Source organism: Schistocerca nitens, chromosome 2 (genome assembly GCF_023898315.1).
Source record: "Schistocerca nitens isolate TAMUIC-IGC-003100 chromosome 2, iqSchNite1.1, whole genome shotgun sequence".
In the NCBI taxonomy this organism is placed as follows: Eukaryota; Metazoa; Arthropoda; class Insecta; order Orthoptera; family Acrididae; genus Schistocerca; species Schistocerca nitens.
This window is the reverse complement of record NC_064615.1, coordinates 197,859,438-198,436,153: the sequence shown is the minus strand read 5'-3', so window position 1 is coordinate 198,436,153 and position 576,716 is coordinate 197,859,438. Positions and strand designations below refer to the sequence as shown.

At 42.1% G+C, this 576,716-nt stretch overlaps 2 protein-coding genes and 1 non-coding gene across 8 annotated transcripts; 1 reads left to right on the top strand and 2 right to left on the bottom strand.

The window, feature by feature from the left end:
- Positions 1 to 193,039: 193,039 nt before the first annotated feature.
- LOC126235896 (protein pinocchio) lies at positions 193,040 to 218,179 on the top strand. Of its 4 annotated transcripts, none has more exons than XM_049944835.1 (5): positions 193,040 to 193,162; positions 213,315 to 213,385; positions 215,169 to 215,294; positions 215,503 to 215,632; positions 216,114 to 218,179. In XM_049944835.1, exons 2-5 carry the CDS (start codon positions 213,330 to 213,332, stop codon positions 216,267 to 216,269), a joined length of 468 nt encoding a protein of 155 aa, XP_049800792.1. In that variant the 5' UTR covers positions 193,040 to 193,162; positions 213,315 to 213,329; the 3' UTR covers positions 216,270 to 218,179. The 4 variants fall into 4 exon arrangements, with proteins under 4 accessions (XP_049800792.1, XP_049800790.1, XP_049800793.1 ...); XM_049944833.1 differs by having other exon boundaries at positions 215,166 to 215,294; XM_049944836.1 differs by lacking the exon at positions 193,040 to 193,162 and adding an exon at positions 212,956 to 213,030.
- A 1,943-nt stretch (positions 218,180 to 220,122) lies between these two features.
- Positions 220,123 to 503,753, bottom strand: LOC126234321 (sialin-like). Of its 3 annotated transcripts, none has more exons than XM_049943006.1 (9): positions 503,673 to 503,753; positions 422,507 to 422,691; positions 407,279 to 407,527; positions 393,270 to 393,357; positions 335,891 to 336,111; positions 325,521 to 325,673; positions 272,423 to 272,555; positions 246,595 to 246,836; positions 220,123 to 221,128 (listed from the first exon to the last, which is right to left on the bottom strand). In XM_049943006.1, exons 1-9 carry the CDS (start codon positions 503,683 to 503,685, stop codon positions 220,340 to 220,342), a joined length of 2,073 nt encoding a protein of 690 aa, XP_049798963.1. In that variant the 5' UTR covers positions 503,686 to 503,753; the 3' UTR covers positions 220,123 to 220,339. The 3 variants fall into 3 exon arrangements, with proteins under 3 accessions (XP_049798963.1, XP_049798964.1, XP_049798965.1); XM_049943007.1 differs by having other exon boundaries at positions 246,595 to 246,833; XM_049943008.1 differs by lacking the exon at positions 407,279 to 407,527.
- On the bottom strand, positions 447,611 to 447,683 carry Trnam-cau (transfer RNA methionine (anticodon CAU)). The gene has a single exon. It is a non-coding gene; the product is annotated as a tRNA-Met (tRNA).
- Positions 503,754 to 576,716: the final 72,963 nt, after the last annotated feature.

The window sequence follows — 576,716 nt, the reverse complement described above, 5'->3', positions numbered from 1 at the left end:
TCCCAAATATTATTAGAAAAAACTGCAGAAAGGTTGTTTTATTGGGAGAGCGGGCTGCAGGATCACCTCGGCACAGCCGTGCTCCTTTGTCATCCAAGCGAACCTGGTGCATCTAGGTGGGGTGCCATCACCATCCAGACAGCCAGAAGAACGACTCTTCAGCCGTCCCACAGCAGGCACTCCACACTGAGCAGGCGAGAAGTATAGAAAGTCTCTTAACTCCCATACATATACAATCAAGGGTACTTAGGGCCTACTAAAATGGTTATTCGTTCACTGAGGCGAAAAGAGCGTTAAGACCACAGCTTAGAATTCATAGCGCCGGTGAAATCGGTAATTTTCCTGCCATTCATTAAGGACATTATTGACCGCAGAGGAAAAATCTTGAAAAAGCGGAACGTCGCGGTACTCTACAAACCCACCCGGAAGATACAAGAGCACTTAAAATCGCCAAACGCTGGAAAAAGCAGCAAGTTATAGCATTCCGTGTAGTTGTGCGGACGTATGAGTACTGCAAAAAGAACGGTCAAAAACCGACGAGAAGAGCACAAGGGCAACTGCACAAGAGGCAAGATTGACAGATCAGGTGTTGCGGAACATGCTTTGTAGCCAGGAGACCACCATATTCATTTCGATAGAACTCAGGTACTGGCAGCCACAAGCGGATACCATGAAAGGCTATACTGAGAGGCCATAGAGACCGTAAAACACTCTGGGAATTTCAGTAGGAAGGGGTTGGGAGTGAAACTGAATGGCATCTGGATTCGTGCGCTGAAGAAGGCGTGCACCAGTCTTCCACCATGCGGTGATAGCAATTGCGAACGACGGCAGTCGACAGCGGCCAATTGCACTCGCGTATTCAAAACTTGTGACGCCCGTCACGCCACTAAGCGGAAGCACGCTGAAGTGGAATTTTGCAGTAGTCAGTGGCGTACCAGGGTGTGAACTGGACATTCAAAGAAGTCACGATCCCCTTTGAAAATATCCTCCACAGATGGTGATACAACGTGGGATATTAAGGTTAAATCCGTCCAACCACGGCAAATAATCCAGAACATTATATTAATTGTGAAAATGTAAAAGGTTGTGATGAATAATCAATTCAGTATCGAAACGGTAAAAAAATTTAGTGACTGGTCTGTTCGACATTTAAATTCTTACATGATCTGAGTTCAAACCAGCGTGAGCCAGGTCAGTGAAAAAAAAAAATCACAAAGGGAGTCCCGCAGGGTTCAATTTTGGGTCCACTCCTATTTGTTATATATGTCAATGACCTTCCACGTAACATTCAACAAACAAAATTGGTATTTTTTCCAGACAACCCCGGTGTTATAATAAATCTCATTAGTGAGAAAGCAATAAAAGAGTGGTAAATGATGTTCTGCGAAGGATTATTAAGTGGTTCTCTGAAAATGAACTCTCCCTAAATTTTGAAAAAAGACACGTCCTGTACAACATAGTCATACCAACATTTGATGTAGCACATGAGCAGTAGTCAGGTAATAGGGTAGAATGACACAAATCTTTAGGTGTACATGCTGGTGAAAACTTGATCTGGAAGAGCTTGTCGAACAATTAAGTTCAGCTACTTTTTCTCTTTGTATAATTGCTAATCTTGGAATTAAACGTTTCAGTTTCCAAACATATTTCGCACATCTCCACTCAGTAATGTCTTACAGAATAAATTTCTGGGGAAACTCATCAGTTATAAACAAAGTATTGATTGCACAAAAACGAACATTAAGAACAATGTGTGATATTCAACCACAGACGTCACCTAAGTACCTCTTCAAGGAGCAAGAAATTTTAACTGTGGCGTCACAATACTATAGTCGCTAATGAATTTCGTCGTAAATAATCCGTCACTTTGAGAACAATGATGTATATACCTACAAGACTAGACGGGAAATGATCTTTATTACCCAATGTTAAACTGTCAGTGGCTGGAAAAAGAGTTCAGTAAACAACAATAAAAAATTTTTATCATCTGTCCAATGACAAAGTGTCTGACAGGCAGCAAATCAAATTTTAACTCTAACTTGACCCATTTCTCCTGTACAACTTGTATTCACTGACGAATTTCTTCTTAAAAACTGGTAGGCACAGAAAAGGGTTAAGTGTAGTTGTATGAGTAGGACTAAATATACTGTGTTCACTAATGTCAACACACATCATGTATACATATCCCATACATTCACATCATTCTGATAAAAGAAGCGTTCAAATGACCTACGGCACATGAAATTAACTAATTAACTAACTATCTAACTAACTGAAACGTGCATCGGATGATGGCCTAATCATAATGAAACAGAAATCACCAAGAATAGATGTAGTATGTTTTCTTGGTGTTCAAGCTTGTGATGTTTGACTTGAAACTCTAACTTTCGAAAACGTTCTCAGTTTTCATTGACTGTAGCTGTCAGACTGTCAGGGCTAAGCTGTCTTTTGTACAGGGTTATACATCTAAATCTGTATCTACATCCACACACTGCAAACCACCAACACATACAGCCACCCAAGCTACATACTCTATAAAAGCATTATATTATAAAATAAAACCACACACACTGCAAGGTGACATCAGGAGGATGTTTCTTTTTCGATTTTGTGTACTGCAGCTTCCCATTGCCTGAAAAATTGACCCATCATCCCTCCATAATGAGTGATGTGTTATACTGCGAAAATATGTTGTGGATTGATGGACGTGTTATTATTACTTACTTAAGTTGCATTTTTCACCAAAACCATACTTCTTGTTACTGGGGAATACTTCACTCTATAGAGAGTATTCCTTAACAAGTGCATTTTAACAGCCCATTTAAACACGTCTGTTTTAGAAATCTCTCATTTCCTTAGGAAATTTGTTGCACAGTTTTATTCCTTCGTATAAAATACTGTTTTCAATTCCATGTTTATTCATTTTTAGTAAACACAAGTTCAGTATAGATCTTGTTCCATGGTAATGGACAGACTTTTTTGTGCAGTAGTAACCAAGGCTATTGGTAAATCTGAATTTGGTTTCGCTAATGTCTTTATCGGATATTTAGAGTGAGCACTTCTACTATTTGTTTTATGGCTCTTTCCTGTAGTGCGAAAACTGTATTTATATTTTGTGCATATGTTCTTCAGAAAAGAATTCCATCTACAACTACATACATACTCAGTAAGTCACCATACAGTGCATGGTGGAGAGTATCTTGTACCACTACTAGTCATCACCTTTCCTGTTCCAGCCCAAACTGCACCCAGAAAAACGACCGTCGATATTCCTCTATGCAAGCCCCAACTTTTTACCTTGTCTCCGTGACCCTTACACAAAATTCTCATTGGTGGCAGTGGAACCTGCAACCTCCCTCACCTAGTATTGAAACCGGATTACATGCAAAAAGTGAATCCTAAATATGCCCTGAGATGAAGTGCCCCCTCATATACAAAGTTCAGACACATACATTAATATAATAACGCTATCTGACTGCTCCATTAAGGAAATATGATCTAGTAGAACAGGAGATACTTCCTGCAACATGTTTATAATGATCACAGTAATTAATTGATTTGCAAGGACCTGACAATAAACATCTGAATTAACATGAGTTACATGTAAGCAACTGTGCTTATAGCTCAACTGTGTGCAGGGAGCACAATGGAGCCAGTTTATTAAAATGACTCACAAATTCAAGTCGTATGGTAGTCGCACTTTTATATAAAGTATGAACTCCAGCTCCATCAGCAGCAGCAGTGATTGACGTACCTTCAGCTCTGAAAAAGCCTGCGTAGAAAGACAGAGAGTATTACTCACAGTATTTACTGAATAATGTAATATTGACTCCAGAAACAACTCAAAGAAATGGCTATCTTCCCTGAAGGCAAAATGCACTTTTTGTAGAATGGTTTAGTACGAATTGCAAAATGCAACTCGGCGTAAAATTGTCAGAATTCGAAAAATGAAGGCAAGGAAATTCGAATGACTTTGAAAATATTAGACTAGAACAGCATAACTCCTCCCAGAATATAGTTAGCCTATGACAGTACACACAGCATTTATGTAGGAAGCTTGAGATACAAAACGCTACCACACCTTGTGAAGGCATTGCTAATTACGCACGTAAAATTTTTTTCGTGATTTTCTTTGGATTTCTATTTTTCTTTTGTTCATATGGGCATTTCTAATTGTGATGATGTAACAGTCTACTGTGGTTTTTAAATGTAAAGATGTAATTGTGGTTATTTCGTTTGCCAATGGATAAATATGTTTCTTGCTTTGTACCTGTGGTAAAGTTTCTAAAGTTCTCTTTTGGAATATTATTAATTGTGAAAAATGCAGTCAATAACATTTATAAAGGTTTATGTAATTTACGATAACGATATAACATCTATAGACAGGGGACAGCGATAGTGATATCGAGAGTCGAAAGGTTGTTGCGTAGGGGATGGTGGATGGCGTGTCTGTGAAGCGTGCGCGGGAAAAATAGTACTGTGTTCCATGAAAAGCATACGTAATTGTATGGACAGTGATACCGAACTATCAAATCGTTAATTCTCTTTACCACTGCGGTATGTAATGCCATCGCCAGCGAACTTTAAGAGCAAATAAACCGGACTGTGAAAGTGCCGCTAACGTTACTTTGTTGTGGCCGACACGAACTGTGCCTTTATTCGAATGAACTTTGCTGGTATTGCTTTTGGGTGGTGGAACTGCTGTATATCACATTCTATCAAGCCATGAAAGTGATGACTAATTAACTGTGCAATATAAATGGCTTTCAGTGACGTTGCCGAAGTTTGAAATGCGAGAACAGAGTGGACATTGTTTACGGTGTGCTTCACATACATGAACAATTCTATGAACTGTGTATTTGTGGCTAAGACCATATGAATGTGACGAACCGTGTAATTATGGAAGATAGCGTCTCGGACAGTGCATAAAGTGTAAAAACGAGCGATGTCTACGTCATGTACTTTGAAAGAGAGGACATGTCAACAACGTTCGTATACTGGCGTCTTGTGGTTTGTTAATCACCACGGGGTTAATGATACAGCTGTGCCGGAACTTTATTTGCGTTTCGCCGGAGAAGATTAACCAGCGGAACTGTCTGTATCCTGCTCTCATCATCGTAACCCGCCGAAATCGTGCTGCCTAACGCAACGCTTCGTATGCAACAAAAAGGAAGGGATTTCTCTGAACGCTATCCCCTGACCTAGAAACTTTCTTTCTCTATTAAAAGTATAAGAATTACAGACTCTATTGAATTAAATTCTTTGTTTAGTTTGTTTGCTTTCTGCTAACGAACATAAAATTACAATCAGTGAATTAAAAGTTGCCTGGTAGTCATTGTTGAAACACCAGTAAATATAAACTTCTTCCTCTCATTAGGACTAATTCTCCTTGCATGTCAAAATTATTGTTGTTATTTTATGTAGTTTTATGTATTGTTATGAGACTAGATATATGACATTTACTAATAAGAGTATTTTGTCGCGAAATATGGCTTCGCGCGAAAATTACGGCGACCGCCATAATTGCTTGCGTTCTGACCAATAACGTAAAAGCTGCTATTCCCGTATTGGTGCTTTTCCTGACGTGAGCGAAAATTATAAATGACAGCTGTCAAATCACGTAGTGACTCTTTACCCAGTAATAAAAGTTTATGATATTGTATTGCTACGAGTCGTAGTTTTAAGAGACACTGGTTATACTCAAGAGTGGGTAGATGTATGGTGAAACCAACCCAGTGTTCATGCGATTGTTAACAGTATTGTGTGTGATTCACGAAATTTTGTCACTTTTTCTAATTCGTTTCAGATATTGTCTTAGATGTCTTTGAAGTTTCAGAGAATATATACACAATTTTGTCGGTTCAAGTTAATTTCAGAGCAGTTTCTCGTGAGTACTAGAGTTTTCAGTTCACAAACAAAGTGGGATCGTGACCAATTGAGAAGTACAGGGTGATTCAAAAAGAATACCACAACTTTAGGAATTTAAAACTCTGCAACGACAAAAGGCAGAGCTAAGCACTATCTGTCGGCGAATTAAGGGAGCTATAAAGTTTCATTTAGTTGTACATTTGTTCGCTTGCCATTTCAGCCAATAAAATTTTTGGTCCCTTTTTCTTCGAAGGTGCTACTGTAACTGGACTACAGTATCTGGAGATGTTAGAGAATTGGCTGTTCCCTCAGCTCGAACAAGAAGCACAACAATTCATATTTCAGCAGGATGGAGCGCCACCACATTGGCACTTATCTGTCCGTAACTACCTGAACGTCAACTACCAGAGGCGATGGATCGGCCGCCAGGCAGCCCGTGACAGAGCACTTCATCACTGGCCTCCAAGAAGCCCTGATCTTACCCCCTGCGATTTTTTCTTATGGGGGTATGTTAAGGATATGGTGTTTCGGCCACCTCTCCCAGCCACCATTGATGATTTGAAACGAGAAATAACAGCAGCAATCCAAACTGTTACGCCTGATATGCTACAGAGAGTGTGGAACGAGTTGGAGTATCGGGTTGATATTGCTCGAGTGTCTGGAGGGGGCCATATTGAACATCTCTGAACTTGTTTTTGAGTGAAAAAAAAACTTTTTAAATACTCTTTGTAATGATGTATAACAGAAGGTTATATTACGTTTCTTTCATTAAATACACATTTTTAAAGTTGTGGTATTCTTTTTGAATCACCCTGTATAACAGAGAGTGTAGTTTTCCAACTAGAATTTTGGATGACTTCACAGTTCAGATTTTGATAATTATTTTTCCTGTGGGTTGAGGTCATCACAACCTGGAGGATCGAAACTAAAGAAACTCGATATATCTCGAAACATTTTGAAGAAAGCTCACTGAAAGGAAATGAAATGAGCTTGAAAGCCCTGTTGTTCGGATGGTGTAATAGAAAACCGATTCTCTTCCATCTCACTTCTCAAAGCCGATTCTGTACCATTACCAAATCAGAAAGCCACAAGCGTAACTTTTCAGCGTAGAAAACACGCCCTAAATTTTTAAAGATACCGTGAAATTCCCCTACTCCAAGCCTTTCAACACAAATACGAAAATAGGCACACGTTATCCGCACAATGTCTTCGAGTGAGCAGCAGGCTCTGATTTCAGGTGTACTCAAATTTTGCACAACCATATAACATCTTGCCATGCTGCAACACCCCACTCTAAAGCACCAACCCAACCCTATCAGACTGACTTCTTTGTCCCTTTCAAACACATCGACTACCTTTTGACTACAGTCCACTTGAAATTGACCGGCAGAAGTGTCTTCTGATCACCTTAATGAAAATGCCAAAGACAGTTACACTTGCAGATATCAGTAGCCCGGTACAGAATATATCTTTGCAGTGTACCTGTGCGTCAATAACATGCGATATTATTTCGGTAGTGAAAGTTATGAATGTGACGGACAATTTCCTCACACTCCCCTTACAACTAACAGCAGATTTGAAGTGTCTTTTGCTTGAAGAGCGGCAGAAGGCCTTCTGCACTGACTGTAACATCCTGCCAAAAATAGAAAATGAAATATAGAAATATTGTCTACAGCAATATGGATACACTGCCATATTAGCACAAAATACAAAATACAACTCCATGTGTTAAAAGGCAATCATTCCAACAGATTAGTGACCCATGAGGCCATCAAATATTGTCCAAACACAAGAAATGCAATAGTAAAAGACGATAAATAACATAATGCTGTACAAACAGGAATAAAATATAAGATACACAACTGATTCGGCCCTAATTCTGGCTCATAATCTCTATAAGAAAATATCAGAGTACTGTTCATGGACTCAGGCACACTACCCAAAATCTAATAATACCATTATGTTGCCAACTCTGCAGTAACGAAAATACAAAACCTCTATAAATAATGTAAGTGAAACAGACCATGAGATTGGCACAAAAAAATAAACTGATGACAAAATACACAGAAACTTTAAAATTTACGTAAGTTGGATTTCAGTATTGACTTATAGGAAAAATTTCAATAATGAAGGTACAAAAATATGCAGATTAAAATAAATCAGGCCATGATGAAGTCCTTACTTCCATGAGCTAACACGCCGCATGACTTCACAAAAATAATAGCTTTTGAACTTTTAATTTCTAGAATTTACAGTTACTGTGTAAAGGGTGTACATAAAGTCCGGGAACACTTTCAATTATTTATTGCACAATAACTAAATATTGTACAGATGCCATACATATTGCATTTTGAAGAAAAACTCTGAAAGGTTTTTTTTTCTACAAACATCCGATATGCGAACAATGAGTGACCCAGCAGACAATACGGTAATTGAATTCTTGCCATACCCGTCCCAGCATGGCATCGTCGACTGTGGCAGTCGCTTCCCGTATTCTCCCCCGGAGCTCTGCTACATCACATGGTAAAGGCGATACACACACCAGGCCTTTAGTGTTGTAAGTAGCCCGTTTAAGTGTTTGTATGTTGGCTTCGCTATATACTGCATTAATAACACTGAGAGCGTTGTGCGCCCTCTGTAAGCGACTCTGTGGCTGGTTGGACTCGCAGTTAGAAGTTAATTAGCAGTGATGGAGGTTAGAAGCAGTGTTGGTGCGAGCGGACTGTCTGGACGTGTGTCCGTCATGGAGATTTAATATCGGTTGGACATGGATTGTAAAATGTGGGTATTGTAATTATTGACGATTATATAATTTTTGGAACTGTATGTCACATGATTAAGGTAAAATCTGCTAAATACATTGTTTGCTCTGCAACAAAATTTTCCTTTGCCAACCACATACATATTAATAGTTAGAGCTGGTACGTGGTTCACTATTCGTACCACACTTACCCACCATATCTTATAAATATCATAAAAGAAGAAGCGGGATGGAATCATGGTTGGTAGTCACAATTTATAATTAAGACAGTTTATTGATATTACGCCTTTTAAGGAATTTGACAATTACAAATTGTGGACGAGCCACTAGATAAAGCTTTGCAAATACAGTTAGAAACACAACGTACTCATTACTCAAATAAACAGCCCCTTAAGAGAAAGTTATAAAAAAACTTAATGTGCCAGGCATTTACAGAAACCTTAAGCACAACAATTATCAATTACTTCACATAGCCACTTCACCAAACTGCTTAAAACCAATTATTACATTAAGATGGCCACACTTAAGATTCTTCACTAAAATACCCTTATAAACTTACTATTTCAATCCGCTAAAGAAGCACTTGTTAAAGGGTCAATTACAAACATAACGTTGCCGGGCACTAATACCCCTCGCTTTATTTCCCCTTATCAAGAAAATAGAATTACTGACAAACTTCAGCAGTTAGAATCTTTTTATTTAGCTGGCTGTATACTTGCTGTATCTGCTGTAGTTCGTGTCATGAAGATTTTCTGTGAGATAAGTGACTTACGAAATGTATGGGTTACTGTTAGGATTTCTTCTAATTTAGGTCCATCGTTTTGTTTTAATTAATAGATTGCGTTATCCCTGTATATTTTGGATCATTAATGAACAGGTATAAGTTTGAGCTGTATTTCTCAGGAATAAGTCTGTAGGTCAGAAATGAAATAATAAAGACAAGCAAAGTTACAGTACGTTCATTTTCGTTCAGGAGTTTCAGAATTATATCTAGAAGTTTCAATGTGTCCCCGCAGAAAAAAGTCACACGGAGTGAGATCTGGTGATCGGGGAGGCCATTTCATGAGACAGCTATCCCCTTCTGTAACACGGCCGATCCATCGATGCGGCAGCTCCGTGTTCAGGTACCCACGAACGTCAGGATGAAAATGGGGTGGAGCTCCATCCTGCTGAAAGATGGACGGAGAGTCTGCTTGCTTTTGAGGCATCAGCCATTGCTGCAACATGTCCAAGTAGGAATATCCAGTGATAGTGCTCTCGCCGAAGTGCTCTCGCACTTAGCCCGCCATGTTTGCGACTAGCGCTGACTATCGGCAAATTACCAAATTACGCTGTGGCGGTATACATGAAAAAAAAAACTTTCAGGGTTTCTCTTCAAGATGACATATGTGTGACATCTGTACAATGTCTGGTTCTTGTGCAGTAAATAATTGAAAGTGTTCGCGGACTTTATGTACACCCTGTATTTTCACATGCCACTTATATGAACACAGTATGATAGCACTGCGCTTGACTACACACTCTTGATAGCACCATGGGCAGACAGAGTCGTGACTGGTCGCAGTTCTCATGCCAAGACGATGTAATTATAGCTACAGTGGATGGACACATTTGAGCCACCCCTCCTTTAACAGTGCGTTTCACTTCGTTTGCAGCTAGCACTTCACTCTGGATGGAAAATGCCTTCAGTGTGCGTCCGCAGTGAGAGCCATTCTGCCCAGTTGTCGTATATTATAAGTGCCCATCATCTGGTTTGATTGGCGTATCAGCTGAGAGTAAAGCCCATTCTCTTGAGTGTCCTCACACTAGCATTTTTGTGATTATCTGTATTTCACGTTCCAGTGTGAAAACACAAGCAAACAGTTAGTACCTGGGTAACAAATGATCTCAAATGGACATCATTTAACCATTACATCATAATTGTTATATGTTTATGTTAATAATGGTAGTGATTCTTAATCACCTCTCAGAGGACGTGAATGATACTGTTATCGAGTCTCACACAATGAAACATAATATATGCATTTCAAATGATCACCTGCGCATAAGCACGTTAAATGACATGCTTATGCAGTATTTTTGATAGAAAAGAAAGTAGGTCTGAACCCTGGTAAACCAACATACATAGCCGGCCGCGGTGGTCTAGCGGTTCTAGGCGCTCAGTCCGGAACCGCGGGACTGCTACGGTCGCAGGTTCGAATCCTGCCTCGGGCACGGATGTGTGTGATGTCCTTAGGTTAGTTAGGTTTAAGTAGTTCTAAGTTCTAGGGGACTGATGACCACAGATGTTAAGTCCCATAGTGCTCAGAGCCAAACCAACATACATAAAATACATATTTAAATTTATGTTACCCTCTCAGTGTACATCAGTCTGCAAAATCCAAGATCCTTTTGCTATCGAGCGCTCAGTTGCACAGGTTTTTCCTTGTGTTATAAGATCTTTTTGGGTGCGTTTCCACACAGACTACCTTGCACCACTACACGTACTAGTTACTGATATGTACCAAATTATTATTCTAAGCACTGGCAATTCTACAACATGGCTGCTTCAAACGCTACTAACTACTACCCAATGTGTGAATAACACACACTCCAACTTATTCATAAACCCATGTTCATTCTCAACAAAAGGAAGCACAGTAGTCGAGAACTCACCTTGCCACACTAAAGTTTGGTTAACTGTCTCCATACTTACTAATACTTCATTTGCAACAGTGTCCCTATCTGGTTCTGCATTTATCTCTGTAATCACAAAACCACATTCATTCTTAAAAATTGGGACCACAGCAGTTGCGAACTCACCCGCTCTCACTAACACTTCGTTTACAATGAGTATTTTCCTATTTACTAATAATTCTTTATCAGTAATGCCCTTGACAAGTTCCATGTCTGAATCATCCTGTTCCCCCCCCCCCCACAGTCACACGGATACTTAATCATGTTGTACATATACTGTACATATTCTAAGTCAGATTCATCCCTCAATTCTAGCTTAATACGTCCTGTGTGGTCAGTAAAGCCCGCCGAAGTTTCCTCCTGAACGCCTGTGGCCTCTTCTATACCACAAACAATGGCTGGCACGGCACCAGCTGAGCTCTGCCCAATGCTAACAGTCAGTGGACCTCAGCAGCGACAGGTTCATCAATTTTGTAACAGCTTCCTCTATCTCGCACTGCTCTTATAATTCACCAGTCTTATATTTTGATTGCTTTTCTGTTCACTTATTGATTTGTTCACACTTTTCTCCTAACATTTTATAATCACCCTTCATCTGTTCTATTAATTTATCACTGTTAGCCTTCTGCTCTCCTAAAATTCTTTCATTTTTCATTATGAGTGTTACAAGTAGATTTTTGTCAACTGAGCTTAAGGCATCATCCAGTACATTTCTCTGATCTTCAAAATGCAAAATGGCAAGAGCTACAGACCAGTTACGCTAACAAATTCACCCCAAAAACAGAAAAATAAATCAACACAATACACCTTCCAACAGTACTTCTCACTTAAAAAATAAAAACCAAACGAAAAAGGCAATCCCACTGCAAAATAAGCTTGCATTAATCTCACCTGTTTAGAAAACATGCCTCAGTTGTCAACAGTATCTCAAAGAAAGAAAATTCCCTAACAAAATCATTAGCATAAAGGACGGCCACATTGTGACAGTTTTAGCACTTACTTTATCTTATATTATGTACTACATACCACTACCTTATACTTGCTTTAACTTATACAGATACGTACAGTGACATTTAGTTTTCACATATTATAGTTTTTATCTTTTAATTTTGACAGAAATAAAGTTTTTGTATGTAGGGAGGTATTCAGAATGTGGAGTACTAATTGTCACAAAGTAACCATACCTCAGGACAGCATTGTCTCAATGATGGCCTGAATTTGTGTCTCTTTTTGAGACACACATTTAACATCGTTACAAATTTTCCACATTTATTGAATTTTGTTTCATTGATGCACAGAAAATATTTGCACAAAGTTTGAAAGTTTGGTGAGATTTATTTTTCTAATTTTCTTAAAATCCGAATATTTACACCCCACCTTCACTGATAGAAAATAAGACAGAAGAAAAGTAAATGCAGTAACAAATGTAATGAAACAAAACTTTTAGACACTTACTCATGCTTCTCTCCAGTGTCCCCGTATGAGAAAAAACAACTCGCAACACTTACTTTTAACACAAAATAACGAAACTTAACGCTCCCAGAAGAGTTCCGCTTTCGTGCCCCTCATGGCACAATATCCCAGGCCACTCATGACATTTAGCAGCTATGCAACGCTAAGGCTGATGGTCACAGCACTGGGCGGTCTTTTTAAACACTGAAAAAGCCTTTGATCGTGTCTGGCACGACGGAATAATGCATAAGCTCCACCAGTATGACTGTCCACAACATGTCTTGAAGATGTTGAACTCATTCTTACGTAATAGGAGTGGTGTTAAGTCACCTGAGGCAAGAGTCCCCACGGGATCTGTTCTGAGGCCTGCCGGCCGCGGTGGTCTAGCGGTTCTAGACGCTCAGTCTGCAGCTGCGCGACTGCTGCGGTCGCAGGTTCGAATCCTGCCTCGGGCATGGATGTGTGTGATGTCCTTAGGTTAGTTAGGTTTAAGTAGTTCTAAGTTCTAGGGGACTGATGACCACAGATGTTAAGTCCCATAGTGCTCAGAGCCATTTGAACCATTTTTTGTTCTGAGGCCGCCCCTGTTTAGTATTTTCATGAGCAGGATGCTAAAGAGGGATAGCACTCATCTTGGCCTCTTTGCAGATGATACTGCTGTCTACGCAAGTCACTTGAAACCCAGTTACATAGTTCTCAATACCCTAATGCACCTTGACGAGATTAAGTGCAACGCCATAATATTCAAAACCAAAAAGAGACCTCCAAACCATCAGATATCTATTGACTGAAGGAAACTCCCCTGGTGTGACACGGTCACATATTTCGGTTTAAAATTTGATAGCGAACTCTTGTTGAATGTGCAGATACGAGACGCCTGTAACCGCGTGTTCGGGTAGACTGTTTCAGTTATACCCATTGCTCAAAGGCAATCGATTGATCAGCCGAGTTAAATTATGCTTGTGGAACATGATGGTCCTTCCAACTTTACTTTATGGTTGTGAGATCTGGGGCGTGGCTGCAGACACATAAGGAAACTACAAATAGCTCAAAATAAGGGTCTCAGAATTAAAACAAACACCCTGGTTTGTCCAGAGAACACTTATACACAGAGACATAAACATGTCCACCACCTCATCAGTCGTTCAACAAAGAATCGATGCATTCTACACAAATTCAGAAAACTCATCAACTCATCTCACCCTTAGGCACCTATTCCAGATAAACAACATCCGAAAAACACTATCACCCGTCATTTCAGGGCTTAAATCAATCGAGAACACATACACATGCACACATACCAAAAACGAAATACAATCACATGTAATCACCAACCCCTACGTTCCATAACCCAAACTGAAACAATAGGCATTAACCAAAACCCTCTGGTCCTTCAAAACTACTTGGACAAGAAAGAGTCCAGATATGACGTGGTGCAGTACGGTTGCTATGACCACTAAGTACAGACTCACTACAGAAAGAAACTCTATTCAACAGAAAAGGGCGAACTCCGCTCCACAGTAATCATTCCTGCCCGATATATGAATCAAATCCCACATTACGCTTTCAAACAGAAAATCTGCACATCGTGTCGCGGAATTAATTCAAGCGTTTAATAAAAATGAAATATCAGGCTGCCTACACCTGGACACGATTCAACGAAAATTTTCTCTTGACTAGTGCAAACCTACTCACAGGGATTTAAGCGTATGGCCCCCCAATACCGATGTGTGGCTGCATCGCTGTCATGAATAACATTACTGCCCTCTTGAAAAAAATGGTTCAAATGGCTCTGAGCACTATGGGAATTAACATCTGAGGTCATCAGTCCCCTAGAACTCAGAACTACACTGCTGGCCACCGTAAATGCAACACCAAGAGAGACAAGAGGCAGCACAACAAAATTTATTTTGTAGATAACATGTTGACCAAGTATCACATGATTACGTTTACAGACGTCTGTGACATGTGGTTCCTGCCAGAATCAGTAGCCACAGTAGCCGCCATTGTTGGAGGTCACCGCTGCCACACGTCTCGGCATTGAGTCAAAGAGACGTTGGATGTGTTCCTGGGGTACAGCAGCCCAAGTAGCTTCCACACGTAGCCAAAGATCATCTGGTGTGGCAGCTGGGGATGTAATCTGGGTCACTCGTTGAGCAACCATGGACCACATGTTTTCTGTCGGCGAAAGATCCGGAGAGCGAGCCGGCCAGGGAAGCAATTCAATATGGTTATTGACGAAGAACCTTTGGACAATGCGTGCCACGTGTGGTCGCGCATTATCATGTTGAAATATGGCTGTGGCCGAGCCCTGAAGGTAAGGAAGGAGAACTGGCTCCAGAACCTCGGATATGTAGCGCCGGCTATTTAAAGTACCGGCAATGCGTACTAGAGGCGTGCGAGAGTAATATCCAATACCGCCCCATACCATAATACCCGGTGCAAGACCAGTGTGGGGGTGCATAATGCAGCTGTCCAGCATCCTCTCTCCACGGTGGCTCCACACTCGAATCCCACCATCGTGGTGCTGCAGACAGAAGCGTGCCTCGTCAGTAAAGACAATGTCATTCCATTCTGCCGTCCACATCCGTCTGTCATCACACCATTGGCGACGGAGACGTCTGTGGTTCTGCGTCAATGGTAGACGAAGCAATGGACGTCTTGCGGACAGACCACTCTGCTGTAAACGGCGTCGAATGGTACGCGCAGACACTGGATGATGCGTTACAGACGCAATGTGCTGTGCTATGGTTCGGGATGTCACTGAGCGATCCGTCACTGCCATGCGCACAATTTGCCTATCAGCACGTGCAGTGGTGCACCGAGGTGAATGCGATCGACCACGTCGGTCCGTCGTACCCTTCTGCATCCAACGGTCACATGTCCGCATTACAGTTGTTTGGTTTCGTCCAACACGACTAGCGATTTCTCTGTATGATAATCCACAATCTCGGTAAGCCACTATCCTTCCTCTGTCGAACCCGGATACTTGATCAAACGATGTTCGCTGTTGTCTACGAGGCATAACTGATCGTCTTGTGAAACAACCACAAGGTAAACACACGTGCCGAACGTACACTCGTCGAAATCGCCAAGCCTTAAATGGCGCTATGAGGTGGCGCCACAGGCGCGCGTGATGTGCGTCTGCGCTGAAATTCTAATCAGTTGCATATCTCATCGCTGCAAACCCATGGTGTAAATTTCACTTGATTCGGATGCTTCCTTCAGGGTGTTGCATTTACGGTGGCCAGCAGTGTACTTAAACCTAACTAAGCTACGGACATCACACACATCCATGCCCGAGGCAGGATTCGAACCTGCGACCGTAGCAGTCGCGCACTGCCCTCTTGAGCGAGGAGCTAAAACACTGGTGCAAACACAACATTCCCACTTCCCATGTGTTCTCATGTGCGCCTTCAATCATCGAAACTTACGCTGTAAATGAGCTTTCCTCTCCACTTTAAACTAATCGTACTTCCCTCATAACCCGTTTCCAGACATACCCTATGTGATCAAAAGTATCCGGACACCCCCAAATACATACGTCTTTCATATTAGATTCATTGTGCTGCCACTTACTGCCAGGTACTCCATATCAGTGACCTCAGTAGTCATTAGACATCGTGAGGGAGCAGAATGGGGTGCTCCAAGGAACTCAAGGACTTCGAACGCGGTCAGGTGATTGGGTGTCACTTGTGTCATACGGCTGTACGCGAGGTTTCCACGCTCCTAAACATCTCTAGGTCCACTGTTGCCGATGTAATAGTGAAGTGGAAACGTGAAGGGACACGTATAGCACAAAAGCGCACAGGCCGACCTCGTCTGTTGACTGACAGAGACCGCCGACTGTTGAAGAGTGTCGTAATGTGTAATAGGCAGACATCTATCCAGACCATCACACAGGAATTCCAAACTGCATCAGGATCCACTGCAAGTACTGGAGGTGAGAAAACTTGGATTTCGTGGTCGAGCGGCTGCTCATAAGCCACACATCACGCCGGTAAATGCCAAACGACGCCTCGCTTAGTGTAAGGAGCGTAAACATTGGACGATTGAACAGTGAAGAAACGTTGTGTGGAGTGACGAATCAAGGTATACAATCTGGCGATCCGATGGCAGGGCATGGGTATGGCGAATGCCCTATGAACGTCATCTGCCAGCGTGTGTAGTGCCAACAGTAAAATTGGGAGGCGGTGGTGTTATAGTGTGGTCGTGTTTTTCATGGGGGCGTCTTGCACCCCTTGTTGTTTTGCGTGTCACTATCACAGCACAGGCCAACATTGATGTTTTAAGCAAAATCTTGCTTCCCACTGTTGAAGAGCAATTCGGGGATGGCGGTTGCATCTTTCAACACGATCGAACACATGTTCATAATGCACAGACTGTGGTGGAGTGGTTCTACGACAATAACATTCATGTAATTGACTGGTCTGCATAGAGTCCTGACCTGAATCCTATAGAACACCTATGTGACCTCATCGAAACCTCTCCTCAGTGCAGCACTCCGTGAAGAATGGGCTGCCACTCCTCAAGAAACCTTCCAGCACCTGATTGAACGTATGCCTGCGAGAGTGGAATCTGTCATCAAGGCTAAGGTTGGGCCAACACCATATTGAATTCCAGCATCGCCGAAGGATGGCGCCACGAATTTTTAAGTCATTTTCCAGCCAGTTGTCCGGATACTTTTGAGAACATGGTCTATGTCCATATGACCTTTCATGCCTCTTATCCTTTCGGGAATTGTTTCCCGCAGTTTGTTCCCATTTAGAAAAACTACTCTATATTTGTGAGGGAAATACACTATGTGATAAAAAGTACATGGACTCCCCTATGTACGATAATATGGAAGTCACCAGTAGGTCCAGAATGAAATTTCCATTCTGCAGCGGAGTATGCGCTGATGCGAAACTTCCTGGCAGATCAAAACTGTGTGGTGAACTGAGACTCGATTTCGGGACTTTTGCCTTTTGCGGGCAAGTGCTCTACCAGTTGAGGCACTCACGCACGTCTCGTGACCTGTCCTCACAACTCTACTTCCGCCAGTACCTCGTCTCCTGCCTACCAAACTTCACGGCAGTTCTGCTGCAAGACTAGCACGCCTGGAAGATAGGATGTTGTCGAAACATGGCTTAGCTTCAGCCTGAAGAGTGTTTCCAGAATGAAATTTTCACTCTGCAGCGGAGTGTGAGCTAATATGACACTTCGCAGGAGGACTTTTGTGAAGTTTGGAACGTGGGAGACGAGGTGCTGGCGGAAGTAAAGCTGTGAGGACAAGTCGGGGATTATTCTTGAGTAGCTCAGTTGGTAGAGCACTTGCCCGCGAAAGGCAAAGATCCAGAGTTCGAGTCTTAATCTGCCAGGAAGTTTCTGACCAGTAAACATCACGAGAGGCGGACCCACGTAAATAAAAGGAGACGGGAGGTACTGCGTTGTCAGTAGAAAAGCATTTAACAGCAGAATGAGTCGGTTAGGAGAGCTCAGTAACTTCGAATGTGGAGTAGTCATTGGGTGTCACCTGAGTAACAAATCCATTGCAGACATACAGTATCAACACTTTTAAAGCTGCCCATGTGGACTGTTGGTGATTTCACGGTAAAGTGGAAATGCGAAGGAAGACATTTGACACCGTCCCACAGTGACATTTAGTGAAAAAAATACGAGCATATCGAGTATCGGAGCAGATTTGCAACTGTAGTCAAGAACTTCCTTGCAGATAAAACTCAACACGGAACAAAATCGACAGATGTAAAGGTAATTTCCCGAGTACCCCAAGGAAGTGTTTTACAATATACTATATAAATAGTCCAGTAGAAAGCATCAGATGCCCTATAAGGCTGTTCGCAGATGATGCGGTTGCTTATAACAATGTAGCAATGCCAGAAGATAGTAACGATTTGCAGAATGACCTCCAGAGAATTCCTGAATGGTGCAGGCTCTGGCAACTGTGCTTTAACGTAAACAAATGTAACATACTGCGCATACATAGGAAAATAAATCCACTACTGTACAGCTACACTACTGATAGAATATGTAGGAGTAAGAGCGACCTTCTGTGGAATGACGACATGAAACAAATAGTGGGAAAAGCAGATGCCAGATTCGAAGAATCTTAAGGAAATGTAATTCATCCCCGAAGGAAGTTGCTTATAAGGCGCTTGTTCAACCGATTCTTGAGTAATGTTTATCTATCTGGGATCCCTACCAGGTAGGACTGATAAGAGAAATAGAGAAGATCCAACGAAGAGCAGCGCGTTTCGTCAAGGGATCGTTTAGCCGGAGCGAGAGTGTTACGGAAATGCTCAACAAAGTCCATTGGCAGACGTTACAAGAGAGGCGTTGTGTATCACGGACAGATGTACTATCGAAATTTCGGGAAGAGTCGGACAACATATTTTTTGCCCCCACACACGTCTCGAGTAATGACACAAGGAGAAAATAAGAGAAATTAGAGCCAATACAAAGCCTTGTGTACAATCATTCTTCCAAGCGCTATTCGCCAGTGGAACAGGGTTGTAGGGCTCAGTTAATGGTAGAAAAAGTATGCTCCGCTACACACCATTAGGTGTGTTGCCGGAGCGCGACGTAGGTGTAGATGTAGAGCTGAAGCTAAACCAAGGTCACGCAAACCTCATGTACTGACGGAGAATATAAATTATACGTGTTGTCGTGTTGGAAGTCAGATCTGGAAGCTGGGGAGATCTGTAGAGATTGAATAAGAGTCCCTAACCGTTTGTTTGTTCCCCATCCTGTCGTCTTCTGAAGTTGTATCCCCAGCGCAGAAGACAGTTCGTCGGTCGTGGGATCTTCTTCGGCACAGGCCGCTATGCTGTCATCTCGAACTTGAACCTGTGATTGTGCTTTTTATGGGATGCCACTTGCCCAGGTTTGTCTCTGTATCTACAAAGGGCAAGATCTGTAGTACTGACAATGATGGTAGGCGACACCGCCCATTAATGTATCTTGTTTGTTTATATTTTAAATAATGACTTTTTACGCTGTCTTCTAGAACACTTGACATAGCTTTCTTAATAGTACGGTAACTTTCCTGACAACTTCCGATAAAGAGTACGACATGCCCGTCCGAAACAGAGATACACGTCCGGCTCTGAAGAACACCCGAAACAGAGTGACTAACGCAGCCGAAGTACTTCGTCTCCCAGGCGCACCAAAGCGACCCGAAGGTGTCCAAAGCACTTCAGTTGCAATATCATTACTCTTATGTTTCTCAAAACTAGTGAAATTTAGTAAACAAAACCGGCAGAAACTGTAGACTAGTAGGGTAATCATGAGAGACTGTCATACTGAAAACTGGGTTAAATACAATGAAAAATACGAGGCGTGTTTTTTAAATAAGGTCCGTTTGAACATACGTACACAACGAAAGATTATTTCAAAAAAGTAATGTTATTTTCAGAAAGTACATACTTCACTCTATTTTTCGACATAGTTGCCAAGTTTTTTCAAACACGTATCACACCCCTCAACCAATTTTAAAATAACCTCTTCACAGAAACTTGCCGCCTGCTCCGATAACCAAGAGTTCACTGCCGTTTTCACGTTGTAACGATTGACACTGAGGTATTATTTGAGGTGGAGGAACAGATGGTAATCACTCGGTGCAAGATCAGGACTGTAGGGTGGGTGGTCTAAAAGTTCCCAGCCAAAACTGTCCAACAAATTGCGGGTCTGACCTGCAGTGTGAGGTCTTGCATTGTCATGGATAAGGACAATTCCCTTTGTCAGCATGCCGCATCTTTTATTTTGAATCGCTCTGCGTAGATTTCTCAGGGTTTGGCAGTATGCTTCTGCAATGATAGTGGTTCCTCGTTGCATGAAGTCGACCAACAAAACACCATGCCTATCCCCAAACATCCACGGCATGGTTTTGCGCTGGGACAGAGTCTGTTTGGCCTTCACCTTTACAGACGAGTGTGTGTGTCTCCATTCCATGCTCTGTTGCTTCGATTCGGGCGTGACATGTTTCGTCTCCAGTTACTATCTGACTCAAGAAGCCGTCACTTTCTTCGTGATAACGAGTCAAGAACTTCATCGCACACTCAAATCTTTGGTTTTTGTGGTACTCTGTTAAGAGTTTCGGGACCCAACGGGAGCACAGTTGCCTAAACTTAAGGTGTTCAGAAACAATTTCGTAAAGCACTGATCACGACACGTCAGGAAATTCGTTTGAGAGACCTGTTATTGTGAAGCGCCTGTTCTCACGAATCCGACTGAAGCCACCAAATCGTCTGTAATCAACGAAGGGCGACCGGAGTGGTCCTCATCATGGACGTTGTCACGGCCATCTTTGAATTCTCAAACCCACTTACGCACTTTGCTTTCACTCATAACAGTATCACCGAACGCTTCGCAAATCTGTCGATGAATTTCTGCTGTAGACAGGTTCCTTGCTGACAAAAACCTTATCACTGAGCGAACCTCACATGCGGCGGGCGAGTTGATAGATTTAAACATTTTAAAAGCGCAGAACAGAACCGTGCAGGTTAGCTACAGAGCTGAAACTGAGCATAGTTGTTCCCAAGGCATGCCGGTACACTACACACTCGCTCGTTGCGGTATGCGAGCGAACTACTAGTGTCTACAACAAAACGGACTTTACTTAAAAAAAACGAGCCTCGTACATAAATAATTAATCATAGAAGTCAAGCGTTTTGGCGCTTAACACTCGAATGTGCCGACCAATCAGAAGCAAGTTCAGTGCAATTGGCGGATTCTCCCACGGGAATGGTGCATACTGTACCATCTGCTGCTTGTACCATGCTACACTTTTGTACGATATGCTACTTCACGTGTATCAGGCTGCATCAAGGCGAGCTTCTAGCAAGATAAAACACTGGCGGCCACAGCCAGGAATATCACAAGAGGAACCGACTAGCACTGTGAAGGGTGGTTGTAAAAATCGCATGAAATCAACAGAAGGAATCACCCGTGAGTTCCAAAGTGCTACCAGTTGTCCAGCAAGCACAATTCACTGTGCACAGAGAGTTGAAAATAATGGGGAGCAGTCTTCGAGCGGCTCCTCATAAGCCACACATTTCTGCAAAAAATGGCTCTGAGCACTATGGGACTAAACATCTGAGGTCATCAGTCCCTTAGACTTAGAACTACTTAAACCTAACTAACCTAAGGACAGCACACACATCCATGCCCGAGGCAGGACTCGAACCTGCGATCGTAGCAGCTGCGCGGTTCCGGATTGAAGCACCTCGAACCGCTCGGCCACAACGGCCGGCCACATTTCTACAGTCATTACTAAGTGACTCTTGAGGAAGAGTAAAGAACGACGCCGCTGGATAGTGGGTGACTCGGAACGAGTGACTGGAAGCTATGAATCACGCTGTAGAGCGTGGCAATGCGATGGAAGGGTCTGGGTTTGGCTGATTCCTAGAGAACGTTACCTGCCATCACGTGTAGTGCTAACAGTAGAGTACGGAGGAGGCGATGTTATGATATGGGGCTGTTCCTCGTGGTTAGATTGTGGTCCCCTTATTGCGTTTAATAAAATGTTAAATGTGTGCGGATGAGATCTTACAGCACTGTGTACTGTGTACAGCAGAAAACAGTTCAGGGACGATCGCTCTTTGTATCAGCATGAAAATGCTCATAAAGCAGCACCTATGAGACAATATATAGTGGAGGATAACATCCTTGTATGGACTAGCCTGACAGAAACGCGACTTGAATCCAATGGAACACATTTGGAAAGAGTGACGAGGACTACACTACTGGCCATTAAAATTGTTACACCAAGAAGAAATGGAGATGATAAACGGGTATTCATTGAACAAATATATTATACTAGAACTGACATGTAAATTCATTTTCACGCTATTTGGGTGCATAGATCCTGAGAAATCAGTAACCAGAACAACCACCTCTGGCCGTAATAACGGCCTTGATACGCCTGGGCATTGAGTCAAACAGAGCTTGGATGGCGTCTACAGGTACAGCTGTCCATGCAGCTTCAACACGATACCACAGTTCTTCAAGAGTTGTGACTGGCGTATTGTGACGAGCCAGTTGCTCGGCCGCCATTGACCAGCCGTTTTCAATTGGTGAGAGATCTGGAGAATGTGCTGGCCAGGGCAGCAGTCGAACATTTTCTGTATCCAGAAAGGCCCGTACAGGACCTGCAACATGCGGTCGTGCATTATCCTGCTGAAATGTAGGGTTTCGTAGGGATCGAATGAAAGGTACAGCCATGGGTCGTAATACATCTTAAATGTAACGTCCACTGCTCAAAGTGCCGTCAATGCGAACAAGAGGTGACCGAGACGTGTAACTAATGGCACCCCATGCCATCACGTCGGGTGATACGCCAGTATGGCGATGACGAATACGCGCTTCCAACGTGCGTTCACCGCGATGTCGCCAAACACGGATGCGACCATCATGATGCTGTAAAGAGAACCTGGATTCATCCGAAAAAATGACGTTTTGCCATTCGTGCACCCAGGTTCGTCGTTGAGTACACCATCGCAAGCGCTCCTGTCTGTGATGCAGCGTCAAGGGTAACCGCAGCCATGGTCTCTGAGCTGATAGTCCATGCTGCTGCAAAAGTCGTCGAACTGTTCGTGCAGATGGTTGTTGTCTTGCAAACGTTCCCATCTGTTGACTCAGGGATCTAGACGTGGCTGCACGATCCTTTACAGCCATGCGGATAAGATGCCTGTCATCTCGACTGCTATTGATAAGGGGCCGTTGGGATCCAGCACGGCGTTCCGTATTACCCTCCTGAACCGACCGATTCCATATTCTGCTAACAGTCATTGGATCTCGACCAACGCGAGCAGCAATGTCGCGATACGATAAACCGCAATCGCGATAGGCTACAATCCGACCTTTATCAAAGTCGGAAACGTGATGGTACGCATTTCTCCTCCTTACACGAGGCATCACAACAACGTTTCACCAGGCAACGCCGGTTAACTGCTGTTTGTGTATGAGAAATCGGCCACCGGCGCCAACCCGTGTGAATGCTGTGAAAAGCTAATCATTTGCATATCACAGCATCTTCTTCCTGTCGGTTCAATTTCGCGTCTGTAGCACGTCATCTTCGTGGTGTAGCAATTTTAATGGCGAGTAGTGTAATTCGGTCCAGATCACAGCATCGGCTCTTGAAGGATAGTGGGCTGCCATCCCTCCGCAGACATCAGATACTGACAGATAACGTCCCCAGTAGAATTCTAGCAGCCATGAAGGCGAAATGTGTACACATCTCATATCAATGTTCTGTTACGTTTGATCACATAAGCGTACACAAGAGGAGCTACAGGAAAAAAGGTAATGTGATGATAAGGTACATGCTGGAGGGAAAGACCTGGAGTAATTTGTCAACACATGACACAAAATAATCACACGTTGATATGTGATGTCGGCACTTAATCACAGGAGGTAGGAAGCGGACCGCTGAAAATGTCATAGCACTATCTGTGAAATTTAAATGTGATTCCACTTTATCCTCATTGCACAGATCTTGGGGATCGCTCATCGCCTGGCTTAAAGGCTCTTGAAGCTAATAACTGATCGGAGAAAGCGGTAGAAACTGCCGATTACACTTTCTGCACGCGAGAGGAATACGCTGCAAACATTAATTTTAATCCGTCATGTGATTAACTGTATATACCGTACCACTGGACACACTTAATCTTGTAATACATCTGCACCTGCTCGCGTAAGGGAATACCACTGCAACGTGGTTTTCCCTGTGGTTTAAGGCAAATGCGGTTGCTAACCGCCCGTGCGGGCATTGCGTAACCATCTTCGTTGACTCAAGACATAAAAATTGAAAAGCGGGATATACCGGCTGTTTCCATTCCTGTGATACAAGCCTTCAGGGGCGACGGAGAAGGGCAGATGCATCGAATTAAGACAGGGAACTATAGTCTGAAAACAATTTGAGTCGAAGAGAATGAAACTGAAAAAAAATTAGTTGGTCACTTGGCGATGACAAAAATTCAAGTGGACACACTTTAGTAATGTTTTTATTTATCTGAACACCTTCGACCTTGAGCTACATTCTAGGGCTGTATCACGTGGCATCCGTTCGAACAACAGCGGTGTTGGTCTATTAGGCAGTAAGAATATGTTCTCACGAGAATATCTTCAGTCGTGAGGCGATTTATTTCTTTCAGTCTTCATTTCGTTCTCCCTTACTGCGATGTTCAGGACTTGATGGCTGTGCGTTGCGGGTGAATATGTAGCTGCTGCTAGTGAATGTAAATGGGAGGAAGAGTGGGTATGTGGGAACTGAAGTAATTTGGTAACACTGTGGTGAATATATGTCTACGTAGATTTTCCCAGAGTAATAATTAGCTGTATTGTTATCGGGTCTAGAATTAGATTATACAGTCATCTTAATACAACATTTCAACGATCCATCTGAAGATCAGGGTCAGATGGGTCGCTGAAATATTGTGTCAAGATGACTGCAGGCCCAACAAGAATATGATCGGTAGGGTGAGGACTTGGGGAGAGTTTGTGAGAGGGGAGTCTGCAAATGCTAGACGCTACGCAAAAAAACAAATTCTATTCAGAGTATGAAAGCAATCCGCTACACTTGTGGCATACTGGCTGAAGAACGCTCCATTGCAGACAGGATGCATCTTCATTAAATATCTACCTTTGTTATGCTGCTTGTATCAATAATAAGAAACATTTCTTATCTGGACAGTCTAAAGTTAACTTTGTCTTGTCTGTAAAATATTTGTAACTGCTACAGTGATACTTATCACCTGAAGTTCCCCCTTTCATCAATAAATGAACAAGCAAAAACATTCTATGGCAATTATTTATGAACTTATCATAAATGAATGACAGTACCTCGAGTGCAGTTAGTGTAATATAAAATAAATATATCTTTTCTGGGCACATAACTTCACAGAAAAATGCTATCTTACCGTTTTGTCATGTCATAAATACTTTTAAATGATAACCAAATAATTTGCTGTTCTCAATGCTTTTCGACCTACACTAATGATTATGTTTAATATTAATGTAAGTGTTCGATAAACTGCCCTATGTTCATACAAAAATGAATACAAAACATGGTACAAAAGATGATCTGTTCTAGTCAGTTGTCATCAACTTCATCAATTTACGTGACAGTCACGTCTTCAGCTAGTTACAAAACACTTGATACTGGTGATATGTAATACACTTTGAAACGTCCCCTTTGAACAATTTTACAGGACTGTGCTTAACCTGACACACAATATTTATAGCGCAACGCAATCTGACTTTCAAAATTCCCTACAAAAGAATGGCCCTGACTAACATTAAACTATACCTTTCACAAATCACTTACCTCACAAAAATCTTCGCTGCTCAAGCTACTGCAATACAGCGAGCGCCACTACTGCCAGCTAAATAAAAGATTCAAACTATGGAAGGCACTAACTACTGATAGGGATAGTTAGCAAATGAAAGATATTAATAGAGAACAAAGAATGTATTTACCTTGATATCATCATTTATAAATATAGCAGTTCATGACAAATTTCAAAACTCCGCCATCTCTCTCCCCACATCCACCACTGCTGGCGGCTCACCTCCAACTGCGCAACGTTACGCGCTGTTCACAGCCAGCTGCCTAACACTACAATGGTTGAGTATTACAACAATGCAAAGCAGCCACAGACTGCACACGGCACAGCCGGTGATTTTCATACTGAGGTGGCGTTACCAATAAAAAACCTAAACAGCCTACTTACATAGCCCCCATGCTCCCCACAAAAAATTTTACAAATTTTGTTGGGCACTGGCCAATACATATTTGTTAAAAAATTTTTTTTTCACAATTACAATAACAAAGAAATCAAATGCACACACTTATTGATACAGTGTTGGTCAAAAGCTAAAATTTTCTCACAGTCCATAAAGACAGTCCTGATCATTCATCACATTGCAGTGTTTTTCTCAAAGTCTGAGCAGTAAAAGAAAATGCACACGGAAGTAGTGGATTTCCATGCAGTCTTGAAAAAGTAGCGTTGTCCTTCCAACGGAAAGACAGTGCTGACTCTTGACATGGTGACAGGTAATGGGCCACAACAGAGCAAACCCACAGCGGAGTCAATCGAAGTTTTGAAGAATATCGTTTGGTAGGTCATCACAGAGCAGACCCACTGTAGTCCTGGTAGAGATTACGGTATTGGTGGGCCACCAGAGGCGCAGACCCACTGCAGTCCTTGCAGAAATAATGGTACTGGTGAGTCAGCAAAGATGCAGCCCCAATGTAGTCCTTGTAGAGATGGCCAGCAGCCATCTGTTGCGACTGTGCAGGTGCACAATCACCATCGAAGAGTCTTGCGGAGAATATAGCAAGTCCATAACCACCACTTGTGCACTCACAAAGTTTTTGGAATTGTCCTTAGAACCAGCAATGATGTTATCCAGTCCCTTGCTGAATTATTAACACACATACAAACACTAACAGTCCCTACTTCTCACATATTGTCCATATACTATGACCAACAGAAACGTATGCAGTGAAATGTAACTTACAAGTTAATAATATGATGAACTGGTGACAAGTACAATTTTATAACATAAGAACACAATAACAAAGGTACAAAACACATCATTCAAGAACGTAACAATACAGATAACATTTGTAGTACAGGCTTTACAAAAGAATCGAAATAACATATACATCAATGTTATAGGAATTTTGACATAAGTACATACATAAAAGATCAGAATAATTATTGAAACATCGACTTCACACATGAGCATTAAAACAGAACAGAATTACTAATGTCTAACATCTTTACAAAGTAAATAACATATTATTAATACCAATTATATTTGAGGATAACAGTATTCCTCATCATGGTGAATAGTATTAGAAAAGAAAAAATTCTATGAAACTACACAGAGACAGGAAGAAAACAAATACACAAGGGTACACAAACACATAGGGGGATAACACAATGGAAAGGACAGGGTTCGTTTTCAGTGTAACTTTTGGTACTGCAGTCCAACCCAAAACTTCATTCCATAGATCTTTCGTCTTATTTCCACATTTGTTTCCACCAAAAAAATCCTATTCAAGCATGCTTTCTGTATATATATGTTCACATATTTCTTACCTCATTATTTATTTTCCATTATCTTACTTCATCATTTATTTCCAAGAAAATCCTACCTAAACCTGTTGTCCCTAAACCCTACTTTTTTTGGTTCATATCCTATTTCAAAATACTGTTTTGGCCAAACCATTTTCTTATAGATTTTCAATGTATTTCTTCCAATTCATCATAGTTAGTTTCTTATATAGTCTACCCCCTCTTAAGCTAACTTAAATCTACTGAGCTCAGATGCTAAACTAAGGAACGAGGCAATGCAGCATCACATAAAACAATTAATATAAACAGCAATGAAAAAAAACGCAGATTTGCGAAGCAAGCAGCATTAAGAAATTAGCAAAGCAATTGTAATATTACAACTAATCTAAGGCAATGTGCAGCAAACAATAAAATTAAATCATTAGTAAAACTGGCTTAACAGAATAATACAAAGTCAAATTCAATAACACTATGCCTGGCAAACAGCAGAAGCAAAAGCAATAAATTATATCTAAACATGACAACGCTCAAGCAGAAAAATATTACAGTAAAGACAACAATGCAGATAAGGGAAATGTATAATCACATCTTAATGTCTATGTAATTAAAGTGGTGCACCACAAAAACTAATTCTAGAAAAGATTACCAAGTACTAGAAAAGAAAATTATGTATGCAGTTCCTGTGAAGGTAAATGCCCTTTTTTTTGTGCTCCCTCATTTTTTGAAAAAATTATTATTTACTCGATCTGTAGACAGAAAATATTTACATTAATACATCTATAAAATTTTATTTTTACCAATGCTGCAGTGCAGCTAGAAACTAGATATCAAATGAAATAAGCAACTATGTACAAAGCAAAGCATAAAAATATCATTCAGTAGTCATGAGGTATTTCATAAGTTAGTAGAAAAATCTCTCAACTAGAGAGACAGTAGTCATAATCAGGTGTATAGACATAAAAATATTTCTCGTCATTTCATTAGGCATCCAGTGTAATCATATGTTTTCAAGTTCGACCGTGTCGTTTTTACGATGCTTTCTACAAGGGAATGTCAGAAGCGAGGTTAATGGCCTCTTTTTTTCTCCACCTAATGGCTTTTTCTCTGGGCGGCTGGCCCAGCTGCGCGCCACAACGCATTACATCAAGGTCACTTACCTTTCTTAACGAAATATTTACGACAGCAGTTTTCGCTACAGCGACAGTCTCATATAAAAATATTTCACAGGTCAAGAATTAGCGTTGCAAATCTGTAGAAACAAAATCCTATAAATATAAGTGTCCAAAAAAAATATTCGACAGCATTGTGATACAGTCACACATTTACACACATTTCATAATTCTAAAAGTACGATTCTCGGTTTCCAACATACGTCTTCACAAGGCAGAGTTCCTAACCGCTACTCATTACTCCTTACCTTATTACACATATACAAATTCGTCGACGCTTCTTTAATATTTCATTACATGAAATACGTAGCATAATCAAATTCCTCATATGGCATCAGCTTCTTGACCATAAACATACCTCAGCAGCATAATACACATCGTCGTCGTAAAAATAACATCATAACACCTCAGTCAAATCTCAAAATCGTCGTAGCTTCCTCCAATAATATCAAAACTTTAAAAAAACTTCTCTGCTCATTTCAATAGTGTCATCTACCTCAAACGTACTTTAAAATCATGATCCCATACCAAATATATCATTCAAAGCTCTCATAGTATCACAATGGTTCTGAAAAAATATGAACAGTTTACAAAGTACAGACAAAATACAGTTTCATAAGTGTGAAGTTACCCAACTGTGTAATTGCGTAAACATGTGTCACTGATGTAGTAAAAAAAATGTTTATCTCTGTCAAATAATCAGATAGCTGTGTAATTATGTGTTAGAGGAATATGGTACCGATGTGTAAAGTTGTATAAGCAAATACCATATTAGCTAGGGCTCCTTGTGCTCGCCAAACACATGGTACACAAAGTAGGCGTGTACTCCCCTGAGGATTAATGTAATTATACCCTCAGGAGTTACAGATTACAGCAATGGAATGAAATGTATCACGGAAAACTTTCTTTGCAATTCAAAAATCTTTAAAAATAAATGTTTTAAGTACAAAATTAATCACTCAAATACGTGTCCTGTAGCGCTAAACTGTGCGTCATGTTGTAAGATAGTCTCTGTGGAAGTCTCGTAGTTATCGTCCTCCGAAAGCCAAGTTCTGCAGAAGTCAATGTACTTACCTCATGATAAACAAAAGTGAAATGCTTTGCGTATAGATATCTTAGTTATTACGCTTATTGTTGTGATGAAGAAAGTACTGTATTGTAACGTATTGTTGTGCTACGAAAAAGGCTGTCTCATTGTTGCTATACCACAAAAGTTACTACTAAAACATGTTTTACTTTACAGAAGAATTCAGAAAAACTGTGCAGATATAAAACAGATACACCGCAAAAGCAACAAGGTGAATTGTGTCACACATTAGTAGCGTCGTGATATAGTCGTGTAGCTGTCAAATACACTAACCACTGTGTCACCTGGTATCTCTCAGAAAGCACCTTGAATCCATAATGTATTTTCAAGTAAACCAAAATGTTGCATTAAAATCTCATTAGCAGTACCAGTACATGTTCGAAGTATGTAAGCCTGATAGTCGTTACGTAATCGTGCAACAAACAAGCAAGAATGCACACACAATAACACTGTGTCGTCTGTTCACTGTAAGAATACATTCGTAACTACTGTGTAAATATGTATCCTAGGTTCTAGATTGAATAATTAACTTCAAACACTGTTGCATGTTAACAGTTTCTAAGTCTAACAAAGCATACTAGTAATGTAAAGTGAAAAATTTTATGGTAAAGACTAAGTTAAAAAGCAGATCATCTCTCAATAAGCGGTTTTATATGTGAAGTGTGGTGAAATCCTTTACTCTTCATAGTACGCAGAGTTTCAACCTGAACGCAATTATCGTGCGGTATACGTCGGTAAAGAATACTGGAATTTTTCTCAAGGTTAGCGCTATGTTATTTTTCTCGGAGCCAGCCGGCGCAGGTGTCTGCCTGCGGTGCGGGTCATTGTCTGCTTCTCCGTTGGCGCGCGTCGTTAATGGGATTCGGAGACCTAACTTCTACAAATTCGCCTTGCCGAGAGGGCCCAGCTCTGTTATAATCCCGCCAGTTCTGATGAAATTCAGGTCTGTCGTTATGTCGGTAGTTTACATAGTTTCTTGTTTGTCGGTCATGTGGTGGAGAATTTCTCCCGGAATCGTAACTGCGCGCTGAACTGTTGCGTCTGAAAGTATTCTGTCTCCCTTGATAATAATAGTTCTGGTTACCATATTGTCTGTTTCTAAGGTAATCTCTGTGATAGTCATTACCGCGGAAAGGTGATCTTTCCCTGTAATTATTACTACTCTGCCAACGGTTGTCATACGGGTGGTGTCTGTTTTGGTTACGATTTGTGTTGTGAGAATAGCCTTGTCGCGTCCAGTTATTATTTCTTTCATCGCGGAATTGCGACGGATGTGATCTGTAATTGTTGTGCTCGTGCGTTCTGCGATTGTCAGTGTCAATTTCTAATTCTTGTAAAAGTCCCTGAAATGCTTCAATGTCGTCTTTGCAACGTCCTGCCAAAATAATGTGTCGTAAACGTTCAGGTAATTTCATTAAGCAAATGCGGATGAGTTCTGAGGGGCTGTATGGGTTTGACAGGTACTGATTCTTATGCAACATGTCTTCAAAATATTTCATAATACTGGAAAATTCAGATTGTTCGAAACGTTTCATCATTATGATGCTATGTTTTACTCGGTCTTGTGTGGCTTGAGACCAATAAGCTGAGAGGAAGGCATGGTAAAATTCTCCTTCGCTGTGGCAATCGTGAATGACCGATCGCATTCTCACAGCTGGTTCATTCTCTAAGTAGCCACACATAAATTCTAATCTGTGTTCTAATGACCAGTTGGGAGGAAAACAATGAGAGAATTGATGGAGCCATGCTTGTGGATGAATGTCGTTGCCAGAATTCTTAAATGTTTTGAATTTACGTGTATTAATGAACAGCTTATAGTCAAAATCATCATGTCGGTGAGTCGCATATCAGTCATTGTTAGGTCGTGTCGGCCGTTCCATCTCAAAATTCGGTGCACATTGCCAATTTCTTTCATAACTTCCGAAATGCCCTGTGTTATTATTTTGCGGCTTTTCCGTATTTCTAAGTCCCTCTTCCCGTGTTGGAGCGCGAGTGTCCTCTGAAATACGTAATTCTTGTATTACCTGTGTCAGCTGATCTTGTACTTCCCGGATTTCTCTTTGGTGTTGCGTATTAATTTGATTCAGATTTTGTTTCAGTTTCCCAATTTGTTCGAACTCTTCTGTGTCATTAAAGACTACCGGTTTTGTGTCGTTCAGATTATCATCTACCTTCGTAGATAAGTTAGTGAACTGATCCGAAAGTTCGGCTACTTTCTCCGATAGTGAACACATTTCCTCAGTGTGTTTTTCTGAACCAAGTTTCAGAGTATCTACTGTGTCCTTTAAGTTTTCCTGAGTTTTTGCAAGTTGCGTAACCGAATCGGTAGATGCAACTGAGTCAAATTTAGCTTGCAAGGTCTCATGATTTTCATGAACAATAGTTTGCAGTTCTTTTATGGCTGCTTCGTGATTCTGTAGTGCATTTTCATGCCGCGAAAAAATAGGTTGAAAATGCTCACAAATTTGTGTTTTTACGTCATTACATACTTTTTGACATTTCGATTCGATGTTATGTAACTCAATAGTTAAATCTTCACGTGTTTGTTCAAGCGTGGTGTGAAGATTTTGTTCCATTGCGTCTAACTGGTGCTGTGTTTGACTCTGATTTTGTTCCATTTGTTTCTGATTTTGTTCCATTTGTTTCTGATTTTGTTCAATTGTGTCTAATTTTTCAAGCTTTTGTTCCATTTGTTGCATTAATTGTAATAACAATGCACTGGTGTCTGAAACACGTTCCTCAGTGCTTTTCGGCAGTGAAGTTGCACCGGCAACATTCACATTTTGACAAGCAGAAAATGTGTCTTGACTTATTTGAGAAAACGGTGAGGACCCAAATCCTGAATCCACAGCATTTGTGAGATTGTTTCCTGTCATTTCGGATTCCTGAGGCGAGCTGTCGCCGACCGATCGATCGATAATGCTTCCCTCTTCACTAATTGTTTCACCGCCTACGCCATTGTTTGCCGCCCGCTCCATTTCCCTATGCACAATTACTAAATTACTATTTTGAACATCAGTTAATTCATTACTCGGTGACGCTAACACACTGCTTTCATTTTTACTGTCATTTCTCAGTTTACTTTGGAGCCTAGTATTACGTTTTTCACACGCCATTATTGTCACAGTATTTCACACGACAACACAGAAAAACACAATTTGAAGAGCAAAATTAAGAGAACACATTAACATAACACTGAAAATAATATCTAGTTAATTGCAGCTGCGAAATACTTGGTGCAAATCTACATGCATGCCACAACTATTTTACTATACAACAATGAAAAACTACAACTACAAAGGAGATTCTCTCTAGAATTACGCGCTAGCAATAAACAAAGTCTACAATAATTACACAAACTACAAGAAAAAATCAGAAGATTCCAGTGAGGTATCCTAGGCTAAGGGTCGACATGTGAAACGTCCCCTTTGAACAATTTTACAGGACTGTGCTTAACCTGACACACAATATTTATAGCGCAACGCAATCTGACTTTCAAAATTCCCTACAAAAGAATGGCCCTGACTAACATTAAACTATACCTTTCACAAATCACTTACCTCACAAAAATCTTCGCTGCTCAAGCTACTGCAATACAGCGAGCGCCACTACTGCCAGCTAAATAAAAGATTCAAACTATGGAAGGCACTAACTACTGATAGGGATAGTTAGCAAATGAAAGATATTAATAGAGAACAAAGAATGTATTTACCTTGATATCATCATTTATAAATACAGGGCGTTTCAAAAAGAAAGAGCAGATTTCAAACATTTATTTCTCAAAAACTACAAATGATAGAAACACAATTCAAACGTTTCTTGTCAGAGAAAGGTTCAAAGTTTTTCAATGGTCCGCGCAGAAGTTCCATGCAAATCCGCAGTGGCGCTGGCGTTTGTTTGTAGGAAAATGGCGACGACACCACAGGAACGATCATTTTGTGTGCTGCAATTTGCAAAGTTAGAGTCCATTGTTGGTGTGCAACGTGCATTCCGCCGTCAATTCAACAAACAGCCGCCTCGTCATAAGCAAATTTATGAGTGGCATCACAGATTCGTAGAAGATGGTTGCATCTGCAAGCGAAAAAGCACGGGTCGTCCACGCACATCGGATGAAAATGTCGAGCGTGTCCGTGCAGCTTACGAAAGGAGCCCTAGAAAATCCACGGCACGGGCAAGTCACGAACTAAACATGTCTAAAACAACGGTATGGCGCGTTCTGAGTAACCGTCTGCACATGAAGCCGTACAAACTGCAGTTATTGCAAGCATTGCGTCCTGACGACCACAACAAAAGGTTCGAATTTTCAACTGCAATTCTACAGGACATGGAAGAGGACAATTTTGCCGAACGATTAATTTTTTCAGATGAATCAACGTTTCACATTTCTGGTAAAGTTAATCGGCATAACGTACGAATTTGGGCGAGTGAAACTCCGAGGGACGTTATTCAACATGAAAGAGACTCACCAAAGGTTAACGTCTTTTGTGCAATTTCGGTAAACAAAGTTTATGGACCTTTCTTTTTCATGGAGAAAACTATCACAGGAACCATTTACCTGGACATGTTACAAAACTGGCTATTTCCTCAACTTCAGGAAGATTCAAATCACTTCATCTTCATGCAAGATGGCGCCCCACCACACTTCTCTGAACCTGTACGACGGTACCTAAATAACACCATTCCAGGACGGTGGATTGGAAGAGCAGGAGCACAAGATCAATGTCATCGTCTGTGGCCTCCCAGGTCACCAGACCTTACTCCCTGCGATTTTTATTTGTGGGGGTACATAAAGGACTGTGTTTATGTCCCACCTATGCCCGCTACTCTTCAAGAGGTACGACATCGAATTGTTGCGGCCGTGAATTCGGTAACTAAAGACCAGTTGCGTCGTGTGTGGCAAGAAATGAGATACCGGTTTGATATTTGTCGTGTAACAAATGGTGCTCATATTGAGGTACAGTTTTGATATTTGTTGTGTAACATTTGGTACTCATATTGAGTGAAGGACCGTTGGAATTGTGTTTCTATCATTTGTAGTTCTTGAGAAATAAATGTTTGAAATCTGCTCTTTCTTTTTGAAACGCCCTGTATAGCAGTTCATGACAAATTTCAAAACTCCGCCATCTCTCTCCCCACATCCACCACTGCTGGCGGCTCACCTCCAACTGCGCAACGTTACGCGCTGTTCACAGCCAGCTGCCTAACACTACAATGGTTGAGTATTACAACAATGCAAAGCAGCCACAGACTGCACACGGCACAGCCGGTGATTTTCATACTGAGGTGGCGTTACCAATAAAAAACCTAAACAGCCTACTTACAACTTGAGTAATCTCTTAATATCATCTGTCTTCTTGTTGTTTACAGGTACTTTCCCATCATATGCTTCTGTTTCAGGAAACCCAGAGTTCTTGTTGGAAAAAAAAGTCCTGGCTACGATATGGTGATTTTTATCATTTGGAGTAAGGCTTCAAAATAAACAGTCGGTTAAGGCTGAGGTTGGCTGCGTTTACTTTGTTACTTAAACATTCCTTATTACCGCTCAAAGAAAGCTATTGTGTGGCTGGCCGGTGTGGCCGACCGGTTCTAGGCGCTTAAGTCTGGAACCGCGCGACCGCTACAGTCGCAGGTTCGAATCCTGCCTCGGGCATGGATGTGTGTGATGTCCTTAGGTTAGTTAGGTTTAAGAAGCTCTAAGTTCTAGGGGACTGATGATCTCAGATGTTAAGTCCCATAGTGCTCAGCGCCAAAGCTTTTGTGGTACACAGAATACAGGATAATACAACAGCACAGCACTCTAAAATGCCAGCCAAGATTGCCTTTCTTTCGTTTCTTGTTTCTTCATCATTATTTGAAACTTCGAACTCTGAGCTGGTCATCTTAAAACGAGGGACATTCTATAAGTAACGCAGCATTTTTTTTTTATAGCAGGTTTGTTTCATTCATGATTTCAACACCCCATATTATTCCGCACTCTTTTGGCTAGAAACCCCTATTTTTCAACATAATCTCCGTTCAATATGATAACCTGATGCCACCTTACTTGGAGGGCCTGTGCGCCCGCATGGTACCACTCTACTGGTCGACGTCACAGCCAAAGTCTTTCTGCATCAATTACCTCCCCATCACACACATACATACAAACGTATGTGTGCAATTTGCAGAATAATCGCGGAAGATCCTTTATAAATAAAAGCGAAACGCGTCTGGTGTAATTCTTTTTAATTAAATTGCAGTCAGCTCATGACGGATAACATATAGCAACAGACTGTAATATTGATTACACAAGTTATCAATAATTTGTTTTCCTCAATTAGCAGCATTATCGCAGGTTCCTCACATAGTCCACCCACTAAACACGTGTGTTGTGCTCTGTCCGTTGCATCGCTGAAGATAAAAAGTGAGACACTTACGCAACAAAAGTTAAGTATCTCAAGAAAACGTCTTCTCCAAGGTGTAGATAGTACCTACAGTAGTCCAAAAATTGCTTCATTACTCGCTTCGAAAAAGATAAATGAATTAATTGACAGCTCAACACAGCAGTAACTACGTAAGGGCTACTAGAATGCAGTACACAGTATTGTTCAAATGGTTCAAATGGCTGCTTAAACCTAACTAACCTAAGGACATCATACACATCCATGCCCGAGGCAGGATTCGAACCTGCGACCGTAGCGGTCGCGCGGTTCCAAACTGAAGCGCCTAGAACCGCTCGGCCACACCGGCCGGCACACAGTATTGTTATTATTACTATTATTATCATTACTAGAATGGTTAGACACAAAACATTAACTGCTTAACGTCCTCCAATTTATGCCACTTTAGAACTAAGCAGTGCAGCAATCAAGTAATTTACAAACAGCCAGTACAGTGCACACATCTGAACTCGTTTGATTTTAAATGTGGTTGCCCTGTGCAGGTCAAGCAAGTGCCGCAGTCCACGGAAAGTGTGTTTCAAACGAGTGTCTACTTTCACTGTAGATAGTCAGCTTTCTTATGTGAGAAGAAGTTGTCGGTAGCACTTGCGACGAAGCACGACACAGATACACTCAAACTAAACATCATTCATCAGTTTAAAAATAAAAGTGTTGTAACAAAAGTTTTTCATTTCAGTTTGGTTGGGTGCTAAAACTGATGATAATTTGGAGGAGGGGGGCGAGAGGGAATCAAAAGACGGCAGACGGAGGGGGGAAGGGGGTGGGCGGGGCTTCATAGCTGATATTTGATTGCAGTCCGCAGCCCGTGGTCTTGCGGTAGCGTTTTCGCTTCCTGCGCACGGGGTCCCGGGTTCGATTCCCAGCGGAGTCAGGGATTTTCTCTGCCTCGTGATGACTGAGTCTTGTGTGTTCTTCATCATCATTGACTCGCAAGTCGCCGAAGTGGATTGCGTTCATGCGGCGCACTATCTATACAGCAGTCTCTCCTGACATAGTATTTTTTCCAGAGGAAACGTATTTTCCGCGTCATAAGACGAACACAGTGGCGTGGATCACAGGTATGACGGTCCATTACATCTATAGAGACACACGTACGAACTTACTGAACGTCCTGGATTACTGGCAATACTTGCAAGGTGGACACACAAAACTATTACGGCTACAAATGTACAAGGATTGGTATGCCAATTTCCTAGTAACGGTTTTTGGGGACCCGCCATATACTTGAAGTGTGCCGGGTGCGCAAAGATGAGCGGCGGTGCTGTTGTTGTGAAACCGACCAAGTAAAGAGATCGGCTAAGAACATTATGCGTGTATGCGACCTAGGAACAACTAACGCTTGCACAGTTAACAAATGGATGTACTTCAAATTTTGTTTTCATATCTCTTAAATACTTTTCTTTAGGGTGCCGGAGGTGGCCCCATTTTGATTTTGTTGTTATTTCATGCTGCATGGCAGGACGGCAGCGAGGTTCCTTCCAGGACAGTTATCATGTGTCAGGACGTACTATGTTTATTTTGTGAATAATAAAGGTTTCTTTTTCTCCTACCTTCCTGAATAAAATAATAATAATAACAAAAAACCTCACACTTGACAAAAAAGTGGTTCCCTTGTAAAAAAAGATGGATTGGCTCAAATGGCTCTGAGCACTATGGGACTCAACTGCTGTGGTTATCAGTCCCCTAGAACTTAGAACTACTTAAACCTAACTAACCTAAGAACATCACACACATCCATGCCCGAGGCAGGATTCGAACCCGCGACCGTAGCAGTCTCACGGTTCCGGACTGCGCGCCCAGAACCGCGAGACCACCGCGGCCGGCCGATGGATTAAAAAAAAACAAATTAAAAAAGAAAAAGAAAAATAGTGGCGTCAACTATAGAAGGACTTGCAATACGGCGGCCGAACTTCCCCGCATGGGGCCTCCCGGCCAACAATGCCATACGATCATTTCATTTCATCTGATTGCAGTCAGGGGTAATGGTATAGGAAATTTCAGGAGCCACTGGCCTAGCGAGCACCCGCCTCACTACGAAGTCTCGTTTGCATGTTAATCTTTCGTGTTTAAAATTAGCTCACTATCTGCAGGAACAGGTACCAAATGAGAACTGAGGCAATGACGACACGTTTTGCTAGTGTAGAGGGCGCTTGACGCGAAAGCCTCAGTGCTGGATTATGCAGCGGCAGCCGCGAGCGTACGCAGTGCCTCGTGGAGCGGAGCAGCGCTGACCCGCCCCACCCCGGCACCAACCTTCCCCTTCCCCTTCCCTTTCCCCTTCCCCCTCCTGCAGCCCACTGCCGCAGCGCCGGCTGGCATCGACCGCGCCGCCTCTGACGTCACGGCGCAGGCCGCCCACACGTCGCCGGCCCGTGCCCCTGACACTGGCCGAGCCGGACCACGCCCCCGCGGCCCGCAGACGGGGTCACGGCGGCCCGCCAGCTACCCAGGTCAGCGCGCGCGCGCACACACACACACACACACACAGCCCCACTCACTGTTCAACCCTTCAGTTCGTTGCAGCGTAGAACTGAACCATGATCAATAAAATCGCGCTTCAGCTGTATGACATACCTTTATTTCTGATCCAACTAGCTTCGCGGCGTTAGAGAGCCACATCCTCAGGGCTACAGACTTGTATTTTATTCCAAACGATAAGCAGTATGTGACCCAACATTCTTTGTTTTGTGTTAGCAGAAGAGCCAATACCGTGTTACGAGTGGAGGCCGAAATGCACGCGTTTTAGCTCACGCAGGCTGGCGTGAGGAGGGAAGAACTATACTGACGTGAGGTCTGGAACATGACAAGGAATGAGAATTCAGAAAGTGGACGTACGAGGGCTATCCACAAAGTACATTACGTTTTGGAATTAAAAATAAATAAAGTATTGGAAATTTTTTTTATTATATACAGATGAAAGCCACACTCAAATACTACTTTTCTACATAGTTGCCATTTAAATTAAGGCACTTATCGTAGCGATGGACGAACTTGGAAATTCCTTCGTCGTAAAATTCGGCCGCCTGCGCCTTCAACCACGTGGTTACCTCTTCTTGAAACTGTGCATCGTCATCAAAACGCTGCATGGCCAACCACTTCTTCATTGATGGGAATAAGTGGAAGTCGCTCGGCGCCAGGTCGGGACTGTACGGCGGATGAGGAAACAACTCCCACTTAAAAGATTCGAGAACTTCACGAGTGGCATTTGCCGTGTGGGCCCGGGCGTTGTCGTGAATCAGCAAGATCTTTGAGCCCAACTTTCCCCTGCGCTTGTTTTGTATTGCTCTTCTGAGGTTGTGCAGAGTTTGGCAATACCTTTGAGAGTTTATTGTAGTGCCTCTTTCCAGGAAATCCACAAAAATCACACCTTTTCTGTCCCAAAAGAAGAGGTAACCACGTGGTTGAAGGCGCAGGCGGCCGAATTTTACGACGAAGGAATTTCCAAGCTCGTCCATCGCTACGATAAGTGCCTTAATTTAAATGGCAACTATGTAAAAAAGTAGTATTTAAGTGTGGCTTTCATCTGTATATAATAAAAAAAATTTCCAATACTTTATTTATTTTTAATTCCAAAACGTAATGTACTTTGTGGATAGCCCTCGTAATTAGTCTGATACTTAACTTTAATCCATTAATGATAAACGTCGATCTTGACGGTACATGATTCACAGTATTATCTGTTCAGAATTCTTGAAGTAATTACAGTAACTGAATATGGCGCCTTGCTAGGTTGTAGCAAATGTCGTAGCTGAAGGCTATGCTAAACTGTCGTCTCTGTAAATGAGAGCGTATGTAGACAGTGAACCATCGCCAGCAAAGTCGGCTGTACAACTGGGGCGAGTGCTAGGGAGTCTCTCTAGACTAGACCGGCCGTGTGGCGGCGCTCGGTCTGCAATCACTGATAGTGGTGACACGCGGGTCCGACGTATACTAACGGACCGCGGCCGATTTAAAGGCTACCACCTAGCGAGTGTGGTGTCTGCCGGTGACACCACACTTTGTCCAGTTGTAGCAACACTGTTTAACCGTCAAGAGATCGGTAGTCCAATTTAAAATAGAACAGAATGCAGGGAACATCATCCACATACAGGAAAATGGGATGATGTTCCCTGCATTCTGCTCTATTTTAAATTGGACTACCGATTTCGTGCGGATTAAACATTTTTGTCACAAATAGACGAAGATGGTTCATCTACTGCTTATCGTTTGGAATAAATTACAAATCTGTATCCCTGAAGATGTGGCCCCAACGCTGCGAAGCTAGGTAGATCAGAAATAAAGATTTATCATACAACTGAAGCGGTTTTATTTACCAACTTTCAGTTTCAATTCCGGTAATTTCGAAAAAGTGGACAGCTGTGAGTAGGACCTGGGCACTGAGAGTTCTGTAGGAAGTTGATAATGTATGTAGATGGTTCATACATTACCGAAATCTAGGTTCTCGACGATTTTCCTACTATCGACATTAATACTGGCAGGATATCTGTCCCAGGGATCTCAAGACTTTCGAGTATGAAGCACTCCGTCTTCAGGCCACAAGTGGCCCATCGGGACCATCCGAACGCCGTGTCGTCCTCAACTGAAATTGAGGATAAGAGGGGCGTGTAGTCAGCACACCGCTCTCCCGGTCGTTATGATGGTTTTCTGTGAGCGGAGCCGCTACTATTCGGTCGAGTAGCTCCTCAATTGGCATCACGAGGCTGGGTGCACCCCGAAAAATGGCAACAGCGCATGGCGGCCCGGATGGTCACCCATCCTAGTGACGGCCACGCCCGAGAGCGCTTAACTGCGGTGATCTGACGAGAACCGGTGTATCCATTGTTGGCAAGGCCGTTGCCTTTCGAGTATCAGGAGGTTGAAAAAAATCGGCCAACCAGTTGCAAAACAAAGGTTTATTAGCCTTTTAAAGGTTGAAAGGTGGCTACACTGAGCCACAGCGCCAGAGTTCGCGCTAGAGAGCATTGTTCCGCCGCCTCCACTGGCAGTGATTATTGAGAACTCGTAGTGGGCAGTGCTTTGGGAGAACTCGTGGTAGTCAGTGCTGAGATGTCGTAGTGAGGAGTGTTTGTTGAGATGAGCTAGTAGGCAGTGCTTGCTGAGATGTGATACTGAAAAGTTCTTGTTGAGATGTGATAGTAGCGAGTCGGTGTGGAGAGATTGTAATGTCTAGAGTGCTTTTCATCAATATAAATTAAGGTAACAAACTACTTTTCTTTTCTTTCTCATTATTTCAATGTCCTGAATAATGCGTCATTACAGGTTCAGTCAACAAAGCATCTGGCTTGTGTTCTTGTATTAGAGTGTAATTCTGGTTTTCTTGAGTAATTATGGTATTTCTATTTTCTTTAATTAATTCAGTATAAATGATATTTAAAATTTCTTGTGTTATTGAAGAAGAACCGTGCCAGATGCGTACGTTGAGTCATACTCCCACACACAGAACAGTTACACTTGTGCTTTGGTTTCGTAGGTTTTATAGTTGCTGGGGACTTAATTAATTAATTGTGTTAATGAAAATTTCCATTTCATTCTTTGTTGTTGTTTCATGCAGTCAGATTGCGTAATAATACTAGTCAGGGCCAACCGTTTACGAGACTTTGTAATCGGACATACAGCTACTAAAACAAAAAATTAAAATTATTTGCATTCTATTTTAATTAAGCCCCCATGCAAGGTTTAAAGTACAATGTAGCCCGTTGGCTTAGTGACTCTACAATAAGGGCTAACAAACCTTTGTTTTGCAACTGGTTGGCCGATTTTTTTCACCTCTTCAGATATACACAGCCATGTTTAAGATTTTGACTTTCGATGATGTTTTAATTTCATATTTGAAGTCGGAAGCAAATGAGAAAAGAAATATTTTTTTATGTGATACGATAACAAAATAATAATTTCGGGTTTTTCCCTTTATTTGTACGGTGAAACTTTTCGTCTTGCCAAATTTCATGATTATACGTCAGTGTCTCAACGAGTGAGTTTTCGAGTATCAAAATATATGACATAAATGGTCGTATCTTTTGATTGCGTTGACTTATAAGCTTAACTTTTGACACCAACAAAGGACTATAGACGTTAGTACGTGACATAATCTTCAACTTGATAACTCCACCCGCTCGTGAGAAAAAGGGGTCTAACAAACAGAAGGGCAGACATAACAAATGACAAAAAAATCGTCTTATATAATTACAAATTCACAATTTTTGGATTTTTGCTTTGCTTCTGTAATGAAACCTCGCTTTTTGCCAAAGTTCATTAATTCTAGATCAACGAGAAGTACCCTATAGGTTTCAATGAATCAGTTTCGAGTATCAAAATATGTGATATAAGTGGCCGCATTAACGTAAAAGCTTCACATTTTTACACCGCCAAGGGACCACAGACCTTAACATGTGACAACTTGATACGTGTTACGGTTACTGAGAACAGTAGCAAGACAGGCACACGGACAACAAAGTGATCGTACGAGGGTCCGTTTTTACCGATTGCGGCATGGAACCGTAAAAGCACAACTATTTGTGTACCACAAACATCCAGTGAGCTTATTACTGAAACTTCCTGGTAACTAAAAATTATATACCAGACCGGAACACTGTTTTAATCTGCCAGGAAGTTTCCAAACAGCGCATACTCCACTGCAGAATGAAAAATTCATTCCGGAAGCAGTCCCCCTAGCCTGTGGTAACCGTTTCTTCATAATATTCTGTCTCCCAAGAGTGCTCCCCCTAAGGTATGCAAGAGGACTTGAGTGAATTTTGGAAGACGTACTGGCGGAAGAAAAGCTGTCTGGGTGGGTCGCTAGTCGTGGCTGGGTAGTTCAGTCGGTACAGCACTGCCCGCGAAAGGCAAAGGTTCCGGGTTCATCCATCGATCCGGCACGCATTTTAAATCTGCCGTGAAGTTTCGAAACAGTGCACACACCGCAGTAGAGTCAAACATTATCTCTGGAGTTCATGTGTTACTTTAGAAGGCAGTTTCAGTTTCTACAGGGTGAACCAGAACTCCACAGACGAACATTTAAGGGTGGTAGTGTGGACTAATACAAGAAAAAAAAAGGTCTTGTAAATCTGGGCTGTAAAATCCATACCTTTAGAACTATGAGCACTTTTTCATCTTCTACACTGTGAAATACATCAAAACAATGTTCAAATGTGTGTGAAATCTTATGGGACTTAACTGCTAAGGTCATGAGTCCCTAAGCTTACACAACACTTAACCTAAATTATCCTAAGGACAAACACACACACCCACGCTCGAGGGAGGACTCGAACCTCCGCCGGGATCAGCCGCACAGTCCATGACTGCAACCCCCTTAGACCGCTCGGCTAATCCCGCGCGGCGTGTGAAATATAACTTTCCTACCGAAAAGTTTGCAGTAGAAGAGATTTGTTTCACAGTATCGAAGGTGAGGATGTGTTCACAGTTGTAAAGGTATGCACGTTTACTAGAATTTATTTGCTTCTAAAATTCCTTCCTGTCACATTCCCGAAAACTGATTGTTCCTCCTGGGACACAATGTATTTACGAAAAAACACATGAGCGTTAGTAAAAAAAAAAAAAAAAGAACACAGGGCTATGAAGTAGCTGCTTGTTACAAGAATCTGCTTCATTGGTGATACGAGGTGAAATTCCGCTAAGTTGTTTGATTTTCATTGCACATTTTCCATAAAAAACTGATCGGTGAAAACACTGAAAATGAACATCCCACATGACTAAAGAAAATCGTTTAAAGTAGTTCTACTCTATAGGTACGAGTGTCATTCCGTAATTACACAATCATATACAGAAAACGCAACATCTAATGTACGGAATGGAAACTTTTGTAGTTCTCAACCTTCCGAAGAGTGTTACTTATTTGTTCGATTAATATTTATGTAAACATAACGCCTATGGTCTTGGTTACGATGGCGTTTTCGCTCCAAGAAAGTATGTTCAAAGAACATAGTTCTGTGATCCATTTTTTGGTTTCAGAAACTGTATCAATGTCAGAAATATTCTCTCGGATAAATAAACAATATGAGAATAGTTGCATGAACAGTGCGAGGTTTTACGGGTGGGTACAAAAGTCTTAAAACTGGCCGCAAAAGCGTGACTGACCAGCACCGCTCAGGCCGTCCGGTAACAATAATGACCTCGACTTATTGATTCACTTATCCAAGAAGGCAAATGACTTACAACTAAACAAATGGTTATAAAAAGTCAAGAGTTGAGGAGTAAGTGTTGCCACAACTCATTCGATCATTCAGAACAGACTAAACTACCGAAAGACTTTTGTAAGATGGGCTGCCAGAGATCTTAACGTTCTTTGCAAAGAACTGAGGTTTCGTTTTTGTGCTGAGCTCGCAAATGGTTTCAATAGTGAAGGTGAATTTTTTATAGGATTTTAACCTGTGATAAAACTTGGAAAAACCATTTCGAGTCGGCGTCGAAGCGACAAATAATGCAGTGTAAATACGCATGAACGTATCTCTGTAAGAAATTCAGAACTCAACCGTCGGCTGGTAAGATCTCGCTAACCACCTTTTGGAGTGTCCATGGTCCGATCTTCTGTAATTTTTTGGAGGAGCAACGCACTATCAACAGCTTGCGCTACTCATCCACGATTGAAAACAAAAGTCAAGCCTACGCTGAACAAATTTCCGAGACATTGTTCAAGACAACTCTTTACCTCTTACGGCACAACTGACGCGGGGAACTATTGGAAAAGTGGATTGGTAGCTCCAGCTTCATCCTCATTTTAGCCCACACCTTGCCCCTTCTAACCTTTACATGTCGGGTCCGATGACACAAACTTTGCACGGCATGAAGTTCAATGGCAACGAAGAATTAAAAGAGAAAGCTACAGACCGGCATCGAGATCAACGTAAAATATTCTTCACCGGGTAGTATCAGAAACCTAAGAATATGAGTTACGTGTATAGAATTTGGTGAGGATTACTTGGAAAATAGATGAAAAATTGTATTGATTTAAAAAAACCGTTTTGGTGTACAGCAGTTTGTCTAATTATTGACTGACCCTTATGTATGAAAAATGGAAAATCTCCAGGTCCCGGAGGAATTCTCATTGAGTTGATAAAAAATGCAACTGAAAACACCCTAAAATAATTCAACTAATATTTAACAAGTGTTTGATCAAACAGAAGACCACCCCCCTCCCCAATAAAAAAAGGAAAAACCTACGTGATACCACTTCGTTAGAGAGGATCAAAAAAAGATTTCAGCAACTGTAGGGGCACTAGAATTATTGCATCAGTGGGAAGGCTGTATGGTCGAATTAAAAAAATAACTTCTGGTGAATGAAATTATAATACGAGAAGAACAGAGTGGCCTAACCGCAGCCCAGTCCTGTGTAGGTAACACATTTAATATAAAAAAGACAACTGAGAAAAGATGAGCTATGGAAAGAGGCACTCGTATGATATTTACAGATTTGCAAAGATAGCGCACCACTAAAGAATCTGTGTCGATACCTTGCCGAGAGCACAATAAGTAAAATACACGTTGCTACAAGTTAAAAAGTTTACGAGGATTAGAGACGAGAATTAAAATAGCGGAAGACATTTCCAGGATAATACGACCAACCAAAGAACTTAGACAAGATTGCTCTATAGCACCTGCTCTGTTTGAATGTTATGAGAACGAAGTTCTTAGGGATGCATGAAAAAGTGTGGAGGATTGGTCCTAGGCCCGGATTACAGACCGAGTTTACTATTCGCCGATGAACAAATTGCATTGGGTGCAGATGACTATGATTAATTATGAAGTACAATATAAAGAAAACTTAGAAACATACAATAATGCCAGAGTAATAATAATTTTTTATAAACTAAAATATCTCTGTATAGTAAATAAGCAACATGATATTTTCTTAGCCGGAAAAGCTACTGAAACATGTCAAAGGTATAAATATCTGAAAGTTATAATTTCAGATCAGGCTTCCAGAAAACAAGAAATGAGGCAGAGAACAAGACAAGCTAAACAAGCAATCCATGAGCTGAGTTCCTTCCTTTTGTCAAATAAAGTTAAGAAAAAGACAAAAAAAGGTTATATGAGTCAATAACACAAAGCTTTTGTTTACAAGGAGCGGAATGCAGTAAATGACAAAGTAAGATAGAAGAATAATTGAAGTCGTACATATGGTTTTTTTGAGATAAATTTTAGAGTTTCAAGACGAGAGAGGATACCAAATATGGAAATCAGAAAACGAATGACAACCCCAACATACATCAGCAAAGTGGTGGGAAAACTGCTTTTGAGTGGTATGGGCATGTGATCAAATTAGGGAATGAGCGTGGCCAGAAAAAAGTACGATGTTGACAACCTCCACACAAAATAAAAAGAGGAGAACCCTCTGCAGAACGGAAAAATGAAGTGGAGGAGGTTATGCAACGAAGAAATTTGAAATATGATTTATACAAGGACTGAGAGGCTTGGGTGCGAGGTCGCGAGAAAAAAAGTCTTCTTAAAATCCAGAAAAGTTGGCAGACAGATACTATAAATCTCTCACTACTACGATAAGTTGTGTAAATCTAATGGAAAGACTTACACATTGCTTTTAAAAATACAACTTAACCTCTCTTATGATCGACTGCCTCACCAAGTCTTGATGAAAAGCCTCAAGTGAATCTTGGAAATTTCAGTTGATTGAGATTTCGCCCACATATATGCAATGGGAAAAAAACCTAAGGAACAGCAGTACAGTACTCGTACATTTACTGCTCTACCCAAGTTGCGATCCAGACGTTCCAGACTTTTGCATCTAACGGTATCTCGCTACGCGACGTAATTGTATCGTTGTCGGCGAGAGAACTTTAAATCATCAGAGCTGGATCAACTGACTGCACTGCTACAATAGTGAAACCGGTTCTGATGAAGCTTGCCAATCTCGCTTTCAGCCGCGAGACAATTTTTTTTGGGCAATCAAACTACAGTTCCCTCAAATAGCATGGAAACTACTCGTTTACGCCTTAAGGGGGTACATGTCTTATCATCCTGTCCCTTCTTGTCAATATTTTCCACATTTATTCATTTATTTATCCAGGGATCATCGTAAAATGATACAGGATTGGTCATCATAACACACTGAAAACAAATAGCTGAAAATACACTCCTGGAAATGGAAAAAAGAACACATTGACACCGGTGTGTCAGACCCACCATACTTGCTCCGGACACCGCGAGAGGGCTGTACAAGCAATGATCACACGCACGGCACAGCGGACACACTAGGAACCGCGGTGTTGGCCGTCGAATGGCGCTAGCTGCGCAGCATTTGTGCACCGCCGCCGTCAGTGTCAGCCAGTTTGCCGTGGCATACGGAGCTCCATCGCAGTCTTTAACACTGGTAGCATGCCGCGACAGCGTGGACGTGAACCGTATGTGCAGTTGACGGACTTTGAGCGAGGGCGTATAGTGGGCATGCGGGAGGCCGGGTGGACGTACCGCCGAATTGCTCAACACGTGGGGCGTGAGGTCTCCACAGTACATCGATGTTGTCGCCAGTGGTCGGCGGAAGGTGCACGTGCCCGTCGACCTGGGACCGGACCGCAGCGACGCACGGATGCACGCCAAGACCGTAGGATCCTACGCAGTGCCGTAGGGGACCGCACCGCCACTTCCCAGCAAATTAGGGACACTGTTGCTCCTGGGGTATCGGCGAGGACCATTCGCAACCGTCTCCATGAAGCTGGGCTACGGCCCCGCACACCGTTAGGCCGTCTTCCGCTCACGCCCCAACATCGTGCAGCCCGCCTCCAGTGGTGTCGCGACAGGCGTAAATGGAGGGACGAATGGAGACGTGTCGTCTTCAGCGATGAGAGTCGCTTCTGCCTTGGTGCCAATGATGGTCGTATGCGTGTTTGGCGCCGTGCAGGTGAGCGCCACAATCAGGACTGCATACGACCGAGGCACACAGGGCCAACACCCGGCATCATGGTGTGGGGAGCGATCTCCTACACTGGCCGTACACCACTGGTGATCGTCGAGGGGACACTGAATAGTGCACGGTACATCCAAACCGTCATCGAACCCATCGTTCTACCATTCCTAGACCGGCAAGGGAACTTGCTGTTCCAACAGGACAATGCACGTCCGCATGTATCCCGCGCCACCCAACGTGCTCTAGAAGGTGTAAGTCAACTACCCTGGCCAGCAAGATTTCCGGATCTGTCCCCCATTGAGCATGTTTGGGACTGGATGAAGCGTCGTCTCACGCGGTCTGCACGTCCAGCACGAACGCTGGTCCAACTGAGGCGCCAGGTGGAAATGGCATGGCAAGCCGTTCCACAGGACTACATCCAGCATCTCTACGATCGTCTCCATGGGAGAATAGCAGCCTGCATTGCTGCGAAAGGTGTATATACACTGTACTAGTGCCGACATTGTGCATGCTCTGTTGCCTGTGTCTATGTGCCTGTGGTTCTGTCAGTGTGATCATGTGATGTATCTGACCCCAGGAATGTGTCAATAAAGTTTCCCCTTCCTGGGACAATGAATTCACGGTGTTCTTATTTCAATTTCCAGGAGTGTATATATAGACGTGGAATGTTTTAAGTATGCTTTTATGGGGACAGAACAGGTGGTCGGCTGTGGCCTGGCTGAAGGAGCCACCGCATCACGCGTCTGAAATAATTTAGGAAAAGCACGAAAACTATAAATCAGGTTGGCCCGACAGGACACACTCCAACCTCTCGAATATGAGTTCAGTGTCTTAACGACTGCACTGCCTCATTCAGTTGGCCGCTACTGTAAATGATCTTTTGATCATACACATTTTACACCAGATAAATTACACTACAAAAGAAAATAGTTTATCACTGCACACACTATGGATTTATTTGTTTAATTTAATCTTTAGGCAAGGGCCCCCGTCGGGCAGACCCTTCGCCGGGTGCCGGTCTTTCAATTTAGCGCCACTGCGGTGACCTGCAGTCGATGAGGATGATGATGAGGACAACACACCACCCAGTCCCTGGGCGGACAAAATTCCCCAACCCAGCCGGGAATCGAACCCGGGCTCAGAGGGTTGACAATCCGTCACGCTAACCATTCAGCTACCGGGGACGGACACACTATGGATATCAGCTGGTGACTGTCCGATTACGAGACCATGTTGCTATGCCCCTTGCACTACCTCCAGTCTGTCCTGAAATCTGACGTCTGGCGCGGAAACATGATATTATGTCCTTTCCTCGTCTTCATGCCCTTCCTTCAGTCCATTCGAAAAACGGAGTCGGAACCCTTTGCAATGAATCGGATGTTGACCTCAGGAGAATGACAAAATTTTGTATGCTTGATGATCCACATTTTGTAAGAATTTTTTTTTAAAATATATCTTGTTGATCAACCATGAAAAAGCATTTAATTATCGGACCGTTTATCGGGCATATAGCCCATCATCAGTGGCCTATTCACTCTCCAGTCACGTTAATGTGACCACTTGTCAGAAGCCAAAATAACAATCTTTTACGGTGCGAGTCGGGCAGTAAGAGTGTCAGTGGGGTTCTGAAAGGTACTGACACGGATGTGGAGCCACGCCAATCCAGCGCCGTGGCCAGTTTCTTGGTTGAGGATCCATGCCGCGAACAGATCTATCGAGGTTGTGCGACATATTCTCTAGTGGGTTTTAATCCGAGGGGTCTGGTGACCGGGGGAGGTATGATAAACTCATCCTGGTGCTTTTTGAGCCACGCAGGTACACTGCGAGCTGTGTGACACATTGCATTGTCCTGCTGGTAGATGCCATCGTGCCGAGGAAGAACAAGCATGTAGCGGTGGATGTGATCCATAGGATAGATGCATACTTATGTTGATCCATTGAGTCTTCCAGAATAAAGAGATCACACAGGGAATGTCACGAAAACATTTCCCGGAGCACGCTTTCATACACTACTGGCCATTACAATTGCTACACCACACAGATGACGTACCTACAGACGCGAAATTTAACCGGCAGGACGAAGATGCTGTGATATGCAAATGGTTAGCTTTTCAGAGCATTCATACAAGGTTGGCGCCGGTGGCGACACCTACAACGTGCTGACACGAGGAAAGTTTCCAATCGATTTCTCATACACAAACAGCAGCTGACCAGCGTTACCTGGTGAAACGTTGTTGTAATGCCTCGTGTAAGGAGGAGAAACGCGTACCATCACGTTTCCGACTTTGATAAAGGTCGGATTGTAGCCTATCGCGATTACGGATTATCGTATCGCGACATTGCTGCTCGCGTTGGTCGAGATCCAATGACTGTTAGCAGAATATGGAATCAGTGGGTTCAGGAGGGTAATATGGAACTCCGTGCTGGATCCCAAAGGCCTCGTATCACTAGCAGTCGAGATGATATGGCTGAAACGGATCGTGTAGCCACGTCTCGATCCCTGAGCCAACAAATGGGGACGTTTGGAAGACAACAACCACCTGCACGAACAGTTCGACGACGTTTGCAGCAGCATGGACTATCAGCTCGGAGATCATGGCTGCGGTTACCCTTGACGCTGCATCACAGACAGGAGCGCCTGCGATGGTGTACTCAACGACGAACCTGGGTGCACGAATGGCAAAACGTCATTTTTTCGGATGAATCCAGGTTCTGTTTACAGCATCATGATGGTCGCATCCGTGTTTGGCGACATCGCGGTGAACGCACATTGCAAGCGTCTATTCGTCAACGCCATACTGGCATATCACCCGTCGTGATGGTATGGGGTGCCATTGGTTACACGTCTCGGTCACCTCTTGTTCGCACTGACGGCAATTTCAAAAGTGGACGTTACATTTCAGATGTGTTACGACTCATGGCTCTACCCTTCATTCGATCTCTGAGAAACCCTACATTTCAGCAGGACAATGCACGACCGCATGTTGCAGGTCCTGTACAGGCCTTTCTGGATACAGAAAATGTTCGACTGCTGTCCTGGCCAGCACATTCTCCAGATCTCTCACCAATTGAAAACGTCTGGTCAATGGTGGCCGAGAAACCTGCTCGTCACAATACGCCAGTCACTACCCTTGATGAATTGTGATATCGTGTTGAAGCTGCATGGGCAGCTGTACCTGTACACGCCATCCAAGCTCTGTTTGACTCAATGCCCACGCGTATCAAGGCCATTATTACGGCCAGAGATGGGTGTTCTGGGTACTGATTTCTCAGGATCTATGCACCCAAATTGCGTGAAAACGTAATAACATGTCAGTTCTAGTATAATATATTTGTCCAATGAAAACCTGTTTATCATTTGCATTTCTTCTTGGTGTAGTTTTAATGGCCACTAATGTACGTTTTACACCGTAGACGCCAATGGCCATCTGTCCGATGGAGCATAAAAAGTGATTGATCTGAAAAGGCCAGATGTCGCCACTCAGTGGTCATCCATTTCCGGTATTGCCGTGCAAATTCCAGCCTTCATCGCCCATGAACAGCAGTCAGCACGTGTGCGTGAACCGGGTGCCCGCTGCAGAGGCACAAAAGCAGCAATGTTTTCTGAACGGTCATTGAGGAGACCCTGTTGGTAGCCCCTCGTCTCGTCTGGGTGGTGCTTGATTAACTGTTGCTCGTCCATTCGCGCGTACACATCTCCGCGGCCGTCGTTCGCGCGTCACGTATGGCCCTTGCCGCTCCACAATTGCTTCAGCGCCGGTTTAGCTTAGCGCCCTTTTGTCACACACGGTATTCTTCAACCTCGACGGCATGCGAACAGTATACACAGTTAACCGTTTCGGAAATGCTTCCACCCTTGACCGGAAAGCCAATGATCACGTCGTTTTGGACGTCAGATAAATCGCTACCTTTCCGCGTTCCTCCGACACGCTTTACGAGGTGCGGCTAGAAAAAAACCGGACTGATGCTGGAAAAAACATTTATTTACAATTATTTACAATTTCATGTTATCTCCTTCAATGTACTCTCCTCCTCGGTCTCTACACCGCTCCATACAAATTTTCCACTGTTCATAGCAATGCTGCAGATCATTTTCGGTAAGTCCATACATTACTTCCGTCGCTTTTTCTTTTACTGCTTCAACAGTCTCAAATCTAGTTCCTTTCAAAGCTGACTTGACTTTAGGGAAAAGAAAAAAGTCACAGGGGGCCAAATCAGGTGAGTAGGGTGGATGATCTAAGATGGGAATGTTGTGTTTTGCCAAAAACGTCTTCACTGACAACGCATTGTGAGCTGGGGCATTGTCTTGGTGAAGGATCCATGACTTTTTTCTCCACAAATCGTTCCGTTTTCTCCGTACTCGCTCACGTAGGGTAGCCAGGACGCTAATGTAGTAATGCTGATTCACTGTTTGTCCCTCTGGTACCCAATCAATGTGCACAATCCCTTTGATGTCAAAAAAAAAAAAAACAATCATCATTGCCTTGAATTTCGATTTTGACATTCGTGCTTTTTTTTGTCGTGGAGAACCAGGAGTTTTCCAATGCATCGATTGGCGTTTAGTTTCGGGATCGTAAATAAAAAACCACGATTCATCGCAAGTAATAACATTTTGTAAGAAGGTGGGATCACCTTCAATGTTTTCCAGGATGTCAGAACAAATCATTCTTCGGCGTTCCTTCTGTTCAATTGTGAGACATTTTGGAACCATTTTTGAACACACTTTGTTCATGTTGAAACTTTCATGAAGAATCTGCCTAACACTTTCCTTGTCAACTCCTGTGAACTCAGACACTGCTCTGATTGTTAAACGGCGATCTTGTCGAACAAGTTTACCGATTTTTTCAATGTTTGCATCAGTTTTTGCTGACAATGGTCTGCCAGTGCGAGTGTCATCACTGGTGTCTTCGCGGCCATCTTTAAATCGTTTAAACCACTCAAACACTTGTGTTCGCGATAAACAATCATCGCCGTACACTTGTTGTAACATTACAAACGTTTCACTTGCAGATTTTCCTAGTTTGAAACAAAATTTGATGTTAACACGCTGTTGTTTCTGTACACTCAACATTTTACGACGCACAGACAAAACGTCAACTACTTAAAACAGACGCCACGGGCAGACTGAGTGCAGGAGGCAGATGAAACTCGAGCAGTAGGCGGAGCGAGAGTCACGTGACAGGCCACGCGAATTTCAGCCTTATTGCATTCGTTTTATTGTTTCACCAGTACTAGTCCGGTTTTTTTCTAGCCACACCTCGTATACACCCTCCACTGTTAGTGCTGCCACCTGCCGTGTGTGAGAGATTATTGCAAGTTGATATCGAACATACGCTGTGGTCACATTAATGTGACTGGACCGTTTATCGTTTGTATCTATGTCAAATTACGTGTGTGCCAAGTATTAAATCTTGATGATATTTAAATCGATGTAGATCTCTGTGGCGCACAGGTTGTTGTGTGTTCGTACTACAGCTGTCAAATACTAAACTACCACTCTTCTTGGTCGTATTTGACACAACTGTCACGGGATGAAAAACTCGTCTGAAACGATGGTTTATTCAGACGTTTTAAGTATGTCATAAGATGATGCGCCAGTGGACCCTCAAGAACTTTGATGGGGATGACAGTGGCCGCCTAGGCGCACACATTTGTATAATGTTACGTAAGTTGCTGGAAGGAAGAGTAGGTCCGTTCATATTGTAGCTTAAGTGGCTGCACTCTAGCGCTCAGCAGTGTCTAGATTTCTCTTAGAAGTAACCGTTTGTTCACCTGTACTTTTCCTGGGAGAAATATTCCGATTGACTGGTTGAGTCCCATAGATACAAGCCTCAAGAGAGTTTGAGAACGTAGCTGTGCAACTGCTATAGACTGTCAGTGTAAGTATCCGTGAAAACACCTCCACCAGAATTTTAAGGAGATTAAGATGAGGCACCAAGGAATGTGGGCTGAAAGTATTATTATGATCGACTACTGATGGATCTTGAATGGAGAGGATAAAGACGAACGTTGAACGAGGATATCTAAAACGAGGAAATTTGAACATTTTAATGTAACAGAGTATTCATAATGCTGCAAATTTATTTGTTTACCATTTGCCTAAAAAATAAAGCGGAAATTATAAAAATATAGAGCTCTACTGAAGTTCTATTTTAATATTTATGGTTCAATTACTTAAATATTCCAAATATGAAATCTTATTTTACAAAGAATGCTGGCGTGGTAGAACAAAATGAAAGTAATTTTCAGAATCGGCATACGCAGTGAGTCTATAACACCTGTTTTTGAGAAAACATTTAATAAAATTGCAGGCTAGTGTAATATTAGTTTTGTACAGATACGCAGGGTTATTCAAATTCAAAATGAGCTATGCACTTTCAGGTGATTGTGAAAATGTTCGTATTGAGGTAAGATTTATATTGTCCAGTCTCATTGATGTTGTAACGTTCTTTAAAAAATCTCTTCTTAATACATTGAATGAAAGTGTAACATTCTTTAAATAAATCTTTTTATTACATCGAATGGAGGCCTAAAATGGGAATGCATACAAAACTGGAATTATCGTCTAGCGTGTTGGAACTGCAAGTGCTGTGCTTACTCTGTGTTATTGTTAGCAAAAAAATCATGCCAACTGACTGGGGACTGCAACTCCCAGTACCAATAAAGAAATACAGTCACTGCAAAATACATTCAGCCGCTTAGGTAATGAATTCTCTGGCCCTGGTCAAAACTGATAACTTTGGTACCTGTGCAAATAACAGATAAAATTGTCTTACCTCTAAAGCAGCGACGGTGGATCGCGACACATTTTGGTCTCTCATGAAGGATAATAAAATATACGAGCTACAGGCTCAACGGTGTGCAATGCGGGCCGCAATACTTTGAAATACTCATGAATTGCTTTTGGCTGATAAGTGAAAACATTTAAGAAAAATTCAGCGTCTTTGAAAAACATGTGACCTGGACAGGGAGGCGGTACTGAATTGGTGAATTAGTAACACGGACCTTTTCAATAGTGAAATTGTATTCGAAGTTAAGTTTGGCTTTCCAAAACATCTGACAACTGAAATTACATTACACAGAAAAGTTACATCCTTTTTAATAATTGAGTGATAAACAATGAGATTTATAAAGAAAGTATTATTTAACCTCACTAAAAAAAGCATAAAGCATGTCATCAAATTACCTATACCTTTGTTAACATATCTTAGAAACATTACGAAAGGAAAATATCTAACTAGCCTTTGCGTCAAAATGGTTCAAATGGCTCTGAGCACTATGGGACTCAACTGCTGAGGTCATTAGTCCCCTAGAACTTAGAACTAGTTAAACCTAACTAACCTAAGGACATCACAAACATCCATGCCCGAGGCAGGATTCGAACCTGCGACCGGAGCGGTCTTGCGGTTCCAGACTGCAGCGCCTTTAACCGCACGGCCACTTCGGCCGGCGTAGCCTTTGCGTCAAATCTGTTTACGTACATTCTGGGGTTACTCAACAATTGCCAATTATCAGACAACTCATCTAAACTAGCGTGCCGGCAAAACGAAAGCCCTAAATATTAAACATCTTTACCTTGCTTGCGAGAAGTTTGCTTCCAGATCTATGTTTCCAGCAATACATGTAGTCGTAACTCCTACATTATAATTTAACAGTTGGTGGCTTCACAGAGCACACCACAAGAACTGCCTCCTCCATCCTCTTTCGCTCAGCGAGAGCTTGCTGTGCGCCCAGCACTCTCTTACCCCAACACTGCAACCTCAGACCACAAACAGTAACTTCGGCTCTGCGGTCGTGCACAGTCAGCGTTCAGCTTTCAGATTTATAAAGCCCATCAGAGACATACACCGTTTATAACATAATAGTTTCATTTTAGTTTTCACTAGTATCATTACAATATTCGGGTGCCACATAGAAGAGTATATATATTAAGATGGTATATAACTCCGCCATAGCCGGTCCCAAGCCCGGTTGAGAAAGGAGGAGGGGGAGGAGTAACACCTCGTTAAAAAACCTTAGTTCACCTGGCCCGCGTGATAGTACCTCGTTGAGGGCCCCTTGCCAGGGATACGGCGAAGACCTCAACGGCAGCGAAGGCGGAGAAGATGGACTTCGGTACGGCGGAGCTGGCGGAAGAGGCAGCCTCTTGTCCAAGGCCAAACTGGACGGAGGACACGACGGTCCCACATGTTAGTGGCGGCACCCCGACAGCGTCTGTTCCACATGTTAGTGGCGGCTGAATAAATAATATTCCAGGCTAACAACCTGGTCTTACTTTGAGAATTCAGGGATGACCATGGGGAATTCGATTCAGATTATTATCTCTCTAAGATTAAAATAAAATTTCTCCCATCTAAACCAAAAAAGGCGACCAAGAAAGTGATCAGATACAACACCACTACAGCTAATACTACAAAAGAAAACATAGAAAAATTTAGAGAAGAAATTGAGACAAGCAAAGAACGTGACTGGCGTGAACTCCAGATGAAAATAACTCAAGCAGCAGAAAAACTTCAGGATTATCCAAGAATAAAAAGAAGACGTGGAATGAGGGGTGTGAAGAAGCACTAATACAAAGGGCTCAAAAATGGAGAAAATGGAGATGTTCGAAAAAAGAGGAAGACCTTGAACAATTCAGACAACAAAGAAAAGAAATAATCCGGAAAATCAGAAGGAACTTTGAAAATTGTCAGCTTATTGAAACAGAAGAAAATTTCACCAAAAATAATTGTAGAAATTTTTACCAAACCTTTAAACACATACTTAAAGGATATCATGGACCAAGTATTTGTTTCAAAGATGAAAATGACAAAATAGGATTAAATAATAAAGAAAATTGTGACATTTTAGCAAACTTTTTTGAAAAGTTGTTAAACTGTCCACTTCCAACAGATAAATTAGAATTTCCAGTGACACCTCAAAATCTAGAGGAAGATTTCCCGCCAACAGAGCTAGAAATTCATGAAACCATCAAAATACTCAAAAACAATAAAGCAAGTGGTGAAGACTCCATTACAGCAGAATTATTGAAGTGGTCAGAACCAAAAATCATAAACGATCTACAGCTGCTTTTTGAGAACATTTGAAAAACTGAAAAGATTCCAGTTGAATGGAAAACAGCATTAATCCACCCGCTACATAAAAAGTGAGACAAACAAAATGTAAGTAATTACAGAGGAGTGCCACTTCTGCCATTGGCATACAAAACATTATCAAAAATTCTCCTCAACAGTGTGGTAGATACTTTAGACAAACAACTAGGAGAATATCAGGGTGGTTTTCGAAAGGGAAGATCCTGTGCAGAACAAATTTTTAACTTAAAGTCAATAATTCGCCATATAATGTTAACCAGCAAACCAATACTAGTGTAATTTATAGATTTCAAGAAAGCATTTGATTGTATAAACTCAGAAACAATAGATAAGGTCATTAGAGAATTTGGTGTTAAATCAAAACTAGCAAACATAATTAGTGAAACACTAACAGGTACAGTATCTAAAGTCAAATTTATGGGGGAAGTATCTCAGCCTTTTGAAATAAAAACTGGTGTTAGACAAGGTGATGGTTTATCACCTTTACTGTTTAACTGTGTTCTAGAAAAAAATTGTAAAGATCTGGAATTTGGAGCTAAAAAAATCACAAAATTGAACCAATAACTCTGGGAAGGAAAACAAATGAAATTAAGGTTAACTTGGCTTTTGCGGATGATTTCGCAATACTTTCAGAAAACCTGACAGAAGCAGTTGCTCAAATAAACATTCTGGAAAAATTAGTAAACAGAACTGGTCTCAAAATTTCAGCTGAAAAAAATAAAATTCATGACAAATATAAAAAATGCACCAAAATACATAGAAACACAAATAGGAAAAATAGAGCGAGTAAATAAATTTAAGTATCTTGGAGAAACTATACAACAGAATGGACTAGAAAAATCTGCAATAGACGTAAGAATTAACAAAATGGAAAGAGCATATGGTTTGACCAATAATATTTACAACAAGAAATGTATATCTAGAAAAACAAAACTAAAACACTATACCACAGTGATACGACCAGAATGTTTATATGGATCTGAATGCGTAACGATGAGCTATAAGATGGACAAACTAGAGGTACTGGAAAGAAGGATTATTAGAAAAATAATGGGTGCAATGAAAACTGCAGATGGTTGGAAAACAAGAAGTAATGAGGAGATCTACAAAAATATAGAGAAAATATCTGAAGTAACGACTAAACGAAGATTAACCTTTTTTGGACATCTCTCCCGAATGGATGGAAATAGACTAACAAAACATATACTCCGATATTTTTGTAAGAAGAAATCGACAATAAGATGGATTACAGAAGTAAGAAAAGATCTTGAAAGAAACAACATCAAAGAATCAGAAATAGCAGAAAGAAACGGTTTTAAAAAGAAAATACCAAATTTGGAAGGCTTTTAAAGCAGAAGAAATAAAAAATCGGGAACAATATATATATAAGGTGAGCCTTAACTAATATATATTAGTTAAGGCTCACCGGCCATTTGACAATCTTCTTCTGTGCGGATACACAAACAGTGCCCGAACTCTTACGGGAATCGGCAGTAAAGCCGCGAGTAATGAGTATGATGGGCAGGGGCACTATGAATGTAGTGCGGGACAGCACGGTAGCTCAGCGTGTTCAGTCAAAGGGTTAACTGCCCTCTGTAATAAAAAACTGAGTCAACGGCTCAACACAACTTGAACGGTTGTCGTGGGACATCCGCACCGAACAAATGCAACGGACAAAATGAGAACAATAAGAAAAAAAAACGATAGATAGAGTGTCTGAACCTGGTCGAGATGGCTCCACAGATTCTCGGCTGGGTTTTAATCCGGGGAGTCTGGTGGCCATGGAAGTACAGTAAACTCATGGTAATGCTCTTCGAACTACGCACGTACACTGCAAGCTTTGTCACGCATTGCATTGTTCTGCTGGTAAATGCCACCGTGCTGAGGAAAAAACGCATTTCACATAGGGGTGCCTATGGTCCACAAGGGTAGATGTGTATTTGTTTTGATCCACTGTGCCTCCCAGAATGATAGAATTAGTAAAGGAATGCCACGAAAACATTCCCCGGACCATAACTCCCCCCTCCTACAGCCTGGAGCCTTACAACGATTGTTGCACAGTGTTTGCGTTCCGATGTTACACGCCACTGAGTGGACACCAGCAGCGGTACTGGCCTGCAAATCCCAGATTTCGTCGCTGATGAAGAGCGGACGGTATGGGTTCATGAAGCAGGCGCGTGCTGTGGAGGCCCAGACAGAGCAACGTTCACTGAACTGTCGTTGACGGGGCACTGTAGGTAGCCGCTCCGCTTTTGTATCAGTTAACTGTACCTCTCACATGAAAGGTAGGTACACCACTGAAAATCATCCTCTGGATGAAATCGTCCTCTTCCATTAAGTGCTGTGGATAAATGAAAAACTTTTCCTGCAAACGTTAGTCACCATGTTGTAACAACTGAATCCGACATGGTTTCATTTCCAGGCGGTTCCTCAGCATTTCCCGAAGAGATGGTTGTGGAACTCCTAGCTTGTGACTGGCACGAGACGTGATTTTTGTCGACTTCAGAGGAATGTATCCCTGATCTGTTCAGCTTGTTCCTCAGGTGCAGACGACCGCCCACTGCTTTTCCCTTTACAAAGAAATCGTCTTTCTTAACACTTCGGTATCCACTCGTAAATAGATTGTCCAGCAGACGGAGCTTTGTTAAATGTGGTCTTGAATTTGTGCCGCAATCTGGTTGCGGACTCGCTCTTGCAGAATTTCGGCACGGAAAATGCCTTCTCCGTTGGAGATCATTGTAACAAAAAATCATTAAAAATAACTTCTTTAGTTGCTAGAATGAGATTTTCACCCTGCAGGAGAGCTTCTGTAAAGTTTGGAAGGTAGGAGAAGAGGTACTGACGGAATTAAAGCTGTGAGGATGGGGCCTGAGTCGTGCTTGGGTAGCTCAGTTGGTAGAGCACTTAGCCGTGAAAGGCAAAGGTCCCGAGTTCGAGTCTCGGTCCGGCACACAGTTTTAATCTGGCAGGAAGTTTCATTTTCTTTAGTTACTGTTTCCATACGTAAAGCGATTGGACAAAAATATGGGAAAACCGCGAGAAATGCTCGCGTGACCATGGTATTGTGTAAATGGAACCGGGGACCTAGAAGCGAAGGAGAGGCTTCGTCCTGCCGTAGCCCTCAGTGGTTCACAACCCCACACGGAACCCTGGGTTGTTGTGCGGTTCGGCCCCAGTGGAACCCCCCCACCCCCCCCCCCCCCCACCAGGGAACATCTCATACCAGACGAGTAGACCCCACATGTTTGCGTGGTAGAGTAATTATGGTGTACGCGTACATGGAGACAGTGTTTGCGCAGCAATTGCCCACATAGTGTAACTGAGGCGGAATAAGAGGAACCAGCCCGCATTTGCCGAGGCAGATGGAAAACCGCATAAAAATGATCCACAGGCTGGTCGGCATACCAACCTCAACACAAATCCGCAGGGCGGATTCGTGCCGAGGGCCGGCACGCCTTCCCGCCAGGGAAGCAGCGTGTTAGACCGAGCGGCTAGCCGGGCAGGCTGCGTGAACATTAATTCGAATACTAAGCAATCCTGCAGGTTGCGCTGTTTTATTTCGCCACGAACGCCACTTGTGCGGTATCCTCAATACGCTGGAACTGTCGGTCATGGTCAGAACACTTATATGTAGCGAGCGCATTTATCGGAGCCAAGTGAATTCAAAAGTGCGCAAATTATTGGTAGGTGTTTGGATGGTGCTTCTGTAACCAAGATAGCCGAAGTATGTGGTGTGACAAGAGGCATCGTTTCGAAAATTTACATGGCATACAGGGAAAGAGGAGAAATCGAAAATTTATACTGCACACAGGGAAAGCTACACTACTGGTCATTAAAATTGCTACACCAATAAGAAATGCAGATGATAAACGGGTATTCATTGGACAAATACATTATACGAGAACTGACGTATAACATTTCCACGCAATTTGGGTGCATAGATCCTGAGAAATCAGTACCCAGAACAACCACCTCTGGCCGTAATAACGGCCTTGATACACCTGGGCATTGTCCAACAGAGCTTGGATGACGTGTACAGGCACAGCTGCCCATGCAGCTTCAACACGATACCACAGTTCATCAAGCGTAGTGACTGGCGTATTGTGACGAGCCAGTAGCTCGGCCACCATTGACCAGACGTTTTCAATTGATGAGAGATCTGGAGAATGTGCTAGCCAGGGCAGCAGTCGAACATTTTCTGTATCCAGAGAGGCCCGTACAGGACCTGCAACATGCGGTCGTGCATTATTCTGCTGAAATGTAGAGTTTCGCAGGGATCGAATGAAGGCTAGAGCCACGGGTCGTAACACATCTGAAATGTAACGTCTACCGTTCAAATTGCAGTCAATGCGAACAAGAGGTGACCGAGACGTATAACCAATGACTCCCCATACCATCACGCTGGGTGATACGCCAATGAGCGTTCACCGCGATGTCGCCAAACACGGATGCGACCATCATGATGCTGTAAACAGAACCTGGATTCATCCGAAAAAATGACGTTTTTCCATTCGTGCACCCAGGTTCGTCGTTGAGTACACCATCGCAGGCGCTCCTGTCCGTGATGCAGCGTCAACCGCAGCCATGGTCTCCGAGCTGATAGTCTATGCTGCTTCAAACGTCGTCGAACTGTTCGTGCAGATGGTTGTTGTCTTGCAAAGGTCCCCATCTGTTGACTAAGGGATCGAGACGTGGCTGCACGATCCGTTACAGCCATGTGAATAAGATGCCTGTCACCTCAACAGGTAGTGATACGAGGCCGTTGGGATTCAGCATGGCGTTCCGTATTACCCTCCTGAACCCACTGATTCCATATTCTGCTAACAGTCATGGGATTCGACCAACGCGAGCAGCAGTGTCGCGATACGATAAACCGCACTCGCGATAGCCTACAGTCCGACCTTTATCAAGTCTTTAGTACATCATCTTTGTGGTGTAGCAATTGTAATGGCCAGCAGTGTAAGTGAGAAAGCGGAAGAAATCCTGCGTTGAGAGATCGTGACGGACTGTCATTGTAGGGGGTTGCAACGAAAAACAAGAGGACGTCAGCTGCAAAACTACAGGAATGGGTGTCGCAGTTGCGATGTCTGTCAGCACGAAGTAACACGAAGTAGGAGCTCCATAAGCAGGGAACTGCAGGGCCAGCTGGAATTCCACAACCACACGTCAGTGACGCAAATGCCTGTGCAGGGAAACGAAGTGCTGAATCCATAAAACCTGGAGTATGGGGCAATCGGAAAAGTCATTTGTGAGGATGTGTCATGTTGCACATTCTTTCCAACTTCTAGCCAATTTTAAGTCCCAAGAGTGAAACATGACGGGACCTTGCTGATGATTTGGCAGCCGTATCGTGGTACTCCATTCGCCCCAAGGTTACTCTGCAAGGTCGCATTACTGCCAACGATTATGTGACCATTTTGGCTGATCAGGCCCATGCAATAGTAGAATATTTGTTCCGCAATGGTGATGCTGGGTCCCAACAGGAGAGAATCCCTGCCACGCATCTCGGATTGTCCAGGACTGGTTTTACGAGAGCGAGGATGAATTGTCGCATCTCTCCTGTCCGCCACAGACACCAGACCTCATTATTAATGTGCCTTTGCAGTTTCTGTATCTACATCTACGTGATTACTCTGCTATTCACAATAAAGTGCCTGCCAGAGGTTTCAATGAGCCACCTTCGAGCTGTCTCTCTACCGTTCCACTCTCGAACAGCACGCGGGAAAAACGAGCTCTTAAATTTTTCTGTGCGAACCCTGATTTCTCTTATTTTATTGTGATGATCATTTCTCCCTATGTAGGTGGGGGCCAACAGAATGTTTTCGCAATCGGAGGAGAAAACTGGAGATTGAAAATTCATGAGAAGATCCCATCGCAACGAAAAACGCCTTTGTATTAAAAATTGCCACTCCAATTCACGTATCATGTCTGTGACACTATCTCCCTATTTCGCGATAATACAAAACGAGCTGCCCTTCTTTGTACTTTTTCTATGTCATCTGTCAGTCCCACCTGATGCGGATCCCATACTGCACAGCAACACTCCAGAATAGGGCGGACAAGCGTGGTGTAAGCAGTCTCTTTGGCAGACCTATTGCACCTTCTAACTGTTCTGCCAAAGAATCGCAGTCTTTGGTTTGCTCTACCCAAAACATTATCTATATGATCGTTCAAATTTAGGTTTTTCGTAATTGTAATCCCTAAGCATTTAGTTGAATTTACGCGTATCGAAATTTAGCGGATTTCTTTTAGTATTCTTGTGAATACCTTGTAACATACCCTTTTATTTATCATTATTGTTCCCGCTCGTTCGGGATCTGAATAGCAGCCCAAATTTAGATAATTGATTAATGTGACCGTGTACCTAATGGGCTGGCAATCGGATTGGACTGCTCAGGGGATGTTACATTCCGTATTGTCCTTCGCAAATACTGTAATAAGTACTGTTTGGTGGTAAGAAGGACACAACACAGTTTCACAAACAAGTTCTATATTCTTAGCAAAAGCACAAAATAAGGAGACAGCCACTGCCTTCGTCAATACACTGTTAATGACGGCTAATCTCAACACAGGTTTCTTTAGTTATTCTTAATCGTCACACGCAACATCCAATCACTGTCATCCAAGTAATGCCGGCGCGGTAGACGCGGAAGTTCAATATCGGCACTTAATAACACTGAAATCACTCTATAATTAAAATTTCTCACCTTCCCGTATAATACTAACACAAAGGGGTTAAACCGCGGCGATGGCCACTCCCTTTGTCGATAATTTACATTAATTCAACTGCTGGCTTCTGCACAGCTCTGCCCGCCTCGCGGGAACCTACCACACCCTGACTTCAGCACATCTCAACTCTAACTGCTCTGCGCCCAGTTCTTCCCGCCTCGCGGGAATCTACCCAAGCAGCACTCGGCACTCCGGTGAACCCCCTCTAGCTCTCGCGACCTGCACACACTCTACTCGATAGTTGCCCTGTCGACCTGTGTGAGCGCAAACTTAGTAGTAAGGGCCTGCGGACCCCTTACATCCCCGCCCTCAAAAACTTCTTTTGAACCGCAGGTGAAAAAGAATTGGCAAGGGATTTAAAACATGGCTACATTTAAATAGTACATGCAATACAAATAATTAATGAATTTACAATTTCTCAAAATAGTCCTGGACTCCGGTAGTGGGCTGCCTCCACAATAATTTTACAAAAGGTTATTACATCACATAAATGGCCTTGTCCCAAAATTACAATTTTTCCTTTCAACCAGCAATAGTCCTCTCTAGTCCAATATCAAAATGAAAACTCACAACATATACACTCAAAAATTATTACCTAAACACAGAACATATGAATATTACACTACAATTTAGCTATTACAGGTTTTATATTCATTCTTCGATAGTCTTTGACATGAAATATGCAACTCTAATTGTAATACATCACAAAACACAATGTAAAGAAACCCTTCCCTCCTTCAGATGTCCATTTTACAGCTAAATGCTCTAACCATGTCTTAGCAGGTTTATTCGGGTCCTTATAGCCCTCACTCTTGATCGGACCTCACCTGGAGTGTCTTTCGGTTTTTCGGTTCCTCCGCCTCTTCCTCTGTAATCAGACGAGTGATTAATATGAATCCTTGGGTCATTACTACCTTCTCTGTTTCGATCATTAGCTTGCTTGTATTTCTGTGATCTAATAGACTCCAACTGCTCCAGTATCTTCATTAAGGCCTCTCTACCTTTAATTAGGCTCCTGGATACGGTTCCTCGCCTTTTCTGATTCAATCTTCTTTTTATTGCAGATATCATTACGTTATCATTCAGGGGTTGTTCCAAAATCTCGTTCCATTTCCACAAATGTTTGGCAAATTCTTCCGACGTTCCTTTCCAATTACTAAGTGGCTTGCAGTGTAGTGGGTCTTCCAGTGCTCCACACTGACGACTTTTGGGCCAGCATTTCTTCAATAATCCTCCTCCAAACTGATCATAATTAGTAGTCCCTTCCTTCTTTTTGATTCCACAAGTGAAGCTCTCACTTTCGATTGCACCCCTCTGGTTATCTTCTCCTCGCTGCATGGCTACAATATTTCTCAGACTGACAGGCAATTGGTTTTGCCTATCTCCTATCTCCTTAACCACATCGTTGCATTGTTTCTGCATCTGCGTCACCTCGGTGCTCCTTTCTCCCATTTCGATTTTAGTTTCTTCAACATCTTCTTCTATCTCCTCTGTTAACTTTCCTTCCGTCTTCTCCACGTCTCCCTGGACCTGGTCTATATTTTTCTGTAGCTTACTCTCTCTCTCGTCGACGTTCATCTTCAGTCGTTTTGGTAATTCCTGTATTTCCTTCCTCACATTACATTCCATCTCTGTGTACGATGTTCTGATTTCTCGTACTATAGTTTCTTGTAAATTTTCCTTTAATGATTCTCTCGTTTCTTGCAAACTTTTCCTAAATGATTCTCTGAATTCTTGTGAACTCTTCTCTATTGATTCTCTGAGTTCTTGTGAACTCTTCTCTAACGATGTTTGTAAATCTTCCATTAGTGATTTTCTGAGATTTTTCTCTAATGATTCTCGGGATATTTCTTCCCTTTCTCTAGCTTCTTGCGAACTCCTCTCTAATGATGCGTTAGTTTCTTGCGAACTCTTCTTTATCAAGTCTACCAACATCGACCACATATCGGCATCCTCTGAAACTGACCTAGCTCTCATCGCTTGTCCCGGTGTCTCAGGGTAACTAGTTGAATGTGCTGACGGGCTTCCTAATGACAGTCCACAATCACTGATTCCTGAATCATCTCTGTCTTCTTGTCCTATTCCTTTCCTTTCAACTACTGCCTCACAGACCTGCTTATCTTCAGAAGACATGTTTCGTTTATTTTTAATACCCAGGCAAGTAATACAAAATAACCTCCAATAACCCAAAACACTCCTAATTACCATGAAACTAATCAAACAGTCCCTGCAATCCTTTCAATTAATTCCCAAAATGATACAACATGCATTAGTACTGAATATAACAGTCCTCAAAAAACTAAATTTCCAGTAACAATTTCCACATACACAGTTTATGTAAAAATGTTTTAAACAAGATAATCATAACACTCACAAAATCTATAAATGCAAATTCATCAAAACTATTATCATTTATACAGTGCAGTGCGCATAAGTAAGCATGCTATACTTCAGAGTATGTTTCGCAACTTTTCTGAAATTACTGCAATTGAGCACTTTTCCTAATGTAAATGCCAGTTAAAAACTGTTTATTTATCGCGAAGACTGCACACTGCAATTTACTGTTATGTTAACCCGTCGTCTTCACTCACCAACCGACGTTACCGCGAGTCGCGATGTTTTGACGTTTGAGATGGGCGTGGCTGTGCCGCCGCTGGAGCTCGCGTGAAGTTGAAGATCAGCTGCAAGGCGACGTAGTTCCCCGTCGGCCGCTCCGTGGCGCTGCAGGCGGGCGTAGTTCGTAGTTCGGCCGCTAGATGCCGGGACTGCTCTCGGTGTCTTGAAGTTGCGTCGCTCGTTGTGGTGTCGTGTGAAATCACCTCGCGGATCGAAGTTCTTTGGTGCAACTGCTACGCGGCTGCGTGACGTCATTCACTAATTGCGTCGCCACAATACATTATCGTCAGCATAACAGTTTGTGGGTCCACGCGAAACTGTCCGATTTTCACTGTTCAAAAGGCAATTTCGGTCAACATTTTACCACAAAACACCTTTCTAACAACTTGTATGACGAAATCTTGGCTCATCTCACTATTTTACTGTTCACACGTGTCTTTCTTTAGCGTCCACTTTTCACAGTTTTTCGCGCGGATTTTCGCATTTGCACTTTACAACACAGTTTGTTGACACTATTTGGCTATTTAATATGGCAAGAAAAACAATTTAGTCACAATCGTGCGATAGTATTACTTCGTATTGTTCAAAAATGCACTGTTCCTTATCGCGATTTTAATGTTGCAAAATTTTTTCTTGCTTTAAGCACGGTAAATTACCTATTGTTCATTACGACTCGTCCGAAAATTGCACTTGTCCTGTCACGGTCGCCAAGGGTGTAGCATACCCTTTTATTTATCATTATTGTTCCCTCTCGTTCGGGATCTGAATAGCAGCCCAAATTTAGATAATTGATTAATGTGACCGTGTACCTAATGGGCTGGCAATCGGATTGGACTGCTCAGGGGATGTTACATTCCGTATTGTCCTTCGCAAATACTGTAATAAGTACTGTTTGGTGGTAAGAAGGACACAACACAGTTTCACAAACAAGTTCTATATTCTTAGCAAAAGCACAAAATAAGGAGACAGCCACTGCCTTCGTCAATACACTGTTAATGACGGCTAATCTCAACACAGGTTTCTTTAGTTATTCTTAATCGTCACACGCAACATCCAATCACTGTAATCCAAGTAATGCCGGCGCGGTAGACGCGGAAGTTCAATATCGGCACTTAATATCACTGTAACCACTCTATAATTAAAATTTCTCACCTTCCCGTATAATACTAACACAAAGGGGTTAAACCGCGGCGATGGCCACTCCCTTTGTCGATAATTTACATTAATTCAACTGCTGGCTTCTGCACAGCTCTGCCCGCCTCGCGGGAACCTACCACACCCTGACTTCAGCACATCTCAACTCTAACTGCTCTGCGCCCAGTTCTTCCCGCCTCGCGGGAATCTACCCAAGCAGCACTCGGCACTCCGGTGAACCCCCTCTAGCTCTCGCGACCTGCACACACACTACTCGATAGTTGCCCTGTCGACCTGTGTGAGCGCAAACTTAGTAGTAAGGGCCTGCGGACCCCTTACAACCTTCACACTTTTCTTTATTCGGGGTCAATTGCCACTTTCCGCACCACACAGATATTTTATCTAAATCATTTTGCAATTCATTTTGGTCATCTGGTGACTTTACAAGACGATAAATGACAACATCGTCTGCAAATAATCTTAAGACGGCTACTCCGATTGTCTCCTATGTCGTTAATATAGGTCAGGAACAATAGAGGGCCTATAACACTTCCTTGGGGAACGCCGGATATTACTTCCGTTTTACTCGATGACTTTCCGTCTATTACTACGAACTTTGTGACCTTTCTGACAGGAAATCACGAATCCAGTCACACAACTGAGGCAATATTCCATAGGCACGCAGTTTGGTTGGGAGACACCTGTGAGGAACGGTGTCGAAAGCCTTCTGGAAATCAAAAATATGGAATCAATTTGACATCCCCTGTCGATAACACTTATTACTTCATGAGTATAATGAGATAGTTGTGTTCCACAAGAACGATTTTTTCTGAATCCGTGCTGACTGTGTGTCAATAAATCGTTTTCTTCGAGGTACTTCATAATGTTCGAATACAGTGTATGTTCCAAAACCCTACTGCAAATCGACGTTAGTGATATAGGCCTGAAATTCAGCAGGTTACTCCTTCTTCCCTTTTTGGGTATTAGTGTGACTTGAGCAATTTTCCAGTCTTTAGGTATGGATCTTTCTGTGAGCGAGTGGTTTTATATAACTGCTAAATATGCAGCTATTTTATCAGCATACTCTGAGAGGAACCTGACTGGTATACGATCTGGACCGAAGGCCTTGCCTTTATTAAGTGATTTAAGCTGCTTCGTTACTCCGAGGATACCTACTTCTATATTTCTCATCTTGGCGGTTGTGCTTGATTTGAATTCAGGAATATTTACTTCGTCTTCTTTGGTGAAGGAGTTCGGAAAACGTTGTTCAATAACTCTGCTTTAGTGGCACTGTCATCAGTGACTTCACCACTGTTATCGCGCAGTGAAGGTATTGATTGCGTCTTGCAATTCATTTGCTTTATGTATGACCAGAATCTCTTTGGGTTTCTGCCAATTGACTTTGGAGAGAAGGGTACTTGATCGCTATCCACCTCTACCACTGTTACCTGAACTTTCCATTAATTTGCAGAAATAGTGGTATATTAGTCCCTCGAACATCATACGGGACCTGTATTAATCCATTCCGAGACGACTAGAAGTTATTTTGACTAACAACGTTTTTCCAATACAGTATTAGGCATGGTAATGTGTTGTATTTCCATGTTTTTGTGCACGCCCTTTATAATCATACACTACTGGCCATTAAAATTGCTACACCACAAAGATGACGTGCTACAGACACGAAATTTAACCGACAGGAAGAAGATGCTGTGATATGCAAATGATTAGCTTTTCAGAGCATTCACACAAGGTTGGCGCCGGTGGTGACACCTACAACATGCTGACATGAGGAAAGTCTCCAACCGATTTCTCATACACAAACAGCAGTTGACCAGCGTTGTCTGGTGAAACGTTGTTATGATGCCTTGTGTAAGGAGGAGAAATGCGTACCATCACGTTTCCGACTTTGATACAGGTAGGATTGTAGCCTATCGCGACTGTGGTTTATCGTATCGCGACATTGCTGCTCGCGTTGGTCGAGATCCAATGACTGTTAGCAGAATATGGAATCAGTGGGTTCAGAAGGGTAATACGGAACGCCGTGCTGGATCCCAACGGCCTCGTATCACTAGCAGTCGAGATGACAGGCATCTTATTAGCATGGCTGTAACGGATTGTGCAGCCACGTCTCGATCCCTGAGTCAACAGATGGGGACGTTTGCAAGACAACAACCATCTGCACGAACAGTTCGACGATGTTTGCAACAGCACGGACTATCAGCTCGGAGACCGTGGCTCCGGTTACCCTTGACGCTGCATCACAGACAGGAGCGCCTGCGATGTTGTACTCAACGACGAACCTGGGTGCACGAATGGCAAAACGTCATTTTTTTTCGAATGAATCCAGGTTCTGTTTACGGCATCATGATGGTCGCATCCATGTTTGGCGACATCGCGGTGAACGCACGTTGAAAGCGTGTATTCGTCATCGCCATACTGGCGTATCACCCGGCGTGATGGTATGCGGTGCCATTGGTTACACGTCTCGGTCACCTCTTGTTCGCATTGAAGGCACTTTGAACGCACTTTGAACAGTGGACGTTACATTTCAGATGTGTTACGACCCGTGGCTCTAGCCTCCATCGATCCCTTCGAAACCCTACATTCCAGCAGGATAAAGCACGACCGCATGTTGCAGGTCCTGTACAGGCCTTTCTGGATACAGAAAATGTTCGACTGCTGCCCTGTCCAGCACATTCTCCATATCTCTCGCCAACTAAAAACGTCTGGTCAATGGTGGCCGAGCAACTGGCTCGTCACAATACGCCAGTCACTACTCTTGATGAACTGTGGTATCGTGTTGAAGCTGCATGGTCCGCTGAACCTGTACACGCGATCCAAGCTCTGTTTGACTCAATGCCCAGGCGTGTCAAGACTGTTATTACGGCCTGAGGTGGGTATTCTGGGTACTGATTTCTCAGGATCTATGCCACCAAATTTCGTGAAAATTTAATCACATGTCAGTTCTAGTATAATATATTTCTCCAATGAATACCGTTTATCATCTGCATTTCTTTGGTGTAGCAATTTTAATGGCCAGTAGTGTATAACACACGTGCCTTATCTCAATACAAACATGTGTTACACTCAGTTGAAAGTGTCTAGATCACAAAGTTAAACGAGACGCATTTGTTTGTGGCAACAGCAGCGAAACAAGGAAATATTGGTGCCTTAATCAGATCACAGACATGTGATCTTTTTCCATCTTTACTTGGGAAAACCCGCTTGCGAAATCGTTAACTCACAGGGTAACAAACAAGCTCTAAAACCTGAATGGCAGTTGCGTGTTTTATTACTACTATTTTCTTTCACTGAATGAAGCGGCAGCAGTTGCAAGCATTGTAGTAAGGATTCATTAAGGCTGACGACATTGGGTGGTTAGGTTGCGAAATTCGAGGTCACCTTCTTCTGGCCGCGTAGAGTGACGCAGCGAAAGTCGCATCCCGACGGCTAGTGTGTTTACTGCGCAGCTCACGAATGTGCGCCTCAGATACGCTGGCAACCACATCATCATGTGTGACGAACTTCCTCCAAACATGTTACAGGGGTCTTGCCACGTACAGCGTAATCAAGTCTGAAACTGAACACTGCAGTACATTTCCTTTAAACTTAAATTTGGCCATTATGCATGGAATTCATTGGGGTTTGCGCGACTGTATTTCATAATTTGTAAAACAATCTTTTCTCTGCTCCAGCCACGTTTATTTTCCGTTGTTTGTTGACTCTTCTGGAAGCATGCTGCCACCATTAGTTTACTTATACATCAATTATTAATTACAGATTCGTGTGAACTGCGAAGAGAGTTAATGAGCAACTTGGCAAAGCATTCAGTCACCACAAATCTTTGCTGATGAACGTACTATTACGTACAGTCCCGACATGCTCGACCACTTTCGTGATCAATGAGACAGTAGTGCTCCAAGCGGACAGTAAGCTACACTTCTGAATACGGTATTGGACGAGTGCGAATAGTATCGTTTACATTTATTTGCAAAATAGGTTTTACAAAAGAGAGCGGATGTAGTGCAATAAACAGCGGTGATTACAAAAAAAATTACACCATATTTGTCTTTCTTTAGTTTCCCGAGGGCCCTGGGAGATACGAAACGGTACAATTACAAGACAGTTTCGTTACGATTCTCTTGTCCCTACAAACATGTACTGATGAATCTCATTTTCTTTTAAAAACAAAAATGGCTAGTAAACAATCTTTAGCAGAAAGGCTTCGTATACTACACAATAACATGAAATTTTGTTAGCTACAAAAATATGGTTCAAATGGCTCTGAGCACTATGGGACTTAACATGCGAGGTCATCAGTCCCCTAGAACTTAGAACTACTTAAACTTAACTAACTTAAGGACATCACACACATCCATGCCCGAGGCAGGATTCGAACCTGCGGCCGTAGCGGTCGCGCGGTTCCAGACTGTAGCGCCTAGAACCGCTCGGCCACTCCGGCCAGCTGTTAGCTACATTTCCACCCAAATCAGTGAATGTGGAACATAGGAAACGTCTATGGGATGCAATACCTGCATTGTTTAACATACCAAATAAGCCACCACAAACTGTAGGTGAAGAGGAAAACCACGCAGACGTCAGAATACTCACAAAACGGCAAAAGCAATAAAAATGTTTCCAACACAGAAGAAACCAATACTACCATTATTGCTAGACCGAAGCCACAAACAGCAAGAATATCTTAACAGAGTCGTCTTCTGAAGAAAAGTAACTACGTTTACGAAAGTAGCCGTGTGTTATAATGTCGAGTGACGTGCAAGAATGTGCGAATTATTAGCCTCTACGCAAAATTGTTACATGTGAAGAAAAGTGCCTATCATAAAAACAGATGAGAGCAGAAATATATGCTTCTCATGCATGGAATGTTGTCTTCATATTTTCTTGCTTCCACGCGGAATAAGATGCAACTATACACAAAATTGTGAAGTATTTCTTCGTGAATATGTTGTAGCCTATGTCACGGAGTGAGATCCAGCTCTTTTTAAATTTACTCGTTTGTCAATATCATTCACGTCTCTTGATAATTTACTTATGCCTGGGCTGTAAAAAAATATAACTAGTTCATCAATTAAGTAGAAAAGTAATTAAAAACAAACATTAATCTTACGGCCAGTTTTCGCTCCGTTAGGGTCGCTAATGTCGTTCCAACTGTCAGATGATAACAATTTTCACATCAATGAGTGTCGCGACGTATATGTTGGACTGTGGTACATCCTATAACTTTTTACGAATAAATTTTTATTAAAATAAATAGTACATCACTCATCTCAGTATTTCTGCCATAATGACACACACAGTGGTTACGGTTACTACAAGCCACGCCACAAGTTGAGAAACGGGGCCAAATTTCTAGTAGTTTACTGTCGAGTTGAGATTTTCGAACACAAAAGTTTTATTCATATCTTACATAAACTAGCAGTACGGCAATAAACAGCCTTTTAAACACGCCGCTAAGGGCAATCAAGTAATTTACAGCAATGCGACAGAATAAAAATTTATTTAAAAAAAAACACACACACACAAGCTAGCAGTACGGCAATAACAGCCTTTCAAAAACACGCCGCTAACGGCAATCAAGTGAATTATAGCAATACAACAGTTTAAAAAATTTAATGAACGTTAGTAAACAAGCTACTAAAGTAAATACAGAACTTTGTTAATAAAGTACGGTGAGGTAGTTCAAATGGTTCAAATGGCTCTGAGCACTATGGGACTTAACTGCTGTGGTCATCAGTCCCCTAGAGCTTAGAACTACTTAAACCTAACTAACCTAAGGACATCACACACATCCATGCCCGAGGCAGGATTCGAACCTGCGACCGTAGCGGTCGCGCGGTTCCAGACTGTAGCGCCTAGAACCGCTCGGCCACTTCGGCCGGCCGGTGAGGTAGTGAAGCTACCAACACCGCCATTACAAAAAAAAAATCAAAGGTCTCAGCAAACACATGATTACTTGCAATAAATGAATGGAGGAATTTAAAAAAGTTTTTTAAACAAAAGTGTCTTGGAATATCATTAGAACATAACAGATATGACGGACGTGTAAGGCGGCCACAAATCACCCACTCAGGGATGCTCAGGTTAGGCAGAATACTGACCAATTTAAATTCGCCCGTAAACACAATTGCCACTCTCAGGCTGGTCACTGCACCGACTTTTAGCCAGCGAAAACTAGTAATAAGATGGCTTAACTTGCTGACAGAATTAGAGCTAACTTCGTGCAAGGAAACATTACACCACACAGTCCTGAATGAGCGACCACATGATCAACCAACAAGCAGCATGAACTTACTCACAACATACGACAAAATAGGGAACCAATTAAACAGGCAAAACTACACCTTCCGTCGGGCAGTAACGAGAGGAGGAGGAAAGATCACTCACTGTCTTCAATTACACCGGTGCCGGGGATAGGAAACCCGATCGCCGGAGGCCACAAGGCAGAAAAGACACTCGTTACGCAAACTTATTACTTAATGATTAAACCTTCCACTAACTTAACTTGAAATTATGGTTGAACAGGCAGTACACGACCTCCGATGGCCAGGATCCACACATCCGACCGCGCACGCGTCGCCAGTTTACCCAACCCGCCACGGTCACGCGACAACACGCTCTGTCACCGGAGTTCACGTCTTCTCTGCAACGTTGACGGGTAGTGACCGCTCCTTCATGTTAGATGTCTTCTTTTTAAATTCCATTGTTGAAACGGGGGACTTAAAGAAGCTTGTTAACGTCCCACCAAGGTGAAATGAACAGCAACTACTCGTGGGGCGATTCTGTATACAACCAACCCGCGGGGAGCTCTTCCGTCAACTCGATCCGCTCGTAACACACAACCGACATACATCACGTGGCGACTCGGTAGAACCGACCACGCCTGGTCCGCGCTGGCGAGCCACACTGCCCTCGCGTGTCCACCAGACTCTCTCTCAGCGCCCGCCCCTACTTCCGCGCCACCACACGAAGTTACCACCGGTTAAAGATCTCACTTCCTCCATAGCAGTTTCCCGGAAGCAAAAACGCAGATATCGACATCAGAGGGAAAAGACAACCAAGCAGCCACTTAATGACAGACAACATATCAAACAAACATGTCAGGGGAAGAAAAGGAAAACCAACGTAATCCAAACGCAAGGTGTAGCACGAGTCGATGCACGGCTCACATACTTTTTACGTTCTACTCAGGAATTTGTTAATTTTCACTGCTACTTCCGATTCACATCATAACGCTTACTCGTCATTGGCACGTTGGTACGGTGCTGATCTACTCTAGGAGGTTCTTATAAAGCTATTCCAGCGTTTGAGTAGTCAAGTAGCAGTCTAATTTATTCTTGGAACTAGACACTTATCTCTGACGCAGGAATCTCACCAGCTCCCGACACAAATCTGGTCGGCAATAACTTCGTCAACGCTCTTAGCTACTTTCACTGCTGCTTTCACTGACGCTTTCATCTGTAACGAACACGTTTCTGTTTGCTGCTCTGCATTGCCTGTTACGTCGTTTTCGTTTTCATTTACTACAGTAATCTGGATACTGCGTTGGCTGTATCGTCTAGCTCTGCTCACGCCGTTGGTCTTCGAGTTGCTTCTGCCATGTCTTCGCGTGTGTGTTACAGTTCACTTGCTCATGTTTAACATTTAGCCATCCAAACTGATTGCGGAGTGAATATCACATCTTCCGCTTTTTTTACTCTGTATTAATTTCATTTTTTTCCAGAATCTAGTGCAATTTCATCAGTTTCATAAATTTTATTATAAAACTTGTGTGATTCCTTGTCAATTGGCTTATGACCGTAAGATATCCACTGGTACCAATACCTATCTATATGAAACTTCCTGGCAGATTAAAACTGTGTGCCCGACCGAGACTCGAACTCGGGACCTTTGCCTTTCGCGGGCAAGTGCTCTACCATCTGAGCTACCGAAGCACGACTCACGCCCGGTACTCACAGCTTTACTTCTGCCAGTATCTCGTCTCCTACCTTCCAAACTTTACAGAAGCTCTCCTGCGAACCTTGCAGAACTAGCACTCCTGAAAGAAAGGAGAGCTTCTGTAAAGTTTGGAAGGTAGGAGACGAGATACTGGCAGAAGTAAAGCTGTGAGTACCGGGCCTGAGTCGTGCTTCGGTAGCTCAGATGGTAGATCACTTGCCCGCGAAAGGCAAAGGTCCCGAGTTCGAGTCTCGGTCGGGCACACAGTTTTAATCTGCCAGGAAGTTTCATATCAGCGCACACTCCGCTGCAGAGTGAAATTCTCATTCTGGACCTATCTATATGTTTGTTCCCTCCGAGTTCGTACAAACGTCTTTGAAATTGTAAAATAATTATTGCAACATTAGGAAATAGTTATTTTGGTTGTATTTACTACATCTATATCTACATTTTTCACGTACTCCGCAAGCCACCGTACGGTACATGGCGGAGGGTACCAGGTACGACTATTAGTCATTGCCTTTGCTTTCTTCTCGTTTTTAAGACATTACTGAGTAGGAATAGATGCAACAAAATTCTCCAATTTACGTTGTGAAGTGAACCCTCTGTTTTCTTTAGTATATAACCAAGTGTCGCCTTACAATGTGAAATTTGCATTATCGTAAGTCGCATACAGTAGCATATTTCTACAGGTATCGACAAGAGCTTATTGTTGCCTTCAGTACAAAGAGTTGATGCAGTTCTCGACGCTAATCCTTACTGTGCAAGCCTTTTCATTTCTGCGTAACTACTACTATCTACATCCATTTGAACCAGTTTTTGTCTGACCTCCCATACTTCTCTCTATTACCACACTGATGCCTCTGGATGAGCCCTATCAAAGAGTCCCTTCTTTTAGTCGAATTCTGCCATAAATTTCTCCTCAGTTCGATTCTGTACGTCTGCATTTGTTACGAGATCTACTCACCTAATTTTCAGCATTCTTCTGTAGCACAACATTTCTCTTCTTGTCTGAAATGTTTATCATCCACATTCCACTTCCGCACGAGGCCACATCCCAAATAGCTTCAGAAAAGACTTCCTAACATTTAAATTTATATCTGATACTACCAAATTTCTCTTTCCCCGAACCTCTTTTTTTGTTGTTACCAATCTGTATTTTATATCCTCTCTACTTCAACCATCATCAGGACAGTGCTTCTGCTTGTAGCTACGTTCTGCACCCTATGCAAAAAGGGACTTTTTTGAATAAAATAATTGGGACTATTGCGCCGCGCTATTATTGATTGATTTATTTAAACTGGCAAGATTAGGGCCATCAGCCCGCATCTCGTGGTCGTGCGGTAGCGTTCTCGCTTCCCACGCCCGGCTTCCCGGGTTCGATTCCCGGCGGGGTCAGGGATTTTCTCTGCCTCGTGATGGCTGGGTGTTGTGTGCTGTCCTTAGGTTAGTTAGGTTTAAGTAGTTCTAAGTTCTAGGGGACTGATGACCATAGATGTTAAGTCCCATAGTGCTCAGAGCCATTTGAACCATTTTTAGGGCCATCAGGCCCTCTCTTACATCTAACCAGGCATTCTACTTATTTTACATTCATATGTTGTAATAGGCATGTTAAACTACATCTAGTACAAAAAGTGAAATAAACAACTACAAAGGCACACTTGGAAAAATACAAACATATAGAGTTTATATTCGTAGATGATAAGTACTGTTATAATTAGACATTATGAAAGAGACAGATTTTAAACAGGGAGTATGAGGGAGACTGATGGTGAAGGTAGGAGTAGAATAGAGACATGATGTAACATAATTAAGGAAATATAAAGGAAAGGAAGGTTGCATGGTTAACAGAGATAGATGAAGAGGGAGAAAAGAAAGGAGCAAGATAGACACTAGCTTTGCTATTTGACAGAGGAGAGGATTGGCCTTGTACATTAATTTTGTGGAAAACGCTATGAGGATGATAGTAGCAAATGCTTCACTTCTTCTTAAAAACAGCAGGGGTTGAATTTTGCCCAAGGTAAAGGGCAGTTTGTTCCAGAGGCGGGCAGTGGTAACTGAGAAAGAATTGGCAAAAGTTTTTGTTTTATGAGTGGGCACAGTTAGGATACCAAATAAGAGTTCAAAAATGGTTCCAATGGCTCTGAGCACTATGGGACTTAACATCTATGGTCATCAGTCCCCTAGAACTTCTGAAACCTAACTAACCTAAGGACATCACACAACACCCCCGGAATCGAACCCGACCACGAGCTGCGGACCCAAATAAGAGTGACATCGTGTTTCGATTATGATGGCATGAAAGGTGTTTAATCTCTGAAGCAAGATACTGGGGTGCTTGCGCGACGAGGAGTCGGTGAAGTAGACGTAGAGTGTGGTAGTCACGCAATTTGTCCGGCCGCAGCCACCCTAGCTGAGAGTATGAAGCACTAACATGATCATATCGGCGAATGTTGCAGGTGTAACGCACACAGGCATGCATAGTTAGTTCTAGCCGTCGGTTGTTTTCACTACTCATGCCCCATTGAATTACATCTCAGTAGTGGAGGTATGGTAGAACGAGTGCTTGCACGAGCTGGCGTTTCAAGTCCTGTGGAAATACGTTCCGAAACTTTTTGAGAGCATAGAAACAAGCGGACGTCTTCCGGCACACTGCGACTGTATTCTCCGCCCTGTTGAGATGCTCATCCAAAGTTACACCCAAGTTCTGAACTGTTTTATGTTATGGTATTGGAATACCGTCGAGCAGAATAGGAGGCAGCCGTTCGCGGAAATCTGAACTTATTAATTTCTATTTCTATTATGAACTATTGAAGCAATTAAACTGGCGACGTTTTGACCGACACGCTGCGCTGCTCTTCAGAGCGGTTCACTGCTAAAGCAGTTGAACTGCCAAAATTTCGACCAACTTACTGCGCTCTTCTTCAGGGCGGGTCACTGCTAACCGGCCTGAAGAGGACCGCAGCAAGTCGGTGGAAACGTCGGCAATATACTTTTTTTAGTAGTTTTTAATGATACGACCCAATACCCAAAATTAATTTTTTGAAAATGACACCGGCCTTGGAAGTCTACGATCTTACGCCAGAGATATCTCCATTCGGACAGCAACATAAGCTAGCCGTGACGTCGCCCCCCCCCCCCCCCCCACGCTGCTTGCGAGGACAGTACTTGGGGCACTTCCGCATGCGCGTCGCTATCGACCGCACCAGCTGCGCGTTTGTGTATGTACATTCGGCTCCAGCACTTTCGGGAGTCGACAGTATCGCGCAGCTCGGCTGCGACAGTCGACCGGCGCCGTCGAGTATCGATTGATGCGCAGCGGGAGGGGAGGTGCGTGGGAGGAGCAGCCTCACGTGGGCCGCCGCGTGACGTAGAGCGCCGCAGGGTTGGCAGCCCTGTGCCAAGGTCAGCGACACGGAGCGAACCCTCCTGTTCCACCCTCGGCACTGTTGCAGCAGCTTGTAGACACGCGGCGTGCAGTCACGTGCTAGCCGATCTCTTGTCTACTTTCATGAGGCCATTAGTAGCAGTTCCGGGACAGATACGATAGCGTGAAGTGAAGCTGTCTTCAAGAAAAAGGTTGCATCGAGCACAACACTGCTTTAACGATCTATTGATACGTAATCAGCATGGTTTCAGAAAACATCGTTCTTGTGCAACGCAGCTAGCTCTTTATTCGCACGAAGTAATGGTCGCTATCGACAGGGGATATCAAGTCGATTCCGTATTTCTAGATTTCCGGAAAGCTTTTGACACCGTTCCTCACAAGCGACTTCTAATCAAGCTGCGGGCCTATGGGGTATCGTCTCAGTTGTGCGACTGGATTCGTGATTTCCTGTCAGGAAGGTCGCACTTCGTGGTAATAGACGCCAAATCATCGAGTAAAACTGAAGTGATATCAGGTGTTCCCCAGGGAAGCGTCCTGGGACCTCTGCTGTTCCTGATCTATATAAATGACCTGGGTGACAATCTGAGCAGTTCTCTTAGGTTGTTCGCAGATGACGCTGTAATTTACCGTCTAGTAAGGTCATCCGAAGACCAATATCAGTTGCAAAGCGATTTAGAAAAGATTGATGTATGGTGTGTCAGGTGGCAGTTGACGCTAAATAACGAAAAGTGTGAGGTGATCCACATGAGTTCCAAAAGAAATCCGTTGGAATTTGATTACTCGATAAATAGTACAATTCTCAAGGCTGTCGATTCAACTAAGTACCTGGCTGTTAAAATTACGAACAACTTCTGTTGGAAAGACCACATAGATAATATTGTGGGGAAGGCGAGCCAAAGGTTGCGTTTCATTGGCAGGACACTTAGAAGATGCAACAAGTCTACTAAAGAGACAGCTTACACTACACTCGTTCGTCCTCTGTTAGAATATTGCTGCGCGGTGTGGGATCCTTACCAGGTGGGATTGACGGAGGACATCGAAAGGGTGCAAAAAAGGGCAGCTCGTTTTGTATTATCACGTAGTAGGGGAGAGAGTGTGGCAGATATGATACGCGAATTGGGATGGAAGTCATTACAGCAAAGACGTTTTTCGTCGCGGCGAGATCTATTTACGAAATTTCAGTCACCAACTTTCTCTTCCGAATGCGAAAATATTTTGTTGAGCCCAACCTACATAGGTAGGAATGATCATCAAAATAAAATAAGAGAAATCAGAGCTCGAACAGAAAGGTTTAGGTGTTCGGGAGTGGGATGGTAGAGAGATAGTATGATTGTGGTTCGATGAACCCTCTGCCAAGCACTTAACTGTGAATTGCAGAGTAATCATATAGATGTAGATGTAGATGTACACATTTAATAGGCCATTAAAACAACATATGTGCAAGTAGTAAGGTACACGCCCAATACGTTTCCGCGAGAAGGTCAGATACCTCGGTGTCTGGCTGGACAGGAAACTACTCTGAGGGGACCACATTCAACACGTGACCAACAAAGCTAACGCGAGGCTCAAACAACTCTACCCTATGCTTAACAGGTGTAGTACACTGAACAGGAGGGTGTCTAGGTCCATGTACATGACTCCTGATGACGTACGCAGCCCCTGTATGGAGATACGCTGCGCCAACTCGCCTGCGCCGTCTGCAGCTCATACAGAACAAAGTACTCAAAATCATAAGCAACGCTCCGCGCTACACACGCATCGCGGACCTTCACCGGGAATACCGGCTAGATACTATCTTGCAGGTATTCCAAAAACTCTCCACACGACTGTACAATAACACGAGACACTCGCGCAACCCGTTTATCCTTTCTCTGGGTAACTACGACCACAACCATAGATGGAAGCATAACAGACCAAAGACATTACTGGCTAGGAACTAAACATCTATGGTCCATAGAACGCTAACACGACAGTACTGGCGAGCCCTTGCAACACAGTTATTACTGGAAACCCGGGTGTGCGACCAGCCGAAAAACAGGCAACCGCAGGGAAACCGTACTGTACACAGCACGCAAACCAGCCACACACACCCCCTACACCGTCTGTGAGCCGATCTATGACCGATCGCCCACTAATCTACAACAACCTTGAACTGTTACAGGGACGCAGCAACTGCAGCAAGCGCCGCAACAAGCTCTAAGAACGACAAAGGTAACGATGCACGATACCTCGAACTAACACAACCACACCTTGCATGCACTGTCGCAGATAGCAAGCCGCTACTGCCCTTACTACCCGTCCTACTGTCGCAGAGGTTTTTTTCCCTTGGCTCTTGCCTTGGCACTTTTTTTCCTCTGCCCTTACAACCGCTACCCTTCAATCGTTTTCGACCACTTCTATCTCCTGATGGACCATGTTAATGAGTAATCTTACCCAGACGCATGGACAACATCACAGCCCGCATCCTGTGACGCCTGATTCAAAAACTAACATGTTTACGGAGGTGACAGTAGGACTTTTGGTTTGGTCACCACGTTGGTGTGGGCGTGGAGGGGCCCCATCCTTAAAAAAAAAAAAAAAAAAAAAAAAAAAAAAAAAGTTTAGTAAGGTGAACTATTCTGGCAATTCCAAGGAAATCTCAAGAGAAGTTTGATGCGTCTATTACGTGGCGTATGTATCTGTGCGTAGGTGCCACACGTTACAATTCATGGTGGCCAAGTGGTTCAGCTTGGCTGGCGCGGTCGTGAGGCGAGGACGCCCGCTGCGCCCCACCTATTGTGGAGTCCGAGCGCGCGTTGTTTACTTCTCGCCGCGGTTTCGTGTGCTGACTCCCTCTTACGAGCGTACCATGGCATACTCTTACCGCCGGTCAACGATCAAGATCGCATTCCACACAGAACATCCACGGCCTTATGAAACTGAGAGCTTTATGTGGGATGATCTTCACGTGGATCTGCAGGATATCAGTGGCATTCACTTCTCCTTCACTGGGAACGTTGTATATGTTAAGATGCACACCGAAGAACTGTGTACCAAAATTTCGAGCAGCCACGCGCGAAACCTCAAGTGTAATAACACCGACGGACACATAGGTGATGTAATGATTGACCACGCGGGTTTCGGCCTGCGTATGATCAGGGTTTTCGAACTCTCGTTCGCCGGCCGGAGTGGCCGAGCGGTTAAAGGCGCTACAGTCTGGAACCGCACGACCGCTACGGTCGCAGGTTCGAATCCTGCCTCGGGCATGGATGTGTGTGATGTCCTTAGGTTAGTTAGGTTTAAGTAGCTCTAAGTTCTAGGGGACTTATGACCACAGCAGTTGAGTCCCATAGTGCTCAGAGCCATTTGAACCATTTTTTTTGAACTCTCGTTCGAGGTCCCGCTGGAAGTTGCCATGTCGGCTTTTAAGCCGTACGGCAGTGTACCCAGTCAACTGGCCGAAAAATGGAAAACCTTTGAGACCTATCCTGTACGCAACGGCGTCCGTCAAGTGATAACTGAATTGGTGAAGCATGTGCCGTCTTACTTGATTATAGGAGGACGCAGGGCCATCATTTGGTATGACCGGCAGCCCTGTACCTGCACTGGCTGTGGCATGTCTGCCAAAACTGTCTCCAGCGTCGCTTCCACTGCGCCATCCACATTTCTTCCTGTCATCTATGCCGCGGTCACCGCCGGCCGCTGTGGGCGAGCGGTTGTATGCGCTTCAGTCTGGAACCGCTCGACCGCCACGGTCGCAGGTTCGAATCCTGCCTCGGGCATGGATGTGTGTGATATCCTTAGGTTAGTTAGGTTTAAGTAGTTCTAAGTTCTAGGGGACTAATGACCTCAGATGTTAAGTCCCATAGGGCTCACAGCCATTTGAACCGCGGTCACCGCACCAATGCCGATCTTCTGCGCGAACCACGTGACCCATCACAGGTGATGACTACCGTAGTGGAGACTAATCCGACACATTCTACATCACTCCAACCAGAGACACTCTTGGGAGGAGCAACTTGCCTGCCTAGTACCGCTGACCGTGACACGAAGATGGATCTGACGCCCAGCATTGTACCAACTTCTGCCTGCCTTCCATCCGGCAAGGAGGAGGTGGACAACTGCTCCCACTGGAACACAGAACAGCACGTACGTAAACAGAAGGCGCCACGGAAGCAGCAGCTTGCGCCCTCGGATGGTTATCGTCAAAGAATTTCGCCACAAAATGATGACAACATGTCTGGTGATGCAAAGTCCTCTCACACGCAGATGTCGGACGCTGATGTTCCGCCACCTCACTCCACGACAGCTTTATGTCATAGTGATGCAGCACTGCAGAACCCTCCTGCAAGCGTCCTGTGTGGCGTCCCTGCTGCTGAGCCAACTCCACCTGCGTGCACAGTGGACGACCCATCGAAGGACACCACATCTGTACTGACGAGCTCATGGGTTGATGACATCGAGGATGATGCTGTGCTACTGCCTGGTGTTGTGGAAGGGCATGTTCCGATGGAGGTGTCGGAATAGCAGCGACACAATGACTGAAAACGCGATGGGTGCAGCGGCTGGTCTGCCCCTGATGGTTGCCGAATTCCCAGCAGACATGGAGATTCAACAACATCGACTGGCGACTCTCAACATCAATACCATTCGCGCACAGCATAAACTGACGATGTTACAAGATATCTGAATGCAGTGGATATAGACATTGTCATTTTCCAGGAGGTCTATGTCGAGGATTTCGTCAGCCCTTTCAGATACACTGCTCACGTCCCACACGCGTCTGCTATTGGCAGCGGCCTAATTGTGGAAAACTTCACGTTCCTCCCTGATGCGAGAGGCATGCCGCGCACTCTGCATGACGTCAGAATCGTTAACTTTCCATGTCTGACACTCTCCAAGCATCATGACCAACCTTTGACTTGGGGCAGGTGGGTGTATGTACTCACACATTACACCACCCACTCTTCCAGCCGTATACACCACGTTCATCTCTCGCGCACAATTGTTCGGGCACATGGGCTGCTGAAATATGGCTTTTTCCGACCATGCCGTCTATAGATGCAAAGTCACTTAGCACCTCCAGATGGTATAGCTTGGGCGAGGCCCCTGGAAATCGAACCTTACACATCTACATTCGCCTGAATGCCGACAGCTCGTGGAGGCAACGTGGACGCCATGTGCCCATCGGTCAGGGGCTTACCTGACCGCGCACTCTTGCTGGCTGTTGCGTGCCAAGTCGTCTCTTAGGAAGACATTGATTGGTCATGGCAGGGATATTGCCGCCTGGAGGCGGCACTCACTAGACTTTTATCAGCGCATTCTCCAAGGCCGCACTCGCATGCTGTGAACCGCGCAAATGGGCAGATTATGGCACTTTCGAGGCAGCACCTCAAAGAGACGACTGTTCGTGCATGCACCGTGGATAGAATGGACCACGAAGGGCCGTCGATGTACCATTCATCTCGAAACGCCAGCGTCGGCGACGGGAGCTGATCCTTGCTGTAACTTTATCCAACGGTCGCTGTGTCACAACACAACGTGCGATCGGAAATGCTCTCTGCGCTCACTATAGTCAACTGTTTGCGTATCACCATCATCACCCAGACGTGACTGAGGAAATCTCTCGCCTTATGTATGGCACACAAACTCAGGACGCACAGATGGCGTTACTTGAGGACGTGACGAAGGACCAGGTCACTACGACTGTACTGGCTGGCGCGCCTCACAAGTCGCCAGGACACAACAGCCTCCCATTAGAGCTTTCCAGGACCTACCGCCTGGATGGACATATGTAGCGACTTGATGTCTCTTGAAGGACAGCTTCCTGGTGTCTTCCTCGAATGACTGCTCGTTCCTGTCCATAAACCAAATGATGGAACCTCCTTCAGTGACTATCACTCCTTATCGCTCCTGAACTGTGATATGAAAATCTTTATCCGGCTTTTGGCAGCATATCAGGCGGGTCGCCCGAAACGTGGTGTCCCATGATTAGGCCCCTTTAGGAGGCAATCACAACATCTGCATTGCCTTATGTAGATACCATGACATGATCATGCTTGTGTGGGTCTTGCACACTCTGGCTTCCATTGAATTTCAGTCAGGGCTTCAATAAGGCTCATCACTCTTATCTGACAGCAGTAATGTAAAATGTGAGATTCCCAGACAGCTTCGTGGAGGCCACAATGCGTCTACTTTAGGGTGCAACATCCAGGATCCTGTACAATGGTTATTTTCGCAGCCGGCTACTGTGAGTGAGCGGTTCTAGGCCCTTCAGTCTGGAACCGCGCTGCTGCTACGGTCGCAGGTTCGAATGCTGCTTCAGGCATGGATGTGTGTGATGTCCTTAGGTTAGTTAGGTTTAAGTAGTTCTAAGTCTAGGGGACTGATGACCTAACGTGTTGAGTCCCATAGTGCTCAAAGCCATTTGAAGCATTTGTTACTTTCGCCGCCCATCCTGGTGCAATGATCTGTATGATAAGGATGCCCTCTTTCCACAATCCTGTACGCTCTCTCCATGGAACCGTTACTTTGTGGCTCCTGACAACGCCTCACCTTGATGACTCATGGCGCACACACTTTTTGTTGCACAGCCTATTCGGACGACCTGGTCCTCCTCTTCCGCAATGGCAACGATGTGCAGGTAACGCCGGAGTGGGGCGAGGTCCTATGGCGCTGCTTCTGACAGCGTCCTTAATGTTAACAAATTTCTGTGTTGCCCGTAGGCCGTGAGCTGCCTGGTCAACGCGTCGCTCACCTGCGGATCTGCGACAGCTTTCAGTTGCGTAGCGCAAACAGCTGTAGACGAAAACAATAGCAGTCTATAGAGCTATGAATCGGTGTTGCCAAAGAGACGTTCACAAAACTGTGGTCATGGAGCTTTCTCGGATCTGTCGTAATAAGCGCCTACTGTTAAGGGCCACTGGTGGCCGCAAATCTGCTGTAAAATCAATACGCAGACATCTTACCACGTCGCAGATGACTGTGACTACGATATCACGTCTGAATCGCTTAACGCTTTGCTACATACGTTTCGTGCTGTTCTTGCACACTCATTCTGACGAAGCCCTGCAAATGGTCCTGCAGGCAGAAACTGGCTGGCTGTGTGTATAAGCTGCCCACAGAAAGAGTACTGCAGGAGTACATATAAAGTTTCGTTTCTAAAAGCAAATTGGTAAAATGTATAACCGGCCAATGCCGGGTTTGTCAGCAAGTGAAGAAATAAAAGGAGAGTAGGACAATCATGTCAATAGTCAGCATATCTTCATATTTTTACTAAGGAACTGTACCGTAATATTAAAACGTACTCCTTCCACATTATAGTGAGAAGTCGCAATTATGATAGATGGAGCATACATACACTAAAGAGCCCAAAAAACTGTTACACCTGCCTAATATTGTGAGAGCCCCGCGAACACGCAGAAGCGCCTCAACAAGACAGGACATGGACTCAACTAATGTCTGAAGTAGTGCTGGAGGGAATTGACTCCACGAATCCTTCTGGGCTGTACATAAACCCCTAAGAGTACGAGGGGATGGAGATCACTTGTGAACAGCACGTTCCAAGGCATCTCACATATGCTCAATAATGTTTATGTCTGGGGTGTTTGGTGGCCAGCGGAAGTATTTAAACTCAGAAGAGTGTTCCTGAAGTCACTCTGTAGTAATTCTGGACGTGAGGGGCGTCGCATTGTCCTGCTGGAATTGCCCAAGTCTGTCGGAATGCACAATGGACATGAATGAATGCAGGTGATCAGGCAGGATGCTTACTTACGTGTCACCTGTCAGAGTCGTATCTAGACGTATCAGGGGTCCCATATCACTCCAAATGCACACGCCCACACCATTATGGGGCCGAACATTGGACATGCTGCAACGGATCTATTTTGCTAATGTTTATGCTCCATCGCAAATCCCACATGTGGTCCAGTGTCCGTGTGCGTGCGTCTGCACGTCTCTGTGCTACCAACTCTATTCGTAATAAATTTTCGCAGACAGTGCCCAGAATGACGCTGAATGTGAATACACAAATATACCGATGAACGACACATAGTTCAGGGGTATGACATCATAAACACGGAGAATCGTGAAAAACTGCAAAATAATGCGTGAAGAGTTAGTACGTTTATTATTCTTTACTACTAAGAGAGTCCTACAGTCTAGTCAAATTAACGAAATCCCTGATACATGGCAGCGTCCGTCGCAAAGTGTAATAGTATGCGTGTAAAAAATGGTTCAGATGGCTCTGAGCACTATGAGACTTAACTTCTGAGGTCATCAGTCGCCTAGAACATAGAACTACTTAAACCTAACTAACCTAAGGACATCACACACATCCATGCCCAAGGCAGGATTCGAACCTGCGACCGTAGCGGTCGCGTGGTTCCAGACTGTAGCGCCTAGAACCGGTCGGCCACCCCGGCCGGCTATGCGTGTAAAGCCCGAGGGGTAAGAATAACTGACCAATCTGACTGATTCCCTCGTGAACATGGAAAGACTCGTATATTTCCAACGCAGTAGAGAGAACATAGCTGCACACTGCTTTCAATGGCCTGTTGCCACTAACAGCGTGGTATACCGTAGGCCCGGTATAGCGGTACAGGCCTGCGTCTCAAAGACACAGGTGTTAATCTGTGGCCCCAACAGGTGCCCCCATTTGGCCTGCAGGCTGCAGCGTTACGGGCTTAACGGTGGTGACAGTGACCGTTGCGTGACAGATAAGCCGTTCATGTCCGCGTCGGCCTTCATTTACCCAAATGGCGCCACGTCACGCACTATGCAGATAAGCGTGGAGGTCAGTCGGGGTACTGACCTGTTAATGGTTCACAACCTGGCGCGTTTAGAAAAGCACTTAAAATTCTCTTTCACGGGTCAGGATGGCGAGGTCCGAATTTCTTCACTGCATTGCTTGATCTGGGAGTTTGTGGGTCAGAACCCTTAGATTTGAGGCCTATGTAACTTTATTTGGTTCAAATGGTTCAAATGGCTCTGAGCACTATGAGACTTAACTTCTGAGGTCATCAGTCGCCTACAACGTAGAACTACTTAAACCTAACTAACCTAAGGACATCACACACATCCATGCCCGAGGCAGGATTCGAACCTGCGACGGTAGCGGTCGCTCGGCTCCAGACTGTAGCGCCTAGAACCGCACGGCCACTTTGGCCGGCTAACTTAATTTCGCAGGCGTAAAAATGTGTTTAAAATGGATGGTGTTGTGTGGAGGCAATCACGCCTGTAATTTCCAACTAAAATATTCCAACTAAAAAGAGCGCCACCCTTGTTCTACATCTACATCTACATGGGTACTCTGTAAATCACATTTAAGTGCCTGGTAGAGGGTTAAAGAGGAAGACTGAAAGGTTGTGGTAGTTCTTGGAACGTTTCAGACTGCCCAGATGAACCCGAGATTTTCGACCTTGCAGATTTTACACCTGTCCGTAACCGGGATCACATCCCAGAGACAATTTATACAGTCCGAGGGAGCCGAGTGTCGTCACATCAGGTGTGTATTCTCAAAATCAAAACTAGTTGGATGAAGCCGAAAACGGAAACATCTTAGACTGCTAAAACACTGCTCTCTTATTTCCTGTGCCGGCCGCTGGTGGCCGAGCGGTTCTGGCGCTACAGTCTGGAACCGCGCGACCGCTACGGTCGCAGGTTCGAATCCTGCCTCGGGCATGGATGTGTGTGTTGTCCTTAGGTTCGTTAGGTTTAAGTAGTTCTAAGTTCTAGGGGACTTACGACCTCAGCAGTTGAGTCCCATAGTGCTCAGAGCCATTTGAACCATTTTTTTTTTTTTTTTCTTATTGCCTGTGCCCTAGTATCCAGCATAATACCTGCTCATTCCCCAGCCGTTGTAACAAGATGAAAGTGGCATACCTTTTTTGTCATGTACATTTGCTGAAGGGCGTGTATAGGAATGGAGAATCAGAGTAGACGAGAAACGTCACTGCTTGCTGATGCTGATCAGTGAAAAAGAAACGACCAAGTGGACAAGGAGGCTTGTGGGGATAACAGAATTGAACGATGTGGCTCACCTCTACAGGCGGTAACCGCATAATTGAGCCAGAAAGTCGAACATCAATGGCAAGAAGAGTGTCTGGATATGCAGGACAACAAGCTGCAGGCAGTGAAAGAAGCTGTCTGTCTGTGGCATTCCTCCTTCCGGTCCCGTTTCCTTAGAGAGCACAGCCCCCTTACACATGGTTGTTTGCTTCAGCTGAAGTATCCACATGTTTGTGGGGTATACAACGTGTGCTTTTCAATACCTTCATGTAGTGCGTTTGATATTCTGAAGAGAGGGGAGCTGTAAATCGAACTTAGGACCTGTTCCTCTATTTTAGCTGTCATCAGAAGTGTGTGGCAAAACTTTTTTTTCCATTTTAAACTTTTGGGCTGGAGTTTTCGTGATTTGCAACGTGTCTCATCCTTGTTTAGTCCAGTCATCAGCCACGCACAGTGAAACAACGTCAGCATGGGGTTGGACTGTTCCATTTTTGTTGGACTCATTTAAGGAATTCTGTGTGACGACTGAGCTGATTTGTAGAAACCTCTTTGTTAGTATCATGAGTAATGTTAATGGTTGTGAGGACTAACCCGATGACACCTATTTCATATTCTTTTTTTTTTTTTTGTCTATCTGCGTGCATGCTTCCTTATTTAATAATTTTCACATCTCTGCATTAGTAATGGATAAGACGATTTCTAAATGGAGGTCCCTCCAAGTCTATGACCTGAATGCTTATCGGAAGGCAAGATCTGACCGCGACGTCACTTTGTCATAGCAGAGCCGGGCAGCCCCATATGGTTCCAGGTCCTTAGAATTGCGAACTTCTGGAATGGCAGATACGACTTCCTAAAAGGCTCGGTTTCGGAACAGTGTTATGCGTCCAGCTAATGTCAAATTAATTATTGTATGAGCCGCTGTCCCCGTTAAAAAGAAACTCTTGGTGCTTTTCACTGACAGACCTTCCGAAAAATCTGAAGGGAGCCGTACTCGGCAAAAGACAGCTGTTATAAGTGGGAAAGCTGTATGACATTTAAAGCTTTTCTTCTTCTTTGTGGACGCAGAACCACACGAACAACAAATTTCTCTCTCGCAATGTGGGAAAGCATCTCATTGGGTGGCTTAAAAAATACACTCTAAGACAAAAAAAAGAGGCATCATGAATGAATTATCAGAATGGACAGAATATTGGTAGATGTGGTGTGCATGTACAGACAGACAAATGGTTACAATTTTAGAAAAATTGTGAGATTTATTCAAGAGAATGAGCTTCGCAAATTGACCACGTCAATAACGCGTTGGTCATCTCTGGCAGTTCTTTGTCTTGGAACGGTCTGATATAGTTGTTGGATTCCCGCCTGAGAGATATCGTACCATATTCTGTCCAACTGCCGCGTCAGATCGTCAAACTCTGTAGCCGGTTGGGGGGCCCTGCCCATAATGCTCCAAATGTTCTCAATCGGGGAGAGATCCGGTACCTTGCTGGCCAAAATAGGGTTTGGCATGAACGAAGACCAGCATTAGAAATTCTCGCCGTCTGTGGGTAGGCACTATTTTGGTGAAATGTAAGCCCAAGATGGCTTGCCATGAAGGACGTCAAAACGAGGCATAGCATATCGTACGCACCGCCGAGCTGTAAATGTGCCGCTGCTGCCATGGATGACAGTCAAAGGGATCCTGCTATGAAAAGAAATGGCACCCCAGACCGTCACTCCTAGTTTTCAGGCCGTATGAAGGGCGACATTAGGTTGGTATCCCACCGTTATCTCGGGCGTCTCCAGACGTGTGTTTAGCCTGGAATCTCATTGACTGGAGTACAGTTGTCTTCAGTCACGAGTCCCGCTTCGGATTGAGCCCAGATGGCCAGCGAAGACGCGTCTGGAGACGCCCCTCACAGTATCAATCTCTACCAAGCCGAATTATTGCTTGTACACTACTGGCCATTAAAATTGCTACACCACGAAGATGACGTGCTACAGACGCGAAATTTAACCAGCAGGAAGAAAATGCTGTGATATGCAAATGATTAGCTTTTCAGAGCATTCACACAAGGTTGGCGCCGTTGGCGACACCTACAACGTGCTGACATGAGGAAAGTTTCCAACCGATTTCTCATACACCGGCGTTGCCTGGTGAAACGTTGTTGTGATGCCTCGTGTAAGGAGGAGAAATGCGTACCATCACGTTTCCGACTTTGATACAGGTCGGATTGTAGCCTATTGCGATTGCGGTTTATCGTATCGCGACATTGCTCCTCGCGTTGGTCGAGATCCAATGACTGTTAGCAGGATATGGAATCGGTCGGTTCAGGAGGGTAATACGGAACGCCGTGCTGGATCCCAACGGCCTCGTATCACTAGCAGTCGAGATGGCAGGCATCTTATCCGCATGGCTGTAAGGGATGGTGCAGCCACGTCTCGATCCCTGAGCCAACAGATGGGGACGTTTGCAAGACGACAACCATCTGCACGAACAGTTCGACGACGTTTGCAGCAGCATGGACTATCAGCTCGGAGAGCATGGCTGCGGTTACCCTTGACCCTGCATCACAGACAGGAGCGCCTCCGATGGTGTACTCAACGACGAACCTGTGTGGATGAATGGCAAAACGTCATTTTTTGGAATGAATCCAGGTTCTGTTTACAGCATCACGACGGTCGCATCCGTGTTTGGCGACATCGCGGTGAACGCACATTGCAAGCGTGTATTCGTCATGGCCATACTGGCGTATCATTCGGCGTGATGGTATGGGGTGCCATTGGTTACACGTCTCGGTCACCTCTTGTTCGCATTGACGGCACTTTGAACAGTGGACGTTACATTTCAGATGTGTTACGACCCGTGACTCTACCCTTCATTCGATCCCTGCGAAACCCTACATTTCAGCAGGATAATGCACGACCGCACGTTGCAGGTCCTGTACGGGCTTTTCTGGATACAGAAAATGTTCGACTGCTGCCCTGGCCAGCAAATTCTCCAGATCTCTCACCAATTGAAAACGTCTGGTCAATGGTGGCCGTGCAACTGGCTCGTCACAATACGCCAGTCAGTACTCTTGATGAACTGTGGTATATTAATTTCGAGTATAAGAATTTTGGAGGCAATTTTTCAAAGAAAAAAGAGCGTCTTATATTCCGTGAAGTTTGGTACGTGTATTCTCTGCATAATTGACATTCTGTGTACATTGCATGTATACTTGGTGAGAAATGATTTTATGAGGTGCAATGTGCAGTTATTGCATGCGCTTGACTTGTCTCCTTTGGTGTAAGTGCCCCGATGATGGTTGTATTGATTGCCAAAATAAAGATAAGCAGAGTTTTACATTGCTATCCTTTATTGTAACTGTTCAACATCACCTCCACAAAATATTCATTCATTGTCTCATTTCTCTTCGTAACAAAGTGTTAGAACTGACAAACAAGTAAATTTTAGAAAGCAGCTGTGTGTGTGTTTGCGTTTGTGTGTGTGTGTGTGTCTGTGTGTGTATGTGTGTGTGTGTGTACGTGTGGGTGGGAGCGAGCGGCTTGTGAACGTGCCTGCGTGTTTGTGTATGTTAGTGCGTTTGTATTTTCTTGCTACTGGTTTTTAGGGAAGTGGTGAATTTTAATTCCATGGTTTTACCCCTTTTAGGCACATCCGTCTCACAGAGAATAGTGTACGGTCACTAAATAAAATGGTTCAAATGGCTCTGAGCACTATGGGACTTAACAGCTATGGTCATCAGTCCCCTATAACTTAGAACTACTTAAACCTAACTAACCTAAGGACATCACACAATACCAAGTCATCACGAGGCAGAGAAAATCCCTGACCCCGCCGGGAATCGAACCCGGGAACCCGGGCGCGGGAAGCGAGAACGCCACCGCAAGACCACGAGCTGCGGACTACGGTCACTAAAGACGTAGCTGTCGTGTATCCCAATACCATATCACATTATTTATCATTCACAAACAGACATGCCGATTTCATGTTTCTTAATGAAAATGAGTTTGCAAACAAAATATGAGTCGTATTTAGTGGTGCCTAGACCTATCTTATGTGAAGGCATCACAATCGCCTTAATACCAGTCTAGAGCTTACACCACTGCAACGGGTCCAAAGTGTTACCTAACGTCAGGACCTTGTAAAAATAACTAAACTCCCCGTGGGCACCGCAGGCGCGGGGTATTTTGAACCTTCTGCTCGACGCTGCTGTGACTGTACGAGTCTGGTAAGCTGAAGTGTATTGTGCCTTTTAGGGACGCAGGTCAAATACTATATATTTATTGGTGCATGCATGCAGTACTTCTCAGTCGTACGTTTAGATACTTTGTGTTAAGGGCGGCCGGCCGAAGTAGCCGTGCGGTTAAAGGCGCTGCAGTCTGGAACCGCAAGACCGCTCCGGTCGCAGGTTCGAATCCTGCCTCGGGCATGGATGTTTGTGATGTCCTTAGGTTAGTTAGGTTTAACTAGTTCTCAGTTCTAGGGGACTGATGACCTCAGATGTTAAGTCCCATAGTGCTCAGAACCATTTGAACCTCACTCACTTTGCGTTTCCTTTTCTTTTCTTTTGATAGTAGTCGCTATTTTTGACAGTACTGGTTGGACATGAGACTCAAAACGTTCTATTTCAAGCTGCCGTAGAATAGTTCAGATGTTGCTGGCAAACCAATCAGCCATCAGGATTCACCTGTACACTGCGTATGGCACGAATGGTAATAATGTGGTGCGCGGAATACCAGAGAAATCGTGCGTAGTAAATACATTTTACTTCAAAAATGTGGAACACTAAACAACGGAATGATACAATTGGAGCTCATGCCGACGTAATAAGTTGCATTTTGTTGTGAACAAAGAGTTACGGTAAATTTCTTGTAGTACATAAGAAATTGGTAACCAGTGTCTGGTTGCTGTTTTTCATAAATTAAATTGCTATTTTGTAGTTACATATTTGAATGAGAGATTGTTTGTGAGATAACTCAAAGGAAAATCTGGTATAACCAAAGGCGCGCAAGTTTATCACTACAATGGCCGTAGAGGCGCCTTTCAAAATATGTAGTAAAGATTTTTGTGTGTCCATCCTTCAGATTGAAGGATTTAGGAACTTCGGCCGTTCACTTATGTAATAAAATGGAAACCTACAACCGTCCTTTCTATGTTGTCTGTTATATGGCTACCAGTTTCACATTGTCCGCCGTTAATATCAGCCGCGCGAGATTAGCCGAGCGGTCTAGGGCGCTACAATCATGGACTGTGCGGTTGGTCCTGGCGGAGGTTCGAGTCCTTCCTTGGGCATGGGTGTGTGTGTTTGTCCTTAGGATAATGTAGGTTAAGTACTGTGTAAGCTTAGGGACTGACGACTTTAGCAGTTAAGTCCCATAGGATTTCACACACATTTGAACATTTCTGTTAATATCAGACCACTTACGGGATTGTAGTGCCTTGACTAAGTTGCTGTTGCATACGTGTTTACCCGTGACGCAACGCGCTACACGTTGAGACTTACGCGTTGGCATACGGCCGCTCGTCATGGATGACTGTGACTACGATATCACGTCTGAATCGCTTAACGCTTTGCTAAATACGTTTCGTGCTGTGCTTGCACACTCATTCTGACGAAGCTCTGAAAATGTTCCTGCAGGCAGAAGCTGGTTGGCTGTGTGTATAAGGAAAAAATAGAGAAGAGTTTAGCAACTGCGTTGGTTCCCTTCATAAGGACGACTCTAGTGTCAACGTGAATGTATAGTTCTCTAGCAATGTTAAAAACCATAATATCACTTACTGGGAGATTTGAACTGTGGAGACCGAAATACAACACAGCCTTCTGAAGTAGTACCTATTTTCTTTCTCGTAACTCTTAACAGCTCATGCTATCGCGTAGTCCAGTCTGAGCTTGAAGAGGTAATTCATACCAGCCTACGGCATTCGAAATTTGCGGGTCCCAAAGCAAATTGTCGCACGCAAGACCTTGGAAATGCCTCGAAAGACTCACTACGACCTCGCCAGCAGCTTGGAATTTCCGTTTCAGCGAAAATCTCTAGTCACTCTTTACTTACGCTAACCTGACACTTCAAACCATAAATATAGTGGGGTCACAGATTGTAGGGTCTCAGATTCTGAAAACCTGCCGTAGGAACTGAGCCACTTACGGGAAGTATTCAAGGGAAACGGCTTCAACAACAGCCAGATTTCGCAAGCTATCTTTCCGAAAATACATAAGCAGAAAGACTCCAAGGGGGACTCGAAGCTTGCGTTCTTGCCGTTCTGTGGCTCAACAACAGGGAAGATAAGCGGGCTCCTAAAGAGGCATAAAGTCGATTCGGTCTTCAGGGCTCCAGCAAAAACTCTTACAACTCTTGAAGCCTGTGAAAGACGACGTAGGCCTCAGAACGCCAGGAGTATATAAAATACCTAGCCCGCCCGCTTGGCCGTGCAGTCTAACGCACGGCTTTCCGGAGCGGGAAGCAAGAAAAAGGGCTATCTTCCCCGAAGCACAAAACTTAAAGTAGAAGATCTTGCTACCAGAATCCAGCACTAAACCCGTCCGCTGAATAAAGTCGCAACAAAGAAGCAAGGTGACAAACAACTTCTTTACAACGATTAGCTTAATAGGCCGAGAAAAGTAATAAACAGTGAAACGTCCCCTTTTGAAAAATTAATTAAGACTGTGCTTAAACTGACACACAGTATTTTTAGCGCAACGCAATCTGACTATCAAAGATCCCTGCAAAAGAATGGCCCTGAGTAACATTAAACTATACCTTTCACAAATCACTTACCTCACAAAAATCTTCATTACTCGAACTACTGCAATACAGCGAGCGCCACCACTGCCAGCTAAATAAAAGATTCAAACTACGGAAGGCACTAACTACTGATAGGGATAGTTAGCAAATGAAAGATATTAATAGAGAACAAACAATGTATTTACCTTAATAGTCATAATATATATAGCAGTTCATGACAAATTACAAAACTCCGCCATCTCTCTCCCCACATCCACCACTGCTGGCGGCTCACCTCCAACTGCGCAACGCTACGCGCTGTTAACATCCAGCTGCCGCTGCCCAACACTACAATGGCAGACAACAATGCAAACTAGCCACAGACTGCACACAGCACAGAGCGCTACGTAACGTTGCCAATAAGGAAACATAAACAGCCTACTTACAACAGATCATTTCTCTCGCACCTCACCTACCGGAGGCAACGCCTTCCTGTTCACAGCCTGACATCTCTGAGAAGTAGGGCACAAGGGAAGCATTTTACATAAACCAACATAGTCTAAATAGCCGAATAAAGAAACGGCGGCACGAATCCGCCCGGCGGATTTGTGTCGAGGTCCGGTGAGCCGGCCAGTCTGTGTATGGTTTTTAGGCGGTTTTCCATCTGCCACCGCGAATGCGAGCTGGTTCCCCCTATTCCGCCTCAGCTACACTACGTCGGCGATTGCTGCGCAAACAAGTTCTCCACGTACGTGTACACCACCATTACTCTACCACGCAAACATAGGGGTTACACTCGTCTGGTGTGAGACGTTCCCTGTGGGGTCCACTGGGTGCCGAACCGCACAGTAACCCTGGGTTCGGTGTGGGGCGGCGGAGGGGTGAAGTGGACTGCGGTAGTCGTCATGGGGTTGTGGACCACTGCGGCTGTGGCGCGGACGGAGCCTCTCCGTCGTTTCTAGGTCCCCGGTCAACATAACATATAACATACCTTGTGGGTGTGGACGGTTCTATATCGGACAGACTGTGCGCACCAATGAACAGCGCTGTGTGGAACAGGGGAGATGTTTCTGTGTACGGTACCCAGACAAATCAGCGGTAGCAGAGCATGCATTAGAAAACGGTGATCGTATTGCATTCGACGAGACATCTGTTATCACACGGACTAACAGTTTTGGGATAGCATAATAGAAGAAGCGATCTAAATAAAAATTTGTGACAACACGCTCAATAAAGACGGCGGCCTGCAGCTAAGCACAGGGTGGTACCCGGCCATCGGAAGGTTGAAGCGGGCGCGGCGGCCGCAAGACGCAAAAATTACGATTCATGGTGCCGAAGCGGGTACCAGTGACGTCACGGAAAGCAGCGCAGCTATAGAAGGAAGTCAGTCAGCACTTGAAAATGGCCGGGGAGTACTCGGCCGAAAGCTCGTGGATTTTAAACCACTCGACGCGGCTGGAAGCCCGAGAAACCTTTATTTGAAAGTCAAAGAGTATACAGCGTTTGCGAAGAGAAAACATTTCTCCCTAATTAGCGAAATATTCTTCAAATCAATAAGTTTCTTGTACAACACAGTTTCAAAAGTAGCCTATGTCCTTCCTCAGGGTTCAAGCCATCTCCATACCAAATTTCAGTTTGAAACCTCCCCTTAGAAAAATTTATGAAATGACTGTGCTGGTAAACCCCTTACGTTATTTGATTTTCAAACAGCTGAGCAAAACTGAACGTACTCAGACATTTCTCTCTTTACTTATTCTGATCATCAATAAACTGACACACAATATTTTTAGCGCAACCCAATCTGACTTTCAATAATCCCTACAAAAGAATGGCCCCCGACTAAGAATAACCTATACCTTTCATGAATCACCTCACAAAAATCTTCGTTACTCGAACTACTGCAATACAGCGAGCGCCAATACTGCCAGCTAAATAAAAGATTCTACGAGGGCTATCCACAAAGTACATTACGTTTTGGAATTAAAAATAAATAAAGTATTCGAAATTTTTTTAATTATATACAGATGAAAGCCACACTTAAATACTACTTTTCTACATAGTTGCCATTTAAATTAAGGCACTTATCGTAGCGATGGACGAGCTTGGAAATTCCTTCGTCGTAAATTCGGCCGCCTGCGCCTTCAACCACGTGGTTACCTCTTCTTGAAGCTGTGCGTCGTCATCAAAACGCTACATAGCCAACCACTTCTTCATTGCTGGGAATAAGTGGAAGTCGCTCGGTGCCAGGTCGGGACTGTACGGCGGATGAGGAAACAACTCCCACTTAAAAGATAGATTCGAGAACTTCACGAGTGGCATTTGCCGTGTGGGCCCGGGCGTTGTCGTGAATCAGCAAGATCTTTGAGCCCAACTTTCCGCTGCGCTTGTTTTGTATTGCTCTTCTGAGGTTGTGCAGAGTTTGGTAATACCTTTGAGAGTTTATTGTAGTGCCTCTTTCCAGGAAATCCACAAAAATCACACCTTTTCTGTCCCAAAAGAAGAGGTAACCACGTGGTTGAAGGCGCAGGCGGCCGAATTTTACGACGAAGGAATTTCCAAGCTCGTCCATCGATACGATAAGTGCCTTAATTTAAATGGCAACTATGTAGAAAAGTAGTAATTAAGTGTGGCTTTCATCTGTATATAATAAGAAAAATTTCCAATACTTTATTTATTTTTAATTCCAAAACGTAATGTACTTTGTGGATAGCCCTCGTAACTACTGAAGGTACTAACTGCTGATAGGCATAGTTAGCAAATGAAAGATGAACAAACAATGTATTTACCTTAATAATGTTCAAAAGTCATAATATATATATATACCCCACATCCACCACTGCTGGCGGCTCACCTCCAACTGTGCAACGCTGCGAGGTGCCGGGGCAAGCAGTGTATTTAACACTAAATTCTTCTAGAATCTACATATGTAAATGATGCTCTAAGCCCCCCCTATTCTAACTACGACTTTTGCTGTAGCACATGGATTAAAAATATATACGCGAACTGACTCTAATCAACCCTGCAAGTGGAGTAGAAAAGAGTTTGGCACCTGCAATAATTTAATTTGATAAATAAGTTAAATAAAGGAAGGTTTCATTAACGTAGTGAGAAATGATGGGTTGCTCTACCGATTAACAGAATGAAAGTTCTGTCCAAAATAACAATATGATTTATTAAGACTAAACACAGAATAATAAACAAAAACACATGAAACATTTATAATACATCAAATTGGCTCAAATTGGATACTCATACAAACACTGTGAAGGTGAAGTTGTCCCTAAACTAGATTGTGAGGTTTAAGACGAAGTGGTATGTGGAGCCAATTCCTTGCCACTCAAATCTTAAGAGAGACACACAGCTAACCCAATATTAATTGCTGCTACTCAAGACAGAACAAAGTTAGAAAAAGACGAACAGGCGCGCTCTGCTGAGCTCTGATTATCACCTAGGAAAATCCCTATCTGCCGGTGCTGCGGACATACATTACCAAACTGTCTTCTTCACTGCCAGAACATGATCTGGCGTACCGGAGGCGATGGCTGGTTGCTTCGACGTCCTCGACCGAAAGGCGAGAGCCGACTACTCCTGAGCACCCGTACAGGCCGAACACAGGATATTCCCGCCCCCACGACAGTGGCCGTGGTTAAACGTTCCAATCAGCAACTCGAAAACCGGCGGAAAATTCCACTCCATTGCCGGAGCACTACCATTCCACCAATGGAGATTCTTGGCGCCAATTTCTGCGCTGATTTTGCTACGTCACGGAGCTATGCCCTGAGCAAGCCAGTCACAATTACTATTTTGCAGAAAGCGCGGGAATTTTCCCGCCACAACTGCCTGGGTAAACAAGTCATTCCCACGCCTCGCTGGTAGCCCGCCAGAAAGTGTTTTCGCTAAGTTTCTGCGAAGTAACGGAACCTCTAGCCCAGCCACTACTTCAGGCCCCTCCGGGCGTGTCTTTTGACAATGTCGGCGTCTGGAAAGCATTCACACCCGTCGGCTTACCCTTTCGAAATCAGCAGAGCCCGCCTGTCACCGGACCACCCGGGTGACGAGAGACGCTGCGTGGGAAGTCCGCGTGTGAAGGAATAGCAACTTTCCACCGCATGCAATTAGAGAGGAGAATCGTAAGATAGAAATATGAGAGGGGGCTCATGCCACCTCTCAACGCTACGCGCTGTTCACATCCAACTGCCCAACACTACAATAGCAAATATTCCAACAATGCAAACCAGCAACAGACTTCACACAGCACAGTCAGTGATTTTCATATAGAGCGCTACATGGCGTTACCAACATAAAAACCTAAACAGCCTACTTACATAATGGCGTTGCCAACATAAAAACCTAAACAGTCTAGTTGCATGTTTCAGCAGGTTAGTCGTGAAAGCTTAACAGGTACTGTTTCTCCCGCATTTGTAATATTAGTACGGATAAAACTTTCAGCGGGGATATTCATTTTTTCCGTGATCCGATACTGATGAACTAAAGCTATGCTGGAGTTACGCTATTTTGTCTAAAACTGACATAGTGAGACCCTGGCTGTTTGCAATTAATGTAGGTTAATTCTTACAGAGAAGAAGACAGCAACCATCCACTATTAGTTCTGCTATTTATTTAGCTAAATAGCGCCGTAACCGGTTTCGAACTGGCAAGTCCATCATCATACGGCTGTTCACATGATTTGCAAGATACACTTTACTTAATAGTCAGTTTTCGATTTCGATCAGTGGAAGAATAAAAATCGAAAACTGACGATTATGTCTCCTTCTTTGTAAGAATTAACCTACATTAATAAGCTGAAGTTAAGTGTGAAAACCGCATGGAAAAGATTAAATTTTTCAAACAAACAGATAGGAAAACTTTAGATCACGATATCTTTTATTCCGTGATCCGGTATCGATGAAACAAAGCCTATGTGGTGCCCCAATCTATACACAAGTTACCTGCGGAAACACCATGAAAATTCGTCTAGTTAAGTTTGGAGGATATTGTCCAAACAAGCAAACAGTCAGACATGACAGTTAGATTTTCTATTGATACAGAAGATGTCCCCCAGACGAGAGTAAGAAGGAAATTTCATATCTTCATTCCCTCTAAACAGGAGTGATTTTGGGTGACGTTAATTTTAATGTTGCACCCTCCAAACTAAATATTTGTGATGTCCAAGATGGCGGTGGCAGTTCGAGAGGCTTCTTGTTTTGGAGAAGGATGCCAGAAGCGCAGCGATACCTTCCTACGAGATAGTTGGCGCTGAGACCAACTAATAGATCTGGAGAGTTCCCTTAGAAGTCACTTAAGAGACGGAGCTAGGGTGGCAAAAGAAAATACTGCATAGCCTAACAATCAGCTGTTTTATTGTTGGGACCAACTATCTACACAAAAGCCAGCAAGGTTATTCAGTTTTATCAGTGTCTGGGTAGTCTTCACCCATCGCAGAGGAACTCGTGGATGGCGCCCCTTTAGCGAAAGTCAGCCTGTATGACCCCACACACTTATGGGAATAGTGAGAGCGTTTGAAACTCGAGTATGACGTAAATGATGTGCGTGATTCACGCAATCCGAAAACAACCGCCAACGGCCGGCCGTCTGTTTATCACTGTGGGATGCTACGGTCTAGACTCTAGAGGCTTGGTAACGCGCCATCATGCTCCACTGTAGCTAATCATTACTAGCGTTTCTCCCTCTATTCCTCCCTCGCTCATCTCAACCCCTTTAATGACTTTCTTGATGTCATTTTGTAATCTTTATTTTTAATTGATGCCTGGCCACACGTGAAACTTGACGCTGAGTACTGGTATGTTTTTTGTATAAAACATTCTGAGACTTCTTGCCGCGTCAGTTCAGAGTAAATCCCCAAGCTTTCGACGATTGACTCCGCTGTCTTCGTCCGGAGCAACGGGGACTGTCCAAACTGTTGCTGTGGTGGCTTTATATTGTCCAGAGAGGCTTCTGATTGGTCGATAATTACGTAATGCTATCCCAGATGGTGTCATCGCCCGTGATGGTGGCGCCACAGTTCCCCCGGTTGTGTAAACATTGCGACGAATATCTTTGCCCCTTACCGGCATCGAGAGCTCGCTTCCATGCAGCGCTAAGATGATATCCGCTGCCACGGTTGAACTGCCTGTCGCAAATTATTATTTCTACAACCTCTTTAATTACAGAATCCCACTATGAAGGAGTCTGGGACAAAACTTCTGTTTCGTCAAAAGTATTTTGTGTTCGTTTGTGGGAACAAGCATGATGTTTCCCTTTTCAATCGGAAGTACCACAAGATCCGTTAATACCACTGAATATCACAACAAACTGGTTCGTTGTTGTAAGGTAGTACGTACACAACTCTGTTGTACAGCATAAAAACGGTGAAGCTACTGAAAGAATTCTAGTCTACCGGAGGATGTCATCAAAAATCATAGAGCACAAGTACCAAGACCTCCCAGACTTTACGGATTATCTAAATCCGCAAGGAAGGTATTCCACTGAGGCCAATTGTTAGCGCTGTTTGTTTTCCTATCTGTAGGCTGACCAAATATTTAACCAAGCTGATGACGCCGATAGCTGGCCGCTGAGAACATCACATCAGAAACTCTCAGATGTTCATTGAGAAACTTAAACAGGATAGAGTTCGTACAAACGATATTTTAGTCATCCTGAATGTGATCTCACTATTTACAGAGATCCTGTGGAGGACACATTGAAACTATTGGTAGAGTATTTTCCCCCTGAAATGATGTTGTTCCGACGTGTTATGAGGATTACCTACTTCTTATATGGCAGCAATTTTTATGAAATGACCGACGGAATGGCTGCGGGTTCTTTGTTGGCTCCAGCAGTGGACTGCTTTTTTATGGAACATTTTGAGGAACGTGCATTAATCTGGCTCCATTTCGTTCACCTTCATTTTACCGTCATAATGACGATTCGTTTATGGCATGGCCACGCGACATAGAAGCTTTTGAGCACTTCCTTGAAAGTATGAACAATAGGTAACAAAAAATGATCAAATGTGTGTGAAATCTTATGGGACTTAACTGCTAGGGTCATCAGTCCCTAAGCTTACACACTACTTAACCTAAGTTATCCGAAAGGCAAATACACACACTCATGCCCGAGGGAGGACTCGAACCTCCGCCGGGACCAGCCGCACAGTCCATGACTGCAGCGCCACAGACCGCTCGGCCAATCTCGCGCGGCGAACAATAGGTAACCAAACATCCAGTCGAGACAGAGGAAAAAGTTTGCCATTTTAGACGTTGGTACAATGAAAGTCGGAGGGATGTCTCGAACATTCAATGTACAGAAAGTCGAAGCACGCTAATTTATATCTTAGTGCCCAAGCTTTCATCATCCAGTCCAGAAGAGGTCAGTTTTAAATAAGTTGGTAGACATAGCAAAAACTGTTTCTTACGAGGATCACTTGAACTCCGAAATTAATCCTCTAAAGTACGTATTCCGAAATACTAGCTACGGTTCACGTGATACGAAGTAAGTAAAGGAGGAGGAGGAAACTGGTGTTCAACGTCCCGTAGACGAGGTGATTGGAGACGGAGCACAAGCTCGGATTAGGGAAGGATGGGAAAGGAAAGGAAGTCGGCCATGCGCTTTCAAAGGAACCATCCCGGAATTTGTTGAAGCAGTTTAGGGAAATCACGGAAAACCTAAATCAGGATCGGCGGACGCGGGTTTGGACCGTCGTCCTTCCGAATGCGAGTCCAATGTGCTAGCCACTGCGCCACTCCGCTCGGTTCCAGGAAAAGGAGACGTGAAAATTTTGAACATTCATGCGGTGAGCTACTGACTGCCTTCCTTCCTTTCTGCGGCGCTACATCCAGCAAACTAGGCAGATTGCTGGGAAGACGAGGTGTAAGGCGTATTTTCCGACCTCCTACATCCACATCTACTTCTACATCCATACTCCGCAAGCCACCTGACGGTGTGTGGCGGAGGGTACTTTGAGTACCTCTATCGGTTCTCCCTTCTACTCCAGTCTCGGATTGTTCGTGGAAAGAAAGATTGTCTGTATGCCTCTGTGTGGGCTCTAATCTCTCTGATTTTATCCTTATGGTCTCTTCGCGAGATACACTTAAGAGGGAGCAATATACTGCTTGATTCCACGGTGAAGGTATGTTCTCGAAACTTCAACAAAAGCCCGTACCGAGCTACTTTGCGTCTCTCTTGCAGAGTCTTCCACTGGAGTTTATTTATCATCTCCGTAATGCTTTCGCCGATCACTAAATGATCCTGTAACGAAGCGCGCTGCTCTCCGCTGGATCTTCTCTATCTCTTCTATCAGCCCTATCTGGCACGGATCCCACACTGCTGAGCAGTATTCAAGCAGTGGGCGAACAAGTGTACTGTAACCTACTTCCTTTGTTTTCGGATTGCATTTCCTTAGGATTCTGCCAATGAATCTCAGTCTGGCATCCGCTTTACCGACGATTAATTGCATATGGTCATTCCATTTTAAATCACTCCTAATGCCTACTCCCAGATAATTTATGGAATTAACTGCTTCCAGTTGCTGACTTGCTGTATTGTAGCTAAATGATAAAGGAGCTGTCTTTCTATGTATTCGCAGCACATTACACTTGTCTACATTGAGATTCAATTGCCATTTCCTGCAACATGCGTCAGTTCGTTGCAGATCCTGCTGCATTTCAGTACAGTTTTCCATTGTTACAACCTCTCGATATACTACAGCATCATCCGCAAAAAGCATCAGTGAACTTCCGATGTTATACACAAGGTCATTTATGTATATTGTGAATAGCAACGGTCCTACGACACTTCCCTGCGGCACACCTGAAATCACTGTTACTTCGGAAAACTTCTCTCCATTGAGAATCACATGCTGCGTTCTGTTATCTAGGAACTCTTCAATCCAATCACACAATTGGTCTGATAGTCCATGTGCTCTTACTTTATTCATTAAACGACTGTGGGGAACTGTATCAAACGCCTTGCGGGAGTCAAGAAACACGGCATCTACCTGGGAACCCGTGTCTATGGCCCTCTGAGTCTCTTGGACGAATAGCGCGAGCTGGGTTTCACACGATCGTCTTTTCGAAACCCCTGCTGATTCCTACAGAGTAGGCCTAGATTTCTAGTCTCCAGAAAAGTCATTATACTCGAACATAATACGTGTTCCAAAATTCTACAACTGATCGACGTTAGAGATATAGGTCTATAGGTCTGCACATCTGTTCGACGTCCCTTCTTGAAAACGGGGATGACCTGTGCCCTTTTCCAATCCTTTGGAACGCTACGCTCTTCTAGAGACCTATGATACACCGCTGCAAGAGGGGGGGGGGGGGGGGGGGGGGCAAGTTCCTTCGCGTACTCTGTGTAAAATCGAACTGGTATCACATCAGGTCCAGCGGCCTTTCCTCTTTTGGGTGATTTTAATTGTTTTTCTATCCCTCTATCATCTATTTCGATATCTACCATTTTGTCATCTGTGCGACAATCTAGAGAAGGAACTACAGTCCAGTCTTCCTCTACGATGATAAAGGAGATGCTACGCCCTGTTAAGGAGAGCCTAGATCCCAGGATCGTGGGGATTTATAACATTTCTCTTGAGTGCGGCAGCAATTAAGTCGGTCACTCCATCCGCAACATTTCCGAACGCTGTGCAGAACATCAACGGCACATTAAATATCGATAACTGGAGAAATTTGCAGTTGTTGAGCACACCTCACAAACAAATACAAAATACTGTTTGACGAAACAAAAGTTTTGTTTCAGGCTCCTACTTACTGGGATTATGTTGTAACTTCCCCACAAAAATATTTAAAAAAGAAAAATATGAACCATGTGTAACCTCCCCACAAAAGTAGTTAAATTAAAATAAACCAAGTGTAAACTCCCCCGGAAATATTATAATGAAAATATGAAACATGTGTAAACTCCCCACAAAAATATTAGAATAAAAATATGAACCAAGTGTAACCTCCCACGGAAATAATAATTAAATGAATTTTTAAATATTGTCACTTCTGAACAAAATTGATTCCCATTTATAATCTCTGTGCAGAAATGCATTCACATTTGATGTTCCCACAAAATTCTTTTCTCATTTTATATTAAGTTCGAAACAGGAAAATTCCTAAACCACAAAATAAAAAAAATTCACTAACCTGGTAAATTTTATGATGACAGCAGCGCTGCGCCTCGGCCCTGTATTCTGAATAAAAAAAGTAAAAATTCTTACCTCAGTGAAAACTGCGAATACATCTGCTCTTACATAAAAAATTTTCGGCCCAGCTCCGTGCAATGGTGGCCTATGCTTTGTGACTCGTGAAAGGAATTAATTATTCATTGGAAAAAATCTTTAAATTGAAATGAATGCTTTTTTTCTTTTTTTAAAAAAAATTACTTTATATTATAAAAATTATTAATGGGGCATTTTTTTAAAAGAAATTGATGACAGTTAACATACATTACTAGATATGTGCAAGGCTGCTTCTTTACCTTCTACAACAATACTCATCCTCCAGAGTCCCGACCAGAGCAGACTACCGACACGCGCCGACTACCGCCGACTACAACCGACTAACGCAGACTACTCAAGACTACTGCCGACTGATGTCGACTAGCGACAAGCAACAACTAACTACATACTGCTCTCTGGTCAGAGACTCTCCTAAGTCTTGCCTGTTGCAGGCAGCGCATATAGCGCATACCTCTTACAATGTTATTAAAGAGGGTGTAGAAATAAAAATGTGCGGCAGGATCTTTAACCGTAGCAGCGGGTACGGTCTTAGCGGTGCACGGAAGGGAGCTCTCGATGCAGGTGAGAGCCAGAGATACCCGTCGCAGTTTTTATGCTGCTACTGGAGCCGTGGCAACACCAGCGCAGATGTTGACACCATCTGAGACAGCATTACTTAATTACCGACCAATCAGACACCATCTAGGAACTATATACAGGGTGTTTCAAAAATAACCGGTATATTTGAAACGGCAATAAAAACTAAACGGGCAGCGATAGAAATACACAGCTTGTTGCAATATGCTTGGGACAACAGTACATTTTCAGGCGGACAAACTTTCGAAATTACAGTAGTTACAATTTTCAACAACAGATGGCGCTGCAAGTGATGTGAAAGATATAGAAGACAACGCAGTCTGTGGGTGCGCCATTCTGTACGTCGTCTTTCTGCTGTAAGCGTGTGCTGTTCACAACGTGCAAGTGTGCTGTGGACAACATGGTTTATTCCTTAGAACAGAGGATTTTTCTGGTGTTGGAATTCCACCGCCTAGAACACAGTGTTGTTGCAACAAGACGAAGTTTTCAACGGAGGTTTAATGTAACCAAAGGACCGAAAAGCGATACAATAAAGGATCTGTTTGAAAAATTTCAACAGACTGGGAACGTGACGGATGAACGTGCTGGAAAGGTAGGGCGACCGCGTACGGCAACCACAGAGGGCAACGCGCAGCTAGTGCAGCAGGTGATCCAACAGCGGCCTCGGGTTTCCGTTCGCCGTGTTGCAGCTGCGGTCCAAATGACGCCAACGTCCACGTATCGTCTCATGCGCCAGAGTTTACACCTCTATCCATACAAAATTCAAACGCTGCAACCCCTCAGCGCCGCTACCATTGCTGCACGAGAGACATTCGCTAACGATATAGTGCACAGGATTGATGACGGCGATATGCATGTGGGCAGCATTTGGTTTACTGACGAAGCTTATTTTTACCTGTACGGCTTCGTCAATAAACAGAACTGGCGCATATGGGGAACCGAAAAGCCCCATGTTGCAGTCCCATCGTCCCTGCATCCTCAAAAAGTACCGGTCTGGGCCGCCATTTCTTCCAAAGGAATCATTGGCCCATTTTTCAGAACCGAAACGATTACTGCATCACGCTATCTGCACATTCTTCGTGAATTTGTGGCGGTACAAACTGCCTTAGACGACACTGCGAACACCTCGTGGTTTATGCAAGATGGTGCCCGGCCACATCGCACGGCCGACGTCTTTAATTTCCTGAATGAATATTTCGATGATCGTGTGATTGCTTTGGGCTATCCGAAACATACAGGAGGCGGCGTGGATTGGCCTCCCTATTCGCCAGACATGAACCCCTGTGACTTCTTTCTGTGGGGACACTTGAAAGACCAGGTGTACCGCCAGAATCCAGAAACAATTGAACAGCTGAAGCAGTACATCTCATCTGCATGTGAAGCCATTCCGCCAGACACGTTGTCAAAGGTTTCGGGTAATTTCATTCAGAGACTACGCCATATTATTGCTACGCATGGTGGATATGTGGAAAACATCGTACTATAGAGTTTCCCAGACCGCAGCGCCATCTGTTGTTGAAAATTGTAACTACTGTAATTTCGAAAGTTTGTCTGTCTGAAAATGTACTGTTGTCCCAAGCATATTGCAACGAACGGTGTATTTCTATTGCTGCTCGTTTAGTTTTTATTACCGTTTCAAATATACCGGTCATTTTTGAAACACCCTGTAAATTCACCACAGGAGCAGATTTGACGTCAGTTGCTCTTGACGAAGATGATGAATGTAGCCGTCGAAAGCTTGAGGTTTTACCCTGAATTGACTCGGGGGAAGTCCGGGAATGTTTTATGCAATAGTGCCGTCGCGAGAGACTTTCATTCTTATAGTGCATTCTTTCCTCCTGATTTCGACGCCTGATATTCATTTTCCTGTTTGTTTGTAAATCTTCAATACGGAATACATTTCAATTAATGATCCAAATTTGGTCTTAATCTCATTGTTATGACTTTCGTTCACCCCTCCCTGTCCACCTTCATCTCCATGATAAGCTTCGATTAATCGCTCTTCAAAGTGACTGATTCACATCTGCAAGTAGAATCGGGTTAGACGCTTCCAAGCACACACAGTACGGCTTCATCTTTTATAGGTTCCACTTATTCGAGGAAATAGGGGACAGGTGTGGCGTACCACAAGTTCAGTTCATGATGACAATAAAAAATTATGGTGGGCATCGTATATTGTATACTTAGGAGTTTAATTTATTTGAAGTTTGATTAAAAATGTGGAATTTGCGGTAGGGAGTAATGAGGCAAAGACGTGGACGTTTGGCTCAAATCCAGTCTGGTAATGTGAACACACAGTTCCAAACGTACTTAACGCTGATTTGACCCACCACCATGAATATTATACTAATTACAATAGTGCAGAATAAGTAATTAAACACAATATAGAAGTTTTTGACTGGGATTTGCAATCTGCATACTTACATACGAGTGGGACTATTACGACTAGAAGAAGATAGTATTTTTTTTTTACAAAAAAGAACATATTTATCTTTGTTATAATGATACACCACAGAAATAACAGGAAGTGAACTAAGTTGCTGATTATTTTTAGCTCCAGGATGACCTCGAAGTCCATCGTGAACCGGTTTTTGGTGAAAATTTGCAAATCGTGTCGCCCCTCAGTCGAGACCTGCTCTGGCCTCTATCGGCCACCACTAATGAGCTTTGGAGTCTCGAAAGAACAAGAACTTGCTCCAAGTGTTCTCCAGACCAGCTTCCAGTCGGCACTGACATGTGTTGAGGTCACGCGTGGTGACTTCGGCTGCTACCGGCGTTTACAAGGAAACAGCAGCAAGTGCGATTTTATCAAGCGTAGGAACCTGGCTTCGGAAATGGACTGTTTATGCCTTTAGTGATCGAAGGTACAGAGCTGAGCAGTGAGTATGAATTACGACTTTCCAAGGGATTCATGGGTTTTGAGAAATGATTTGTCTCTATTTTAACAAAAAAAATTATCTGACAAGAAAAAGAAACACCCATAAGGACAGAAAGAAATGAAATGGAACTTGATAGGTTGAGAGGATATGTGACGTTATTTCAGTGGGTACAAATTCGACTCAAACGTTCAAAGAAATTGGCAGTAAGCTCCCATATGCATCTATGACATTGTACTTGCTCTCGCGTGGATGCTTGCACTGAGCCTGTCGGGAAGGGTGTCGTATAGCCGTTTATCCTCTCCTGAGGCCTTCTGACGCACAACTGTTGTAACCAGTCCTTGATAGCCTGTATACTGACACTGAAATGCAGATGACTGCAGAGCTGGCCCCACAAATATTCTATCGCGGTCACATCTGGGAATCTCATAACTCTGATTACTTACATACCCATCGATGGTGTACACGTGTACGAAGTTACAATAACTTCGGGTCATTTCTTCGGGGTGCTGTACTTTTTTTTTCAAGCCTGCAACGCTCTTACCACTGTTCTTGACTATTAATATATTCAGATTTCAATTGTAATTTCATCAACTGCGGTGTTTTGTAAGACATTTGAGAACAGTAAGCTCACCGTAATTTTTACTTATCATTTTGGATCCTTGCTCTCTTCGAAAGTTCATTGTGACCATTCCATTACAATCCCGTATTTTTTAAATTTTTGTATGATGTAAGTGAAATGAGTGATTCTTGTATTACTAACGAATTGATTTCAGCATCCATTTTAAGGAAATAGATCAGTTTATTCACATTATCTCGTTCTTGATTACATAACATTTTATTAAACAACACAATTATTCAACGTCTACTCGCAGAGTGTCTGCTTGCACTTATCACTTATACAGCTACTGTTAAATAAAAAAAAAAAAATCAACACAATTCAGTTCAAAGGTGTAGCTAGTGTGAAATACAAAGTTGTACGTGAGACATAAACGAATGATTTCCATGTACTCGTTACAATAACTTGTATTTCTAGAAATTAATGGTGATAATAAGTAATAAGTATTCGAAACGTTTTACTTTTATATTGTGATTAGAAAAATGAATGAAAGTATTTTTTGATTGTGTCAGGATCACGTACACAATTATTATTGACACAAATATTACCTCAGAAGCACATCTATAATGATTTAACTAAACTTTATGTATGATAATAACGAAATGAATTTATAGTCGCTGCGCCGGAACTTAAAATGAAGAGACCGATTTCCGAGGAAACGAACTTCCATACATCGAGAAAAATTACAAAAAATGGTTGAAATGGCTCTGAGCACTATGGGACTTAACATCTGAGGTCATCAGTCCCCTAGAACTTAGAACTACTTAAACCTAACTAACCTAAGGATATCACACACATCCATGCCCGAGGCAGGATTCGAGCCTGGACCGTAGCGGTCGCACGGTTCCAGACTGAAGCCCCTAGAACCGCTCGGCTACTCCGGCCGGAGAAAAATTACAATACCTTGGCAAATAATATTGCAGATGCAACAACAAGATGGAAAGTAAGTAGCTAAATTTTAACACTTGACTTCTGTGTACCAAATTCTCTAACCGAAGTACTTGCAGTCTTTGAAAATTTACAACTTACTCATTTGATTCGCAGGTAGATTTGCTGGCTAATTGTTACCTTGCACTTGTGAATCACACAGACTTGGGCTCTTTATTGTCACTGAGCTTGCGAGTTAGACATTGGCAACACCCAAAAGGAGCATGCGGACGGAATTTAAGTGTCCTAGAAATGATTGCTTACAATCATTTGATACATTTTCCCAACAAAACTCCAGGCTGTTGACAGAATTGAATTCGTAACTGACGCAGAGTATACAAAAGTGTCGTGATGCAAATACACTCCTGGAAATGGAAAAAAGAACACATTGACACCGGTGTGTCAGACCCACCATACTTGCTCCGGACACTGCGAGAGGGCTGTACAAGCAATGATCACACGCACGGCACAGCGGACACACCAGGAACCGCGGTGTTGGCCGTCGAATGGCGCTAGCTGCGCAGCATTTGTGCACCGCCGCCGTCAGTGTCAGCCAGTTTGCCGTGGCATACGGAGCTCCATCGCAGTCTTTAACACTGGTAGCATGCCGCGACAGCGTGGACGTGAACCGTATGTGCAGTTGACGGACTTTGAGCGAGGGCGTATAGTGGGCATGCGGGAGGCCGGGTGGACGTACCGCCGAATTGCTCAACACATGGGGCGTGAGGTCTCCACAGTGCATCGATGTTGTCGCCAGTGGTCGGCGGAAGGTGCACGTGCCCGTCGACCTGGGACCGGACCGCAGCGACGCACGGATGCACGCCAAGACCGTAGGATCCTACGCAGTGCCGTAGGGGACCGCACCGCCACTTCCCAGCAAATTAGGGACACTGTTGCTCCTGGGGTATCGGCGAGGACCATTCGCAACCGTCTCCATGAAGCTGGGCTACGGTCCCGCACACCGTTAGGCCGTCTTCCGCTCACGCCCCAACATCGTGCAGCCCGCCTCCAGTGGTGTCGCGACAGGCGTGAATGGAGGGACGAATGGAGACGTGTCGTCTTCAGCGATGAGAGTCGCTTCTGCCTTGGTGCCAATGATGGTCGTATGCGTGTTTGGCGCCGTGCAGGTGAGCGCCACAATCAGGACTGCATACGATCGAGGCACACAGGGCCAACACCCGGCATCATGGTGTGGGGAGCGATCTCGTACACTGGCCGTACACCACTGGTGATCGTCGAGGGGACACTGAATAGTGCACGGTACATCCAAACCGTCATCGAACCCATCGTTCTACCATTCCTAGACCGGCAAGGGAACTTGCTGTTCCAACAGGACAATGCACGTCCGCATGTATCCCGTGCCACCCAACGTGCTCTAGAAGGTGTAAGTCAACTACCCTGGCCAGCAAGATCTCCGGATCTGTCCCCCATTGAGCATGTTTGGGACTGGATGAAGCGTCGTCTCACGCGGTCTGCACGTCCAGCACGAACGCTGGTCCAACTGAGGCGCCAGGTGGAAATGGCATGGCAAGCCGTTCCACAGGACTACATCCAGCATCTCTACGATCGTCTCCATGGGAGAATAGCAGCCTGCATTGCTGCGAAAGGTGGATATACACTGTACTAGTGCCGACATTGTGCATGCTCTGTTGCCTGTGTCTATGTGCCTGTGGTTCTGTCAGTGTGATCATGTGATGTATCTGACCCCAGGAATGTGTCAATAAAGTTTCCCCTTCCTGGGACAATGAATTCACGGTGTTCTTATTTCAATTTCCAGGAGTGTAGATATCAGTCTGAACAGATTCTTAAAGAAAATCATCGTCAGAAATGTGACGATACATAATAATGTCATCACTGTTTTTGGTCTCAATCTTTGGTTTTATTTATTTTATGCATAACATTAATGTACGGTTTTTACAGATGTGCAAAAGACAAATCAGATGTAAAAAAAGTGAAGAAATAATTTGGTTTTCATATAAAATAACAATATTTTCCCCTGGGAATTCTAATAATTTGGTCACTGAGGAACATAGCTTAGTGAGCACTAAGTTCTGATGGATATTTGAACATTTGTAGGATACTCTGGGGCCGGCCGGGGTGACCGAGCAGTTCTAGGCGCTACAGTCTGGCCTCGGGCATGGATGTGTGTGATGTCCTTCGGTTAGTTAGGTTTAAGTAGTGCTAAGTTCTAGGGGACTGATGACCTCAGAAGTTAAGTCCAATAGTGCTCAGAGCCGTTTGAACTATTTTAGGATACTGTGGGAAGTAAACAAAAGTTCATTCTCTCATCTCAAAGATGTCTGAATGTCTTCCCAAAGATATAACATCTTCTTTGGTACAAAACAGGTTTCAGGCTTTGTAAAGTCCAACGCAAGAGCACGACACTGCGTCTTAACACGGCGGCGAAAATTTTCTCGGAGGAGGAGGAGGAGGAGCACGAGGAGGATATTAATGTTTAAGGTGGCTCTGAGCACTATGGGACTTAACATGAGGTCATCATTCCCCTAGAATTGGAACTACTTAAACCAAACTAACTTAAGGACATCACACATATGCATGCCCGAGGCAGGATTCGAACCTGCGACAGTAGCAACAGCGCGGTTCCCGACTGAAGCGCCTAGAACCGCTCGGCCACAACGGCCGGCCAATGTTTAACGTCCCACCGACAACGAGGTCACTAGAGACGAAGCACAAGCTCGGATTGTGGTTGGCAGGTTGGAAAAGGAAATCAGCCGTGCCCTTTCAAAAGAACCTTCCCGGCATTTACCTGAAGCTAATCAGAAAAATCACGGAAAACCTAACTCAGGATGGCCAAACGCGGGTTGGAGCCGTCGTCCTCCTAAATGCCTGTCCACTGTGCTAACCACTGCTCCACCTCGCTCGGTCGAGTTTCCTTCGAGAGTGGCATCAACTTCCCGGTTGGGGGACATTCAATGGTCGAGGCAACAGCACATAATTCTCTATATTCAATGTATTTTTACTCCGTGATTTCTTTTCATATATACAAAAGAGTTAGGTCACAGTATTTGTCTCATACAGGTCTGCTATTTAGGAGGTAACAATAGCATAGAATTGCTTTAAAAAATAAATAATACAAAAATAAAAAAATGAAGTTGAAGTCTGGATTTCGATTATTAATCCAGTTGCAAGACATTGTTTCATGAGTGTCTGGTCACTGTTCATCTAGATGAAAACCTGGTGGTAGTCAAGGGAAGACAGGACTCGGTTACGATTGTGGACGGGGCTGTAATCAGTTACTATTGGTTGCCTTTTACAGTTACACACAGTTTATTTTAAACCAGTAATTCCAGACTCAACAATAAATAAAAAACTACCACACGTTATTCATGAAGGAATAAACAACGGTGCAAACAATAGTGTTTTCAGTGAGTTACAGTATAGCAAATCACCATTAAAAACAGGTACAACAGATAATGTTTTAAAAGCAAGCCACTGTGATCTGGGCAGAAGGCCTTACACGCCAGGAATGGCAATAAATTAAGAACTGCTTAAAACTCGCTGCAACTTACAAATTACAGGTATTGAAATATTAAAGGCAAGTCGCCACAAACACAGCAGACGACATCAGACGCTAGGAATGGCAGTAAATGAGGTTCTAAAGGCTTACTGCGTAAATACAAATACCAAATTATAGCCGGCCGCGGTGGCCGTGCGGTTCTGGCGCTGCAGTCCCGAACCGCGGGACTGCTACGGTCGCAGGTTCGAATCCTGCCTCGGGCATGTGTGTGTGTGATGTCCTTAGGTTAGTTAGGTTTAAGTAGTTCTAAGTTCTAGGGGACTGATGACCTCAGATGTTAAGTCCCATAGTGCTCAGAGCCATTTGAACCATTTTTTGAACCAAATTATAATTTTAAGGCAAGCGACCACAATCACGGCTGAAGGCCTTACACGCCAGGAATGGCAATAAATTAAGAATTGTTTAAGAACTCGCTGCAATTTACAACTTACAGGTATTGAAATATTATGGTAAGTCGCCACAAACACAGCAGAAGGCATCAGACGCCAGGAATTGCAGTAAATAAGTTTTAAGGCTTACTGCTCGAATACAACAGCAAAAGTTAATTTTTTTAAAAAAAGGCAACTGATCCAGACGGTGCCCCAGGAATCGACCTCTGAGAAGGTCCGGCAACAAACATTTTCGGGAGCGATGAGATAGGCAGCCAATAGTTGCATTCACTTCGCAAGATGGTAACTCAGACTAGTGGCAGTCTAATGAATGACTAACGACAATCTTGCTGAAGCTATCTGACGTCCGATAAACCAAATGCAACGATGGAACAACACGCCAAAGCCGGAACCGGCGTTCAGCACTATGTCCAGAATACTGTGTTTAGAACCCCCGGAACGAGAAAGGAATCATACCCATGAGAGTAGAGGAATGACCAACAGGCCTACAATCAAGAAAGCTGTCAAAAGTAAGTTGAGGTGAAAAAGTTTGGCACTTCACACTGTGTGTATTCTTTAAACGTAATTTCCGCTCAAGTCTACGTCTCTGTACTAGGTAAATAACGGCGAATAGCACTTTAATTGTATGCAATTACCATTCTGTCGTGGCCGGCCGAAGTGGCCGCGCGGTTCTGGCGCTGTAGTCTGGAACCGCGAGACCGCTACGGTCGCAGGTTCGAATCCTGCCTCGGGCATGGATGTGTGTGCTGTCCTTAGGTTAGTTAGGTTTAACTAGTTCTAAGTTCTAGGGGACTAATGACCTCAGCAGTTGAGTCCCATAGTGCTCAGAGCCATTTGAACCACCATTCTGTCGTGTTTGTTATAGTACTTGACGCTCGAAATATCGAAAAACGTATGGTGCACGATGTTGTAAGCCGACGGCAGGGTATAGACACAGAGAACTACGGGGCAATGCGATCTACTTAACTACATGGTTCGGCTCAGACAAGTTATGAGGTTGTTTACACGAAATGAAATGGAACCCCTCATACCGATAAACGTTACACGGACCTACTGTCCGATGACGTGAACCTATTTCGCCCCTGCCATCCTCCACAAGTAAACTGTATCACGCAGAGACGGACACGACGTAGCTTGTGAGGGTTCAAAGCTCAACATCCCGGAATCCTGCGCACATCTGGGACGCCGTTGGCAGAGATAAGCGCGCCTTGGAACTAGCACAATGAACTGTGTGTGGCTTGTCTCATTGGATGCTTGTCTTCATCTCATAGTTGTACGTAAGACAACGTTCTCATTTATTAGTGAGGCCCGACATTGTCAGGGAGGGTACTGCGCCCTTAATGTAATTTATGAAAATAAATATGAAAATAAACTTTTTTTTTAATTTGAAACATTTATAGTGCCTACACCGCAATTTCTTTCCTTGTACATTTAAAGCACGATAACTAGTTTCGGTTGCTTGCTACGACAATCTTCAGATCGTCCAAACTGTAAGAAAGCGGTGAAAATGAATTAAAAACAATCATCATTAGCTGTAATCATGCAAAAGAAAACACGCGATTTTTAGTTGTTATTTATATATTCTTATATATTCCAGTAAAGTCAACGAATTGAAGCAGACTCTCACACATCGACATCACCACATATAAATGGCATAACAAAAAAAGCACTTGAAAATAGGAATCATTTCCCGAAACGCGTCGTCCGAAAAATAAAATAAAGAAAAGCGTGACTGGTAGCAGACGAGTTATTTATGAACAAACCTATTGTTTTCACAGTCGCAGGCTTTCAGAACCATTTATAATGGATCAAATCAGTAAATAAATGTAACATATTGCGCATGAATAGGAAAATAAATCCACGACTTTATAGTTACAGTATTGACGACTAACCTCTGGAAACAGTATCTGCAATAAAATATCTAGGAGTAACTGCCCGGAGCTACCTGTAAGTGGAATGACCATATAAAATAAGTAGTGGGAAAAGCAAATGCCAGACTGAGATTCATGGGAAGAATCATAAGGAAATGTAACTAACCCACGAAGGAAGTGGCTTATAAGTCGCTTGTTCGATCGATTCTTGAGCATTGTTCATCTATCTAGGATCCTTATCAGATAAAACTGATAGAAGAGATAGAGAAGATCCAACGAAGAGTGGCGCGTTTCGCCACGAGATCGTTTAGTCGGCACGAGAGCGTTATGGAGACGTTACAAAAGAGGCGTTGTGCAGCACGGAGATATTTACTACTGAAATTTCGAAAGAGTACTTCCTAGGAAAATCGGACAACATATTACTTCCCCCTACATACGTCTCGCATAATGACCATGAGGAAATTCGAGAAATTAGAGCCGATACAGGGGTTTACCAACAATCATTCTTCCCACGCGCTATTCGCGAGTGGAACAGGGTTGGAGGGGTCAGTTAGTGGTACAAAAGGTACCCACCGCCACACACCATCAAGTGACTTGCGGAGTATGGTGTAGATGTAGATACAGATGTAGTGTTTCCACGCATTCCTTTCGTCACCGATTCTGTGGACAACCTCCTTGCGTCTTATCACTCCATTAATTTTCAGCACCCTGCTGTAACACCGCAACTCAAACGTTTCGATACTCTCTTAGCCTGTGGATTATGCATGTTTTTCTAACGTTTCCTTCCTAAGCTGGAGACATCTTCAAAGGCTATACAGACGTAGTTATTTAATCCTCAAATGTTTACTTGTTTATATATTAGAGCAAAGTGGTCAATTGTACATAGGAACGACTAAAAGAAGCACTAACACCCCGCTTAAGGAATACAAAAGAAATTATCGTCTGGGCAACACGTAGTAATCGGCAGTAGCAGAACATGCACTGGAACCAGGAAACCACCGAATTCGGTAACACGATATTATTATTTTACAAAGTGACAATCCTGTTAGGATGTATTCAGTGTCGATAAACATTCACAAACACAGAAAAAGCTTTAACAGAAAAGAAGAATGAGTGAAACTGGACGGGTAGTGGACTTTAGTACTAAATATAGTGTATAGTTCCGTTTCAAACATCAGCAAGACAAGGTAATTTTGGCAGCGGAAGGATGACGTCACAGCTCGACCATCGCGCATTTATCAATAAAAGTTCGGCGGCTTCGACTAGCTAAACAAATTTACCTTTGAAATAAGCTATGTCTTTATAGCCTATGAGTAAGTCTCCTTCAGAAGGAAACTAAACGTTGGCCCAGAAGTAGGGTGACCAGACGTCCGGATTAATCCGGACATGGCCTCCTTTTTTGCTCTTTGTCCGGGGTCCGGGCGGATTTTTACAGTGTCCGGCTTTTTTGCATAGTTGAGCGTAATACAGTTAAATTTACAGTTCGTCCCGTTCTATAGCTCTTTTCTTCGATACTTTAACTATTGGCACAGCCTTCGTGATAAACAAGCACGAAGGCGGTGTTGATAGGTGGCACCAGGATCGTCGATGTTATCGTTGATCGACCTACAAGCGAATGCAAATATCGATTATTTAAAATTTTCGTTTCGTATCTTCGCTTTGGTTTGGCTTGGCTTCCTTCAGTGCACGTGTGTTAGTGTGTGTGCTGACGTGTGGTACCCTCATCTGCAGTTGACCCGTGTGATGTGTCCTCTTTTTTCTTCCTTTGTCCTCCTTTTTAAACAATTGCATCTGGTCACCCTACCCAGAAGCATACCATAGATCACTGCCTAATGAAAATAAAACCAATGTCACCTAGTTTCCTGTAATTCTTCCTCACTTTCCAGGAGATAGTAACGTCATCGGCGAATCTCCTCAGTGATATTCTGAATTTTAATTTCACATATGATCCGTTTTATTGTTTTAATTGTTGCTTTTCGACACACAGGTTGAGGACAAAGATTGATCGCTGACTAATGCCCTTTGATCCGAACACTTATCTCTTGGTTTTTTCCATTTTACTGCCCTCTTTTGCTGGTGTGCATGTTACCCGTCTTTCCATTTAGCGTATAACCATTTTTCTGAGGATTCGTTTAGTATCTTCCAAACCTGTTGCATCACTAAATATTATCGGACGGTTTTCCTAGGTCGAAAAACGCTTTGAAAGTATGCTGATTTTTTAAAATGTAGCTTCCATTATCAAGCATAATGTCAGATTTTTTTTGTTTTTTGTTTTTTATTGATTTACCTAAACTTTAGCCAAAGGTGACATGGAGTGATTCGCACTGCAAAGTTATTTTATACCATTCCATTGGTAATGAATGTATCTTGGATTAAACAATGGAAACTCCAGGTAGGAACAACAGCAATGTAGGAAAAGACAGACTTCTACTTACCGTAAAGAAGACACGTTAAGTTGCAGACAGGCACAATTAAAAGACACTTACACAAAACTTTCGGACACAGCCTTCAGGCCGGAGATCCTGGAGCTGGTGGTCATGTGCTTGCTTGTGTGTTATGAATGGTGAGTGTTTCTCTTTTGCTGATGAAGGCTGTGACCGAAAGCTTTATGTAAGTGTCTTTTAATTGTGTCTGTCTGCAAGTTAACGTGTCTTTTTCATGGTAAGTAGCAATCAGTCTTCTCCTACATGGTTGTATCTTAGATTAGCTTATCTTGGATAAATGACCGAGATGGGGATATAACATGAGGAGCTAATTGGCCATGTGAATAGGTAGAACTGAAAATGGGTCTACAAAATGAAATAATTGGTAAATACTCTTACCTGACATGTCGAACACATGCCCCGAAATTTTATATGCAGGAAGAATAGCCGGGCGGCCGGAGTGGCCGAGCTGTTCTAGGCGCCTCGAGCTGGAACCGCGAGACCGCTACGGTCGTAGGTTCGAATCCTGCCTCGGGCATGGATGTGTGTGATGTCCTTAAGTTAGTCAGGTTTAGGTAGTTCTACGTTCTAGGGCACTGATGGTCTCAGAAGTTAAGTCCCATAGTGCTCAGAGCCATTTGAACCAAAAAATAGACCGAAAGAAAGACCCTGTGAAAAATTTAGAGATGCACTGCAAAAATTTTTTTTAAAAATGTTGAAATTACCAAGCAGCTCGCAGCCAGATGGAGAAATGTACGCCCCTACCGGAGCTATAACAGATTTCGCATGCACAACACGGAAGTCACATGCCCTTGGTTGATGGCGTATCAGTAAACCAAAATACGATTCGGCACGATCATAATTTTTAAAGCGAATTTCTGTTTTCTTTGATAGTTTTTCTGAAACGATTGTCCGCAGCTGCTGTTCACTCAAATGTGTAACTCATTCTATAGCCATAATATGCTGAAGAGTCAAAGAAACTGGTATACCTACTCGGACTCAATTAATGTCTGAAGTAGTGCTGCAGGGAATTGACACCATGAATCCTGCATGGTTGTACATAAATCCGTAAGACTACGAGGGGGTGGAGATCTCTTCTGAACAGAACGTTGCAAGACATCCCAGATATGTTCAGTTATGTTCATGTCTGGGGAGTTTGGCGGCCATCGGAAGTGTGTCAACTCAGAAGTGCCCCTGGAGCCACTCGGTAGCAATTATTTACGTGTGGGGTGTCACATTGTCCTGCTGGAATTGCCCAAGTCCGTCGGAATGCACAATGCACATGAATGGATGCAAGTGATCAGACAGGATGTTTACTTACGTGTCACCTGTCAGAGTCGTACCTAGACGAATGAGGGGTTCCATATCACTCCAAATGCACTCACTCCACACCATTACAGAGCCTCTACCAGCTTGAAAAGTCCTCTGCTGACATGCAGGGTCCATGGATTCGTGTGATTGTCTCCATAACCGTACACGTCCATCCGCTCGTTACAATTCGAAACGAAACCAGGCAACATGTTTCCAGTCATCAACGGTCCAATGTCGGTGTTGACGGGCCCAGGCGAGACGTAAAGCTTTGCGTCGTGCAGTCATCAAGGGTACAGGAGTAGGCCTTCGGCTCCGAAAGCCCATATCGATGATGTTTCGTCGAATGGTTCACACGCTGATACTTGTTGATGGCGTAGCATTGAAATCTACAGCAGTTTGCGGAAGGGTTGCACTTTTGTCACGTTGAACGATTCTCTTCAGTCGTCGTTAGTCTCGTTCTTGCATTATCTTCTTCCGGCCGCAGCGATGTCGGAGATTTGATGTTTTACCGGATTCCTGACATTCACGGTACACTCGTGAATTGGTTGTGCGGGAAAATCCCCACTTCATCGCAACCTCGGACGTGCTGTGTCCCATCGCTCGTGCGCCGACTATGCCACCACGTTGAAACTCACTTAAATCTTGATAACCTGCCATTGTAGCAGCAGTAACCGATCTAACAACTACGCCAGACACTTGTTCCATTATATAGGAGTTGCCGACCGCAGCGCCGTATTCTGCCTGTTTACGTGTCTCTGTATTTGTATATGCATGCCTATAATTGTTTCTTTGGCGCTTCAGTGTAATTACCAGTTAGTTTTGCGGTAGTGTAAATGTTAACAATGGAGATAAAACTGAATTGACATTTATTGTCTTTAACGCTCAATGTTAAGCAGTGTGCGAACCCTCTCTTGCTTCGTAAAGTCTGACCGTCAACCGTGTAAATGCAAGAATGACTTACAGGAAGCAAATTCGCAAATTCGCATTTATTGTACAGAGCGGACAAAAAGTTCCGATACCCCCATTAATAACCAACACAAACCCCTAAACTTAGATGAAGAACCTGAACAATAGTTCTTCCGAGAAATTTTCTTGAGTGGAGAACCAAATAGAGCAACTCGTGAGGGGCGGTGCGCCTTTACCGATGGATATCTACAAGACTGGGCCCTCCGAATCACAGCTGAGATCAACATGGCTGATATGAAGTCTTCTTTGATCTATTTAAGAATATTAAAGAAATTATACAGTACAGGAAGACGCAAAACAACGAAGTTTACTGAAAGTTAAGGTGAAGACTAGATGCCATTAATTTGCGGCTAATGTGACGACGAAGCTCGCTGTTGTCGCCACATCTGCTGTGTCTGAGGCCGATGAATTAGGTTTCGTGAATGAACTGTGAGCGAACCGCTCTTTATCATTTCGAGGAGAAACAAGACCACCTGTTGTGCAATCGATTAATGCTATGACACATTCATTCAGGACACTGAAGGTGATAGGTATGAGTGGATTACTCTTTCTGCAGTTTTTTGTCTGTCTTCAAATACCTCAAGTCATATTCGGACCAAAAGCAAAAAACGTTTTGTTAAGTGGCAACAATCTTACAATCAACTTATCAAAAATCGTGAAAAGTAGGAAAGAATAAGTTTCAAAATTTCATTAGAAACGGTTTCTGAGCAGTTGCAGAAATTAATTAATTACTTTTGTTGGCCTCTTGGCCTGGATGTAAGGATATCTCAGTCTTTCAGGACAACCAGTGCGACTGTTGACAAAAATTATTCGACTGTGGAAAATATTTTTAAGAAAACTGTCGAACAATAATAGCTCAGTAACATTTGAGTTTTACAAAAGAACAGTATTCTTAAATTTCAGTCATTTGTGCATTATCGGTTTGCGTCGGGACGTTTGAGGAATTGCTCCGCAGCACAATAAGCGGAACAACAGCCAGGACAATTTCTTGCACCACAGAAATTTTGTCCAAATAAAACTAATAATTACTATGAAATGCCTGAAAGCATTACTTTATCTTCCGTCAAGTCTGCTTGGTGCAAGGAAAATGTTTGTTTGTGTCGTTCAAATGGAACTTTGCTTTGTTGTGACGACTATGAGGAGTAAACGGGGAACTCATCGTTACTAAAATTTACATTATCCAAAAATGATCATAAGAACTGTGATACAAGAATTCTCATAAAATTAAGCTTGTGTAAGAAATATTTCCTTTCGATAAATTAAAATCATGATTGTTGGAAGTTGTTTGTAATGTAACATCACACATCGCCTTGATTCAGTTTGTTCTGCTAGTCACCTTTCTAAGAAATAAATATGCAACAGTTTAGTTGTCCACGTGAGCTGCCTCTTTCTCGAAAGATTAATTATATGTTACATTTTTTGTATCGTTTAGATGCTTCAAATTCGCCTGTGTCACTCCAGATATTTGCACTACGCATAGCTACACTCTCTTGCCACTTTCGAGCGCTAGGCGGGAATGGCTGTACAAACTGCTGTCGTAAGTGGTTCTTCGTGCGACAACTATGAGTAACTTTTATACTTTTTTTAACGCTTGGAGTGCGTCTTAGCAGCTAAAATTTTGACAATGCAATGCTTTCTTTGCATTCTCCCCGCACAAAAAATTTCGGAATAGGTTTCGACGGGTCAGACTGGATCATTCCCTTGTTAGTATGATACTCTGTTCATCGTTAAGTTTAAAACGGTAGTAAACATTGCCCTTTGTATTCCGGCACTTTTGTTGTAACCTCACTTCTCACTGATTTTTGTTTTCAGCACCAGTTTTCGCTACATAACACGAAGCGGCTTCACGCATTTCCACAGCACATACTAACGACGAGGCACAACTGCCGGGACGGAGGAAGAGATTTGAAACAAGAACTACTCGCGTTTTACATTCATCGTGGTGAAGAGCAAAAACTGAACTTTCAGTGGCTTAGTGAAATGTTACTTTATAAATGTATAAAAAAAGTAGCCCCAGTTTTAATTAACGCCTGAAAATATTACGTATAAATAATTTTACATGCATAAATAAATTAGTATATTAAATTAAAGAAACGATGTAGTAATGAGACGATGTATTTTTAATTATTCATGAATTATTTTGTAAAGAACTAGCTATGAATTAAAATTTGCCAAGAAAAATCTGTAAAACAAAACGTAGTAGTATACGCTTGTCCGGCGATGTAAAAAAGCGGAAAGCGACTTCTTCGCTCTCTCTTTCTTTTTGTCCTCCGCTAACGAGATAAGTTGTGCGTCACTAGTACGCTATTGTTGAGTAATAATGTTAATTTTATGTTAAGTAGCAGTGTTTCATTTGAAGATTCCTTTCCTTGTTATTCATGTTATATGTGATTCTATTATGCATTTTTTTAGCCAGTTTCAGGAAGAGAAGTTGCTGGGGCATTGTCTGGTGGCCACGGCCGAACACTGTTAGTGTCCATTCACATTTAATCCATCAGATTATAGTTCATACGTCTCTGAGATCATTTTTACCGATCTCTTTCTCTCAAAATCCGGGTAATGTTCTTACGCGAACCGCTTAATATTCAAATCGGTCATTTGCCTCCAAACAATGTCGTCTACCAATGCACTCGCCGGTCTGATGTACTGACGATGCTGGAAGCTTAATCAGAAAACGGAGTAAAATTTTTCTGTGCCATATTTTATCTTTTCAATAGCATTTCCCCTAGCAAAGCAAGAAACATTCATGTAGTGTTCTCAACTAGAACTTGCCAATTATTCAATGCTTTCTTAAAAGTCATGTTTACTAGCAGAGATAAAATCCTTTAACATCCTATTTTAATTAATTAACTTACATCTATCTACCAATAATGATATAAAATACCTTATTTTTATTGAGAAATGCTACATTAGCGTTTCTCACTGTGTTCTTCACGCTAGAATAACAAAACATCTGATACACAAGTAGGACCTATTTCCAGTGCCATCACAACATATGGTTACACTCAGCTTGAAAACCAATCGTTGATCGTATATTGCTTACATTAGTTTTAAACTTATGGTGAATGAAGTGTACCACAACCAGAACAGTATAACAGCCCATTTTAGTTACTAGATATCTGACAACAATGTATCAATATGTTCCCTGATGAACTAAAATCTCGTTCAAGACGACGATCCTTGCTACTAAAATAGAATCGGCGTTGTTTAACGAATAAAGTGATAAATTCCAGCTATTTCCCTGGTCACTAATTCACTGTGTATTAACAGAGACGAATATATCTAGGATGTCGTCGAATAACAGTTCAGACCTCGCTAACCATCTGCTCACAGTCCACCAGCACTACACTGAAATTCACTCGATCTGCTCGTTGAAGTCTGCGCCATCTTCATTCGTAGCTGCACCGAGGACTTGAGTACTGTGGCGCAAGGAAGTGAAGGTGTTCTGTGTCCCGGAGATGGGCTAGCCACTCTATTAGATTGTTAGTCATAAAGCCTCGTCTCATCAGCGTGTATCCGACAGCAGAGTACATTGTGCAACAATCTCTTACTTAATTACGAGGTTACCAGCCTGCATGCGGCAAGCGTTGTACTGCGCAGTTAGGGAGCGACGGTGCATTTCTTTCGACATTCTCCTACCGCTTACAGTTCTTGTTCCTTGTAAATTCGACGTATTTTCTCATTAAATTCAAGTGCCAATTCATAACCCTACTAATAATAAATTAGTAAATTATTCAAGGTTAACAGTAATTCGTCGACGGTTCCGCTGAAGAGGAGACGGGTCATTTCATTCCCAATCCTTATCCATTCCGAATCTGTAGTCTGTCATTAATGACGTCACCGTTGACGAGACATTAAACCTTCATCTTCCTTCCTCCCAGTGGCGTAACACCCACTCCATCTTCTTCAGTGTGAAAGGTAGCCGTCCCATTTGCCATATCGATTTTCAAGAAGTTTTGCCCATAAATGTGAATTAAGTTTTTGATAAATGTACTCAACCTCAGTAGTATCGATTTAACCATATTCTTTGTAATTCTGTTTCTGAGATCACAGATCTTGGTCAGAGAGGTTAGTTTTACTTTGTCAGAGTAGAAGTTAGTGTGTGTTAGATAGTCTGGGTATATACTTCTTTTGAGAAGGTCGGAAACTGGCCTACCGTGTAGTGCAGGCAGCAGTATTTGAAAAGGATTTCGTTTTAATATATTCCGAGGAAAACTTTTGGTGAACTGTGAGGATATGAATGCAAGAATGTCAGAAGGGAAGTTTTCTAAGGTAATCCAGTTTTTTTATACATTCCTAATTGTGTAGTTTCTTATTGTTAGAAGATTGTCTATGGTTGAAGTGTTCTGTAAGAAGTTTTATAGTGAAGCACATTGATTTGTCTTATAATTGAAATAAGTGTCAACGAAAGTAATTGTACACAGGAAAATTATTGAGAAAGATTTTTGCTAACTTGTCTAGTTGTGACAACTTTAGGAAAGGGTGTATTGTTGTTATTGAAGTATAGTTATACTTGGAGTCTTTGTTCTTATTTTGTCAGTTGTGAAGTTTAGTTTCTCATTTTCCATTATTTACCTTTATAAATGTGTTTGAATACTCGCATTACACATCGCGAGTTGTGTGCTGCAGAAGCATTTTTTATGAAAAGTGATAAGATACCGTCTTGCATTGTACATCGCAAGTACGGTAAATGAAATTTGATTTTGACAGTTTCATCGTTATCAGGTTGCATAACAGAGGAGCGTTCCGTTCGCAAAAGGACACCAACAAATTTAATTATCACAAAAATTTATGTCCACTACAAGGTACAGTGATTGTTGGAATGTATTTGTAAAAAATCATTTCAGAGGTTTCAAATCAATAAAAAATATCGAAAAAGTGCTATCTTGTGAATTTTCAGGTAATTTTAACAGCAAGTCTGATGCGTTAACTTTACGTTCATTTGCTTTGTAATCAAATCAACAGTTCTGGTGCAATCATTGTTTGCAAGACTAAAGATAAAGATTAAAAATATCCGGGGCCAACATTTTAATTTGTATCATTCTGTTTTTCTGTCAAGTAACATACGTAGATTTCATAGAAAACGGATATCTCTCTCACCGGCGAAATGTTTGATGTACTGGCTAGCATGGATTTCGCATCATGTAGCGTGTGCTTCATATACTTAGAATTCAAAATTTAATTTTAACACAGTTCTGTCGCCCTGCACTGAGATTTGCGTATTTCAGTATCAGAAAAGCTTTATACATTTATCAGATATCAACCACATACAAACACGAATTTAAGCATAAGTTTACACATTACTTTCAAGTGCAAGTTGTGAATTTATAATTCTACGAGAGTCTCTGCTACTCGATGTTACGAAATGTTAAGCGACTTTTGTAAATTCATCAGTCTACTGTGGTTGATGCTGTTCTTCTTGTATTTCTACGCTGTGCTGAGCTTTCACCTCTAATGTGTGTGTATGTGTGTGTGTGTGTGTGTGTGTGTGTGTGTGTGGTAGGGGGGGTCATCATTCTTCAGACTGATTGGATGCGGCCCGCCACGAATTTCTCTATCTTGCCACCCTCATTATCTTACATCCCCACATGCGCCCAACATCCTCAGTTACGTGTTTGTTAGATGTATTCCAGCCTCTGTTTTCCCCTACAGCTTTACTCCTTACAGCTCTCTCTAGTAACATAGAAGTTATTTTCTGATGTCACAGCACATATCCTATCGTCCTCTTCCTTCTTCTTGACAACGTTTTTCACATGTTTCTCTCCTCACTGAATCTGCGTAGAACCTCCTCATTTCTTATCCTATCAGTCCACTTAATTTTCAACATCCTTGTAAGGCACCACATCTCAAATCTTTCGAGTCTCGTACATTCTCAAAACTTTCTTCCTCAAATTAAGGCCTATGTTTGATACTAGTAGTCTTCTCTTAACCAGGAACATCCTTTCTGCCTGTGCTAGTCCGGTTTTATGATCTCTATGCTTCGTTCGTCACGGATAATTTTGCTTTCAAGGTAGAAAAATTCCTTAAATTCCTCTACTTCAAGGTCGCCAGTTTTGGTGTTAAGTCTCTCGCTATTCTCATTTCTGCTAATTCACATTACTTTCGTCTTTGTTCAAATGTTCAAATGTGTGTGAAATCTTATAGGACTTAACTGCTAAGGTCATCAGCCCCTATGCTAACACACTACTTAACCTAAATTATCATAAGCACAAACACACACACCCATGCCCGAGGGAGGACTCGAACCTCCGCCGGGACCAGCCGCACAGTCCATGACTGCATCGCCCCAGACCGCTCGGCTAATCCCGCGCGGCTTTCGTCATTCCTCGGTAGTTCTTCTTCACTGTCACTGGCGATAGCAATGTCGTTAGCGGATGTTAACATTGATATCCTTTCACCTCGAATTTTAATCCCACTCTTGAACCTTTCATTTCCGTCATTGCTTCTTCGACATATACACTCCTGGAAATGGAAAAAAGAACACATTGACACCGGTGTGTCAGACCCACCATACTTGCTCCGGACTCTGCGAGAGGGCTGTACAAGCAATGATCACACGCACGGCACAGCGGACACACCAGGAACCGCGGTGTTGGCCGTCGAATGGCGCTAGCTGCGCAGCATTTGTGCACCGCCGCCGTCAGTGTCAGCCAGTTTGCCGTGGCATACGGAGCTCCATCGCAGTCTTTAACACTGGTAGCATGCCGCGACAGCGTGGACGTGAACCGTATGTGCAGTTGACGGACTTTGAGCGAGGGCATATAGTGGGCATGCGGGAGGCCGGGTGGACGTACCGCCGAATTGCTCAACACGTGGGGCGTGAGGTCTCCACAGTACATCGATGTTGTCGCCAGTGGTCGGCGGAAGGTGCACGTGCCCGTCGACCTGGGACCGGACAGCAGCGACGCACGGATGCACGCCAAGACCGTAGGATCCTACGCAGTGCCGTAGGGGACCGCACCGCCACTTCCCAGCAAATTAGGGACACTGTTGCTCCTGGGGTATCGGCGAGGACCATTCGCAACCGTCTCCATGAAGCTGAGCTACGGTCCCGCACACCGTTAGGCCGTCTTCCGCTCACGCCCCAACATCGTGCAGCCCGCCTCCAGTGGTGTCGCGACAGGCGTGAATGGAGGGACGAATGGAGACGTGTCGTCTTCAGCGATGAGAGTCGCTTCTGCCTTGGTGCCAATGATGGTCGTATGCGTGTTTGGCGCCGTGCAGGTGAGCGCCACAATCAGGACTGCATACGACCGAGGCACACAGGGCCAACACCCGGCATCATGGTGTGGGGAGCGATCTCCTACACTGGCCGTACACCACTGGTGATCGTCGAGGGGACACTGAATAGTGCACGGTACATCCAAACCGTCATCGAACCCATCGTTCTACCATTCCTAGACCGGCAAGGGAACTTGCTGTTCCAACAGGACAATGCACGTCCGCATGTATCCCGTGCCACCCAACGTGCTCTAGAAGGTGTAAGTCAACTACCCTGGCCAGCAAGATCTCCGGATCTGTCCCCCATTGAGCATGTTTGGGATTGGATGAAGCGTCGTCTCACGCGGTCTGCACGTCCAGCACGAACGCTGGTCCAACTGAGGCGCCAGGTGGAAATGGCATGGCAAGCCGTTCCACAGGACTACATCCAGCATCTCTACGATCGTCTCCATGGGAGAATAGCAGCCTGCATTGCTGCGAAAGGTGGATATACACTGTACTAGTGCCGACATTGTGCATGCTCTGTTGCCTGTGTCTATGTGCCTGTGGTTCTGTCAGTGTGATCATGTGATGTATCTGACCCCAGGAATGTGTCAATAAAGTTTCCCCTTCCTGGGACAATGAATTCACGGTGTTCTTATTTCAATTTCCAGGAGTGTAGTTTGAACGATAGGGCAGAAAGAGTGCATCGCTGTTTTCACACTCTAATGCGACCATTTCGTTTTTGGTTTACATTCTCATTGTTTCCTCTTCGTTCTTATACTTATTGTATATTACCCGTCTTTTCTTATAGGTTACACCAATTTTTCTGAGAATTTCCAACATCTTGCACCTTTTTACATTGTCGGGCGCTTTTTGCAGGTCGAAAATTCTTTGGGAAGGTGGCTTGACTTTTCTTAAACCTTGTTTACGTCACCTACCGCAACGTCAGAGCAGCCTCTATGGTACCCTTCACCTTTTCTAAAGCCGAACTGATCGTCACCAAGCACATCCTCAATTTTCTTTTCCACCGCTACTATATCCAACATCCTGTGTAACCCTTTTTTTTAGATATTCTAATCTTTCTCTGCTGCTGCTATTTTTCCCCTCCACCTCACGTTTCAGCACCAGGTTAACCATTCTTGGACGCCATAGCATGCACCAAAAAAAGCTTTCTCTGGTAAAGGTCTGCCATAGACTTTGTAACCGTGGCCTTTTCTTGGGCAGATCCAGTATGTTGCGTAGCCACAAAGGCTGCTTTCTCCAGTACCAGAAACAGAGTCATAGAAAATTAATTCAGATAATCTGATTGCCGATTCACATTGCTGGCAATATTATGAGTCGATTGATACTGAACATGGACCTGTCAGTGTATCAATTTGAAGTTTTGCTAATTTACTTATTTAATCGTGTCAGAAAACATACATCGTATATAAAAACAATGTGCGGGTAAGTCCAGTCTGGTACTATAAGCAATACCACCTTTCTACAAACAGATGTTACATAAAACATGCATTTTAAATACTGTATGACCAATATTTAGATACCCTACAGATTTCATGGGTAGCTGCCATTAGTTCTTTTAGGGAGTATATGGTTGGGCGCAGCTTACAGATGAGGAAATGATGCATGGTTTGCTCTTCTCCACATTCGCTCGGGATGCAGTCGCAAGAAAATCCCAGTGCTAAAAGTTAGTTTGCAAAAAAATGGTTCAAATGGCTCTGAGCACTATGGGACTTAACACCTGAGGTCATCAGTCCCCTAGAACTTAGAACTAACCTAAGGACATCACACATTTTTTATTTTTTATTTTTTTGTTAATGGTTCAAATGGCTCCGAGCACTATGGGACTTAACATCTGAGGTCATCAGTCCCCTAGAACTCAGAACTACTGAAATCTAACGACATCACATACATCCATGCCCGAGGCAAAATTCGAACCTGCGACCGTAGTAGTCGCGCGGTTCCAGACTGAAGCGCCTAGAACTGCTCGGTCACGAAGGCCGGTGTTAGTTTGTATCTGCCGACTCCAGGTAGTAGCCTGTTGTGCGTTTCCCACGTCGGCCAACTTCCTTCATGACCAAAAGGCAAGTTCTCGCATGGTACCATCCATTCTGTGATGTTGCGGTCTCACTGACGCTAAAGGTTGTTCAGTGACGGTTTCTGTGGTATGGAGGAAGCTTGGTCTTGATTTGTGTCAGGCAATTTCTGATGAATAACGAAAAAAGGAGAATGGGTTTCTAGGTTTATTGTTTTATTTCTTTCTAGTCGGGCGGTAGATTCTCGGCGATGTCCGGGGGTAGCATACTTGTTGGACGTAGACCTTTTGGAGTGGAATTGATCTCAGGCATCCTGTGACAATTCTGCAGGTCTCGTTTAGGGCAACGTCAAACTGTGTGGCAGGCAAGACAAGCGAATCTGCTGCAGAATAACAGAGGGATAACGCTGATTTTCTCAGGACAAAAGACGGTATCTCCCAAATTGTGTAGCCTAGTTTCCAGAGGATGTTATTTGTTGGTGATACGTTTTCTTTGGTGTTCAAGCAGTGGATTTTGTAAGTTAGTGTTCGATCAAGGGTGACTCCTAAGTATTTCGGTATAGCTCTGTGTTCTAATTATTTTCCCAGTTCACCTGCAATTTTCTTCTTCCTTGTCTGTTTTTTGGGTGGAAGGCGCATACTTGTGTTTCTGGCGGATTGGGTTTTGACTGGTTGTTTTGACAGTAATTACTGAGGTCTTTTAAAGATTGGGACAGCTTCCTTTCAGCATATTCAAAACTTCTCTCTCGTGTTGCTGTTGTACGATCGTCTGGATAGATAAAACTTTCTTTTCCTCTGATAAGGTTTGGCCATTAGTGTAGATGTTAAAGAGGATTGGAGCTAGAATGCTTCCTCGAGGGAGGCCTTTTTTCCCCTTTTCTTCCCTGTACTTCTACGGCTTTGGAATTTAATAAAAACTTGCGATTTGATCATGAATGCTAATTTTTTACGACCATTAAAACGCACCGATGTCATGCCTACAAAGTGAACTATCGGATGGGAGGGACGGGAGCTAAAATTTTTTCCGTTCCCCGATTAAATACTATCACAATTCTTCAAACTGGCGGGTTGCCTTGAATTTCCTATCACTTAGGTTCAAGCATGTCCAGCAGGGACGGAGTCACGCAGGAACACCAGTTCGGAGCGTCCTGCGACAGGTTGGCACCCAAACGGGTCCAGCAAGCTAATCTCCAGACGAGCCACGTCTCCAGTCTGGGACACAGAATTCGTTTACTTTCCCCCTTCTGTTAAACTGGCATCACGAAACTTTTAGCGTACGGCGGAAGTGCAATGCGAGGAGGTTTTCTTGTTAACGTAAGTACCGAGAGACCAGCCCTTAGCCCCATCGGTACGCAGTTGTTCGGAGATGCGAGACGCGCCGCTTCATGAGTAGCAGTAACGCGAAAGTGGCCGCCATCTTAGCCAAGACTGTCCTTCTACACTTGGAAGTAGTCCCGCGTACCGTTAGATTGCTATCGTGTACTATGAATACCAACCGGGGTATTGCAGCGACTCCGGTGGTCTTTCAGGCGCTGTTACTAGTGTTACCACGCTCGCGTCCGGTTTCACGTGTAGCAGCTACATCTTGCCGCCTTTGCTCCTGCTTTTGCACCTCAACTCCCGTTATTTACATACAGTTAATTTGATGGAGTTACAATTCTCGCCAGGATTCTCTCTCTCTCTCTCTCTCTCTACGGTTCAGTTCTCAGTTATATTGCTTCGTTGAATTTCATGTGTCTTTGTCGTTTGTGTCTCCTGGCTTACAACCGGTTCAAATGGCTGTGAGCACTATGTGACTTAACATCTGAGGTCATCTGTCCCCTAGAACTTAGAACTACTTAAACCTAACTAACCTAAGGACATCACACACATCCATGCCCGAGGCAAGATTCGAACCTGCGACCGTAGCGGTCGCGCGGTTCCAGACTGAAGCGCCTACAACCGCTCGGCCACACCGGCCGGCGCTTGCGTTGCATTAATAACAACAGTGCAGTACATCTGAATACGAGATTTGCAATAAAAATGTGATGCACGAACACGTTCACCATCTGGGAAGATAACTTTCTAGTTCAAAACATTCCTTGGAATCCGACAATAGCCGGCCAGTGTGTCAGCAGGCGCTATATCAGCAGATGAGTGGCTGTTAGCGAAATCGACAAATTTTGATACCAGTCGCCGCAGGCCCATCACTTGTGTTAATCACTCTGACTCTTCGTTATATCCAAGTGAACTCCTCCATACAACTTTTTAACTCACCTGTTCTTTTTAGTACTTCTTATTTCGAGCTTCCTATAGACTTATTTCCTCATCTTAATGTTTAGAATTTTTCCATTAAAATCTTGTAGTTTCTCTTTCTTCGGGTTTCCAATGGTAATCGTTCCACCACGATAGAGTGCTATTTTCAAGAAGTACACACAGGAGCTTCTTCGTCATTTTCATACCATTATCTGATACCAAGGGACCCTTTCATTAAAGAAGGTTTCCTTCTCCTGTGGCGATCTACTGTTGATATCCTCCTTGCTTGTGAAATCCTGCTTCTCCCAGATATGAGATTTATTTCTCTAATGAATAATGAGGACCACCATTTGCTGTGTCACGGCCGGTTTCGTTCGTTAAAACATCATCAGGCTGCCTGCAGTTAAATAAAAACGAGAAACTAGGCTAAAAGCTTTAGTATCTTGGCCGTTAAAATAGGCAGCTCACACTGCCTACAGGCTTATAATAAATCCTCGCCGAAATGTGCCATTATCATGATGTAAGAGGTATATTTGTCTTATGTAACGTCAGAGGCTAAATCTGACGATCACATACACATTCTACTGACCGCGTGGGAGAATCGTGGCGAGCAGTAAGTGCATGCGAGACAGCATGCTGTGTACACTAAACTGTCCAGGCAGGGTCGCTCCATGGGGGAGGTAAATACGTAAAAATACTGTTAATTGGCCTCTGTCAGGTACGCTACAACGATTGTGGGGTCATGATCATCACAAGTAAAGACGAAACCAAAGAATCGCTGTACAGTTAATCAAAACGATAAATATACCAACAAAGCAGAACGAAACAATTATGCACCAGAACAAGAGAACACATGACAATGCTTACAGAAAGTTGCATCGTCATTCGACAGATATGACACAAAGTAACTGATTATACATAACGGTTGTAAGGTACAGTAGAAACGAAACACTAATTATGATCTCGCAATATAATCATTATTCGTGAGGAGCTTAATTACATATTGTCATTAAACACGGAAAAGAGTTAAAATAACTAAACTGGATGGTTTCTGTCGCACGTTGTTAACAAAATTAAAATCGTCCTGTGTTAAACTTGCTGCAGTTATCTACATTAGCAGAGAAACAAATGCCAGTGCTCACACGAAGCTGTATCGTCATTACCTGTCTAGGTAAAACTATAAGTGACCCAATACTAAACAATTATGAAGCAACTATATACACTATTACAGTAACAATAATTGTGATCGTACAGAATAATAGAGACTAATGAACAAACGTGGTTACCAAAAAAAGTGTTATCATCCATTATGCAAAAGAATTAAAAATAACTGAAATCTATGGTTCCAGTTATACATTGTTGACAAATTAAAAGCGAACTGTATTGAATTTGCTTCAGGCATGTACAATAAAAGAACAAATGCCAGCGCTTACACAACGGTGTATCGTCATTAGACAAATAAAAGGCTGATTAAACAAATTATTACGAATTCATTGCAAAAATAGCATCTGGAATCACACAGAATAATGGTTGTCACTAAACATGTAAGAAGTTGTAAACAGGTGGTTCCAGTACGTTGTTAACAAAATGAAAAACTAGCTGTGTAGAACTCACTGCAATAAAAGAGGAAATGACCGTGCTTGCCAAAAGTTGTATCATGTATCAGAGCAGCTGTGATGATTCCCTTTTAATCATTAATATTCGTATCAATCATGTGTGGATCTCAAAATGATCAAGATAGGGCTTCGTTCACTTACAGCACTAATGTGACGTTTCCCGTTTCGATGTTAAGCAAGCTCTCATTCATGTCTTTGCTACTCTCCGTCACCTTCGTATTTGCTTTCTATACTTAAGCCGTAAGTACGCTGAAACTTCCTGGCAGATTAAAACTGTGTACCCGACCGAGACTCGAACTCGGGACCTTTGCCTTTCGCGGGCAAGAGCACTTGCCCGCGAAAGGCAAAGGTCCCGAGTTCGAGTCTCGGTCGGGCACACAGTTTTAATCTACCAGGAAGTTTCATATCAGCGCACACTCCGCTGCAGAGTGAAAATCTCATTCCGTAAGTACGCTGTTTATTCCTTTCAACTGTCTTCCTTCACCCAGTCATAAGGACTTTGTCTCCATAGTACTAATATCTGTTGACACTGGACTTTCATTCCGTTTCCGCAATTTTCTTTCCTTCGCCGGTATTTCACCGCTTTACGACATATAAGTGGTCTTAATTTGCAGCTCTTTGCCTGACATCCTTGTTAGCGCGAACTTGTGTATGTTGACCTTCCACTCTTATTACTCTCACTTGCGTTACAATGAATTAAGACCGCCCGCTTTCTAGCAGGAACGCAGTTATTTGTCTTGTTTAATTTACAGACACGTTTCATCACAGTTGTGTCATCTTAGCTGTGTTTTGTTGTTTCCGAAATAGACAAATTTTATATAGGTTAGGAGGAGTATGTTGATTTCACTTACTACTGTTGTTTAGATTATTTATGTACTTTCCTTTGTCTACATTATGCATACCCTGCGTCTGCCAGCAGAAACCAGCCACAAGACTATACTAACACAGCATTGTTCAACACAGGGATGTTAGGGCAATCTCTAAATTTAACTTTTGTTTAGAATATAACTTCTAAACTGCGTAACTCGATAAAATAGTGCCGTATGCCCCTTTTTGACGCTTAACAGTTGCAGTAGTTGATCTGTTCTGAGCAGTATTCGCTTATTATTTGCCCGCTAGATGCGTTGTTATTGTTTTTATGTTTAAATTGATCTGTGGGCATCGATAAAATTTCGTGAGGTTTTGTTTCGATTAACTATTTGGTTTGCCATTTATGGATTTTGCTGCGGATTTATAACAGCGTTTAGTTACATTTTCTCATGCTCAAAGATGAATTGTTCAAAAATGTTTAAATGTGTGTGAAATCTTATGGGACTTAACTGCTAAGGTCATCAGTCCCTAAGCTTACACACTACTTAACCTAAATTATCCTAAGGACAAACACACACAACCATGCCCGAGGGAAGACTCGAACCTCCGGCGGGACCAGCCGCACAGTAAAGATGAATTCTGGGTGTTTCTTCGTTGTTGTGGTTTACACGAACTTTTCACTGCATACTTCGGTTTCAGGGTTACGCTCTTGACAGTCGTTTGTTTCATTGTTTTGCTTTGGATTTGCGACCCTGAAATTTATGTATTATAGATAAGGTAAGACTACTTGTATACCTCTGTATTTTAGCCCCTATCTTCAAAGAATTATGTACATCTTTCCCGCCTTACAACGTTGAAGAATTTGTCTACATCCACAAATTGCGATGCATTTCCTTCGATTCGTCTTGTACTACCTATGACAACTTGATCATTGCTTCACTGGTCCTTTTCCTTTGCTGAAATCAAAGAGGTCTTCGTCCAAATTTTCTTTCGATTCTTCTATACTGCATCATTAATGGCAACTAAAAGTTCCAGCAACCACGCCTGTGCAACATCCACCCGATGAGTTGTGCTCTGTCATTTATACATGTTACCAAATTGAAATCCCCTACTGCCTTTTTCTCTCTGTATGTTATATCTAATCTCAGGAACTACTGTAGAGATTTTGATACGGGTTTCGTTAATAGATGGACTGATTCACGAGGAAGGTTTGTGTGTTTAAGTTATAGTTGTAGTAATGACGTGTATCTAATATATGTTCTCCTTTTTTGTGTGGTGGTGCTGAAGTCTGATCAACTACGTTGACTTTTACTACTATAGGGAATGAAAAGGTCAAAATTTTCGCTATGTTTATTTATTCTTCTATCAGCTTTAGTTTGGGCACACAGAGGGGTCCTTTAACTCGCTGATTTTGGGGTGTGTTTGAAAACAGTGTGTAGAAGTGCTAGGGAACTTTACGTTCGTAAATTATGTAGAATTGCGTAGGGATAACATTTACGGGGGCTCAAATACTATCGCCTTCGGTACTTTATATTTGTGGTTGCGTGAGGGTTCTACCGTACCTACTGTGGTGAGTTGTGATGTACTGTATCATGTCCAACTTCCGAAATAAGGTTTGTGTCTTCTCCCTGACTTTGTCTGAGAGGTAAGATTCGCGTAAGGCTCGATGAATACCATGATTCCGGATCCACCTTAACCTGTAACTACTTGTAGCTAGTGGCCAGGAGGTCGATCCATACAAAATACACTCCTGGAAATGGAAAAAAGAACACATTGACACCGGTGTGTCAGACCCACCATACTTGCTCCGGACACTGCGAGAGGGCTGTACAAGCAATGATCACACGCACGGCACAGCGGACACACCAGGAACCGCGGTGTTGGCCGTCGAATGGCGCTAGCTGCGCAGCATTTGTGCACCGCCGCCGTCAGTGTCAGCCAGTTTGCCGTGGCATACGGAGCTCCATCGCAGTCTTTAACACTGGTAGCATGCCGCGACAGCGTGGACGTGAACCGTATGTGCAGTTGACGGACTTTGAGCGAGGGCGTATAGTGGGCATGCGGGAGGCCGGGTGGACGTACCGCCGAATTGCTCAACACGTGGGGCGTGAGGTCTCCACAGTACATCGATGTTGTCGCCAGTGGTCGGCGGAAGGTGCACGTGCCCGTCGACCTGGGACCGGACCGCAGCGACGCACGGATGCACGCCGAGACCGTAGGATCCTACGCAGTGCCGTAGGGGACCGCACCGCCACTTCCCAGCAAATTAGGGACACTGTTGCTCCTGGGGTATCGGCGAGGACCATTCGCAACCGTCTCCATGAAGCTGGGCTACGGTCCCGCACACCGTTAGGCCGTCTTCCGCTCACGCCCCAACATCGTGCAACCCGCCTCCAGTGGTGTCGCGACAGGCGTGAATGGAGGGACGAATGGAGACGTGTCGTCTTCAGCGATGAGAGTCGCTTCTGCCTTGGTGCCAATGATGGTCGTATGCGTGTTTGGCGCCGTGCAGGTGAGCGCCACAATCAGGACTGCATACGACCGAGGCACACAGGGCCAACACCCGGCATCATGGTGTGGGGAGCGATCTCCTACACTGGCCGTACACCACTGGTGATCGTCGAGGGGACACTGAATAGTGCACGGTACATCCAAACCGTCATCGAACCCATCGTTCTACCATTCCTAGACCGGCAAGGGAACTTGCTGTTCCAACAGGACAATGCACGTCCGCATGTATCCCGTGCCACCCAACGTGCTCTAGAAGGTGTAAGTCAACTACCCTGGCCAGCGAGATCTCCGGATCTGTCCCCCATTGAGCATGTTTGGGACTGGATGAAGCGTCGTCTCACGCGGTCTGCACGTCCAGCACGAACGCTGGTCCAACTGAGGCGCCAGGTGGAAATGGCATGGCAAGCCGTTCCACAGGACTACATCCAGCATCTCTACGATCGTCTCCATGGGAGAATAGCAGCCTGCATTGCTGCGAAAGGTGGATATACACTGTACTAGTGCCGACATTGTGCATGCTCTGTTGCCTGTGTCTATGTGCCTGTGGTTCTGTCAGTGTGATCATGTGATGTATCTGACCCCAGGAATGTGTCAATAAAGTTTCCCCTTCCTGGGACAATGAATTCACGGTGTTCTTATTTCAATTTCCAGGAGTGTAGATGGTTCGACTGTAGCGTGGTACAGCTGGAGTTTCGTGCGTTGGCTGAGGTACGAGCTCTTCAGAAATGGGAGGAGAGCTCCCAGCATTTTGAGGCCAGACTTCTTCTCCATAATGTGATTACTATGCAGCACTTTGGCGTCCAGATGCACTCCCAGGTATTTTCAGTTGTTGCCCAGGGGAGTGGCTGGTCGGATATCCGTAGGCGTTCATTGACAATGGGTCTCCAACGTGTGAAGACAATAACTTTGGTTTTCTCTGCACTGGCCGTTATTTTGTTCCTGTGGGTCCAGTGGTCCACTAAATCTAGTTGGCGCTGCATCCGTGTGACGAGGTGATCCATTCTGGTTCCTGCAGTCAGGAGCGCTGTGTCGTCGGCATAGAAACTGGCAGTAACATGTGGCACCATCGGGTCGTCGTTAATGTATGAATTAAACATCAGTGGAGATATGACCGATCATTGTGGAAGTCCTTCAAGGACAGGCCGTGTTGTTGAATTCTTGTCATCAATGCGGACATATAATCTGCGATCCTGGAGAAAATTGTCGAGAAGTTTTAAATAGCAGTCCGGCAGGGGAGTGGTACATCGGAGCTTGACGATCAAGTTGCGTCGCCATACTTTATCGTAAGCCTTCTCTATATCGAGAAAGACTCCAATGGTATGATTTTTCTTGTTGAAATTGTCTTGGATAGATTCCGCGATGCGTAGTAGTTGTAACTCAGCCGATAGCTCCGCCCGGAAGCCAAACTGCTCCGGTCGGATGATGTGTGCCACAAGGATGTCCTGCATGCGTTTCAGGACACGTTCCAGTACCTTTCCCAGAGTCGGGTAGCTGTCAGGGTGTGAGAGATCCTTGCCCGGTTTTGGTATTGGCACTATTCTGGCAATCTTCCACGCCTCGGGGAAGTATCCAGTCCTGAGGCAGCTGTTCACTATCCGGGTGAGAAGCACGATAGACTTTCTCTGTAGGTGTTTCAATTCCGTATTGCCGATTCTATCTGTTCCGGGTGAGGTGTGTTTGGTATACTTGATAATCCTCCGAATTTCCTCCAGCGTTGTCAGCTGGGACATAATATTAGTCGGGGCGTCCTATGCACGGTTGGTTAGCACACTGGACTCGCATTCGGAAGGACGACGGTTCAATCCCGCGTCCGGCCATCCTGATTTAGGTTTTCGTGATTTCCCTAAATCGCTCCAGGCAAATGCCGGGATGGTTCCTCTGAAGGGGCACGGCCGACTTCCTTCCCCATCCTTCCCTAATCCGATGAGACCGATGACCACGCTGTCTGGTCTCCTTCCCCAAACCAACCAACCAACCAACCTCTGCACGGTGAAGCGCATCATCTCCATCCTCCGTGGGAGGCGTAGTCATCTGTTGTTGGTATGTATTCGCATACAGCTCCGCCTGTGCCAATGACTCGTACAATAGGCCATGGAGTCCTCTCCCTTTTGGGGACTGTTGCTGTCTAACAAGGGGAGGCCGCCAATTGTGAAATTCAGATTCGATTCATACTGCGCATAATAAAAGCTCATGACCAGAGGTGTAATGTGGCAAAGCACCAAGATGCACTTCTCAGCCGTTGTCGAGAAAATCGACAGTTAAAAGAAACCGTTGCGGTGAAATACTCTCTACGATTAATAATTTTCTACAGCGTCGTGGCGCAGCGGTAAGCTGTTCGGGTTCGTAATCCGAAGGACGCCGGATCGAATCTCGCGCCGTGCAACAATTATGCATATAATAAGTTGTTGAAAGTCGTTTGTCGAGGAAAAACTGGCGACTTCGAACATCATTATGTTTTCCGCAAACAAAGTTGTATTTCACAAATGTTATTAATTGTCTTCATAATGTTAACCACGTATAGTTAACGGAAGACGTAGAAGCGATATTCCGAAACGAATACGTGTAGCGTAAGTCAAACGTTCGAATTAGAATAGAGACCCCACGAACACAAATTTGCTGTGGCAGGTATGAAATACAAACTCCGTTACTCGCTCGTTACACTTGAAGGACATATGTTGAATGGGCCGAAACGAGCCGCCGCATAACAGCGTAGTTGCGTGCTAACTTCGAAAGAAGGTAGATGCGGTCCCTAGCGCAACTTATAACATCGTCGAAAATCAGTGCGGACGGGAGAGCTTTGGTACACTCTGTTAAAAAAACGGAAAAATGGAGGCGGTACAATTGGAGAGCGATCCGCCTTCACCAACATGCATAAGCAATTCATTAATAGTATATATATATATATATATATATATATATATATATATATATATATATATATATATATATATATAATCGTAGAGAGTATTTCACCGCAACGGTTTCTTTTAACTGTCGATTTTCTCGACAACGGCTGAGAAGTGCATCTTGGTGCTTTGCCACATTACACCTCTGGCCATGAGCTTATATTATGCGCAGTATGAATCGAATCTGAATTTCACAATTGGCGGCCTCCCCTTGTAAGACTTTTAACTATTCGCCATTCATCTTTGGAGTGTAATAGAAAGTTCTCCATTCGGAGTTCCCACGGGTGTTGCTTCCAGTCCTGAACTTTCCGGCGGAGTTCTCGGATTAGTCTGTTAGTCTGTGAGTCTCCCGTCTATCATCCGGATAGCGGTAACGGACCTATCGTTTCCGAAATCCATTGCGCCCTTTCTTAAGGTCCTGCAGTGGTGGTGGAAACACGTCATAATTGACTTCTGGTTGCAGGCGCTGCGTGAGAGCTCGTTGTTTCGCACTGTTAATCTTCTTCGTGAGTACTGCGACTGCCACATCAATCGCTTCTCTTGTAGTAACAACCTGGGTCGGTCGCACATTGTTGTTGAGGTACGTTTGGAACTGCTGCCAGTCGTAAGTTCTTGTCGTCGGCAGTGGGAGTTGCAAAGTAGCCCTCTCGATGAGTCCTAACACCGGTCCGTGGTCCGACGAAAGATCATCCAGCGTCCGCAGATGGAGATGCGGGTTGATGTTCTTGATTATGGCGATGTCCAGAACATTGGGGTCTTGTGCCTGACGTAAGGTATCCTCGTCGGTTCCCGCGGGCCGTCGACGGAAACATGTAAATCCTCGACCAGTGCAAACAACATACGTCCTTTCGGGTTAGTCTTACGGGAATTCCAGGCAACGTGTTTACTATTAAGATCCCCTCCAAGGAACATCTTCTGGGTGGAGAGGCTCCTTTGGGCTAAGGTAAGCTACAATACAGATAATGTTTCCAAGCGTCATGTGAATTGTTACTGCCGTGGCCTCTAAAGTCTGGAGTTGGGGTAAAAGTTCTTGGTGGTGACGAATGCATTTTTTGACGAGAACTGCGGTCCCTCCACCCCGTTGGTCCCGTCTGTCCATACGGTAGATGTGCATGTGCCTCAAGCCGAGGTCGGTTGACTCGTGGAGATGTGTTTCGGAGACAAATGCTACGTCTATCCTGTGGCGATGTAAGAAGTCCGTGAATTCTGTTTTCTTCGGTTTCAGGCCGTTGGCATTCCAGATGCAGAAGTTGGGATTCCTCGTGTGATGCCGTCTATCCATTTAGGGTGTTTGAAAAGCTGTCAGTACGCTTTCTACAAGCGAGAGGATAGACGTCAGCTTCTGTTGGAGGGCATTGAGTTGTTGAACATTATCTGTTAACGCTGGTATAAAGGTGGTCGACTAGGCAGGTGATGTCTCCGCTGATGTTGGCGTCAGTGGGTGGGCATATATTGCTTCGGAGTAAGAGCGCTGTAGTCCTGTCTGTCGTGGAGTCACTCTGGATGCCGGTTGTGGTCGAGAGGCGATTGTTTCCGCAGGGAGAGGTGCCATTTGTTGTTGGGTGGCCTGAATCGCCGCCACGGCCGAGTTCTTGACAACTATAGGCCGTTGTGGGGTCGACTTCTTTGGTGTCCTTCTAATATATTTCCGTAGGAGTTCTTGAAATTTAGGGCAGCCACGGTGGGTCGCGGGATGTTCTTATTCACAACTGGCGCACTTTGGGGGCGCCGTCCTAGGATGGGCACAATTCGATGATTTGTGGGAACCCCCGCAGCGGACCCAGAGGGTAGTTCGCCGTATGCTCGAAACGTTGACAATGTTGGCACTGAACTTGTACTTCTCTGCCATTATAGGTTTCTATTATCGCTAGGCCGGCCCGAGTGGCCGAGCGGTTCTAAGCGCTACAGTCTGGAACCACGCGCCCGCTACGGTCGCAGGTTCGAATCCTGCCTCGGGCATGTATGTGTGTGATGTCCTTAGGTTGGTTAGGTTTAAGTAGTGCTAAGTTCTAGGGGACTGATGACCACAGCAGTTAAGTCTCATAGTGTTCAGAGCCATTTGAACCATTTATTATGGCTCGTGTGTAGAGTGGGTACTTGATATCATATATCTTGTCACTGTCCTTTCCGGATGGAAGGGTGACTCGGTACACAGGTTGGGGTATCAGTTGTTTCGTCTTCTCGTCACGTTCATTAAATTGGTATACTTGTAGCACTTCGAAGGCTTTTTCCTTGAGGGCATAGTAAAGTTGTTCTTCGGTAACTTCCGCCGGAAGGCGTTTGACAACTACTTTCAAGTCTCTGTCGTCTGGTGCTTGGAGCGTAAAATATGAGAAGCTGTGGTTCGTGAAGAATTTTATTGCACGTCTTTGGTCTTCGAAGGACTCAAAGTGGTATTTGGAATATACACTCATGGAAATGGAAAAAAGAACACATTGACACCGGTGTGTCAGACCCACCATACTTGCTCCGGACACTGCGAGAGGGCTGTACAAGCAATGATCACACGCACGGCACAGCGGACACACCAGGAACCGCGGTGTTGGCCGTCGAATGGCGCTAGCTGCGCAGCATTTGTGCACCGCCGCCGTCAGTGTCAGCCAGTTTGCCGTGGCATACGGAGCTCCATCGCAGTCTTTAACACTGGTAGCATGCCGCGACAGCGTGGACGTGAACCGTATGTGCAGTTGACGGACTTTGAGCGAGGGCGTATAGTGGGCATGCGGGAGGCCGGGTGGACGTACCGCCGAATTGCTCAACACGTGGGGCGTGAGGTCTCCACAGTACATCGATGTTGTCGCCAGTGGTCGGCGGAAGGTGCACGTGCCCGTCGACCTGGGACCGGACCGCAGCGACGCACGGATGCACGCCAAGACCGTAGGATCCTACGCAGTGCCGTAGGGGACCGCACCGCCACTTCCCAGCAAATTAGGGACACTGTTGCTCCTGGGGTATCGGCGAGGACCATTCGCAACCGTCTCCATGAAGCTGGGCTACGGTCCCGCACACCGTTAGGCCGTCTTCCGCTCACGCCCCAACATCGTGCAGCCCGCCTCCAGTGGTGTCGCGACAGGCGTGAATGGAGGGACGAATGGAGACGTGTCGTCTTCAGCGATGAGAGTCGCTTCTGCCTTGGTGCCAATGATGGTCGTATGCGTGTTTGGCGCCGTGCAGGTGAGCGCCACAATCAGGACTGCATACGACCGAGGCACACAGGGCCAACACCCGGCATCATGGTGTGGGGAGCGATCTCCTACACTGGCCGTACACCACTGGTGATCGTCGAGGGGACACTGAATAGTGCACGGTACATCCAAACCGTCATCGAACCCATCGTTCTACCATTCCTCGACCGGCAAGGGAACTTGCTGTTCCAACAGGACAATGCACGTCCGCATGTATCCCGTGCCACCCAACGTGCTCTAGAAGGTGTAAGTCAACTACCCTGGCCAGCAAGATCTCCGGATCTGTCCCCCATTGAGCATGTTTGGGACTGGATGAAGCGTCGTCTCACGCGGTCTGCACGTCCAGTACGAACGCTGGTCCACCTGAGGCGCCAGGTGGAAATGGCATGGCAAGCCGTTCCACAGGACTACATCCAGCATCTCTACGATCGTCTCCATGGGAGAATAGCAGCCTGCATTGCTGCGAAAGGTGGATATACACTGTACTAGTGCCGACATTGTGCATGCTCTGTTGCCTGTGTCTATGTGCCTGTGGTTCTGTCAGTGTGATCATGTGATGTATCTGACCCCAGGAATGTGTCAATAAAGTTTCCCCTTCCTGGGACAATGAATTCACGGTGTTCTTATTTCAATTTCCAGGAGTGTAGCTTTAAGGTTGCCATCTAGAAGTCCTTTGAGCGTCTCATTGAGGTGAACGTAATCCTTCGTGTAATAAATAGTGACTGGGGGCACTTTGCGAAGCACATTCTTGTCTCTGTCCACGGCTTCTGTGGCACTAGTAGTTTGTGCCTGTGGCTTGTTGGTGGGTGCTGGAGGCGCAGCTTGAGGTGTCAGTGGGGCGAATCGGTTCGTTGGGGGGTGGCCTCTGTTGGTCTCTTAGCCAGGTTGGCTAAGTCCTTGGCTATTATGTTGCTTCTGCGCCATTTGTTGTGTACAAGCGTAAAATCCCCCTCTGCGTGTGGGGAGTCGTTGTCGTTTTCTGCTGGAAAAGCTGCTGCCATCTCCGCGTCGTCCTCCGTTTGGTGGGAGTGCTGTGATTCGACATCTGAGTCCATAGCTGGAGATGCCAGACAGGTGTCGTTATCCTGCTCTTGCGTTTTCCGTGCATAGTGTATAAGGTGTTGTATGTCCTTCAGCGTTTCTTTGTCCTCCTCCCGACATATATCGCGTCTTCTGGTGTAGTCCTGGAGATCGTCTTCATTGCTGCGTGTTGTGACGTACGGCCGACGTCCGAATACGGTTTCGTCTTTTGCGGTCGAATAGCGCCTGTCGATTGTCGTTCTTGACGACGTTCTTTCCTGTCATGAAGCGGTGCCGTAGCCTGGATCCGTCCTGTTTGGAGCGGCCGCTGGGGCGTCCGGTGGGCCGGGCCCAACCGACCGACCAGCGGCCGACTCCGGCGCGTCCGAGGCGGCTGCCCCGGCCGCGAGCGCATCATCCTCGCTCGTCGACATCGCGCACTCAACTGACGATGATGTATTACTATCTGTTCCATATTTAATTGGCGTTTGGACTGACATCTCGTGGCAATGACTGGAGCTACAAACTCGTCAGCTATCTAGGAGGCGGTAGCTGGCGGGAAAGATAGAGAAGTAAGCAGCCGCCGCAACTCCAGAGAGCAGACAGACTTGACCAGAATCCATAAATATCTATTATACATTGTAAATTAAAGTCACCCTCCACGTTTATCTCCCTGTTTGTATTGACTGATCTCAGGAACTATTATAGGGATTTTGATACAGTTTTCGCTAGTAGATACGGAGATGATTCACGAGCAAGGTTTATGTACATATATAATTTATTACCGCTGTTTCAGACATGGCGTCAGGCCATAGGACATACGAGGTGCATTCAAGTTCTAAGGCCTCAGATTTTTTTTCTCCGGACTGGAAAGAGATAGAAACATGCGCATTGTTTTAAAATGAGGCCGCGTTCATTGTCAATACGTCCCAGAGATGGCAGCACAGTACTGCAGATGGAATTTTACCGCCAGCGGCGAGAATGAGAACTGTTTTAAATACTTAAAATGGCGACGTTTTCCTTACTTGAACAGCGTGCAATCATTCGTTTTCTGAATTTGCGTGGTGTGAAACCAATTGAAATTCATCGACAGTTGAAGGAGACATGTGGTGATGGAGTTATGGATGTGTCGAAAGTGCGTTCGTGGGTGCGACAGTTTAATGAAGGCAGAACATCGTGTGACAACAAACCGAATCAACCTCGGGCTCGCACAAGCCGGTCTGACGACATGATCGAGATAGTGGACAGAATTGTTTTGGGGGATCGCCGAATGACTGTTGAACAGATCGCCTCCGGAGTTGGCATTTCTGTGGGTTCTGTGCACACAATCCTGCATGACGACCTGAAAATGCGAAAAGTGTCATCCAGGTGGGTGCCACGAATGCTGACGGACGACCACACGGCTGCCCGTGTGGCATTTTGCCAAGCAATGTTGACGCACAACGACAGCATGAATGGGACTTTCTTTTCGTCGGTTGTGACAATGGATGAGACGTGGATGCCATTTTTCAATCCAGAAACAAAGCGCCAGGCAGCTCAATGGAAGCACACAGATTCACCGCCACCAAAAAAATTTCGAGTAACCACCAGTGCTGAAAAAATAATGGTGTCCATGTTCTGGGACAGCGAGGGCGTAATCCTTACCCATTGCGTTCCAAAGGGCACTACGGTAACAGGTGCATCCTACGAAAATGTTTTGAAGAACAAATTCCTTCCTGCACTGCAACAAAAACGTCCGGGAAGGGCTGCGCGTGTGCTGTTTCACCAAGACAATGCACCCGCACATCGAGCTAACGTTACGCAACAGTTTCTTCGTGATAACAACTTTGAAGTGATTCCTCATGCTCCCTACTCACCTGACCGGGCTCCTAGTGACTTTTGGCTTTTTCCAACAATGAAAGACACTCTCCGTGGGCGCACATTCACCAGCCGTGCTGCTATTGCCTCAGCGATCTTCCAGTGGTCAAAACAGACTCCTAAAGAAGCCTTCGCCGCTGCCATGGAATCATGGCGTCAGCGTTGTGAAAAATGTGTACGTCTGCAGGGTGATTACGTCGAGAAGTAACGCCAGTTTCATCGATTTCGGGCGAGTAGTTAATTAGAAAAAAAATCGGAGGCCTTAGAACTTGAATGCGCCTCGTACAGCGCTGACCTCTGATGCCAGGCATGATCGTTAGCGTCCGAGGGCGGAGTGCTCATAAGTTCTTGTCTTTGTAAAGAAAAAGTGCTGTGATGGGTTTGTAAACCGACACAGTCCCTCTTTAGCTCGATAAATTTATAACATCTTTGTTCCAGCGTCCTTAACCCATCTAAAAATAGAGTTCGACTGTGCTAGAAACCACTCATCACAGCCTTTCTGGCATTCTCAGTGTGCAGAGATAGTCTTACCTTGAGATGTTTCTTGATGTGTGGGAACAGATAATATTCTCAGGGTGACAGGACAGGTGAAGAGGGTGAATGTTTGATGAATTCAAATGTTCAAATGACTCTGAGCACTATGGGACTTAACATCTGAGGTCATTAGTCCCCTAGTAATTTGAACTACTTAAACCTAACTAACCTAAGCACATCACACACATCCATGCCCGAGGCAGGATTCGAACCTGCGGCCGTAGCGGTCGCGCGGTTCCAGACTGAAGCGCCTAGAACCGTTCGGCCACCACGGCCGACTTTGAGGATTTCAAAGTGAAGATTGTTATAACTTCATCTGCACACTGTGAGGTTGTTTAGTGGATACAAGAGCCAGTAACAGATGCTGTTCATGAACAGAGAATTTAGATATTACATCTAATATCAAAGAGTAAAAATAACACACAATTTCGTTGTTGTAATTGCCGCGTCAGTTGCTAACGGTAGATTTAAATGTAGAAATATGCACAGAACTGGAATGAGATATTCACTCTGCAGCGGAGTGTGCGGTGATATGATACTTCCTGGCAGATTAAAACTGTGTGCCGGTCCGAGACTCGAATTGTGGACCTTTGCCTTTCGCGGGCAAGTGCTCTACCAACTGAGCTACTCAAAAACGACTTAAGCCTCCTCCTCACAGCTTCACTTCTGCCAGTACCTCGTCTCCTACTTTCCAAACTTTACAGAAGCTCTCCTGCGAACCTTGCAGAACTAGCACTCCTGAAAGAGAGGATATTGCGGAGACATGGCCTAACCACAGCCTGGGGGATGTTTGGTCGAGCACTTGCCCGCGAAAGGCAAAGGTCCCGAGTTCGAGTCTCGGCCCGGCACACGGTTTTAATCTGCCAGGAAGTTTCATATACAGAACTATTCAGTAGATCACGAGACCTTGCCACTACGAACGTCTATAAATGTTATTCATCTGGGAAACACACAAAATGGGGTTAGTGCATGAATTTTCGAACTTAAGTACACCCGCCGCTAAATCTCTGGAGAGGGGATGCTTGCATCTCATTGGTAGCGGCTTGATCGTTCGTGGCGGCGCCCTCGTGCCGCGGTGGAGGTAACAGGAAATGGAGCGGCGTATCGTGGCGCGCGTGTTTGAAAGCGCGGCCGCTCGGATAGCGGCCGATTCCGCAGAGATCTGCTAGTTTTTGCTGCGTGATGGCCACGTTGTCAGGAGTGGCATTTTCTTGCAGAAACCTCTTAGCTTTCCTCGTCGTTTGGAAACCAACTGTTCCTTCACTTTGTCGAGAAGTTCAACATCGTGCTTCGCCGTGATGGCTTTATCATATTGTAAGGAACCAAGAGCAGGGATGCGAGGAAGTTGTCAGTTGATGTTTGTGTTTTGAACTTCTCTGAACGTGAAGAACCACTGTGTCTCCATTCATTGGACTGGTCTTTGGTCTCTGAATCATAAGTGTATATCCATGTTTCATCCATGGTGACGAGATGATCCAAAAATCCCACAGTATCTCTGCGAAATTAGTGCAAAATTGGACTATGAAGCACTCAGTAGTTCACGCTTTTGGTCTGCACTGTAACATTGTGAAGGCATTAAGCTGAGGGCTTTCTCATGTTCAAAATCTTGTGAATAATGTGGTCCATACGTTCTGAGGATGTGCCACGAGTCTCTGCTATCTTTTCAGAAGTCATCCTCGGATCGTCCGTGGTCATGTAATGAAGACCACCCACAGTTTGCCGAACTGTTACTTGAGTTGGCGTTCCAGGACGCTCTTCACCCTCAGTTCTGAAATGCCCTGTTTCAAATGCAGCAACCTGATTCCTGATAGCGGACTATGAAACGCAGTTACCACCCGGTGTAACAGACATATCATCATAAATTCATTTGGCCGTGTTCCTTTTAAAATAACAAAAAGAAAACAAAACAAAAAATATAATCATAGTACGACTCTCTTGCAATGTGGATTCTCTGCTTCCTTGCACCATGTTCACTTCAAACCGTCTAAGAAAAATAAAAACCGATGTTACTGCTACGCAATGGCTGTCACATGTAATGTAAATAACAAGGTTTAATGCCAAAACATCAGAATTAACCTACATTTATTTTAACTATGAGAAGCCAAAGACTTGCCAGCATCTCGTTGACTAATTGAGAACCGTTTTAACAAAACTCAACAAATGCCATTTTTTCAAAACGCGTTTTTAACGGGTCCTGGTTCTTTAATCCGACCCTCACACAATGGCTAAAAGAAAATGTGACAAAAATGGATATTTGCTATTGTAAAATGCGTCTCAATATACCAAATTTTCACAAAATTCTACATCTCCATTTTTCAAGCTTCCACAAAACTCAACTAATACGTATTTTACATTGCATGGTTGAAACTTAGCCTTTTTACTCCATGTTTCTATTGTCATGCAACTGCATAACATAAAGCTAAAGTTAAAGCTAAATCTAAATCTACATCAGAAACCAAGTTTACTTGGCTTTTGTTGGACAACAATGCTTATTGTCCAGCTTAATTCTCTTCCATTTTCATCCACGCTTTCACTACAAGATTAGTAGCTGTTGTAGTCGACTCTTATTAGAACGTCATTATTAAAATGTTAGAAGATTGAGAATATTCTGAAACATTCCAGGAGATGAAAAGTGAAATATAAAACAGGAGTTGTGAACGTCAAAAGGGGGAGAAGTTCTGGATAGCAGTTTCAAATAAAGATCTGAATATAGACTGCAACCATGCTGAAAAAATGAAGGAGACGAGAGACAAAGCTGGACGTTTGTATTCCAGTGATCGTCTGACGTAAGTTGCTGTAATATCTTGGCTCACACAATATTTGCTAATCATTACAGCAACTTATGTCAGACTATGACGACCAAAAACTTTAAGTTGCTGTAATGATTAGCAAATATTGTGTGAGCCAAGACAGAAGCAAGTTTGTAGTGAAATAGCGTTGTATCGAGATACATGAGTAAATAAGTCACCAACGTCCAACTTCCCCTCCAGTGATGGTGGTTTTGTGACCCGAAACCAGTAAAGGAATAATGTTATGTTGGTACAGCTCGTGGTTTGCATTATTTCAAGTACTTGAAAGCCATAGATTGTTGCTTCAAGAAAATAATTTAACCAGTATGGCGGATAAGTGTACTATGCCGTGTTCCAACGCCTGTAACTCAAAAAGGGCTACTCCAAATTAAAAGTGTCGTGCATGAAAGTTGTAGAGTATCGATTTCTGCATAAAAAGAGTCTCTAAATTTTAAAATTCGCTCACCCCTTAGCAAAGACACGAATAATTATGTAAAAGTATTCGTAGCACTAAAGAAGATGTAAGTAGCGTGAATAAAAGGACGCTATGTGTAAGAAGCATGAAGCGCCCTTTGAATGTATCCTGATACCTAAAAGAGCCACGCGCACTTTGAATAAGAAAATGCTATTTGACACTGAAATCAATGTAAAAGATAGGGTCGCCACCAACTCTAGCCACACGACAAAGAAGAGGTAGCACTGAGTCGGAAAATTACTTAATTTATTAATAAGAAAAACTCACAAAAGAACATTCATTGTAAAGTCATTGATAAAGAATGGGATGTAATTATTAATATGATTCAGGCATTCTTCCCGTGAATCAAATATTGAGTAAAGTAAAGAGGGCGTGAACACCATGCGTAAGTTCAGCCTGCAGCAAGATTCGTGAAAACACGATCTATTCCAGAGCATTTGTTTCAGATAAAAAAAGGGACGCTAATCACTACACCTGTGCACATGGAAACGCTATAGATGGGCCAACAAGGAAAACTACAAGGTAAATGGCGAAGGGAACGGCGACGTAACATCGGTACACTAGATAAGACTGAAGGCAAAATTATTTATTCCTTAAAACATTGATGTAGTGCATCTATAGACTGCTGTTGCATGCTAACTATGTACAATTGCTTGTGAAATACTATACGTTTCATAACAGACTCGCGTGCCCACTCGGTCCGCGGAGACAATTTCTATGGACCGTGGCCAAATTTTAGTCACATGAGACAAATAAAATTCACAAATACTCAAAAATTACCAAGATCCGGAAAAGATTAGAAGCATACACACACAGTTGTAGGCACATAAACATTCACACTGAACCGAGGGCACTTCAACATATGCAACTCCTTTGTGCTACGTTCCTCTCACGGATCAAAGTCAAGACTGCATTGGGAATCAAACTGAAAGTCTACAAAAGCCTTGCATTCCCTGCTGCAACCCAGCAAATAAATCTTTATAAGACGAAATTCGAGACCAAAAGCTAAAAGCTCCCCTCTCTATGTGACAACGCGCCACGCGGTCAGTCCAACTCACCCTTCTTCGACTGGAGCACAGCTGTGTACGCTTCCCGTACCGGCGGCAGACTGCCTCCCGCTTCTCCAGCCTCTTCCACGCTCCGCGTGGACCGGAAAACCCCAAGATGCCATTTCCGCCACCAACCTAACGCAGGTGGATTTCTCACAAGTAGCGGAAACCTCTTTGCCGACTTGACCACTACGAGAGTTGGCTATTCTGTACGACTATCGCAGACTTTCTGCAGCAGACTACGCCACCGTTTGTGAAATTGGGCTACCGGACTAATGAAAGGTGGCTACAGGACCCTTTCAAAGAAACACGCATGAAAACGTGGATACGCTGAGTTTTGTAAAAATTTGTAATTTCTAAGTTTTTTCTCAATAAAAGAGATTAATCATGAACTTCAGTTATACCTTCATCAGTCCCTATCGACATGGATGACCAGTATTATATTTTTGAAATTTTTTGAATAGACGATATTGAGTACAACTAAAAAGTACCTCCCCTGCAAAATTCTGGTAATGGCATTTGTAGAGTTTTGTTAAAACGGTTCTCAGTTGCTGTGGTCATGTAAAGTATGAGCTAAGAGAGAAGCAAGTTTATAGTGAAATAGCATAGTATCGATATACAAGTGTAAATCACCAACGTCCAACTTTCCCTCCAGTGATGGTGGTTTTGTGACCCGAAACCAGTAAAGGAGTAATGTTATGTTGGTACAGCTGGTGGTTTGCATTATTTCAAGTACTTGACAGTTCAACACGAAAAGTAGTCTACTTCACATATTTTCATACGCTTATGTCATATGATATTATTTTTTGGGGTAATTCTTCTGATTCAAAAAAGGTATTTTTGGCTCAAAAACGGGCTGTTCGAGCTATATATGGTGTAAGTTGGAGAACCTCTTGTCGACCCCTATTCAATAGTCTGGGAATTCTGACATTGCCCTCACAGTATATATTTTCTTTAATGTCGTTTGTTGTTAGCAATATTAGCTTATTCCCAAGAGTTAGCAGCTTTCACTCAGTTAATACTAGGCAGAAATCAAATCTGCATGTGGAATGCACTTCCTTGACTCTTGTGCAGAAAGGAGTGCACTATTCTGCTGCATCCATTTTCAATAAGCTACCACAAGAACTCAAAAATCTTAGCAGTATCCCAAACGCTTTTAAGTCTAAACTGAAGAGTTTCCTCACAGCTCACTCCTTCTATTCTGTCGAGGAGCTCATGGAAGAGCTGAAAAATTAAGCAAATTCCAGTGTTACATTGTTGATTTTCTTTATTCAAACTTACGATTTGTCGCCTGAATACGTTTCTTGTATTTCATTTTATCTGTTTCTACTATCGTGTTATAATTTCATGTATTGACTCGTTCCATGACAATGGAGACTTCTCCTTAATTTGGTCCCACGGAACAATTAATAAATAAATAAATAAAATATGATGACAACTTGTCGATCGAGCGAATGTGCCTGCTTATAGTACTGAACCTTCCCCCCCCCCCCCCTTTTCCCCTGGCAATTTCCGGAGAGCTGTTCGCAAACGTGGTAGGGCAAGCCTCACTGGACGCGAGCGAACTTGCTTTCGATCAATTTTGCATGGAATCCCCTCAGGAGCTACAAGAGATTGGCGTTGTAGTGGCAGAAGACAGACAACGAGAGATGCTGTTGACCACACAAAGCTTAATATCTGAGGTCCTGACAGATAGCGGCACTTGATGCGCGACGTATCGTATCTGTTATCTGTGAAGGGGAGGCGCGGTTTGTTGTTTGTTATCTGTGGCTGTGCGTAGCAGTCGCTGGGCAAACACGGACGCACTCGCGTCTGGCGCCGGGGCGTACCTTTTGTGTTGCATAAGCGCAGTTACGTAAGCGCGCCCAGCTAGTTTGAGGAGTAGGCGTCTAGTGGTCCCTGGCCACCGGTTGCTACTGTGCTAGTAGTAGATTCTCTGGCAGCGCGCCATGTTTGGGTCCGAGGGCGTCCTACGCTCGTTTGTTTTCGTTCGCACAGCGGTGTATACACCACAAGCAAGGAAGGCGGTGCGATGCGCACTATGCAGCCCCCAGCTTACTCGTTAAATTCTTGTGAGGTCCAGATCTCTCTTTCCGCTTCAGTTTGAAGGTGCATCATTTTCTTTTTTATTTTTTTTTTATTTGAGTCATCAGGCTTCTGACCTGCTCGATGCGACCCGCCGCGAATTCTTCTCTTGTAGCAACCTCTTCTACATCTACATCTATATGGATACTCTGCAGATCACATTTAAGTGCCTGGCAGAGGGATCATCGAACCACCTTCACAATTCTCTATTATTCCAATCTCGTATAGCGCGCGGAAAGAATGAACACCTATATCTTTCCGTACGAGCTCTGATAGCCCTTATTTTATCGTGGTGATCGTTCCGCCCTATGTAGGTAGGTGTCAACAAAATATTTTCGCATTCGTAGGAGAAAGTTGGTTATTGGAATTTCGTGAGAAGATTCCGTCGCTACGGAAAACGCCTTTCTTTTAATGATGTCCAGCCTAAATCCTGTATCATTTCTGTGACACTCTCTCCCATATTTCGCGATAATACAAAGCGTGCTGCCTTCCTTTGAACTTTTTGGATGTACTCCGTCAGTCCTACCTGGTAAGGATCCCACACCGCGCAGCAGTATTCTAAAAGAGGACGGACAAGTGTAGTGTAGGCAGTCTCCTAAGTAGGTATGTTACATTTTCTAAGTGTCCTGCCAATAAAACCCAGCCTTTGGTTAGCCTTCCCCACAACATTTTCTATGTGTTCTTTCCAATTTAAGTTGTTTGTAATTGTAATACCTAGGCATTTAGTTGAATTTACAGCTTTTAGATTAGACTGATTTATCGTGTAACCGAAGTTTAACGAGTTCCTTTTAGCACTCATATGGATGACCTTACACTTTTCGTTATTTAGGGTCAACTGCCACTTTCGCACCATTCAGATATTTTTTTCTAGATCGTTTTGCAGTTTGTTTCCATCTTCTGATGACTTTATTAGTCGATAAACGACAGCGTCATCTGCAAACAACCGAAGACGGCTGCTCAGATTGTCTCCCGAATCGTTTATATAGATAAGGAACAGCAAAGGGCCTATAACACTACCTTGGGGAACGCCTGAAATCACTTCTGTTTTACTCGATGACTTTCCGTCAATTACTACGAACTGTGACATCTCTGACAGGAAATCGCAAATTCAGTCACATAACTGAGACAATATTCCATAAACACGCAATTTCACTACAAGCAGCTTGTGTTCTAGAGTGTCAAAAGCCTTCCGGAAATCCAGGAATACGGAATATATCTGAAATCCCTTGTCAATAGCACTCAGCACTTCATGTGAATAAAGACCTAGTTGTGTTTCACAGGAACGATGTTTTCTAAACCCATGTTGACTGTGTGTCAATAGACCGTTTTCTTCGAGGTAATTCATAATTTTCGAACACAATATATGTTCTAAAATCCTGCCACATATCGACGTTAACGATATGGGCCTGTAATTTAGTGGATTACTCCTACTATCTTTCTTGAATATTGGTGTGACCTGTGCAACTTTCCAGTCGAGCGAACGGTTGTATATGGTTGTTAAGTGTGGAGCTAATGCATCAGCAAAGTCCGAAAGGAACCTAATTGGTATACAGTCTGGACCAGAAGATTTGCTTTTATTAAGTGATTTGAATTGCTTCACTACTCCGAGGATATTTACTTCTACGTTACTCACGTTGGCAGCTGTTCTCGATTCGAATTCTGGAATATTTACTTCGTCTTCTTTCATCCTAGAGTAGCACTTGTACCCTACCTTATCAATTATTTGTTGATAAATTTCAAGCTCTGTCTTCCCCAGCAGTTTTTACGCTCTGCGGCTTCCTCTAGTACCATGGCAGTTGTTCTCTAATGCCTTAACACATGTGCTACCAGAAAAAGGAAGTAAAATTAGGGCTTGTAGTTTTAAATAATGACAGTATTTGGAATAAGCGCAGTCGTTGGGGTAAGGGCAGGTGTGGGAATGAAGAGAAAACATCTTTAAAAATGAATGGAACGATGTAAAATAATGATCATGAGTTTATGACACGACCTTGTACGAGGCGTGTTTTTTAAGTAAGTACTGTTTTGAAATTTTAAAAAAACGTGCTAAGATATCTTAATAATTTTATTTTTACATGAAAGCCTGTACCTTAATCTACGCACTGACGCCATTACAGACTGATTCTTCCTTGTTTACGTTGTGTACTGAGTGTTTAAGATACCTCCGATAATCGTGAGTTCCGCCGACTGTGAAGTACGGGCTGTTATAAGATTTCTCAGTGTTAAAGGCCTAAAAGCGATCGATATTCATCGTGAGATCTGTGCAGTTTACGGAGAAAACATTATGAGTGATGGAATGGTAAGAAAATGGGTTGAGAGCATTTAAAGATGGCCGCACAAATGTGCATGATCAACAACGGAGTGGGCGTTCAAATGGTTCAAATGGCTCTGAGCACTATGGGACTTAACATCTGAGGCCATCAGTCCCCTAGAACCTAAAACTACTTAAACCTAACTAACCTAAGGACATCACACACATCCATGCCCGAGGCAGGATTCGAACCTGCGACCGTAGCGGCCTCGTGGTTCCAGACTGAAGCGCCTATAACCGCTCGGCCACAGCGGCCGACTGTAGACAGCTGATAATGTGCTTATACTCATATTCACAGCATGACATAAAATAAGAGAATCATCCAGAAATGGAAGAGGAAACGAAACTAAACTTCACAGGTAGAAGGGAATGTAATGTTATTTCCATTATTACAAAATCGAGTCGACTGAAGCACCCACAACCGCTCAGCCACACTGGCCGGCGGAGTGGGCGTCCTTCGGTCGTTAATGAAAGTTTGGTGCAGGAAGTGGACAATAAGGTGAGAGAAAACAGACGCTTTACGACTTCCTCCTTGCGGGATGACTTTCCTAATGTTTCTCGTAGTGTTTTGTATGGCATTGTGACCGAGCACTTGAATTACCGAATACTGTGCGCACGTTGGGTACCGGAAATGTTGACGGATGTGAACAAAACCAAACGTTTAGGCAGTGCATTGACTTTCCTTGAGCGGTACCACAACGACGGTAATGATTTCTTAAGCTAAATTGTTACGAGCGATGAAATACGGGTGGCCTACGTCACACCAGAACCAAAGCAACAGTCCATGGAAGTAGAGCAAGGGCATCGCGTTGCTCCAAGACAATGCCCTTTGTGGCGAATCAGACCAAAGATCTCATCACATCTTTTCGATGGGAAACTCTAGATCATCCTCCTTACAGCCCCGATCTTGCGCCCAGTGAATACCATCTGTTTCTGCACTTGAAGAAACACCTGGGCGGTCAGCGTCTTCAAGACGATGACGAAGTCAAAACAATGCTGATGCAGTGGTTAACAAGTCAGGCGGCAGACTTCTATGAGGAGGGTATTCAAAAACTGGTACAACGTTATGACAAGTGCCTCAATATTGACGGAAATAATGTAGAAAAGTAGATTAAGGTACGGGCTTTCATGTAAAAATAAAATTATTGAGATATCTTAGCACGTATTTTTTTAAATTTCAAAACGGAACTTACTTAAAAACTCACGGATCGTATATACATTTCCATGCATCGAAAAATGTGTTTTGCATCAAGAATATTTGTCTCGGCTTGCACGGCGGGCAGAGATCAGGGACTGTCAGTAGCACCGCATAGCCTATAAATTTAACTACACAAACATTTTCAGTTAAAGTAAGCACGTTAGGACGTAGTAGCAATAGGTAAATCACAATTCAAGGCGACGATAACAAACATGTTCTTCGTTTCGAAAAGTATAGTCATTTAGAAAAGTCAACCTGTACGACATGCAGACATAATGGCTTACCAAACTGGTCACCGTTATTATCTGTGACAATACTATGTACAAATTATATTAACCAGTAAATAAGTAATCTAAAAGAAAAAAAATATTTGTAGTAAGATAATATGAAAAGGGTGTCTCTCATTCGCGATTAATAAGTTAACTTCGTAAAATATAGGCACGAAGCTGGGCATGCGTAGCGGCCTATTGCTTGTGACAGAAAAAAGTCTCTTTCACCTCAAAATTTTCCACAAATAGTTTTATCGCAAAATCGATATGCGATGTAAGAAGCCGGTAAAAAGACCTTTCTAACGGTATCTCATTCATCCCTGTACGATTAGTATATGAGAAAAAGGGATGTCGATTTGATAAATGATATATATCATGATCAACATCCTGGACGGGCATATAATAGCATGTCACCGATCCGTTCAACGTCTACACTGAAGCCCTCATAAGAAACTGAAAGAGGGAGGTCCATGAAGATACACAGCTGAAAGGGGACTACCATCTAAAGGTTATTCTATATGCCGATGATGTAATTGTGTTGCAAAATACAGAAATAGACTTGCAAAACTCTGTATATAAGTTATATGAGTTGGGAAGAAGACATTACAATTTACAAATATCCACTACTAAAACAAAGGTTACGGCCCACTGCGGGAAATTGACAGCTCGTTATATAAGATTGTTATCGAAAACAAGATATTTAAGCAAGTCTCCAATTCCAGTTATTTAGGCAGTGACATAAGTCTGTACGTAGACGAAGACATAGCAAGGAAAACCAACAATTTCAACATTTATGTTTAAATATAAACAAGACTTTAAAAAATAAAGTTAGAAAAGATCAAATTGAAACTGCATAAAACAGGGGCAGCTACTGGGCTACTTTATTGCCGCGAATGCTGCATTGAGCAGAAATGAGAAGAACTGTGAAAAGTTGGTCAAGGAGGGACCACATTAAAAAATGATGACATTCGGGGAGAATTGGGAATTGATGATTTAAATGAGAAGATCAAGGGCACAGGGGAGAATGGAGACAACACTTCAAGCGGATGGATGAAAACAGAATTTCAGTCGTTGAAAACAAGTATAAGCCCTCAGGAAGAAGAGATGTAGGACTGTGGAGAAAGAGAGAGAGTTAATTATGTGAAGTCGGAACAGGAATATTGCCTACGCCTCGAACTGCAGAAGACGACAAATAAGAAGTTTGAAGTTAATTTTTGATAACAACAAACTTTTCCTATGACTGTTAATATGTAGTACTTACGGATGAGCCAGGATTCACAAGAGATGGCAGAGTAAATAATCACAATACGTACGTGTGGGTAGATGCAAATCCTCGAGCAATCATGGATGTGAGGCACCAGGATCGCTTCAGTATCAGTGCCACGGGCAGGAATTGTCGGTGACAGACTCCTAGGACCATACAATTTACCAAGCAGATTGACAGGTGCTGTGTATCGTAGTTTTCTGCTTGGTAAATTCCCAGCACTAATAGAGAACGATACCCTTGGAAATCAACGATTGTTGTTCATTCACGACGTGGCGCCACCCCATTCTCAACGAATCGTGCGACTGTACTTAATTGCAACGTTCCATAGATGATGATTTTGTACAGAGGAGATCCGCTAGCATTACCTCCCCATTCGTTGGACCTGAACCTGTTGGATTTCTTACTCTGGGGACATTTAAAGGCATTGCAATTTGCGCAATCCGTCGACAATGTGCAGACGTTGCACTGTCGTATAGCCAATGCATGTGACGCAGTCCGAATGGAGTCAGGTGTACTTGAAAGAGTGCGTGATTCACTGCGAAGAAGGTCTGAGGGATATTTTAGGATGCGTGGTGACCCCATGCAGCACTATCCGTAGTGTCCTGAGTAACAGACAAATGGGAATTGGAGCCTAGACTGGCCAATCTCTCAAGTTTTGGTTTCCAGACATATGATTATACAATTATTTACTCTAGTTTTGACCCATACCACTTCCTGCAGGAATGCGTGACACTGTTGTATACACCCAGTACTAATAATTTTTATTATTTTTAACTAACTTCGATTTTAAATCATCGACAGGTAGATAAATATACGACAGAACAACGGAAAGACTGACAGATACAGACCTTAACAGAGTTCGATTTGGTTTCCCGAGAAACGTACCAAAACGCGAGGAAATGCTTATCCTATTGCTTATCTTAGGAGGTCGATTGAAAAACTAACTTACATTTATAGTATTTTTGGGTTTAGAGGCCGGCCGAAGTGGCCGCGCGGTTCTGGCGCTGCAGTCTGGAACCGCGAGACCACTACGGTCGCAGGTTCGAATCCTGCCTCGGGCATGGATGTGTGTGGTGTCCTTAGGTTAGTTAGGTTTAACTAGTTCTAAGTTCTAGGGGACTAATGACCTCAGCAGTTGAGTCCCATAGTGCTCAGAGCCATTTTTTTGGGTTTAGAGAGAGCTTTTGGCAGTATTGACTGAAATTCAGAAAATAGCAGGGATAAAAAGAGAGGGTGAAAGGTTATCTACAACTTGTACAGTAGATAAAATACGAAGGACATGAAAGGGAGCAGTAGAGAAGGAAGTGAGACTAAATTGTAACCTATCTCTCATGTTATTCTATCTGTACACTCAACGAGAAGTCAAGGAAACTAAAGAGAAATTTTAAAACGGAATTAAAGCTCAGAAAGGTCTTTTGATGGCGTTGCAATTCTATCAGAAACAACAAAAGTCAAAGAAGATATACTGTACGGAAAGGACAGTGTCTTGAACAGAGGTAATAAGATGGATATAAATAAAGTAAAACAAAGGTAAATGAAGTGTTTGTTGAGGAGGAGGAGGAGGAGGAGGAGGAGGGAGATTAATGTTTTTCGTTCCGTCGACAACGAGGTCATTAGAAACGGAGGACAAGCTCAGATTAGGGAAGGATGGGAAAGGAAATCAGCCATGCATTTTCAAAGGAACCACCCCGGAATTTGCCTGAAGTGATTTAGGGAAATCACGGAAAACCTAAATCAGGATGACTGGACGCGGGTTTGAACCGTCGACCTCCCGAATGCGAGTCCAGTGTGCTAACCGCTCGGTAAAGTGTAGTTTGAATTACGACGGGTGAAGGAAATGAGACGCTGAAAGTGTCAGGCAAGTCTTGCTAATTTCGGAACAAATCAGCTGTGCACGACAGCACCAGAGAGAATTGAAAACTTAATATGGCAACAGCAAGCAAAGCTTTTCTGAAAAAGAGAAATTTGATAACTTCAGATATAGATTTAAGTCTCAGGGAATCCTTTATGAATACATTTGTCTGGCTTATAGCCTTCCATGGGAATGAGATATGGATCATAAACAATATAGGCAAGAAGACGCTTTTGAAATTTAATGCTGTAGAATAATGCTGAAGAGTAGATGGGAAGATCGAATAACTAGTGAAGAGGCGCTCAATCGAATTGAGAAGAAAAATGTACGGAGTAGTTTGCGTAAAATCGTCTCTGTGCCATGTTCTGTAAATCATTTTCTCTATAAGGAACACGACTTTGGAACAACTTCAAAAGAAAATAGTTTCAAACTTCAAAAGACAGCTGATGGGCTCACCTTCTATCGCAGTAGCTACATCTTCTTGCAGCTCACTCTCGTCAACCCTCCTTCCCCTACATTTTTTCCTCCTCTTGTCTACAAATTTCTCTAACGAAATTGTCTTGTTTCACTTCTCAGTCACTTCAGTTTCAATCCTCTCTTCTTTCATTATCCCCTCCACTTTCTCTAGTACCAAACAAGGCTTCAAAAGTGCTAAACTAAGTATCATTCTTGATGCCTCCATTTTAATATATTATTATTATTATTATTATTATTGTTACTATTATTACTATGATTGTTGTAAATTATATCTTTTTGTTTATAATGTAACTTATTATTATTAAGATAATAATTACTGAGGTGTTATTATTGAGGCAATAATTAATTAATATCATTCTTAATTCCTGTGTCATTTTAGCATCAGTATTAGCATTAGTATTTTTATAATGCAAATTATTATTATTGTGTTTGTTATATAATATTTTTGTACAAGTATGTGTTCTTCTTGGTCAGATGTAACAGAGGGCCTTAAGGTCCTAATCTGGTTATACTAAATGAGCAATAAGTAAATAAAAGAAAGGATAGGTTGGTAGGACATATTGTGAGGCATCAAGGCATTGGCAATTTGATTGCAGAGGGAAGTGTGGGAAGCAGAAATTAAAGAGGGTGACCAAGGTTTGATTCCAGTATGCAGGTTCAGGTGGAAGTAGGTTGCAGTTATACAGACATGAAGAGGCTCGCACAGGATATACAGATATGGAGGGCTGGTCAGATTAGTAATTGTTTGGACTCTCACAAAACTGCTTATGTTTACTAGTATTTATTCCAGGAATTTGCTCTGATAGTAAGTGCCGAAGAGTGAACGCCTAGACTGAAGAAGCCTGTTGGCGGGTATTAAACCATATCTATCTTCACTCTATGCATTCTCAACCTGGGGAATAGCTTAGACACTTCTTAGATACTTAACATTCCTCTTTGAGCCAGTTCTGAAATGTAAAAAAGATAGATTTAAGTCCAACTAGTTTAATAATATGCTAATCATGTAATGGATACGCGATTGCAGAGTATATGCTGTGATGTGTCTGTGTGAGGGGACTCCAAAACAGACACAGAGAAAGCTGTTTGCCAGACAGTGAGAAAATGGCTCTGAGCACTATGGGACTCAACTGCTGAGGTCATTAGTCCCCTAGAACTTAGAACTGGTTAAACCTAACTAACCTAAGGACATCACAAACATCCATGCCCGAGGCAGGATTCGAACCTGCGACCGTAGCGGTCTTGCGGTTCCAGACTGCAGCGCCTTTAACCGCACGGCCACTTCGGCCGGCCAGACAGTGAGATCCAGGTGAAACTCCAGAACCGCTATTGTACTGGCAGGAACGCAATGAACACAACAGCTATCGCTTGTTTGACCAATAGAACAGAGCAATAATGTGCAATTCAGGAAACATTCTAAGGAATCCAAGTAGGATTCAGAGTTTGCAGATTTCGTTCAGCGAAGTATTAGTCAAGAATGGAATACTTTTAGAAACGATCTTTTTTGGCAAGTGATGTAAGAGGAGACCACAACAAAACATCAAGAAGAAATGCTAACAAATAATTCCAGTAGCAAGATGCTGAATTGTGGCTAAACAGTCGGATATAAGATGTCACTGTCTAGCTCTCTTTAGTTCAGAGTCATAAATTGTGTACTATTTTTAAGCAATCAACCATTTTTACGCATATAACATTAATGTGTGTGAGAATCAGAAACGCCACTAAACCTTCACTTATACGTTAATTACACACAGCAGAACATCGTTTCTCGTTGAAGTTAATACTGCATTGTCTTCATTTTTTCCAGAGTGCTATTTTGCAGTAACTATTTAAATTTGGCTTGGTTGTATTTTCCAAAAAACAATAACAACATTTAACTTCAATTAATAAAATAAACAACTACATAATACTAACTTTCATAGTCAGTCCATTAATACTGCCTCATAGTGCAATCTAACTGACCAACTCGTCCTCAAAGTTAGTGGCTAGTCTATAGCATTAAATGATACAAATGTACTTTACTCACACTATTATTAATTTACATTCATTTGCAAATTACATAACATTATTTTTATATGGTAACAACTGATTTCATGTTTCAAAATTGTTATTTCCTTGGTTTTAAAACTACCGATATTAATGTTTACAGTCCTAATGTAACAAACTACCACAATGGTAGTTTCTACTTGCAACCTATAAATCTCACTAAATATTGATGAAATACTATTGCTGATAATTTTCTTTTGCAAGTATATTAAAAAATCCTATTCCATCGATAATGATTAAATAAACCATGTTTTTCACTAAGTTTCAAATTTTGTGCAGTTATATGGAAATCCAGTTTCTTAATAAACTGCACGATTCGTAATCTTGGTCGAATTTTAAGTTATTTGAACAGATACTTAATTTCGATTTTACAATCGTAATCAGATCTTATCAAGCAGTGAAACACAGGATGTGTAGGCATTAATCAACCAAATTCTTAACAAAGCTCTCTTTTTTGTCAATACATAACATTAATTATGTAGGTAATTTGGTGATAACATTATCTTCCACAAAACTTACTATATTTCGTCGGCTGTGCTGTGCTGCACGCAGAGTGGCATAGCAGTCAGCATTTATTTGCTATTAAGTGTTTGTCGTTTCTAGAAGATTCTCGAAATTTCTCATGTTTGTAATGTTTGCGTATTCTGGAATATTCGATATCTGTATAAATAACAGCACTCTCCATGCAGGAGTTCAGTTCAGTTCTGACTGTACGCTGGTGTTGGTAGTGCGTAGTGAACTTTCTCACAATGCTAAGTGCTGCACTCAGCTGACTGCCCTGCTTTAGAATTAAGGCATTGTGGTTACAACGTGACAGCAAATGTTAGTAAAGCTGACTCAATTTTCTTTTGCGAAATGTGTAAGGTACATAATTTTCAATGAAATACTATTTGTAATTTTGTAAATGATTCATACAGTTATGTGTTTTCATGCTAATTTCATATGCAGTACAAACTGACAGTCCAAACTCCTACACATATCGATTTTAGTTATTGTATACTAACTCAAAATTAGTATCTTTAACAAAGTTTTTTTATGCAGTTACTGTCATGAAGTAATGAAATAGTAATCTGTTTGTTGGTTTTATGTAAATAAGAGCTCTTACAACAATTACATCTCAAAGGACTGACCAAAAGCAGTTATTTTCAGAATGTAGGAGAGATATGCTCCAACTACAGGTCCTTTTCCCCTGATGTGGGACATTTAGGCTTCAGCTGGAATTTCACTCAAGGTTTTCTAAACGTAAGCAACAGTTATTATTCATAATCATTGGTAGGAGACACCGATCCCATTCTGATCAAGTCGTTGTGTTCCCACTTCACACTGTAGATAGAGATATTTTCCTCTGTGGTGCAGCATGAACATTACGCACCGCCTGATACACCAATAACATTCCAGTCAGTGACTGGCAATGAAATACGTAAGAAAATTCACAAAAAGGTCGGTCCACATGCCAATGTTCCCACATTCAGTGACTGGCGATGAAATGCGCTAGAGAATTCACAAAAAGGTCCACATGCCAATGTTCCATTTGTCTCAAAGTATTAATCAAAGACCACGAAAGTGACCCTATAATGTTGTTAACACAATGGGTGTTTTATAGTTTTCTTATTACTTTTAGTGTATGACGCAATAACGGCGATCATTTACAAATACATTTTGTAAAGTTTAACTTCAACTAAGTGATAATTTAGCCATGTTCCACAACAAAATAAATTTTGAAAACATAAAAACACTTATAACATACTTTACTCCAATTGGTGCAGCTAGTACGTCTTACCCTTTTGTATGATAATTATTGAAATACCGACTCAAGTGCAATTAGTAAACGTGATTAATGTAAATTATTATCTCAACATGAGTACTGCAATAAAACTGTCACTCTGTAAATAAATTCCTGTAGTGAGTTTAACAAATTCCTCTCTTAAATTGTATGACCACATATCTCTGAAGTTATAATTTACTTATACTGCTAGTAGTCAGTTGCATCATCAAGATAATTCGCTCCCGATGGTGTCTTCATGATGTCGCAAAGTCTTTTGTCCAAACATGCATTTCTTTCCTGCAAAGATCTACGAAATAAATCAATCGCTATCAGCAATGTCTTTGTTTTAACGATCATCTGACAGTTCTGACAGTTTAGAGCCACTACTTGTCTTGAGACTTTCACTAGTAGGATAGCAAAGAGATAAGCGGCAAACGAAACATCAGCAAAACAACTGTAATCACTGGCTATTATTCACGCTTATGTCACCTGGTCGCTAGCGTTATCGTACGGTCGCTCGATGCCACTCAGCTGTGTGGCAGATGACGCCACCCACTGCTTTCGGTGGTCAGCGAGGAAAAGCTGTCTTTCACGTCACAGAATCTTGTTAGTTCCAGTTCAAAAATGGTTTAAATGGCTCTAAGCACTATGGGACTTCACTTCTCAGGTCATCAGTCCCCTAGAACTTAGAACTACTTAAACCTAACTAACCTAAGGACATCACACACATCCATGCCCGAGGCAGGATTCGAACCTGCCACCGTAGCGGTCGCTCGGCTCCAGACGGTAGCGCCTCGAACCGCTCGGCCACTCCGGCCGGCTTAGTTCCAGTGGCACAGCAGAAGTAGCCGACAGTATTCGTGAATTGCTTATCATGAATTTTATGTTCGAACGCTAAAAGCCTTACCCGTATACATTAACTCGATTTTGCTTGATTTAAGGAAAGGAGACATTTAAGGAAGGTCTGAGACTGCACAGGTGGCTGCCAATGAGGTCGCCAGGTTCCAACCCAGAAAGATCAGAAAGTGGTATCTTTTAATGTGATGCCATTTCTGTGTTGACTTTCGTGGAACATTAAGGTCTGCCAATGGTACTTTGATATGGACAGGTCTGAAGCCGGTTGATTTAGAGTTACAAGGTCTCATTTCCAAGGTATTTTCGTATCAGAATGAGAAGGAATAGAAGTAGCCTTCAATCCGCAATTAACGACCGTTGCAATAATTTAAATTTTCTTCTATGTTCTCATCTCAATCACCATTTCTCATTCACATCTCAGTCCCTCATTGCCCCTCTCCTTTCTCTCACCTTTGCTCTCCAGATCCGTCTGTCTCTCCGTCTTAATTTACACCGCTTTCTTCTTCACTATCTCCAGAACCTCCTTCTCCAACTAGATTCTTACTCTTTCTGCCTCCTTGTCCCTCTCCATCCAGTCTCCTTTGTCATTTTCCACTTCTTGTGCTTCATTGTTATCGTTTTCCTCTTTTTATTTCCTTTTTATTTCCTCAGCACCTTTTCACACTTTTATGTGAAATCTCGATCTCTTGACAAGTGTCTTCGCCATCCTCTTCAGAAGCAAAATTGCTGAAGTTGATGCAAAACTCGTCTACTTCGGTAAATTATACGTAACATACGATCACAAAATATTTCAATAGTGAATTGCTAATGTTGATATAGCATTGGTAAGTTAAAGACGTAAGTACTCGTACATCCAAGACGGTACCCGGACTGACTGATTGTGAGACTAAGTGGGATTTGTGTGGACACTCCATATGAAATGGAGGAAAACCAAATGGCAACTGCCAATAACAAAATATACTTCCAAGATCCTATGAGATTTGGATGTTGTATTCCACTCCCGGAAACCACGCAATAATCAAGTCAAGAGGCAGATTGTGGCAAACACAGTGAGCAACAAGAATTAAAATTTCTTTCTCCAAAAATTGAGAAGAAGAAAAATACGACGAAAATAAAATAGAGCCAAAGGAAAAAATAAAAAATGTAAATTACATGAAAATGTGAAAAATGGAAGTTTTTCCTGGAACGGTTTTTGGGTTATTAATTATTGAGTAATCTATCATATTTGTATAAGCCCTACAAAACAAGAACCGAACATGTAGAGAATATGACAAAATAAATACTATAGTTCGATGGCAGTTCGCGCATGTCGAGGCACGGACGGAAATGGCATTGTTGACGATTCCAAGCGACAGCTGTGGTGCGCTCATGCGCGTGCTTTCCGTTCGAAGGAAGCGAATATCCTGAAAATTGTCTCGCTCGCTTGCTTATGCAGATATTATCACTTACATCACCATCAGCAATGACAGCTCGCAACAAATGAAACATAAATTCACTAAAGAACTTCCTACGACCACGTTTAAAGCTCGCATTAAGCTACGGCGTTCCGAGCAGAGCGCTCAGAACGCTACTGAACGCTCATTGCCTATCGGAGTATGCGTGAACAAGCGCAGAACAAGCGTAAACTCGACCACCATCGTTTGTGACTCCAACTATAGTCACATGATGGAACGGATAGACATCAGTGTGTGTAAGTTGTAAACGACGTCATCGTTTCGTTGTGTCGTCTACATTTTAAACAACCGCTGGTACTTTTAGCATGCTCTACAGGATTGTCCATTGATCGTGACCGGGCCAAATATCTCACGAAATAAGCGTCAAACTAAAAAGTACAAAGAACGAAATTTGGCTAGCTTGAAGGGGGAAACCAGATGGCGCTATGGTTGGCGCGCTAGATGGCGCTGCCATAGCTCAAACGGATACCACTGTGTTTTTTTAAATAGCAACTCCCATTTTTATTACATATTCGTGTAGTAAGTAAAGAAATATTAATGTTTTAGTTGGACCACTTTTTTCGCTTTGTGATAGATGGCGCTGTTATAGTCACAAACATCTGGCTCACATTTTAGACAAACAGTTGGTAACAGGTAGGTTTTTTAAATTAAAATACAGAACGTGGGTACGTTTGAACATTTTATTTCGGTTGTTCCAATATGATACATGTACCTTTGTGAACTTATCACTTCTGAGAACGGACGCTGTTACAGCATGCTTACCTGTAAATACCACATTAATGCAATAAATGCTCAAAATGATGTACGTCAACCTCAATGTATTTGGCAATACGTGTAACGACATTCCTCTCAACAGCGAATAGTTCGCCTTCCGTAATGTTCGCACTTGCATTGTCAATGCACTGACGCATGTTGTCAGGCGTTGTCGGTGGATCACGATGGCAAATATCCTGTGAACTGTGCGGGCCATGGTATGGTGCTTCGACGACCAATCCACCTGTCATGAAATATGCTATCCAATACCGCTTCAACCGCACGCGAACTATGTGCCGGACATCCATCATGTTGGAAGTACATCGCCAGTCTGTCATGCACTGAAACATCTTTTAGTAACATCGGTAGAACATTACGTAGGAAATCAGCATACATTGCATCATTTAGATTGCCATCGATAAAATGGGGGACAATTATCCTTCCTCCCATAATGCCGCACCATACATTAACCCGCCAAGGTCGCTGATGTTCCATCTGTCGGAGCCGTCGTGGATTTTCCGTTGCCCAATAGTGCATATTATGCCGGTTTACGGTACCGCTGTAGGTGAATGACGCTTCGTCGCAAAATGGAACGCATGCAAAAAATCTGTCATCGTCCCGTAATTTCTCTTGTGCCCAGTGGCAGAACTGTACACGACGTTCAAAGTCGTCGCCATGCAATTCCTGGTGGATAGAAATATGGTACGGGTGCAGTCGATGTTGATGTAGCATTCTCAACACCGACGTTTTTGAGATTCCCGATTCTTGCGGAATTTGTCTGCTACTGATGTGCGGATTAGCCGCGACAGCAGCTGAAACACCTACTTGGGGATCATCATTTGTTGCAGGTCGTGGCTGACGTTTCACATGTGGCTGAACACTTCCTGTTTCCTTAAATAACGTAACTATCCGGCGAACGGTACGGACCCTTGGATGACGTCGTTCAGGATACCGAGCAGCATACATAGCATACGCCCGTTGGGCATGTTGATCACAAGAGCCATACATCAACACGATATCGACTTTTTCCGCAATTGGTAAACGGTCCATTTTATCACGGGTAATGTATCACGAAGGAAATACCGTCCGCACTGGCGGAATGTCACGTGATACCACGTACTTATACGTTTGTGACTATTACAGCGCCATCTATCACAAATCGAAAAAAGTGGTCCAACTAAAACAATCATATTTCTTTACGTACTACACGAATATGTAATAAAAAATGGGGGTTCCTATTTTCAAAAAAACGCCGTTGATATCCGTCTGACCTATGGCAGCGCCATCTAGCGGGCCAACCATAGCGCCATCTGGTTTCCCCCTTCAAGCTAGACACGTTTCGTTCTTTGTAGTTTTTTCGTTTGACGCTTATTCCGTGAGATATTTGGCCTGGTCACGATCAATGGACCACCCTGTATACTAATTAATCAAAGGTATTCGGACAACTTTTGACTTTCGTATTGGGTTGGTACACCTGACATTAGTATTGGGTTGGTACACCCTTCTCCTTTATTACCATTTGAACTCTGCTGGGGACAGTTCTAGCGAGGTGTCTCAATGTCTGTGGAGGAACAACAGCTCATTCTTCCTCAACACCCGAAACCAGAGAAGGCAATAATGAACGTTGGGGGTCTAGAATGAAGTCGATGTTGCAACTCATCCCAAAGAAGTTCCACTTTGTTCTGGTTGGATCTTGGGCAGGCCAGTCCATATTAGAATTGTTGTTGTCCACAAACCTTTGTCTCACAGATGCTGCTTTATGACAGGGTGCTGATACAAACAATTCATCGACTTCGGACTGTTCATCTACTGTACGCAGTACACAGTTCTGTGAAATCTGTTCACAGCGTTCCGCATTTAGCTTTTCTTAAGCCCAATGATGGGACCATACCTTAGCCACGAAAAACATCCCCATACCGCACTTCACTGTCAGCACTAAACATGATGTCTGGTAACATTTTTCTAGCGTTCGCAAATCCAGACCCCGTAGCCGGCCGCGGTGGCCGTGCGGTTCTGGCGCTGCAGTCTGGAACCGCGGGACTGCTACGGTCGCAGGTTCGAATCCTGCCTCGGGCATGGGTGTGTGTGATGTCCTTAGGTTAGTTAGGTTTAAGTAGTATTAAATACTAGGGGACTTATGACCTAAGATGTTGAGTCCCATAGTGCTCAGAGCCATTTGGACCATTTTCCAGACCCCGTACTCCGGATTACCACACGATTTATCGTGATTCGTCACTCCAGATCACTCGTTTCCAGTCATCCAATGTCCAGGACGTACCTCTCCGCACCACCTAAAACATCGTTTAGCACTGACAGCAGATATGTATGGCTTATGAGGAGGTGCTCGACCGTTGTGTCCCGTTCTTTATAATTCCCTACGCACATTGTACTAGCTGGAGGCAACGGCCTTGCCGCAGTGGATACACCGGTTCCCGTGAGATCACCCAAGTTAAGCGCTGTTGGGCGTGGCCGGCACTTTGATGGGTGACCATCCAGCCGCCATGCGCTGTTGCCATTTTTCGGGGTGCACTCAGCCTCGTGATGCCAATTGAGGAGCTGCTCGACCGAATGGTTGCGGCTTCGGTCAAGAATACCGTCATAACGACCGGGAGAGCGGTGTGCTGACACCACGCCCCTCCTATACGCATCCTCCTCGGAGGATGACACGGCGGTCGGATGGTCCCGGTAGGCCACTCGTGGCCTGAAGACGGAGTACATTGTACTAGCTGGACTACTGTAAGGGCTTTAGAACTCACGAGCGATTCCATCCATTGATTTCAACCAGTTTTTTACAACCAGCTCCTCAGTGCTAGACGGCCGCTGTCCTCCAGTACGTGAGCTCTGCCTAGTCTGATTTAGTTTCAGTTGTTTCTTCACGTTTCCACTTCACAGTCACATCACCAACAGCCGTCTCGAACAGCTTTAGAGCGGTTGTAATATTCCTGATGGATTTGTTGGTCAGGTAACGTCCAATGACTAATGCACATAAAAAGCCACTGAGCTCTCGTGACCGACCCATTCTGCTTTTACTGGTTCTCTACTGACAACACAACACTTCACGCCTCTTTTGTACCGGCGGGTCCGCCTGACGTGACATTTAGTGAGCAACTGCGCATTATACATTGGTGTCCGGATACTTTCGATCAGATAATGTACTCTACTCTGCTGATGTATTAGCAGCGATGCTAAACGATAAATTTTTATTTAAACCGTGATCAAAGTTTTTTTTTTCTTCTGACGAGAACAAATTTAGTGTTCTTATTTTCTGTCGTAGACACGTCACACGCAATTCTTCATTTGTGTGGCCATACTGTCCGTAGTTGCTCTGCAGTTCTTGAAAGTATTTTGGTTCTGTCGTTATTACTACAAAATGTTCGTTTTTTTTTTCAGCAGACGCATTTCGCCTTATTAAATTAAAGTATTATTAGTGGTCCGTAATTAAGTTATTTACATTTCGATTTGCTTTAATATCGAAAAACAGTTCGTAAATAATATGTTAGTTTTTACTTACGGTCATTTCCGCTTGATTTTTCGGCTGCATCGAGGAATGCCGTCTTCTGGCACATAAGTGATATTTCTCTGCTTTAGACACCGATAATTGAAGTCTAATGTTTAGTTGCTCTGCAGCACTATCAATTTTTGATGCTTCTCACAGTACACCTTTTCGCACGTCACTGTTTTCTGTTTTGTCTTTATGCGAGGGTCGTTCAGTAAGTAATGCGTCACTTTTTTTCTTTAATGTCATTAATATACATAGACAAACGTGCTTCACATTTGACTTTTGTTCTGTGCGCCGGTGAAGTTTCAAACCTTTCTGGTAGATGGTAGGGCCGCAGTACAGTGTCAAAATGGCGTCTATACACGACTCACGTTACAAACAGCGTGCTGTTATTGAATTCTTGTGTGCAGAAAAAGAAACCGTGGTGATTATCCATACACGTTTGTGTGCAGGGTATGGCGATGCTGCAGTTGATAGAACAGTTGGGCGATTGGTAAAGAAAGTTACAGCCTCAGGAAATGCAGAAACAGACCTTCATGATCAGCCACGCTCGGGACGTCCTGTCACAGCTATTGCCTCATACACCCTACAGTCCAGACCTGGCACCCTCGGACTTCCTTGGGCCGCTTAAAGATTCTCTACGGGGAACACCCTTAGAAGATGACGAGAGTGTCAGTCATGCAGTGAAAGCATGGCTACTCCTGCAGGACAAGAGCTTTTACCAGCAGGGAATATATGCTCTTCCACAGAGTTGGCGCACGGTCATAGAACGTGATGGAGACTACGTAAAAAAAAAAGGACACGCACAAGACATGATGCTGTACATTCTCATCAAATTCTGACTCTTAACAATAAATATATTCCGAGAAAAAAAAGTGGGGCATTACTTATTGAACGACCCTCGTACTTACACAGTATACACTCCTGGAAATTAAAATAAGAACACCGTGAATTCATTGTCCCAGGAAGGGGAAACTTTAGTGACACATTCCTGGGGTCAGATACATCACATGATCACACTGACAGAACCACAGGCACATAGACACAGGCAACAGAGCATGCACAATGTCGGCACTAGTACAGTGTATATCCACCTTTCGCAGCAATGCAGGCTGCTATTCTCCCATGGAGACGATCGTAGAGATGCTGGATGTAGTCCTGTGGAACGGCTTGCCATGCCATTTCCACCTGGCGCCTCAGTTGGACCAGCGTTCGTGCTGGACGTGCAGACCGCGTGAGACGACGCTTCATCCAGTCCCAAACATGCTCAATGGGGGACAGATCCGGAGATCTTGCTGGCCAGGGTAGTTGACTTACACCTTCTAGAGCACGTTGGGTGGCACGGGATACATGCGGACGTGCATTGTCCTGTTGGAACAGCAAGTTCCCTTGCCGGTCTAGGAATGGTAGAACGATGGGTTCGATGACGGTTTGGATGTACCGTGCACTATTCAGTGTCCCCTCGACGATCACCAGTGGTGTACGGCCAGTGTAGGAGATCGCTCCCCACACCACGATGCCGGGTGTTGGCCCTGTGTACCTCGGTCATATGCAATCCTGATTGTGGCGCTCACCTGCACGGCGCCAAACACGCATACGACCATCATTGGCACCAAGGCAGAAGCGACTCTCATCGCTGAAGACGACACGTCTCCATTCGTCCCTCCATTCACGCCTGTCGCGACACCACTGGAGGCGGGCTGCACGATGTTGGGGCGTGAGCGGAAGACGGCCTAACGGTGTGCGGGACCGTAGCCCAGCTTCATGGAGACGGTTGCGAATGGTCCTCGCCGATACCCCAGGAGCAACAGTGTCCCTAATTTGCTGGGAAGTGGCGGTGCGGTCCCCTACGGCACTGCGTAGGATCCTACGGTCTTGGCGTGCATCCGTGCGTCGCTGCGGTCCGGTCCCAGGTCGACGGGCACGTGCACCTTTCGCCGACCACTGGCGACAACATCGATGTACTGTGGAGACCTCACGCCCCACGTGTTGAGCAATTCGGCGGTACGTCCACCCGGCCTCCCGCATGCCCACTATACGCCCTCGCTCAAAGTCCGTCAACTGCACATACGGTTCACGTCCACGCTGTCGCGGCATGCTACCAGTGTTAAAGACTGCGATGGAGCTCCGTATGCCACGGCAAACTGGCTGACACTGACGGCGGCGGTGCACAAATGCTGCGCAGCTAGCGCCATTCGACGGCCAACACCGCGGTTCCTGGTGTGTCCGCTGTGCCGTGCGTGTGATCATTGCTTGTACAGCCCTCTCGCAGTGTCCGGAGCAAGTATGGTGGGTGTGACACACCGGTGTCAATGTGTTCTTTTTTCCATTTCCAGGAGTGTATAAATACACAGTAACATAATTAAATAGAATGACACACATACAATAAACTAAAAGAAAAGAATTAAAAAGGTATAGATCAAGGACAAATTAGTGGCAGGGTTATCTTGGCAACACTACAAAACACAAACAACAATAAATAAAAGTATAAAAACAAACAGAAAACAGTGGTGTGCGAAAAATTGTGCTGTGAAAAACATTAAAAAATACATAGTGCTGCAGAGCATTAGACCACAACTATCAGTGTCTAAAGAACAAAAACATCACCAATGTGCTAGCAGACGGTATTTTCCGATGTAGGCGAGAAATCGAGCGGGAGTCAGAGTCACCGTAAGTAAAAACCAACATATTCCAGAATGTGATTTTCACTCTGCAGCGGAGTGTGCGCTATATGAGACGTCCAGGCAGATTAAAACTGTGTGCTGGACCGAGACTCGAACTCCGGACGTTTGCCTTTCATGGGCAAGTGCTCTACCAACTGAGGAGACGAGGTACTGGCAGAATTGTAGCTGTGAGGACGTGTCGTGAGTCGTGCTTGGGTAGCTCATCCGGTAGAGCACTTGCCCGCGAAATGCAAAGGTCCGGAGTTCGAGTCTCGGTCCGGCACACAGTTTTAATCTGCCAGGAAGTTTCAACCAACATATTGTTTACGAACTGGTTTTCGATCTTAAAGCAGAACAAAATATAAATAACTTAATTACAGTTAACTGATGATGCTTTACCTCGATAAAGCGAAACGTGTCTGGTGAAAAAATGCATTTTTTTAGATGCAACGGCAGAAAGAAAATACCATCAAGAACGTCGCACTCAGATTTATTGACGACTCTGTTGACGGGTGGCTAAATGCAGAGCTGCTCATGAACCTAAAGGTTAAATGTAATGTATAAATATAAATTGCTCACTGTTTTATTAAATTACTGCGTGATGGTTCGCTTGATTAAGATTCAGGTAAAGTTTTTAAAATGAACATTGTGTTCCAGTCTAGTTCGAATCTAGCAGCGATTGAGCGTAAAAATAATGAAATCGGCACTAGTATCATCGTCTTCTATCATAGTCCAGTTTAAGTACATAGTTACCCCACCTGACCTAAAGCTAGGCCGGAAGTGAGGATTGTTTCCGTCAAGTAACACTTAGATAATATGTGAAACTTCGCCCTAAAAACACGCTTAATCTTCTGGTTTTTGTTGGAGTTTACAACCTGTTGTTTTTCCTTCAGCCATCTGCAACGATGAGCGTGTCTCCGGACAATATTTGGCTCAACCATGTACAGGACATTCCAGAGTCTTAGGTAGCTTAGGTGTTTTCACCGAGCAACTGCAAAAGAGCGGACGAGGAGGTCGTGACTTAGCGTGATCTACTGCAGTAAATTTCCGATATTAAGGAGACGTTCTGAAGTTCTTTACCGCAAGTCACTTCCATTTCCCTCCGCTCCCCACAAGTCGTTTAATAATCGATTTAGAACTCATCAGTTTGAATGTTTGCAAGGATAGGCCGAGTTTCCAGCTGCTCGGCAAAACACGGCCGTTTGTAAAGCTCGTTTATACGTCTATCAGTCTCGTATATCCGCTTGCGTACGTCCGGTCGTAAGAGTTAGCCCAGACCGCTTGTCAAAATACATCGAAAATCACTCTCGCTATCGGGCATCAGTAGATGTCAGTTGGAGCTTATGACACAGTTTGTGCTCTGACATACCAGTAAGCCCGGATTAGTGCCACATACTTGCGCACTCCGCAACTTTTACAAACACATTCACTCACTGCTAGCTTCGTTCCGTACATAACAATACGTCAGCCAGCTACTGTACTTAAGAGTCTTTCAGGATACTGTCAATGAATAAGTTACCATACTGTAGCTGCTTTCATTCATTATAATGGGTTATATGAGAATGTTCTAGAGAACTTCTCTTTTGAGAAGTTTTTTTTGTTGCATAAGCTCGTGCAATAACAATAAAATATGGTACTCGGCTACGATCATCCTGTGTTACTGGTATTCAAAGAAGTTCAAAACTCTTGATACCTTCGTAGTGGAGTGTGGGGCAAGTAATTTGATGTAACTCGCAAATATCGATAAACGTCTGTAAATTGCCGTTTGGAAAATGGGTTCTGCTGTTTGCTTGTAGTCTGTTAAGGTCACAGGCTTATCACAGAGCTATTGACAAGGTTACGTTCTTACAATCTGAATACAATTGTTTTCCTTTTACCTTGGAGTGGAAGCCAGCCTGAGGTACGACTAATGTGGTCTCTCGATGCAGGTAGTAAGACTTGAGGAAATACTGGCCATACTACTTATAACACTTCTACTCCTGCTGCTATACCATGACCTTTGAGTTGGAGGCAGATCGTATAATGTAACTATCTTGTTAAAGCAATTATGGTATAAAGCAACAGTGCAGTGCTACCCTCTGAAAGGAATTTTGTTATATTGACCGTGATGTACCTAATGGAGGTGGCTTATCGGAAGTGAAAGTCAGAATTACGTAAATATTTAAACAGTAACAAATGATAATTTACCTATACACACTGTCCAAATGATAATAAAATCGGTCGCCAGCCTAATTAGGCATAAGAATGAGTGACATTCTTGTTCAAGAAACTGAATATAAGTAACTTCAATGGGTAAACACAGCTTATACTTTGTCACAAGAGAGTGCAATGAACTCTAGCACCGGCATATGTTAACGTTAAGGTTGGAGCTGACAGTTAGAGCAGAACAAACTATTTGCATAAATATAACAGATAAAGATACACACACCTTCAGGGCTTAGTCAAACTGAATGATCTCAATAATATTACTATCAATATTCACTGTAGAATCATAAATTGGACATAGGTTAAGTCTCTCTCAGCTAAATACCTTACTACTTAGAATAAAATTTAAATGAAATGCACTGACAAACGCTTCCTCACGGATCTATGACTGAAAACAATTACTGTAATCATAACAAATGGTCTATCTATCAAATGTTTCCTACCAATGAGCACAATAAACAAAGTGTAGATCCTATTACACTGAAGATATGCACTTTGTTATACACATGGGATCCTTATTTTAGCAAACATAACCATGAAACTTTCATCAGTAGTTTTGCAACGTCCCCTTAGAAAAATTAATGAATTACTGTGCTGATAAACCTCTTACATTATTTGATTTTCAAACAGCTGAGCAGAACTGAACGCACTCAGACATTTCGCTCTTTACCTGTTCTGATCAACACTAAACTGACACACAATATTTTTTTTAGCGCAACGCAATCTGACTTTCAATAATACCTACAAAAGAATGGCCCTGACTAACATTAGCCTATACGTTTCACAAATCACTTACCTCACAACAATCTTCGTTACTCGAACTACTGCAATACAGCGAGCGCCACTACTGCCAGCTAAATAGAAGATTCAAACTACTGAAGGCACTAACTACTGATAGGCATAGTTAGCAAATGAAAGATTTTGATAGAGAACAAACAATGTATTTACCTTAATAGTGTTCAAAAGTGATAATATATATAGCAGTTCATGACATCCATTCTTACAAATGTACTGTTTCTGATGGACACACGTCCAGATCGTCCGCTCTCAAAATTCCGCCATCTCTCTCCCCACATCCACCACTGCTGGCGGCTCACCTCCAACTGCGCAACGCTACGCGCTGTTAACAGCCAACTGCCCAACACTACAATAGCCAACAACAATGCAAACCAGCCACAGACTGCACACAGCACAGCCAGTGATTTTCATACAGAGCGCTACGTGGCGTTACCAATAAGAAAACATATACAGCCTACTTACAGTTTGGCCTGTTACTGCAGTAAGATACAAGTTAACATAAAACATCAGGCATTGACTCACCTGTTACAGTGGACCACAAACTGTATTATTCATTTACTGAACAAAACTTCATAAGCCTTAGTTTTAAGAACTTTTAATTTTGAAGTTGGCAGCAACTGTTTTGATACCTGTTTGTACTACTTTATTACTTTAGATTCTATTTTTTACTTTAGTTTTTTTAGCAAGCCCACAAACTTTTAATAAGAAGTTTTAATTGAAAAATTACTTTCAGCAAACATTATTTACTTTAGCACACTCTTTTGCCACGTTAACTTTAACTTTCTTTTTACTATGTTCAAGAGGCATTAATTAGTGAAACACAGGACTTTAATTTTCGTTCAATAGGGACACTCGGCAATCACTTCAGCATGGAAAGGATCCTAAGTGGATACGTGATAGAGGATAAATCAAGGTAATTTTTCATTTTGTTTGCCTTATATTTGAAAACAAATATATCATCCACATGAGCTGATCCTTCACTGTACACTTCTACAATTCCTTGGTTCCCTTACAATGATTGCGCAACGTGGTGGCGAGTGCATGTTGGTGGTTGGATTTGCAGGCGGAATTGCTGGACTCTGTCATTTTTTGGTGGCGATGATAGATATCAGTTCCAACATAATTCCAGCTAACTACTGCATCCATCCGAGGCTTTGTCACATTGGAAAACGGCACTAAACGCCCCTCTCGGCACCAGCACAATTCACAACCTTTTCGTGAGCTGTTGGTGGTTCAGCAGCTCATCCCCGACTAACTCTCTGTTCCACCTTTCTATCCATACCAACCACATTTTGCGCGCGCTACACAGTTCCGTTCTCAAGGGGAAGCACACCATCTTTTACATACAAAATAACTAAGAAGCTTAAGTGAAGGGCAGCAGTTTACATAACAGCAAACTATCACTTTAAACAAAACATATCGTTTGCACCTATTGCTAATTCTATACAAAATTATTTAAATAAAATTATTCAATTTTAAAGATAACCAAAGAGATTAAATGAGAAAGACAAAACACATCATTTCCTCATATTGTACATATTACAGAGATTACACTTCCTACAATCTAAAAGAAATCAAGGTTTTTCAACTGAGAAAAGATTATACATGTTTTATACAGTATTGAATTAATAATAATTACAAAAGCTCAACGATATAATCTTGAATAAACAGAAAGCAAAAAATGAATCAGTAAACAATTAGGTAGGGTCAGAGTTGTGGTGTTACATACTTATCTTAGAAGATTTATAGAAGAAAGACCGGCTTACATTTGTACACTCATAAAATGTTTTTGAGAATGTTGGGTGAAATACACCGTCTCAAATTCTGAAGGTGGTCGGGATAAATTGAAGGGAGTGGAAGGTTGTTTACGGATTCCGCAGAAGTCAGACGGCAGTCATAAGAGTCAAAGACGAGAAGGCAGTTTTTGCATTGGTGCATAAATTCGTAGCTTTTTTCCGTAAGTTTAATAAAAACAACGGTTACACATAACAAAGACTTTAGTGATCACTCATATATTCTCCTTTACTATTTACAACAGTCTGCCAACGCTGGTCTGAATTTTCTAGTCCGGGACTGTGGAAATCAGGTGGCTTTGAGGCGAAGAATTCGTCGAACCACGTTCGGAGTGCATTTTCATGCGGAAAGGAAGTTCGTTATAGGTTGTTCGAAAATCTGAGAGCGTAATATCAGATGAATAAGACTGGCGCGGAGCGACTTCTTAACCCAACTCCTGTACAGTGCCTTTGTCAGTCTAGCAGAATGCGGCCACCGCTTATCGTGGAGTCTTCCTGGTAGTTGTTCTTGGACTGCATCAGCAAGACGTCTCAGTAGTTGACAATAAATGTCAGCAGTGATCTTTTCATCTCGGGGAAGCAATTCGTAGTACGAGGGTTGCCCGGAAAGTAATGCACAGTATTTTTTTTTTCCTCAACAATTCTTTATTGAGGATAATGAGAATCACACATACGAAAGAATGGTGTTTTATCTACATACCCTATTTTTCCACGTAATCTCCATTCGTTCTATGGCCTTCCTCCGCCGCGTAACAAGGGCGTGTATGCACTGTTGATACCAATGCTTGTATCTTCCACGAATGGCATCCTTCAATGGCCCAAAAAAATGGAGGTCCGAGGGGCTAGGTCAGGCCTATAGGGTGGATGGGGTGACACTGTCCACCCCTGTTTTGCGATGTGTTCAGCAGTCCTCGTGTGGGGCCGAGCGTTATCGTGTTGCATCAAAACATCTCCAGGGGTGTTTTGGCGCCGAAGTCATCGGAAGCGCTTCTTGAGTTTTGTTAAAGTGTTGACATATGCTTCTGAATAAATGGTACCGTCTGTTGCCAATACAGCAATGAGGATCACACCTTCACAGTCCCAGAACACAGTGATCATGACCTTTCCGGCTGAAGCAGTTGATTTGAATTTTTTCTTCTGTGGGGAGTGGGAATGGCGCTATCCCATCGACTGTCGTTTTGTTTGGGGCTCTAAATGGAGAACCCAGGTTTCATCACCTGTCACAATCCTGGACAAGAAGGCCTCCCCGTCAGTGCAACAAATCAAGGCAAATGTATTTTGAGTGCGATTTGTGATCCACCGTTAGACACCGCGGAACCCATCTTGCACACACTTTTGAATATCAGACCGTGCGGATAATTGCATCCACACTTCCTTTGCTGATTTACAGATGCAGCACCAACTGCCGAGTCGTTATGCGTCTGTCCTCCCGAATGACAACATCAGCTCGGTGCAACAGGTCAGGTGTGACAGCCGTGGACGGTCTCCCCGACCGCTGCAAATCGTGGAGCTCCCCCGAACCGCCTTCTGATGACCTCACCCTCCGTGCTCAGCGACTAACTGTGCTTCTGGCGACAGCAGATGCTCTACAGACTTTGCGAAAGCGTTTGTGAATATTTCCGACAGTTTCTTTCTCTGCAGTGAGAATTCAATGGCGGCACGTTGCTTGTAACTTTCATCGCCTGCTGACGCCATTTTGAAACTGCCCTGCAGCTACGCTATCTGTCGGAAGTGACTGAAACTTGGCGCGCTCATTCAGGAGACTTCAAATAATGAATACGTAACGTTTTGCATTCGTGGCATTGTTTTCGGCTCAGAAAAAAAAATGCGGTGCATTACTTTCTGGGCAACCCTTGTACATCACTCCGTCGCTGTTCCACCAAATGCATAATATTATTTTTTGTAGATGGGCTCACGTCTCTGCTCGGGGAATTGCTGATTTGTTTGGGAGCCACCATTCCTTTCTTTTCCTTATGTTAGCATAAACACACTATTTCTCGTCACCATTAACGATGCAGGGTAAGAATGAGCGGTGTTGTTCACGAGTCAATTGATGACGAGTAAGCAGAGATGCACACATGGCCACCCGCTGATTTTTGTGATTTTGACTTGGAGCATGCGGTGCCCATACACCTGAGTTTTGAACATTCCCCATTGCATGGAAATGCCGCACGACGGTGAGAATTAGATTAGATTAGATTAATACTAGCTCCATGGATCATGAATACGATATTTCGTAATGATGTGGAACTAGTCAAATTTTCCAATACATGAGATAATTAAGTTAATTTAACAACATAATTAAGTTAATATAACAACTTTTTTTATTTTTTGTCTTTTTTTAATTTTTTTATAATTTTTGTTTGTTTTTTTCTTTTTTTCTTAATTTATATCTAAAAATTCCTCTATGGAGTGGAAGGAGTTGTCATTCAGAAATTCTTTTAATTTCTTCTTAAATACTTGTTGGTTATCTGTCAGACGTTTGATACTATTTGGTAAGTGACCAAAGACTTTAGTGGCAGTATAATTCACCCCTTTCTGTGCCAAAGTTAGATTTAATCTTGAACAGTGAAGATCGTCCTTTCTCCTAGTATTTCAGTTATGCACACTGCTATTACTTTTGAATCGGGTTTGGTTGTTAATAACAAATTTCATAAGAGAGTATATGTACTGAGAAGCTACTGTGAATATCCCTAGATCCTTAAATAAATGTCTGCAGAATGATCTTGGGTGGATTCCAGCTATTATTCTGATTACACGCTTTTGTGCAATAAATACTTTATTCCTCAGTGATGAATTACCCCAAAATATGATGCCATATGCAAGCAATGAGTGAAAATAGGCATAGTAAGCTAATTTACTAAGATGTTTATGACCATAATTTGCAGTGACCCTTATTGCATAAGTAGCTGAACTCAAACATTTCAGCAGATCATCAATGCGTTTCTTCCAATTTAATCTCTCATCAATGGACACACCTAAAAATTTTGAATATTCTACCTTAGCTATATGCTTCTGATTAAGGTCTATATTTATTAATGGCGTCATACCATTTACTGTACGGAACTGTATGTACTGTGTCTTATCAAAATTCAGTGGGAGTCCGTTTACAAGGAACCACTTAGTAATTTTCTGAAAGACATTATTGACAATTTCGTCAGTTAATTCTTGTTTGTCAGGTGTGATTACTATACTTGTATCACCAGCAAAGAGAACTAACTTTGCCTCTTCATGAATATAGAATGGCAAGTAATTAATATATATTAAGAACAACAAAGGACCAAATACTGACCCTTGTGGAACCCCATTCTTGATAGTTCCCCAGTTTGAGGAATGTGCTGATCTTTGCATATGATCAGAGTTCATCGCATTTGCCAATTCTCGAATACAGTGACGCGGATCATTGTCGATTAATGCGTTTAAACAGTCTTCATCAAACCCCGAAGGTCTTCCTGAACGTTAATGTCAAAACGATCCACCTTAAAACAAGAAATCCATTTTCTTGCCGTGCTCTTTCCAATGGCATTATCTCCATACACGGCGCAAATGTTTCTGGCTGTCTCTGCTCCTGTCACCCCTTTATTGAACTCAAAGAGAAAATATTTCGGAAATATTTCGATTTCTCCACATGGCATTCCATTTTCTAGCGTTCTCGGCTCCGTTCACTGTCTCCAAATGACAATATGTCAACTAAAATGGCAACACTGGATTACAAATAAAAATTATAGTCGATAAGTAAACCCCTAGCACCCGGAAAACCAACAGGCAAAACAAAAACGCTACGAACTTACGCACCAACCTAATATATGAGTCAAATGACATGAACTGGAGATAGTAACAACTGAGTAGAGAATGAGACACATTATTCAACCAGTACACAGAGTAAGTAAGAAAGGAAATCAAGAAGAACTCTGGAAAAGCAATAAGAAGAAATGAGAACTTTTCGATTGGCTGATGGCGTGATTTCGTCAGAGATACCCAAAGATTTGGAAGAACAGTTGAACTGGATGGATAGTGTCCTTAAAAGGGGGTGCAAGACTAACGTTAACGAAAGTAAAGTAAGAGTAATTAAGTGTAGCCGAATTAAATGGCGTGATGCTGAAGGAATTAGAATAGGAAAAGAGACGCTAAAAGTAGTAAATAAGTTTCGTTATTGTGACAGCAGATTAACTGTTAACGGTCGAAGTAAAGAAAATTAAAACTCAGACTTTTGAAGGAAAGAAAAGCATTTTTGAAGATAGATTTGTTAAGTTTAAAATTGTTTTGTGTTTCTACCTGGAGTGTACCCTTATATGAAAGTAAACTTAGTATGACAATACTGTAATTGACGTAAATGAACATAAGGGGGACAATAATCACTAAAGTCCAATGAAAAAATGACGTTTGTGTTCTGCCTTCATCAGATTATTGCATCCCTGAAAGAATACTCTTTTTTAAGCAGCAAGAAATTGTTGTAATACAAGAAAAACAGGTTATGTGTAAATTGCAGAAACAGTAAACACCGAAGACGGATTTCAGAAGAAAAAAAACGTTTCCGTGGCTGGCAGCTAACTCTGAGGTTCTGGGTTCGATTCCTGGTGACCACCTCCGTATGTTCTGTGGTGGAGAGGTTTGGAATGGGTTCCAGTTACCCCCGAGAAGCCAAAAAAAGCTGAGTAATAAAATAAGAAGTGAAATCCACACGCAAGCCTCCTATGTGAAGTCAAATCGTGTCTTTCACTAGGCTGGGAGCTACAAAACGTCCATTTATTATTTACTGACACTTTTCAACGACATAAAGGTTCAGAAAGGTTGTACAGTTGGCTATTATGGCCGACACGGCTTGCCAACGAATGTTAGTCCTTAATTATGTGACAGCAGAAGATTTTTCGCTTTAAAAAAGAAATCAGTGGCACAGTTGCCAACGCTTTAGGTCAAGAACAGCAACCTTATCTCGCGGGTGATTTAAACTCGCCCTCATATTAGTGGCACATTTCCCCTGGCACGCCTTGACCTAGTAATGCTTTCAGAGAGACAGTGCAGCTCAAATGACATTTTATGATGATAATAGGTTTCCAGACAGTTCTTTGTTACTAAACTCTGAAAAAGACACACTATACGCAATTCGGTAGTTGTGAGAGATTTTCTCCCAGCATATGTCTGAAATTTATCGACAAGCAGACTGTATAACGTGATGCAGCTAATTTCTTGACAGTCCACTTAATAATAAATTCACTGGCAGAAGAATACCCGAGAACTTCTGGAAAGTCTAAACAAATCTTTGTGTTCCATGTGGGCGTTGACAGACACAAGTGATATAAAAATCAATAACGTTGGTATACTTTCCTAAATGAATTCTGTAATGGCATAAAAGATCAGCCAAAAATGTGTGAATTCAAGATTATCCTGAAGATCAGCATTTAAGCCACTAGGAATGCTAACTATTATTTTGGGTATATTTATTTCTTAACATCCTCAATCGTGAGTTTAGATTGTGTGAATGAAAATTTTATACTGTTGGTAAGTGCGTTGTTCTGGGACAAAATAAGACTTTGCTTTTATTGTGTCCTTGTCCTGTATCAGTGCAGGGTAGGCATGGTTAGTTTAAGGGGTGGCCTGATGCACTACCTGTCCCATCTATTACCTCCTGAAACGGGATGTGTTTACCCCAGCTGTCTGTGTACAGTGTTATTCATGTGAAAGTGAGCGAAAGTTTTTTCGAGATGTTTGCAAATCCTATAACTGAGTCAAGGCTTGGTTACCAGCCCGGTATTCACTTGGTGGGATGTGGGAAACCGCGTAAAATCCATGTCCAGGCTGACCGGCACTACACCTTTTGTCGTTAAATCGCTGGGTGGATTCGATCCAGGGCAGGTGCACTTCCCAATCCTGGAGGCAGAGCTTAAGATGTATGGCTATTTGAGCGCGACTCCGGGACAAAATAAGGCTAAAATACTAAATTTAAGAAACTTTAGTGTTTTTAAAATACACTCCTGGAAATTGAAACAAGAACACCGTGAATTCATTGTCCCAGGAAGGGGAAACTTTATTGACACATTCCTGGGGTCAGATACATCACATGATCACACTGACAGAACCACAGGCACATAGACACAGGCAACAGAGCATGCACAATGTCGGCAGTAGTACAGTGTATATCCACCTTTCGCAGCAATGCAGGCTGCTATTCTCCCATGGAGACGATCGTAGAGATGCTGGATGTAGTCCTGTGGAACGGCTTGCCATGCCATTTCCACCTGGCACCTCAGTTGGACCAGCGTTCGTGCTGGACGTGCAGACCGCGTGAGACGACGCTTCATCCAGTCCCAAACATGCTCAATGGGGGACAGATCCGGAGATCTTGCTGGCCAGGGTAGTTGACTTACACCTTCTAGAGCACGTTGGGTGGCACGGGATACATGCGGACGTGCATTGTCCTGTTGGAACAGCAAGTTCCCTTGCCGGTCTAGGAATGGTAGAACGATGGGTTCGTTGACGGTTTGGATGTACCCTGCACTATTCAGTGTCCCCTCGACGATCACCAGTGGTGCACGGCCAGTGTAGGAGATCGCTCCCCACACCATGATGCCGGGTGTTGGCCCTGCGTGCCTCGGTCGTATGCAGTCCTGATTGTGGCGCTCACCTGCACGGCGCCAAACACGCATACGACCATCATTGGCACCAAGGCAGAAGCGACTCTCATCGCTGAAGACGACACGTCTCCATTCGTCCCTCCATTCACGCCTGTCGCGACACCACTGGAGGCGGGCTGCACGATGTTGGGGCGTGAGCGGAAGACGGCCTAACGGTGTGCGGGACCGTAGCCCAGCTTCATGGAGACGGTTGCGAATGGTCCTCGCCGATACCCCAGGAGCAACAGTGTCCCTAATTTGCTGGGAAGTGGCGGTGCGGTCCCCTACGGCACTGCGTAGGATCGTACGGTCTTGGGGTGCATCCGTGCGTCGCTGCGGTCCGGTCCCAGGTCGACGGGCACGTGCACCTTCCGCCGACCACTGGCGACAACATCGATGTACTGTGGAGACCTCACGCCCCACGTGTTGAGCAATTCGGCGGTACGTCCACCCGGCCTCCCGCATGCCCACTATACGCCCTCGCTCAAAGTCCGTCAACTGCACATACGGTTCACGTCCACGCTGTCGCGGCATGCTACCAGTGTTAAAGACTGCGATGGAGCTCCGTATGCCACGGCAAACTGGCTGACACTGACGGCGGCGGTGCACAAATGCCGCGCAGCTAGCGCCATTCGACGGCCAACACCGCGGTTCCTGGTGTGTCCGCTGTGCCGTGCGTGTGATCATTGCTTGTACAGCCCTCTCGCAGTGTCCGGAGCAAGTATGGTGGGTCTGACACACCGGTGTCAATGTATTCTTTTTTCCATTTCCAGGAGTGTATTAGGGCATGTCATTTAATTATACAATGAGGTGGTAAAAGTCGTGGGATACGTCCTAATATCGTGTCGGGCCTCCTTTTGCCCGGCGTAGTGCAGCAAATTGACGTGGCATGGACTCAACAAGTGGCTGGAAGTCCCCTGCAGAAATATTGAGCCATGCTGCCTCTACAGCCGTCCATAATCACAGCCGTCCATAATCACGAAAGTGGTGCCAGTGCACGAAATGACCTCTGGATTGTATTCCGTAACTTAGCTCTGAGCAAGCGGTTCCAGACTGAAGCGCCTAGAACCTCTCCACCTCTGCGGCCGGCTTTGGTCCTGTTCTTGCAGGATCGTCTTCGAGCCGCAGCGATGTCGGAGATTTGGTGTTGTACCGCATTCCTGATATTCACGGTACACTTGTGAAATGGGCATACTGTAAAATCCCCACTTCATCGCTACCTCGTAGATGCTGTGTGCCATCGACCGTGCGCCGACTATAACACCACGTTTAGACTCACTTAAATCTTGATAACCTGCCATTGTAGCAGCAGTAACCGATCTAACAACGGCAGCAGACACTTGTCTTATATGGACGCTGCCGACCGCAGCGCCGCATTCTGCCTGATTACATATCGCTGTATTTGAGTACGCATGACTATACCAATTTCTTTGGTGCTTCAGTGCATGAATTCAGTGATTATCCTGTATTTTCATTTATGATGTGTTGTTGTTGTTGTGGTCTTCAGTCCTGAGACTAGTTTGATGCAGCTCTCCATGCTACTCTATCCCGTGCAAGCTTCTTCATCTCCCAGTACCTACTGCAGCCTACATCCTTCTGAATCTGCTTAGTGTATTCATCTCTTGGTCTCCCTCTACGATTTTTACCCTCCACGCTGCCCTCCAGTACTAAATTGGTGATCCCTGGATGCCTCAGAACATGTCCTACCAACCGATCCCTTCTTCTGCTCAAGTTGTGCCACAAACTTCTCTTCTCCCCAATTCTATTCAGTACCTCCTCATTAGTTACGTGATCTACCCATCAAATCTTCAGCATTCTTCTGTAGCACCACATTTCGAAAGCTTCTATTCTCTTCTTGTCTAAACTATTTATCGTCCATGTTTCACTTCCATACATGGCTACACTCCATACAAATACTTTCAGAAACGACTTCCTGACACTTAAATCTATACTCGATGTTCCGCTACGGTCGCAGGTTCGAATCCTGCCTCGGGCATGGATGTTTGTGATGTCGTTAGGTTAGTTAGGTTTAACTAGTTCTAAGTTCTAGGGGACTAATGACCTCAGCAGTTGAGTCCCATAGTGCTCAGAGCCATATACTCGATGTTAACAAATTTCTCTTCTTCAGAAACGCTTTCCTTGCCATTGCCAGTCTACATTTTATATCCTCTCTACTTCGACCATCATCAGTTATTTTGCTCCCCAAATAGCAAAACTCCTTTACTACTTTAAGTGTCTCATTTCCTACTCTAATTCCCTCAGCATAACCCGTCTTAATTCGACTACATTCCATTATCCTTGTTTTGCTTTTGTTGATGTTCATCTTATACCCTCCTTTCAAGACACTGTCCATTCCGTTCAACTGCTCTTCCAAGTCCTTTGCTCTCTCTGACAGAATTACAATGTCATCGGCGAACCTCAAAGTTTTTATTTCTTCTCCATGATATATATTTTCCGAAAAAAAATTTTATATTTATGGTTACAAATGTTTGAAATTGCGGTAGATTACTCCCAATGATGAGTTCTTTATCATTATATGTAAATTCGAGTGTCTCACGCGACTGTCATATCGATCCTCCTGCTTGTGATTAAGTGTGAAATAGGTTTTGGTTCAAATGGTTCAAATGGCTCTGAGCACTATGGGACTTAACATCTATGGTCATCAGTCCCGTAGAACTTAGAACTACTTAAACCTAACTAACCTAAGGACAGCACACAACACCCAGCCATCACGAGGCAGAGAAAATCCCTGACCCCGCCGGGAATCGAACCCGGGACCCCGGGCGTGGGAAGCGAGAACGCTACCGCACGACCACGAGATGCGGGCTGAAATAGGTTTTGTTCAGACCAGTTTGACACACAGAATATGAAGGTCTGTTGTATTTTCCTTCTCTCTCTTGGCACATCCTGGACACCTTCTTCTTGTTCAATATTCAGTTGGTAGCTGGTACCGAACATTCAAGATAAATCTGCGCTCAGCTGTTGGTTTTCTAACAGCGACTTTGAAAGTCACGCCTTTCTTTCCCATTCTAATGCTCTGCAAGTCGGATAAGAAAGTCAGTCAATGACATTTTTATGGCAAGACAATAACGAGCAAACAGTTATAAATTAAATTTGAAGACAGCAAACCTACTGGCACAGTCTGTAATTACAAGAATTCTGTAAACCACTAACAGGTTCCCTTACCAGCAGAAGATTGATACACAGCAATAAAATGCGACAAATTCGCACTGCCTCGTTGATAGCCTATCGAGGGACACACACGTTCCAGCGGTAGCGAAACAGTTAAGCAATTTGCTATTCCCAAACTGAGAAAAGTTAATTCTGTTAAAATGAAAGGTCGCAAATGGAAAGAAATGTAGCGCCACAACATGATAAACACTAATATTACAGCGTCCATTTCACCCCATCAGGATAGTGAGAAACTCAGAAAACATTCTCAGCAGCCGTAGAGAAAGCCGTCAAACCCTCAAATTGGGAAGACGAAGAAGGGATCTTCGTTTGGCTGCTGATGTTGTACTGTTTATCTCAAGTGCAGGTAAGGCTTCAACTAGTGAAAAACTGTATAACGTATGGGAGTGGTCAAGAAAACCTGGTATCACAAGACTGAAACAATGTACACTCAAACACTTCTGAAAGAAAATAGTACAAATTAATGATGGTTTCAAAGAATAAATCGAAGAGATGACGGTTAGACTGTCAGCAAAGGTAACAGTGTCTGAAGTGTTTTGGTAAACTATTTATTTATTTATTTAATCGTATGGCTAGGGCCCCTCGTCTGGCAGGCCGTTCGTCGGGTGCCGGTCTTTCAATTTGACGCCACTTCGGCGACCTGCAGTCGATGAGGATGATAGGATGATGATGAAGACAGCACAACACCCAGTCCCTGGACGGAGAAAATTCCCCGACCCAGCCGAGTATCGAACCCCGACCCATAGGATCGACAATTCGTCACGCTGACCATCCAGCTATCGGGGGTGGACTTTTGGTAAACTAAACAGAGTTCTCAAATCAAAATTTCCCGTTTACCTGAAAAGGGAAGTTTACATACAGTCAGTATTTTTACGAATTTACAAGTATGTCCATGAGACACGGGATTAGAGTGCGAAAGCCATTCGGAAACGGTGGACTGTTCAGTGAACAATAGAGAGATGCATGTTGAGACTTACAGTTTAGAATTTATTCCGGGACATAGGTGCAAATTTATTCCGGGACATAGGTGCAATGACCGCGGGCAAGGAACTTAACTCCATCATCTATCTTCTTGCCGGCAAAAAATCTGCGATGAAAATTTCTTCCTCGAACAGATTCAAACCGGCTGTTTCCTCGTCGGGCCCCACCACACATCCGTGCGTTTGCGCCCTTGGCTAAGGCGCCGAGTTTGATTCTACTGTATATGCCGAATGGTTATGATATCCGTGGCGGTGCTACGCTGTTTGTTGGTTACATGCTATGCAGCTTAGCGCAAGAGAAAAGTAAAATAACATCTTTTTAACAAATAACAGTACTTGTTGGCTGACAGGCTGCGCTGCCCTCTTATTTTACCCGAACTTCCTTCAGGTTTCCAATTTTTGTCATTTCAAAGCTATATCCACGGTCATAAATGTAAAATACACAGAAAATTCTTTCAGGCCATATAGTGTGGGATGTGTTATTAAGTACATGGTCAGAATCCTCTTCTCAGAGAATCTTGAAACGCACGCCATATAGTGTGGATATGTTATTAAGTAATGGTCAGAACCTCTTCTCAGAGAATCTTACAACCCACGACGGACCAGTTTATTATAAAAGAAATTTCATACGGCTAGTGTGAATGCGACATACACTACGAGGCAACGGGAACCGCTGGGCACGCCTGCGTGATTAGGCTACCCGCTAAAGCGGCTTTGCAGTTGTCCGTCTTACGATGAGGAAGAATTCCGTGTTTGATAAAACCCAAGCATTATTTTTCTGAAAGCATTTAATCACTTCTAAATTACTACAGTGTTACAACAGTTCCTTAAGATACCAGAAAGATATTTTGCCAAAATGGTGTACGCTTTTAAAGAAACTGGAAAGAAGTCCAGAAACAGTTCGAAAAACGGAATTTATCGCATGTGGGGATCTTAAAATTCATACCGTGTTATCTCTTCGACTGTTCTTGTCTTATGAAATTCATGTCACAAAAGACGCCGACAGCTTGTGAACCTTCCCCCAGTCATGAAAGCATCGTCCTTCTTACGTGTTGACATTTAAAAGCACTTGTTTTTTTTGTTTCTTACTGGTGCAGACACGGATACGGTTAATGGTGTAGTCATTTGCAAACCAATTACACAATCATCATTTTTATTATAATTATATTAATGATGCAGTATTAAAGAACACAGCTGTGTTTCAATTGAGCGTGCCTGAATAGTGCTTATTATATGCTGCAGCACAAGTTAATTCTAATATAAGCATAAACGTTTATGGAGATCCGAAAACAGTCACACCTACACGCCGAAACGTATTATAGTTTATTCTAGAGTCAGTTGAGCAGTGGCGTGCTCAACAACAGTAAACACTATACCGGTTTTAAAGAGTTTGAAAAATCAGCCAACGAGTTGAAAATAAATATTTATTAGCCCTTGACCTAGGTTTCGATATTAGTAAAAATATCTTCTTCAGAAGTAGTGGGCCTCCTTACATCACATTCAAACTGGAGAAGACAAGCTGAAAGCACTGTTGTTCGCAGATGACTTGATCTGGGGAAACAGGGAGGAGAAGATTCAGGAACATCTGGATGCTTGGGAAGAAACTGACAGTATGAAATGAAATTTAATGTAAACAAATGTGAGATCCTGGTTACAGCTAAAAGAAGTGAAGATCAACTAGTGGAATAAGGATCGAAGGTGAACAACTGAAGAAGGTGGAGAGTGTCAAGTACTTGGAAAGTGTGATACAGGGAAATGGAAGAAATGAGAAAGAGATCAGTAAATGTAGCAGACAGGCAGAATCACTCCTGTAGAGTGTTAGGAGCCTGGTTTGGAACAAAACCGTCCCACAAAAAAGCAAGGCAGTAATTTATAGAAGTTACTACATCCCAATACTGACTGAAACATGGGTACTGAAGAAAAGAGATGTAAGGAGATTACGTTCCTCAGAAGTAGGAGTGACAAGGAGAGATGGTGTGAAAAATGAAAGTGTAAGGGAAATAGTGAAAGAACTCTTGCAGAGCAGGATAGAAACATCAATGCTAAGATGGTATGCTCACTTAAAGGTAATGGAAAACAAGAGGATTCAAAATGGTTCAAATGGCTCTGAGCACTATGGGACTTAACATCTGAGGTCATCAGTCCCCTAGAACTTAGAACTACTTAAACCTAACTAACCTACGGACATCACATACATCCATGCCCGAGGCAGGATTCGAAGCGCCTAGAACCGCTCGGCCACTGCGGCCGGCAAGAGGATTCCCAAAGAGATATATGAAATGGAGATGCAAAGGAAACGACCAAGACGAAGACTACGGGATAGCTGACTGAAAGGGTGGAAGTGTATGTTGGGAAAAGAGGCGAGGACTAGACCAGAGTGAACATAGAAAGATGGTGAGAAAACAAGACTAGATGGCGAGACTTATGTTCCAAGGTGATCCAGTCTTGGGCTGGAAATTGACCAGGACGATGGTGATGATGATAGCATGAGTGTTTTGCAAGAAATCTCCGTTGTAGGCTGGTTGCATTTTCAAAGTATCCTACCAATGATGGGAAGGCTGCCACCTACTTCACCTACGACGGAGCCTATGCAATCACTTCATGTACCTATGGATTTTAATCCATCTGAATAGATCGTACAGACCCTTCGCTAATAAAGTTTCGGCCGCTCGCGGTGATGTTTGTGAGCATTCTTGCAGTGGGACTTGAATTGCGTCCGCTCGCCGTGCTGCGCAGTTGGGCTTAACGGAGCTCGCCGGCCAGACCCAGTGGCAGTGACTTTCAGGAGGCGACGACCCGTAGTTAACCCAATTCATCGTGCATCCCCGCCACGCCGTGAAGCCACTCCGTCGTACACGCAGCGCACGCCTGACTCTGTAAACCCACTGCGCATCTCGACTGCGCACGTCCCGTTCGGTTGCTTTCGGCGGCGCCCGCTGCTCGTCGGCCGCGCTCGTGCGCCGCGCTGAAGTTATAAAATCCACCTCTGCCCTGATTTCCCGCTAGTTTTATCGGCGTAACGACGCTAGGAAGTTGGTGTTGTTACCAATAGACCGTTACAGTGCTACAAGCAATCGCTCTGTTTTGACTACACTGCGTCGCCACGCCAACAGTTTGATGTGAGTACTCATTGCTTTATGCCTTCTCCTGCGAAATGATTCGGATTGTGTGAGTGCACAGTGGAACAGCTGATGTTGTAGCAGTTTGATTGCAACACAGCATTCTGTAGCTGACAATCGTGTGCTGAAGTGACAGGATGTTAATGGGAATCGCTTTCGTATGAAGCAGATTTCGCGAGCAGTCTGCTGATAGATATCTTCCCGTAACTTGGAAACGAAACGCTTTCTCAAGCGATAGGAGGAGAGAGAACCAGTCTGCTTGCTTCACCCGCTTTCCTTGGCGAGATGCAGACGCTACAAGACAACTAGCGGTTCGACCCGCTTTCGTCAACCCGCTCTTTTAAAGCGTTGGGTGACTACCCTGCTGTCAAAGTTTCAGAAGTCAGACTTGCGAAAGAAGTTATATCAGACAATTGCATACTTGCCTAAATTTTGTATTTACACCCTATCGGTTCCGACCTTATAAAATGAGTTTCTCGTAGTTAAATATCAGCAGCTCCTCTGTGCACTGAGATCATTATGTTTTCAACATTTTATTGCTGATGAGCTGTATGTGACACAATTTCATTTTAACGCTCACTCATATGGACATAGGCTACGTTAGCGGAATTTACGTTTTTTTTCGCTAACAATGACAGATGAGTTCGTAGAGCTATAACTGAAAAAAGCTCATAGATCTTAAAACCTTAAGAGAAACCAGTGTTCATAGCGTTTGTATGTGCTGGAGTCACGTTTGTCACCGTACAGGGCAAGCGGCGAAAAAACTCGAAATTTGTTGGGAATAACTATTTTCAAGTATTGCCTTAGAGCGTAACTTTTCGCTTCCATGCTTAATTCTTTGTATTCTTAAGTTTTTGGAAATGTCACTGTAGTTGAAACAGGTTACAGCGGCAATTGCACACCGAAGAATTACATATGCTATCGACAGGGAACATGTACACAACTACATAGAAAACCTTGCATTTGTGTTGAAATTATAGTAACAATGCTTATAAAATCACTATACTGCTGGGTGGGTGGGAGTACTTTGATAACGTGAAGCTGTTTTGTTTTGATTTTCTTTTTTGTTTATAACCTTGGTTAGTTATGCGTTACGGGATAAATTTAAAACAAACAGTCGTGTTGCGAATATTACTGAGGAAACTTGCTACTGCTAAGTATCACCTGCGTGTGCGCAAGAGGGTAGTTGCATCTGGAAAGAAATTTGCATATAATTTGTAAAATCACAGACAATTCATCCATTAATTTCTTTGCAAATTGCTGAAATGTAGTTTAAAATATGTTAATCTTATAGTACTGCCTACAGAACAGGGGGACGATTTGGTGACTGAATCATTCATTTTTTTTTTTTTTTTTTTTTTTTTTTTTTTTTTTTTACTATGGGACTTAACAGAATTTTTGTTCCGTTCAGTATATCGATCGAAAGTGTTATTGTCATTTTGACATCTACTGCCAAAAGAGGCAGTTATTGCATTTGTGAAGTAAAACTCATTTTCTTGATTATTGTTGCTTCTTTAAGGAACTCATTTAAAATGTTTGCGTTTTCTGTAACTGTCGAGAAGCTAAACTACAATCCGCTTAAAAAGCTAGTACACGGTAGTATATCCTGGGGAGTTAAACTTTTGATTTGTCACTCATTACTAAAATGATGTTCGCGTGTTAGTAAATCACATGCTTATTTATATGCTGTTGCAGTATTTTAAAAAAGATCGATTTTGGGCTGTAAACCTTTATTTGTTTTGGGTTTAGCTATGTCACAGGAGTGTCTAATTAGTCAGTGGACCACTGATTAATTTTTGACGTTTACCTGCACGATTTAATTGTTCCACAGCTATATTTACTTTTTCTTGTGTCATATGCAAATATTATTGTACCATTCGAGGAACTTTCTACACATAATCTCATTAGATAACTAGCTTGTTCCATGTTACATATGCTAGTGTACCATCATTCGTTATGCTGTGGTAGGAATCAGTTGTATGACAACACTTACCCAAGCTACGGGATGACTGTATGGGAATGTAAAACAGTGCTTCCCTAGTGAATGTATGAGGTGACAACTTTTATAAATATGTCACAGAATCAACTGTCGACTAATTACTCAGAAATTTCACAATTTTAAAACAAATTTCAGTCTGTGAACAGTATTTCACTAGATTTCATTGTTGGGTCAATAGTAAACAATCAAGATTGCTAAATCGAAGCTGCTGGTTGGGAGCAGCCGAAATATTACACACATATGGTCTAAACATACTTTGAATGTGCCTAGAATTGGCTCTCCGGGCGTAACTTAGGTCAGTTTTCACCTGTTTTGTCTACTTCAAGGTGAAAAAATTCTTACCCGTATTAAAACGAAGAACAGATGTTTTTAACCTTCTTGGACATTACGGAGATCTATAACATCTTCAGTTTCAGAGTTATTACGTGATTGTTATAGGGGATAGAGACGTAAAAAAAGTTGTACATAGAAAATGCAGTTGGATTCGAAACTTTGAAAAGATCCGTTGCTGAGCGAGGTCTGTTACTAATCAACGAGGGGGAAAAAAATCGTATTTCAGTGACTTTTCGGGAAGAGTTGAAAAGTTTGAGCTTCATCTGTTTGGAAAAAAAGTTACCTAACTTCGGCCGTAATTAAAATTAATAAAGATTTTTTATCGTGCGTAGGAACGCTATGGAAATTAATACCACACGTGAATTAGACTTTTTATGTGATTGTTGTTGGAAACAGAGACCTTTAAGCGATTTGCTACCGCCACTATGGTGGCTGCCTACAGACAATTCATGCCACGACGACATAGCAGCTTCAGACTTTTAAACATCAGTCGCAACCTGTTTTAAATCACACTTGTGTAGAGGTAGATGGGTCCGCTTGGTGCACAGGTTCACTGACCGTGTTCTGCTGCCCCTCGTGGCCTGTGTCAGCACAGGCGGGGTGGCTTTCGCGCAGCGGAAGTTCCCACGGCGGCTCGTCGCCTTTGCCCGCGAGCGGTCTAGCGCTGCAGAAGGTTAAGCGTTTGGTCCCTGAACCGATTAGCGCCTAAAGATAGCGCCGGCTGCGTAACGCCTCCCTCCCGGCCTAACACGTGACTCGTAACTAGTCACTGCTTGCGACACGTAAAGTCGCCCCGTGTTGTACGCCCTCCTCTGTCAAGCACACTGGCGGCGAGAACTATGCCCAAGCGAAGCCGCCAGCGTGATCACAAGGCGCAGCTCACGTTCCTAAACGACTCTCGTTGTAAAATTTCCGCAGCCCTACGCAAAAATAAAATGCTGTCTCGTGTTTCCCAATTACGGTCTTGAAGGCCTACAGTCCTCAGACCGCTGTGGAACCCCCTTTCCTCCCTTATGTTTATTCCCGAAGTCTCCTATGATTACACAGAAGAAATCTGACTCTTTGCTACGTAAATATGCAAGTCTCTGCGTAAGTTTTCCTGCAATTCGCACGTCTGGCGCCATTGGATGGGTCAGTGGCACAGAACAACTTCGCAACGGTTGTGAAGCCAAGCAATGTGTCTAGTTAAGCTGCCTCCTCTTTTGCGTGGATTACAAGTTGTTTCTTGGTAGGATAGCCAATACTGGTGAGATCTTCTACATTTACATTTACACTCCGCAAGCCACCCAACGGTGTGAGGCGGAGGGCACTTTACGTGCCACTATCATTACCTCCCTTTCCTGTTCCAGTCGCGTATGGTTCGCGGGAAGAACGACTGCCGGAAAGCCTCTGTGCGCGCTCGAACCTCTCCAATTTTACATTCATGGTCTCCTCGGAAGGTATAAGTAGGGGGAAGCAGTCTATTCGATACCTCATCCAGAAACGCACCCTCTCGAAACATGGACAGCAAGCTACACCGCGATGCAGGGCGCCTCTCTTGCAGAGTCTGCCACTTGAGTTTGTTAAACACCTCCGTAACGCTATCACGCTTACCAAATAACCCTGTGACGAAACGCGCCGCTCTTCTTTGGATCTTCTCTATCTCCTCTGTCAACCCGACCTGGCACGGATCCCACACTGATGAACAATACTCAAGTACAGGTCGAACGAGTGATTTGTAAGCCACCTCCTTTGTTGATGGACTACATTTTCTAAGAACTCTCCCAATGAATCTCAACCTGGCACCCGCCTTACCAATAATTAATTTTATATGATCATTCCACTTCAAATCGTTCCGCACGCATACTCTCAGATATTTTACAGAAGTAACTGCTACCAGTGTTTTTTCCGCTATCATATAATAAAGGATCCTTCTTTCTATGTATTCGCAATACATTACATTTGTCTATGTTAAGGGACAGTTGCCACTCCCTGCACCAAGTGCCTATCCACTGCAGATCTTCCTGCATTACGCTGCAATTTTCTAATGCTGCAACTTCTCTGTATACTACAGCATCATCCGCGAAAAGCCGCATGGGACTTCAGACACTATCTACTAGCTCATTTATATATATTTTGAAAAGCGTCGTTATGCAGCTGTGTTAGTTCTTTACAGCCCAAGGAAAGTTAAAACATGACGAAAGACGTCACTCCCACTACTTAACTCCGATCACGAAGCAGATCTTCATAAGATACGATTCAGATTCCAGTACTAAGTTAGTGAATATTCGAACAAGCTACAAAGACGGAAATTAAATGCTGAAACCGGTTTCTCCTTTTACATTTAAACATTGGAGTGGGCAATTTTCTTTTGGTTCCTGTAGCAGAGTGCTACAGTACTGTGGCTCCGGGACTTCAGTGAATGCCATTACTACAGACATGTAATTGAAAACAAGCAAAAAAGTATTACGTAACGTTATTTTTTCGAGGTGGCATCAGAAGCTTTGAGTACCCCTCGTAATTACCCCTTTTACACATTGTCGTACCGTGGTTACGTCGATTCGGGACTAACCGTCGCCATCAAAGTCAACTGGCTTGGAAAACAACATGGTGATGACCGGGGTTAACGTCTGTTACTGCAACAAGAGGTAGACAAGGCACGGTCAAGTAAAACAATCGCCAATTCAGTGCTGACCATACCATCATAGCGATGTCCTAGATAAGTACAGAAGTACCTGGCTCGCGTGTGTACGTCGGCACACCGCACTTTACAGGGCTCAGTAATCATCACAGACTCAGGAATATCACCACTGCCCACTAAAAGGTTAGGATTGTCGAAAACCACGTGTATCCTTCTTGTCCATAAGGCATCGTTCACATGGTGGTATTCTCGTTGGGGGCTCTTCTCATGAGAAGAAATGGGGTCCCAGATAGCTTCGCCATCGCCTCTCTCGGTCAAAGGAAGCAGTAGCCTACTGTCCTATCAGGCTGCTTCTACAACGCCATGCGTCACACCATCGCTCCCAAATTCTGTGCGAGTAGTTTGAAACGCACGTCACAGACATGACGGTGCTTAAGCAGCCCCACCAGTTACATTGACCTCAGTGCTGCTGAGCATATTTACGACGCCATCGACCGATATTACCACGGCTTGCGCCCAGCTCAGACCAATCTCGTGTGCCGGCCGCGGTGGTCTCGCGGTTCTAGGCGCGCAGTCCGGAACCGCGCGACTGCTACGGTCGCAGGTTCGAATCCTGCCTCGGGCATGGATGTGTGTGCTGTCCTTAGGTTAGTTAGGTTTAAGTAGTTCTAAGTTCTAGGGGACTGATGACCACAGATGTTAAGTCCCATAGTGCTCAGAGCCATTTGAACCAGCCAATCTCGTGAGCTGCGGGTGGTGACAGAGTGGTCTCGAATCGGGATGGAACTCCATCACTATTGATGTCTAATGTAATCCGTACCACGATGCTTTACTGTCGTCGTTAGGGTGAAGCGTGTGCTGCACTATACTGGGTTTTGTATGTAGTGAGTTGAAAAGGTCCCAGTATGCAAGCTTGAGGGACACTTTACTCTGTATCTGTTTCTGACGTCTCCCTGCCCAGAACGACGCTCTAAAGCGGCGAAGTGTCTGTCGTGACTATCTTTGGCACCTAGTGACAGGTGACGGGAAGTAAGATGCAAGTGGATGGTACTCTCACCGCAGACGCGGACGTAGACGCCCCTATGTGGGTCGGCAAGCGTGGCCAGCCCCCTCCGTGTTTGTTGTGGCGCCGCGCTTTCTTTCTGCAGCGGTGAAAGTGGGTTTCTGCGCTCTTGGGCAACGCTGCGGCGTGCGGAGGCGAAACTTGCGAAAAGCGGGGGCGGACAGCCTTGCAGAGCCAGCTGGTGGCTGCAGCGGCGGAGCTGGTCGTACTTACGTAACCGGGGGCCGTGCAGATCGCTAGGCTAAGGTCTACCACTCCTCCGCATGCCACTGCCCCAGCTTTCTCGTCGTCATTCGACCTCTTATTACCCTCTCAGATCGCCCTACATTCTCGTACTTCCTCTGAAGACTGCCTTAAAGCCTATGGCAGAGCGTTACTTTCGATATCCTACATCTTTCTTCGCGAATATTAGTACGAAGTACCCCCTGGTGCGCACAGCACAGTGGCGTGCAAAGTATACAAGGCGTATTGGTAGCGAAATCTGACGCAGGAGAAAGTATACTATAATACAAACAAAACATTCCAGTTATCTAGCCGTTGTGGCCGAGCGGTTCTAGGCGTTTCAGTCTGGAGCCGCGCGACCTCTACGGTCGCAGGTCGAATCCTGCCTCGGGCATGGATGTGTGTGATGTCCTTAGGTTAGTTAGGTTTAAGTAGTTCTAAGTTCTAGGGGGCTGATGACCTCAGATGTTAAGTCCCATAGTGCTCAGGGCCATTTGAACCATTCCAGTAAACATGGGTCCGCAAACGACCGATGTACAGACAGGAATTTCGAATGGTTGTTGTAAAAAACGATTTTTTGAAAAAGAGAATAAAACTGAACTTCTATTTTCATTTCCAATCTAAAGGCTACATTAGTAACAGTGCATCTTACAGTACCACATGTCAACTATCTGCAGTACAGTTAATTGTTTTAACAGTTTAATGATTCGTATCTTCCAACTCTCCCAATTTGGGCGGAAGGCTCCCAATTTTCCACTTTTTCTCCCGCCTCCAGATTATTCCATAATTTCTCCTCAATTTTAGCTAATTGTCGTCAAACCTAAAAAAGTGGTTTTGAAAGCTCACCATGTCAATTCTTTTTTTTTTCCAATGGTCGGAAGCTTTTTGCTTGTTATTAGTTTTTAATCGATATACATATCGAAGTTTATTGAAATTAGGAAGTTGCGCGCGACCTGTATGTCGATTGTTATTTTTCTCCTTTCCCGAACATTTTGTAGAATTTTTTTCTGTAAGAAATTTCCGCCATTTGACTGTTAATTGGTGATTTATTTTACACAATCATTATTTCGGCTTCATAGCCATTCTCAAGCGCATGTTGAAATATGTCTGACCTGTCTGTTGTGGCATGTCACCGTCGTATTTATTAAACAATACGATTACATATCGAAGATACATAATATGGCAGACACTGTGCACAACCAGAAACCATTAACGCACCGTGTGGCGTATTTAACAGCTAATATATTCCGGTGACCTGCATTCGGACTTCTATTGATAAACTCGACGAACAGAAGTGACAAATGAAGGTCACAGGAATATATTAGCTGTTACATATGCCATACTGTGTGTTAATGGTTTTTTCACTGTGCACAGTGTCAGCCATATTATGTATCTTCGATATGTATACTTACCTTGTAATGCGACAACTGGTCTACAAGACCAGAAATGTTTTTTTTTCTACAATGACATATTTTAACACATCAAGGTGCACTTGAAATGCCTGTAAAGCCGAAAAATGACTGTGTAAAATAAATGAACAATTAACAGTCAAATGGCGGAAATTTCTTTCAAAAGATTCTAGATGACGGCGATCTCCCACGAAGGGAAGATCATTCTGTAGAACGTATACCTGTACTGTTTGGTTTTGTGCTAGTCATCGAGCCAGTGTTTACAATTTACATGCCTTTGTCACAAAACATATGGCGAACACTGTTTTACTGCAGTCGTACTGTTTTATTTAAACCACAAAGCATCCCAGTATAGTACCGACTACCAGAGGTGCGCTACAGGTAAGAGGTAGGAATTAACCTTTTGGGTCGTTCTAGTGTTTTCATTTGCATTTTATAGCTGTTATATAGCTTTGTGACGTCATAGGGAGAGATCAATTGTTTCGGGATTGTATTGAAAATTAGCCGCGGATTGATTTTTAAAACTGAACCTCCTGATTTCTGGTTTTCGAAGGTTGGCAAGTATTTTAATGGCGTTACGGTACATTTTGGCGTAGTTGATTTACGCAATAAACGTCACAGCAACTTGACGCTAACGTAGCCAGCCACGGGTAGTAAATTGAAGTGTGCCTAGCTTTGACTGTTCAGCAGAACCCCTTATCTTCAGCCAGCCTACTTAGTAACGGTATTCTTTAGCATAACAGGTATTACTCGTATCTGGGGCGAGTAATTTTAAATACGCACACCCTCCGCTGCGCACGTTAATCATTGGTTGCTGTTTCACGGCCGTAGATCCCCTACTTTGTTTGTTTAGAGTATTTTGGTCCATTCGACGCGTCCCTGCCCTGAAATGTAATGTTGGCCGCGCGGGGGGTGCTCGACCGTCGAAATTGCAAGTCGTTTTTAGCGGACGCCACTTGGGCGACTCGCTAGTCAATGATAATCAAAGACACACAACACCCAGTCATCTGGAGGCCGAGAAAATTCCTTGACCCCGCCGGGAATCGAACCCTGGACCTCGTGCGCAGGAAGCGAGAACGCTACCGCAAGACCACGAGCTGCGGACGCCTCCCTGCCCTAATCTGCCGTGACTATCAGGTTGTTTCCCTCTACCATTGTATAGTTGTCATTTCATGGTCGTTGTTTGGGCATAAAAAATGTTCTCGCTGTGAGGGAAAGGGTAGAAATAGGAAACCAGTAGATCAAAGTGAACGGCAGTTTCACGATATACCGCTGGAAAGTATGGGTGGAGGGGAGAAGGGAAAGAGTTGCTGTCGAGAAAGTCGGTCGCGCTGCCGCAGAAGTGAAAACTCTCTTCCAAGACGGAAGTGGTACGGAAGAGGGTCTAGGAGGGGGGGGGGGGGGGGGGAGGGTGACCTCACAAGCTTTTCGTAACATCCGGAAACAGACCGTAGCTGACGCGATCGATTTGTTTGTAAACAAATCGTTACATAGTCACGGTGGTTTGAGTCGCATCGTAAGCCTTTCCTTGTTTATTTTCGTCTCGGTAGCCAGTGTTTATTTTCGTGGTATATAGTGTTCCGGTAGACACTCTATAGATACGATTGACGTGTGAGAACGACTGTGGTTTTCAGTATGGCACAACGGGGTACAGGCGGGAAACGATGGCTGTGGAAGCCGTGAGAACAAACAGCATCCTGTGGGAGTTAATCGGGAAGTGTTAGGAAGGAGGGCGGGGAAGAATATACCCGCTGCTGAGTGGCTAAATTGCTAACGTTCCGAGGTCGCCAAAAGCTTAACTTGCAAATGTGCCTGCCTTCTCAACTATTGTATGCAAATGCTACCTGTTTGCCTGATGTATATGTTCGGTAATTTTTGCGAGTAAATGAGGTTGGCTGAATACTTCAGATGTTTCTGTGGGAGTTTACAAACAAATGTATCACAGTTTTATGGGCGTGTTGCCTTTTCTGTGATTACCTACATTGTGGCTCCTTGTTACAATTATGGTTGCACTTGGAGAGAATATCGCAAGGGAAGCGATGATTAATCGTATGTCACATGTCGTGGTAGACTGTCTCAAGTAGATACACATCCAATGGCCAGACGGTCAAGTAAGTGATGAGGTCCAAAACGTCATAAACAAAACGAATCATTTTTACTGTAAGTTACTGCAAGGCATACGCAAGGAGAGATGAGATGGCGAGAAATCTTTCGTAGTTGTGAGTTAGCAGTTTCGAGTGCAATATCCTACATGCGAAACCCGTATCTGGCTACGTATATAGTGGTAATTAGCCCTTTATTCAATAATAAGTAAGATCCGTTATGCATTCCTTTTGCATGAGTATATTAATAAAGAGATTTGTGAAATTAGTGCACATTTTTTTCTGACATGGTTGCAAACCTCGCTACCGGTACTTAGCATCATTATCATAGCAATGATATTTTATAGACGACTGCCAAGAAACCCTACATTGTTGCAGTGTATTAAGATACGTTCACCTTTGCACGATTTTCGTGCCTCATTGTTACGAAAACTGTAAACTGGTCCTTCTTCAATTCAACGCGAAAAGCCACATTCCAATTCGTCTGTACGAACTTAACCAGTTTTTAACGGAATCATTTATATCGAGAAAAGGCCCAATGCACAACGCTGCTCCCCTATTTGTTCTGTTACTTCCATCGTTTGCCGGTAGATGTCACTAGGGGTCCCGTCGCCTGTTGAAACTCCGTTCCCGCCTTCATTCCTGCCTTCGATCGGATGTTTTCGGTCGTGTATTTCCTTACTATGTTTAAGATCTGATGGATTATAGCTTGTAGCAGTAAATTACTAGCATGTTCAGTCTGCGATACTTGAGGGAGTTCCTTCTGCAACCCTCACTGCTGCAAGGCGCCCCCGCGCCCCACTCCCTTCATCTTGCCACATACCTTATGCACAGTGGCCCGCGCACACGCGCATATTCCATGCCGCACACACGTCGGGTGCGTGCTTTCGCCAGAATGACGCACTCTTAGAGTATCCGCGCTGACGACCGCATTCCAGCAGGCGGCACGTGTCGCACTGACCGCGACACACACACACACACACACACACACAGTGGCGGCCTACTTCCAGCATCGTCTTAGAAGCATCCGCCACATCGCTATTCCTCCGTAACCACATACATCCCGTAGTTGTGGACTTCTGTATCGGGGTTGACAGTTACGAAATGTAACTGTTACTTTATTTTCGTGCTATAGCATGATTTCAGGCTTAGAACATTTGTTAGCGGTTCGGATCCCCATTGTGTCCCTTAACCCTTTCGTGAGCCGTGGGAAACATGCTTCCCACTACAATGAACTCGCTCCTAGTCCCGTGGGATTCACAGTTCCCACCTCTGTATGATGCTACCACCTAGTGAACAGTATAAGGTGCTACTTCCAATCGCAAGTTCCCGCCGTTTTTGCTGTACCTTCGCACAGAGGCATTGTATAGCTGAGTGTTGCTCTGTAGAGGAGCCTTTTGTGATTCGCCTCCCCCCCCCCCCCCAAAGCTATGGTATAAGGTAAATACTTTTGATTTACCCAAATATATGAAGGAAAACGTAAAATTGGAATGAGGAGAATTTCAGTGTGAAACAAAAGGAGCCATTTCTGCAGTAAAATGGATGGATAACCGTCCAGTCACTTTCCTGTCCTCAATTCATGACACATGAGAAACAGCCACAGTGAAAAGGAAAAGTACTAGTACAGAGATTTCTTGTCCTGAAGTTGTGGCAGAATACAACAAAATAATTGGTGGTGTCGATAAGTTTGATCAATTACGAGAAAGGTATGCTATTGGCAGACGTTCTGTAAAATGGTGGCACAGAATATTTTATTTCCTGGTGGACGTTGCTGCAGTGAACAGTTTTATCCTGTGGAAAATAAGTAAAAGAGAAAGTGTACAGCATGATCCGCTCACATACGTATCTGAAGACAACTGATCGCTGGCTCCTCATCCCAAAAAAGGCGTGGACAAAAACCTGTCTTTCTGGCAAAAATGGGTAAAGTACTTGAAGATTTTCGTCATGTGGCTGTAGGGGAGGATCAACCCCTTTTAGGAGAAACCGACTGGACGTGCCGTCATTGTAGTACCAAAGCTGCGGAAAAGAGCACTCGCTGTGTTTGTACATATTGTCAAATACCACTTTGCATAGACCCATGTTTCAGAAAATTTCATGGCAAGTAATTGTGAACAATCATTGTAACAAGAGAAGTAAATTTATCAAATAAATATGACATATATTGAAAAAGTTGTTTTTGTCATTTAACTCCAAGGAAGGGCAGTGGGAAGAATACTTCCCACCTTGTTGTGTGACCTCACTTTCACAGTTGTAGCAAATTTGATATTCTGTATGATAAATATACCTATCTGTTAACTACTAACTGCTCTCCATTCATTACAAAAAAAAAAGAAACTGCTCAATAATTTTGCCCACGAAAGGGTTAACAATGCACATGGCGTGACCAGTTCTTATTCTCTTCAGTCTTATCCACTCACTTCTCTCACCTCAGTTCAAATCCTGGTAAACTGCCAGATGGATCTTGAACACCTTGACGTTTTATTGTTGCCGCATTCTTTCTCTTGCACCACTTTTCTTTAGTGTCAAACTTGTTGTTGTTTCTTCCAGTATGCCATAGTTGACTGGGGATGAGTATAAAGCTTTCTACTAGACTCGCCGAAGAAATCTTCTTCTCGAAGGCGACTCCTATCGCGGAAGCTGCACAGCTGTGTAACCACGTCTAGGGTTCCCGGCTGAGTACCGATGTTTTAGGGTATTACTGGATTTCCGTGCTTCACTGTAGGATAACAGTGGGGGTTAGTGACGAGAGGCGGCGTGACTTGCCGCCGCATCTATTTTTAGGACGGGCGCCAGCTGTTACGCAAAGTGTCTGCTGGGCTGGCAGCAGGCGGTTTTGAAATGAAGCCGCCGCCGGCGGGGGTGGGAGAGGAGAGTGGCTGGTATAGGGGGGGGGGGGAAGCCGCGACGGGGGGGGGGGGGGGCGTAGCTCTTGTGTTACGGCTCCGGCGAAGGCCGCCTATCTTGTGACGGGTCGGCCGGCTTTGCACCTGCATTCTCTGCGACTCCGGTTACAGGCGGGAAAGGGGAGTAGGGGCTGTGAGGCCTCGTTAAGTCCGCCAGCCAGTGCTCCCACCGTAGAGCGGCAGTAGAGACCTGTTTGCAGTGTACATAAAGATATCGTAAATCAAAATAGTTCCTATTAGATGAAGGTCTCATGCAGCGTAAAGCAGTAATCAACCCGAAGTTTGATTTGAATAGCTTGCTACCTGACTGATAAATGCCCAGCTGGAATTGATAAGCCCTTAGGCCTGGGGATACTTAACATCCAACTTGACACATCGAGCATTATAATTTTATTTCCTCTCTAAACACGATATGCAGTACCGTTATTTTTTCTTCTTCCTTTTTAATTTAACTGTGTTTAGTACGTATTACGATAAGCATCGTTAATGTCAGGTAGTTCTACTCTCGATTAGCGCTCCATTTGTTCCTCATTTCGGAGTGGCATTTCTTCGCTTTCGTACGAGCAAAGTAATTCTTGCCGGTGTCTTGCTTGTTTGATCAAAATATAACTTTCATAGGGAGGGGCTCCTCTTTTAGTTTTGGCTCCTAGACTCTCTGGCAGCCTTACGAGCTTCTCAGGCTGTTTCTGGCCGCCCTGCACAAAAGGAAAAGTTCTGTCACATTTTGTGTATCTTATTGCAAAGCACGTTGCATTTCGAGTCTATAACCTTCATCTGTAGGTGCCGAAGCCGTTTCTTCGGAACTCGAAATATATCGTGTTTCGCAATAAAACCCACGGTTAGTGACTGAAAGTGGAAAGTGTGCTTTGATGCCCCCTTCTTATCAAAAATGGTTCAAATGGCTCTGAGCACTATGGGACTCAACTGCTGTGGTCATAAGTCCCCTAGAACTTAGAACTACTTAAACCTAACTAACCTAAGGACAGCACACAACACCCAGCCATCACGAGGCAGAGAAAATCCCTGACCCCGCCGGGATTCGAACCCGGGAACCCGGGCGTGGGAAGCGAGAACGCTACCGCACGACCACGAGATGCGGGCCCTTCTTATCCATTAGTTCATTTTGCTACTGACTCGTGAAAGCATGTTTGACCAATTATACGCATTTCCGCTGAGAAATGATACGGTGATCCAACATTCTCATTTCCAGACGCTTGTATTTTTTCGTTGATATGGATGCTGCGTCACAAGTGGAAGCAGAAATTGGAAATCTTAAATTGTTCGTCTTTCTTTTCCCAGCTCAGTTAACACGCATCTGATGCCAGTTTCGTTAATCGAAGCTGAATACGACTATTGAGAGAGCCAGTTCGAATTCTGGCATTGCAAAAAATGTTCGCGTGCAGGGAAGTAGAGGACGTGAGAAACACTTCTCGTTAGGCGGTGCATCAAATGCAGCGTTAACATTCGAACCTTCCTAGCTGTGTTGTAGTGCTAGGGCGTAAGTGTGGTGAACATACGTCCGTCGGTTGCAGGCGTTAAGCGTGGCTGGTACTTCTGCCCTGCTCGGAATCAGTACGTTACGTGGAGATACTGATCTAATACCTTAATCAGTACATCGCAAATAAGTGTACGTAGTTACCAAATGGCTAAAATGGTTCAAATGGCTCTGAGCACTATGGACTCAACTGCTGTGGTCATCAGTCCCCTAGAACTTAGAACTACTTAAACCTAACTAACCTAAGGACATCACACACATCCATGCCCGAGGCAGGATTCGAACCTGCGACCGTAGCAGTCGCACGGTTCCGGACTGCGCGCCTAGAACCGCGAGACCACCGCGGCCGGCACGTAGTTACCATCTGATGCAGTTACACATATGATACTTCAAGGTGGGGTGAGGGGGGGGAGGAGACGCCCGGGACAACAAAGCAGGATTCCCACATTGTCCTCAACATACCGAAGTATAGAGTTGACTGTAATGATAGTTGCTTCATGATTCAGTAAGTGATGCATAAGGAGCAGGTTCGTATTCCTGACAATTTTTTTGGCGTTCTCCCGTAAGATTGGCCGTTACCCGAGTCCTTTCTGCGAGTAAATATTATGCTCCCCTTTTGGGCGTTTGCAGCCCAACTGGTGCGGAGTGCTAGTCCTGGGCAGGAGCAGGGTTACCACCTTCCCCCCATGGGGGGAGGGGGGCGGAGCTCATTGTGGCAGCCCCATTGTCCTGGCCCGGCCTTGTCTGCCCCGGTGGCCTTGGTGCTCCAGACTGCAGACGGTGTCTGTGGGAAGTCCAGCTGCAGCCTCGTGTGTGCCGCGCCGCTGTCCCGTCTACGGCCTCGTCGTCGACGCCACCGTTTCGCGTTGTCGTTACCGGCGCTTTCCGGGAGCGCTGGTCGAATCGTCTAACTTATCGCTGATTCTCCTCAGTAACAGTGACTTGCTTTACAGGTGGGGACAATACGTCAGTTGGACATTATTTGAAGGCCTTCCATTAATGAAGACGCAACTATAAAGAAACAAACACGTAGTCATTTGTAGCAAAAGAGGAAACTACCGTTGAACGAGATTTTATTACATTACACATTTTACGTAAGCGCATAGTATTACATACATTTTCATTAATGACCGGTCGCGCCCTGAAACGATTGTAGAGTTAGCCCATAAGCAACACAAACATACCACAAGCCTTAATAAAGCTCACGGTCCAAGAAGAAAAAAGAAATATTCATCTCGGGGAAGTCGGACATTGTAGACAGAGAAATCGTCGGCGCTTTATTCTACAGCCAAACCGCAGATCCAAACTTTCAATTGCCGTGTGAGACGAATTCCTTTGCCAGTGTTTTAAAAATGAGAATTTACAACTTCTGCCATTCTTTAAACTATATCGACATAGATCAGCGGGATCAGTTTCTTAAACCCTTTATCTTCCAACGTTCCAGGTAACTTAAACAATCGTTTCGCCTTTTCCGACGTTATCTTAACTGATCAGTCTGACTGTGCTCGCGCGAAAAAGAGGAAAAGCCATTCGCCGACTTGAACCTGAAGTATGAACATTACAACCGGCTTACGGTGCCGTGCCCGCGCCGTGTAATAAAATGGAAGTGCCAGCTTCGGAACGCTAGGGAAAGTGGTTTTAGAACACAATAACCGGAAGTGAACGTCGGAGGTATGCGACGCCCGCTGTGTGCCCCCGTCTTACGTAAAGGCATTCTGCTCAGCGTTCAATAACGATGCAAGAACCTTCTCCAGGTACTGTCTCAAAATCACAGCTGAGCGGGCGTATTCATGCAGTTAAACGTGTCGGGTGAAACCTCGGTATCCCAAACAATTTAAGAGGTAGTTACGATTTTGTAATAATAATAATAATAATAATAATAATAATAATAATAATAATAATAATAATACACGCCTACCTTCTAAGTGCACGCTCCCCTCTCCCCCCACCGGAAGGACGTAAATGATTACAGTATATTTCGTGCGAACAAATTAAAACCTGCGTAGGTATATAATAATCTCCACAGCTGCATCAAGTTTTATTTCCAGACATTTGTGCGCTAACGAAAAATACCACGAAATCTAAAGAAAGAAGAATAATAGGAATACGATAGCATTCTCAAAATGTAGCTACAGGACCTATTTCAATGGATTTTCTTTTAACATTAACTCGACTTAGAAACAGAGTTATATATCTTTCTGTAACTGCACAACAAAACAAAATTTAAATTCATCAGCAAAAGGATAACACGATCTCTAAGTATCTACACTATCTATGGCGTCAGCTACAGGGTGTTTCAAAAATGACCGGTATATTTGAAACGGCAATAAAAACTAAACGAGCAGCGATAGAAATACACCGTTTGTTGCAATATGCTTGGGACAACAGTACATTTTCAGGCGGACAAACTTTCGAAATTACAGTAGTTACAATTTTCAACAACAGATGGCGCTGCAAGTGATGTGAAAGATATAGAAGACAACGCAGTCTGTGGGTGCGCCATTCTGTACGTCGTCTTTCTGCTGTAAGCGTGTGCTGTTCACAACGTGCAAGTGTGCTGTAGACAACATGGTTTATTCCTTAGAACAGAGGATTTTTCTGGTGTTGGAATTCCACCGCCTAGAACACAGTGTTGTTGCAACAAGACGAAGTTTTCAACGGAGGTTTAATGTAACCAAAGGACCGAAAAGCGATACAATAAAGGATCTGTTTGAAAAATTTCAACGGACTGGGAACGTGACGGATGAACGTGCTGGAAAGGTAGGGCGACCGCGTACGGCAACCACAGAGGGCAACGCGCAGCTAGTGCAGCAGGTGATCCAACAGCGGCCTCGGGTTTCCGTTCGCCGTGTTGCAGCTGCGGTCCAAATGACGCCAACGTCCACGTATCGTCTCATGCGCCAGAGTTTACACCTCTATCCATACAAAATTCAAACGCGGCAACCCCTCAGCGCCGCTACCATTGCTGCACGAGAGACATTCGCTAACGATATAGTGCACAGGATTGATGACGGCGATATGCATGTGGGCAGCATTTGGTTTACTGACGAAGCTTATTTTTACCTGGACGGCTTCGTCAATAAACAGAACTGGCGCATATGGGGAACCGAAAAGCCCCATGTTGCAGTCCCATCGTCCCTGCATCCTCAAAAAGTACTGGTCTGGGCCGCCATTTCTTCCAAAGGAATCATTGGCCCATTTTTCAGATCCGAAACGATCACTGCATCACGCTATCTGGACATTCTTCGTGAATTTGTGGCGGTACAAACTGCCTTAGGCGACACTGCGAACACCTCGTGGTTTATGCAAGATGGTGCCCGGCCACATCGCACGGCCGACGTCTTTAATTTCCTGAATGAATATTTCGATGATCGTGTGATTGCTTTGGGCTATCCGAAACATACAGGAGGCGGCGTGGATTGGCCTCCCTATTCGCCAGACATGAACCCCTGTGACTTCTTTCTGTGGGGACACTTGAAAGACCAGGTGTACCGCCAGAATCCAGAAACAATTGAACAGCTGAAGCAGTACATCTCATCTGCATGTGAAGCCATTCCGCCAGACACGTTGTCAAAGGTTTCGGGTAATTTCATTCAGAGACTACGCCATATTATTGCTACGCATGGTGGATATGTGGAAAATATCGTACTATAGAGTTTCCCAGACCGCAGCGCCATCTGTTGTTGAAAATTGTAACTACTGTAATTTCGAAAGTTTGTCTGCCTGAAAATGTACTGTTGTCCCAAGCATATTGCAACAAACGGTGTATTTCTATCGCTGCTCGTTTAGTTTTTATTGCCGTTTCAAATATACCGGTCATTTTTGAAACACCCTGTATGTAATAAGCTGAAAAGTGATAGAATACAATTCGTGAAGCAGTTTGCGGTAAGATTAAAATTAATAGATCGTACCTTTCATTACTCTCAACTATGTGAGTAGGCTTCATTATTTCGCTTGTACTTTCAACGGTCAGCAAGGAATTCAATGTCTCATTTCAAAGATAGTTGCTAGTCGAGCTGCAAGGATGAAAACAATGTTGTTAGTTACAGAGTAGCGGTTCCTCGCATATCGTATACTTCAGACCTCACGGTTAATAAAAGAATTTGTCATGGTTGAGGTGCAGAGTAAAAGGTTTTATATTTTGCATCGCTCGACCTACATGCAAGTCATTGAGCGCCCGCGCGAATGTCGCTCGGCCGATAGGCATATGTTCTACATCGATATGTGCCCGCATTGTGGAATGCAGCGCCGCCAGCCAACGCTTCCGGAACCACTATTTCTGTAAGCGGCCGCATTCCAGCGTGGCGGCGGCGCGAGGGAGTTTTGCTCGTCTGGGTTTTCTGAACTTTTTTCCCGCCTGTCTCACGCCCCGTGGCCGCCGTTGCGGGCTGCATTCCTAGTCTGAGGGGAAGGGACGAAGAGGAGAGGAGGGAATGTTTACGGCGGCGCCACAGCCGACACCCGCGACGCGGTCGATAAAGGCTGGAGCGCGTGGCGGCCGTTACGGCGGCGGGGGGGGGGGGGGGGGGGGGGGGAGAGCGGATCGCATCGCATCTTAGCCCGTGAAGACTACAAAAGCGTCATTCCCAGTAGTCGATACCCGACCACTTTTTCTTGTACGTCCCATGCCATTATTGCCGACATCCCGCGTGTCCTTTGACATCCGACTTTCATTTATAATCCTGGAGCCGCAATAATTACGACCTTTTTAACAGGAAATATGATAGTCACACAAATAATTCATTGGAGATGGTTTAACTGGTTGCACGACGATTCGTGCTGTATTAAGTTACCTATACGGAATAAACTTACAGAAGTCTGAAAATTGCCTTGTGAATACAAATGAGTGAATTTGGGTTTTATCCTGCAAGAAACGACGTGAAGAAACGAAGTAATACTGCAAACTTGTGAGACAATGTTTATGAGGAATGGAACAAGCATCTCTTACTACGAACTCAGGGACGGAGAAAGTAATATCTCCTAGTGCTCTCGTCAACAGTAAAGTTTTGTAACATTAAAAAAGTCACTGGACGTATACTGAGCGATTTGCGACTGGCTTTCAAGAATTCCAACCACGATGTGAGGCGCATAAATGCGAACAAGCAATCCTTTGGGAGAAAAGGTTCTTCATTTTTATACTTCCCATCTTACGACTAAGTCAGCACATTTATTGCTGTTGCGTGCAGTACGCTTCGCCTTCTCCATTTCGTGAACCATAAGAAACGTACCTCATAAGCAATAAATAAGACACAAATTAGTGACATAAAATCGCATAACGTACACGCAGAGTGGACTTTGATGAGAAAAAGTAATGAGACCAACGAAATTCAGTGTGTAGACAAGGTCGTGCGTACGCCAGTGTAAATATTTACAATTTCGGCTTACGTGCCCCGCCCTCGCATCTACACCCCCGTTTTCCGCCCCTCTGGGCGGGCTGCCAGTATTTTTCCGTTCACCCCCTACCCCTATCCACACTACCCCTACCCGCCAGACTGTCTGGGGCGCCGGCGCAGGTTGAATGACCTGCTGGAGCGCGCGGAGCTGGTAACTTTCCACTCGCCGCCCATTGGTCGGCCGGTCAGCGGGAGGGGTGGCGGTGGGGGACTCGGCGGCTGGAGCTCGGCGCGCGCGTTGCAGAGGCCTCATTGTTGGTGCACCAGCTATCTCGGCAGGATATACAGGCAGACAGCTGCTCTCGCGACACGTGCCCCACCTTCAGTAGGTAAACAAAACAACGTGACTTCTGTGCCATAGTGAATTGAATTGTATCTACGATAGGAATAGCACCGATGAAAAAGTGATTTTACGAGGAAATAAAGTAAGCAATCAGATCCCGCAAAGCGGACTTGGCGCATGGATTAGAAGTGAATCACATTCTCCGTGAGAACTCATGTTCGATCATAACGCCAAGCTTTATCTTTGCAAATTGTAGCAACATCTTTCGTTACTTACGCTGCGAAAGAGTAGAGAATAAATTATAATGAAGTGTTCTTTCTTCCTTTACAGAATCAAGCATCAGAGATGTCGCTCGCCAGCCTTCATCCCGCAGAAATGCACGGCCACGACCAGTACCACAGGTATGTGTCATTATGTTGCACGTTTCGTTATTAATGCAGCACGTGTAATCATTAGACTATTAAATAATACGGTAGCGTCTCAAGTGTGTGTGTGTGTGTGTGTGTGTGAGAGAGAGAGAGAGAGAGAGAGAGAGAGAGAGAGAGAGAGAGAGAGAGAGAGGTGGATTCTGCATCTGGCGACTAGAGGAGCAAGAAATTTAGTTACACGTTACGTTCCTGCTTGTTTTTTTACTTTGGTCGACGGGAATGATAGGCAATTATACCAATTCCACTTAGTCGCACGGAGAGAATTTCGGGGTGGTGTGGGTGAGTATAAGTGTGTGTGTCTGTGTAGGAAGAATGGGGGAGGGAGCAAACGTTTTCTAAAACACTTGTTAATGTTTCCGTATTGTTTCTACAATAGTTGGGGGGGGGGGAGGAGGAGGAGGAGAGCATGTATGCTCCGCGCTTGTGCATCAGGTATCCGCCCCACTCCCCGTCTCGCTCATACCCCCTCTTCCTCCTATAAGGTAACGAATGCACGCAGCGCTGGCGGCATTGCCTTCACCATTTGTAGGGGAGAAGATAAAAAGTGGTAAGTGAAACGATGTGTGTAACGCGCAACAGGACTGTGTAACAAAACACACAGCATAATAATGTCGTATACTGTGAAGTTTCTTTCCTGCTGGAAGTGTTCAAAAATTTGTAAGAACATAGTTGCCTTGAAGGAGGAAATACAGCTTGTTTAGCGTTCTTTCGCGTGTCAGATTTTTCATTTAATTTTTTTTTAAAAATTGCTTTGTTTATTCGTCTTTGCAGGAATTATCGGTTGTGAACTTCTTCAGACTTCTTTCTGCTTCCATCACTTTTCTCTTCTTAAGGTTTTGCGAGTACTTCGTAGGCGCCTTTCGAACGTCGGTCTCGTTAAGAGCGTTGAAAATGCGATTTAGATTCATATTGCAGTACACTTTTGTAGATGTAAACTTGCAGTTTCATTGTGTTTTGCACGCAATGCCGGCGACATTCTTCATTCCTTTCCCATCAGCGTCCAAACTGTTAGGGTGGGGGAACTGGCTGTTGTATTAAAACACACACACACACACACACACACACACACCTGGCATACCCCAGTGGTATTGCAGTATCTCTTACGGTCAAAATATAGCATCACTGCACTAGAATTCGAACAACAAATTCTGCTCGCATCTTCGTCAACTTTACTTTCATATTCTAAACAGGAACACGTTTTTTTTTTTTTTTTTTTTTTTTTTTTTTTTTTTTTTTTTTAATACAGAATAGCACCCGTAAAATTTGCACACCGACAGTGCTCGAATGGGACTGTGGGTGTGTAAATATTGCACTTTGGCAAGTACAGTGACAGAACTTAAAGTAATTCTGGAGAAAACTTGACTTACAGAATTAATTCTGTAAAACTTACACCGAAATAGGATAAGCTTCCTTTAGATTTAAGGTGAAAACCACTGGCAGTGAGTTCCATTACATTTTATGAGCATGTTGAGGCACTTCACATGTATTTTTCATGGCCATAAATGAAAGGTTACGTTTCTTGCCACGTTCTGATATTTCCTATCTCATGTTTATCTGTAAGGTGTCACTGATGCTAAGCATGCCTTGTGAACATAAAATCATTCTTCCTGGTGGAGTTAAATATAACTCAGTAAAAGCAGCTTCATTTGTATACTGGGTGTACTGTAATATTAGCTTGTTGCAGAATATACATGTAGGTAATAAAGCTCCCATTTTTCTTAGCCATTACTGACTGTTTGTGATTTGCTTCCAGCAGTCTCTTGCACCGCAGTGCAAGCATTGGCAGTTCTCTTGAGGAGCTCCAGAGTTACTTTGGTGCAGCAGCTTCTGAACCAGTGTTGTCAATTGAAGAACTTCGTCTGCAGCTCAATTCTTGCTTCACGTAAGTATACAAATGCAATTTCTTTCTCATATTGTTTGATCCACATCACTTTAACCAGTTTTTAGGATAATGAATGCTGTAGACTTACATAAGTTGGCGTTTAGTGTATAAAATCTTTGATTTTTAGTTATCTTTGATAAATCCATATATATATATTGTGGTTCAAACCAACATACTTGTTTAACACACTCACTTTTACTGAACACAGATGTGGTGTAAGCTGGCAAGAGGAGCATGTGTCGCTGGACTGCCGAGAGTGCGGTGGCTACTCCCTGGAGCGACCCTGCCCACTTTGCGACGGCCGCTGTGACTCTGTCTGGAAGCGGGACCTTACCACTGTAAGCACCTAGCACATTCCAGTTCCAGGAGTAGTGTAATAGAATAAAGGGCAACCTTTCCATGAAGACTTGCTGTCACATTTACTGCTGCAGATTAATACAGCGGATGGGTAACAAAGGTGACAATGATTATATAAGTTAGTCAAAAAGAGGAATTGTGTATGACATGGGCCAAAAAGTTTTAGTGATAATACTTCCATTTTAATTAGTGTACAAGGAAAAAAAGAACACTTTAACCTCACTATTTGTTTTCTTAAACAAATTATATGCAAGCAGCAACTCTTGCGCCCAAGGCAATAGTTTGCCGAGTGCTGCTTTCACAGTTTGAGTGGCTGTACACATTAATCTAAAAAACTTTGACTTCTGAAGTATAAACATATTGCAGATCAGTCAGAAGTATGTTGCAAGTCTAGTAAGTGTGTTCTTGTCATGAAATCATTCTGAGAGAGATATGTAACTGTGAATTGTCTCTTTTCATCAGTCTCATGCATCGGGCAAGGCGCGCTGGGAAGGATCTTGCGCGTTGGAGGCAGCCGCGAGTAATAGCACCACCTCGGCAGGTGACAAGACGTCGCGGTCACCCCTGGACGATGAAACAGCGCGGTTATGTGTCCGGCTAGAGAAGCTGTCCTCGTGATGTGCCTGCATTCTAGGCACTGACTGAGTGAATGCACCTCGCCTCGCCTCCAACCCGGGAACCTCTGTGTGGCCGTAGCTTGGCTGGTGAACTTTCAATCACCTGCTGTGTTTTATTGCAGACTTATTTTTTTGCATCTGTCTCATTGTACATTTCCATACATTCACAGTCTGTAATTATCATTTGAAGTGTTAGAGTGTTCGTAGTGTGATGACTTTACACTATTAATTTATTTGGTCTCAAGTGATGGACTCATGTTTATAAACTTTGGAGAAAAGTGTGATGGGCAGCTCGCCACACACAAATAATGTTTTGTCACATGTGAAACTGTTGTGCTATCACAGGCTGTCTGTTCACTTAGATTATTTAAGTGTCATTGTGATGTCTTTACCATTATACACTGTTCCAGCTGCATTTATCATCCTCGTGGTTCAGATTTTGTCGTGTAATCTGCCGCTTGCTCAGCACCTTAAGTGATATTAGTTTGCAGTCCCAGAGTATGCAGAACTGATGTGCCTGCTGGAGCTCCAAACTGATAACACTACTAGTCTTGAAAGTGTTGCTGACTTCACTTAATGAGATGGGGATTAATATCCACACAGAAAATTGAAAACAGGTAGCCTAGTGCAATATGTTGGCAGACACCGATCCACATTTACTGATTTGACTAAGCACAACATGAATGCATACGGTTTCGACTGAGGTTCCAGTGTTAAAAAGACTTATTTAAGCATTACTGTTAAGAAATCTGATCACGAATCAGTATCATTTCCTGGCACAATTCCAGAGGTTCAGCTCTTGGCTTTAAGGTTTTTATTTCCATTGAGCTCAGCCGCTGTTTAGTTTTTACTTTTAAATGTTAACATTAGAATCAAAATCTTTAGAAATACCACCTTGTCTCTTCAAGTGCATGAAAATATTTTTTTTTGCCGTTCTTTGTAAAAGTATTTAAAATTCTATGGAAAATCAAAGTTGTTAACATTTAAAAGATATTTTGATACTTGGCTTACAAGCTGTCCACTTTATTAAGGAATGACTGTTTGTTAAAGGCAGTGCAAGTCCAAAAAACTGAAAAAAATTTCAGTCAAATTAGCATCGTCTTAACTGTATTATTTATGTGTGAACTGTAGTCTCAGCACTTGCATTGCCTAACTTGTCTCTGTTGTACTATTACTGATAACTAGTTAATGTAAATATGTGTAGATCTGAGATAAAATCCTTTCCAGAATACAATCTGGCAGCTTTTTTATACAGTGTTTTGTCCTGAAAACCATCTTACTGTTGTAGTTCTGCATTTCTGTGGACTGCTTATTTTGTGAAGCACATAAAATTTTCTTTGTTGATACTGTCACAACATTTGAGTGAATTGTACTTAAAATTTACCAAAATAAGCAGTCCTTAAATAAGTTTTCTAGATGTTGATTTCAGGTGGATCTTCCATACATGTCAGTTTATTGTATGAAAACATGCATTCAGTATTGGATATGCTGGTGTTAACATGCAACATATGTTTTTGTATGGAGGATATATTAGTCAACCATTTGCACGCCAATTGTGTGTCTGCAGTGGATAAAACTGTGATTACATTCAGTTTTAAATCGCAGGCTAGGATCTATTGTTTTATTTCTTCAATTTGGCTTATTGTGCCGTACATCCACATTGTCTGTAAAACCATGTGAACCTGTTATTTGATCTGACAGTTACTGTGTCCACTTGAATAATTGTTCCTTGAAGCTTTTAAAGTTTTGTTACTGTGTAGTAGTCATCAAAGGAAACTGTAAGAGAATCTTGGAAATGTATGACACAATTTGTAAGGCTGTAATTTAATTTTTGAGTAATTTTTGTACGTATGTTATGTTCTCTTGCATCATGACACTCGCTTTGTGTGGAATAAAATAATTGTAGAAGAATGTAAGTCTTTCATTCAAACACTGACATGTTCCTATTAACAGAAACAGGGTTTAAAAGATTTGCAAATATATGTTGCATATCCGCCCGCCCCCCTCTTCACCTCCTGGTCTCCGTTGCACTAAGACATGACAATAAAGGAACAATTCTATCATAAAATAAGACAGACCTCCTGCAATAAAAGTGGCCTGCAATAAAATGTGTTGAAACTAAGAAGTCAACATGAGATTTAACATTTAGTGAAAATCCTATGCCGCAATGTTATTAAAATACTTTTAAAAAGTGTATAATTTACAATATCTTTCTGTGTGAAAAAGTTAAAGTGCTGTGTCAATTTTACTAAGAATAGGTGTGGCTACTGATACAATGTTTGTAGCTCAGAATGAAACAGGTTGTATATAATCCAATAAAATGTCTTTAAAGTTCTTGATGTCAGTAGAAACAGTGGACGGGCGGGCACGTCCGCGCTCAGCAGTTGGGGCTCCTCTCGGATGTTAATGGGAAACCTTTTAAACACAGGTGAGACCTGAAGAAGTGCACATTAAAGAACTGTGAGTCACTCCATAACAAATGACATGTTCTACAATCAGTATGAAGTAGGTTTTAAACAGTGAAGGAAAAAAAGTTATTTTATTTACACATTTAGTCATGAGTTACTTAGTAAAAAAGATAAGAAACTGAGGGCACTGGACCAGAATGAAAGATAAATTTGAACAGTTGCACATTCCATTCTTTTTTCTTCGTAGTTTTTAAACAGTGAACCATGGTCATGCTTCAGAAACAGCAGATCAGTAATAAACTGTCACATTGTTCAAATAATTTCTAAACATAATACACTAAATTCACCTGTATCAAGATAACCATCTGGAATTCAATGGACTTTTCAGGTAGAGAAGATCACTGCAGTGGCCCCATATCACCATCTTGGACACAGAAATGAATATTATTTCATTTATCTTTTCTTAAATCTCTGCCCCATTTACAATTAAACATGCAACAGCTCCATCAGAGATCTCTTCTGTGTGTGCCTCTTGACAACTTGAGGCCCCTGTTATTCAGTGAGTAAATACCTACATTCAGCCAGAGCTTTCCTACATGTGAAAGTTAGCCTACTAATTTCATACTGCTTTATCTGTGACAACAACACAATTAGTGTCTCGTGACACATTTAGCATATTTTCTCTCAATAATGTCTTGTGGAATAATTTTCTGGCATAAATCACTACTTTTCTGATTGCACAAAAGTGAGCAGTAACAATATTACATGGTGTCCACGAGCAGTTGTCATGCAGGTAGCTCTTCACAGATTTAGGCATTTAACTGTAGTGTCACACTACATATGTTCATTAATATCTATAACAGTTTGAGAACAGTGATGTCCCTGCCTACAACACTAGAGAAAAAAAAATGACCTCTAATACCCACTATTAAAGCTGTCAGTGACTCAGAACGGAGTTCAATATTTGTCAACAAATATTTTTTTTATAATTTGCCCAATAACATAAAAATGTTTGGCAGGTAGCAAAGCAGATTTTAAATCTAACCTAAAATCATTTTGTGCCGAACAACTCCTATTCTGTGGAAAAATTCCTCTTTTGAAAGTGGTAGCCTAGTTTTTAAGTGTAGTTGCGTGAGAAGGACTACAAAATAATGTGTTCATTAATGTCAATACTAATCATATACAGATATCCTGTAAACGGACCCATTCCACATCAATTCGATAAAAGAATTGTAACTGGATGCTGATGTAAACAGCATTAATGTGCAGAGGTCTTCACCACAATTCTACTATTCTAAATGGAGAATTTAAACTGTATCAGTGATTATTGCAATCAGCTTACACTTTCAAGGATAAGACCAACATAATGACAACAGTTTTATTATTACATAAAAAATCACTGTCACAATGCAACTGTCACTTTACTGAAAATGATAATGAGTACATTTTCGAATACATATCAAGTAAGGTTAACATTACAGTCCAGCATTATTTTTACTTGGATACTATTTAATTGCTGCAGAGGAATAAAATGTTTCTCATTTTCTTTTGCAATTATGCCCACAAATAATCCAAGAAAATGTGCAGTATCAATATGCCACTTCTCTTTGATGATCCTACAACTTTACTTATTCATATATTTTCACAATCGTCTCTGAGTATATCATGAGTTATGATTACTATCTTTTGTAGGATTAATGGCCCCTTCTGCATAATGATTAATAATTTCACGGGCCTCTTCCGAAAAGCTGTGACAGCTGTTCTGCTCAGAGGAGGTGTAATTGTTGGCCTGATCTTTTAGAACACTGTTGCTTTCCTGGTCTACATGATTGCTACCTTTTATAGGATTAATGGCCCCTCCTACATAATGATTAATAATTTCACGGGCCTCTTCCGAAAAGCTGTGACAGCTGTTCTGCTCAGAGGAGGTGTAATTGTTGGCCTGATCTTTTAGAACACTGTTGCTTTCCTGGTCTGCATGATTGCTATCTTTTATAGGATTAATGGCCCCTCCTACATAATGATTAATAATTTCACGGGCCTCTTCCGAAAAGCTGTGACAGCTGTTCTGCTCAGAGGAGGTGTAATTGTTGGCTTGATCTTTTAGAACACTGTTGCTTTCCTGGTCTGCATGATTGCTGTCCCGCCCTGCGGAGTTAGAGTTAAGATTAATGGTGTTTTCTATATAATAATTAATAATTTCATGAGCCTCTTCTGAGAAGTTTTCAGTGCTGTCTTGGTCTGTGGAGATATAATTGTTGACCTGTTCTCCTGGGATATAGTTGCTTTCCTCTTCTATGTTGTGAACTCCATTTCTTGTTATGGATTTGCTTTCTCGTGGGTCATTCCAAGGCTGTTCATCAACAGATCCAAATGCGAGGTATAAGAAGTAAGTACCAGCAGAAGTAGCAGCAGCTATGTAGAACACCTTGTCCCACTGTGCCAATGTTTTCTGCAAAAAAAAGTGTTGGTACTGATTACAAGTGCAACTGAATAAAGAAAAATAAATTACAAGATTTCACCTTACTGCTGAAGAAATTTGTATTTCTATTAAAATATGAAGGATTCCTACTTGATCTTGTCTTTCCCCCCCTATTCATTCGTCTACTGACTTCACTACACTATTTCATCTTTCAAAGTTACTCATTCATCTTTTATTGTATTCCAGATTCCGTTAGATACATCAGTCAGATACTGCCTAATGCTCTTTTTGAAACTCAAAACAACCGCTGACAGTTTCCACTTATCGAGAATCCATCTCAATACCCTACACTTCTGTGTATTCTTCCAGTTCAGTCTGCAGTCCATACCCATAACCCTCGAAATGGTTGCAGTTTAAAATCTGGTTTCAAAGTCTCAGTCTTACTATTATATAATCTATTAGAAACCCTCTGCTATCTTCATGTTTCTTATACATATGCAGTCTTCTTTCACAGCCCTTAAACAAGATGTTTACCATGACCGAGTTGTGCTCTGTGCAAAATTTTACCGGTGGCAGAGTTTGGAAAAGTCGCCCAGAACCCCGAGTCAGGGGAGTCTTCTCAGATGGGACGAGAAGGACTTTAGCAAGAAGAATTTGATAGAGCACTGAGAAACCTATGACAAAACAAGAACAGATGACATTGCCACAGAATTACTGAGATTCTTGGGAGAACCAACAATGTGGTGGGTAAGATACATACAGCAAACAAAGTATGCTAAGATTTCAAGAATCTCAATTCAAAAGAAGGCAGTGGCATGAATATTACCAAATCATCAATTGGTAAATCATAGTTTCAAAATACTAACACAAATTATTTAAAGAAGAATGGAAAGACTAGTAATAGTTGACCTTGAAGACCAGTTTGGATTCTGGAGAAATATAGGAACACTTGAAGCAGTACTGACTTTGCAACTTATTACCTTACCTTCTGATGAAGTCACCCTTAGAAGTGACGAAACCTGGTCAACGTATATAGAAAACTTATGCAACCGGTTGGCAGGTTTTTACATATTTTTCAAAAAATTATTATAGAAGTTGGATTTAAAAAAGACAAACCTACCTTTATATCATTTGTAGATTTAGGACAATGCTGACCAGAATACATTCTTTGAAACCAAAGGCAGCAGGAACAATTTACAGAAAATGAAATGTTATTAGTATATATTCTTCTTTTATAAGATGTGAATTGTGATTTATTCGTCTCATAATGTGCAGATGCTAATCATTTGATTATAGTACAGGAGACATGTAAAAAAGTGGAAACATAACTTCACTAGCTTAGTGCCTGCTGCTTTGCTCGCGTTTGTGTAGTAATTACATAAAAAATTAATGTATTGGTAAGCTGTTTCTTTTTTATGCTGACAAATTGTTGTGGTGACTGTTAAATAGCTTTCTTTGATAATTTCACAAATTGCAACACCTTCTAGACTTTTCACACTAATTAAGGCTTCTAAAGCATGGTCTTTTCCGAATGTACTTCTGACCAAGGTTTTTGTTAATCATGCTTTTGCTTTCTTACGGTGACATTTCCATAGAAACTTTCATCCCCTGACACATAAGTGTACATCAGTCTTCATGAATTTAGCTCCTTTTTTTTAGTCTAATGAAATATCTTCTTAAGCATTTTTCATCCCGTTTCATCCCCTTGGGAGCTGAATTTCCAAAAATAGTGAAACATGTATTTTTTTTTTCATTTCTGACAGAAATGCCAAATACAAAATTTTGATAGATTTCGCTTGAAAAAAGGCTTTCATAGTATATAATTCCATAGAACTTTTCACCCCCTATTTCACTCCCTTCGGGGATTAAATTTCCAAAGTTACTGAAAGACAACTTTTTTTATTTCTAAATAAGAAGTCAAAACCAGTTTTCAAAGATGGATCTTTAACAATGCTTTAATAGTTATTTAATAATGATTTATTTTCAAAAGACTTTCTCTCACTATTTTACCCCCTTAGTGGTCAAATTTCCAGAAATGCTGAAAAACATATTTATTTATTTCTGACTGAGAAACCAAATACCAATTTACACAGCCCTAGCTTCAAAATTGTCATATTTGCGACACATTTTTCAAAAAACCTTTCATCCCCTGTTTCAACGCCTTTGGGGTGGAATTTCAAAAAATCCCTTCTTAAACAATGCCTACAGTATAAGATCAACAACATCCTCTGCAAATTTCAAGTTTCCATCCTTATTAGTTTGGGCTGGGAGATGATGAGTCAGTGAGTCAGTCAGTCAGTCAGGACATTGGCTTCTATATAAGGAGACTGATATGACACTATAGTTTTGGTGAAAAGATAGCGACATTTACACAACAAAACTATTGATAAACTACCTCCTCTTCAAATATTTCATTCATCCTTCAATAAATCTTTAACTGAGTAATAGCACTGAAGTTTATAATCATGTAGCTCCACTTTCCCTCCTCCCTCCCAGTGAATCTAGTTTCATACTCAGAATGTTCTTGCCTGTTAGTTTGGTGTTAATGTTCACAGAGTCCGAGCACATATGTTTAAATGATGAGAAGGGAGCACACAATTAGCTTTATTTCTCATATTATAACAGTGATTAAAACAGTTTCCCTTGAATAATTATTAGTTACTATGTTAAAAGATGATAAGATCATAGATATATAGGGAGGTAACTGTTAATTATTGCAGGTCTTTAAATAGTGGGTGACGTGGTTCTAATGATTCTTTTATCTAGTTTCAGTAAGCATAATATGTTGCCCGAATTTCTTCAAACAACTATACTGACCACGCCACCAACCAACCACTGCCAATACACACAATTCAACAGTGGGCACCCCTTCCACACCAAAAAACCCCTCCCACACAGCCTGGCCACCCGGGGACGGCATATCTGCAGTGACAAGAACTACCTTGCCTAGTATGCGGAAGGTCTCACAGAGACCTTCACAGCCAGGCTCTATTTCCCAGCCCTTGCCCACGAACAATTTCCCATTCCATATTTTCACACAACCCCAATCCTCCCAACACTCCCCAGAACCAGGGAGTACCCCTTTTGTCACTCAATACCACCCCAAACTGGAGCAACTGAACCACATCCTTCATCAGGGCTTTGATTACCTATCACCATGCCCTGAAATGAGGGACACCCTACCCATGATTGTACCCACCCTCCTAACGTGGTGATGCGTCAGCCACCCAATCCCCACAGCAAGCTAGTCCATCCCTATGCCACTTCCAATCCGAGCCCCTTGGCACAGGGATCATATCCCTGTGGAAGACCCAGGTGCAAGACCTGCCCAATGCACCCATCCAGCACTTACCTATTCCAGTCCTATCAGAGGCTTATATTACCCCATCTGGGGTCAGGCCACCTGTGAAAGCAGCCATGTCATATACTACCTCTGCTGCAACCATTCCACAGCTTTTTATATTGGTATGATTACCAACTGGCTGCCCACAAAAATGAAAGCTAACTGTCAAACTGTGACCAAAAGCCAGCATGCAGATTTTCTGAATTTTGCAGATGGAAGTTATCCTTACAAAACATTCTTCGCCCCAGAAATTACCGTGGTCTCAACCTACCATTCCATACTGTCTCCACACCCTCCACCCAACAATTTCCCTCCCCCGTCTTGTCCTATCATATCACATCCTCCCAATTCAAGTGCCCACACCCTCATTGTGAGCTGCTCTCTGCCAAGGCACCCACCAGTCTACTCCCATCCTTCAACACTCCCCCCTTCTCCCTCAGCCTCCCAATGCTGCACCTGGCAGCTTCATCCTACTGCCTTGTAGTCACTGCACGCTGCATGAGATAGCGCTCTACTTTCCCCTCTGCCCCCCCCCCCCTCCTACCATGCTATTCCTCCTCCCTTCCCTACACTACAGTTGCAAACTGCTCAGTGTGGCGAAAGATAGTGAACATGTGTGCATGAGGAGTGCCTGCCTGTGTGAATTTGTGTGCTTGTTTTCTTTTCTTTTCTGAAGAAGGCTTTAGCCGAAAGCTCCGTGTGTAACAGTCTTTTTGTTGTGCCTGTCTGAAACTCAACATGTCATCTTTACAGTGAGTAGCAATCTATCCTTATCATAACTGTTGATATTCCAACCTGGAATTTTCACTGTTTTGTACATTATAACGGATTGGAAGCAGCTATGGTTGCAAATTTCCTTGTTATTGGCACTGGCTAATATTTGCATTGCAAATGCAAAGAAACAAAATTTGTTTAGTAAATACTCAGCTTGTTTAGTCCATTTTAAATTATTATCTGTGTTTAATCTTAAAAAATTTCTTGGGCTCTACTTCTAGATATTGATTTTTTACGATATATTTCAGTTTCCTTGGGTTTTGGCTGTTTATTCTGAAATGGGTGATGTAGGTTTTTGGGATGTTCTCTGTTAATCCATTGAGCTGAAAACATGGTTCTAATGATTTAGTGTATTGGTGGTGTAGACAGGGGTGCTTTCTGACTCATGGTATTCAATAAAATGTATCATTTGGAAATAAAACTGATGGGCATTTACATTAATGCACAAATGATAAATGCAGAACAAAAGCAAAATAGTTCCTGTAATGAAGCCCTGTGGGATTCATAGGAGTAACTTTGTAGTCACTGGCATGAAGAAAGTCCCATTTTTTCAATAAATTCATTGTTCAAACTAACATCCTTTAAACAATTTAATTATAACTCGAAATTTTGAGCCTGAAATTGGAGAAAATGAGAAGGTTCATGTCAATTTATTATACCAAAATATTACCAGGTTTAAAAATAGAATTAACATATCTCTGATCTGCACCCTACTAATTATGTAGGTAAAAAATGTATTTCTGAAAACCATTCCACCACAGAAAGAGGAATGCTGAGTATGAATGGGTATAGGTTAGGATGGTAGTTCAGGTACCGAGAAAAGATAAACTGGCACATAGGCTAGGAAATAATACAAAACTGACAGAACATCATCTGCACAGGAGTTGAACAGATACATTCTGAGAATTACAAGCAAATGTCTTATTATTGTAAACTAATAAAAGAAAAGTACAGGGTTATTACAAATGATTGAAGCGATTTCACAGCTCTACAATAACTTTATTATTTGAGATATTTTCACAATGCTTTGCACACACATACAAAAACTTAAAAAGTTTTTTTAGGCATTCACAAATGTTCGATATGTGCCCCTTTAGTGATTCGGCAGACATCAAGCCGATAATCAAGTTCCTCCCACACTCGGCGCAGCATGTCCCCATCAATGAGTTCGAAAGCATCGTTGATGCGAGCTCGCAGTTCTGGCACGTTTCTTGGTAAAGGAGGTTTAAACACTGAATCTTTCACATAACCCCACAGAAAGAAATCGCATGGGGTTAAGTCGGGAGAGCGTGGAGGCCATGACATGAATTGCTGATCATGATCTCCACCACGACCGATCCAGCGGTTTTCCAATCTCCAGTTTAAGAAATGCCGAACATCATGGTGGAAGTGCGGTGGAGCACCATCCTGTTGAAAGATGAAGTCGGCGCTGTCGGTCTCCAGTTGTGGCATGAGCCAATTTTCCAGCATGTCCAGATACATGTGTCCTGTAACGTTTTTTTCGCAGAAGAAAAAGGGGCCGTAAACTTTAAACCGTGAGATTGCACAAAACACGTTAACTTTTGGTGAATTGCGAATTTACTGCACGAATGCATGAGGATTCTCTACCGCCCCGATTCGCACATTGTGTCTGTTCACTTCACCATTAAGATAAAACGTTGCTTCATCACTGAAAACAAGTTTTGCACTGAACGCATCCTCTTCCATGAGCTGTTGCAACCGCGCTGAAAATTCAAAGCGTTTGACTTTGTCATCGGGTGTCAGGGCTTGTAGCAATTGTAAACGGTAAGGCTTCTGCTTTAGCCTTTTCCGTAAGATTTTCCAAACCGTCGGCTGTGGTACGCGGCTCCCTGCTTGCTTTATTCATCGACTTCCGCGGGCTACGCGTGAAACTTGCCCGCACGCGTTCAACTGTTTCTTCGCTCACTGCAGGCCGACCCGTTGATTTCCCCTTACAGAGGCATCCAGAAGCTTTAAACTGCGCATACCATCGCCGAATGGAGTTAGCAGTTGGTGGATCTTTGTTGAACTTCGTCTTGAAGTGTCGTTGCACTGTTATGACTGACTGATGTGAGTGCATTTCAAGCATGACATACGCTTTCTCGGCTCCTCTCGCCATTTTGTCTCACTGCGCTCTCGAGCGCTCTGGCGGCAGAAACCTGAAGTGCGGCTTCAGCCGAACAAAACTTTATGAGTTTTTCTATGTATCTGTAGTGTGTAGTGACCATATGTCAATGAATGGAGCTACAGTGAATTTATGAAATCGCTTCAATCATTTGTAATAGCCCTGTACAGTAACTATATACACAAATTACAACCTTTAAACAATGGAAAATCCAGGGTGGAATAATAACAATATCATGGAAATGACAGATTGCTACTCAACACCATTTCCAAACTCCAGAAAAGAACCATAAGAATAATAACCAAAATTACTAGTCGAGCTCATTCTAAAGATCTGTTCAAAACACTGGCGATTTTAACTGTTCCATGTGAATACATTTACCAGTCAGTTGTACACATCAAAAATAACATTGGTAATTACTGCACAAACAGCTCTGCCCATTACCATGCAACAAAAGATAGACTCAACTAACTTTTACCAAGAAAATATAAACATAAAACTCAAAACTGCATTTTCTACCAAGGAATAAAACAGTATGATAAATTACCAAAAGAGATTAAAGAAATTGCAAAAATACAGTTATTTAAAAAGGCAGCTAAAAAGTACCTACTATCCAATACATTTTATACAGGGTGTTTATAAATGAATATTGGGGTTTTAATGCCTTATGATATTTATTATATTAAACTTACAGTTATAAATGATATGTCAAATGAAAGAGCAACTCAAACAGTTTCACCAAGAACCTTATAAATGTTCAATGTGAGCACGATTTGTCACACGGCACACATCAAGTCTATAGCTGATATCTTCTCAAATGCTGATAGTGTGTCTTCAGTGATTGTAGCAACAGCTGCTTCAATCCGGTTTCTTAATTCATGGAAGTCTGCTGGTAGCAGAGGCATGTACACACGATTCTTGATGAAGTCCCAAAGGAAAAAATCGCATGGCGTTAGGTCGAGTGAACGTGGAGGCCATGCAAAGCAAGCCCTGTCATTGGGCCCCTTGTGGCCTAGCCAGCACTTGGTTACAGGGAAGTTCAACCAATCGCGTACTTCGCTATGCCAGTGAGGTGGTGCATCATCTTGCTGGAAAATGAAGTTCTGTGGCTCATCTTCTTCCAACTGAGGGAAGAGCCATTGCTCTAGTGTATCAAGGTAAGAAGTGTCAGTTACAGTAGGTTCACCAAAAAAGAAAGGCCCATAAACTATCCGCCAGGATACGGCACAAAAAACAGTCACTTTAGGGGAATCTCGTTGCATTTGTACCACCTCTTGAGGATTTTCTGAGCCCCAGATGCACACATTGTGAGTGTTAACATGTCCACTAAGGTGACAGGTCGATTCATCACTGAAGACAACATTATCCAGAAAATCTTCATCATCATGAAACAACATTTCGTTTGCAAAGTTGGCACGTAATCCATGGTCTGCTGGCTTTAGAGCCTGTAATAACTGTAAACGGTACGGACGTAGTTGTATGTGTTTTCTTAAAACTTTCCAAACAGTCAACACAGGAACTTGTAATTCATGACTAGCCTTCTGGACTGATTTCTTTGGGGTACGACTGAACGACTCTCTCACTCGCTCAACAGTCTCTTCACTAACTCTTGGTCGTCCTGTGCTCTTCCCTTTACAAAGGCAGTTGGTATCTTCAAATTGATGATACCGTCTACAAATGTTATTATCACTTGGAGGATCACAACCGAACTTCAGCCGGAATGCACATTGCACAGTAACTACAAATTCGGTGTTTGCGCTGCGCATTTGCACTGGTGCCAAACACAACTGTTTGAGTTGCTCTTTCATTTGACATATCATTTATAACTGTAAGTTTAATATAATAAATATTATAAAGCGTTAAAACCCCAATATTTATTTATAAACAGCCTATACATTGAAGTATTACTTACATAAAACAAAGTAGGGGTTTGATAAACAAAATGTTGTACAAATAAATAATAATAATAATGATTATAAAGCATCCAACATTCCACATAACACCTTAACTTTATGTTTTTTTTCCCTTCTTTTTTCCTTTCTAGGAATACTTACCCCCAAGCTATGCACAGCACAATACTAACACCTCTTCTTCTTTCTGAGCTCAACATCTCACTCATTATGGAGGGATGCTGACTCAGTTTTTCAGGATAGCAAATGGGAAGTTGTGGTACAGAAAATGGCCCACAGATCATCAATGTGTGTGTGTGTGTGTGTGTGTGTGTGTGTGTAGTGAGTGAATTGTTATGAAACAATGTATGTACAGTGTGCAGTGACCGATAGTGAGATATGAGTGAACAGTGTGGCATTACATTATTTAATACATTATTTGTAAAAAAAAAAAAAAAAGCATTGCATAGCAGTAGTAAATCTAATGATTGTCTCTAACTAGAAGTCTATAAATATATGTCTCTACGAATTAGCTTATTTTAAATTGGTCTAAACTGAGTTGCTGACTAGCACAACAAAAGACTTGTCTTTTTGTTGTGCCGGCCTGCAACTCAATATCTCCACTACATACTGCATAGCTATCTATCCTTTTCATAATATAAAATCAAACTTCAGAACCATGGCTTAGATATTACTGCGCTGGACAGCCTTCTGAATACTGTGCCACATTAGTGAAATTTTGTCATTAAAACCAATACTCCTAAGTGTGAACAAGCCAGAATTAGCAATGTTTTAAATGTATCATGCAACTGAATAGTGTATTAACAGGACTCAAATGTCAGTTTTATGTCAGACAGTACTTGCCTTGTGAACCTGGAGTTGATGTCCAGTTTGGATTCCCTGCCAGTAACATTCCTATAGAGCCTTAAAGGTCATAAATAAAAATTTCTGGTAACTTTGATTTTTAATTACTGGCAATTATATATTCAACTGATTTTCAGATACTAATATGGAAATATGTGCAGATATGGAATGGAATAGTCACATAGACTCAGTCATAAAAAAGACAGGCGACAAACTTCGGAAGATTCAATTGGTCCACAAGAGGATTGCTTACAGAACATTCACATGACTCATCTTAGAATATTGCTCAAGTCTGTGGGCCTATACCACACAAGATTAGCAAGGGTATTGAACATATACAAAAAATTGCAACATGAATGGTTTGTTTGATCCACAGGATGATTTCATAGCGATACTGGAAAAACTGAACTGGAATCAATTGGAAAATGCAAAATAACCAATGAAAGTCAACATACAAAGTTTGAAGAACCATCTTTCAGTGAGAAATCTAGGAATATACTACAACCCCTACATACTTGTTCTGTAGGGATTGTATAGAAAACACTACACTAGTTATAGTACTGCAGAGGCAATTAAGTAATTGTTCTTCCTGTACTACATATGTCAATGGTTATTAGAGATGGAGCACAAACTCAGATTGTTTCAGCAATGGGGAAGGAAATGCGCCATGACCTTTCAAAGGAATCATCCCAGCATTTGCCTGGAGTGATTTAGGTACGTCACTGAAAACCTAAATCTGGCTAGCCGGATGCGGATTTGAACTGTTGTCCTCCCGAATGCAATTCCAGGCTGCAAACCATTGCGCCGATTCACTCATGGCCCAGGAATAGGCCTTAATAAGTGATACAATGGGAAGTACCCTCTGCCATGCAGTTCACAATTGAGTCAATACATATGAAGTGATCCAGTGATAGTTTCTTGGCCATTTTGAAATATTTTAATTTTTTTTATATGTGATTGCCCTAGAATTGAGAAGTTCAAAACAGTTTTTAAAATAATTTATCTTGCACCTTTACTGGATGGCGGCCATTATTATTTGTAGGCACCCGACGATTTTCCAGTCTGGAGACATTAGCAAAAATTTGAATCTCTCTGCACTGGGTTGAGTTCCAACATTGCAATTGACATGATTGTTTTTAGAAAAGTGTCCTCTGCAACACTGTCTATTACACAAAATACCCTAAATTCAAAAATAAACAGTCAAAATGACCCCCAAAGTATGGTATCCAAATTTTCAAAAATCCACTTTTTAGCCCGAAAGTTACAAACAAGGAGTGATTTATGAGAGTCTATTTTTTCCTATAGTTAGATATCATACACTACTAGCCTCATATAGAGCAAGAACACTTACTAATGTTTCCTTAATCTTTTATGAATTTTTCAAATTTGAAAATTTTCATTTTTTTTTTTTAAGTTTGGGGTTAGTTATCTCAGGTGGGACTGAATATAAAATATTAATTTTGCACAGTTTGTACACTTATATGATAGCAATGTACTGTAGAAATTTCAACATTGATATCTGATTGTGAACAAAGATATAAATTTTTGAAAATGAGGAAATAATTCACATTACTCTACAATTGATCTTATGGCTGTTGCCTATTTAAATGGTTTATGTTTCACTGTAATAAAATTTAATTGTGACATATATTTAGTTAACACTATCACCCAATATTCATTTAGTTTATTTATTTTTAATAATGCAATATTAAACAATAGGAGCTTTCGCTTTTGTTCTGTAGTAATAAAAATGCCCATTTATGTTTAGGTTTACTGTCAATAAAGAAGTACATTATTGCTGGGTGTGGCATTGTAGAAGTACATTATTGCTGGGTGTGGCATTCTTGTAGTCAGTCTGTTCTGAAACCTCTGTTAGTGGATGTAAATACTTCATCGAGAGTGTAGAATGTGTTATGTGCTTTGTTCTGTGTGTAATTTGTAATTAATTTTGAGAGATTAACTGGACTGCAATAACATGGAAGAACAGTGCTCTGTTGGACACGTAGCAAGTGAAGTGTGTCACAAAACAGTTTACAGTTCAGTTTCAAAAAACTTGAAAAATGTCAATGACTTTGATGAAGTTAGACAAACTTTGTTTAATTTTCAAGTAAGTTCTTCTGTAACATCAGTGTGTGAGTATCATGAGAAGAAATATATTCTGAAGTACAACCACATCTTTGGAAGAGAGTGCTGTGATCCGCTTGAATTTCATTAAAAGCTTTTTACTATAGGTTTGAGGGAAATAAAACTTGAATATTTGTCCTTGTTATGCAAGAGTGAAACAGCTTTCCAAGTGAAACGTAATTTGATTCCTGGAAATTCTCTCTGCCCAAATTGTTACTCAAAAATATTTGTTGTGAATCCAGAAGCATGTAAACTTGTTAATGAAGTTTATATTCCTGATGAGGAAGCTGTCAGCATATTGGATTTTGCTTGTTCTAAGTTAACATATCTCCTGCTTTGAAAATAGTAAAATTAAGTAGCAGAAAAAGAAAAGCAGCTATTGAAAATAAGGTACAATAAATTTCAGACAAAATTAGAAAAGACTTGGAATCATGCTTTGATAATACAGATACCAACATTATTTCTAAAGAAGAAGAAAACCTACCACCAGCATCATCTGACACTGAATATTTGAGCTTAATAGAGAAATTAAAAAAATTAAATGTTGAGTGACATCTAAAGAGGAAAAAGTTAAAAATTTTAGGTTTGCTCCCTGACTCATAGTCAAGAGAAAAAATTGTTCATGAATTCAATGTTTTTCATTGTTAGGTTAAACTAACCCGAAAATTAGTGAAAGAGCAAGGCATTCTTCCAGTTTTAGGAAAGAAGAAATTAGTAGGTATAAGTGAAGAAACAAAAAGATCCAGCAGTTTTTTGAAGATGATGAAAACAGTAGAATGTGCCCAGGTTGCGAATAGTGAAAGAGTTGTTATAAATGGAGTTAAAGTAACAAAAGCAGAAACGACTAGTGCTGTCAAATTTAAATGAACTTTATGTAGCTTTCAAAAGTTCTCATCCTGAATGCAAAATTGAAAGGTCAAAATTTTGTGACCTCCGCCCTAAGTGGTGTATTTTGGCTGGATCCTCAGGGGCACATTCTGTATGTGTTTGTTCATATCATCCAAATGTCAAACTGATGATTGCGGGTGCAAAACTCAGTGATCTTAACTACAAAGAGTTACTAGATTTAATGGTCTATGACACTAACAGTTATGACTGCATGATGAGTTTTTGTAATAAATGCCCTGGTAAGGAAATCGTTATTGAATTGTTTCACGATTATGATGAAGAAATGCCAGACAGTATTACCTTCAAACAGTGGGTCACAATTGACAGGGCAGAAATGATAACAGTAGTTAAATCTCAGGAAGAGCACATGGAATCTTTAATTGATAACTTACAAAAACTCAAAAGTCACCACTATGTTTCTAAAATTCCAAAGTAAGTTTTTGAAGGACAAAACTGAATGTATAGTGCTAGCTGATTTTGCAGAAAATTTTACATTTGTGATTCAGGATGCAATACAAGGATACCACTGGGTCAATGACCAGGCAACAGTGCATCCATTTATCCTTTACTTTAAAAATGAGGAATATGAAATTTGCAGTTCTTTAATTTGCATTCTAAGTGACTACTTAGAGCACAACACTTTGACTGTACATGTGTTTCAAAAGTATGCAATAAATTACATAAAAGAAAATTTTCCCACGGTTGAGAAGCTGATATACTTTTCAGATGGAAGTGGTATTCTGTATGAGAACAAAAAGAATTTTTCAAATCTGTGCAGCCACAAAGTAGATTTTGGGTTGGAGGCTGAATGGTACTTATTTGGATCTTGCCATGGTAAAAATGCATGTGATGGAATAGGAGGTACAACAAAACATGAAGTAAGTAAACTGACATTACCTATTTTCTGATCAAGAAAGAAGAAGTGGTTCTGCATATGAAAACAACACTTCAAACCAGATTTGAAAACTGTATAGCAATAAAAGGAACAACTTAGTTCGATGCTATGTAACATCAGAAAACGAAATTTATGAGGATCATTGTGTCAGTAAAATTACATCGCTGTCTTGAACGCTGAATGACATAGTGATGTGTGTATGATGGACAGTGGTGGCTTGCAGAGGTTGAAAGAATAAGTTGAAAACAATGATGTTTTTGTGCACTTTTACCACCCTGCTGGACCAAGAACATCATTCAAGAAATCTACTAGTGTCAAAGTTTGGATACCAATGAAAAATGTTTTAAGGAAACTCTCAGTGCTTGAACTTACCACAGCAAATGGGATATCTTATTCTATATCACAGAAGCTGTCTGAAGAAATAAGGTTCTTAACATTCACCACCAGGTTTAGGAACAGTCGCATCTCAAAGGATGTTAATTGAAAATATTTACTGTCAAAATAATATAAATGTTAATTTCAGTGATGTTTCCACTTTTTGTATATAATTCAGTACCTTACTTCAATAATAATTTATTATATCCCGCCAATCACACATGGATAGGCAACAGCCGTAAGATCAGTTGTAGAGTAATGTGAACTATCTCCTCATTTTCAAAAATTCATACCTCTATTCACAGTCAGATATCAATGGTGAAATTTTAACAGTATGTTGCTATCATATAGGTGTACAAACTGTGCAAAAATCTTATTTTTATATACAGTCCCACCTGAGATAACTAACCCCAAACTTTACAAAAAATGAAAATGTTCAAATTTCAAAAATTCATAAAAAATTAAGGAAAAATTTGTAAGTGTTTTTGCTCTATATGAGGCTATGAGTGTATGATATCTAACTATAGGAAAAAAATAGACTCTCATAAATTACTACTTGTTTGTTATTTTTGGGCCTAAAAAGTGGATATTTGAAAATTTGGATAAAAACTTTGGAGGTCATTGTGACTGGTTATTTTTGAATTCAGGGTATTTTGTGTAATAGATGATGTTGTAGAGGACACTTTTCTAATAACAACCATGTGGACTGAAATGTTGTATCTTAACACAGTGCAGAGATATTCATATTTTTGCTAATGTCCCTAAACTGAAACATTGCCACGTGCTTACAGACGAAAATGGCCACAATTCAGTAAAGGTGAAAGGTAAAATTTTTTTAAAAAACTGTTTTGAACTTCTCAATTATAGTGTAATCACATATAAAAAAATTAAAATATTTAAAAATGGTCAAGCAACCAACTTAATTTTTATTGGACCACTTCATTTGGATTAAGTAGTTTCAGAATAGAAAGTACTTGGGTAACATTTCTGTGTTGGTTAAAGTGGAAGTTTGAGTTCACGAAGTAAATGCTAAACACCTATGCACTAATAGTCTGCAAACAGAGATCAAGTGGTTAATCTCTATGCCAGGTCACTTTGGTGAACACATGTAATTATAACACTTAGGGTCAACTGCACCAATGCCGATTAAAAAGCAAGATAACCGAGGGTCCCGTGATCACAGTTAAAACTTAATCGCATTTAAGTTGTCTCTATGCTGCGCCAACGTTAAATGCCGAGTACCAAAACGCGGTTAGCTAATCGAGAGTTTCACCGCAGTTAACTCCACGCGTTACAAAGGAAAGCGCCCATATACATGCAAAGATAATGATATTTGCTGACTGCCTGTGGCAAGGGGGTTGTAACTGCCTTGGTCTGTGGTACTTATGTGCACTTTTCATATTGTTGTCATAATGTGAGCGTTGTTACTGCACTATGGAGAACAAGGAAAGGACGCCGAAATTCAAAGTAGACATACTTTTGGAGTTGATTGCCTCCAATTCAAGTATATTACAGAAAAAAGGATAGTTGCACAGTTAGGGAAAAACTGGATGCATGGGAAAATATAGCAACACAATTTAATTCAACTCCAGGTAAAATTAAATTTTATTTGAATCATAAATCAATAAATATCTGTTACAAATGTAAATTAAAAAAACTATTTTTCATGGTGCTTAGATAAATATTGAATAACAATTCAAGATACACACAACAAAAATGATATCAGCTACTACAAAATATATCCATTTCAGGCGTAACAAAAAGAAGGCCTGAAAGGCTTAAAACATGTTACGAGAATTTGAAGAGGAGGTCGCAGAAGGATTTGGCTGAAGAGAAGGTTCAAGTCTATAAAACAGGAGGAGGGAAGGCAGTACCAGTACCTAAAAAGAGTCCACATGAGGCAAAACTACTGAAAATACTTGGCTCATCATTGAAGCCACTGGAAAATACCTTTGATTTGAATGCACAGTACAGTGTAATGATTCTAAATGTAGATGTAATTAATGATGCAGTGGTTGGCGATGCCTGCAGTACCACAAACAGTAATGAAACTGTAATTGCTGCTAAAGCTGGCGAAAGCCTTATCCCAGCACAGGTTGCTATGGAGAATGTTTAACAACCCTTCTCCAACCTTCAAGTGCAGGAACACAAGAAACACGTAATCGGAGAAGGATGCCACTGAGGCCTAAACCATCTTCCTCCTCTGCACTGGACAGTGTGATGCAGAAGAGGGTGGAAGTACTCCACAGCAGCTGGAAATGATGAAGAGAGAACATATGAAAGAAATGAGAATAAAAAAATCTCAAAAGATTGGCACTAAAAGAAAAATTAAAATAGTGGAAGCGGAAGAATTCTACCGAATGTAATGAAAATGTTTAAAAAACGTTATGGTATTTGTGCACTGTAATAATTTCAAATAAAAATAATTACATATTTTACATGTATTAAGTAACAGTTTACCTCAGTGAAAATGTTCATCAATTATAGGGCGACGAACTGCTCGTCCTGGTAATGTGTCATCACGATATGTTTGTTGACCGGGAGGCATTGGCTCATTATCATCGACATCGGGGTCCCCCTTGCTACATAATAGCCTCAGCAGCCGCATAATTTCCATATCTTCTGGTGGCTCTTCTTGCTTGTGCTCCTTGCAATATTATGCAAGACAGCCATACTTACTATAATTGCCATTGTCTTGTGGATTACACCTCATTCCCATAGATAAAATGGGGACTCTCCTTTTCCACAAACCATATTGTCTCTCCACAGTGTTCCTTGTTGTAATGTGAGACCTATTATATCGGTGCTCTGCCGCACTCAGTGGATTTGAAAGTAGTGTCAATAAGTAAGGTCTGCATGCATAGCCACTATCTTCTAGTAAGTGACCGACTGGTATTTCACCATTTTCAAACTGTGCCCTTCAAGCGCAATTACGAAATATTGTACTATCGTGCACAGAGCAGACCACCAAGCCACAATGTCCCGTATTATTAAATTGTGGTCACTGATTGTTAGACAATTAAAGGAGAAATATGATTTCCTATTGCAGAAAAGTTCTGCATTCTGTGCCCCAGGTGACTGAATCCTTATGTGAGTGCAATCCACTGTACCAATGACTCCAGGAAATCCAGCCAGTATGTTGAAACCATCCCTCACAGAGCATACTTCCGCTCAAGAAGGAAACTTCATGTATTGATGAGACATTGTTGCCATGATTCCTGACACTTCACTTATAATTCTTTGTGCTGTTGTAGAATGTACATTAGCATTGTCACCAATTACTATATTAAATGCTCCAGTTGCGTACGCCCTTAATGTCATCAGAAGTCCATTCATGGGTGAGACCGGATTATTTCGGTAAATTGGAAATTCTAACCTATCATGGATTTGATCCAATAACCACCTCATTGTTTCTTTTGAAAGACGAAACCTCTCTTCAAATTTCCAGTCACCATAATCTTCGAAAGGATTTCCCCTTTCCACAAGTACACCAACACAGTTGTGATGATTTATTTGTTGAAAATATAGCATTTCTTTGTCTTCTATGCCATCTAAAACATCAAAATGCACTGCCATGTTACGTGTTTACAATAAGTTAATCACGATCAATTCAAGATAATCGACCCTTCGAGCTCAGTTAACTTTAATCGTGATCAAATCCCTCGATTAACTTTGATCGAGTTTGGTCAGCCGAATATCGAGTTAATCAGGGTTAAAAGCTGACTTGACCGCGGTTAACTTTTAATTGGTGTTGGTGCAATTGGCCCTTGCTGTAAAAGTTTGCAGCATGCTGATAATGTAAGTGTCACATCATGATATTGGTTTGCATTAAAGTCGATGCCTGTCTAATATGATTATACCATTTCTGTGAAAATTTGTGTTTTGATACTGCACATTTATAAACTCTGCCTTATCTGTATCATTTATGTCACATCTTGGGCTCAGCTGTAAACAAGAACTTTGAAAATGGTAATGTTTCATAAATATAATTTACTGGGCAGTGTTATATATTCTGGGGACCACACTACAAATTATCTCATGTGCACTGTTACTTTCATGTTCGTGTCACTGTATGGTATGCCTCTGTGAACTTCAACAAGTACTATGGCTCTAAGTAATGGTTGGGTGTGTTCTCTTCCGTGTATGTGTGTGTGTGTGTGTGTGTGTGTGTGTGTGTGTGCGCGCGCGAGCGGATAAATGGGGTCTACCTTCAAGCATCTGCCAGCACTGTTTTTCCAACTTTTTCTCAGGGGATAGATCTACCAGCACTATTTTTCCAACATTTTAGTTACTCTCTTCTGGATCAAACAATGCTGTGACCATTCGCTACGCCCTTCTTTGTGTACATTCAGTATCCCCTGTTAGTCCTATTTGGTATGAGATGCACACACTTGAGCAATGTTATATTATGTGCTCTATGAATGTTTTGTGTTTTATAAGCAGACTCCTTTGTAGACTGACTGCATTTTCTCACTAGACTATCAAAGATTTTGTTGCTGATAAGAAGCATCAGCTTCAGCTGAATCACAATACAATCCACAGAAAATGTTTTACATTGGAATCTCCTTATCTACAGTTCAGAGTGGAGTTATGTACTCTGGTGGAGAGGTATTTAACAAGCTCTCATCTACCATACAACAAGAAATTGGGACTCTCAACCAATTCTACAGAAAATTAAAAACTTCCCTCAACAGTCAGTCCTACAAATTGTCTGACTATCCAGATTCAAGGATTGAATATTCCTATTAAATACATGGCAAGTAGCAGTGGTCATTGTTGCATGGCAAGTAGTAGTGTGTTGCAAACAGGCGAGTGTTTTTACAGATGTAGATAACTGTTTTCATTGAAAAATGGGAACTTATCAAATAAATATACGGCTGCCGACAAAAGATAAACAGCAGCTACAAAGCAGTAAAGTACTGCAAATAGGCTGTATGTTACAGACGTATGTAACTATTTTCTTTGAAAAGTACAAATATCTCAAATAAACATAAACAGCAGCTGTTTAATTTAACAAAGAAGCAGATGGTTTTTTGCTAAATTTGTTGCTTATTTTATTCCACAGCCCTGAAGTGTCTGTATTGATGGAATCTTTCGAACATGATGAATGAATGAATGAATGTATGCTGGGGGCAACAGTAATTGCTTTATTTTGGATACCTTGGACACACTCTCTTGGTTAGTGTGATGAGTAACGTCAATGAACTTATGTCATGGGCCTCTAACACTAAACAACTTCACACACTGACACAAGCAGACAAAAAAATGAATAAACACAGAGGTTTACAATGCCAAACATATGAATACATACTAACAGAAGAAAGACATTAAAAATACAACCAGCTACAGTCTCTACAAGAGCAATAGTTACACAACCTCTGACAATAAAGTTCGGTGAATAGTCCTGTAACATTAATGTAGATAAACTACAAACTATGTTACCTAACTGTCCCTCAAAATAGTCACCTCCCATAACTATGCACCACTGAGCTCTGTGATACATGTCCTGGAAACTTGGCACAAAGCCTTCTTTGGGATGAGGTTCAAAAACAGCGTCATTTTTCATTGGATGTCAGGAATATCATCAAATCTCTTTCCTTTAAAAGTGAGTTCGAATCAATGGAATACGAAGAAGTCAGGAGAATCAAGTTGCACCACCCCCTTCTTGCCAGGAACTTTGTTGTGCATACTGGGGTATATGATAGGAATGGCAACTGAACAACACATTCAGTTTCCAGAATTGAAAATTTTTAAGAGATAGTTTGTGATCTTTATAGTTCCACTTGCGAGAGAGAGAGAGAGAGAGAGAGAGAGAGAGAGAGAGAGAGAGAGAGAGAGAGAGGCAGGCCTACATGAAACATGAAACAAATAATTGCACTCAGAACATTTAGATTTAGCGACATTTGCCACACTAGTAAGCCAAAACTTGAGTTTCTGTCATCTTTCTTGCCTTTAGCAGTTAATCACCCCCCCCCCCCCCCACCTCCACTCCCTCTTAAGAAGACTGTAAATCAGGATATTATATAAGTGCCATGAACAGAACATATAAAACAACTGAAATCCAAATACACCAGCAGAAAAATTGCTCAGTCTAATGTCCAAACAAGCCAACTTGTTATCTTCAGGCATGAAAACTGAACAAAAAGTAAAGATTATACACCAGAAGACCTAAAGTTAAAGTTATGACAACAACAAATAACACCAAAAACAAAAGCTAAATATCTTTAACTGACATGGATAACTCACATAAACAGTGTCATAGTAGAAGCAAGATGATGACTCAGACTTGCAAAACTGACTGAAGAACACATTAACAGCAGTTAAATCAAACATACCAGACCTTCATTAGACCAAATCTCAAACACTCCAGGGCCACCTGGATGGCTCACCCAATCCAAACATAAAGACTATCCTGCACTGAAAGAAAAATCATAATAATAACTACAAGATATAGTGTATATTTGCCAAACAATAGATATATAGATATTCAGCAATCACAGGCCCTGCAGACCACACGCTGCCTCCACAAACTACCTCCATTCCTTCCTGTTTTGTGCCCGGTTCTTCCAGGGGTCTTCAATTCCCAGGGCTGCTAGGTCCTTTGCCAGGTCGTCCATCCAGCGCTGTCTTGGTCTTCCAAGGGGGCATCTGGTGTTTGGTTTTCACACCAGTGCCATCTTCGCCTGTCTTCCATCTGGCATATGGGCTACATGACCCACCCATTGTATTCTTTTGCTCTTTATCTTCTGTAGGATAGTTGATTATTGCATCAGAAGGTAGATTTCCTCGTTTTTCCTCCTCCTCAATTCTATATCTTCCTCATTACTCTTCTTTCAAATATTAATAGTTTTTCCCTTTCTCGCTTAGTCATGCTCCATGTTTCTGAACCATACATTACTGCTGGGCCTATCACTGTGTTGTAGATTTTCATCTTAGTGTTCACTGAGATCGATTTAGAACCAAGCGTCTCTCTGAGGGAATGCATGCATTTCATTCCCACTGCTATTCTTTCCTTGATGTCCATTTTTATGTTGTTGTCCATGGTAAACCACGATTCCAAGTATTTGAACTTGTCTACTGTCTTGAACCTCTCGCCATCTATCTCAAGAAATTCTATCTGCTCTTGCCTTCTTCCTAATTGCATGAACTTTGTTTTGTCTCGATTCACTTTGAGCCCTACCTTCTGTGCATTATTGTCCATTTTCTGGTACATTTCTTTCAACTCGTGCTTTGATTCACTTAATAGTACTATGTCATCTGCATATGTGGGACAACTGAAGTTACCGTCCATCTCTACTCCAGCCCACTCCTGTTATCTACACTGTTTTATTACTTTCTCTAAGATGACATTGAACAGAACACATGAGAGAGCATCCCCTTGTCTGAGGCCCGTCTCAATCTCGAATAATTCTGATGTGGCTCCTCGGAAACGTACTGCTGCCTTTGACCCTTCCATACAAGCTTCTCGGGGATTCTGAAGTCCCGCATTGCATTGTATAGGCTATTCCTGTGGATGCTGTCATATACACATTGAAAATCGACGAACAGGCTGTAGATATCTTTATCATATTCCCAATGTTTTTCAAACAATTGTCTTGTGTAAAAATGTGATCTATTGTCGATCGGTTTGGTCGAAAGCCAGCTTGGTACTCCTGTATGTTGTTCTCTATGAATGGTTGTAATTTTCTGAGGATAATGATGGACAGCACCTTATACATTACATTCAACAAGCTGATTCCTCTGTAGTTACTGCATTCCACTTTGCTTCCCTTCTTGTATATTAGGCATATTATAGCCAATTTCCATTCTTCTGGCAGTTTCTCCTTCTTCCATGTCAACTGGATCAGTTTATATATCTCTAAGTATAAGCTCTCACCTCCCTCCTTGATTAATTCTGATGTTATTCTGTCCTCCCCTGGGGCTTTGTTGTTTCTCAGTCCCTTGATTGCGATTTTCACCTCTTCTTCACTAACTTCCTATTCTTCATCATCTTTCCTCTCCTCCGTAGTGTTTTCAGGTAATATCCCATCTTGGTCTGGGCGATTCAACAGCTCTGAGAAGTATTCTTTCCATCTTTCTACAATTCTTTCCTTGTCATTTATCAGGTTGCCGTTCTTATCCCTAATGAAAAAAGTTGGGCTCTGAAATCCATGTTTCCGATTTTTTATGTATTGGAATAATTGCCTTGAGTTCTTGTTTTGGCTCTCTGCCTCAATTTGTTCTAGCAAGCTGGTTACATATATTCTCTTCTCTGCTCTTAGGATTTGCTTTGTCTCCCTTCTGATGTTGATAAAATGTTCCCTTTTCTGCTCATTCTCCCTGTCAGCTAGCCATTTCTCTCTCATCTCCCTTCTTTTTTCTGTAGCCTTCTGGCATATCTCATTGAACCATTTCCTCTTCTTCGTTATCTTCTTTCTTCCCAATATATCCTCTGCTACACTTAGTACTGCCAAACAATGCCATGTATAAAATAGCTAATATAAAACCTTTACAATACCGATTCATTGAACTTTCTAGTAAAACAGGACTGAACACATAGTACTGGTACTAATACAATGACAATGGACCAACTTAAAGATAAAAACAAAAGTTTCCAAAATTTCAGTACAGTTACCTGCCACAAAATGAAAACAGGTTAAAACTACAATGAAACAGGATGGCAAACAGGACTAGCCAGTAACATCGAACATCTCTTAATATTCATTCATTCATTCATTCGTTTATTTATTAGTCCATTTGATTCATTACATACTTAAACAGTACATTGAATACAGGACAAGTCAAAATTGCAAAAGGAGCAGAAACACACACACAGACACACAAACACACACACACACACACACACACACACACACAGAGAGAGAGAGAGAGAGAGAGAGAGAGAGAGAGAGCATGACAAAATTAATTACAGATAACAATCATAAATTACAAGTGACAAATATAGCAATTTGAATTTAACCATTATTACATAATCATTGTTTACAAGGCTAATTTTTGTAATTTAAAAATTCTTTTACAGAGTAAAAACATTTTTCCAATAGAAATGACTTAAGATTATGTTTAAAAAATTTTATGTTGCTGCAATTTTAAATCACTGGGTAAGATGTTATATAGCAGAACTGTTATCTGTGATACACTTTTTTGGCACAGTGCTGTTCTACACTGTGACATGTGGGTATTATTTGTGTTTCTTGTGTTGTGACTGTGTATATGCTTATTTTGTTGAAGAGGTCCAGTTGGGTTTAAAAGATACTCATTTGCAAACAGGATACACTCATATACCGTATTTACTCGAATCTAAGCCGCACTTTTTTTCCGGTTTTTGTAATCCAAAAAACCGCTTGCAGCTTAGAATCGAGTGCAAAGCAAGCAGAAGTTCTGAAAAATGTTGGTGGGTGCCGCCATAACTTATTTCTGCCGTCGAATATATGTAGCGCTACACAGGCATGCTTTGTAGGCACAAAGATAAATACTGGCACTAAAACCTCTGCGTCAGTAAATAAATTAAAAAAAAAGGTGGAAGGCGAGCTTTTTTTCTACGCCCCGAGTTTCGACCACTGCATTTTCATACATTATCCAACGAAGTAAATACAAATTCCGTATTGTTCATCTTCGAATGCAGCAGCACTTCAATGGCTGGCTGGCTCTGAGCACTATGGGACTCAACTGCTGAGGTCATTAGTCCCCTAGAACTTAGAACTACTTAAACCTAACTAACCTAAGGACATCACACACATCCATGCCCGAGGCAGGATTCGAACCTGCGACCGTAGCGGTCTCGCGGCTCCAGACTGCAGCGCCAGAACCGCGCGGCCACTTCGGCCGGCGCACTTCAATGTTATTACGAAAACCCGACTGGCTAGACTGTTTGGGATCTTTGTCAATATGGCCAACTCTACATTCTGGATTTTTTTCCTATCTGTGAGAAGAGATGGTTGCTAATAGGAACTTTTATAAATTGTGAAACACATGCAGTATTCTCTTCACCATAAGAATAATACGAATATAAACATTTTGCCATGTATTGTTTCGTGTTTACTGCTATCTCATTTACATCCTATCTGCCTAATAAACCACAAAACTAGAGTGAGACAACAGCAAACGCGGAAGAATATACATATCATGTCATGTTTATATTCGTATTATTCTTATGCTTAACAGTGATACAGTCAGAATTGAAGCACGGCAATTGACTCGATTTTTAAATCTAAGATGACTCTAATTTCTGTGCAGAATGTAATGTACTAAAGAGGCGCCTGCAAAGATTTTCAAACGGAGAAAAATTTTCGCTAAACTCTCGTTCAGAACATCATGTATCATACTCAGTCTATTATTTGGTTCTTGTTGATCATTATCAAAGAAAGCAGCAGTGTAAGTAACAACAAATAGCAGTCTTGTGCCATTGTTTCGCTAGTGAGACAATTCCTCTCTCTTTTTTTTTAATTGTAAGCGGCGGTAGTGCGCACAAAAGCAAGCCATGCCGCGAGCGGCGACAGGCCGTAAACACGCACTATCAGAGTGCTACAAACAGTGCATGACACAGTACAGTAATGCATTTTCAGCATAGAGTGACGTAAACACCTATAACAAAAAAAACTGCGCTTATCAGATCAAAGGAAAATAAGCAATCAATTCAAACCAGACGAAGCACGTGAAAAAGGAAGGGTACCCGTATAAATACGGACGGACGCCTGACGCATAGCAATGGCTACCTGGTAAAGCTTAACTGCTAAGCTTACAACTAGAACCAAACGACTGTAGGTGTATCGTCATTCATTCGACCTAAATTGTCTCTCATATTACAATGGACCAACTTTGTTTCGATTTGGAGATGCGGACTAACACTTTTCTCTCCCCTTGAATTTCTAGTCTCAAATTTCAGGTGCGGCTTAGATTTGGGAAATTTTTTTTTCCCTTGATTTCGAGTCTCATTTTTCAGGTGCGGCTTAGATTCGAGTGCGGCTTAGATTCGAGTAAATACGGTATGTAAAGGCTCGGTAGGCTCATTATTTTCATCTGGATAAAATGTGGTCTAGATGTTTCCAGTTTTCTTAGTTTGCAGATAGTCCTGCTTGCTCTTTTCTGAATCCTAAAGATCTTTATGCTGGTGGCTGAATGTCCCCAGAAGATTAGCCCATATCGAAGTAGTGCATGGAATAACAGCCAACAACATAGTCCAAGGTTTTTTTCTCTCTCTCTTGTTGAATGGCAGGTTGCACCAAACCCCCACAAAATCAAAATCAGGAAATAAAATAGACAATAAACTGAAAATTGCTCTTTCTCCCCATTTACAAATATGTAGAGTCCAAACAGTACATCAAGTGTAAGCTCTCTCATCAGTCCACTCTTTCCTTACAGAGGAGAGAATGAAACATCTTGTCATGAAAAACATGATGATTGTTACTTTCAAAAAGATGGTACTTTCCCAATTTTGATGCTCAGTTCTTGTTCAACAACAAATTTTAAAAAATTACCACTGGTTATTATTGCCTGCAGTATGCACATATATCATAGTCATAAACAACATTTCATTACTCATACAATTATAAATACCTGCTAAAATATTCTTGGAAGATATTCAATAATGTTTTTTATTCAAGGTGTCTTGCAGCCTGCATATAGCTGATAAATGGCATTTTCCATCTGTGTACAAAGACATGGATGCTTACTTTTTATATTTTGTATTTACTGGACCAATATCAAGCACATGTTGATCAGCAGCAGTCTTGTATTTTGGTAACAGTTTTCAATGAACTTATTGCAGATGTTCTACCAGTTTTAAATGGTTACTTACACATTCTCACATTAGTACAAAAATAAAAAAAATAATTTATCAAAAATATTAATGTAAAAAGTAACAAAAAATTTCTGAGCTTGTTTGTTATCACCTCTTTTGCACACTGTAATGTTAAAGGGTGATGTAGCAGAAAATGTAGAAATGAGGTTTTTAGGAGAAAGTTAAAATCCATACAGGTGGACCATCACAGTAATCTGGAATTGTATATAACTCATCCACACATAAAAGTAAGAGAATATGTTTTATAGCCAGCTGCAGTCAACCAAAGGTTCAATTAAAATAACAAGTGGCAAAACAAGAAATACGTGGAAAGAGTAAGAAGATGAAACATGACAAAAATAAATAAATATTTCCACAAAAGTTTGTCAGTGAACTAGATTTATACTTAAACACAGTGCTAAGGTACTTTTAGTGGAACATACATTGCCTTGGGTGAGAGCACCAACAGTGACAGGTGCCAGAATGCCAGTAACAGTGATGATAGTATGCAGCAAGCCAGCAATGGTGCCAGAGAAGTTCCTGGCGAGGTCCATGTGGTTGAGGCAGCTGCCACCATACAGTGCACTGCTAGCCACTGTGGTGACCACCATCAACACCACAACAGCTGTTTCATCGCATTCCGCCAGAGTAACTCCCAGAAGTGCTGCTGCACTACCCAATCCTGCTGTTATATCATTAGCAATTTCATTAGTGTTTTAAATGGATACTGCATTCAAAAGTTACACAGAAAGAAACATTTTTTTCTTTGCCACTAGCATAAGTACAGCCATTACATCTCCATATCTGCATTCCTTACAAGATGCCCTTCAACAATAATGATGTCATAGTTACAGATACTATTTGATTAAAACATTCTAAAAATGTACATAGAAGGACATTTGACATTTTCAAATTTCAACACATATCCATCACTGTAGTTTCAGAATATGATTTCTGAGTGATTAGCTACCATTCCAGTACTCATTAACAATGTAGTAACAGAATGTTCACAATGCTGATTTTCATAACTAAACATCTGAAATAGCACAGCACTCCATACACAGTGAACAAAAAGAACTAACACACAAATGTTTGTGAGGCATATTGGTGTTAAACTTTACAACAGACTTCCAACCTAGGTATGTCAGAAAGTTAGAATATGAAAATAAGTTTAAAATATAATTTAAAAATTTCTACTGGGACAGTCTTTTGACGCTGTCAGTGACTATGTTGCCTAATAATATTTTGCCATTATTTTTATGTTCAATAATATTTTCCTATTATGTTTACATTAAGCCAAAACTGAAAATACTGTCTTTCGCCCTCAACAATGTCATTATATTTACACATCTAACTGACAGCTGATGTAAAACTTTTAACGAATCACTGTTGTGTATAGAAGGGTTTCCCATTAACACACTACGAATTTTTAATAACATAAGAGGAAATGTATATAAATTTGTATTACTTTTTGGATCACTTTGTATTCTTTTGTGTTTATCATTTTATGTTATACCTTTTTGTATGTGCAATTTTACTTCTTATGGATTCACATATAATTTACATGTACTTTTGGACAACATACACACAGTATTTACTGTCTACAGACTGATAAAGAAATTAAGAAATAAATAAATAAATTGTTATATATCATGACAGAGTCAGCTTTGGTGTTGTAAAAAGGGAAGCAGTAAGATCGGTTTGATGACTAAAGTGAAGAAATTTTAAGTCTCATTAGTGACAAATAGAGGGAAACATTCCACGTGGGAAAAATATATCTAAAAACAAAGATGATATAACTTACCAAACGAAAGCATTGGCATGTTGACAGACACACAAGCAAACACAAACACACACACAAACAAACACAAACACACACACAAAATTCAAGCTTTCGCAACCCACGGTTGCTTCATCAAGAAAAAGGGAAGGAGAGGAAAAGACGAAAGGATGTGGGTTTTAAGGGAGAGGGTAATGAGTCATATATCCATCCGCACATACACAGACACGAGCAGACATTTGTCTGCTTGTGTCTGTGTGTGTGCGGATGGATATGTGAGTGTGTGTGCGAGTGTATACCTGTCCTTTTTTTCCCCCTAAGGTAAGTCTTTCCGGTCCCGGGATTGGAATGACTCCTTACCCTCTCCCTTAAAACCCACATCCTTTCGTCTTTCCCTCTCCTTCCCTCTTTCCGGATGAAGCAACCGTGGGTTGCGAAAGCTTGTATTTTGTGTTTGTTTGTGTGTCTAGCAACATACCAACGCTTTCGTTTGGTAAGTTACATCATATAAATCACATATTATGTGGTGTTGTAACTGGTGTGCTTCCAAGTGTTCAGTCAAGTTATTGTTTCTATTTTAAATATTTTGACAACCAATCCAGTCGACGTCTTCAGGTGCTAAGAGTTGTGCTGTTATGTGTACTTGCTGTCTGGTCTCCAACCAGACTGTGAACCACTGATGGTCTTTCACCACATTTAGAGCTGACTTTGATTCACAATGCCCATCACACATCCAAGGGCATAATGGATGCTGAACTCAGCTATACATGGCAGTGCAAGATGAATGATAGTTCACAGTCTGGTTGGAGTTCGGGGAGTGAATGCACACAACAGTACGACCTGCAGCGCCAGAAGACAACAACTCACATTGTGACTGGGTCAGTCATCAAAATATTTGAAACTGAAACAAGAATGCAGCTGAAAACACAGAAGCACATAATTAATCAATCACACCAATAAAACCTGAGAGATAATATCAATATTAACTGGTTCTTTTCAAAAATTTGTCGATGGTGTATGAATTATGTAGATCGTTGTCATTCCTTATACTGAATGCATGAACTGAGTTGTTTTAAAATGGAGATTATTGTATTGTATTTGCCCGATACTCTTTTCCTCTGGACGCCAGGCAGGCCATGCAGACAGCCGCCCCGCCAGGAGGACACTGGTAAACGGCTTTCATCAACTCTGGGCTAATTCTTGTATGGCCTGAGCTGTTTGCCACAGAGTTACATGTTGCCTCCACAGCATCTGGGTATTTCAACTCACTGACAGGCAGTGTGCCTGTCACAGACAGTGAGCATTGTCATTAGGGCACTGTTCTGCTATGCCAGATCATGTGCCCTCGCAGCGCCATGCAGATATCCAACTGCTCCTCACTATTTTGGCCACCGCCTGACCGTACAGAGTCAGTTATGCCCTACACCTCAAGGCGGCAGTACCAGCAGTTCTGTCCAGCCAAATCAGCAGTTCAATTCCAGCACTACCAGTTGCCAGTACCAACCATATTATCTCACTTTGGCAGACCCAGCCCATTTCATCCTGGTCTTCACCATCAGCCTGTCAGCCATCACACACTGGCAGCAATGACCCAGTAATGTCCTAGATCTTCACACCACTGCCTATCATGACTCAGTGTTCTTTTCATTTTGTTAATATTCTTTTAAAAGTGTCTTCGAGCACTCCTCAGGTTGAAGACACTTTATTGACAATGAGGAAAAAGGTTTTACGCAGTGTTAAAGTGCTTCGGTGTCTACAGGACTGCTGGTGTTCTTCTCCTCCTCTTATTTGTAATACTTTATTTGCGATGAGAATGTGTCCATCTGTGTTAAAGTACATTTTTAAAGAATTAATCCATATTGGTTGTAAAACACTTAATAAAAAGTCATGATTGGTTTCATGTCAGTAGAAGACACATCCTCAGGTGATCCATACACATAAGGAAAAATTCTTTTGCAAAGACTCCTTAACAATAGTGTAAAGAACAAAGAGATAACAAAAAGTAGTACTACTGAACTGTGCTTGAAGAGTACTCACAAAGATTCTTTTCAATAGGTCTTCACTGAAGGTAAATGACTTAGAGCCACTCCCCATCATTTGGTTGTAAACAAATAGCGCACTAAAAGCAGTAGTCCTTCTTTAAGATGAAGGGGGTAGTGGAAGCTATAAAAATAAAATGTGGATAAAAACTAAATGGGCCAAACCAAGTTGTCAACCAGAAATGCATTGAGACAATATCAAAGTCTGAATGCAGTACACGAGAAGAGCCTTACTACACCACATGCAGGGTGGTTGAGCAACAGCAGGCAAGGAATACTGACTGAAAAAGACTGAGTCTCATTTATAAAAATAATGAAAGTAGGCAGTTAAAATGCAACAAATTAATAAAATCTGACTGATAACATAAATTCCCTCTTCCACAAATACAGTTTATAAAGTACTGAAAGTGGCTAATTAAAACAAAAAATATTAATAAAGTCCGAGCGGTAGTACAAATTCCCTCATTCACAACTAAAATACCACATTAGCGGGCAAAAGCAAGGGGCTACTCTTGGAAACTAAAGACTTGCGATAATAAAATAGTGGGCAGCCCTGTCGATGCCAACACCAGCTGTCTTGTAAGTGTCTTCAATGCTGGCTCTGCTGTGGCCAGCCCTCTCACCCTCCTCCCGCCCTTGTGGCCAGTCCATTCATTCCTGCTAGCACTCCTGTTGTTGTTGTTGTATGCCTAGCAACCAGCTGATCCTGTTGTGTGTTCTGCTGGGCCTTGGACTAAGCCTTCTTGGAAGTTTCCCTGAAAGCCCCACCAATGCCTGGTTCTTTGCTTTCACCACCTGTGATGCGAGGCCAGTTGCTGTTCCCCTGCACAGACAGGGTATGCTTGGTTTGTTGGCTCATTTTTTTGTGTTACTTAGTGGTTCACTTCTGTATTTTTATTAGTTGTCTCTTGCATTCTTATTCAGTGGTTATGCACAGGGTGTCTCACGAAAGATGCCCAGGAGGGCTCTTCAGGTCACGCAGCACAGCCACCAGCCATCACCACCACATCTGCCAGCCGCCGCCATGCCCAACTCTCAGACACTAATCTGCTGGAAGTCGGTCGCACGTGTGCTTCACCTGAGTTAAGCATAAAGATCATTGCCATCTGATTAACTTAAGCTTACTTTTATTTACAGTTGGTGTTCAAAATGATGTCCGTCTGTGGTAAGATCAGCCCGACATCTCCTGAACACATTAGCAAACATTCAATGAATTTCAGCTACCAATATCTGGGAAATGACTAGCCGAACCCTGTCTTCCAACTCTTTAGGCATTTGGGGATTGGTTGCATACAACTTGTCTTATAATATTTCCCAAAGAAAAAAAATCATGTGGATTTAGATCTAGAGAATGAGGAGGACAGTCAACTATCCTACGATCATAAACACATCACATTGCTGTCATAGAAGCATTGGCGATATGTAGTCTCGCATAGTCCTGTATGAAATAACTCTACATCTTTCCATCAGGTGTTAGTTCTCCAAAAAAAGGATGCAGTATATTGTTCATATACCTTTCAGAATGTATTGTTTCATGGAAAAAGATTGGTCCAATAATTCGTCTTGCATTAATTGAGTGACACACTGCTGTTTTCACATCATGCACAGGTTGTTGATGTAACTCATGAGGATTTTCTGAGCTCCAGTGCCAGCTGTTCTGGGAATTTACAGACCCTCACAAATGCAGCCACACTTCATCAGAAAAAGAAGCATCTCAGGACCAACTTCCCCATCATGCACAGACTGTAATAGCCATCTGCAAAAATGATGTTGAGCAACAGTATAGAGTTCCTCAGTTGACGAACTACCATTATTTTGTATGGTTTCCATTTCAGTTTGTGCACAGCTCTGTGAGCACATGCTCTTGACACATCAGTCTGAAGTGCCAAACAGCTCAGAGATTTTCTGACTTCTTCCCAAGGACACCCCCCCCCCCCCCAAAAAAAAGAAAGGAAAAAAAAAATTTAGTATAGAAGACATGCGCATGGTAATTTTGTCTGAGAACTGAGCCCAGCAACATACAGGCAGGGAAAGCCCCCGACTCAATGCAGTTGCAACAATATTTGAAGCAATTAAACTTGCAAAAAAATTCAAAACAAGAGTACACTCAGTCGCACAGCGTAGAGGGCACGCGCAAAGTATTGGTGTCCGAGAACTACACATAGTGACAACTGGTAGATGCAGTGGCAACAGCCGAATAATGCGCCGTGTGAACCGCGGACCCTTCCCAGGTATCTTTCGTCTGACACCCTGTACTTTCCAATGTCCTTATGTACACATCATGTTTTTATTCAGTTCAGTGTGGAAGGAACACAAGGTACTGTTATTTTATTTTTCTGGTCAGTTCCCAGGCATGTTTCCCTTTTGCTGACTATATTGTTGATTACACCCACTCCCTGAAGAGTCAGCACTGGCAGTGGGTGGCCTCCCACCTTGCGTATGATAGTATCATATCTTTTTTATGGTTGGAGGGATGTTGTATCCATCTTGTAGTCATTTCCTTCACACAACAGGCAGGCAGTGTGGGCAGCAGCCCCACCAAGAGGACGTGGATAAATGTCCTTCATCAGTACCAAGATGTTTCTTGTATAGTCTGGGCGGAGTTACACGTCACATCCACATTGTCTAGTGGTACGAATCTCACTGACAGGCAGGGTACCTGTCACAGACCAAGAGCACTGTTGTCAGGGAACTATTTTCCTATGCCAGGTCGCATGCCCTCAGAGTGCGGCATAGATATCCATCTGCTCCCAACTATTTAGGACAAAGCCAGACTGTGCAAAGTCAGTTACACCGTACTCCTCAAATCGGTAGTGCCAGCAGTTCAGTCCCAGCACTACCAGATGGCAGCATCAGCCACTTCATCTCAGTGCTCCATGCCGGCAGACCCAGGCCACTTCATTCTGGTCTTTATCAGCAGCATGTCAACCATCACATGCCAGCAGCACTGGTCCAATAACATCCCAGATCTTCACATTCCTGCCTATCATGACTCCAGGGTTCGTTGTGCAGGCACATCCCAAGACAATGTTATAGGAGAGACGTTTCTGTTGTATGCAGTTGTGTGGATATTCATATAAGGACATCATAATTGAGTTTTGGTTTTATTAATAAAGTTATTATTGTAAAAGTTTCTTTGATCATGCATCAGTACGAGGATGCTTTATACTATTCATGACAAATTTCATTAAGGGGTAACTGCACTAAAGAGTGGCATCACAGACACATGATCGTCAGTTAATTGTAATAACAAAAATACTGTCTACTGAATGTTCATACTCATCAAAATACGGATCCAGATGAACCTGTTGCTCTAGCTAACCCAGAAACAGGTTTCCTAGGTGTATAGTTGTGAGAAGACCTGGAATGGGTTAAACGTGTTGAATATGCTAATGGCAATCTTAGTAGAGAATATTATGACTTAAAGACCTCTGACCCTTGTGTCAATATGAAAACAATTATGCCTACAATAAGGCCCACCTAAATAATTGTACAGTATTTGAGGGAAACTCTCTAGCATCATTCAGTACTTCTAGAATACAGAAGGAGGCCATCAGAACAGTAAATGGAGGAAAAATAAGGCAATAATGCAAACCTGCCTTCACAGTACTTAATATACTTTCCCTGCCACATACTTATATTGTCGGAGACACAGTCCTAGTTGGCTGTGAGCCAACAACCGTATATGAACACGATTTATACAATACAGCCAACCGGTTTCGACATTGATTATGAATGTCTTCATCAGACAAAATAAAAAACAATTATCTTTAAAAAAAATTACAAAAACCATTACTGTAGAATAAAAATCAAGAACAGATGGTTATTATACTGAACAAATTTATGGGTGATCATACTCATATATGGTAACAGTTGAAAACAGACTTACAAGCAAAATTTTGCTCATAAATCTGTTTTCACCTGTCATTACATGTAAGTATGCTCAGCTCATAAATTTGTTCAGTATAATAACCATCTGTTCTTGGCTTTTCCTCTATATTAATGGTTTTGTAATCTTTTAAAGATAATTGTTTTTGGTCACATGTGTGTGAGTTTCTTTTGCGCGCGCGCGCGTGTGTGTGTGTGTGTGTGTGGTCTATTTTTGACAAAGACCTTGTTGGCCGAAAGCTTATTTTGTGACAGTCTTTTTGTTGTGCCTATCTGCAACTCGTGTCTCTGCTATACAGTGAGTGGCAAGTTTTCTTTTCATTATATTATTAATTCCATCCTGGATTTACCACTGTTTTATTATTTTATTTATTTATTTATTTATTTATATCATATGGATCTTCACAATAAACGTTGAACATAAATTATGCAATTTGTTCACCACTTTAGTATTTGCCTCTTTTTAACACTGATAGCTGCCAATGAACAGAGCATTAACACTCCTTGAATTGTTAGCTTGTAAGAAAAGCTTCACTCATGCCTCTGGACTTTACACAGAGCAGGCAAGAGCTGGATAACACTAACAAGGGGAAGGCCTCAGACACGGCCGACTGATTCAGCTCAAATTTGGCAGGTCGTTTGTGTACTACCTAAGACGAAGGACTCTAAGATATTTTGGGTCAACACCCCCGCAATTTTGAGAAAATCACCCCTACTAGTTATGACAAGCAATCGACTCAAAATTGGAGGGATCGATAGATAATTGTAAATATAGCATTTTTCATCATCAGGTAAGGGGTCCGCAAACGCAAAGTTTTCCAGAAATCGAGGAAAGAAACTTTTACAACTGCCGCTTCTGTACCCACATGTTAAACACTTTTCGGCGACAGTGCCGACAGCGCAACGGGCAAGGTAGCTGGCTGGGAATCGGAAAACCCGGGTTCGAATCTCGAAGAAACCTAGCTGATGTTCTGTTTGTGTTTTTCCATATCTCAATTGATAGGGATAGGAGGGTTAATAAGGTAAGTAAATCAATAATGAATGATAATAATAAGGTAGGCAAACTAATTTCCCAAATGCCGTGAGTTAGTAAAGTATTAAACTTTTAAGCCTTCTCGCATGAAAACAACTCCGAGTAAGAGTGCTGCGAATCCCTCAAAAGGGATCACAGATAGCCAACCGTGCGACACTTGTTTACAGTGAGGCATGGAACAGAATGCACGCGGGTGTCCCGGTTGCCTCTTCGTCATATCATAGTTGTGAACCTGGAAGTGTGAAGGTGTCCAGAATGAGCCTAATAGAAGTCAATCGGAAAGAGTTGTTTTCCGTCATTAGGCTGCCGCGAACCTCGCGGATACATGTAGTGACTTTACCATCATTAATGCGCCGAATGAAATTCGTTTTGTGAATGAATACAGTGTTCATCCGTAAGTAACATATGACGAGTACTGTATGTAGTTTGTAGTAATTACCTCGTCTGTTTATGCCCTAGTAACTAGTTATTGTTTGCTGTGTCATATCTTTCAAGTGCATAATCTGAATAATGGAGGACATACACCGTTCGACTAGTGCTGTATTATATAGCTGAGAGCCTGTCTCAGACGATGGCAAGCGGGAAGTTATGACGCTGTGATTCGGTTTGTAAAAGTGTTGCAAGACAGATGCATTATCAATGCACTAACGGAAGCAGGCAGTTCTGTTCCTCGGCGTTCCAGATTGATAGGAGCGGTTATTGTCGAGCGATTTTTGGAGCTGACAAACAAAATGACATTTGTTGATACTGAAGTACTCTACCATGAAGATGAAGCAGAAGGTGATACAGTGGAAGATATCCCGACTAGTGAATCACAAAATGGTCATAACACTTTGGAAATATCCACGTCACTGGGAATATGTGCTTCATCTGTTCCCAATGAGTATTACGAACTGGTTACTAAACGATTGAACTATGTCGCTATACCCCTTAAAATAAAAGTAAAGGCGGTAGCGCTAGCCAGGAATCAGCCAAATTGGAACTTATAAACACTGCAAGAGAATGGAGCAACAACAGCCCTGAAAAGGAAGAAGGACTTGAAACTGTGGGAAAGTGATATCGTTAAAGGAGAGTCAAGATACAACAAATACCGGGCGATAAATAAGTGGACATACGACCGATTTGTCGAATCTCGCTGTCGTAACGAGAATGTAACAACGAGAATACTTCAGGAGTGGGCTGCAGGTGCAGCGCTTCAATATACGGCAAACAAGGATTTTACGTTTGCTACATCATTATCTTGGGCAAGAAATTTCAAATCGGAGTATAAAATTTGTTAACGGCATGTCACTATATACGTCTCTCATAAGGAGGTAGGTACGAAATATAGAATTTATACAGAAAGTGGCAGCTCTTTTCAGCACGCAAACGGTGTCACTTATGACCGCTTTTAATCGTGATTACGTGATCAACACCGATCAAACAGGATGCGAGTATCGGGTGAACACTCTATGCACGTTATCGCATAAGGGAGAAAAACGAACCCTTGTCGCAGTTGGTAGTAAAATTAACCCAACACATTCGTACACGGCGCAATATGCCAGCACAGCCTCTGGAAAAGTGTTGCCTAAGGTTTTCCTGTGTTTACAAGGAACGAATGTTACATTTGGTCCTCGGGTTATAGAAGAGGTCAATCGTTTAACCGACTTGTTGAAAAATGTTTACATTACCTGCTCCAAATCCAGGAAACTGACAAATGCGATTTACAGAACATTTCTTGAAAATGTTTTAAAACTATACGTTTCTGATAACAAGTTTTGTCTAATGTTGGATTCCTGGAGTGGACAAATTAATACTACAATATATGACACAATGTTTATAGATGGCGAGGGTCAGGCGACGTGCACAGTAAAAGTAATACCTCCAAACTGCACACCTGTGTGCCAGCCGTCTGATGTTTATTTCTATCACCAAGTTAAAAACTTTATTTCCAGGCTTCAGAGTTGCAGTGTGCTTCTGGAAACCCAGCAGGAATTGCACAACAGCACGGATGCAATAACTATTCACAGCATAATTCGTAACCAACTTTCAGCACTGATTTTTCAGGCAATGATATCGTAAGCGTGGTACACATCAAAATTAATTCCTGAAAAAGATGTATTTTTAAATGTAAACCAAGTTTGTTTTCCGCCGATTCTTTGGAAGGAACAGTGTAGCTGTCGAAAGATTGCATTCATTAGATGTTCTTGGTGCCGTGAGTATATTTGTTTCAAATTTTTATTTGACAAGTACCATCCATCTAGCTGTTCGAAGAAAAGTGAGGACAGGTAACAGTGACTGGAAGAGCCATCATAAAGTGACCTGGAGTAACATTGTAGTTGTTTACTATCCCAAGAGGTTTGAGAACTTTAGTTGCCTACCTTACCATTATCATTCCTTATTGATTTACTTACGTTATTAACCCTCCTACCCTATCAATTGAGATATGGAAAAACACAAACGTAAAGAAGAACATCCGATAGGTATCTTTGAGGTTCAAAACCGGATTCTCCGATTTCGAGCCAGTTACCTTGGGCGGTGCGCTATCGCTGCTGTCACCCAAAAGCGTTTACCATGTGGGTACAGACGCGACAGTTGTAAAAGTTTCTTACCTCAATTTCTGGAAAAGTAAGCATTTTTGGACGCCATACCTGATGATGAAAAATGCTCTATTTACAATTATCTATCGATCCTGCCAATTTTGAGTTGATTGCTCGTCATAACCCTTAGGGGTGATTTTCTCAAAAAGGCGGGGGTGTTGACCCAAAATATCTCAGATTCCTTCGTTTTAGGTTGTACACAAGCGACCTGCCAAATTTGAGCCGAATTGGTTCGCCGTGTCTCAGGCCTTCCCCTTGTAAGTGGTCCTATGTCCTCAGCGCGATTACTTGATGTAATGTTATAAGTCCTCAAATAATTATGCAGTACACAGTCTATCTTCATACCCCAGCTTACAGTCAAAGGGATTTTTGAAAACATGAAACCTGTAACTCAATATACCAAATGCCCATTCCACCGTTTGATGTGCACAAGATAGCCTGTAGTTAACAACTTTACTTTTCTCATTAACAGTGACTTCATATTTACAGAGTTCAGTCAGTTCTTTTAATAACAGAAACACTTCATCACCTACAAAAACATAAGGAGTTCTATTCTATTGTCCAGGATATGTTGAGTCCCATCAGTCAGCTTTTCTCCTAATGCTGAATTTGAAAAAAATGTTTGCATCACTAAATCTGTGTATAATGGAACCATTAAGACTACAGAGTAATGCTGTTTATAACCGAAATACAAGAAACTGAAGGATTTCTCAGTGTGACATGTTTCCCATTAACAGCTCCAGGACAACGGTAAAACTGCCACTTCCTATACAACTCGGGGTGCTGTGCTGTGTGACTGCTATGCGATGAACCACAGAGGTTCTACTGGTCTACCGTGCCTCTGCTCTGCCTCCGCTGTGGGCAATGCCTTAGCAGTTTAGATTGGCCTGACACGGATTTAACATTTTTATAAGATATTCCACTACATCAATGGGTTGCACCATTTTGTTTTGGCTCGTATAGCAGCGTGCTATGGTACAGTGGCACAGGGATTTCAATGTGTATATTTCTACCACCCTACTATCCCAATAGACAGATAAAAAAATTTTTAACGCTGAAAGGAATATTTCTTCATATGTCTGAACTCAAGTTCTGCTAATGCATTAGATTTTCTCTCTAGTGCCCCTAATCAACTAAAACACTGATATTTGGAAAGGTTCCTTCATTCAAAAGCCTCACCCTCATGTTAATTCATCATCATCTTGTGAAAATTCTACAACTGTCAGTCACCTTCTTGTAGTCCTCTGGCATTCATCACTTCCCAACTCCAGCTCCATCTAGATCATCCAAAGTTTCTTCGTTCCAAAGTTTCTTCTTTTCGCTAGAATCCAATACCACACTTTCTTAGGCCAACTTTTCTACACATCAATAGTATTTTAGACATTTCACCTCTATGTTACCTATTATTGATCTATCAACACCTAAGTCTCAGTTATTTGGTATACACAACTTCCCCACCAAAAGTCCATCTCTACTGGAAGCAACTCGTTTCTCTGATGTTTGTTTATTATCCACACATAGCAACATTTTAAACAAGTGAATGATACATCACCTGTTTGGTTCTTTTTGTTTTTCCAAAGGACTCAGTTCAGTTGTCATATGGTCCTCCTGCCCTGCCATATTTTATTGTTTATGTCATCTTCACTTTTTTGTTTGAGGATATCATAACCCCCAGATACTTAAAAGATGTACATCTGATGGTATTACAATCTGGTCGTCAGTGAAGAGAAGTGTGTACGAGGTTTTATTCCCACGGGATCTCCCAAGTGTTCCTCCAGACTTCATCTGCTTCCTCCGCATAGACTTTTAAATAGCGTTGATGCTGTTGCACATCCTTGGCACAGCCCATTTGTAACAGGAAACTCGGCTGACACTGAATTTCTTACACTGACTGCACTCACACAGTCCATATAAAACTGTTTAGCTGCTTTGATGTAAATGCCACTATTCTTCATATTGTTAACAGATTGTTTTGTGGTACTCTATCACAGGCCTTCTGCAAATCCAGAAAGACTAAATGGGTCTTCTATGAGTCTGGCAATTCCTCTCTATTAAAGTCCATAATGTGAATATTCCATCAACTCATGTGCACCCTAGTCTAAAATCCTTCTGTACTTCAGATATTATAACCTCCATCTCTATTTTTTCTTCTAAGATTCTCCGTACAAATGTGCTAGTGATGACATCACACTTACGTCCCAGTAGTTTCCACAGTGCTGCCTATTCCTTTTCCTACAGATTGAAGTGATAACAGTCTTTCTCCATTCCTTGCGTACCTGCTCCCCTTTCAAACACTTACTATACAATTGGGCCAACAGGAGCTGCCTCTGTTAAATCTATGTTTACTCCATCTGGATACGGTTATTCCCTATTTTTCACATGCTTCGGCTTTACTTAAATGTTCACCTTCTTCCATAAAAATTTAACATTCCTTGTATAATTTCTTTTCTCTTCTCGATAAGCAGGGCTTTGTAATACTTTACCCTCTCCTCCAGGCTTATTAGTGTAATCCCAGCTCTATCTTTGGTCTCAACTCTCATCATCTACTGTATCTTTCATGCTCTGCTTGCTTTAGTACCACCAAAGTTTTCTTCTGTATTCTCTCTGACATTCAGCCAAGTCTAATTTTTTTGCTTCAGTAATGGCCCTTTGTGCTTCTTTCAGTTTAGTTCCATACATTTTAAGGTCTTCATCAAGTCAAGTGCTCAGCCGTTTATTATAGGCCTCCTTTTTCATCTTCACAATTTCTCTACTTCCTCATGCCACTATGAATTCTTCCCCTTTTTTTCAATTTTTTTTCTCCCCCATAGCTTCAAAGGTCACCTAATGTGTCACTTCTGTAACAGACTGATACATATTCCCTACAGTATCATCCTCCGTATGTTATGTCTTTGCTGCCAGTCTAAGTTGATAGAGGAAGTGTGTTGAATTCTCCTGCAAATTTAACAGATTATAGTGGATCTTTGAAGACTTTTTATACTTGCCATCTCTTCACCTACAATTTCTTTTAGCCTAAAGGAAAGTAAATTACCAGGTCTGAGCCAGATTTGGGGCCCTGTAAAACTCATGTGTCCTTCATAAATCACATGGTCAATTACTGAAGTTAACTTCTGAGTCACTTGTTCCTGTGCATAGTGACGCCAGCAAATGAGATAATGAAAGATAGTTTAGATATAAGTCAATACATCAAGTTAATTCAAAGTAGCAGCTACCTCTCAGGTACACCCTTTACAAATTTTCAATTTGGTGTACTAAGGAAGTACCTGGTAACTTAAATATTGCTTACATACTCAAAAAATGTGACTGTATTATAAGTGACAATTATTTGGACATATCACTTCCATTCATAACGGGTACATTTCTTGCTAGAATCTTACGAAGTTGTGTTCAGGTTGTCTCGGAGTGTTCTTACTGAGTCAAATGGCAGTGTACAAAGATCCACTGGCTCTACTGGCAGTGCAGAACAAATTTAATAAAAATGTAGAGAATATCAACAATATCTGTTCTTACTTTCTATAATGAAATATTCTTTCTGGAAACAATCTCACTGGCTGTGGCTAAGCCATACCTTCACAATACCCTTTCTCCCAGGAATGCTCATCCAGGAAGTTTAGCAGGAGAAATTCTGTGGCTTTTGGAAGGTAGGATATAAGGTACCTGCAGCACTAAAGCTGTGAGAATGGGTCATGCTTGACTAGTTCACTCAGTGGAGCATTTGCCCACGAAAGGCAAAGGACCCGTGTTTGAGTCCTCGTTTGCTGCACAGTTTTCATATGCCATGAAATTTCATTATCAGCACACACACAACCACAGAGAGAAAAATTCATTCTGAAAAAATTCATTCTTTACTAATTTCCATGATTCTAGAAGGCATGGTATCAGCAACTATTCTGTTTAACCAAATTATGCAATAAATTGCAGATAACTATCAAAATTGCAATATTAATTTCCTTTATATTTGACGACTATTTCTGAGATCAGGTGAATGAAGTTTAGCTCCATACTGCATTATACTAAAGATGTATTTAACTAAAATGAACATTCGTGAGGCTGTCATAATGTATGTTATTGCATAGCTTATCAAATGATTTGATAATGAGCTTAGACTTGAAACTAGTAATCAAGTACTAATGGAAATTAATATTTCAACTTTGACGGTTCTCTGCAATTTGTTGCATAATTTGGGAAGGCTCATTCTGGAAATCAAATCTGAGGATTAAGTCACCAACTTGCAAGTCCTAGGAAGAGTGGACATCAACAGCATTGAAACCACAATTGTTGTATATCAGCTAAGACGGTTTTGGCATGTTTGCAGTATGAGTTATATCATGATTACTTGTTACTGCTTTATAGTGAGCTACACTCTAGTTCAGAACACCTGGAGTTCCTATGTCTCAAAGATTAATGCAAACAAGTAGTGAAGATGATCAACAACAGTCCAGATACAGGGGAAGAAAATATTCTCAATCAAGTTACCAAATTATCCATAGAGCTGATGGTATTTTTGAAAGAAAAAATTTCACTCATTAAGAAGACAAATGATACAGAGTCATTCATTAACGTATAATGTTCCATGAATTCCAACATTAATGATAGCCTTTAACAATGTGGACCAAGCCACCCTACACATCAGTTCGCAGAAGCAGCCATTTCGAGCTACTTTTGTAACATTCATAACAACCAACTACAACTAACACTAATGTAGTTACACTGATAATTAAGGGAATTATATCTAGCTAATTAACAGAAAAGTAGCTACCAGTACTCTGAAAAGAGCCACTGCATGTACTCGTAACATTTCTCACCTGCTGACTTTATCTAATGCTTCCAATTAAGTGTATATTTAACTTAACAGAGAACACTGTCCGCCACCTACCAACTGGTACAGTAAAGTCTGTTAAATGAAAAGATTTGTGTAAACCAAATTTCACATTAATGAGTCAAAATGTTCTGATAAATTAGAGATGGACTGATCAACAAAAATCTTCTTTTAGTTTACTTCTGAATATTTGGGGATTTCTGATTTCATGCCTGCTAGCAACCTGCTAAAAGACTTTTGCAGCAGAATATAAAAATCCATTCTGAAACCTAAACATCGACACATAGTCAATATGGAAATTAGTGTTGTGGTTATGACTTTCAGAATTTATTCTAAATCCACTGTTTACACTAAAAATAGGATGCATCTGTATCTCCTCTCGAACCACTGAATTTTTTTCAACCAAATTTGGCACACATACTGCCTGCCTCACAAGAATCAGCATTATGGGGGTTAGAACCTCATAGCTCTCATAGTAGCAGAAATATGAGCAATAAAAGGCTTCTCAGCCCCTGCCGCGTGGGCCACCCTGCACACCAGAAATGTATTGTGGGGATAGAATCAGCTTATTTTATCGGCCACCAACACTGATGCATTTCCATGAAGGCATTCATAATTCCTTAACAAGTGGCACTGACCATGGCTGGATTTATATGTGTCTATGTCTCTGTCCAGCATCTCCTAAACAATGGATCAATTTCAACCAAATTTGGTACTACTTGCTATCTGGTAATCAGCACTGTGTGGGTTAGAACTCCTACCTCCCATAGGAGTAGAGATACGGGCAAACAGACTTTTTTTTCTCTTTTTTTTTCACCCCGTGCTGTGCACGATGGGTTGTGTGGGTAGTGTCGGCATGCTTTGCAGGGGCTATACTTGTGGATGGGCACAGCTGAGCAAAGAGAGGGGGAGGGAGGGATAGTGAGAGAGGGGGGAAGATAGGGTGGACAGAGAAAGAAAGGAGGATGAGGAGATGAACAGAGAGGTGGGGCAAGATGATGGGCAGAGAGAGGGGGAGGAGAAGATGGACAAAGAGAATGTGGAAGAGGTTTGAAATGGACAGAGAGAGGGGGCAGAGGACATGGACAAAAAGAGGAGTGAGAAAGGGACAGACAAAGAGAGTGTGGAGGAGGATGAGGTGGAAAGAAAATGTGGGAGGAACAGATGGGCAGAGAGGAGGGAGGAGGTTATGGACAGAGAGAGATGGTAGGAGGCATGTTGTGTGGGCAGTAGCTGTATGCATTGCAGGGGCTACATATGCAGATGGGTACAGCTGAAAAAAGGGAGGGGGAGAGATTAATAGTGAGAGGGAGGAGGAGTATGAGGTGGACAGAAAGGGGGGGGGAGGAGAATATGAACAGAGAGAGAGCACAGGAGGAGATAGATAGAGAGCACAGGAGGAGATAGACAGAGGAAGCTGTGGAGTAGGATGTGATGGGCAAAGAGAGGGGGTGGAAAAGATGGATAGGAAGAGGGGCAAGGAGGGATGGACAGGGAGAGGGGGTGGAAAAGATGGATAGGAAGAGGGGCAAGGAGGGATGGACAGGGAGAGGGGGAGGAGGAGATGTACAGGGTGAGGGGGAGGAGGAGATGTACAGATAGAGGGGGAGATAGCAATTGTCAGAGAGAGAGAGAGAGACAGAGAGGAGAGAGGCAGGCAGAGATGGTCAGAAGGAGGGGGAGGAAGGGGAGATGCAGGAGGCAGTTTGAAGGTAGTGGGCAGGTGGGAAAGGAAGAGATGAACAGAGAGATGGGCGAGGAGGGGACTGATGGAGAAAGGGGGAGCAGGAGACGTACAGAGAGAGGGAGAGATGGTCAGAAAGAGGAGGAGAGGGCAGAGAGAGGGGGTGGTGGGCAAAGAGAGGGTGGGGGAGAAGATGAGAGACAGAGCAATGGGAAAGGGGGAGATGGAGAGACAGAGGTTGGAGGATGAGGTGGAAAGAGAGATGGGAGAGGAAGAAGTCAACACAGATGAGGAAATGGCTAGATATTAACTATAAATATGTTAGGGAGTACATGTATTGACACATATGGTCTGTGGAAAGGCTTCTTCAAGATGTCTGGTAATCAGCTTCATGGCACTTTTGTACCACCAGTTGCATTGTCCCAGAATATCATGCCATAGGACAGCATGGAATGAAAGTATGCTATCAATCCTGTGTGCAGGTCAAATAAGAAGCTACGTCAAACTCTAACATGGCCTTCCCCTATCAGTCTCCCTGCAAGTTTCACACTCAAATCAAACTTTCTAGCCATCAGAACAGGCACATAAGATGTAACAGGCAACAAAGACTGTCAATAGCATATTTATTTCTCCCAATCTTGAAACTTTACAACTGTTATTTTAGGTTCTTTTTCTTCAGGTATTTGGCACAAGAATGACATCCATTTTCACTGGAACTGACTGACTGTATCACAGAACTCTGTATTTGCTGTAACAGTGTTTGCATGTCATAGTGACGCTGCTGTACTGCTACCGCCTTTAACATTTGCAAACATCAGCTGAGAAAGATGAGGAATGCCAGTGACAGAAAGAATCAGTTTTTATGGCGAAATTCAAAAAGGATCAGAATCAAAACTTAATTTTCACAAACTAAAAAGGGTTGAACCACAACTCTAGCACTCTTGGATAGAGAAAGGTTTAAAATTTAATGTTCAAATTGTTATGCATTCAATGTAAGTATGATCAGTTACACAACAAACATCTAAATGGCAGCTCATCGGCCGGCCGAAGTGGCCGTGCGGTTAAAGGCGCTGCAGTCTGGAACCGCGTGACCGCTACGGTCGCAGGTTCGAATCCTGCCTCAGGCATGGATGTTTGTGATGTCCTTAGGTTAGTTAGGTTTAACTAGTTCTAAGTTCTAGGGGACTAATGACCTCAGCAGTTGAGTCCCATAGTGCTCAGAGCCATTTGAACCATTTGGCAGCTCATCTTTTGCCTCTCAAGAATCTGCTGGTCTCTAACTAAGAGATTCCTTTGACAGTATTTTCAATAAAAATGAATGAACAATATACTTTATTTACAGAAACAACACAGCAGGTGTTAACTACAAGTGAATCCCTTTCGTGTTGATTAACTACCACATGATTTTAAGTCGAAATCTAATATTATGTCAATTGAATGTACTTTAAAGGTGAAATGTGGATAACCCAAAAAAATAATTGTTCAAAAAAATTATCCTCTTCCATGTCCACTGCAGTGCAAAAGTTCTACCTTTTAGTGTGGTAGTCATGATGCAATGCTTGCAATAACAGCAGACTGTGTGACTTCTGATACAGATTATGTTTCAGAACTCACCGTACCATTGGCTAAGATTTTAAGGTCATTGCTTGCTCATGTTGGGGATTTCCTAGGGTTCCTTTGGTAAGTTGTACAGATATGCTCAACATTTTCACCGACTTTGCTTGGTTGACCTGTGCTTTCTTGTTTGCAGGTGCAACCCTCTACAATGAATTTTCAATGATTTGCATATGAAAAGGCTTTTTGTGGAACTGTTGGCAAAATGCACATCATACATCAACAATGGAATCTAAGTTGGCTAAATGCAGCACACATAATGATTGTTCCTGTGGTATTGCCAATTTCCTACCAACAAGCAACAGCACAACTGTGACTTGGGAATCGAACTTCTATGTGGACTGCTCAACACTTTCAACTTTCCTCTGACTATGAGTACTGGGGTTATTTTTTTGTCTTTTGTTGTTTCTGAAAGGTAAATTCTTAAAATCTGTGGTTTCATTTGGATGAACTTGTGTTATGATGCTCAGCATGAATTGACGGTACACTGGAAACTCACAATCGTGGCCCAGAAAATGGATAAGGTGCCTTTGAGAACAACAGATTGATAATAATAGAAACTTCATATTAAAACCTCAGGCTTTTTATATTTCGAGCAAAAAATTGGACAAAATATTCAAAAATGGCTTGTAGTAGTGAAGACAATTTGGAATTGTATAGAAGATTGAAAAATAAATAAATGAATTCACAATTCACCTGAGTGATCAAGCAGAGGAAACAACAAAATGAGCAAACACATTACAGTGAGAGTGCAAATGTTGCCTTGGCATGTGCTGCAGCTGCAGATGTGACCTCGGAATGGTGTAGTGCCACAAGTTGTAGGCCACTGTTATACAAAAACTCACGGCTAGCTATGTCCCAGGGAGACCAATAACTACTTCTAATATATGAAACAAATGAATGAAGACGAAGCTGCAGCTCTGGATGCTTAAATAAATTCTTTCTGTGTATGTAATCAAAATTCCTTCACAAACATGTTACTTTTACACAGCAACACAACACAGGTCACTCAAGAGGGTAAAGGCTTAGGACCATTGATGTGTATTCTATGGAAGCAAGCTGAGCACTGCTTAGCCAGCATACATTGGAGACATTGGCGAAAGTAATGTAAATATTAAAGTTTAAAAGCATTCTCTTCTTGGGCTGATAAATGCAAAACTATACAATAGTTTTGGATCAGCACTACAGATTTTCATGGTTCTCAGCGACTTCATAAGTTCGCACTCACTATGAGCTACGATTCAGACAAGGACTGATATTCTCTGAATATTCTGTGCATGCGGCACCTGGAGCTCTGTGATGCATGGCTCTGCCTACCCTGTTACCCCCACTCACCAGATCCCACAGTGAATCAACTGTGGATCTTCTTGATAGGAAATACAAAGAAAGTCATAATTTTTTTCTGGTGCTAAGTAAAACATATCAAGGGCTCAGATGGAAACCCAGTTCTAAGCAAAGAAGGGAAAGCAGAAAGGTGGAAGGAGTATATAGAGGGACTATCAAGGGTGATGTTCTTGAGGACAATATTATGGAAATGAAAGAGGATGTAGATGAAGATGAAATGGGAGATATGATACTGTGTGAAGAATTTAATAGAGCACTGAAAGACCTAAGTCGAAACAAGGCCCCGGGAGTAGACAACATTCCATTAGAACTACTGACAGCCTTGGGAGAGCCACTCATGACAAAACTCTACCATCTGGTGAGCAAAATGTATGAGACGGGAGAAATACCCTCAGACTTCAAGAAGAATATAATAATTCCAATCCCAAAGAAAGCAGGCGTTAACAGATGTGAAAATAACCGAACTGTCAGTTTAATAAGTCACGGCTGCAAAATACTAACGCGAATTCTGTATAGATGAATGGAAAAACTGGTAGAAGCGGACCTCGGGGAAGATCAGTTTGGATTCCGTAGAAATATGGGAACACGTGAGGCAATACTGACCCTACGACTTATCTTAGAAGCTAGATTAAGAAAAGGCAAACAGATGTTTCTAGCATTTGTAGACTTGGAGAAAGCTTTTGACAATGTTGACTGGAATAATCTCTTTCAAATTATGAAGGTGGCAGAGGTAAAATACAAGGAGCGAAAGGCTATTTACAATTTGTACAGAAACCAGACGGCAGTTATAAGAGTCGAGGGACATGAAAGGGAAGCAGTGGTTGGGAAGGGAGTGAGACAGGGTTGTAGCCTCTCCTCGATGTTATTCAATCTGTATATTGAGCATGCAGTAAAGGAAACAAAAGAAAAATTCAGAGTAGGTATTAAAATCCATGGAGAAGAAATAAAAACTTTAAGGTTCGCCGATGACATTGTAATTCTGTCAGAGACAGCAAAGGACTTGGAAGAGCAGTTGAACGGAATGGACAGTGTCTTGAAGGGAGGGTATAAGATGAACATCAACAAAAGCAAAACGAGGATAATGGAATGTAGTCGAATTAAGTCGGCGATGCTGAGGGAATTAGATTAGGAAATGAGACACTTAAAGTAGTAAATGAGTTTTGCTATTTGGGGAGCAAAGTAACTGATGATGGTCAAAGTAGAGAGGATATAAAATGTAGACTGGCAATGGCAAGGAAAGCGTTTCTGAAGAAGAGAAATTTGTTAACATCGAGTATAGATTTAAATGTCAGGAACTCGTTTCTGAAAGTATTTGTATGGAGTGTAGCCACGTATGGAAGTGAAACATGGACGATAAATAGTTTGGACAAGAAGAGAATAGAAGCCTTTGAAATGTGGTGCTACAGAAGAATGCTGAAGATTAGATGGGTAGATCACATAACTAATGAGGAGGTATTGAATAGAATTGGGGAGAAGAGGAGTTTGTGGCGCAACTTGACAAAAAGAAGGGACCGGTTAGTAGGACATGTTCTGAGGCATCAAGGGATCACCAATTTAGTATTGGAGGGCAGTGTGGAGGGTAAAAATCGTAGAGGGAGACCAAGAGATGAATACACTAAACAGATTCAGAAGGATGTAGGCTGCAGTACGTATTGGGAGATGAAGAAGCTTGCACAGGATAGAGTAGCATGGAGAGCTGCATCAAACCAGTCTCAGGACTGAAGACCACAACAACAACAACAACAACAACAACAAGTAAAACATACTCATGGGTAAGGGAAACAAGTAATTACACATTAAGTATATAGTTCTGCATTATATCAATACCATAAATAGCCTTTATAGATTATAATAACCATCACACAGGTACGCTGCCATTGGTGGGAATGTAAGCAACCTAGCCCATAGTATATCATACTGCTGAATGGCAAAATCATGGTAACACTAGCCAGGTTGAATGTGGGTCTCTGTGGCACAACTTTTCTGCTCACAGTTTCCAAGAGGAGGGGAACATAATACAACTGGGTAGACCTACAAGTGAATCATGCATCACAACTAGAAATCTTCCACACCGGATTTCAATATGTGACTTTACAGCACCAAGAAGTGGCTGTCAGGACACCCTGATAAGCAAAATTTAAATAAAATCAATTATGCTGAACTCATACATATTGTCAGTCAATAAGATGAAAAGCTGAAACTTCATTTAGAACATACATGTCAAAAAAGACTCGACTGCTTCTCTTTGAAACACATTTATGGATAAAATAAGAAAGCAGAAAAATGAACCTAATTTTGTCTCAGTTATTCTGGATGAAGCAACAGATACATGCAATTTCTCACAGGTCTCCTCAGTACTTCATTATGTCACAGCTATTCAGCTATTGGCCAAGCCCATGAAACATTTCTAAAATTCGTCAAAAAGCTCAGAGTTATGATGGTGCAGCAATTGGCTGGTCATCTGAAAGGATTGTAATTGATAATGGTAAACATGTTTTCTACTGTAATTTTCATTCACTGTATCACTCACTGACTGAATTCATTGCTACTGCAAGCTACATCAAAGATCAAAGAATGCAGGATTCATTTCCTCACTTTCAATGTTCTTCCAGTTTTCATCCCAAGTCCACAAAAAGAACCTGGGTTCTAGATGAGGAAGTTAAGAAACAAGTGCCTAAAGGTTCTGCCATGCAGTGGAGTTCTGCATCCCATTTAGTGAAAACTTATATCAAAGGCAACTAGTTTCACTTTTAAAAAATATAATAGATCTAGATAAGTGGGATGAAGAGGCCTATACTGCTGCTTGTGGATCTGAAATCATGAGGCAAGATGTCTGTTTACTTTTTGTTTTACATACTTTTGCAGATTTTTCCCTCTTACTAACACCTGATTTGGTATTTTGAGCTTACTACATTGGCTAATGTGTAATAAAATTAATGAATTGGCTGAAATGTTGCATATCAAATGTGATGGATTTTAATGAATTGGGAAGGATTCAGTCATGGCCAATATATGGTTGAACCAGTTACTAAAACTGCAGTCAATTTGGAAACAAACTTTGCAAGAATCTACTGTAAAATTTCATACACAGTGATGTTGCAGTTACAATGTAGATTCAGTAGCTTGGGCTCTCTTGTTATTTTTGCAACTTTTAAATGTACAGAATTTTGACCAATAAATAGACAATATTACCCTGAACATGCATTACAATCACTAAAATATTGCTATCAATCAGTTTTAGTTTTTTGTTGTTTAAGATCATGGCTAGTGATTGCCTAAATTTCCTGAGAGATGTGTCATATAAGTGTCGGTGATTTGTTGAAGTTTATTATGAAACTGGCCCCAGACAGCATACTGTGATATTGTGAGACTATTATACTTATTCTAATTATCCCTCCATCCGGTGCCTCAGTTGAGAGAAATTTTCAGCAATCAAAAGGATAAAAACTATGTCTATAGCTCACACAATCAAGAACAGCCTACAAACCTTGATCTATTATTAACTGAAAAGGACAACCCACACCAGCTGAGGTCTGAGTTTTACAATCAGTTGATCAACGAATTTGCAAAAAATGTAATTCATATTTAAAAATGACAGTTTTATTGTATTGTAACTGCTTACATTTACAAAACGTTCAGTACATGTGACAGCTTATGACACAGCCAAAAGTATTTCCTAAGTTGTCTCCTAACAGCCTATTTCACCTGTCTACATGTGTTTGAATTATACTACTGGACACATTCATGGGCCTGCTAAGGAAAATGACTTTGTGAAATCGATCAAATTAACTGGATCCCTACCTCTCAAATCAGAAGTAACAATTCTTACCACTCAGTTCAGGCAGGGACCACCTTACAAATGAGAAACAAAAATTGTACATAATACAAAACAATAATCTAATATAATGTAATTGGATAGATAAAAAAATATACTCACCATATGGCGGCAAGAGAAAACACATATGAAAAAAAGTTTTTCTTATGCAAGCTTTTGGAGCCAGTGGGTACTGGCAGAAGGGTTGAAGGGGAAGGAAGAGGGACGAAGGAAAATGACTGGAAATGTTTAGGAAAAGGGGTAGAGTTCAGGAAAGTCACACAGAATCCTGGAGCAAAGGAGACTTACCAAATGGGATGTACAGGAAAGACTGATTATTGGGGACTGCACCGGATGAGATTTGGAAACCTTAAAGGTGGAAGACAGAGTAAAATACAAAACTGAGATTACTGCTAAAAACATCATGCACAAGTTAATAAGAGAGCATTGTATGTAACAGAGGTGGGAGGGGGAATGGCAAAAACTAGACAGGTCAGAAAATGAAAGATGTAGAAAACTAAAATAGAGTGAAGAAAGGAGTAGTTACTGTGAAGAAATACTGAGACAGAAGAAATTAATGTAAACTAAGATCAGGTCGGTAGCAAGGACCAAGGACATGTTGTAGCACTAGTTCCTACATGTGGGGTTCTGAGAAATCAGTGTCTGGAGGAAGAAACCAGAAGGCACATGTAGTGAAACAGGCACTGAGGTCTTGATGTCACATTGTAGAGAATGCTTTGCAACAGGATATTATGTGTTGCCAGCACACACCCTCTGCCTATGCCTATTCAGCCTTACTGATAACTTTTTGGTAGTCATGCCGATGTAAAAGGTCAAACAGTGTTTACACAACAGCTGGTATATGACTTGTGTCATTTCACAGGTGGCTCTCCCTTTAATAGTAAATGTTTTGCCAGTTACAAGGCTGATATAGGTGGTGGTAGGAGGATGAATAGGGCAAGTCTTGCAGTGGGGACGGTCACAGGGGTAGGGAGATGGATGCAAAAGGAGCACAGGGTCCAACAAGGGCATCACTGAGATTGGGAGGACACTGAAAAGCTACTGTAGGTGTGGTGAGCAAAATCTCAGGCAGAATGAATCTCATTTCAGGGCATGATTTTATGAAGTCATGGCCTTTTCTGAACTCTACCCCTTTTCATAAAGCTCTCCAGTCCTTTTCATTCACCCCATTCCTTCTCCTTCAACCTTTCTACTGGAAGAAGGAGCCACAGGCTCCAAAAGCTTTGATAACTAAAACTTTTCTTTACGTGTGTGTTCTCCTGCTGCCACTCGGTGAGCAGATTTTTTTTTTATCCATCCCATTACATTATGTTAAAAATTGATTATTTTTGTTGTTAAACAGTTATCTAAGAAATATATATGCCTTTACATTAAGTTGTGTACAAGCTTTTTCACATTTTGAATGGAAAATGTTTTTACAAGCCCTTCTGGAGTTTGATTCATGATGTTACAATTTCTACACCAAACAGACACATTTACTTTGTGCATTTCAAACATGTCCTCAATTTGAACATAAACTATTTGTATGAAATTGTGGTTTCATAATATGTGTTGTATGCTGTGGTTAAGTTAAATGAGATTCAAATTACCATCACATATGTAATACAAAATTAAGTAAATAAACAGCCAACTAATAATAGAACACACTGTATTTACCAATTCCATTGAAAACTTTGTATGCTGCTAGATGAGAGAGCCACCCTCTGTCCCTCAGCCATTGTGAAAGGAATCCAAAAAAGCTTCCAGTAATCCATGCGAAGAGGTATGGCACTGCTGATAATGTCCCACTCTACATCAAAAGGAAGAGCTACAAGACATTATGAAACATCACTAGCTACAGAAAAAGCACAACAAAAAGACCTTGATATAACATTTATTGTACCTTTACTACTAACAAGAGTCAGCTTGGCTTTGTCTGTGAACTCTTCTTGAGCACTTGGTTTCCTAGTTCTGAGTCACTTGGAGTCAGAAGACCTCAGGTCTTTAGAGTTTTGTTATTAATGTCTGTTAACTTTAACAAAAAATTATGCACTGTAGCAGTTTTGTTTCATTTTAATGTTAATTAATTTCACCTAGCGAGATTTTCACAAATGGTTAGAGGAAATAAGCATGCAAAAAATGCCCCATGACCATACGTTCCCTTGCCTTCTGATGGTGTTTGCAGCATAAAGTGTATTATTAGTAAGTTCCTTTCTGTGAGTGTATTGTGCCTGAGTTCTAGTGAGTTTCAGTTTCTTATGAATAAATGCAGCACATCATGAGTCTGGAAACAGCACAATATGAATTCAGTGGGAATTTATTAGGCAAAAGTTTGGAACATGAGCTTAGAATACAAATGAAGGAATTTGGTGTGCCCATGCCCAATCTAAACATCAATTAAGAACAAAAATAGTGTAAATCCATGCAAGGGTATACACGCAATTTCAGCAGAGCACTGTACAATGCAGCTGAGTGGTTCTGTGGTTCTGAAGTGAAAAATGTATTTTTCTGTTTCAATGTCTTGTTACAGATTGTAATGATAGCACCAGTTATGAGAATGGTATCACAGACTTAAAGAATTTCTATGCAAAGGTGAAAAAATACAATTCAAATGAAAAACATGTAAAATGGTTTAAATGAAGGTTCAGTGCTCAGGAAAGTGGACATCAGTGCTATGTCATAAAACCAGGAGTGTCATGGAGTGGTTTGAGGAATCCAGTTGTGAATTCTAATTGATGTGCTGCCCCCCAACTCACCAAATCTGAACCCAATCAAAGACTTCTGGTGTGTGATTGAATGTGGCATCATAGCTCAAGGCCACCATTACCGGAATTTACGGGAATTAGGTAACTTGTATGTAGAGATGTGGTGCCAACTCCCTACAGCAGCCTACCAAGTCCTCATTGCTTCCATGCCACAACATGTTGCTGTGGTCATAATGTTCTGGTTTATCATTGTAGATACTGCCTACCTATGTAATGACATACAAAACAAAATATGTCAGTATATCGGTATATAGTGGTTAATGTAATATACTGCATTAAATTGTGTGGAAAATTTTAGTTTACCATTAGAGGCCATGATGAAACAGTAAAGTCCAGCCACCAACAAATTTATCAGGGACTAGTTGGTCTAATGTCAGAACTGGACAGAGTCTTGAAGCACCATATTGAAAAATCAGAAAACCAGGTTTTCTTAGGTCTGTCCAAAACATTACGATATACTGATAACTTTTACTTTAAGGACCATCTGACTACAACTGAATGAAACACAATTTTCATGCCATATGCGTTTCGCCTTTATTTTCTACAAGGAATCTTCAGTGGCAGGTTGCATGGACAATTTTCTACATATTACGCTCCTGCTGCATTTTTGATGTTGTTCCTCTTCTTATAAATGCCAGTTTGCGGTTTTGTTTGCCACATTTCACAGCACTAGGAACTGAACACTTGTTTTGATGCAATGTTTTGGTTTGTGTTGCTTTGGTCTGTAGATGCTAGCCATACTGCTATTGGTGCAGTATTACAACAGCTCACTGATGACACTTGGTAACCACTAACCTTATTTTCACATCAGTTCTCACCTTTGCATCAAAAATGGAGCACTTACGATCATGAACTTCTTGCTATTTATGAATCGATCAAGCACTTGCACCACCTGTTAAAAGCCAGAGTGTTCACAATTTTTACTGATCACAAGCTGCTTACCTATGCTTTTATACAGAACAACACCACATGCTCACCAAGTCAGTACAATCATTTAGAGTTCATGCCCAATTATGCAGTGACATCCTTCACATGTTAGGCACTGACAACATCATGACCGACTGTCTTGAGTTAGCAGTGTAACAGATGCTACTGATTTTGCACAACTTGCAAAGGCACAATAATCTGACCAGGAACTCCAGACTCTACTGAAACATGCATTGTTCATCCTACAGTTTAACTGGTTGATGTTCCTGCTACTGTCATGAAGGTACACTGTGACATTACTAGTAGGTGGCTTCATCCTTTTCTACCTCTCGCATTCCACAGACATGCTTTTGACGGACTGCATAACCTGTGCTACCATGGTGTTAGATCATCAACTAACCTGATTTCAAAACATTTTTATAGCCTGGGATGCAAAAGGGTTGTTACAAGTGGACTCACGTGTGCATTCAGTGTCAGTGCAGCAAGATATGACATCAGATGCAAGCACCAGTGGGAGATTTTCCAGATACAATTACACAATTTGCGCATGTGCACATTGAAGTAGTAGATCTGCTACCTCCATCAAATAGTCAGCCCCGTTTGTAAACTGCAAATGATCGCAGGCCAGAAGCAATACCAGTTGACAACATACCAACATAAATGGTAGCCTTCGTCTTTATCTCAAACTGTATTTCCAGTTTCAGTTGTCCACTGCACATCACTACTAACTGTAGCCAACATTTTGAATCAGAGCTATTTACTCAACTTAGCAAATTCTGTGGTGCTATTCTATCAGGATGACAAGCTACCACCCATCAAGCAATGACGTGATTGAATGCTGGCACCATTCTTTGAAAGCTGTACCGATGTGTCATGACACTAATTTTACAACAGCCTTAGCCATGGTCCTGATTGGTCTTCGCAACACATATAAACTGGGCTTGGATTCTTTTTCAGTGGAGTTCACGTACAGCAAAGCCTTACAAAACCCTGGCAAATTCATTGACCCAAGTGTCATGCAGCTTCCTGACCCTGACCAGACAGACTTTGTTTGTCACCTGAAAGAATACAATGTGCGCATTCACCCTCATCGAGCATCCAGATATGGCACGAGACCAACATTTGTGCATCATGATTTACAAATAGGCACACATATTCTGCTATACAAAGATGGTGTCAAAGCAGTGCTACAAAAATCTTACACAGGCCCACATGGTGTCATCAAAAGAGGAGCATGGACTTTGATCATTTTAGTGACACAGATCTACCACAGTCTCGATTGTTGGGTGAAATGAGCTTACATGTTCCCAGAAGTATCGCCAACACATTTACCACAGAGCCAGCCTCAGTCTCATTCTCAAGCACAACTGCACCTCCAAAAGCAGACCTGCTATCTGAACAAAGAACATGCTCTGGATGTTGAGTGCACTTCCCAGCAAGATTTTTGCTTGACATTCCATTTCCCGCAAGGGGGATGATGTAGCAACATAGATTTTAAATTACTGTTGGCTGGTGTGTTTAAGCGAGCTGTCAAAAGAGTTCACACTACAGCTGCCAGAGGCACTGGCTTGTCATTTTTTCTCTGTGCACACTGCAACTTTTCAAGAATGTCACATAGGATGATGATTCAATTATAGACAGTTTTGTCAAAGTCTTCTCTAGTGCTATAAGCTTTCAAGTATATAAAATGTGCAATTATAGTTGTATGGGTGGCTAATGCCTAGTTGCACTAACTGTAAGGAGACACCTGAAAAACTGATAGCTCAGTGTAACAACTGTGCTTCTGTAATGTATGGCCATGTTAGAATTAAAGAGGTGTATGAAAATGTTTACTTTATTCACTGCCACTCACACCAGTTAAATTTAATCGCTGAACATTGCGTGACAGGCAATAACCTAGTGCAGATCTTATTCAGCAACTTGGATGGAATTTCTACCTTTTTTCCCTGGCTCCTAAATGCACAGCTGTCCTTGACAAGATGCTGAAGAAATATATTCCTACCTTTCCTCAGTCCAATAGATGGAATTTCAAATCACAAGAGTGCAAACACTACATAAAAATACCAAAAGAAAATTGTTGAGTGCATGGAAAAAAATACAGATGGTGACACTAACGATTACAAGAACATGGGACCCAAGAGTTTCCTGTAAAATGAAGATTTCCTCTTCTGGTTACATTTTTTAAATAAAATCATCCTTACTGTGACATCCTGTTCCAGAACTACAGCAAGTTAATATTGATGCTGTGGGAACTATTGACTATGAACCTCATTTTGCAGCATCTGTCCTGGAGGTGGTGGTGGTAACAGTGGTGGTGGTGGTGGTGGTGGTATGCACAGGGCATTCAACAGCGAGGTCATCGGCACCCATACTCAACTAATGGGAGAACAAAAGCATCTATCAAGCATGTTAGGGTCTCATTTGACATTGACCATCACTAGGAGCAAGAAGAACAAACTGAAAAATGCGGACACCTCATGGAATCAACAAAGATGTAGGCACAAGATGTCTGTGGCTGCATCATGACTTAGATCAGTGATCAATTCATTTTTATTGATTGCTCATCAGTTGGACACCTGTTTGGACCATAGTTGTTTCTGAAACATCAAATTGTTTCATTTTTCACAGAAAGAACTAAAAGTTGCTGTTGCTTTCTTACGTTATGAACTGAATGTACTGAACAGCTGAAAGGACTTCATGAAAGCATTAGGTCCTTTGACGTTACTGAACTTTCTTTATGAAAACGACTTGGCATGAGCTTTTCCTGAAACTGTTAGATTGCTTCAGATATTAGCAACTTTTCCCATTGATGAAAGGAGAGGCAGAATGCTGCTATCTACACTAAAATGGATGATAACATTCATGCAAAATACTATGAATGATGACAGGCTTTGTGCACTTGTGATGTTTTGTCTTGAAGAAGTACCACTGAATTATCAATATTTCAATGAGATGTTCACACACCATTTTAGAGAACAGACAGGGAGATGCGATGATTTCATCTACAAACAAATGAATTAAGGTAAGCAAAACAACATTAATAGGTGGTAAGAAGCAAGTCCCCTATTGTAATTGCCTATTTAGCATACTAAACATGTAAACATGTTTATCCACCGTCAATTTTTCAACATTTAGCATAGCAAAGTGAACTAAAAAAGATGTGTGCTGGAGAAACTTTTGATGCACTGTATCTCTTAAACTGTATATTTTCATAATGTACATGTATAAATATGAAAACCAACAAATACAGTATATTAGTTATTCCATAATTTTTGGACATGCACCCAGGATATTAGTAATTCTTGTTCCGATATTTCGGCTGACAAGCTGTCAGCCATTCTCGTGGTGAGCTGCTTGCAAGATTTTTGATCACTTTACACGATACTGTGGGGGAAATGCACGTGGGTCAGAGATAACACTGTTGGTAACAAGAGTGTCAGTTATAGACAAAAATTTATCCATCCAAGATAAAAACAACAAAACACATAGTATGTCAGCTTTTGCAAACACTTAAATCAACATGATGACTGCTCTGTTTGTCCATCAGTCAATCACAGCACAGCCGGCCGGAGTGGCCGAGCGGTTCTAGGCGCTACAGTCTGGGACCGCGTGACCGCTATGGTCGCAGGTTCGAATCATGCCTCGGGCATGGATGTGTGTGATGTCCTTAGGTTAGTTAGGTTTAAGTAGTTCTAAGTTCTAGGGGACTGGTCACCTCAGCAGTTAAGTTCCATAGTGCTCAGAGCCATTTGAACCAATCACAGCACAATACTTCTGACATCATGGAACATCACTGTTTATCAAGCAAACACAATATATTACATATTTCAAGTTTAGAACTGAAAACACGAAAAATATTATGCATGTAGCAAAGTTAACATACACTACATAAAGACCTCTCCAAAATGTGTCTTTTAGTGCAATTTGTTATGATAAAGTGTTGGAAAATGTGAAATTAGCAGATAAATATGCTGCTTATTGATCTTATTTTGGTGTTGTTTAATACTTGGTTATAAAATGGAAACTATGAGCCATGTCTGGTGACGGCAGATGTTTGGTACAATTCACGAATCACAGTTATAGTGCCTTCGTGGCTGCTTTACTGATTAATAGCAAGAACAGCAAGAAGATGATTACAAAAGAAGGTACAGTTTAGTAATGAGAACCAAGTGGAACTAAAACAATTTGACCAAAATATATCCAGGCTGATAATGTGTGTAGGCTGCTAAAGTGCATGATTAAGTATGAAGAAATTCAAGAATATAGACTTTAATTGACATAAAGATGAAAGATAAAGTTCTACTTTTCAATTTGTTTAACTGTAACAGATTTAGATTTAGAATAAATTTATTCACCTTTGAACACACTCCATGCAACTATTATTAGAGAAGTGCTCGATCTTTACACATTATAATTTATAAATTAATGTATTTACAGTAATTAATTAATACAGTTGTAGTAATACATTATATTTGCTTACTAGACTATACACGTTACATCTGCATTATACACACATCAAAAAAAAGTTTTGCATCACCTCGGTTCCAAGAGTTCTAGAAACTGTACAGAAAACTGTAATAGAGATCAACATAAACATCATTTCCGTCCTTTTTATTGCACATGAAAACCACACATTGCATGTTGTACCATCATACAGTGAGACCTTCAGAGGTGACGGCCCACACAGGTACCTCTAATACTCAGTAGCATTTCCTCTTGCATTGGTGCATGTCCGTATTCATCGTGACATACTATCCACAAGTTCATCAAGGCACTGTTGGTCAAGATTGTCACACTGCTCTACAGCGATTTGGCATTGATCTATCAGAGTGGTTGGTGGGTCATGTCATCCACAAACAGCCCTTTTCAATCTATCCAAGGCATGTTTGATATCGTTCATGTCTGGAGAGCATGCTGGCCTCTCTAGTCGAGGGATGTCGTTATCCTGGAGGAAGTCATTCACAATATGTGCAAAATGTGGATGCGAACTGTCATCCACAAAGACGAATGCCTCGCCAATATGCTGCCGATATGGTTGCACTATCGATCGGAGGATGGCATTCACGTATCATACAGCCGTTACAGCACCGCGGCGTATTCAGCCCCACATAATGCCACTCCAAAACAGCAGGAAACCTCCACCTTGCTGCATTCGCTGGACAGGGTGTCTGAGGCGTTCAGCCTGACCGGGTTGCCTCCAAACACATCTCCGACGATTGTCTGGTTGAAGGCATAAGCGACACTCATTGGTGAAGAGAACGTGATGCCAATCCTGAGTTGTCCATTCAGTATGTTGTTGTGCCCATCTGTACTGCGCTGCATGGTGTCGTAGTTGCAAATATGGACCTCGCTCCTACTGCGCACAGTTTGACTCATAACATGACATCCTGTGGCTGCACGAAAAGCATTATTCGACATGGTGGTGTTGCTGTCAGGGTTCCTCCAAGCCATAATCCATAGGTAGCGGTCATCCACTGCAGTAGTAGTCCTTGGGCAGCCTAAGTGAGGCATGTCATCGACAGTTCCTGTCTCTCTGTAACTCCTCCATGTCCGAACAACATCGCTTTGGTTCACTCTGAAATGCCTGGACACTTCCCTTGCCGAGAGCCCTTCCTGGTACAAACTACCAATGCGGATGGGATAGAACCATCGTATCGACCGTCTAGGCATGGTTGAACTACAGACAACATGAACCGTGTACCTCCTTCCTGGTGGAATGACTGGAACTGATCGGCTGTCGGACCCCCTCTGTCTAATAGGTGCTGCTCATAAATGGTTGTTTACATCTTTGGGCGCATTTAGTGACATCTCTGAACAGTCAAAGGGACCGTGTCTGTGATACAGTATCCACAGTCAATGTCTATCTTCAGGAGTTCTGGGAACCGAAGTGATGCAAAACTTTTTTTGATGTGTGTATATTGATTTGTTTAACAATGCATATTGTACAGTACTGGACATTACTATTTTTAATAGCTTACCATCGTAAAGGTAGCTCCACTGTTATGTTTTCTTGAAATTCTTCCACTGTGATGTAATCTTTACTTTTCCCAAATTTACTTTTGAATTTTTTCATACACAATATGCGAGTAATTTGTGAGAGTTTATTTAAATATAATGCCAAGATGTTATAACTGTGGTGGATCTTTGTTAGTTTGGTGTATGGTATGTCATTTACATGTGCATTTCTTGAGTCATGTCGATGTACCAAGTTCTTAAGATGAAACTCATTTATATTCTCATTACTATAGACCAGGTAACTATAAATAATAAACTTAGTACTGTCATAATATTAAATTCCTTAAAGTCAATTACAAGATTCTTGTGATGAATGCTCTGCAATACTTCTAACTGCCTTTTTCTACCATTTAAATATTTTTTGCACCCCTGGAATTTCCCAAATTAGAATTCTATAGGTCAAATGTGAATGGAAGAAGGCAAAGTATGCATACAATATGGGCATTTTGCTGATAGAGCCTCTCAATTGATGCAAAAAAATACCCTACCCGAGTGTGTTAAATAGTTTGTCTGTATACATATCTCATGTACATATGGCCACTATGAAAACCACTAAGTTTTACTGACTCATTGTCCTGTTTTGGTGCATTTAAATTGAACAACATGTCTTCAGTTTTCGTATCATTTACCTATTACCTACATTGTTTCAAATTTCCATGGCTTACAAATTGCATTAATTAAACATGTTTTACTTCAGGAGCCTGAGACTATACAATATTCTTGTTGCAGTACTAATTCAAGTTATAAAACCAGTTAAGCAATTACAAATTATTTAATGTACACAGCTTCAGGTGAAACAGAACACAAGTTATATTAAGAATATTAAAACTGATTGTGTTTTGATTGGTTCTTGGCTCTGAAGAACTTTTTATAATTATTAGTTCATTCATGCCTTTCACATATTTGTTCCAAAAATCCCTTCATGAAAGAGATTCTTCAAAGATATGCAACAAGTCAGATTATACATTATCTAGCAGGATCAGCCACTGCACACTTCTTCTGTAATATGCCTCTATATTACCAACCATTTACAACTCCTCTTAATCTACTATGACAATAGTCACTGTTCTTTCCCTACTCAGCCAATGTTTTTCTCTAATGCTTCATATGAAGAAGTTATGTAGCTTTATGGAGAAAACTTTCTGCAAATATTCAACACTAGTGGTAACTAGAATTTCCAGCCCCAAGTGCAAATCGGTAAATTACAGAATGAGTGGCTAATAAGATACCTTTTATGCTTCAGTTCTGAATATTTAGTGATTTTAAAATTCCTGACTGATGTGTAAAACTGGTAAAGTGTCTTCCTTCGAGTCTACAGGACAGTATCAGTGAAAAAACATTCCAGAAACTTCTAAAGGAGTATTTAACGGTAAAAGAACTTTATAGTGTAGAAGAATATATGTGTAAATATTGTTGAATGTTATCACCTGCAGTATGTATTGTAATCACCTAAATATATTGATCTAACAATGGAAAACCAGGATGGAATAATGAGAAAATTATGAAAAGGATAGATTGCTACTCACCATATCCCCTCTATATGGTGAGTAGCAATCTACCCTTTTCACAATATTATTGTAAATATATTTTATGCTTCATATGACTTTATACATATTGTCGCAGAAGAAGCTGAGTAGCTCCATGGTGTAGTGGTTATGATACTAAACTGTTGCATGGAGGGTTGTGAGTTCAACACTCACCTGGATTGCACAATTTTAATTTCTATATTAGGTTCGATTACACTCTAGAAGTATCCACAACTGTCAAGAATCATTGTACTGGAATGTTCTGTAGCTGTATATATACTGTAGGTGTTCTGGCCAGAGGCAGTTCGCTCCGCGCTCTTGTATGTGCAAGTGCTGAATAAATCTTCGTTAAGTGAAGTTAGTGTTTGTCATTCATCTAGTTACACCTTCTTCTACGTGACATTATTCTGGTGGAGATGCTGGGTATTGGAACTTGTGATAGTGCACATTATCGATGACACAGTAGCTGCCATCATGCAACAACAGAGCTGCCATTTACGTGGCGAGAAACCCAAGTTCGAGCCATATTCAACAGATCACAATCTATCAGAGACAGAAGAAGAAGAGGACATTATGATGACAGCAACTGTGTGCCACCACATGAGCCATCCTTCTGGGTTCTCTGGTGACGATGGCCAAGATCCAAACAAGTGGCTGAAGGTATATGAGCATATAGCCAAATTTAACAAATGGAATGACACCATGTGTTTGGCCAACATATTTTTCTACTTGGAGGGCACTGCCAAGCAATGGTATGAGAACAACGAGGAGAAGTTCACAAACTGAGAAGTATTCCAGGTGGAACTGCGCAAGTATTTTGGAGACACACAACGACAGAAGGGCAAGGCTGAAGACAAATTAAAGTGCAGGGCATAGTGTCCATGAGAAATTACAGCATCCTACATTCAAGACGTCTTGGGGCTGTGTAAAATAGTGGATCCTAGAATGAAGGAGGAAGATAAGGTTGCACATATCATAAAGGGTGTTGCTGAGGACATGTATCAAGCCTTACTCCTGAAGGAGGTTTCGACAGCAGACAACTTCATAAAATGGTGCCATTATATTGAGACACTGCATCAATTCACAAGTGTTCTTCATCAGACAGTGAGAGAGGATGTTCAGAAGGCACTTGGATTGCACAGCGAGCAAAAGACCGAGATGCTTCAAGAGGTCATAAGGGAGGAAGTGGAACCAGACATTGAACCCAATCTCTCATCCTTCATTTCCCTTTAAAACGGAGAAAAAGTCAAGAGCCAGGCGGAGTTACATTCCTACAATGCAGCATGAGGTACCTGTTCGGGCACCAAGGAAGATTGATGTCTGGAGGACCCAGGATAACCAACCAGTATGTTTCCACTGTGGACGACCGGGACATGTGGTGTGCTATTGTCGAGAAAGGCAGTGGATATCTGATGACGCCCGTGCCAGAAGACAGCAGACTGATATTAGCCAACGCCAACTCCGGGACGATGAAGATGAACAGGAAGATGTAGGTGTAGGGCGACATAGGTCACCATTGTCGCAAGCTAGCAGCTGGAGAGGATGCTCCCCAACATGCCGATCAAGATCTCCATTGACATTTAGAAGCTCCAGCTGATCACCTAGCCGCCGCAACCTGGAAAACTAAAGGGTGAGACCTTTCTTGGAGGTGAGGCAGCCGAAGAGAAAAATCCTCCGCCGGTGATCACTACAAAAATGATAGGAAACTACGTCGATATCCTCGTGGATGGCCGACCAGCCCAAGCTCTTGTGGACTCTGGAGCATCATATTCAGTCATTTCGGAGAAGTACCGTCGCCAGTTGCAGAAAACCATATTTGTCGAAAGCAAAACATCTCTGCTGAAGGTGGCTAATGGGAAATATGTAAAACCTACAGGAAGATGTACCATTTGTGTGGGTATAAGTGACCATACACAGCCCTTAAAATTCATCGTCTTAAAGACTGTAGTCATTACGTCATTCTCAGATGGGCCTTTTTAAATCTTCTGAGGCAATTATAGATTGTGGTTGCTCGAAGGTTATGCTAGACGAGATGAGATACTGTGGACAGGAAGATGCGCATCCGAGTGTGTGGAGACTATGCGTGCTGGATGAAATGATCATTCCTGCAGTCAGTGCTAGAAAGGTAGCTGTCACGTGTCATGCCATGCATCAACCCATGGATCCTGTAGTGGAATGTAAGAGAAGCATACCACTGAAGAATAATTTGGTCATCCCAGCCTCTGTCATCTTGTTTAAGAACAGATTTGGTAAATTGTGGATAGAGAACTGTTGCCGAGAACCACAGATCCTTCCAGGATGCATGTGCGTAGCAAACGCTGAGCCGTTAATTGAAGAACAGCTCACGATCATCGAAACCTCCCATGCCGAATCTGTGGATGAAATTAGCGCTACCACTATGAGATAAGATCTTCTAGCTCGACTATCACCAGATCTCACTAAGGAACAACAGAAGAAGCTACTTGCCATTCTTCAAGAGTTCTCTGAATGCTTCAATCCACAGGTGAAGAGCAAACTAGAAAAACTGATGGTAAGGCACCGGATTAGCACTGGAGACCATCAACCAATAAGCCAGAGAGCATACTGTGTGCCAGCAACGGAACGTCGAATAATTCATGATGAGGTAGAGAAAATGATGAAGAATGACATCATTCAGCCTTCGCAGAGCCCATGGTCGTCACCAGTGGTCCTCGTCAGGAAGAAGGATGGCAGTTGGTGCTTTTGTGTTGATTACAGGAAGCTTAATAAGATAACTAAAAAGGATGTTTACCCTCTTCCACGAATTGACAATACACTTGATTGTCTGAAGGGGGCTAAGTTTTTTCTCAACCATGGACATGTACTCAGGATACTGGAAAATCGAAATAGATGAGGCTGATCATGAGAAAACAGCATTCACCACCCCTGAGGGCCTGTATGAGTTTAAGGTAATGCGGTAATGCCGTTTGATTTATGTAATGCACCAGCAACTGTTGAACGGATGACGGATAATCTTCTAAGGCACCTGAAGTAGATGATGTGTCTTTGTTATTTAGATGAAATTATAGTGTTCTCGGAGACATTTGATGAACATATAAAAAGACTGAGGGCCATTCTTAAGTGTTTCCAACAAGGCGGACTGAAACTTGATCCAAGAAAGTGTCTCTTTGGAGCAAAAGATATCAAAATACTTGGACACCTTGTGTCAAATGAAGGTGTGCGGGCCAGATCCACAATAGGTGAGATATATAACGGAATTTCCTATTCCTAAAAGTATTAGAGATGTGACAAGCTTCCTCGGATTATGTTCTTATTACCATTGTTTTATCAAAGACTTTTGTATCAAAGCCAGGCCACTCCAAGACTTGTTAAAAGCTGATGCTAAATTTATCTGGGGTGGTGCTCAACAAGATTCTTTCAATGTGCTGCGAAAAGTTCTGCCGACTGATCCTGTGCTTGGTCTGTATGATGAGAGAGCACCTACAGAACTACACACAGATGCCAGCGGGTATGGGATCGGTGCTGTTCTGGTGCAAATTTCGGATGGAAAAGAGAAGGTTATAGCCTATGCTTCTAGGACACGTACAAAAGCAGAGAGAAACTACTCAAATACAGAAAGAGAATGTCTCGTTGTGATCTGGGCCATGTGCAAATTTCGACAGTATCTCTATGGAAGGCCATTCACAATTGTTACAGACCATCATTCACTTTGTTGGTTGACAGGTCTTAAGGATACAATAGGACGACTTGCCGGGAGGGCACTACATCTTCAAGAGTATGACATTACCATAGTGTACAAAAGTGGAAGAAAACACCAAGATGCCGACTGTCTCCCAAGAAACCCTGTGCAAGACCATCAAGACTTTGATGAAGATAATGACTGTCTCGCTGCACTCCAGGATGTCTATGCTGTGCAGAAGAAGGACGCCAAATATCTCAAATTATGCTTGCCTTACATTGGCCAGAGGATGTGAAAGGATAATTTAAGGTAGTTAATGGATTACTTTGCAAGAGAAACTTTGATCTGTTTGGAAAGAGGAGGCTACCAGTGACTCCTAAACACATGTGCTTAGATGTTCTACAGAAATTCCATGACACACCTGAGGTCGGACATTTAGGATTTATTAAGACATACGATAGGATCTGCAAGAAATTTTTCTGGCCAGGTTTATTTAGGAATGTCCGTCACTATGTGTCACACTGTTGAGAGCGCCAGAGGAGAAACGCAGTTCCTCAGAAACCACCTGGCCGACTCATACCAATTCCACCAGCCGAAATGCCTTTCCAGCGTGTTGGGATTTACCTACTCGGACGATTTCCAATGTCTGCTAGTGGCAATAGATGGATTATTGTTTGCACTGATTATCTGACACGCTATGACATTACAAAAGCCGTGAAAACAGCTGAAGCATTCGAGGTAGCCAAATTCATCATGTAGACATTGTGTTAAAACTCGGTGCCACTAGGTCATTAATTACGGATTGAGGGAAAGTTTTTCAATCGAATCTTGTGACAGAGATACCCTGTCGGTGCAACATTACTCATCACATGACGACTGCTTACCATCCACAAAGTAACAGGCTTACTGAACGCCTTAATAAGACCTTGGCCGATATGCTATCAATGTTCGTCAATGTTGAGCAGAGCAACTGGGATGAGGTGCTACCTTTCATGACGTTTGCCTACAACACCGCCAAACAAGGCACCACAGGATTTACGCCATTTTCCTGGTACATGGGCGTGAGGCAACTAAGACGATGGACACTGTTTCCATTACATCCTCATGACATGGACAACAACTACATCTGCCAGGTGTTAACCAGAGCTGAGGAAGCTCGGCAGTTAGCTCGACTTCGCACGCTGCAGGCTCAAGAAAACGATCGCCAAAGGTACAACAAGAGCCACCGCCCTGTTGTCTACCAGCCTAGTGACCTTATTTATTTATTTACATGTCAAGTTCCGTAGGACCAAATTGAGGAGAAAATCTCCAAGGTCATGGAACGTGTCATTACATGAACTTACAACATAAAAGTAATAACAGATAAAAATAAATGTTCATGAACCTGAAAGAAAATCAGTCCATAAGTTTAAGCAAACGCTATCAGCATTACAATGAGAATCAGCTTAATTTTTCCAGGAACTCCTCGACAGAGTAGAAGGAGTGACCCATGAGGAAACTCTTCAGTTTCGATTTGAAAGCGCGTAGATTGCTGCTAAGATTTTTGAATTCAAGTGGCAGCTTATTGAAAATTGATGCAGCAGTATACTGCACACCTTTTTGCACAAGAGTTAAGGAAGTCCGATCCAAATGGAGGTTTGATTTCTGCCGAGTATTAACCGAGTGAAAGCTGCTTGTTGGAAATAAACTAATATTGGTAACAAAAAACGACAATAACGAATATACATATTGAGAGGCCAATGTCAAAATACCCAGACTCGTGAACAGAGGTTGACAAGAGGTTCGTGAACTCACACCACTTATTGCCCGAACCGCCCGTTTCTGAGCCAAAAATATCCTTCTAGAATGGGAAGAGTTACCCCAAAACATAATACCATACGACATAAGTGAATGAAAATATGCAAAGTAGACTAATTTATGTGTCGAAGTATCACTCACTTTCGATACAGTTCGAATAGTGAAAATGGCAGTATTAAGTCTTTGAACAAGATCCTGAACGTGGGCTTTCCAAGACAGCTTACTATCTATCTGAACACCTAGGAATTTGAACTGTTCAGTTTCACAAATCATATGCCGATTCTGTGAGATTAAAATGTCGGGTTTTGTTGAATTGTGTGTTAGAAACTGTAAAAACTGAGTCTTACTGTGATTTAATGTTAGTTTATTTTCTACAAGCCATGAACTGAGGTCATGTACTGCACTACTTGAAACTGAGTCAATGTTGCACACAACATCCTTTACTACCGAGCTAGTGTCATCAGCAAACAGAAATATTTTAGAGTTACCCATAATACTAGAGGGCATATCATTTATATAAATAAGGAACAGGAGCGGCCACAACACTGATCCCTGGGGCACCCCCCACTTGACAGTACCCCACTCAGATCCCACATCACAGCCGTTATCAACATTGTGAATAATGACCTTTTGCTGCCTGTTGCTGAAGTAAGAGGTGAACCAATTGTGAGCTACTCCCCTAATTCCGTAATGATCCAACTTCTGGAGCAATATTGTAAGATCAACACAGTCAAATGCCTTTGTTAAATCAAAAAATACGCCAAGCGTTCGAAACTTTTTGTTTAGCCCATCCAGTACCTCACAGAGAAAAGAGAATATAGCATTTTCAGTTGCCAAACAACTTCTAAAGCCGAACTGTACATTTGATAGCAAATCGTGTGATACAAAATGATCAATTAACCTTACATACACAGCCTTTTCGATAACTTTTGCTAACACTGATGCCATAGAAATAGGTCTAAAATTATCTACATTATCCCTTTCTCCCTTTTTATAAAGGGGCTTTACCCTTTTTAAGCACCTTACAATACTGTTTGTAATGGGCCACCGTAGCTTGATTGTGACTACTTCTAACATTTTGATATAATTCCCGCTTTGTTCTACAAGATATCCTTATCCCACTAGTCAGCCAACCGGGCTGTCCATTACTGCTAGTACCCCATTTAGAATGTTCTAATGGAAAGCAACTCTCAAAGAGCATGATAAATGTGTTATGGGAAGCATTGTATTTATCATCTATATTATTGGCACTAGAAACATCTTGCCACTCTTGTTCCTTGACAAGTTTTGAAAAACTCTCTATTGCTGTTGGATTAACTTTCCTACATAGTTTGTAATTAAATACGACGTTGGTTTGAGTACAAAAACCTTTTAATGTTAAAATTTGTGCATCATGGTCTGAAAGGCCATTGACCCTTTTACTAACAGAATGCCCATCTAGTAATGAAGAATGAATAAAAATATTGTCTATGACTGTGCTACTATTCCCCTGCACCCTAGTTGGAAAAAACACAGTTTGCATCAGATCATATTAATTTAGGAGATCTACCAACATCCTTTTCGCTGCACAATCATGTATAAAATTAATATTGAAGTCACCACATATAACTACTTTCTGGTACTTCCTACAAAGTGAATCAAGAACCCTCTCTAGCTTAAGCAAAAATGCTCTGAAGTCGGAGTTAGGGGACCTATAAACAACAGCAATTAGAAGTTTAGTTTCACTAAATTCAACTAATGCTGCACAACTTTCAAATATCTATTCAGTGCAGTATCGTGATACGTCTATGTACTCAAATGAAATACTGTTTTTTACATACAGAGCCACTTCCCCACCCCGCAAGGAACTCCTTGAGAAACAGCCAGCTAATGTGTAGCCTGGTAAAGGAAGCCTCTGAATTATCAAATTATTTAAGTGGTGCTCTGATAGACCAATAATTTCAGAGTTAACATCTATTAGCAGTTCACTAACTTTATCTCTAATACCTCTTATATTTTGATGAAATATGCTAATTCCTTCTCTACTTGGAAACATTACATCCTCTGGAGGTGAGCCCTTAGTTAGAGGCACTTCCTTTAAGCAGGTATACCTATCAGCTGATTTCAGTCTAAAGAAGGTGCAGCTCTAACACCAACTACTACAGGAATTTTTCCATGAGTGATACCACCACCACCACCACCACCCACTACACTGTCACCTATAAGCTTAGCCAGCCTCCCCTTCCCATAACTATTGAGGTGCAGGCCATGCCTAGTGAAACACCATCTACTGATAGACCCAACTGGCACCACTGAGATGTGATCCATGCCCTCCGCCATCAGTGCCCTCCCCAGCCCCACATTAACGCGCCTAACAGCCGCATTAAGGAGAGGCCGATCATGACGCTGAAACAGTTGCCCGAAATGCACATTAGTGCCACCAGTTTGAGTAGCTATCTTAACCAAGTCACCACTGACATCATATTCCCCGTCCCTATCGAGACTGTTCCCTGCTCCACCCACTATCACTACCTGATCCTCTTTCGTAAAATTCTTACATAACTCCCCTATGCTTTCAGTCACCTGAGCCAATCCCGTACTAGGCTTCACAATGCTGGTGACCTGGTACTCACTCCCCAACACTTCCTGCAACTGCTGGCCCACACCTCTACCATGGGAACTACCTAGCAGCAGAACCTTCTTTCTGCTAGACTTTGCAACTAACTTAGGCCTCCTAATTGCTGAGGACTGCTGCAAGTTACCTACATCTACGGCTACACGAGGCTCCTCTCCACTCAACTCTGACAGTTTGTCGTATCTATTGCATGTATGCAAAGTAGAACTGTCTGAATACCCCCTCTTCCTAGCTACCTTCTTGCCAACTGCCAGTTCACATTCCCCACCACCCTTCACCCTCCTCAACCTATCTAGTTGCGCATTGTAACTGCACCTGAAGGGCACAGATCTTGCGCTCCTGCTCCTCTATTAACTTGTTTCTACTACAGATTCTACATTCCCAGGAGAGGATCTTCCTAAAATGACCACTGGCTTCCCCACTGCATTCCCCCCAATGAAAATACTTTGAACAAATCCCACACCGTAATCCACTACTCACAAACCTACGACAGAGCCCACACTTTTCACTCATGGTACAAATTTTACAGTTACTCAAAAAAACTATATGTCTATGTTACCAAAGTTAGTTACACCAGTAGAACTATTTAAGAACTAACAATAATGGTCTCGAAATTCTCCGCCTACGAAGAAAGCAGATACTTGTATTAATACTACTACAACACAGCCGATACCAATACCAGCAAAACTTCACAAAATTATTAGCTAAAGCCAAAAAATTAAAATGACCACTGTAACACTAAGCGAAGTTAAAATACTAAATGCAAATTTTACTGAAGTATTTCACTAGAAAGAATAACAAACGTCAGTTGAAAACTAAAGCACGAAATTTACTAACAACTTCAACACACTGAAAACTATAAAACACAGCGAGCGAACGATTACAAAGTTTATTAAGTCGTTATTTCGCCACAAACGGCACGCAACACCGCTGAAATCTATTAAATTTAATAACTGTATTACAGAGCACAAATAAGTTTGTCAGTACTTAGCTTATATCCGCTACAGCTGCAGTGCATGCCGCAAAATGTAAACACACTTCTGAGGCACGAGGCTTAGACAAACGACGAAAGCAGACTCACAAATAATAGACCACTCGAGTCAATAACACAGGAAGAAAGACTGAGATTAATGAAAATCCACTAATAAGTTACTTTTATGGCAAATATTAAAACAAATAAACTTTAAAATAAGTAAATGAAGTCTAAAATTTATAAAATATTAACGAGCTATTTCAACAGCAGTGCAGCACACGTGACGTCACACCAAAGGATCTTCACTCCTATTCGGAAAACGCTACTTTGGACCTTATAAGGTTGTAAGACAGTTGTCTGATAGTACTTATGAAGCTGAAGATTTCGACTCCGATACAAGACGATGAAAGATCAGAGATACGGTGCACGTCCTTCAAATGAAGCCCTATAAGGATCCTGCAACCCAGGGTAAATTCGAAGCTCCAGCAACAGGCAAAAAGCGGAAAGGTGACAAAGAGTGTAGCGGCAAAAGAAGTTATAAGAAGATCACCGCCAGGGCAAGAATCAGTCATCAGGAGTCTGAGTATACAGGACCAGTGACTTGTTCCCAGACTAGGAGGATGTAACACCAAGATGCTGTTCACTTAAGGAGGGAGCAATGTTGCAGAAGAAGCTGAACGGCTCCGTGGTGTAGTGGTTATGATACTAAACTGTTGCATGGAGGGTGATGAGTTCAAAACTCCCCTCGATTGTACAATTTTAATTTCTATATTCGGTTTGAGTACATTCTAGAAGTATCCACAACTGTCAAGAATCATTGTACTGGAATGTTCTGTAGCTCTCTATATACTGTATGTGTTCTGGCTGGAGGCAGTTTGCTCCGCACTCTTGTATTTGCACGTGCTGAATAAACCTTCGTTATGTGTAGTTGGTGTTCGTCATTTATCTAATTACACCTTCTACGTGACAATATGTTATGTTATCAGCAGAGTTAAAATAGCATGTACATAACTTCAAGACCTAAATATGAGGAAAAAATGTATATGACATTACTACCATTATTGCCAGTTTGATGTTTTCTATTGTACTATGTAGGCCAAATATTTTAAGACATTAGATTAAGTGGACTTGTCCTATATTACAAGCATACCTTAGCTGCTTTACTTCAAAAGATTTAATACACTTGGAGAAACAATAATCAGATTTCATAATTCATTGTTTTATCATGTATGCATCATGTTCTGTAAATAAATCAAGAACATTAAGAGGTGTGGAACATATCAAGGAACTCACTAAAATAGAGGGAAATTCTGTGTGAAGTACCAACTACTCTCTATCACTGATGCTAACTGAGTTCTTAATAAATGCCAATATTAGGCTTCAAATGCATGATGGACAAGAAAATTAGGTTTTATATCATTTTCCATTCAATCCACACATGTCTCGTAATGGAACTAGCCAATGATACACTGTCACCATTTAGTACGCAAAAAGTACATTTTATAAATTTACTACATGATCCAATAAGGATCTTCTTCACTTTTATATATGTGGTTTGTAGTTTAAATGCCATAAATAGGATGTTTGTGTTTTTATAAGAATATCCATATGAACAGAAACTGAATATGAATAATATTAATTTTGCCATTTTTTGCACCAAATCTTAATTATTTTTCTGTTATGCAATTATATTTGAAGTTATTGTTATTAATATTGTTGGTTAAGACTTTCAAACTAACTGTCATGCTGTATTTTATTTGCTGCTTCTACTTCTACATATATACTCAACACCTCACCAAAAGGTGCATTGCGGAAGGTAATTTGTACCACTACTAGTCATATTTTTTCACGTTCCACTCGCACACAGAGCAAGGGAAAAACAATAGTCCATATGCCTCCAAACGAGCTCTAATTTGTCTAATCTTATCTTCATGGTCCTTTCCCCAAATGTAAATAGGCGGTAATAAAATCATTCTTCAGTCAGCTTCAAATGCTGAGGCTCTAAATTTTCTCAATAGTGTTCTGCAAAAAAACATCATCATCTCTCCCGGATATATTATCCTTGTTCTTATTCATGATCTCACAGTTTGCAGAAGACAGTTACATGTTGGAAGTTGTATTACGAAGTTGTTGTGCCTGCTAGTTGGGTATACATTGAGGTGACAAAAATTATGAGATAGCAAAAGGCACATATACAGATGGTGGTAGTATGCGTACACACAGTATAAAAGGGCAGTACATTGGCGGAGCTGTCATTTGTACTCAGGTGATTCTTGTGAAAATGTTATCAACACGATTAGTCTGTATGACGGGAAATGACAGACTATGAACATGGAATGTTAGTTAGAGTAACAGGCATACGACTTTCCATTTTGGAAATTGTTACAGAATTCAATAATCTGAGATCCACAGGCATTACCTCTCACCACAGGCAGTGCGGTGGCTGACAGCCTTCAGTTAACCACAAAGAGAAGTGGCATTCACACAGAGTTTTCAGAGCTAACAGACAAGCAACACTGTGAAATAATCACAGAAATCAATGTGGACGTATGACGAAACAAGCCATTAGGACAATGCAGTGATATCTGCTGTTAATTGGCAATGGTAGCAGATGATTGACTTGAGTGTCATGTGCAGCGCCTCTCATGGGCTTGTGACCATATCGGTTGATCTTAGATGACTGGAAAACCGTGGCCTTGTCAGATGAGCCCTGATTCCATTCGGTAAGAGATGATGATAGGTTTTCCATGTGGTGCAGACCCTAAAAAGCAATGAAGCCAATTTGTCAACAATGCATGGTGCAAGCTGGTGGAGGCTCCGTAATAGTGTGGGCTGTTTTTACATGGGATGGACTGAGTCCTCTGGACGTTTGGCTGTGTGGAGACCATTTTCAGCCATTCAGGGATGTCATGTTCTCAAACAATGATGGATTTTTTATGGATGACAATGTGCCACGTCACCAAGCCACAAATGTTCGATCACCTGATATGAAACCCATCAAAGATTTATGGGACGTAATCAAGAGGTCATTTTGCACCAAACATCCTGCACCAGAAATACTTTCACAATTATGGACGGCTATAGAGGCAGCAGGACTCAGTATTTCTGCAGGTGACTTCTACAACTAGTTGAGTCCATGCCGCATTGAGCTGCTGCACTACACCATGTAAAAGGAGGTGTGACACTATATAACAAGGTACCCCAAGACTTTTGTCATCTCACTGTATTCTATTTGGTCTAGTAAGGTTACCAGCCATCAATAACAAACACCTGCGACTCTTCGTTCGAGGTTAATGATAAGATCAGGTAGGAAAAATTCATACTTTGAGATTTACTGTGCCAAGAACATGAGATTAGTTAATGTATTCAGTCACCAATATTCACAGTCAGATCAAGTATACCCTCTTTGCTTCTGCTTTTTAAGGAATTGAAAAGCATTTATACAAATCAGTTCACTGTGGAAAGTGTCAGGTTTGACAAATAACATTTTAATACTCTATTTCACTATTACACAATAGAGATTGTCAATGAAAATGATCAATTTTTAAAAATGTAAAGTAACTGGATAGATAAAAAGTCTACTCACAATGCGGCAGCACAGGAAGAAACGCATATAAAGGTTAAGGAAATCTGAAAGCTTTTGGAACCAGTGACCCCTTCTTCTGGTGGAAGGAGCCAATGGCTCTGATAGCTTGCAAACTTCCTTAACCTTTATATATGTGTGTTCTTCCACTGCCACTTGGTGAGTAGATTTACGTTAGAATTTCTATGTCTCACAAATTACTGTTTAGTAATTATGATTTCTAGCCACTGAAGGTGATAATCAGATTGTGATTATTTCTAAAATCAGAAGGCTTTAGTCAGGAGACAATTTCAAGACTGTAGAACTACATTTTTGTAATATTTTGTTTCAAACATACACTGCCTAACAGAAAAATGAGGCACCCAGGAAAGGAGGAGAAACAAAATAAAACTTTATAGGAACAAAATGAAACTTTATAGGTTGTCGCTGTTGTTGTGGTCTTCAGTCCTGAGACTGGTTTTATGCAGCTCTCCATGCTACTCTATCCTGTTCAAGCTGCTTCATCTCCCAGTACGTACTGCAGCCTACGTCTTTCTGAATCTGCTTAGTGTATTCATCTCTTGATCTCCCTCTATGATTTTTACCCTCCACGCTGCCCTCCAATACTAAATTGGTGATCCCTTGATGCCTCATTTCTTAATCTAATTCCCTTAGCATCACTCGACTTAATTCGACTACATTTCATTACACTCGTTTTGCTTTTGTTGATGTTCATCTTATATCCTCCTTTCAAGACACTGTCCATTCCGTTCAATTGCTCTTCCAAGTCCTTTGCTGCCTCTGACAGAATTACAATGTCAAGAGCATATATGATGTTACTGCAATGATCAGAAAATTGAGTCAAACTTACAAAGAACTTGGCAGCTTGAGGCCACTTCTCAATAAGATATTTCACATCAACTGGCCTGGATGCATGCACTAATTCTTTTGAGAGGGTGTCATGAAGCCAATGTACCCTTCTGCTGTCAGAATTCCCTCAATCACAACCACCTGTGACCAGAAGACACACCCAATGTTTCCCCGCACCATGATGCCAGCAGTAACATTGCTGTGCCTCTGCAAAATATTGGAAGAATGGGATGTTTTCCCAGGTCACTGCCATACTCACCGACAGTGGTCATCTAGTGTAGGCAGTACTGTGATTTCTGACTGAACACAATGGGATGCCATTGATCAGCAATCCATGCTTCAGAGTCATGGCACCACTCCAAATGCAGTCATTTGTATTGTGGTCTTAATGACAGGGTACGCATCAGACGGTAATTCCCTAATCCTGGTGCTTCTAGTCTACAACCAATGGTACAGTATGAGACAGAATGTTACAAGGATTCAATTACTTGTTCTCAGGTAGCAGACAATATGTTAAAGGGTTACAATGTGCTTGGTACACAATATAGTGATCTTCCCATTGTGGTGGTCAGACATGGTCAACCAAATCCTTGACAATGAGACTGTCTACCCTCACGTCCCTGTGCAGTCCAACATTGGCTCTCTGTTACAATAGAATGCCCCATAAATCTGGATATTGCATAATTCAACTAGCTGGCCAAATGGACATCCAATGTAAGTCTCCTTTCAGATTCTGTCACTAACTCTTAATTATTTACGTGCCTGCCAATGTGTATATGTGTACCAAGTTACACTGCATCCGACAATGTCTTCTGGGTGCTTCACTTTCTTTTGTCACACAGTGTATATTGCTAACAGTGCATATTTGATCAAGCAATGGAAAATCTAGCTGGCCTCAGTTGCCTGAGACTTGCAGTCACATGTATGTGAGTTGTATGTGTGTGTGTGTGTGTGTGTGTGTGTGTGTCACCTATTTTTGACAAAGGCCTTACTGGCCAAAGCTTTATTTGTGACTGTCTTTTTGTTGTGCCTATCTGCGACGCATAATCTCTCTATAAGGTGAGCAGCACTTTTCATAATGTGACTTCTGAAATTTTCCCGGCATATTTCTTCTTCCAGAAATTTTCGGGTTTGCAGCCGGACCCCCTCAACATTCTGCCACAATATTTCTGCCTAAAGACATCCAGCCATCCTCAGGTGAGTAGACAAAGCACTGAAGAGCCCTGATGCAGTCGAGGTATTTATAGCAAATTTCACGCATGAGAATCATACTGGTGGTTTACAGTGCATGCGTTAGGTGATGTCATGCACGAGACAGCCAAGTTGTGTGTGCTGCCCTCAGTGGTGAAGTAAGAACAAACTAATCGCTGAGTATCGACTGAGCATGTCGATTCCGTTGTGACCGCATCATTTTAATAATAGGATTCCAGTTTTCATCAAGCTGAAATCCATTGCTACGATTCATTAAATTATCGGCAAGATGTATTTCCACGGATTCTTTAATTACAGAGTCCCAGAAGCTGGTAATGGTGCTAAAATTTAGGTCTTATTGTATTCCATTGACTATCCCATGGAAATGCAATGTTCTGCCACTGCGGGTTTTAAAGGTTGCCGCAGACGGGTGTGTCTTTCATGTTCTACACAGCGTTCCTGGACCGTTCGTGTCGTCTGACCTATATATGGACAGCCACACTCAAAGGGAATTTTATAAACACCCACCTTCCTCAATTGTAAATTGTCTTTAACGGATCCAACTAAGGCCCTGCTCTTTGCTGGTGGACGAAAGATAACATTTAATATTATTCTTCCTAAGCAATCTGCCTATTTTAGAAGACACGTTCCCGGCATATGGAAGGAATGCAGTTGATTTATAATCATCACTTAAATATGCAGATTGCTTAGCAAGAATAATATTAATGTCATCTTCCATCCACCATCAAAGAGCAGGGCCTTAGTTGGATCCGTTAAAGACGATTTACAGTTGAGGAAGGCGGGTGTTTATAAAATTCCATGTGAGTGTGGCTCTGCATATACAGGTCAGACGACACGAATGGTCCAGGAAAGCTGCGTAGAACACGAAAGACCTTTAAAATCAGCAGTGGCAGAACATTGAATTTCCATGGGACATTCAATGGAATAAAATAATACCAAAATTTTAGCGCCGGTGTCCAGCTTCTTGGACTTAAAGAATCTGTGGAAGTACGTCTTGCTGATAATTTAATGAATCGTGACAACGGCTTTCAGCTTGATAAAAATTGAAGTCCTATTATTAAAATGATGCGGTCACAACGGAATCGACACGTTCAGTCGATCTCAGCTATTAGTTTGCTCTTACTTCACCACACTAAGGGCAGCACACACAACTTGGCTATCACACGCATGTCATCACCTAAAGCATTCACTGTAAACAGCCAGTATGATTCGCATGCGTGGAATTCGCTATAAATACCATGACTGCATTAGGTCTCTTCAGTTCTTCTTCTACTCACCTGAGGATGGCTGGATGTCTCTGGGCCAAAATATCATGTCAGAATGTTGATGAGATCCGGCTGCAAACCCGAAAATTACTGGAAGAACTTTTCATAATTGCAGTAGCCACCAGAAAGATCGCGGGAGCCGCACATCGGCACAGCGCGTCACGGACGGTAGTTGCCGCTAGTAGAGTCCCGTCCACCAGAGGGCACACGAGAATTCGGCCACGACCTCTGCCAGCGGAACAACAACAACTCAGGCAGCATGGGCCATGCCCAGTCAGTTCACATCGGGCATGCCTAGCAGACAGTTCCCCGGTCTACGCTATGTGAAGTGCGACGGAAAACGTGAACCGTGTTACTACAATTGGCGACAAGCAGGGTCGTTCTTTCGCATGTTGAGTCGTTGTTCCGGTTTCGCAAATATCCACGGCGTGGACGAATTAGTGTGGGTTTTGGTTGAGCAGCAGACGGAGCTCGTGGCAACCATGAAACAAGTGCTTCCGGCGTTGCTCTCCACGCAGTCTGCTCCAGCGCCGTTCCCTCCTCCCTTTCCCCCATATGACGAGACGGCGGAGGATTGGGATGCATATGAACATCGCCTTCGGCAGCATTTCCAGGTGTTTCATGTTGCCCATGCGGAGGAATGTCATGCTCTTTTCTTGTCTTGGATATCTCCCTCGCTGTATCAAGTTTTGCGGCAGCTAGCGCCATTGCAGGAACCCTCGTCCTTGTGTTTTGACGCATTGTGTTCATTGCTGTCTTCATATTATCGCTGCCACACGCATGTTGTGGTGGCTAGGGTTGACTTCTATCAATGCAAGAAGCAGCCCCATCAGTCTTACTGGGTGTGGCCTGCTACCTTGCACGGTCTTAGTCGCAAGTGTCATTTTGTCACGGAGCAGTCGCGAGAGTCGTATGCCCACATTATGGTGCGCGGCGTCATTGTTCGTTCTGCCCCTGATAGGGAGGTCCAGCAACGGGCCCTGCAGTTAGAAGACCCTTCCCTTGACGAAGTCCTGTCCATTGCTCAATCGTATGAAGTCTCTCACGCCACAGGTCAACAGTTGGAAGCATGGTGCGACGTCGCGGCGGTTCAGGGCAACGCGGCTGCGTCCACGGTGTCCGGGGTGGACGACGTACGAGTGGTACAATCCAGCCGTTACAGCCGCTCCCACACGGCGCGTAAACAGAGTTCCGGCCGCCGGTCCGGACATTTACATTCAGGAAGTTTCATCGGGCCAGGCTCCCGACGCATTGGCACACAAACTCTTTATCGAGTTGTCGGTTCGGTCGCGCCGATTACAACTGCAAGTAGATACGGGCGTGGCAGTTTCTTTGTTGAATGCACAAACTTACTCCGACCTTGGGTCGCCCCCATTGGCGCCAGTTTACCGGTGTCTACGCGGTTATGGTAAACAATTCATTCCCCTACTGGGTCAATTCACAACCGACATGACTTACAAGTCAGTTACTCGGCCTATTACTTTTATTGTTGTCAGTGATGCGAGCTCCGCTAACCTTTTTGGCTTGGATGCCTTTCAAGCTTTCGGTTTTCCTATCGCTGACACCATACAGTTGGTTTCCGAAGACGTTCCCTATCAATCATTGGAATCTTTGATCTCGGACTTTCCAGATATATTTGAGCAGGGCCTGGGGCGTGTTTCAGACTTCGAAGCTCACTTAACATTGAAGGCGTCGGCTCGCCCACGTTTTCTACCCGCGAGGCAGATCCCCTTGGCTCTCCGCACTCAGGTGAAAGAAGAGCTAGAACGGCTGACAGCCCTCGGGGTTGTTCTTCCCATTTCTTCTAGTGAGTGGGTTTTGCCCCTTGTTATTGTCAGGAAACCCTCGGGAAAATTACGTCTTTTTGGCGATTTCAAGGCCACCATTAATTCCCAATTGGTGGTGGACACCTATCCTTTGCTTCGTGCTGATGAATTGTTCTCCGCCGTGGTGGGAGGCCAATATTTTTCGAAAATCGATCTTTCGGAGGCTTATCATCAGATACCACTTGATGAGGTCTCCAAACAGCTGGCGGTCGTCAACATCCCATTTGGCCTTTACCAATACCAGCGGTTGGCCTTTGGAATATCCAGTGCCCCGGCGATATTCCAGCGTTACCTTGAGTATGTCACGTCGACAATCCCTCATTGTATTAATTACCTGGACGACGTAATTGTCACAGGCCGCAGCACGAAGGAACACTTACACAACCTTTGCACCCTCTTTCTCAAATTCAGGTCCGTGGGCTTGCACTGCAACCTGCGTAAGTCAAACTTCTTCCAACCGTCCATTGAGTATGTGGGCTACACCATATCTCGGCACGGTGCTCAGCCGCTCGGAAGTTTGGTCCAAGGTATCGTCAACCTTCCTTGGCCTGCTTCGCTGAAGGAGTTACAAGCTTTTTTAGGCAAGATTGCCTAATACCACCGGTTCATTCCCAGAGCTTCCACCATAGCCTGCCCCCTGTACTGCCTTCTGCGTAAAGGTGTTCCATTTGACTGGTCGCCTGCATGCGAGTGAGCGTTCATCTCGTTGAAGGGCCTCCTCACGTCAGCACCGTGTTTGGCTACTTTTGACCACCATAAGCCGTTGGTCCTGGCTACAGATGCTTCGCATTATGGGGTGGGGGTGGTCCTGGGCCATCGCAACGCGGATGGTTCCAAGCAGCCACTGGTGTTGCGTCTAAAACTCTTAGTCCCGCGCAGGCCCATTACTCCCAGGTGGAAAAAGAGGCTTTGGCCATTGTCTACGCTGTTACCAAGTTTCACCCTTTCTTGTATGGCACGAAGATTCAGTTAATCACTGACCATAAGCCGTTAATATCGTTATTTGGTCCCGTCCGGATAGGGCGGCCCACAGACTACAGTGCTGGGCCTTGTTCCTCTCTAAGTACCATTATGACATTCATTTTCGCACTACCAGACAGCATGCCTACACAGACGCTCTTTCCAGGCCAGGGAAATGGCAGCTGACCCGGTTCTCTGGCAAGTAGTTAGCCTCATTCAGCAGGGGTGGTCATCCCAAACTCCAGGCCGGGCCTCAGACCCTCTTCGTAATTATTTTGTTCTACGAGACCGCCTCTCCGTCTTGGAAGGCGTTCTCCTTCTGGCTACCGATGATACAGCTCCTCGCGTTTGGGCACCCACCCTCCGACCCCTCGGGCACCGGCTTCCCCATTGCCGGCACCCGTGTTGGTTTCTCAGGGTACGCTACCACCCCTCCCCCTGTGGCTCCGCCGCACTGCAATGGTTCTCAGCCTTGGCAGCCTCCAGTAGCTCCAGCACAGGCATCGCCATCGTTCGAGATGCCCCAGCGAGAGCCAGCCCCCCTCACAGGCCCTGTTTCTCAGGAGGCTGGTTCACCTGTGGTTGTCCCTTCCCCATCGTCCCCGCCACTGGGTCTTGCCCCTCCCGAGGTGGACCGGGATCTGGAGTTCGACGGCTTGTCTCCCATTCTGCCCTGGGCTCCGGTGGTGGGACGACGGGGGGCTCTGCGTGTGGGTCACTTCCAGCCATATTCAAAGGTTCCGGCTCGAGAGTTGGCAGATCCTCTCGACTCCAGCCTCCCAATGGACGTGGAGGTCATCGCTCCTGCACGACGCTCCACCTTCCGATGCAGTGAATCACAGGGGCTTCACCCCCCCAAAGGAGGAGGAGTGCAGTAGCCACCAGAAAGATCGTGGGAGGCGCACATCGGCACAGCGCGTCACGGATGGTAGTTGCCGCAAGTAGAGTCCCGTCCACCAGAGGGCATGCGAGAATTCGGCCGCGACCTCTGCCGGCGGAACAACAACAACAACAACAACAACAACTCAGGCAGCACGGGCCGTGCCCAGTCAGTTCACATCGGGCATGCCTAGGAGACAGTTCCCCGGTCTACGCTATGTGAAGTGCGACGGAAAACATGAACCGTGTTACTACAATTATATTGTTACATATTTGATTAAGTTTAGATACATATTGCATATTCTTCTAACTTTACTGTATGAACAATATTTTTTTTTTAAACTGGAGTTCTAGGTACTTCAAGAACATAAGTATCTCTTTTATCACATCCTGAAATAAATGCATCAGAGGAAAGAAAAAAAGTCACAATAATATAGTTATGGGCTACTGCTTCAGCCAAGCATTATAAAGGAAACACACAGATTTTACAACAATTTCAGAGGAATGATATGTGTTGGAGGAATGAATATGTCCTGAAATTTCATGACTCATTAAAAGTAGGTGTTGCACTAGGATTTGTCCCCAGATTCACTCCTTTCACTGACAGTATTCTCATCATCTGAGTTATTCAGTCTGAAATGCAGCAGAATTCCACTTTCTCTGATACCATTCCTAACAAAACTACTATTTTTCATCTTGTTTCTTTTCCTTTCCTGCTCTGTGTGTAGCATGCACATGAAATACCAAAATTCTTTTATAAGCTATAATTCCTACAGTTCAGAGAATGAAGTCAGCTGGCTGATGGCAGTTATATAAATATTTCATACAAAATATTTTACTTAAGATAAAGTAACTCAATGTTTAAGATTCAGAAAAACCACACACACTTACGAGGTGTACAACTTTGCTTCCACCATTTATTCCCCAACATTTGATGCTGTAATGAAACAAATTGGTTACAAATGTATCATTCAAAGTACTTTCCATCGCTGGCCACTACTTTCTCCCATCTTTTGGGCAGTGTACGAGTCCTGCGTTGAAAAAATTATTCATCTTTAGAAGTAATCCATGAATCGATCCAATTCGTGACTTCTTCATGAGATCGGAAGAGTTGATCAGCCAGGCCATGCGCCATTGATCAAAACAGGTGATAGTAAGAGGGAGCAATGTCTGGAGAATATGGTGGGTGGGGTAGGAGTTCCCATTTTAATGTTTCCAAGTATGTTTTGACCTCTTTTGCAACGTGGGGTTGAATGTTGTTGTGCTGCAAAATCACTTTATTGTCCTCTCGTTGTACTGTGGCCATTTGTCTTTTAATGCTCTGCTCAAACACTTTAATTGCATTCAATAACGAGCACCTGTGATTGTTTCACTTGGTTTTAACACCTCATAGAACACGACGCCGAGCTGGTCCCACCAAACACAGAGCATGATCTTGGAGCCGTGAATATTCGGTTTGGCCGTCGACGTGGTAGCATGGCCGGGATATCCCAATGATTTTTTGCATTTAGTGTTATCATAATAAACCCATTTTTCGTCCCTGGTCACAGTGCGAGGCAGAAATTCCTTCCATTTGTGCCTCTGAAGCAACTGTTCACAAACACACAAAGGCCGTTCAACGTCTCTTGGTTTTAACTCATGCAAGACCCAAGTTCCTCCTTTCTGAGTGATAACCATAGCCTTGAGATGTTTTGAAATGGCTTGCTGGGTCACTCCCTCTAATTGTGCAATTCTTCTTGAGTTTGAGTTTTCACTCAACGATGTCTCCAATTCTGCATCTTCGAAAACATTCTCTCTTCCACCACTATGCCAGTCTATGATGTTAAAATCACTGTTCTTGAAGCATTGAAACCACTCACGACACTTTCTTTCACTAATAGCATCCTTACCATATGTATCTGAGAATATTTGATGAGACTCAGCCGTTGTTTTCTTCATATTGAAACAAAACAGTAGCACCTCCCGCAAATGACGAGTATTAGGCTCTTAAACTGACATTTTCAATAAAGACATTAGTCGTAATGTTTGAATGAGGTTATGTTGACTGAGGTCCAAGCTAACTGCCTGACGTCTGTGATCTGTTTCTTTCGACCGCTACTTACCATTGTTGCCACCTATCGTCAAACAGCGGAAGCAAAGTTGTACACCTTGTAGAATTTCGACTCTGCTATTACGTGTTGGTTTTTAAGAACAGTTTTATTTTTTCAAAATTTTTTAGTTTAGGAAAAATCAGTATTCAAAATTGTATCTGTCATAACAAGAACAGGTTATTAGAGTTTCAGAACGCCAACCTTCCAATGTTGCAATTGTGCAGCCCTGGTTTCCAGAGGTCAGTAACACATCTCAAATATAAAATGTTTGGTTTCTTAAATATTCTTGTTGGGCTTAACCAGAAATCAGGAAGAACAGAATGCATTTAAAAATCTGCTCATGGAAATAGAACCTAATATTTATGTAATTTGTGGACTATACAACCAATAGTTACTTCTATACCAACTGTGTAAAAGTATTGATTATAACTCATATCTTTTACAATATTATTGAACATGTAATTGCTCTGTATTATGATATTCTGGAAAATATTTATGTACAACTCTTAAAACAGGCACAGTGGAAGTGGCACAGTAAGTTCTCTTTGAGCATCAATTGCGAAAGGTTCCTAGTATCAGTGTTCCACTTAGTACAATTTAAACAGTACTGCCACACATATAATGAAGGTTACACTATGTGGAGTTTATGTATAGTGCTGATTTTAACAAACTCAGAAAACTGCACACTGATACGTGTAAATTATTCCAAGCTCCCATTTATTTGTCAACTAAAACACGGAAAAGAATCATTCACAAGACGTTGAAGAATCACTCTCCACAGCTTCAGATCTGTCATTAGTGCCCCCTACATTCCAAATTAAAGCTGTGAAGGCAGCTCATGAGTCACACCTCATTAATTCTGGAGAGAAGAAATTTTCATAGGACTGCATACTCCATAGGAGAGTGAATGATTCATTCTGAAAACTTATTGTCTCTCATCCCATATCTTACAACACACCATTTTCCACAATTATTAGAGCTTCTTCCCATTGCATTCATATGAGCATAGGAAAAATGATTTCTTAGACACCTCTGGAAATGCTGTAATTAGTCTAATCTTGTCTTTGCAATCCATATGAGTGTGTTGTTGTTGTTGTGGTCTTCAGTCCTGAGACTGGTTTGATGCAGCTCTCCATGCTACGCTATCCTGTGCAAGCTTCTTCATCTCCCAGTACCTTACTGCAACCTACATCCTTCTGAATCTGCTTAGTGTATTCATCTCTTGGTCTCCCTCTTTGATTTTTGCTCTCCACACTGCCCTCCAATGCTAAATTTGTGATCCCTTGATGCCTCAGAATATGTCCTACTAACCGGTCCCTTCTTTTTGTCAAGTTGTGCCACAAACTCCTCTTCTCCCCAATTCTATTCAACACTTCATCATTAGTTATGTGATCTACCCATCTAATCTTCGGCATTCTTCTGTAGCACCACATTTCAAAAGATTCTATTCTCTTCTTGTCCAAACTATTTATCGTCCATGTTTCACTTCCATACATGGCTACAGTCCATACAAATACTTTCAAAAACGACTTCCTGACACTTAAATCTATACTCAATGTTAACAAATTTCTCTTCTTCAGAAACGCTTTCCTTGCCATTGCCAGTCTACATTTTATATCTTCTCTACTTCTACCATCATCAGTTATTTTGCTCCCCAAATAGCAAAACTCCTTTACTACTTTAAGTGTCTCATTTCCTAATCTAATTCCCTCAGCATCACCAGACATAATTCGACTACATTCCATGATCCTCGTCTTGCTTTTGTTGATGTTCACCTTATATCCTCCTTTCAAGACAATGTCCATTCCGTTCAACTGCTCTTCCAAGTCCTTTGCTGTCTCTGACAGAATTACAATGTCATCGGCGAACCTCAAAGTTTTTATTTCTTCTCCATGAATTTTAATACCGACTCCGAATTTTTCTTTTGTTTCCTTTACTGCTTGCTCAATATACAGATTGAATAACATCGGGGAGAGGCTACAACCCTGTTTCACTCCCTTCCCAACCACTGCTTCCCTTTCATGCCCCTCGACTCTTATAACTACCATCTGGTTTCTGTACAAATTGTAAATAGCATTTCACTCCCTGTATTTTACCCCTGCCATCTTCAGAATTTGAAAGAGAGTATTCCAGTCAACATTGTCAAAAGCTTTCTCTAAGTCTACAAATGCTAGAAATGTAGGTTTGCCTTTCCTTAATCTTTCTTCTAAGATAAGTGTTAGGATCAGTATTGTCTCACGTGTTCCAACATTTCTACGGAATCCAAACTGATCTCCCCTGAGGTCGGCTTCTACCAGTTTTTCCATTTGTCTGTAAAGAATTCGCGTTAGTATTTTGCAGCTGTGACTTATTAAACTGATAGTTCGGTAATTTTCACATCTGTCAACACCTGCTTTCTTTGGGATTGGAATTATTATATTCTTCTTGAAGTCTTAGGGTATTTCACCTGTCTCATACATCTTGCTCACAAGATGGTAGAGTTTTGTCAGGACTAGCTCTCCCAAGGCCGTCAGGAGTTCTAATGGAATGTTTTCTACTCCCAGGGCCTTGTTTCAACTCAGGTCTTTCAGGGCTCTGTCAAACTCTTCATGCAGTATCGTATCTCTCATTTCATCTTCACCTACATACTCTTCCATTTCCATAATATTGTCCTCAAGTACATCGCCCTTGTATAGACCCTCTATATACTCCTTCCACCTTTCTGCTTTCCCTTCTTTTCTTAGAACTGGGTTTTCATCTGAGCTCTTGATATTCATACAAGTGGTTCTCTTTTCTCCAAAGGTCTCTTTAATTTTCCTGTAGGCAGTATCTATCTTGCCCCTAGTGATATATGCCTCTACATCCTTACATTTGTCCTCTAGCCATCCCTGCTTAGCCATTTTGCACTTCCTGTCGATATCATTTTTGAGACATATTTATTCCTGTTTGCCTGCTTCATATACTGCATTTTTATATTTTCTCCTTTCATCAATTAAATTCAATATTTCTTCTGTTACCCAAGGATTTCTACTAGCCCTAGTCTTTTTACCTACTTGATCCTCTGCTGCCTTCACTACTTCATCCCTCAGAGCTACCGATTCTTCTTCTACTGTACTTCTTTCCCCCATTCCTGTCAATTGTTCCCTTATGCTCTCCCTGAAACTCTGTACAACCTCTGGTTTAGTCAGTTTATCCAGGTCCCATCTCCTTAAATTCCCACCTTTTTGCAGTTTCTTCAGTTTTAATCTACAGTTCATAACCAACAGATTGTGGTCAGACTCCACATCTGCCCCTGGAAATGTCTTACAATTTAAAACCTGCTTCCTAAATCTCTGTCTTACCATTATATAATCTATCTGATACCCTCTAGTATCTCCAGGATTCTTCCATGTATACAACCTTCTTTCATGTTTCTTGAACCAAATGTTAGCTATGATTAAGTTATGCTCTGTGCAAAACTCTACCAGGCGGCTTCCTCTTTCATTTCTTAGCCCCAATCCATATTCACCTACTATGTTTTCTTCTCTCCCTTTTCCTACTCTCGAATTCCAGTCACCCATGACTATTAAATTTTCGTCTCCCTTCACTACCTGAATAATTTCTTTTATCTCATCATACATTTAATCAATTTCTTCATCATCTGCAGAGCCAGTTGGCATATAAACTTGTACTACTGTAGTAGGCATGGGGTTCGTGTCTATCTTGGCCAAAATAATGCGTTCACTATGCTGTTTGTAGTAGCCTACCCGCACTCCTATTTTTTTATTCATTATTAAACCTACTCCTGCATTACCCCTATTTGATTTTGTATTTATAACCCTGTATTCACCTGACTAAAAGTCTTGTTCCTCCTGCCACCGAACTTCACTATTCCCACTATTATCTAACTTTAACCTATCCATTTCCCTTTTTAAATCTTCTAACCTACCTGCCCGATTAAGGGATCTGACATTCCATGCTCCGATCCATAGAACACCAGTTTTCTTTCTCCTGATAATGACATCCTCTTGAGTAGTTCCCGCCCGGAGATCCGAATGGGGGACTATTTTACCTCCGGAATATTTTACCCAAGAGGACACCATCATCATTTAACCATACAGTAAAGCTGCATGCCCTCGGGAAAAATTACGGCTGTAGTTTCCCCTTGTTTTCAGCCGTTCACAGTACCAGCACAGCAAGGGCGTTTTGGTTAGTGTTACAAGGCCAGATCAGTCAATCATCCAGACTGTTGCCCCTGCAACTACTGAAAAGGCTGCTGCCCCTCTTCAGGAACCACACGTTTGTCTGGCCTCTCAACAGATACCCCTCCGCTGTGGTTGCACTTATGGTAAGGCCATCTGTATCGCTGAGGCACGCAAGCCTCCCCACCAACGGCAAGGTCCATGGTTCATACAGACCTTTTCTAAATCTTTTGAAATTTGTTTTGAAAGACAAAGGATTCTAGTATCACAGTATTCCTCACTTAAACCTGGTTCTTGTAATTTTTGAAGTGGCCTTTCAAGAGATAAATGTCTGTCAGTTCAGTCTTTTCAGCACTTCTGTGACCCTCATCATGGGTCAAAAAAACCTGTCACCATTTGTGCTGCCCTTCTTTGAATATCATCACTATCCCCTTTTAATCCTATCTCATCTGGGTCTCACACACTTGAGCAATATTCTAGAATGGGCCAGATGAGTATCTTTTAAGCCATCTCCTTTCTGGATTGACTGCATTTTCCTAGTAACCTACCAGTGAACCAAGGTCTTAAACCTATACTATCTACAGATGAGCCTATGCAATCATTTCTTTCCATATTCCTAAAAATTGTTTAATCGAGGTATTTGTATGAGTGATCGGTTTCAACTGAGACTTGTTGATATTGCAGTCAAAGGATTTTTGTTTTATAAACTGTACATTTAAAAAGAGTTATCAAGCACCATTTTGAAGTCTTATCAAGATGTTACTGAATGTTTGTGCAGCTTTTTTCATAGAGTATTTCATTGTAGATAACTGTGTAATCTACATAAAATATCAAGTTACTGTTAATATCATCTGTAAGGTCACTAATACAAGGTGTTTGAGAAAAGTAATGAGACAGCAACGGGGAGCACGTGGCAGGGGTAAAATACAAGGAGCGAAAGGCTATTTACAATTTGTACAGAAACCAGATGGCAGTTATAAGAGTCGAGGGACATGAAAGGGAAGCAGTGGTTGGGAAGGGAGTGAGACAGGGTTGTAGCCTCTCCCCGATGTTATTCAATCTGTATATTGAGCACGCAGTAAAGGAAACAAAAGAAAAATTCAGCGTAGGTATTAAAATCCATGGAGAAGAAATAAAAACTTTAAGGTTGTAATTCTGTCAGAGACAGCAAAGGACTTGGAAGAGCAGTTGAACTGAATGGAAAGTGTCTTGAAAGGAGGATATAAGGTGAACATCAACAAAAGCAAAACGAGGATAATGGAATGTAGTCGAATTAAGTCGGCGATGCTGAGGGAATTAGATTAGGAAATGAGACACTTAAAGTAGTAAATGAGTTTTGCTATTTGGGGAGCAAAGTAACTGATGATGGTCGAAGTAGAGAGGATATAAAATGTAGACTGGTAATGGCAAGGAAAGCGTTTCTGAAGAAGAAAAATTTGTTAACATCGAGTATACATTTAAATGTCAGGAACTCGTTTCTGAAAGTATTTGTATGGAGTGTAGACATGTATGGAAGTGAAACGTGGACGATAAATAGTTTAGACAAGAAGAGAATAGAAGCTTTCAAAATGTGGTGCTACAGAAGAATGCCGAAGATTAGATGGGTAGATCACATAACTAATGAGGAGGTATTGAATAGAATTGGGGAGAAAAGGAGCTTGTGGCACAACTTGACTAGAAGAAGGGATCGGTTGGTAGGACATGTTCTGAGACATTGAGGGATCACCAATTTAGTATTGGAGGGCAGCGTGGAGGATAAAAATCATAGAGCGAGACCAATAGATGAATACACTAAGCGGATTCAGAAGGATGTAGGCTGCAGTAGTTGGAGATGAAGAAGCTTGCACAGGATAGAGTAGCATGGAGAGCTGCATCAAACCAGTCTCAGGACTGAAGACCACAACAACAACAACAACAACAATGAGACACATTTTTTATCTACTAAATTTTTTATTTTTTTAATACAACAATATTGTCCCCTTCAAAGTAGTTCCCTTCGGCAACTATACACTGTCAGAGTTGCTGCTCCCAGTCTTAGTAGCAGCATTGAAAATCTTCAACTGGTAGGGACTTTAAAATGTTGGTCAAAGTCTTTTGAATGTTCTCCAGAGACCCAAAATGACATCCTTTTACAACATTTTTCAATTTCAATAAAAGAAAAAAGTCACAAAGACTCAGATCAGATGAACAGGGGCCTGTGGAACAAGAGGAATGCCTTAAGAGATAAAAAATCAGGGATATGCGTGACTGTGTGACATGGGACATTGTCATGATGCAACATCCACTTGTCAGCAATGTTCTCTCACTTGATTCGCCCTTTTCCTTAGCATTTCAAGAACTTTGTAAAATATTTGGTTGACAGTTTGTCCTGGAGGATCAAATTCTTTACGCACAATACACCTACTGTCAAGAAGCAAATCAGCATTGATTAGTTGTTTGATATACTCATTCAAGCTTTTTTCAGTCAAGGAGATGTCTTCGTGTGCCACTGCATCTTGTCATACTCAGATCCAGGATTCATCACCTGTGATCACACTACTGAACCATTCATGGTCATTGGCAATCCTCTCAGGAAGATCAATGCACATTTTTCTTTGATTAACCTTCTGCGCAGTTGTGAGGTATTTTGACATTATTTTGGCACAAATCTTCGGCATGTGCAAAACTTCTATCAAAATTTGATGTATGGTGAAAGTGTTTAACTTTTAACTGGTCACCCATCATCCTGATTGTTAAACATTGATCTGCTTCTCACAAGAGCACACAGATGTTCAATGTCTTTGAAGCTGAAATTCTCCCTGAGTTAAGTTTATCTTCAACGTGTTCTCGTCCTTTCTAAAATGATCTGTGCCAGCAAAAAACTTGTGATCTTGATAAGGAATGTTCCCATAGGCCAGTTTCAACCTTCTGCAGCTTTTCGAAGGTCACACTCATGGGTTTCAACACAAAACTTGATGGCATGACATTGCTCTAAACTCTGCTTTTCCATTTTCATAACACACAACAAAAATACAACTTCACTGATGGCACTCTCAAAAATCAGAAGATGGATGTATGGAGTTGAAAATCAAACTGACCAACGTGAATGGATGAACACATCGGTCTACAGAAGTAGACACCAGATTGTTCACAGTGTAGCCAGAGTCACAACTTTTCTCACACACCTTATATATAACTCTAATAGCAATGGTCCCATCACATTCATGGAGCACACCTGAAGTTACTTATAGATCTATCAATGATTCTGCCAGGTCATACTTTGCCCTGACAGTAAATGTGACATAATATTATATCATCCTTTTCGCTTTTATCTGGGAATAAGTGACAAATGTCTTTACAAAGACCAAAACCTGCATTATAAAGTCTGTTTTTGTGTTTTTAATGTCATCACAGTGTCTGCATAATACAGTGTCTGTAATAATATTATAACCAAACAAAGAAGGTGCACTCTGTGAATGCTACAGCAGAGCAGACTATAGAGTATAGAGAGCAGTTTAAACTTTGTAATTTTTATGAGAAGACAGTTCTACATGACAGCTTTGGCCCATGGCTTACAGGATGTGATTTGACAAAAGTGCATATTGGATTTTGCATTTTAACTTTATTGTGAGTGTTTTGACAGTTGATCATTAGGATTTTAACAGTCTTATATGTGAAGGGCATCTCTTTGGGCCATATCTTAACACATCTACATATGTAATACACAAGCATTGTGGAGGGTAGCTTTGAGGTGTAACATGTCATTTGTAGAATGAAATGTTCCATGTTCTTGATCTTCATCGGGCGATGAAAGATGTTCGTGAGTTAAGGTAGGTAGTAAGTAGGAAGCACCATACTTCCAGAACGTTTTTGATGGTTTGTGAAGATCGGAGTTGTACTGATCGGCTATGAGGGCCATGGACTGGTGTTTCTACCTCATAGGTGAAGTTGTTTGCTCCTAGGGGACATGAGTGATGGGCGTGGAGTGCACGTGACTTCCATGACGTCACAGAAATTGTCGCCAAAAAAGACACCTGATGTTCAGATTTTATTGTAACAATTGTTCACTCTCTTGTGAGATCCACTCATGAAAGCATTTAGCTTGAGTTTTATGCCTATGTAGTCAATCAATTAGAATAAGTTAGGATTGTATGTTATAGGAAGCAAACTGAGTTCAACTTCTTTGGATGTGTCATTCCACGAGACACAGGACAAAAGTCTCTTTCAGCATTATCAATGCTGAGGATCAAATTCCATGACAGAGAAGCTGGTTCACAGTTCAAGGGCACTGCATAGCAGGACCCTTGCAGCACTAATATTGTATGGTGACTGACAGAAAACGTAAGAGAATTGTAAAAATCTAGTAAAATACTGGAGCTGCAGACTGACTACTGGTCTGTTTCAATGGCCCATTCCTGTCACCACCAGTAGGAAAATAAGCTACGAAATATCCCACCTTGCACCACTGCTCATGATTCCCTTTCCTGTTCTACTCACAAATGGAAGAGTGAAAAACAACTGTCTCCTTCTGACACTACTTCCTATGAGCCCTGATTTCTCTATCTTGATTTCATGTTCCTTACATGAGATGTGTGTCAGTGTTACTGGGATTATTTTACAGTCTGTCACAAATGCCTGTTCTCTGAACTCTCAACAGTATTTGACAAAAAGAAAATCTTCTTCCCTTTCCCTATACAGGTTCCCATTTGAGTTTACAGGGCATTTCCATAACACTTGCATTTTTATTGAAGCTACAGGTAACAGTATGCCACTGAACTGCTTCAACAGCTTTCTTTAATCCAATGTGCTACAGATCCCAAACACTATAGCAGTACTCAACAGTGGGTTGTATAAGTGTTCTGTACACAATCTGCTTCACAGATGAGTTACACTTTCCCAGAATTCTCCCAATAAACCAAAGTCGACCAAGTGCCTTCCCTATAACTGACCTTAAATTCTTGTTTCATTTCATGTTGCTTTGCAATGTCATGCCTAGATATTTAAAGGGCATGACTGTGTCAAACAGCACACCACTAATACTGCACTCAAATATTGCTCAATTGTTTTCCCTACTCACCTGTTTCAACTTCCATTTTTTCACATTTAGAGCAACATGCCATTCATGTGACCAAACAGTAGTTCTGTCCTAATCATCCTATACCTTTCTACAGTCACTCACTTCACAGTATGTTACAACATCATTGGCAAACAGTTGCAGACTGTTGCTCAATCTATCCATCAGATTGTTTATGTTTACACAGAAAAAAAGAGCAGTCCTATCACACTATTCTGGGGTATCCTGACGATCCCTTATTTTCCAATGAACACACACCATCCAGGACAACATACTGGCTTCTATTACTTAAAAAGTCTTTGAGCGGTTCGCATATTTGAGAAGCTAATTCCATGTGCTTGGATCTTTATTAACAGCCAGCAGTGTGGCACTTTATCACATGCTTCCAGAAATCCAGGAATATGAAGTCTACCTGTTGCCCTTCATCCATGCAAGGAATGTGCAAGCTGAGTTTCACTCGAGCAGTGCTTTCTAAACCTGTGTCAATTTTTGGGCAGAAGCATTTCTCTCTTAAGGAAATTTTTTTCATCATAACTTAGATGGTTCAGATGGCTCTAAGCACTATAGGACTTAACATCTGTCACCTAGACTTAGAACTACTTAAACCTAACTACCCTAAGGACATCACACACATTCATGCCCGAGACAGGATTAGAACCTGCGATCGTAGCAGCAGCAGCTGCTTGCAGACCGAAGTGGCTAGAACCGCTCGGCCACAGCAGAATCTGCTCAATAATTCTGCATCAAACCAATGATTTGGATATTTGTAATTTTGCAGATCTGTTCTTTTGCCCTTCTTACATATAAAAAGTGTCACCAGCACTTTTTTCCAAACACTTTGGACTTTCCACTGGGTGGAAAATTCATGATAAATGCATGCTAATTACAATGCCCATGCAAAAAAACTGAATTCAGATTCCATTTGCATCTGGCAACTTATTTTTTTTCAACTCTTTCACTTGCTTTTCAATGCCAGGGATGCCTATTTTTATGTCCTCCATACTGGTGTTTCTGCAGTGGTCAAATGATGATACGAAAGTGCAATCCTCATCTGTGAATAGTATTTCAAACATGAAAAGTTAATCTTCATCTTTCCTGTTCCTGTCTTCTACTGCCACACCAGACTGATCTACGAGTGACTGAATAGGAGGAGCCCTTGCCCTCTTTAGCAATGTCATGTAGGACCAGAATTTTCTAGGATTCTTGGCAGGAGAATCTATCATTAACATATGATTGTGGAAGCTGCTCAAACATCGATCTTTTTATAGATGCATGAATTTCTACAAATTTTTCCCTCTACATTTTTCTTAAACATCAAGTGTACAACAAAGCTTTTTCCAAATTTTATTATTAAACTGCAGTGGGTCTTTTCTATCCTTAATATACTTACTCGACAGTTACTTTTCCAGCGCATGATTTAAGATCACTTTAAATACTGCCAATAATTCTCATGTCCATCATATTGAAACTAAATGATGTCCATTCAAATGTTTATCTGGTCTTTCCAACATAAAAACTCTCTTAGACGTCTTGATGGGTTTATTCACTTTAGCAACCATCACTATGATGATACTGTGATTGCTAATCCCTGTCTCTATACTGACATTGTCATATGTCATTAAGGATGGGCCTATTTGCATCTAGGAGATCTAAACATTTCCATTATGTGTTGATTCTCACACTGATTGTTCAAGATATTTTTTGGAGAAAGTTTTCAGAACTACTTCACAAGACTGGCTGTTTTTGCCACATGCAACAAATCCATAGATATTCTAGCCCATACTTGGTAGGTTAAAGTTGCCTCCAACTAATATTGCATGCTGGGGTACTTCCACACTACTGAAAATAAACATTCTTTGAATGATTCTACAACTGTTACACCAGGATTGGGTGGCTGCAAAACCCTCTAATGATTCATATGAATTTACCTAAATGGTTACTCAAGGCTCAGGTAACACCAGTCACATTCAATTTTGACATTTATACACATAATATTTTTGACAACTGAAATGAATACTCCACCTCCTATGGTGTATGACCTGTCTTTTTAGTATACATTCCATACCTCTTTAAAAATTTCAGAGCTTTTTACTCTGTATTTCACCCGCTCCCAGGTTCTGAATATAATTTGAATATGACAGCTTTGCTAAAGGGTGGTATATTCAGGAAATTTGTTACAAATGCTTTGGAAATTTATTGTTAAAATTTGGACATCCAAAATTGCCTTTATGCTGTATGCAATATGATTTCACTCTCTCAGTATTGAGTAGTGAACATTTATTGGAGGATTTCAAACTATTTTCTATCTTGCAAAATACAATGTGCACTCCACAAGTAGTCTGCTACCTATGTAGCTGCTGCCTCTATCTCAAGTGATATGAAAGGGATACGATGTGCCACTCCTCCTGAAATGAACATGGCTCCCTCATGATGGGCACATTGGCAGGTGCCTCAGCAGCACAGCCCATGGCCAAGACAACACACACTTGAGGTGCCCATTTGATGTGCCAGTTTCTTCACCTTCGTTGAACCCTGTGGTAGTAATCTGCAGATGGCTGACCAAGGCCAACAATGTCTACAACTGTTTGGAAACAGTGGTCAGTTCCTCTTGTGTCACACACTGCAAGCACATTTCCTACCCACGTCAACACTAAAATTTGAAAGGAAATATAACTAACAAGAACCCTGTTGTGTTTTACACACAGATTTGCACCACCAAGGTTATTAAGCTCACAAATGCAAACAATTAGAAAACACTGCTGTCACTGATACTGGTTCACTTCACAATGGCAGATAAGTAATGTGAGTAAGAGTGTTTACATTACCATACTGCGGTCTCCTAAAGATATCAATATTGGGACTGCATGGAGAGTCACATAATCTAATAACTCCTTGTGTGCACTCCACATACAGTCATCTGTCTGATGCATAATGCACATTTGAGTCATTTAGAGGAACCCTACAGTCTCTGGTTCAAGCCTTCTGCTCGACTCAGATCCAGAGAGCTATGATCAGTTTTGAAGGAAATGCTGCAGTTGTGAGCTTTGTTGAAACTCCATGAGCAAGGCAGTCTTCTCAACCTTCTTTGCTAGCCGCTGGAATGATCCCAGTATGACTTTAGAGTCCAGACATCAGGCATCATTTGTTTCAATGTGGACCACAATCTCCAACTTTATGTGCCCCGTTCCCTCAATGGCTGCCAGAATAGACTATCTGAAATGTTGAATGAGGCCTTCAGGCATACACACTGAGTGTACAGAGAACCTTTCCCTTTCCTTGCTGCCACTTCTCTAGGGGCACTATTAATCATCACATATTCAAACCGCTGACAGTTAACAGTCCCCTGCCCTTTTGCATATGCTTCCCCCTTATGTGGTACACAGCAGGCTTCCCAACAGGTAAAATGTACTTCATTCGCTCAGTGTGAGTTGGATACAGCACTGCAAGATCGTTGGAAGTCAAAAAGTAGTAACAGCTTTTTTACCTCCTGAAGACATGCTTATGAACAGTAACTACATTCAGGCCAATGAAAGAATGTCCCTGATACTTCAAACACATGAAGCACCTTGTGCACATAGGACCATAGCACCAATCCAAGCTCTGAAATTTGTAAAAATTGCCATAAGGATGGTCCCGCATTACCAGTCATACAACTTACGGTAACACGTGGTCAATAGATGGGTGACCATTGCAGTATAACAAAACAACAAACATCCACTTAGTAGCATTGGCAAAACAGATGCCAGCTGTCACAGACATTCCTTTAGCATCTCAAACTGTAATTCATCGTGTGCCTGAGATTAGTGTTCAGAGTAAAGCTGCATTGAGACTGGTGAAGTTTTTCTGAACAGTAAAAAAGTAACTCTAAATTAACCTCAATGATTCTCTTTTAATTTCAGAATCTATTATGCTAAATGGTTTGCAAGTTCCCTACACACAATAAAGTGATTTGTGTCACAATGAGTGAAAAATAAGAGATAAAATTTACTCATTTGTGCTTCAAACATTTTTCAAGGTAATGCTCAGTTACAGATTCACATTATAATGTCAAAAATGGAAGTAATTAACTGTCAAAAGTGAAAAGTAAATAGAACATGATATGACAATGCAGTTAACATCATAATAGCTGCGATTACATTGTGGTTGTAAATTTTCAAACAATGGCTAAGAACAAAAAAGGTCAACAAATGAAAATATATAAATACTTCAATATACAATACTACGGGTACAGGGATTTCTTGGACACATCATATTTTATACACAAAACTGATGAGGATTAAAAAATTCTCAAAAATATATCTCATATCATCTAAGTATGCAATTACATTAGGAGGGAAGGAATTCTTTTAATTTATCAAGCAGAATTCTGCACTCCACATAACTGAGATGGGAAAGTCAGATTGAGAAAAGCAGAATTTTGAGAAGATTTGTGAGGATTCACATTTTTACAAACTTAACCAAAGTGAGAGTAGACAGGAACAAGAAGCTGCTGCAGTGGAGGCAAAAAACAGTGTTAGAACTCTGGTAGTCATAGGTGTTTGGACAGTGACCAGCAGTACTTGAGGCCAGGGCTACAAGGTGTGTTGATGGACAGTTCCTACCTGTGTCATTCATGGAAACGCATGTCAGAGTGCAGAAGATTCCAAACAACATAAGTTGTACAGGATGTCAACTGCGTTGAGTAGGTTGTGCTGAGAAGCCTGCTCTGACGTTGGGTAATCAACCTTGCTCTCAGTCACTATTTTTGGTGCCATGTATATAGCAGGGCAACCCAGTGTGTGGTCATGCCTCCATAAAAGGCCAAGCACTAGCTGCATCAGAGTTCATAAAGTGATTTCACAGGTTGTTCTAACTGATGGGTCAGATGTTTCAGTGATGAGACTTGAATAGGGTGGTTCCATGGGAAATATTTTGACCTTGAGTCTCCCACAGAGATATGGAAAAAGTGACAAAAGGTCATGATTTGGAGACAAATATGCGTTGTCTTCTTTTTCTTGTACCTTTGTCCCACATCGGTGCAAGTTTGGGGCCAGATGTCTGTCCTGCCCCCCCCCCCCCCCCAATAGACACCCCCCTGGGATGGAATATGTGTACCCCAGCTGCCTGTATGTAGTGTTATTCATATGAAAGTGGCCAAAGTTTTCTAAATGTTTGCAAACTGTATAACTAAGGTGTGACTTCGGTACAAGCCCAGTATTCACCTAGTGGGATGCAGCAAACTGCCAAAAAATCACATCCAGGTTGACTGGCCCACCAATCATTGTTGTCATCTGCCAAGCAGATTCTATTCATGGCTGGAGCACATCCCTGTCCCAGATGCAGTGCTTTAACAGCTATCCACATGGGTAGGAGAGATATATTAGTGGATTGGAATATTTTGTAGGTTGCGTGCAAGGTGCGATCAAAAAGTAATAGGAATGTTTTGATTTCATGGGCTTCTGACATCTGACTTTCAAAATATTTTTATCATGTTGGTACATGTGTTCCTGGCGTATGTCTGGATTTTCAGCTGTCTCGAACATTTAGTTTACTACTGTCAGTTGAAAAGGCTATATGTATTCTCAAATGCTTGGCAAATTTTTACTTTCAGAAAAGATGGATCAAAGAATTTGCATTAAATTTTGTTTAAAAAATGGGATAAAGTGCAACACCACATTCAAAATGTTGACTGTGGCTTTTGGTGATAGTAAGAAAGAGAACAGTATAAACATTTCAAAGAGCGTCAAGAAGAAGCTGAAAATGATGACTGTCCTGGATGCCATAGAAAATGAATTACTGACAACAATGTGGAAGAAGTAAAGAAAATGATTCTCGAAAACAGCCATATCACCATCAGAGCCATTGCTGATGATATCGACATATCCTTTGGCTCATGACAAGCAATCGTTTTGGATGTTTTGGGCATGAAACATGTAGCAGCAAAGTTTGTTCCAAAATTGTTCCCCCACTCCAGACATCTGGTAAGTGAGCTCATTTTACGCGTGTTAGTGTGGTGTGGTGGCAATGTTGGGTATTGGGTAACTTAACAAGTGGCCACCCAATAAGAGTTCATTAGCCGGAAACGGGTGACATTTCCTCGATTACGACCAAGCATAGTCTTCGAGACTCAGTGTTTGTATTTAAAAGGTTGATGATTGATACTGTTGCTGAATACAGTACATCGGAAATACGTGTGAAAAGATGAGACTGAGTTATAAGTGTTACAAGAAAAGGTGGCGACTGGGCCCCTTCGTCACGTATTGCCTCGTCCGTAACAGTTCATGTTGACTGTCTTGTTTTTCCGTTACTGCTGCAACCTAGCAATAATTGTATCATAATTCCACGGTGAAGCTAAATGTTGCAAGTTGTGTTGGCAACACCGATCATGGATTACGTCAGCTTTCCCTCTCTCTCATCTCCCCTTTCCATGATGGCCTAAAATATTCCCTTAATTCCGCCATCGCCCGTGGTGCAAACCATCTGTATTTCGAGCCACCTATAACTTGTTCAGTCACATCAAAAGTCAATAGGAAGAAAACAGGATGAGTTAAAGTGAGACATTGAGTAAGAGCTTAGAATGGAGGTAATCATTACTAGGAAGAAACGTAAAATTGGGGAATTATTAGCAATGGTCTCATGGGTTTTTCACAGGGGTAACAAATTTATGGCTAGATCCAAGAAAAATGTAAAATCAGGAACTAAAAATCGAAGTTCCATTGTAGTCATATATACTGAGTGGATTACCTCCTTGCAAGGCCCAACTTGCGACTGTCAGTTTATATGCAAAAATCTGACTGTGCCCAGTCTTAAAACAGATTATGCAGTCTGAGACATGTTACTCGCCCACACTCCAGATTCGGGACTTCAGAACAACCTCCTTCTCCTGCAAAAAAACCCTCATCAAATGACTGTTTGGCCTTAGTGGGTGCCTTTGAACAAGACCAAAGCACCACACAGGAATTTCAGTGTGACAAGTCCAATGTGTTTCATGTGACTGTTCAGCATCCTGACATTACTGACGCTGCTTTGTCAGATTGTCGGCACCAGTCAACGAGACCTCAGGATGCCCCCCCCCCCCCCCCCAACCCTCCTTTACTACTGGTTATCCATCACCATGATCTCATAGCTCATCACCACAAACTCGAGCCACACCACAGGACCAGGGCTCACCATCTGCCAGTGATCTGTTAACGCCCAAAATCTTGTGCCCAGTGCTTCATACACCACAACAGGACTCTTGTCCTTTCAGACACCTGCAGTGCTTCTTTTGCCACAAGTGAAGTCATAAAGCTGAAGTCACAGCATTCTAATGGTGATACTGCCCAAGGAGTTAGTTTTACTGTAAATTCTATTGCACACATTGTGGATACTGATAACACTATTGGGTCATTCCATGTCAATTCAACCAATTTGAGAAAATGTTCCAGCTGATAGTTTCAGTATTGGTAGAGCACAAGCATCTGAATGTCATAAAACAACATATGGAAAAAAATGTGGCATTCGCTTTTTACTGTATGATCTGGATGAATCGGACCTAGATTTGTTGCTATGGAGATCCAGGATACACCCTGTGGGCACAAGAAGTACAGTTCCAGGAAACTTTAGTGTTTGTTATCATCATATGAAAGTGTTTCTGGATAAGTATTCTTTCCTACAAAGAAGTTGTTTTGATCCATTTCGGATTCATAAGAAGACAGTGAAGTGTAGCCTCAGAGAAATTGATATAAAATCAGTATTGAAAGTGAATCAGTGCATGGGACTTAACATGAAACGTTCCAGGTGTGTTACACTGCTAAAAAATGAAGAATATTCTGATAATTTACATGACAGTGACGAAGAGTATCAGCCACCTACAACCACAGCGGATGAACAATTAAATACTTCAGTGACTTCTCTTGGTTTGTCTCTCATGAAGACACACAAAGTTGGGAAAAGAGACAGGCCCAGTTATGGTAGAAGAAAACTACAAGAAGCTCAAATGGAATTAAAACACAAAATAGCTGACACACTAATGGTGGAAGAGGAAGAACTATCTGCTCCAAAGGAACAGAAATCATGCCAGAAATGCTCTGAATTGGACAAAATTGTGCATGATTTGAAAGAAAAATGTGCCATATCCACACGCCAGTAAAAAGTAGCTATTCTTACCCTTGCACCTTCCAGCTGGTCTATTGACTAAACTGCAAAGGAATTCAATGTTTCGACATATATGGTAAAGCAAGCTAGGAAAATAAAAGCAGCCCAAGGAGTGCTTCCACAACTTCAGCAGGCTCAGGGTAAGCAATTGAGTTCAGAAATAAAGGTACTAGTGTCGGAGTTTTATGAAAATAATGACTACAGCCGAATAATGCCTGGAAAAAAAACCTATGTAATGGTGAAAATGGGAAATGTACGTGTACAGATGCAAAAAAGACTGTTGCTATGCAACATATCAGAACTATATGTAGAATTCAAGGATTCTTTTTTCAATCTTCGGCCAAAATGGGTTGTGCCTGTAAGTGCATGGGACACACACAATGTTTGTGTATGTGAGACCCATCAAAATGCTAAGCTGATGTTTGCTGCTATAAAGGATTCTGGTATGGATTGCAAAGGTGCAACGAAGCTGCTAGTACGTGACATCAGTTCCTACCAGTGCATGATACACAGGTATGAAAAGTGTCCTGGTAAGGCAAATCTTGCAGAACACATGAATAACAAACTGTATGGTGAACTCCTTATGGATGGAACTTGTTTCTTATAAACAATGGACACACATGGATCGCACAAGTCTTGAAACAAAGCAAAGTACAATGGAAGATTTTGTTGAAATGTGTTGTCAAAAAAGGGAGAAACTGACCCCACGCAGCTTCACAGCAACAGCACAATCAGCTTATCTCCAGGTTTGTAAGGATAATTTGAAACAAGATGAAATTATAGTAAAACTAGACTTTTCTGAAAATTATGCATTTATAGTTCAAGATGCCATCCAAGGATATCATTGGGACAACAGTCAAGGAACTCTCCAGCCATTTGCGATTTACTATAGAGGTGAATCAGGTGATGTGTCTGTCATAAACCTGTGCGTTTTTAGTGACTGTTTAATTCATGATGCCATTGCAGTTCATGCCCACATTCGCACTGTATGGCATATGTGAAAAACAAGCTGCCTCCCATACATTTTGCGAAATACTTCAGTGATGGGGCAGCTAGTCAAAAATCTCAAAAATTTATGCATGCATTACCATTATTTTCAGATTCACGCAGAATGGAATTTTTTCGCAACAAGTCATGGTAAAAATTTATGCGATGGTATTGGTACTACCATTAATCGCATGGCATCATGAGCTAGTCTGCAGCACCCTACAGAAGGTCACATTCTAACACCTCTTCAATTACTTACCTGGGTACAGAAACATATCTCTGGCATACAATCATTCTACGTTTCGAAAGATGAGGTGAAATCAGTGGAAGAGTAGCTAAAAAGCAGACTAGAACACATTAAAACTGTTGCAGGCACAAGGAGCCATCATCACTTCTCTCCAGCGGACTCCAACAATGTGCAGATGAGCAGATTATCCCGTTGTAACTATAGGTTCATGCACAACATGTGTCTTCACAGTGTGTCTGACTCAGGATTCAGAAGCAAAAGCAGCAACATACAACCAGGTTGCTATGTTGTTGCTGTTTATGATGACAAATGGTACTTAGGATGTGTTGCAGATTGCTGTGAAGCAGAAGGTGATGTATTTGTGAACTTCATGGCACCAGCAGGAACAGCTAGATCATTTCATTGGCCACATTTGGCAGACAGGTGTTAGATTTTTTTTGAACATATTCTTATGACAGTTCCAGTTCCTACCACAGTGTCAGGAAGACAGTACAATTTGCCACTCAATGTACAGAGTACAGTAGCTAAAGTGTGGGAGAACTTCTGTTCGAAGCACAATCAACTGGTTTTTAGCAGTTAAGGTGCAGTAAATATTAATGATAGGTTGTGTTAATCTGCCTATATGTTGTTGCTTAGTGATTAAACAGTTGTGGGAGAGGATAAGAAGAGGCAGAACAGTTTACGATATGTTTTTACAAAATTGTGTTGTGGAACAATGGCCACTTCACCAAATACATCTGTAAACTTCCATTGTACACAAATGTCTTTCAATAACATGCTGAAAATTTGAGATATATATCATTATGGTCTACTTATGCAGTGTGTGAAATTTGGCTTGGATACCACTTGTCCCTTTTGTGCTACCACACTTCGAAAATCCATGTTTTTCAGGGAATTTTTCAAATTTTTGTGTTTTTGTGTGTATGTAACTCAATTTTTGTGACTGATATGGGCATGATGAGTTCTGTGTGTGTTTAGGCCACATTAAGCTTACCACAAAAAAATTTATACCCCTTTTGAGCGAATTATATTTGGCATAGAGGGCACCTACAATATGTATCTTTTAACGTATTACATTTTTTAAATCACATTTTGGAAATTTTTATTTTCCCTCAGAAATACGTTGTTCGTGTTTTGATTCATGGAGTGTTTTCTCTAAATGGATGTTACTGGGTTGTAAAAATTTCACTGGACTATGTGGAATAGTTCTGAAGTTATTAAGACCTGAAGTTGGGTCTGAAGATAGATTGCCAGATGCGGGTTGCAATTTCCGGGTCACGCCACCTTCTTTCACAAGTCGTAATTCTGGAACTAATTGTAAGGGGAAACTAATACATTGCACACGAGTGTTCCACACAGGGTAGAATTAGTGTACTGAATTTCAGTCAAATCTGAGACTATGAGCTGGAGCCCTTGGTTGAATTGACATGGAATGACCCTATTTGTTTATCCATTCCCCATTAGAACCATGCCAAAAGTGTCATGCAGAATATTCTATGTTAAAACTAGGTTCAGCACTGAATACAAAGTTCACTTAGTCTACATCAGATACACATTATCGCATGAGATTGGCAAACAAGTATCATATCATAGCTTGGTTGCTGAGTGCATCTCTCCTAACATTCTCCTTTCCGACGAATTTCAAGAATGTATAGTATAAGTTAAGTTTCTTGTAAGATGCTTGAATAATAACTGAGAAATCTCATAATGTTATTATGATATGAAAAGAGTCATTTTCACAATTGCAGTACACTTTCTTGGTGAAAAATATGGCAAAATGCTGTTTATTAACAAGAGGTAGTTCTAGTGCTGACCTGTGGGGCACAGGTGCCCTCGAGTGTCCATCAGCTGACATGGAGGCAGGCACAGATAGTATATGCTTCCCATTCTAAGCAGGCACTCAGCCAGAGCAGTATGGTCCCCTACGCAATGGCTCATTTGCCTGACTGCCTGCACGTCATTTGTTTGCCCAGCACAGTATTTAAAAATGTAGGAAACTATTTTAGAAATACAAATATAATAAAGTAAATATTAAGTTCCAATAGGAATTTTACAGGACTTATTTCGTATAGCAGCAATATGAATTAGTACAGACTTCTACTCACCACAAAGAGGAGTTATTTAGTGACAGGCAGGCACATTTAAAAGTAGACTATAGGAATTATTGAGTTATTGAACAAAGTCCTTCATCGGATGAAGAAACACACACACACACACACACACACACACACACACACACACACACACACACATGGCCACTGTCATATCCAGGCACTTTGGCCCCACCATAGTGAGTTGTGATCTAGGCATCTAGTTTCCCATTGCTCAGTTATCTAGTAAAACATCTACATCTTCAACTATGGTCAGCAAACTACTGTGAAGTACACAGCCAATGGTATTTTCCACTATACCACAAATTAAGATTTTTCCCCATTCAATTCACATATTTACCGTAGGAACAATGACCACATAAATGCCTTTGTGCAGGTGGTAATCAGTCTAATCTTGTCTTTGCGAGCCTTCAGCAGCAGCTTTATTCAAAGAAGCAGTTTTCTTTCTAATTTACTCGATTACATTTAGCTACTGCAAGCATGAAAAATTCTTAAGCGGTATAATGACAGTTTATTGTTAACACAACATGTCGTTGAGTTTCTATGGTTTGCATCTCTTTTTTTAACATATACCCTGCCTTGTTTCACGTCCCGAATGTTCTCCTTTTCGGCGGGATTTATGGAACACAATAAATGAATCAGCAAAAGTGAGAATACTGAAAAAAGCTTACCGTCATCATAAACTACCAAATTGTGCAGAGAACTGCAACTTCAGGTCATGAGGATCCATAGTGCTGTTCGTCAACAGGTAAAATTTTAATTTCAGATTTTTCGGAAAACTGAATTTATGATTTACTCAATAAAGTAATTTTGACTCTGTTATTTGAGACTTTTTAGCAACCATTACTTCTGCATGTCATTTTCCCCATTTACAGCACTACATGAAGGTGACAGAGCTTACTCTCTATGGCCCAATCATGTTTGCAGGTCTCCATGTGTATTCAATTTTTTAAATTATAAATTATTTAGGAATAAAGATGACTCACCGAGAGGCAGAAGTGCTGTTCCATCTCGATGATGCAGCGCCTCTGCCTTTCGGTGAGTCATCTTCTTTATCTGTAAATAATTCGCAATTCTCAACCATCATTTTTTAAATTTATTTAATTAATGCCCTTGGTATGATTTTCGTATTAACTTGTCTTAACATCTAGATCATTCTGTACCTTTTCAGGGCTCAAGTGCATCACTGTATTCAGATATGTTGGTAGTTCACTCAATAATGTGAACATAACCCAGGCAGTACCAGAGTGAAACAGTATTGCTGTCCACACAGGCACGGATGTTAGCAGCTTGCCCCATGGCACTGGTACAGCCACCTAAAACACATTACAAAATTAATAGTTACAGTAATTTTATATAAGGCAATCACTTATAGTGCTCATGTTTGTATCTGTAGGCACAAACAGGATATAGTATTTAGTGTTAGTCGACTACCAATACAATATAGAAAATTAATGAATGAATATACTAGATTGAAATACATTTTCATATGGTAATTTAAAGTCCTTAGCACAGAATATAAGTAGTGAAAGGACTAAAGATAGGTAATAACTCACAGCACAGTTGAGGTGTTGATTGGTCAACAGGAACATTAACAAGAATGAATGTGTTGCTAAGCTTTGTTACAATTTCCTTCTTCAGAGCTAATTAGTATCAAAAACACAAACACACACATACACTTTCATATCTATATCATCCTGGCCAACTACACTGTACCGGTACAGTAGTTTGTGCTAGTTTCCACCCCTAATGACCTCGTTCTAGAAAGAATGTTAAATTCAGACTTCCTTCCCCTCCAGAGACTCTCCCACAAGCCTTACTGGATTAGTACACCTGACACAGATGATAAAATGAGGAATACAGTTTTCATTTTGTTACAGGGTTTAGTCTCCCAAAACATTAAACCTCATAGTTACTAAAAGCAGTAAAATGTTTAAGGCCTCAGAGTCATTAAAATTTAAAATCATGAACATATAACTCCAGTTAAAGCTTTACTGCTTCAATCAACAGACAACTGTATGCAGTCTATAACTGCTGAATTGTCTAATTTTGGATGAATAAGCATATGTGTGATAATGTTAGTGCAAAAATGCAGATAACTGTATGAAGGACACTTTACTATGGCTTTTGATTGTAGTTTAAAGTAGTGAAAACTATTACTCATGAGACACACATCACGTCCACTATAGGTCACAACTCACAAAATAAAGAAAAGACAGAAAATTGCTTAGTTTCTGGATCTTTCTTTTTTGTCTTTAAGTCATCAATCTTGTAACTGGTTTGATGCAGTCCACCACAGATTCCTCTCTCGTGCCAACCTCTTCATCTCAGAGTAGCACTTGCACACTATGTCTCTATCTTCCTCTTAACTTTTTAATCTCTACAGCTTCCTCTAATGTCACAGAAGTTATTTCCTGATGTCTTAACACATCTCCTGCTGTTCCACTATGTCTTCTTGTCAGTGTTTTCCATGTGTTCATTTTTTTCATCAATTCTGCAAAGAACCTCTTCATTCATCCATCTCAAAAGCTACCATTCTCTACTTTTCTGAAGTTCCCACATTCCATGATTCACTATCATATAATGCTGTGTACTGAAAATGCATTCTCAGAAATTTCTTTCTCAAATTAAAACCTTTGTTTGACACTAGCAGACCTCTTTTGGCCAGGAACGCCCTCTCTACCTATGTTAGTCTGCTTTTTATGTCCTCCTAGCTTCATAAGTAATGTTTTATCTTACTTCCAAGATAAAAGAATCCTTAATTTCATCTACTTTGTAGCTGCAAATTTTGATGTTAAATTTATTGTTAGTCTCATTTCTGCTATAGTCTGTTAAGTAAGAGCATGGTCAGCATTACACACTATTGCCTTAGTTCTTTCACAGCCCTACAGAAGAACCCTTCATCATTCATCTAATGTGCATAAAGCATTATTTTACATTGCATTCTTGACTGAGATAAACAAGAAGAGACATGAGTGCAGCTTCCGTGTCAAGTTTTGAAGCTGCGTTTCTCTGCAGCCACCCCGAAGGTCTGAGGATGAGTCATGCTGTGACATCTAAATATACTGGGAAATCAAAGTCATTTGTACAAAAGTGGGTAATATACTACAAATTGATTAAAAACATGGACGACTTTAACAATGCACTTCATTCATGTGTTGTCTTGTTTATCTCAGTCAGGAAATCAAAATAAACTAATGATTTATGGACATTACATGAAGGACAAAGGTTCCCTTTATTGGGCTGTGAATGAACTGACATGAAATCTTTGACCATCTGCATATAATGCCGACCACACTCTTACTTAACAGACTGCATTTCTCATTACTTTCGCTGTTTTTTTGGTTTACTCTCAATCCATAGTGTATGCTTGTAAGATTGTTCAATTCAGTCAACAGGTCATGTAATCCTTATTGACTTTCACTGCTGAATTTTACTATTGTGTAGAACCTTTCTTTTATTTTCGGCATTGCTTCTTTGATTTACAGATTGAACAGCAGAAGCTAAGGACTGAGCACTATGTTCTTGGTCTTTCATTCTTGTTGTACATACTGTATTTTACCTATCTTTTCTTGTAGCTCACGCCTACTTTTCTAAGTATTTTTGCATCATTTTATGGTCAAATGCCTTTTCTTTGCCAACAGATCCAATAAATGTACATTGATTTTTCTCAAGTCTTGCTTCTATTATCGAGTGCAATGTAAAACTGCCTCTCTGGTGCCTTTATCTCCCTGAAAGCCAAACTTATCATCTAATAGATCATGTTTTTCTTTTCAACCTTGAAATTATTCTTGTCAGCAACTTTGATGCATGAGATGTCAAGCTGATTGTGCGATAATTCTCATACTTATCTGCCCAGCTACTTTTGGGACTGTGTGGGTGATATTATTCCCAGGGTATGAAGGTATATCTCGTAGAGTCTACACACCAACTTCCTATCTCTTTGATGACAGCTTTCTCAAAAATTCTACAAAAGCTAATACATGTAAGAATTACTGATCATCTTGTGAAGAATGGACTTCTCAGCAAGAGCCAATTTGGCTTTCAAAAGGGCCATTCAACAGAAGACGCAGTCTATGCACTTGCAAATGAAGTCCTAGAAACCCTTAATGAAAAAATGCTAGCACTTGGTGTCTTCTGTGATTTATTCAAAGCGTTTCACTGTGTTCATCACCAGATTCTCTTGCAAAAAGCAAAATTAGTAGGAATAAGTGGTGTTGCAGGCAATTGGCTACAGTCGTACCTCCAAGACAGAAAACAAAAAGTTGTCTTGAATAGCTCGGGTGGAGTATGTGACACTTCCTTAGATTCTGAATGGAGTTCCATTACATGTGGAGTGCCTCAGGGCTCAATTCTTGGGCCACTATTATTCCTGATTTTTATAAATGATCTACCATCGTGTACAAGTCTGCCGTGTAAATTTACATTATTTGCTGATGATACCACAATTTTTATGAGCAGTAGAACAGACAACAATCTTGAGGAACTCATTAACCACATACTCTCAGATGTGGTTAATTGGTTTAAGGTGAATGGTCTCTCATTAAATTCCAGTAAGACCAGCTTTATTCAATTCTGTACAAAAACAGAAAAAGAGAGAGAGAGATAAGTGTGACATGTGGTAATCAACCAATAGTAGGAATGGAAACAACAAAATTTCTTGGAGTGCACATTGACAAGAAAATGAACTGGTCTTCACATACACTCCTGGAAATTGAAATAAGAACACCGTGAATTCATTGTCCCAGGAAGGGAAAACTTTATTGACACATTCCTGGGGTCAGATACATCACATGATCACACTGACAGAACCACAGGCACATAGACACAGGCAACAGAGCATCCACAATGTCGGCACTAGTACAGTGTATATCCACCTTTCGCAGCAATGCAGGCTGCTATTCTCCCATGGAGACGATCGTAGAGATGCTGGATGTAGTCCTGTGGAACGGCTTGCCATGCCATTTCCACCTGGCGCCTCAGTTGGACCAGCGTTCGTGCTGGATGTGCAGACCGCGTGAGAAGACGCTTCATCCAGTCCAAAACATGCTCAATGGGGGACAGATCCGGAGATCTTGCTGGCCAGGGTAGTTGACTTACACCTTCTAGAGCACGTTGGGTGGCACGCGATACATGCGGACGTGCATTGTCCTGTTGGAACAGCAAGTTCCCTTGCCGGTCTAGGAATGGTAGAACGATGTGTTCGATGACGGTTTGGATATACCGTGCACTATTCAGTGTCCCCTCGACGATCACCAGTGGTGTACGGCCAGTGTAGGAGATCGCTCCCCACACCATGATGCCGGGTGTTGGCCCTGTGTGCCTCGGTCGTATGCAGTCCTGATTGTGGTGCTCACCTGCACGGCGCCAAACACGCATACGACCATCATTGGCACCAAGGCAGAAGCGTCTCTCATCGCTGAAGACGACACGTCTCCATTCGTCCCTCCATTCACGCCTGTCGCGACACCACTGGAGGCGGGCTGCACGATGTTGGGGCATGAGCGGAAGACGGCCTAACGGTGTGCGGGACCGTAGCCCAGCTTCATGGAGACGGTTGCGAATGGTCCTCGCCGATACCCCAGGAGCAACAGTGTCCCTAATTTGCTGGGAAGTGGCGGTGCGGTCCCCTACGGCACTGCGTAGGATCCTACAGTCTTGGCGTGCATCCGTGCATCGCTGCGGTCCGGTCCCAGGTCGACGGGCACGTGCACCTTCCGCCGACCACTGGAGACAACATCGATGTACTGTGGAGACCTCACGCCCCACGTGTTGAGCAATTCGGCGGTACGTCCACCCGGCCTCCCGCATGCCCACTATACGCCCTCGCTCAAAGTCCGTCAACTGCACATACGGTTCACGTCCACGCTGTCGCGGCATGCTACCAGTGTTAAAGACTGCGATGGAGCTCCGTATGCCACGGCAAACTGACTGACACTGACGGCGGCGGTGCACAAATGCTGCGCAGCTAGCGCCATTCGACGGCCAACACCGCGGTTCCTGGTGTGTCCGCTGTGCCGTGCGTGTGATCATTGCTTGTACAGCCCTCTCGCAGTGTCCGGAGCAAGTATGGTGGGTCTGACACACCGGTGTCAATGTGTTCTTTTTTCCATTTCCAGGAGTGTATTATTGATCTCTGTAAGAGGCTTAGCTCTGCTACCTATGCTTTACGAGTTGTCACTACATGTGTTGAACCTAACACTGCAAAACTGGCATACTATGGCTATTTTCATTCTCTCATTGAGTACGGAATTATTTTTTGGGGCAACCAGCCATTAGCAAGGAAAGTGTTCATTGCACAGAAGCGAGCTTAAAGGATTATATGTGGATTGTGCCCAAGAGACTCGTGTACAAATAGTTTTCGTAAACTTAAAATATACACAACTACATGCCAATATATTTTTTCTCTCATGTGTTTTGTTTGTAAAAATATAGAGATACTTCAACCAAACAGTAATTATCATGAGCATAATACACGGAGGAAGAATGACATACACAGCGAGCTCAGAAATTTGAGCTTGGCACAAAAGAGTGTCCACTACATTGGAGCTAAACTCTCCAATGCTCTTCCTCGTGAAATAAAGACAGAGATGCATAACAAGAGTAAGTTTAAGAAAGCACTAAAAATATTTCTGCTAGAAAATGCTTTTTACAGTCTAGATGAATTTTTAACTAAATAAATTGTAATATTTTATTATTATATAATACAAGTTGACATAATGCCACTAAGAATGTTATTTAACCTGAGCCCTATTTCTTTTTCTGTATTGCTGGCCCAAGAATTTACTGTATAAATTTTTATATAATTATGTACTCAAATTTCTGTATATGCTATAAGATTATCAGATTGTATTTGTAAAAAACTGACTCGTTCCACGTCCTTGTGTATCCAACACAGTTGGCCTATGGAACACGAAATAAATCAAATCAAATCAAAGTCATTCGTTTACTCATTCCTCATCGATTTTAGAAATTCCAAAGGAATGTTACCTACCCCTTCACTGTTATTTGATCAAAGTCTTCCAAAGCTTTATTAAGTCTGGTCTCTAATACTGCAGATTCTGTCTTCCATCTTGACTCCAATTTCATTGCTTTTCACATCATCAGGTAAGTCCTACTCCGCTAATGTACTTTTTACACCTGTCCAGTCTCTACTCTGTGTTTGACAGTGGAAAACCAATTACTCTCTTAATGTTGCCACCCTTGTTTTTAATTTCACAGTAGACTGTTTTAACTTTTCTGTACACTGAACCAGGACTTCCAAAGATGATTTCATTTTCAATTTCTTCACATTTTTCCTGCATCTACTTCACCTTGGCTCGCCTGAACTTCCACAAGTGGCTTACATTGCTGCATTCCTGTCTTTTCTGAATAATTTTGTACCTTCTTCTTTTGTCAATCAACTGAAGCATTTCTTCTGTTACTCAAGGCTTCTTCACAGTTACCTTCCTTGTGTTTAGACTTGTCTGTCCAACTTCTGCCATTAAACTTTTATCATTATAAATTACTTCGCACACATCTCATCATTCCTCAGTACATACACCTCCTTTAAATCTCTCTCTCTCTCTCTCTCTCTCTCTATCTCTCCCCCCCCCCCCCCCTCCCTCTACACACAGACCAGTAAATAGGCATTGTTGTTTCCAGCATGTCGACACCAATAATGCATGTTGCTTGGATTCTGAGGCCATCCTCATTTCTTACAAGCAGCTGGTGGGTGGCATGAAGATTGCTAGCCTCGCTTGTGGGGTGGAAGCAGATCTCACAGTCTGCAGCATTGTTCCCCGAGTTTATCAAGGTCCTTTGGTTTGGAGCTGAGTGGAGAGTCTCAACCAAAGGCTTCGTTAACTCGGTGGCAGTCTTAGCTGCAGATTTCTGGACTTGCATTATTGGGTGGAGAATTGTAGGGCTCCCCTGACAGACAAGAGTACACTACACAAAGGAAACAGCTACTCAGGTAACAAAGAACTTGTGCACTGCACATGGTGTTTTAGACTAGGCAATAGTTTGAGGTCTTCTGATGAATAGGCCATGTAAAAAGTACAAACACTTTGAATGTCAAAATTTTAACAGTACATGGCGAAATCATTGTAACAAAGACCCTGAATTTACTGCCCTCCAGGAAAGCTGTCACACTCAAATTATAACTGGAATTGAGGTCTGAATGAAACCCAAAAGACAAAGCTCCAGAACTTTTAATAAGGCATGGAATGTATATAAAAGACAGGTTAGATGCCATTGGAGGGAATGTGTGTTCACTGTAGTTGGCAAAACTGTTATTTCTATTAAGGCCGAAACTGATTTTGACTGTGAAATTATCTGGATGAGAGTATACAGCCTCATTGAACTCAAGTTAATCATCAGATGTATTTACCAGCCACCCGATTCTGCCATAACAGTTGTAAAATCATTCAAAGGAAGTCAAACCTCTGTAGAGCAGAAGTACCCTGTTCATACAACATTAGTTGGTAGTGACTTTAATCTACTGAGTATTGACTGTGATGTCTACGGATTCATTGGAGGGGTAAGGACAGACATTTTTGTGGGTTAATTGAAGGCATTTGTGCAATGAACAGATTGGTCACATTTACATACTTTCAAGTAAACATGCAAAACTGTCCAGCAATTGGAAAACTTTGTTAATCAGTCTCTTTTCCCAGGACTTATTAAGGCCACCAACTCACTGTAATAGCTTACTACATAACTAAACAAAGATTTATTTGATATTTATTGAATTTTCAAAATTTGGACTTAAAAAAGTAACTAAAGAAACAACAACTATTAGCACCTTGCAGGTTATTGAATATGATGAGAAGTCTAAGAATTAAAAAGGAAGGATACCCTGCTAAAACTCATAGGTGAGGAAGATTAATAAAAAGTTCATTGTGCTTCTCCTTCTCATGAACTGTATGTAGCATCCATAAAGTTCTGTCACAGACCACCTTATTATAAAATTCTATCCCTGAGGCTGGCACATATCTTTTGGCAAGCTTCAAGACATCTTTGTATTTCTCATGAAGTTTGTTCCCAGGACAAGTCAATGTCATTGAGGCTTTCTGAATGACTGAATCATGACAGGAACATCAACAATATAGGAAAAGATAGCTCGCTACTACTTATCATATAGAAGACAAATTTAGTTGCAGACAGGCATAATTAAAAGACATTTACATAAAGCTTTTGCCAAAGCCTTCATCCACAAAAGAGAAACACACACCATTTGTACACAAAAGCAAGCACACTTTAGGCACAACTGAATGCCAACTCTGGCAGCTTGGGCCGTAATGCAACTGAGGTTAATTATAGTTACTACCAAACTCGAAACCAGAGTTACTTTATGGTAAATGCATTTAACATAATTATATTCCTCTTTAATGGAAAACTAGATGTAACACAATAAGTTTGTTGGAATATCTGCTACAATAACTACATCACAAATGCCAATTTATTAAACACTAAGATTTTGCATAGCTTCTGAAAAAAAACCTGCACATTTATTTGCAGTTTCTATGCAATGAAATTCAGGGGTGATCTATTCTTTAGCAGTAACTGTGAACCACAAACGCTGATTTGCTACGAAATAAGTTAATATACAAAATTCTTCCAATCCATCTGGGGCATGAATCAGCAAACCAGTGTTTAGTATTATTAGTTGAAAACAGTCTTGGTTGTAAATTTTAGTTTTTTTATTTATCAACTATATGTTTCACCTTATTTAGGCATCTTCAGGTTGATCTTAATTTGGTATTTCTTAGGACGATCCTTTAGACAGTGTAGCTAAAGGGCATCATCGAGTACATCAGGCGAACATTGCCTTCGTTAACCTCAGTAAATACTTTCTAGATGGACACGAGTGACTCCAAGACCTGCATAACAGGAGCTCCTGTGAACATGAACACGTCACTCGTGTCCATCTAGAAAGTATTTACTGAGGTTAACGAAGGCGATGTTGGCCTGATGTACTTGACAATGCCCTTTAGCTACAACGTCTAAAGTATCGTACTAAGAAATACCAAATTAAGATCAGCCTGAAGATGCCTAAATAAGGTGAAATGCGTAGTTGATAAATAAAAAAACTAAAATTGCAACCAAGACTGTTTTCAACTAATACTATTAATATCCAAAACACTCGTTCTGGTAACTTGCAAAAATATAGTTTTGTAAGCGTCTGAAAATTTTCAAAAATAACCTATTTCTCATGTTATTATACTATGAAATTAGAGAATGACTATTTTGGATGAGGATAGCCTACTGCTCTCAAGAATTATAAAAGAGCAAAAGTAAATTTAATCCTACAATTGACAACAGCAGTACGAGTTTATCACTGCACTTGTGAATGTCCACAATTTCACAATACATCACAATAAAAATTGACACTGATAAATCAATGAAAGATTGCGCAGAAGTAATGTGAACAGTAAAATATGTGAATCTACATATTCAATTGGCAAACAAATCTTGTACATGCAGTCTCACATAAAGTAAAAAGCCAAAGTTGGCTTTTACAAATAAATAAACATGTAAATAGTGCAGATTTTTCACTTAGCTGTTTCCGTGCCACCTTCCACACAGACATGCCAAAGAGGAACACTGCAACTTGCATTTATCTCAGTCAAAATTGCTAAAATGTGCAACACCAACAAATTATGTCTTCTGCCTGTTGCAGCTAACAATGCAACAATGTGGAGTATTGTACTGTGACTTGCAGAGTATATATATGGAGCTTTAAATGATTACTGGAATTTCATTCATCCAGTTAATCATATTCAATAGATACTATCACAAGAAAACTCTACAGGAGTGAAGGATGTGTTTAGGTATATATTAACAGACAAAATCATTTGTAAGAAATTGCATTAATAACTAACTAATGGATAAATGTCGTGATTACACAAGATAGATTTAATATAGTAAAATACAGCTTAGAATCAGCATCTCTATGTCCCACTAAGTGATCCTCTTGGTTCTCAAAATGCAAGGTGAATCTAGGAAATTGGGTGGTGAATCTACAAAATGTGAAAGGTGAATCTAAAAATGGTAAGTGCTACCTGACAGACTGTCGTTTGATTCTGTGAAGAACCATCTTCTGATGAGTTCAAAAATGGAAAAAAACCAGCATAGAGGAGGATCTACTGATAACAAATGATTACGTTATTAATGGCACAAAATTGTAAATGGATATTGTACAATACAGACAGAGAAAATGAAATAAATAATTTCTTTATTATTTTAAATGGTCTTCAGGGATGTTATTACACCAAACAGCCAAAACAAATATTTAAAATTTTTGAATAGCTTGCTCAAAAGTTAATATCATCTAGGCAGTTCCTCTACATAAACATGAGACATCTACTGTAAGTAGGTCACAATACTCTTCGTACTGCATAGCACTATCAGAAACTAATTATGCGTACTGTATGTACTTCTGTCACCAAAAACTGTAATACTGTTGGATCACAACACAAATGTAGATATACGTTGTGTGTTTTAGTTTACATTTTGAATTATAAGGGTGTAACGTAATGATCGTAATTACCTTTTCTCTATCTTCTTTTACACCAAGTCCTTGTAGTATATGCAACTTCTCTTTTTGAGAAATACGTGGATGTTTGCTAGGACAATCATAAATCAGAAAAATCCAGGGTATAAACCAGATAACTGCAATTACTCCAAACAAGTAGAAAGCCATTGGCCAATCACTGGCTCCAACCAATAGGCCAGAAATGGCCATGGCAATCAGGGTTCCAAAACTGGGAGCTGCAGACATGAGAAAATAACATACTTTCAGTGAGGAAACATTTTTACTCTACACTGAGGTGACAAAAGTCATGGGATAGCTATATGCACATATACAGATGTACATAAGGTATAAAAAGGCAGCATATTGTCAGAACTACTATTTGTACTTACGTGATCCGTGTGAAAATGTTTCTGGTGCAATTATGGCTGTATAATGGGAATTAACAGACTTTGAGTGTGGACTGGTAGTTTGAGCTAGGTGCACGGGACATTTTATTTCTGATATCGTTATGGAATTCAATATTCCAAGATCCACAGTGTATGCCGAGAATACAAAATTATAGGCATTACCTCTCACCACGGACAACACAGTGGCCGATGGCCTTCACTTACAGACTGAGAGCAGCAGCATTTGTGTAGAGTTGTTGGTGCTAACAGACAAGCAGCACTGTGGACCTCAATCGCAGAAATCAATGTGGGATTGTGACAAATGTATTTGTTAGGACAGTGTGGTGAAATCTGACATTAATGGGCTATGACAGCAGACAACCGATGCGAGTGCCCTCATAACTTGCAGCACTTCTCCTGGGCTCATCACCATAACAGTTGAACCCAGTTGGAAAACCATGACCTAGGCAGATGAGTCCTTATTTCAGCTAGTAAGTGTGGTGTCACTGCCAGACACCACACTTGCTAGGTGGTAGCTTAAATCGGCCGCGGTCCGTTAGTACATGTCGGACCCGCGTGTTGCCACTGTGTGATCACAGACCGAGCGCCACCACATGGCAGGTCTCGAGAGACGTATGAGAACTCGCCCCAGTTGTACGACGACGTTGCTAGCGACTATACTGATGAAGCCTTTGCTCTCATTTGCCGAGAGACAGTTAGAATAGCCTTCAGCTAAGTTAATGGCTACGACTTAGCAAGGCACCAATTGTCACAGTGCATGTATCTAAAGAGTCTCACTTGTATCGCCACAATCTCCAGATGTCTCATCAAGAACGATGTATACAAGGAGTGATTAAAAGTTAAGTATATTCCAAAGCTACGTATTTTCTTTATAGCATTCATTAAGTCTCCTGTTTCAGACCTCACTCCATCCTTCGTGAGTTAGCGCGTGCATCTTGGCCGCCTCTTTCAATTAGTGTGCGTAGTGTTGGCAAGTCTGCCGACACTACAGTAAGAGCTGATGGTACGGTTCAGGTGTGGTCAGACCCCATGAAGCCATGGACCAAGTTGTCAACAAGGCACTGGGCAAAATGGTAGTGGTTTCTTAACAGTGTGGGTTGTGTTTACATAAAATGGACTAGATCCTCTAATCCAACACAACTGACCACTGGCTGGGAATGGTTATGTGCGGGTACTTGGAGAACATTTGCAGCCATTCATGGATTCCATGGTCCCAAACAACAATGGAATTTTTATGGGTGGTAATGCAACACATCACTAGGACACATTTGTTCATGATTGGTTACAAGAAATTTTTGAATGATATGAGCAAATGATTTAGCCACCGAGATCACCTGACACATATCCAGTCAATATTTATGGGAAATAACTGAAAGGTCAGTTCATCCCCTTCATCCTTTGCCAGCAATACTTTCTCAATTATGGATGCCTATAGAGGCACTACAGCTCAATATTTATGCAGGGGCTTGCAACAACTTGCTGAGTCCATGTCACACCTAGTTGATGCACTACGCCAGGAAGAGGATATGCAACACAATATTAGGAGTATCCCCTGATTTTTGTCACCTCAGCGTATACTTCAATCTATAACATAATAACAAGAACACAGAGAAAAGCAGTTAACTACTACCTTTTGATTCTATGACGTACAGGTGAATCACTACCACTCAGATACGTGATAGGATTGCACAGTTACATTGTCGAAGCAAAGTGGATGATAAAATGTTAACAGCATACTTGTAAGACATTTTTATTGATAAGATATTATTCCATGCAACATACTTCATCAAAAGACAATATAGAGTCATGTAGAACAATGCGTGATGCAACTAAAATTGTCTAGAACTCGTGAAAAAAAGTCATGAGTGATTATGTAAGTCAAAGATACTGGGTGGACAGGAAATACAACAGTCAGAAAACTGACATAAAGGACATTACAAAATCATTCTAAATGATGGCATAGCTACCAGTATGAAGCAGCAGAATGTAAATGGATAGATGAAAAATCTACTCACCAAGCAGCGGCAGGAGAACACACACACAAAAGAGTTTAACTTTTACAATCTTTTGGAGCCAGTGGGTCCTCCTCCTGGCAGAGGAGTTGAAGGGGGAGGTAGAGGGTTGAAGGAAAAGGACTGGAGAGGTTTATGGAAAGGGACACACTACAGAAAAGTTACCCCAAACCCCGGGTCAGGGGAGATTTACCAAAAGGGATGAGAAGGAAAGGGTGAGTAGATTTTCTTATCTATCTATTTGCATTATATTTTCAATACTTGATTATTTTCGTTGTTAAGCATGAAGTAGTACGTAAAACAAAGACAGAGTAGACTAAGATGAAGAGAAAATGCAGTGGCTTCTTCTAAAGAAGTGGCTGCTTCACAACCTGTGCCATCTGTATCCTTCCATACATCAGTTTCACTGAATCATGTAGATGGGAACTCTTCTTGCAACACATTCTTTGATTCTGTTAACACTCATAGCCTCTATCTCCATTAGCACCTGTCCCACATCCTCCTCCATCCTTCTCACCATGCTCCCTGATTCACTCGTCCTGTAATCACACCCTCCTCTCCACAGTCTCCCTCGTCCTCTTGTTCTACCTCCTCCTTTCAAACCATAGCTCCACCATGCACAACTCTTCTGCCTGTACAAGAGTGAGTCCACCAGTGCAATATTATTATTCCATATGCTTACTGCATCTTCTTCCCCACACCTCTTTCTCTCCTCATCAGCTGCACCCACCAAAACCCCTTACCCCAGTCAAAGTGCAGTACCAGCAATGTTGTCCAGCTGGGACAATATATGCATGCAGGTACATGTGTATTCTTTTAGTTCTGGAGGAGGTTTCATCCAAAGGCTCGACAACTTTCTCAGTTTAGTTCATGTGCCAAGGAGCTGCTCAATACCCCAGCTATGCAGTGAGTTGTTGCCTTTACTCCTTCCATTATTTAAATTCAACCAAGGACTTCCTACAACCCTACATCTTCATCTATGTTATTTCCTACAATCTTTGTATTACACGTTCTTTAATTGTCCAGCTATTTCTTTTATTATTTACACCATGTGTTTCACACTATCTGATTTGAAAAACTACACACATTATTTGGGGTTAATTCACAAAAAGATTTTTTTTAATAGGCACTTATTTGAATTATAAGTATTTAGGGCAGCCTCACTCCAGGCTCCACCTTTGTCTGAGTCACTCGATAATTTTCATTTCATCAACACACACTGTAAGTTTCTGATCAACAATGTGTCAGAAATCATTAACATAAATAATAAATATGAAAATTCTTGCAGGTTAAAACTGTGTGCTGGACTGACAATCAAACTTGGGACCCTTGCCTTTCGCAGGCAAGTGCTCTACCAACTGAGCTACCCAAGCACAACTCACGAACTGCCCTCACAGCTTTAGTTCCACCTGTACCTCATCTCCTACCTTCCAACCTTCACAGAAGCTCTCCTGCAAAACTTGCAAGACTAGCAGTCCTGGAAGAAAGAATATTGCAGAGACATGGCTCAGCCACATCCTGGAGGATGTTTCCAGAATGAAATTTTCTCCCTGCAGTGGATTGTGTGCTGATATAAAACTTCCTGGCAGATTAAAACGGTGTGCCAGACCAAGACCCGAACTCTGATCCTGCAATACCCTTTCTTCCAAGAGTGCTAGGCTTGCAAGAGAACTTCTGTGAAGTTCTGAGGGTGAGGACGAGGTTCTGGTGGAAGTAAAGCTGTGGAGACATGTTGTGAATCGTGCTTGGGTAGCTCAGTCAGTAGAGCACTTGCCTGAGTTTGAGTCTTGGTCTGGCGTAGAGTTTTAAACTGCCAGGAAGTTTCATGTCAGCGCACACTCCACTGCTGAATGAAAACTTCATTCTGGAATAATAAATATTATTGCTGTAAGTAAAGAACCTTTCAGCACACCATGTTTGATTGTTCATAACTTATGTCTGTACTTGATTATATTCCCTCTACTTGTACATCTGATTTCTGTTCATCATGTCTTGTACAATTTTATAATGTCACATTTTGCTTAAATCCCTTACTAGAACAGCTTCCCGTAACCTCAGAATGATTTCCACAGTCAAATATCTTAAGCAGGTCTACAATTATCTTGTAAATCTTCTGTTATCCATCTTGAGATCTCACAATATGATTAACTAAATCTGCTGTTGTCACTTTTGTAGATTCACCTTCCATGAAACCACGTAACGTCGGCAAAAGTGGAATGAATGATACTGACATATAACTACCTAACTCGCATTTGTTCTGCCAACTTTACAAATTTTTAATAAATTTGGATACATTTATTTATTTATTTATTTATCTATTGATTATTAAGCCTGACCAGATTAGGGCCTTAAGGCTCTCTCTTACATCTGACCAGGAGCGACACATACCAGACATATTACAAAAACTTCCCAATAATAATAATAATCACAACAATGCTGACAATAAAATTAATAATAATAATAATAATAATAATAATAATGTTGTTGTTGTTGTGGTCTTCAGTCCTGAGACTGGTTTGATGCGGCTCTCCATGCTACTCTATCCTGTGCAAGCTGCTTCATCTCCCAGTACTTACTACAACCTACATCCTTCTGAATCTGCTTAGTGTATTCATCTCTTGGTCTCCCTCTACGATTTTTACCCTCCATACCACTGCCCTCCAATGCCAAACTTGTGATCCCCTGATGCCTCAGAACATGTCCTACCAATCGACCTATTCTTCTAGTCAAGTTGCACCACAAACTCCTCTTCTCCCCAATTCTATTCAATACCTCCTCATTAGTTAAGTGATCCACCCATCTAATCTTCAGCATTCTTCTATAGCACCACATTTCAAAGGCTTCTATTCTCTTCTTGTCCAAACTAGTTATCGTCCATGTTTCACTTCCATACTTGGCTACACTCCATACAAATACCTTCAGAAATGACTTCCTGACACTTAAATCTATACTCGATGTTAACAAATTTCTCTTCTTCAGAAATGCTTTCCTTGCCTTGCCAGTTTACATTTTATATCCTCTCTACTTCGACCATCATCAGTTATTTTGCTCCGCAAATAGCAAAATTCCTTTACTACTTTAAGTGTCTCATTTCCTAATCTAATTCCCTCAGCATCACCAGACTTAATTCGACTACATTCCATTATCCTCGTTTTGCTTTTGTTGATGTTCATCTTACATCCTCCTTTCAAGACACTGTCCATTCCATTCAACTGCTCTTCCAATGTCATCGGCGAACCTCAAAGTTTTTATTTCTTCTCCATGGATTTTTAATGCCTACTCCAAACTTTTCTCTTGTTTCCTTTGCTGCTTGCTCAATATACAGAATGAATAACATCCGGAAGAGGCTACAACCCTGTCTCACTCCCTTCCCAACCACTGCTTCCCTTTCATGCCCCTCGACTCTTATAACTGCCATCTGGTTTCTGTACAAATTGTAAATAGCCTTTCACTCCCTGTATTTTACCTCTGCCACCTTTAGAATTTGAAAGAGAGTATTCCAGTCAACATTGTCAAAGGCTTTCTCTAAGTCTACATGTGGTGTCACCGCTAGACACCACACTTGCTAGGTGGTAACTTAAATCGGCCGCGGTCCTGTAGTACATATCGGACCCGCGTGTCGCCACTGTGTAATCGCAAACCTAGCGCCACCACATGGCAGGTCACAATACACGGACTAGACCTCGCCCCAGTTGTACGGACGACATAGCTTGCGACCAGACCTACCAAGTCTTCCTCTCATTTGCCGAGAGACTGATAGAATAGCCTTCAGCTTATTCCATAGCTACTACCTAGCAAGGCGCCATTTGTATCAGTGCTTATAGCTTACTACTATTCAAGAGATGTATTCCAACAAGAGAATAAAGTTAAGTATATTATTCCAGCTACGTACTTTTCTTCTTATTCATTAATAAGTCTCATGTTCCAGTACTTCACGCCCGTCTGCGTTAGTTTAGCGTGCACTTTCAGCCACTTCATTCTACAAGGTGTTGGCCCAGCTGCCGACACATCACATGGCGACGAGAGAAAGTGTTTTTTCTGCTTTGGACTGATTTGTTCTTTTTCCCTTTTTGTGCTCTGATTTGCTTGTGTCATGGCTTCGCCACAATCTCCAGATGTACTGTCCGAATTTTTTCGCTTGCAGAATCAGCAGACGCAGGCGTTATTGGAAGCCCTTGGACAGCTCGTCCAGGGTCAACGTGCGCTGCAAACCGATGCGGCAGCCGCCGCTTCATCGCTACCGCAGCCACACAACGCTGTCGCACCGCCATTTAGGCCCTTTGAGGCCGAGTGCGAAACCTGGACTGAGTGGGCCAGCCAGTTCCAGTTTCATCTCGCCGCGTACAGAATACAAGGTAAAGAGCGGCAGCCGTTTTTGCTTTCTTGTGTCGGTGTGTCTACCTACCGTGTGATAGTGAAATTGTTTCCCCGACGCGACGTAGCAACTCTGTCCTACGAAGAAATTTTGTTTGCTTTAGATGCCTATTTCAAAGAAACAGTCAATGTAGTTGCAAAACGGTATACGTTCTTTCGTACAAAACGTACGGCCGGTCAGACTAATCGGGAGTGGGTTGCAACTTTGCAAGGACTTACTAGGGAGTGTGCCTTTGAATGTGACTGTGGCCTCCCTTATTCAGATACTATGGTGCGTGATGCAATAGCACAGAACGTTTCTGATGTTCGCATACGGGAACAGATTTTGAAACTCGTAAATCCCTCCCTTCAACAAGTGATAGACATATTGGATAGGCAAGACACACTTGACTTTGCTCAGGACTCATTTGAAACTTCGCCAGCAGTGTGTCACATTAATCGGCCCGCCGGGCCCGCTGCACGGGACGCTAAGCGGCCCTCGCGCCCGTCGCAGCCGCGCTCGCAAACACGTGCGCCGCGTAAGCCAGCAACTGCAGTGAAATCATGCCCGCGGTGTGCAACTAGACATTCGCGTGAAAATTGCCCGTCACGCCAAGCTATTTGCTTTTACTGTCAAAAGAAAGGACATGTACAAAGTGTTTGCCAGAAAAAGCTTAGATCAGACAATCGCAATAATTCCAGGCCTTTTGCTTCGCGCCGGAATCGAACCCAGGACAATCAGGCTCGTGGACCTTCGCCCATGGACATTAATGTAGTTCATTCCCACCCGTCCAGTGACACTTTAGCTAACAGTGACTGTGTTCGTCCCACCCAAAGTGTGTGTCGACATCGCAGGCAATCCCGTAAAGTCGCAAGTGCTTCTGTACCTGTATCAGTTCAAATTGCACGTGACAGTCGCTCTTGTCGTCAGCAGGACAATAAACTTTTTGTGGACTTAGACTTTGAAGGCAAAGTGATCCCATTCCAGCTCGATACCGGAGCTGCAGTTTCATTGATTAATCACGACACGTACAAACAACTGGGCCAACCGCCATTGCGTGCCGCAAATGTTAAGTTACATGGTTACTCGGGACAGCAGATCCCTGTGTTAGGACAGTGCAGCCTTCTTGCAACATACAAGGGACAAACAAAACTTGTATCATTTTACGTTCTTCGTTCTTCTAGTGCAGTGAACTTGTTTGGTTTAGATTTGTTTCAATTGTTTAATTTGTCTATAGTAAATCAGGTCCTATCAGTGAATCAGACTGTGCCTTCCGCCAGTGTTTCTAGTCTTTGTGAAGAATTTGCAGACATTTTTGCACCGGGCCTTGGTTGCGCTAAGAACTATGCAGCACATTTGGAATTGAAAGACAACGCGCAGCCGAAATTTTTCAGAGCGCGCAATGTTCCCCACGCATTGCGTGATGAGGTCGCAAGAACATTGGCCGATTTAGAATCTCAAGGTGTAATTGAACGTGTGCAGGCTTCTCTCTGGGCCTCACCCTTAGTAATTTTGCCAAAACCTTCCGGAAAACTGAGACTTTGTGTGGACTTCAAGGCAACTGTGAATCCACAACTTGTGACTGCTACTTTTCCTTTGCCCCGCCCGGAAGATCTTTTTGACAAACTGTGCCCGGGAAAATATTTTTCCAAATTGGACCTTGCAGATGCGTACTTGCAAATACCTGTGGACGACGAATCCCAGCGCGTCTTGGTGGTAAACACGCATCTTGGCTTGTATCGCTTCAAAAGACTGCCATTCGGGTGTGCATCCGCCCCTGCATTGTTTCAGCAATATTTACAAACTATTTGTGCGTCGGTCCCTACTGCTGCGAACTATCTGGACGATATTGTGATCTCCGGACAGACAGAAGCCGAACATTTGCAAAATCTCCGAACATTATTTCAGGTATTGCGTCAGAATGGTCTTCGCTTGAGAAAGGACAAATGTGTGTTCTTTGCTCGGGACTTACCCTACCTGGGGCATGTCATAAATGCCCAAGGTATACATCCGAGTCCAGAGCACCTCCGTGCCATACAGGACTTACCTGCTCCGCAGAATTTGAAACAGCTACAGAGTGTGTTGGGTAAAATAAATTATTATCATAAATTTTTGAGCAATGCTTCTTCCATTTCAGCTCCGCTTCATCGCTTACGCCGTAAAGGTGTTCCGTTCGTCTGGACGACGGAATGCGAACGCGCCTTTCGCCAGTTGAAATCGGCGTTACTTTCAAATACTTGCCTTACGCCATTCGATCCCCGAAAACCCCTTTTGTTGATGGTAGATGCATCGGATTTCGGGATCGGTGCTGTGCTTGCGCACAAAGATGGCTCGCATGATCGCCCTATTGCCTTTGCGTCCAAATTGCTCTCCTCTGCGCAAAGAAATTATTCACAAATAGAGAAAGAAGCTTTAGCTCTCGTGTTTGGTGTTACCAAGTTCCATGACTTCTTGTATGGTCGTCACTTTACAATCATCACGGACCACAAACCTTTGACATCGCTTTTTCATCCGAGCAAGCCTGTACCTCCACGTACAGCGCAGAAATTCATTCGCTGGTCACTTTTTCTCTCGCAGTACCGCTACGATATTTTGTATCGGTCCACTGCTAAGCACGGAAACGCTGATGCGTTGTCCCGTTTGCCTGTTGCTGAGGATAAAGCATTCGATTCTTCCGAACTTGCTTGCATGTTCATTGATTCGGAAGCCGATGACGTGGTCGCATCATTTCCGATTGATTTTCGTCGTGTAGCTACAGCCACAGCTGCTGACCCTGTCCTTGCTACTGTTTTGCGTTTTGTTGCTACGCAATGGCCCTTGTCAAAGTCACGGATCGAGGATCCATTGGTTCGCCGTTTTTTTGCTCACAAGGAGAGACTTTTTGTACGACGTGGTGTTTTGTTGTTGCGTTCTGATAATGATCAATCCCGAGTCGTGGTCCCACGTTCGTTGCAGTCCTCTGTCTTACAGCTTCTTCACCAAGGACATTGGGGTATAGTGCGTACGAAACAACTTGCTCGTCAGCACTGTACTTGGTTCGGAATCGATGCTGCGATTACGAATATGTGCTCCTCTTGCGTGGCGTGTGCCGAACACCAATCCGCACCGCCGCGTAAATTCTTTGCATGGCCGAACGCCACTTCCCCTTGGCAACGCTTGCACATCGATTTTGCTGGTCCATTCTGGAATGCTCGATGGTTGGTTGTGGTCGATGCTTTCAGTAATTTTCCTTTTGTTGTCCGGATGTCTTCCACGACGTCTTCTGCCACAATCCAAGCCTTGTCTGCTATCTTTTGCATTGAAGGTCTTCCGCAGACTATTGTTTCCGACAATGGCCCACAATTCATGTCCGCAGAATTTCAGTCATTCTGCACGGCCAATGGTATTCAACATCTGACATCCGCGCCGTTTTCGCCTCAGTCCAACGGTGCCGCTGAACGATTGGTCCGGACTTTCAAGTCACAGATGTTGAAATTGAAAGAATCGCATTCTCGGGAGGACGCTTTGTTACTCTTTTTGTCATCGTATCGCTCTCAGCCCCGCGATGGTCGCTCGCCGGCTGAATTGCTCCATGGTCAATATCATCGCACCCTGATGTCTTTGCTGCATCCGCCACATCAGGTTCCTGTGCAGCGGCAGACTCCTGTTTTTGCTCCTGGCGACGTTGTCTATTATCGCAACTATCGCGGTTCACAGCGTTGGCTCGCAGGGCGCATTCTTCGCTGCCTCGGCCGCGCGATGTATTTGGTTTTGGGGGCCTCTGGTGAGGTGCGTCGGCATCTCAATCAGCTGCGCCTCTGTCGTCGCCTGGGTTCTGCCGCTCCCCGTCTGCTTTCAGCGACGGAGCCGTCAGGTCAGCGCCCTGGGGACCCATCTATTGGCTCGCCTCATCCCCAGGTGTTACCGACGCTGCCTTCCATTTTGCCACATGGCGTCGCGCCGCCGCCACCGCAGCCGCTGCCGGCGCCGCCACCGCAGCCGCCGCCGGCGCCGCCCGCAGCGGACGCTTCGCTGCAGCCGCCTGGCGCCTCACTGGGTCACGCGCCGCCGCTCGCTTCCCGTGCCCAGCCGTCCTCCGCCATGGATCTCTTGCCCGCTCCGGACCAGATGTCGTCTTCGCCCGTCGGGTGCTCCGACCACATGGAGGTCGACCCTTTTTTCTCATTACGTGCGCATACACCGCATGTTGACGTGCACCCTGGACTAGGTTTGCAGGCGTTTCCTAGCTCCCCTCGGACCGAATGGCCGGGTGCGGGTGGCACAGCCTCGCCTGTTGTTAGGCTCCCCACCTCATCGCATACGTCAACATGGGGTCCTCCCCACGGCGGGCGGAAGCCTTATCTCACGACCGTTCGCCGATTTGCGGGGGAGGAATGTGGTGTCACCGCTAGACACCACACTTGCTAGGTGGTAACTTAAATCGGCCGCGGTCCTGTAGTACATGTCGGACCCGCGTGTCGCCACTGTGTAATCGCAAACCTAGCGCCACCACATGGCAGGTCACAATACACGGACTAGACCTCGCCCCAGTTGTACGGACGACATAGCTTGCGACCAGACCTACCAAGTCTTCCTCTCATTTGCCGAGAGACTGATAGAATAGCCTTCAGCTTATTCCATAGCTACTACCTAGCAAGGCGCCATTTGTATCAGTGCTTATAGCTTACTACTATTCAAGAGATGTATTCCAACAAGAGAATAAAGTTAAGTATATTATTCCAGCTACGTACTTTTCTTCTTATTCATTAATAAGTCTCATGTTCCAGTACTTCACGCCCGTCTGCGTTAGTTTAGCGTGCACTTTCAGCCACTTCATTCTACAAGGTGTTGGCCCAGCTGCCGACACATCACTACAAATGCTAGAAATGTAGGTTTGCCTTTCCTTAATCTTAGTTCTAAGATAAGTCATAAGGTCAGTATTGCCTCACATGTTCCAACATTTCTACGGAATCCAAACTGATCTTCCCTTAGGTCGGCTTCTACCAGTTTTTCCATTCATCTGTAAAGAATTCGCGTTAGTATTTTGCAGCTGTGACTTATTAAACTGATTGTTCGGTAATTTTCGCATCTGTCAACACCTGCTTTCTTTGGGATTGGAATTATTATATTCTTCTTGAAGTCTGAGGGTATTTTGCCTGTCTCATTCATCTTGCTCACCAGATGGTAGAGTTTTGTCAGGACTGGCTCTCCCAAGGCCATCAGTACTTCTAATGGAATGTTGTATACACCTGGGGCCTTGTTTCGACTCAGGTCTTTCAGTGCTCTGTCAAACTCTTCATGCAGTATCATATCTCACATTTCATCTTCATCTACATCCTCTTACATTTCTATAATATTGTCCTCAAGTACATCGCCCTTGTATAGACCCTCTATATACTCCTTCCACCTTTCTGCTTTCCCTTCTTTGCTTAAAACTGGGTTTCCATCTGAGCTCTCGATATTTATACAAGTGGCTCTCTTTTCTCCAAAGGTCTCGTTAATTTTCCTGTAGGCAGTATCTATCTTGCCCCTAGTGATATATGCCTCTACATCCTTACATTTGTCCTCTAGCCATCCCTGCTTAGCCATTTTGCACTTCCTGTCGATCTCATTTTTGAGACATTTGTATTCCTGTTTGCCTGCTTCATTTACTGCATTTTTATATTTTCTCCTTTCATCAATTAAATTCAATATTTCTTCTGTTACCCAAGGATTTCTACTAGCCCTAGTCTTTTTACCTACTTGATCCTCTGCTGCCTTCACTACTTCATCCCTCAGAGCTACCGATTCTTCTTCTACTGTACTTCTTTCCCCCATTCCTGTCAATTGTTCCCTTATGCTCTCCCTGAAACTCTGTACAACCTCTGGTTTAGTCAGTTTATCCAGGTCCCATCTCCTTAAATTCCCACCTTTTTGCAGTTTCTTCAGTTTTAATCTACAGTTCATAACCAACAGATTGTGGTCAGACTCCACATCTGCCCCTGGAAATGTCTTACAATTTAAAACCTGCTTCCTAAATCTCTGTCTTACCATTATATAATCTATCTGATACCTTATAGTATCTCCAGGATTCTTTCATGTATACAACCTTCTTTCATGTTTCTTGAACCAAATGTTAGCTATGATTAAGTTATGCCCTGTGCAAAACTCTACCGGGCGGCTTCCTCTTTCATTTCTTAGCCCCAATCCATATTCACCTACTATGTTTTCTTCTCTCCCTTTTCCTACTCTCGAATTCCAGTCACCCATGACTATTAAATTTTCATCTCCCTTCACTACCTGAATAATTTCTTTTATCTCATCATACATTTAATCAATTTCTTCATCATCTGCAGTGCCAGTTGGCATATAAACTTGTACTACTGTAGTAGGCATGGGCTTCGTGTCTATCTTGGCCACAATAATGCGTTCACTATGCTGTTTGTAGTAGCTTACCCGCACTCCTATTTTTTTATTCATTATTAAACCTACTCCTGCACTACCCCTATTTGATTTTGTATTTATAACCCTGTATTCACCTGACCAAAAGTCTTGTTCCTCCTGCCACTGAACTTCACTAAAACAACAACAACAATAATAATAATAATAATAATAACAGTAAAGTGCATTCAGAATGATATAGATTAGCTTAGCACATTTGAAGCTATGTTTAGTATTATCAGAAGCAGAATGGATAAAGGAAGAGGAGAAGATTGAAATGACAGGACAGTCTCTTTTAGGAAAGAACAAAATATAAACAGAGAACGCTGCTGACAAGGAGTAGGGAAAAGTTTTTGGGGAGTGGGACTAATGTGAATGAGTTGCACAAAGTGTAGGAGAGATGGCTACGGTGATAGATATCTGATCATTAGCAGTCTTTTGAAGTTTGGAAGGTATTTAATTTCTCTTATATTTTGATGAGGATTGTTGCAAAGTGAGGTTCCTGATATAGAAAATGATTTAGAAAACATTGCAGGGCTATGGAATTGTGGAGAGAGAATTTTAGTTTGTTAAGAACAAGTATTTCTGCTGTGCTGTTCAGACAGTAGAGTAACAGTTGAGGACAAATAAGGGGGAGTGCAATGATTGAGAAGACAATAGAACAAACATAGAATATGATAGTCTCTTAACTTATTGACATGTAGCCATGATAACTGTTTGAAGGCTGGTGTGATATGGTCATAAAAGTGTACGTCACAAATGTATCGTACCAAAGCATTCATTGCCAGTTCCCGCCTGTGTGAGCTTTTATGAAATTCTTGGAGAATGGCACCACCATAGTCAAATATTGGAAGTATTTGTGTTGCTATGAGCTTCTTTTTAAGTTCAAAAGGAAATACTTTTTTATATTTCTGTATGACTGAAAAGACACTTCTTCATTCAGTACAGTCTAAATGATGGTCCAGAAAGTTCCTTGCTGAAGAAGAAAAGGTTATTTCTGAGCCATTTAGGATTAATGGTGGAAGAGATTCTCTGAACTGAGTTGTAATAATACAGTCTAAGATTCCTTGCATTTTAGATGGGTTAAGTGTCAAACCTATACTCTGCACCCACAGCGATAGGGCAAGTAAATCAGCATTTACAAGGTGAATGGTTTGTTGGACTTGCACTTAGATATAACTGAATGTCGTTAATGTATATGTGATATTTGCTTTGACAGAAAATAGTTGACATGTCATTAAGATATAATGAGAAGACTAATGGGCCCAATACTGATGCTTGTGGGACCCCTGATGCTATGTCATTCCACTGTGAGCTTTTCATTCCAATCATTACACAATACTGGAGAGATGTAAGGTATGAGTGGAACCACTGTACACCACTTGAAGAAAAATTCTGACTTGTAAGTTTAGCCAGTAGAATGTCAAAGTCAACAGTGTCAAAAGCTTTGCTGAAATCCAAAGAGAACATAATAATCACCTGCTGTTTATCCATGGCTTGTTTCAGTTAGTCAATTTCATAAGAGCAGTCATCGTGCTGTAATTTTGCCAGAAACCAGACTGGTATTCATCTAAAAGATTACTTGATGTTAAATAACTAATAGGCTGCTGATGTATTATAAAGCCTTGGAGAGCACTGGTAGAATGCAAATGGGCCTGTAGTTGGAAGACTGTTTGACAGATTCCTTCTTGGATAATGGTTTTACGAGATCCTGTTTCCAGGAAAGACGCTGGAAGTCAGAGAATGGTTTAAAATGTCCGTTATTTTTGGCAGCAGAGAACTGATGAGATGATAGATCATTTGCACTGTTATATTATCATACCCTGCAGCTTCTGAACAAATTTGCTCAATAGACTTCTGGACCATGTAAGAGCATAGAAGCTGCAGAAAGAATTTTTTGTCCGTAGCAACCATTGATACTTTAACGGAACTGATGGTTTGTGGCCTTGTGCATTGCTCCAGTAAAGATATTGGCCTGGCAAAATACTTATTTAGATCCTCAGTAACAACTAGAGGTTTGGCTGAAGATTTGGGTTTGCTTACTCCTAGACTTCATAGGTTTTTGCACGCAACGGCCGGTCTGTGAAAGTCCTCAGTCAGTGAGAGGGCATACCTGCGTTTTGCACTCCTCACAGATTGGCTAACTCAGTTGTTTAGTAGGTGATTGTAGGTAAGATGATTATCAGAAGTTAGGTGCCATTTGTATGTCCTCTGTGCTGCACTTCCAACACTCATAATGGATTTGAGGTTGTCTGTACGCCATGATGCATGTTTTCTCCTTACTCTTACTATTTCTGGAGGTCCACATTTGTTGTAACAATTATTGAATCTCGTAGTGAAGTTGGAAGCTTTACATTGAAGTTATTTCTTGCCATTGTCTGCCAAGAAATATCATAGGCACCAGCTGTAGGCTCAGACATATATAAGTCCTTAAAATCTCTAAAAGTCACCACCTGTGGTTTGTTCTTTGGGAATTGCAATGAGTAATTCATGAATATTACATCATGAACAGACAAGCTGGGTGCAGATATCTGATTGGTGCACCTTACTCTGTTTGGAGATTTAGCTGCAAATATATTGATAAATGTATTGACTGTCTGCTGTATGGTGAGTATGCCCAAGTGGGATCAGTGTAAGGTATGAGCAGGAAAGCATACACGTGAATTTTGATACAGAAGGGCTGCTGTTTATAAAATTTATGGTGATAACTTCAGTCAAAATTATGTGGTCATACAATGATTGAAGGCTTGAGAGGTTTAAAGCTATAAAGGTGTCCAACTTCAGGTGGACTATATATTACATAGATGACACACATTTTATTGAGTGATTTAATCTCAATGAACATGTATCAGTTTGTTTGTCCTCATTTTTGGATGTGAGCACAACCTTGTGGAACAAATTTGCATGTGCAAATACTATCATAGCTTCCCCCCCCCCCCCCCCTCCCCCTCATTTGTTATATCTGTGAACTCTCACAAAATGTAACCGTCAGGGCTTACAGAATCAGAAGGGATAGCCAGATTCAGCCATGTTTCAAGGTCCTGAAATATGCAGCAGAACTTGGTCAGGTGAGCTGGTAAGGACTGCACATTTGTGCAAGTGAGCAGTAGAGTAAAGCTGTAACGAGTTGTCTCCACTACTAGCCAGCAGACTGTCCCAGAGTCAGTCATAACTGAGTGTCTTGTGGAATGCATTGGGTAGGGGAGGAGGGAGGCACATGGAGCTATAAATGGCAGGTAGGAAGTGGGATAAAACAGCTAGAGGAAGTGGTGAGTTCTGGATGGGGTACATTTGCCCAACACAGAGCGTGTTTTCTAGAAATTGATAAAACATGGTGATAGTATGAGCAGTGTATGACAGTACGATATAATGGTAGTAAAAGAGTGATATACTGAAAATAATAATAATAGTAATAATAATAATAGTAATAATAATAATAATAATAATAATAATAATAATAATAAAAGGGGATTTATCGATATAAAAAACCTACATTATGGACAGGTAGACAATTTAAGAAAATTCTTTATAGAACGAGCAGAAACTAGCAAAATACACAAAGCAATCACTCATATAAATACATCGGCTACACCACTACAATTTCATAACCACCTCTACAACCCGTTAGACCACATAACATCAACAAATACGAAGAAAGTAAATTGGAAAAAGAAAACACTTCATGGCAAGCACCCGTATCATCTAACACAGCCACACATCGATCAAGACGCATCCAACACATGGCTAAGAAAAGGCAATATATACAGTGAGACAGAAGGATTCATGATTGCAATACAGGATCAAACAATAAACACCAGGTATTACAGCAAGCATATTATTAAAGATCCCAATACCACAACAGATAAATGCAGACTTTGTAAACAACAAATAGAAACAGTAGATCACATCACAAGCGGATGTACAATACTAGCAAATACAGAATACCCCAGAAGACATGACAATGTCGCAAAAATAATACATCAACAGCTTGCCTTACAACATAAACTTTTAAAACAACAAGTTCCTACATACAAGTATGCACCACAAAATGTACTGGAGAATGATGAATACAAATTATACTGGAACAGAACCATTATAACAGATAAAACAACGCCACATAACAAACCTGACATCATACTCACCAATAAAAAGAAGAAATTAACACAACTAATCGAAATATCCATACCCAATACAACAAATATACAAAAGAAAACAGGAGAAAAAATTGAAAAATACATCCAACTGGCTGAGGAAGTCAAAGACATGTGGCATCAGGATAAAGTTGACATCATACCAATTATACTATCAACTACAGGAGTCATACCACACAATATCCACCAGTACATCAATGCAATAGAGCTACATCCAAACGTATATATACAACTACAGAAATCAGTAATTATTGATACATGTTCAATTACCCGAAAGTTCCTAAATGCAATATAACACATACCATACAGTTAAAAGGAAGTGACGCCTGATCAAGGTCCGCGTCACTTTTCATTTTTAACCAGACTTAAAAACGTCTGAGAAAGTAAAGATAATAATAATAATAATAATAACAACATGCTAAATAATACAAATTATGGATACAATATTACTGGAACATACCCACACAAAATCACACATTTGCTATACATGGATGATCTAAAACTACTGGCAGCAACAAATCAACAACTCAACCAATTACTAAAGATAACAGAAGTATTCAGCAATGATATAAGTATGGCTTTTGGAACAGACAAATGTAAGAAAAATAGCATAGTCAAGGGAAAACACACTAAACAAGAAGATTACATATTGGATAACCACAGCGACTGCATAGAAGCGATGGAAAAAACGGATGCCTATAAATATCTAGGATACAGACAAAAAATAGGAATAGATAATACAAATATTAAAGAAGAACTAAAAGAAAAATATAGACAAAGACTAACAAAAGTACTGAAAACAGAATTGACAGCAAGAAACAAGACAAAAGCTATAAATACTTATGCCATACCGATATTGACCTACTCATTTGGAGTAGTGAAATGGAGTAACACAGACCTAGAAGCACTCAATACACTTACACGCTCACAATGCCACAAATATAGAATACATCACATACATTCAGCAACAGAAAGATTCACATTAAGCAGAAAGGAAGGAGGAAGGGGATTTATCGATATAAAAAACCTACATTATGGACAGGTAGACAATTTAAGAAAATTCTTTATAGAACGAGCAGAAACTAGCAAAATACACAAAGCAATCACTCATATAAATACATCGGCTACACCACTACAATTTCATAACCACCTCTACAACCCTTTAGACCACATAACATCAACAGATACGAAGAAAGTAAATTGGAAAAAGAAAACACTTCATGGCAAGCACCCGTATCATCTAACACAGCCACACATCGATCAAGACGCATCCAACACATGGCTAAGAAAAGGCAATATATACAGTGAGACAGAAGGATTCATGATTGCAATACAGGATCAAACAATAAACACCAGGTATTACAGCAAGCATATTATTAAAGATCCCAATACCACAACAGATAAATGCAGACTTTGTGAACAACAAATAGAAACAGTAGATCACATCACAAGCGGATGTACAATACTAGCAAATACAGAATACCCCAGAAGACATGACAATGTCGCAAAAATAATACATCAACAGCTTGCCTTACAACATAAACTTTTAAAACAACAAGTTCCTACATACAAGTATGCACCACAAAATGTACTGGAGAATGATGAATACAAATTATACTGGAACAGAACCATTATAACAGATAAAACAACGCCACATAACAAACCTGACATCATACTCACCAATAAAAAGAAGAAATTAACACAACTAATCGAAATATCCATACCCAATACAACAAATATACAAAAGAAAACAGGAGAAAAAATTGAAAAATACATCCAACTGGCTGAGGAAGTCAAAGACATGTGGCATCAGGATAAAGTTGACATCATACCAATTATACTATCAACTACAGGAGTCATACCACACAATATCCACCAGTACATCAATGCAATACAGCTACATCCAAACATATATATACAACTACAGAAATCCGTAATTATTGATACATGTTCAATTACCCGAAAGTTCCTAAATGCAATATAACATGTACCGTACAGCAAAAAGGAAGTGACGCTTGATAAAGGTCCGCGTCACTCCATTCTTAACCAGACTTCTAAAAAGTCTGAGAAAGTAAAGAAATAATAATAATAATAATAATAATAATAAACCCCGTGGAGGCCCGGGAAAAGAATAGGCCTCCGGTATGTTCTGCCAGTCGTAAAAGGCGACGAAAAGAACAAACCACTAATAGGGCTAACCCCCCTTTTAGTGTGATTACTTGGTTCAGGACAGAACTAAAGAAGCCTCGGACAAGCGCCGTCATGGTCGGGGACGGCGCTTGAACCCTATGCCCGCCCACAATGGTAATGACACTGCTAGCCAACTGGAAAATGATTTAAATCCAAATAGAGGTGTTTTGCAGGATATGCTTCCTGCAACCACCCTAGAAGGAAAACAAAGACAGAGGATGAGATGGTCAGATGAAGTTAATCGACACCTCATGTTCTGTTATTACCAAGCAACAAACCTAGGAACCAACACAACTGGATACAGATCACAAGTATACACAACATTTATTACCAGATACCCAGAATTAAAATTTTTAACAGAACAACGTCTAGCTGATCAGATTCGTGTAATAATAAAAAATAACAGGATACCCCAATCAGAATTAGAAAACATCAAACAACAAGTACAACAAATACTGGAACAAAATAATGTGCAATTAGAAGAAGAAGAAAATACAGTAATGGACTCAAACATCCCAGAGCAAACAAACAAAGAACAACACGCATCAATTAAACAATCAGAGGAAAATGAAATTTTAAGACAGCCACCAGCACAAGCACAAATAGAACACGAAGTGACACACATGTTAGATATAGAAGAAAAATTTCAGTTGACATATATAGAATACAAAGACACAAATACAGACATTAGACCATTCTTGCATAGACCACCAAATAGCCCACAAGTCGAAACAACAATAAAAACTATCAACACAATCATACACAACAAAATAAATGAATACACAACTATGGAAGAGTTACAACTACTGGTTTATGTAGGAGCACTCACTACACTAAATATACACACTAGGCAGATATCAGAACCAACCAACACACAGAAGAAACCCACAAAACCAGCATGGCAACACAGGCTACAGATCAGAATAGAAAAACTGAGAAAAGACATCGGACAGTTAACACAATTTATAAGAAATGAAATATCAGACAAAAAACGAAAAAGGTTAGGTAAAATCTCACAACAAGAAGCAATAGAGCAATTAGATGAAAAGAAGCAAAAATTACAAGCTTTGGCGAAACGACTTAGAAGATACAAAAAAAGTGAAAATAGAAGGAAACAAAACCAAACATTCAACACAAACCAAAAGAAATTTTACCAAACAATAGATAACACACACATAAAAATAGACAATCCACCAAACATAAGAGACATGGAACACTTCTGGAGCAGCATATGGTCAAACCCGGTACAACATAACAGGCATGCACGGTGGATACAAGCAGAAACAGATACATACAAGATGATACCACAAATGCCTGAAGTGATAATTTTGCAACATGAAGTCACCCAAGCAATTAATTCTACGCACAATTGGAAAGCCCCTGGAAATGATAAAATAGCAAATTTCTGGCTAAAGAAGTTCACCTCAACACATTCACATCTAACTAAATTATTTAACAGTTACATTGCAGACCCATACATATTCCCTGATACACTTACACATGGAATAACTTATCTGAAACCTAAAGATCAAGCAGACACAGCAAACCCAGCTAAATATCGCCCCATAACATGCCTACCAACAATCTACAAAATATTAACTTCAGTCATTACACAGAAATTAATGACACATACAACACAGAACAAAATTATAAATGAAGAACAAAAAGGCTGCTGCAAAGGAGCACGAGGATGTAAAGAGCAACTGATAATAGATGCAGAGGTGACATATCAAGCTAAAACTAAACAAAGGTCTCTACACTACGCATACATTGATTACCAAAAAGCTTTTGATAGTGTACCCCACTCATGGTTACTACAAATATTGGAAATATACAAAGTAGATCCTAAATTGATACAGTTCCTAAACATAGTAATGAAAAACTGGAAAACCACACTTAATATCCAAACAAATTCAGATAATATCACATCACAGCCAATACAGATTAAGCGTGGAATATACCAAGGAGACTCATTAAGTCCTTTCTGGTTCTGCCTTGCTCTGAACCCACTATCCAACATGCTAAATAATACAAATTATGGATACAATATTACTGGAACATACCCACACAAAATCACACATTTGCTATACATGGATGATCTAAAACTACTGGCAGCAACAAATCAACAACTCAACCAATTACTAAAGATAACAGAAGTATTCAGCAATGATATAAGTATGGCGTTTGGAACAGACAAATGTAAGAAAAATAGCATAGTCAAGGGAAAACACACTAAACAAGAAGATTACATATTGGATAACCACAGCGACTGCATAGAAGCGATGGAAAAAACGGATGCCTATAAATATCTAGGATACAGACAAAAAATAGGAATAGATAATACAAATATTAAAGAAGAACTAAAAGAAAAATATAGACAAAGACTAACAAAAATACTGAAAACAGAATTGACAGCAAGAAACAAGACCAAAGCTATAAATACTTATGCCATACCAATATTGACCTACTCATTTGGAGTAGTGAAATGGAGTAACACAGACCTAGAAGCACTCAATACACTTACACGATCACAATGCCATAAATATAGAATACATCACATACATTCAGCAACAGAAAGATTCACATTAAGCAGAAAGGAAGGAGGAAGGGGATTTATCGATATAAAAAACCTACATTATGGACAGGTAGACAATTTAAGAAAATTCTTTATAGAACGAGCAGAAACTAGCAAAATACACAAAGCAATCACTCATATAAATACATCGGCTACACCACTACAATTTCATAACCACCTCTACAACCCGTTAGACCACATAACATCAACAGATACGAAGAAAGTAAATTGGTAAAAGAAAACACTTCATGGCAAGCACCCGTATCATCTAACACAGCCACACATCGATCAAGACGCATCCAACACATGGCTAAGAAAAGGCAATATATACAGTGAGACAGAAGGATTCATGATTGCAATACAGGATCAAACAATAAACACCAGGTATTACAGCAAGCATATTATTAAAGATCCCAATACCACAACAGATAAATGCAGACTTTGTGAACAACAAATAGAAACAGTAGATCACATCACAAGCGGATGTACAATACTAGCAAATACAGAATACCCCAGAAGACATGACAATGTCGCAAAAATAATACATCAACAGCTTGCCTTACAACATAAACTTTTAAAACAACAAGTTCCTACATACAAGTATGCACCACAAAATGTACTGGAGAATGATGAATACAAATTATACTGGAACAGAACCATTATAACAGATAAAACAACGCCACATAACAAACCTGACATCATACTCACCAATAAAAAGAAGAAATTAACACAACTAATCGAAATATCCATACCCAATACAACAAATATACAAAAGAAAACAGGAGAAAAAATTGAAAAATACATCCAACTGGCTGAGGAAGTCAAAGACATGTGGCATCAGGATAAAGTTGACATCATACCAATTATACTATCAACTACAGGAGTCATACCACACAATATCCACCAGTACATCAATGCAATAGAGCTACATCCAAACGTATATATACAACTACAGAAATCAGTAATTATTGATACATGTTCAATTACCCGAAAGTTCCTAAATGCAATATAACACATACCATACAGTTAAAAGGAAGTGACGCTTGATCTAGGTCCGCGTCACTTTCCATTCTCAACCAGACTTAACGTCTGAGAAAGTAAAGAAATAATAATAATAATAATAGAGGGAACAGTAAGAGCAACAGTTTATAATAAAACAGGAATAAAATAATAACATAAAACAAAACAGTAAGAGATGCAGGGAAACAATATATCTAAGGTTATGTCAATAATGAATTACATGATTATTTGGCAGTAAATTAACTGTCTGAATCAAAATCCTGTGAGACTATTGTAGTAATAGCAAAATAATGACTATATTGGTACTATTGAGTATGAAAACTGAACAAAAATATATAACTAATACTAATAATAAACCTAAACAAACAAACAATGATAACAGGAAACTGTTTCAAAGAAAACACTAAAGAACAAAATGTTTGTTTACAAAAGATCACTCTGAGCTCACACAACTTAGTCTTCTAAGTTCCATACTGTTGCTCCCTGTGTGCTTTTTAGTAGCAGTCTGTACAATTATCGTACCATCCCTGGTCCACAAATTTTGCAACCCGAACTGAGAGATGGCACCATTCAATACTTCGCTCCTTTCACATGTAAGGTTCTCATGTATGATTACTCCTGATTTTGCTAATTTCTTCTCTGTCCCTTCTTCTACAGAAGTATTCAGCACCTGTATAAGGTATTTAGCAGATTGTTACTGCACTCCTTTATGAGATATGTTTAATTGCTTTATTATGTTTAATTCCTCCATATTAGTTGCTGTGATGAATACAAGGCCAAAAAAGAGTGGACTGTAGTTAGTTAAGGTGCTATTTTTAGTACTAGCAATGAAAACATTTAAAGTAGAAAATACTAATTCTAATTTTTGGAACTACGTGTTTTTTCTTCAGGAAGGGCAGCAGTACTGAATGAGAAAGTGTGGAGAAGGGAGGGTGTGATATGAGATGGCTGTTGACACGGGGAGGCAAAGGTGAAGGAAAAGGAGGCAGAGAGAGTAGGTTGTCAAAGGTAATACATTAGAGGTTATGCTGTTAAGTGGCATAGCAAGATGTAAAAAACAGTTGAATGAGGAAGAGAAATGAAAAATGGAAGGAATAATACAGAAGGAAAAGATGGAAGCAAAGGAAACTAGGGTCTCCTGTATAGTATCCAATGAGATCATTGGAGGTGGAGTATAAGCTCAGACTGGGGAAGGAAATCAGCCATGATGTTTCTGAGGGAACCATCTCAGCATTTGCCTTACGCAATTTTGGGAAACTATAAAAACCCCAAATCTGGATGGTCAGTTGGGGATTTTAATCACCATCCTTCCAAGCAAGTTGAGTGTCTTACCACTACATCGCTTTGCTCTGTCTGAGCCTCAGTGAAATAGAGGTCTGCATTCAGGAAGCTGACTTTCGATAAGTAACAGATCAGTTTATGTTGGTGAAAAGGTATTAAGCTTTGACGGAAGCAGAGCAATTCTTCACCACAAGTCTAGACCAAAATGTACTGTCAATAGTGCTGTATCAAGCCAGGAGGTGATGTTTCTAGAGTATGATGAGGATTACCTCTTTGTTGACAGAATGTGTGCGACAATGAATGACGATTTTGGAAGACAGTCTGGTGGTCACTAGAAAACAGTTTTCATGGGCTGAGTGCCCATGAGACATGGGATGGTAGGGCAAGGTCATATGGGTGATGATAAGGGAGGTTTCAAATGGACAATCGGTGGGATTGGTGTCACATCAACCTACTTCTCTCTCTCTCTCTCTCTCTCTCTCTCTCCGTGCGCGCGCGCGTGTGTGTGTGTGTGTGTGTGTGTGTGTGTGTGTGTGGGCGCGCGCGCGCGTACGTTGCTTGCACTGAAGCAGAATTTTTTATATTTTGTTTCCACTCATGATTTTTCATTGTGATAAAATAAAGAGAATGCAAAAGTAGTTACACAACAGAAAAATAGTAATTTTCCTATAACTCTTCAGGCTTTCCCGGCGAGATGTTGACATGTGGAATAATCGGGTCTACTGTACACCTCAGGAGCACCGTCAGGCGGGTGCGGACTGCGAATGGAGCGCCCGACACTGGGCGGGCCTCAGACAGCTGCCACAACTGCAGATGGTGGGGGAGGCAGGCGCGGATGTCCGTCGGAGCACCAGGGAAGGACCAAAACCTCAGGAGCAGCACCAAGCGGGTGCGGACCGCGAACGGAACACCTGACACAGGACGGGCCTCAGAGAGCTGTCACAGATGGCGACCAAGTCGGGCGCGGACGTCCGAGAGAGCACCGGGGAAGAGAGAACACGTTACAAGCAGGGCCAGGCAGGCACGGACAGCAAAGAGAGCACCCAGTGCCCTCTGGGCATAAATACTGGACAAGATCCTCCAATACGGCAGTCTCAGGTAGCACCTGAAGGAGGCAATGAGTTACGTGGCCGAAATATTGTGCCAGAGCGACACAAACATCCGGCAGTAGACCCGATTATTCCACATGTCAGACATTTTCCTGATGGTCATGTTTTCATCATAGATGTGAAACAATTTCGATTTGATAGGAAGTCACCTTGAGCTACCATTGCAATCAGTCAGTGATACAAAGGGTATTTTCTGAGTAGCTAAAATATGCAGCAGTAGTGTCCATTCATAAAAGTGTAGTAAGCTCTACTTACAAACTAATCCCATTTCTGCTTATACTTCTAAATGTTTTGAGAAAAGCAGATTACAATAGAATATATACCTACTTTCCTGACAATAATGTGAGGGCGACCTCTCACCTTGCCTTTTGTGAAGGTTTCTCTGTGGAGAAAGTCTACAAAGGAGAAAGCTAACAAAACACACGTCACATCCTAGAATATGTGAACTATGTGAAACTCAGACTTAATAGGACAAACGCAGGAATACTGAATGTAAAAAAAGAACAGCACAAGTTGTCACAAGTTTATTCCATCATCTTTCAAATGTGCATCCAGAATAATATTTCTTCTTCTGACATTTTAGTTGATCACCTTACAGCCATCTTCAAGGTGAGCCCGTGGCACAATTTAAATCACTTGACACAATACTGTGGAGTAAATGCATGTGCATCAGAGATAACATGGGTCACAGATCTGTTTAACTCATCAGAGACTATCACATAAAAGTTGAAAAACCTGGAGAGGTAGAAGCAGTAAAACAGATGCCAGCTAACCTGTGGAAGCCTGCTTATATTGTTTATTTGTCCCAGAATCATTTTAGTACACTGTTTGCACATGTGGTATAGGACAGTGGTAAGCCTAGTTAATTTACAATACAGTAGCCATTTTGACTACATAGCTGACATAATCAAAATGTATAATAATGTAGGTTGGTGTACTACATTGCTTCTGCATGTGATAATACCAGTTATTAAGTGAGATGACATGAAAAGCACAACATAAACTATTTTATGAATTGACAATTAGTAAAATTTGGTAAATGAGGTTTACTTATTACGATGTTCCATAAACTCAGACAAAGAATAGAAGCAGTGGTCGAGCAAGATCTGTTTTAACTTTATTTTATATGCATTTAATGTTTGGTATGCATTTTAGGTAAGAAGACAAATGGTTTTATAACATAACTCCAATATGATACACTCCTCTTTTGCATAAGTTTGTATTTACTGTGTTCATGTGTAGGTTCATCTTCTGCCTTGTTTCATCCATGTATATATTGTAGTTGTGTTTGAAGAAATTTTCCTTTTTTAAGATGCTGTCTTTTGTGAAAATTAGTATTTTGTATATGTAACAAGCAAGGCAGTGGCAATATTTTGAGAGTTTGAAAAAACGGTCTACAGGAATCCTTACATTTAGCTTTTTTTTATCACTCTGACAATCTTTTTCTGTATTTTAAATGTTTTTATAGAATTTGTGGAATTCCCTCAAAAAATTATTACATACATAAGTAGCAACTGTATACTACAATGGTACATTATCGGCACAGATGAACAGCTTGTATTCTGAGTGAGGATCCTAACAGCATATGCTAGTGAATTCAGTCTCTTATTTAAACTGTTTATTTTTTTGGTGCACCTACCATTTCAGATCTGACTGAACATGAATGCCTAGAAATTTTGTATGACTGACCTTTAATACATTTTTTCCTTCAATAGTGAAAACAGCGTTTGCAGGGTGGAGGTTTTGTGTGGTGTGGAAGTTAACTGCCACAGTTTTTTCAGAATTTATTATGAGCCTATTGGTGCTTAACCGGTGTGTTAAGGTATGCATAACTGATATTGCAGCCTCCTGCAGATTTTCCTCATTCTGTGATTTAATCAGAATACTAGTGTCATCTGCAAAGAGTTCAGTTGTTCCAGCATGTATTTTATCAGCCAAGCCATTTATATACAGCAGAAATAGCTCAGGTCCAGAACCAACCCTTGTGGGACTCCATATTTGATATTCTCTTCCACTGTAAAAACTAGAAATTTTTTGTGTTTCACTATCTTTGTGTTTCATTTTTGTAATCTGCTGATAATTACTGAGGTACGACTGGAGCCACCTTTCAGACTGACCTCTAATTCCATAATTACTTAATTTACGCAAGAGGATGCCATGATCAGTAACATTGAAGGCTTTACTTAGATCCAGAAATATCCCAGGTACATGCTGCTCATCATCCAATGCTTTTAATACTTCAGTTAAGAAGGCAGAATTTGCTGTCTGAGTTGACTTTCCAGCTCTGAGCCCATGTTTGGAGTCACTTATCAGCATCCCTAATTTAAGGAAACTGTTAATCTTCTAAGGAACATTTTTTCCATAATTTTGCTGAAGCCTGACTATACGAATCTGGCTTATAATTAGCAATATCACTTTTTGCACCATTCTTATGCAAATGCTACTTTTGCATTTTTTAGAGTATTTGGAAACAAACCAGTCTAAAAAGATGGATTTACTGTCTGTTAATGGTACTGCAATAAATGTCATGCTAGCTTTGATAATTCATTCACTTCCATGTTCAGTCAGCATTCCCAAAAAATAGTAGCTGTGATAGCTTTGTCATTTCCTACATAAACATCTTGTATTGTGCACGAGTTGTCCAGGAGGGGGCATACAAGTAGGTGGCTTGGATATTCTTCAGCCCCGCAGTCGCAAGTGATGTCTGTGCTTGCTGGAAGGAATCCCCAGTTCTTCAGGTTGGTCTTGAATCAGGGAACGCACACTTATGCGGTTGAGGGACCTCCATACAGGGTATTGTAGGTTTGCGAGAGGAGCTAGTTGTTCTGGTCGATAATAGCATCTGGTATCTCATTAACACCCACTGAGTATTTATTAGGTAATTCTTTTAGGATTCTTGACAGCTCCTCAGGTGTCACTGAATACAAGAAAATGTGTTTGGATGAATTTTTTGGCCTGAGTAACTGGCTAACTGTTTGTAGAGGTGTAAAGTTTAACAAAACAGTATTAAGTGAAAAATTTTGGAATATACTAGAGCCCCTTTTGTGTCACTCTCACAGGGACCACAAAGACAACATTACACTAATTACAGCAAGCACAGGTGAATTTAAGCAGTTATTCTTCCCATACTTTGTATGCAAATGGAATGGGAAGAAAGAACAGAATTTTCTTAGTTTTCATGTTATGTCAATTGAGATAAAATTCTTGAGCTCTTGACAGCATTCATCACCATCACCCTCAGATTTTGGAGATGATTAAGAAGCTGAAAGCAGCCCAAAATGATACTGCGTTTAGTCTTGATGTATTGTCACTATTTATGAGAGTGCATTACACTGGAGCTTTTGGCTAAAGGTTTTCTACCCACTACAATATTATCAGATTGTTTTGCCATAGCCTAACAATAGCATATTTCCTGTACCACAGCGAATATTATGAAATGACAGGTGATGCACTCTCCTTTTTTGCCAAAAGTGGCAAATTTCTTCACAGAACATTTTGAAGAACAAACACTCAGATCTGCACTATTTCAACCATTTTGCTTTTTCTGATACATTGATGACACTTTCTTAAGAATTGGCACCGCAACAGTTCAGTTCAAAGATCAAATGAATGATGTACATCGTTACATCAAGTTTGCATCGAAGTTGGAGAGGGATGGCAATCTAGTTTTCTTGGAGCGCTAATTGAGTGCAAGGTAGATGGTTGGCTTGGTCACGTGATCTGCAGGAAGGCACCCCACATGTGTACATATCTGAATGGTGATAGTTTTCATCATGTTGTGGCAAACAAAGTGGTCATGAACACCTTAATACGTAGAGGTGTGGCAATTTGCTATGATGACCATCTTCAGTCCAAACTAAATCATTTAAAATAGTTAAACAGAAACAACAATTACACCACAAATGATGTTCCAGACACTTTCAGGTGCAACTGATGTAGGACACTTCATGACTCAGCTAAATAGGCCATGTCAGCAGCATTTCTTCCTTATTGTGGTGCAATGACTAACAATATAAGAAGTGTTGTCCAGAGGTATGTATTGTGAGACTGGTATTCTAGCCTGCTCCAAAAAATATTCAGGAAAAATTACACTTCTATTAATGATTATGCTTGTCTTAAGAATGCCAGGTGTGTATGTTATTCTGTACTACATAGGACAAACAACCTAACAGTCGCCAAGCTCTGTGCTGAGTGCAGGCACACTATGAAACAAAGAGAACTGCATTAGTCAGCCAAGGCTGGATATTGTCTATTGTAGGCCAGTTCAGTAAGTGGCTAGGTGAGCACAAGTGCACATATTAACTTGCCATCTTTGTAGTGAGTGTTCACAGTACAGTGTGTGTTTAGACATTACGTAGTGCAGGGAAAGTGCAGGCTGTGTGCTGTCTTCAGGGGACTGACAATATGGCAAGTTCACACAATATGGTAAGTAGCTTTTTTAAAGTCGATGAAAAGCAGCATTCTGTTCAAATTAGGAACCTCAAGGTGTATGCCAGTATCAATTTATAAAATGTCACTGTAGGATCCCTAGCTACACTTAGAACTTACAAACCTGCAGTGTGATAGGCAGCTGCGTGAAAAGGTTCATAATAAAATAAGTTTTGTAGACTTGTATAAAATTTTTCTTTAACATAAATTTCCACAGCTTAACAAGGTCACAGCTAGGATTATGTCAATGTTTGGGCCCACATATTTTTGCAAGTAATTTTCTTCTGCAATGAAGAGAGTGGAACCTATCTATGGAAGCTCATGACAGACTTCAATTTAAAATCTTATCTTCAAATCAGCTGTGCTCAGAAAGTAATACCAGACAATGATGCTTTAGTGACAAGCAAAAGTAGAATTTGTCGACATTAAGTGTTTCTATATTTAGCACATGAACAAAATAGTTGCAAAATGTAAGTTGATGTCTATTTAAACTTCATTCAAAAACAACATTTATCATAAGGCTGCACCAATCATAATGAGTATCATGTTTCGTACTTAGCTGCTCCGTATTCTTCACCTCAGAGATTAAAAGAAATGTAAGTTTCATTTCATTGTCATTTTTCAACAATGCAAGAGTTTCAGGAACTTTTGGTACAAAAGGCATTAACTAGTCACAATGAAGCAATACATCTCAGCAAAACTATTAGCAGCCATAGAATAGACTTGTTGACAATAGTTGCTTGTGCTGAGCTACCATGTTCTGATTCCTCTCACCCTCCCCTCCTCTTCCCCCTTCCATTACTCACTGTGAGCTTGTAGGTTGTTTACTGCTGACACATGAGTGTGAGCCAGCTATCAAATGCAGACTGGTGAACAGGCCTGGCCTTGAGAACGACCATAGAGTACAATTTGAGTAAAAAAGGATCTAGGCTATGGTGACTAAATACTACAATTCTGATACAAAAGAAACAACAAAGACTGGATTATGGCGTAATAATTTCAACAGAGTATATGGCCACATACTTAATAAGTTATGGGGGCTGCTTTGGAAACCAAACAGAAACATAAGAAATGCTTGACAGTTATAGATTAACACAATTCTGTAAGAGCTAGAAAACTATTGGTATTTTATGTAACCTTACCAAGGTCTTTAATATATCATGAAATCAAAACATTAAAATATTGTGATGTCAGCTGTACACTACATGTTTGTGAGGGGAAACACAGTAGCATTAACATATTGTCGCACATTAAGGATATCGACAACTTCTGTTGAACTCCTCAAGCCACTGTACGTGTGGCGGAGAACAAAAAGTGCACAAGAATCATCCTCTTCCTTTTATATTCTAATCACTGACTGCCCACAGGACAAATAGTTGTTGCGATCTCTCTGTGTAACCATGAAATGCTCTTATTTTATCATTTTGGTCACTAAGCTTGTTGTGTGACAGAGAGAACAGGTTTCTTGGCTTACTTACTAAACTGAAGTGAAGGCTTTCCACAGTACATTTTTTTAAAATGTTTCCTGAGCAAGGTTATTGAGCATTCCCATGATGTTCTCTTATATAGTGGGCAATGCTATGATAAATCACACAATTGTCCAATCAATCTTCTCTTTCTTGCTGTTAATGTAACCCGTTGAGCCCAGATTGACAAAAAATACTTGAAATTGAGAGAAAGATGGTTTTGTGAGTGAATGCATTACTAAGTTATTTTTTTTTGTTCATGCATCATAACTGCAACCACTCGCTATGATGCGAATGAATTAGTTTTATGATTATATTACACTTTCTCTGTAAAAAAATATGGCAACATGCAGACAATTTATGCAGTTATCTTAAGCTATATTTTTCTTTCTTTCCTTTAAACACAGTGTTTTCCATTGCTGATCACAAAAACTGCAACAACTTGAACATGGCATGCAACATACATCCAACTGGCATGAAGTGTACTACATGCTTGGATATACAAATGATTAGCATTTCAGTGCAATCACACAAACAGGCAGGAGTAATGTCCTCCACATTCTGTACATAAGGAAAGGTTATACAGTGATGACATTTAAATATTGTTTGTTAAAACATTGTGATGTGCTTTTTGTAAGAAACAGAAATGACTACCAGCTCATGTTTGGCATTGGTACGATAGTGGTCTGTCGAGGTTTTAGTTTATTGTTTTGCAGTATCTCTGCTTATGTTGGCTGGTATCTCGCAAGTTCATGTGAATAAGGAACTGAAGGGTTCAGGAGTGCCATATTGAGTACCACGCAGGGTCTCAAGAGTACCACATGATTAGCAGCTGAGAGGAAAGACCTCCTGTATGCTCAGCTGTTCAGGATTCCACAGCCATAACATGAACTTGTCGCACCAAGACAAATATCCACATGGGCAGTCTAACACTGTCTGAAACACCATGGAATATCAGCACAGAGACTATTGTTGTGGCTTCCCTTGATGCAGCAACAGAGGGAATTGTGCTAGCAATGATACACCAGCAACAACACAGGGTACAAGAGTGGTATTATGTCGTCCCCTCAGGCAGTTCTGTGAACAGCATCATAATGGATGTATCCATGTATAGAGGCTCTGTGGAGAATGAATGTTGCCAGATTGCATTTGTCACTGTCATAAAGACCCAGCACCTGGTGTGATGGTATGGGGTGCCACTGGGTACACAAAATGATCATCTCTGGTTTGTGTAACTAGTAATTTGGACAGCAGGCTTTATTTTTGTTATCTTTGAGGTCTCCGTGATACTATCTTTCTATAAGACAACCCAAGACTGTCTATTGTCTGTGGCATCCTGACCTAACTCAATACAGAGGATGGTTGGCTGACGACCTGGCCAGCATGTTCTACAGATCTCTCACCCAATGAAATCATGTGGCCATTGGCTGTCAAGGGACTGGCATGTACCTTTTGACATCCACTACAACTCAGCCATAAAGTTTAAGCACGTTGTGATCACATACTTCTATCTGTCATCAGAGCTCAGTTTGAGTTGATGCCCAGCCGGGCAGCTGTTGTTGCTACCACAGATGGCTGTTCTGTGCACAACATTTTGCACCCTTTCCTTGTAGTCCAATTCTTGTCATTTTTGGGATTTGCCCGCCTGGTCTGAATACCATCATTTCCGTTTTGTCGGTGTTGATTACGAACTTGTGTTTTGTGTGCCATTTTTCCACTCTGAAAATTTTGTAACCACTTATAAACTGTTCTAATTGAAGGTGCAGATTCACCGCAATGTTTATCAAGCTTCTCTTTAGTCTCCTGAGGCGTTTTGCCTTTCATAAAGTAATGTTTAATCACCACACGAAATTCTTTTTCATCCATTTTTTGACAATCACTTGACTTCCTTAATTCACATGAATGCCGAACACAAAGAAATAGACCAATATGGCTGAAACTTGGTGTGCATTCTTTCCAAAGATGCTACTAACTAAACATGACCTCGATATGCGCCGGTGGTGCCATCTCTCGGACTTTGCATGGACTTTTCAAACACCCCTCATAGGCAGACATCTACACAGGAATTCCAAATTGCATCAGGATTCACTGCAAGTACTATGACAGTTGGGCAGGAGGTGAGAAAACTTTGATTTCATGGTCGAGTGGTTGCTCATAAGCCACACATCATGCCGGTAAATGCCAAATGATGCCTTGCTTGGTGTACGGAGCGTAAACATTGGACAACTGAACAGTGGAAAAATGTTGTGAAGAGTGACGAATCACGGTACACAATGTGGCAATCTAATGGCAGGGTGTGGGTATGCCGAATGCCCAGTGAATGTCATCTGCCAGCATGTGCAGTGCCGAAGTAAAATTCAGAGACGGTGGTGATATGGTGTGGTCATGTTTTCCATGGAGGAGGCTTGCACCCCTTGTTGTTTTGCATGGCACTATCACAGCACAGGCCTACATTGATGTTTTAAGCATCTTCTTGCTTCCCACTGTTGAAGAGCAATTTGGGGATTGCATCTTTCAACATGATTGAGAACCAGTTCATAATGCATGGCCTGTGGCGAAGTGGTTACACGACAATAACATTGGACTGGCCTGCACAGATTCCTGACCTGAATCATATAGAACACCTTTGGGATGTTTTGTAATGCTGACTTTGTGCCAGGTCTCACCAACCAACATCGATACCTCTCCTCAGTGCAGCACTCTGTGAAGAATGGGCTGTCATTCCCCAAGAAACCTTCCAGCACCTGACTGAACGTACACTATGGAGGCTGTCATCAAGGCTAAGGGTGGACCAACACCATACTGAATTCCAGCATTACCGATGGAGGGCGCCACGAACTTGTAAGTCATTTTCAGTCAGGTGTTCAGATACTTTTGATCATATATTGTATGTGTATGTGTAAAGTTACCCCTTGACAGGGTAACCTTACACACAAAGGTTTGTTTTCTTTTAAAGGCATGTCACAAAGGTTAAAATTTCCTTAAGAACATTGATAGTACACACAAACCCATTTCTATGAATTATACAACTAATCACACTTCATAAAATAAAAAAAAAACACAAAAAATGTGTGTAGTGACCGCAGTTGACAGGTTTCAATTTTTGCTTTGATAAGTGATGATCTTTCACATCAATGCATCCCATGAATAGGAAGTACTTGTTACGCAAAAACAAATAGGAATATTATATGTTTTTGATTATCAAATAACTAGCTGAGATTTCTTTACGAAACTTAAATTTCATGCACTTCCATGACAGTACATATGCTGTTTAACCCTTTGAATGTGGCATGTGAGACATCCTAGCCAAGTCTCATATGCTGCACTGTCACACACTCACAGTCGCTTGCATGCTGATAACTCCCCCATGTACTTCCCAGTTTTTAGTTTTTCTTTGCTCCAGGCTTTTGACAGGTGCTGGATGGGTTTGGAGTATTTACATTCTTTACAATATTTGCACTCTACACAGTAGTCTGTCACACTACAACAGTCTCAAAACAAAGTGCAAAACTGTGGAATGAACAGAAATCACAGGATGTACATTGAAGAATCATTTGTTTGGTTTACAGAAAACTGTTCAGTGCAGCGACATCTCATAGCATGTGTTGAGATTGAACTGAGAACAAAATGAGTTTCTGTACAGTGAAACACCATCTGTTTTGTTTGTAGCAAGCAAGCAAGCCTGGCATGGGTTTTTCAAAGCCCTGACATGAAACCAAAGTCATGTACTGTACAATGACTGGCCACGTCTGTGTTTAGTGCAAACGATAAAAAGTGGTGAGAATCCACCAACAGTGCTGCAATCAAATGGACATCATATCCCACCACAACTAAATGATGAAAATCTGTAAGTCTCAAAACTTCTATAGCAATCACCATGCCACAGACATGTTGGCACTGAACTGTTGTGGCAGTCAACTGCTCTCGGGACACAGTACATTAACAGCCCACAACAGTTAAGTGGTTAATATCAATCATGGCAAATAATAAAGATCAGTTTGAAATGGACTCTGTTAAAAATGACTTCAACACAACACACAACAAATTATTTTCATGTTTAATCATACATGTGTGACTGTTGCAGGGAAGTTCTTGTAGAATGTAAATACTTTAGCATTAAATTTAATCCTAAAGTATATACATGCATGGCTACAATACAAAGTTGAGTTACTTTCTCAGCTGCATAAAACTTGAACAAACTGTTCACAAGCGTAGCACTGCAAATTGGAAATTAACAGGAACACAAAACTTAATTAAAAAGAGTACATCATTAACCACACCTCCTATAAATTATCTCTCTGTATATGAAGTCACTGTTTCTCTTATATCCATGTGGCACACAGCCTAGTTAAAGTATCTCTAGTTGATAACATTTGAAGAACTCTGATGTGATGTGTCTTGTTATGGTTTTGAGTAAGTAAGTATGATGCATGTGCACACAGTGTAGAGTCATATTTGTCCTCTTGCCATTGCTGCTGATGATCATAATAATCTGAAATACAACCATAATGATGATGAGAGAAGACAGATGGTGAAATCCAGCCTACTACTTTCGAATACCAACAAATGGAATGCTGAGTTTAATATCCTCATCTGGTGATTGAATTACCATCAGCAGTAGCACATGCCCTCACTCCATGAAACAGTACTAAGAGGTTTGGAATTTAAGCCAGGTCATTTGGGAAAAACCTAGCGACCAGGAATGTTAGATCTTCTCCTCTCCTTACCTTGTGATCAAATCCTTGAGACGAAAATTTAACACCATCAGGATTCAAACTGGCTTCCTCTGTGTGGAGAGTTACCATGGCAGCACGTGTAAGCAACCTCAGTTATGTTCATTGCAAACAGCCTATCTTTGTACAGTACGAGTAGGTAGCTGTTTTCTTCAACATTAATTAAGATACTCGTGCAAGTTTATACTACAGTAGGGATGTGATAGTGCCACAGCTGATACATAAACTCTTATCTATGCCTCAGTACATTTTTGTATTTTCAGTGTCTTGATGTTTGCTTTTCCGTGCTGTATTGAAAGGTATTAGAATTGTACATATCATTACAACAACACCAGCAAAATGATTGAAAATGTCCATCATGAACTCTCAGTATAAAAATTAAAGGTGTTGTGTTGTGACAGAAGTATGATGCAAAGATCCTTTGGACAAGCATGCTTGTCTGAAGGAACAGGCACTGCAGTGACTATAGCTGTTCGAAATAAATGAAATGTATACACAGTTGCGAATATGGACAAACATCAGCTGTATAATGGAATGACGACAATGAAAATTTGTTCCACCAGGACTTGAACTGAAATTAACTATCAATTAACAACTTTTCATTGTCGTCATTCCACTATACAGCGGATGGTTGTCCATATTCACAGCTGCAAATACGTTTCATTAACTGACTACGTTTAGCTCATTTAAAAACAAAATCTTCCACAACTTCAAGACATGATACTAAAATATGAGTAGACAGGGGAGTGGAGACATTAAGAAATTTCAGAAACAAAAGAAAACTAGATACATTAGCCAATAACAAAAGTCTGAACTATGTATTACACTTACCTATAGCAGTAATGATGACCATGCCAACAAGAACCATAACATACAATTATTGCTTTCTCCAGCTTTCTGAACTGAAGACTCCCTGCACAGACAATGAAATAAATAACTGAAGAATGAAGAAGACATGGCGAAGTAAAAGCTGACTCAGAATATGAATACAATCAGATGACAGATGAGAAAAAGTTGGAAAAAAGGAAAACATGAATTTTTCCTTCTTTGCTTCTCTGAGCACAACATTTCACTGTGATGAAAGTGTTTTTACAGGTCTTTGCTATCTATTTAAGAAGAAATGTGACAATAATTGTCATCGAGCAACTCTTTGTTTATGAATTTCTTTTGAAGTTGTTCACTCTACAGTTGAATGGTAGTGACACTTTTTACTTATCTACTGATTCTCCATCATCCGAGTGATTCTTTACGTAAGTATTATTTGAAACTACCCTTTCAATAATTTTGTCAGATTTGAAACTGAAAACCTTTTCATGTAAAACAAACAGTAATGTAAAATATTATACAGACACTGAGCTGATCACAGAATACATGAATGTAAAGTTGATATGGAAGAATAACTTTTACATTCTATATTGTTGTTGTCACATATTTAAGGCATCGTTTTAGCTAGCTTTCATTATTTGCGATCAATAAAACAAAAGTGTCATCTTTGAAGCCAAAGCAGCAAACTAGTGCAATGGTTCCTGATCTGGAAGAAGACAGTTTAAACCCTCATGTTTGCAGAAGTTTTATAATCAGTATGCGGTCAACAAGAAGACAAAAAGAGGTGGCAAAGTTTTCTTGATCAGGCCCTTCAAAAAATCCCCAAACCTCTCAGCAGTACCTCATGGAATGAAGCAATGTGACATTGTTCAAACTGATTCATCCACAAACTGGAGGCATTAAGCTCATTGATCCCCAACTAATATCTGGGGGTATTAGGCTATGTGCAAGAACCAAGATTCACTTTTTTCACTTTACTCGTTCTCTGACTCTTATAATATAACATAATTAGTACGATGAACACAGCACTTCATTCTACACACTCTCTTCACAGTTACCTGGACTAAGTATGGTACTTGTACTTTGAGCAAAACACCAATGATTCTAGAAGAGGAAGTGCCAAAGTCTAGGATGAAATGGCAATAATATGCAATGGATTGAATGGCACTCACCACATAAAGGAGGCATTGAGCTGCAGACACGCACAAAGAAAGATAATATTAAAAATATTTAAATTTTCACTTTGCTGGAGGGGTGTGGGTGGGGGTGGAAGGATAAGGGAGGGGAGGGGAGAGAAGTAGAGAAGAGCAAAGGACTTGTAGGTGAATTAGTGGAACAGAAGACGCGTGTGTACTGTAGTGGCAGCAGGGAAAGTGGGAGATGGTGGACAGGACCTAGCAAAGGCTACAGCCAGGGTAGTTAAAAAACTGTCCTCTTCAGCCAAATGGGCCTCAGAAGGCACAACGGTACCAACCAACTGCAGTATCATCCTCAGCTGGTAGGTGTCATTGGATATGGATATGGAGGGTATGTGGTCAGCACACCGTTCTGGTCAGTTTTTGTGACCAGAGCTGCTGCTTATCAGTCAAGTAACTCCTCAATTGGCCTCAAAAGGGCTGACTGCACCCAGCTTACAAACAGTGCTTGGCAGACCTGGATGGTCACCTATTCAAATGCTAGTCAAATCTGACAGCGCTTACCTTCGGTGATCTGCAAAACCATTGGCATAGGGTGCTTATGGAAATGAAGGACATGTTGTAGGGTGAGTTCCCACCACTGCAATTCAGAAAAGCTAGTTTGGTGGGAAGAATCCAAGTGGCAAGGGCTGTGAAGTAGTAATTAAAATGAAGCACATCATTCTGGGAAGCATGTTCAGCAACTGGGTGAGCCAGTTGTCGTTAGGCCACAGTTTAATGGTGGTCATCCATACAGCGAGACAGCTTGTTAGTAGTCATGCCCACACAGAATGCAGGACAGTGGTTCTGGTTCTACATCTACATCTACATCTACATCCATACTCCGCAAGCCACCTGACAGTGTGTGGTGGAGATTACCTTGACTACCTCTATCGGTTCTCCCTTCTATTCCAGTCTCGTATTGTTTGTGGAAAGAAATATTGTTGGCTCTTCGTGAGACATATGTAGGAGGGAGCAATATACTGCTTGACTCCTCGGGGAAGGTATGTTCTCGAAACTTCAACAAAAGCCCGTACCCAGCTACTGAGCATCTCTCTTGCGGAGTCTTCCACTGGAGTTTATCTATCATCTCCGTAATGCTTTTGTGATTACTAAATGATCCTGTAACAAAGTGCGCTACTATCCATTGGATCTTCTGTATCTCTTCTATCAACCCTATCTGGTATGGATCCCACACTGGTGAGCAGTATTCAAGCAGTGGGCAAACAAGTGTACTGTAACCTACTTCCTTTGTTTTCAGACTGCATTTGCTTATGATTCTTCCAATGAATCTCAGTCTGGCATCTGCTTTACTGACGATTAATTTTATATCGTCATGCCATTTTAAATCACTCCTAATGCCTACTCCCAGATAATTTATGAAATTAACTGCTTCCAGTTGATCACCTGCAATATTGTAGCTAAATGATAAAGGATATTTCTTTCTATGTATTTGTAGCACATTACACTTATCTACATTGAGATTCAATTGCCATTCCCTGCACCATGCGTCAATTCATTGCAGATCCTCCTGCATTTCAGTACAATTTTCCACTGTTACAACTTCTCGATATACTACAAAGTTTATAGATCCCAAGGCTGCATTCACGGATGTCCTTGCCTTTGGTGGTGTAGGAGGTGCCAGTGACATGGATATAATAGAAGGGCAAGTCTTGCATCTGGGTCGATCACAGGGATATTAGCCATGATGCGAGAAGTTAGGACCATAAGTGAAGTAGGAACACACAAGGATATTGTGTAGATTGGCTGGGCGGAGAATACCAATGTGGGAGAGGAGGGGAGGATAGTGGAGAGGATATTTCTCATTCCAGGGATGAGAGGTAGTCAGATCCCTGATGAAGACTGTGACTCAGTTGCTCGAGTCCTGGTTTGTACCGAGTCATGAGAGAGTTGCTTGTTTCTGGCCTGACTATTGGTATGTTGGGGATTAGAGGTGACTGGTGAGACAAGGCATGGGAGATTTTTTTCTGTACAAGGGTGGGTAATTACACTTTCAGCAAGACCATTGTTATACTTGGAGAGGGAAGCTTGCCACTGCAGATGCGATGACCAAGGGTGGCTAAGCTGTTTGGAAGGGACTTCTTGGTGTGGAATGGATGGTGGCTGTCAAAGTGGAGGTATTGCTGGTGGTTGGTAGATTTGATGTGGACATGGGTACTGATGTAGCCATCCCTGAGGTTGAGGTCAACATTTTGAAAGCCTGTATGCTGGGCTAAGGGGGACCAATGTGAAACAAATGGCGCAGGAGGTGTTTTAGGTTCTTGAGGAATGTAGATACGGCATATCCTCATCCTCTGTCCAGATCATGAAAATGTCATCAACCAATATCAACCAATTGAGGGGTTTGAGATTCTTTGTGGTCAGGAAGGATTTCTGTAGATGGCACATGAATAGGTCTATATAAGAAGGAGCCATGTGGATGCCCATGGCTTCACCATGTAGTCAAAGGAGAAGTATAGTTCGTCATGGTGAACAGGAAGGAGGTTGTATGAAACTTCATGGCAGATTAAAACTGTGTGCCCGACCGAGACTCGAACTCGGGACCTTTGCCTTTCGCGGGCAAGTGCTCTACCATCTGAGCTACCGAAGCACGACTCACGCCCGGTCCTCACAGCTTTACTTCTGCCAGTATCTCGTCTCCTACCTTCCAAACTTAACAGAAGCTCTCCTGTGAACCTTGCAGAACTAGCACTGCTGAAAGAAAGGATATTGCGGAGACATGGCTTAGCCACAGCCAGGGGGATGTTTCCAGAGGAGACGAGATACTGGCAGAAGTAAAGCTGTGAGGACCGGGCGTGAGTCGTGCTTCGGTAGCTCAGATGGTAGAGCACTTGCCCGCGAAAGGCAAAGGTCCCGAGTTCGAGTCTCGGTCGGGCACACAGTTTTAATCTGCCAGGAAGTTTCATATCAGCGCACACTCCGCTGCAGAGTGAAAATCTCATTCTGGAAACATCCCCCAGGCTGTGGCTAAGCCATGTCTCCGCAATATCCTTTCTTTCAGGAGTGCTAGTTCTGCAAGGTTCGGAGGAGAGCTTCTGTTAAGTTTGGAAGGTAGGAGACGAGATACTGGCAGAAGTAAAGCTGTGAGGACCGGGCGTGAGTCGTGCTTCGGTAGCTCAGATGGTAGAGCACTTGCCCGCGAAAGGCAAAGGTCCCGAGTTCGAGTCTCGGTCGGGCACACAGTTTTAATCTGCCAGGAAGTTTCATATCAGCGCACACTCTGCTGCAGAGTGAAAATCTCATTCTGGAAACATCCCCCAGGCTGTGGCAAAGCCATGTCTCCGCAATATCCTTTCTTTCAGGAGTGCTAGTTCTGCAAGGTTCGCAGGAGAGCTTCTGTTAAGTTTGGAAGGTAGGAGACGAGATACTGGCAGAAGTAAAGCTGTGAGGACCGTGCGTGAGTCGTGCTTCGGTAGCTCAGATGGTAGAGCACTTGCCCGCGAAAGGCAAAGATCTCGAGTTCGAGTCTCGGTCGGGCACACAGTTTTAATCTGCCAGGAAGTTTCATATCAGCGCACACTCCGCTGCAGAGTGAAAATCTCATTCTGGAAACATCCCCCAGGCTGTGGCTAAGCCATGTCTCCGCAATATCCTTTCTTTCAGGAGTGCTAGTTCTGCAAGGTTCGCAGGAGAGCTTCTGTTAAGTTTGGAAGGTAGGAGACGAGATACTGGCAGAAGTAAAGCTGTGAGGACCGAGCGTGAGTCGTGCTTCAGTAGCTCAGATGGTAGAGCACTTGCCCGCGAAAGGCAAAGGTCCCGAGTTCGAGTCTCGGTCGGGCACACAGTTTTAATCTGCCAGGAAGTTTCATATCAGCGCACACTCCGCTGCAGAGTGAAAATCTCATTCTGGAAACATCCCCCAGGCTGTGGCTAAGCCATGTCTCCGCAATATCCTTTCTTTCAGGAGTGCTAGTTCTGCAAGGTTCGCAGGAGAGCTTCTGTTAAGTTTGGAAGGTAGGAGACGAGATACTGGCAGAAGTAAAGCTGTGAGGATCGAGCGTGAGTCGTGCTTCGGTAGCTCAGATGGTAGAGCACTTGCCCGCGAAAGGCAAAGGTCCCGAGTTCGAGTCTCGGTCGGGCACACAGTTTTAATCTGCCAGGAAGTTTCATATCAGCGCACACTCCGCTGCAGAGTGAAAATCTCATTCTGGAAACATCCCCCAGGCTGTGGCTAAGCCATGTCTCCGCAATATCCTTTCTTTCAGGAGTGCTAGTTCTGCAAGGTTCGCAGGAGAGCTTCTGTTAAGTTTGGAAGGTAGGAGACGAGATACTGGCAGAAGTAAAGCTGTGAGGATCGAGCGTGAGTCGTGCTTCGGTAGCTCAGATGGTAGAGCACTTGCCCGCGAAAGGCAAAGGTCCCGAGTTCGAGTCTCGGTCGGGCACACAGTTTTAATCTGCCAGGAAGTTTCATATCAGCGCCACTCCGCTGCAGAGTGAAAATCTCATTCTGGAAACATCCCCCAGGCTGTGGCTAAGCCATGTCTCCGCAATATCCTTTCTTTCAGGAGTACTAGTTCTGCAAGGTTCGCAGGAGAGCTTCTGTTAAGTTTGGAAGGTAGGAGACGAGATACTGGCAGAAGTAAAGCTGTGAGGACCGGGCGTGAGTCGTGCTTCGGTAGCTCAGATGGTAGGGCACTTGCCCGCGAAAGGCAAAGGTCCCGAGTTCGAGTCTCGGTCGGGCACACAGTTTTAATCTGCCAGGAAGTTTCATATCAGCGCCACTCCACTGCAGAGTGAAAATCTCATTCTGGAAACATCCCCCAGGCTGTGGCTAAGCCATGTCTCCGCAATATCCTTTCTTTCAGGAGTACTAGTTCTGCAAGGTTCGCAGGAGAGCTTCTGTTAAGTTTGGAAGGTAGGAGACGAGATACTGGCAGAAGTAAAGCTGTGAGGACCGGGCGTGAGTCGTGCTTCGGTAGCTCAGATGGTAGGGCACTTGCCCGCGAAAGGCAAAGGTCCCGAGTTCGAGTCTCGGTCGGGCACACAGTTTTAATCTGCCAGGAAGTTTCATATCAGCGCCACTCCACTGCAGAGTGAAAATCTCATTCTGGAAACATCCCCCAGGCTGTGGCTAAGCCATGTCTCCGCAATATCCTTTCTTTCAGGAGTGCTAGTTCTGCAAGGTTCGCAGGAGAGCTTCTGTTAAGTTTGGAAGGTAGGAGACGAGATACTGGCAGATGTAAAGCTGTGAGGACCGGGCGTGAGTCGTGCTTCGGTAGCTCAGATGGTAGAGCACTTGCCCGCGAAAGGCAAAGGTCCCGAGTTCGAGTCTCGGTCGGGCACACAGTTTTAATCTGCCAGAAAGTTTCATATCAGCGCACACTCCGCTGCAGAGTGAAAATCTCATTCAAGGAGGTTGTATGGTTAGGGACAGTCAGGCATTGGGATAGGTAGTTTTCAATAGTGGCATGATCACGAGCATTGAGGAGATTAGGCGGAGGGAGGTGGCACCACCAGTGATGAGAAGGGTGCCAGGTGGTAAAGAAGCAGCAACTGTGGAGAACTGGTTGCTCTCTTTTATATGAGAGCTTAGGCTACAGGTAAAAGGCCTAAGGCAGTGGTCCACAGGGGCAGTGATTCTCTATGTGGGGCACAGTAACCAGCCACGATTGGTTGGGTTTCTGGACCTTAGGAGGTATGTTGAAAGCAGGAGTTTGGGGAGTGATGGGACTAAGGAGAGAGGTAGGGTAAATGTTCTGGAATGGAATCAAGGATTTGAGGAAGGACTAGAGCCTGTTGAATTTCTGGAATGGGGTCACTGTGGCAGGGCTTGTTGGTGGATGGATCTGGCAGAGTCCTTCTGCCAGGTACCCCTGGTAATAATAACACTGGTGGAGCATTTGGTGGGACATAGTATTATAAGGCCAGGGATAAGACTGGTGGTTTGTGGTCTTTCTGCAGATGTGATATTCATTTGCATGTTGAGGGATTTGGGGAATGACGGTGAGACAAAGTTCAAACTTAGGATATTCTGGAAAGTTAACAGTGCGTGATTTGGGGGTAGTGGGGTGGAACACTGTTGGACAGAGAAGTAAACTGAGTCAGACAGGTTTCAATATTGGTTCTGGATCGAGTCTAATTGGTAGGGGGAGTGGTGAAAAAGTGTTTCCACTATAGGGACCAGGAGAGGGAGAGTTAGTCTTTAACAAGCCCAGAATGACTAAATTTGGGAGTGGTGTGAAAGGGAAGGCCTCTGGAAAGGACTGATAGTTCTGCAGGACCAAGGCTTTTGGATAAGAGGTTCATTGCAGTATTGTACAAAAGCTCAGTGTCTGGGTTCTGTAGGGTGGTGGGAGGGGGTTTCTGAGGATGTGGTAAATGTAGTAGGTTTGCAAGGCAGGGTTTGGTGGCTACAAGGGGATATGGGGGAGGTTTGGTGGAAGCTCTTGTAGTGGTGATGGATACTGGTAGTACAATATGGGAATATTAGGTGAATAGATTTTACACTTTTTTTTAGGTGGCATTGTGTATATTGCTCTAGTTCCTGGAGGGCCATGATTTCCTTCTGGGATATTGGATGCATGAATTTGGGATTGCAGTGCAGGAGAATTTTATGTATCTATAAGGGGTAGTGGAAGGGATTTGGGCCTGTCTGATATGGTTTTACAGGGCTAGATTGGTGAGGCTAATGGACATAAATTTGAACAGATAGAGCTCAATGTAGAAGGAGGGGTTGCAGCCAGTAATGAGTTATGTGATTGTCAGGGCATTTGGGGAGATTCCACAAGCTAGGCAACAACACAGTACCAGTATGTGGGACTGGCTTCTGGCTAGGGAGAGTGAACCTTTCCTTTATTGGAGCAGATGAAATGAGTAACAATCCACAGCAGAGTACATAAAATGCACACAAACTACCAGTTCCGGTCAGCAATGATATTCTTCAGATACTGGCATCGTCAAATAATAAACACAAAATCACTGCCAGCAGCATCACACATAATATAAAATATGGTATATACTAGAGTCATCTTGTTCACAGTGGTACTGTACAAAACAAACTGCAGTTTGTTTCAAACAGTAGCACTGTTAACAAGACGACTCTAGTATATGCCAAATTTTAAATATGTGTGATGATGCTGACACTGATTTTGTGTTTAACATTTGACAATGCCACTACGGCTCCATTACTTTTTCTCCCTTGGTAGTCTGAGGACCTACAACTTTGTGACCATAGACGTGAAAGAAAGAAATTTATTTTACACTTTCTGGATCACTGTTCCATTCGTGATCATGTCACAGCTTGTGAAACAAAAAATATATCCTCTCCAAATATAGCAGTGGTCTCGTTGGGACTTTCACCTTGTCCAGAAACAGATCTCCCATGTGTTGTCTCACCAGTCACCTCACATCCCCCATATACCCATAGTCAGGCCACTAAGCAGCACTCCTCTAGTGACTCAGTACCCCTCAGGACTGGAGCAACTGAATCCTATTCTCCACCAGGGTTTCAACCATCTCTCATCCTGCCCTGAAATGAGAAATATCCTCCCCACCCTTCCCATAATGATGTTCTACCACCCACCCAACCTATGCAATATCCTTCTCCATCCCTACTTCATCTCTGCTCCCAACCCACTGCCTCACGTTTCATACCCCTGCTACAGACCCAGATGCTAAACCTGTCCCTTGCACCTGACACTACTGCTTATTCCAATCCTGTCACTGGCATCTCATAAATCACCAAAGATCTGTCTGTTATTCTGCCCTGAAATGAGAAATATACTTCTCATTATCCTCCCCACCCCTCCCACAGTGATTTCTATCGCCTACCCAACTACACAATATTCAAGTCCATCCCTGTTCCACCCCTGCTCCCAACCCATTGCCTCATGTCTCTTACCCCTAAATAGACCCAGACGCAAGACTTGTCTCATACATCCTCCCACTACCACTTAATCCAGTCCTGCCATTGGAATACCTTACACCTGCAAAGACAGGGCTATCTGTAAAAGCTGCTATATGATCTACAAACTTAGCTGCAATCACTGTGCAACATTCTGCATGACTGCTAACAAGCTGTCTGTCTGCAAGAAAGGCTACCAACAAACTATGGCCAAATGACAACTGGACCACCCAGTTGCTGAACATGTAACATCAAATTTTCTGAACTGCACAGGTGGGAACTCTCCCTACAGGATGTGCTTTGTTCCCATACCCCCTGGGTTCAACCTTCACTAGTCCCTATCCTCCACATTTCCCCTTCTCTACTTACCTCACCACAGCCTCCCGATGCTACACCTAGCAGCTCTATCCTGGCCTCACCAAGTCCCTACACACTCCCACAGGCAGCAACTGCTTCATGCCCCACCCCTACCCTGTTATCTCTCCCCCCATTTCTGATGTGTGCCTCCTTCTTAACTCCACCAACCACCCACACCCAGCAGATTGCTGTTCACATCAGATGCAGTCGCACTCTGAGCTTAATGCCACGTGTGCAAGTTGTTGTGTGAATGTTTTGGGAGTTCTACTTCTGATGAAGGACTTTGTCAAAAAGCTTAAATATCTCTAGTAAAATTTTCATTAAACAGTAAATGTACTGGCATGTAAGTGCAAGAGTTCATGGAAAAGGTCCATGCAAATCTTCTTCCATAACTCTACATCATATTCTTATCAATCAATATTGGCCTCAGCACACTGCCTCATAAGATCATACCGTAACATGGCAGGCAGAGAATGTATGCAGAGAGGCCAAGGCAATAAAAAATTCATTTAATAACAAAGTAGGCTGAATTGAATTTCTTAATTTGTTAATCTATGCATTGATTGCATAATAAACTGTCATTCAGTGGACATCGTGGAATTTTGCAAGTCAATTTTCATTTGTTAGCAAGTGCCATATCTTCAGACATCCCCAATCCTTCCACAACCACCAAGAATCAGCTACAAAGGTTCCACCCCATTGTCACCCAATTTCACCATGGACTGGAATAACTGCACCATATCTTTCATCAGGTATTTGAATATCTCTCATCGTGCCCTGAAATGATGGGCATCCCACCCAAGATCTTTCCCACACCTCCTAAAGTGGAGTTCCATCACACATCCAACCTACAACATGTCTTAGTCTGTTCCTACACCACTCCCACTTCCAACCCCTCGCCACAGTGATCATTTCCCTGTGGCACATTAAGGTGCAAAACCTGCCCCTATCCCCTCAACCAGCACTGCCTACTCCAACCCTAACAGGCTTACCTTACCATATCAGATGCCAGGCCACCTGTGAAAGCAGCTATGTCACACACCAAGTTGTCCACCAGGATGAATGGTCACTGTCAAACTGCTGTAAAGAACAAAGTTGATCACCTGCTGGCACAACATGCAGCTGAGCACAATATACTCAATTTCAAAGGCTGCTTCACAACCTGCGCCATCTGGATCCCACCATCTACCACCTTCTCTGAACTGTGTAGATGGGAATTATCATCACGACATCTTTTGCTTCCATAATCTCCCTAAACTCATTCTCCAGTAACCCACTGCCCCACACTCTTCAGCCAACAGTTTCCCCTTCCCCCATCCTGTCGTCCCCTTCATGTATCCACATCATTTCCAGTGTGTATAGCTCCCCACTGGCTCCAACAGCCATGTGTCACCATTTCCAGCCCGGGTACCTGCCACCCCTCCCTCATGCATTTCTAGCTGGCAAGCTGGCTGTCTCCCTCCGAGCCACTAGTCGCTCACCACAATTCTACTCTCTGCCTCCCACCTCTCTCTCCCTCTATCCACGCCATCCAACACTACCCCCACCACAATCTAGACCATTTGCCGAAATGCAGTGCTGGCACTGTTCGCCCAGATGGCACCATATAAGGGCATAGGTGTGTGTGCGTGTGTGTGTGTGTGTGAGAGAGAGAGAGAGAGAGAGAGCGCACATGTGGTTCAGTTTACATTAACTAATAATAATAATAACACAGTAGGAACAAACTTATGAGTTTCACTGCCCTAAGGAAGCTTTTAATCTACTTCAATTTCAAAAGCTTATGTATCAATGTTGCAGCTATTTTTCTGTCCTCATGAAGCTGAGTGGGCACTACAAGTATTTCAGGCCTTTCAGCTCAAAATATGTTAAATGGTCACTGCACCACATCAAAAATCCTTGAAGATAACAAACAGACCTCAGAGATTCTTGAAATTAATTTAAAGTTGAAGCTCTTTTTTAAAATCCCTCTCACTTATGACTGTCATTTCCGCTTGACTGACATCAAGAGTGTCTTGAGAACTGTACTACTCCCACAGAAAATGGGACATTTGTCATTGCAACAAGTAGTGAAAATGTAGACACTGAACAAGATACAGCAAACGGAATGTCCTTAAGTGGATACAGATACAAGCATAATGTTAGAAAAATAAATAAAAATTCCATAAGTGTACAGAAACTTCAGAGAGATGTTTTATTTTACAGTGACTTATTGTTATTATATGCAGACATAATAAAGAAAGGAAATAATAAAACAATGATATATTTCCAACCCACTTTCAAAGTAGCATGTGAAAACTCAATAATGATGAGATAGACATTAGTAATTCAGTATACTTTGTGTGAAGTTATTCTAGGAGCGCTCTCAACATACAACCTTGAGCAATTGGTTAGAAAACCAACTTGAGATGGGAACATATTAGATATCTTGGCAACAAACAGTCCTGTTCTTTTTGAGGAAGTTAATCTAGAAGAAGGTATTAGTGACCATAATGTCGTTGTGGCTTCTATGTCAGTGGAAGTTGCAAAAAAACCAAAGAAACAGCGTGGAGTATTCTTGTTTGGGAAATCAAATAAACATTAATGAATATCTTCATAGTCAGCTCCAAGCATTCACTGCAGTACGCAAAGATATTGAGCATCTTTGGTTGGAATTTAAAGGTATTGTCCACCATGTGCTAGAGAAGTATGTGCCTAGCAAAAATATAGGGGAGGGAAAGGATCCACCTTGGTACAACAAACATATTAGGAAGTTGCTGAGAAAGCAAAGAATTTTGCACAGTCATATTAAACGTAGTCACTGCCCTGCTGACAAACAAAAATTATGCGAAATGAAAGCAGCTGTCAAAAGGTCAATGAGAGATTCTTTTAATGAATTTGAAAGCAATGTTTTATCTGCAGATTCTAAAAATAACCCCAAAAAATTTTGGTCGTACGTAAAATCTATGAACACTACAAATAATTCAGTACCTTCTCTTGCTGACAGTACGGGTAATGTAACTGATGATGATAAACAGAAGGCCGAAATTCTAAACCTAGCTTTCAAAAACTCATTTACAGTAGAGGGCTGCAGCACCATTTCCCTTTCAATTATTGAACAAACACAAGAATGGCTGACATAGTGTTTAGTGTATCTGGGATTGTAAAACAGTTAAGATCCTTAGACACCAGGAAGGCATCTGGCCCAGATCATAGCCATGTAAGATTGTATGTTGACTATGCTACAAATATAGCACCATTCTTATCCATCACCTATAAGAAATCATTGGAACGGCAGAAAGTTCCATGGGACTGGAAGAAGGCCCAGGTCATAGCACTCTACGAAATGGATAGAAAATTGGATGCACATAATTACTGGCCAATTTCACTGACATCAATTTGTTGTAGAATCATGGAACATTTTTGTGTTCAGACATAATGACCTTTCTAGACTCTGAGAACCTCATCTGCAGAAGCCAGCACAGTTTTAGGAAACAGCGTTCATGCGAGACACAGCTGGCCCTCTTTGTGCATGATAAACAACAGGCTCTAGATACTGTCTCCCAGGCTGATGCCATAATTCTCAACTTTCGAAAGGCGTTCGACTCGGTTCCGCACTGTTGCTTGCTCCAAAAAGTGTGCGCTTATGGTCTATCCGATGACATATGCGGTTGGATGGAAAGTTTTCTAACAGACAGGGAGCAGTGTGTCGTCTTGAACGGGGTGACCTCAACAGAAATAAGCGTAGCTTCAGGTGTGCCCCACGGCAATGTAATAGGTCTGCTGCTTTTTACAATTTTACGTAAATGATCTGGTTGATGGTACTAACAGTGGCATTGGACTGTTTGCGATGATGCTGTAGTCTACAGGAAAGTAGTATCACACGAAAGTTGTGAACAAATCAATGAGGATTTGCAGAAAATAAAAGTGTGGTGTAATGACTGGCAGTTATCTCTCAATATTGGTAAGTGTAACCTACTGCGTATAACAAGGCAAAAATCCCCATTAATGTACGAGTACAAAATAAATGGCCAGTCTTTGGAAGTGGTAACATCCGTCAAGTATCGGAGTGTGACTATTCGAAATGATCTCAAATGGAATTATCAGATTACACAAGTAATGGGCGATGTGAACTGTAGATTGCAGTTTATTGGTAGAATCCTGAAGCGATGCAGTCCTTAGGAAATAGCTTACAATACGTTAGTTCGTGCATTCTTAGAGTATTGTTCGTCTGTATGGGACCCTTACCAGATGGGTCTGATTCAAGAGATTGAGAAGGTCCAAAGAAGAGCGACAAGATTCATGACTGGTATATTTAGCTATTGCGAGAGCGTTACAAATCTCATAGAAAATTTGAAGTGGGTCACACTTGCAGATAGATGGCGCATGAAACGGAAGGGGCTGCTCACTTAATTCCGAAATCTAATCTTCGCTGAGGCTGTAGAGCACATATTATTACCACCAACTTACAAATTGTTCAATGATCACCATTCAAAGATAAGGGAAATTAGAGCTTGTACTGTGGCGTTCAGACAGTCGCTTTTCCCTCGCGCGATCCGCAAGTGGAAAAGATGGTTGGGGGTGGTGGGGGGGACTTGACTTGGGCGTGAATTGTGCCCTCCGCCACACACCGCTTGATGGCTAGCGGAGTATATATGTAGATGTAAATGAAGTAGTAAAACATTAACTTTTAAAGGAAGAAAATAGTAAGTAGCAACTTCTGAATAAATTAAAGCAGTGTACCAGGCCATGTCCCTAACACACACCCTTGCCTTTCAAGGGCAATGACCTACTAACTGAACTGCCCAGGCTCGACTCACGACCTGCCTTCACAACATAAATTGTCTGTGTGTGTGTGCGTCTGTGTTTGTATGTCTGGAGCTTATGGGCACTCAATGGCGAAGTTATCAGCACCTCTGCACTCATTAAAACGAACAAATGTGGACAAAATCTTCAAAATTTTTGCACACTCAAGCACTCAAACTGACCACACAACCACTCTATCTCATATGCACCAAAACAAAAGAGAAAGAGTAAAAGTAGCTATACAAGAAATTAAAACACAAGTAAAATGACAAAGGGGCTAAAAGAATAACAAAACGAAATGTCACTGGCTCATCACTTACAAAAAATATGGGTGAGCCAGTCATCCTGTTAACACATTAAAATCATCTCCCTGAAATCTTGGGGAAAAAACATTGGACAATTCACAAAACTCTAAAGCTCGAACCACATTCGCTTAAATGTTACTTAAAACAGAGGGCAGATCCATCAGAAAATCCACCGTGGCCCAGTAATCAAAAAATAAAACACAGTCCAGGAAAATGTGATGCACAGTGATCTGTACATCATAAGCACCACATGTTGGAGGGTCCTCTTGCCGGAGCAAGAAGCCAAGCATCATAGGGCTGTGGCCTATGTGAAAATGAGTAACGAGGACCTTGTACCGTCGACATGGCTGGAAGGAGGTACGCCACGGTCGCAATGTGGGCTTTACTAGACGGAGCTTATCATCTGTCGGCTACTTATCCTCCCACCACCACGAGACTCTGGATCTTAACAGCGAGGCTATAGTATGTAGGGGGATGACACACAGAAACAACTGAAGATCATAACATGCCTCCTTGGCTGATAGATCAGCCCTTTAATTCCTGCAATACCCATGTGCCCTGGCACCCAGCAGAAAGATGCCTCCTTCCCCACTAATTATAGCTGGAGGAGGGCATGCTGGATATTCTGAACTACTTTATCTGCTGGGTACAAAAGTTGTAGAGAGTGAAGGGCACTCAGAGAATGGGAACAGACAAAAAAATTAGCACTGGAAAAATGTCTCATCTGCCCCAGTGTCTGCAAGATCGCATATAATTCTGTGTCGAAGACAGTACAGTACTGAGGCAGCTGGACCTTGAGGACACAATCTGGGAAAACAACAGAGCAACCAGTAGAGTCATCTGTAAACACAGTTACATAGTTATGGTTCTCATATAAAATGTCAGAAAATATTGATTAGAAACAGGAGGAGGAATGCAATCTCTCCTGTACTGTACTAAATCAAAAACCATCCTGGGCCTTTGTAGTGACAAAGGTGGCAGGCAGCCCTGGATTTGTGGCTCCACACCAACTGACTCCAGCATACACTGCATGCAGATCCTAAACAGCAGTGTTGCTCATAGACGATTGGAGAAAAGGCATTCCAGAGGTGGATGAGCAACAGTATGGTATGCAGGTGGAGTTGGAGCTGTGAGGAACTCACATGCCTGATGCACCACGAGGAGCTGCCGCAGGATAGTGGGTGGCAGCTTCCCAGCCTCAGCCAGAGATTGGTATGGGGCTGGTCCTGTAAGCACCTGTGGCTGGCCTATTCCTCTCATTGCGGATAGCATCAATAATTTTGCTGACTTGTACACTGTGCAGCCGTAGTCCAGCTGCAAAAACAAATGCCCTATAGAACTGGAGCATATGTGGCCTGTTTGCTCCCCAAGGCCTGTGGCTAAAGCACCTTATGATATTCAGTGTCTTCAGGGTTCTCACTCTCAGGTCTCTCAGGTGCAGTAACCATGATAACTTGGAGTCAAAAATGAGGCCCAGAAACTTCACTGAGACCTTAAAATGAAGAATGGCATCCATCATATGCAAGTCAGGTAAATTAAAAATGAACAGACACATACACTTCTCTGCAGAAAACTGGAAATCTATCATTGCAGCCCACCCCTCCAACCACCGGAATGCAAGTTGCAACTGACAGATTACCGTTGCAACACTGGAGGAGGAACAGAAAACAGCAAAACCATTCACAAATATGGAGCACTGTACAGGGCCCTGTACAAAAGATGTGATACTGTTTATGGCTGTGGCAAAGAGGGTAACACTTAAAGCACTGCCATGAGGGACACCATTCTCCTGCTCAAACAATCCAACAGTATGTCACTGACTCTGGTCCTAAAAAATGGCTGAGATAGGAAAGACAAGACAAAGAATGGGTGGCCACAAAAGTCCCATTGATGCTGTTGTGTGAAAATACTGTGTCCCCACGTAGGGTCATATGCCCTGCTGATATCAAAGAATACACCAATTCAGTGATGTTTACATAGGAAAGATTGCTGAATAGCCACCTCTAGCAGGACCAGGTTGTTGACAGTGGACCAAAATCTCCAGAATCCACACTGAAAGTGGCTAAGGAGTTGTCTGGTCTCTAACAACCAGACCAGATGATGGTTAACCATTTGCTGCAGGGTCTTTCCTACACAGCTCACTAAGGTGATGCTCCTGTAACTACTGGGAGATGTGCAGTCCTCTTCTGGTCTGAGCACAAGTGTCAGAAGTGGCTCTCCCCATGAATGAGGGAAGTTTTCTGTCCGCCATACAAGATTAAAACATTCGAGAAGTATTTCCTTCGGCACTGCTAGCAAATGTCGAAGCACACAGTACCAGATCTGGTCGTGACTGAGTGCAGTGTCACAAGTCTCAGACAGTGCAGAGTCCAAATCCTATATGGAGAAAGCGGAGTTGTAGGACTAAGAAGTGTTGTATCTGCAGTCCAACTTGCCCTCTCTAGAGTCACACAATAGTGACAAAATGCTGGATCATGGATTGCATTGGCAGTAGTTTTTTGCAAAACTAGTATCTGAGCGAGGCCTCTGGATGTTGTTTGGAGAACCCCTGTTGCAGCAGTGCTGCTATTAGTAAAGAACTGTGTTAACCGGAAATCCTACTACGAATGACTTCAAATACTTTAGTACAAGACGTGGAACTGTTAACAGAGTCCAGGAATGCTTGCTATGACCATTTCTTGCTCTCCTTAATGACCCGCTGACCTTCGGTCCTCACGACTTCAATTGCTCAGAGGTTGTCTGCTGTCAGGTGGCAGTCAAACTGTCGAAGAGACACACACCTGTCCCTGATTGCTGAAGGGGCCTCAGCCGTACACCAAGCTATAGGTCTCCTCCTAACGTGACCTGAGGACTTCGGGATTCAGAGGTCAATGGCACAATGGATCACTCATGTGATGTGTTCCACCCATTCCTGGATACTGTCAGTGTTCAAACACAGCCAGCTGGCTGAACAGCACCCACTTAACCCTGCTGATTGTCCACTTCAGTGGCTTCTCTTAAAGCAATCCTCCATCCAGTAGGTGGATCCACATTGGGAAGTGGTAACTGGAATGAGGGTCATCAGCTGTTTCCCACTGTGCTGAGTCTGCACGAGCTGGAGAGCAGAAAGAGAGATCGATGGCTGAGAATGACCCAGCAGAAGTCGAGAAATGAGTGGGGCTGCTCATGCAGAGGATGCACAGCTCCTGACACATCATGGGGTTCTCCAAGACTCTACCCCTCGGGCAAGCATAGTTTGAGCCCCAAAATACATTACTGGCACTGAGATCACCCAGTAGGAGAAACAGATGGGGGAGTTGTCCAATAAGGCCTGTGAGAGCCTCAGAGTCTATTGTATCCTACGAAGGTAAATACACAGAGCAGATAATGATCTTCTGACCCACATGAACTGAAACAGCTACTGCTTGCAGGTCAGTGACCAAAGTGAGAGCAGAGGACTGGTGTGTGTTATTGACAAACATGCAACACATCCCTTGGCTCTTTCCTCAGCCAGGTCATCCTTTCAGAGCAGGACATAGCCCAGTAGCACAGGGGCATCAGTGGCTTGAAATGTGTTTTCTGTAAACACAAGCACAGGGGCCGTGCCTGTGCCAGGAGTTTCAGTTCCTCCACATAAGTCCTGAACCCATTCAAGTTCCACTGTAGTGTGAGAGCAATTTATCACACAGATTGTACTTCTACCCTATCTTTCCACCAGGGTGGGGTGCCCACAATGGGCAGAGTTCCAGCCTTGGGGCAAGATAGTTGCCACAGGTAGACTTCACAGTCTATTTGCTCTGAAGCAGAACCATCAAGTCAAATGACATCAACATTATCCGATTATTTACTGCCTGTTTTCACCTGTGGTGGAAGCTTCCGATTTGCTGTTTTAATCTGGGAGGGCTCTGTTGGAGCTACTGCAACAATAGCTGAGGCAATGCCAGACTTTAAACTGGGCTCTACCTTTGGAGGCACCAGGAGGTCTGCAGTAGTGGCAACTGTTGCTTTATCTGATGTTCTAGGGAGGGCTGTGGGATCTAAAACAACTGCTGCTTGACATGTGCACTGACAAACGCTGGTACTAGTGCTGACACTAGCAACCTCTGTTTGGATAAGTGTTGGCTGTTGAAAGAGACCTTTTAAGGGCTGAAGCAAATGATGTAGTAAATGTGGGAGACTGCAAGGCTTCTCGACCTCGCCATATGGGATGCAATTCAGTTTCTTAATCTCTTATATTTTCCTTTCTTCAAGGAGGACAATGAAACCCCTCTTCCAGATAGGGTGATCCCCAGAGCAATTCACACATTTCAGAGGGGAGGAGCAACCAACTTCATCATGGGCAGCCTTGCCACATTTGCCACAAGTGGCTTCACTCTTACATTCTAAGGGGGTGTGCCAAAGTGACGGCATTGAAAACAGTGTGTTGGGCTGGAGACATATGGCCATACGTTTGGACGAAGGAAACCACCTCAAAATGCTCTGGGAGTTTCGTGCCACTGAAGATAATAATGAAGGAGTCATATTCTATGAGATCCCCATCCACCCTTTCCACTATATTTTTCCACATCAATGATCCCTTCCTGAGTCTATTCATCCTTCAGTTCTTCCTTTCAAATGTTGACCGGATCTCTAACGGTCACAACACACATGCTATAGTTCAAGGTGTTGTGGAGCTCTGTTTCCATGGCATATTTCCCAAGGCACTTAGCCTTCTGGCAGTTGGTGACTTTCTGGGAAGTAGCAGTTTCAACCAACAACATTCTGGTATGCAGTCGCTTGACTGATTTCAGAATACCTGTGATGCCCTCTAAACCTTTCTGAATATATAAAGATGAAACCTTATCAAAGCTGTCCTCTTTTCGCTTCACAATTAAAAACACATTCTGACCAGCAGTATGTGTTCTGTTACAATAGACTTACAATAGACTGAAGATCTCCATATAATCCCTGTATCCATGCACCTTCTTGTTAAACCAGGTGTTAGTACCTATCAATGGAGCACCATTTCTGCTGGGAGAAGGAGATGATTTTGAGGGTTCCATTTCAGTCCCATGGGCAGCCAAGAAAATAAGAATCCACTCAGAGACCCACAAGTCTGAGTAAACCTTATGCAAGTGAGGTGGGGCAGGTTCCCCAGAGGTTGCTGGCTAATGACTGTTCCAGCTGAACAGCCATGCATCTCATCAGTGCACAGCGCACCTTGAGACTGACATGCTTTGTTTAGAGGTTTTTACCATCCTTGCAATCCAGGTGGTCAAGCCAAGATCCCCATTCCCTGTACACACAATGTTCTACTGCTACACCACACAGTGGTCGCTGATGTACAGCCAGAACTTACGATGACAGACGATTGGTGGCACTTATCAGTCCCCAGCTCAGGAACCCTGGGGTCACCAAGCCCATATCCAGCAAGCAAATGCTGAGCCCCTCAGGACCACAACATAAGTTCTCTTGTATCTGTCCACTACCTTAAGGGCCCTACGAAAGCTGACCTGCATATCGTGCTGGAGTCTCAGACCTGAATTTATTAAACTGAGAAGAAATTGCCAGCATTAGTGAACGCAGCTGAAACAGTTAAAGCATCATTTGACCTGGTTAAGACGTATGCAATGAATATTTGAAAGACAGTATTCTGAACATGTCATATTAACAGTTAATGAAGCTGAATATTGTTTTATTGAAAAAAATCTAGAAATTATGACAATATTATGAAAATTATACAGTGCTACTCACAACATAGAGGAGATGCTGAGTCGCAAACAGGCACAACAAAAAGTCTTTTTGTTGTGCCTATCTTGTGATGCAACCTCTGATGCATATGGTGAATAGCAATCCATCCTTTTCATAATACTGTCATTATTCCGTCCTGGATTTTCCACAGCTTAAATCTAGAAACTGACATTTGCAGCTTCTTACTATAAAATAATGTTATGAGAGGGTTTTTGCAAACATGTATTTTAATCACATACATTCATAACTTACCAGAAAATATTAATCCTGTTAATTGTGTTCTTTCTTTTGGAGTGAGCCATTTTGCAACTAAGCAGTGGACCGAAGGCAATACAACACCCTGTAAATAATAGAGAAATTTTGGAAAAGGACTTTTGCTGCAGTTTTTAAAAAATAAACAGCAAGTTCAGACGTAACAAGTGGGTACTCCTCATCTGTCCTCACCAGCTTCCAATAATTACTGCTTTTTTCCCCCAAGTCTACTATATCTTCGATACAGTTGTCTATGTAACTTGTGATAGGTACATGAAAATATGCAAATCATTTATCAGGCCAAGTTCAATTTAAATTGATTGTTCAGTTTACTCTTCTCACTATAGTGATTCCATTGATACCATTAGTTTGGCTATAGATTATGTTAATTAGAAGTTATAGTTAGTTGAAGATTTTACTACAGTTCGGTAAGTGATAAAACCTATGAGCCAATTAACAGAATTCAATGTAATGACCTACACCATTCAAAAGCTAAGTATTCCGACTTTACAGTAACATACTTTAAATTACCTAAGCGTAATTATCTTCTGAAATAGTTTAACTTGAAGTTCAGAGCCACTAAACATTTTCATTGCAGATTTTGCCCTAATCACTGCGATTCTAACCTTCCATTACCTACTTTTGTTACAATAACTCTTCTGCACAATATGACACACAGTACTAATTAATTAACTCACTAATTAATAATTCCACGTAATTTACTATACCGTGCTTACACTTGCAAACAAGGGGATGCATCACAGAATCGTAATAGTATCTGTGTATTTTTCTAAATTTCCAACCAATAACATATTTGTAAGTCAAAATTTAGCAAAGGCTTGCTGCTCATTCAAAACAGTCAGGTTCAACCTAGCTAATTTTCAAAGTTTTATATAGTTTACAAAATACCAGTTTGTTCTTATGCCAATATTTATAATACCATTTGAGCCCCAAAATCTGCAGTCTGTGGTCAGAAGTCATATAAGCAGCAAGTTCATGAGAAAGTTCATCACAATAGGTCCAGTACAGCTAAAGCTCATAAAATGTACAGCACTCAAGTCAAATTTCATGTTTTATCATTTATCTCTTAATAACTCAGTGACATTACATTCTAATTACTTCTTATTCTGAATCTGTGTGTGACACAGTTGACAGTTTCAGATCTCAGCAATGTCCTACTGAGACAGTGATAGTCAATTGCCAGCAGAGAAGTGTTAACTAATGAGAATATATGGTTACTGTGCAGACTTGTTTAGTTTTGGCATAGCTGCTCAATCTGAAAGACAATGCGTTATTCTAGTGGGATTGTGCTGCCACTTTACATAGTATTTTACTCTGTGACTATAGTGTCAATTGTTCTTATGCTACCCTAAACAATTACTAATTATCTGACAGGTTAGGTCCACTGCACTAGGACTGTGTAACAGTAATGACAAATAAGTGAAGTATGTAGCTGTTTCTTTACCTGAATTTAACAGAAGCTTGTGAGATTGGAACTGGCCATAAACAGTAACTTTTAATTGTATCAAAAGTGATATTACAAGTGTTTTCAGCCAGCTTCGATAACTGAGAGAAGGGATACCAGCTACTGAGGGCAACAAAGTGGGTAAAGTGAATTTGATACAAAGAATCTAACCAAAGTTTATGTTTTATAAACAAAAAGAAAATAAATATGAAAAAAGATGCACAAGAACAAGTTTTAAGGCAGATAATATCCGTATACATTTATTATGAGCAGAAGACATATGCAGATGTGTTATATAAGAGAGAAGCACATGCTAAAAAAAATACTTGCAGTCTTATGAGTTAAATTTCTTTCAGGCCTGTGTTGTAATGAATATTCACAGTATCTTAAAATTGTTCAGTGAAGCTGGACATGCACTTGGATCCTTAACTTAATATCGCACATTTCAATTATTTCCTAACATTTATAAAATCTACATCCATACTCAGTGTGTTTTGTGCAGATAAGGCTACAAATTTTATGATAATCATTTCCCCCTTTCCTTTCATGGATGGGATGGGAAGAGAGATTATCAGTACATCCCTGCACAGCTCAAATCTCTTTAATTTTACCATCAGCAGCATTACACAATATGTATGTTGGAGGAAGGAATACATTTAGTGAGTTGTTTTGGAATGTGTACTCCTGGAATAATTATTATTACTATTATTATTGTTATTATTATTATTATTATTATTATTAGAGGAGAGTCTTCCATGATGACACACATCTTTCCTGTAGCCTTTCCCAATGAATGTCGTTGGCCCTTTAACACTGATGAAACAAACCCATGATGAACCTTGCAGCTATTATTCTGATCTTCTCTATCTTGTCCACTAAGTTAGAAATGAAAGTGTCCCAGACTTGTTAAATGAAGATTTTGTAAGTGAAAGTTTTCATGTGTAAGTGAAAGTTTTCATGGATGTTAAGTTTCTTATGATAAAGTCAGTCTGGTTTATGTATTGTTTGCACACTTAATGCATGTGCTCAGAACATTCTAAATCAGTGAAGAATGATTCCCGTGAATAAAAACATCAGGTTTGAAACTTCCTGGCAGATTAAATATGTGTGCCTGACTGAGACTCTAATTCAGGATCTTTGCATATCACAGGCAAGTGCCCTACCAACTGAGCTACTCAAGCATGACTCACAACCCTTCCTCACAGCTTCATTCCACCAGCACCTCATCTCCTACCTTCCAAACTGAGGAAGCTATGAGAAAAGGTTGTGAGTCGTGTTTGGGTAGCTCAGTTTGTAGAGCACTTGCCTGCAACAGCCAAAGGTCCTGAGTTTAAATCTCGGCCCTGCACTCAGTTAATCTGGCAGGAAGTTTCATATCAGCTCACACTTCGCTGCAGAGTGAAAATTTCGTTCTGTGAACATCATATTTTTCAGCTCTGTACACACATTACATCATATTTATTTACTATGGGAGCCAGGCAACAAGTTTTACACAAAGAACTGTTCATCTGCAAGCTTTCCTGCACTTTATAAGACTTTTTAACAATATGATCTCAATGAAATTAATTGAATTCCCTGCAAACAGCTTCAAAGAGATACAAATATTGTTTTCCTCGTCACAAATTAATGTCAACAACAGAGCTACTGACAGTCCAGAAAATGCAGGATATTTCTGTTACACATCTGGGAGGAAGTTTAAGAAAAATCTAGAAAGTCCTTCATTCTTAGAAATGTTTTAAATACAGCCAATTCAGCCACACGAGCAGCAGCAGCAGCAGGAATCCTGACTGTGACATGTTTCTGCTTGATTATCAGCAAAGCCTCCACAAACTATGCTTTAATGTACGAGGCCTGTTCAAAAAATTCTGGAAAATTTATAATTTTGTACCAACAGTGTGCTGGAGTGAAATACAGTTGGCATTCCTGCACACGTCTGCATTTAATGTGAAACTGCCAGAAGTTTCATTGTTGTATATCTGGTAGTTATTGTTTAGTGCTGTATCGGGTAGAACACTGTGTCACACAGTTTGCAAATTTCAAGATGGCAGAGTAAAAGGAGCAATGCATCTGCATTACGTTTATCATGAAACTCAAGACAACCTTTACAGAGACACACCAAATAACACAGGAAGCCTACGGTGATTAATGCTTCAGCCATACTCACCGTTAAAAGTGGTTCACGCAGTTCAAAAATCGCCAGATGAAAGTTACAGATGACTCTTGTTCAGCACGACCTTCGACGTCTACTGACGACGCTCATGTCAGGAACATCAATGAAACTGTGCAAGTCAATTGCAGACTGACTGACTGAGAGAATGCAGAAGAATATGATATTTCAGTTGGATCATGTCATGAAATCCTGACACAGCATCTTGGAGTGCATCCTGTCACTGCCAAGTTTTTCTCATGGTTCATGAGTCAAGACTAGAAAGACCTCCATCTCACAATCTCTGAAGAGCTTTTGGATCATGCAAATGAGAACAAAATGTTCCTTAAAAGAGCCATAACTGGTGATGAGATGTGGGTCTAAGTTATGATGTTGAGACCAAGGTTCATTCTTCACAATGGGTTGGGTAAAGTTCTCCTAGGCAAAAACAGCTCGTCAGGTCAGGTCAAATGTCAAAGCCATGCTGATAATTTTCTTTGCCCGCAAAAAAGGCAAATGCCCTGAGTTTAAGTCTTGGTCCGGCACTCAGTTAATCTGGCAGGAAGTTTCACATCAGCTTGTGGCAGTCCTGCCTGCTTTTTATTTTCTTCATTTGGTGTCCGCAGTGTCATCATACTGTGTTTCTCCACTGGCTGAAAAATGGGATATGGATTCCGACACTGACTACTGTAAATAATGTTGCCTACAGGTGGACAGTTGCATTTCACCGTACTTTAATTTCACTTTGCACAACCACCCAATAATACAGTTATATGGCCAGTGCACTATTATGTAACCTTCGATAAGCATCATTAACAGTTACCAGGCAAAACTCCACATACTGCTACAATAGTTTCTTGTTAAACATCTACGACCAGTGAAACCTAACCACAAAGTTCACAGTTCTTGAAGAACAATCAGGTACATATGGGGCAGACACTGTCACTGTTTTAACACACGGCCTAATTATTTAACACTTATTCCACAGTTAATTAGAAGCATTGTTGTTGTTGTTCTAACCAGCACAGGTTACTTGTCTGAAACTCAGCTGTGGACTAACTGTCTCATGACCAAAAATCGGGCCCTTATATTTCATCACAATAATCGGTACTGAAACTACACATTGCTCGAAGTTAAATTTACAGAATTTACACTAAAACTTAACTCACTTTGTTAACTGAATACATAGAAAAATTGGTTCTTTTTAGCAGTTTCTTCTACTGCAAAAGTTAGGCCGAATAATTTGTTTAAATAATGAAATTAACATATATAGTTACAAAAACAATACTTTTGGCAAAACTGTTAATTACTTTGGAATTAATTAAGACTGGCTTTGCTAACATGTTTTCGAATATAGCCAAATAGATACTTTAAGATTACTAGCATTTTGTCTCCCAAACATTTATAATCAGTGCAGAATTTATATTTGTTTATACGACAACAGTAGAATTTAAGTTATGAAACAATGACTGATTTTGCCTTATAATGAAAGATACTAACTAGGAATAGTACAAATCAATTAGAAAATCAATTAGATACATAAAACTTAACACAAAATTAGATCTGGTGTTCTATCATTTAAAACTGAGGGCCAGCCTTTCTCTTTTATGGAAATGCCGATGATATTCATGTATGCTAATGGTAAATAGTTAAAACTAACAAAACTAATTTAAGGAGGCAGATGGCAAAACAAGAGGGGAATTAAAATTATCCCAGCTTGCTTCATCACAAGCTCACACTTCGCTGCAGAGTGAAAATTTCATTCTGTGAATATCAGATTTTTCAGCTCTGTACACACATTACATCACTATGAGAGCCAGGCGGCACGTTTTACACAAAGAACTGTTCATCTGCAAGCTTTCCTGTACTTTATAACACTTTTTAACAATATGATCTCAATGAAATTAACTGAATTGCCTGCAAACAGCTTCAAAGAGATACAAATATTGTTTTCCTCATCACATATTAATGTCAACAACAGAGTTACTGATAGTCCAGAAAATGCAGGAAATTTCTGTTACGCATCTGGGAGGAAATTTAAGAAAAATCTAGAGAGTTATGCATTCTTAGGAATGTTTTAAATACAGCCAATTCAGCCACAAGAGCAGCAGTAGCAGCAGCAGCAGGAATCCTGATTGTGACATGTTTCTGCCTGATTTTCAGCAAAGCCTCCACAAACTGTGCTTTAATGTACGAGGTCTGTTCAAAAAATTCTGGAAAATTTGTAATTTTGTACCGTCGGTGTGCTGGAGTGAAATGTGGTTGGCATCCCTGCACACGCCTGTGTTTAATGTGTAACTGCCAGAAGTTTCATTATTGTATATCTGTTAGTTATTTTTTAGTGCTGTATCGGGTAGAACACTGTGTCACACAGTTTGCAAATTTCAAGATGGCAGAGTAAATGGAGCAATGCATCTGCATTAAGTTTTTCATGAAACTCAAGAAAACCTTTACAGAGACACACCAAATGAAACAGGAAGCCTACGGTGATCAATGCTTCAGCCACACTCAATGTTAAAAGTGGTTCACGCAGTTCAAAAATGGGCAGATGAAACTTTAAGATGACTCTTGTTCAGGACAACCTTTGACGTCTACTGATAATGCTCATGTCAGGAACATCAATGAAATTGCACAAGCCAACTGCAGACTGACTGACTGAAAGACTGCAGAAGAATATGACATTTCAGTTGGATCATGTCATGAAATCCTGACACGGCATGTTGGAATGTATCATGTCACTGCCAAGTTTGTCCCACGACTCATGAGTCGAGACTAGAAAGACCTTTGTCTCACAATCTGTGAAGAGCTTGTGGATGACGCAAATGAGAATGAACTGTTCCTTAAGAGAATCATAACTGGTGATGAGACGTGGGTCTAAGTTATGATGTTGAGACCCAGGTTCAGTCTTCACAATGGGTCGGGAAAAGTTCTCCAAGGCAAAAACAGTTCATCAGGTCAGGTCAAATGTCAAAGCAATGCTGATGGTATTCTTTGACACAGAAGGATTAGTTCATCATAAATTTGTGTCACAGGGACAATCTGTTATTTGATGTTACTACTGGGATGTGTTGTGACACCTGCACGAAAGTGTGAGAAGGAAACGGCCTGAAATGTGGCGAGACAATTCTTGGCTCTTGCATTATGATAACGAACCCTCACACTCATCCCTGTTGGTGCGCGACTACTGCACAAAAAACAAAATCACTGTGGTGCCCCATTCTCCTTACTCTCCAGACCTGGCCCCTGCGGACTTTATTTCCAAAGTTGGAAACGCCATTGATAGGATGAAGGTTTGCAACGACAGATGAGACAAAAGAAAATTCGCAGACAGTGCTTTGTATGATCCAGCAAGAGGCATACCAAGATTGCTTCCAGAAGCAGTAATGGCATCGTAGGCAGAGTATAAACTGCAGAGGAGAGTAAAGACCATGCACAATAAGTAAAAGCTCATCACAGAAAAATTTTGTGGACTAAGTTCCACAATTTTTTGAACAGACCTCTTATAGTTATTCCTACTCTTCTCCATTGCTGTCGGTATGAGATCCTGTATCTGCTGCATCATAAATCATGCTCTCAGCTGTGAGGCAATGGCAGATGTCTGCACATGTCACTGCTATGCCAGACTGCCAGCTATACTGCTTTTGATATTTGTGATCATTCACTATCTTCTCCATTTTACCAAAAATAATTTTACTGTGGGTTCATAGCTCCTAATATCATCTCAAATAACTCTTCCATAGCAACACATTATTTCTTTATTTGGTCAGTACTAATTCCAAGGCCAAAGCTGAACTATGAAGTGCTATGAAATACCAGGAACAACACGTAAGTGTTATGGAGATGCTTTTGGATCTCAAATGGGAATCCCTGGAGGGAAGGTGATGTTCTTTTCAACAAACACTATTGAAAAAATTTAGAGAACCGGCATTTGAAGCTGGCTGCTGAACGATTCTACTGCCGCCAACATACACTGTGTGTAAGGATCACAAAGATAAGATATGAGAAATTAGGGCTCATATGGAGGCCTATTGACAGTCACTTTTCCCTCGTTCGATTTACAAGTGGAAAAGGAAAGGAAATAATTAGTGGTGCAGGGTACCCTCCACCACGCAACGTATGATGGCTTGAGGAATATCTATGTAGATGTATAAAAAATACATGAAGAGTGAGTCTCAGTTAGCACAAAGATACAAAGTATTGTGAGATACAGACAAAACTTTCCAAAAAATTATACACCCCATCTATTCAGAAGAAAACCATACCTATCATAAATGTTCTTACTGTTAGTTATGCTGCCATCATTTAGGAATAGTTAGCCATAATTTGTTTTTTTCATTGGAGACTTCACTTTGCAGCTCAAAAATAATTTTGACAAACATCACTTCCAGACTGAAAATAAATGTGCACACACTTCTAGAAAGTTTAGACAAATATTGACCATACAACTATCACATTTGTGCTATACACAAGAAAACTGTGCTCTATCTGATAAATTATTCATTATTGATAAACTCTATACGGAAATAATTATTTAGGAGTCAATATAATGCTTAAATATGAAACACTCCATTCCAAATTGCAGTTCATTTCTAAAAGCGATACACTGTCACCTAATGCCCAGCCACCAGACAAACAGCTGTGTACCGTGAGCTGTCACCATTCCCAAAAACTAGCAAGACAAGTCCCAGAGACTACACCGCCAGCAGTAAACTCAATGCTGAAAAAGAAAAGCCTCCGAACAAAGAAAAGAGTAGGTCAAAAGCAGGAGAGCCAGAAAGCTATGCCTCTGCCCAGAGCTGAGGACACTGTTTCTGATATCTCTTTGAAGAGCAATAACAGCACGAATTATGTCAATCCCCTTGGGAAAACACCACCAGATTTGACTCTAATGAGTGATCCAGCACATGCAGGTGGTGCTAAATTTAGAGTAGAAAGAGGAATTCATACAGCTACAGTTGTGTGTGAACCATATATGATGTACTGGAAAATGACCTAGAAGTTATGGGTCTAGAGTCTGGGCACGAGGGCAAAATACACTGATGTAAAAAAAATAAATAAATACCGGGTGATCAAAAAGTCAGTATAAATTTGAAAACTTAATAAACCACAGCATAATGTAGCTAGAGAGGTAAAAATTGACACACATGCTTGGAATGATATGGGGTTTTATTAGAACCAAAAGGAAAACAAAGTTCACAAAATGTCCGACAGATGGCGCTTGACAGCAAAAGAGCAGTGACTGCGCATGACAATCGTGTATAAAAGGAGCTGTAATGAGAGAGAGAATCAGATGCACCAGCAGTCACAGCATGTTGACGTTACCTGAAAAGGCGCTTTTAGTGAAGCTGTATAATCAGAATGGGGAATGTGGTAGTTCAGCGTTATGATCCTATCGCCATAGGAAGGGGATTCAAATGTGTAAAGGTCCGTTGACAAATGCAGCTGTGGCGAGAATGATTTCGAAGTTCGAAGCCACGGGTTGTTTAGACAGTAGACCCCATAGTGGCTGACCAAGCACAAGGCGTAATGCTGCTGAGACAGTTCAGGAAGAAATGGAGACTGTAGCGGGTTCGTCTATGCACGGGGAAGTCAGCGCTCGTGCAGTCGCACGTCGCACCAGCATTCCATACATTACTGTTTGGTTGGCACTTAGGCGTACCCTCCGATGCTATCCATACAAAATCCATCAGCATCATGAACTGTTACCTGGCGATTTAGTGAATCGGAGGGCATTTGCGGTGTGGGAGTTTCAAAAGATGGCGGAAGATGACGATTGGTTGTGTAATGTGTTGTGGACCGATGAAGCTCATTTCACACTCCGAGGGTCTATCAACGCCCACAGCTGCAAAATTTGGGCTACCAAAAATCCTAGAACTATCGTGGAAACTCCATTGCACGACGCGAAAGTCACGGTATGGGTTGGATTTACCACATCTACCGTTATCGGGCCTTTTTTCTTTGAGGAAATTCGTGATTCCGGTTTTGTAACTGCTACCGTGATGGGTGAGAGGTACGCCAATATGTTACAGAATCACATCATCCCCAGCCCGGCTGATAAACACCTGCTGGAACGTACGATGTTTATGCAGGATGGCACTCCACCCCATATGGAAAGATCTCTTGCGCGCGTTGTTTGGTGATGATAGTGTGCTCAGCCGCCACTTTTGTCATGCTTGGCCTCCCAGGTCCCCAGACCTCAGTCCGTGCGATTATTGGCTTTGGGGTTACCTGAAGTTGCAAGTCTATCGTGATCGACCGACATCTCTTGGGATGTTGAAAGACAACATCCAATGCCAATGCCTCACCATAACTCCAGACATGCTTTACAGTGCTGTTCACAACATTATTCCTCAACTACAGCTATTGTTGAGGAATGATGGTAGACATATTGAGCATTTCCTGTAAAGAACATCATCTTTGCTTTGTCTTACTTTGTTATGCTAATTATTGGTATTCTGATCAGATGAAGCGCCATCTGTCGGACATTTTTTTTAAACTTTTGTATTTTTTTGGTTCTAATAAAACCCCATGTCATTCCAAGCATGTGTGTCAATTTGTACCTCTCTATCTACATTATTCCATGACTTTTTGATCACCCGGTAAATAAAAAATAAAAACAAGGAGGAGTTGTTTGAGATAAATGGAAGTTTGTGTTTCTATATCTGAAACACAATGTCTGTTCAAACTTCACTCCAGTCACATACAACTGGTGCTACTATGAAGACTCAAATCACATTTGCTTTAGATATGTGCTGTTGGTCATGAGTGTTAGTCACCTTTGGGATTGGATGTAGCGAGTTGATGTTCATCAAGAATCCCTTTACTACTACAAAGGTGCTATAATCAACAGCTCACTGAGTTTGAATGAGATCATGCAATAGGGCTATGAGAAGCTGGATGTTCCTTCTGTGATACTGCAGAAAAACTTGGCAGGAATGTAGTCACTGTACATGACTGCTGGCAGTGGTGGCCATGTGAAGGTATGGCTGCAAGAAGACCGGGCTCAAGACGGCCACATGGCACTACTGAGAGGGACGACTGTAATTTTCAGTGTATGGCTGTGGCGCATCACACTGCATCTGCATCAGCAATTCGAGTAGATGTCACCACAGTGACACAATTAGCTGTAACAAATTGATTACTTCAAGGACAGCTCCGAATAGACACCCTGTTGTGTACATTCCATTGACCCCAAACCTCTGCCATTTTCGACTCCTGTGGTGTCAAACAAGAGCTCATTGGAGGATGGAGTGTAGGCCTGTTGTATTTTCTGATGAAAGCCAGTTCTGCTTCAGTGGTAGTGATGGCCTTGTATTAGTTAGGAGGAGGCCACGAGAGTGCCTGCAAACACCCCTTCTGAGGCCTAGACACACTGGACCTACACTTGGAGTTATGGTCTGAGGTACAATTTCGTATGACAGCAGGAGCACATACTCTGACTGCAAATTTATACATCTGTCTAGTGATTCAACTTGCTGTGCTACTATTCATGAACAGCAGTCCAGGGGGTGTTTATCAACAGGATAATGCTCACACACACACTGCTGTTGTAATCCAGTGTGCTCTGCAGTGTTGATGCATTGCCCTAACCGCTCAATCACCGTATTTGTCTCCAATCAAGCATGTATGAGACATCATAGGACAAAAACTCCAGCATCATCCACAAAAAGTATTAACTGTCCCTATCGTAACCGACAATGTGCAACAGGCATAGAACTCTATTCCACAAACTGACATCCAGCACCTGAATGACACAATGCATGCACATCTGCATGCTTCCATTCAACATTCTGACAATTACACCAGTTATTAGTGTAATGGCATTTCACATCTGCAATGGCTTTTCTCACACTTACATTGGCCTGTAAACCAGCCACATTAATCACTTAAATATGTTACCTGGACAAATGTATTCCTGAAATTTCATTACTCTTGATGTTGGACTTTTTTTCCTGTTGGTGTAGTTTTCAAATTAGACATTTCTCTTATTAATAAGAGCAATGTGACAGGGAAGATCTTCTGCCAACATGGATGTTATTGAAGACACAGTTCTGGTGTAGTACTTCCCTACTTCAAAGTGTGTTACACTGAAACGTATATATCAAATCAGTTCTGTGATTTTCTGTTCTGATACAGACAACTTTTTGTCATCTATATAGCACACCATCATGTACAAAGTAAGAAATTCTTAGTTTTCCCTCACCACTGCTACCATACTTCCTTTTCACCAGCTTTAAACACCTGCTAGTATTCTGTCCTCTGTGGATTTGTCTCAGTATTTCCCATACTTCACTGCCTTCAGCACATTCATAATTAACATTCCTCCTTCCCATTTTTTTCTAAAATCACCAGGAACTGTGACACCTTATGAGTCATCCAAGTTGCGACTTAGTGTTCATTATAAATGGCAGTGCTTTGTGATTTGTTACTAAAATGGTTTCCTACAGGCTCAATAGTAGCTAAATTTAATAAAGCCATACAACAATGCTATTGTCTCCTTCTCTGTGACAAAGTTCCTCGTCTCCCAGGGAGTCAAGATGCTGCTGGTGAATGCTATTGTTCTTTCCATGAACTTACCTACTTCTTTGTCTACTTTGTCTCGATAGGCTCCCACTTTGTATTTTAAACTGTCACACACCAAGTAAAATACTTTCATCAGGTCTGTGTGTCCTAAGATTTCCAAATTATTCAACTTTTTCTTGACTCCTTGAAACCCATCTTTGCATTCCTTACTCCAGCGCAGATACTCTGCTTCTTCAGCAATCTATTTAGCAATTCATTGTTCAGGGTTCATTAATCTACAAAACAGTGATAGAAAGAGAAAATATCCAAGAAACTCTTCAACTGCTTTATTTTGTTTTTTTACAAAATAATCACTCTCACAGATATGAATCTGAAACATGTACTCTTCTTGTATTGGACACTGCCACTTTAGTACATGTTTAATATTATAGGAAAGGGTGACATTAAATAAAATCCACAAATGAATTTTAAATTGAGTAAAATTTTGTACTCATCTGTATAATACTTGCAGTTCCAAATTCAAGGCTCATTGTCTTCTTTGTCTAGGGATGAGAAACAGGCTCTGGGTTTTATATTCACAGTAAAGAAGCTTTTTTTTATAATGAAACTTGCAATGGCTTATTTGACATTTCTGTTTCTTGTTAGAACACCAAAATTCACAGTGTAAACACTTTTCATACTAAAGGGCACTTCTCTGTAAATACAGCCTTTTCACGATAAGCATAATTCACAGAGCACAAATATAAACATAAGATGCAATATTCACACATACATGTAGCCACCTACTGAGTGATACAAATAGCATACTTGTTGCACAAGTTACTTGTTAGATACTGACTCAATGACTGTCAATTAACTGGACTACTTTGGGTCAGAATTTGTTCTATATATTAGAACATGACCTTTAAGTTTGTATAGCTAAAAACTCTGTTCACTACCCATCTCGACAAGTTTTTCCATCACATGTACTATTTTAGCCTCGTTACACTAGTTTTAACTTCCTGGCATTGTACAACAATTAATTGGTGGTGCTGGTGGTTAGTGTTTAACGTCCCGTCGACAACGAGGTCATTAGAGACGGAGCGCAAGCTCAGGTTAGGGAAGGATTGGGAAGGAAATCGGCCGTGCCCTTTCAAGGGAACCATCCCGGCATTTGCCTGAAACGATTTAGGGAAATCATGGAAAACCTAAATCAGGATGGCTGGAGACGGGATTGAACCGTCGTCCTCCTGAATGCGAGCCCAGTGTGCTAAATACTGCGCCACCTCGCTCGGTAACAATTAATTCACAACATTTCTACTTCTACCCAACAACACTTACAGCAACAGTGCCATATACAGTCTAGTATGCCAGTAAATCTTTTGCAACTCTTACTTGTTTTTCTGTTTGAGAATGTAACTTACTGCACTGCCATCATTGTTATGTAGTGATACCAATGTCTATTACCAGGGTAACTTTTCTGCATAGTGATGGTGGCCATTGTTTCACACGTATGACACTTCTTCCACATGTATCAATAACTACTGTTAATCACTCTCATGATATGTTCCCTAAAGTTGCCTTGCACATTATTCCACTGCCTGGTTGTTGGATCTGAACACTGTGTCATGCCACTGTAGGTCACTTTCAAGCTTTCAGTTTTCAAATGTACATCACATCACATGAAAGGCAAGGTTCTGGCTTTGAGCCCTAGTCTGGCACAGAGATTTAATCTTCCAGGAAGTTTTGAACAAAATCCACACTCCACTGCATAGTGGACGATTTATTTTGGATTTACATGTATTTTAAAATAACAGGTGGGAGATTAACTTATGAAGTGGTACTAGCACTTTTTGATTAGCTCTTGTACTTACAAGTAGCCTTGTACACACTTACCGAGACTGCTCCAACTGCGATGCGTAGTACAATGAAGGCTGGCAGCCCCGCTCGTGCAGCGGCCGGTGCAGCTAATGAGAGCAACCCTGCAGCCAGTACAGCAGGCCCACACACATATCGTGCACCGAAACACTCAGAGACCCAGCCCCCTAACAGCTGTGTAGCCACATAGCCATAGTAGTAGCTGGACAGAGCTTGTGCCTGGTCAGCCTCATCCCATTCCAGCTCCCCGCCACTGGCTGGCTCACTCTGCAGGAATAAAATCGTTGATGGTAAAACAACGTACATTTTTTGAATAGAAGAATAAACAGTACGAATTAATAGAGGGAAACATTCCACATGGGAAAAATATATCTAAAAACAAAGATGATGTGACTTACCAAACGAAAGCGCTGGCACGTCGATAGACACACAAACAAACACAAACATACACACAAAATACTAGCTTTCGCAACCAATGGTTGCTTTGTCAGGAAAGAAGGAAGGAGAGGGAAAGACGAAAGGATTTGGGTTTTAAGGGAGAGGGTAAGGAGTCATTCCAATCCCGGGAGCGGAAAGACTTACCTTAGGGGGAAAAAAGGACGGGTATACACTCGCACACACACACACACATCTCCATTCACACATATACAGACACAAGCAGAGATTGGTTAAGTATTATTTGCACTTACAGGAGATGTACAGTCACAGGAAAATCCAGATTTTGAATTGCTCCTAGAGAGTGATTTACAGTGCTGCATTTGTGGTACAGTTGATTTTGGTTGTGTACTGCCTGAATAGGTGACCAAGAATTTCTGTTTGGCAGTGACAGTATTATACAGGCATGAGAAGGGCAGGAAAGGATTCACCCTATCATGCTCAAAAGACTGATGCATTTCAGTGCTTAAATCAACTGACTGCAAAACTACATGCAGTGGGATGTGAAGGGTTATCTGAGTGAAGTTCAAATCTAAATATCACAAACTCACTTATTCCGGTCGATCTGATTTCCAGGAATGAGCTGGTCAATGAGATGCAAGCACACATGAAAAGAAGTATATGTCAACAGGCTGAACTGAATAAAGAAACATTTTTGCCAGTTAGTATTGATGATATCCAAGTGCACATGTTTAGCAAGTATACAAGAGTTACTGGCAAATGACACTGTGAACTGGGAAGACAAGATAAAGAAAAGGAACAGGAGGAAATTAAGGTGTAATATGTAAATAACAGAGATGTCACAACTCTCCTAAAACAGAAATTACAGGAAAATTTGATGCATTTGGCCAAGGATAGAAAGTAATTTAGCACCAAAATGAGGAAGGTAGGAGATGAGGTACTGACAGAATTGAAGCTGAGTCATTCTACATGAAGTGTCCTAGGGTTCCCAGCTCGACCATCTTCAATTTTGATGAAATTTGTACAGGATGTACCTGAGGGTCCTACATGAACTTATGCAAAGTTTCAAGCTCACCTGTAACTTGGTTGAGGTGCTAGAGCCATTTTTGTGAAGACTACTTTTACAGAGACCGAAAAGTCGTGAAGAAATCGTCAAGTTTGGCATTCCACTGTTCCTAATGTAAAAGAGCTAGACTCTTGCTTCTGAGTATAGTGGTACAACTTTGTGTGCTCTACACACAAATGTTGCAAGTAGAGTTCAGAAAGCAATGCATTTGGCATAATGTCAGTTCAAAGTGGGCAACAAATCATGTCGCAAGAAATTTGCCCCATAGTTTAACGAGGCGTAAGTAGTGGAGAAAGTGCGCTATGGACCTGGTCTTTTGCCAAACTACTGCCTGCTTGGGTGTTTAGTATATCACAAATTTTGGCCTGGTTTGTGTGTTTAACTACTGTGCTACCATCCTGTAAATTTGCCAAAAAACATGAATGTATCAAAATATACCAGTGTTCAAAGTCATGTATCTCAAAATGGACACCTACCACATTACATTCATTAACACCATTCAACAGAGTACATTTCATTCTATTAGAAAAACTTATTTTCATTTTGGTGTCTCTTTGAGTAAAGTGCAAAAATGTCGCCTAAAATTTGGAATTTTATTGATTATGTCTTCTTTCTTTAGATATTCATTTTGCTGTTTATTTTGTGACTTTAAACCTGTTTGTGACAGATTCATTGCTAAATTTAACCATTTAACTGTACTAGAGACCGCTACATAATTTTTGGGAAGCTGAATGCTTATTAATTTTATTTCTTTTCTTTATTTAGGACTCGACAATTTGATTTTAGTGTCTGAAGCATATCAAGCTGTTGCTAAAATGGAAGAACAAGATCAAGTTAATGTATGCAATTTTGGAAATACTGATTCCCCATGCCATTTAATGACATACAGTGCCTTAAAAGGACTGAAAGCTGTGAAGCAACTTTCCTTAGAAGAACAAGAATTACTAGACAGAGTGTTTTACACTCTACTGAAAATACTCAAGTGTGCTTCCATCATGAAGCTTTACTCCTAAAAAGATTTGAATTTTTGTAAAGATCATGCTGCAACCCATTTGGCAAGAAAAACCACACTGTACGAAAAAGCTTGCGCTCAATCAACATAGAAACAGCTGACCTACTAAAAAGGATAACCATGTCTGATATTAAACCAGGCCAAAAAATGTGCCCTTCCTGTACAAAAGAATTTGATACATTGAAATATTCACAAATGAACATTACATATCAGTCACATGAAGATGATGAAACTAATGTTGGTCAGAATTTGAATACAAGCTTAACATCTGTTGGAATATCACCATTAAAATTTCAACGAATTGGTGCAAGGGATACAAAAGGGTATGCAAAGTGCAAAATACATCAAGTTGAAGGTGCAGTTATTAAGAAAATTGCAGAAGTGGGAGGACTTGATCCCAGTGAATTGGAGCAACCATCACAAACCAGGAGACTTGATTATATTAATGGATTTCACAGAAAATTACTCCTTTATTGTCCAAGAAGCAGTGCAGGGATTCCACTGGGAAAATAGTCAAGCTACAGTACATCCACTTGTCATTTACTACAAAGAAAATGAAGAGCTAAAGAGTATCAGTTACTGCATTATCAGTGATTGCCTCCGACGTGACACAGTTGCACTGCATGTGTTTTTAACATACTTGATCAAATCCCTTAAGTGCATTTTTAAAGAAATTAATCATTTTCATTATTTTAGCAACAGTTCTGCAGCATAGTACAAAAATATTAAGAGCATCCTAAATCTTTGCCATCATCAAAAAGATTTTGGCATTACTGCAGCATGGAATTTTTTCGGAACAAGCCATGGGAAATCACCATGTGATGGAAATGGGGGCACAGTTAAGCATTTAGCAGCAAGAGCTAGCCTTCAACGCCCAACTGACAACCAAATCTTAACACCAACTGATCTGTTTGAATATTGCAAAAAATGTTCATGGCATTGAATTTATTTATATTAAAAAAGAAATTATTGAAGATGCAAAAATTGATCAAGAGAAACGTTTTGAGGATGGATGTACAGTGTCTGGTACAAAAGACTATCGAAAATACAGAAGCGTACGATTCCACCCGTCTGCTTTGACCCATGACGTCACAAATATGGCAGAAACGAACATACACTATGACTCCAATATGGTGCCTATGACGCCATTACGTAAACATGACCACAAACACGAAAATACATTGAAAAACCAACACACACACATTCCACAAAAAACCTAATGAAACTAACAGGACAAGTGTGGGAAACTGGGGGTTTTTGGGTGGTGACAAGGTAAATATAAACAAATTTAGACACACACCACCATACCAAATCACACAAAACAATGAAAAAAATCGACAACACAAAACTCCCCGAATTCCACTAAACACAATATCCTCTGGAATCGGACACTTCTCTTGACCTATATAGCTCAACAGCAGCTCCCAATCCCACAAATTGGAATCAAACACATCCCTTGATCTATATAGCTCAACAGCACCTCTCGATCCCACAAATTGGAATCGAACACTTCCCTTGATCTATATAGGTCAACAGAAACTACTGATACCAAATCACAAAACCCAAAACAACAACCCTGTCCACAATTATCACTACCTCAGAAAACACAACAAACCAACAAAATTAGAATCGAACATTTCCCTTGACCTGTTATTCTTACAACATCTCCACATATAGCTGTCCCTGGTCCATGACGCCGGAACTTCATTGGCCTACTAGAAGAGACAAATACTGGATCCCAGAACAACAGATAATTGCAGTCATACCAGTCCCAGCTGCTTCAATGATGGGGCGATACTACAGTTTGCTGCAAGCAATAGTTTTGGACATCACAAAAAATTTAAAACATTTAACAATTGAAGAATTCTGTATTATGGCTTGGGAACTACAGAGAGACCCAAAAAAGGCTTGGGAACCTGCTAGATACCAACATTCAGACTTGGGAACCTGCTAGATATTCGCATTCTGGCTTGGGAACCTGCTAGACACCCACTTTCAGGCTTGGGAAGCTGCAGTAAAGAAACCCACCAGTGGCTGACCTTGCATGGTTATCGGGCGTGGCCCCCTGGCGATGGGGTTACCAGTCTTGAGCTTGGTTGTGGCATAGCCACCATGCACCAACACAAGGATTTTCTGAATTACCAAAAAAGTCAATAGTTTAGGTGAATTTTTTGCACCTTACCCAAAGAGACACCAAAATGAAATAAGTTTTTCTAATAGAATGAAATGTGCTCTGTTGAATGGTGTTAATGAATGTAATGTGGTAGGAGACCATTTTGAGATACATGACTTTGAACACGGGTATATTGTGATACATTCATGTTTTTTGGCTAATTTACAGGATGGTAGCACAGTAATTAAACACACAAGCCAGGCCAAAATTTGTGATATACTAAACACCCAGACAGACAGTAGTTTGACAAAAGACCAGATCCATAACGCACTTTCTCCACTACTTACGCCTCGTTAAACTATGGGGCAAATTTCTTGCGACATGATTTGTTGCCCACTTTGAACTGACATTATGCCAAATGCATTGCTTTCTGAACTCTACTTGCAACATTTGTGTGTAGAGCACACAAAGTTGTACCACTATACTCAGAAGCAAGAGTCTAGCTCTTTTACATTAGGAACAGTGGAATGCCAAACTTGTCGATTTCTTCACGACTTTTCGGTCTCTGTAAAAGTAGTCTTCACAAAAATGGCTCTAGCACCTCAACCAAGTTACAGGTGAGCCTGAAACTTTGCATAAGTTCATGTGGGGCCCTCAAGTACATCTTGTACAAATTTCATCAAAATTGAAGATGGTCAAGCTAGGATCATGTTCTAAACTGGGACACTTGACATGGAATGACCCAGCTGTGAGGACAGGTCATGAGTCGTGCTTGGGTAGATCAGATGGTACAGCACTTGGCCGCGAAAGGCAAAGGTCCCAAGTTCGAGTCTTGGTCCGGCAGACAGCTTTAATCTGTCAGGAAGTTTAATTTAGTACAGTTTTTGAAGACCATCAGGATTTGCCTGTTACAAATCTGAGGCAATATGAGACTTCCACTGGAGATTTTAGGCCGATCATTTGAACATCATATATAATACCACATTATTTGCAACCTGTGGCTGAATAGAGCATTAGAGAACAGTTGGAATTGGGGATAATACAACCATCATGCAGTCTCTGGTCTTTGCCTAATGTCGTCGTCCTAAAATGGACACAATTTGGAGAAAAAAATTACCAAATATGTGCTGACATGTAAGCTTTGAATAATGCAACAACTTCAGACTCATATCCTCTCTTCAGAATGGATGAAACACTGGACTGCTTAGGAAATTGCTAATATTTCACAAGACTACATATGCATTATGCCTATTATTTATACTCTTCACCCCAGCAGATCATGAGAAAACTACATTTTAGTACCATCACAGCATTATGAGTACAAGAGGATGTCATTTGGATTATGAAATGCACCCAGAACATTTCAATGGGTTGCGGATTTATTGCTGAGGGGCAGAAACCTTCCATGTGTCTACTGTATCCTGATGATATTATCGTGTTTTCCAGTTCCCTTGAGGAGCATGTGCAATGATTAAGAGCTGTCCTTTCATGCATATGAAATCAAATGCAAATTTCCAGAACCACATGTTAATTATTTGGGCCACATAATTTTGGTCAATGAAGTTCAACTCAATCCATGGTTAACTGATGCAGTAAAATACTTCTGCTGCACCCTCCTCCCACCACCCCGTCCCATCCCGTCTTTGTAATGTGAAAGAATTACAGTTATTTCTCAGTTTAGCAAACTATTATCATTTTGTGCCACAGTATGTCATTATTGCTAAACCTCTTACCAAATTGTTAAAGAAAGGAGTAATAATCATGTGGTCTCCTGAGAGTGGAACAGCAATACTCAAATTAAAAGAAATCCTAACACAATCACCTGTTTTGGCATACCCTAATTTTGAGATATCACTTATACTCTCCTGTGATGTCAGCAATTTTTCAATTGGCTGTGTTCTTAGCCAAGTACAAAGAGAATTTGAATGCCCTTTTGGGTATGCATCTAGGCAATTAAATCCAGAGGACAAGAGAGAAGGCGCTATTAGCTCCAGTGTATGAAGTGAACTATTTTAAATGCTACATGTAGGGGAGAAAATTTACCATTGTGATTGATCATGCCACCATAATGTGGTTTGTTGAGCCTAAAGGACTCTAGTAGCAGGTTGACTAGATGGCCCTTAAGATGAGCGAGTGTGATTACTCACTAAGGCACAAGCCAGGAAAGCTACATCAAAATGGTGATGCCTTAAGTTGAAAAGTTCAGTATGTACAGACTGACAAGGTCCTAATTTCTGGCCCAGAGACAAGGCAGTAAGATGACGCAGAATGCAAGAAATCTGCTGCACCCTCAGACTTTTGCTGATAAAATCGTTTGTCATAAAACACCCCAAGGCAATCGGCTTGTTATTCTGAAATCCCTAAGAGAAAGAATTATGCAGCAGTCACATGATTGTGCCACAGTGGTAAAAAAATAACTACTGCATGAATTGTATCACAGTTCTGGCTGCCTACTCATAAGCAGGATGCTAAAAATTATGAATCGTCCTGCTTACCGTGAGCACAAAGAGCCAAATACATAAAACCAAAAATGCCCCTCCAAACTCTTCCAGAAGCCACTAAATCTTTTAAAATGGTTGCTCTTGACATTGTGGGACCATTCCTAATTTCATCTCAAAATAATAAATATGTTTTATCAATTATTGACCACTTTTACAGTTTCTGAATTATGGGGCCTCCAGCAGATAGGAGTGCAGAAACGCCCAACAAAGCTTTCGTGACACATCTTATTTTGCTGCAAGGAAGCCCTGAAGCCATCATAACATGTCAAGTGAGCAACTTCTTATCATCTCCTTTCATGCAGGTTTGCAAGTTATTAAAAATCAAGAAATCCATCCAAAAACCAATGGCTAAGTAGGATGTCTACAAGTCTGTTCTCAAAACACTGTTTTATTATGTGAATCAAAGCCATACAGACTGGGACAGACTGCCCCAGTTCATCGTGTCTACAAATAATGAGAGAGAGCATGAATCTATTGGCTGCACTTTGTTCAAGACGGTACAAAGACGCAAAACACGTTCACTATTCAAACTAGAAGTTGCCCCCACATGTTTATGCACCAGCAGTAAAACAGCTGCCCTGACACCTGATAGCTGCCCAGGCTCAAGTACAGGAAAGCATTGCTGTAGCTGTCACCAGGACAAGTTAGACAAAGACAAGAGAATGTGAGAATTACCAATTATCAGCCTGGGCAATCGATGTTGCTCAGGAACCTGCCTGTAAAATAGGGCATCACTAGGAAGTTCACATTTCTCTTGGAAGATCTCTACTAAATAATATGCTTAACCCACTAGTAAATGCAGAATTACAGTTGCCACACCTGGTAGCACTTTGACCAGCTAAAACTTTACCACGAATGACATGGCAGTGATTGGCAGAAATCCGCTGATTCAGAGCCTCAGACCCATAAAGAACAGCCACACACCCAAAAATTGCACCCCAGTTGGCAGTGTACTCCTAAGCACTTGTATCTTTTAGTTACATGCTATTCATATGTACACTCACTTCTCAGCTTTGGAATTCTTTTCTGGGGAGCAAATGCACAAAATATGGACACAGTTTTCAAACTACAGAAAAGGGCTATAAAAATAATAACAGAAATAGTAGTCAAGTTCATGGTAAAGATTCAAAACCCTGGGGATTTTAACCATACCACATGAGTACATTTACTGGTGGGTTGTACACATCAAAAATAACATTCATAATTACAGCACAAACTGCTCTGACCATGACCAAGGAACGTGAGTAAGACTGAACTTACATTTAGCAAGAAAGAATAAATATAAAACTTAAAGCATTTTCTACTAAAGAATAAAACTGTATAACAAATTACCCAAGGACATTAAAAAGGTCAAATGAAACTTATTTAAAAAGGCAGTTAAAAAATACCTCTGAAACAATACATTCTATACACTGAAGGCTTACTTAGATAACACAGTGTAAGGGTTTGGTAAAAACTGTAACACATACTTAAAATAATAACAATAATAATATAACATTTGTTGTTTCATTCTCTCTTTCATGTTATGTTATTTCCTTCTTTTTTTCTTTTCTGGAAAATCTTACCCCCAAAGCTATGAAATGTATATTACTAATGTCTTATCCTCTTTTAAGAATGAAATTTTCATTCTACAGCAGAGTGTGCGCTGATATTAAACTTTCTGGCATATTAAAACTGTGTGCCAGACCGAGGCTCGAACTCAGGACCTTTGCCTTTCATGGGCAAGTGCTCTGAGTGAGCTACCCAGTCATGACTCATGACTCATCCTCACAACTTTACTTCCCACAGTATCTCATCTCCTACCTTCCGAACTTAACAGAAGCTCTCCTGTGAAACTTGCAAAACTATCACCCCTGTAAGAAAGGATATTGCAGAGACATTGCTTAGCCACAGCCTGTGGGATGTTTCCAGAATGAAATTTTCACTCTACAGCAACATGTGCACTGATAAGAAACTTCTTGGCAGTTTAAAACTTCGTGTCAGACCAAGACTCGAACTCAGGACCTTTGCCTTTCACAGGCAAGTGATCTGGCAACTGAGCTACTCAAGCACAATTCATGACCCATCCTCAAAGCTTTACTTCTAGACATCCTGATAGGTTTCCTGTGGTTTCCCTACATTAATTCAGGCAAATGCTGGCATACCTACCTCCAAAACTGACTGGTCTATGCAACTGACTGCTATGCAAGGACCCAGGTTCAATTCCTGCTACTGCCGGGGATTTTTTTCTTTGTGGGACGATTGGAGCAGGCTGCACTCAGCCTCGTGATGCCAACTGAGAAGCTACATGACCAAGTAGTAGTGGCTCCCAGTCACAAAGACTGACTACAGTTTGGAGAGCAGAATATTGATTGCATGACCCTACATAATGCAGCCAATGATGTCACTGGTAGAGGATGATATAGCACTCAATTGGTACCGATGGGCCTACCAAGGCCTGTAGATGGAGTTTACGTAAATGCCAGGATGGTTCCAACCATAAGGCCACGCATGACTACCCGTCCCATCCTTGTCAAACTAGACCTGTATTGTATATAAATGGCCAGTATATATAATCTAAGGGGAAGGACAGATTGCTACTCACTATAAAGATGACAAGTTGACTTGCACACAGGCACAATGAAAAGACATAGATTTAGCCAAAGCCTTCTTCAGGAAACATGCACACACACGCCCACAGACACACACACACACACACACACACAAACACACACACACACACACAAACACACATACATACACAAACAGACACACACACATTCAGAAGACCAAACACACCTCACAAGAGCAAACACACCTCATGCACACACAATTGCCATAGCCGGCGACTTTGACTGGAATGCAACTGTCATGTTGAACAAAGGCAGCAATCTGGAGTGGGGTGTGGAAGGGGGAGGGATAGCAGGGTATGATGGGGGGAGGGGAGGGGAGAAGAGTGCTGTCTGGGCCATCTTGATCCTCCCCTCCACCACCAGCTTTTCCAAACTGCACAGAGGGGAGTTACGTTAGAACACCTTCTCCACTCCCAAAATAATTCCAGCATCAACCTATTGTCCACACACCTTCCACTCAACTGTTTCTGCCCCCATCCTATCACCTCCTCCCTATTCAAGTCCTTGTGCCCTCCCTCACTGTGCATCACTCTCTGCCTATGTACCTGTCTGTCTTTCCCCTTTTCTGCCCTCCCCCCCCCCCCCCCCTTCCCAGCCCTACAGTTTTCCGAAGCCGCACCTGGCAGCCTTGTCTTGCCTCCATCTAGTTCCTACACACTCCGCCAGATTGCACTCTTCTCTCCCTCCAGCCGTAAACCGCTGTCCCTTCCCATTCCCACCCCACACCAGACTGTTTCTTCAATTCAACATGACCGAGATGGCAGTCATACGTGTTTGAGTTCTGCTTGCTTCTGTGAAAATATATCTGTGTGTGTGTGTGTGTGTGTGTGTGTGTGTGTGTAAGTGTGTGTTTACTTTTCTGAAGGTTTTGACCAAAATGTAAATGTGTATCAGTCTTTTCATTGTGGCTGTCTGCAACTCAAAGTTTCACCTTTACAATGAATAGCAATCTTCCCTTTTCCTAATGTTATTGATGTTATAACCTGGGGTTTTCATCATTTGATTTTGAATAAATGATCTTAAATTCTAATACCTAGAAAATCCTTTTAAACTGATTTACAGATCAATAAATGGCTACTACTACTACTACTACTACTACTTCGAGAGATAGGTAAATTACACACAGACACAATGAAAAGACTGCTCAGGCCACAGCAGCCAGAAACAGATGCCATATGTGTGTGTGTTTTTTCTATTTTGGAAGAAGGACGTTTTTGTCTGAAAGCTAGCTTAAATGTTCAGCAGTCTCTTCACTGTGTCGCTCTGCAATTCAATGCCTTCTCTATGTAGTGAGCAGCAATCTATCCTTTTTTATATTGTTGTTATGATTCAGTATTCAGTACCATTACCTTTTTTGATACTGATGGATACTCTCACCAACTTTTGTTAGAATGCTGCAATTTATGATTTAAAAAAACTAATCTGATTTTTTAATGTAAATGGGTAGATAAAAAAATCTAGTCACCAAGCAGCAGCAGGAGAACACACACACAAAAATGTTTAACTTTTACAAGCTTTCAGAGTCAGTGGCTCCTTCTTCTCGCAGAAGAGTTGAAGGAGAAGGAAGGGGGGTGAAGGAAAAGGACTGGAGAGATTTATGGAAACGGATACAGTTTAGAAAAGTCACTTGGAACACGGGGTTAGGGAAGACTTCCCAGATGAGATGAGAAGGAAAGACTGATTGTTGGGGAGTGCACCTGAAGAGATTTGAAATCCTGAGAGCTTAAAGGTGGAAGACAGGGTAATATGCAAGACAGAGTTTACTAATAAAACAGTGCATGAATTCAAAAGAGTGAAAAGCTGAGTGCACTGTATGTAACAGAGGTGGAAGATGAGATGGTGAAAAATAGACAGGTCAGGAAATGAACGATGTAGAAAACTAAATTGGAGTGAAGAAAGGAGTAGTTACTGTGAATAAATGCTGAGATGGAAGGAATTAATGCAAATTAAGGTCAGATGAATGGCGAAAACTAAGGACATGTTGTGGTGCTAGTTCCCACCTGCAAAGTTCTGAGATACTGATATCTGGGAGAAGAATCCAAACAGTGTGTGTGGCGAAACAGGCATCGAGGTCATGACTGTCTTGTTGTGGAGCAACAGGATATTGAGTGTTTCTGGTATACACCTTCTGCCTATATCCATTCATCCTGACTGATAACTGGGTGGTAGTCCTACCGATCTAAAAGGCCAAATGGTGTTTATATAACAGCTGATATATGACCTGTCGTTTCACAGGTGGTTCTCCATTTGATAGTATATGTTTAGCCAGTTATAGGGTTGCAAAAGGTGGTGATAGGAGGGTGCATAGGGTAAGTCTTGCAAGGGGGATGGACACATGGGTAGGAGCCATAGGGTGGAGAGATGGGTGCAGAAGGAGCATAGTGTCTGACACGGATATTGGAGAGATTGGGATGGCAATGAACTGCTATTCTAGGTATGGTGGGCAAAATCCAAAACAGAATGGATCACATTTTGGGGCATGATTTTAGAAAGTCATAGCCTTCTTGAAGTAGCTGATTAATACATTCAAGACCAGGACTGAGTGACAAGTAGTGTGCTCTGAAGTTGTTTTTTGAAGGGATCAGCAGTACCAGGATTAGATGTGATGGCCTGGGAAATCTGCTTTTGAACTAGGCTGTTGGGATAATTACGCCCAATGAAGGCTGAGGTGAGAGTGGTGGTATATTTCTGTAAAGAATCTGAATCCGAACAAATAAGTCTGATTGAATGTCAAGGCTGTATGGGAGGTAACGTTTCACATAGAAAGGGTGGCAACTGTCAAAATGTAGGTACTGTTGTTTGATTATTTTTGTTGTTATTTGATTTTTATACATTCTCATTCCTTGTGTATCCTGCACCCCTCACTTCCTGTGATCTGAATGACCAGCTTTTTCTTTTTAACCTTTCCTATTCTATCCCTCTCTCCTCCCTGAGGAAGGAACAAATAGTTCCAAAGCTAGCATAATATAATTAGTGCTAAACATTTTCCCCTTTGAACGTAAGGGCTTACCAGTACTTGTGTTTCATACTTTATCAGTAAAAACTTATTATTGGTTTGTTGTCTTTTTGGAATTAAATGAATTGTACTTTAGCTCAAACATCATTATTTGAAAATATTAAATCTCCCGATGAAAAATGTATTCAAACCAGGGAATTATTTGTTGATTTTCCATATTACATCAGTTAACAGTAGAATTTATCACTGATGGAAAGTGCTGACTTATTCACCTGTGAATGGACAGTCTTTATAGCTTGCATAGACCATGCAATCCTTAACATTAGCCCTTTGCTGCAGAGTCCACTGGGCAAGGTAGTATAGTTGTATGACTGTACTCAAATCCAGGAAGACTACCATTCAGATTCCCCTCTGGCCATCTACATGTAGGTTTTTCACGATTACCTCAAACCACTTAAGGCGAATGGTGGAAGTGCCCATTTAAAAGGCATGTTTAATTTTCAGCCCCATTCTTTCTCAGTCTGACTCTGTGCTCCAACCTTAAAGTTTTCAGCTACATTTCACATTAGCATATATTTGTCGAGGAAGGACCCATCTGTCAGTAGTGCAGGAAGCAGATGGAATGGAAAGCCAGCACAATCGATTCGAAACCCAGATTCCGTCACCACTACAAAGGCTGAAACTCTCTCCACTCTTCTGAAGGCATGCAATTGGTCCACCTAACAATACTTCCTGTCACATACCAGTAGTTTTAACAGTTCATTTCTGACAGGAATGTGACACTTCATCTCAAGATGATGAGTAGAAACTCACTGAAATGTTGATTCAAGATGGCACTGCGACTCGGCTGATAACCCAAGAAGGTCAGTACTTTATCATTCTATCTTTTTAGATGATATCACACAAATTACAAATGGAAAACATGTTCTCAAGTTATATGACTTGAAAATGTGTTTCCTCGTACTTCCTGAATCTGTTCTCTGTTATCAACTGAGTGCTAAAATGGCTTCTCAACTTTCCCTTGTTCTCCTGTAATGAACCTGCTGACTTTCTAACATACTTTCCATTTTCCTTTCCATTCTTCGGTACAGTTTTCTTGTGTGTTGTATTTTACACTACTGGCCATTAAAATTGCTACACCAAGAAGAAATGCAGATGATAATCGGGTATTCATTGGACAAATATATTATACGAGAACTGACATGTGATTACATTTTCATGCAGTTTAGGTGCATAGATCCTGAGAAATCAGTGCCCAGAACGACCACCTCTGGCTGTAATAATGGCCTTGATATGAATGGGCATTGAGTCAAACACAGCTTGGATGGCATGTACAGGTACAGCTGCCCATGCAGCTTCAACACGATGCCACAGTTCATCAAGAGTAGTGACTGGCGTATTGTGACGAGCCAGTTGCTCGGCCACCCTTGACCAGACGTTTTCAGTTCGTGAGAAATCTGGAGAATGTGCTCGTCAGGGGAGCAGTCGAACATTTTCTTTATCCAGAAAGGCCCGTACAGGAAATGCAACATGTGGTCGTTCATTATCCTGCTGAAATGTAGGGTTTCGCAGGGATCGAATGAAGGGTAGAGACACGGGTCGTAACACATCTGAAATGTAACATCCACTGTTCAAATTGCCGTCAATGCGAACAAGAAGTGACCGAGACGTGTAAACAATGGCACCCCATACCATCACGCCGGGTGATACGCCAGTATGGTGATGACAAATACACACTTCCAATGTACGTTCACCATGATGTCGCCAAACACGGATGCGACCATCATGATGCTGTAAACAGAACCTGGATTCATCCGAAAAAATCACGTTTTGCCATTCGTGCACCCAGGTTCGTCGTTGAGTACAGCATCGCAGGTGCTCCTGTCTGTGATGCAGCATCAAGGGTAACCGCAACCATGGTCTCCGAGCTGATAGTCCATGCTGCTGCAAACATCGTCGAACTGTTCGTGCAGATGGTTGTTGTGTTGCAAACGTCCCCATCTGTTGACTCAGGAATCGAGACGTGGCTGCACGATCCGTCACAGCCATGAGGATAAGACGCCTGTCATCTCGACTGCTAGTGATATGAGGCCGCTGGGATCCAGCACAGCGTTCCATATTACCCTCCTGAACCCACCGATTCCATATTCTGCTAACAGTCATTGGATCTCGACCAACACAGGCAGCAATGTCGCGATACGATAAACCACAATCGCGATAGGCTACAATCCGACCTTTATCAAAGTCGGAAACGTGATGGTACGCATTTCTCCTCCTTACACGAGGCATCACAACAACGTTTCACCAGGTAATGCCGGTCAACTGCTGTTTCTGTATGAGAAATCGGTTGGAAACTTTCCTCATATCAGCACATTGTAGGTGTTGCCACCGGCACCAAACTTGTGTGAATGCTCTGAAAAGCTAATCATTTGCATATCACAGCATCTTCTTCCTATCGGTGAAATTTCGCGTCTGTAGCACGTAATCTTCGTGGAGTAGCAATTTTAATGGCCATTAGTGTAATAATATGATACTATATAAACAATTTAGCAATGACTTCGTGATTTACACGCAGTACTTTAGGACTTACCTGTGATGCTGTGTCGTTGCTGTATGGATACACGTCAGTGATCATATGAGAAGTGGAAGCCGTCTCAGTCTTGACCATAGCCACGATGGCTACCGACAGGTTGACCTTGAGTGTGTACTGCACAGCGATCCCCATGAACGCCATGAAAGACACAATGTAGCGGGTGGGGATTGCTACCATCAGTCCTGCAGAAGTACACAATACTGTCCAAAACTCTTGTAATTATTCATCATCCCACAAAATATTTTGCAAAGGCTCTGCAGATTATTTGGACATGTATTTCACCTCTGTGCAGTCTACGGGCTAAGGCAAAACAAGTGTGTTTTGAAAGAGCTAACTTTAAAACCAGATGTAAAGACTAAAGTACTGCATGCTACCTCCGTGGTCGGTCATAAATCAGGTCGACCACTTCAGCCATAGGCTGTACTGACACCAATGCAGATTTTTTTCTAGTGGACATTTCACACAAGCAGTTGTTGTTTGCTTGTAGCACTTAGGTTAACTAAACTACAAGCTGCCATTGGCCTAGTCTTGGTGACATATATACCATTCTGTTTATTATTCTTTCTCTCTTGCACATGTAATGCTTACTGACTGTAAATAACATTATTTTGACACAATATTTCTGCGGTCCAACTGTCCGCCATCATCAGGTGAGAGCGCTGGTGCACAATCTCGCCGGAACTGACTTCCCAGCGCAAGCGGCAGCCCATATATAGGCCGCAGAAGGCCCACAACGCGTGCGCGAAAAGGTGCCGTAGCTGCCCTCTAGTGCAGTAAACATGCCGCGCCGCCGGTGGTGGAAAGAGGCGAAATCGAGATATCGCTGTCAAAAATAAAAGAAAATTAAAAATTTTTCTATTCCGACGATTGAGACGCAGACCATTGTTTTTTAATGTCGGATAACACCGGGTCCCAAGTCTTACTTAAAAGATAGCCCTTGTCCCTATTAATAAGATTGTCAGATAAACGAATCTCTATTGATTCTTTTAAAATACAGTCCCAATATCGAGATGCAGGGGCAACCATTTGTGTCGCATCATATTGCATTCTGTGTCCCTGGGTGAGACAGTGCTCCGCCACTGCGGATTTCTCGGGTTGAAGCAGCCGTGTGTGCCGCTGATGCTCAACACATCGGTCCTGAATGGTCCGGATCGTCTGACCAATGTAAGCCTTCCCACAGTGGCAAGGGATCTTGTATACACCGGGCTTCCTCAACCCCAAGTCATCCTTAACAGAGCCAAGAAATGCTCTAAGCTTGGCCGGCGGCCGAAAAATACTTTTGATGTCATATCTTTTTAGAATTCTTCCTATCTTCGAGGAAATGCTCCCAGCAAAAGGCAGAAAAGCCACCGATTTGCAGGTATCTTCTGGTGGTTCAGGCGATGGTCCAAACTGGAAAGCACGACGGATCTGTTTATCTGTATAGCCACTCTGCTTGAACACAACCTTAAGGTGGTCCAATTCTTGTGTCAAGCTTTCTCCATCTGAAATGGCATAGGCTCTTCTCGCCAACGTTCGCAGGACCCCTGTACGCTGGAACGATGGATGACAGCTAGAAGCATGCAGGTAACGGTCCGTGTGCGTAGGCTTTCGATAAACACTGTGTCCCAGTGTCCCATCATCCTTTCTGTACACCAGAACATCCAGAAACGGAAGCTTTCCATCACTTTCCACCTCCATGGTAAACTTGATGCTAGGATGCAGGGAATTAAAATGATCTAGGAGGCGGTCAAGAGCCTCTCTCCCATGAGGCCACACCATAAACGTGTCGTCAACGTACCTCCAAAAACAGGTTGGTTTTAAGGACGCCGTCTTCAGCGCCATGTCCTCCAAATCTTCCATAAAAAGGTTGGCGACTATTGGGGACAGTGGGCTCCCCATAGCCACTCCGTCAGTCTGTTCAAAATATTTGTCATTGAATAAAAAGTACGTTGACGTCAGCACGTGGCGACAAAGCCTGGTTGTGTCCTCATCCAGTTTCTCACCAATTAATTGCAAGGATTCTTCCAGAGGAACCCGGGTAAAAAGCGACACGACATCAAAGCTCACAAGCAAATCGCAGGGACTAAGAGACAAGGACTTCAATCTCTGAATAAACACCATAGAATTGGGAATGTGATGTTCGCATTTACCGACGTGAGGGCCAAGAACAGATGCTAAATACTTGGCTAGATTGTAGGTAGGAGCACCCAAGTTACTCACGATCGGACGAAGCGGGACCCCTTTCTTATGAATCTTGGGTAGGCCGTATAGTCTCGGTGGCACGGCAGCACCAGGACGAAGTTTTTTGAGAACGTCGTCAGGTAAAGAACTCTTCTTCAACAGTGAAAGCGTCTTACGTTTTATCCGTTCAGTTGGGTCGTCCTGCAATGTTCTGTATGCTGAGTCCTCAAGTAAGAGATCCATCTTTCCCAGATAGTCATCACGTGACAGAAGAACCGTTGCGTTGCCTTTGTCGGCTGGTAGAACTATCAGATCCTCGTCTTCTCTAATGGATCGGACGGCTGCCCTTTCGAGAGAGGAGATGTTACTCCGTGGAGGCGGCGCCCGCCGCAATGTATGTGAGACCTCTTGCCTAATCTCTTCAGCTTGGCCCTCCGAAAGGTTGGACACTGCTTGTTCGACTGCACAGATGAATTCGGTGATAGGCACATTCCTCGGTGTAGGGGCAAAATTCAGGCCTTTCTCCAACACTGACAGTGTAGCGTCGTCCAGTTCTTTACTCGTGAGGTTAATCACTGTCCGTCGACGGGTGTCGTCATCAGATATCATAGGTTGAGAACAAAGCCGTTGAAACTTAGAAGACTGTTTCCTGACGGAGCTCCTATGCGTCCAATCTGATAGTGCCCAAGAAGAACTATCCACCCATTCCCAGGATGCATCCGACAGCAGCGACGATAACTCCAAGTGCACGAAAAGTAAATCCTTGGATATGAGATCCAGTTGTCTTCGAGTGAAGCGAATACGCTCCTTGACTAAGGCGAAACTGGCACGCTTCTTGATGTTGTTGGCCGTTTTCGTATCAATAAAATGCACAAATCTGGCAAACTTAGGTATCACTCTTCCATCGCGGCATCTCAGCAAAAAGGCGAGGGCACTCAGCAACTTGCCCTTCTTCTTACGAAGTTTATCAAACTTCTTCACGAGTTCCACCATCTCCTCCCCGTAGAGGCTTCTGATGTGACTACGAAGGCTTTCCCGGTGTAATAATTTATAAAATTCTTCTCGGGTATGCAGCCGGATCATGACGTCTTCAAGACACAATATTTCTGCGGTCCAACTGTCCGCCATCATCAGGTGAGAGCGCTGGTGCACAATCTCGCCGGAACATTATTTTGATGTGGTTAACTATTTTACTGGTATATTAAGGTGCAATAGTCATGAAAAATGAAAAAGGGATGCTATTAATTGTTATTTATTTGAGGCAGCCAAATATACTGTCCTCTTGAACTGGAAAACTTTTAGGAAACTCTCATTCCTTCACCTAAACTGATTATCACCCCAGTGCCACATATTCAAAAAGATCACTTGTTATGTGGCGTACCGGTAATCCCCATATTCCAACTTTTTAATTCAGGCTTTCACCAACCTAGTGGCACACCAAATTAAAGTATTATCACAAGGTCATCATAAGTGACACAACTCTAATTGACTTTTCAGCATCTAAAATTCAGTATTAGATTTTCAACAGCCTTCACATCAGCTTCAATTCTCTTATAAAGCTTATAATTTTAGAATACCTGGCAATCAGAAATATAATTAATATACAAATTTATGATGAGATTTGAAAAATGGGAATTACTACAGGGAAGATAATGCTCTTCTGACAAGGCACTATTATAAAAATTTAGAGAACCAGGATTTGAGACCAACTGCAGAATGGTTCTGCTCCCACTAATGTACACTTTACGTAAGGACCCAAAGATAAGATGGGAGAAATTAGTGCTGGTATGGAAGCTAAAGGCAGTTGTTTCTCTCTGTTTTATTTACGAGTGGAATAGGAAAGAAAATGACTAGTAGTGGTATGTGGTACCCTCCACAATGCACAGTACAGTGGCTTGCAGAGTATGTATGTATTTGCAAATGTAGATCCATTGGTAGAGATTTGTGACCGTTCCATTCTGTCATTCGAACTGCAAGCAGATCTCCACACAAGGATGATCTGTCCTCACTCCATTATTCTCCCATACCTGACCATCTGTTGCAACAGATGACACTTGTGCACAACTACCTGTTGAAGTGAGCACTTGCTGCCTCTTAACTGTAGCCCTGCTCATGTCCCACACCACTGTGACTTTATAATTGGCATCCAACTCCAAATTACTTGCAAAAAAATGATCAAAGAGCACAATATGCTGCTTGCATTGTAACAGGAACTGTCACAATGTGGGCTGTCAATTCAGCTTGAATAAAACACTGGTGTCCCATACACTAGGATTCAAATCTGCCAGTAATATTCTGCTGAATTACGTATGACAAAGAATCAAATAAAAATGGTAAACATACAATAAAAAAGAGAAAAATAATGTCTGACCTGTCAGTGGATTAAGCATGTTCCTAACAGTGTGCCAGATGTTCATTAGGTGGCACATTGAGTGGAAGCACAAATACTGGTTCATCAGTAGAGTGAGTATGGTCTCCCCAACAGTAACTTGCATCAGTGTTCTGCTATGTGGTTTCAGCATACAGAAAATGTGAAACATATTAAAATTAAGTGCAGAATGAAGGTCCAGTATGGTGATGCAGAGTAGAAAATCTAAGAATGAGGTTGTAAGTTTAAAAATGATCTGACATCCATGGGTGATCCTAATTGTCCAGGTCAGGCACGTAGCACTGTGCTTCCACAAAACATTTCAGTTACTGAAGCTACTAAAACTGGACTTCACTGTAGGAACTGTAAACGTTAGGCATGTTTCAGTACACCACACTGTGTATGATGTGCACCAATATCACAAAGTGCTGGGTGCCCCAATAGCTAACTCCCGAGTGTGTTGATATGGTGAACAACTTTTGTTTGCACTGGATCAGAAAGTGATTCCTCTCCATGCAAGAATCTTCACTAGGAACACAACCATCAACCAAACATGATGAGTTAAAGGCAAGTCTTCATTACTCAAACCAAAACAGTTCTAAGACAACCAAAAGCAGAGCAGATTAAGTTGACCATCTTTTGTGATGAAAACGGCATCTCTTTCAAAGATTACTTTACTAAAAGCTTAATAATCAATATTTATGCATGTTGTACCAAAATGATGCCGACAAGCTTCAGGGAGTTGTAGAGGGTGTCTTGAGGAATCAACTAAGGACAGGCACCTGTGTCCAGAAATGTAATCCAATAATGCAACAGGGCATTGAATATTCAGGGGTAATACTTGTCAACTAGCCACCTCTTCAGCAGCAAACATGAGCTCACACACTGATTGACGGCATGAGGAACTTCATACAATTGGTCTGAGAGAATACAGGATTTAGAGAAGAATAGAAAAACTGCTAGAAGATGACCTTGTGGAAAATCAGTTTGAGTTTCAGAGAAATGGAGGACACACAAGGCAATTATACTTACCTTACAACTTATCTTACAAGTCAGGGTGAGGAAGAGCAGGCCTGAGTTTGTGACATTTGTAGATTTGGAGAAAAATTTTTATAGTGTTGACTGCAACACACCCTTTGAAATTCTGAAGGTAGCAAGAATAAAATACAGAGTGTGAACATTTATGTATAACTTATTTGGAAACCACACCATAGTCAAAGGGCATGGAGAAGTTGAGAAGGGAGTGACACAAGCTGTGAAAGAAACCAAGGACAACTTTGGAAAGCAAATTAAAATTCAGTGAGAACACATTTAAACTTTGACGTTTGCCAATGACGTAATAATTCCATCAGAGATGGCAAAGGACCTGGAAGAGAAGCTGAATAGAATGGACACTGTCTTGAGAAAAGATGATAAGCTGAATTTCAATAGAGGTAAAACAAGGGTAATGGAGTGAAGCCAAATTAAAACAGGTGATGCTGAGGGAATGAATTAGAAAATAAGACACTGATAGTAGGAGATACACTATGTGATCAAAAGTACCCGGAAACCCCCAAAAACATACATTTTTCATATTAGGTGCATTGTGCCGCCAACTACTGCCAGGTACTCCATATCAGCAACCTCAGTATTCATTACACATCATGAGAGAGCAGGATGGGGCTCTCCGCAGAAATCATGGACTTCAAATGTGGTCAGGTGATTGGGTCTCACTTGTGTCATATGTCTGTACTCGAGATTTCCACACTGCTAAACATTCCTAGATCCACTGTCTCCGATGTGATAGTGAGGAGGAAATGTGAAGGGACACGTACAGCACAAAAGTGTACAGGCCGACCTAGTCTGTTGACTGACAAAGACTGCCGACAGTTGAAGAGGGTCATAGTGTGTAATAGGCAGACATTTATCCAGACCATCACACATGAATTCCAAACTGTATCAGAATCCACTGCAAGTACTATGACAGTTAGGCGGCACATGAGAAAACTTGGAGTTCACGGTCGAGCGGCTGCTCATAAGCCACACATCACGCTGGTAAATGCCAAACAACTCCTCGCTTGGTATAAGGAGCGTAAACATTGGACGATTGAACAGTGGAAAAATGTTGTGTGGAGTGATGAATCATGGTACACAATGTGGTGATACAATGGAAGTGTGTGGGTATGGCGAATGCCCGCTGAATGTCATCTGCCAGCAAGTATAGTGCCAACAGTAAAATTCGGAGGTGGTGGTGTTATGGTGTGGTCATGTTTTTTATGGAGGCGGCTTGCACCCTTTGTTGTTTTGCATGGCACTATCACAGCACAGGCCTACATTGATGTTTTAAGCACCTTCCTGCTTCCTACTGTTGAAGAGAACTTTGGGGACAGAGATTGCATCTAACACCAACGAGCACCTGTTCATAATGAATGGCCTGTGGCGGAGTGGTTACATGACAATAACATCCCTGTACTGGACTGACCAGCACAGAGTCCTGACCTGAATCCTATAAAACACCTTTGGGATGTTTTGGAACGCCAACTTCGTGCCAGGCCTCACTGACCGACATTGATATCTCTCCTCAGTGCAGCACTCTGTGAAGAATGGGCTGCCATTCCCCAAGAAACCTTCCAGCGCCTGATTGAACGTATGCCTGTGAGAGTGGAAACTGTCATCAAGGCTAAGGCTGGGCCAACACCATACTGAATTCCAGCATTACTGCTGGAGGGTGTTACGAACTTTTCAGCCGGGTGTCCAGATACTTTTGATCACATGGTGCATTTAGTCAGCATAATACCTGAAAATGGCAAAAGTACACAGGCTTTAAGGTGCAGATTGACAATAGGAAGAGAAACATTTCTGAGAAAGAGAACTCTGTTAACACCAAATACAAACAGTTCACAGAAGATGACAGTAGGTCTGAAATGTGCTGTTACAGGAGAATGTTGAACATTGAATAGGAACATAAAAAAAGAGGAGGTACTGAATTCAACAGCTAGAAAGAAAATGTATGGCACAACTTGACTAAAAGAAGAAAGTTGACAGAACTCATCTAGAAGTAGCAAGGAATCATCGAATTGGTAATGGAGGTACGTGTGGGGGTAAAATTCCTGAAGGGATACCAATGCCTTATAGAAGCAAGTAGATTTAAATGGGTGTAGACTGCAGTAGTTATGCAGAGATGAAGGGCCTGACACAGGATAGATTAGCATGCAGAGCTGCATCGAATGAGTCTTCGGATTGAGGACCACAACAACAACAGAGAATGTTGATGCATTTACATCTGACAACAACATTGCGTCGGGCCTGTCACAGTTTTATCTCAAAGTTGAGGTCTAAGGCATGGGTGTGGATGGATATGTGTGTGTGTGCGCGAGTGTATACCTGTCCTTTTTTCCCCCCTAAGGTAAGTCTTTCCGCTCCCATGATTGGAATGACCCCTTAACCTCCCCCTTAAAACCCACATCCTTTCATCTTTCCCTCTCCTTCCCTCTTTCCTGATGAAGCAACCGTTGGTTGCGAAAGCTTGAAATTTTGTGTGTGTGTTGGTGTGTTTTTTATTGTGTCTATCTACCAGTGCTTTCCCGTTTGGTAAGTCATGGAATCTTTGTTTTTAATGTATATACAGTTCCCGTCCATGTCCTCCATGCAGCTACTTTGAGGTTCCCACAGGAAATCAAATGAAATGATGAATCAGTTATATGAATGCGTTGTGTCTGTTCTTTTGGACATGTCCAAAATAACATACACAATGCGGAATTCACATCTGTGATACATATTATGTAAATTGGAGGTGGATAGGAGAAAAGGAATGGAAAGGGAAGAAACTACTGATGTCAGCTGCATTGGGACTTCATGCTAAATCAGCGGTGACGGGGCAAAATGTCTGCCGAACCGGGATTCGAACTCGGGGTGTCCTGTTTATTAGGCAGTTGTGTTAACCATTGCACCACCCAGACACAGTGTTAATCACAATTGCACGGACTATCTCGGTACGCCCCTCGGCCAACCCATACTCCCACCTAGCACCACCAATCCACAAAACCCCATCTATGTCCTCCATGTTCACTATTTTGAGATTCCCGCAGGAGATCAAACAAAACCGTGCATCAGCACCGGAGGTGGTGGATTCACAGTCCATTGAGGCAAATCAATTACATGAATGCAAGGTGTCCTTTCTTTCAGGCATGTCTGAAAGAACAGACTCAACAAATTCATATAATTTGTAAATTCTCTGCTTGAAAGAATGGACACCACACATTGATATAATTTAAGGGCAATGAATCCACCATTTCCTGAGTGGATGCACAATTTCATTTGACCCTCTGTGGGAATCTCAAAGTAGTGAACATGGAGGACATAAATGGAGATTGCGGATAGGTGGTGCTAGGTGGGAGTATGGGTTGGCTGAGGGACGTACCAAGGCAGTCCGCACAGTTGTGATAAACGTTGTGTCCAGGTGGCACAGTGGTTAACACAATTGCCTGGTAAGCAGGAGATCCCAAGTTTGAATCACGGTCCAGCACACATTTTCACTTATCAGGTGCTGATTCCGCATAAGGTCCCAATGCAGCAGACACTGATACTTACACCCCTTTCCATTCCTTTCTCCCCTATCTTACCTTTAATTAATGTAATATGTATTACAGCTGCGGCTGAATGCTATAGATTACTGTTTGCAGGTATTCTGTTACATACAAGACTTCACGTGCCATGCATTCTGAAACCTTGTTTCTATCACATCTACCATATCTATCAGATCTTTCCCTAGGCAGTTTCTATATGTTTGGAGCCCTCACTGAAATTTTTATTTTATTTCATTTCATGTTCCACATCCTAGTAGCGAGTGAATTGCAACGATATGGAATGTGTCAGATTCTACATAGTTCAAATATAACTTGTATAAATACAATAAAAAGATACAATGTAAATAAAAATCAACTAAACAACAGCACAATCAATTAACAAAAAATTGTGTTTCACATGTTAAGGACGAGTAACATATTTCTAATATGGAATTTGTCAGATTGTACACAGTTGAAATATATCTTACATAAATAAAAGATATAACGTAAATAAGGTATCAGCTAAACAACAGCACATTCACTTAACATAACATTTTTGTTTCACATGTTAAGGACGTGTAATATATAAAGGAGTCAAGATAAACTAAATATTCCAAAGGATATACAGGAATACCAATAAATAATTGTCATATGCCTATGATAGTACTCAAAATAAAATTAATTAGTAAGTTTACAACACTTGCAAATTTAGTGATTATATACATTTTCTTTCACATATTCATCAACTGTATAAAAAGAGTTCTCTACCAGGTACTCCTAGAGAGTTTGTTTGAATGCTGGAAATCTTTTGTGAAGGCATTTGATGTGTGGTGTAAGAGCATTAAATAGCTTAATGCTGGAGTAACAAGTTTCTTTTTGAAACATAGTGAGGCTTTTCAGTTCAATGTGCAGACTGTTATTGGTTCTTGTATTATAGTCATGAAATTGGCGGTTATCTTTGTAGACAGGAGGATTTTTACAGACAAAGGTCAACGAGGAAAAGATATATTGTGAGAAGGTGGTAAGGATCCCCATCTTTTGAAACAAGTGCCTGCAAGAGTGCCCGTGATGGACACCACTCATTATTCTAATGGCTTTTTTTTGTGCAGTGAAAATTTTCTTTGCGAGAGGTTGTTTGCCCCAGAATATAATAGCATATGACATTAATGAACGAAAATAGCCGAAGTACAAAGCCTTAATGGTGTCTACTTCAGCCACTGAAGCAATAACCCGTAGTGCAAATATTGCTGAGCTAAGTGTTTTATAAAGATGAAGAATGTGTGCTGACCAGTTACATTTTCTGTCTATATAAGCACCCGGAATTTTGTAACCTCAGCTTTTTGTATTTCTTGATCTCTGAAGGGCAGCAAGATGTTCCACTCCAATTAAAATGTAAGTTATATTGTGCATACTTCCAAACAATTTCTTTTATGATGGGATGCATGCAGATAACGAGGGATGACATGCAGAACGCAATTAACAATATCAACTGATTTTCACATGGGTAATAGCATTAACTGTTGCAAACTGCAGCATCCATATTGTTGTCCGCCTTCACAAGACAGTATTTCAAAATGACTGCAGTCATAACAAATCCTGAGTTGCAAATTGAAACAACGATTTGGTGGTAGTAGTAGTAGTAATACTAGCTGTATTAAAAGTATTAGTAGTTCTATGTCATTCATACACGGATCATTTTTACAAGGGTAATGGACATGTATGTTACTACAGCTTAAGAACAAAAAAAGTAAAATCATTAATGTATATTAGCATTTACAAACTTGAAGATCTAGCTCTAAAATGATGGGACAGGTAGCTGGCCACGGCCATGTAATAGGAACCATCCTGGCATTAGGCTTACCTTAAGTAATTTAGACACACACAGGAAACCAAAATCAGGATGGTGGATGGAGATTGGTGTCTCCATCCTTCTGAATACAAGCCCAGTTCATTTTAAACAGTGCTACTTTATTTGGTTTATCCCTAGTGTACAATCCTGTTTCGTAAATAAGTTCTTTAATAATCTAAATGGCTAGTGCTACATTGTTCATTAATTTTCCACCGCATTATTTTCTAACATAACACTACACACACTATCAGCTTACACTGGGACCACAGCGAGTACGTTTGGTATCCATTTTTTGTACTGGAACTTATTATATGCCAACCTGAGGAAGCAGAGTCAGCATCCGTCTATAATGAGAGAGACACTGAACTGAGAAAAAGGCTTATGTGCTAGTATCATACACTGCAGAGCTTTGGGAGTTGGGTTTTCCAGAAAAGAAAAAGAACAGTGTTTGAAAGTATTATGTGAAATGACACATATTTTATGTTACTTACACATGTTACATTTATTATTTACAAACGGAGAAATCTGTTGAAAAACACAGAGTGGAACATGCTTTAAACTTTCAGTTGGTTGTGAGGCAAGCTTGGAAGGTGCACTTGGTAGCATACTGGTAGGAGTACAAGTTCAAATTGAAGAAACACTAAACTGTGTTGTCTGCTGGCTAGTGTGACACCTTTCTGGATGTCTTCCTTGAGTGTGCTCACAGTTTTGCCAACACTGAATGTATTGTCCGTTTATGATTCACTACAGGTATAAAAATTAATTTAAAAACTTTCAGTTTTGCTAATGAATTTAATAAAGAAGATTTTTCTATCACAAGTTAACAGTGCTGCTATGATGTTCTTTGATAAAGCTGGCAAGTGATCCCAAATAAAGATCTTCATTCCCCCTTCTTCATTTCATTAAGCTGGTCAGGAGCACATGTAATTAAATAAACAAGTGTAGCTGCCAATTCTTTATTTCATTTTTAAAAAAATTGTTTCTTAGAATACTGGCACAGACCCTGATGTCTGAAAATTACTGGGGAGGCATTCATTCACACTACAGTACTAAATTTTAATTTCTTTCTGCAATAATTCTTCAATGGGTCATATGTGAATAAGGAAGTGGAGCAGACAAACAAGGAGTACAAAGCTATCTGTAAGCACTTTAAGAATATTTCCCTAATTAACACCAGTAGTTGTAGCAGAGAATGGCATACCAAGCATGGTCAACATTTCAGTTATCTAGGTAAACGTGTTTTAAGTGATACAATTATCGGAATAGTATTGGATAAGCTAGAGAAGGAAAAAAGACCAGTAATGTGTTTGGATTATGTTTCAACTGAGATGACAAAAAACTTGTATGCATAGACCAGGTTGGGTGTTCTAGTAACATAAGGACACAACCTGGTCACCTTTCATGCAGTAACAGTAGATCATGTCAACTAAGAGAATACGCAAAAAAAGAAATGCCTAAAGTAGAGTTTAAAATATGCTACCTCAATATTCAGGGCATGGCAGATAAAAACTTAATTTTCAACGAATTTTCAAATGAAAATGTGACAGATATTCTATGTTTAAGTGAACATTGAGGTAAAGAGGATGAGCTTGGGTACAAAGTATTGGATGATTACACACTACTTAGTTGCTATTGCAGAAAACAGCACTTACGTGGTGGGGTAGCAATATATGCAAAAACACCTCTTGCACCAAACTGTGGCAGGATAGATCTCAATACCCTTTGTGATGAAATGCATTTTGAAATGTCAGGTCTAGTAATTGAGAGCCTTAAGCTAATGGTAGTAGTAGTGTACAGGCCACCTAGTGGTGACCCCCATATCTTTCTGGAGAAACTTGAGGAACTCTTAATGTACATATGTATACCGAAATGGAAAAAATACAATGTTGTCATTGGAGGGGATATCAATTCAAGTTTTGATGTCCTGCAGGACAGAAAAACTGTGACAGAGCTCAAAAATGTGCTTCGACAATTTAACATGTACTATGTTAACTGCAAACCTACCAGAGGCTCATCCTGTCTAGACAATATATTTACAAATATTAAGAGAACTTGTATGTCCACTGATGTAATTAGTTTCCCTTTCTCAGATCATGATGCGGTATATCTTAGTCTTAATAAAGTAACTTCAGACTGCACCAAACCAGAATCTAAAACTGTGATTACTAGACCAGTGAGCAGAGAGAGGATGGATAGGTTTAGACATGCCCTCACTTATTTCAGTTGGGACATATGTTTTATTAGGCTTCAACACTGTTCAGCCGATATTGTATTCACAAAGTTTTTCTCCATCTTTTTAAATGTATTTGAAAATAGCATCCCTCTGAAAAAATGTACAGTGAATATTAGTAGTAATTACAAGAAAAGGAAAACGAAGGAATGGTATACTCCACAGTTGGGGCGACTGAAAAATACTGTTATGCTGTATTCTAGTCTGTACAAAACCAGTAAATCAGAACTGTATAAAGACCTGTATGCTAAAGCTAAATGCAAGTACAGGAAGGCAATAAATGAAGCAAAGAAACTGCATAACATAATTAACATTGAAAAATCTAACAATAAATGCAAGAAGGCCTGGAGTGTAATAAACTCCATTGCACACACTAAACACAAAGAGGAAATTGCCATTACCCCAGAAGAATTTAATAAATATTGCATTCAGTCCATTGAAGAAATTAGTAGTTCAATAATCAAACCACCTGAAAATGCACTTAGTATTATGGACAGCTGCTTTGAAAAGCTTCCCCCAAGCACATTCACTTTCACAGAAGTGAGCCCAAATAATATCCTAAAAATAGTGAAAAACTTCAAACCTTCAGTTAGTGTTGATTACTATGATATGTCATGTAATTTGTTGAAAGATGTTATTGATTGTGTGATTTATCCTTTAACCTTTTGTGTTAACAAATGCCTAGTTGAAAGTAAGTTCCCCGACATACTAAAAATTTCTAGAGTTGTGCCCATATACAAAAAAGGGGAAAAGAACTGTCCCGCTAGCTACAGACCTATAGCCATGACCCCAGTTTTTTCAAAAATTTTAGAAACGATTATGTATGAGCAAGTTAGTGCCTACTTGGGTAAACTAAATATAATTAGTGATAAACAGTTTGGATTTAGGAAAGGTAAATCCACAACAGATGCAATGGACTCCCTCGTAAAATTAGTCCTAGATGTGTTCGAGGCTAGGGACTATGCCCAGGCTACATTTTGTGACCTGAGCAGAGCCTTTGAATGTGTAGAGCATGACACTGTGCTGAATAAGCTAGTTTACTACGGTTTTGATGACAACAGTATAAATATGTTCAGGTCTTTTCTAGAGAACCGTCAACAAGTTGTGTGCATTGGTAGGGAGAAATCAAATTTGGTTAATGTTAGGTACGGAGTGCCTCAAGGGTCGGTGCTTGGACCTTTACTGTTTATACTAATGATTAATGACCTGCCCTTATTCATAAAATCTCATACAATATTGTATGCTGATGACACAACTTTTCTACATAAAAGCTCTGATCTAGGTACACTGAAAACACTGACCGAAAATACCCTTGCTCAGTCTTCATTATGGTTCAAAGCTAATGGCTTCTTGCTAAATGAAAACAAAACCCAGACACTTTACTTTAGCCTCAGAGAGATTCCTAACTACCAGGAATTAGAAACTGTTAAATTTTTAGGTGTTACTATTGACAATAAATTGACGTGGGAACCACACATTAAAAATATATTGGCTAGGCTTTCAAGAGTGATTTATCTAATTAGAAATTTAAAAAGACATGTTCCCAATGACTATGTGAGATCAGCATATTTTGCCTTCTTCCAAAGCATCATCTCTTATGGAATTTTACTGTGGGGTAGTAGCTGTCATGTAAATGACATTTTACTTTTACAGAAGAAAGTAATAAGAATAATAACGGATTCTGATAAAACAGAACATTGTAAACCTCTGTTTATTAAATTGCAGTGTCTTACAGTAGTAAACATATTCATCTACAGGGTCATTCCATATCAAATCACCCAATAAAAAATAAATTTTACACCCACCTCCTGAGATTTTCATGAAATTTGACTCAAATGGTTCTAATACCATCCTGACACCTGCAATTTTTTTTTTTGCTGTATCTCTTACAGTTTTTTTTATAAATTTTTAAAGTTTTTATGTTTTGCGTTTTCTGAACCTTCGGAAATGGTCAATTTAATTTGTATTCAAAACTTTAAATTTGCTTATCTTAAAAACTCTTTTAGATAACATCATGAATTTTTGCAGCAAGTTTATTTATTATACATATTTGAAGATAAAAATGATGCTATTAAAATATATTAATATTTTCTATGAAAAAAAATATATGTTTTCTTTTTTTTTTTTTTTTTTAACGGATGTTTTGTTTTATAAGAATTGCAATGTCTAGAGTCTCAGACCTGATAAAATGCTCAAATTTGTTTTAATTTACTCTTAAACATATAGGCTACTTGATAAAACAAAAATAATGATGGCTTTTTAACATGTTTATTATTTATAGTAGATTACATTAGAATTATGTACAAAGATACTTACGACACTTATGTATAACCCAACTGATTGCTTGAAACATTGAATTTTTTGAGTGATTTTGTCTTTTTAATAAACATTAATGCTGATTCAAACTGTTTTTCCACTTCATCCAAGAGCTTTCAGCTCTTTTGATACAGTCTTTTTTGAGGTAATACATTCTCCCAGTGCCGCTTGATTGAGGTGCGTCTACTACACAGACTATGTGCTCCAATGGCACTATGCAAGAATCTTCTCTTTCAGGCCAATAAAATGATGCAGCAGGTCCTGAAGGATGTAGAAATAGAATTTCTGCATCTTCTTCATCATTGAATATTGTTTTTACCAGTCCAAAGTACCAGTTACCATCATAATTTGCAGCCACATAGCTATTTATGGATGGTTCAACACGAACCCAATCAGAAGAAGAATGGAAAGAAAAGACTAAGGAGGGTTTTACACTATCTGTAGTTCTTCTAATTTCAAGGTTGTTTGTTGGAAGTGGTTTGAAGTTATGAAAACTTCTTGTTCCAGGAATGGTTCGGGTTGCTGAAAAACGTTTTTCTAGTTTTAACTGTAGCAAATCAGCTTCTTTTTTGTCAATAAAGTGAAAATGAATGTTTTCAATATTTTTTTCACAAAACTTGTACACATCGATTGCTGTCATTATTTGTTTTTTGTCTGAAAGCTGTAGACTGGCTTTCCTTAAAATTCTTTTAATAGTTCCTCCTAGGCCATCACAAATTGACTTCCCATGACTTGTTGCAAAAAAAGAGTGTTGGGCCTTCAAATTAGTCTCTCAAGTGTTCAGTCAAATTTTTAAAACTGTTTCTATTTTTGTACTGCCCAGCACAACCATCTGTAAAGTAGTGAACTGAGTCAATGTCAGTATGATGTAATGACAGCGACTTTGTAATTTCTTTTTGTACAAAGTTAACAAACCCAGTGTCATGTTCTTCGTCATCACTAATAAAACAGTGGTTGGAAACAAAAACATTGTTTTCCTCATTTCTTAGAAAAACTCCAACTGGGTGTAGAGTACAACCACCTCTATTCCAGTGGTAACTTTGGATCTCATTTTGTATAACAAAGGAATAATTTTCACTGAAATCCATCACAATAAATGCTGTTTTGGGTAGTGGGTCTTCTTTCAATCTTTTAAAGGCTGCTGATTGGGATTTTGCTATAAACGAGTTCGGGGTGAGCTTTTCCAATGACCTTACCAATAAAGAAATGTAGTCTTCAACACTGATAGACTGTTTGATCATTTCTGCCCTGTCTGTGTTAACCCACTGACTGATTACAATTTCTTCTTCTAAATCATAATATTCACTTAGTTTTTCAGTTAAGCACTCTGTTGGTGCAGTATTTGCAGGACAGCTGTTGCAATGATGTAGCATGCAGTTTTGGTTTTCTGTGTTGCACACAAGCATCTTAATTAGGTCTTTATAAGATTCTTAAATTTTCACAGCATCCAGTAATAGTTTAACATTCTGGTGGATACTGCATACACATACAGTGTGTGTGCCTGCAGCACCAGCAAGGATACACCATTTAGGTCTCAAGAAACAAAATTTTGAAAATCCTACTTCTACCTCGGGATTCTCCTATTTGAAATAATAATAGAGTTGTCTCAAGTTACACAAAATGAGTCTTTTTTGCATGTACACATTTTCTTGAACACTTACTTTGTCTTTCGTTCCAGGTAGCACTCTGGAACTTTCATCCTTTTCATAAAAATCTGTTACAAGTCTTACTGTATTTTCAGAAAGAGTTTTACCTTTTCTTGGACCAGGAGTTTCCAAAATACCCTTTTCAGATTTTAGCTTTCTAGCTTGTCACACCATGTACTCACTTACATTAAATTCTTTCATCACTTTATTTCGACTCCAAGAATCTGGAGCCAAGGTCAGAATCTGGATTTTTCTAGACCTCCCAACAGATGAAATCTTCTCTTTCATAAGAGAAATCATTACATTAAAATCCTTTGCTTTCTCAACCACACTTTTATCTTCTTCGTCATCATCAGAACTTGGTGCACCATATTTTAATGCTTTTGAAACCGCTTTTTTGCAGTCTTTTCAATACTGCTAACCTTCCTTTTAAAATAAGACCCTTTACTTTGTTCTGACAAGCCATGAAGCTTTATCGGTGTTAAACCTAAATAATCAAGAGCAATGTTTGTTTGTACGAGGGATTCATTTCTGGATTCCAATGATTCTAATTCAACCATGACTTCATCATCTGTTTCACTTTCATTGACTTCAACTCTTAATTTTTCCTCACAAAAGTTACGGCATGTTGAGCAAAGCTTTTGTCCGGGTTTTATGCTAATATTTTTTGTCAGTAATTGTTTAGAAAGATCCAAGCCTACACTTCTCAAAGATTTTTTGATGGGCTTTTTGTTTTTTTAGTGGGTCTACACATGTTGTTTGATACTTTTCAAAAACATTTAAAAAGTAGTAGCTGTGGTGTGTACATATATACTTAAATTCACACAGATTAATTCCAGATTGTAAGTGGATCAAATCTTTTTCTTCCTCACTCAATTCTGATACCGGTTGTAACTTTTTTGAAGGTGTGTAGGTTGTTTGGAAACAGTCAGATTTTTTAAATAACCCTACACTACAGGTTTGAATATCTGACATACTGATTTCACTTTTGGTCTGATTACTGTTCTGGTTACTTTTATAGGATATTGGAAAAGAATCTCTGTAAACTAAGTAACAGTACTTACTGAGAGTTCGAATAAACTTAATAAAATACTATCCAAGCACTATTTAACACTGTAATAATTTTTTACTTCAAAACACAGGAGTAACAAAACAAAATCCAAGTGTTCATTGCTACTCCAAGAAGACAAAAACTTATTTTCGGTGTCTAAGTCACTTGGTATTTTTTGTTTTTAAAATATAATTAATATTATTTTAAAAATTAGATAACTATTAAACAGGTTAAAAAGCCAACATAATTTTTCTTTTATCTAATAGCCTATACAATTAAGAGTATTTTAAAACAAATTTGAGCTTTCTATCAGGTCTGAGACTCTAGATATTGCAGTTTTTGTAAAACTAAACATCCGTTAGCTAAAAAAATAAATAAAAAACTTGTAAATTTTTTTCATTTGGAAGATTTTAATATATCTTTATGGTAATTTTTTTTAACATTTAGATATAATACACAAACTTATTCCAAAATTTCATACTGATATCTTGAGTATTCTTTAATATACAAAAATTTTTTTAGTTGTGAGGACACGTTAAGTTACAATTTCTGACTGCTGAAACAACGCCAAATCTAAAAACTTTAAAAATTTATATAAAAAAAACTATAATAGATAGAGCAAAGAAATTTTACAAGTGCTTTCAGGATGATAAAAGAAGTAATTGTACCAAGTTTCATCAAAATCTGACATGGTTGGTGTCAAGGCCTGGGTGACTTGACGTGGAATGACCCTACAATGTTTTAATGTACATTAGAAACAATGTGTCTAATTTTGTGTTGAGAAGTGATATTCATAGCCATAATACTAGAAACAGAACATCTGTAGACGTACCATATCATAGATTATCAAAATCGCATAACTCTTACCTAATTCTTGGACTAAGGATGTTTAATAGACTAAGTGCTTTCTTTAAAGAACTACCTGTAAATATCTTTAAAGCTAAATTATACAAGCTACTAGTGAACAATCCATTTTACTCCATTGATGAATTCTTTGAAGATGAAAATACTGTATTCTAACGTGTACCTATTTTATGTAAACCAATTCACTTCGATATAGTAGTTTATGTAGAAATATATGCTCTTGACTTTGTCTATTGCTGTAATCAGCTGAACGACAGTAAAATTATTATTATTATTATTATTATTATTATTAATGAAGCTGGCAAACCAAGCCCAAGTAATGCACTTCATCTCCCTATCTTCTGCTCATTAAACTGATTCTGTGTGCATCTAATAATTAAGTAAACATGTGTGGCTTTCAAAGCACTATCCCATTTTTTTACAATTTAATTCTCAGAATGTAGGCAAAGACTTAGATAACTGAAAATTACTGGGGAAGAATTTATTCATACAACATTTTTAAAAAAATCTGGTTTTCTCTCTGCAATTAATGCATAAAAGTGTACAAGTAAGTTCTCAGACGTAGGATCTGGATCAAACTTTAGCAGACACGCAGAACCAATTAAAAGTCATGGTCATGTGTCACATACATACCTATGATACTGAAATTTAGAGAAGTATATCTTTAACTACAAATCACAACACCTGCCACACAGAATGCCAAAAATTGTAGTTTAAGAAAAATATGCAAAATAAGAATTACAATTGGCAACAAGAGGCACTGACTGATTACATAAGATGGCAGTACCAATGACAGAACTGCGTTCGATAAATGTCATTGTTACGTGACTTATAAGATAATAAACAGTGGCATAATATATAAACATGAACAACATTATGCATATAATTTGGAATAACTGTAGAATGGAATCAACAGTGTCTCGAAAAGAGATTAGATGATAAACATCAACAAAAGTAAAATAAAGGTAATGGAATGGACTGGAGTGTAGTCTAATTAAATCAGATGATGGTGACAATTTTGATTAGGAAATGAGACACTTAGGCAGTGAAATGACAATGTGGCTAGCAATAGCAAGACAATTTTTTTCTGAAAAAGAGAAGTTTGTTAACATAAAACAAAAATTTAGGTGTTAGGATGTTTTTCCTGCAGGTATTTCTGTGGAATGTAGCCGTTTTTCCTGCAGGTATTTCTGTGGAATGTAGCCAAGTAAAATAAGCGGAAAGCTTTTGAAATGTGGTGCTACAGAAGATGGCTGAAGACTAGATGCTGGATCAAATAACTCTCTTTAGAAAAAAAGCAGCGGTAGCACGCACAAAAGCAAGCCATGCCGCGAGCAGCGACAGGCCGTAAACACTCATTATCAGAATGCGACAAACAATGCATGACACAGTACAGTAATGCATCTTCAGCGTAGAATGACGTAAACACCTATAACAAAGTGAACGGTACTTATCAGCTCAAAGAAAAATAAGCAATCAATTCAAACCAGACGAAGCACGTGAAAAAGGAAGGGTACCCGTATAAATACGGACGAAGCGCCTGACACATAGCAATGGCTACCTGGTAAAGCTTAACTGCTAAGCTTACGACTCGACCAAACTACAGTAGCTGTATCGTCATTCATTCGACCTAAATTGTGTCTCATATTACACTGGACCAACTTTGTTTCGATTTGGAGGTGCGGCCTAAAACTTTTCTCTCCCCTTGAATTCCGAGTCTCAAATTTCAGGTGTGGCTTAGATTCGGGAATTTTTTTTTCCTTGATTTCGAGTCTCATTTTTTAGGTGCGGCTTAGATTCAAGTGCGGCTTAGATTCGAGTAAATATGGTACCCAGCAGGAAGTGCCACTATATTACTGTTCAATGGACACAAGTCAGGCATAAAGTACCTATGATAAACTTTCCAACTTTTCTGAGGCATCTCTCTATGGCTGCAAGACAGGAATGAAATGGTGTACATCTGTTTGGAAAATATTCCGCATGCAGTCTTGCAGAGCCATTTTGATCAAATAACTACTGAGGAAGAACTGAATTAACTTGGTGAAAAACGAAATTCTTGGCAAACATTGATTAAAAGAAGCGACAGAGCACATCCTGAGGATCAAGAAATGGCTAGTTCTATAAAGAAAGGGCGTATGGGCGGCAAACATTGTAGAGGGACACCAAGGCTTGACACACAGTTAAACAGATGAAAATGGATGTCGATAAGATTTCAAAGCGGTGCAAAAAATGGCAACTCACTTTAAATGTTGAGAAACGTAAAACCGTTCTTTTCACAAAACTATGAAACACAGTATCTTATGACTACAATATCAATGAGTCACAGCTGGAATCGGTACCTGGATGCAACAGTTTGTAAGGATATGTAATGGAACCTAACAAAGGGGCAGTTATACGTAAAGCAGATAACAGATTGCCTTTTATTGGTCGAATACTGGGGAAACTGGAAAACAGTCGTGCAACCCATCCTAGAATACTAGTGAAGTGTGTGAGACCTGTACCAAATAGGACTAAGAGGGGATATTCAAGGAAGAATTACCCCTTTGTTTGACCCACGGGAGAGCGTCATGAAAATGCTGAAAGAAATGAACTGGCAGACACTTGAAGACTGACACAAACTACCTCGCAAAAGCCTTATTAGAAAGTTTCTCGAGCGGAACAAACTGTAATCGACGACTCTACGAATTTACTACAACTCCTTACGTATCGCTCCCACATGGGTCGAGAAGACATGACTAGACTAATTACAGTGCAAACGGAGGCGTTTACGCAGTAATTCTTCCCGCGCTCCATGCCGTGTACGTGAATGGAAACTGAGAAAAGCCCAAATACAAAGTCGGCCTACTAAGGTAAATGTCCTTTGCCATGTACTTCACTGTGGTTTGCAGAGTGTGTTTGTAGATGTCGATTCCAATACCGTAGTTACGCAGATGTAAAGAGATTTGCTCAGTTAGACTAGTGTGAAGAACTGCATCACACCAGTCTTCGAACAGAGGACCATAACAACAATAAGATGCTATTTGTTCACAACATCCTATTCGAGGGCTCCCTAGATCTGTATCTGTTAAGTTGCTCGATTCCATGTAATGAATATTTTGTGTCCGGCCACAGCCAACAATGGTGATCTAAAAATACAGTACCTGTATGTACAATAGCCATTACGAAGTGATTGTACTGCCACGACGAATCAGTAAGCACATGTGTAATGTCAGCACTGCTTGACAAATGCGCAGCTTGTACAACTCCCACTTATTACTGTCCTGTGCTGCCACTCTCCCAGAGATCTTCAATGCGTTGGACTTGCATGGGTGGAGTCTACTCCCTTCGCTCTTCAAAAATCTCGGACCGGGCGTCGTGGACAATCCTTGGAGCGGATATGCAAATAAATTTTTTATCCATCTTTTCGATACTGTAACTCTTCTTACTTTCCGTGGATGCTAACAAAATTTATCTTTAATTATGTTTTGCATTTAGGTCCCTACCTAACCACCACCTAGGAAATCGCTACACATTCCAAAAGTTATGCCAGCATGTGCAACAATGATGATTGTAAAGGTCATTGCTCGTTTCACTCTCATAAATTTAAGCTGTGCTCTTACGTCACAACATAACCACCACCTCGGAAACCACTACAAATTACGAAAAAAACCGTATGATATAAACCAAGCAACAATGTCTCACTCCATATCACAGAGTTACCGCATTTTTTGACAAATAATATATCATAAAATCCCATTTAGTTAATATATATTCCGGAAGAGGCGCTATATCTGCGACGATCCCAAACTAGTTCGTAGATTATCCGCAGAAGGCGCTAGTACAGCCCTCATTCATTCTCCCTTGGGCCCGGATTTATGGTGAAATATAGCCGTGACATCGCTTATATGTTCCATAAGTAATATTTTATAATTATTAGTTACTGAGGTTTTGAAATGAACTGTGTTTGACATCAGTACGTTTGACAACATACAATACTGCGACACAAGCTCGCCTCCCGAAAATAATCATGACATGATTGTAACCGATGGTGGAATAAAATATTAGCTGTTGTGGTGGACACAAACGTGTTTATTTATTCACGATACAGTTTCAAATAACCGATTCAGAGGATTTCAGTGTTCGCTAGTGACGTAAATAAATTAAAGATAATAACAAAGAGATTTCGGAGAATTTTCTAACATTTCCTCTGCTATCATCAATAAAAATCTCTGTTGATAGGCTAAACCTGTTCTCAAACAAAAAAAAAGAATAAATGGGTGCATATTTTGCAACTTTCTCAGAATGTCATAGCATCGACGACGAACTCGATAACTTAATGCTCTGTTTCACGACATGTGAGTTATAAACTTCTGTGAACAGTTTCGTAAGCGACTACGAAATTTTAGGAATGATTATATTAGCTGCTGTCATTTTCACAGGTAGTGCCGGGCGATTTATGCTTCCCATCAACCTGAGAACAGTTTTCCGTGAAATTTTTCGATATTACATCCAACAATTGTTCCAGAATTAATTTACGGGTACTGCATTTCCTGTACCAGTGCAGCAAGTGAAACGAAAGGAATTGTCCTGAGATTCATATGAAAACTGTTCACGAAAATACTGATGATGTCGACATTTTCAGTGGGCTAATTCTTTCAAATGTCACAACTCCTGTTTAGGAAGGTGACTCATTAGTGAAGAAGGAAAGAAATATTTTAGCTCTTAAAACAGTAATAGGTAATAACTTCGAGATGATCAGTTAATTCACCGATACTCTAAAATCACGATATTTAATCACTGGTCACAAATCTTAAAAGGGCAGTGCGTGATATGCAACGTACGGGTTCCTTCTGTAACTGAAACTGCGAGAAAATGTAGTCGTATTACTAGTCTCCAAAAGTAAATAATGTCATCTTGGACTGAATATATTACAACATCTTTTCTCATGGTGAAAAATAACTTACTCGACATCATTTCCATTCTCAAAATTAGACGACAATGACACGCACAGTTGACTCAATTCCATTGTTATGATTTTATAGGTGACACAAGCATCAAGTAACATCCTTACGAAGAGTTGGAGTTATCCAAGTCACCGCAAGTATTAATGAACTTGCCATACGTTACTGTTGCAGTTTTTGCGTTTCCGTTCATAACAAAAAATGTTCAAAATTTGTGTGAAATCTTATGGGACTTAACTGCTAAGGTCATCAGTCCCTAAACTTACACACTACTTAACGTAAATTATCCTAAGGACAAACACACACACTCATGCCAGAGGGAGGACTCCAACCTCCAGCTGCACAGTCCATGACTGCAGCGCCCCAGACCGCTCGGTTAATCACGCGCGGCGGTTCATAACAACATTACAGGACAGAAACTGTAATTTAAAAAAAACATCACTGCTTTCACAAAACTACCACCTGCTGCTCACATGGCGAACTAGTATAGTACCAGTTTTTGTTGTTTGTGGCCATTTACGAACGGGTAACTAATATGGAGAACGGAAATACATTCAGTGACAGGTCTGGAAATTACACGATAGCAGTGATATTTCTCGCATTCCGGGAAAACGATTCAGTAAAAGCAGAAAGAGTCGCTGAAATATTTTACTATCGAAAAACAAGAAGTATTATTTATTTAGGTTAATTAACAAGGGCCAGAAAACAATTTTAACTGACTAATGGAAATCAGAAGGCTGGTTGTTTCTTGTCAAAATAGTACGGCATTGAAACTTCCTGGCAGATTAAAACTGTGTGCCCGACCGAGACTCGAATTCGGGACCTTTGCCTTTCACGGGCAAGTGCTCTACAATTTTTTTTTTTTTTAATCGTTGTGTTTGGTCGTTGCGGACGTCGCAAAACATCCTGTTCAAGTTCATTTGTTGATCCTTCCATTCAGTTTTTTATTACAGAGGCCAACCGGCTCTCTGACCGAACACGCTGAGCTACCGTGCCTTTTTTATCGGCCGTGCCCTTTCAAAGGAACCATCCCGGCATTTGCCTGAAGCGATTTAGGGAAATCACGGAAAACCTAAATCAGGATGGCCGGAGACGGGATTGAACCGTCGTCCTCCCGAATGCGAAATATATGCCCCGGATGAGGATCGAACTCACGACCTTAAGATTATGAGACTTACGCGCTGCCTACTGCACTACCGAGGCTCTTCATTTTGTTCGTATTCGTCATTTTGTTCGATACAGTTCGTTGCGTTTGGTCGGGGCGGATGTCACAAGACATCCGTTCAAATTGATCGTTGGTTCCTTGACTCAGTTTTTTTATTACAGAGAGCACACAGCCCTCTGACCGAACACGCTGAGCTACCGTGCCGGCATACCATCTGAGCTACCGCAGCACGACTCACGCCCGGTCCTCACAGCTTTACTTCTGCCAGTATCTCGTCTCCTACCTTCCAAACTTTACAGAAGCTCTCCTGCGAACCTTGCAGAACTAGCACTCCTGAAAGAAAGGATACCGCGGAGACATGGCTTGCCACAGCCTGGTGGATGTTTCCAGAATGAGATTTTCACTCTGCAGCGGAGTGTGCGCTCAGCGCACACTCCGCTGCAGAGTGAAAGTCTCATTCTAGTACGGCATTGTTGAACTTTAAATCTCCAACGATAGCTCAGGTACTCCTGTGGAAATGCTTCGATAACTGGCTTTGCAGAGTCGTCATCATCATTCTCATCACCATCATCAGCCATTTCAAATCCGGAGTAAAAGTATGGTATCTTTCAGTCTTTCCCATTCATTACAGTGTTCAGATGTACGTATCCGTGTTGCTCCAGCAGGTTTTCGAAGAATATCTCTTGGAATTCACCAGACTATTTCCTTGTTTCATTGACATTTCATTCACCAAGCTTATATGCCAGTGTACCCTTTCATTTTCATTGTAGCCACAATTACATCTCCCACTCCACTCTCTGTCCAAATCGGTTTGCTTGTTTCCTATCTTACCTATTTAATTCCAACATTCATGTCTCCGTTCCTCTCCTTATGCCCTTCGTTAATTAGGTTTTTTCGTCGGAAGCCCGTGTCTCACATTCATAAGTCAAATCAGGTAACGCAAACTTATTGTTTGTTTATTTATTTATTTTGTGTTCCGTAGATCCAGATAGCGAGGGAATCGCAAAAATATGGAACGTGTCAAGTTATACAGAGTTCAAATGTAACTTACATGACAATAACGATGTAACATAAATAAAATATCAATTACAGAACATGTACTGAATTAATGTAAAATTGTGTTTCACTATGGAAGGCTGAATAGTATACACAGGAAGCAAAGTTACGCTAAATATTACAATAAATAAAAACATGAGCATAAAAACTAAATTTTCACTTGTCTGTGATAGTGCTCTATATATATATATATATATATATATATATATATATATATATATATATATATATATATATATAGAGCACTATCACAGACAAGTGAAAATTTTATATATATACACTCCTGGAAATGGAAAAAAGAACACATTGACACCGGTGTGTCAGACCCACCATACTTGCTCCGGACACTGCCAGAGGGCTGTACAAGCAATGATCACACGCACGGCACAGCGGACACACCAGGAACCGCGGTGTTGGCCGTCGAATGGCGCTAGCTGCGCAGTATTTGTGCACCACCGCCGTCAGTGTCAGCCAGTTTGCCGTGGCATACGGAGCTCCATCGCAGTCTTTAACACTGGTAGCATGCCGCGACAGCGTGGACGTGAACCGTATGTGCAGTTGACGGACTTTGAGCGAGGGCGTATAGTGGGCATGCGGGAGGCCGGGTGGACGTACCGCCGAATTGCTCAACACGTGGGGCGTGAGGTCTCCACAGTACATCGATGTTGTCGCCAGTGGTCGGCGGAAGGTGCACGTGCCCGTCGACCTGGGACCGGACCGCAGCGACGCACGGATGCACGCCAAGACCGTAGGATCCTACGCAGTGCCGTAGGGGACCGCACCGCCACTTCCCAGCAAATTAGGGACACTGTTGCTCCTGGGGTATCGGCGAGGACCATTCGCAACCGTCTCCATGAAGCTGGCCTACGGTCCCGCACACCGTTAGGCCGTCTTCCGCTCACGCCCCAACATCGTGCAGCCCGCCTCCAGTGGTGTCGCGACAGGCGTGAATGGAGGGACGAATGGAGACGTGTCGTCTTCAGCGATGAGAGTCGCTTCTGCCTTGGTGCCAATGATGGTCGTATGCGTGTTTGGCGCCGTGCAGGTGAGCGCCACAATCAGGACTGCATACGACCGAGGCACACAGGGCCAACACCCCGCATCATAGTGTGGGGAGCGATCTCCTATACTGGCCGTACACCACTGGTGATCGTCGAGGGGACACTGAATAGTGCACGGTACATCCAAACCGTCATCGAACCCATCGTTCTACCATTCCTAGACCGGCAAGGGAACTTGCTGTTCCAACAGGACAATGCACGTCCGCATGTATCCCGTGCCACCCAACGTGCTCTAGAAGGTGTAAGTCAACTACCCTGGCCAGCAAGATCTCCGGATCTGTCCCCCATTGAGCATGTTTGGGACTGGATGAAGCGTCGTCTCACGCGGTCTGCACGTCCAGCACGAACGCTGGTCCAACTGAGGCGCCAGGTGGAAATGGCATGGCAAGCCGTTCCACAGGACTACATCCAGCATCTCTACGATCGTCTCCATGGGAGAATAGCAGCCTGCATTGCTGCGAAAGGTGGATATACACTGTACTAGTGCCGACATTGTGCATGCTCTGTTGCCTGTGTCTATGTGCCTGTGGTTCTGTCAGTGTGATCATGTGATGTATCTGACCCCAGGAATGTGTCAATAAAGTTTCCCCTTCCTGGGACAATGAATTCACGGTGTTCTTATTTCAATTTCCAGGAGTGTATATATATAGAGCACTATCACAGACAAGTGAAAATTTAGTATATATATATATATATGGTTCAAATGGCTCTGAGCACTATGGGACTTAACATCTGAGGTCATCAGTCCCCTAGAACTTAGAACTACTTAAACCTAACTAACCTAAGGACATCACACACAACCATGCCCGAGGCAGGATTCAACCCTGCCACCGTAGCGGTCGCGCGGCTCCAGACTGTAGCGCCTAGAACCGCTCGGCCACTACGGCCGGCTCAAAATATTAGGTTGGTGCATTAGTTCGTAGTAGTTTTGTATTGCATGCTGGTATTTCAGTAGCTATTGGTTTATTTATCGATTGCCATATTGTATTTGCACGTCACTACAGCTCCTTTAGTTTACATTTTGTCGTTTAGAGATAGTGAGTTATGGACGCTATAAATTGGAATGTCAAGTGAAGAAGTTGGAACTTTTCAGAGTTCAATAGAGGGATGACGACAGCGGAGACAGCCAGAAACATTTGCGCCATGTTTGGGGATAATGCCGTTGGACAGACCACGGCAAGAAAACGGTTTTCTAGTTTTAAGAAGGATCGTTTTGACATTAGTGACTCTCCACGTTCAATAAGATCAACCCATTAATCTACAACGATGCACGTCAGTGTACTCGAGAACTGGTAAATCCGATAAACTGTGATCATTCCACCATTGTGCGACATTTGCATGCAATGAGGAAGCTTCAAACGCTGGGTGTGCAGGTACCACATGCTTTAAGCGAAAATCACAAAAATCAGTGGGTGGCCATATGTGCACATCTGCTGGCCCGTCATCAGTTGGTTCGTGAATTGTTATAGGCGACGAGAAAATGTGTCATTATGCTAACATAATGAAAAGAAAGGAATGGTTAGCTCAAACAAAGCAGCAAATGGCTCTGAGCACTATGGGACTTAACAGCTGAGCTCATCAGTCGCCTAGAACCAAGAACTACTTAAACCTAACTAACCTAAAGACATCACACACATCCATGCCCGAGGTAGGGTTCGAACCTGCGACCGTAGCAGTCGCGCGGTTCCAGACTGAAGCGCCTAGAACCTTTCGGCCACCGAGGCCGGCCACAGAGAAGCAACTTTCCATATAAAGACCTGCGCGCATCCACAAAAAATAGTGCTATACATCTGGTGGGACAGCGATGATGTGTTGTACTACGAATTGCTTCCACTAGGTGTAACCATTACTGCTGACATTATTGTCAACTGAGACATTGCAGACGTAATCCAAGAAAAACGACCAGGAAGACTGTAACGTGATGCTACTCCATTATAACGCCCACCCACATTCTGCTGGACTGACAAAACGCACTATACTATTGGGAAATCATTCCGCACCCAACTTATTCGCCTAATCTTGGGTCCTCAGATTTTCAGATTTTAGTCTTTCTGTCGAACGATCTTTAAGGAACTTCCTTTCCGGACGAAAATGCGATCAGAACATGTCTCAGCGAGTTCCACGCCACAAAACCACGTCGTCTCTACAGCCACGCACAGGCGCCGACTCCATGGGGCCTGAGGGGACCCGAGCCCCCTAAACAATTCCCGTTGTTGTTGTTGTTGCTGTTGTTGTGGTCTTCAGTCCTGAGACTGGTTTGATGCAGGTCTCCTGTGCAAGCTTCTTCATTTCCCAGTACCTACTGCAGCCTACATCCTTCTGAATCTGATTAGTGTATTCATCTCTTGGTCTCCCTCTACGATTTTTACCCTCCACGCTGCCCTCCAGTGCTAAATTTGTGATCCATTGATGCCTCAGAACATGTCCTACCAACCGGTCCCTTTTTCTTGTCAAGTTGTGCCACAAACTCCTCTTCTCCCCAATTCTACTCAATACTTCCTCATTAGTTATGTGATCTACCCATATAATCTTCAGCATTCTTCTGTAACACCACATTTCGAAAGCTTCTATTCTCTTCTTGTCCAAACTATTTATCATCCATGTTTCACTTCCGTACATAGCTACACTCCATACAAATACTTTCAGAAACGACTTCCTGACACTTAAATCTATACTCGATGTTAACAAATTTCTCTTCTTCAGAAACGCTTTCCTTGCTATTGCCAGTCTACATTTTATATCCCCTCTACTTCGACCATCATCAGTTATTTTGCTCCCCAAATAGCAAAACTCCTTTACTACTTTAAGTGTCTCATTTCCTAATCTAATTCCCTCAGAATCAGCCGTCTTAATTCGACTACATTCCACTATCCTCGTTTTGCTTTTGTTGATGTTCGTCTTATATCCTCCTTTCAAGACACTGTCCATTCCGTTCAACTGCTCTTCCAAGTCTTGCTCGTCTTGATTTGTCAATGGATAACTTAAGAGGATGGTGCCTCGAATATGAAAGGTAAGTTCAAATGACTGAAAAAGTTTTGGATATACCACCAGAAGTGCGTTATGTGCACTGCACTGCTCACAGTTTAGACTTGGCAGTTGTAGACAGTCTCCACCATCCTACGTCTGTGAGGGATATTATGGATTTAGCCAAGAACTTAATAAACACCGTAAGAGAATCTAAGAAAAGGATGGGACTTTTCAGAAGCATACGCTGTGAGAAGGCCAACGACTAAGCTGGTCTACGACCCCTTTGTTCGACTCGATGGACTATGCGAGCTCCTAGTATCTTGAGAATATAGAAAAACTTTGAAGAACTTCTAGAGTTTTTTGAAATATTTTCTGCAGAGGACAAAACAGAGGCAGGTTACAAATGTGCAGGCTACCTTGAGTCAATGTTACAGTTCAAGACTTATTTCTTTTTACGTCTTTATTGCCATGCAATGAAACCAACAGAGGATGTCAATGAAAAAAATCAGTGCCCTCATCTAAGTGTTGCTTATCCGGAAAAAATATATGAGGGCTTGATTTGTATATTGAATGGAAACCGTGTTAGTTTTGAACACTTTTGGGAATTGTGTTTAAAAGAAAAACCTTCACAAGTTGATGATCCTTCGCTTCCTCGGAATCGAAGTAAACCAAAGAAGTATGAAAACAACGAAGCCAGCTCATCGCACACGCCGGCCGTCTTTGGCCAAGCGGTTCTAGGCGCTACAGTCTGGAACCGCGCGACCGCTGCAGTCGTAGGTTCGAATCCTGCCTCGGGCATGGATGTGTGTGATGTCCTTGGGTTAGTTAGGTTTAAGTAGTTCTAAGTTCTAGGGGACCGATGACCTCAGAAGTTAAGTCCCATAGTGCTCCGAGCCATTTTTTTCACCGCACACTTTCAAAACCCCAAAGGAATACTACAAAGCTATTTACGTTTTGTGAAACGGTGCAATCTTGCATTACTGAGCGGTTTGCTTCAACTGGACTCAACACAGGTCGTTGCAATTAAACAAGAGTGCTTGCTATTAGCAAACAGAGTTGAAACAAATTTGGAAGAGTCAACTGATTTTTCAAAAAGGTTCTAGACATTGAGAGACTGCGCTTACATTTGAATATGTTAGCAGATATCGCTAATAAAAAACAACTGGTCTTAAAAAAACATGCGTGATGTAAGAAAGTACATTACACAATAGCCTGCAGTTGGAGAAATATTATGTGAAGTAGTGAAGTGCATTAAGCTTCTCCAAGTAGTTCCAATCACGACAGCAACAGCAGAACGGTCATTTAGCGCCCTTAGACGTCTGAAGTCGTATCTCCGATCAACAATGGGACATAAGCAATTGAACAACTTGGCTGTGTTCTTCATGCCCACCGAAATGTTTTGGATGAATTGGTTGTCCAACCAGTCGTCAACAACTTCATATTCAGTAATCCAGTCAGACGGTCGAAATCTTTATAAAATAGAGAATTAAATACATACAGAATGTTAAATTTTCAGTTTCGAAATATTAGTACCAGTTTAGTATTGTATTACCATATTACTATAATACTGTCTTAGTTATTTCCAAATACTTAAATATTTTTAGGGTGTAAGACCCAATTAAAACCCGCTATTTATTGATTCAAATGGCTCTGAGCACTATGGGACTCAACTGCTGAGGTCATTAGTCCCCTAGAACTTAGAACTAGTTAAACCTAACTAACCTAAGGACATCACAAACATCCATGCCCGAGGCAGGATTCGAACCTGCGACTGTAGTGGTCTTGCGGTTCCAGACTGCAGCGCCTTTAACAGCACGGCCACTTCGGCCGGCCTATTTATTGACTGAAAGTATTACGCATAATGTATTAACTTTATTAACTGTATTAAAGCATTAACTTTGAGATACTGTTTTTATTTAATAAACCCTGAGCCTTATTCAGAGTAAGCTTAAATTAGCTATTTCACTTATTAATCAAAGTGCAATTACTGCGTGACAGCAATATTTTATGTTTTATTCTTTTAATGATAGTTTAGGATTTACTTAAAGATAATTTAAGTATATATACGAAGACAGTAACTTGTTCTCGAAAGAACAGTTAATGTTGATGACCGTGCAGCTTTTCCCTGGAATAAATGATGACTAACTGAAAACCTCAGCTGCTGACAGGTGTCGTTGATATACCTCGATGTGGACAGCTGAAAATGTGTGCCCCGACTGGGACTCGAACCCGGGATCTCCTGCTTACATGGCAGACATTCCCAACTGTCCACAATTCTACATATATATTGTACCTTATAGACATTTGCCCAACCACTCATTACTCGCGCACGCTTTGGCGATTCCCGTAAGAGTTTGGGCAACCTGTGCGCATTCGCACAGACGAAGGTCAATGGCTGGGTAGCCTTTAACTATAATTTAAGTATTTTCAGAGCTCTATATTCACTGCTCTGTAATAGCCTATAAGTATGATTATTACTGTAAATTAAAGTAGCTTTTTACGAAAATACCGTGCGTGTTTATGTTTTGTTTCCTCTTTCAAAGCCGAAAAGTGTTTCAGGCTTGTCGAGTTTCCTGAAGTGTAAAGTTACCGAGTGTCCAGTTTTCGGGGTTCTAATGTTGATCATATGACTCTAAAATGCTTAAAAAACTTTAAAACTCACTATTTTTAATCTAAAATTTAGAAAATTTCCAGGGGCAAGACCCCCAGCATGCCCTCCCCCACCCCCCAATATTTTTTATAAGTCGGCGGCCCTGCAGCCACGGCCTCGAAAAGTCACCCCAGCGTTGGCTGACTGTCGTAAATAGTGAAGGAGAATATATTATTGATGAGTAAAATCTGTTATGTTTATCTGTTGTGTTTATTAAACTATGGAAAAACGATACGAACTTCTGCATCATTCCAAGAATATGAGTGGTAAAACTTCGATCTTACTGTATACTTAATAAAACAATAAAGACGAATAATATGATACGGCCATTATTGGTTACAATGTTCTCGAGTGGAGAATAGAATCATCTGACATAAAATTAAGCAAAACTAGTCCCAAAACAATAGTAAACTTTCCGCTTCCACTGACATCGAACGATCAGTTTTCGAAACCTTGAAACCCTATATAATTTAGCAAAACACACTTTTACTTTGCCATTTATTTCTTTTGCTGTACATTGTGTTCGCTACGTCAGGCCTCTTGTGTCAATTTTGTTTTGTTTTTTGGTTCATCAACCAGCTGACTGGTTTGGTGCGGCTCGCCACAATTTCCTCTCCTATGCCAGCCTCTTCATCTATAAGAGTAGCACGTATAACCTACCTCGTAAATTATTGGCTGTATATATTCCAATCTTTGTCTTCCACTGTAGGATTTTTTGCCTTTTACGACTCCCTCTGGTATCGTGTAAAGTAGGAGAGTCATTCTATGATGTCTTAATGCATATCCCATCATCCTGTTGCTTCTTCTAGTCAGTGTTTTTCATATACTGTTTTCTTTAACTGTTCTGCAGTGGACCTGCACGTTTCTTATCATAATAGCCCATTCAACTTTCAACATCATTCAGTAATACCATATCTCAAACGCTTTAGTTCTCCTTTTTCTGGTTTATCCACAGCCTGTCATTCACTTCCATGCAATGCTGTGCCTCAGACGCACGCTCTCAGAAATTTCTTCCTCAAGTAAAGGCTTATACGATACGAGTTGACTTCCTTTAGCGATGAATGGCCTCTTTGCTTGCGCAGACGTGCTATTATTCTCCTTGCTTCGCTTCTTACGCGGCATTTTGCTTCGAAGATACCACAATTTCTCCACTTCGTCTAGTACATGGCTACAAATTCTGGGGATAAGTTTATCGCTAATCTAATTTCTGCTACCCCGATTGCATTCATCTTTCTTCGGCCTGCTCTTTATTCTGTGCTCATTAGACTGTTCATTTCATTCAAGAAATCCAGTAATTCTTCCTCGGTTTCGCCCCCTGCCACGAACCATGGACCTTGTCGTTGGTGGGGAGGCTTGGGTGCCTCAGCGATACAGATAGCCGTACTGTAGATGCAAGAACTTTGTGGGCTTTCTGTTGCGAGGCCAGACAAACATGTGCCTCCTGAAGAGGGGCAGCAGCCTTTTCAGTAGTTGCAGGGGCAACAGTCTGGATGATTGACTCATCTGGCCTTGTAACATCAACCAAAACGGCCTTTCTATGCTGGTACTGTGAACGGCTGAAAGCAACGGGAAACACCAGCCGTAATTTTTCCCGAGGGCATGCAGCACTACTCTATGGTTAAATGATGATGGCATCATCCTCTTGGGTAAAATATTCCGGAGGTAAAATAGTCCCCCATTCGGATCTCCAGGCAGGGACTTAGGAGGATGTCGTTATCAGAGGAACAAAACTGGCGTACCATTCATCGGAGCGTGAATGTCAGATCCCTTAATCAGGCTGGTAGGTTAGAAAATTTACAAGGGAAATGGATAGGTTAAAGTTAGATGTAGTGGGAATTAGTGAAGTTCGGTGACAGGAGGAACAGGACCTATGGTCTCGTGAGTACAGGATTATAAACACAGAATCAAATATGGGTAACGCAAGAGTAGGTGTAATAATACACTCCTGGAAATGGAAAAAAGAACACATTGACACCGGTGTGTCAGACCCACCATACTTGCTCCGGACACTGCGAGAGGGCTGTACAAGCAATGATCACACGCACGGCACAGCGGACACACCAGGAACCGCGGTGTTGGCCGTCGAATGGCGCTAGCTGCGCAGCATTTGTGCACCGCCGCCGTCAGTGTCAGCCAGTTTGCCGTGGCATACGGAGCTCCATCGCAGTCTTTAACACTGGTAGCATGCCGCGACAGCGTGGACGTGAACCGTATGTGCAGTTGACGGACTTTGAGCGAGGGCGTATAGTGGGCATGCGGGAGGCCGGGTGGACGTACCGCCGAATTGCTCAACACGTGGGGCGTGAGGTCTCCACAGTACATCGATGTTGTCGCCAGTGGTCGGCGGAAGGTGCACGTGCCCGTCGACCCGGGACCGGACCGCAGCGACGCACGGATGCACGCCAAGATCGTAGGATCCTACGCAGTGCCGTAGGGGACCGCACCGCCACTTCCCAGCAAATTAGGGACACTGTTGCTCCTGGGGTATCGGCGAGGACCATTCGCAACCGTCTCCATGAAGCTGGGCTACGGTCCCGCACACCGTTAGGCCGTCATCCGCTCACGCCCCAACATCGTGCAGCCCGCCTCCAGTGGTGTCGCGACAGGCGTGAATGGAGGGACGAATGGAGACGTGTCGTCTTCAGCGATGAGAGTCGCTTCTGCCTTGGTGCCAATGATGGTCGTATGCGTGTTTGGCGCCGTGCAGGTGAGCGCCACAATCAGGACTGCATACGACCGAGGCACACAGGGCCAACACCCAGCATCATGGTGTGGGGAGCGATCTCCTACACTGGCCGTACACCACTGGTGATCGTCGAGGGGACACTGAATAGTGCACGGTACATCCAAACCGTCATCGAACCCATCGTTCTACCATTCCTAGACCGGCAAGGGAACTTGCTGTTCCAACAGGACAATGCACGTCCGCATGTATCCCGTGCCACCCAACGTGCTCTAGAAGGTGTAAGTCAACTACCCTGGCCAGCAAGATCTCCGGATCTGTCCCCCATTGAGCATGTTTGGGACTGGATGAAGCGTCGTCTCACGCGGTCTGCACGTCCAGAACGAACGCTGGTCCAACCGAGGCGCCAGGTGGAAATGGCATGGCAAACCGTTCCACAGGACTACATCCAGCATCTCTACGATCGTCTCCATGGGAGAATAGCAGCCTGCATTGCTGCGAAAGGTGGATATACACTGTACTAGTGCCGACATTGTGCATGCTCTGTTGCCTGTGTCTATGTGCCTGTGGTTCTGTCAGTGTGATCATGTGATGTATCTGACCCCAGGAATGTGTCAATAAAGTTTCCCCTTCCTGGGACAATGAATTCACGGTGTTCTTATTTCAATTTCCAGGAGTGTAAATAAGAAAATAGTAACGCGATAAGGTACTGTGAACCACATAGTGAACGCATTATTGTAGCCAAGATAGACACGAAGTTCACACCCACCACAGTAGTACAGGTTTCTATGCAAACTACACTCCTGGAAATTGAAATATGTACTTGAGGGCAATATTATGGAAATGTAAGATGACTTAGATGAAGATGAGAAGGGAGACTTGATACTGCGTGAAGAATCTGACAAAGCGCCGAAAGACCTAAATCGAAATAAGGTCCTAGGAGCAGACAACATTCCGTTAGAACTACTGATAGCCTTGAGAGAGCCAGCCATGACAAAACTCTTCCATCTGGTGAACAAGATGTATACGACAGGCGAGCTACCCTCAGACTTCAGGAAGAATATAATAATTCCTATTCCAAAGGAAGCGGGAGCTGACAGATGTGAAAATTACCGAACTATCACCTTAATAAGTCACGGTTGCAAAATATTAACACGAATCCTTTACGAAAGATTGGCAAAAGTGCTAGAAGTCGACCTCGTGGAGGATCAGTTTGGATTCCGGAGAAATGTAGGAACACGAGAGGCAATACTGACCCTACGTCTTCTCATATAAGATAGGTTAAGGAAAGGCAAACCTACATTTATAGGATTTGTAGACTTAGAGAAAGCTTTTGACAGTATTGACTGGAATAATCTTTTTCAAATTCTAAAGGTGGCATGGGTAAAATACAGGGAGCAAAAGGCTATTTACAATTTGTACAAAAACTAGATATCTATTATAAGTGTTGAGGGGCACGAAAGGGAAGCAGTGGCTGGGAAGGGAGTGAGACAGGGTTGTAGCCTCTCCCCGATGTTATTCAATCTGTATATTGAGCAAGCAGTAAAGGAAACAAAAGAAAAATTCGGAGTAGGTATTAAAATCCATAGAGAAGAAATAAAAACTTTGATGTTTGCCGATGACATTGTAATTCTGTCAGAGACAGCAAAGGACTTGGAAGAGCAGTTGAACGGAATGGACAGTGTCTTGAAAGGAGGATATAAGATGAACATCAACAAAAGCAAAACGAGGATAATGGAATGTAGTCGAATTAAGACGGCTGATGCTGAGGGAATTAGATTAGGAAATGAGACACGTAAAAACGTAGAGGAATTATACTATTTGGGCAGCAAAGTAACTTGGTTCAAATGGCTCTGAGCACTATGGGACTTAACTTCTGAGGTCATCAGTCCCCTAGAACTTAGAACTACTTAAACCTAACCTAAGGACATCACACACATCCATGCCCGAGGCAGGATTCGAACCTGCAACCGTAGCGGTCATGCGGTTCCAAACTGAAGCCCCTAGAACCGCACGGCCACACAGGCCGGCAGCAAAGTAACTGATGATGGGGGAAAGAGGGAGGATATGAAATGTAGACTGGCGATGGCAAGAAATGCGTTTTTGAAGAAGAGAAATTTGTTAACATCGAGTATAGATATAATTGTCAGGAAGTCCTTACTGAAAGTATTTGTATGGAGTGTAGCCATGTATGGAAGTGAAACATGGATAATAAACAATTTAGACAAGAAGAGAATAGAAGCTATTTGAAAAGTGGTGCAACAGAAGGATGCTGAAGATTCGATGGGTAGATCACGTAACTAATGAGAAGGTCCTGAATAGAATAGGGGAGAAGAGAAATTTGTGGTACAACCCAATTAGGAGAAGGGATCGATTGGTAGGACACATTCTGAGGCATCAAGGGATCATGAAATTAGTACTGGAGGGAAGTATGTGGAATAAAAGTCGTCGAGGGAGGCTACGAGATGAATACAGTAAGGAAATTTAGACGGATGTAGGTTGCAGTAGTTACTCAGAGATGAAGGGGCTTGCACAAATTGGTTCAAATGGCTCTGAGCACTAAGGGACTTAACATCTGAGGTCATCAGTCCCCTAGAACTTAGAACTACTTAAACCTAACTAACCTGAGGACATCACACACGCCCATGCCCGAGGCAGGATTCGAACCTGCGACCGTAGCGGTCGCGCGGTTCCAGATTGAAGCGCCTAGAACCACTCGGTCACAACAGCCGGCGGGCTTGCACTGGACAGGGTAGCATGGAGAGCTGCATCAAACCAGTCTTTGGACTGAAGACCACAACGACAACTACTACTCTGAATTTTAATTCCGTTCTTGAAGTTTTATTTCCGTAATTGTTTTTTGATGTGCAGGTTAAATAATAGGGGAGAAAGACTGCATCCCTGCCTTAAATCGTTTTTAATCCGAACACTTGACTATTCGTTTCCCATTTTTATGATTCACTCATTGTTCTTGTACATATCGTATATTGCCTGTCTTTCACTGTAGCTTATATCAGCTTATCGGCGATTTCCAAAAACCTCGGGCGATTTTATGTTGTCGAACGCTGTTTCTGTGTGGACAAATTCTAAGAGTGTGTCTTGTTTCTTAAATCAAGCGCAACGCCAGAACTGCGTCTCTGATTTCTGATTCGCTTCTATTTGCCAAGGTCAAAGTGATATATGGGTAAAAATTGCAGAACCGAAAAATAATAAATGAGGAGTATGAAATACATTCGTCTATGTAACATATTTAAGCGATTAACATTGCAAGATAACGGTCAATTTAAGAGCGAAATAAGCCATTACAAATGTAAAACGTAAAATGCTGGTACATTAATCACCGCCAGGATGCTGAATGCAAGCATGCAGACGTGCATGCCTTGTGCCGTGCAGATGCCGGATATGAGTTTGTGGGATGGAGTTCCGTGCCAGCTGCACTTGGTCGGTCAATACAGGAACGGTTAATGCTGTTTGAGGATGACGCTGGAGTTGTCGTCCGCTGATGTTCCGTACGTGCTCGATTGGAGACGGATCTGACGATAGAGCAGGCCAAGGCAACATGTCTACAGTCTGCAGAGCGTGTCGGGTTACAACAGCGGTATGTGGGTGAGCGTTATCCTGTTGGAAAACACCCCCTGGAATGCTGTTCATGAATGGCAGCACAGGCTTCGAATCACAGGGCTGACGTACAAATTTGCAGCCAGTATACGTGGGATTATTACGAGAGTGCTCCTGCTGTCATACGAAATCGCACCCCTGACAGTGTGGTCAGGGGTGAGGGTCCCGTGTGTCTAGCAAGCAGGTTGAAACGTCCCCTTAGAAAAATCAATGAATTACTGTGCTTAAACTGACACACAATATTTTTAGCGCAACGCAATATGACTTTCAAAAATCCCTACAAAAGAATGGCCCTGACTAACAATAACCTACACCTTTCATGAATCACTTACCTCACAAAAATCTTCATTACTCAAACTACTGCAATACAGCGTGCGCCGATACTGCCAGCTGAATATAAGATTGTAACTACTGAAGGCACTCACTAACTAGTGGTAGGCGTAGTTAGCAAATGAAAGATTTTGATAGAGAACAAACAATGTATTTACCTTAATAGTGTTCAAAAGTCATTATATATATATATATATATATATATATATATATATATATATATATATATATATCAGTTCCTGATATCCAGTATTAAAAATTTACTCTTTTTGGCGGACACACGTCCAGATCGTTCGCTCTTAAAATTATGCCATCTCTCTCCCCACATCCACCACTGCTGGCGGCTCACCTCCAACTGCGCAACGCTACGCGCTGTTCACATCCAATTGCCCAACACTACAACAGCAAATATTCCAACAATGCAAACCAGCCACAGACTGCACATAGCACAGTCAGTGAATTTCATACAGAGCACTACGTGGCGTTGTTGTTGTTGTGGTCTTCAGTCCTAAGACTGGTTTGATGAAGCTCTCCATGCTACCCTATCCTGTGCAAGCTTCTTCATCTCCCAGTACTTACTGCAACCTACATCCTTCTGAATCTGCTTAGTGTATTCATCCCTTGGTCTCCCTCTACGATTTTTGCCCTCCACACTGACCTCCAATGCCAAACCTGTGATCCCCTGATGCCTCAGAACATGCCCTACCAACCGACCTCTTCTTCTAGTCAAGTTGTGCCACATACTCCTTCGAAATTCTGTTCAATACTTCATCATTAGTTATATGGTCTACCCATCTAATCTTCAGCATTCTTCTGTAGCACCACATTTCCAAAGCTTCTATTCTCTTCTTGTCCAAACTATTTATCGTCCATGTTTCACTTCCAGACATGGCTACATTCCATAAAAATACTTTCATAAACGACTTCCTGACACTTAAATCTATACTGGATGTTAACAAATTTCTCTTCTTCAGAAACGCTTTCCTTGCTATTGCCAGTCTACATTTTATATCCTCTCTACAGCAACATAAAAACCTAAACAGCCTACTTACATAGCCCCCATGCTCCCCACAAAAAATTTTACAAATTGTTTTGGGCAGTGGCCAATACGGATTTGAAAAAAAAAATTAATAATTGCAATAACAAAGAAATCAAATGCACACATTTATTGAAAATATGAAACGTCCCGTTACAAAAAGTAATGAATTACTGTGCTTAAACTGACACATAATATTTTTAGCGCAACGCAATCTGACTTTCAAAAATTCCTACAAAAGAATGGCCCTTACTAACAATAACCTATACCTTTCATAAATCACTTACGTCACAAAAATCTTCGTTACTCAAACTACTGGAATACAGCGTGCGCCAATACTGCCAGCTGAATAAAAGATTCTAACTACTGAAGGCACTCACTACTGTTAGGCATAGTTAGCAAATGAAAGATTTTGATAGAGAACAAACAATGTATTTACCTTAATAGTGTTCAAAATTCATTATATATATATACATATCAGTTCATGATATCCAATATTAAAAATTTACTCTTTTTGGTGAACAAACGTCCAGACCGTTCGCTCTTAAAATTCTGCCATCTCTCTCCCCACATCCACCACTGCTGGCGGCTCACCTCCAACTGCGCAACGCTACGCGCTGTTCACATCCAATTGCCCAACACTACAACAGCAAGTATTCCAACAATGCAAACCGGCCACAGACTGCACATAGCACAGTCAGTGAATTTTACACGGAGCGCTACGTGGCGTTACCAACATAAAAACGTAAACAGCCTACTTACATAGCCCCCATGCTCCCCACAAAAAATTTTACAAATTGTTTTGGGCAGTGACCAATACGGATTTGAAAAAAAATTTAATAATTACAATAACAAAGAAATCAAATGCACACATATATTGAAAATATGAAACGTCCCGTTTGAAAAAGTAATGAATTACTGTGCTAAAACTGACACACAATATTTTTAGCGCAACGCAATCTGACTTTCAAAAATCCCTACAAAAGAATGGCCCTTACTAACAGAAACCTATACCTTTCATGAATCACTTACCTCACAAAAATCTTCGTTACTCAAACTACTGGAATACAGCGTGCGCCAATACTGCCTGCTGAATAAAAGATTCTAACTACTGAAGGCACTAACTACTGATAGGCAGTTAGCAAATGAAAGATTTTGATAGAGAACAAACAATGTATTTACCTTAATAGTGTTCAAAAGTCATAATATATGTACAGGGTGTAACAAAAAGGTACGGCCAAACTTTCAGGAAACATTCCTCACACACAAATAAAGAAAAGATGTTATGTGGACATGTGTCCGGAAACGCTTAATTTCCGTGTTAGAGCTCATTTTAGTTTCGTCAGTATGTACTGTACTTCCTCGATTCACCGCCATGATTTCATACGGGATACTCTACCTGTCCTGCTGGAACATGTGCCTTTACAAGTACGACACAACATGTGGTTCATGCACGCTGGAGCTCCTGCTCATTTCAGTCGAAGTGTTCGTACGCTTCTCAACAACAGATTCGGTTTCCGATGGATTGGTAGAGGCGGACCAATTTCATGGCCTCCACGCTCTCCTGACCTCAACCCTCTTGACTTTCATTTATGGGGGCATTTGAAAGCTCTTGTCTACGCAACCCCGGCACCAAATGTAGAGACTCTTCGTGCTCGTATTGTGGACGGCTGTGATACAATACGCCATTCTCCAGGGCTGCATCAGCGCATCAGGGATTCCATGCGCCGGAGGGTGGATGCATGTATCCTCGCTAACGGAGGACTTTTGAACATTTCCTGTAACAAAGTGTTTGAAGTGACGCTGGTACTTTCTGTTGCTGTGTGTTTCCATTCCACGATTAATGTGCTTTGAAGAGAAGTAATAAAATGAGCTCTAACATGGAAAAGTAAGCGTTTCCGGACACATGTCCACATAACATACTTTCTTTCTTTGTGTGTGAGGAATGTTTCCTGAAAGTTTGGCCGTACCTTTTTGTAACACCCTGTATATATGATATCCAGTATTACAAATTTACTCTTTCTGGCGGACACACGTCCAGATCGTCCGCTCTTAAAATTCTGCCATCTCTCTCCCCAAATCCACCACTGCTGGCGGCTCACCTCCAACTGCGCAACGCTACGCGCTGTTCACATCCAACTGCCCAACACTACAACAGCAAATATTCCAACAATGCAAACCAGCCACAGACTGCACATAGCACAGTCAGTGAATTTCATACAGAGCGCTACGTGGCGTTACCTACATAAAAACCTGAACAGCCTACTTACAAGGTGAGGTCGAGTGTGTCCAGCAAGCAGACAGGTTGGTTGCAGGCCCTCAACTGGCCTTCTTCTAAACAACGCACGACCATCACTGGCATCGAGGCAGGACCAGCTTTCATCACAAAACACAACAGACCTCCACCCTACCCTCCAGTGAGCTCTCGCTTGACACCTCTGAACTCACCAGTGGTGGTGGTTTGGGGCCAGGGCGTCTGGCTCGGAGCTGTCCTCGAATTAACCGATTTGTAACAGCTCTTTGTGTCACTGTGGCACCAACTGCTGCTCATGCTGGCAGATAGAGTACGATGCGCCATATCCGTTCACCGAACACGATGGTCTCCCCTCTCGGTAGCGCCACGTAGCCTTCCGGAGCGGAGTGGCCGAGCGGTTCTAGGCGCTACAGTCTGGAACTGCGCGACCGCTACGGTCGCAGGTTCGAATCCTGCCTCGGGACTGGATGTGTGTGATGTCCTTAGGTTAGTTAGGTTTAAGTAGTTCTAAGTTCTAGGGGACTTATGACCTCAGCAGTTGAGTCCCATAGTGCTCAGAGCCATTTGAACCATTTTGAACCTTCCGGAGCCTGATATTCGCAGGACCGTACATTTTCGTGATCACCGCTGCTAGCAATCACGTACAATGCCTACATTCCTGCCATGTCTTTCTGCAGCATCGCAGAATGCATATCCAGCTTCTTGTAGCCCTATTATTAAAAAAAAAAAATAATACACGACCTTGTTCAAACTAACTGAGCTGTTGATAGTGGCTTCTTTGTCACCTTAAAGGCATTCTGACGAACGTTAACCCACTGTGTCCAATCTCAAATGCAACAAACGTTTACGACCGTTACAGCGTGTATCTAAAGCAAACTTGATTTGCGTCGTCATTGTGGTACCCCTAACGAAATTTTAATAGACATCATCTTTCAGATGTAGAAACACGCCTATGAACTTTCTTTTATGTCTCACAACTCCTTCTTGCTGTTGCGATTTTTTTCCGTCAATGAGCAATTCATAAACTCCGTTTAGTTTTTAAACAATGGGAATGAAACTTCCTGGCAGATTAAAACTGTGTGCCGGACCGAGACTCGAACTCGGGACCTTTGCCTTTCACGGGCAAGTGCTCTATCAACTGAGCTACCCTAGCACGATTCACGCCCCGTCCTCATAGCCTTACTTCTGCCAGTACCTCGTAGAAGAGCTTCTGCAAAGTTTGTAAGGTAGGAGACGAGGTACTGGCAGAAGTAAGGCTGCGAGGACGGGGCGTGAGTCGTGCTTGGGTAGCTCAGTTGGTAGAGCACTTGCCCGCGAAAGGCAAAGGTCAGAGTTCGAGTCTCGGTCCGGCACACAGTTTTAATCTGCCAGGAAGTTTCAAATCAGCGCACACTCCGCTGCAGAGTGAAAATCTCATTCTGAATGTGAATGAAGTTACAGAATTTGTCTTGCAATTGTGTAAAAGTACACACTCACTATTTTGCCGTATTGTTTCCAGCCACACTGAGATATTTTTCGTAGCGCAGTAGTACAATTCTTGCTGCCTGCACCCATCTGGCATAAATCTCCGGGAGCACAAATAAAGCTGGAGTAAGACAGTCGTGCCAAATAGGTAAAAATGAGCGAACCAGTGCCCACAACGAAGAGAAAAGTGGTCGGCGGAGTATTTTGAAGGCGGATATGATTTCTTTAGTTGACGACAGGATTTCTGTAAAAAGTGATTACCGAAGATTTGGATTACTGGAAATTCAATGCCAGATTGGTGCAGGCGGCAGAATTCTACAATTGCGGAATTTCAAAGCTCGTCAGACGCTACCACAAATGTCTCAATGCGCCTGGAAACAATGTGGAAAGATAAGTTTAAGTGTGCACTTTCACAGCATTGTAAGACAATAAGCGGAGTTTTCTTTATATAGCTCTCGTATATATTATTGTTGTCAGTAACTTGAAGCATACCCTCTAAAGCAGATTGCGCAATAGTTCTTGCTTCGCTGTTTTCGCGATTGTGTGAATGCTGTTCTTGCGGAAGTAAGATGATTTGTGTCCAGCCTCAATGATCCTATGTACTTACTAGGCTGCTAATCGTTTGGTGGCCAAATCCTCCAATGGTACTAGAAAGTCTGCTGGAACGTTATCTATCCCTTTTATTTCGTTTGACAAAAAATTCTCCAAAGTTCTTTCAAAATATGACTCCCATATTTGGTCCCCTATGTCTTCCATATAGAGATTCAGTTCCAGTTCTATGACGTCAGCAGTTTCCTCCCTCGCAGAGGCCCCAACGCATATCCGCTCTCGCTTTTACGTTTAAGAGTGAAAATTCCTGTTGTGTTCTTGGTGTTCACGCCCTTGCTGTATCATCTTCTAAATACAACTTTGTCACAATCCCTGTCTTTTTTTTCTGTGCATGTTCCAATGTGAATTAGGTCTAACGTGAAATACGCATACAAGATTCTGTACGATGCGTAATGGAAGATACTGCGTACCAGTAGCAGCGATTTTGTGTTCTATGTTGCCTGGTCTGACGAGTCTCGTATCAAATTGTATCGAGCGGATGGAGGCAAACTCATTAATCCATGGACCCTGCATATCAGCAGGGTACTGTTCAAGATGGTGGAGGATCTGTAATGGTGTGGGGCATGTGCAGTTGGAATGATATGGGATCCCTGATACTTCTAGATACGACTCTGACAGGTGACATGTACGTAAGCATCTGTCTGATCACCTGCATCCATTGTGCTTTCCGACTGACGTGGGCAATTCCAGCAGGATAATGCGAACCCCACAAGTCCAGAATTGCTACAGAATGGATCCAGGAACACTCCTATGAGTTTAAACACTTCCGCTGGCCACCAACACCCCAGACATGAACATTATTGAGCATACCCGGGATGCCTTGCTACGTGCTATTTGGAAGAGATCTCCACCCCCTCGTTTTCTTGCGGATTTATGGACGGCCCTGCAGGATTAATGGTGTCAATTCCTTCCAGCACTACTTCAGACATTCAAATGGTTCGAATGGCTCTAAGCACTTCGGGACTTTACATCTGAGGTCATCAGTCCCCTAGACTTAGAACTACTTAAACCTAACTAACCTAAGGACATCACACACATCCATGCCCGAGGCAGGATTCGAACCTGCGACTGTAGCAGCAGCGTGGTTCCGGACCGAAACGCCTAGAACCGCTCGGCCACAGCGGCCTGAACTTCAAAACGTTAGTCGAGTCCATGCCACGTCGTGTCGCGGCACTTCCGCGTGTTCGCAGGGGCCCTACACGATATCAGGTAGGTGTACCGGTTTCTTTGGCTCTTCAGTGTATCTCCGTCATTTTGTCATGCACGGTATGCTTTAACTACAGCAGCACGCGAACAGTTTACGAAGTTAACCGTTTCGAAAATGCTTCCACCCTTGGCCCGAAAGTCAATGATAATGCTCTTTCGGACGTCAGATAAATCGCTCCTTTTCAGCATTACGACATCGATCGGAATGGTTTCGCGTCCTCACGACACGCTTCATACACGCTCCGTTGGTAGTGCTGCCACCTGTTGCCTGCGAAATGGTTATTGCAAGTTGACATCGAACATAGCCGGTGGTGTCATTAATGTGGTTGTACCTAGTAGCAGCGCGTCTAACAATTCGTTCGATTCGTGCTGTCATGTATGGTTAGAACTCCAAACAGTGAAACAGAAATCTAAAATAGGACGCTCTACCGTCCTGTGCGCTGTTTTCTTTACAAGTTTACTGCACTTTTCCAGTGCCCTTCCAAGAAACTTAATACTTCCATTTACTTTTCCTACCACTGGTTTTACGTGTTAATGTCCATTCGTACCGTAGCCTGGAATATCACCGGACAAAATATTAGGCACCCGCCTGAAAGAGCACTCTGGTCACTTTGGAGTGCTGTAGATTGCAGAAATGGAGTCGATATGTGACCCTCCACCGTTGAGGTAAGTCTTGTGGCGTGTATTTGCCAGTATGTTGTATGTTTTTTCACTTTGTGATAGTCACAAACACATGGCTCACAATTTTAGACGAACAGTTGGTAACAGGTAGGTTTTTTAAATTAAAATACAGAACGTAGGTACGTTTGAACATTTTATTTCGGTTGTTCCAATGTGACACATGTACAGTCATACTCAAAAGTATCCGAACGACCTGAACTGCATTTCGCCTGATTCGCATCCAACCGGCATAACGCGGCTGACTATCAGGTCCTCTAATCGCTCCTTGGTACAGTCGTTTGACTATTGAAAATGGTTTCAACATGTCACCACTAGAAAACACTGCTCTGTATCACAGTAACTCATGATATAAAGTAATACCACGATGCTACAAATATCAGGGAACACCTTATCACAGATAAGAGTGTCGTTAAGGCTTGTAAGCTCACATTTATTGTAATAAATGACATATCTGAAATGTTACCACTCTCATTATTACGTCAGATAGGTAATGCACTTAGTAAGTTCGTCGTATTCATGATTTCCTCTTCAAAGTAACATACAGTACTTATTATTTAACACAAAATGATATTAAAAATTTAAGTTATCCACGAGCAGCTAGTTGAGAATATGTATGAACTTCAAATGACACGACGAACCGTCTCGTTCTGCATATGGATTCAAACCCAGGTCAGGCAGACTAAGCAAAGATTTCGTAACTGACGCAAACTAACAGTCATTCCTAATTAGGCATACAGAGAGTGATATACCTCGATTTTAGACAGTATCAGTTAGCAAATATCAACTTTAAATTACATAACACAAACATTTTTAACGGACGCGAATTCCTCCCCAGCATCTCTTGTCCCTGTTAACGACCTACGGGAGATGTTAAATATTGCTTCTTCGCAAGTAACTTACTTGAAATGCCGTGAGGTAAAGGTTTGTGTTGGACAGGGATTCGAACCGAGAACCTAATCGGATTCATATCGAAACACAACCAACTGTGACATATCGGATTTCCTTGCCAGTAGCTAGATGTTTTAACTGAAATGACGAGAAGAAACATTAATTTTTTCCTTCCCAGGAATCCAACCCGGCACCTATCGCTGTTATATTCTAGAGAAAACGAACGTTAACTATGGGTTTTTTGCACCAGGAGCGACATGTGAGCATGTTTGAAATAGAAATAATATGACGAAGAGTTCAGTGATCACTGGGAATAGAGCCCCACACGTATTGTTGTTGACTACACACAAAGAGACGTCACTACCGAATTTTACTCCACCAGCAGCTCGGAATAACATCTTGAACTTACAGTGATCTCGCAAATAGCCCTGTGTCCCACTGGGAGTCAAAAACGTCAGATATAGTTAGTGCTGACAAAGAATGAAAAAACATTAAAAATCAAAATTATTATCCACCAGCAGATAGGTGTTCTCATGCTAGAGCTTGATAATACATAATGAAATCTTTAGTGCCGAGCCAGGATTCGAACCCATTCACACGTAATATGTGGAGATGTTGAGGAATCTGCAGCTTTGAAAAAACAACAAATTGTAGCCGAGCTGTATCGCCACGAAGGGATCAAATTCCGCGTTAAGGGCGGTCTGAGTTGCATTCTCAGTTCAGAACCAATTTTATCGACATACAGAAGCTCAGATAAAAGATGGAATAAGTGTCCTACATAGCGTTTGTTTCGTCACTAGAAATAAATAACTAGTATAAGAAAGGTTACTGGTGATAGGGTTTCTACATGTCGCCACTCCAGACTTTATTGTGGTTCAACCTAACGTCTACTTGGCAGAGAAGGAATATTATCTTTAATGTGAATTTCAGACCACACTGCCATTATATCTTCTTCACTTGGTGTAGTCAGAAGAGAATGGAATCTTTCTCTCCCTATCTAAAATGATTGACAGAAGTGGGAATCGAACCCAGAACATAGGTATAAGAATGTACCATCAGTCCAACAGACCACCAAACCCTCTTTTCTGTGATTCATTTTTCTATCGTAACGCCGTTGCGCCACACTGGATGAGAATTCTGACACACAGGCTCCCTGTAGTAAATTGGAGCATGTTAAGTAAATTCATTTACTTGGTTGACCGAATCACCATGAACTAGCTGCCTCGTCTACCCAGTGCGTACATTCGACTCTATTTTGTAATCACCGAAATAAAATCACGTAACTGCCACCTACACAGAACTGCCAACAGTGTAGGATGCAGAAATTTCAATAGGAAGTATTCCGTTCCACTTGAGTTATTCTATTGCGCTATCTGTTTGTAACAAACGTCATGCAGCGCAAAAGAAAAGCTGTAGCTGTTTCTCTCAGAAGTCTAGAACCGGCCATTTGCATCACCTTGCAGCGCTGTGGTATGCAGAAGTTCTGGAGGAATTGTTGTTCAGCTCTGGAGCTGTTGTAGCTATGTATCAGATAGTAGCGTAATGGTAAGTGTCGTGCACCATAGATAAGATGTCGCGAGTTCGAATACATTTACTACTAAATTTTTTTAAACGCAATTCTGCTGTCTGCTGAAGTTACCAATCTAAGGGAACTTTGAACATAATTCCCTTCACTACTCAACCCAAAATAGTCGCATGTGCAAAAAGGGCTAACTTCTGTGACATTTAGTTCTTTTCAGGTTTAATAGACAGCCAGGCAGCAGATGCATCTCGAAGCTTTTGTATTATGTATGGGGAGAGCGCATCGTGCCCAAATACGTCGGAAAAGTGTTTTCTACATTAGCTGTCGTGTGGTAGTGGCATTTTATTCTTCTTCAAACATTGTTTGACAGCTTTAACTCAGAACAAGTTTTCTATATGCATGTAACCAATAAACTGCATGCGCATCGTCAGACTGTTATAGATAACATCAGAGAATTCGCATATATCGATGATTAATTTCGCTCTCATGTTTACTATTGTTTCAACAACACTAAAGGAAACCTTACGAAAACTGTGCACTGTATTATAAGAAATGAAATAAAATTACCCACGATAACCTTACGACAAAAGTCTGTTTTAATAAAAATGAGTATCTGTACACAAGCATGTCTCTATCGACACGAATTAGTAAAATACTACTCACTTAGATTTTGATTGGGTCTGTGTTTAATTGGTAGGCTGTGTCATACTCAAGAGGTATGCAAATGTGGCATTTCATAAGTATAGTTATGTATTTCTAGATACCCAAAATTTGCTTGTCAGCAGCGGAAAGAGGCGTTACCTATTGTGCAGCATTGTAAGTTTTTCACCATTGCACTATGAGCCGAAAGTATTTCCTTGCGATTTCATTATTGATGTTTGATCTGACTGCTTGTAGCTCTTTCACAGAAGGGGTAAAAACGTTGTAGTCAGTGAGACTGGAACTGCGAACCTTAACAGACGCTTCTTCACAGGCCAGCACGTTATCACAGAGCTGGCGAACAGGTATGTGTGTGTGAGATTCGTCTTACGAGGCCAATAGTGGCTAGAACTCATAAACCGCTATTTAAAGGACGAGATTAGTTGCGATTTCCACCTGCAACGACTTTCCTGGGCTGAAAACCGTAAGTTTACAATCTTTTGTTACACCTCAAGCGATAATAACTGAGATTATTCAATGGAAATGACAGGTAAAATCAAGTGAACTTTGAGGCTTAATTCCGTGCACACAAGGAAGTAACTCGTCGATCACAGAGTTGCCGAACATACGATGCCTTGTTGCCAAATCTCAGTTACAGTACCAGCAGGAAGAAGACGAACCGATGTGATCCTTCAGCGGGCTGGGAAGTGCCCATACATAGCTGGTGTCTCCAAGTCGCAGCTGCTACGGCCTGGAATGCGTAATGCGACTGATTCACATTTCTGTAACTAGGTTTAGGGACTGGAGCGTAGTTACTAAAAATACTCTGAATTGACTGCAAACTAAGCGTCATAAGTAACTCTCATAGTTGTTTTTATATTTCTTTCGCAAGTGTACTCAAAACTAAGAAACTTATTCGGCGTTTTCGTGCCTCGCCGATAGTCGAGCGCAACAAACAAATACAAAATAATAATAATAATAATAATAATAATAATAATAATAATGTGTGTGTGTGTGTGTGTGTGTGTGTGTGACAGAGAGAGAGTGAGAGAGAGAGATAGAGAGAGAGAGATAGAGTGAGAGAGAGGGAGGGAGGGAGAGAGAGAGAAATAAAAAAGAATGAGAGAGAAAGAGTGTGTGTGTAAAAATTTGAATCATGGTATGTAAAGAAATCTTTCATTTGAAATGACACGTTCCACATCATTACGAAATGTCGTATTCATGATCTATGGAACAAGAATTAATCTAATCTAATCTAATCACATCATATTGATGGCTAGCCATGAAGAGTCATGAATTACCGAAATTTTTGCCAATACCAGTAACCAAATCTAAACTTGAAAATAAAAGACGACAATTTTTGTAATAAACCGGGACCCCTATCAAGACCCTTTCGTCCCTGTTAGCTAACCACGAAAGATGTCTGATATACCTCCATTCTGAAGTAACAAAGTGTGCATGCATTTAAAGATGAAGTGCAAGATGTAAAGTTCTGTGACGGAGATACGAACCCAACACGTAATCGGATTGTTAACTAAGAAAAATCAAATGTTACGTATCGGTTTTTCTTACGAGTTGCTAGGTGTTTGAATCTAAAATAAGGATACAAAGTTTTGTGCCTAAGCGACAATCGAACTGCACACCTACGGTGCATCCACGAATATAGCTTAAGTATCAGTTGCTTACTCACCAACAGTAAGATGTGTGCGTGTTGGACCAGAAATAACGACACCTATTGCGATTGTTGGCAACACATTAACAGACATTAAAAATGCACGTTAATTTTCACTAGCAGGTGGGTGTGCACTTGATAGGGCTTGAAATGAAATTATGAATATTTTTGTACTGGATCCTTTGGACGAGACCTAGAGAAGATTGCAGTCTTGGGAAAAGGAACGAAATGATTGAACTATACTGTTCTGAGAGATTCAGATCCTCGAAAGAGGAGATACGAATTCGAATCACAGTCCAGCACCAAATTTTTCAACGTCTCTAGTTCAATCAAGTACAAGTAAAATAAGAGACCTGTTCCTTTAAATGGCTATTGGTTCATCAAATAAAATAAAATTTTCTAATGTGAGTGAGTTTACTGGCGACTGTATTTCTGTTTGCTGTGACTTCCGCTATGTCATTTCCCAACGTAAACCGGCTCTGCCCAGTTGGTAATGAAGTAACGTGATGTTTAATGCGGATTATGGATTATAACGTATTTCTCTTGAGGTTACCAGAGGTAAAATAAATCAGTTTCTGCCTCTTACAAGTAAATTCCTGAACACCCGCAGTGCACCTGTGATAATTCGTTCCACCAGACCATTGTGGCCACATTTCCCAGCCTCAAGAGTGTGCTGAAACGGACGATGTGCTTAGCTTACAAAATTAGTCACGGTGGAAAAAATGAGAGTCTAATAAATAGTTAAGTAGAAGTAAACTTCTGACGCGGAGATTATGCTATTCTCATGTCAGCAGGATGTAAAGACTCTTCTAGGCATCATAGGCTCGAAGTAAAGCCATTTTGAATTTTCACAAATTGAGCAAATTTCTTAGTTCGAGAAAATCCACTGTGAAGTGTGAAGTTACCGGATGATTCGATTATTACCGTCATTATTACTATCATTTTATTCATACCTCTGCTGGAACACACGTGCTTGAAGATCATTTAATGCCTTTTGGTCACAATAGAAGTAGTTTCCCAAGAACAGGTTCTTTCCCTGTCTACGGAATCCTTTTTATGTTAATATCAAACATCAGCAATTACTCGTTGATTATATTAAAACTAAAGTAATTGATGAAGACATTACTTGATAACAAAAACGCGCTGCCTTTCTTCATTTACTTGCGCCTAGAAATGGCTGTCGAGTACAGCCAAACCAAAAGGCAAGAGATCTTACTGCCTTCCGATATACGTCGCTGTCAGTTCTTCCATATGATTTGGTCGACATGACCTGTTTCGACTCAGACCGGTTAACGTTACCGCTGTTGGTGAATGACGCTTCGTCGCTAAATAGAACGCGTGCAAAAAATCTGTCATCGTCCCGTAATTTCTCTTGTGCCCAGTGGCAGAACTGTACACGACGTTCAAAGTCGTCGCCATGCAATTCCTGGTGGATAGAAATATGGTACGGGTGCAATCGATGTTGATGTAGCATTCTCAACACCGACGTTTTTGAGGTTCCCGATTCTCGCGCAATTTGTCTGCTACTGATGTGCCGATTAGCCGCGACAGCAGCTAAAACACCTACTTGGGCATCATCACTTGTTGCAGGTCGTGGTTGACGTTTCACATGTGGCTGAACACTTTCTGTTTCCTTAAATAACGTAACTAACGGCGAACGGTCCGGACACGAGGATGAGGTCGTCCAGAATACCGAGCAGCATACATAGCACACGCCCGTTGGGCATTTTGATCACAATAGCCATACACCAACATGATATCTAGCTTTTCCACAATTGGTAAACGGTCCATTTCAACACGGGTAATGCATCACGAAGCAAATACCGTCCGCACTGGTGGAATGTTACGTGATACCACGTACTTATACGTTTGTGACTGTTACAGCGCCATCTATCACAAAGCGAAAAAAGTGATCCAACTAAAACGTTCACATTTCTTTACGTACTATACGAGTATGTAATAAAAAATGGGGGTTCCTATTTTAAAAAACGCAGCTGATATCCGTTTGACCTATGGCAGCGCCATATAGCGGGCCAACCATAGCGCCATCTGGATTCCCCCTTCAAGCTAGACTAGTTTCATTCTGTGTAGTTTTTTCGTGTGATGCTTATTTCGTGAGATATTTGGCCCGGTCACTATCAATGGACCACCCTGTATACACTCCTGGAAATGGAAAAAAGAACACATTGACACCGGTGTGTCAGACCCACCATACTTGCTCCGGACACTGCGAGAGGGCTGTACAAGCAATGATCACACGCACGGCACAGCGGACACACCAGGAACCGCGGTGTTGGCCGTCGAATGGCGCTAGCTGCGCAGCATTTGTGCACCGCCGCCGTCAGTGTCAGCCAGTTTGCCGTGGCATACGGAGCTCCATCGCAGTCTTTAACACTGGTAGCATGCCGCGACAGCGTGGACGTGAACCGTATGTGCAGTTGACGGACTTTGAGCGAGGGCGTATAGTGGGCATGCGGGAGGCCGGGTGGACGTACCGCCGAATTGCTCAACACGTGGGGCGTGAGGTCTCCACAGTACATCGATGTTGTCGCCAGTGGTCGGCGGAAGGTGCACGTGCCCGTCGACCTGGGACCGGACCGCAGCGACGCACGGATGCACGCCAAGACCGTAGGATCCTACGCTGTGCCGTAGGGGACCGCACCGCCACTTCCCAGCAAATTAGGGACACTGTTGCTCCTGGGGTATCGGCGAGGACCATTCGCAACCGTCTCCATGAAGCTGGGCTACGGTCCCGCACACCGTTAGGCCGTCTTCCGCTCACGCCCCAACATCGTGCAGCCCGCCTCCAGTGGTGTCGCGACAGGCGTGAATGGAGGGACGAATGGAGACGTGTCGTCTTCAGCGATGAGAGTCGCTTCTGCCTTGGTGCCAATGATGGTCGTATACGTGTTTGGCGCCGTGCAGGTGAGCTCCACAATCAGGACTGCATACGACCGAGGCACACAGGGCCAACACCCGGCATCATGGTGTGGGGAGCGATCTCCTACACTGGCCGTACACCACTGGTGATCGTCGAGGGGACACTGAATAGTGCACGGTACATCCAAACCGTCATCGAACCCATCGTTCTACCATTCCTAGACCGGCAAGGGAACTTGCTGTTCCAACAGGACAATGCACGTCCGCATGTATCCCGTGGCACCCAACGTGCTCTAGAAGGTGTAAGTCAACTACCCTGGCCAGCAAGATCTCCGGATCTGTCCCCCATTGAGCATGTTTGGGACTGGATGAAGCGTCGTCTCACGCGGTCTGCACGTCCAGCACGAACGCTGGTCCAACTGAGGCGCCAGGTGGAAATGGCATGGCAAGCCGTTCCACAGGACTACATCCAGCATCTCTACGATCGTCTCCATGGGAGAATAGCAGCCTGCATTGCTGCGAAAGGTGGATATACACTGTACTAGTGCCGACATTGTGCATGCTCTGTTGCCTGTGTCTATGTGCCTGTGGTTCTGTCAGTGTGATCATGTGATGTATCTGACCCCAGGAATGTTTCAATAAAGTTTCCCCTTCCTGGGACAATGAATTCACGGTGTTCTTATTTCAATTTCCAGGAGTGTAGTATATGCATGTCGTGCCATTTAAGCGAATGGGGTAAATAATAGCAGGCCGGAGTGACCGTGCGGTTCTAGGTGCTACAGTCTGTAACCGAGCGACCGCTACAGTCGCAGGTTCGAGTCCTGTCTCGTTCATGGATGTGTGTGATGTCCTTAGGTTAGTTAGGTTTAATTAGTTCTAAGTTCTAGGCGACTGATGACCTGAGAAGTTAAGTCGCATAGTGCTCGGAGCCATTTTTTGGTAAATAATAGAAATATTAATCTTTAACACTGTAGTATATATATATATATATATATATATATATATATATATATATATATATATATATAGTTTCATAGGTGCATTTCTTGTGCACTTGACTCGTTCCACATCATAGCGGCTACCGTACCGTGCGATTGATCAATGGAACACGCAACCAACTAACTAACTAACGAACTAACTCCTGTGTATGGGGACCATGTCCTCTAAGCCAAAATCACAAAAATCAGCGGGTGGTCATAAGTGCATGTCGGCTCGCTCCCATCAATGAGTAACACCTACCATTCCTATCCATTATCGTTACTGGTGACGACAAATTGTATCTTTATGCTAACGTAAGGAAAAGAAAGGAATGATTGAGCCCAAACAAAGCAGCAACTCTCCGTACAAAGACGTGTGCTTATCCACAAAAGATAATGTTAGGTGTCTGGTGGAGCACCGACGGTGTAGTGAACTACGAATTGCTTACTCGATGTGTAATCATCACTACCGGCATTTATTGTCAACAACTGAGATGTGTCGCAGACGCTGTCCAAGAAGAACGACCAGGAAGACGGCGTGAAGTGATGTTGCTGCACAACATAGCCCGCCCTCATTCTTTTAGACCGACCAGAAACACTATGCAGGAGACGGATTGGGAACTCGTTCCGCAACCACCTTATTCACCTGATATTGCGATCTCAGATTTTTAATTTTTTTCGCTCAGTATGGAACAACAACCTTCAAGGAACTTCCTTTCTTTATGAAAATGTGCTCCCAAAGTGGGTCGACGAGTTATTCACCTCAAAACCACGTTATTTCTACAGTCGCAGACTCAAAAAGTTATCCCAACATTGGTAGACTGTTATGAATAGTGAAGGAGAATATATCATTGATAACTAAAGTCTCTTTATTAAACTTATGCAAACACACTACGAATTTATGCATCAACCTTATCTGCTTTTTATAGGTTCTCACATTTAAAAGAGAACTCCATGTTAGCAGCTTCTAGCAGAATTGGTATCCAGCCTTATCACATCTTGTCACAGAATTAATGTGTAATTCTGCTTCGAATTGCTTGCCGCACCATTCAAAGCAGAATTACATGCACATTACATGACAAGGAGTAGTAAGGTTAAATATTAATTCTGTCTACAGATGCTAGCAAGGAGGTCTCCATTAAATGTGAGAGCGTACGAAAAACGGATGCGAACAAAAATAAAGTGGAATGAGAGCAACACAGTTACAACGCATTTAAATCGAGCAATTCGCACACAGATTCATAAGCGGTAACAAGTGCCGTGTGTACACGGAACACCATGCTACAAAATCAGCTTGTGGTTTATATGAAAAAACAAATGTGGAGTCATTTACTCCGCCCAGTATTACGGATACGAGCAAAGATCAAGCAGATTACGAGAAACATACTTTTACAGTGCAATTCAAATGGTTCAAATGGCTCTAAGCACTATGGGACTTAACATTTGAGGTCATCAGTCCTCTAGACTTAGAACTACTTAAACCTAACTAACCTAAGGACATCACCCACATCCATGCCCGAGGCAGGATTCGAACCTGCGACCGTAGCAGCAGCGCGGTTCCGAACTGAAGCGCCTAGAACCGCTCGTCCACAACGGCCGGCACAGTGCAATTCAAAGAGTGCAATAAGCACAAGAAGTTATAATAATGAACACAAAGCGACAAAACTAGCGTCTGTTTACTACGAAACGAAAACAAATGGGTAAGACATAAAATCACCCAATAAGAAAACGAGATGATAAAGGACTGACAAACTGGCAGCGCTCCAAGTGGCCTAGCGGTGAACAAGTTCGTGTCATCGAAAGTCGTTATATGAATTTCTCCTCGCTGCAGGCCACCCTTTGTAATAAAAATAAAAAACAAACTGAATAAAGTTTTCATCGTTAGACTTAGAGACGTCATGTGACGTCCGCACAGATCTGATCTCTCCAAAGAACAAAGACCACGACGAAAAAGATAAAAAAATGGATAGCACCCTTGACTTCGGTGCAGAAGGATCCATGTTCGATTCCCGGTGCATCAGATTTTTTTTCTGTGGTAAGGAGAAGTAATATTTCAGAGCTAGATCAGAAATGTAAGGACTATGATATGAAGATTAGCATCTCCAAAACGAAAGTAATGTCAGTGGGAAAGAGATATAAACGGATTGAGTGCCAAATAGGAGGAACAAAGAACAGGTGGACGGTTTCAAGTACTTAGGGTGCACATTCTCACAGGATGGCAACATAATGAAAGAACTGGAAGCGAGGTGTAGCAAAGCTAATGCAGTGTGCGCTCAGCTACGATCTAATCTATTCTGCAAAAAGGAAGTCAGTACCAAGACTAAGTTATCTGTGCACTGTTCAATCTTTCGACCAACTTTGTTGTATGGGAGCGAAAGCTGGGTGGACTCAGGTTACCTTATCAATAAGGTTGAGGTTACGGATATGAAAGTAGCTAGGATGATTGCAGGTACTAGTAGATGGGAAAAATGGCAGGAGGGTGTCCAAAATGGGGAAATCAAAGAAAAACTGGGAATGAAATCTATAGATGTAGCAGTCAGGGCGAACAGGCTTAGATGGTGGGATCATGTTACACGCATGGGAGAAGCAGGGTTACCCAAGAGACTCATGGGTGCAGCAGTAGAGGGTAGGAGGAGTCGGAGTAGACCAAGGAGAAGGTACCTGGATTCGGTTAAGAATGATTTTGAAGTAATAGGCTTAACATCAGAAGAGACACCAATGTTAGCACAGAATAGGGGAACATGGAGGAATTTTATAAGGGGGACTATGCTCCAGACTGAACGCTGAAAGGCATAATCAGTCTTAAATGATGATGATGATTATGATGGTACGGAGATCTGGTACGGGGTCCACCCAGCCCTTGTGAGGCCAAATGAGGAGCCGTTTGAATAAAGAAGCAGCGGTATCATTAGGATTCATGTAGTGGCAATAACGGCAGGAGGGTTTGTCAACATGCTGATCACATGTCCCATGATCATAGATAGCCCCTTGTACTGTCTTGTAGGCAGCAGTCGATTTGTCGGAACAGGCCTAATCCGTGAGTGGTGTTTGCTTTCTTATGAAGAGGTCTCGCCTTTAGGTATTGGAAGTCTGTCTAGGAAAAGATCTGTCTGAAAAGATCAAGGTTTATGATCATAAAATAATATGCACCTTAGACACTCATTTACATGATCTCTACACAGCTACACGAACAATCGTGTCGAGCGAGGTTAAGATACTGAACTCACATTCAGGAGGAACAGTGTTCAAATCTCATTCTGGGCAGCCAGATTTCGGTTTTTCGTGACTTCCCTAAACCACATGACATAAAAGCTTGCCCTTCCTTATGTACTCCGTGTTTATGCTCTGTTGTAATGACCGCATCTCTGACGCGGCGTTAAATGCTTTTCATAAATGACTAACTTTCATTAGACATGTTCGAACGGGAGTCCAGAATTTAACGCTCTATCTACGATGAAGTCATTACAAGCTCGGGTTCGTCAGGGATGGGAAAGGAAATATATCGTAATGTGTTATAAGCGATAGAAACTGTAGCGAACTATCGTGCCGGAGGTGATTAATACGAGCCACTTAGCGACTAAATAGAATACTCGTAGCACTATTCTGTCGATCGTAGGAAGTGCCAAAGTCAAAGTTTGTGTTGTAGGGGTTGTTGTTGTTGTGGTCTTCAGTCCTGAGACTGGTTTGATGCAGCTCTCCATGCTACTCTATCCTGTGCAAGCTTTTTCATCTCCCAGTACCTACTGCAACCTACATCCTTCTGAATCTGATTAGTGTATTCATCTCTTGGACTCCCTCTACGATTTTTACCTTCCACGCTGCCCTCCAATACTAAGTTGGTGATCCCTTGATGCCTCAGAACATGTCCTACCAACCGATCCCTTCTTCTGGTCAAGTTGTGCCACAAACTTCTCTTCTCCCCAATTCCATTCAATACTTCCTCATTAGTTACGTGATCTACCCATCTAATCTTCAGCATTCTTCTGTAGCACCACATTTCGAAAGCTTCTATTCTCTTCTTGTCCAAACTATTTATCGTCCATGTTTCACTTCCATACATGGCTACACTCCATACAAATACTATCAGAAATGACTTCCTGACACTTAAATCTATACTCGATGTTAACAAATTTCTCTTCTTCAGAAACGCTTTCCTTGCCATTGCCAGTCTACATTTTATATCCTCTCTACTTCGACCATCATCAGTTATTTTGCTCCCCAAATAGCAAAACTCCTTTACTACTTTAAGTGTCTCATTTCCTAATCTAATTCCCTCAGCATCACCCGACTTAATTAGACTACATTCCATTATCCTTGTTTTGCTTTTGTTGATGTTCATCTTATATCCTCCTTTCAAGACACTGTCCATTCCATTCAACTGCTCTTCCAAGTCCTTTGCTGTCTCTGACAGAATTACAATGTCATCGGCAAACCTCAAAGTTTTTATTTCTTCTCCATGAATTTTAATACCTACTCCGAATTTTTCTTTTGTTTCCTTTACTGCTTGCTCAATATACAGATTGAACAACATCGGGGAGAGGCTACAACCCTGTCTTACTCCCTTCCCAACCACTGCATCCCTTTCATGTCCCTCGACTCTTATAACTGCCATCTGGTTTCTGTACAAATTGTAAATAGCCTTTCGCTCCCTGTATTTTACCCCTGCCACCTTTAGAATTTGAAAGAGAGTATTCCAGTCAACATTGTCAAAAGCTTTCTCTAAGTCTACAAATGCTAGAAACGTAGGTTTGCCTTTCCTTAATCTTTCTTCTAAGATAAGTCGTAAGGTCAGTATTGCCTCACGTGTTCCAGTGTTTCTACGGAATCCAAACTGATCTTCCCCGAGGTTGGCTTCTACTAGTTTTTCCATTCGTCTGTAAAGAATTCGTGTTAGTATTTTGCAGCTGTGACTTATTAAACTGATAGTTCGGTAATTTTCACATCTGTCAACACTTGCTTTCTTTGTAATTGGAATTATTATATTCTTCTTGAAGTCTGAGGGTATTTCGCCTGTTTCATACATCTTGCTCACCAGATGGTAGAGTTTTGTCAGGACTGGCTCTCCCAAGGCCGTCAGTAGTTCCAATGGAATGTTGTCTACTCCGGGGGCCTTGTTTCGACTCAGGTCTTTCAGTGCTCTGTCAAACTCTTCACGCAGTATCATATCTCCCATTTCGTCTTCATCTACATCCTCTTCCATTTCCATAATATTGTCCTCAAGTACATCTCCCTTGTATAGACCCTCTATATACTCCTTCCACCTTTCTGCTTTTCCTTCTTTGCTTAGAACTGGGTTTCCATCTGAGCTCTTGATATTCATACAAGTCGTTCTCTTATCTCCAAAGGTCTCTTTAATTTTCCTGTAGGCAGTATCTATCTTACCCCTAGTGAGATAGGCCTCTACATCCTTACATTTGTCCTCTAGCCATCCCTGCTTAGCCATTTTGCACTTCCTGTCGATCTCATTTTTGAGACGTTTGTATTCCTTTTTGCCTGCTTCATTTACTGCATTTTTATATTTTCTCCTTTCATCAATTAAATTCAATATTTCTTCTGTTACCCAAGGATTTCTACTAGCTCTCATCTTTTTACCTACTTGATCCTCTGCTGCCTTCGCTACTTCATCCCTCAAAGCTACCCATTCTTTTCTACTGTAGTGCTTTCCCCCATTCCTGTCAATTGTTCCCTTATGCTCTCCCTGAAACTCTGTACAACCTCTGGTTCTTTCAGTTTATCCAGGTCCCATCTCCTTAAATTCCCACCTTTTTGCAGTTTCTTCAGTTTTAATCTACAGGTCATAACCAATATATTGTGGTCAGAGTCCACATCTGCCCCTGGAAATGTCTTACAATTTAAAACCTGGTTCCTAAATCTCTGTCTTACCATTATATAATCTATCTGATACCTTTTAGTATCTCCAGGATTCTTCCATGTATACAACCTTCTTTCATGATTCTTAAACCAAGTGTTAGCTATGATTATGTTGTGCTCTGTGCATAATTCTACCAGGCGGCTTCCTCTTTCATTTCTTAGCCCCAATCCATATTCACCTACTATGTTTCCTTCTCTCCCTTTTCCTACACTCGAATTCCAGTCACCCATGACTATTAAATTTTCGTCTCCCTTCACAATCTGAATAATTTCTTTTATTTCATCATACATTTCTTCAATTTCTTCGTCATCTGCAGAGCTAGTTGGCATATAAATTTGTAATGCTGTAGTAGGTGTGAGCTTCGTATCTATCTTGGCCACAATAATGCGTTCACTATGCTGTTTGTAGTAGCTTACCCGCATTCCTATTTTCCTATTCATTATTAAACCTACTCTTGCATTACCCCTATTTGATTTTGTGTTTATAACCCTGTAGTCACCTGACCAGAAGTCTTGCTGCTCCTGCCACCGAACTTCACTAATTCCCACTATATCTAACTTCAACCTATCCATTTCCCTTTTCAAATTTTCTAACCTACCTGCCCGATTAAGGGATCTGACATTCCACGCTCCGATTAGTAGAACGCCAGTTTTCTTTCTCCTGATAACGACATCCTCTTGAGTAGTCCCCGCCCGGAGATCCGAATGGGGGACTATTTTACCTCCGGAATATTTTACCCAAGAGGACGCCATCATCATTTAATCATACAGTAAAGCTGCATGCCCTCGGGAAAAATTACGGCTGTAGTTTCCCCTTGCTTTCAGCCGTTCGCAGTACCAGCACAGCAAGGCCGTTTTGGTTATTGTTACAAGGCCAGATCAGTCAATCATCCAGACTGTTGCCCTTGCAACTACTGAAAAGGCTGCTGCCCCTCTTCAGGAACCACACGTTTGTCTGGCCTCTCAACAGATACCCCTCCGTTGTGGTTGCACCTACGGTGCGGCTATCTGTATCGCTGAGGCACGCAAGCCTCCCCACCAACGGCAAGGTCCATGGTTCATGGGGGGGTTGTAGGGGCTTGGGTCTAAAAGTTATACTCTAAATGCTAGTCACCGTCATATAATCGCAATATCGGTAACAAACCGGCAAGAAAGTTTCTTGTGCTGAAGGACAGGACTTGACGAGGGTCGTCAAAGACTGGAGTACCTCTTCTGAATAATCAGGTGGCGGTCAATGCTTTTGTTCTTATTCACCTACTTTCGCTCTGATAACATCTCTGACGTTCGTCGAAGGCTAATGGATTCCGGTACTCGGATTAAATTACTTCGATTTCTTGTGCGTTTCTGCTCCTCTTCAGTTACTGAATTCTGCTTAATGTTTCTTACTATTCTTTTTCATTTATTTATTCTGAGAGTCTTTTAGATTTGTCCAGTTAATTCTTCAGCTGTTTATATGGAACGTTCATTTTCACAATTGCGTTACAATATGTCCTATATTTGGTATGCAATGTAACATTTGGGGGAAAATGCTACAGAAATAGTGATATTGATGATGATGATCATGATTCCTGAAGATGCTAAGGTTGTAGCTTTTGTCTCTGGGTTTGTACTGAAGCGTTGTTCAAAACGGATTATGCGCTGGTGATCTTCTAAAGAAATCAATGTGGAGACTTTTTCTGTAACTTCCAGAGCTAAGTTGTTAACGTCAACCAAAAGAAGAACTTTGTTCTGGATATTCACAAAGAATAGGGACTGTTCAGATCAAAAGTGATGTTGTTACTCATTTTCACATTCCAGAAAGGTATGTTTCTAATTATTGAGGAGCCAATATTTAATTTATCTTTATCGTTAAATTCCTACAAACATGTAACGGCACAAAAAATGTTATATAAACATGACTCAAACATAATTTTTAGCGAAATTATGTTTATTGTGACTCGTAAGTAATTCAAATACAGCACTTTTATTGTTTTTTTCTTTATTGCTTAATAATTCTGTCCATAGAGGTTTAACAAATGTATAGTATCAGAGAGAGATAAGTAAGATTAACTGTTCCGGCGTAACGACAAACGCTGGCACGACGATCAAGAATGGAAGAGCAGAGAGGGCTGTGAGACGACGTCAGCCAAAAGTACGCTGACGAACCCCTGTCTAGGACGACACCAAGACAGCACGACCTCGACACGAACAGAATACACTACTGGCCATTAAAATTGCTACACCAAGAAGAAATACAGATGATAATCGTGTGTAAGTAGGCTGTTTAGGTTTTTTTGGTAACGCCACCTCTGTATGAAAATCACTGGCTGTGCTGTGTGCAGTCTGTGGCTAGTTTGCATTGTTGTCTGCCATTGTAGTGTTGGGCAGCGGCAGTTGGCTGTGAACAGCGCGTAGCGTTGCGCAGTTGGAGGTGAGCCGCAAGCAGTGGTGGATGTGGGGAGAGAGATGGCGGAGTTTTGAAATTTGTCATGAACTGCTATATTTATATATGATGATATCAAGGTAAATACATTGTTTGTTCTCTATTAATATCTTTCATTTGCTAACTATCCCTATCAATAGTTAGTGCCTTCCATAGTTTGAATCTTTTATTTAGCTGGCAGTAGTGGCGCTCGCTGTATTGCAGTAGCTTGAGCAGCGAAGATTTTTGTGAGGTAAGTGATTTGTGAAAGGTATAGTTTAATGTTAGTCAGGGCCATTCTTTTGTAGGGAATTTTGAAAGTCAGATTGCGTTGCGCTAAAAAATATTGTGCGTCAGTTTAAGCACAGTCGTGTATAAATTTTTCAAAAGGGGACGTTTCATACAACAGATGGCTGCTGGCCATCTCTACCAGGACTACAGTGGGTCTACATCTTTGATGATCCATCAATACCATTACTTCTACAAGGACTGCAGTGGGTCTGCACCTCTGGTGGCCCACCAATGCCGTAATCTCTACCAGGACTACAGTGGGTCTGCTCTGTGATGACCTACCTACCAATACTCTTCAAAATTTCGACTGACTCTGCTGTGGGTTTGCTCTGTTGTGGCCCATTACCTGTCAGCATGTCAAGAGTCAGCACTGTCTTTCCGTTGGAAGGACAACGCTACTTCTTCAAGACTGCATGGAAATCCACTACTTCCGTGTGCATTTTCTTTTACTGCTCAGACTTTGAGAAAAACACTGCAATTTGATGAATGATCAGGACTGTCTTTATGGACTGTGAGAAAATTTTAGCTTTTGACCAACATTGTATCAATAAGTGTGTGCATTTGATTTCTTTGTTATTGTAATTACGATTATGAAAAATTTTAACAAATATGTATTGCCCACTGCCCAAAACCATTTGTAAAATTTTTTGTGGGGAGCATGGGGGCTATGTAAGTAGGCTGTTTAGGTTTTTTTTTGGTAACGCCACCTCTGTATGAAAATCACTGGCTGTGCTGTGTGCAGTCTGTGGCTAGTTTGCATTGTTGTCTGCCATTGTAGTGTTGGGCAGCGGCAGTTGGCTGTGAACAGCGCGTAGCGTTGCGCAGTTGGAGGTGAGCCGCCAGCAGTGGTGGATGTGGGGAGAGAGATGGCGGAGTTTTGAAATTTGTCATGAACTGCTATATTTATATATGATGATATCAAGGTAAATACATTGTTTGTTCTCTATTAATATCTTTCATTTGCTAACTATCCCTATCAATAGTTAGTGCCTTCCATAGTTTGAATCTTTTATTTAGCTGGCAGTAGTGGCGCTCGCTGTATTGCAGTAGCTTGAGCAGCGAAGATTTTTGTGAGGTAAGTGATTTGTGAAAGGTATAGTTTAATGTTAGTCAGGGCCATTCTTTTGTAGGGAATTTTGAAAGTCAGATTGCGTTGCGCTAAAAAATATTGTGCGTCAGTTTAAGCACAGTCGTGTATAAATTTTTCAAAAGGGGACGTTTCATACAACAGATGGCTGCTGGCCATCTCTACCAGGACTACAGTGGGTCTACATCTTTGATGATCCATCAATACCATTACTTCTACAAGGACTGCAGTGGGTCTGCACCTCTGGTGGCCCACCAATACCGTAATCTCTACCAGGACTACAGTGGGTCTGCTCTGTGATGACCTACCTACCAATACTCTTCAAAATTTCGACTGACTCTGCTGTGGGTTTGCTCTGTTGTGGCCCATTACCTGTCAGCATGTCAAGAGTCAGCACTGTCTTTCCGTTGGAAGGACAACGCTACTTCTTGAAGACTGCATGGAAATCCACTACTTCCATGTGCATTTTCTTTTACTGCTCAGACTTTGAGAAAAACACTGCAATTTGATGAATGATCAGGACTGTCTTTATGGACTGTGAGAAAATTTTAGCTTTTGACCAACATTGTATCAATAAGTGTGTGCATTTGATTTCTTTGTTATTGTAATTACGATTATGAAAAATTTTAACAAATATGTATTGCCCACTGCCCAAAACCATTTGTAAAATTTTTTGTGGGGAGCATGGGGGCTATGTAAGTAGGCTGTTTAGGTTTTTTTTGGTAACGCCACCTCTGTATGAAAATCACTGGCTGTGCTGTGTGCAGTCTGTGGCTAGTTTGCATTGTTGTCTGCCATTGTAGTGTTGGGCAGCGGCAGTTGGCTGTGAACAGCGCGTAGCGTTGCGCAGTTGGAGGTGAGCCGCCAGCAGTGGTGGATGTGGGGAGAGAGATGGCGGAGTTTTGAAATTTGTCATGAACTGCTATATTTATATATGATGATATCAAGGTAAATACATTGTTTGTTCTCTATTAATATCTTTCATTTGCTAACTATCCCTATCAGTAGTTAGTGCCTTCCATAGTTTGAATCTTTTATTTAGCTGGCAGTAGTGGCGCTCGCTGTATTGCAGTAGCTTGAGCAGCGAAGATTTTTGTGAGGTAAGTGATTTGTGAAAGGTATAGTTTAATGTTAGTCAGGGCCATTCTTTTGTAGGGAATTTTGAAAGTCAGATTGCGTTGCGCTAAAAAATATTGTGCGTCAGTTTAAGCACAGTCGTGTATAAATTTTTCAAAAGGGGACGTTTCATACAACAGATGGCTGCTGGCCATCTCTACCAGGACTACAGTGGGTCTACATCTTTGATGATCCATCAATACCATTACTTCTACAAGGACTGCAGTGGGTCTGCACCTCTGGTGGCCCACCAATACCGTAATCTCTACCAGGACTACAGTGGGTCTGCTCTGTGATGACCTACCTACCAATACTCTTCAAAATTTCGACTGACTCTGCTGTGGGTTTGCTCTGTTGTGGCCCATTACCTGTCAGCATGTCAAGAGTCAGCACTGTCTTTCCGTTGGAAGGACAACGCTACTTCTTCAAGACTGCATGGAAATCCACTACTTCCATGTGCATTTTCTTTTACTGCTCAGACTTTGAGAAAAACACTGCAATTTGATGAATGATCAGGACTGTCTTTATGGACTGTGAGAAAATTTTAGCTTTTGACCAACATTGTATCAATAAGTGTGTGCATTTGATTTCTTTGTTATTGTAATTACGATTATGAAAAATTTTAACAAATATGTATTGCCCACTGCCCAAAACCATTTGTAAAATTTTTTGTGGGGAGCATGGGGGCTATGTAAGTAGGCTGTTTAGGTTTTTTTTGGTAACGCCACCTCTGTATGAAAATCACTGGCTGTGCTGTGTGCAGTCTGTGGCTAGTTTGCATTGTTATCTGCCACTGTAGTGTTGGGCAGCGGCAGTTGGCTGTGAACAGCGCGTAGCGTTGCGCAGTTGGAGGTGAGCCGCCAGCAGTGGTGGATGTGGGGAGAGAGATGGCGGAGTTTTGAAATTTGTCATGAACTGCTATATTTATATATGATGATATCAAGGTAAATACATTGTTTGTTCTCTATTAATATCTTTCATTTGCTAACTATCCCTATCAGTAGTTAGTGCCTTCCATAGTTTGAATCTTTTATTTAGCTGGCAGTAGTGGCGCTCGCTGTATTGCAGTAGCTTGAGCAGCGAAGATTTTTGTGAGGTAAGTGATTTGTGAAAGGTATAGTTTAATGTTAGTCAGGGCCATTCTTTTGTAGGGAATTTTGAAAGTCAGATTGCGTTGCGCTAAAAAATATTGTGCGTCAGTTTAAGCACAGTCGTGTATAAATTTTTCAAAAGGGGACGTTTCATACGTGTATTCATTGGGCAAATATATTATACTAGAACCGACATGTGATTACATTTTCACGCAATTTGGGTGCATAGATCCTGAGAAATCAGTACCCAAAAACAACCACCTCTGGCCGTAATAACGGCCTTGATACGCCTGGGCATTGAGTCATTGGATGGCGTGTACAGGTACAGCTGCCCATGCAGCTTCAACACGATACCACAGTTCCTCAAGAGTAGTGACTGGCGTATTGTGACGAGCCAGTTGCTCGGCCACCATTGACCAGACGATTTCAGTTGGTGAGAGATCTGGAGAATGTGCTGGCCAGGGCAGCAGTCGAACATTTTCTGTATCCTGCAACATGCGGTCGTGCATTATCCTGCTGAAATGTAGAGTTTTGCAGGGATCGAATGAAGGGTAGAGTCACGGGTCGTAACACATCTGAAATGTAACGTCCACTGTTCAAAGTGCCGCCAATGCGAACAAGAGGTGACAGAGACGTGTAACCAATGGCACTCCACACCATCACGCTGGGTGATACGCCAGTATGGCGATGACGAATACACGCTTCCAATGTGCGTTCACCGCGATGTCGCCAAACACGGATGCGACCATCACGATGCTGTAAACAGAACCTGGATTCATCCGAAAAAATGACGTTTTGCCATTCGTGTACCCAGGTTCGTTGTTGAGTACCCCCCGCAGGCGCTCCTGTCTGTGATGCAGTGTCAAGGGTAACCACAGCCATGGTCTCCGAGATGATAGTCCATGCTGCTGCAAACGTCGTCGAACTGTTCGTGCAGATGGTTGTTGTCTTGCAAACGTCCCCATCTGTTGACTCAGGGATCGAGACGTGGCTGCACGATCCGTTACAGCCATGCAGATAAGATGCCTGTCATCTAGAGTGATAGTGATACGAGGCCGTTGGGATCCAGCACAGCGTTCCGTATTAGCGTCCTGAACCCACCGATTCCATATTCTGCTAACAGTCATTGGATCTCGACCAACGCGAGCAGCAATGTTGCGATACGATAAACCGCAAACGCGATAGGCTACAATCCGACCTTTATCAAAGTCGGAAACGTGATGGTACGCATTTCTCCTCCTTACACTAGGCATCACAATAACGTTTCACCAGGCAACGCCGGTCAGCTGCTGTTTGTGTATGAGAAATCGGTTGGAAACTTTCCTGGTGTCAGCACGTTGTAGGTGTCGCTACAGGCGCCAACCTTGTGTGAATGCTCTGAAAAGCTAATCATTTGCATATCACAGCATCTTCTTCCTGTCGGTTAAATTTCTCGTCTGTAGCACGTCATCTTCGTGGTGTAGCAATTTTAATGGCCAGTAGCGTAGTTTCTAAGTATTATTAGTATTGCGATCTGTTTATTGGCTAACAATACGAGGTCCTGCCTGTTTAACCATTCTGCGAAAACCGCACGTCCACTGCTCTTTCCATCTCCGCAATATTTGCGATGCAAGTTTTAGATGATTCACCCCGTATAGCTGCACTGCAGAATATTAATACGAGAATATTTTGTTAAAATAGTATTAGATCTGTATGTTGACATACTACGCGTTCATATTACTGACCTGTTTTTGGCGTAGAAGAATATTTGTTTCCGAGCAATATTTCGAAACACTTTGGGCAGTCGTGACGCCCTCCAGCCTCCGCTTCTCATGCCTTCAACATCACATGAATAGGAGGGCTATGGTTATCACTTTGCTGTACGGTACTTCGCGCTCAGGCATTAGGCGGCTGCAGTATCGCAGAGCGAATGACAAACAACCGGTACGCCCGAAAGTTTAAAAGCTGTACATTTAGTTCATATTTCCCTACATTAAGAATTATGGCCCAGATTTTCTTGTGGGATCGATTGGTGTGCTTGGTAATTTGCAAGTGTGGTTTTCTTTCTTTCAAGTATGAGGTGAAGTTGGTAATACTTACTGTTAAGACAGGGACTTACTGAAACAGTGAGACGACTCTCCATCCAAGATAAGCTGCTACTTCCTGCATATCAAGAAATCCTCAAACCAGTTCCAAATTTCGTTTTATACCCCATCAGATCGTACTTTCGTTAACAAGCGTTGGTGTGATTCTTAGTCAAACGGAAGTCCAGAAATACTGCATTTACCGGCCCGCTTGAACTGTGACTACGACTGTGACACTCAGGGATGTCTTGTGAGAAAGAGCGAGTTGGATTTCGCATGACTGTTGTTTTCGGAACCCAAGCTGACCGGCATGGAGGAGTGCATTTTGTACGAGACACTTCATTATGTTTGAACTTGCCACACTGTTGACCATCACAGACAGGCTGAAATCGTGAACGTTCAGGAGGGTGCTGTATGTTTCTTCTGTGTTATTTGTTAATTTTTGTGGTTAATACTTTATCTAGAACTTTTGCTAATTTATGAGGGGCGTTCAATAAGTAATGCAATATATTTCTTCTCTGAAAGGAGGCTGGTTTTATTCAGGATACGGATACATCATATTATTCCCCACTATTTTGGTCACAAAATCCTATTTTTCAACGTAATCTCCGTTTAACGCGACGACCATACGCCACCTTACAGCGAGGCCCTGTATGCCTGCATTGTACACCACTGGCCATTAAAATTACTACACCATGAAGATGACATGCTACAGACGCGAAATTTAACCGACAGGAAGAAGATGCTGTGATATGCAAATGATTAGCTTTACAGAGCATTCACGCAAGGTTGGCACCGGTGGCGACACCTACAACGTGCTGACATCAGGAAAGTTTCCAACCGATTTCTCATTCACAAACAGCTGTTGACCGGCGTTGCCTGGTGAAACGTTGTTGTGATGCCTCGTGTAAGGAGGAGAAATGCGTACCATCACGTTTCCGACTTTGATAAAGGTCGGATTGTAGCCTATCGCGTTTGCGGTTTGTCGTTTCGCGACATTGCTGCTCGCGTTGGTCGAGATCCAATGACTGTTAGCAGATTATGGAATCGATGGGTTCAGGAGGGTAATGCGGAACGCCGTGCTGGATCCCAAAGGTCTCGCATCACTAGCAGTCGAGATGACAGGCAGCTTATCCGCATGGCTGTAACGGATCGTGCAGCCACGTCTCGATCCCTGAGCCAAAAGATGGGGACGTTTGCAAGACAACAACCATCTGCACGAACAGTTCGACGACGTTTGCAGCAGCATGGACTATCAGCTCGGAGACCATGGCTCCGATTACCCTTGACGCTGCATCGCAGACAGGAGCGCCTGCGATGGTGTACTCAACGGCGAACCTGGATGCACGAATGGCAAAACGTCATTTTTTCGGATGAATCCAGCTTCTGTTTACAGCATCATGATGGTCGCAACCGTGTTTGGCGAAATCGCGGTGAACGCACATTGAAAGCGTCTATTCGTCATCGCCATACTGGCGTATTACCAGGCGTGATGGTATGGGGTGCCATTGGTTACACGTCTCGGTCACCTCTTGTACGTATTGACGGCACTTTGAACAGTGGACGTTACATTTCAGATGTGTTACGACCCGAGGCTCTACCCTTCAATCGATCACTACGAAACCCTACATTTCAGCAGGATAATGCACGACCGCATGTTGCAGGTCCTGTACGGGCCTTTCTGGATACAGAAATTGTTCGACTGCTGCCCTGGCCAGCACATTCTCCAGATCTCTCACCAATTGAAAACGTCTGGTCAATGGTGGCCGAGCAACTGGCTCGTCACAATACGCCAGCCACTACTCTTGATGAACTGTGGTATCGTGTTTAAGCTGCAGGGGCAGCTGTACCTGTACACGCCATCCAAGCTCTGTTTGACTCAATGCCCAGGCGTATCAAGGCCGTTATTACGGCCAGAGGTGGTTGTTCTGGGTACTGATTTCTCAGGATCTATGCGCCCAAACTGCGTGAAAATGTTATCACATGTCAGTTCTAGTATAATATATTTGTCCAATGAATACCCGATCATCATCTGCATTTCTTCTTGGTGTAGCAATTTTAATGGGCAGTAGTGTACATTCTTTTTGTGAAATGCACTTATGGTCTAAAATATTTTGACTAAAGCCAACCAGAAGACTGCGTGCCACCTGGTGGCGCTGCGAGCGCGTGAATCGGTAAGGTAAGTTTATAAGCAGAGCAGAAACGAACGGAGAATAATTCTAGAGACGATTTGGGCCGAAAGTGGGGAAATGATCTGACATAAGCGACTTTGGCAAAGGGCGGATTGTAATGATCTTGAGGCTGGGAACGAGTATCACGGAAATGGAGAATCTGGTCGGCTGGTCGCGTGCTACAGTCGTAAGCCCCTATAGAAAGTTGTAGACAGTCGCTGAAATTGGACTCAAGAGATAAGCTGTTTCTGGTCCACGCTTCGTCACAGAACGTGAAGCTTGGAAACTTACCCACATAGTAGGCTGTGATCTGCGACAATAAGATTGGGCAAAAAATATCGATATATCAAAATACCGATATTTCTTCAAAATAATATCGTCTTACATCGTCATTGTTTACATTACTAATATACCGATTATTCTACATTTAGTAGTGAATGTCGGAAGCGATGTTTTTATTTTCTGTCTTTTCTTCGTTCATAGGCACTATAATTCTAACCAATAGATTTCTTGCCGATTCCAACTACTAGCAATCTTTGCTATCTGACAGTAAATGCCGGCCGCTGTGGCCGAGCGGTTCTAGGCGCTTCAGTCCGGAACCGCGCTGCTGCTACGGTCACAGGTTCGAATCCTGCCTCGGGAATGGATGTGTGTGATGTCCTTAGGTTAGTTAGGTTTAAGTAGTTCTAAGTCTACGGGATTGATGACCTCAGATATTAAGCCCCATTGTGCTTAGAGCCATTTGAACCACTTTGACAGTAAATGTCTTACAATGGGCTTCATTTAAATTCATATTCAGTACACATATCAGCACCAGATTTGAACAAGAATGTATCTGTAGTGCATATTCACGAAAGTTTGTTGCTTCCGTGTGTTATTTCTACAGTTGGAAATGATAGGTACAAGTTGTAAAATGCACACTGTACGAGAATGGTGGAAATTATCACTCCCTTCTTCAAGCTATGGGGCATAACGTGCGTTTCTCTTACCCGCTGAGCGCCTGGATCAAGAAACGATGGACGGAATGAAGGCCTAAGGCCTAAGGGCCGTTGCACAGTGGGCCACTGGTGACGGTCACCAGCGACGGTCATCGACAGAGATACATTCGTTTGAACTGGAGCGTTCACACCGGAACACTACACTGCCTCACCGAGCCACTGTGACCCAGCAGTGACTCACCCTCGCCATCTGTGACGGACAAGGTCACTGTGTTCAGAGCAGTCACTGCCAGAGATGCATTAGTTTGCATTGGAGTGTTCACACTGGAACACTGATCAGACACAGCGCTGCAGATTTGACAACCGGCGGGCAGTCATTTCTGAGACAGTGACGCGAAACATTCATTGTACATTATACTGTACACACTGTACCCTTGATTTCAGATTTGATTAACACAGAAGATCTTGTAAGTGAAGTAGAAAGCCGTCCTGCTATTTGGGATGAGAAAAGCGACGACTATAGCAACAAACTGACGAAAACGAGTGCGTGTCAAGAAATTATAACGAAGTTTGTGCCTGATTTCAATGAGAAGAGCATGGATAAGAAAAACAAAATTGGTAAGTTGTATGTTCTTTTTCCAAATTTAATACATTATTTACGAACCATGAAAGGCTAGCGATATTTAGTTGCTTCCCCTGTACAAGTCCATTTCACTAACTAGTTAGTTGGCAATACCTGTGGTGTCGGACGCCTGTAATCCGTGAGTGTTCACCACAGTCACTTGTGACCATCACTGGCGACCGTCACCAATGTCTCAGTGTGAAACGGACCTAAAAGTAACGTACGCTCGGTACAAAAAACATACACATTACTGCACTGGTATCTAATGGCAAATGGACTCTTCCGTCTGAAATGTTTGCGGTAACGAGGAATATTTCATGCTCAAGAACGCATATCAGAAGTGGTTCGGTAACAAGAAAGTGAGACATCTCTATCGTCAGCCATTTTGCTTCTGGTAGCTCGTCATTTGTCAGGAACGTCCGGCAAGAACCAAGAACTGCGCAACGCGGTGTAGCATACCACATGGTGCATGCCATCTATTGACGATACGGTGAAGTCATTCACATCCACCGCAGAATGACGCAACCTGACGCCCTGCTACCAGCTACGTCTTCAGTTGTTTAGGTCCTCTGCTGTTGTTCTCTGGTTACTGCGACGTGACATACCGCATATAGCTGAACTGAACACAGTGGCAGTGCACAGTGAGGCACGGCGCCCACACTGTTACATGTGTGCCTGTGATTGTGTGCGAAAAGTGTTAACGTTTTAATACCAGCATTTGGTTGGGCTTCAGGACGATTTGAGTTTCCAAAACAACTGCGTCTGCAGAGAAATGTATTAAACACAGAGTTCTGTTAATGTCTATCAGTAATGATTATTGCTTCATTAACTAGTTTTTTTTAGTAAATAAGTGATTTTATAGCACATAGTGTATCTCTTATTGATTAATATTTGGTATAATAAACTACTGATCATTTTTTAATTTTAATCATTTCTGTGACGTAGAAAATGGTTCAAATGGCTCTGAGCACTATGGGACTCAACTGCTGAGGTCATTAGTCCCCTAGAACTTAGAACTAGTTAAACCTAACTAACCTAAGGACATCACACACATCCATGCCCGAGGCAGGATTCGAACCTGCGACCGTAGCGGTCTCGCGGCTCCAGACTGCAGCGCCAGAACCGCGCGGCCACTTCGGCCGGCTGTGACGTAGATAATTTTTTAAAAATTCCTTTAAATACAGAAAACGTCTACCAGTGTATCAAAATATCGCTGTTTTTGTCTCTGTGACATCTATACTTTTTGTAAGCTTCGATATAATATATCGATATTTCCAAAATTTTGCCCATCCCTGTGTAACAGAACTGAAAATTGAGTACAATGTGGGTGCAGGAACAAGTGTTGTGGAGTGCACCATTCAGTGTAGTGTGCAGGAAAGTAGTATCACATGAAAGTTGTGAACAAATCAATGAGGATTTGCAGAAAATAAATGTGTGGTGTAATGACTGGCAGTTATCTCTCAATATTAGTAAGTGTAACCTACTGCGTATAACAAGGCGAAAATCTCCATTGATGTACGAGTACAAAATGAGTGCCCATTCCTTGGAAGCAGTAAAATCTGTCAACTATCTGGGTGTGACTTTTCGAAATAATTTCAAATGGAATGATCAGATTGCATAAGTAACGGGTAAGGCGAATTCTACAATGCGGTTTATTGGTAAAATTCTGAAGCAATGCATTCCTTCAACGAAGGAAACTGCTTACAAAACGTTAGTTCTTCCAGTCTTAGAGTATTGTTTGTCTGTATAGGACCCTTACCTGTTGGGTCTGATTCAAGAGATTGAGAAGGTCCAAAGAAGAGCGGCAAGATTCGTGACTGGCACATTTAGCCATCGTGAGAGCGTTACAAATCTCTTTGAATGTTTGAAGTGGGACACACTTGCAGATAAACGACGCGCTAAACGGAAGGGGCTGCTCACTAAATTCCAAAATCCGATCTTCGCCAAGGATGTAGACTGTAGAGCATATATTATTACCACCAACTTTCAAATCGCGCAATGATCACCATTCAAAGATAAGGGAAGTTAGAGCTCGTACTGAGGCGTTCAGACAGTCGTTTTTCCCTCACGTGATCTTCGAGTGGGACAGAGGGGGGGGGGGGGGGTAATATGAGACTTTGGCGCGAATAGTGCCCTCCACCACACACCGCTTGGTGGCTAGAGGACTATACATGTAGATGTAGATGTTGTATATCGGGCTCTGCAGCAGACTACCTCAACATGTTCTCATGTTGATTCAACAACATACAGTAACAAGTGCAGTGGGCGGGGGATTGTCAAGGTAGGACTGCTGATCACTGGAGAAGTGTTGCTTGGTCAGACGAACACGCTTTTTGTTAGTACAGGTTGATGTTCGTGCCTGGACATACTGTCAGAAAGACGAACGGCGGCTCGAATTGTTCAAAATGGTTCAAACGGCTCTGAGCACTATGGGACTTAACATCTGAGGTCATCAGTCCCCTAGAACTTAGAACTACTTAAACCTAACTAACATAAGGAAATCACACACGTCCATGCCTGAGGCAGGATTCGAACCTGCGACCGTAGCGGTCGCGCGGTTCCAGACTGAAGCGCCTTGAACCGCTCGGTCACTCCGGCCGGCGGCTCGAATTGTGCACTGCGCCATGGACACAGGTCTGAGGGGCATTCACCTGGGCTTCCAAGGGCCCTGTGAGAAGTATCGAAGACACCATGACAATTGTAGGCTAAGTATAGATTAATGCCAACAGTTTGCATCCCTTCATACTTGATGTCTTTCCCGACTGTGAGGTCGTCTTCCAGCAGGATAAGTATCCACGTTACTAGACCACAATCGTGCTACAGTGGCTGGAGGGACAAGATAAAGAATTCACTCTGATGTCTTAGCCATGAAATTCGCCTTATCTGAGCCTGAGGGTGCTGACGTAGGATGGTATCGATCGCCAGTTACGCGCCCATAAACTACCGGTCTGTGATTTAAGTGACTTGTGTGACCTGTGCATAGACGCGTAGTGCCACATAGTTCCGATAAACTATAAAAAATTTAGCCAAATACATACCACTCAGAACTGCTGCTACTGCAGGCTCAAGTTACTCTACTGCCCATTAAAATTGCTACGCCACAAAGATGACGTGCTACAGACGCGAAATTCAACCGACAGGAAGAAGATGCTGTGATATGCAAATGATTAGCTTTTCAGAGCATTCACACAAGATTGGCGCCGGTGGAGACACCTTCAACGTGCTGACATGAGGAAGGTTTCCAACCGGTTTCTCATACACAAACAGCAGTTGACCGGCGTTGCCTGGTCAAACGTTGTTGTGATGCCTCGTGTAAGGAGGAGAAATACGTACCATCTGCCGCGCGGGATTAGCCGAGCGATCTAGGCGCTGCAGTCATGGACTGTGCGGCTGGTCCAGGCGGAGGTTCGAGTCCTCCCTCGGGCATGGGTGTGTGTGTTTGTCCTTAGGATAATTTAGCTTAAGTAGTGTGTAAGCTTATGGACTGATGAGCTCAGAAGTTAAGTCCCATAAGTTTTCACACACATTTGAACATTTGAACAGTGCGTACCATCACGTTTCCGACTTTGACAAAGGTCGGATTGCAGCCTATCGCGATTGCGTTTTATCGTATCGCTACATTGATGCTCGCGTTGGTCGAGATCCAATGACTGTTAGCAGAATATGGAATCGGTGGGTTCAGGAGGCTAATACGGAACGCCGTGCTGGATTCCAACGGCCTCGTATCACTTTTTTTTTATAGCAGTCGAGATGACAGGCATCTTATCCGTATGGCTGTAACGGATTGTGCAGCCACGTCTCGATCCCTGAGTCAACAGATCGGGACGTTTGAAAGACAACAACCATGTGTGCGAACAGTTCGACGACGTTTGTAGCAGCATGGACTATCAGCTCGGAGACCATGGTTGCGGTTACCCTTGACGCTGCATCACAGACAGGAGCGCCTGCGATGGTGTACTCAACGACGAACCTGGGTGCACGGATGGCAAAACGCCATTTTTTCGGATGAACCAGGTTTTGTTTACAGCATCACGATGGTCGCATCCGTGTTTGGCGATATCGCGGTGAACGCACATTGGAAGCGTGTATTCGTCATCGCCATACTGGCGTATTGCCCGGCGTGATCGTATGGGGTGCCATTGGTTACACGTCTCGGACACCTCTTGTTCGCATTGACGGCACTTTGAACAGTGGACGTTACATTTCAGATGTGTTACGACCCGTGGCTTTACCCTTCATTCGATACCTGCGAAACCATACATTTCAGCAGGATAAAGCACGACCGCATGTTGCAGGTCCTGTACGGGCCTTTCTGGATACAGAAAATGTTCGACTGCTGCCCTGGCCAGCACATTCTCCAGATCTCTCACCAATTGAAAACGTCTGGTCAATGGTGGCCGAGCAACTGGCTCGTCACAATACGCCAGTCGCTACTCTTGATGAACTGTGGTATCGTGTTGATGCTGCATGGGCAGCTGTACCGCTACAATCCACACAAGCTCTGTTTGACTCAATGCCCAGGCGTATCAAGGCCGTTATTACGAGCAGAGGTGGTTGTTCTGGGTACTGATTTCTCAGGATCTACGCACCCAAATTGCATGAAAATGTAATCACATGTCAGTTCTAGTATAATATATTTGTCCAATGAATACCCGTTTATCATCTGTATTTCTTCTCGGTGTAGCAATTTTAATGGTCAGTAGTGTATTACTCGTACATCTACATCTACATAGATACTCCGCAAGCCACTGTGCGGTCGCTGGAGGAGGGTACCCTGTACCTGTGCTTTTCATTTCCCCACGCGCAAATATAGCCAGGGAAAAACGACTGTCTGTATGCCTCCGTACGAGCTCTAATTTTTCGTATCTTATCTTTGTGGTCCTTACGCGTAATGTGTGTTGGCGGCAGTAGAATCTTTCTTCACTCAGTTTCAAACACCGGTTCTCTTAATTTTCTCAATAGTGTTTCTCGAAAAGAACGTCACCCTCCCTCCAGGGATTGCTGTCTGAATCCCTGAAGAATCTCCGTAACACTTACGTGTTGTTCGACCCTACTTGTAGCAAATCTAGCAGCCTGCCTCTGAATTGCTTCGATGTCTTCCTTCGATCCGACCTGGTACATATTCCAAACACTCTAGCAGTACTCAAGAACACGTCGCACCAGAGTCCTACATGGGGCTTCCTTTACAGGTGAACTACTCTTTCCTGAAATTCTCCCAATAAACTGAATTCGATCATTTGCCTTCCCTTACCACTATTCGCACATGCTCGTTCCATCTCGTATCGCTGCGTAACGTTATGCCCAGATATTTAAACGAATTGACCGTATCAGTCAAGTCAATGGTAATAATGTATGCGAACTTTACAGGTTTGATCTTCCTACTCACCCGCATTAACTTCCATTTTTCCATATTTAGCGCTAGCTGTCATACATCACACCAACTGGAAATTTGGTCTAAGTAGCTTGTACAGGGTGTTTCAAAAATGACCGGTATATTTGAAACGGCAATAAAAACTAAACGAGCAGCGATAGAAATACACCGTTTGTTGCAATATGCTTGGGACAACAGTACATTTTCAGGCGGACAAACTTTCGAAATTACAGTAGTTACAATTTTCAACAACAGATGGCGCTGCAAGTGATGTGAAAGATATAGAAGACAACACAGTCTGTGGGTGCGCCATTCTGTACGTCGTCTTTCTGCTGTAAGCGTGTGCTGTTCACAACGTGCAAGTGTGCTGTAGACAACATGGTTTATTCCTTAGAAGAGAGGATTTTTCTGGTGTTGGAATTCCACCGCCTAGAACACAGTGTTGTTGCAACAAGACGAAGTTTTCAACGGAGGTTTAATGTAACCAAAGGACCGAAAAGCGATACAATAAAGGATCTGTTTGAAAAATTTCAACGGACTGGGAACGTGACGGATGAACGTGCTGGAAAGGTAGGGCGACCGCGTACGGCAACCACAGAGGGCAACGCGCAGCTAGTGCAGCAGGTGATCCAACAGCGGCCTCGGGTTTCCATTCGCCGTATTGCAGCTGCGGTCCAAATGACGCCAACGTCCACGTATCGTCTCATGCGCCAGAGTTTACACCTCTATCCATACAAAATTCAAACGCGACAACCCCTCAGCGCCGCTACCATTGCTGCACGAGAGACATTCGCTAACGATATAGTGCACAGGATTGATGACGGCGATATGCATGTGGGCAGCATTTGGTTTACTGACGAAGCTTATTTTTACCGGGACGGCTTCGTCAATAAACAGAACTGGCGCATATGGGGAACCGAAAAGCCCCATGTTGCAGTCCCATCGTCCCTGAATCCTCAAAAAGTAGTGGTCTGGGCCGCCATTTCTTCCAAAGGAATCATTGGCCCATTTTTCAGATCCGAAACGATTACTGCATCACGCTATCTGGACATTCTTCGTGAATTTGTGGCGGTACAAACTGCCTTAGACGACACTGCGAACACCTCGTGGTTTATGCAAGATGGTGCCCGGCCACATCGCACGGCCGACGTCTTTAATTTCCTGAATGAATATTTCGATGATCGTGTGATTGCTTTGGGCTATCCGAAACATACAGGAGGCGGCGTGGATTGGCCTCCCTATTCGCCAGACATGAACCCCTGTGACTTCTTTCTGTGGGGACACTTGAAAGACCAGGTGTACCGCCAGAATCCAGAAACAATTGAACAGCTGAAGCAGTACATCTCATCTGCATGTGAAGCCATTCCGCCAGACACGTTGTCAAAGGTTTCGGGTAATTTCATTCAGAGACTACGCCATATTATTGCTACGCATGGTGGATATGTGGAAAATACCTACTATAGAGTTTCCCAGACCGCAGCGCCATCTGTTGTTGAAAATTGTAACTACTGTAATTTCGAAAGTTTGTCTGCCTGAAAATGTACTGTTGTCCCAAGCATATTGCAACAAACGGTGTATTTCTATCGCTGCTCGTTTAGTTTTTATTGCCGTTTCAAATTTACCGGTCATTTTTGAAACACCCTGTATCTTCCTCCAGTCACTCAGTTCGACACCGTACAGTACACCACGACATCCTCGGCAGACAACTGCAGATTGCTGCCGACCCTGTCAGCCAAATCATGTATGTATATACAGAACAACAGCGGTCCTATAGCACTCCTCTGAGGCACTCCTGACGATACCCTTGTGTCTAAGGAACACTCGCTGTCGAGGACAACGTACCGGGTTCCATCATTTAAGAGATCTTCAAGCTACTCAAGTATCTTTAACTTATTCCATATGCTCGTACGTTCGTTAACAGCTTTCAATGGGGCACATTATCAAATGCTTTCCAGAAATCTAGAAATATGGAACCTGTCTGTCCATAGTTCTCAGTATATTGTGTGAGAGAAGGGCAAGGTGAGTTCCGCATTAGCGATGCCTTCTAAAACCATGCTGATTCTTGGACATAAATATCTCAGCCTCAAGAAAAATTATTGTATTCGAATTGAGAATATGTTCATGGATTCTGCAACAAACAGAAGTTAGCAATAGTGGTTTGTAAACAGTTGATACAATATTTCGCCTCGTTAGTTAAATGCTTAATACTTAACGCTTGTAGTATGTTATATAGAGACAGCCTGCACTCTCGTACAGCTCTAACACTAGATATTGGTTTTCTGCGATTTGCATTAGTCTTTACTGACAGAAACCACAGTACAGTTAAAAGATTAGAGCTTAAATTCAAGTTACTTTATTTGATTGCTCATTGTTTAATTATTTTGACAATGATGAATCATCACTGAAGTATATCAGGGTGATAAAAGGGAAACTGTGTTTTGCTCAAGGCAGGAGCAAGCATATGCATTATTGAAGGAGATTACAATACAAGAAGTGAGCTTTCATAAAGAAAAATCACCTCAGGAAGAAGTTCATACTTTCCGCTCTATAGTAGAGGAAGTGCTAAATGCCCCAGCCGCCCGCAGTGGCCGCGCGGTCTTCGGCGCAATGTCACGGATTGCGCAGACCCTCCCGCCGGAGGTTCAAGTCCTCCTTCGGGCATGAGTGTGTGTGTTGTTCTTAGCATAAGTTAGTTCAAGTAGTGTGTAAGTCTAGGGACCGATGATCTAAGCAGTTTGGTCCCTTACGAATTCACACATACGCGCGAAACGCCAAATAACTTCCAACAATGTCTGTAACCTGGGGTCCTTACCTCTGCTGTTCATGTTGCTGGGTTGCGCTGGGCCTCCTGCTCAGGACGTAGCCGACCAGCTGATGGGACACTCTGCTCATCTATGGCAAACTGAATTAATTGCCCCACTTCGTGTTGGCACTCGCCTTATCGTCCTTTTCCTTTGATAGCTGCCCACTCAAAACGAACCGTCACGAAATAAGAACAATTATGACTTCTTATCTCTGCAATCAACGTCGAGTGATGTCTCTTGTCTTTCGAAAAGGTCGTATTAACGATTCAAGGCCATCTAGCAACCTTCAGTAGCAGTGACAATTGTATATGTAAAAATTTGAAGAAGCCGCAAATTCTTGCGGAGAGATCAGACTAACTTGTCGTTACTGAAGATTGTTGCTCCCGCAAGTGCTGAAAAGACGTTTTCAGCACTTGCGGGAGCAACAATCCGGATGACTGACCGGTAGTGCCTTATAACAGAGACCAGCATTGTCTTGGTATGTTGATACTGAGAATGACTAAAAGCAAGGGGAATCTACACTGAGGTGACAAAAGCCGAAAGATACCTCCTACTCTTTTTGCCCATTTTAGTGCAGAAACTCGACTTGGCATGGACTCTTACAAGTCGTTGGAAATCTCCTGCAGAAATACTGAACCATGCTCTCTCTATAGCCGCCGATAATAGCGAAAGTGTTGCCGGTGCAGGATTTTGTTCACAAACTGACCTCTCGATTTATATCCCATAAATGTTCGACGGGATTCATGTCGGGTGATCTGAGTGGCCAAATCATTCGCTCGAACTGTGCACAATGTTCTTCAAGTCAATCACGAACAGTAGTGACCTGGTGACATGGCGCATTGTCATCCATAAAAATTCCATCGTTGAATGGCTACGAATGGGCTCCCAGTAGCCGATCATAACCCATTCTAGTCAATGATTGGTTCATCTGGACCAAAGAACCAAGTCCATTCCAGGTTCACACAGCCCACACCATTATGGAGCCACCACCAGCTTGCACAGTGTCTTGTTGACAACTTGGATCCATTGCTTTGTGGGGTCTGCGCCATGCACGAAACCTACTATCAGCTCTAATCAACTGAGATCGGGACTCATCTGACAAGGCCACGGTTTTCCAGTGGTCTAGGGTCCAACCGATGTGTCACAAGCCCAGGAGAAGCACTGCAGACGATGTCTGCAGACGGTGTCGTGATGTTAGCAAAGACTGTCGCGTCGGTCGTCTGTTGCCATAGCCTGTTACCGTCAAATTTCGCCGCACTGTACTTACGGATACGTTTCTCGTACGCCCCACATTGAGTTCTGCGGTTATTTCATGCCGTGTTGCTTGGTTGTTAGCACTGATAACTGTACGCAAATGCTGCTGCTCTCGGTCGTTAAGTGAGAGCCGTCGGCGGCTGCTTGTCCGTTGTCAGTGGTAATGCCTGAAATTTGTATTCTCGGCACGCTCTTGAAACTCCGGATCTCGGAATATTGTAATCCGTAACGATTTCCGAAATGAAATCTCCTACACGTTTAGCTCCAACTACCTATCCGCTTTCCAAGTCTGTTGGTTCCCGTCGTGCGGCCATAATCACGCCGGGAACCTTTCCATATGAATCACCGGAGTGCAAATGAGAGCTCCGGCAATGAACTGCCCTTTCGTACCTTGTGTACGCAATACTACCGCCATCTGTATATTTGCATACAGCTAATCCCATGACTTTTCTCACCTCTTTGTACAGGTGATTTGTGAACTGCGTCAGGTGAAATTTAGCCCACAAAAGATCGAAGGTCCACTAACTCCCACGTCCGAACCCCACAGCTTTCCTGCCAGGGAGAAGTACCGCAGGCTCTAATGTGGTGTTTTACTCTACAATAATTACTGGTGCTTCCCCCATGAACCATGGATCTTGCCGTTGGTGGGGAGGCTTGCGTGCCTCAGCGATACAGATAACCGTACCGTAGGTACAACCACAACGGAGGGGTATCTGTTGAGAGGCCAGACAAACATGTGGTTCCTGAAGAGGGGCAGCAGCCTTTTCAGTAGTTGCAGGGGCAACAGTCTGGATGATTGACTGATCGTGCCTTGTAACATTAACCAAAACGGCCTTGCTGTGCTGGTACTGCGAACGGCTGAAAGCAAGGGGAAACTACAGCCGTAATTTTTCCCGAGGACATGCAGCTTTACTGTATGATTAAATGATGATGGCGTCCTCTTGGGTAAAATATTCCGGAGGTAAAATAGTCCCCCATTCGGATCTCAGGGCGGGGACTACTCAAGAGGACGTCGTTATCAGGAGAAAGAAAACTGGCATTCTACGGATCGGAGCTTGGAATGTCAGATCCCTTAATCGGGCAGGTAGGTTAGAAAATTTAAAAAGGGAAATGGATAGGTTAAAGTTAGATATAGTGGGAATTAGTGAAGTTCGGTGGCAGGAGGAACAAGACTTTTGGTCAGGTGATTACAGGGTTATAAATACAAAATCAAATAGGGGTAATGCAGGAGTAGGTTTAATAATGAATAAAAAAATAGGAGTGCGGGTAAGCTACTACAAACAGCATAGTGAACGCATTATTGTGGCCAAGATAGACACAAAGCCCATGCCTACTACAGTAGTACAAGTTTATATGCCAACTAGCTCTGCAGATGATGAAGAAATTGATGAAATGTATGACGAGATAAAAGAAATTATTCAGGTAGTGAAGGGAGACGAAAATTTAATAGTCATGGGTGACTGGAATTCGTCAGTAGGAAAAGGGAGAGAAGGAAACATAGTAGGTGAATATGGATTGGGGGGAAGAAATGAAAGAGGAAGCCGCCTTGTAGAATTTTGCACAGAGCATAACTTAATCATAGCTAACACTTGGTTCAAGAATCATAAAAGAAGGTTGTATACCTGGAAGAATCCTGGAGATACTAATAGGTATCAGATAGATTATATAATGGTAAGACAGAGATTTAGGAACCAGGTTTTAAATTGTAAGACATTTCAAGGGGCAGATGTGGATTCTGACCACAATCTATTGGTTACGAACTGCAGATTGAAACTGAAGAAACTGCAAAAAGGTGGGAATTTAATGAGATGGGACCTGGATAAACTGAAAGAACCAGAGGTTGTAGAGAGTTTCAGGGAAAGCATAAGGGAACAATTGACAGGAATGGGGGAAAGAAATACAGTAGAAGAAGAATGGGTAGCTCTGAGGGATGAAGTAGTGAAGGCAGCAGAGTATCAAGTAGGTAAAATGACGAGGGCTAATAGAAATCCTTGGGTAACAGAAGAAATATTGAATTTAATTGATGAAAGGAGAAAATATAAAAATGCAGTAAATGAAGCAGGCAAAAAGGAATACAAACGTCTCAAAAATGAGATCGACAGAAAGTGCAAAATGGCTAAGCAGGGATGGCTAGAGGACAAATGTAAGGATGTGGAGGCTTGTCTCACTAGGGGTAAGATAGATACTGCCTACAGGAAAATTAAAGAGACCTTTGGAGAGAAGAGAACCACTTGTATGAATATCAAGAGCTCAGATGGCAACCCAGTTCTAAGCAAAGAAGGGAAGGCAGAAAGGTGGAAGGAGTATATAGAGGGTTTATACAAGGGCGATGTACTTGAGGACAATATTATGGAAATGGAAGAGGATGTCGATGAAGATGAAATGGGAGACAAGATACTGCGTGAAGAGTTTGACAGAGCACTGAAAGACCTGAGTCGAAACAAGGCCCCGGGAGTAGACAACATTCCATTAGAACTACTGATGGCCTTGGGAGAGCCAGTCATAACAAAACTCTACCATCTGGTGAGCAAGATGTATGAGACAGGCGAAATACCCACAGACTTCAAGAAGAATATAATAATTCCAATACCAAAGAAAGCAGGTGTTGACAGATGTGAAAATAACCGAACTATCAGTTTAACAAGTCACAGCTGCAAAATACTAACGCTAATTCTTTACAGACGAATGGAAAAACTGGTAGAAGCGGACCTCGGGGAAGATCAGTTTGGATTCCGTAGAAATGTTGGAACACGTGAGGCAATAGTAACCTTACGACTTATCTTAGAAGAAAGATTAGGAAAAGGCAAACCTACGTTTCTAGCATTTGTAGACTTAGAGAAAGCTTTTGACAACGTTAACTGGAATACTCTCTTTCAAATTCTGAAGGTGGCAGGGGTAAAATACAGGGAGCGAAAGGCTATTTACAATTTGTACAGAAACCAGATGGCAGTTATAAGAGTCGAGGGGCATGAAAGGGAAGCAGTGGTTGGGAAAGGAGTGAGACAGGGTTCTAGCCTCTCCCCGATGTTATTCAATCTGTATATTGAGCAAGCAGTAAAGGAAACAAAAGAAAAATTCGGAGTAGGTATTAAAATTCATGGAGAAGAAGTAAAAACTTTGAGGTTCGCCGATGACATTGTAATTCTGTCAGAGACAGCAAAGGACTTGGAAGAGCAGTTGAACGGAATGGACAGTGTCTTGAAAGGAGGATATAAGATGTACATCAACAAAAGCAAAACGAGGATAATGGAATGTAGTCAAATTAAATCGGGTGATGCTGAGGGGATTAGATTAGGAAATGAGACACTTAAAGTAGTAAAGGAGTTTTGCTATTTAGGGAGTAAAATAACTGATGATGGTCGAAGTAGAGAGGATATAACATGTAGACTGGCAATGGCAAGGAAATCGTTTCTGAAGAAGAGAAATTTGTTAACATCCAGTATAGATTTAAGTGTCAGGAAGTCGTTTCTGAAAGTATTTGTATGGAGTGTAGCCATGTATGGAAGTGAAACATGTCCGATAACCAGTTTGGACAAGAAGAGAATAGAAGCTTTCGAAATGTGGTGCTACAGAAGAATGCTGAAGATAATGTGGGTAGATCACATTTTTGTGGCACAACTTGACTAGAAGAAGGGATCGGTTGGTAGGACATGTTTTGAGGCATCAAGGAATCACAAATTTAGCATTGGAGGGCAGCGTGGAGGGTAAAAATCGTAGAGGGAGACCAAGAGATCAATACACTAAGCAGATTCAGAAGGATGTAGGTTGCAGTAGGTACTGGGAGATGAAGAAGCTTGCACAGGATAGAGTAGCATGGAGAGCTGCATCAAACCAGTCTCAGGACTGAAGACCACAACAACAACAATTACTGGTGAAGAAGCTTGATTAGATTAGATTCAGTTTTCGCTCCGTAGATCCAAAAATGAGATTAATGTGTTGGATGTGCAACAATTCAGAAAGTATAACATAAAACATTTTAATACAATACTCACTACCCTGATTATGTCAGGAGATTGTCAAAATATGTGAATACATTGCAGTTTTTATTCTCGAGTCAGAAACATACAGATTTACAGTAGACAGACACACACACATCAATATATAGGTACAAACTGAATTTGTATTACATGTGCCCAGTACTTTGCAACCTCCAAGGTGCTTGGGGTGGCTTGTAGGAGATCATTCTTCGTGCAGGATGTAGGACACAAAGGGCACTGAAGCATGTGGGTTGTGGTTTGTCGTTGTCCAAAATCACAGGACGTGTCTTCTGTTATGAAGCCCCATCTCTTCAGGTTATCTCTAGATCCTCCAACTCCTGATCGTAAGCTGTTTAAAGATTTCCACACCAGCCAGCTGTCATTGTGTCCAGGTGGTAGTTCTTCAGCTTCTGGCATTCACCCACGCAGGTGCGGCGTCGACTTCTTCCATAATTCCAGCCTTGGCTACTTTGGTGAAACGGAGAGCTACTCGGATGTCCTCAGGAAGCTCTTTCGCGAGCTCAGCCGTTGCTGTGGTGGATTCTGTCCGTGTAGTGGATGGGCACTGCTCTGTTCCACTTCCAGTCTCTCCTTGTTGGCAGCCACTGCTCTGTGTACCCATGGTGGCGCTATTCCAACCAGGTAGTAGAGCTTATCGGTTGGGGTAGGTCTTAAGCAACCTATGATCAACCTGCAGGCTTCGTTGAGAGCAGTGTTTACTTGTCTGGCATGAGATGACCTGTACCAGACTGGGGAAGCATATTCAGCAGTATGAAAGCACAGTGCCATTGCAGAACAGCGAATAGTTTGTGGATGTGAGCCCCACTGTGCCCCCGCTATTTTGCGAATGAGGTTGTTTCGAGTGGAGATTTTAATTTTTGTGTTCTTGCAGTGGGTTTTGAATGTCAGAGTTCTATCGAGAGTGACTTCCAAGTATTTAGGGGCGTGATGCTGCTGCAATTGGATGCCTGACCATTCAACATGTAGCTCACGATTAACTTCACTGTTCCTTAGGTGTATTTGTATCTTCGAAGGGTTAGGTCTGAGTTGGTTCCGATTGTAGTAGCTTCAAAGTGTTCTAAGTGCAGGTGTCAGGTTTCTTTCCACTGTTTCAAAGCATGAGTTCTTCATAGCAAGGGCTAGGTCATCTGCATATATCTCCTCGTGCCCAGGGGCAATGGCTGGTAGTTGGTATAAATGTTGAAGATGAGTGGAGCCGAGACGTTTCCCTTAGGTAGACAATTTTTCTGCGCTCTCCAGCGACTGCATTGTCCTTGAAATTGAACAAAAACCTGCGGTTTTGGAGGAGGGTGCTGATTAGTCTACCGAGGTGGGCGTTCTTGATCATATTGCATAATTTTGCATAGAGTAACCGATGATAGACAGTATTATACGCTGCTGTGAGATTCACGAAGACCACGCCCATTATTTCTTGGGTTTCAAAGCCATCGTCTACAAACTGAGTGAGATTCAAAAGTTGCCCTGTGCAGCTTATGTTTGGTCGAAATCCTGCTTGTTCGGCCGGCCGAAGTGGCCGTGCGGTTAAAGGCGCTGCAGTCTGGAACCGCAAGACCGCTACGGTCGCAGGTTCGAATCCTGCCTCGGGCATGGATGTTTGTGATGTCCTTAGGTTAGTTAGGTTTAACTAGTTCTAAGTTCTAGGGGACTAATGACCTCAGCAGTTGAGTCCCATAGTGCTCAGAGCCAACCTGCTTGTTCGGGTATGAGAAGAGGTTCTATTAGTGGTGGGATTCTATTCAGAATCATACGTTCGAACAATTTATAAAGGTGACTCAAAAGCCTAACTGGCCTGAAATTCTTGGGATAATTTGCTTCCATTCCAGGTTTGTTGATATTACCTGTATATCTGGTTGGATAAATATAACACTTCCATATTTTGGGTGGGGTCTTTCCGTAGCCAGTCGCATTTCGTTAGTTTTGGTCTGCGCATTTCGCAGCTTCTGTTGGTCTCCTGTACGCAGAGTACATCGCACTTGGTTTGTCTGCACAGTTCTTGTAGCAGTTTTTCTTTTGGTGATGATGTGCTTTCTATATTCACCGATATGATGGTCACCTGTGGTCCTGAAAAGGACCAAGACGATGTTTCTGGTGTGAAAGGATCAGACTCCAGAGAAATCTGACGCCCAAGGTATGCCAGATTGCAAGTCTTATCTTGGTCGGAAATCATTGCAATTTTCGCGGAGGCTCTGTTCACGTACCCCAATACAATGCAGCAAACTAGAACTGCTAATATTTATAGAATTAAGTACATTGTCAGAATAAAATATAGCAACGCACTTTTAATAAACTTATCATTCACAAAATACCTAATTGTGACTGTTGAGAATAAGTCCTGTCAAAACTGAAATCTAACAGATTTCTTACTTAAGCTTGTCTAACATTCCCTGTTAGGATATTCATCTATAGAGTGGAAGGAGTTCCCTACCAAAAAGTCCTTCACACTCTGTTTCAACTGTGCTACGTTGGAAACCAAGTTTTTAATGGTTGCTCACAATTTATTGAAAGTGTATGTTCCTGAACATTGGACCTCTCTTTGGACAAAGGAAAGTGATTTTATGTCTGTATGTAGATTGTTCTTATTCCTAGTACTGATACTCTGTATTGAGCCATTGGCTGGAAACAGAAACATGTTACTCGCAACAAATTTCACAAAGGAATAAACATAGTCTCAAGCTGTGGTTAGAATACAAAGTTTCTTGAACAGGTTTCCACACGATTTTCTTGAATTTACACAACAAATCAGTCTCATAACACGCTTTTTCATGCTAAGAACTACTGCTCAGTTTGACGGGTTACCCCAAAATATGATGCCATATGACATCATTCTCACTGCAAAAACAGACTTGTTTATGCGCTTAGGCAATTCTGTGGTTTGCCCTTCCCAACTGAATTTATTATCGAGTTGTAATCCCAGAAATTTAACACTGTCAAACTCTTCGATCTGCATGTCTTCATATATTATAGACATGATGGAAGGAAATCTCTTACAGGTTCTCAACTGCATATAGTGGCTCTTTTTCCAACTAACTGCTTAGTAGACAGTATCAACAAATAAAGATTTAAAATCACTTACTCTTGTCCAGAAAGGAGTCCAGTATTCAGCAAGGTTCAGTAAGTTACCAACAACCATTAAGAGTTTAGTTTCGGACAAGGCACAATTTAAAAATAATTTAAAAGAATTTTTGGTGGCCAACTCTTTCTATTCCCTCCATGATTTTCTTAACAAGTGCAGTAGACCATTTTAATGAAAATTTAATATACTGTAATTTTTGACAATATTTGGTTGTAACAGCAAGTAACTACCTACTGTCTGAATGATGGATGTATGGAAAACAGATGTAAGCCTTAAGTCTGTAAATAGTGGAAGTTTAATTTCAAATCTTGTACATAATTTGACTGTTCTTAACTGAGGATCATTGAAATGAATAATTTACTTTAATTTTTGACAATACTTGGTTGTAATAGCCAAGTAACTAGCTACTGTGAAATAATGGATTTAATGAAAGGAGATGTAAGTATTAAACCTGTAAATATTAGAAGTTCAATTTTAATTCATGTACATAATTTTACTGGTTATTGACTGATGATCATAAAAATTAATGAAACTCAGGTTTTTTCTAGTTACATTTTTGTAATGTGTTTATCTGACATGTTCCACACCCAAGAGGATCCCCTCTTTTGTGGGTCTGTGGAATGAATAATTAATCTAATCTAATGTAATCCCTCTTCTCGCAGTAGACAAGCACACTAGATTCCATGCAGTGTCATTTGTACTAGGTTCTTACCAACACCTCTATCAAGTGATGAATATTTACAAGTTTGGCTTATGTTGATACACATGACTGTTCCTTGTACAAATTCATGATCAGTTTTGTGTTATATTTAAAGAAAGTAAATGCAATTGTATATTTTTAGGATGGTATTTATCTGTTAAAGAGTTACACTCACTAGAATTCTTTCCTATCATCATTTTTTGAGGAAACTCTTGATAAATTAATTTCATGGTTGAATTACATGAGACGCTAGCCACCCCACAAACAATTTATATTAGGGCCATTATAAGATTGCATTCCACACCTTTTGCAGATTCAATATAAACCCACTTGGGTGTGATCTACATAACATCGTGATTCTGACTCCTAATTTGCATATCAGTTAAGAGTCGCACGGTAACTAATATATGGCTAGTTTCTACAGTATTACTTACCATTAGGGCCCTGAGACGTAATGTATGGGTTGATGTTAAAGTGCCAGACCTCCGATGCTGATGAAGCTCAGAACAGAGGGGATGGCACAGCACCAAAAGTAATCGAACCTAAAACGACAACGACATTGACTAAGTAAAAGTGCTAAATATACTGACACATGCATGTACACACGATATTTACCTTGAGATTGTGCTGCTAAATTATTCGCAATGTTATTAAATGATTCACATTAGGCTGATGCCAGCAAAGGCCAAGAAATTTCATTAAGGAATAAATATACTGAGAAGCTGTGTTTAGTATGCCCAATTCCTTGAATAGGTTTCGACATGATGTTCTTGGATTTACACTACACATTACTCTTATTATACGCTTATGTACTCTAAAAAAATTTTCTCGGTTTGTGGAGTTACCCCAAAATATGATACCATATGACATAATGGAGTGAAAACAAGCAAAATATGCCAGTTTTTTTATATTTATATCTCCTATCTCTGACAACATTTGCATTGCAAACACAGACTTGTTTAGGCGCTTTAGCAGTTCATTAGTATGTTGCTCGCAACTGAATTTATTATCAAGTTGTAATCCCAAGAATTTTACACTCTCAACTTCTCCTATTTCCATTTCATCATATTTTATACACACACTAGAAGGAAATCTCTTGGAAGCTCTGAACTGCATATAGTGGGTCTTGTCAAAGTTTAATGACAGTGAATTGGCTAGGAACCACTTATTAACAACAGTAAAAATTTGATTAGCTGCCCTTTCTAAATTTATATTTGATTTACTATTGATTGCAATGTTTGTATCATCTGCAAATAAGACAAACTTGGCATCTGGTAATGTAACAGATGACAGGTCATTAAAATACACAAGAAAAAGTATTGGACCTAGTATGAAACCTTGGGGAACACTACATGCAATTTCTTCCTACGCAGATGATGTCTGATTGCCTACTGCTGAAAAGTTACGTAATGACACCCTTTGTTTTCTATTAGTAAGATATGACTGTAACCACTTTGCAACACTAGCAGTGATGCCATAACATTTTAATTTACTTAAAAGAATGCTGTGATTCACACAGTCAAAAGCCTTTGACAGGTCACAGAATATGCCAGTTGCCTCTAAGTTGTTGTCTAATGAATTAAGGACATTTTCACTGTAATTGTAAAAAGCCTTCTCAATATCATAACCTTTAAGAAACCCAAACTGTGACTTTGAAAGTACGTTATTTTCACTAAGGTGCTTAAGTAGATGTTTGAACATGAGCTTTTCAAAGATTTTTGGAAAATCTGGCAAAAGTGAGATCGATTGGTAATTTGATGGCATTTCTTTGTCCTGTTTCTTGTGGAGAGGTATAACTTCAGCATATTTAAGACAGTCCGGGAATGTTCCTCTGATAAATGATTGATTACACAAATAACTTAAGATATGACTAAGCTCACATGAACATTCTTTTATTAACTTTGTTGATATGTTATCATAACCACTAGAATGCTTTGATTTCAAGGACTTTATGATGGATTCTATTTCTTTGGATGAAGTAAGTGTCAATTCCATTTTACTGAGATTGCTTGTGTGCACTGGTATCAGATATTCCATTGCATTATTTACTGAACCTGACAGCCCCATGCTATCAGTAACAGAGACCAAATACTTGTTGAAATGGGTTGCAACACAACATGCGTTTGTTACCAGGGTTTCAATTATTTTTAGAGGTATTTGTTCCTCCTCATTTCTGGTCGTACCTGTCTCTGACTTAACTATATCTCATATTGTTTTTATTTTATTGCTGGATGTATTTATCTTATTCTTATAATTAAGGTGTTTAGATTTCTGGATAACCTTTTTCAATGTTTTGCAGTAATTTTTGTAATGAGCTATAATGCTAGTATCAAAGGTGTCCCTACATATCAGACAGAGTTTCCTTTTTGTCTGACTGATATCTTTATCCCTTGTGTCATCCATGGTTTCTTATTAGGCTTCTGCTTGATTTGAATTACCTTCAGGGGAAAACAATTTTCAAATAAGGTGCTAACTTTATTAATGAATGTTTTGTATTTTCCATTTGTGCAGTGGATGCTATAACATCCATCCAATTACTTTCTTTGCGCAGTCTCCTAAATTTCTCAGTTTTCGACAATTTTAAAAATTTAATGTTAGGTGTTGCATGTCATGGTCATATAGCCCATTTACTACTGATTTGGAATGTGGTTTAGTTGCCTAGAACTGTCTATAAAGATATCATCAATGGCAGTCATAAAACATTTGTATACCCTAGTTGCGAAATTTACAGTAGAAATGAAATTGAATGACAATGTACTGATTTCAGCAGCTGTTCACTTACAGTGTTTTTCAGGACATCTATATTAAAATCACCAGCAACCACTAGTTCTTTGTTTTTTGATTTTAGATGAGATAATAAATCTTCAAGACCGTTTATAAACAGGTTGAAATTTCCTGAAGGTGCTCTGTATATGGCTACTATTATAAAGGCCCTATTATGAAATTCTATCTTTGTTGCACATGCTTCTAAGTGCTGCTTAGAAGCAAAATTTATTAATGTCAATATTCCTAAATTTAAAACTGTTTTTAACAAATGTGGCAACTCCTCCTTTCTCCATATTTTGTCTACAGAAGTAAGAGGCTAACTTAACTTCTGTAAGGTTTAACATATCTATACTAGTGGTCACATGATGTTCAGAGAGGCAGATTATATCAACTGGGTTCGATGACTCTAGTTCATCAATGCACATAAGTAGTTCATTAATTTTACTTCTGAGCCCTCGAATATTTTGATGTACTAAAGATAGTTAGCATTTCACATTTACCGAGATGAAATCGGGTGGAAATAAAATTTCTCATGATTGCTGTAAATTTTTAACGAACACCTGATCCAATGTGCCAGGATTATGCTGTTTGGTTTCTTTCTCAAACTGAAGGTTTGTTTCAATTTTTACTTCTCTCAGAACTTGACTTCGTTTTGTCCTACCTATCCTAAAAAAGGTGCTGCTCCAACACCTATGACCACTGGTATATTACCACTCATGACAGTGCCCTTACATTTCCTGCTATTAGCCGAGCCAGTTTACCCTTCCCTTTCCTGTCGAGGTATGGGCCATGTCTAGTATAATCCCACCTACTGAGAGAATCAACAGGAACCAAACCAATATGTGATCCCACACTCGACCCTAGTAGCCGTTCCAAAGCCAAATTAACTCTCCTGAAAGAAGAGTTTAAATGAGGTAGGTCATGGCGTCTCAGAACAGACAAATTCAACATGGTATCTTTCGTTGCTGATGCAATCCTTGCCAGGTCAAACTCTATATTGTATGCAGGATCTCTGTCAATACTATTGCCTGGCCCACCCACAATAACCATGGTGTCTTCCTTGGTAAAAGCTTTACAGAATGAACCTAAATCCTCTGTCACCCGACACAGACCAGCACTAGGTTTTATAAAATTTGTGACCTGGTATTCGGATCCTAACTGGTCCTGCAAAAGTTGGCCTACACCTCTGGCATGTGAACTACCGAACAACAAAACTTTCTCTTTGCTGACTTCCCTACGTTCTTATTCAATTTTCTACTGAAAGTTTGTTGTACCCTCTCTAGACCTACCTCTGTCTGAGGCTCTACAGTTTCTATCTGAAGCTACAGAGTGAATCTAAATCCTGTGTCACCTGACACAGACCAGCACTAGGTTTAAAAACATTGTGACCTGGTATTCGGATCTTAATTGGTCCTGCAAAAGTTGGCCTATGCCTCTGGCATATGAACTACCGAAAAACAAAACTTTATTTCTCTTTGCTGACTTCCCTACGTTCTCATTCAATTTTCTACTGAAAGTTTGTTTTGCCCTCTCTAGACCTACCTCTGTCTGAGTCTCACATTCACCACAAAGCTGTCTGACAAAGTTTTAGGTCTGTTTCTCCTGTTAAGTGTTGCCACTTCTCACCTCTCTTTACCCTTCTCCCTCCTTAAGCTCTTCCTCTTCCTCCTTAACCTCCCTTCTTAATCATTACTACTTGGTTTAAGAATCATGAAAGAGGCTTTGTAGTAAGTACCTCGTTTCAAAACGGGAGTAAGAGTCTGCAGCAGCCGTTCTCTCTTCAAAAAGGCATAACATAAACATCAAATTAGCAGGATATATCCAACTGGAGCAATGAGTGAGTGGCATATAAAGAATCTTTCATGGGAACTATTTACTTAAAATGTCTTATCCTTACAGCACCAATCTTTAATTGGCCAATTAAACACAATAATTGTAAATTGCCAGAATAGCTGGTCACCTCACTGAACTGTGCCTCACTTCCGCGTTAGTCCCGTTAAGGGGATGTTCTGGGTGGAGGCACGAAAATGGATGAAGTTTGCTTTTCATATAAGGATTGTTTTATTAAAATTGCGGTTTACCACTTTATAATACATACATTCGTGTATGAAAAAAATTATCTCATAAAAAATTTAAAATGGTAAATTTAAAATGTCGAAGTAAGCACCTCGCGCCGGGTTCGGGTTCATACTTCTGAAGCCCATAAAAATAGAAAATTCTTAGAATGAATTTGAGTAGCCATCAGAATGGGGTTTTGAAAAATATGGCGGAAAAAAACAAGATGTTACCTATTTGAAAAACATGTCAAGTTTTTAGCATATTGTACTAAGTTAAAAAGTTTTAAAAAATATTTGAAACGCGAATAAAAAAAGCTCTAGCTAAGGCTCCCTAAATTTAATTATGTTTCTTTAAAAAATCAAATGAATCGGTTAATCTGTCGACTCTCCAGAGCGCTTCGCATGTTGTTTCGAGAGAAACGAGTTTAAACTTTGGAGCAACAAAAAGAACGTTATTTCCAAAACTTACGGTTAATCTGTGATTCCAGGACCATAGAGGCATTCATCCTTTCCCTCAAACATGCTCTGGTTTTGACTTTGGTGCTGTAGTAATTCAATATGGGCTCTTTTTCACAGACTGAGATGTTCCTTGCTCCGTGGTGGGTGGCCACCCATTTCCTGTAAGAGATCTCAGTTAAGTTCTTGATGTTCGTCCCTACGAAGATTCCTAGCATGATCATGGTCTTCAGAATATATGAATAACACCTGCTGTTATTTCAACAGTTTTTGTCCCACGGCGAAGATGTTTCGGTACCAGATTCCAAATGCATGCATAGAATCTCTCGCTGCCATTCTGCGTGTTGGCATCGGTGCATCTTTTGAGTAAATCTCCATTTGGCAAACATTTGTATACTGGTCGATCTTTTGTTGAAACAATTCATCGAGCGCTTACAGCTGCCTATATTTGGGTCGGGTCACGCATCCATTCTACATGCTGTACCTTCTAAACTACTTTCATAATCAAAAAATCGTTTTGCAGGCATAATATATATACTAAAGGGAAAGAAATTGTGTAAGAAAATCCATTATTTTCATCTGTCTATACCAGAGATACCCTTTAAATACGACATCGATACACAGTTATTTAAATTAAGATTAATGTTGCAAATAAGGGCATGAAACCTGCTTCGTAAGACTTGGAGCGGTGAAAGAGGCACAATTTGTCGCCGTTAGGCGGAGGAATACCAAGATTGACCACAGTCCAGCACCAAGGATACAGAACATAGTACACATTGTAATGTTGTTATGTGTAATGTTGTTGCATTAATTTATTCTGAAAGCGGACAGGACCATACTAAGAATAGAAACTTCTCTGCTTTTAGAAGGCGTAGCTACCTGTTCCGACGTTGGTCCTACTGTTCTCTAGCAGACAGGCTTGTCTGCTACCATCAAGCATGCAGCTAGAAATACATTTGCTCATTCATCCTCTCACACAGAAAGGAAGGGGGATGACAGTATCTTATCATATATAGTATATAAAACATAGCGGATGTCGGTTCCGTATGAGACTGTGTAACGTGAATTACATATAAACTGCGCTTTAAAGTGTAGTAGTGTGACAGATCGTTCTTGTTTATGTGTAAAAGTAACACGTTCCACTGCTCAGTCTTCTCCCAGATAGTCAGAAACACCACAGTAAATTTAGAAGAGGAATTTATACCGTAAATGACAACAGATTTAAGAAATTAACATGAAAGGAATCCAACGGAGACCTTTCAACGTCTGCTGCTTTCGACATTGCATGGCCACATCTTACCAACCGTGGGAGAGGCTAAGTAGTGGAGCAGAGTCTGCGTGGCCCTATAGTACCATTATCCAAGATGTTGGCCATCACCCCAGGAGGACATGGCCCCAAGTAGGTCATCCCAAAGTACCGTTATCCAAGATGGCGACCGTGACGCAAGTATGTGACGTCATGTGAAGTCAGCTGATGACGTGAGTGCCGTTAATCAAAAAATGGCGGGAAGATAGTTCAGTTGGACTACTTCCACTAACCTAAGTCACTTCGTCCTAGGAAATGAAAATGGTGGGAAACAAATGGCAGTTGGGCTACCTCCACTAACCTACCTCTTCCTAGGAACTGGACATAAGTCTCCATTTAAACAATTACAAACAATACCAACATCAATTGTGTTAGTCATCGTCTTGGAAAATTTTCCTGAGCTGAGTTGGTATGGTGTCGCCCCACTAGAGGCTGCTCACTTAATTCGCATATAATTTCTATAAATTTGTTTAAATTTGTATAAATTTCTTTAAATTCTTTTAAATTTCCATAAATTTGTTTAAATTTATTATCTACCTACAGCATTAGTGTTCTGTTACCGCCACAAAAGGCTGATATATCAGTTTCTCAGTCTTTTAATATGTTTATTACATGCACTCATTCAGCTCTGGACATAAGTCTTTATTTAAACAATTACAAACAGTACCACCATCAAGTGTGTTCGTCATCCTCTTCGAGTTTCGAATTTTTGATCTAAGAGCTTACTTTCAATTCCAATATAATTTCTATAAATTTTCTTGTTACCACCACAAGAGTCTGAGATATCGATAGCTGTATTACGTGCATTCGACATAAGTCTTTATTTAAACAGTTATACACAGTAACACCATCACGTGTGCTCACCATTATCATAGAAAATGGTCACCAATTTTACTCTAAGAGCTTACTCTTGCAGCTTGGCGGGGGGTGTGGGTGGGGGTTGTGTGTGTGTGTGTGTGGGCGGGGGAGGGGGGGTTAGTATGGTCTTTCCATTCAATTCGAATATAATTTATTATCTATATCATTAGTTTCGTGTTACCGCGACAAGAGACTGAGATATCGATAGCTGTATTACATTCACCCATTAATGCTTGAACATATGAAGAGTACGGTCATGCTTTGCACAATAGGCAAGTGACCTAGTTCGCCACTACTACAGCACTTCACGATATGACACGTTGTCGTCTGGCTGTATGTGTGTGTCGCACGCTGATAATACGAACTACAGTCAACTAGCATACTTTCACAACCGCTGAGGTCTGCCGGACACAAACATTCTCTCTTTCTCTAAGAACACTCGCCGAATGTCCCCAAAACAGGAACCACGCAGGTGTTCTTAACAGCTCCTTCAATCGATATGCTTAATAACACCGAGAAAACATTTCCAAGCATTGAAAGACTATTAAACACGTACTCCAGCTCTAAAGAGTTCCAAACATGTAACACTTCACTACAAAAGTGGCTGAGATATCGATAGCTGTATTACATGCACTGGACATAAGTCCTTATTTAAACAATGAGACCCACTACAACCATCAACTCTGTTAACTAAATTTGCTCTAACAGCTGATGGGAGTTAGTATTATATTTCCATTCAATTCGAATATAATTTCTTTAAATTTGTATAAATTTCTTTAAATTTGTTTAAATTTATTATCTGCCTACAGCATTAGTGGTGTGATACCACCACAAGACGCAGAGATATCGATAGCTGTATTAGATGCACTGGACATAACTCTTTATTCAAACAATTAGACCCACTACCGCCATCAAATGTGTTTGCCACCGTCTCGGAAAATAGGCATGAATTTTGCTGAAGGAGGTTAGTATGGTGTCGCCCGCACTAGAGGCTGCTCAGTCATATATGCAAAAAAGGTGTTCTTTGCACTTCCGAATACCTGCTTCCAACTAGGTCATCCAACCACATTTTCCTACATACATCGAATTGCGGATCTCACCTAGTTTATTATGCTGATACAAAACACTCACCATACCAGCGGTCTGGAGTGGAGGAAAATTGGCGTGAAAAAAGGAATCAGACTGTTCTGGGCTGCTGGAGAGAGGAGGGAGTGAACTTTATTTTTTTCTTTTTGAACAATTTATTTTGCTAACAAAAAAATGGCTCTGAGCACTATGGGACTTAACAGCTATGGTCATCAGTCCCCTAGAACTTAGAACTACTTAAACCTAACTAACCTAAGGACAACACACAACACCCAGTCATCACGAGGCAGAGAAAATCCCTGACCCCGCCGGGAATCGAACCCGGGACCCCGTGCTCGGGAAGCGTGAACGCTACCGCGAGACCACGAGCTGTGGACTATTTTGCTAACGCATTTCACCAAATTTATTTATTACGCTGATGCAAAACACTCACCCTAACTTGCTTAGAGTCACTATATACAGTTTACAGACTTCGAAACTACTCCTAAATAATAATACATTACACTGATGTGCAGAGACGCAAACAACTCGTAAATTACGAGGTCGCGCAGTGGTTAGCACAATAAACTCGCCTTCGGAAGGACGACGGTTCAATCCCACGTTTGGCCCCATCCTGATTTACGTTTTCTGTGATTTCACTAAATCGCTCCAGGCAAATGCTGGGATGGTTCCTTCGAAAGGGCACAGCAGACTTCCTTCCCCGTCCTTCCCTAATCCGATGAGGCCGATGACCTCACTGTCTGGTCTCCTCCCTCAGACAAGCCAACTCCTAAATTACCGAAATAATCCATTACACACCATGCACATCACTGAAATAATCCATGCGAACACGCTTACAACGCTTAATCATCCGAAACTAATTCAATGCACAGACACCAACTGGAAGTAAAAAACCCAATTTATCAACCACTCGAACCCTGATTCTACTGGATGGAAAACCTAAGTGCACACCCTAACACATTCAAACTCTCCAGATGCAGGATACTGACCCAAATAACCATCCAAATTACATAATTAATCACAAAGATCGGTCCTAGTTACAAACTATATGCAGAGTACTGCATAAGGACGGCAAAAATCGCAGAAACTAACTATACAACTCACCTTATCATGCTTTAATTACACAACTATATGCATAGCACTGCACAAGAGCCCAATACTACCCAAAAAACTGACAACTCGTGTTATCCTGTTTGGGAAAAAAAATTATACCACTCGAAACCAGCAACAGAAATTCTACCCTACAACTAAAAGCTAGGGGAAAAACGTTCGACTCACTAGATATTGCTGTTCAACAGACATGAGTTTAAAAAAGTCTATTAGCTCCAAGCATATACCATCTTTCCCTGTTTGACGTCAGAGTTCACTACACGCGCCTACTAAAGAATCATCCTAACTGAAGGCAGAGGGAGATACTCGTCCTAAAAGACTGCTTTCTCACCCATGTACAATCACAAACTACGAGATCGAGCTACTACGCTAAATGTCTCATTGCACCTGCCTCGCCACGAAAGCCCCACTTTACCTCCAAATGAATCCTGTTCGTTCCTAGTGCCTACGAATCACCGCTGGGACAGAGAAATTATATTCGAATTAAGTGAGCAGCCTCTAGCGGGGCGACACCATTCCAACTCCGCGAAGGAAAATATTCCAAGAGGATTGCTAACACAGTTGATGTTGGTATTGCTTGTAATTGTTTAAATGAAGACTTATGTCCAGTTCCTAGGAAGAGGTAGTTAGGTTAGTGGAAGTAGTGCAACTGCCCTTTCTTTCCCACCATTTTCTTAGGTTAGTATAGGTAGATCAATTGACCTATCTTCCCACCAAAATTCAAACTTTCAGCCAGTTCCTAGGACGATGTGACTTATGTTAGTGTAATTAGATCCTGCCTCGGGCATGGATGTGTGTGCTGTCGTTAGGTTAGTTAGGTTTAAGTAGTTCTAAGTTCTAGGGGACTTATGACCACAGATGTTGAGTCCCATAGTACTCAGAGCCATTTGAACCATTTGCAGTGTAATTAGACCAACTAAACTATCTTCTCGGCATTTTTGGATAACAGTACTCGCGTCATCAGCTGACGTCACATGACGTCACGTACGTGCGTCACAGCCGCCATCTCAGATAACGGTACTTTGGGGTGACCTACTTGGGGCGGTGTCCTCCTGGGGTGATGGCCGCCATCTTGGATAACGGTACTTTGGGGCCATACATACTCTGCTCCACTACTTAGCTCCTCCCATAGTTGGTAAGGTGTGGCCATGCAATGCCGAAAGCAGCAGACGTGTACTATGTTTTGTATCCTTGGTGCCGGACTTATGGGCAATCTTGGTATTCCTCCACATAATGGCGACAAATTGTGACTCTTTCACCGCTTCAAGACTTACAAATCAGCTTTCATGCCCTTATTTACAATGTTACTCTTAATTTAAATAACTGTGTATCGATGTCTTACTTAAAGGGAGTCTCTGGTATAGAAAATAATTGATTTTTTTTTACAAAATTTGCTTCCCTTTAGTATATACACTATGCCTGCAAAACGATTTTTTGAATATGAAAGTATTTTAGAAGTTACAGCATGTAGAATGGATCCGTAACCCGACCCGAATATAGGCAGCTGTAAGCGCTCCATGAATTGTTTCAACAAAAGATCGACCAGTATACAAATTTTTGCCAAATGAAGATTTACTCAAAGGATGCACCGGTGCCATCACGCAGAATGACAGCAAGAGCTTCTACGCGTGCATCGTCGTAGGGACGAACATCAAAAACTTAACCGAGTTCTCTTACAGGAAACGCGTGGCCACCCACCTTGGACCAAGGAACATCTCAGTCTGTGAAAAAGAGCCCATATTGAAATACTACAGGACCAAAGTCAAAACCAGAGCATGTTTGAGGGAAAGGATGAATGCCTCTATGGTCCTGGAATCACAGATTAACCGTAAGTTTTGGAAATAACGTTCTTTTTGTTGCTCCAAAGTTTAAACGCGTTTTTCTCGAAACAACATGCGAAGCGCTCTGGACAGTCGACAGATTAACCGATTCATTTGATTTTTTAAAGAAACATAATTAAACTTAGGGAGCCTTAGCTAGAGCTTTTTTAATTCAAGTTTCAAATATATTTTTATAAACTTTTAAACTTAGTACAATACGCTAAAAACTTGACATGTTTTTCAAGTAGCTAACATCTTGTTTTTTTCCGCCGTATTTTTCAAAACCCCATCCTGATGGCTACTCACATTCATTCTAAGAGTTTTCTATTTTTATGGACTTCAGAATTATCAACAAGTCCGTACAACGCTTCTCGCAACCCCAAACCGGCGCGAAGTGCATACTTCCACATTTTAAATTTACCATCTTAAATGTTTATTAATTTTTTTTTCATACACGACTGTATGTATTATAAAGTGGGAAACCATTATTTTAATAGAAACAATCGTTGTATGAAACGCAAACTTCATCCATTTTCGTGCCTCCACCCAGAACATCCCCTTAACGGGACGAAAGTGGAAGTGGGGCACAGTTCGGTGAGGTGACCAGCTATTCTGGCAATTTACAATTATTGTGTTTAATTAGCCAATTAAAGATTGGTGCTGTAAGGATAAGACATTTTAAGTAAATATTTCCCATGAAAGTATTCTTTACATGCCACTCGCTCATTGCTCCAGTTGCCTATATCCTCCTAATTTGCGTGTGTATGTTATGCCTTTTTAACGAGAGAACGGCAGCTGCAGACTCTCACACCCTTTTTGAAACGAGGTACTACAAAGCCTCTTTCATGATTCTTAAATCATATATTAATGATTGAACTGTACTCTGTGAGGAATTATAATCCTCTCCGACAGCAAATTGTTTCCTATTACTTCCCTTCTCGTTCTTTTCTTATTATCCAACTTCAGTCTGGTATCACTTTTAAATTTCAGTCTCCCACAACTAACTAAATATTGTTTTAACATGTAAAACATTCATATCATCATATATGAATAGGTCAGTAGGCAGATCTGTTGAAAAGGAATGGACATCTCTACAGATGGCATTCACAGAAGTTGGGAAGAAAACCGCAGATACAAGGAAGGAAACTGAGACGAAACCATGAGTAACAGATGAAATACTTCAGATGATAGACGAAAGAAGAAAATATAAAATCGGTCAGGGAAATTCAGGAGTACACGAATACAAAATTACTAGGATCGAAATAAATAGAAAGTGCGGGAAAGCTAAGGCAAAACGACTCGGTGAAAATTGTGAAGGAATCGAAAAAGAAGTGATTGTCGGAAGGAGTACAGAAAAGTCAAAGAAACTTTCGGTTAAATTAAAAGCAAGGGCGGTAACATCAAGAGTGCAATGGTAATCCCACTGTTAAATGCAGAGGAGAGAGCAGATAGGTGGAAATAGTACGTTGAAGGCCTCTATGCGGGGAACACTTGTCTGAAGTAGTAGAAGAAGGAACAAGAGTCTGCAGGGAAGAGATGGTGGGTCCAGTATTACTATCAGAATTTATAAGAGCTTTGGAAGATATAAGATCAAACAAGGCCGAAGGGTCAGATAGCATTCCATCGGAATTTCTAAAATCATTGGTGGAAGTGGCAACAAAACATCTACTCACGCTTGTGTGCAGAATGTATGAGACTGGTGATATACTATCAGACCTTCTGAAAAACATCATCCACACAATTCCGAAGACAGCAAGAGCCAACAAGTGCGACAGTTATCGCTCAGTCAGCTTAACAGCTCATGTATCAAAGTTAGTGGCAATTATAATATGCATAAGAATCCAAAACAAAATTTAGGATGTATAGGATGACGATCAGTATAGCTTTAGGAAAGATAAAGGCACCTTGCAGGCAATTCGAACGTTGCGGTTGATAGTGGAAGAGAGAATGAAGAGAAATCAAGACGCTGGTTCAAATGGCTCTGAGCACTATGGGACTTAACTGCTGAGGTCATCAGTCCCCTAGAACTTAGAACTACTTAAACCTAACTAACCTAAGGACATCACACACATCTATTCGCGAGGCAGGATTCGAACCTGCGACCGTAGAGGTCGCGCGGTTCCAGACTGTAGCGCCTAGAACCGCTCGGCCACCCCGGCCGTCGATCGAGACGCGTTCGTTGGATTTGTCGACATGGAAAAGCGTTCGACACTGTAAAATGGTGCAAGATGTTCGAAACCCTCAGAAAAATAGGGGTAATCTATAGGGAAAGACGGGTAATATATAATATGTACAAGAACTAAGTGGGGACAATAAGGCTTGAAGCCCAGGAACGACGTGCTCGTATTAAAAGGGTATAAGGCATGGATGTAGCCTTTCGGCCTACTGTTAAGCTACTATAGGGAAAGACGGGTAATATATAATATGTACAAGAACTAAGTGGGGACAATAAGGCTTGAAGCCCAGGAACGACGTGCTCGTATTAAAAGGGTATAAGGCATGGATGTAGCCTTTCGGCCTACTGTTAAGCTGTACATCGAAGAAGCAATGAGGAAGATAAAAGAAAGGTTCAAGTATTGGATTAATATTAAGGGTGAAAGGATATCAGTGATAAAACTCACAGATGACAGTGAAAGTGAAGAAGAGCTACAGGATTTGTTGAGTGGACTGAACAATCTAATGAGTACAGAATATGGACTGAGAATAAATTGAAGAAAGACAAAAATAATGAGAAGAAGTAGAAGTGAGAACAGCGAGGAATTTAACATCAGAATTGGGGATCATGAAGTAGACGAAGTTATGGAATTCTGCTACTTAGGTAGCGAGGAGAACATAAAGAGCAGACTAGCACTGGCAAGAGAAGTCTGCTATCATCAAACATAGGTCTTAATTTGAGGAAACAATGTCTGAGAATGTACCTTTGGACAACAGTCTAGTATGGTAGTGAGACTGGGAGAACCGGAATAGAAGAGAATCGAAGCATTTGAGATTTGGTGCTACAAAATAATGTTGAAAATTAGGTGGACTGATAAGGTAAGGAATGAGGAGGTTCTCTGCAGAAACGGAGGAAAGAAATATGATGAAAACATTGACCAGAAGAAGGGACTGGATGGTAGGACGTCTGTTAAGACATTAGGGAATAACTTCCATGGAACTAGAGGAAGCTGTAGACGGTAAAAACCATAGCGGAAAACAGAAATTGGAATACATACAGAATATAATAGCAAATAAAGGAGGTCGTAGGTTGCAAATGCCAATCTGAGATGAGAAGGTAGGTACAGGAGAGGATTCGTGACGGGTCGCATCAAACCAGTTAGAAGAATGATGACGCAAAAATATTCTTTCAGTCTCATCATATGGGAAGCTAGTTGGCATATAAACTTATATTGCTGACATGAGTGTTGTATCTTGGCTACGATAATGCTTTCACTATCCTGCTCGTACTGATAACTTACACTCCTATTTTCTTATTTACCGAACGAGGCGGCGCGGTGTTAGCACACTGGACTCGCATTCGGGAGGAAGACGGTTCAAACCCGCATCCGGCCATCCTGATTTAGGTTTTCCGAGATTTCCCTAAATCGCTTCAGTAAATGCCGGTGTGGTTCCTGTGAAAGAGCACGGCTGACTTCCTTCCCTAATCCGATGGTACTGATGATCTCGCTGTTTGGTCGCCTCCCCCGAATCAACCACCTATTTTCTTATTTATTTTTAGACCTACTACTACATTACTCCTTTTTGCTTTTGTGTTGATAAACCAATACGGACCCGACTAGAATCCTGCACCTCAAGAATTCCCAGTGCATGTAACTTCAACCTATCCTGCCGTCTTTCTTTTTAAATTCTCTAACCTAACTACCGTGTTAAGGATCTAACATTTCACGCGTCGACCTGCAGAACGCGTTTTTTATTTATCATGATGACAACATCCTCCTGAGAAGTCCTCTCCCAGATATTTTAATGGGGGGGTCTGCTTTATCAACGGAATGTTCTACTGAAGAGAATGCCAGCATCATTGTAACTTTACCCATCCCCTCAATTCTTAACAATCTTTTGTGCCATCATATTTCGAATCCTCTCATTTTATAAGTCTTCTCAGAAAAATCATCCTCAATTTGAAGGAAGTATTTTTCTTGTATCGAAGAACATTTTATTTACCTGTGTAAATTTGTTGCTGGTATTTAGTAATGCATAAAGATGATTGAATCCTTAACTGATTTGTTTACAGCTAGGTTCCATTATGAAACTACATGCTTAAAGAGCCCGAACTCCTTGTTAGAATGTTCCTTGTTGGTTTTTATTTCAACACTGAAGTAAATACTCGAGGCGGACACATTACCGTAGTGAAGATTATTGTTGTAATGGCTGTTATTCTGTGCTTTCAGCTTGTTGGCTTTTCCAGTTTGGTGGCCTCCTTAGTTCCCCATATCGACGCAAGCTGTCTGCACCAAATTACGGCTCTTCGGGCAATCTGATTTGTTTTTACAATATTGTACGAGGTGGAAATAAGAGCTTAACGTGGGTGATGCTATTCACAGTGGAATGGGGTTGTGTAAATGCTGATGGCTGACTAGATGCTTCTGGTAAGCGTAACTCGGGAGACTGGTATTTGTGTGAGAAGAGAGATGAAGTGGCTATTAGGAGCCTGATGTCTGTCTTATGGGCCGGTTTTAAGTGTTGTTGTGGGAGCTGGATTTCATCGCGTGGCAGGTGTGAGAACGTGGGTAACGGAACTTTGGGTGACAGGATTATATTTAGTGGATAGAACAGATTTTTTCCAGAAAGACGACGATATATTGTTTTCTGCAATTTTCTCTTCTTCCATGGCTATTTTACTTTAGTACTGTGTACAGTCGATTTAGAGCGAGTGCAAGCGTTCCTTCTACATCTACATATATACTCCGCTAGCCACCAAGCGGTGTGTGGCGGAGGGCACAATACGCGCTAAAGTCACATTTCCTCCCCTCTGTTCCACTCGCGGATCGCGCGAGGGAAAAACGACTGTCTGAACGCCTCAGTACGAGCGCTTATTTCCCTTATATTTGAATGGTGATCATTGCGCGATTTGATGCTATTCACAGTAAGTAAATTGCGTGTGATATAGAAATGAGATTTATCTTTGTATTGAACGATATGACTTATGTTCTTTGGTGACGACTTACGTGTTGATGCTGTACTGCGTGAGCTGTATCAGTATTCTGTGTATTGTCAGTAAAGTGTTGTCATCCATCATAGCCGGCCGCTGTGGCCGAGCGGTTCTAGGCGCTTCAGTCTGGAACCGCGCGACCGCTACGGTCGCAGGCTCGAATCCTGCCTCGAGCATGGATGTGTGTGATGTCCTTAGGTTGGTTAGGTTTAAGTAGTTCTAGGTTCTAGGGGACTGATGATCTCAGATGTTAAGTCCCATAGTGCTCAGAGCAATTTTTTTCGTCCATCATAAGGCGTGCATATAAAAATCAGAGGTAGAGACTCCCATGATACAAAGGAGAACGTCGATACAAGCTTTGCTATCTGCGCTAGAGCTACAACGTACTGCTTGGAACATTGTCAAAAGAAACAAAACAAAAAATTCCGTAAATTTTCAGTCAGATCTTGATAAGATTACGATATTGGTAACTTGCTTTAAATACTCATAAATGTAAAACTGTGCACTTCACAAAACGTTGTAGTACCTATCCTATGACTAGATTATAAGCGAGTGACAGTTGAAATCGGTCACCTTATACTAGTAACTAGGCGTTACGGTGTATAGGGATACGAATTAGAATGATCACTTGGTATCACTGTCGTAGGTAAAGCAGGTGGCAGAATGCTGTTCATTGGGAGAATGCTAGGGAAATGCAATTAGTCTATAATGGAGACTGCATACGACTCACTCAGCGATTCATCCTAGAATTTGTTCAAGTACGTGACACGCGTACAAAATAGGGACGAGAGCAAAGAAGGGCAGGACGTATGGTGAGAGGTTTGTTAGAACCGCGGGAGAGTGCCACAGAACTGAATTGTCAGATGACTGAAGACAGAGGCAAACTATCCCGCGAAAACCTACTTAAGACAGTTTCTAGAACGAAGTACTATACTGCAATCTCTTTCCTCTCGTTCCATGGGGACCCGGGTGGCAAAATTAGACTATTTACAACACGCACAGCGGCATTTAAGCAGTCATTCTTCCAACAGTCTATACGTGAATGGAACGGGACAAAGCCCTAATAACCGGTAAAATGGGACGTACCCTCTGCCACGGACTTCACAGTGGTTTTCTGGGCATGGATGTAGATCACTTGTGTTCAAGCGACCCGGCTACAGATTGCCCGGTAGCTAGCGACATCTAACCGTTCACCAAGTTCTCGCGCTTTCCAAGAGATGGCGGCGACATGGTCTACCTTCAACGTGTGCGCGCAATTCCAAGCACTTGAGAGGGGCCGGCGCGAATGAGATAGGTTGCCAATGACGTTAGCGCTGGTTATAAAAGCAGTTGCGAGCAAATGTTTTGTCACCTAGAGAGCAGAGAACAGCGCTTACGAAATTAGCACGTAGGCTTCGACCTTCCTCTTTATGTACTGTATTTCCATCCGATACTCTCACATCTTGCTTTCATTTTATACGTACTGCAACTGTGACGATCAAACACAGGACTTATGTTCAGTTCGTTAACAGTTGTATCGTATTTGTGCCTGATTATGGCGTCCTACAAAGTAACTTTATTTTATTCCTGCACCTCATTTAGTGTCGGATTCTTCCGGTAAATTACGCAAGAATCCGATTCTGCATAACTTGGCGATTACATATTTGACGAATTGTTTACAGTAACTTTGCCTTGGCACAGGTAGATTTTTCTACTACTTTATGGAATACTGGAAAATTTATCGAGACCCAGTATTTTAGTAAATCAACAAAAATCATGGCACGATTAGCTTTTAGGCGCTGTGATCGTTATTAAATTTTAGGCGCTGAAAGTGATGCCGCGCCCATGGCAGAACTGCCAAAGATGCGCTTTTCTCCCGTCAAATTAACTTTCTGCGATTTAACATATTTTATAACTAAGTTTACTAAAAACGATAAACAGCGAAATGACTGTCCACTGAGGTTTGATGTAAGAACTACAAGGGTTAAATGCTTAGCACAGTGATTGACAAATAAATTAAGCTATAGGGACTGTCAGAGTTTCATTCGCGCTAGAATAACAACAAAATATCTAATGTGTGGTTTTAGGACACCAGATGCTTGAGTAGCCTATGACCAATGGCAGGGCATATGTTTGTTTCCACGACGGTTCAACTCAGATGCCAGAGTATGACTGCCCATAGGCACAATGAGTAACGACTCCCGTAATATTATTAATGTCCCACAGAAGCTTATTCATGAACTACAGTTTTATTATATGTATAGAGTAGCTTTTGCCCTTTCATCCGTGTGGATCTCGAACCCGCATGAATTTTGAAAAATCTGCAGCTTATTACCCGTGAGAAAAACGGATCTCAAAACTGAAGGTGAAGCTATCAAAAGGTCACAACTGTAAAGAATTGATGTGTTTCTAAGCACAGATACGGATATTTGAAGTATGAAATACCAACAGAGCTGGATAGGGCAACAACCTGGTGTAGTATCTAAAAAAAATTACGAAAATTAAAGAAACTGTCCTGACAAACACATCAATTCTTTGTCGTTGCACCCTTTTGACAGTTTGATCTTCATTTTTTTATATCCGTTTTTCTCACCAATAATAAGGTTCAGGAGTTTTCAAAAGTTGTGCGGTTTCGAGATCCACATGGACGAAGTCACGTGCAAGGCTTTGTTACTACTCGACAAACTTATCAACGATATTAGTTGGACCAACTGAAGAATGAATTCAAGAACGAAAAAAGTTAAACCAAAAAGAAGACGCTAATACAAAATCACAAATATATCATTTCACTTATATCGGTGATTGTTAGTGTCAAGTCGACAAATTTGTCAACGATAATAGTAGCGGCGACTCGATAAACTTATCAACGATAATAGTTCACCGATTCGAGAATGAATTGAAGAATGTCTATGGATAACTGGATTAAGCTGTTGACATTCCAAAATACTACTTTTTACGGATTCTGTCATTCATATCCTAGTTATTTATTTTAGTTTTATAAAACGTCTGCTGTTCCATTTTTATTTTTTTCTTTCAAGTTACCGAAATGATCCATACACGAAACTGAGTCGAGCCACATAAAAAAAACTGCCAATTTTACTCACATTCATGGACAACTCACGTTTGACCAAAAATTTGATTATGGGAAAATTGTTTTCATAAAAAAGCGCCTAAAGGTTCCTAAGACAGTTTCTCTACATCTTCTATGGATTCCGATTTTCCCCGAACTGACCCAGCTAAAGAAACTCTGTATGAATAGATAACTCGGCTTCTAGAAGGCGCATCAAGATGAAACAAGCATCAGATTTTAAGTTAGGCCTCCAATAATGCAACTGTGAAAACCACATCCAATTTCGTGCAGTAGTTTTTGCGTGATGCGCGTACAAACCTACGGACAGACAGGTAGACAGACAAACAAAAATTCTAAAAATAACTGTTTTGGCTTATATTGCTGTCATAAATGCCCCTCATATTTTCTTAACTATCTCCTATGTACAGACATCGGCCAGTTACAGTTTTATTATGCAGGTATATGTAGATTCTTTTATATTTACGCAGCAAACCGTACCGACCGAAACTTTAGAGCAGCGCAAGTACTGGCTGGAGGGACACCACGTCCATTATACGCTTGCCTCCTTCATCGTCAGGATTTCGCTCCAGCCCTCAGTAGGCCATAAATGGGCAAAAATGGGAAGCTTCGGTGAAGCAGCGTATTTTCTTCGCCACTCGCTCGCCGATGCCGGCATGCCACGACACCATAGAGAAGCAGCAAGTTGTTGAGCATGAGCGAGCTGTGTGAATCAAGCGCACTTTTACCACATAAACCATTTTAGTGGTATACTTCTGTTCGGTAGAAGTGGTGCCTTTACCATGCTTCGGGGACAAAATTACTCTTTAGAAATTAAGACTATGGCAACACTGCATTAACTGAAACTTCGTAGCAGATTAAAACTGTGTGCCGGACCGAGACCTTTGCCTTTCGTGACTGTGTGTTCCACAAGATGAAAGGATATTGCAGAGACATGGCTTAGTCACCGTCTGGAGGATGTTTTCAGAATGAAATTTTCACTCTGCAGTGGAGTGTGCCCAGGGTGTAGCTAAGCGATGTCTCCGCAATATCCTCTCTGTCCTGCGAGTTTCACAGGAGAATTTCTGTGAAGTTTGGACGGTAGGAGATCAGGTTCAAATGGTTCAAATGGCTCTGAGCACTATGCGACTTAACTTCTGAGGTCATCAGTCGCCTAGAACTTAGAACTAATTAAACCTAACTAACCTAAGGACATCACACACATCCATGCCCGAGGCAGGATTCGAACCTGCGACCGTAGCGGTCGCTCGGTTCCAGACGGAGATCAGGTACTGACGACAAGCTGTGAGGAGGGTAGCTCCGTTGATAGAGCACTTGCTCGCAAAAAACAAAGATCCAGAGTTCGAGCTTTGATCCGGTGTGCAGTTTTAATCTGGCAGGAATTTTCATATCAGAGCGCACTCCGCTGCAGATTGAAAATTTCATTTTGGACTGCATTAATTGGCTGTTCCGTCGGTTCTTAGTATAATATTTTATACAAAAATGGTTCAAATGGCTCTGAGCACTATGGGACTTAACAGCTATGGCCATCAGTCCCCTAGAACTTAGAACTACTTAAACCTAACTAACCTAAGGACATCACACAACACCCAGCCATCACGAGGCAGAGAAAATCCCTGACTCCGCCGGGAATCGAACCCGGGAACCCGGGCGTGGGAAGCGAGAACGCTACCGCACGACCACGAGATGCGGGCAATATTTTATACACTAGGAATGAAAAAGCAGATGACACTAATATAATATTCCACAATATTAATTATTTTAGAAACCGGTGTAAAGGTTGCTACACCAACATCAGGTACAAAGATCAATGCGAGGCCCGAAATTTTTGTGGAATCAAAGATTTTAGAATTGTGTAACTACAGAGGTTTTATGAACTTTTTGACCGTCGGCTGTAACGTGGTGTTACCGAATACAAATGTTTGAAAAGCGTCAAAGCTTTTCATGTTTATAATTAAAGGAGACAATTGGTTTTAAAATCGGTCGTTAGTTTGTTGCAATATACGAAGTGTGATGGAGGTGAATTATTGTGTCATTAAGCATCGGTAAAGGGCTATGATTCTTCTGTTTGCAAACTTGGTACACTTTGTGCATGGAAGGAATTCTTCTGATGCGTTCCTAGCTGGGAAGCCCGGCGACCAGGTGGACACAGGTAGTGCGCCGACGGGCGAGCGGCGGTCGCGCGCCCAAGTCGGCACGCTTCACAGAGGGCAGGCCCCCAGAGGATTAGCGACAGGCGAAGACGCTGCATACAACACGCTGCCAGGGGAAGTGGTGGACATTCGCACGTGTGCCCGAGGCAGCGGAAACTACAAACTTAGAGCGGAAAACAGTGTTGTCACGATTCTAGGTAACGCGGACAGAGCGGCGAGTTGAATAGCAACAACACGACTTGGGTGTCCAAGAATCTCGAGTGGCCCGGGGAATTTTGGCCGTTTCCCGCGAGCAGAACACCTGGGAACGTAGCGGCAATACTCAAAGGGAGATGTCTTGGTTTATTTCTATACTCTGTCTCACACAGGGTATCGTTCTCATCTCCTCGCGGAATGCGACGGCAAGGAGGGAGGAAATTTTGAAACGGACCTCTTCATTGGCAAGAATCTCATGTTCGCTTTGAAAAATAGTACGAGCTACGTAATTTGCGGAAGGGCGGAGACAAGACGCTGGAGGGGAGCGGCTCTCTCTCCAGGTGCGAGGAGCGCACTAGTATTGGGCGCAGGAGTTCACTCTTGACTACTTCCGGTAAGTCGCAAGGATTCTCTTATCGCTTGACATGAGACGATGCACTTTGCATTCGTCGCAAACAGCGTAGAGAGCAAAGTTTGTTAGATCCAAGTAGACGAGCTTCACTCACTGTGCGCGTTGTTAAGAGCTTAACCCAGGATCACATTTTGATTTACTACATATCCGATGACGGGAGTACTGTTAGAACAATTTTGAGCTTTGTTTAATGCAGTTTCACGTAGCTTTGCACTTGCAGATGGACGCATACCGTCGTCCAGTACTCATAATTTCCAGTAGCAGGTTTCGGTCACTATTTTCAGTGTGGGGCATGTAAGACGCTATGAATTACGACGCCGGCAGTCTTGATGCAGCCGCACGCAATCAGCCGACTCTACGGCCACGCCGACCACGCTATGAACATGGTAATACAGGAAACGCCCACCTTCCTAGCTGCGCATTCTTCTTTCGCTTTCTTCAATTTCTTTGCAATGTGTTAGATGCTCATACAGACGCAAGGCAAAGTATTCACCGTTTTCCCGTTAAGAGAGTCATATGTACAGCTGTTTTTTTATTCCTTCCTCATTTAATACACCAGATCAACCCGTCTCGCGTAATTTAGTTATATCTTAAATTAGAATGAAGTCACACAATGCTCACTCATGTTAAAAGGCAAATACCAGGGCAGGCACCTTATATAATTCACTTGTTGTGAGCTCTTCGTGCCAATTCAATTCTATATGTTTTTTTTTTTATTTTTTGATACTTTCTACAGTATCTGGCGACCCAAATTTTTTATTTTTATCATTATTTGAATAATTTGTGAGTGATTGTTAAATGAATTTGATAAAATTTCAATAATTATTGCATGTGCCGTTTAATACAGTTTCACTGAATATGTTGAACAGCACACCTTGCATTTCATTTATAGAATTTAAATCAAAATTCACACCTCTTTCTCCCTCCCACACGGGGTATCTTGTATGTTTTAGTCTTGACTATTCCGATCGTCGAAGGAAGCCGTAACAGTCTAGCCGGAAATACATCGGTACAAAACTGGTTGGTGTTAGCCGTGGCTTTTCCAAACGTCCTTCACATTTTATCCAGACCTTGTTAGAACTGGCTACATACATAGTACGTACACCTGTTTAAACGCTGGTTTTTCATTTTTAGTGTGATAAAAAACGAAAAATAAAATTACCCCGAGTGAAATGAGCAGCATTGACATTTGTATTCTTGCTTGTCAGAAATGTTTACCTGTTTTTCCTGAATATGTCGTGATTTCCGCGGGTTTGGTTGGACACTAATCTAAAGGTGTTACGTGTCCAACATTTATAGCATAATAATACACTCCTGGAAATGGAAAAAAGAACACATTGACACCGGTGTGTCAGACCCACCATACTTGCTCCGGACACTGCGAGAGGGCTGTACAAGCAATGATCACACGCACGGCACAGCGGACACACCAGGAACCGCGGTGTTGGCCGTCGAATGGCGCTAGCTGCGCAGCATTTGTGCACCGCCGCCGTCAGTGTCAGCCAGTTTGCCGTGGCATACGGAGCTCCATCGCAGTCTTTAACACTGGTAGCATGCCGCGACAGCGTGGACGTGAACCGTATATGCAGCTGACGGACTTTGAGCGAGGGCGTATAGTGGGCATGCGGGAGGCCGGGTGGACGTACCGCCGAATTGCTCAACACGTGGGGCGTGAGGTCTCCACAGTACATCGATGTTGTCGCCAGTGGTCGGCGGAAGGTGCACGTGCCCGTCGACCTGGGACCGGACCGCAGCGACGCACGGATGCACGCCAAGACCGTAGGATCCTACGCAGTGCCGTAGGGGACCGCACCGCCACTTCCCAGCAAATTAGGGACACTGTTGCTCCTGGGGTATCGGCGAGGACCATTCGCAACCGTCTCCATGAAGCTGGGCTACGGTCCCGCACACCGTTAGGCCGTCTTCCGCTCACGCCCCAACATCGTGCAGCCCGCCTCCAGTGGTGTCGCGACAGGCGTGAATGGAGGGACGAATGGAGACGTGTCGTCTTCAGCGATGAGAGTCGCTTCTGCCTTGGTGCCAATGATGGTCGTATGCGTGTTTGGCGCCGTGCAGGTGAGCGCCACAATCAGGACTGCATACGACCGAGGCACACAGGGTCAACACCCGGCATCATGGTGTGGGGAGCGATCTCCTACACCGGCCGTACACCACTGGTGATCGTCGAGGGGACACTGAATAGTGCACGGTACATCCAAACCGTCATCGAACCCATCGTTCTACCATTCCTAGACCGGCAAGGGAACTTGCTGTTCCAACAGGACAATGCACGTCCGCATGTATCCCGTGCCACCCAACGTGCTCTAGAAGGTGTAAGTCAACTACCCTGGCCAGCAAGATCTCCGGATCTGTCCCCCATTGAGCATGTTTGGGACTGGATGAAGCGTCGTCTCACGCGGTCTGCACGTCCGGCACGAACGCTGGTCCAACTGAGGCGCCAGGTGGAAATGGCATGGCAAGCCGTTCCACAGGACTACATCCAGCATCTCTACGATCGTCTCCATGGGAGAATAGCAGCCTGCATTGCTGCGAAAGGTGGATATACACTGTACTAGTGCCGACATTGTGCATGCTCTGTTGCCTGTGTCTATGTGCCTGTGGTTCTGTCAGTGTGATCATGTGATGTATCTGACCCCAGGAATGTGTCAATAAAGTTTCCCCTTCCTGGGACAATGAATTCACGGTGTTCTTATTTCAATTTCCAGGAGTGTATGATATTAATATACTGCGCGGAAGTATGAGGCCAAGAGCGGCACAATATTATTGAGCAATGTTTGTGTCCGGAACGTGTGAGTTAGAACTCCGCCTTCGTAGCGATGATGTCGGCATCGAACGTATTTCTTCTGCAATTGCTACGTGCTGCAAAAAGAATGAGGAAGCGGTAATGGGTGAAAACGTGGCTTAGAAGGCGTTCTACACACGGCCGTACTAGCCGGAGCTTAATTTCGGCCGGAACGCGCTCGAACGCCTTTCAGGCAGCTACCAGCGATTTTAGTTTGAAGTCACTGGAACACATCGGCACCGGAGATCTAAAATAGTGCAAGTGTATTAAATCGCAACGTAACTATAATATATTGTTGCGCTCGCACCAATGAACGTGACAATGGGTGACCAACGTGAAGCGATGGGCTGGAGCGTGGGGCGATGTTCTGTGTGTGTGTGTGTGTGTGTGTGTGTGTGTGTGTGTGTGTGTGTACAGTATGCCCAAGATAGGTTGAGCTTAGTTCCGGAGCTGTGGAATTACCGTTTTTTGAAGACATATTACAAGAACGTTCGGGTTCCAGTGTGTTGCTTATTTACAGTAATGAATACGAACTTAAATCAATCCAATTGTAATATAACTCAACAAGTAAAAGACAAATGACATTTAAAGCATTAAACACATAACTCTGTGTCTCGTGTCACATCGTGCTTCGTTTTTTCTAATTCTTCGGGAATTCGAAATTGGACGTGATTCATAGCTGAATGCTTATATGTGTGTGTGTGTGTGTGTGTTTACAGTATGCCCAAGATAAGTTGAGCTTAGTTCCGGAGCTGTGGAATTATCGTTTTGTGAAGACATATTATAGGCACGTTCGTGTTCCAGTGTGTTGCTTATTTGCAGTAATGAATACGAATTCAGATCAATCCAGCTGTAATGTAACTCAATAAGTAGAAGACAAATGACATTTAAAGCATTAAACACATAACTCTGTGTCTCGTGTCACATCGTGCTTCGTTTTTTCTAATTCTTCGGGAAGTCGGAATTGGGCGTGATTCATAGCTGATTGCTTTATTAATTAATAACAGACACACGTTCATCGAGCAGTTACAATGCAAAGGTTTGAGCGTTGTGGCTGGCACAGTTGAAAACATGACGTCATAATCACGAAGACAAGCGACATGTGCCGATCTTTATGGAGCAGAATTGTTGTTGTTGTGGTCTTCAATCCAGAGACTGGTCTGATGCAGCTCTTCATGCTACTCTATCCTGTGCAAGTTTCTTCATCTCCCAGTACCTACTGCAACCTACATCCTTCTGAATCTGCTTGGTGTATCCATCTCTTGGTCTCCCTCTACGAGTTTTACCCTCCACGCTGCCCTTCAATACTAAATCGGTGACCCCTTGGTGCCTCACAACATGTCCTTCCAACTGATCCCTTCTTCTAGTCAAGGTCTGCCACAAATTTCTCTTCTCCCTAATTCGGAGCAGAATTAGGGGGCAAATTGACACTGCTACGGGTACAGACGGTAGGTCCTGTTGATAATATTAAGTGTTGTGGTTTTATTGTTTTGATTATAGAAATTATGTTTTAAAAACGGGAATTCCAGAAGAGTATTTTTTGTAAAAAATGATTTCTTATTGTAAGATTTGTCGCAAGTTTCAAACCTCGAAACTTGTGGTTTTTATGGCTAGAGTGAGGGAGGAGAGGGAAGGTGGTTGTATGGCTGAAGAGGTGCGTCCCGGCACCTAAAATTTCAGAAATCAAGAATTTGCAGCAGAGCCGAATAAGTATCGAAGTTTCTCGAAAATGAACGAAGGATCATTCAACGAATTGGTGAACCTCGTTACTCCTGATATACAAGGTAGTCGGAAATTCCCGTTACAGACTTCTAGGACTTGGGAGTGAGTACATCGTATTTTGAATAGGAACCCATGTCCGGAAACGTCATCCAACGAGACTACAGAGCGTTAAGTTATAGGCGCGGGCGTCTGTAAATCTACGTATACACGGGGTGATTCCGTGATGATGTTACAGACTTTCTAGGATGATGGAGAATGATAAATGTAATAATTTGAAGTAAGGATCCCTGTGCCGGAAACGAACGAGTCAAATGGTTCAAATGGCTCTGAGCACTATGGGACTTAACATCTGTGGTCATCAGTCCCCTAGAACTTAGAACTACTTAAACCTAACTAACCTAAGGACACCACACACATCCATGCCCGAGGCAGGATTCGAACCTGCGACCGTAGCAGTCCCCCGGTTCCGGACTGAGCGCCTAGAACCACTAGACCACCGCGGCCGGCGAACGAGTCGAAAGTTAAAAACGAAAACCGTTCTGATACCTCTGACAGTTGAATGCATGTACCGGTTCTTGTGTTGCGAAGAGAGTAGGGCTGGTAACTTTCAGTGGTGGTAGTGTGGACAAAAACGAGAAAAAATGTCCAATAAGCGGGGGCTCTAAATTGCATACGTGAGGTGCTATGACCATCTTCGCTAATGTGGAACATATCCCCTCTACTGACAAGGGAATTTCCCCATCGCACCCCCCTCAGATTTAGTTATAAGTTGGCACAGTGGATAGGCCTCGAAAAACTGAACACAGATCAATCGAAAAAACAGAAAGAAGTTGTGTGGAACTATGAAAAAAATAAGCAAAATATACAAACTGAGTAGTCCATGAGTAAGATAAGCAACATCAAGGATAGTCTGGGATGAGGAGCGCCGTGGTCCCATGGTAAGCGTGAGTAGCTGCGGAAGGGGAGGTCCTGGGTTCAAGTCTTCCCTCGAATGAATATTTTACTTTCTTTATTTTCGAAAAGTTATGATCTGTCCGTTCGTTCACTGACGTCTCTGTTCACTGTAGTAAGTTTAGTGTCTGTGTTTTGCGACCGCACCTCAAAACCGTGCGATTAGTAGACGAAAGGACGTGCCTCTCCAATGGGAACCGAAAACATTTGATCGCAAGGTCATAGGTCAACCGATTTCTCTACAGGAAAACACGTCTGATATATTCTATACGACATTGGTGACGGCATGTGCGTCACATTACAGGAATATGTTGTCGACCCACCTAACTTGTACATTTGGCGAATGGGTAAAAAGATTCTTCCACCTTTCCCGATTTAGGTTTTCTTGAGCATGTGACAATCACTCCCAAAAAGTGATGAAAACATAAGACTTTGTCACATAAACTGCAACAAATGAATGCAACAGTTTCACAGACGCACAGTTTTCCCTGTGCTCTGTCAAAACATATGTTTTTAACGTTTTCAAATTTTTCCGTGTGTAGACCGTCAAATCCTGCATATGTCCAAGCAAATCTGAACATGTCCAGGAATTTTGGAGAGCGAAGTTGATTATGTGTGAGTGCCTGAACTTTGATAATTGTCTGAAAATAAAAAATTAAACTTTTCATTCGAGGGTAGTCTTGAACCAAGGACCTCTCATTCCGGAGCTGCTCACGCTAACCACGGGACCATGGTGCTCCTGAGCTCACACTATCCTTGATGCTGCCTATCTTGCAAATGGACTACTCAGTTTGTATATTTTGCTTATTTTTTTCATAGTTCCACACAACTTCTTCCTGTTTTTTCGATTGATCTGTGTTCAGTTTTTCAAGGCCTCTCCACTGTGCCAACTCATAACTAAATCTGAGGGGGGTGCGATGGGGAGGTTCCCTTGTCAGTATTTCTTCTGCAGGGCACTTCCAACGACTTCGAATCCATGCCACGTCGAGTTGCTGTATGCGACGGGCAAAAGGGGTTCTGACACACTGTTAGGGGGCATCCCATGACTTTTGTCACCTCAGTGTGTCCCCCGTATACCGTACAATATATTACGCAAATGACTGTGCGTTTGTGAATAATTTTAAAGCTCTGCAGCTTCCGTCAATATTTTGCGCAAACCGTCAATACCGTTCATAAACGCACAATATTATTGCACAATAAATACTCAGCGGCTGATAGCCCAGAAGCACAGCTTCATTTGCTGACATTTATATCCTTGCTTATCATCAATATGGCTGTCCACTTCCGAGTACGTCATGATTACCGAGTGTGTGGTTTGGCAGGAACCGAACAGCCCAGTGCTTTGGCTTTGTTGCGGAGTCAAAGGAAGCCTCAACGGTGGCGGAGGCACTGGTATAGTCTGTCGGTAAACTGATGAGCGAGCGAGCGAGTCCCCACTCTGCCAACCCAGCTACGTCACAGGGCGCTTCTACAGGCTGTTTCACAACGTCGTACCGGCCCTGCCGTGGCGCGCGCTTTAAATCTGAGGCGACGTCGTGTACAGATACATCTCGGGTGCGTTCATTTTTAGACAAATGTATTAACATCATAAGGAATACAAAAAACGATATCTTCTTCCGAAACACAACGTTATAGAGTAAATATTATTAACATAAGAACGTAAGTCAGAATTCTACTACAAACATAGAACCGAATGCCTGTTCATTTGAATGTATGTTCCTCTATTGCTATTCGTAAATCGAACCCCATATAATGCAATCAGTCTGTAGAATTTAAGGCTTGTCCTCACTTTGTCTTTCTACTAAAAGGCAGAAGTTTTCTTTGAAGGACTGCATTGAAACTTAACATTTCTTGCAACACGAAGAGTGTTTAAAAAGTAAGCAGAAATTTATACTTTTGTGTGTAGTATTAGTTCGATTTGCACTACTTTTTTGTCACTGTCTTTTTAAACATGCCTCAAAAGTATGTGTACAATGTTATGCATATTGGATATTTACTCTGTTGTCAGCTGTCAGAAAGGTTACATGTGTTTTGGTAGCATAAACGATTATTTGTTTTGCATAAAAATAAATGAGAGAATCTGTATTAAATTTTGTTATAAGAATGGAATAAAGTGTATGAAATTTTTAGAAATGGTAAATATTGCTTTTGGTGAGCCTGTTATGAGGCAGACAAGTGGTATAAACATTTCAAAGCAGGCCTTAAAGAACAGCGGTTTTACAAGCAAGGATGAGATTAAAAATGCTCAGTTAAGAGAGGTATAAACTGAGCCCAAGAAACAGCTCCTAAAGTGTTTCGGGAATTGGAAAAAGCACTGGCATAAGTGTATAGTATGTATTGGGGAATATTTTGAAGAGGATAACACCGCTGTAGATTAACAAATAAAGTTCTTACCAAAAAATAAAAATGAATGTGTGAACGCACCTCGAATGTCAATGTTTTTGCTTAGAAGTCCGGAATCGCTATACATGTTTCGAAGGAAATTTCAGCAGTGTTCTAGCTATTGCGCACACGTTTTCAGCAATATGTCTTAGAATCAGGTGAATAGTGACTGAGATACAGATTTAGTGTTCCATAAGCATCAAAGTTTTTACGTGATTTTGAAACTGTCTATAACGATGGGTTTCCTCCCAAAATTATTAGTTTTCTTCGTGGCGATTCCAGCAAACCATGCGGCTTATTTTTCCGTTCCTTACTTATGTGTCCTATTGGGTGCACCCCCTTAATTGGGACTGGTAATATTAGCCAAACAATTCTTTTTGGGCCGCCTCTATAATACTTGCTGTAATAACATTAGAGACGATCGAACGCTCGTTACTCCGCAAATACCTCCACTTCTTCGTATTCTGCATATTTTCTTGCAATGCTAGACGGTTATCCATCACTTCCGGATATCGAAGTACATCAGTAAGTATACAAAGTTAACTCACTAACACTGGCAACTAAGATCATATGAACAGAAACGACGTATGTCACTGCACGCCGATCTACACCGCTAGACCGATAACAGGCAACAAATTTTGGGTGCCGCTGTAGGCCGGTGACAGCGTTCTTCCGCGAAAGGCCACTTCCCCCACCAAAAGCGCTGCTCGCTCTTGAGTTTACAGACAGACTATAAGGAAAACCACAGTGCAAAACTGGTTGGTCGAGAGTTCCGCGGTATCTGGGGCACTTACAAAAGAGTCAGATACGCCACGCTGACAAGGTCCATTGAGCCTTACACAGTAACTTCGTTCGTTTCCAGAGATGACAACCGTTAATGTTTGATTTAGGACTAAAACGCGATGTAAAAAACTTTGGTTAGATAAAACGTGACACATTAAATAATGAGCTACACGACAAATTACAATATTGCTCTAAGAGGAAAAATAATTTGAACAATAGAGGGTGCTTGCTTTAATGTTGAATACCTCGAAAAATACGCATCGTATGAGAAAAAAAAATGTTCCAGATGAAAAATTAAATCTGCCCTCCAACCCCCCTTGTCCACACTTATGGGGGTTAAGTTCTTACTTTCAAATGGATCCCTCCCTTTTTTATGGAAGGTTCGGTTTCTACGCCAAAAATACCTAGGGTATTTCTTTCTATTCGAGATGGATCGGCGCGAGAGTTACGGCGATTAGATGGAAGAACACATCGAAATCAGTCATCCTGATGGTGACATTTGAGGGGACTCAACAAAATCAAGCATCCTAATGATACGGGGTCTCACGGAAATAAGTTACGAAGCGATTTTGCAAATATGACTGTACAGTAAAACGTTTGCGTTTAGACATTTAAAAGTCTGACAAATAAGCTACAGTTAATGTAGCTAGTTTTCTCTTTCCTTCCGGATTGGTTTTGGTGAGTCCCCACACCATCAGGTCGCTAGATTTACACGAGTGCCCTCGATTTTCATCATCAGGGCGACTGATTTCGATGTGTTCTACTGTCCAACCACCGTGTCGATTACAGTACCATCTACCACGAATGGTAAAAAAATGTTTCAGAAAAACCCGAGGCATTTTTTGGCGTAGAACCCGAATCGGCATGGTAGGAGGGTTAGGGGGTGGCCAGCTTTAGCACAGACAGAAGTCTGACAGATCTGGAACATTTTTTTTTAAGTGTCTGGTCATTCAGCACTACGTTTGGGCAAGTTTATTTATGTTTATTAATTTCTATTATTTCCAGGTTGTTCTTCTTCCTTGCTTTGTGACTGTTATGTAAGACTACACGTTCCACTTTGTATTTATGGCCTTCTTTAAGCAAGTAGTCTGCAAAAATAGAGTCTGCTTTTCTAAGTGCCCAACTTCTATAGCGTTCCTTCAAGGCTGGCCTACATAAATTTCCTACAAGCAATTACAAGTGATAATTGTATATTCCACTCTTTTTGAAAGCTTTACCATTGGCCAAAAATTGTCCAGTAATGTTGTGCACATAAAATGACGTTGTGAAGTTCCTGGATTTAAGCTTTCTGGCCACATTCAAAGACATTTTTTCTAAATATGGAACCGTGCACCATTTATTAAGATCCTGAGGTAGCGGGTCGAGCACAGACTAAAGAAGAGCGGAGACTTGCTGCTTTTTATAATTTCTGTATTGTTGGGTCCATCGAGGTAGGATTGTAGCCATTGCTTGATACTACATTACTGGCCATTAAAATTGCTACACCAAGAAGAAATGCAGATGATAAACCGGTATTCATTAGACAAATATATTATACTAGAACTGACATGTGATAACATTTTCACGCAATTTCGGTGCATAGGTCCTGAGAAATCAGTACCCAGAACAACCACCTCTGGCCGTAATAACGGACTTGATACGCCTAGGCATTGAGTCAAACAGAGCTTGGATGGCGTGTACAGGTACAGCTGCCCGTACAGCTTCAACACGATACCACAGTTCATCAAGAGTAGTGACTGGCGTGTCGTGACGAGCCAGTTGCTCGGCCGCCATTGACCAGACGTTTTCAATTAAAAAGAGATCTGAAGAATGTGCTGGCCAGGGCAGCATTCGAACTTTTTCTGTATCCAGAAAGGGCCGTACAGGACCTGCAACATGCGGTCGTCCATTATCCTGCTGAAATGTAAGGTTTCTCAGAGATCGAATGAAGGGTAGAGCCACGGGTCGTAACACATCTGAAATGTAACGTCCACTGTTCAAAGTGCCGTCAATGCGAACAAGAGGTGACCGAAACGTGGAACCAATGGAACCCCATACCATCACGCCGGGTGATACGCCAGTATGGCGCTGACGAATACACGCTTCCAATGTGCGTTCACCGCGATGTCTCCAAACAATGATGCGACCATCATGATGCTATAAACAGAACCTGGGTTCAGCCGAAAAAATGACGTTTTGCCATTCGTGCACCCAGGTTCGTCGTTGAGTACACCATCGCAGGCGCTCCTGTCTGTGATGCAGCGTCAAGGGTAACCACAGCCATGGTCTCCGAGCTGATAGTCGATGCTGCTGCAAGCGTCGTCGAACTGTTCGTGCAGCTGGTTGTTGTCTTGCAAACGTCCCCATCTGTTAACTCAGGGATCGAGACGTGGCTGCACGATCCGTTACAGCCATGCGGATAAGATGCCTGTCATCTCGACTGCTAGTGATACGAGGCCGTTGGGATCCAGCACGGCGTTCCGTATTACCCTCCTGAACCCACCGATTCCATATTCTACTAACAGTCATTGAATCTCGACCAACGCGAGCAGCAGTATCGCGATACGATAGACCGCAATCGCGATAGGCTACAATCCGACCTTTATCAAAGACGGAAACGTGATGGTACGCATTTCTCCTCCTTACACGAGGCATCACAACAACGTCTGACCAGACAACGCCGGTTCAAAATGGTTCAAATGGCTCTGAGCGCTATGGGACTTAACTTCTAAGGTCATCAGTCCCCTAGAACTTAGAACTACTTAAACCTAACCTACCTAAGGACATCACACACATCCATGCCCGAGGCAGGATTCGATCCTGCGACCGTAGCAGTCGCGCGGTTCCAGACTGTAGCGCATAGAACCGCTTGGCCACACCGGCCGGCGCAACGCCGGTCAACTGCTGTTTGTGTATGACAAATCGGTTGGATACTTTCCTCATGTCAGCACGTTGTAGGTGTCGCCACCGGCGCCAACCTTGTGTGAATGCTCTGAAAAGCTAATCGTTTGCATATCACAGCATCTTCTTCCTGTCGGTTAAATTTCGCGTCTGTAGCACGTCATCTTCGTGGTGTTGCAATTTTAATGGCCAATAGTGTATTTATTATTTCAATTCAATAAACTTTACCAGCAGCCGTACATTGTAAGTTATTTTTATTCTGAAAGCAACCGTTTGGGCAGATCATTTTGTCATCTTCAGGCCCCATACGCTTTTTTCAAACCAACGAACTTATCGTATAGCGCCATAAAACTGGATATCGTGAATTCCAATCGTTGTGGAGCTGACACGAAAGAGTGACACTTTGGTTGATTTGAAAACAGCTTATGGGGCCTGAAGATGGCAAAACGAATTGCAGAGACTGGTTGCTTTCAGAACAAAATAAAATATCTTTAAGTGTACGCCTGTTGGTAAAGTTTATTGAAATGAAAAGTACGCACCAGCCGATGTCCCCTGGCCTTAATGTACCAACAGAGAACTGAAGCTACGGTCTCACATGGTAACCCGCTTCTTCGGTGGGACAGTGGGAGGTCAGCGGGAGCTGTGAGCAGGTCTGATAAGTACACGTGTGTCTTCCCTCCCGGACAGTAACTGCAGTGTACCCGGTACTCTAGGACACAGTATCCGGAGCAGGCCGTCTGCGTCTGCGGTTGACACGGGCGGGTTTTTCCTGCAGGATGCTGCTGCCTGCTGGCATATAACGGTCCCATTCGACTCGTCTCGCGCGGCTACTGGGAACGCTAAGACACCAGAGCAACGTACTGCTGGAACCGCCCAGCTGTTCGCTAAATCCGCCTGGGAAGGCGTGGGCATGGGTTATGGTCACTGACATTCCGTTCACGATTCAGAAAACATCGTTCTAGTGAAACACACGAAATCATGACTGCTATCGACAACTTCATTCCATATTTCTCGTTTCTAGAAGGTCTTACATTATTTTTTTCAAAAATATGAGGGATAGACGAATGGAAACGAGACTAGTGGAAACGAAGTAAGTAAACTGTTTACTATTTCACTAGTATTTTACAAAATTTATAACACTGTCTGTGACAATGTTATTTATTCTGCTACCGGTTTCGGTCCTAAACCATCATTACGGCAGCTGTACAACATACAAAAGTCGATAATGTGACACTGACAAACGAAATAAGGAAAAACAGAAAAAACCGTTAAATCGATCGAAATACTCACAAAAATTATCATAGACGTATCACATGTCATACATGCTTTGACAAAAGTTATCGCTGTAAACCATAATTCCAAATAAAAATAAAAAATTGTGACAAGATTAAAATATGATGGCACGTTTACAGAAGGACAACATGTGATGTACAGCAATATAAGTGAAAGAATTTCAAAATATAAGATGACACGTGCGACTGCTTTCGAAGTTTCTTTACAGACACATTGTACCATGGGGAGACCGTTGAGCTTCAGCCCAGCGTATCGATTGTTCAAATAACTAATGGGAATGCCGAATGTCTTGCTTAGGTGATGGGCCGGCCGGAGTGGCCGTGCGGTTCTAGGCGCTACAGTCTGGAGCCGAGCGACCGCTACGGTCGCAGGTTCGAATCCTGTCTCGGGCATGGATGTGTGTTTTGTCCTTAGGTTAGTTAGGTTTAGTAGTTTAGGATCTAGCGGACTAATGACCTCAGATGTTAAGTACAATAATGCTCAGAACCATTTGAACCATTTTATTCTTGTATCTAATAATATTTTGAGAGCATCTACCTCCGAGTCAATGTTTTGAGCAAAGTTAACAGCTTTAGGAATTTTTTCAATGTTTCTACTTTGGATTTTACCTTTCTGAGGCAGTATTTTAGACCATAAAAATCCATTCTTACCCTTGATTGTGTTTGCTGATTATACCTCCTCCTACGGTGTAGCTTCAAACTCAGAACTATGTTCAGGTAGTATTTCCAAATTACTTTCCTCACTTGAAATAAGTCATTTTCACTGCAATCGTCGTTGTCTTCCTCCAAAACACTTCTCACAACGTCCTCAAACTTTGGATCATTCACATTTACAGATTCCATACTCGAAAAGCTTATGAAATGTAGCAAATATATTTCAACTACGAAAATGGTAACAGGGGTGACCTGTAAATCCAAGAACCATTCGATCTCAAGTAGCAGCTGAACACAACTGACCAGCAGCACGACAGACCAGTAACTGATTCATATAACAATGACGAAAGGATACACAAACCTGCCAGAAAAAATACCATTGTTGCCAACTTAACAGAAGAAACAAATTATCACCGGGATGACGAAAAACACCTGTTACCATCGGAGGGTTAATCTTGTCCAAATTTTTGGCTTTGGTTGGTGATTATGGTTTTAAGTGGTAACTTATTTCAAAGCATGTGTAACATGTGTTGTTGTTGTTGTGTTGTTGTGGTCTTCAGTCCTGTGACTGGTTTGATGCAGCTCTCCATGCAACCCTATCCTGTGCAAGCTTCTTCATCTCCCAGTACTTACTGCAACCTACATCCTTCTGAATCTGCATAGTGTATTCATCTCTTGGTCTCCCTCTACGATTTTTACCCTCCACGCTGCCCTCCAATGCTAAATTACTGATCGCTTGATGCCTCAGAACATGTCCTACCAACCGGTCCCTTCTTCTTGTCAAGTTGTGCCATAAACCCCTCTTCTCGCCAATTCTGTTCAATACCTCCTCATTAGTTATGTGATCTACCCATCTAATCTTCAGCATTCTTCTGTAGCACCACATTTCGAAAGCTTCTATTCTCTTCTTGTCCAAACTATTTATCGTCCATGTTTCACTTCCATACATGGCTACAGTCCATACAAATTCTTTCACAAATGGCTTCCTGACACTTATATCTATAATCGATGTTAACAAATTTCTCTTCTTCAGAAACGCTTTCCTTGCCATTACCAGACTACATTTTATATCTTCTATACTTCGACCATCATCACTTATTTTGCTCCCCAAATAGCAAAACTCATTTACTACTTTAAGTGTCTCATTTCCCAATCTAATTCCCTCAGCATCACCCGACTTAATTCGACTACATTCCATTATCCTCGTTTTGCTTTTGTTGATGTTCATCTTATATCCTCCTTTCAAGACACTGTCCATTCTGTTCAACTGCTCTTCCAAGTCCTTTGCTGTCTCTGACAGAATTACAGTGTCATCGGCGAACCTCAAAGTTTTTATTTCTTTTCCGTGGATTTTAATACCTACTCCGAATTTTTCTTTTGCTTCCTTTAGTATACTGCTGGCTCAATATACAGATCTAATAACATCGGGGATAAGCTACAACCCTGTCTCACTCCCTTCCCAACCACTGCTTCCCTTTCATGCCCCTCGACTCTTATAACTGCCATCTGGTTTCTGTACAGATCGTAAATAGCCTTTCGCTCCCTGTATTTTATCCCTGCCACCTTCAGAATTTGAAAGAGAGTATTCCAGTCAACATTGTCAAAAGCTTTCTCTACGTCTACAAATGCTAGAAACGTAGGTTTGCCCTTCCTTAATCTTTCTTCTAAGATAATTCGTAAGGTCAGTATTGCCTCACGTGTTCCAATATTTCTACGGAATCCAAACTGATCTTCCCAGAGGTCGGCTTCTACCAGTCTTTCCAGTCGACTGTAAAGAATTCGTGTTAGCATTATACATCTGCGATAATTTTTGTATTTCTATCTATCTAACGGTTTTTCCTGTTTTTTCTTATTTAATTTGGCACTGTCACGTCCACTTTTGTACGCTGTTCAGCTGCCGTTGATGATGGTTCAGAACAGAAACCAGTAGCAGCATAAACAACATTATTACGACAGCATAGTGTTATTCATTTTTAAAGATTTGTACATGTTGTTGACCATCGCCTAAGCAAGATGTTCTTTTCATTTCACTAGTAAACGTCAGAAGTGTTAATACATTTATCCCACTGTCAGACTAGACGGTCAATGCCTTCATGGAAAAATGTTTGCGGTTGTCCACGCAACCATGATTGCACCCAAGCGCATCTCACGGCCGGAGCAAATCGACCGCCGCGAATGCCTTCAGGGTTCCAAAGATATGAAAGTCTCATGGGGAGGGATCGTAAATGTATGGATGATGTATGTGTAAGGGCTTCCCAACGAAACTTCCGCGGCGTAATCAGAACTACCTTGGCAACATGTGGACGGGCAAAAAGGAAATGAGCGTATAGCATTGCTGGCCGGGAGGCCCCATCCGGGGAAGTTCGGCCGCCGAGCGCAAGTCTCATTTCAGTCGACGCCACACCGGGCGACTTGCATGCCGGTGATGAGAATGTGGGCAGGCATTATCCTGCAACAGAATGACGCCGTCCGTCAGTATTCCTGGCCGTTTGGACTTGCTGGCGCACTTCCAATGGTTCCAATGGCTCTGAGCGCTATGGAACTCAACATCTGAGGTCATCAGTCCCCTAGAACTTAGAACTACTTAAACCTAACTAACCTAAGGACATCACACACATCCATGCCCGAGGCAGGATTCGAACCTGCGACCGTAGCAGCCACGCAGTTCCGGACTGAAGTGCCTAGAACCGCACGGCCACAGCGGCCGGCAATGGCGCACTTCAACTGTTGCGTTACTCGTGGCTCCGTGTTCAGGAAGTCCATGAGCATCTACTTCTACATCTATACTCCGCAATCCACCTTAAGTACCTCTATCGGTTCTCCCTTCTATTCCAGTCTCGTATTGTTCCTGGAAAGAAAGATTGTCGGTATGCCTCTGTGTGGGCTCTAATCTCTCTGATTTTATCCTCATTGTCTCTTCGCGAAATATACGTAGGAGGGAGTAATATGCAGCTTGACTCTTCGGTGAAGGTATGTTCTCGAAACTTCAACAAAAGCCCGTACCGAGCTACTGAGCGCCTCTCTTGCATAGTCTTCCACTGGAGTCTCTCTATCATCTCCGTAACGCTTTTGCGATTACTAAATGATCCTGTAACGAAGCGAGCTGCTCTCCGTTGGGTCTTCTCTATCTCTTCTATCAACCCTATCTGGTACGGATCCCACACCGGTGAGCAGTATTCAAGCAGTGGGTCAACAAGTGTACTGTAACCCACTTCCTGTGTTTTCGGACTGCATTTCCTTAGGATTCTTCCAATGAATCTCAGTCTGGCATTTACTTTACCGACGATTTATTTTATATGGTCGTTCCATTTTAAATCACTACTAATGCCTACTCCCAGATAATTTACAGAATTAACTGCTTCCAGTTGCTGTCCTGCTATACTGTAGCTAATTGATAAAGGATCTGTCTTTCTACGTATTCGCAGCACATTACACTTGTCTATATTGAGATTCAATTGCCATTCCCTGCACCATGCGTCAATTCGTTGCAGACACCCCTGCATTTCAGTACAATTTTCCATTGTTACAACCTCTCGATATACTACAGCATCATCCGCAAAAAGCCTCAGTGAACTTCCGATGTTATCCACGAGGTCATTTATACATATTATGAATAGCAACGGTCCTACGACACTCCTCTGCGGCACAACTGAAATCACTCTTACTTCAGAAGACTTCTCCTCATTGAGAATGACATGCTGCGTTCTGTTATCTAGGAACTCTTCAATCCAATCACACAATTGGTCTGATAGTCCATATGCTCTTACTTTGTTCATTAAACGACTGTGGGGAACTGTATCGAACGCCTTTCGGAAGTCAAAAAACACGGCATCTACCTGGGAACCCGTATCTATGACCCTCTGAGTCTCGTGGACGAATAGCGCAAGCTGGGTTTCACATGATCGTCTTTTTCGAAACCTATGGTGATTCCTACACAGTAGATTCCTAGTCTCCACAAAAGTCATTATACTCGAACATAATACGAGGGCCGTTCAGAAAGTAACCTCCGGTTGATTTAAAAAAATACACCAAGTTAAATAAAAATATTTTAATATATACATCTTACAACTACATCTTTGCACTATTTTTCTATATAGTCTCCATAGCGATTGAGGCACTTATCGTATCTCTTCACAAGCTTTGAAATTCCTTCTGCATAAAAATCACCCGCTTGTGCCTGGAGCCAGCCTGTGACCGCATCTTTGAGCTCTTCGTCGTCATCAAACCGCTGTGACCCGAGCCATTTCTTCAAATGCATGAAGAGGTGATAATCACTTGGCGCCAGGTCTGGGCTGTAAGGTGGATGGTTGATAACGTCCCACTTGAAGGACTCAAGAAGGGCCGTTGTTCTGCGAGCAGAGTGAGGACGGGCGTTATCGTGCAAAAAAACGATACCGGAAGTCAGCATACCACGGCGTTTGTTCTGTATAGCCCGTCGTAACTTTTTTATTGTTTCACAGTACACGTCTTGATTAATGGTCGTACCACGTTCCATGAATTCAACCAACAACACCCCTTTGGCATCCCAAAACACCGTTGCCATCAGTTTTCTGGCAGAAAAATCTTGCGAGGCTTTTCTTGGTTTGGTAGGCGAATTTGAATGTGCCCACATCTTTGATTGTTCTTTTGTCTCAGGGTTCACGTACTTAATCCAGGTTTCGTCACCGGTCACGATTCTGTTTAACAATGGTTCTCCTTCGTCCTCATAACGTGACGGAAAGTCTAATGCAGAGGCCATTCTTTGAGTTTTGTGGTGGTCGGTAAGAATTTTGGGCACCAATCGTGCACAGAACTTACGGTAACCCAATCTTGCTGTCACTATCTCGTACAAGAGAGTCTTAGAAATCTGTGGAAAACCAGTAGACAACTCCGACATTGAGAAACGTCGATTTTCACGAACTTTTGCATCAACTGTCTGAACGAGTTCGTCAGTCACCAATGATGGTCTACCACTCCTCTCTTCATCATGAACGTTTTCTCGTCCACTTTTAAATAAACGTACCCATTCACGGACAACTCCTTCACTCATAACTCTTGGTCCGTACACGGCACAAAGCTCACGATGAATAGCTGCTGCAGAATATCCTTTGGCTGTAAAAAACCTTATGACAGCACGCACTTCACATTTGGCGGGGTTTTCTATTGCAGCACACATTTCAAACTACCACAAAAACTAAACTAGCGCAGGTACGACGTTCACTCGACCACGGCTTGATGCCGACTGACCTGTTGAGTGCGTGAACGCACAGATGGCGTCGCTACTCCCCCCACAACCCGCACTGTGACCAATCGGAGGTTACTTTCTGAACCGCCCTCGTACTTGTTCCAAAATTCTACAACTGATCGACTTTAGAGATATAGGTCAATAGTTCTGCACGTCTGCTCGACGTCCCTTCTTGAAAACGGGAATGACCTGTGCCCTTTTCCAATCTTTTGGAACGCTACGCTCTTCTACAGACCTACGGTACACCGCTGCAAAAAGGGGGGCAAGTTCCTTAGCGTACTCTGTGCAAAATCGAACTGGTATCCCATCAGGTTCAGGGGCCTTTCCTCTTTTGAGCGATTTTAATTGTTTTTCTATCCCTCTGTCATCTATTTCGATATCCACCATTTTGTCATCTGTGCGACAATCTAGAGAAGGAACAACAGTGCAGTCTTCCGCTGTGAAACAGCTTTCGAGAAAGACATTTAGTATTTCGGCCTTTAGTCTGTCATCCTCTGTTTCAGTACTACTTTGGTCACAGAGTGCCTGGACATTTTGTTTTGATCTACCTACCGCTTTGACCTAAGACCAAAATTTCTTAGGATTTTCTGCCAAGTCAGAGAAAAAGGTCATCACTAACTTCAAATATATGGCGTGCCTATCGTTTCGACTACGTTGCAGAAGTTTCGCTTGGAATCCCTTACACATTCTGCATACAGTCCCGATCTCTCCCCATGCGATTTTTGTATTTTTGTAGCCCTGAAGAAACATATTCGTGCCCATCGATTTGCTTCGGACGAACAGGTGCACGCCTGGTTACAATTATGCTGCAGTAGGCAACGGCAAACATTTTTCCATGAAGGCACTGACCGTGTTGTCTCATAGTCGGATTTATGTATTAATAAATATGGCGACTACTCTGAAATAATAATCAGTTTACTTAATTTTATCCGTCAGTCTCGTTTTCATTCGACTGCCCCTTACTTAGATGTTTCTAGAAGCCTCACACTTTATTTTGTCAAAAATAGTGATTCAGCAAATCTCACAAATCACTCTGTGAACATGTTTGTGTAATGTGGTCTCTTAACTCTGAAGTGGCTTTTTATCAAATTGCATACCTAAGGAATATCGTCTGCCAGTTATATAATTAATAAAATCTTAAATGGTTGTCGATGACGCTGTAATTTTGTCAGAGACGGAATGTCAGTTGAACGGAATGCATACTGCTTTGAACACAAATTGTAAGAGGAATACCAACAAAAGAAAAACAAGGATAATGAAATGTAGTCTAGTTACATCATATGTTGCTATTAGAAGTATATCAGCAAATAAGAAACTAAAAGCAGTTGAAGAATTTTGCTATTTTGGCAGCAAAATAATTGATGATGGCCTATGTAGGGATGCTAACCGGCAATAAGAAGGAAAACATTACCGAGAAAGAGATACTTTCTAACACCTAACATAAATTTTAGTGATAGGAAACTTTGTTACTGATATAATGTTTAAACATACCTCTTTGAATCTACAAATCCTAGCCCCAGAAGTACCTAACAAAGAGCTTTCAAACAACATCTCCTTGACTAAAAAGTTACTCCTCATCTGGTACAATAAAAGTTTTTAATTGGCCTTGCTTTTTTAGAAAAAAGTGTTAATATCACTTTTACCTTCTAAATAACAAATTTTACGTGCATGCGATCTAAGTGACCGTTTAGTTTTCATGTATACTTCAGTCACAGCATCATCTCCTGGACTGAGAACAACGCCCGATGGTTCTTCATTTCTTTCAAATTCTTCGTCTTCTTCTGAAGAAACACTAAAAATTACTGTTTCCATTCACCCCACAAATTCTGGCAACGCAACTCTACTTTTTCAAATAGCAGAATTTCAAGACTGATTAAAATATTCTTTAAAAGTGAATCTTCAGTCAATGAAACATGATGGCAAATTTGCTTATCCTGTACTTAAAGACAACACTATTTTGACTGGTGTGTACAAATGAAGCTCGAAGAAAGCAAACTGAGACCGAAAACATCAACAGATATTGTCTCAATTTTGAAATTCCTTGTTTCACAACCAACCTATACAAACATGAAAATAAGTTTCTTCACCAACAACAAAATACAAATAAAATCATACACAGCACCAAAGCCACTATACAACAGTGTCAAGAGTCAGGTGTGTACAAGCTCATTTGCAACTCATGTCCAAGCTTCTACATTGGACAAACTGGTAGAAGCTTCAAAACAAGATTTAAAGAACACATAGATGCACTCCGTCTTAACAACCTGAATAAGTCCAGCTTTGCCTCACATCTTGCCCAACACAATCATTCTGCAAACAACATAGAAGAGAATCTCCAAATACTCCATTTAGCCAACAAAGGCACAATACTTGACCTTCTTGAAGAAACTGAAATATTTATCTACACAAATAGAGCACCTGACTACCTACTCAATGATCAAATTGAACTGAGAAACAAATTTTTCCTTCAGAACTTTGAAGATCTACTAGTTCAAAACAAGTAACCACTCAACGAACGCTACAACGCCTCTCCATCCCCCCCCCCCCCCAACTCCCACCCTCCCTCCCTCTCCTCACATTTTAACTACACTGGTGCCAATGTAACATCCTACCACAGAATAAAACCTGTACTATATTTCTAAATGTTAAAGCCCTCTACTGCTAACATAAATCAGTACTTTTATACATATTACTTCTACCTGGAACAAACAGAAGCTGCCTTTACCAATATTCCAGATCACTTTAATGTTAGAATAAAAATAAGTCAACAGTTAAAGAACTTTTGTTCATGGTTTTTAAATATAAATTGTACAGCCATACAAACAGCTTTAGTCCATTCCAATCACTATAACTTTTAACATATACCTTTAGCTAAAATAAACAGAATCTGCTCTTGCTAATACCCCAGATCATGTTAATATAACAACAGAAATAAGTCAACAGTTCATCTGAAGGTTAGTTATTAATTTAAATTTAAATATAAAGGTCCTAGTCTAACAGACAGCTGCATCTCACTGCAGATACAATAACTCTGTAGCATTGATTCATGGATATCCATGTTAATACCAATCACATAAAAAATGCTATAAACTGCCTGTATTATACGTAATATACAAATAGAAATAAGATATTAGATCAGCTGAAGTTTGTTCTTGTAGTAGTTTATTTATTTATTTTATTTTGTACTCTCATGTTATCGCCAGTCTGATTAAAATATTTGCCCTTATATCGACTTTAATATATGTAAAGAAGAACAAATTACATCCCTGTGCAAAGTAGGTCTATGCCATATCTTTCTGTCACAATCTTTCTTACTAGCAACAATTGTAAAGGGCATGATGAATGCTGGAAAAGTCTCGCTGTAAGAGTGTAATTAATATAGTTTGTGTGGAAGTGTGTGTAGTGATACAACAACTGGACATCAAATTGGAGGCAGACAGATGGACCCTAACAGAAAAAAGCCGCCTATACTGTCACAGTAAGTAAAAAACTAAATTCACATCCATATCGACAGATAAGCTATAGTCATGGCGATACATTAAAGTGTGTTCCACCTTTTTGTCATAGAGCCAGCACCCAGCATTATGCTAGCAATAATGATGTAACTTCCTGAAACCATCTGAAGATGAACCTGGAAAGGTTCGAAAACCGGTTGACGGAATAAAACATAATTATTCAAAAAAGTGACTGGTTGCAGTTTTGTATAACTTATTTACATACTATACGGACAAATCTTTGAATGATATTCCCATTTGCCTTCCGATAAGATGGCGCAGAACGTTTTTCGAAGTTACGTTTCATTCATCCCATTGGTTCAAATGGTTCAAATGGCTCTGAGCACTATGGCACTTAACGTCTAAGGTCATCAGTCCCCTAGAACTTAGAACTACTTAAACCTAACTAACCTAAGGACATCACACACATCCATGCCCGAGGTAGGATTCGAACCTGCGACCGCAGCGGTTGCGCGGCTCCAGACTGTAGCGCCTAGAACCACTCGGCCAGTCCGGCCGGCTTTCATCCCATTGTTTCTATTTGCCTCATTCTACGGCAGGCGAACCAAAGCCTGAGATTTACTGGCAGAACGCTTAGAGAACGCAACAAACCTACTAAAGAGAAGGCTAACACTAAGCGTGTGTGTTCTCTTCCGGAATGTTGCTGCACGCTATGGAATCCTTACCAGGTAGGAAATATTTCGGTGTTCATTTTTGTCACAATTTATTGAAGAGAGGCACAGTGAAGAAGCAGTGTGAAAGCGGCCCTGTGAACTTTGTGTCAACCTCGTACGTCTCAACAGCAGAGTAATCATGCAGACGTAGATGTATGTGACAAGACTGACTCTTGGAATTCCACATGTGTGAAAGAATTCCAAAAATCACAAATTCGCAGCATGTAGAGCAAACGCAAACCGAAGTGTTTCTCTGTTAGAATGTGAACTATGCAAATACTCTTAGAAAATGTGAAACAAAGGCAAGTGATTAAATTCAAAGCCGATTTTCATAAATTCCACCTTTGATTCCAGTGCTCTTTCGAATTCTCTTGACAACACCACGTGTAGTTGTTCTGAAGTCGTTGCAGACGGGACACAAGCTCGGATTGTTTCAAGGGTGGGGCAGGAAATCGGCTGTGCTCTTTTCAAAAGAACCATCGCCTGGAGCGATTTATAGAAAACGCAGAAAACCTAAATCTGGATGGTCGGATACGGATTTGAACCGCCGTCCACCCGAATGCGAGTCCAGTGTTCTGACCACTGCGCCTTCTCGCTCGGTTAGCTGTTCTGAAGTTTTCTTTCTTTTAAATGAGGGCAGCGCTTTTGATGATCTGAACGGTCAATTTGTTTCCTGTATTTACTTTTCTTTGTGAACTTCTTCCAACAGGCAAAACCGTGAAGGGGTACGGTCTGGAATTTTGGTGGCCAAAAGACGTGACCATTTTTGCTGATACATCTTGCAGGGAATGTTAAGTTTAGATGACGTGTCAACTTATGACTAGGACGTGCATACTGGAAGAACATGCACACCCTTGTAGCCAAAGGAAACTCTTTAAATAATGCTGGGAGCTCAATTTTCAACAACAGATAATGGAGCCTGTAACAAGATGCGGTAGCACAACAAGCACAATCAACTGCTTGTCTATCATAACACATCACACATTTACAGAGAAGCATTCTTAAAAAGTGTGTCTTTATGAAAGCATATGCGTTTTCGTTGGGCCACCGATGTGAGTTATGAGAGTTATTGAAGCCGTCATGAGTGAAAGTGGCTTCATCAATAACCAGTGGGATTACCTAGCATGTTGCAATGAACTACCTTCAAGTCTTTCTCTAAAGTGTTGAATATTCCGTTAATGATATGGATGGAGGCCATGCATATGTGCATATCGCTGTGTATGTGGAACACCGGTATGTCTAGAAATTCTGCACGTTTTGTTGAAGAACTGCCAATGGCCTTGCCGCAGTGGTAGCACTGCTTACCGTCAGATCACCGAAGTTAAGCGCTGTCGGTCTTGGCTAACCGTTGTGGCCGAGCGGTTCTAGGCGCTACGGTCGCAGGTTCGAATCCTGCCTCGGGCATGGATGTGTATGATGTCCTTAGGTTAGTTAGGTTTAAGGAGTTCTAAGTTCTAGGGGACTGATGACCACAGATATTAAATCCCATAGTGCTCAGAGCCATTTGAACCATTTTTTTGTTAAGTCCCATAGTGCTCAGAGTCATTTGAACCATCTTGGCTAGCATGTGGATGGGTGACCATCTGGGTCTGCAGAGCGCTGTTGGCAAGCGGGCCCTTGTGAGGACTGTTAAGGTGCTGTTTGACTGAGAAGTAGCGGCTGCTGTAAAAAAGAAAAAATTGACAACACCCGCGACAGCAGTGTGCTGACCACATGCCCCTTTGTATACGCATGCGGTAGCGCCTAAAGGCTGAGGATGACACGACGGCCGGTCAATATCATTGGACCTCAAAGGCCTGTTCGGACAGTATCTTTTTTTTAAAGAACTACTGTCTGCCAGCTGAAAAACGTCTTCTACTTCATCCACACATCGCTAATTCGCACTTTCAGACGAAATATGTCTGCGCAGCATCACATCAGTTTCATGCAGTTTAGCGAAAACACAGGGTTCAAATGGCTTTGAGCACTATCGGACTTAACATCTGAGGTCATCAGTCCCCTAGAACTTAGAACTACTTAAACCTAACTAACCTAAAGACATCACACACATCCATGCCTGAGGCAGGATTCCAACCTGCGACCGTAGTGGTCGCGCGGTTCCAGACTGAAGCGCCTAGAACCGCTCGGTCACACCGGCCGGCCGAAAACACAGGGAAGCATTCTTGCATCCGGTAGGGTAGAGTCTCACACCTAGAGAATAGTGCACCTATGAGGACATGATGTTTTTTGATGGGTGCCTTAGTGCTCGTCGAACCACGAATGTGATTATGCAACTCGTATGTGCTATGTCATCTTGCAAAATGGGAGTGTCCACGCTGTACTCATGAAGATACGTAGATGTGAAAGAAAGGACAACACAGAGTACTGTCCTGGTTGTCTTAGACGTTAACAGCCATGTTTAACGAACTTTCTACTATTGTATTACACTTTGTGACAATGATGTGGTCAACATTGTACTTAGGTACCGATTCCTCAGTAAACATGATCTGAGTTACACTTAGTAACGATGACTATTCAGAAAGTAGGGAACGTTTCCGTCTGACGCCGCTAGGCGCGCGCCGATCGCGTATATTTTGGCATGTGCGTGCTTGGCAGCTCAGTCGGCATCCATCTGTTACAGCGGGAACGTTCTGCGCGTCTGGTTTTTTCAATATTCGAATTTGAAATATGCGCTGCAATCGAAACTTCCGCCAGTTGTGAGGTGCGGTCTGTGATACAGTTTTTGTTGGTAAAAAACCTAAAACCTATAGAAATTTATCGTGAACTGTGCGAAGTGTACAGAAACAACACAATGAGTTCCGTCCGAAAATGGTGCATTCGGTTTAAAAATGGCCGGACCATCGTTCATGATGAAGAGAAGAATGGACACCCGAGCATTGTGACTGACGATCTTGTCGCTAAAGTTAATGAAACGATTCGTGAAAACCGTCGCTTCACAATAACAGAGCATTCGCTCTCGTTTCCACAAGTTTCACGGACTTTGTTGTTTGAAATTGTCACTCAAAAGTAAGGCTACCACAAATTTTGTGCACGATGGGTGCCCAAAGTGCTTACAGAGCACCATAAAGAACAGCGAATGGGGGCAATGTCGATATTTCTGGAGTACTACCACATACATGGTGATTCATTACTGGATCGAATCGTAACTGGTGACGAGACTTGGGTGAAACACGTCAATAGCGATACAAAATTACAGCCCATGAATTGGGGTCCCCCCAAAAACCAAGAATATGTGTGCAAACCTTGTCAGCAAGAAAGCTGATGGCGACAGTGTTTTGGGATAGGCAAGGTGTGCTTCTTATTGATTTTCTCGAACGTGGAGCAGCCATAAATTCTGCCCGGTACTGTCAAACTTTGCACAGCCTTAGAAGAGCAGTTAGAAACAAACGCTGAGGAAAGCTGATGTCCAAAATTTTATTTTTGCACGACAATGCCCGACCTCACACGGCAAACCGCACTAAAGAGCTCCTTAATTCATTCAATTGGGAAATTTTCCCTCATCCGCCGTACAGCCCCGATCTTGCACCAAGCGACTTCCACTTGTTTCCGAAAATGAAGAACTGGCTTGCAAAGCAACTCTTTGATGAGGACGCGGAACTCCAGGCTGGCGTGACTCACTGGCTGAAGTCTAAGGCGGCAGAATTGGACGACGGAGGTCTTTCAAAGCTTGCCCACCGTTATAAGAGCCTCAGTGTGTTTGGTGACTATGTGGAAAAGTAGTAGTAGGTCAGTCGCTCTTTTATATGTATATAATAAAATGTATTTCTTGTACTTAGTTTCTAACGTTCCCTACTTTCTGAATAGGCCTCGTATTTTACCTAGGGGATAGTCCAATTACGAACACATGATGTGGTTTGGTCGATACTACTGTCTAGTTGTAAAGTGGCAGCTTGAATGAATGTTAATTTCGCACCTGACATGATATTTTTATACGTCGTAACGAGTAGATTGATATGTCACATGACATACGTCATTGATAGTGAGCCGATTTGCCTGTCAAAATATACTGTATACAATGCAAAAAGGTATGACACTCGATTCGACGGTATTAACACACCGAACCCACATCCCGCATGTCAATGAGCAAAAGGTGAGTTTGGGACGGACTCGGCATGCCCTGCCACAGGTCGCATACAGCGAAAGGTTTTTAGCAGGGTATGACCCGTAGCGAGGGAGACGGCGAGTGCACCAAGCGGTACATCGAAGGGAGCAGGTGACGGCCAAGCGCCGCCTGCGACAGAGAAATCCTTTAGAAAACTGCGTTGGAGAATTTCCAGATGGATACAAATAGGCCTGAGATGCAATTAAAAGAGAGTCGCATTTTCTGATCACGTGAAAGGACCCAGTGTGAAGGTAAGCCCTTTGCGAACGAAAGGTAGTTTCCACGAGATGAAAAGAACGGTTACTGCTACAGGTTTCAATGCGGGACCATCAACAAGTGTTAGTGTGCGAACCATTCAACAAAACATCATCGACATGGGTACCCTTGATGACTGCACGACACAAAGCTTTACGCCTCGCCTATGCCCATCAACACCGACATTGGACCGTTGATGATTGGAAACATGTTACCTGGTCGGACGAATCTCGTTTCAAAGTGTACCGAGCGGATGGACGTGTACTGGTATGGAGACAACCTCATGAATCTATGGATCCTGCATGTCAGCAGGGGACTGTTCAAGCTGGTGGAGGTTCTGTAATGGTGTGGCGCGAGTGCAGTTGGAGTGATATCGGATCCCTGATACGTCTAGATACGACTCTGACAGATGACACGTACGTAAGCATACTATGTGATCACCTGCATCCGTTCATGTTAATTGTGCATTCCGACGGACTTGGGCAATTTCAGCAGGGCAATGCGACACCCCATACGTCCAGAACTGTTCCAGAGTGAGTCCAGGAACACTCTTCTGAGTTTAAACACTTCTGCTGGCCGCCCAACTCCACAGACGTGAACATTATTGAGCATGTCTGAGATGCTTTGCGACGTGCTGTTCAGAAGACATCTCCACCCCCTTGTACTCTTACGGATTTATGGACAGCCTTGCAGGATTCATGGTGTCAATTCCCTTCAGCACTACTCTAGGCATTTTCGAGTCCACGCCACGTCGTGTTGCTGCACTTCTGCGTGCTTGCGGGACCCTACACGATATTAGACAGGTGTACCAGTTTCTTTGGCTCTTCAGTGTATATGCGCAACGCAAGCTGACATTCTGCGCGGTGGTTGATGGGAGCGACCGGAAATAGGAAATGGCTTTCCGTTTGCTACCTTCAGCCGACGCGCAGAATCTCAGCTTGGTTTGCGCGATAAGTATTTACAGTGCACATCTGTAACGGAGCGGTCGTTCGAGTAGGAAACTTTGGTCGGGCACGGGACGGAAATGTCAGTTGAAGGACGATTGTTTTGACTGCCTAGGCAGATCGCACAAAAACCGTAGCGGGCTGGATGTGGCCAGCGGGTGGCTATTTGGCCACTTTTGGTTGATATTAACATATCCTAAGATATTTTCTTTTCCTCATGAAACATCCTGAACACAAGAAATTATTATAAAACATTGTTCATCAAGCGTTTCAATTTCGATGCATATTTGTGGTACCAATGCATATACAGGTGAACCGGAATTCCACAGACAAACTTCGGAGGCGATAGTATGGACGGATCCAAGAAAAAAAAAGTCTAGAAAACACGGACTCCAAAACGCATACCTTAAGAGATGGGATTACTTGTTCATCTTAGCTGCTGTGAAACATATCTGTTCTTCTGCAAGCTCTTTGCTTTCCATATTTTGACCGGATGTAGTATGGACCAAACAGGAAAAAAATACAGTAAGTATCGGCTCTAAAAATGAAAACGTTAAACGCTGTGGGCGCTGGTTCTGTAGAAGAAATGTGTTTCACTGTTTGCGAAGATGAACAAGTGCACATAGTTCATAATGCGTGCGCTTCAGAGCCCATGTTTAGAGAACATTTTTTTCTTGACTTGGTCCATAGGACCACATTTCAAAGTCCACCCCTCGTAGCTGAGTGGTCAGCACGATGGAATGTCAAGCCTTAACGGCCCGGGTCCGATGCGCGGCTGGGTCGCAGATTTTCTCCGCTCATGGACTGGGTGTTGTGTTGTCCTTATCATCATCATTTCATCCCCATCGACACACAAGTCGCCGAAGTGGCGTTAACTCGAAAGACTTGCACCAGGCGAACGGTCTACCCGACGGGAGGCCCTAGCCACACGGCATTTCCATTTTACCACTTAGGAAAGATTGAGTTCTGGTTCATCCTACGTAAGTGATATACTGTTATCATGATAATTGTAACTACTATGACAAATAACACAGAGATTACTAATAATAAAACAGACGTTATGAATAACAGTAATTTTCATTAGTTTAGCCGGATGATGTGGCCGAGCGGTTCTAGGCGCTTCAGTCTGGAACCGCGTGACCGCTACAGTCGCGGGTTCGAATCCTGCCTCGGACATAGATGTGTGTGATGTCCTTAGGTTAGTTAGGTTTAAGTAGTTCTAAGTTCTAGGGGACTGATAACCTCAGAAGTTAAGTCCCATTGTGCTCAGAGCCGTTTGAACCATCATTAGTTTAACAGAAACAAGAAGATTAACGCCAGTGGAGAAGATTAAAATGACAGTGGCTGTAACTACTACTAGAGAGCAGATTCGATGAAATAAAATAGAAATTCTGACAGCGGGCGCAGACGGGTACTGAAATTAACTCGATGGCGACAAATGAAAATTGGTGCCGGACCGGCACTCGAAACCAGATTTCCCACCTTACGTGACTGGTCGCCTTAACAACTTTTTTTATTTTCTTTATTTTGTTCGTCATTATTCTAATCATTTGGTCTGGGCGGACGTCACATGACACCCTTTTAAGTTCATAGATGAATATAAATGTAGACAATATTGTCCACGGAGTACAGCGACCTGCTGCTATATTTAGGTTAATATCAAAAGTCGAGATCGCAATGATATTTGTTCATTTACTGGTTTCGGCTTATGTTAAAGCCATTTTCAGAGTTTTTGACGCCCTGTGGCTGGTCCTTGCGGCTGCTCAGTTTTCTCGTGATACCACGACAGTGTACGATCGTGATATTACGGGAAAACCGAGGAGCCGCCAGCACCAACCAGAGGGTGCCAAAAATTCTGAAAATGGCTTTAACATAAGACGAAACCAGTAAATAAAGAAATATTAGTGCGATCTCGACTGTTGATTTTAATTTAAAACATAGCTGAATGCTCCACTCAGCTGTTCTGTCGCACACGACTTAGGTACCACCCCCTGTCCACCATACTCACTCCTCGAAGTCTCACGCTGATCCCCACAAGAATTCGGAAGAGAAACTGCATCCGCATTGAAATGATCTTTAATGGCTCTCACAACGCGTACGCTGAGGTTGCAAAAGTCATGGGACACTTCCTGATATCGTATTGGACCTCACTTTGCCCGGCGTACTGCAGCAACTCCATGAGGCATGGACCCAACGAGTCACTGGAAGTCCACTCCAAAAATATTGACCCGTGCTGCCACTATAACCGTCCATAATGGCGAAAGGGTTGTCGGTGCAGGATTTTTTGCACGAACTGGCCTCTCGATTATGTCCATAAATGTTCGATGGGACCCACGTCGGGCCATATGGGCGGCCAAATCATTCGCGCGAATTGTCTAGAACGTTCTTCAAACCATTCACGAACAATCGTGGCCCACTGACATGGCACTTCGTCATCCATAAAAGTTTCAACTTTGTTTGGGATCACAAACCCCATCAGACGCTGCAAATAACCATTTTCAGTCAAGGATCAGTTCAGTTGGACCAGAAGACCCAGTCCATTCCATGTAAACACAACTCACGCCGTTTTGTAGTCACCACCAGCGTGCATAGTGTCTTGTTGTCAGTCAGCTTTCGTACCGGGCTTCGTGCAGTCTGCACCACACTCGAACTCTATCACCAGTTCTTACCAACTCGAATCGTGACTCACCATTCTCTGCCTCGTGATGACTGGGTGTTGTGTGATGTCCTTATGTTAGTTAGGTTTAAGTAGTTCTAAGTTCTAGGGGACTGATGACCATAGATGTTAAGTCCCATAGCGCTCAGAGCCATTTTTTTTCGGGACTCACCCTTACAGCCCACGATTTTACAGTCGCCTAGTGTCCAATTGATATGGTCGCGAGCCCAGGTGAGGCGCTGCAGGCTATGTCGTGCTGTTAGCAAAGGTACTCTTGGTCGTCTCCTGCCACAGCCCAATAACGCCAGACTCTCAGTCATTAAGTCAAGACTATCGGCCAGTGCATTGTCCGTGGTGAGAGGTGATTCCTGAAATTTGGTATTCTCGCCACACTCTTGCCACTGAGGATCTCGGAATATTGAATTCCCAACCGATTTCCGAAACGGAATGTCTCATGCATCCAGTTGCATCTACCATTCCTGGTGCAAAGTTAGTTAATTCCCGTCGTGCTGCCATAGTCGCGTCTGAGACCTTTTCACGTGACCTGAAAACAAATGACAGCTTCGGCAACGGACTACCCTTTTGTACCTTGTGTACGCGATACTATCACCATCCGTAAAAGTTCATATCGCTAGCCAAGACTTTTGTCACCTCAGTATATACACTACTTGTCATTTAAATTGCAACACCACGAAGATGACGGTGCTACAGACGCGAAATTTAACCGACAGGAAGAAGATGCTGTGATATGCAAATGATTAGCTTTTCAGAGCATTCACGCAAGGTTGGCGCCGGTCGCGTCATCTACAACGTGCGGACATGAGGAAAGTTTCCAACCGATTTCTCATACACAAACAGCAGTTGACCGGCGTTGCCTGGTGAAACGTTGTTGTGATGCCTCGTGTAAGGAAGAGAAATGCGTATCATCAGGTTTCCGACTTTGATAAAGGTTGGATTACAGCCTATCGCGATTGCAGTTTATCGTATCGCGACACTGCTGCTCGCGTTGGTCGAGATCCAATGACTGTTAGCAGAATATGGAACCGGTGGGTTCAGGAGGGTAATACAGAACACCGTGCTAGATCCCAACGGCCTCGCATCACTAGCAGTCGAGATGACAGGCATCTTATCCACATGGCTGTAACGGATCGTGCAGCCACATCTCGATCTCTGAGTCAACAAATGGGGACGTTTGCAACAACCATCTGCACGAACAGTTCGACGACGTTTGCAGCAGCATGGACTATCTGCTCGGAGACCATGGCTGCGGTTACCCTTGACGCTGCATCACAGACAGGAGCACCTGCGATGGTGTACTCAACGACGAACCTGAGTGCACGAATGGCAAAACGTCATTTTTCGGACGCATCCAGATTCTGTTTACAGCATCATGATGGTCGCATCCGTGTTTGGCGACATCGCGGTGAACGCACATTGGAAGCGTGTATTCGTCATCGCCATACTGGTGTATCACCCGTCGTGATGGAATGGGGTGCCATTGCCCGCATCTCGTGGTCGTGCGGTAGCGTTCTCGCTTCCCACGCCCGGGTTCCCGGGTTCGATTCCCGGCGGGGTCAGGGATTTTCTCTGCCTCGTGATGGCTGGGTGTTGTGTGTGATGTCCTTAGGTTTAAGTAGTTCTAAGTTCTAGGGGACTGATGACCATAGATGTTAAGTCCCATAGTGCTCAGAGCCATTTGAACCATTTTTGGGGTGCCATTGGTTACACGTCTCGGTCACCTCTTGTTCGCATTGACGGCACTTTGAACAGTGGACGTTACATTTCAGATGTGTTACGAGCCGTGGCTCTACCCCTCATTCGATCCTTGTGAAACCCTACATTTCAGCACGATAATGCACGACCAAATGTTGCAGGTCCTGTACGGGCCTTTCTGGATACAGAAAATGTTCGACTGCTGCCCTGGTCAGCACATTCTCCAGATCTCTCACCAACTGAAAACGTCTGGTCAATGGTGGCCGAACAACTGGCTCGTCACAATACGCCAGTTACTACTCTTGATCAACTGTGGCATCGTGTTGAATCTGCATGGGCAGCTGTACCTGTACACGCCATCCAAGCTCTGTTTGACTCAATGCCCAGGTGTATCAAGGCGGTAATTACGGCCAGATGTGGTTGTTTTGAGTACTGATTTCTCAGGATCTATGCACCCAAATTGCGTGAAAATGTTATCACATGTCCGTTCTAGTATAATGTATTTGTCAAATGAATACCCGTTTATCTTCTGCATTTCTTCTTGGTGTAGCAATTTTAATGGCCAGTAGCGTATTTATGTTTGTGTGGAGTCAGTTCTGAATTGCTGCTTGACGTGCGAGTTTCTGCCGATATGCAGTAGTAATCGAAACCAGTCAGATGTGAAAACATAAAAGTGACTGCATGACAAAAAATAAATAAAAAAGATCTATTTTAATGCGCACCTCACCATGCAGAGTACTTTCCAGTGTACGTCGTATTAAACCAGGGGTGTACAGACTTACTAATACCGCGGGCAGCAAACCCCTTACTGGGATTACGTAAGGGCCGCAAGTTCAAAAATGGCGTGCCACACGACAAGTTATCATTCCGAATCGGTATCCCCCTGTCCCAATGATAGCTAGAATCGTTACGAAAGAACATGGTAATACAAGCTTCTGCTCTTTTAAGTTCGGAAGGGAATGAGACATGAATAAAAAAACGAACAAATTAGAACTGACACTGAGTGCGGGTCGCCGTCAGATCAATGGCGGGTCGCATGCGGCCCGCGGGCCGTGGTCTGGTCATCCCTGAATTGAATGTTTGTTCGTTGACAGTCATGTATACAAGGCTGGGAAAGGTGAAAGTCTGAAATAACTGTGCGTGCGCTGCAGTTAATTTTATCTTTACGATCCCGACGGGGGGAGATGGGCCTAGTGCAGCGGTGTACTCCTGCATTCCTAATTGAAAACCGGTTCTTGAAAGTGTGTGAGATAACCTGTTTCTTATTTTCAGGGTCTCTTTTCACCGTCTAGCTGCCCACATATTTTACCGATCGAGGTGGACGCACAGTACGGACGAGCGAGATAAAAACTGCGCCTTACCCTGCAGCTTTTCTGTGGTCCCCTAAATCAGATAAAAGCCATGATAGTTCCTTTGAGCAGGCCGTGAGAGTTTCACTTCTCGTCTTTATTTCGACTAGTGTGATGCTGTTGTCCATCTTTTTATATCTACTGCCAATCTTTGCATCTCTACGTGACTGCTGCAGCCAGCATCTACAATAATTTGTATTCATAGTCTTTACCTGTCCGCACTGTTTTTCACTCAGATGCTCCTTTCATTGCCACGATAGCTGTTCTTGAATGTCGCAGCACACGTCCCAAAGACCCGTTCCTTCCTTTGGTCAGCGTCTTAAGTAGACATCTTCCCTTCATACCGTAATTCAACTGCCCATTCAATTTTTAACAGTTTTCCATATCGAAATGCATCAAATGCTTTCGACTTGGTGTGCTCAGGACACCGTAAGATTCACGTGTCACTTCCACAGAATAATGTGCTTTAGACGTACACTTCTGGACACTTTTTAGTCAGGATCATATCATCAGAACTCATTTCTTAACACTAGAAGCACCGAGTGGGTCATTTGTGACTCGCGATGGTTTTTCGAGGGCCGTAGCTCCCCATAATCATCGCAGGACCAAACGCTACCGTGACTTTTAATCATTTATAGGGTGGTACAACTCACCAAAATTTCATCCACGTATCTCACCTAGAAGTATGAAAAATGTACCTGTTTTACCAGTAGTACCATGTGGGTCATTTTTGACCCATACACATTTTAAAGCAATTTGATATCAGTAACACCAGTTTTCAGACACTAAATAGTTTCTGGGCGTGCCTCGAGGTTATTCACCAGATGTTAGAGAATATTACGACATTTTGGGGCAAAAAGAAGGTGAAACAGTAAGTATCAGGAGGTCGCATGATACTTTATATCAGCGCGGCTTTCTGTTTTCTATAGACAGGCGTCATGCAGACCTACGGAGGGGAAGCTACAGAATAATATATTATACAGTGGGGAATCCCCCCGTCCCCTGTCTGGGACACTGCTAAAGGTTCTCTTACACGACAGCAGATGACAGGGGCGTCACCCTTACGGGTCGTCACGACTGACAACTTCTTCAACTCCTTGAAACTGGCAGATGAGCTGAAACAATAAGGAACAAGTTTGTTGGTGCTCTTCTGAGATCACTCAAGCAGGTCCTTCGTGCAGCGCGAAGTGGGACGACACATTGTAAGCAAGTCATGCTACAATCTCCTCACAGCTTACCAGGGGAAAAAGAAAAAAAGTATCCGTATAGCCGCGCGGGGTAGTCGTGCGGTCTAAGCCGTCTTGCCACGGTTCGCGTTGCTCCCTCCGTCGGAGGTTCGTGTTCTCCCTCGGGCATGGGTGTGTGTGTTGTCCTTAGAGTAAGTTAGTTTTAAGTTAGATGAAGTAGTGCGTAAGCCGAGGGACCGATGACCTCAGCAGTTTGGTCCAATAATCCTTACCACAAGTTTCCAAATATCCGTATACTGAGTAACCTGCATGCTGGGTGTCAGATGAATGAGAATACTGAGAAGAAACTTCCAGAAACTGTGAAGTTTTATAATGAAACTAAGGATGGGGTCGATAAGTTGACCAAACGGCTAGACACTACAGTGTCCGAGCTGGCACCTACCGATGGCCTGTGCGTGTCTTTTACAATATTCTTGGCCTTGCCACAATCAATGCTCACACAATTTTTAAGTTACTTACCTCTAAGAAGGTTTCACGTCGGGACTTTATCCTCAGAGTCGCAGATGAGCTTGCAGACTCTTACAAACTGCACAGAGAAGTCATTCTCCCCTTCCAGGCACTCGATAGCAGCACTGGCCAATGGAAGTAGAAGGTCTTGTCAAATTCAGGTTTCCTGCAAACAGCAAAACAACAAAGGGGAATAAAACATCAAGCATATGTTTCAAGTGCAAGTATGTGTGCAAAAGCTGCCGAGCAAAAACTCTTGTCAAATGTCTGAATCCAAGCTTAGGCAATTCTGTCAAGTCTTTGTTCTTAAATACTTCCAAATATTTATAATTATAGGCTGAAGTTATTTTTTCTTATGTTTTAGCTCCTTGATTGCTATAACCAAGAAAACACTCAGAGCATTTTTGTCGCCTGCTGCATTTTAGAATCTTTCTTATTTTTCTATAAAAGTAAAAATACTATTAATGCTCACATTTAAGCAATATGCTTTGATTTTGCTTCAATCTTTTTATTAAGAAAAACATTATAACATTGTTTTACTTACTTGTTTTAACGACGGTTGATGAAAGATTGTGAGATTTTTTTCCTGTAAAATTTAAAATAAAAAAAAGTTTACTTCTGAAAATTTATGTTTGACAGTGTACTATTCATTGTAAAGGCGTATTGTCAACATAAAGACCCTCGAAACACCACCCAACTACTAATAGAACGGTGGTTTTCTTCTGTGGGTCAGAAATGACCCACATAGTATTATTTGGGGTACGGCGAAGTCCGGTAGTTCTAGTGTTAAAGTAAGAGCTTTTCAGATGCGCCGATCAACACTGATGGCCAGTAAAATGGCAACACCATCGAGGCGGCACGCAATACTCGTTAGATTGGCAGGAAGAGTATTACATGCTTCGATATGCAGATGACAAGTAAAGGATGTGCAGGTGAAACCTCCCTGATTTCCAAGTGCAATTAAACAAACCTATGAGGCGTAGGTACTTGTGATTTGTTGTATTACTGAAGTAAAGCAAGTCAAAAACTAATATGTAGATTTTTTTCCAAACTCTTTCTCGAGTTTTGTTTCAGGTGGTAAATAATTACCAGAAATGACTACACCTCAAGCCAATACATGATGCGATATGCGGAAACGAAATCACCCACAGCCTTCCAAAGAATTCAAAGAGACACACCAGACGTTAAGACTACTGAGACTTGACAAAAAACCGAGGGAGGTGGAGCAGTAGTTAGTGCACTCGACTCGCATTCTGGACGACGACGTTTCAAACCCGCATCCGGCCATCCTAATTCAGGTTGATTTCCCTAAATCGCTTCAGGTAAATGCCGAGATGGTTTCTGTGGAAGGGCATGGCCTTCCTTAATCCGATCAGACCGATGACCTCTCTGTTTGGTCCCCTAAACCGATTCAACCAACCAACTAGATACAACATGCTTCTAGACATCCTGATTTAGGCTGATTTCCCTAAATCGCTTCATGTAAATGCCGTGATGGTTTCTGTGGAAGGGCACGGCCTTCCTTAATCCGATGAGACCGATGACCTCTCTGTTTGGTCCCCTACACCGATTCAACCAACCAACTAGATACAACATGCTCCTAGCCATCCTGATTTAGGCTGATTTCCCTAAATCGCTTCAGGTGAATGCCGGGATGGTTTCTGTGGAAGGGCAAGGCCTTCCTTAATCCCATCTGACCGATGACCTACCTCTCTGTTTGGTCCCCTACACCGATTCAACCAACCAACTAGATACAACATGCTCCTAGCCATCCTGATTTAGGCTGATTTCCCTAAATCGCTTCAGGTGAATGCCGGGATGGTTTCTGTGGAAGGACACGGCCTTCCTTAATCCCATCTGACCGATGACCTACCTCTCTGTTTGGTCCCCTACACCGATTCAACCAACCAACTAGATACAACATGCTCCTAGCCATCCTGATTTAGGCTGATTTCCCTAAATCGCTTCATGTAAATGCCGTGATGGTTTCTGTGGAAGGGCACGGCCTTCCTTAATCCGATGAGACCGATGACCTCTCTGTTTGGTCCCCTACACCGATTCAACCAACCAACTAGATACAACATGCTCCTAGCCATCCTGATTTAGGCTGATTTCCCTAAATCGCTTCAGATGAATGCCGGGATGGTTTCTGTGGAAGGGCACGGCCTTCCTTAATCCCATCTGACCGATGACCTACCTCTCTGTTTGGTCCCCTACACCGATTCAACCAACCAACTAGATACAACATGCTCCTAGCCATCCTGATTTAGGCTGATTTCCCTAAATCGCATCAGGTGAATGCCGGGATGGTTTCTCTGGAAGGGCACGGCCGACTTCGTTCCCCATCCTTCCTTAATCCGATCAGACCGACGACCTAGCTGTTTGGACCCCTACACCGAATCAGCCAAGCAACTAGACACAACAAGCTCCTAGCCACTGGGAGTGTAGACGAACAGTCGGGTACTCGCAGAAAACGTAAGTCTGGTGAAATGATAGAGCGGATCAGAGAGATCTTCCATGAAGTACAGTTCGCAGAGAGCTAAACATCGCTTCCGAAACAGTCACAACATGCTGCATAAACTACTTCGCTTGCACGCTGACGGATTTCAAATTGTACAATCAATGAAGCGAAAAAATTACAGCTTCGCCATGATATTGTTATTGCGAAGTTCGACCGTAATTGGCAAAACTCTAGCTATCTAGGAAATGTTGTCTCTGACGAAGCAACCTTCCACTCGTGCAGCAATGTTAATCGGATCAACATTCGAATTGCCTCTTCCCTCACGGTCCCGAAACATGTCAGAGTCAGCTAAAAGGCGAATGTGTGGTGTGCGCTGAGCAAAGAGAGCATAATTGCACCATATTTATTCGTCGAACAAACAGTAACAGGGACGGTTTATCTGGACATGCTAGAACAATTTGCTGTTCGTTAGCTTCTTGCCCTTCAGCCAAAGGTAATTTTTCCGTAGACTAGGGTACCACCGCACAGGAGTTTACGTGTCTGTGACTTCTTGGAGCGAAGCGAACATTTCCTCAACAATGGATATGACGTGATAGACCAACCAAGTGGCCACCGTGATCTCCGGCCGCAACTCCTCTGGATTTCTTCCTGTGGGATTATGTGAAAGACATTCTGAATGCCTCGCCTGTACGTGACGTTAGCAGTTTCCGCAGAATTGTGGATGCGGTAGCGTCCATCACCACAGCATGCTTGCGCGCACATGGTATTGTCTAGATGTTTTACGGGACGCCAAATGAGCCCATGTAGGAGTTAAGATACTCCTTTTTCCTAAATTAACTGGATCCTAAATTATCTGAACAATAGACCGCTCCACAGATGGAACGACGCAGCTTATTTAATAACAATCTGTGAAACAAATGACTCAAGCTCCTTTAGCGAGCATATTCTCTCCCTCATTCTTGTTCTGTGTTAGCCTCCGCCATAGACGCACCCTTTGAGAGGAGGTGCGGTATTTTTCCTTGTTTGTATATTTTATGACAATATATGCGTTACACTTGAAAACGTTATTATTTAAAACAAGGTTCTCATATCTACCTTGTCCTAACCCGCATTTCTCTGTTTCAGAATTTCTCGGACGAGACAATGTGGAAGTCTTGCTGAGGTGATCCAATTAATCAGTCGCCATTGTAGCAGCGTATACAAATTTGCATGATCACTCATAAAAGCTGCCTTCATTATCTTTTCATGGTTTACGTATTCCGGTTACAATTTGCTGTACGCATTTTTATGCACATCAGCACAGGCTATACAAATATTTATTACCGATATGCGGTCTAACATCACCCTATTAATGACTGACCACGAAAACCAGCTACGCCAATCCTTTCCTTTTTTTGTCAGAACGTTTCGTTTTCCCTGTAATAACAGTAATAATAATAATAATAATAATAATAATAATATTACTGCTCTGATTAATCCTAGTGTAAAACAAAATTTTAATTATTGTAGTAATTATAATTATAAAGATTATTAATTTTTTGAATACAACTTTTTGAATTTTTTTGGGTGTTGTCTCAAACTGCAAGTGCGTATATCTCATAGTTTTTTCTAGTGGATTTGGAAATCAGGGAGGTTTCATATGGACAGCGTGCACTAAATCGGTGTGGGTAACGACATCTACATTCTGTATACAAGGAAAGATTATGCAGCGGCTCTGAGGCGTAGCGCCATTACATCGTGCCTGTGGAGATCGAAGATCTTTGAAATGCCGTGCAGTATGAGTCACATACAGGACAGGGGGCGTCAGATGCCTGTGTGTATGCAGTTTCTATGCGATCTGGTGGTGTCTCACTACGGTCACTGTTCCTGCTGCAGTCAAAATACTGTCATTTTCATTTGCAGTTCTGTTTGTTTATTTTTATAATTGTTTATTAATTACTACCATAATTGTGCTTAATTATGAGTGTGAGTGAAGGTGTGAATGTGAAGTACTGTTTTCTGGTGCAAATGGTTCAAATGGCTCTGAGCACTATGGGACTTAACATCGGATGTCATCAGTCCCCTAGAACTTAGAATTTCTTAAACCTAACTAACCTAAGGACATCACACCCATTGTAGTGGGACGAAATTGAAGCGTCACCCATCCACCAGTGTCAGCCCAGTTTGCAGGTGAATATAAATTTAATTTAGTGTTTTGTTTATGTATTTTTTTAATCTTTGTAATGGTTGTGAATTGTCTAAAGTTTTTGTATTTATTTTTTATGTTTCATGTACGGAGAGGGCGGCGCAACGAACGGAGACAGCATCTTCGCTGCCGGGACCAGAGAGAAAATTGCTGGCCACTATACGTCGCGGGTCGACAGCCAAAGAGCAACAGAAGATCCTGAAACCGAGTTGTTGCGTCGTGCTTCTAAAAATCAAATAATTGAGAATTTGTAATGTTTTGTACAACAATGATATCATAGGAAGTTTAATCTTATTGAAAATGTTAGTTTTGTCTCGTCAAGGCTCAGGTTCACGTCTGTATGTAGGAAGATAATAAACTAGTGGATGCTACTAAAGTTGAAATACGTGTTCCGAGGATTTTTTTTATGAAGAATTATGTGAATGAATTAATAATATATTTGACAAGATTATTGAATTTTGACAGTGTTCATCGCGACTTTGAATCTCAAAAAGTTTATTCAATGTGGTTCTAATATCGATTAAATCAGATAACGTGTATCAATATAATTTCTGAGGAGAAACAAACGACATCTAAAATTGAAAAAGTTTACGCAAACTAATTGGCCCGAATGACGTAATTCTGTGCATACGACTCAAATGATGTTTTACAGTTTCGTTCAAGAACAATTCTGAGACAATTTAAAAAGAATATAAATAATTTTGAAGTGGGTTGTAACTGACGTAGGTGACGAAGTCTACACATGGTCATATGTCGAAAGAAAATCAGTTATAAAAATCTATACGTCGTTACACTACACCATCCATGCCCGAGGCAGGACTCGAACCTGCGACCGTAGCGGTCGCCCGGTTCCAGATACTGTTTTCTCTAAAGTTGTATAGTATGCACTGAAGTAATTGGTCATGTGAAGAGTGTTCGAGGATGACGCGCGTGTTAGTCATACGTACCAGGGAATTTGTTATAAACTATTTCGTCAGTTTATGGTACTAGTTAAATGAGATTATGATTTCGGTAAAGTAGTTTTGTTAAGAGGGAATCAGTTTTATATTTGTGGATTTTTAAAATTTATTTATGGTAATCTACTGTTCTGATTCAGTGAAAAATTTTGATTGGTTCTGTACAGGGCTATTACAAATGATTGAAGCGATTTCATAAATTCACTGTAGCTCCATTCATGACATATGGTCACGACACACTACAGATACGTAGAAAAACTCAAAGTTTTGTTCGGCTGAAGCCGCACTTTAGGTTTCTGTCGCCAGAGCGCTCGAGAGCGCAGTGAGACAAAATGGCGACAGGAGCCGAGAAAGTGTATGTCGTGCTTGAAATGCACTCACATCAGTCAGTCATAACAGTGCAACGAAACTTCAGGACGAA

What these genes read in the sequence shown, in the direction of transcription:
- LOC126234321 (XM_049943006.1), bottom strand. An exon ending in GCAACGACACAGCATCACAG is followed by an intron (nt 407,528 to 422,506) that starts GTAAGTCCTAAA and finishes TTATTCCTGCAG; the next exon opens with AGTGAGCCAGCCAGTGGCGG. An exon ending in CAAAGTTTTCAATGGAATTG is followed by an intron (nt 246,837 to 272,422) that starts GTAAATACAGTG and finishes ATGATATAACAG; the next exon opens with CAGGATTGGGTAGTGCAGCA.
- LOC126235896 (XM_049944833.1), top strand. Translation starts at nt 213,330, where the DNA reads ATGTCGCTCGCCAGCCTTCATCCCGCAGAAATGCACGGCCACGACCAG. An exon ending in CAGCTCAATTCTTGCTTCAC is followed by an intron (nt 215,295 to 215,502) that starts GTAAGTATACAA and finishes TACTGAACACAG; the next exon opens with ATGTGGTGTAAGCTGGCAAG. An exon ending in GGAAGCGGGACCTTACCACT is followed by an intron (nt 215,633 to 216,113) that starts GTAAGCACCTAG and finishes TCTTTTCATCAG; the next exon opens with TCTCATGCATCGGGCAAGGC.